Genomic DNA, 464072 nt, shown 5'->3' with positions numbered 1-464072 from the left:
GAAAAACAGCACCTGCATTCAAATTCTTGGGACATTTATTGTTACAATCGGAACTTATGTTGTTTGTACTTAAATGTTAACATATTCTGATACAATTTTCAATCAATCAAAAATATGTTCTTTCATTTAAATATTTTAGGGCCTTCTGTGCTACACTGTGGAGACTATATTTAAAAAGGTCGTTATTCCTGTTATCACGGAGCTTACAGATTGGGCTACGTATGCACCGGAGAAGGAGAAGATGGCTTTTGCCAGCGCTTGCTGAGTGCCTTTGTGGTGTCAGGCACCATTCACAGTGATTTACATGCACAGACTCTTGAAATCTTCAGCAACTCTATGAACAAGGTGATATTTTTATCATCATTTCACCAATGAAGAGACTGAGGCACAAAATGTTTGGATACTTGCCCAAGGTCAGACACCTAGTAAATGGTAAAATCAAGCCCAAAACTCAGGCAAATTAACCACAATTGTTATATTACACCTCACATTGGGTAGAACACACATATGTCAATCATAATAAATAACTAATAATCACTAACAATACTTGACAAATGGGGAGATAATATGATAAATGGTAAATGGTAAAATCATTCTGGGATGAGGGCAAGGAAGACTTTGCGATGTAACCACGATTAGATCCAAACCAGCGGTATTACTCGCATCACCTTGTTGGAGTCGCCCGTCCGTCAGCGCATGGAGACTGAGGAGCTGCAGGAGAGGACCTGTGTGGTTAATCTGTTGTTTCTCAAACTCTGGGTATGAAGCCATCTTTTTTCCCCCAGAGAATACTAAAGAATATCTTTGGCTCAAACATTTTAAAGCAATTTTGAAAATTTAGTTTAGAAGAGTGAAATAGATTTTAGGGTCATCTATTTACAGAGACTACCCTGAATTTCTCTGCCAGTAGCCAGAGAGGATCTGAAGTTACAAGAGGAAGGGCCACTGGAAACGTCTATGGACAGGATTTGTAGGATATAAGTGGAATTCATGACCATCAAGTGTTATTTATTAAGTAAACCTTCTTTCTAGCTGGGTTGTATTATCATGAACTCTAGGGAAGGCATAGATTAAACAGGTTGGTTTGCTCTAGCTGGCTGAGGAGTATTTACTTTAAAATAAAAAAAGACAGTTCCTTATTTTCTCTGGTCTTATCCATGTGTCTTTAGTTCCACAGGAACACTGTCTTCTTCTTTGATAAAATTTTATAATATTTTCTCCATATTATAAGGATTATTTTACAGTCAAGCTGTAGGTATAATCATGCTCAATGCCTATTAATGGGTCTTGTGTTTCCTTTTGCACAGAACCTGTACAACCTAGAAAAAACACAAACCTATCCCAACTCCCACTTTTTGGATTTTTTTCTTTAAAATATATAGGCATTTGCATTTGTTGAGTGCCCCCCTTCTGCTAGATACCTTTATGTTTTATGTATGTGCTATACATCTTTGTGTATGTTCTCAAATGTTCACAACCACTCTGGGAGGTGTCACTCTCACTTTATACAGGAGGAAATGGAGGCTCAGAAACATTAAGTTAACTACTTAGGGTTAAACAGCAAGTATAACAGTGATTTGAATTCTGCTCAGCCTGACTCCAAAGCCCACACTTTTAAAACTCTACCACATTGCTTCCTTAAAAGGGAAAAAAATTACTGAAGGATAAACCAGCCCTTGAAATACTAGAATTTAAAACATTTCAGGCAATTGAATCAAAGATACATCATTGCTTAGATGACCAAGACAAGGCAATCTTCAAACCATACCAGCTAAAACTTAAAATGTTTTCAATAATCTCTTTGGCTTAATTGAAGGAAAAAAAAAAAAAGCAAGCCCATCATGGACTGTTTCATAGCAAAAAACTCCTTGTTTAGGCATCCCTCAAATGTTTGTCCAGCACATTCCCATGGAGACAGGGCTGAGTCTTCACTCTTCTTTGACGGGATGTTAAGTGCCTCAACTCTGTCCTGCCCTAGCACAGACTGGAAGCAGTAGCTGAGAACATTTTGGAAAGTGTGTGCATGGTGTGTGGTGTGAGCCATGTGCATCCTGGAGGCACCGATCCACCTGCTCCTGAAGCCTGTGAAAGCCCAGAAAAGTTTCAGGGCCTGACACAGAGGACCAGAGTCATCATCCCCAGCCAGAATTAGGGCTGGGGTGGCATAGAAGCAAGGGAGAGAAATGATTCTCTCTCTTTGTTTAGGCACTGTTTCCTTCCCAGGAATTTCTGCAGAACTGCAAGCAAAAGAGACACTATCTATCTTTTTTACTCCGGAACGTAGAGGACTCTAAACAGAAAAGTGGGCTGTAGCTGGCGGAGAACAAAAATATGAAGGGCTAATTCTTTTACCCAGTCTTGCAAATAAATATGTAAATTAACCAATCTGTTAAAAAAAATGTAAAAATGAGTTTGATTTCCTAATGTAAAATCATGAGCATTTCTTCACCACATTTTCCCTCATATATTCTCCATGTTCTCACCCATGTGCCAATAACTACTTGCCAAGCTTCTGGTAACTTCAGAGGAGAGAACTTGCATCTCTCAAAGGCCCACCATGTCCCAGACAGTGCTTGGTGCTTTTTGTGTGCAATCTCTTTTATTTGCCACGATATGATAAAAATATTATTGTCTGGAAATAATTGTATATAGGTTCAGTAACTTTCCTGAAGCCACAGAGTAAGTTAGTGACAGAGTCAAGATGGGGACCCACGTTACTCCCCAAAGCTTACCTGTGTTCTATGATGTTGTTCTTCAGGGGAGGAGCTTTAGATGCAGCTGAGCCCTCCCAGACAGACTATGAATCCTGTAAGAAGCGTTTACTGGCAATGCCAGTCTCTGAACAAGTCTGAATGCATTTTTATACCCCAAGTATCTAGCACAATCTCCAGCACATAGCAGATCCTCCATCAATATCTGTTGCATTGAAATTCAACTGTTCACGTGGATGTGGACTGTCTGACAGTCTTTCAGCTAAGTTCCCAGGTGCATTTAAGTCATGCCGGATCTTTACTTGGGATACTACTGGGGTCTTGCTTTTGCTTTTGCGAAATAGAAGGCGCATAAAGGAAAAAGGGCTTTCCCTTCAGAACTGGGAGGCATTAAGAAATCAGTGAGATTCTGAATACCAATCTTACTATAATGGATACGGGGATAGAAAGAGACAAGGGTGTTTCTGGGAAACAAGGGTCGTGTTTTGCTCTTCTATTTCTAGATAAATCTGGGACATTCGATTGTCCTGCCTGAACTGTTCTATTGTTCTTGGTGGCTTCCATTCCTGATATGAAAGACCATATTTTTAACATAATTCTTGAACTGAGTCTGTTATGTTTTCACAACCTAAAACACTGAACCTCATTCTCTTTCATAGATAAGTTTTACAAATGTGAAAAATTAGAAAAATATCAGGGCTTATGGGAAAAGTAAGGCTGAACGGTGGCCCTCTCTTCCTAGCTTGGGACACACTGGCAAGTGATGGCTTTATGGTCATGGCTATTTCTGCAGCCCCCAGTGGAAGGAGTCACCTGGCCCATATCTGCATCTGTGCTCTTTTTCTTGAAAGTTTCCTCTCCTGAGCAGGGGGTCCTTTTTGATTGGATAGCTGTTAACTTTACCTGGTGAGAATCAGGATATCTTCATAGTTACATTTTTAAGAAATTATCTTTATTTTAATTGTTTATCTAGACATGCCAATGGATATTTAGGCCACATTTTGAGCAAAAACTCACAAGGTGTTTTGTTTTTTTTCAAACCTCACATGTGTACACAAAACAACACAATTTTAAGGGTTTGCTTAAAAGAACAAAGCATAAGAAATACAGTGAGATACAAGCTCATAACCAATTTTCAAATCAATGAGCAGATCTGATTCTATGTGAGAAAAGGTTACAAAACAGGTCTGTGTTTTGCAGGAAGCGCTATATGAAGACGGTGTTGCAGGATGAACTTCAAACTTCGAGTCCCTTGGTGGGAGGCCTAAGCGGGCAGAGAGAGCGGGATGTTTGCTCAGCCTAGCAGGGGGTTGGGGGTGGGCCAGGGCTTCATGAACAAGGTTCTGACTACTCACCGATGCTGTTAAAATGAGAAGCGGGCTTTGCCTATCAGGCCTGGCAGTGTTATATATTCTCGCTCTAATTTGATTTCAGCTTTACCTTGTTTACTGAAAATAGCCCTTTGATCTCTTTCTTCTCAAGCAATGAAATAATTAAACTCAGTAAGTCAGCTATTGATGGTCCATGGACCAGGAGAAGAAGAATGTGAAGACAAAGTCCATGGATGACCCACCAGCCATCGTAACTAGTAACTGGACTCCCTCTACTGAAATATTGTAAGAGAGCCACTGGTAGGCAAGAAAAAAACATTTTCACATTCTCTCTTTTTTTGCCTAAAAATAAGGAACTCTAGAAATCTCCAGATGGTTGAGCGGAGGCCACAAGTGCATGTAATTTATGCATCATGTCTCATTGGACTTCCGATTTTTATTGTACCAGTAGCTGCTTCATAGTCTTAACCATTGGATATTTGGTAGTTTTCTCTGTGAGTTCTTCAAGACCTAATTGTAACATAAACACTTTTGCCCTATAGACTTGGAACTCCTAAAAATGCCCCAATATTATTTTATTTAAGTTACAATATAAATATAATTTAAACAAAGTCCCTTTCCTAAAGTCAAAGTAGAGCTAAAATAGCATTTTCTTTCTAATCTCTACTGTATCGTCCCCAGTAATTGCTTTCCTTGGTTTGATTTCATGTACATTAAAAATAGACGATTCAAAAGCCCTTTCTGCATCACCAAACCAAAATTAGTGAGGTTTGGAAGCAGGGATACATTCAACATCTTCTCTTTTGGGGCCCTACCAAGCTGAGAGCTTCAGAGTATTAAAGCAATAAAGAATCACCTGTCAGTTCATAGTTATTACAGAAAAAAATAGTTAGTGTTGTTTTCACAACTTCCCTTCTTACCCCTACCAACAATTTCAACTTATCAAATCCATCCATTTCATGAGGTTTTTACGCTTTCTTTAATACCATCTGACAATCTCTCCATATTTAATGGAACTATAACCAATGTTCCAAAATTTCCCCTAAACCTTAACTCTGCAAGCCTCGGTCTCACTGTGGGAAAGTATTACAGTCCAGTCACGTTTCTAACATTTTTTGTATGTTAGGAGAAAAAAGAGTTGCACTTCGGAGATGAGAGTTAGCTGGTATTCCATCTTCCATCAGCTTGTGGAACAGCTTGATCGTGGCGGAAACGATCCTACTGTCACCTCCCACCACCACCTCACTTAAGGTGAAAGGAAAGGGGCAGTGCCAGCTTTCACCTAACATTAGTTAGGCTGGGACTCCTCAAGGAAAGGTTCAATGCGCAAGGACTAGCCGACCAGAGAGGGATGCTGTCACAGGTCAATTTTACAGCCAAGTGTCTGCAGGAAAAAAATGGAACCAAAATTCAAAATTCCCAGGTGATTCTGCTAGCGACAGCCGTGATTGAGCAGAATGGCCTGCCAGGAAGGTGAATTCTGTCAGAAAACGTAAATATTTTCTTTACTTAAATAATGTTACCTTCAGCAAAACAGGCGGGCAGTTGTTCATATGAAATTAAGGAAAAGGAAACATCCAGTTAAGATTAACAGCAAAGAAACGCAGGCCGACCGTAAACCAAAGGCGCTTTGGTCCTGGGTCGGGACAGACGGACGGCGGGGGGGGGGGGGGGGAGTTCCCTGGCGGGAGGCGACGGGCGCCCAGGCCTGTGGGACCTGCTCGTCTCCTGCGAGGCGGACACGCTGCCCGGGGCCGTGACAAGAGCCCCACGGCCACGGCTCATCGGCGGGCTGTGGAAACGACCGTGCAACACGGCTGCGCTGGAAGGCGGCCTGGCGGCCGGGGGCCTCGTTCCGCGCGGGAGGCGGTGCCTGGCGCCGCAGGGAAACGCTGCGGTCTCGAGCGGAATGCGTGTGAAGTTTCCAGAATGTTCCCTCCACGACGTTATTCGGTTTGGGGTTGTGACCGCCGCTGGAACGCATCGGGATGGACACGGGAAGGCAGTTCAGGAGGACGTCGGGGAGGGTTCACGTCGGGCAGCTTTCAGAGGCTGAAGGCTGTGTAAAGTTAAGGCCTTTATCTGCAAACAACAGTGTATTAATAAACTCTATACCGTATTTACAAATGCAGTCTCTTGTATTAAAACTAACGGGATCTGTTCACAGTGCCATTGTTTATACAGGTAGCAATCCCGGAATACTCATGTATTTTGGCATGGGAGTCAGTAGCTCGGTATTTACAGGAAATGTACATGTGTGGACATAAACACGTCACTGAAACAGTCTCTGAGAAGACAGGCCGGCCGCGGGCGCGGGGCGCGCCGCACAGCACCTTCCCGGGCCGGGCCGCGAGGGGCCGCCCTCGGCGCAGCGTGTAAGGTCAGTAACAGGGCAGCGACCCCGTCCGAGCTCGGGGACACTGGGTAACCTTAGTCCAGAGTTTTAGATCCACGGTCTAGTGCAGATAATAGAAAAGTTAAAAAGATTTATTATTATTTTATAATAACAATTATTATTAAAACAGAAGTCCGTTCGCTCGGCTGTGCTCCCGTCGCAGGCGGCGTCCGCGGAGCCCGGGCTGTGCTGGTGTCTGTCCCGCCATCGATCGGCGTCGGGCGGCCCCGCTCGCGGCTCGGGCTCAGGAGCTGCTGCGTGTCCCCAGCGCGTGGCCGGGCCGCGGGCCGGGGCAGAGGCGCCTCCTTCTCGTCCTCTCCCCGAGGCGCCGCCTGCCCGGACCCGCGGTCGCTCGCGGGGCAGCCAATGCGGCGGCGACGGGCGGCTCTGCACACGGGAGGGGGCGCGCCGCGGAGCCCAGGGCGGAGCCCCGCGCGGCGGGCGGCGGGCGGCGGGGGAGCCCCGGGCCCTAGGGCGCCGCCCCCGCCCCCGCCCCCGCCGGCGGCTCGCCGTCCGCCCCGCGCGCCCCGCGGTCCGGGCCCCCGGCGCCGCCGCGCGGCCTGGGCAGCAGGCGCGTCCACTGGGCCTTGTTGCGCGCGAGGTGGCCCAGCATGTTCTCCGACAGCGCGCTGTTGCCGGTGAAGCGGGCCCACTCGCGGAAGAGCGGCTCCACGATGTAGGTCATGAAACCTGCAACGGGGCAGAGCGTCACCGCGGGCCCGCCACGTGCGCTCCTGCCCACGCGGCCGCGGGCGCCGGGCGCTCCGCCTGCGCGGGTTCCCAGCGTGGCCTGACCTAGCCCCGCGCCCCCAGCCCGCACCCCCAGCCCCGAGCCCGCGCCCCCAGCCCCGAGCCCGCGCCCCGAGCCCGCGCCCCCAGCCCCGAGCCCGCACCCCGAGCCCGCGCCCCCAGCCCGCGCCCGGAGCCAGCCGCAGGGAGGGGAGACGGTGGGCTGTAGCCACCTGGCTCCGGTTGGGGGGCTCGGGCGGCATCCGCGGGGTTTCCTGGTCACTTAGTGCCCACCCCGGTTTAAGAACAGGTATCTATGGTAACCACAGTTTCCTGAGCTGAAAAATCAGGACATATGATCTGAAAAAATAAATGCGTTCTCATGACAACAGGACAGAATCTCTGAAACCAGGTTCCCCGTGAAAACCCGGGTTGTGCGCTTAGCAACGCGAATGGTTTTCTCTGGCGGTTCAGTGTCTGTAACGGTGGGGGCCTGGCACGTGTCCTTCCAGCCGGAGCTCCACGGGCGGTCCCGGGCCTCGGGCTGGTCAGGGTGTGCTGCTTCGGAATCACTTCGGGGAACCTGGACAGCTAGAGCAGTCCAGGGGAGCTGGATCCGGGGGGCCCAGGCTGCATCTCTGTTAATGTCGCTCCCTTTTCGGGTGCCCCCTTCCCTCCCAAGGTCAAGGCATTAAGCTTTGAGCCTTGCAGGGGTCTGCAGCACTGTGAGTGCATTAAGCTGCCTGAGGTCTGTGAAAACTGGTGAAAACATGAACTGGTATGTGTCAGGGCCATAGCTTATAAGTAAAAGAGTTAAAGTTCTGAGTGGTTTTAATCGGAGGGAACTGTAAGGAAAAGAAAGATTTGCTTTATACGTAGATGGAATTGGTAGAGTGTTTAAGGAGTGATAGAAATTCTTACTGGGTCAAAAATATTTCCCCCCACTAAGATGTCTAAAATTCCCAGATTTGCTTAATAATTTTATATTTAACTTACTAAAATAATACTTATTTTAGATTCATTAACATCAAAGTTTAACAGGTTAGTGCAATGGACCTTGAGAGTGTGGTCCTAGGAGAGTGAGACCGAAGGCACGTTTTGAAGGCGAGCAGAGAAGCATAGGACCCCTGCCACAGGGAACAGCATGGCTGGCAGGGCCCAGGTCTGGTCTGGGCTCTGGGGATTGAATGCTGGGCATGGAGCATAGTCATCCAAATTGGAAGGGTCCTAAAGGCTGGTTCCCCTGACGTCTCACCTTCTAAGTCCTAAAGAGAATGAGCTCATCTAGTCTTCAGCAGCCAATAGCCCATTCTCACTACTTTCCTTCTACTCTATTTGGTTTTGATTTAATTCTGAAATATGATGTTAATAAAGGTTAGTTAAGGGTCCATAACAAAGCTTTATCCTATTTTTCATACCTTCTCAATTGGTAATTACCTAGTAGATTAGTCATGGTTAGAGTGTTTATTTGGACTCAGCCATTCACGGGGACATTGATTCAAGTCCCAGGTTGGGTCTTTCAAAAGCTTTGCATAGATTGTCTTGCCTTTGTGACTCTTGGCAGAGGTGCCGAAAATATTCCTTTAAAATTAAAACTGAATTCAACTCACCAATTTGTATACTAGGGATTGAATCTTTCTGTTGATTACAGAGTGGACTGATTTCCAGTTCAAATTTCTGTTCAAGGTCACCTGAGAAGAAAGAAGAAGAAACACATTGGTGATATAGAATTTATGGAAATGAGTGTTGATAGTTTTAACAACCTAGCTGGAAGAAGCCATCCTGGGAATTACTGTTCTTTGCCTTGTTATCATTATGAAGCCTTTTGCTTCAACTTGCTCTGGTAGCTTCTGTGAAAACTTAAACTATCAGAGTGTCAATGACCATTTATAATAGGAGCGTTGTAAACAGCCATGTGCTGGGACTAAAATAAACTTTTGAACAAGCGCTATAAAAACAAGGACACAACTAATGGGCAATTTCCTAACCTGAAATGCAAGTTCTGGCCTTAAGTTACAGGGTAAAAAAACCAGATTTTATGCTTCTCTCCCTCCTTTCACTCTTCATGACCCTTGTCTGGTTTCACCTGAACAACCAGAAATAAATAGGTGGGAAATGGGGGTCAGGGACCAGGAGGTCTCGTATGAAGTGCAACTCAGTGTGCAGCTACAAAATTAATCAGAAATAAGGGTCTGTATCTTTCATCCTAACTCCTTAGAGTTTGACCTAATGTAACTGAAGGTCGAAAAAAGTATAAAAGTCAGAATGATAGTTTTTTACTTTTTTTTTTTTTAGAATGATAGTTCTTTTTAATCCCTATGTCACCTAGAAAACCAAAGGAGAAATGAATCATGCAAAGCTTTATCAAAATACTTTTATTGGTTCTTCCTGAGGGTAAAAAATTGTGGGTAATTGCTGTATTGGGAAAAACAATCTGATGAATTAGTAGATAAGCTGGTCCTTGGAGACATTAGCTGGGTCTGCAGTTGTGAATGTACCCTCCAAACTAGAGGAGGTAAAAATAGAACATTTATATTGTGCTCGCAGTGCCAGGCCCTGTTCTAAACATTTACCTATGTAATTAATTTAATTATTTTTACCTATGTAATTAATTACAATTAATTATTTAAATCCTCATAACAATCTTATTCTAATCCCCATTTTACAGATAAGGAAATTGAGATAAAGGGAAAGGAAGCATGTTGACCCCAGGTTACGCTGATAGTAACGAGGGAGCCTGGATTCCAAGCGAGGAAGTCAGGCTCCAGGGTGTCTGCGCTTCACCACTGAGGTGGAACCTCGGAGATGCCACATTTCTCATTTTCCCTAAGACTGTAGCCGTGCCCCCCCCCCCCCCCGTGTCTGTGCCCTGGTGATTCTCGGGAATGATGTCGGAAGTCACCCTGGTTTAACCTGAGGGGCTGAGGGCAGCTCCATGACGATAGCCTCCTGAGGGTTTAATATTGAAATGAGTTCCCTAAAGCTCACTCTACTCACCTTCACGCTGCTGTTAACTGTGGTTTTTCAATTGATCTTGACACTTTGGACGAATCGCCTTCGATTTTCCCCTTTCCTTCACCCTCCGCACTGAGGCATCAAATCCTATTTAGTCCTCTCTTGGAATATCTTTTCCCTACTTTCAGTTATATATGTTGCGCTAAGTGCACTGTCTGTGAGAAAGTGCCATGTTTGATTGCTTGGTCTGTACTCCACAAATCCTCTCATTTCTCACCTTCAGCGGACAAGCTGGTCTATGAGGCAGGGATATGGCCCCGCCTCAGTGCCTTTGTCCATTCCCACTCCTCTCTATGTAGACTGGTGCTGTCTAGTTGGATTTTCTGCAATGACGAACATGTTCTCTGCACTGCCCACTACAGTAGCCCCCTTGAAATACAATTAAAAATACTAAGGAACTAAATTTTTAACTTTATGTAATTTTAATTAATTTAAATTTAACTAGCCACATGTGCCTCATGGCTATCCTATTGGGAGGTACAGTACACCACTCATCATTCAACACCCAGCTCAGATTCTACCTTCCTCAGCATTAGGTCTTCTCCTGACCTCTTCCATTAGAGGGCCTTAAGTTAGATCATTTATTCATTTACTCATTCAACATATATTTATAAAGCACTATATATTTTAAATACTTTGTTAATCAATGTAGAGAATCCAAAGTGGAAAATTGGAGTTTCTTTCCTCCAGGAACTTTACCACTTAGTATTTTGAGATTATGAAATGTTAACTCTACTTCCTTGCATCATCCATGACGTTGTCCCCAGTGGGGCTTGGGACAAAGGGAAAGTCACAGTTTTACCGAGGATTAGACAAGGCTGGAAGCAGATGCTCAATAAAAACCTCTGGGATCTTGGTGATTGAAAAGATACCAATGTGTATTACAACAGGACAGAGATTCTACCTCCTTAAGGCATCAAGAGGAGGGCAGAATCCTAATCCCCATTCTCAGAATCTAGCACGGTTTTCCTGATTCATGAGATCTCATCTTTCTTTCTCCCTCTGTTCTCAGCCTTGACTTCAGGAGGTTTCCTTTGCTCAACATCATGAATCAATAAAGATACTTTGGCTGGAACTGTTAGCAAACTGAAAATCCTAAACCAAAAGCCAGAATAAGATTAATAAAATGATAAAAGTCATGCTCACAGAATGTTTAAAATATCAATTCAGTATGGAGTACATACAGTTGGATGACAAGAATATGGTCTCTCCTCTTAAACAGGCTGAACTTCCACTAGACCAAAGTGCAATTAAATAACAAGGACCCAACATGCCCTCTGTATTCCCCTTTCTCTGCCAGGAGATGTGCCAGAGCAAAGGGCATGGAAGCTCCCCTTTAGTGATCAGAGGTACAGGTGTTCTAGTTATGCCATCTTATGAGGCTGCGTATGCATATACTCTGAGGACAGCAGCCAGTTTTTTGCAGAGATCTTACAGCTTATTTTTCTTGGTTGATCCCATTCGCTCCGCTTAGTTAACAACTTGGATTCACCAACTGTGTGGACCTTACAATCTGCTCAAGTGACATGGTCCCTGAGTTGTTCATAGTCTAAATAAGGGTGCAAGCTAAGAAAATGAAGGGGTTAAACTGCAATCATTGCCAACAGGAGCATATGATTGTGTCAAAACCAAGAGGGGCAGAGTGGAATCTTCTCTTTCCCATTGTTTGATTTCTAAGAATGAAAAACCTAGCCTTTCTCTCACTGTGAATATTTTCTATATCATACAGTAAAGAAAGTATTTATCTTATCTAATCTGAAACCTCTCTGCTCCAGTTTCATCCTATTTTCCTTTGTTTTCCCCTCAGTGGAGATTTTACATCATGGGCAACTAGAACTGACTTCTTGATTTGTAACCACTTACGCCCCAACTGAAGTGAAATACCAGAGAGCTGTGGGAGCTACGTGAGCACTTTTCCTCTGAGCGGGAGATGGTGAGTAGAGCCTTTTGTCCGCACATGAACCCAATCCCTTCTGCTTTGTCTTCTGTCTTTGGGACCATTACAATGTCACTGACACATCTTTCGATGGAGGCTTCTCCAAAAGGCTCACTGTTGCTACTTGAGCTCCCCACAGAGCTAGTATGTGGGACACTTCAGGCTTTATTTGTTCTCAGCCTCCCACACCTGATCCCGTCACTAACATCAGGCACTGTTGTGCCTGAGCAAACATCCCGAGCGCTGAAACCGGGCCCGGAGAAACAAGGCTGTGTTTAAAGGCGACCTCCCACCCAACGGCAAGAGCCTGCTCAAATTCAGTGCCTTATTTCTGAATGAGGTTGATCTCTTAAAAATTACACCCTAACTTGGGGCCATTTGACTTTCCACGTATCTGTTTGAGAGGATTAAATCAATCCCTGGTCAGCTGTGCTCTATTTCATTATTAGCTTTATTTGAGAAAGTGAGGGGAAGGAACACAAAAGGAGCTAAGCCCTCTGTCAGAGTGGAAAACATTGACCGCAAACGGCATTTAGCCTTTAGGCTGCGCTCAGCTCATTAAAATGAAGGTCAGGCTAAAAATCAAACTGTCCCTCACATTTTTATATCCACCGAGGAAAACCGTTAAAAAAAAAAAAAAGTATATATATCCCGTTCTCACTCACTTTTATTGCACCTCATTACTACCTGTTTCTGTAATAAGTCAATGTTATTTATTTTGAAACTATTTCCAAAAAAGGGATGGATGGTTTGCAAGAGAGTTAAAGAGAAAGGTTAGGATAATAAGAGCTGATGAAAGAACAAATGTCAGGATAGATCACCCACTTCCTGTTTTATTAGGATACATGCCTGAAGGAGGAGGGCCGTGAAAACGCAGCTGTCGGGTTGCACTAACCTTGCCTGTAGAACTCTTCACAGACCCTTTCACTCCACTGCTTGCTCATCTCCCAGATTCTGCAGGGATTGCAAATGTCAGCACACTTCAAGGCAATCTGAGAAGCGACAGGGCAGGGAGAGACTGTCAGAGGGTGATCTTTCAGCAGCAAATGCACCCCAAGCCCAAGGGGCTGTCCAACCTGCCAGCGTGCCTCGTGGTGCCAGGCCCGTGCCCACACAGGGCCTCCCTGACGTGTCTCTGCAGGAAACGACACTTCGTCACTAGCACACAAACCCTTCATTCAGAGCTCCCACTTTATAGCGGTGAGAAGGAGAGAAGAGCCACCGTCCAAGGACACGGAGCTTTCTGGAGGAGATGTGGGGTGTGCTGGCCAAGGAAAGCCATGGCCTGGTTCCTCCTGCTGCCCCACCTCCCACGGCCAGGGAGGCCGCTGGGGTCCCAGCCAGGCTCAAGTGAGATCATTTGGACCTCACTTTCACAGTGGCCAAAACGACCAACTACATACATCACCTAAATGATGTGTGCTTGAGTTTATGTGCCCATGTCTGTGTGTGTGAACAAGCTCAGACTGCCAGCCAGGGAGCTAGGTCATATCAAAGCTACGAGTGTTTTGTTTGTAGAACTAAATCAAGGCCTCTTGGCTTGCCTCACACTGACCTGGATCTGGGGTGCCCACTTTCTCACTGACCCTAGGAGGGTTACCTTGAATTCCAAGAGAAGTAGATTCTGCCCCTTACCACCAGCTGCATAGAGACCGCTGCCCAGGTGGGCTCCTGTGGTGTGTCCTGCCCACCAGCAAGGTCTGTTTGTTTTGACCCAGTTCCCTGGGGCCACAGAACTGCTAACAGGGCTGGGGTCTGGGAGAGCCTGGGTCACATTAAGTTGCAAATTTGGTTGCTTCTTTACTTCCTGGTTAATGGGGGCACCAGGACGTGTTGGAGTAGGTAAGGGGCGGAAGTCCCCTCCAAGTTCTGACACAAAATTCACTGTGTCAGCCGGCTTTTCTTTTGAAATGCAAGTGTTCAGACCAAATCTTCCAGCTACCCTGGTTGATCTTTGTGGCTTGCAGGGAAAAGAAGACTAATTTGGGAGAAAGAAGGAAGAAGATACAGAGCTGCAGCTGGAAGGAGAGCATTTCCTGGGAAGGATGGGACACTCTGGACAGCTAGGGGCAGAATGGAGGCGTGGAGCAGAAAAAACTGCACAGTTCAGTCTGCCACGTGCAGCTCTGTCTCCTGGGTAAAGTTGGTCTATTTGGACGAGTCCAGGGTTCATCCACTCAGTCTTTTGCGTCAAAAGGAAGACAGCAGAAAATGGAAGACAAGAAAAAGGCTCTGGTTTGGATACCAAGTCAGAGTTCTAGTTCTGAGGTCCACTTCTGCTCTTTTTCTCATGTTGAAAATGGCTTCTTGCCATAGAATGATGAAGAAAGGATTGGGCTTGATATGATTCAATTCATTCAGTTAAAACAATTTATTTATTGGTGCCTAAAAATGCTAAGACTAGGTAAACATGTTTGAGCCTCAGATGAAAATGTGAGTTTAGGTAGTGAAAGGAAATAAAAGAGGGTTTGATTAGACAGGTTTTAGGTAAAGGAAGGCTACTCTCTTCTCAATTTTGGGGGGTACCAGAGTTAACATAATATACTTTTGTCTTATAGAAACAGTACAGATGTCACAGTGGTCAATTTTACATCAAGGCGCAAAACGTGGTAGATTCTTATTGCGTGCAACTGCCCAGCAGGGCGGCTACTTTGTGGTGAAGCAGTTACCAAACAAGAAAAAATGAGATATTATCAACCTACTGACACGAAACCCACACTTTGCTTGCTTGGAAACCACTTGAAAATTTCACGTGTCTCAAAGCTCTTAATAAAGTAGGTCACTGCTCTAATTTAGACCATGGGAGATACTCCTCAAACCTGCTAAACTTATTGATCATGCCCCTACGTGTTTTCCCCCAGCAAGAATAACGGCTTTGTGGTGGTTGTTTACCTGAAGCAGAAAGTGCCTGTCGTGGACATCCTCCAGCCTTAAGTCTTTATTTTGGAGGTGAGCTTTCAATCTGGTCAAAAATTCATTCTGTCTGTTGATGTCTGTTGCCAAGATCAAGGAGCCCAGCTGCTGTTCAATATCCTGTCTGCATCCACAAGAATGGAAGAGAAAACACACACACAGAGCAAATCCTTGTGAGGAGGGTGACTGACTGTCATCAACAGGTGGCTTGCAATCTCATGCCTGCCTTCGATGTTGCTTATTACAGAGTCCCAGTCCCTCACGGCAGGAGTGGTTCTCTCACCCCCCATCACTCCTGCCCTCGGGCAGAAGGCATACCAAGAACTGTAGCGAGGGGTTGAAACCTGGGGGGGACAAAGTTGTGGTAGTTTATGTGCCCCCACGCTTCCTGTGGGCGGCAAAACTGAAAGCCGAGTAGAAATGTATGCTCTAAGGAGGGCACAGAAAGCCCCGCAGAGTCGCAGGAGCTGGAGCCATCAAATGCGCTCAGACATTAAGATTTTCATGGAGAAAGAAAAGAGCGTAGCAACAGTAATAATAATGAAAACAGTAGTGATTGATACCGTGGGATGGAAAGACCCATCAGTGGGAAGAAACAGGCTGGAAAGAGGTACTGGAACTCAAAAAGGATAGTGGTTGATTAAGACAAAAAAAAAAAAAAAAGACACCATTACAAACCAGTGGGGAAGCAATATATTAGTCAAAAATGGTATAGAGAAAATGGGATATTTTGGGAAAATAAAACCAATTAGAGCTTTAAGTAACAAGTATCAATTTGTGACTTGCTTCTTTAGCTTAACATTATGTTTTTGAACATGGTCCATGTTGCTGTATGAGCTTGTAGTTCATTCATTTTCATTATTACATTGTAGTAATCTTCTGCAATGTTTTTATCCATTCCACTTTTTTTTTTTGCAATTAAAAAAAATATGTTTATTCAAGATGTTAAACAATTTCACTTCAATGATCTCCTTTGGAAAATATTCATCCCACTTTTGATGGTTACTTGAGTTGTTTCGAATTGTTGACTACTAAGAAAAAAATGCCACAGTAAACATCCTTAGAGACCTCCACTTATACATGTACAAAAAGTTTCTCTAAAACAATCGTAGTAACAGAATGAGATTCTCATTGCTTTATGTTCCTAGTCTTTACATGTTTTGTCCATCTGAGGAGTATGTCATGAACTCTTTATGGTTTTCATATGAATTTACTTGATTACTAATGAGGTTGGACATATTTTCATGTGTCTATTGGCCGTTGATAGTTCCTCTTCTATAAAGTTTCTATTCCAGTCTTTACCTATTATCCTATTGTGTTGTCTCTCTTTCGCTTACTGATTCTAAGAGTTTTTTAAAATATTTTTTCAATAGTGGTCCTTTGTCAATTATCCGTTGCAGATATCGTCTTCCGTAACATGGCTTGTCTTTCTGCTTTTAAAAATGATGTCTTTTGATAAAAGGAAGTTTTTAGTATAGCTTAATCTATAATTTAAAAAATTTATGGTTAAGCTAATTCTTTTCTGAATTTTCCTTAGTATGTACAGTTAACCCTTTTAAATCTTTACTTTTAAAATCAGAAAAATTACTTAAAGCATTTACATGAAGATAGAAGGAATAATCATGATGATTATGGCAATGACAACTTTCATTATAAAGTCCTTTCACATATATTACTGCATACCAAGTATTCTTGTAGCAAAAGCAATTTATAACACTGCCTCCCACAAAGACATAAACATATGGCACTTTTATTCGGAATCTTAGGAGCGTCTTAGGAAATGAATACCTATTGATCTACAAGTGGATAATGCGGGCGCTATGGGGACAAGTCCTCTGCTTTTCCTTTCTTTGCGTTTCTTCCGGTCCCCCCTCCCCCCTCCCTCAGCTCCCTCCCTTCTTTCCTTCCTTCCTGCCTTCCTTCACCGACCCTGCCACTAACCTCCTCTTCTCAGCGCCTTCTTACTTGACTTCTTGTCTAGTTTTTGGTTCTTTTTGCATTTCTTTTGGTCTTTGCAATGTATTGTTTTAGTGAAAGGCACTGAGTTTTGAGTCCATGCACCATTGGCTTTTAGTTCCTGGGAGTAAAAAGTTATCAGAACTCAAGTTCTTCCTGCAAATTCAACCTGCCTCTGGGTGCTAGGAAACGGCATGAGATAGCATCAGATGGCCAGGAATAAACCAGCGAGCCCGGGGCACAGGGCCTGGTCTATGGAGAGACATAACTGGCCACTGACCTGAAGCTATGTGCCCTTCAGATGGAAGGCTACAGAGGTCTATTTATTTACTGCTCTCCTATCTACCTCGGGTTCTGTGCATTTTAATTAAACAGATCAGAATCTGTGCTGGCCTTGGGAGACAGTACAGCAGCTACCTTGGGGCCATGTAGACAAATGAGGCAATGGCCTTGGATTTAGTAGGACTCGGCCTAAATACTAGGGCTAGCAGACAGCAGACCAGGAAACTAGCATTTCCCGTTCTGTTTAAAATACAAGACACATAGGTAAGTGAATGGTGAAAAAATTGTTGGGGTCAATTCAGGTGCTTAACAAAAGACATTTTAGAAAAAAATCCTAACTTCTATTTTCACGGAGACTGGCAGTTATGAAACCAACTTCACTGAACCAGTCTTAAAACTAGCTTGAGAACTCCTTTGTTCTTTTTTGATAAATATTTATTATTTGGGTCTACACAGAAGGACAATCCTGTTAACGTAGAAGACAGGAATCTGGCAGAGCAGAGCGCTGGTGCTGAAGAAAGCAAAAGAGGAAGCTTTCATTCTCCCCCCCCCCCCCCCCCCGCCCCCGACGTGAGCTCCCAGGAGATCCAAGGCCCGTTCGGAGCTCCCAGAGCGATTCTGGTTTCTGGGCTGCAGGAACGACACCGAATCTCCGACAGGCAACGCCGAGGGCAGGCAGGAGGCATGGCAAGCCGGCTCCCTACCATTAGCCGCGGGGGTCTCAAGCGTGGCCCGGGAGAAAGCGGCTTATCTCTAAGGCGCGGGCATCAGTGTGCTTCATCTCTACGCTACTTACGTCATTTCCTTTGGCAAGTGAGCAAGAAGCCTGGATTCTCGAAGCATGCCAATCGTAGATCGCCAGTGGTGATTCTCCAGCACAGACATATTCTAGAAAGAAAATTAAAGCTGTACATGAGAGGGAAGCTAGATACTGATCTCTCGCGCTGAACGCAGCTTCCCTGAGGCCGGTATTTTCCCTCGTTGCTGACAAAGAGGCAGACGGAAAAAGAAACACGAAATAAAACCGCCCAGAGCCTAGTCTCAAGGCTGTAATGACGGCAGGATAGTGGCCCTTGCTGACCCTACAGTGGAGGCCTGCATGAGGGTCTGTTCCTAGCGTGTCCACTCCGGCCGCGGCCCATTTTTGACAGCTCGGTCAGGCAACACTCAAAGGCGAAGAAAGTGAAGCAGATGCAGACAGGCAGCAACGGAGGCCATGGGGCGATGTCGGGATGTAGGCCAAGATTATACGACTCAACCAGGCAAGCCGCACAGCCTCTCTGACCTGCTGCACTCACCGCTGTTTCCAAACACGCATAAGAAACCTCCTCTGTAAACCGCCTGGGCAGCGGGTGACACAGTCAGACTCCTGAGTCCCAGTCAATAGTTTTAATTTTTTTAAATTTTAAAATTTTAATTTTTTAAATTCTCACCCCAGGATATTTCGTCCATTGTTTTTCAGAGAGAGAGGGAGAGAGAGAGAGAGAAACACAGATGTGAGACAGCCACACCGATTGGCTGCCGCCCGCATGTGCCTGGACTAGGGCCGGGGATCGAGCCTGCAACCAAGGCACATGCCCTCGTCCGGAACTGAACCCGGGACCCTTCAGTCTGCAGGCCGATGCTCTAACCACTGAGCCAAACCAGCCAGGGCAATAGTTTTGATTTGGTGGGTTTGTGCTGATTAATTTTTATGTGCACTAAAGCTTGGGAACCACTGCAATGGAAGCGGCTCTGTCAGTAACTAGGCTGGTGACCTAGGATATTGGCATTTAGCCCATTCGGTCTCAGTTTGAATCTACAATTGCTTCCTTGTTCAATTATCTTGATGTTTCTTTCCTTGTAGGAAACTCTACTATGTTCAGTCTTTCCTTTGACCTTACTGTTACCTTAAATATGCTGCTTGTCTGAACATGAACTATTTAGATAATAACTGTTTCTTACAGTGTTTTATCCTAGTTAGCAAACATTGTGGCCTTGCCACCGACTTGATCCGCATAGAATGGAGCGCGTCTGGGCCCTGGAACGCGTCTTACTCTCTTTCTTTCTTTATTCATTCATTCTCTATTTTGTTTCAAGCAGGGTTATAAACAGAAAAAATGCAGGAAGATAGCATCCATTCAAAGTGAGGAGAAATTACATGCTTCTGCTTATCGCGAGGTACCTCGGACAGTGAAATTCGCGGAGTTAGGAAGAACGGAGATGCCTGGGCTGGGGAAAGGGGGCTACTATCTAATGGCTACGCAGCTTCAGTTTTGCAAGACAAAAAGGGTCCAGAGAGAGACGGTGGTGGTGATTGCACAGCAGTGTAAATCTGCACTTAGAATGGTGAACATGGTAAACGTTATGCTGTGTTACTGGGCCACAGTGAAATGAAAAGGTGAGGGGAAGAAGCAAAGGAAACAATGTGGAGCTAACTGGAGCCTGGAGCGAGACTGAAAACATCCCACCATTGTGCCCCTACTCCTGTAACTGAGCCTCCCGTGCAATGCTCAGCTTTTTCAGGAAGTGAGGAGAGAGCCTCTGTGAGTAACACAACCAAGGATCTACGAGGAAAGAGCGAGTTCAGAAAACTGCCACTATTTTTGGTCCTGAACCCAGACAGCGGTTTCTCTCCAGGCCTTTGTGGAGCTGAGTTTCACGAGGCAGAGTTTTACACTGGCCCTCCTACGGGCGGTTTTATTGCTAGTCATTCCTCTCCTCTCCAGGAAGTCACCATTCGTTATTTACCACTTGACCACGTTGGAACTGCTGATGAGATTTTGCTACTTTTATCACCTGGTTTATTATCTCCTTTTGGGCATGAGCCACGTACAACAAAAGAGAATGTTTATTAGAAATAGCATGCTAGACTAATTTGTTTTGACTGTCGAGATTTATGAGAGCAGAGAGTGATAGGTTAGTGTGATGTAACAGATCTTCTACCTTGTGGTGACATATAATTCAGTAACTCCTGAGCGTTCACTTGCAAGACTAATTCGAGGAGATATGGAAATGAGTGTCTTCATGGGGGTTTTTCAAGGGGCTGGAAAACGATAGCAAGACCTAATGATAAATGACACCGTGTCTCTGATGAGTGGAACAAAAGCATGCGGAGGACTGCGTTAAGCATTGTTATTTATGTCAGCCTGATTTAACATCTTCATTAATAATCTTCCCAAAGACAGAATAAAAGGATACTTGGGAAATTTGCTGGCAAAACCATGTTTGGATTCGAGCACCAGGGAAATGGAAAGAAAGTGAGTGAGCCTGGAAGCTGGCACAGAATAAAAGACAATAGAGTACACGATTATAAACACAACCTTTCTTGGGGCAGTCACTATAAATAAAAGTATGTTTTGGCTAGAACTGTGCTGGAATTAGGGGCACGTCAGTGGATTCCAGAGAATAAGAAAGAAGGGCAGCACGGAGGAGGAGCTCACATTTATGAAGCACCCTGTTTACATGATCGCATCTAATCTTTACATAACTCTCTACTATTTTCATCATTAACTGACAGATAATAAAGTTTCAGGTTTCTCTGAGAGGCCATGCACACACACGCACACGTGCACACACTTCTTTTTTTTGAGATAAACCATTACCATCTGTTAGGAAAGACCTTCCTGGTTCTCCAAACAGGCCTGACAGCTCCTCCTTCGAGCTCCACAGTCCAACTCAAGCTTCTGTTCCAGTGCCCAAAATACCTTATAACGACTCTGCTCACTGGTCTTGCTCTCGTGTACTGGTGGTCTTCACAGGTTTGTTCATTTACTCTTGAAAATAGTTTTGAAAAACTGTGCTCTCCCTATACTTTTTAGAATTGAGGCCTAAAATCACAAATTTCAATGGTAACAAAAGATGTAACGTCCTGCAAATTTGTGAATATTGAATTTTAGTGTAAAGCCATTATAACATTCTTTTATGCATTAAATGCATCTAAGGGAATCTAAATACCAATGGCATTTAATGTCCACTCATCACCTGTTGAGAAAAACACGAATAATTTATTCTTTAAGATGAAAATTTTAAATTGATTCTTTCCCCTCTAGAACCTATATTTCCGTTCTCTTTCCCCACAGAATTTTATTTTATGTAGTAATATATATATTATGTGTGAAATTCTTTTGTTGTCATCCTATCGCATTTCTCTGCAACAAAAATAAGTATATACATTGAAATTTTAAGTGAACAAAATTTCCTAACATCAGTCTCTAAGTAGTAAATGTTTTTCCAGCTTGCGTTTTTATGCTACAATTATTTTTAGTAACCAACAGATCAAAACACACTTATATTATAAATTTGAAAAAAATAATTTGCTTAATAAAAATTTATTGGAGATGCATCTATTTATGAGATGTCTGGGAGAGTTACAGCACCTCCCTCATTGGAGATCACCTTTAATATTTTCAGTTGTTCCTTCAGTATTTTTTCACATGGAGGTAGCATGGCTACTGGCACAGTTGGAACAACATGCAACATACCTAATGGGTAAGAGCTAAGTCTTTCTTTGTAAAGTGGGGCAGGGTGGTTGTGAAAGAGGAGTGGAAAAGGAGCACTGGCCTGACTGCCCTGCAAGCACATTCCTGGCAGGGCAGTTGAAGGACCTGAGCGTGGATTCTGTTAGCACTATTCATGCCCACGTCCCCCTTGGAAAGTCCGTGCGTATCCCCACGGGCACGCATGCCTGGTCTGACGACTGCTGCCATATGTGACGGCCATCGAGAGCGGGGAGCATATCTTATCCATCTTTGTGCCCCAGCATGTGGCGCAGTGCCAGTCAAAAAGTAAATATTTGTTGAGTGGATACTGGATAAATAATATCCGAAACCTAAAAGTTCCGTAGCTGTAAAAGTTTCAGTAACTGCTAAAAGAAAAAGGGCCCTGTTAAATTTTTGGTCAATAGCTGATGAAGCCAGGTGTGGGATCTTCTGTTGTGAAATCCTTAGACTTAGGCAAAGAGATTTAAAAATTAAAGCAATCAGCTGTCTCCTACTACTCATCCACAGACAGCTAGGACCAGGTAAATGACTCTGGAAGTAACGTGTATCAGAGAGAATTTGTCAATTACAAGATAAAAGTAAGAAAATCATTATAAGGAATTTTTCAATCAATGCTTCTCCTTTTTCATGGTGTCCTCTTGATGCAGGGTAGCAAGAATGTAACCAGCAGCAGGAGCAGCTGGCAAGCGGACAGTGGGGGTGCCTGCCTTGGTGTGGTGGTCTCCCCGGTCTGCGTGCTGTTCTCTCTGCTTGTCAGGTTTCCACCCTGGTCCGTGTGTACTTGCTGTTGCCAATAGTCCTGATCTCTCAGTGTTTCTCAGGTTCTGTCTTTTTTGCTGCTTGTGTCCAGTGTGTTTATTGATCGATCGATCCATCCATCCACCCACCCACTTACTCAACCAGCAAACCTCCCACCACCCAACGGTATTCACTTCACTGGACACCAGAACCGTGCCGGATGCTGAGGATCCAACAGTGAATGAGGTGGGTGGCCAGGGGCTTGCGTACTATGGGGAATGTGAACATCTAGGCAGGCAGTGGCAAGTTAGAGAGAGAACACCGTGATAGAGGAAGCTGTGAAATCATATAGGAGGGGCATGGGAGATGGGTACTGAAAGAAAAAGAAGGCTTTTAGGAGGAAGATATGTCCAAGTTGAGATCAAAAGGCTAAGTGAGCTAGAGAGGGATCAGAGAGTTCAGGCCACGTAGAGGAAATATATTTCATTAAAACAGGCAGAAGGAAGAGCGTGTGCTGAAGACTGTAAGCAAGAGGAACACTGTATCTTCCTTCCCTGTTTCATTTTTTTAGCATTAGAAATGCTCACTTTCTAATATACTACATATTTTACTGTGTTATTTTGTTTCCTGCAGTAGAAAGCAGGAATTTTACTTGTTCTGTCCATCTCCTATATTCCCAGCACCTGGCATGTGTCAAGCACTCGAATATTTGTTGAATGAATAAAGGAATGAGTGATATTCTTGGGACTTGGAGAGCAGTTCAGACGGGAATGTGTAGAGGCCTAGCTGAGTGATGATGGGAAGCGAAGCTGGAAAGTGTAGCAGGGTCAGGTCAAAACGCGGTTTGTAAATTGTGTTAAGACATGTGGACTCAGTCCTGAGGGCAGTGGGATTTTAAGCAGGTACCTATGGGTCAGATGTGAGTTTCAGCAGAGGAAAGGCTGGAGCCGGGACAGCCTGAATGTATACAAGACCATGAAGATGTTGGTGCCTTGGGCTAGGGGAGAGGCTGGAACCTGCTGGTATCTCACAGGGAGTGTCTAGGGTTACCTGTGCCCCACTCACAGGGAGATGGCTCTGCTCCTACAGGCTCACCTGGCTTCACCGTGGCTCGGAGAACAAGGTCAGTAAAAGGTAGGTTTGAAAAAAAGAAGAAAATCATCAGAAATGCTCACGGATATCTGAACATGGGATGAGATGATACGGTTTTACTATGCGTTGAAACCCGGGCCTGCTTTGGAATCCCACCGTGGGTACCATGTCTTGTACCTTTAAGAGCAGCAGCTCAGCAATTCCATATTATCCCAGTGACAATTTGTTCTAGTGTTGCAAACGCTTCATATTTGTAAGCATAGTCTTTATTTTAAAGCTGAAACAGTAAATATCCACTTTTGTGTCAACAAAACCTATTAGAATTTTAATTTGGAAAAAATAAAACCCTTAAAACCCTTACAACAAAACCTTTATTTTCCTTTGTTTCTGAATTATCAAGTACTATCCACCCTAAGAACAAAACAATCCTTTTGTTCCTGAATAACAACACATCTGGCATTTAATAAACCACCAACACAGGTTTTCAAATTAAATCAAGAGTCTATTTGTCGAAGGAAATCTGGCAGAGCAGGTTTGCTATCATACAAGGCAGCTTTAAACTGCCTCCCATTTATTTGATACTTTCTTTGATTAAAATACTCAGGATGATGTTGATAAACTGAGTCTGGTGTTCAACAGGAGTTAGAGTTAATTACTCTTTTAAACCAGAGGATACAGGGAGAAAAACAACAGAAACATAGCCTGTGTTTTCATTTTTAATTGCTCATGAAACAGAGAAGCAAGAGTCTAGGAGATAATGGAGTGGCTGAGTTTTCCCCCAACAAACCAAGTGGTTTCCTTGGTAATGTTGCAAGATCCCAGTCCAGGAGGTCCCAGAGGAACTGAAGCTCCTTGAGTCCTAAACAAGACCTTGGCCTTTGGGGAAGCTACAGCACTGCCATGTTTACTGTCTGTTTGAATATATCTGTCTTTTGTCCAATCTACACCTGCCCAAGTCACTGCTCTGAGAGCAAGGAGCATGGACATCAAATGTTGTCCAGGGGTCAGGCCTGTGTTCAGATTAGGGTCACGGACATGCTACATAGCAGCCACCTCACCATGAACAGCAGAAACTCTATAAAGCAGAAAAGCAAATTTGAGTCTCTTTTTTATAATTTTTATACCTTTCCTGTTGCATAAATCATGAAGTTATGTATAATCTTTGTGGTTGCTTGAGTAGAGGCCATAGGACCATGTAGAAGGAATACTTCTCCTGGCCCTGTCAAATTCATATTTGTGGTTCAGAGCCATTAGAATAAAAAGTGGTTAAATATGCTGGCCTCCTTGCACCAGCCAGGTGTGGCTCTGCGGTTGGGCATTGGCCTAGGATCTAGGAGATCGCAGTTCGATTCCCGGTCGGGGCACGTGCCTGTGCTGTGGGCTCCATCCCAGTTGGGGGCATGCAGGAAGCACCTGATCAATGACGACTCTTATCGCTGATGTTTCTATCTCTCTCTCCCTCCCCATTCCTCTCTCTGAAATCAATAAAGATATATTAACAACAACAAAAAAAGCTGACTTCCTTTAAGTGCTTGTGATAAGTGACTAAGAAACGATAATAACCTTCTGCAAGATAGCATAAAATGTAATAAATAGGATGCTTTATGGAGCAATTAACTATTAATTATTCATTAGTCACTAATTAATACATAGTTGGACTCTATCAAAAAGAATTACATTTTAAATTGGACTGAAAGTGATTTCTTTTGCAATTGTAATAACCAATATCATAGCTGATTTAATGCTTACTTTGCTCAATTGCCGAGCCCACGAGTGTGTGGGGTTGCAGGGTGGAGGGACAGAAGATAAATTTTGAGTTTTATCTTTCACATGCTCTTTTCCCTCTTGGTCCACCATAGACACCTGAACCATTTCCAGTCTGATGAGAGAGTGCCAGGTGGAAGTGCTCTGATGGCCTTCACGGTGAACTTGGGTTGGCAGTTCAGTTCGTGAGTCCGGCCCAGGTAGCAGACAATGCGAGGAGGCCCCGACCCAGCCTTCGCTCTAGCTGCCCTGGCTTTCTCTTCATCTCAGGGCAGAAGCACAGGCTGGGCGTTAGGCAGTGATCTTATTTATCCAAATTAAAAGAACACAGCCAACAAAAGGAGGGAGGGGAAGCTCTCTTCCATTTTATCTCATTTATAGAAACTCTGGATTGTAGTAGTCAAGCACAGTGTGTTCTCAAAGCCACATAATTCCTGGCATATCCTCTCTATTGTATTTCCTTTAACCAAATGTGTGTGTGTGTTCCTGTATAATTTGTGTGTGTGCGTGTGTATATATTCACAATATAGTGTATAGTATATGTATGTACATACACTTATATATATATTCACTCATTTCCATAGTTCTTAATATTTTCTGAATCTGTAACACATTTTAAAATATGAGTCTAAGTGATGGATCATCTCCCTAGAAAAATGTGTGTAAGTACATACTCAAAATCTGCGTGTAATTTTCTGAAAGCTCATTCATGTCTCAACCAACAGGCCCATGGTACGCTAAAAGGCTAAGCTTCCAAAACATTTTAAATATCATGTGTTGTTAATGGGCTTGCTCAGCTTATATGTAATGTACCACAATTTTCCCCCTGAAACTGAAAACCTGAAGGGTTATGCCAGTTGCTCATCTACAGCCTGACGCAGCTTGAGGATTTTCTGACCCAGGTCCTTTCGGTACAGCTAATCTACGGGGAATTTATCAGACACTGATTTGAGAGCAGGGTTTGTTCATGGCAGGACCAGCCAAAGGCCATAGGGACAGTCCACTTTCAGTTATTACGGCATTGTGGGTTTTAATCCCAAAAGTACACCAGCTTGTGTTGCCGCTAGTGCCCTCAGAAATGCTACTCAAAGCGCTACGCACGCTCCAAGGCCCAGTGTGCACCATTCTGTCGTGGGTTTTTCTTTCAGAAGCCATCTGCAGAATCAGTTACTGTCTTCCCGTTGCCCTTTGTTTGTAAGTACTCTGCTATAGAGTACTTAGCAAAGTCCCTTCCACTTTGAGCCACTTGTCTCTAATCCCTTTGTCTCCCTCCCTGCGACAGGATGACCTGGAGGAGCGCTCTTCCTTCCCTGCACACAGTAGGTGATTAACATGGGTTTAGAGGCAGTACGTATAGTGCTTAGGCACTTCAGCTCTGGAGACAAAAGACTTGGGTTCCAATTCCAGCTTTGCCATTAATTCTCTGTGTTTTGTTTTTTTTTTTTTTTTTTTTTTAGGAAAAACACTTGATCTTTCCTAAGTATCAATTTTTATCTTTCTATAAAATAGCTATGATAATAGTACCCACCTAACTGGGCTATTGTGAAGATTAAATAATAGAATACATGAAAAGCATTTAGCACAGCATTTGAATCATAGTGAGTGTTGAATAAAAGTTAGTTACATAATTTGTTAAACTAATCTTACAGGGAGTTTATCTTAATGGAGTTCCTTCAGACAGTCAACACTGGTATGCAGCCAGATATTAAAGGCAGCATAACTTTTTGGGGCAGAACTGAAATCTCATTTGGCTGATACAAGTTTCATCTTTTATCCTAGCCAGCTCCAGGGCATTGGAAGTAACTTTATGACACTGTTTGATACTGGTTTGCCTTCAGCATTGTTTCTATAACATAAAGACATGGATCGCTAGCCTCCAAGAAATCCTAAGACCAGCTGCAGGGGACTGATGAAGACAGTATCTTGAATCTGGTTTTTGAATCCTTTATTCCAATTTCTTTCTAGTCATTATCAAAAGGATCCTTTTCTTTCCTATCAAAGATTAGGTCATACAGATCAGATGCTGATAAATTCACTGCTAGAAAAAAATAACAGCTCACTTTATTGTGGTAACATCTTTGGATACAAAGAACGCCACACATATTCACTCTTCAAAGACGTTTTTAAAAGTTGCATCTATATGCATATCTTTAGCTAATTCCTCAAGCCTTTTTCAAACTGAGATTAAGTTGTTCTTGGAGTTTGTACATCTGAGTTTGAACAAATGTTTGAGGGCAGAGATTATATGTTATTCATGTTTGTACTTCTAGTTCATAGTATATCATCCAATATATGCAGTAAATAGTTGCTGATTAAAAATACATAAAGCGATATGTTGCATTGAAAAAGTTGGAGAATTTTTTTGTATTGGAATGTTTATTTTAAATAAACAGATTAAAATAAAAATTATTAAAAACTATTTGCACTTTGAAAGTTTGAGTAAGGAATCCATTTTTGAGAACATTTTTAGTATCTAAAAAAGATAAATTAGAGTATCTTGCTTTTGGGAATCAATTTTTGTTAATTAGCAGTCAGTACTCAATTCTTCATTATTGATGAAATTCTATACTTATTTTCTTGGTTTTATGTCTTTAACATCTGGCACATTTCTTTCTGACTTCTGTCTAAATGTGAATTTACTATGTGTTTTATGTATACGACATGGCAAAGTACAGTTTTATGGTCCTCACCTTTCTGTACAAATCACCCAGTAGCGGTAGATACTCACAAACTCCACTGATGTGATTCATTTGATGATGCAAAATTAGAATTATGTAAGAATTTACATTATTTGGGAATGGATTAAGTAGCCAATTGTGTTGATTGATTTCCTTTGTCTAATAAGATATTTGAAAAAAGTCAGAATTGACAGGAATACAAAATCTACTTGGGGGCTCTCAGTGCAGTCACTCATTTTGTTTTTCCCTAGTCAAGTATCTATGTTTCTCCAAGCACTAAATTTAGCTTCTAATATGGTTTAGAAAGTTTACTTTTAGTCTTTCTTTCCTTCTTTCTTTCCTTCTTTCTTTCTTTCTTTCTTTCTTTCTTTCTTTCTTTCTTTCTTTCTTTCTTTCTTTCTTTCTTTCTTTCTTTCTCTCTTTTCTCTCTTTTTCTTTTTTTTAGTTTTTAGCTCATCATCAAAAGACTTTCTTAGGTCTGTCATTCTGTCCTCTCTATGTGTCCACATCTATCCCAGCTCCGGGTGCTGGCTGACAGCCCAGGAAGCCCAGGGCCGAAATACCTACCAGGTGGTGCCATAAACCTTGGAATAGCAGTTTCTACCTATGCCAAGAGCTAATCAACTGGATGGAGAAAGGCTTTTGAAAATGTTCCAGTTGTGCTTTGTTGGAAACCAATGCATCCTCAAGCTGCAACATCTTGCGTAAGATAGCTGTTTTATGGGGATCTGTCAGGAATTCTTTCAGCACTAATTTTTTTTCAAAATCTCTACTAAGATTGAGATCAGTAATTTCCTTGTATGTTATGATTTTGTGAATGACAACCAAAGGTCTCCAAAGAATCTTGTTGAAAATTCTGGGGGTAATTGATTTATGACATAGGGCTTAATAGCTGAAACAATATCATGGGTGGGAGTTCTCCTGTTCAAAGTACTCATGCTGTTGAACTATTTTTTAATAACAATGGCCATTGTCTTTCATAAACTACCTCTGACTCAGAGGCCAATAAAGTTCAGAAATAGCCCTAGAGACATAAGTGTGAATTAGGATTGCACCTGAGTAGTATCATTTATAGAAGTCCTACAATGACTACCTTCAACCGGCCATTATATATGAGATAATTTCCAGGGACACATATTCTCATACCATCAGACAGTAGGGTTCCGGGATGCTTGACTTCCAATAATTTCAAATCTACTTTGGAGCAAATTGAATTCCTTGGATATCCTTGTGAACTAATGTAATCTTTCCCAGCCGATATCCTGGACCTATTTCAAACCCGTGCTCTTTGGCTGTGGTCATCACTGAGGCTGAGCCTGAAGGAAGCCACCTCCAAGGATGAGATTCAGGCATCAGGCCTGGGCCTGGCTCAACGCTGAGTTCCCTTACCTGATATAGGTTGGCGAGGTGGTGGTTAGTTTTGATCAAAAAGGGCTGGTTCACCCCTGGGTGGTCAACATCGTGCGCTGCTGCAGCCAGCAGCCCAAGCATGATGTCCAGAGGTGTGAGGAAGCTGGCGAGCTGTTAAAAAAGTCAGATCGGGAGGTCAGTGGGTGTGTCTCGCAAGCAGGTTAGCATTTGTTTTGACTAAATCGAATCGAATGAAGTGTCACAATATTGTTCAGGCCTCGCATCCTTCAGACCTTTACCCTCTGAAGCAATCAGTGAGGTGAGAGTCACATGGAATCGCAAGAAAAAAGGAAGGCCTGCGTGGGAAGTAACCGAGCAGGTCAAACTGTGTGGACTGTTCAGGGCCCTCCCTTTCCGCCGCCACCCTGTTCCCTTTTGCCGCCTGTCTGTGCCCAGGGAGAAGGCGGAGCCTGCGATCAGCCTTGCTCCCGGAGAAGGCTGTAAATGAAATAAAAAGTTAAAACCAAGGCGATAAAAAATCATTTGTCTATGTCAACCACCCACTATATCATTGCCACTTATTTGACTATGAAATCAAGAGCGGGCTGAACTGCAAAATTTGCGTATTTCTTCAATGTGTAGTCAATAAAGGGGGGTGGGTTATGTGTGAGAATCTGTCTTGTGGTGTTGTTGTTAGCTGGAAAACAAGCAGGGGGATGGGAATCCATTACTAACTTTAAATATACACCTTTCAGGCTACCTAGAGATTAAATAAACACACAAAACCCTTTAATATCTTTGGGTTATTTTATATGGATGAGGCATCTTCCCAGTTTTGTCTTGGGAATGCTTGTCTGGCGTCTGCATAGTCAGTGGTTGATGTTAAAACGGATTGAACCGAAGTCTTAGACTGGGTTTGTTTTTTTCTAAAATCTTAAGAAAAATTCATCCTGTATGTTATACCAACTGTTAAACAGCTAAGAAACGCCTCGGTTTTGAGCAGCGAGCACTATTATCATGCTTTTAACTTAGGATTGGTTGATAACATCAGAGCACGCTTGCTAAGAGGTCTGCGATGTCCACACATTTTCTTGGGCCCGAGTCAGGATACTCAGTTGCCTTAGTAGGAAGTGGAGTTTGAGTTTTGAGGAGTTTTGATTCTATTTGTGGGAGACTTTAGAGGTGGGAGACTTTTCCCAGAAAATTTCAGTGCTGGTACCATCTGTAGCAAAGATTCAAGGCAAAACAGCTAGTTCCCGGGACTGCTGAAGATATCTTAGATGTAGTTTGTCATGGGGAGGGCTGTTTTTGCCCAAACACAGGCTTTCATACAAATTCTGAAAGGAAACTTCAGAAAATTTACAGCCTCTTTCATGAATATTGCATGATTTTCAGAGCTGACACTGGAATAAAAACAATTTGTATTCACACTGTGAATGACCCATAACAGTTATTCTGATCTGTTGGGTGAGTTGGGGCCCAGCAGGTAGTTTACGTGGCATTTCCAGATGGCTGAGGAGGCAGTGGGTCTGGCCTTACCTTTGGCTCCTTCAGGTAGCAGTGCATGGCCTGGGTGACATCGGCTGCGTGGACAGCATTGTGATATGGGTTCTGGCTGTGGTAATCTTCTTGAACCATGACTAGGAGGTAAACAGATAACTCAGTCAGCTAAAACCCAAACAGGAAGGGCATATGACCTAGATTTATTGAGGGTCCCTTTTGCTTAAAAATACTAGTGTCTCCAAAATGTACACCCTGGGGATTCTTTAAAAATGAACATGGCTTGGAAGTTTCGCAGTTCTACTGAGCTGTTTTTAGTGGAGAGGAGGGGGCGGGCAGATGGGAAAATGGTTAAAAGGATTTGTGAGGCCCTTGGGAATCCTCACCACCTTCATAAATCACCCTTTTCTGGCATTCATGAAGACTTTCATTCACAGGAAAAATAAATATGTAGGAAAAGGACACCTTTATTTCACACCATAGCTTAATTATTTAAGCTTGCTGCCATTTATGAATAATATGTCATAAAAGAGGTTTCCTTTTAAACAGCCCTGGTAGGTAGCATCAGCCTCCTGATATCCAAAGATGGGTCTACCACTTGAGTAACAAATACGGACCAAAGCAAATCTGGGGCTTCTTCAGGCAGATTTTCAATTTACTGTGTTGATCCAATGGAGGGCTCCTTGGCTTTATTTCTACCTCATTCAGATTAAGTTATCATCTTTCATGCCCGTCTAGTCTAAGGACCAGAGAGCTCTTGGAACCGAGTAGAGACATAAGCAAGGCACTTTTGGTTTGTTATTTACAGAAGCCACTAACTAATCTTCTTCAGCTAATAACCAAGGCAATGCTTAGGATGCACTATAACCAGTGTGGATAGAATGTCCAGATTTGCAAGTGCGGCCATATTTCGCCAGCCCATGCTGTGAGTTTGGCTCTGGATTCTGGTGTTATTTTTGTCATCAAATCTTCTCATTTTTTACTTGTGCTCCGGGTGTATGCACATGTCCAAAGCATCTGCATTCTCCCCCTCTACACGAATCAAAACTATTTGGCCTTATCCATGGCCACTGCTTTGCTCAAGCAATCTACATTCAGTTAGCTTGAGGTTATTTGTGTTTTTGAAACTGAGCCATGTTGTGGCTGGTTTCAAAAATTTCTTCTGTGCCATGTGTACCTTTTATTCAGTAAGTTTATTTTACAATGATATTTGAATTCTGGCTCTGCCATTATTATCTGTATCGGGAAAGTTACTTAACCACAAGGATCCTCAGTTTCCTTCTCTATAAAATGGGAATAACAATAGCTCCAAAGGGCTATGGTAAGGATTTAATGTGTTAACGTATGAAAGTCCTTACAAGGGTTGCCAGCATATGTAAGCACCGTATAAGCCTGGCTCTTGCTACTGTTGCTGCTGTAATTGTCACTGTTATTTTACTCTTGATGGCATCAAATCAACTTTCCAATTCAAAGCACAGCCATGGGGTAAGTCAAAGAGGCCAGAAACATGCTAAGTGGCAGCAGAAGGTTATGTGGTGATTAAAAATGTGCCCTGGATAATTCCTGGCAGTCAAATAAAAACTGGGGTTGCTCTTGATAGAGAGTGATGGTGGAGTTAAGTGGAAAGATGGTGGTCTTTCAAATCACAGAGACCCAGGTTTGGACCGAGGCTCTGCCAGTTATAAGTTGTTGACCTTGAGCAAGTTACAAAACCACTTTGTACTTCTCCTTAACTGTGGGCCAAATGGTGGTAATAATGCCCAACTTGCAGGTTGTTGAAATGATTAGAAACAGCATACCAACAGAATCCTGCATATAGTGGGCACTCCATAAATGGTAGTTCTTATTATTTAAAAAAATCTACTGAAGATATTTAATAACTTATGTCCCGATTAAGAGTCTTTTTTTTTTTTTTTTAACATATCTTTATTGATTTCAGAGATAGGAAAGGAGGGAAAGAGAGAGAGATAGAAACATCAATGATGAGAGAGTCATTGATCGGCTGCCTAGCCCGCAACCCGGGCATGTGCCCCGACCGGGAATCGAACCCCTATCTCCTGGATCCTAGGCCGATGCTCACTCACTGAGCCATGCCCGGCCGGGCCCGATTAAGATTCTTTGAGACATGCCTTGCTGGAGTTTTATTGATATATAAAGAGATCAGTAACTTCTTTGACAGTACCTGCTCTTGTTGGTTTTCTTTATATAGCCTTTATCTACTCTAAACATAATTAATCAAATAAATAATTTTTCAGTGACTTAAATGGGTAAATCATATTTTAAAATTAAAATAAGATAATTTAAGATTAATTTAAAGTCTTTATCTACCATGCTATGATTCCTTACAGTTTATATTAAAGAATATTGTGGACTGCCATTATTCATGGGAAAGGAGGTAGGAATATGGGGGGAAAAAAAAAAAAAGACTTACCTAAAAACCTGTGTAAGGTCACCATATCTAACTTGAAATGGTGAATGAGTCCATGGGTGTTGAAGAGGTGGCATAGCAGTGTTACCAGGCTGTTTCCTGGAGGAAAACAGTCAGCAGTTTTAACTCATTTTCGTTACCATTAAATTATCAAGATTGACAACAGGATCCATAGTTTCTGTAATAAAAGGTCTCTAATAGGATCTTCCTATTATCTTCCCCTTTAAATTTGAAATTATCAAGTATAAAGGATATTATCACTATGATCTGATCCTAAGTTTTCTCATGCTGTACAAGTAAAATTAGTTCATACCTTCTTCCTACACCAAAGTCAATGAATTATTAGCAACATTAAGAGTTATAAGGAGTTATATAAGGAGTCTGCCAATTTAGGTATCAATCAAGATGATAACTTAACCGTACAATATTTTATAACTCAAGCTGGCAGAGATGAAAAATTGAAGCTACAATAACATGTAAACATTTAAGAAATATTGTTTATTAAAGAATAATGATCTTGAATTTTAAATGCATTATGGAGTTTATGAAAGAATGTGAAATGGACCAAGAAGATGACTGGATGTCTTAAATAAAAAACAAGGTGTTGCCTAAGTATACTCTTCCACAGTACCTGATTCCAAGAGTTTTCAGCAACTTGCATTGTCTTTGAGCTATTTCACAACAATCAAAGTTATAGATAACTAATTGCATTTCAAGCGACTCTTGTCCATATACATACAAATAAAATTACTCAGATGAAAATACAATTGCTTTCCTCTTCCCAGTTTTACAACTATTTATAAATTCATGTGTTTCTTACTGCTTATATATATGTGGTTCTTTGAATTCTCCTTTGAAAGAGTTGTAGCATCTTACCGAATTGCTGAGTTAAATAAACCTTTGACATGTGCTCATTTCATATTTCTATGAGAGGCAGGATTACACTCTCTTTTGAACAAACACCATTGAACATATTCTTTGGTTCACAGTTAGTTTCATTTACTGGTCCCAATTTCTCAGTTGATTTGAGCAGAAGGAAGATACCAAATTATGGAATCCATCCCTAGTTAGCTTTCCACAGTGCAAAGTTCAGTGTCCTGGTCTTAGGCTGTACTCTTTCCACTGTATGTTGTTTGTGAAGTTATAGAATGATGGGAAAACAATCTGGAATGACATAAAGCCCAAACTTGGTAGATGGCGGGCCATGTGAAGGTTGGCATTAAATATGTCTTTCATTGGCTCCCTAAGCTTATCGGCATTTGTTGAACGGGCACATGAAAAATATAATAGGATTTTATTATTTTCTTAAAGGAAGACTTTATAGGCACAAAAATTTAAAAAATGAAATCAATGAGAATATCTACTTTCCTTTCATCTGCAGCCTAAGCTTTTACACTCTATCCTCAGCAATTGTTTTCTTCTGATGATGCCAAACATAACTGAACAATACCTGCAACTGGCAGGTTTAGCTCATTTAATGAAAGTGCACCAACACCTGTCCTGGAAGAGTCAGGGCTGATCAGATAAGCTTTTGTGTTTCTAATTTTCATTGGCTGACAATGAACTTCCTTCTTTTGGATGTGGCCAAAGTGTTCTGCAAGGACAGAATCTATTCTGTGGTTTCCAAATTCCTTTGGAATCCTCAAGGCCAGAAGGAAACTGTTTTAAGATTCTAAGGTGGAATTCAGTCCTTAACTCTTCCTCTGAATGAATTTTCCCTGCCCTGGTCCTTCTTGAATGGCTGCAGGCTTATGAAAGTGGGGAAAGAGGGAAAAAGGAATAACAATGTTTAAAAATAAATAGTTTTTCATAAAATTAATCCAATTTTATGTTGTATATTTTAGTGTGAATTCTTTTGGGCGACTTACCATTTGTCAAGCGATCAAACAAGAAAATGTCAAAATCCCACATTCCCACTTTGGAGAGCATATGCTGAAAAGGCAAACAAAAAAACCACTCAAATAAATCATAGCAGAGACAAATATTTGCTTTGACACAGAGCGAGTAAAACAATTAAAAAGTTGAAAATACAGTAGCATTCTCCTGTCTATGCACGACTGGTTTGTAGTAAAATAAATCCTACTCTACTAGCTAATAACAATAGTGTTAGAGGGACAGGCGCAGGGATCAGTCGGCCTGGTCTGATGGCAACCACATCTCTGACTGGCTGTGGTACTTTGGGCAAGTTCCTTAACCTCTCTGTACCTCAGGTTCCTAATGGGAAAAATGTGGTGATACTATTACTTCAGAGGGTTGTTGTGAGGTTTAAATAAGGTAGTATATGTAAACATAAATGCATGTAATATAAGTGCTTAGAACAGTGCTTGTATATAGAAGCACACACACATTAGAAATCTGTTAAAACTACAGTTCCGTGAAGTCTCTATATCTTAAACTACTATTCACTTAATGCAGATTTACAACAAATTTTAATAAAATGAAATTAAATGATGGCTGAGCACATTATTCTGCTCAATGTGAGACTAACTGTAAAATTAACCACTGTAACAGGAAACTGAAGGGTGAACAATTGAAAATATTGGGGTAATCTACAGACCTATGTTAAATAGGCTTATTATTCTATTTTTATTTTTTAAAATACCCCCTGCTTAGAATTAGATGGTGTTAGCTCCCAGTGAGACACAGTGTTCCAGCTGCTGAGTCTCCCCTCACTGTAGGCCCTGTGGTGAGCCCTCCTCTTTTCTCATGGCCACCGCTCCTCTACCTGCCCCCGAATGGCTTCTTTGTATGTTAAGAAAAATCCAAAGGCCTCATCATGGCTCACAAAGACCTTCACGACACCATCAGAAAAGTGAAGGGTTGAGGGTGTTTGTGAGGTCTAGATGGAGTGAGCATTTTACCCAAGTCATACAAATCCAAGGGCAGAGAGCCAGGACGTGCTCTCTGATGCCCTGAGTTCTGGCCTCTGTTCTTTGTGTGTCTCAGCGTTGCCTTTCCTGAGAGGTGGCTGCTTAGAGGGGAGGCACCACTGAGAGCGTCTGTCACTCTGCTCCAGTGCTGAGAGCTCAGTCTCGCTCTCCTCTAACCAAACAAATGAACAAACAAACATTCACTCAGTCTCAGGCCTTGGGTTGTTAGAAGGAGTGATTCCCACCCCCCTTTTGTAGATCTAATATTGGGAATTAGTTCTTCTGGTATTACTTGCTATTTATTTCTTAACAGTATATATACAGTATAATATTACTTCACATGTAAACTATAAGATACTACCTTTGATTTCTTTTAAACTGAGGCAGTTTATTTCTGAACTTTAAATTCCTTTGGCAGTTTGGGTTAGAGATAGTCTGCGAGCTTTTTTTTTAGATTGTCACACATTAATTTCTACCTTCAGTTGGACCAATGAATTGCAAAAATAATTGTAAAATTAGTAAAAATTATTTGAATGAATTAAAAATTACAAAAAAGATAATGCACCATGTTGCTAGCCTAAAATGGAATTAAGAGTTGGCAATTATTGGGTTAATTTCACTGTAGCTATTACAAATGAGATAATCCAATGGGTTAAAAATTTGTTGTTCTCTCATTAGTAATCAATTAGTTAAAAAATTTACTTTATGTAGTGTTCTGCAAATGTTTTGCACAGAAATGAAAATAGCTAGGTATGAATATATTAAGCATGTAAACATGTTTTACCTCATTTAATCTCTGCTCACCCCTATGAGGTATGTATTTCTATTAACTTCATTTTGCATTAGAGGAAAAAGTCCAGAGATGCTGAGCAACCAGCCAGAGTCCCAGAGCATCTCAGTGTCCGAAGCAGGGCTCAGGCCTACTACCAGCGGAGGCACCTGCTCTCGGCCACTGCCTGCTGTGAGGTGGCAGAGGGGTAGCTAGCTCACCCTTGCTTGTCCAAGGTAGTCTTCATCCAGCAGGTGGAGAGGGGCCTGTGGTATAATTCCACGGAGCAGCCTTGACGCATGGAAGTATCTTTGAAAGCTTAACAGTCTTTTCACCTTTTTCTTGGTGCCGATTTCCCCTGAGTGTGTTGTATCTGTGGAAAGTAATCAAATTCAGAAATTATATATATTAAAAAGCCCCATTTTCTCCACTATATAAAAATACCATGTATTATAAAGGAGAGACATTTTAAAGATGCTCTTGATGCTTTCTTAAATATAGTCAATTTAATTCTGCTTTTGAAATTCTTCTAGAACCAAAAGAATATTTCTTAAATATTACATTTATTAAAATAGTGAGATATTTTTAGCCCTGCCTGGGTAGCTCACTTGGTGAGAACATCATCTCGATACACCAAGGTTGCGGGTCTAATTCTTGGTCAGGGCATATACAAGAGTAAGTCAATGAACGTGTGAATATGTGGAACAAATCTATCTCTCTCTCAAAGTCAATAAGTTAAAATATTAAAAAGTGATTTAAAAATATTGAAATATTTTAACATATAATTTTGGAAGACAAAGTATATGAATTAAAAACTGCATTTTCTTATTAATGATGCTATGCTTAGTAAGTGAAATCCATACACCTCTGCATGCATTTAAAGAACCAGTTAAGCTTTTTTCTGCTACATTGGAACTGACATTCCAATATTTGGATCAGGTTCTCATCCTACACTCTAGTCTGATCAAATCCTTCACCTGAATTAGAAGAGTTGAGAATACACTTGCCTAGAACTGAGGAAATGTTTCCTAGTGTTCCAAGGACATCAGTGACAAAGGAATCAACAATCTTAGCCTAAAAGCCACTTACATTCCCCTGACATGAAGCAGAGAGGGTGTTTACTTTCTAGTGGAGCACATTCTCTTTTGCTGGTGGCCATAAAAGTCTGATCCTGTCAGTAGAGATATTTTAATACTCATGTCAATGTACCTTTCAAAACTTGACTATTGACATTGTGGCCACTGTCCAGAAATACCCCAAGCCCATTATTTGAATGCCTGTCAAGGAGTGTCTTGTCTCAGCTGGAATTCTGTGAATCACTCTAGGGCCACGTAAGAGCCATCTGCTGACAATTTTGGATCTGAGTTAACTGAACAGTCTAGTGGGAAAAGGTACTGTTCATATATAAAGAAACTTTGGTTTCTCTCACGCCTCCTCCCACCTCCCTTTTCCTCTGTGGAACTCAGAGATCATAGTGGACGCCAGAAGCACAGGAATCAGTGGTCAGGGGCCTCCTTAGCAATGTGGCGCTCCCCACCGACGGTGAGTCAGTGACCAACATCAGTTTGTTACTTAGGCTGTATTATGCATACAAAGGAATAATTCAGGGCAGAGGAAACCTACTGTTCTCTGGAAATGCTACCTGATTAAAATTAAAAAAAAAAAATCTAGATTTCATGTGTGGAAAGAGGCAAACAAGTACGTGTGGAGATAAGAGGAATACAACGGAAGCTGGGTGTTTAGGTGCACAGCAATATAAAGATGGCACAGGTGGACTCAGTTCTACTAGTGGGTTCCTACTCATTTATATCAGTTTATCAAGTCAAAGTACAGGATAAAGTGGTTGATTCATTTATTTAAAAACATTTTGAGTGTTACTAGGGGCAGGCACTGTTCTAGATATTTGATGAGATCCTTCGGATCTAGATCCCCCAGTGAGCAAAACAAAGACCCCCGTCCTCCTAAAGCTTATATTCTAGCATAGAGAGACAGACAATAGACAATAAACATAAAGGAGAAGTACTTTATAAAAATGTGATAAGTGCAATGGGTAAAAAAAAGTAAGCAGAGACTGAGGGAGCAGAAGTTCTGTGTTGGGGTAGTTATGGTTGGCCTCATTAGAGGGTACAATTTAATCAAAAGCTGAAGTAGATGGAAGAGCTGGCCAAACAGGTATCTGGGGAAATGCCTTCCACACAGAGGGGCCAAGGCCGATAGCCCTAGAGCGGGAAGCGTCCCTAGCTGCGGGCCTGCAGGCGGGAGGACGGCAGGAGGCCCACGCAGACGGGGCGGGAGCGAGACGGGGAGGAAGAGGCGAGGGCTTGGAGCGAGGGGGCCTGAGACTCGCACGGGGCCTGGCCGGCCCCTGCAACAGCTTGGGCTCGATTCTGAGTGGAACACGGAACCACTTCAAAGCTCCGAGCGCAAGGGCGGTACAGTCATGTTACGCTTAAAGCGGGCCGCCCTGGCTTCTGCGCTCCCCGGGGGCAGGTTCTGAGGTGGCGGGGCCGGCGAGCCGCTGAAACAATCGGGCCGAGGCCATGGCTGCTGACGCCACGGGCGCGCGGCGGAGAGGTGGGGAAAGGGGATATTTGGGGTACCGCCAAGTTTTGGGCCCGAATAACCAGGTCGATGGAGCTGCCTCCGCCAAAGATGGGGAAGTCTGCGGGTGGAGCCGGTGTGGGTGGGTTTCACTCTTGCACACGCGGAATTTGGAAGTCTGTCGGGAAATCAGGTGACAATGGCAGGGACAAACAAGCGGCTATAAAATCCAGGGCCTGGGGAGGAGGCTGGGTTGGAAACATGAACTTAGGAGTTGTCAGATGAGATTATCTAGGGAGTATAGATACAGATGAGAAAAGCATCCAAGTCACATCTTTGGAGCATAAGCTCAGATAATGTAAAAATAATTCAATAATAAATTAAATCTAAACAATAAAACCATGTCATAGTTAATTGGTTATGGTAGCTTGTAGGTTAAAAAATAGCATTTGCTATTATATACACACCAATATTTTCTAAGCTACCAAGGCAAGCCATGACAACGCTGTTCAGCACCTCCATCTGGGTGTTCTTTCGACAACAAGAAAGTCATTCAGAAGTGATGCTAGATAGCCATTTATGAAAACAATAGGGTTTAATTTTCTTATTTGAGAAAATACATAAAGCTAAATGGAAAAAAAAAAGCCTCCAGGTAGCTCTCAAAACAGGAAGAACATTTAATAATAAAAAGATAAATTTATTTAAGACAATATTAATAACTTATTTATCAACTTTTATTTAGGGAGTACTTTGTGCTATGTGAAAAAGCGAAAAACTAGCATATCAGAAGCAGGAGGTACAGCTGAGAGAAAAAAATCCATATAAAGAACAATCTGTGAATAATAGTCATAACATTTTGAAGTGTTGAAATGTGTTGTACAATTACTGAATAAATCTGACACATTTGTTTCCAAAGGACTTTCAGTGAATAGCTAGTATATTTACTTCTACAATTAGATATATTATAATATGTATCTCTGAATAGATAGTTAAATGATTAGCTAAACTAAATTTTACAGATACCTCAACTAAATTCAGCTTATGAAAATTCAGTCTTAACAATGTCTCTAATAATAAAATACTGGATTGATGCCTTTATATAATTAAAAATATCATTATTTAAAGGCATTCAAAGTTATCCTAATGGTGCTTTTTATTTGGCTTTTATTGTTCTATGGGCTATGGGTCCCCAAATCCTCTTTTGACGTAGTTATAAAATGCTGCTCCAGAATGTTTTGTTGCCTGGTCCATGTGTGCATTGACCTGACTGTAAAATTCAATTTCTGCTTACTTGTTGTTTTATGAATTTCACAAATATGTGCATATTAACACGTTTCTGTACTATTTAGTCACTAATTTTAGGGTTATAAAGTTTAAATTGGCATGACCAATATGGTAATTAAAAAATTCACAAGTTGGGGTTGGCTTAAATGCAAAAAATGCTAATAAAAATTATTTTCATTTTGAGTACCTTCTCTATGACATATTCTCTTTATAAGGGCTAATGAATTTTGGCAGCAGGAGGAACTTTAAACCTAGAATAAATACCTGGGATTAAAAAAAGCTATAAGCCCACCTACATGATGAGGCTCTTTTTGTCAACTGTATACCTGGTTCCTTCAGCAAGTTCTGTATCCATTGTTTCCAGAATTTCAATAGTTAGCAATTGGTGCAGAAGCAGCTCAGGTGATGCCGAGAACAAAGAGAACCTTTCTGTTTAAGTGGGCAGAACTTGCCCTAAGCAAACATGAAGCTCCAACTCCATAAATTTAATATCAATACTTTCAGAGCATTAATCCAACAAAATCTCAAAATAATGTGTTATTAAAAAATGACCTACTCTGATAATTATCGTACTAATAATTATAATACTTACATATTATATAGTTATTGTTATATGCTATACTAATTATATGATAACTATAATAAAATTCCTTGCTAGGTTAATGGTTATTCATACACTTTGTTAGTTTACAGAAATAATCATAATCAAACTCCATTTTAAAAGAATAATCCCATTTATAAAGCAAGATGCTAATACTTTTTGGAATCATTTTCTCAATCCCCCAGATGGAGGTTCAGGGCCCAGGCCCTCCCGCCACCACCATTCGCTGTGATTAACCTTCACTACGACACTCAGTTGTGCCTGAATGATTGGAAATCCACTCTTATTTACAAGTCGGACTTTCCTATTAGACTGCAAGGTCTTGGAGGCCAGATTCCTGCTAGCTTTCTTTGAATTTCCACAATATCCTGCAGGTTGTAGGTGTTAAATACATGATGACAGAATTAAATAACTTTCCTACGTGTGAGCTCTGGTTCTAACTTCAAGAATGATGAACCTTGGAGAAATCAAGATAAAATTCTAGTTTTAAAGATGCAGTTTTAAAAAAGATGAGAAAAATTAATTAGTTTGATTTTAGGTGTAATGACTTCAGTACTCAAGTCTCACCTTTCACTGTCTAACCTCTCTAGATATTAAAGTCTCCATTTATTCATAAAAAGAGCCAGTTGCCACAAATCCTTTTAAAGTTTAGAAATGATATTATAATATTTAGAAATGATATTATAATATTGATACATAATGTTATATATAGAAAACCCTATCAAAAAACTGTTAGAACTAATAAACAAGTTAAGTAAAACTGCAGGATACAAAATCAATACGTAAAATCTGTTGCATTTCTATACACTAATAATGAACTATTAGAAAGAGAAATTAAGAAAACAATCTCATTTATAATTGCATCCAGAAGAATAAAATACATAGGAATAAATTTAACCAAGGAGGTGAAAAATCTGTGTACTGAAAACTATACGACTAATAAAAGAAATTAAAGAACACACATATAAATGGAAAGCAAATCTGTGCTCATGGACTGGAAGAAATAATATTGTTAAAAGTCCATAGCACCAAAAGCAATCTACAGATTCAATGCAATCCCCATAAATATTCCGATGCCATTTTTCATAGAAATAGAACAAACAATCCTAAAATTAGTATGGAACCACAAAGGATCCCAGACAGTCAAAGTGACCTTGAAAAATAAAAGTAAAGATGGAGACATCATGCTCCCTGATTTCAAACTATATTTTGAAGCTATAGTAATTAAAATAGTATAGTATTGGCATAAAAACAGACACATAGAATAAAGAGCCCAGATATAAGCCAACACATATATGTTCAATTCATTTATGACAAAAAAGCCAAGAATATACAATGGAGAAAGGACAGCTTCTTCAATAAATGGTGCTGAGAAAACTGGACAGACACATGAAAAAGACTGAAACTAGACCGCTGTCTTACACCACACACTACATTTAATTCAACACAGATTAAAGACTTGAACATAAGACCTGAAACCATAAAACTCTTAGAAGAAAACATAGGTGGTAAGCTGCAGGATATAGGTCTTAGTGATGATTTTCTGACTTTATCACCAACAGCAAAGGCAACAAAGACAAATATAATAAACAAGTGAGACTACATCCAACTAAAAAGCTTCTCCCCAGCGAAGGAGCCTATCAACAAGATGAAAAGGTAACCTACTGAATGGGAGAAAATATTTGCAAATCATATGTCTGATGAGTTAAAAGGAGCTAAGAAGCTAAGTTCTCGAAATCGAGGCCTTGAATAGAGACGTATTAAGCCCCGTGTCATTAGCTCTTCCATGCACGGCACTCACGGCTTCTTGATGGCTGTCACTAGAAGAAGAGCTCTGCCTCGACGCCACTCTCGAGTGGGAGGAGGGGGAGGGAAGGAGGCTCTTCTTTAAGGCAGAGCATATTGTTTCTCTAGTTCCACCTTTTAACGTGTTTACTTTCCCAGTTGCCATTTCTCTTTTATGTTCTTGACAGTGAAGAGAGAACTGACACGGCCGGTGTGAGTCACAGGAGGGAATGAGCCCCCCCCAGGGCGCCCCACCCGCTGCATCTGCGCCAGGCACGCGCCCAGATGTGTCCTAGAGGGTCAGGGTCTTGTCCTCACCAGCCGCCCAGTGCGCTGCTTTTTGGCAAAATGTGCCGTTTTTAGCCTATTGTTTCTGCCTAACATAAAACCCATTCCAACTCATGGATTATGAATCTCTAAATTCTGGGGTTCAGGGATAGTTGAAAAGCGATTTCCTTTTTGTAAGGAGGGAAAAGGGCTTTAAAAATAAGCTCTTAAGACTTCTCTGGGCAATAGAGAGGCTTTTCAAAATCCCAGTTTGAATGAAATTTAAATGAATTAGCAAGAAGCAGATCAAATTCCCTCAGTCCTAAAGAGGAAATATACGCCAGGCACAATGTGGTTTTATTGAACCCTCCGCTTCTCAGCGTTTGAAATGTTTAGCAAATCCCCAGTTTTGAGGGCAATGGTTTGTGGTGAGCAAATTGAGATGACCAAACTTTCAGTTGATTCTAAGTCTCCAGAGGTTAAAAACTGCTGCATTAACTCCCTAGTTCTCAGCATATATTTAAAATAAGTGTGGTCTTTTATCTGGAGATGTGTTTGGATTGTTAGATTTCAGTACAAAAATTCCAGATGTGTGTTGTAATATACATGATCTCCTTCCACTCTGTCTGCTGATCCCCTACCCCAGGATCATGGACTAACCCTTTGATTGCCTCCAGTTGTCCCTTCCAATCTATCTCACCTACCACTGACAGATTTATTCCTTAAACAGCTTCCACCATGTCAGCTCTCTGCTCCAAATTCTTCAATGGCTCCTCAGTGTCTACTTAGCTACATTGATATTATTAATTCTGGTATTCATGGCCCTCCACATTGTGATGCCAACTTACTTTTCCATTTTTATCCCCCAGCAGTTCCCTTGCAGATAAGTAGGTCTCTGTTCTTGCTGTTTTTCCTGCCCATGTCCCCCATGTTTTTCTGTGTGTGTGCTGAGTCCCACATTCCTTTTCAATTGAATACTGTCTCTACCTGTTGAAATGCCACCCACCCTTCAATCGCCCACCGCGAGTATTTCCCCCTCACCTCCCAAGCAGATCTTCTGTGAGTTCTCCTAACACTTTGTGGTTGGTATCATAGTTCCTGGTATTCTCCGCTCTCCTACTATTCAGCACACTATTGTATACCATGTTGGGGTCGAACCATTTTCATACGTATGATGCCCGGTTTAAAAGGTGTTTATTGAATACAAAAATGAAGGTATGAGGTGATTACTGAGTGAGATATATAGCTTTTTATTTTTCCTACCTACTGTAGCACATTACTTCCTTCGGGTAGGTACCACCATGGAATTGTTGAATTGAATGAATTGTCCAGAACAGGGAAGATTCATTCATCTAACACAATAGATAAGAGCATGACCCCCTAAGGAGAAGAATTTGAACTTTGATTTCTTTTCTGAATATAATGATTTTTCTGAAATGATTATAAGTGCACCTTTAGCATGGGCATAGACTAGCACAAAGTTTATCCATTGGTAGAGGTATGGGTAGGAACATGTAGCTCCAAAAACTTTTAGAAAGACTCCTTTATGTTTTATTATTTGGAAAGGAAATACATTGTAAGTGGGCTCCTTTCTCTTTGTAGGTTACAAAGGCTACTTGAATTATATTTCACTTGAGTGAATCCTCTGATTTGATGGATTGAAACAAGTGGGTATCTACATGTGGTTGGAGTATAACACTTAAAATGTACATATCCACCCAAGTTCATCAGAGAACTTGAGATGTTTAATTGTACATCCAGGTTTGTCTCTTATGGCCTATGGTTCTCTATGGGTTATAGTGGCACCTTAGGTGTAATCACAACTACAACTCTTGGTATAGGACACTCGTGAAGCAAAAGCTTCCATTAAGACTCATACCATTAATGGGCATGAAAAGCTATATGTTTTCACATTGAGCTAGATCATAGAGGAAAGAATTGTTTTAATGACTATTGCAGTATCCACCTGAATGGGTACCTGAACTGTCCCCAAAGATATAACTGATATACTTAATCTAGAACAAAAGTAAGTGGCCTCTCCATCCACTTATTTCATCTATAGCAAGAATAGTGCTTGGAACTAGGAGGATGGAACTAAGAAATATTGAGGACCTACTAGGTATGTTTACATTTGTCATCCCATTTAATTTTCATAAAAGTGGGTATTAGGAAGTTGGTATTAATAGGTACATTTTACAGATGAAGCAATGGATTTGAAAGGTTTAGTAATTTATCCAAAATTACACAACCGATCAGTAGCAGAGCAGGGACTGGAACTCAGGTCTATCTGATCTTGAAGATGATGTTCTGTTAATTATATCCTGCTTTTTATGGGAAGCATAGGGGAATGTGAGAGTCCAACACAGAATCCTATTTTCCCTGGGGAACAGTGATATGTCAATACTCAAGGAATCTCAGGTTCTCTCCCTTTAAAAAAATATGGTAAAACTAAAACAATAAAAGAAAAGTTTAATAGAATTCATAAATACAAGTTTTTTAAAATCAATAAAGATTTAACTAGAAAAACCCCCCAGAGAAATAACTTCATAATAAAATTTGGAAGTGATTCTATGTATGTAACTTTCCCGTTTCTCTCGCTAAATGTACGAATGGAATATTAAGAGGTGAATAAAAAATCGGTTGTGGGTTTCGAAATGGAAAACACATGTATTACTGACACTGACTTAATGTGATTTGATTGTTAGGTTGTTATACAAAGACATTCTCAGACATTGGTTAGCATCTCAAGCTCTGGAAGAGACAAACATTTTTGTTGTGTACATAGAGTGGAGCAGCAGTTTCAGGGGAAGGGAAAGAGTGGGAGGTATCTGGGCAAACAGGCTGCCCAAAATAAAACTGTGGCAGGATGCACACAGGCCTAGCGTTTAACCAAGACTTCAAGTCACTTAAGATTTTACCTGAAGCGCTGCTGACTGAGAGGGGGTCTGAGAGCATACTCTTACCTGTCTAACACAGGCATTTTTTCTTCTTCTTTTCTCTCTCTTTCTTAAAAGACAGAATTTCTAATTATCTTTATAATGCTAAATAACATTCCAATCAGGAATGGTTAATAAATATGAAATATTTGGTAGCTGTCAATGACTGAAACTGAAGCCCTTTTGGCATGACTTGGCTATTTGTTCTTTCTGAGTCTTTCTTGGTGCTTAGATTTAAGTAGTGTGGTAAACACCAGGAAGGGTCTGCTTGCAAGTATTCATTAAGTACCTACTCTGTGCAAGGTCCTGTGGTACTTGAATATACAGAATTTTTAAGATGGAGTTTCTGACCTCAGCTATCTAGAGGAAGGTTGTGGAATGGGCTCTATTTCCTTTACTACTTTTAGTTCTACTTCAGCGTGATGGGTAAAGAATATTTTCGTATAAAAATGTCTAGAAATTATCATGCAAAGTGGAAAATGTGAGCAAGAGGAAGATTATTGGCCTAGTGGGCTCTACTCTCAAGGATGTGATGATTCACTTTGCCTCTTGCCCTTGACACTGTCTGGTATGTCTGTAGGGGCTGTGGCAGGGTGGAGAGGGTGAGCGAACAGGATAGGAGAAAGGCATGAAGAAGGGAAACCAAAAAAGAAGGGGCATGCAAGCATCCGTCAGAGGTGACCTCTGTCTCAACGAAAGCCAGTCTGAAAGGAAATGTAAGAATTTTTGCACCACCCTGAATCCCACATGGGCTTGAGATTTGCTATCAGTGTGTTGTGCTCTTTCTGGTAACGGCCTGGGCTCTACATGCCCTTCCAGTGAGGCGAAGCCGAGCTACTGCAGGGGTGGAGTGGGCAGTTGAAAATATATTCCTATTCTTAGGACTATGGAGACCACAGATAACTAAAGATAATCTTATAGAAGCCCATTTGGGGGAAATGTGAATATACACTTAACCTGCTGCAGAGGCCTGCTCAAGCAGGAGTTGTGGAAATGCAAATGCAAAGGGGTGAAAGCAGGTGGCATAGAAATGCACTAAGAGCAGGTCAAGTATTTGTGTCGAATTTTCTCTTGCCTCCTTCATCCTTGTTCGTTAGCACTGGATTTCTCTGAATGCAGAGTTTAATTGCTGTGTCTGAAGCAGGTGACAGAGAAGGGAAGGCAGAGACATGGTAGCTACAGAATCAGTTCAGCTAAGGACTTTTGGAACAACCAAAAAGAACTGTCCTCGATTATTTCAATAGCTCATCCTTGCTTTCCCTTTCCCCTTTCTTTTTCTTTCTCCTTCCCCTTTCCCTTCTCTTCTCTTCCCTTTCTTCCCTCCTTCATTCCTTTCCTTCTCAAAATATTAACTAAGGGTTTACTTTGGTCCAGTCTCTGGGCAGGGCTGGGGGTGCAAAGATGATGAAGACACAGCCTCTTCCTCCAGAGAGTTCTCTGTCAAGAAGGGAGCTCACTCCTGTCCCTTCATGGCAGTAACAGCTGAAAACAGTGGTCCGGGGTTGGGGGTGGGGTATCTAAACTTTTCTGGGACCTCCAGCTGCCCTTCTAGCAGTCAGCTAGCAGTGCCCTCATGGGTTCTGGATCTTCAGGAGCCGCTATGATGCCATGATAGTGCTACTGTTCTCCCCGATGTTTCAAGCATTTCCACTTAGGTGCACCATGTTTAGCACCATCCTCCTGTGTTACCTGAAATCTCAGCCAATGGGGCTGTCTACCTAGGCAGAGCCTACAGGTGGTGTGATGGGGTGGAGTGGGAAGTGTTACTTCCAAGGAAATGAGCCCTTAGTCTAGAATGAGATGACCAGGTTCAAGTCTCGGTTCTTCTACTCATCTGTTTTGTGTAAAAGAATTGAAATTAACCTACGCAGTACACGCTCAATAAAGATTTAGTGGAATATGTGAAGACAGACCGAGTCAGGATACAACTATCATCTGGAAAGAGCTGCTGGACCAATCAGTGACTACCTGGGCTTGAATTAGCCTGCAGTTAGGCACGCAGCATCGGACAGACCCTGATGGGAGTGGGCAGAAGGAGCAGCCTAAAGCTTGAGGTGCTATCTCAGAATGGGGGAGGCTCTGTTTGGGGAAGAGATGGAAGCTGGGGTGGAGAGGCAGAGAGAGTAAAACAAAGGTGGTGTGTGGAAAGTCTTCCTTGCCCTTCCAGCGGTTGCTGGTATTCTGTGCTGGCCTCCTAGCGCAACCCTACCCCAATTTATATTCAGCAAAGCACTCATTCATGCATATCGGAACTGTCATGTTCACTTGTCTTTCTTACCCACTAAACTGTTAGTTCACCTAATTTAATGTTTAATCCCTAGTACTGATATTCTTGGTTGCACACAGTAGAATTACTAATTTAAAAAAAGTAGGTTCCATCTTAAGCTGAGGCAAGTGTTTTCAACTTTCCATTTTTGAAAATAAAACCCTGTTAGTTATTTTCAATAATCAGTTTTGTGATAAGAATTAAGGGGACAGATGTCAAATCATTGCTTTGGTAATTTGTGTAGGCCATATTTGATTCAAGCATACATGCTAAGCTAGCTTTCCAAAAGAACGGAAATTAGCCATCCCAAATGCCAGGCCCCAGCGCTTGGTAAAAAGCAAAATCTGCCCAGCTTCTTCAGTGTCCTAGAGAACATCCCTCTCCGTAATGACAAATCACAGTCTGCCCCCCTGGTGACCTGGTTGGGTTGACAGATTTCACACTGTTTAAGAATGAACAGTGAGGAGTGTTCTATTTGGAGAGTCTCCAGAACCATTCTTCAAAGTGTCAGAAAGATTACAACAGGGCGCAAAGTTCAGAAGTTCAGTTAAGTTTAAGGTCCTTTACCATGGAAAGTTTCGTTAATTTTTTTCCTTTTTCTTGTATACCTCAGTAAATGCTGCAGTTGCAAATTTCTCAGCATGACTTGGTCAAAACCCACTCAAATTTATGCCAAGAATCTGCTTTTAAAGCTATGCTGTCAAAATTTGCAGCTCTGGGAGGCTTAGATAATTCAAAAAGTATCTGATTTTCAGTAACCAGATTTCTAGTTATATCAAATTTCGGATTCTTTCAGGAGCCCCAACTCGAAATGTTTTTCTTAAAAGCAACTAAGTTTTCTGACTTTAAGTATTCCTTATTAGTATTTTTTAAACCAATTTTAAGCCAACAGAGAAACTTTACAGTTAACAAGCTGAAAACAAAAAACTTCTGTTATAATAATAAAATAGAATACTGTTATCATAGTTTTAAAAGCCATAGAGCTAATAATCTTTATTTAAGATGTTTTAGAACCCAAAACTGTCACTGATAAATAAAAATCCCACAGAAGATTAATAACTACACATTAGAAGTAATGAGGGATTTAAAAAACAAACAAGGCTGAGAGTGCTATTAGATTTATGAGATCAAATTTTGGGGGGCCTTTTTGGTTCTCACAATGATGGAAAGGACCTGAGTGAAATTTAGAGGAAGAGAGTCAGAGAAGCTAGATGTCCCGAAGTATCTGGGACAGTTCTACACATCAAACAGCTGTCTATATCTTGTTCAACTTTTCAATGGCTGTCCAGGTATTCACGTCGGTGAAAAGCCTGTTTGTTATTATGTGAGACTGAAACCTTACCCTGTTTCCTGGTTTTACATATACACACAAAGTATTCTCTTGCAGTTTTAATACTCCTTTTTCAGGAATGCAACTACTATGCAAATTAAGGGAGGAGTGTAATTTTGGCAGGGAGGGGCGGTGGGCCAGAAATCACCAGTGGCAAGACTGCTCATGACGTCGGATTGTGTTACTAACATTGCAACCTGTGTCAGTCCGCACTAGTTGCTGTAATATTCTCCATGATTCTGCATGATCTGCAATATACGACATCATTAAGCTTTTCAGGTGGTTATGCCCGAGCATTTACATATGTAAGTCACATATAGTCTTTCTTGTAATTCTGCTTTATAATATAGCTAGGAGCTTATAATAATTTTTTGAGCGTATGTGAATAAACAGGCTATGGATTTCCTTTCAAGATAGTAAAGGAAGACATTAAAAATATGTGCTGCAAAAAGGAGGCACTGGGTCTGAGAGGGTCAGAAGCATTCACTAGGCAAAAGGCACTTACCGGCCGCTCACCAGCCTTCAGCTGGGAAAGCCGGCGCAGCGGGCTCCAGGCTGCAGCTCGGGAAGAGCCTCGCGAGGGCACAGCGTCCACCCTGCCTGGGCCTCACCGTCCGAGCGGGAACCACGTTCAGCTTCCCCACACCCAGTCATTCACATACTCTCCTTTTCCTAAAATAGGCCTTGAATATTGATTTCAATGATTAATTCTTTACAAAGATACAAATAATTTAAAAGGAGTATGGAATGTGTGTAATATATTACCTATACATATAATATTGATAATCTTCACAAAGATACCCTTTACTGAACTCTGACGTGGAAAAGTTCTTGTAACAGGACAAACTCTCCTGTGGTTAACATGTTATGTACGGTTTAACTATAGAAAAAATAAAACATGCCATCCACAGCAACAAGTCTTGAATAAACAGCTTAAATAATTTATTTAACGTGTCTAGTCAAGCCCCTACTATGTGAAAATCATTGTTCTGGGCACTAGGCTATAGCAATGAATGAAACAAAGATCCTCGCCTTCTGGAGCTTATATTTTGATAGCATAAGGTGAGAGCAAAAGCAAGACTGATTTTCATTAGTCCCAAGAAGGGCACAGGTGGAGACGCAGCGTACTCCATACCGGTCAGGGATGTGTGCACACGATACTGTCATTTAGCATTTAATTTTATGTAGCAAAGTGATTTCAATGTTCTTTTTTTGTATAGCTTTTCTAACAGCATAATATTTTGTTGATGCTTTGCACATATTTCTCAGCCCGATTTAAAATTCCACTCCACAATTTAAGGAGCAGAATTTAAGAATTTTCTAATACTTCACCCCAAGTTTTCATTTTTTAAATGTAATTTAAATTGTCCTTAAATCACCTTGAGTCACCCTTTCCTTTTATTCAGCCCATTAATGTCATTGGTAAATGGTTACCAGAGCTTCTTAATGATCTTTTAAAGGAGTATAAGTGTTTCTTCTCTTAATCTTCTTTTATTGAAGACAGTTAAAAATAATACCAAGGGTGAGAGCTGTTAAATACCGAGTTCGAAAATACTCCAAGAGAACATTCTTGTCATCAGACTATGGTGACATTACTTATTATTAATTTCCATATAGTGGGTGTTTCTTACTTATCTAGCTATTAATGTTAGATGAAAGTCATCAATCATATTACTCTATTAGTCATTTTCAAACAACTAAAAGAAAAAACCATTACTTTAGATGATTTTCAAAGGATCAGGTATCATCACTGGCCTTTATAGGTTCAGCAAATGGAAATTTTAAAAATAAGAAAGCTAAACTTTTCACCAAGATTGTTTTGAAGTTCCAATTAATAATTGCTATTGAAAATAAGTGACTCTGAAGCATTGTAAGATTCTGAGAAGTCATGAGTCACAGAAGAAAAACTAAGTTATGCCCCAAATAGCTTTTGTGTTAGGAGTTCTTGGTTATAATTTTTTCAAAGCAAGTTATCCACATTTGGCAAGTCCCAATTAAGAGTGTTTGAATAACTAGAACATGCTTATCTTTCAATATATTATCTTATCATTTGAGACGTTTAAGACACCCTTATCTTTTGAGACATTTCTCTCTGAGGTATTACAATCTATTTGCCTATGAAGATGATTTTTTACATGAATATTAAGATACTTTGGCAGTGGTATCAAGAATAATGTTGACATTTTGTAGACCTAATATTGCCCCTTAAGAATAATTATTGTTATAATCAAAGGGATAAATGTGAGGGAGAAAACACTTTGAGAGAAGAGATCTTTCAGGAGAAGGAAGTTTACTCGTTTGTTTGCTTTACACTGCTGGAGCTAAGCAATTAGGACAGTGCCTAGCACATAGTAGGTGATCAATAACTATCTATTGAGTGAACAAATGAATAAAAAGAGTATCCCAGCAGCCTTGGGGGGTCCGGAGGCCTGCCTGAGAAGAAAGCATCATCAGCAGGGAGGGTGGTGGGGGGTCCTCCAGCGCAGGGCATAGCGGATGATCTATAAACCCCTGTGTGGCTCTGCAATCTGACCGTGTCCCATGTGGACTTCTCCATCCTGTCAGGCCTCCGACATCTCTTGTGTAAATAGAGCATAATAATAATTAATGGAGCCTACCACATTGCTGAGAGGAAAAAATAAGGTTATAAGTATAAAGTGTTTAGCACGCGGAACATGTTCAATAAATATCAGCTAATTTTAGAGTTACAACTGTAGATTGTATATTGATATTAGATTGAGATCCTGGACTCTCTGTGTAATGAACTTGGATAAGAATTGAACACTGAGACCAGTATATGCTATTTTTATAAAGCATGCTGATAAAGAGGTCTTGATATTAGGTATAGCAGGTTGGACTAAAGGTGTTGAAATGATCCAGAATGCATTTTCATTGTACATCCAGGAATAACTGGCCATTTCTTTGTAACTTAGTTTTAATATTTAGAAGAAACCACTTGCTATGTAAGATATGAGGGAGAAAAAATGTGTTGTTCTTTACTTACGAGCCTTTAGTGATTCTCCATTTTATTTTTTATAGACTAAATGACACTGGCAATCAAGATGGTCTTTGGCTTGGTTCTAACCAATCCTTATCATTGAGTAAGAGTTTCAGCCTAGTTTTATGTAAATTCCGATTACCTTTCCTCCAACCATGCAAATCCCACCTCTCAACACTACACATTCACTCTAGTATCCCAACGCACTCACCCTTTGAATGAACACAGAAGTTCCCTACCCTTGGTCTTTATTTTGAGTGAACTTAAAAAAAATCTCCACTTATAAAAATCCAATTGTTGTCCAAGTTCACTGCCAACCTCTCCGAGAGGTTCTTTGCTAGGATGTCCATGCTGTCTCCATTGGCGCCTCCTTGGTGCCTGTCAATTTATCTGGTGGTGTCAAATCACCTGCTGTTTCTCTCAGTTGTGTACCAGGTTCTCCCGAAATGTTTTGTTCGCCCTTTCTCTTCTATAGCTGCTAGTCTCGCATACAGTAGTTGCTCAATAAATATAAATCATTTAACCTAGTTTACCTTTTCTTCTTTAAAAAGGGGGGATTTATTCCAGGTCTTACAGGAGTATTTTTTTTGGATAGATTTTTAACTTTCTGGTCTTTATCAAGAATTGTCTCCAAAACAGAAAATAAATGGAGTGTGGTAAGGTACAAAATAAAAGATTGAGAAAAGAAGAAAATAGGGGATTTTCCTTCCTCACCTGGCAAGGATTGTAACAAAAATGGTGGATGGGAGAGGAAAGGGGGATATTGGGACTTGCAATTTATGCTAAGGTGAGTACATTGTACTTGACTAAATTCTTGGCAACTCTTGGGAGTGAAGATGCTAGAAAACATTGCCATAGAATCCAGAGTCACTGGGGGCAGGAGAGCAAGGAGGGAACATCTCCCAGCCAGCCCCGGCCTAGAAATAACCCAGCTGCAGCCACAGCTGTCTTCTTGTGATGGATTGCCCCCTGTGGGTGGTAGTGGGGTGAGTGTGCAGGGCTGAGACACCAGAGACAGAAGTAAAACTTGTGTTTATGACTGGACATTCCTTATAGATTACATTAGCCACAGAGCACAAATAAGCACGAGAGGGGAGTCTTTGAGGTGAAGTTATCCCTCTCTTTGTTTTTCAGTTTTGTGTCGCTGGGGAGATGTAGTGTGGGGCGAGGGCAGGCATAGTGACAGGCTTATCTACAATGGCCCACACTGTGAGAAAGAGGGACAGCAATGGCATAGACTCAGCTGACAAAGGTGAGACCAGGCCACCATGCCATTGCTGGGATTTCCCTTTTAGTGGGGCCACAGCCATGACCCTTCTGATGCTGAGAGCTGGTGGCCAGGCGGAGCACAGAACTCGGTCTGGGTCACAAATGCTTGAGAGGCCAGCTCAGAGGGTCCTCCAATGCCCTGTTTTCACTACCCCCCACCGAGCTTCCCACTTCAGAGAGAAACTGGGAGTCATCATACAGGAAATCCCTTATTTTCTGTTTTAAAACCTACCAAACTTGCCACTCTGTAGCCATTCTTTCCTTCTTTCTAGCTGTTCTATCAGAAGAGCTGCCTCCGCTGCTGAGCCTCCCCCCACCTCTTCGGGACCCTTTACCGTCGGGGCTGACTTTCCCTCTCATCTCGCCCGTTGCTGTTTCTCAGGGGTCGTTCTCACCGCAGCCTCAGCATGCTTAAGCGTCTTGCAAACACTTTCCCGAATCCCACGTTTCCAGCTATCACTTTTCTCTCATTCTATTTACAATCATACTTCTGAAAGAAATGTGTCTGGCACTGTAGGCGGAGCTCAATAAATATTTGTTGAAAGAATGAATAAGTGAAAGAATGGGAAACTGGAAAGGCGTAATGAAACACTCTCTTCTTTAATATAAGCCACATATGCTGTACCGTTACGTAGTATACACTCTTCACAAGCACTTCTACGTAGGAATTCAAATAGCAGTAATAACAGAAACCCACATTTATTGAGAATTTATACTGTGATAGGCACTATCTAGCGCCTTACACATGTGCTCACTACCTCCCACAATAACCCTGCGGGATGCACCCTTGTCCCCTTCGATCCTTCTGCAGCCCGGGAACCGCAGGGACGGGACTGGAGGAACCCCAATCCAGGCAGTGGGCCCCAGGGCCAGCTCCAGCGCCAGGCAGGGGAATCCTTGTCTTATCTTTTCTCTCGTTGCAAGTGGTAAATTTATTTTATATTGTTAGGGCAAAGTTTAAATAAGGAAGGCCATGTGGTCGAGTGTAAAAACAGATTGTCCAAAGGCCTGAAGCCTAGGTTTTAACTCTTCTGTTACCGTGGGGTGGGCCACTTGGCCGCTCTGATTTTCTGTTTGTTTTTTGTCCTTGTGGGGCTTTTCTTGCCTGTAAAATGAAGAAACTGGGCTGAAAGATCTCTTGGAGTGGCTTCATTTCAAAGCTTTGCCTTGTAAGGTACTGTTTCAACGTGAATTACAGCTTTGACTTCATGCTCTTTGGAATAAATTTCAGCTTTGAATGAGGAGCCGTCACCGTGGAGTCCCATACGTAGCTTTGATTGTTCAGCCTCACAGTTTCCAATCACTTTTCCAAGTTGGCCTAGTAAATAATGTGTTTTTTTTTGGCCCATGACTGCAACTTCATTTTCTGTATCTTGATATTAATTTATTTAGAAAAGAAGAAAAGATTCTATTTCTAGTCAACACTGAATTTTTTTTCTTTTTAATAAAATCTTATTTTTTTGTGATTATAAGAGGGATATATGCCTATGGTAGGACGAAAAAGAAAAATAGAAAGAAGGAAATAATAATCATCTAGAAATAATCCCTGTTAAAATTTTGGTATATTTAAAAAAATGTAACTGAGATCTTTTAAGATATATAATTTTGTATCCTACTTCTTTTTACTTAATATACATGTAGGGTGGGGCAGAAGCAGGTTTACAAATTTTCTTGTGGGAAATAATACAGTGGTTAATGAATAAGTATACAAGAAGAAACTGCTTCGTGTACTTACAACTGTAAACCTACTTTTGCCCTGCCCTGTATTATAAACAGCTTGAGAAACTGTCTTTCAACGAAGCACAGTTTGCATGACAGGAAATAACCAACTCCCCTTGAGAAAAATGAAAGCAACCGGCGGCAGCCCCCAATCTGACTTTAATTTGCCACAATAGCGATTCCATTTCCTCCTTTGGAGACGGCTGACAAGTGTCCTGGGCTGTCGCCACCACACCCTTCTTCTTATCGAAGGACACAAAGTCGGTGATGAGGTGGCAATTTCTCGTCTGGCACCTTCTGCCAGGGCAGGAGGAATGTTACAAAGTACATGTGAAAAGTTGCAAAATCTAATATTCACATAGATGTATAATTATGTATTTTCTAATTAATTATAGAACTATTTGTCCAATGACATCGAACCAGTTTCACACCATAAAGGAAACAGTCTAAATGCACTATAAAAGGAAAATTACTATTATAATGTAAGAAAAATATTTAATGTGTTTAATTGTCATATATATGTCACATAAAAGGAATACACTGCATATATGCATTGACTTTGAACGTTAAAATTCATATGTGAAGAAGAATTATAGTTTGTTATGGTTAAGAGCTTGAGCTCTGGCCTTGTATTTTTGGGGTTTGAATTCTGGTTAACAAGTTTTTTTGGAGTGAGTTATTTCTCCTCTTCGGGCCTCAGTTTGAGTAGTAGTGTCTACTTCATAGGGATCTTGTGGGGATAAAATGAGTTGATTTGTGCAAAGCACGTAAAGCTATGTCTAGAACGCAAGAGCTCCATGCATATTAACTATTATCAGTAGTCTTGTTTGATATGATATGCGTATGGCATAACTAAACTATTATCAGTGATTTCCAAGTACTCATGATTCCCAAATACTCATGGAAGGTCCAGAGCCAGGCTGGCTGCATCAGATCACCCCAGGACACTTTGAAAAATATACTCTCCAGAGGTTCAGGTTCAGTGAGTTTGCAGCTACAATGTGATGGATGCTTTCTTGGGGATGGGGTGGGAGCACAGAGGAGGGAATGACTACCAGGAGGTAGTCCCCTGGGGAGGTTGGGGAAGGCTTCAAAAAGGTCATAATGCTGGGCCAGGGCTTCCTAAGAGAAGAGGTGGCTGGAGAGGGTGTATTCAGCAGAGGAAGGGACATCTCAAGTTTAACTACATTTATTGAAGACCTATTGTGAGCAAGACAGGCTGCTGGACACATTGATCTCATCTGCTTCTCACCTCGACCCAATGACGCTGGTGTTACTTTCTCCTTCCATATGTGTGGACTTGAAGTAGTTTGGGTGTCTTTCCCAAGCTCACAAAAGAAGTAGGATTGAAACCCTGGTCTGACTTCGAAGCTCATTATCTTTCTGTCAGCTTCCTCTGTTGACCATGTTTTAGAAAGTGCACGGGGCAGCGGGAGTTCAGTGTGCGGGGAGCTCTTGGGGGGCAAGCACGGCAGGCGAGGCAGACGGGCAGCGTGTGGTTGGGTGTTAATGGACTCTGCTGCTTCCAGTGTTCACAGCAGCCCTTCTGTGTTTCTAGACCTTCTGGAAGTGACAGCTTTGGGGAGCCTTGCCTAAGAGGGATCCACACCTGAGCTCCTGCATCCTATGCCTGGGATGAAGCACCTCCCATCTCAATGCTGCTGTGGTGGCCGTTGTCAGGTGCAGTGACATGAGCCACCTTCCCCTTGGGACTTTCTCCCTAATTGCTGCCACTTTCCTCAGGCATCTATTCCACTGCTCTTCCTCCTAAGGTTACTTATAAGTAATAAACCACACAGGAGCCCCAAGGCAATTTGGTCTGCTAGTTAGAGAGAAAACAAGATCTTAATCTTATGTGTTAACCCTGAGATCTCGGCTAGGAAACACACAAAAGATTCTAAAGAAGGAACACTCTCTTTAAAAAAAAAAAAAAAAAAAAAAAAAAAATATATATATATATATATATATATATATATATATATATAGTCAAATGGGGATCATGGCGAGTCTTTTAGATTTTCTGAAACTTTGAAGGTAGGTGGCAACAAGAGGCCATAACCCCTTATTTTATTTATTAATGAACATATAAGAGATAGGCCATGCCTGCTTCTGGGTAGGAGGTTACTTTAATTCTATTTAATAAACAAGTCATTCTAGCTCAGTGACTCATAGGGTAACTTTAATCAAAAGAAAATTTACTCCTGCTTTTCTCTACATTTTAAGGTCTTCAGAAATCCAAAGAAGTCACTAAGAAAGGAAGGCACTAGAAATACTCCTACTGGGTTAAGGTTTTACTCAAGGAAGTGCTGCAGTGGAAAATTGCCATTTATCTGTGCTGCATTCAGGTGAGTTGGCAAACCCACTGGGCCATGACACAAGCAGCCACGTTTGTACCGAACAGAATCCACAATGGTGGTGGTGGTGGGCAGTAAGGACAGTGTCTAAATAGTTTCTCACAGAGGAGACTAAATTGCTGGTGAGACTTCTTTGTGGGCTTTATCGTCAACTGTCTTGTGCTTTGTTAAATTAAGCTTATTGTAAACTAAAATTATAGGGGCAAAATAGTTGAACAAAGTAGCTGTTGATTTCGTGATACCTGTCCTGGCCATGGCTCATGGGTGATTGTGATTCCGAAGTGAAACTTCCAAATCCGGCCTCTCTCACCGCACAGCAGGCCCTTGTTTCCAGCTCTCTCTTGGATATTTCCACTTGACTCGCAAACACATTGTCCCAAATGAGTTCACCATCTTTCCCCCAATTCACCCTTCAACTTTCTTCGTCATTGACCTCATCTCCAGTTTTTCAGATGGCCAGAGTAACCCTTGGAGCTTTTGGTATCACTGAGTTTTATTTCTTCTCCACATCATCTCTGGCTTTAGACCATTATTTCTATTGCTACCATAGTCTTGCCTTTCTCTTGACTCATTGAGTCTGTCTCTCCTACATATGGGTGTCAGTTAATGTTCTTAAACACTATTTTGTCCTGACCATCTTTTTCTCAGAATTCTCTAGTGATCTTCTTTGTGTAATGAATCAAGTTCAGATTCTTTATCTTGGCATTCCAAGACTTTCACTTTCTCTCTAGCCAACATACTTTACTGCTTTCTGGACCTTCTTCCCCCTTAGTGACTTAATGTCTCCCATATGTCAGCTCAGTCTCACTCTAGGCAATTTGTTAACCAGTCAACACTCTACCTTATCTTTCAGAGTTCAGCACAAAACCATAAAGCCCTCTTCTGCTCAGGGCACCTCAAAAAATCTATATCTATGCCTTCCCTGGTCTCTGATTTACTGTTGGTGTCAATTATTTTAGAACTAGATAATTTATGCTCTTGTATGGTTCTTGGTTTAGTGTATGTTTGTATTGTCCACATAATGAAGTTGTTAGGTCTTTGAGGCTAGAGGAATATCTGAAAGTTTCCTTTTGAGCACTCAGTCCATGGATAGGATGTATTAGGTACCACCCTGCTACCCCCTAATCATTGTTGACTTAAAAAAAATTGTTCAGATATTTGCATTCGGTGTCTCAGGAAGACTGCAGTCATACTGCTGTTTGGGACGGGAGCTAGGCATCATTTAAAAAATTACCTCAGTCCAGTGGTTATTGATGTGGCTCAGGGCACCTTGGCTTCATGTCCTGTTTAGCGTAGAGTGGGTGTTCTATTTGTTGAATGAATGAATGAATGAATAAATAATAACCTAAAGGGAATATTGGACTCCCTGATTCCATTTTTTATTTTCATCATTCAGATAAAAAAATAAATCTGTTAAATGATGTCAGCCAGTTTAAAAAAAGTCAATTGTTGTTTTTAGTTCTAGCTTTCTAAGGTTAAAACTCTTTTTTTTGTGTGTGAACATGGTCTTTTCCAGACAGTTAGATATATTGAATGATCTCTCCTGACTTCTCTGTTCCCTACTTGAAAATCTCATCTTGCAGTAGAGTTATATCCCATTGAATAGGACTGCTGACAACTCTTTTCTGGTTCCTTAGGTCCTGAAGCCTGAAGGTTGGCTTTAGCACTCAGCTGTCCTTTACTTTGTCGTTGCTTCAGAAAGAGCTCATGTTTTAATATCTCCAGTTTTCCAGGACAAAATGAATTATTCACTTCCTCAGTGTTCCCGAAGTCAATGATTCTCTCCTTTGACTCCTGTATACGTATACATGCCTCTCATCTTATGTACACCCTTGTTGTACATGCGTGTATTATTAGATGCATCACGTGCATTAAAATAGAGTTGCCTATGTCTCTGTAAATTCCTCCAAGGCAGTGGCTATGTCTCATTCATCTTCGTATCTCCTGGAACACCACCTACCCCAGGCACTGCTCCACGGATGGCCACCAATGAGTAGTGACAAGGAATGAGCCAAACAGTGAGGACGCCATCAACTCTGTCTTCTGCAATGTAGTGGCATTTGGGTGGCTAACCATCCTACTGGTCTGGCGCTTCTGCATCTGAAGTGCTGGGGAGCTTGCAGCCAGAAACCCTGAGTGCACGTCATGCAACATGGTCCAGGTGAGTCAGAATGGCACCACAACCACCACCAGTGCCTGACCTTTCTTCTAGAGGAAGGCAAATATTGAAGTTTGAAACCGTGAGGTGTTACCTTGGCATTTATGAGAAGTCTCAGTCCCAATTGGTACCTCCCTTGTCTGCTTGAGGAGGACAGGGTGGGGGCTTTGGGGGAGGTGGGATATCATCCCCTCAGCACAACTTCTTTCAAAACACCCTGTAATATTTTTTTAAGGATGTTTTTATCTTCTCTTTTTCCTTTTACTTTTTTATTGAGATATAATTGACATACAGCATTGTGTAAGTTTAAGGTGTAGGACGTGTTGATTTGATACGTTTATATATATATATATATATATATATATATATATATATAGCAATGTGATGAACACTGTACCATTAGCTAATACCCCTATCAGGTCATATAATTGTCATTTCATTTTTGTGGTGAGAACAGTGAAGATCTCTTAGCAACTCTAAAGTTCATAATACAGTATTGTTGACTATAATCACCATGCTGTGCATTGGATCTCCAGCACTTGCTTTTCTACTAGTTGCAAGTTTGTACCCTTAGACAACATCTCACCCACAACATTTTAGTTTAGGTTCTTTACATTTTGTGTGGTTCTCAAAGGTAACGTGAAAAGTTATCTTTAAGAAGATTACCAAAAGGTTGTCATCATTGATCGGCTGCCTCCTGCACGCCCCTGACTGGGGGTCGAGCCCGCAACCCGGGCATGTGCCCTGACTGGGAATCGAACCACTATCTTCTGGATCCTAGGTCGATGCTCAACCGCTGAGCCACGCCCGGCCAGGAGGGTGTCATATATTTTAGATGGCAGCTTTTAAAAAGCATTTGAGTCTTTGGGTCACTTATACTTTTTATGAAGGAGAAGTGACCCAGAGACTCAAATACATATATGTGTGCATATGTGTTTGTAAATATTAGTTCTATTTCAGAAATTTTAAGCAAGGGAAAATATTTTGTAGCTATACTGAGATTACCTCATGCTTGTGTAGTAAAAGGCCCCGCCTGGGCAGGCAGATCTGTAGGAATAGAACTTTAAAGATCAATATTAGCAAAACCAAGTGGCCAGTTAGGCCACCGCTGCAGAGCCCGGGGCTGCAGGCACCCAGGGCCCGGGAGCCCGCAGCGAAGCGGCTCCATCCTCGGCCGCAGTCGTGGGGAATATCGGCTTTGTGCGTCCCTTCCTTTGCTCAGCGAGTGTGGAAATCGTGTTGGTTGCCACGGGAACATCCCCACCTAGTCATTAGCTACTCAGGCTGCTGATTATATGAAACCCGGAGACACAGATGTGGACGGGGCCCCTGTAGCTACTGGTTCTGCAGAGAATCGCAATTGCTTTTGCCACGTTCATCTCCCTGACCGCTCGTCTCTACATGTCCCCTCTTGTCACCCTCTCCCCCCGACAGAGTCAGTGAGTGAAAGAAGCCCATAGGAAGTCGGCATTGGTACAATAGAGCCATTATGTTCCCGTGCCTCCTGCCCTCCTCCAGTTCTCTCGTATGGAATAAAAATATTTCTCACCCCTCCTCTCACCCTGCTCTGCCCCTCCATCCTCAGGGGGAGCATAACTGTCCTCTTTAAAGGTCTGTCATCCCTGTGTCCCTCACAGTGGTGCCGAAGCCATGGTTTCCTGTTACTTATCCAGAGTAGCTTCTAAAAACTCATATAGATGCCCCTTTTCTAAGTTGGTTGAAATATTAACAGGAGATGCAACTGGCTATTAACAGTAACTTTATCTTACATATTTATCAATAGACAAATGGATGGATCTGGATAGATCTCTCATTAGGAAGACTCAGGGAATACAGGCCGTGGCAATTCAGTTTTTCTTATAAATGGTTTAAAAAATAAGTCTAACAAATGCTAGCAAAACTGAAAGTACCAGAGAAAAAGAAGTCTTGGACCTCTGCCTATATTGGGAAAAACATAACTCAAAATTTTGGTAAATGACATTTAAAACTCACTTTAAATTAGTTAGGTACTTGCTGTGTAAAATTTGAATCATGTTTGTAAAAGAAAAGTTTTAGGAGAAAATGTTCCTCAGGGATTTATTTTTAAATTTTTATAAAGTTACGTTTAAAATATTTCCCTTTGGGCAAAAGCACACACTAACAACCCAGGCAAACTGCAACAAGAACATGAATGAGAGTTAAACAGAGTGCCCATTAAGAAGCAGGAGATATGACATCTATTATATTTTACTAAGCGACTGAGCATAACACAGATCTCCGCATACCTTCTGCTACCTGGTGACAAGCTGTTTAACTGCAGACTAAGTGAGGAAATTGTGGAGAGTGACCATAGTGATGTTACTGGTTCTAGTCTCACTAGCAAGGTAGTTGGGACACTAGACAATGAAATGGATAATACTAAAGAAAGGAAAAATCTCAGGGGGCTTCAGTCCTATCTGAGCCATTCAGCTAAATATAAGGGGTGATTGACATTTGTAATTATTTAATGTAATCTTTTTGAGGGGACTCTTTAATTGGTAAGTTAATAATAAATATTGGGAGCTCAGTAACTATAAAGAGAAGGTCCTTTAAGACCCTAAAGTCTATTTAGGGATGTGTTTTATACAATGAGGGAGTAAAAATTGAGATCATTTATAAAGCAAAATACAATAAAGGCTAATTAATATTCCTTTGCATGTGTTACTGGTAAAGAGCCATGAGTGAAAGAGTTTTTCAGAGGGGAGTGCTGAGCAGAGGAGAAATTTTAGGATGGCTGGACAACACTGTCACTCAGCAGGTAGAGAGGCATGAGCAACAGGATGTACAGCAGAGAGGTGCCTGGATGGCACCTGCTTGCACATGATATGTTATATGGCGAATAACAGTGAAATATTATCTGCACTGAGTTTCTGTTTAAATTTTTTTCTATATTTTTTCCAGGTATTTTTTCAGCTTACAAAATTAAAACATGCTAATTGTAAAAAATAAAAAATCCAAGGTTACAGAAACCAATGACGTAGAAGTGAAATATTCCATAATCCCATTGGCAAACGTGACCACCATTAGCAGTTACTTATTAACACTAAGATAAATAAATTTTAAAAGATTTTTATCATTTTGGAACCTTGGATTTGTAAAAAGAAATATCTCCCATTTTCCTAGTTTGTTTATATTACAAAACACGATATAATATCTTATCTAATATTGAAAAGAAGCTTTTGGGTTATTTTCTCTCTGACATTCAGTATGTGATGCCATTGAGAGTTCTGGTCTCTGTGGGACAGTGAACTGAACCCCTTTCTCATCCCCACCCTGCTTGGTGGAACTATATGCCTGGGACCTGCAAATTCATACAGTGTAGAGGCTGTCAAAGGGTTAACTTTCTTGGGTAGCGGGAACAGCCCATTCAGGGTCATAGGAGAGGTGGGAGGAACTGTCAGAGCTCCCCACACGTTGTGTTCAATATTGCATTGGTCAGTGACTCAGGTCTTCTAAAATGCAGAGTCTGGGTGGGGGAGGTTTCTCTAGTATGGAAAGATTACTCCCAGTCTCTGTGTCCCTGAAACACTGAGAAAACAGATAATGCACATTGATATGGGAGGTTAACAAGCCAGAAATACAAACATGTCCATCTCCTGTTGGCCTTTTGAGGATCTAAGGATCAGAAATAGCCAGTTCTAATTTCTCTTAGAAATTTCCAAGGGTTGAGGTAAATCAAATTATCTCTTTAGTTGAACTTGTTTATGCCAAAGGAAAGTAATACTCTGTGGGTGCAATCCAGCACTTTGAAATTTATAGATTGGAAGTGATATGAGAACCAAACACTGAAAACCTTGGCACAAATTGTGAGATTTATCCACTTTCTACCACCACCCTCAAATCCAAAGGGAAGGAGGATTATGATAGTTAGGAGATATGAAAACTGGAGGGGTGACTGGGCACTGGTTTGGATTGCCAAAGGAACTTGAGGTTAAGGGAATTATGAACCTGAGGTTGAGCAAAACTCCAAATGAGGAATGATACATGAAGGGGAAAGAGAAATGAATGAACTTCCGAGGTAGTCATAATGGAGGAAGCGGCAAGTGTGGACTAAAAGGACCTCACAGTAGTGAAGATTTTTTTTCCAGGAATGCAAGAACGAACCTCAGACAAAGAAGGGAGAATTCAATAATGGACAGGTTACCAAGGGCAGCTCTAGAACAGATTTCTCTGTGGGGTTTTAAAAATAAAATAGAATTTTATCTAGTCTAATGGCTGAAGGTGGAGAGAATATGCTGACTAATGAAATAAGAGTTTCCTTGTATGGGGCTTCAATTTAAGATTTACACTTTTAAAACTGACATGATGATCTTATTTGACCCCCCCCCCCCGCCCCAAATCTCTGAGAGGGCAGGGCCAACATTACATCACTAGTGAGGAAATCTAAAGACAAAGGGTTAAGTTCCACTTGGGAGGGGAGAGATGGAGGAAGGAAGGCAGATCTTGGAGGGTTTTGAATTCAGAGGGAAGTGAGTTTTTTTTGTTTTTTTTTTAAGAAAACGTTTGTTCCTTTCCAGGTACACTTGATTACTCACTGTTAAGTAGGTGGAAGTCGATGAATGGGTAGGAGCCGCGGCGTTCAGCAGGAACCCCCGTCTGACCCCTTAGTCGTACATCTCCTGGAAAACAGAAGATCCAAACAAATGTTTGAAAACGTTGCCAAGTGTATTCACTTTTCCTCTGTAAATCCTCTTACCCACTTATGTCACGGGAACTGACAGCAAATAGCAAGGGAAAAATGATTTCCATTCACCTTGCTCAAGAGAGTGCCATGTAGGAAGGGCTATTTAATGAGTGCTGAGCCTAATGAACTTGGCAAAATCTAGAAATGAAGCAGCGCTCTCTTTTAGATTTGCCTGGATGATGGGTCTGTGAAAATGTTAGTAATTTACAGAGTTTCACAGCCTTTGTGTATTTCCAAGGGCCATAAAGATGAAACATCTTAATGCGGAAGGAAAAATGGTGTGCTGAGATTAGAGCTTTTATTCTTACTAGAAGTTTAATCACCCACAGCGTCGTTTCTCTTGGATTTAGCTCACTTGTTTTCTTTCTTTCTTTTTCTTTTTTTTAAAATATATCTTTATTGATTTCAGAGAGAGGAAAGGAGGGAGAGAGAGAGATAGAAACATCAATGATGAGAGAGTCACTGATCGGCTGCCCAGCCCGCACCCCGGGCATGTGCCCTGACCGGGAATCGAACCCCGATCGCCTGGATCCTGGGTGGACGCTCAACTGCTGAGCCACGCCCAGCCGGGCCTTAGCACGCTTGTTTTCTGACTGACGACCACTTTCCTGGTTCCCCAGGTTGTGTCACTGACGTGCTTCAGAACCTGCCGAGAGGAAGGCCAGCCTAGCTCCAGGTACTTGACACTTCGCCTCCCTTGGACATACGCTAGTCTGGAGAGTTTCTATTGCTTATTTGTAGGTTTCTTTTAATGCCTGTGTCACTTTCCTTTTTGGTGTGTCCCGCCTTCCTGATCAAGGGGGGAAATGAAGTATAGTGGAGGGAGCCTGGACTTTAGAATAACATAGACCTTGAATAAAGCAGGTCTTGCCTCACTTCAAGGTGTAATTGGTTGGAGAATATAAAATAACACTTGCTGCCTGGCAATAAATGCTGGATTTATTGCCTTCTACATTCCTGCAAAGTAGGAATCATGTGAATTGCATGTTCTGCATTTTTTCATAGTGCTTTGTGTGTTGTCTGGTACTTAGCAGATTCTAAGTGACAAAGATAAATGGAAATACCGAATTCCCAATTAGTACATACAACATGAAATCAGAAGAGAGATAAAAATACATAACACCTAATATAATATATTTCTGAATATCTGAATCAGGAACCGTTTCTTCCACGACTAATGGGCCTACTCCCATAATCCACTACTTCCCAGACATAAGGTGACACTGTGACCTCAGCCTGAGAGTGGAGAAGAGGAACAAGTCTTTTTAACTCCTGGGGTTAACCAGGGCCTGGCTGAGATCCTCATTGACCGTAACCCATGCAATTGACAGTGTTGAAAGTATCCCTCATAGGTGAGCCTTGTGTGCACTTGAGAATATAAACTGCAAGCTCTGAGCCCTTGGGCTATTCTCTACTTAGAATTTTATATTGGTGCCTTATTTAGTGCTTTGTATAATCTAATGTTGTAGTGATATATTGATATTAAAGAATGTTACAATTTATGGACTATAGTGAAGTGGGAGGAGGAGGGAAGAGATGGAAAAGTATATTTAAAATATGAATATAATCTGACATCAAAGAAGGGAATGCTGTTAGCATTTGATAAGTTTGTGGGGTGGGTGGTCAATAGTTAGAGGAAAGCCACTGGGAAGAGTTGAAGGGTTTACCTCTCTTCAGCTGCTGTCTTGAGCACCCTCTATTTGTAAATCTCTAAAGAGTTGATGAAGCACATTCACAAAGTTCACAGTATGTTCATTTTCTTGTTTATCTCATTAGATCCTCACAATAGCCTCATGAAGAGAGGCACTATTCTTCTTACTTTATAGGTGAGAAAGTAGAGACCCAGAGAAGAAAGCGAGGGACTGCTGTTCACCCTCCTAGCCCCAGCTCAGGGCTCAGGTCCCCTAAAGGCACTCAGTAGATGCCTATTGACTTTAATTGACTGCCTGAGTTTATGGTGCTTTAAACTTATAATTAGCAGAGCTAGTCCTTAAATCTAGGTTGTTAAACTTCACAGGCTGAGCTCTTTCCTCAATACCATTGGTTTCTAACCTTATAGAGTGTGCACAGCTGGTTTTTAAAATGAAAACAAAAATTACAGACCGCAGATGACAGAAGCTGTACTATGAGATAGTACAGCCAGTGAGATAGTACAGCATGGTAAAATGATATAAGAAATTCAGCACTACCTATAAACGAATTTACATTTTATAAATGATAGAAAGCTAGACATATACTTGAAAAATCATGCAGATGAGACCGTGTTAATTTGGTTTACAAAGCCTGCTGGGCTTGTGGATTTGCTGACCTGTTTTGTCATCCTTTTGGGCTTCTCCTAGGGGTTTCAGGCTCACCAACTAGAAAGCATTTCTCCACTAGTATTTTTTTCTTAGTATTACCAAAGAGTTCCTCTTAGTTTTGTAGTCCTGAGAGCACGGTGCTCCCAGGAAACTTCTGTATAATATCAATGTAAGTTTTAAAGCCTCTGTCAGAATTTATTCCATTTGTCCATCTGAGAGTAAAAAGAGAGTGATATGCCAGGAATCAGGGAACTCCTGTTACTGAGAGGATCAGCATGTCACCATCTTGGGTGACCTTGGGCAAATTAATAACCATTTTGAGGTCCAGTTTTCTAATATTTAATTATCATAATTATAGCAGTTTTGCCTACTCCAAGGGGCTGTTGTGAGGAAATTATAAGGTGCATGAAAATAACACGATAGTTTACATTTATTGAATATTTATACTCTGCTCAGCATTTTACATGCCTTTTCTCATATCATCTACCCAACAACCCAGTGAAGGAGGTATTATTATTAGACTATTTTACAGGCGAGGAAACTGAAGCCAGTGAAAATTTGATAATTTGTCTGAGATCATAGAATAAGTGTGGAGCTTGAGCTCAAACTCAGCATTGTCTCCAGTCTCTATGTTCTTACCCATCCTCCCAGATTATCAGGATAAAAAGTACATAACCAGTTTAAGTATTCCTTTTTTTGAAAAAAATAAAATAAAAAAAATCTTTATCGATTTCAGAGAGAGGAAGGGAGAGAGAAAGAGAGAGACAGAAACATCAATGAGAAAGTCATTGATCAAGCCCGCAACCCGGGCATGTGCCCTGACCAGGAATCAAACCTCGATCGCCTGGATCCTAGGTCGATGCTCAACCCCTGAGCCCCGCCCAGCTGGGCTAAGTACTATCTTTTGATTACCCAAAGGTATCCTTTGATTGTGCTTTGCCAATAAACCAAACATATATTCATCATGGACCCTGGAAACTGAATCCCGGGGGAATCTACCCCCTTGGTGGATCAAAAGTCAATCAGACGGATGTTGTTTACTCAAACAGCAGGGAAATGGGCTGTAAAATCAGGCAACCAGATCCTGCTCGGGATCAACAAGGCATCTGTTATTTTCAAATAAGAAATGGGAAGCAATTATTAAAAACAGTATTTAGCAAAACTGAAATTACCTGGCAACAAATTTACTCAAACTCTTAATTAAGTAGAGATTTCATAATACAACCCTACTTTTTGGAAAAAGAGACAAATAGCAACAATAGCAAAGATACCTAAACAAACAAACAAAAAGCAGCAGCAGCAACTACAAATCCCATACCCGAAAGCTTCCTTTCAGTGCTACGCTATAACTACAATTACAGTCTCAAAGCGGATTACTCATAACCCTAATGATGGCCTGTAGATGTAGTAAATAGTTGTTTTAGAAAAGGGTTAAATCACGTTAACAACTAGTAAAGCAGCAGGCAGGGCATTTTAAGTGGGCTAACAATGCATTTTAGAAAATTTCCAATGAACCAAACATTCCCTATCTTGAGTATTCTATTTCACTGAAGCTCTACTATGGTAAAATTAACAATTTCAGTATATATTTATAATATAGAAAGATCCTGCTCCTTCTCCTTGCTTTCGTGAAGCTAAATTGCTTCAATATGCTTGTGGGAAGAGAGAAATAATTCAGTTAACTACAGTCCCCGGAGGAGCGGAGGCCACTGGCTGATGTCCGAAGAACAGAACAAGTGGCGTCCTGCTGAACTGCTTTTACTGGCCGTGGTCTCAGGCAATCATCTGTTTACCTAAGGCCTAATATCCAAGCTAAACAATTATTTTGACTATTCATTAGGCCCTCGTTTGACTTAAGCGACTTTCTTTCTGGCAAATGAAAGGCGCCGTGGAAGCGGGTGGGAAGCGTTGACAGCTCCACCGTGTCCTCAGTCTGTTCTCATTGTGTTCCAAACCGAAACAAACTGCAGGGGAACTCTTAGTTTTGAAAGGGCTGCTCCTCGTTTGCGCCTTCGGGCTGAAAACATAACATGCCGTCCTTGAGTATGTATTTAAGGCTGCAAACACAGGCAGCGAGCTGAGCTCCTTGGCTCCAGGAGCCGAGACCTGGCGACAGCCGCTCGCCCTCCCAGGGGACGTGGGTCCGGGATGGACCTCTTGCCCACTTGGCCTCTCGAGCCGTCTCTGTTTAATCAAAGCTTGTGCTCGGGAGCAGACGTTATGTGGCCTCTTATGTAACTGGCAACAGAGCGGAGACTCTGATGGTGATGACAACTTACAGTGGCTGAGACACGGGCCACATGACAAGAACCAGGCTCGGGCCCCATCGTGGTGTCAAGGTCACTTCGGGGGGGGGGGGAGGAAAGGGACAGAGCAGTAGCTTCTATGTTCCCATCACCTCTGAGATGGATGAACTGGATAATGGCAATGACTGCAGAGGACATGGCCTGGGGATGCCCAGCAGGGGTGTCACGGGGACTATGAGACGGTGGCAGTGTGAGAAAGATTCAAGTCCAAATACAGTGGGAGAGAAGAAGCTCTCAGAAAGGTCCCCCTCGAACTTTCTTAGGCATGGCTAATTCACGTCACTGTTGCAAACTTGCACAATGAAGGCAGAGAGAACCCAGATCCCCAAATCTCAGACAAGGACATTGACCAGGCCGCACCTCCTGAGCCACAGCTCTGCATACTTCAGATGACTACTCTCAATTAGCAAATGAATTATTTCTCCCAAGATGTTTATCTAGTCTAACAAAACAGAGGAAGTTTGTGCAATTTAATCACTCCATAGATTTATGGGCCAGTCCAGGCAGCCGGTGGAGATAACTCAGGCAGAGGTGACTGCTCCCAGTGCTGGGAGCTCGCACGGGGTCCAAGGAGGCTGATTGGAACCAAGTCTCTCCTCCCGAGGTTCAGATCTGCTTTCCTTTCTCGAGTGAGCCTGGGCCTGCCTGGTCACTAAGGGCTACGTGCTGACCGGGCTGAGCAGGAGGCTTCCTGTCCATTGATCTCTTGCACTAACTGTGTATTCCTGGGCTGTCCCTGAGAGAGCTTTGCATGTAGAAAAGAGAAAAACCAGGAGTTAGTTGTCCAGAACCACACTTTTGGCAAAAGAGAAAAAATAGTTTTCCGTGTGTGTGAAAGAAAGGTCTTTCTTCTCTTTGTAAAAACCTTGATCTTTATATAAAAGTAGGAGAAAAAGGAAGTTTCCTCAAGTCAGACTCTCTAAACAATAGTACGACATTGCAACTTTAGCTTAGAATTATTAAATCCTTGGGACAAATGTGCATTTTGGGACTCGAGTGCTGTAAAAGTGAATATTAGACAGCAGGTAAGGAAGGTTTTAACTCAGATTAGACATTCTTCAGCTTGATGGTTTTTCAGACGGAAAATGAGGAAAAAAAGTTTTCATCACCAGGAAGACAGGCATCTAATAAAAAAGGTACAGAACAGGATGCAGCAGGAACGCCTGCAGAGAATTCCACGGAGCTGTACAGGAACGCGAGAGAACACAAAGAACACGCCTCCTTCCGAAGCCCGAGAAGGTGAGGAGTAGCCGGGGGTGTTGGAGGGAAGATGTGAGCTGGGTCTGCCTTAAGTAATGCAAATGCCGCTGCAGCTTGTACGTCACTCACTGACTTCTGGGGCAGCGCTTTTTATCATCAGACTCTTACCAAAGCAAAGTCTGTTGTTTTTTTATAAATGTACCACACACACACACACACACACACACACACACACACACACACACACACACACAATGTAGGCACTCAAAAACTAGTAGCTAGTATTCATATGTTTTTAGTGTCCTTCTGAGATTCCTACCCCTCCTCAACCTCCCTCTGCCATGATAGTCAGTATTACTTGGGAGGATTTCTAAGGGAGGGGCTGTTTAAAGAACTGTATGTGTATAATCTGGTTATTTAGTCTACTCTCATGACAGTCCGCCTGAGGGAGGTGTGCGGATCATCCCCATTGCACTGGGGAACACACAGAGCTTGTGACTGAATTGGGTTCAGAAGCCAGGTGGCCTCCGGAGCCCTTGTTCTCTAAGCCATTGCTGCTCTGGGCACGTCTCCATTCTCCACAACAGTGGCAGGGAAAGATCACCCATGATGTTATTTATCATTTCCTCATCATCCCATGCTGTGTTTCTCCTCTCTCTGCTGGGGAGGCCTGGGCTAATGGCAGTGAGCACTATGTGCGAGGAAAGCTGAATGTCTATCCAAGGGCTTCTTCACAGCAGCTTGAGAAGCCCAGCGAACGGGGGTGCAGTGGACCATGACTCAGGGATGAATGAGTCCCTGATGGGTCAGGTTAGGCCACAGGGAGTCTAGACTCCACTAGAGATCTAGGTATCTTGCAGGTCAGTAGAACTTTTGGGTAAGGGGATCAGCAAAAGATCCAGTTCTAGGGCAGGCTCAGAGGGGACCCTAGATTAATTCAGTTCATTTAAACAATGCTCATTCAGTTCATTAAACAAAACATTATACAAAGTGTTAGAAAGTAGATGGGGGAAAAGGAAAATAGAAAATCTGTAAGATGCCTTGACACTCAGAGAGTTAATGATCTAGCAGAGAATCACAGAAATGAGCAAATATGGCATAAGCCGGAAGGAGTCTAAGTTTTAATGATACTGAGATACTTGGGTTTGCGTCTCTCAGAAGTGTTGTGAGGCTTTATGATTTTATATGGATAAGTAACTTGGAGATTTCCAGATCCTAACAATTCTTTAAAATGTTTCACTTAATATTGTATACCTGAAACCTATATAATATCATTAACCAGTGTCATCCAATAAAATAAATATAAAAAATAAAAAGTCTCAGTGGAATTTAAAAAGAATCACTTAATGTTAAATTTAAAAAGTTAACATAATTTTACATTTGAAAGGCCTTCACATTTTAGAACTATAGTTGAAGGCAAGACTTAGACTCTCACATCAGGTCTCTAGTAAACAAATTTCTATGGATACAGGCAAACAATTTAAATCAACAAGGCTCTTTTCAGAAACCACTTTCTATTAGGAAGAGATGTCCTTTGTACCTGATGAGTGTGTTAGCTTTCTGGGAAAATAATCTATACAGCAGAGGAGGTGGGGGAGGAGAGAGAAGAACAAGGCATAGAGGGAGAAGGGAGGAGAGGAAGGGAGAGGAGAGAGAGGAGGCGACAAAGAAAATGGACATGGGGAGGAATTGAATACTGGGTCTGAGGAATAAAAAGGTACCGGGGATAATTCTTAGATTCCTGTCTTGCATAACTAGATGGCTGGCTGTGACAGTCAAGAAAAAGGGAAATCTCAAAGAGAAGTTATCTCATGTCTTTCATTTGATAAATGATATTCAATATAAAGGATATTTATGATACATGATATTTTTAGTAGGCAATACAAAGGTGAGAAACCTTTGGAAGAGTTTTGGCCTCATGGAGCCTGAAGTCTACCGGAGGAAACAGTACAGAACAATTATATGCATGAAAGTAAACTTGGAACTTAGGATAGTGGAACAAAAGAGATGTAATTGGGTCAATACATTTATAGTGAACTTCACCTTGCCAGGGAGGTTGTTTTGAACTTCCCTGAGGAGGTGACATTTGATCTTAGATCTGGTGAATGAACAGGAGTTAATTTAAAATGAACATATGTCCCAATTTGCCCTGAAAAGCCTTGATTTATGCTTGTTGCCTTGCCTGGTGTAATTAGCAATAGTGTCCCTTTCACTCTCAAAAGTATTCTGGTTGGATTCACATTACACAATCACCCCTAGTGCAGCAATCCAAGCAGCAGGAGTGCAAGGGCAAAGGTGCTATGGGAGGAGGATGGCATACAGAGGGCACCACAGCAAGGCCGAGTGCATCACACCGAAGAGCACAAAGCAGATGTGGTGGAGCTTGGGGGTGAAATGAGGTTGGAGTGGTGTCAGGGTTTTGTAGGTCAGGCCGAGGAGTTTGACTTTATTCTGAGAGAATTAGCATTTTATGGGAATGTTATCAGATTTGGATATTGAAAAACAACATTGGGTGTAGTATGAAGAATGGATTGGAGGGGGGCAAGAATGACTAGTTAAGAGACCATTCTAATAGTCTAGGTGAGAAAAGATGGTAGCTTGGAAAGGGTGATGGCACTGGTAGAGAGGTGAATCGATTTTGGAGATATTTAGTAGGTAGAATTGACATGTGGTGAGGAATTGCATATGAAGGCCAAGGGAGGGGGAATTATCAAGGATAATTTCTAGATTTCTGGCTTGCATAACTGGATGATTGATTATGCTAATCACAGAAGTGGAAAATGTAGAAGAACCAGATTTTGGGGAAAAGTTTGTGTGCTCAACTTTGGCCACACTCAGTTTAGGTGTTTCTGAGATTTCAAAGCAAAAATGTCAAGTAGGCAGTAAGACATACGGGTCTGGGACCCAGAGGAATGTCTGAGATGGAGATATAAATTTGTAAATCAAATACAACTATGAGCATGTATGAAGTTGTCTGGGGAATGAGGTTAGAAGTGAATAGGCTCTAACATCCAGCCCTGAGCAGCTGAAGCATTGAGTGCCTTGCTGGAGGAGGGGTCTCTAAAGCGGAAAGGACCATCATGGAGGGGGAGGACATCCAGAAGCTTATGTCGTGGAAGAGAGTAGCTGAAGAGGGAGGCAATGGTTTTCTCATAGAGCTTGCTGAAGGGGTAAGTGAAACAATAGCTGAAAAAAGTCCTTTGGATTTAGTTGAGCGAGTGTAGTGAGAAATAGAAGCAGAGACCTTTGGACATCATGTAGAGCTGGGAAGTTGGGAGGGTTTTATTAAGGAGCTGATATTTAGATGGATCTTAAGTGATAGGTAAATTTTTGAAAAGTAGCACTTTATAGTGTTGGCTTCCAGTTGATCCAAATATGGTCACTGAAATGAAGGGAAGGGATTTTTAGGAAAAAATCGTGCTGATCTTAAGCTCAGTAGTAATCCTTGAGCTCAATAATAATAAAACATAATTAGAAAATTGCACAGATGATAAAACATTCCAGCTCATGAAAATACTTATACATTTTTGTAAAATATAGTGATGCCCTGTCCAATCACTTCCTATACTTAAATGCACTTCAAGAAAATAAAAAAAGCCTAGTGGAAATCACTGCCAAGAAAAGTGTTTGTTTGGACAAATAGGATGGGCACATTAATGAAAATCAATATAATTAATAAGATAAAATACCGACCAAGTCCCAATATCGCTGAATAATTTTTTGTGTGTTTTTTGAACTTTGAATAATTTGAGAGAAGTGTTTTAATGTATTGTTTGTTTTCATGTGCTTCTGAACTTCCTGATTCTGGCTGGGAACAAGGACAAACCTGCCAAAATACTGCAAGAAAATATGTTGCTGATCACGGGCAGGAAATACTCCAAGTCCCACGAGATAGCCTGTTCTTAGGAGACTTCCACACCAAGTCTGCTGACCTCAGGAGGAGCATCAGGCCACCGTCCTCACTGCTGGGGCCTGCTCAGAGCCAGGAGGTATTTGGGACTTCATTCCCGGGATGTGTGCCAACATGGCACTTGGGATTCTTTTAAGATCTAAGTGTTGTTCATTTTTTGATTGTCTTTCAGAAGGGAAACAGATGGCAAAGACCAGACTCGGTAGGGAAATGGTTGAATTGATTGTATAATATTCATGTTATAGGATGTTATTTTGCCATTAAAACCAGTTACTCATATTTCTTCCATAATAGCTAAGATTTATCGAGCACTTAGTATGTGCTAGGTATTGGTGGAAGGACTTTTCATGAATTAACTCATTTAGTCCTGTCAATAAGTCCCTTAGCCATAAGTGCTGTTGTTAATATCATACCTGAGAGACAGGGGTGTTCAGTTACTTTTTCAAGATGATATGGCAAGTGAGCATGAAGGATGCCTGGCTCCTCAGCCTGTGCTCCTAACTAATATGGTACAGTCCCTGTTACAATATGTCTTGATCTGAAGTGAGAGCCATGGTATAATGCTAAGGGAGGGGAGGTATTATATAGGGTTTAAAAACTGTTTCCCCATGCAAAGAAATCAATAGCATGAGAAGCCACTGGCTACCTCTATGAACTTGGTAAGTCTTAAGCATTCTGAGCTTCATTCAGTCTTCTGTGTTCTAAGGAGGGATAATGGCATCTGCCGGTACACCTCACGGAAGGAAGGGGTCGCATGAAGTCACATGGATAAAAGTGCTCTGTCAATCACTTTGCAATAAAGTTTTACTATTAAGAATATTCTTACTGATATTGCTACATAAACATTAAGCATATGTAATATGCTTTATATTTTATAAATTCTACATTGTATTATCCCTTATATGTTCTATAAATAATATTGCTATTGCTAGGTCAGTGTTAAACTACTCAAAGAGAGGAACATTATTTTTTGAAATGTAATTAAACATGTGAGTTAAGGGTGCTATCGTCAGATGTTCTTGGGAAACAGAAGTTTAACAAAATTAAACTTTAAAAAATCGCAAGCTGTTGGTTACATTGATTTTCTTACCCCCTACCCGCTGCCCACATTCACATGTTGAAGCCCTAACCCTTAGTTCCTCAGAATATGGCTCTATTTAGAGACAGGTCCTCCAAAGAGGTGATTAAGCTGAAATGAGGCTGTTAGCGTGGGTCCTAATCCGGTCTGACTGGTGCTTTTACAAGAAGAGAGAATGTGGACACATGAGGAGGGCCAGAGATGCACACGCAGAGAGGAAAGACCATGTGAGGGCACAGCAGGAAGGTGGCCACCTGCAAGCCGAGGAGAGAGGCCTCAGAAGAAACCAAATATGCCGCTACCCTGGTCTTGCACTTCTAACCCCTAGAGCAGTGAGAAAACAAATGTCTGATGCTTAAGACCCCGCCAGTCTGCGGTGTTTTCTTATGACAGGGGAAGGAGCTGCTTCTACTGGAAAAGAAGCCTCATCAGAATCGAGGGTTGAACACTCCCAGCTTCATCAGGGGCTTTCTATAAGTCCTCATCCCACTTTTCCGGACCCCATTCCTTGCAATCAATGCCCTCACTTTAACAGGAGACACCTTACCATGCTGGGCATTCAGTTTGTGTTGTAAATCAGCCACTAGCACGATGAGATTCGGGGCTTGGTTTTTAGGAATCTTAGCTCTGCAGCTGGACGGAACGAGTCTCTTTCAGGGCAGGATAGAAGCTTTCAGGTCATTTATGCAGCGCTCGAGGTAGGGTTTGACTCCCTTAGCCCATCCTTTCCTTCTTCTACTCTCTTCAGCAACATTAGGAGCCATCAGTCAACTTCATCATACTTGTTAGTTTGACAGAAATGTTCAAAGGAAACATCTACATGGTTACCCAGAAACTTGCCTCTTACAAGTGTTTGATTAGTACCCAATGTTGATATTTTGTTTATCTCTACCGCTGCAACACACCGTGTACCATCAGCACTCTCTTTACTGTGGGAAATGGAGTAATTAGCACCTTTAAACCTAATCAGATTAGAGAGTCAATTCTAGAAAACCTGAAACCAATTCAGAAAACTCATCCTTAAGATTCTATTACTCTAGAGCCACTCTTGGTACCAGAATCCTCATTAGTCAGCGTTTATTTGGAGGACCCTGACCTATACATGTGAGATCCTTCGGACCCTTCAGTATATTAACATCCACTGTGAATATTCCAAGAAAGTGAGACCATCCAGCCCTTCCCAACCACAGTTGTCCACAAAACATGTTTTTCAAGTATTTTCTAAGATGACTATTTTGGGGAAAATAATTAAATATATCCTGCTCTACATGGAGATTTTGTGTGAGTGGGTGAGTATGAGTGTGAGTGTGTGTGTGTGTGTGTGTGTGTAATATGTAGGTTAAAATCTTAGCACTGGAGGGAGCTTAGAGGTCCTCTGCCTTCTCTTCTCTGATACCATTGCTCCATGCATTCTTGTCTTATATCACTAAGTCTACAGCTCTGGATTGAATTTCATTTTGGGGCTCCAGACCAACTGGATATTTATTCATTTATTCCTCAGATATGTGTTTGAATACCTACTATGTGCCAGTCCCTGTTCTTGGTCCTGGGAATATAGCAGTGAACAAAACAGACAAGATGTGACTGCTCCTATGAGGCTCAGATTCTAGTAGGGAGAGACATAAAATAAACAAAATCAACAGATAAATTGCCTATAGGGACATGAGGTGGGTACTATGGGGTGAAATAAAGCAGGGCTGGATGGCCTGGATGGGATGGGAATGCCGTTTAAATAAAGGAAGGTCTATTTATTTAAAGACTGCTCTAAGGTGACATGGAGCAGACTTGAATAAAATGTGGGAGGTGCCATGAGACCATCTGGGAGGAGCATTTCAGGCTCAGGGAACAGCAAGCACAAGACCACAAGGAACATGCAGGTATGTTCTAGAAACAGCAAGGAAGCCAGCACCCTGGAGCTGAGGGAGTGTAGGGCAAGTGGGAAGAGATAAGGGCAGAGAGATGACAAATGGTGGACAAGGAGGGAAGTAGTGGATAGTTTAGGGACTCAGAGAGAAACAGGGAGTCATAAGAAGGTTGTAAATGAGAGAGTGACATGATCTGACTAATGTTCTTAAAGGGTCTGCTGGCTTCTCTGTTGTGAATACAGTGTTGGGGAACTTTATACATTTAATAGATCCCAAAATGAATGTGCTTTCTTTTCCTCTAAGCCAGGTCCTGTCTTGTGTCCTAGTTATGGTAAGTCTAGTCAGTCACCAAGGCCTGTTACTGTGTGACCTCTCCCCCCACTGCCCCACAGGTGGTTTTGTCACTCAGCAGGGTAGGCACTCTCTTAGGGCCTGAGTGTGCAGGCCCCTCTCTAGAAAAGGGTGCTAAGCCACAATAAATATTCTGGCTTCACAGAGATGACAGAAAATGGATCATGGCACATGGCCGTATGGCTACTTCATTCTCCAAGTTAACATCAATATTATAAGTAAGTATATAAAGTACAAATACATATATTTTGGGGAGAGGTGCATTTTGGAGTATTTAATGTTATCTGTAAAATTAATTAAACTTTTTTTTTTCAGGATACATATGGAAGAAAGACCTTGTAGGATATTGACTTGGAATAGGACTATTTAGGAAGCAGATAAAATATAAAACTTAAGATGCACTGGCTACTGTAGAAAGTGTCCCTGAGACCTGCATTTGTGTGACTGGACCTTGCTTGTGATAGGATCCACTGGATCATACATTAATTTGCCCAATCCGAACTCCGCTGGGCTCTGAATACACTCCTCCTCTGTTTGTTTACACAGCCATCATAACTAAACTTGGTGGTTAGTAAAGAGGAGCTACTCTATAAACAGAGGTCATTTGATGTTGTTATTTTAACCAAATAAAATTCAGACAACTTTTGCCTTTTTCTAGTTTTCTTACACTTTTCCTGTTCTCCATAATTCCACCAGGATTATTGACAGGAGTTTAGCAAATATATCTGGAAATAGTTGGGAGTATAACTCACTAGACCCAGAAGCTTGAATTTTTGCAAAATTGCCCTTGTTTTTATTTTGTCTGTTTTTCACTTTCTTTGGCTTCCATTCCAATCCTCCACATTGACCCTTTTAAAAACAAAGATGTACCTTTCCTTTTGAATTTATTCTTCTTAACAAGGAGAAAGACAAGAAATGGGTACTGAGCTTTTACTGCCTTCTCTTAGTCTTCTGCTGCTCTTAACGCTTTGCCACGATCCTAGACCATGGGCCAGTCCTTTTCCATCCTGTTCTTTAAAGAGCACTTAATAAATCCATTTAAAATCCTCTTTATTACTGATTTGCATCACACATTTATGTTTGCTTTTGGTTAGATGAAAACCCTCCTCAGTCTTTTGTGCTTGTTATTAATATTTTAAAAATATTCAAACATCAGTTCACTTTCATTGGCGTCTTTAGGTAAATCTCTCTATTCTTTCTTTTTGTTGTTAATCTTCACCCGAGGATATTTTCCCCATTGATTCTAGAGAGAGTGGAAGGGATGGGGAGAGGAAGAGAGAGAGAAGCACCGATGTGAGAGAGCTACATCAATCGGTTGCCTCCCACACTCGCCCTGCCCGGGGCGGGGAACCTGCAACCCAGGCACATGCCCTCGACAGGGAATCGAACCCACGACCCGTCGGTGCGCGGGCCAAGGCTCCAGCCACTGAGCCACGCCAGCCAGGGCAACCTCTCTATTCTTGATTATTGAGATATTTTGTGAGCTTAATATAATGAGATTTCTATGTTTCATATCTACAAACCCCAAATCTGAGAATATGTCTTAGCCGTCACTGGGAAAACAATGCCTGAATTAACTGAATGAATATACATTAAAATAAATTTGTCTGAGTTTTGTGTCCTTATCAAGTCTTATAGTCTTTTAGAATCTATTTTGATGACAACATAAATATCTCACTTTTTGGAATTCAAGTCTAATTAGTCCAGAATTCCCTGTTTCATGAATTGCCCTATACCACTTTCCTTTTGTGATGATTAAACCCAGGGAAGTAGTTCTTCATGCTCAAACCCATGGTTTTAATCTGAGAACAGGGACTGAAAAACCGATCCAAATGTACTGAAATGATTATTTTGGAGATAATAAATGAACAATAATCTTCCTTCTCAATCAGTGTTCACTGAGTACCTATTATAAGTCTATTATACTCATGTATTATTATAGTAAGTATTACTATGACTGTGAGCAATATAACAATGATAATAACTTTTATGCTACCAGGTGATATCAGGGGGACAATTTCTCTCAGTAAAAGTTGCTCAGTTTTTCACATCTAGTATGCTGCTTATGGCTTTACTCCTCCATCACTGTAACTGATGGGTGGGTTTATGTGCAATGTATAATTTCTTCTATACTGAGTACAAACTTGGTGCCTCGTATTGCTTATCATTGCAGACACTCAAGATTCTACCATCTGTATTTTTCTAAGACTTCCCTGCCTTTTCACTTCATAACATACATAGAAAATAACATTTGATTCCCGTTGGGTTAAATGTATTTGGTTGCTCCAGGCCACAGTATTTTGGACTTGGATCTTGGTTGTCTCAGGCTTGCCTGGCCTCCCTAGGGGTTGAAGGGGACCAATGTCTCAGCACACTAAAAACCCATTCATAGCACATCGGTTGGAAAACTCTGACCACTATAAATAAGACAACACTACCTGAAAACAACCCTCAAACATAGCTTATCATGTGTTTGAGATCATAGAATCAATCTACAAAGAATCTTACTATTACTCATCAGCAGGGGTTGGGTAGGGTGGAGTGTGGGTCATGGAAACTTAGAGTACAAGAGAGGGACCATCATTTAAAGCAAATGTTTTTATTTCCCTGGACTGACATGGCTATGTCCTGGAAAAAGATAAGCTCTTGCTCACCTTTAACCTTCTAGTCATGATTCAGTATGACATTTTCCCTTTTTTTTTCCACTGTTTTTCCAGACTGGTCAGGATTTTCCCTCTTCACCCCAGGATGGGAAGGAAAACAAAATTAGACTAACATTCTACTGTTTTACAACCATCTTAGGTCAGTTGTTTTCAATCAGATATTCTGATTTAAGGGGCCTGGAGTGAGTCTAGGCTTACGTATTTTATGAAGATTCCCAGTGACTTCAGTGGGGAGACATTGCTGAGAACCACTCTTGGGAATCAGTGGGATAACGGGAATTTTGCAACTGAGCACACATATGAAAGAACCAGCAAAGTAGAGAGGAGACATGAGGTAAAAGCAAATAGTACAGGGAGGGAATATTTATAATATGCATCATCTTTGGTCATTTCTGAGTGTGTCTTGCTGGGATTTGGACACTTCAGTAGGGGGAATGGGTTATTACTGCTCTGATGAGCTGGGAGAAACTTTGCGGAACAAATCAACTTGTGAAACATTTTGAAAAGATGAAGGTAGTAAAAACTGTGGAGTGTAAATACATAGGTCGGCAAAAAGAAGTGTCAGAGCAGCAAGTGGAGAAATAGATGGAGGAGTGGTTTGATTGGGGAAAGAGAACTGGCCGGAGGGGGGGAACAAGGAGAGCTGAGGAAGGAGAGATTAAGACTCTTGGCCCAATGAGAACCCTGGCCATTGAACAAAAATCAGGGCACTCTGCATAAGGCCTGGCTCAAACTTAGAAGAGTAATTGGCACATTTTTTCTTGGGTTGGACAATCAGAGCTAAGAAAGAACTTTGTCAACAACAATCCATACTCACACTTCAAAGCAAAATTATAACAGAAATAATTCAATGTAGTACCACTAAAAACTCTTTACTGATGAGACTAAGAGCACAATAAGATACAGGTACGTTTCATATTATTTAGTATATGGAACTAACAATTGAAATTCTGAAGAAAAGTAGAGGCAAGTATACAAAGCCTGTTTTATGGTATGGCACTGTGAAGCCATCTCTTACCCCTGCAACCTCTTCAACTAGAAGCACAGATCTCCAAATCTCTAAACAAGGACCTTTAGGTTTGTAGTGTACCTTCAGCAATAACTTATCACCAAATTTAGTGAGGACTCCTGGGTATTTCCTAGAATTCTCAGCATAGCTTCTTTCTCCAAGGTTCTCCATGCTTCACACAGGTTCACGCGTCATCACAGCTGGATGAAGGGACCCACACTACCCGTCAATGGAAGGGTACTATTTCTGATGGTTCAAAATGAACAGTCCTTGATGGGTTGTTCAAGGTTAACGTTAATATAGGACTGTTTGGGTTAGTTTAAAAATCTCCTTTGGTGTCTTACAAGATCTCAGAGAGTCTGCACAATCACTAATAGCCACTGTGTATCACTAAGATAGACTGTTTGGAAAAACGGAGGGTTCCAGGGGGATTATATGCCTGTGGTTGAGCAGAATATATGTAGCTCCTACCAAAGAGCTAAGCGTGCCTTCTGAGCACTAGAGAGAGAAAATAAGGAAGAGAGAAAAAGACACATGCAAAGAAGTAAATATTTAGAATGTAAGTCCTTGAGTATAAGTGTTCTACCTAAATGTGACAAATATATGTCATAAATTAAAAATGTCCAATAAATATTTTGTTATTTTATTTTATCCAAGTACATTTTGTTCCACTTGGGAAAATGCCCTATATAAAGATGCACAAAATGTTCACTTTGGCAAACTCATTTCCATTCATTTCTTGTTTTTCGGCATTCGGAAAATCTACAACGGTGTCAATATAACATTCTGATTATGTTTTTCAACTTCCCCATTCATTTACTTGGCTTTATACAAAAATAATATTCAAAAGATGGCCCCAAAGAAAATACGCTGGGTACCAGGGTCATCAAGTGAACAATTGCATCTTTCTCTGAGCCGGGAGCCGGGGAAATGGACCAAATTGCAGGAGGTAGAAGCACATGTTTGTAGTCGTCTCTTTTCTCCATTTTTAATAGCATGGAACCATTTATTTATTGACTGCTTGAAATAAATTCAAATAGAAGAACTCGTAAATGCTGTAGTCTCTGGTAAGACCTACCTGGTGCCAATCTTTTTTGTTATTTATGAGAGGGCCCCAGACAGCTTGAATGTCTACTCCGTTTTATCCAAGCATTCGTTTGTTGTGTGAGCTAAAGCCCCTTTGTCTGGAAAAGAAGCTGAATGATAATTCTCAGACTCGCAGTCCCCCTAGGGCTGAACTGGGGTCCCGTCGAGCCTCACAGTGAAGTGGGCTCCAAATGCGGTAGGAAATGAGGCACCTGTGTCCTCTGAAGGGTTTTACTTGTGCTTCAGTGTCTCTCGGTTAGTAAAAATATTTCACAGCTCCCTCTTTGTCCTGTGGGTAGTGGGAAAGGAGCAGAGGCTAGGGAGTGGGGGGCCTGAGGCAGAAGACCCCATTCTTGGAGTATTTATTGCTCCTTCCATTTACTTGGCTTTTCTTTTTCCAAAAAATTTTTTTGATTATCTTAGTTTTTAAATAATGGCTCTACTGAGATATAATTTACATACTACACAATACACGCATTTAAAATGTATAATTCAATAGTTTTTAGGCTATTCACAGACATGGGCGACCATCACCACAGTCACCTTCAGGACATTTTCATTACCTCAGAAAGAAACCCAATACCCTTTAGTTGTAACTCTTCCAGGCTCCCATTCATACCTCCCTGGGCCCTAAACAGTCACTAATCTACATTCTGTCTCCGAAGATTTCCCTCTTCTGGACCTTTCATATAAATGGAATCATAATATATGGACTTTTGTTCACTTGACTTTTAATCCCACTTTGCCTTAAGACGTTTTTGGTAATGTTGTTTTGTATTGCGCTTTGATAACTTTTTTGTTTTTAATCTTTGTCCAAGGGTATGTTTTTATTGGTTTCAAAGAGAGAGAGGAAGGCAGGGAGGGATGAGAGAAAGAGAGAGAGGGGGAGAGGGGGAGAGGGGGAGAGAGAGGGAGAAAGAAACACTGATGTGAGAAGCATCGATCGGTTGTGTCCTGCACGCTCCCTGGCTGGAATCGAACCTGCACAATTTTGGTTACCAACCAACTGAGCCACCCTGCCAGTGCTGTTTCGATAATTTTTAATGTGTCCCTGCCTCTTCTCCTCACATGGCTTATGCTCTCCTTGAGTAAGGGGCACTCAGCATACCCTCAATTAGTGTTTGTGAATTTTTAAACCAATTTCTGGTTTTCTCTCCTACTATCCAGAGAAGCGGTCTGTCACGTCCCTCTAAAACGGGCCACACTGCTTCACTCCCACATTACGGAGCAGCCTTTCTCTCTCTCTCCCCACCAGCATGACAACATGTTGTAACACAGACAGCGCGTGTGTAGCTCGTGCTGTAACGTGTTACCAAGTCCGGTCTTCGTTTCCCGCACGGAGCCTTGACGGCACCCAGCTCCACCTGCTCCTCTCTCTATCCTGGCCAATGCTCAGGAATGCTCCTTGGCAGCCTCCTTGCTGCCAGGTAAAGAAATCAGCTACAGCCCCTCCTGGGCACTGGCGCACTGGCAATGGGGTGCGTCGCCCCAAAGAATCGCCCGATTGCTCTTCCTTATGTGACTTAGAGAAGAGACTTGCCCCCACCAGGACTGACTTGCTGAAACCAAGGAAAGTTTCATCATTTTGCTTAGTTATTTATCTAAATTTCTGGGGTAGTTCTAAGAGCAAGAGATTTACCAATTTCAGATGTAAAACATCACTCTGCTTGCTTTATGTCTATGTTGCATTACAATCTCTAAGCAAGTATATGAGAACAAATTGCCCTCCAGCTAGGAATAGGTATACACAAGAAGGATTCTTTTATATCCCCTTTCGGAGAAGACTTTGCTGTCTAATTAGGAAGCATTGCATGCTGAAGACATTGAAAAGTAGGGACATGAAATTATGGCTTTTTAATTGTCTAACTTGATGCTTGAGGATCTCAAAAAACTGTTTATTTTCAGCTAGAGTGAAAGTTAACCAGGCCTTATTTTAACAGAATTGACTTAAATTCCAAGTCAGAATAAATTTTGGGGAAAATGTCTTTTGCTTTTCCTACTTTGTGGTAAACAAACTTAGAGGAAAATGTACTTTCGCTCTCTGCTTGGAGGTAAAAAAGTCTCTTAAGGAAATTTTGAAGTACTGTTTTTTGTAAGCCAAAATTTCTGGTTCCCAGTTAGGGAGCTTGAGAAAATGGACTGATGCATATGGGATGGTACATTAGCCACCGTCTGAAATTCACTTGGATTTGTTTATGTCTGCATTATTAATCAACATAAGATGCCCAGCCATGGTATAATCCACATTGAAATCACAAAATTATTTATTATAACAATGTAAAATGAAAGAGAACTCTGTTTCCCTTCTCAATATCCTTTCTTTCCCATTCCAATATATGAAGTGAGAATGGGTGGTTAAAGAGAGAAAAGTACATAAAGAACTGTGGGTACAATTTTGACACATAGAAACAAGAGGCCCTTTTCTAGTTGGCATGTGAAGGCCTCTTTCCCCCAGAATCTGGCCCAGGCTTCCTGCAGTTTGGGTGGTGATTGGCACATTCCTGTGCCAATGGGAATAACAGCTGGCTTCTCAATATTCTTCCGAAGCAGCTGCTCCATCCACCGTGGCGCTGTTTGCTCACGGCTTTAGTTGCTGACATTCTCAAGCTGTTGCTGAGTGTCTCTAATAACAGTCCTTTCCTTTTTACGTGTTTTTTTTTTTTTTTTAATTCTGAGTAAAATACCAGCATCTTTAATCCTTTGTCAAAGGAGATGCAATGAAAATTCACCCTAGGATGAAATGCACACTCGTAGTCAGATTGGGGTCAAGGTTTTGTAAATTACCGTAGATGTGTTGGTCAGGAAAAAGAGAAACTGGATTCCAGCATATACCAATATTCTAATATGTGCCTTTTCGAAAACTTTCAATACGGGGCCAATGTGGACTAAAAGAAGGAGGTGAAGGGAAATAGGCATATGGGAATATTTAAAAGCCATTCAGAAGTGAGCTAGAATGCTGCAAGCATTCGTAGTATCATATGAAACCTGGAAAGGAGCACTAACAGAGGAGTAGATGCCAGAGAAAGGTACAGACTAGTATTCAGACTAGAGTGTGTGCTAGAATATTCCCAAAGCACGGGAGTTATAACGCCAGTCACCTAGATTCACAAGCCAAACACGGAAAACAAAATGGGAAAATTTCTCTTTGACAAAGACCCATTTTTGTGGGGCCTGTAGTAACTGATGCAGATTAACTATCTGTTAGACAGATGTTAAAAATACTACGTAAGAAAAAAGCAAGCACAGCCTGGCAGAAGAGTGTGAAACTTGGTTGGTAAAGCAAAACTGAAAGGGTACTATGGGCAAACGTTCCGAGGATGGGTAATCCAAAAAACTCACAAAGCTGAGAGCTTAATAATCACTGGTGCTGAGTCGGCAGGGTGGCCTCTCCAGCTCAGTCCCCTCTGTCATCTCAGTGTCGCCCAGTGAGATGGAGTACTGCAAGGCCAGGGATTAAAGTGGGGGGAAGGACACGCATAGGTGTGACACCTGACATTTACTCCCCTGTGTTACAAGTGGAGTTGTTCTCGAAATATGGTGGGAGCTTCATGAATTCCTTTTACTTTTTGGTTTTGACTTTTCTTTCCACTATCTTGCTTCAGCCCTGCGCCTGTCCCTCTGCCTCTCCTGGACAGCCAGCATCCTGCTGACGAAAGTCAAGATTTCCATGCCTGCCTGGAGATGCTAACTGACTGAACGAGCCTTTGGCAGAGGGGGGTTCTCTGAACCCCCAGCCTCCCGGGGCCTTACAAACACAAGGCGAACTGCGCTACCACCTCAGAGGCTTTTGGCTTTGTTTTTTACAAATCCTCCTACACTTCAAAACAAACTAGTACGGGACAGCACTTCTGGCGTCAGTATTCAAAGTCAAGACATAAGAAAACAAAAGACAATTTCCTGACTCGTTCTGCCGTGTACTTTCTACGAAGAGACCCCTTTTTCCTCCTGCTTCTGAGAAGTGGGTGATGCAGCAGAAAAGGGGTGCTAACCCTAAGCTTCCTTTCCCACTTCAGAACCGGGGAGCTAAGGCAGGCCACGGAGGGAAAGGCTGACCAACAAAAAAGCCCTATATTTTTGGTGCATCAGTTACTGCTTCAAGACTCCAAAATGCGGCTAGTACAAGAGTGCATCTTAGGGAAAGATTTCTTGTGGGACTCAGCTGGGTGGGAAAAACACTGGGACGCTCACCTCCAGGATGTGCCCTGCCCACTCCACCCGGCGGCACTGCAAAGGCCAGAATGGAGCCCTAGGGCCGGCCCCGCCAGCCCGCGCCCCGGAGGGAAAGGGGGGCGCAGAGAAGGGTGGCAGTGGCGGGTGTTTGCAGAAAAGAAGAAGCCGTGGAGAGCTTGTGGAGTGTTTTTTCCATCTCCATGAACTGAAAAAAAATCACCCCACCCCCCACCCCCACACACACTTATTTGGAACCAGCTCCACTGCTAAGCTTTGATTTACTAAAGCACAACAAAAATTTCTCCCTGGAGGGGGAACGTAAATACTTGTACGTTTTAGACGACCTGGCCTACGACGAGATTCCCTTATCCAGCTGAAACACAATCGTATTTCACAGTTGGGAGGTGGTGTCTGGCAATTACTTTTTACAGCTACTACCTATGGAGCACCTTATGCTCACAAAATGTTTATTAACTAAGCCATAATTAACCCTTCTGTCAGAGTCTACTGATGTTTATCTTAAATCACAGAAACATGAAATTGCCCCCAAATATATGATGTATTAATCATTGAGAATCATTGAAGTAATAAATAGTATTGATCTGTCTCTACTGCTTTCAGCCTGTGTGAAATTTCTCTCCCCTACCCTCCCCCGCTCCCTCCCCCCTTTCCTTCTTTGCACCCCTTCCTGATAGCTTATCCCGAGAGTTCAATCTGAAAATACATTTCTGGTACAGTTGTCTAGATACTTCAGATGAAAGTATATTTCAATCCACATTAAATAATTTCTCACAATATCAACTGATTTGGCCAGTAAAAGCTTCTATGTCAGAGAAAGCCACTCAGTTTCATTGAGGTTTCATCTAACTTTCAATGAACTTGGATATTTGGGTTTGGACCCCTTTCTCAGTGGGTTGTGAGGCTTCATAACTTTATATAAATAAATAACTTGGAAATTTATGGATCTAAGTGGTTTCCTAAGGTTCTATAAAATGTCCCAGTTAGTAGTATTGAAAGAGGAATATTTTAATGTTTCATTTTTAAGTAAAATAAAATTATTACATAAAAAAGTCCTTCACATTAAGAACTATGATTGAAGGTGTGATTCAGAAACTCTCACACCAGGTTTCCAGTAAGCACATTTTTGTGAGTACATGCAAACAATTTAAATTAACAATTCTATTTTCAGAAACCATTTGATATTTGGGGCCTACGTCTCCTGTACCTGATGAGCTTATGGCTGTCTGAAAACAAAAACCAGATAGAGCAGGAGGGCTGGGGGAGGAGAGAGGGAGAGAGGCAGAGGAGGGGGAAAGAAGGAGGTGAGGGGGCTCCAAAGAAAATGGTTAGTGAGGGAGAGCCAATCACAGTCCAGCTGTTCCAAGCCAACCAAAGCATCTGGTTTCTTTAATTTAGTACACTTCATACTAAAAGACCAGTTTGTTTACACTGTATATTTTCAGTTATTTGAAATCTCTCTTTCAAACCACTGGGTTTGTGACTTCAAGGGAGGCTTTTCAAATGGGGCTGGAGGGTATCCCACATCAGTATCCCATGGCATGAATGATACGGAATAAAAGGAGGAAAGTTACAGGCATTTTAGTAGTAGTTAGCTTGCCATTTCAGACTCTTTTATTATGCCTTTCTGAGAGAACTGAAAATGCCCCCAGTTCAACTTCTATACCATGCAAATTGAGCCACGCTTTCTATACAGGTGGGCACACATGCAAGTGGATATGTGCACACCCTCAGCACATGCGGTATCTCTTTACTGTGTTCCAGAAATGCTACTTACATTTTAACCAAAGCACTAACTGAAAATACACAAAACCACCAAATTCAAGAAGAACTTATTTGGAACCCTTCTGGAAGGACTATTAAGGTTCAGCCCTCAGCGCCCTGACTGCTCCTTCACAGACCCTCTCTCAGTGAGCTCACCATTGCCAGGGATTCAGTTTCACTTCTAAGTACGGGGTGTCCCAATGCTTCAAGCCACTGTTCTCATCTGAACTCCAGTCATGGGTTTCCAAATATTTCAAAACACTTCCATTTTGCAGCCTTACTATCACCTGGATGTGCAAAACAAAACCCAACATTTTATCTAAACAAATCCCTCTTCAATCTCCATGTTTATATAATCGATGCCATCCTTCTCTTGGTCAAAAGAGTTGGAGGCCTGGCAGTTAACTTCAACTACCTCTTCTCCTCCCTGTTGGAGAAGCCAAGCCTTTTACTATTTGCTCTATAATATTTTTTTAAATTTGTCTTTCTTTTCACTCCTGTTGCTCTCTTCACCTGATACCAGAATTACTCAACTGTTTCCTGCTTGATTTTCCTCTATGTGAGACAGGAAAATATATACCCAAACGCAAAGACAGGAACAACTTCTGAATATTATAAACACAAGGGACTTAACTCCACCTAGAAAGGATTCACAATTTGAAATCATTCACAAAAAAACATAATTGTAACCGAGGTAATTGGCAAGCCATTATATTCACCGTGAGGGGCAGGTTCTTACCCATTTATCTTTTTTGTGGTCCAGGCTAACTGCATGACTGGACCTGAGCTGACCATCACAGCCTTTCCAGTGTCCGGTAATATTTGGCAAGTCTCTCCACCTTCTCAAGGTGTTGAGGCGATCGGTTTATTAATCTTTGACTTTTAAATTCAGCTAGGGTAAAAGAAGTTCAGACAGAGGAAACTTTGCTCCCATTTCTCAAGTCTCTCCATCTGGGACTGTTTGACCTCATCAAGAGCCGTAACTGCAGCAACATACAGACCAATAGCAACAGCGATGCCCGATGGGAAATGCAGCTGGAAAACAGGAGGCGAGAGTTAGGCAGCGAGGGCTTGGTCATAAACAATTAAGGCCTCACTGTGACACCTTTGTGCCTGTGTAATTCCCACTGACGTCAATTCCATGTTATGGGTGCTTTAGGACCGCAGGAAAGAATCTCACATTGCTTCACAGATCAGAGTTGCTCTCATGCAAAGCTGTAAACAAGCAGTTCTCAGAGTGTGGCCCTCAGATCAGAGTGTGGCCCACATCTCTCTTGTGCATTTTGCAGTGGCTACTGCTCCTCTGTGTAGCTCTTCATCCTGGCATTTATCACGGCCTGCTTCTCTCTTCCATGGAGGTTCTTTAGGACAGGAGCCATTTTTTAGTAATGTTTGTAAAAATAACACTTGGCTCTTTCCCTAGTACATAGAAGTGGCTCAATAAATGTTTACTAAGCAAAGGAATGAATGAGTTAATGAATAAAGACAATGGTTGTTCCTTAGGACAGAAATTTGAGAAAGAGCTTCCCGTCAAATGGGTAGCCACTGAACAGAAATGGCTCATCAGCAGAGATACGACAGTTCATAACAAATGAAAAATGGCTGCAAATCTTCCTATGGACCTCAAACTGAACCATTTTGAACCACTCCAAAGAAACTGGAAATTTCTTTTCATGCTGTTATTTTCATCTCATATTTCCATACTCCTATTAGGACTAGGGGAAGACATGTGGAAATGAAACCCTGAAGGCCATTTTTGAAGAAGTTAAAATTTAAATGGAAGGAGGAAAGATAAGAAATCTTCTGTGAGAATGTTTGTTCTGACTGCCAAACTTTCAGCCTCCAGAGACTTAAGGGCGGGGGTGAGGGGGCGGGGTGACGTATTTTGTGTGAGATTGGAGAGCATGTAACTTTAGGTGCTTCTTCAGTCTGAACATAAATTCTGAAAACTAGGAAGTTGATCTCAAAGAACTGGAACAAGCCTGGAATTTCATTTTGTATCATGTTCTCTAGAGACACAGGGACCGAAAAAGGGGGAGGGGTTATTTGCTCAGCTTGAGAACATGACACCGAACATAATTTTTTTTCATTCCTTTTCTCATCATTCTAGCATATGATCTAGAGGAACTGCAGGTGGGTGGTTGGTTTGGATCCAGTTCCCAGACCCTACTGCTCATTAATTGTCCTTGTTTTATTTATATTCTGATATTTGGAGTGATTTTCCCACACTGAAGTAGGATGGAACCCAATCTACCAGGGAGCACCTACTCTCAAGCTCTCACACTCATTCTGAGTGAACAAGAGCCATGATGTCTCAATGGAACAAGGTGTTAAGAAAGTGTCACCAGAACAGCTGGGAGCCATGATCTTTGCGAAATCATTGGAAATGGTAGAAAAGTCTTTCTCTTTGCCTTCATCCAAATGGCTGGTCTCTGAGTTGTGACTTCTGGCTTCTATAGTTGGGATTTAACCCTAAATTATGTTGGCAAGAGTCAAAAGTCAAAGCACTTGGAAAATTCAGGTGTACAAATAAACACCAGCCCTTAAGTGGTCTGTGTCTGAAGAATGTCTGCTTCTAACACAGAAAGTCCAACAGAATTTTCTGCAATGATGAAACTATTCTGTCCTGTGAAAGAGTGTAGCCACCAGCCATGTGCAGCTATTGAAACCCAGGAACTGAACTTAGTGAAACTCAGAAATGGAATTTTTAATTTTACTAAATTTTCATTAATTTAAATTTAAATAGTCACACATGGTTAGTGATTATGGTATTGAACAATACAGTTTCAAGATTGGGTCTTAGTGTGTAAAACAAACATATTGAACATACATAGTGATGGTTTTAAAAATGGAGACAAAGTCAGGGTACTGCTATGCCTGATGAAAGTGTATTTACTCTTTAAGAGTGCATAGTTCTCCAAATCAGACAACAGTATGAAGGGAATGATCCCATTTATAGAAAATTGCATGTGTGTCCATACAGAGATGTCTGGAAAGGTCTTCACAAAATGGGTTTTCCCTGGGCGATAGGATTTGGGCTACTTTTTACTTTGTACTTTTCTTGTGTGTGTTTTTTTTAAAAAAAAATATCTTTATTGATTTCAGAGAGAGGAAAGGAGAGGGAGAGAGAGAGAGAAACATCAACGATGAGAGAGTCATTGATTGGCTGCCTCCTGCATGCCCCCGACTGGGGATCGAGCGTGCAACCGGGCATGTGCCCTGATCGGGAATCGAACCCCGATCTCCTGGATCTTAGGTCGATGCTCAACCGCTGAGCCACACCTGGCCGGGCTGTGTTTTGTTTTGTTTTTGTTTTTGTTTTAATTTGCAATAAGCATGTATAGATTTTTAAAAAAATTATAAGGCTGTTTTATGAGACTGTGCAGTGTATACTTTTCAACATTAAATTCAGCCACCTCCTATGATATAAACTACAGAGCCCAAAAGACGAATATTTGGAAGTTGAACACAGAGTTGTGTGCATCTTTTGCTCACCCAGGAATCCAAAGAGATTCTATTTCTTTTTGTCTTCTTCAGACACCAGCACTTTTTTTCAGGCTATTTAAAATGTTTTATCACCTTTGGCATTCTGAGGTACCCTGCGGTATGATCACCCATCTGGAACTAGGATGCTCAGATATCCAAGCCTACTTTAACACTGACTTTTTCCAGGGAAGCAACTGGGTGCGGCGTACTAGAGTGGGTCTTGCAGGGGTAGGTGGGGAAGGGGCAATGCTCCTGAAAGTGGTCATAAAAGTGCCCACTCATACATTTTTCTTAAGTCAGATATGTTGTGAAGGATGAGTGCTTAGCTAAATGTTGGAAAGGCACTCCAAGAATACAATTATTTATCAAACACTTATCCAAAGATGAGTAGCTCACATTTTGCCCTCACTGGCATAGGTTTTATTTGCAGATGAGTTAGTCCTTTGAACGCTGCCTTTTGGTGCAAAGCCACATCCTCTTTGTACCTGGCCTACAACTCTGCTCAGTGTTCTTGCAGAAGAGGACCCTGTGCCTGTGCAAAAACATCCTTCTCATGTGATTGCTCTTTCCTCGATTTATCACCTGGCACCCTGGAGCACTCAGCTCACATGTAGCTTGGCAGTAGCTTCACATTCAACTGAACTGAACATTTTATTTAGTAGCTAACCTCAGTTCACCCTGGAATGAGATTAGAATCAGGAAGTCTGGCCAGGTTTGAATTAGCAATGATGACTCCTTAGGATTTCAAATAATCATGGAAACCTATGTGCACCTATGTGAGCCAGACTAGACCTCCAAACACATTCATGTGCATTATCAAGTAGCTCAGCATTTCAATAAACAACAAAAGAAAGTATGCCAGACTTTTGAAAAATAAAAAAATTCAGGATTGATGAAACTGCTTTCACAAACATAATTGTAGGAATATTATACAGTGCAATAATAATTATAAAGACTTACATTTATAATATTCTGCTTTTTGAAAGCTCTCTGAAAAGCCTTGAGGATTAATATTCATTAAAAATATGTTTTATTTAAAAATATACATTGAGATATGTATTTCACATGGGCCAATTAACCTAATATTTTAAATGAATTTTAACCTTTATACAACTAATACCACATGTAGCTTAAAAAGTCAACTAATACTATGACATTTACAACACCCAAAAAGCAATTCTTTCTCTCACCGCCACCCCAATCACACACCCCACTGGTAGTTATTTTCAACAGTTTCATATTTTTATTATGGTATTTACCTCCATATTTCTAAATAACATATCATTTTGCTATATCTTAATATTTAGTTTTAGACATCTAGAGACAATTAGGAATTAGCACTCTGACATGTCCCCCTCCCTCATTCCCACACTGTCCATTTCCTAATCATTCCAACTTGAGTTAAATCATATCCATTATTATAGTTTTAATATTTCACAGCTGAGCCACATTGGGCACTATGTTTCTGTTTTCTTTAGTGTATGCCATTTTAAAAAAAGTTTGCTTAGTGTTTTGTGTATCCAAAATAATGGTAAAACACATGAATATTATCCAGTGCAACAGGTGTGAGTTTGTTATCTTGTGCATTCTGCTTGCAGACCTCCTTTCTGCAGCTATTTGTCACTGTCCTCCTGGACATTCTCTTTCCTTTTCTTCTGTGTTGAATGTTCTATTTTTATTTTTTCCTTCCCTCTCTTTTTCTCTCTCCATTCTCTTAAAGCTTCCTGACACTCTGTAATCCTAGTACATTAGTAATAAGTTGCATGATATTTTGGCTCTCTTGAGACCACCAAGACACTTTCCTGATTCCTTCTCTCCTTTAATGCTTTGGACAATTCAGGTTTAAAAGAGTCTAAAACATGCTTCTGTTATGGCTAAAGAGAAATGCTCAAGACAGTTAGAGATACAGAGTGAGACTGTGGCTTGAAAACATTTTACTCATTAACAAAACTGTTGCCCAGTCTTTGATTTTGATTTTCCTTTATCAGAATTAACAACTGAATGATCTCGTGTAAAGGAAAAATATCTAGTTTCCCCAAATTCCTTTTTGTCCTAAGAACGGTGGGAATGAATTCTCCAACAGGGAATTAGACCTACTTGGTAGCTGTGGGAACTAAAATTTTTCATTTGATTCAGATATGGGACTTTGGTGAAATTTTATTTTTTGTATTTGCATTTTACCCTCATAACAAGTTTTATAAAGTATGTTGAGATTCTCAGCTGGGAAGGTACAAATTGTCATCATCCATGGCCACTTATTCTCTAATTCGCTTTGGTGATGTGGTTCTAGATTTACACTATATGCAGCTATCAAGCTGCTCCATAGGCTGAATTACATCCCACCCTCCAAGCCCTAAATCCATATGTTAAAGTCCAAATCCCCAGCTCCTGACTTAACCCCCAGTACCTCAGCATGTGGTGGGAAACAGGGGCTTTAAAAAGATAATTAGGTTAAAGTGAGGACATTAGGGTAGGCCCTTATCTAATGTGATTGGTGTCATCTACAAGCCAAGGAAAGAGGCCTCAGCAGAAACCAACTCTGCCGACACCTTGACTTTTAGGCTCGAGAACTGTGAGGCAATAAACTGTGGCTTTCGCCACCCAGTCTACAGTACTTCGTTATGGCAGCCCTAGCAAAGTAATACAGTTGCCCTTAATTTTGTCACTCAGGAAAGAAAATTTTCACCTTTATTTAACCCAATCACATGCTCCACACAAAAGGGGGCACCTTTCATATTTGCTGCCCCAAGCCTCTCTCAGTGCCTGGCACCCAGGGCTCAGCAGTGTGTGCCGAGCTATGTACGCTCGCCTTGACGTTACTCAGATGCAGGCCTCAGTGTGGCCCTAGTCGTGTGATGCTGTGGTACAGAAACGGAGCCTGTGAAAGAGAAGGCAGGTTTCAGAGCAGTCACCCCTGTTGACATTGCCACCTCAGATATTCCAGCAACACACTTTAACCAGGAGAGTTGGCCAAACGACGCAAGAACCAACCATGTTCTCAGAGGAGAGCGGCCACGAGCGATCCTACTCACTGGGGCTTCTCCAAAAACAGAAGGGCGTGCTGAGTGGTTCTTAGCTGTTCCTTCCAGAACGTATAGGTGAGCCAATAAAAACCACTTGAGCAGCTTCATCAAGCCTGCTGACAAGCCTGAAAGGTCCAGAATGGACACCTGACCCACGTCTGTTGTCAGGACATTACCCACCATGGCAACCAGGCAGTTTCCAGCCTGCAGGCTGGTCTGCAGCTCCCCTGAGAGGGACCCGGCCGGGCAGGGCTCTCAGTACCAACAGCAGCATCCTGGCAAAGCCTCTCCCGCGACCTTTCTCAGGAGGGAAAGAGAACGACAAGATGACAGGCAGCAGACCATCCATACTCAGGAGGTCTTAGTGGCATAGCGTCGGTCGGAAACACGCCGTCTAACAAGGGTCACGGGCTCTTGAGAGCAATGCGGCCCCGTGAAGCTTACGGCGAAACTGGGAAAGGGAAAACACAGTCACCGGGAGGCCTTTTTCTCTTCCCTGAGATCAACAGAAAAATGAAGACACCAAATTCAAGCATCCGTCTAATCAGGTGCCCCTCCCCCCATTTCCTATCAGGGAACCTTGTTCAGTCTCTCACAGCGCTGGTGACAATTTCCGTCCGTCTGTCTAGCCCTCCCCGATTTCCTCCCACCCTCCTTATGTTCTGTCTTCCCCGTTGGATCGTAGCCTCCACGAGGGCAGCAGCTAGGTTTGTAGTGTTCACCAAATGCTTGCCACATAATAGATGTTCAACAAATATTTGCTGAACGACTTAATTAATGACATATGTCAATGGAAACCAAAAGAAGAAGCTAACATCTATTTAGTTCTTACAGTGCTGTGTACCTTATAAGGTGCTCTCAAAGGCTCATCTCATTTAATTCTTAAATATTAAATGATGCACTCTGAATGCGTTTTTAAATGAGGAAGCTGATTCCCAGAGAAGTATCACTTCTTAGTGTTTCTGTAATTATTGTAGGAGGGACTATCTCTCTTTCCTCTTTTTCAGCACTTTGAAAATAAAATTTCCAATATTTTGAAATTCAACTTTTATATATTTTACTTTCCCTCATCCAACCTTTCTGATGTATTAGCAATCCCAAGCTTTGAGTAATGCTGAGGTGAAGGCTGAGGTTGGCTGCAGAGACTATGGCAGCTCAGTTACAAGACAGTCTCTGTAATTTTGTTTTCATTGGTTATTTTCAATATATTTATTAGGTTGTTAAATTGAACCATGTTGACTGTCTCCAGCCAAGTTTCTTACAGTGCAAATGGCACATTAACTATGCAGCTATAGTGAAAGGAGTCAGTACTCCTAGGTGAGTGCCTAAAACAGAAATACTGATGGGCAAGTCATGAGTGGGTCGAAGGTTCAATGTGATCTTTTCCAAACCTCTCTGGTTTGGAAATCTAACTAGAAACCTCCTGGGGTCAAGGCTTCTGATGAGATTCCTGGAGCTTCTTGGTCCAGGCGTGGGTTTGCAATACTTGGGAAAGAGTCGACCACAGGGATCTCAGCACTCCTCATTCTGGCTCAGCTGCGAAGTGCTGAGCTGCGTGAAAAGCAGTACGTTTGGGGGAGGTTGTGGAGACTTTTTCAAACCTCAACAGGAATTTCAATTGTTCACTTTGAGCAAAAGTTTGGGTTTGGTTCCCATGTAAGCCCAAATAACTTGTTTGCTACTGACTTTAGCTTTTGGATTAGAATTATAGGTGTTCAAGTAATATGATAATGTAAGAAAATTAATCTGTTATAGTACTTTAGTTTGTTAATAATAAAAAATCAATGGGTTGCAAGTTAAAAAAAAGTCAAGGAGCACCATTCTAATTGATCAGAGTGGATTTTTTTTTTTTTTTTTTTTAGCACTTTAAAGTATACGAAAAAATAGTGTTTTTTAAATTAAATGAATTATGGCATAAATAAAAGTCTAAAATGCTATCCCATCTGAATCAATGCTGACTTAAAAAGAAAAAGTAAATTCGAGTACACACATTTTTTTTCTTTGAACAATATTGTCATCGATGAGGCCTGAATATGTGAATATTAATGATATGAGAGCCACATATTAATATAATACGTTGTGAAAAATAAAGGTTTGAAAGCAAATTGAGTGGATTTTCATAAAGCTTAATAAATATTCTACCTGGATATCACTGTGAAATTATAAAAATTTGCCTTAATCTATTGATTCTAATCCAAAAGGAATTGAAATGTGATGGACTTTTTCTCTGGTTCAATTGGAATTTAAAGACTCGATTCATTTCTTTATAAACTCTTTTGGATGTCACATCAAAATGACATGTTATCAACTATTTTTGAGTTTAAGTAGTTGTTTCTTAAAACTGGTTTTAAATCCTTTCTTTTGCTTTTTTGAGGCTGTGATTCTTTAAAATATAGTGTAGTATATTCAACTGATAGCTCAGTTGCCTGCAACTTAATATGTATACTGAGAAAGAGTTGACCAGTGGGAGGATTTTTAACTTTTGATATTTATCAGTTTAATATTCTTTAAATTTTCGGATTTTTTTGTGCTCATTTTAGCTCAGATTTGCTGTTTGAGTAACACTTTTTATTTGACGGCAACAGAGGGGAGAGAGAGAGAGTGAGATAGGCTCCCTCTTAACTGAACCTTTGCACATTTATATTTACCAATCTGAATTTTTTTTTGACATTTAGTTTTGTGATATTCTTACAAGGCAAGTCACCTCTGAGTTATTTCTGATGAAGACATTGTGATTTTAACACAGCAACAAAACCAAAAAAAGAGCAAACAAAAATTTAAGATTTAAAAAAATATAATAGTATATCATAGAACTAAATTTTCAAAAATGAGGGAAATGATTCATTGAAAAGACTCATCTTATTTCAATTGGTTAGATATGAATTTAAAACATTTCAAAGAGTCTATTACTAACTGCCTTCCTGAATGCCTTCAAAGCTCTGCACATTTACACAATAAAATGCTTTTAAAATAGCAGCTTCGCATTTCTGAGATGGCCTTAAACTGTACTATTTCAAAGGCTAAAGGTGAGGGACAAAAATCATGACTTTCTTCCTGAGGACACGCTTACTGCTGAGTGTTCTCGAATCCCCCAGTGCGGCTGAGCGCGCGGCCTGCCGCGGCGTGCTCACACCTGCGAGGGCTGTCGCCCGGTCTTCCAAGTGGCCTGGAGACTGCTTGCTGCATGCACAGCGCGTCTGCCCTCTCTAATTTGTCCCTGCCTGCTTACTGCTTCCAGCTCCTTTGCCTTTGAAGTTTCCTAGAGAGGACATTTTCAAGTTGTTTCAAAGTTGTTTTTCCTTTGCTATGCAGATGAATGCGATGTGGGCAGCTAGCTGCTGAACTGCTTTTAGGATTAAGCCACGAAGCACAAATTCTCCTTTCAGATTGCACTTCCATTTTTTCCCTTCTCCTGAAGAAAACCAAGAACCAGAAACTCAGTTCCTTCTAAATTAATTGGAAGATCATTGTTTGCCGCTTTCCCCCTTCCTGACTTCCCTTTTCATTGATTCTGAAAGGGAAGTGTGTGTCACACTCATTTCAGAGGAATGCTCGCAATTTGGCGGTAGATTCTGCAAACTCCAATTAGTGATCCACAAGGTGTTGGGAAAACAGAGCCCGATGTGTGGGAAATGCTGGGCGGCTCGCTTCCAGCAACTGGAAAAACACCTTCCTTGCTTAGATGGGAAGCCACATCTATATCAACATGAAACGCTGGTCACAGTCACATCTACAACAGTCAAAATGCAAAACAAAACAAAACAAAACAAGGAAAACACCTTAATTCTAGCTCTGCTTTGTGCACAGTTCTACACCTTGCTATTCTAGCCTTAATTAGAATCTCTTATATAGTTTTAGTTTTTACAATTTAAATACTGTTTACTTTTCATTCGGTCACTTCAATAAAAAATATTTATGCTGAGCTTTGGGTGTACAGTTCTTCACAGAGTATATCTAGGGGTGGTGGTGAAAGTTGATGGCAGAGTAGGCGGTCAGAGTTGAGCAATAGCAATAAACTTAGTGCAGGCTCACTTAGAACTGGGATTATTTAGTCTGAAGAAAAATGGGTAAACTGTGACAGTGAAGACATTTGGAGCTGAAAATTTTTATATGCCTACCTCATCTTATCTAGAATGTTTACGTGAATGAGGGAGAAAGACAAATTATGCATTTCCATCGTGTGAAGGAATCCCTACGGAGATAAGAAGCAGTTGTCCAGGAGAACACTCAGGCAGGCAGTGACAAAGAGGCAGCCAGGATTCACCTTTCTCTGTCTTCAGATTTGTGCTCTATTTCCCCACCTCTTCTGCTTCAGGTGCTAAGTGATGCTGTCCAGCTTTTTTTCTCTTTTAAAAATTATATTTATCACTGTACTTGATGAAACAATATATACTGTGTACCTGACAGTTTTTTGAAAAAAACTCCCTTTTACTTTAGATATCTGTTCCCATAACTGGTTTGCGTCTACATAGCGAGAGAGCTGAATGGATCTTTTTCTTGTCGAAAGAGTCACATTCTCTAAGGGCTTTGCATTTTTCTTAATTTATGGATGTTTTAATAGGAAAATGATAGCTTTATAAATGAGCATCAACAAGGTTTCATTTCTGTATAGGACTTAGTTCAGAATCATCCCACCATGTCTTCTAGAAGGATCAGACCAGGCCCAAACAGCACACAAGGAGTCCAGGGACAGCCCTGCTCTCAGGGCTCGCCGAGGCATCCTGGGTGAGCCAAATTTCCCTGCCTCAGGGGCACAGCGCTCACGCTGTTGTGCAGCGGGGACAGGGGATGACTGCGTTGCATTGCAGTCACTTCCTTCTGGATTGCAACAAGACTGACTAAAAATACAGAGCCACATGTGGACATGCCTGGATAAAATGTAAAAAAACAAAACAAAACACAACAACTTTTATGGAAACCATTGGAGTGTGAGAAGCTTTGAGGAAGTCCTGTGGCAGTGGTGAAATTGTTGACCTGATTGTAAACCACTGGTTAGAACTCTGAAAATCATAGGAGGAAATACTATTTTCATACTATTACTAAGAACTGATAAAATTAAAAGCATAACTTAGTGCTTAAAATCTGAATTAACTGTTCAATGACAGCTACTATTCTAGAAAACAGATCCTTCTGAAATCTATGTCTAATCAGGCATTTTTAAAAATCCCAGAACACAATATTTAGATGAAAATATCATATAACTACCATTCCTGATTAGATATACTAAATTTCATAATTTATAATATTATTGAATCTACAAATGTGCACCCTGCATTCCTTGTTTGCTGTTTGGATTTGGTTTGGTTCTTTTGGAAGGCAACACCTATGTCCTCAGGGTATGAGGAAGGGGTGGTAAGATTTTGAACAGAATACTGCAGAGCCTCCTCAACTGGAGTTAAAGGAGCAACGTCCCTGCACTCTGGGATTCAGACAGATGCTCGAAGACCACCAGGGTACTATTAACTACAGTAGAGGCAATGGACTTACAGAATTGTAAAATCGAGCCCAAATTCTCTTTTTAAATTAGCATGGCACTCATAAGCATTAGCACAATTTCTCATATGAGAGAAAAAAGATGACTTTCTCAAACGTAATTTTGGAAGACAAATGCTTAACTTGATAAGCTTTTTTTTGCAAATAATTGTGTAGGAGACATGGTTATTAACATGATTACATAACATCTTCAACATAAACTGAGAAAACCCTGCAAGCCCAGGTTTTAGCAGCATTCCCAGGTAGCTGCTGTCAAAGTGCTCTGCCCCAGATAAGTCCAAGCGGGTATCTCCTCCACTGACTGTTAGGCACATGTCTGTTCTGTAGTACTGGAGCTACAGGTTGTCTGTAAGGACAGGGCATAAACGTAGTTGCACGCACACAAACGCATGCCACACTTACAAGCCTACGAACGGTTGGACTCTGTTACTTGCACTTGTGTGCTCACTTATTCACAGCAAATACTTACTGAGCATCTACTAAGTGCCAGGCATAAAGCAGTGACAAATACTGTTTCTGTTCCTAAGAGCTTACAGTGTTTTGGGGAAAGGTGGAAATAAATAATTACAAGTGTCATGAAGAAGAATGAAAGAGGCAATAGGAGCATGTGCTAGGGGCCTAACCTATCAGAGGCATCAGGAGGGGCCTTCCTGAAAGAGTGACAATTAAGCTAATGACAATGAAAACAATGCCGTTATGGGCCATGAGACTGACTCCCTTTTAGAAGGAAGGGAAATGAATGGAGTTGGTCGTCCTACCTCCATTATAAAGATTTTGGTGAAGGTTCCAGATGTGATGGTGAAGAGAACTATATGATGTAGCTGAGAAGGGGGTCGGACCAGGCAAGGGAACAAAACAGAACTCAACCTGAGGCGTTCAGAGCTACAAGGCAAGAGTGGTCTCCATTACGGCCCACACTCGAGGGAACAAGTGGTCTGTTGCTGGTTCTTTCTTTCGAGACGCTTCTTCCCAGTGTAGTAATCAATGAACTTGCCACCAACAGAGCAGCAGGTGAGTAGCTTTTGCATTTATGAGATAGAAAGCTGAAGTTTTCATTTGCCTAATGTTTGGTGATTTTTGGCTTCTCATGCACAGACAAGAAAAAGTAATTTGGTTTGTTTTTGTTCTTTTAAAGCATTTGTTCAACCTGTTTGTGCTTCTTCTTTACAGCTTCAATGCTAATACAGCTGCACTTTCAGATACATTGCAGCTACTAATAGTTTTCTGTTTCACACTGAAACGAATCCCAGAGTGAAACGATGTACAATTAAGAAACTGCGAATATTTTGATAGTTTTATCACGTTAATAGAATCCTAAGCCAGATGCTGTTCTACACATTGTATTAAAAATTATGTTTTTTCATTCAACATTATTAATTAAATGAACTGTAATGAGTATCTACCCTGCCCTGGGCAAATGGGTATGTGCTGGAGGGAAATTTATTATGTATCCAGGGAGATATGAAATATATAATAATAACTAGGGCACAAGCTAGGAGATGAAAAAGATGCTATGGGTTACAATCATGGGGGTTTATTACTGAGATATTAGGGAAGGCTACGTAAAGGTGGGGACTGGGCTGATTCTTGAGGGATAAGGGAGTCTGGAAATGAGAGAGTTGGAGACAAGGTATGAATGTCCAAGCGAGACAAGAGTAAATGTTCAGAGGCAGGAAGGAACAGTGGGGAAGTGAAACATGAGCTGTCACGTTTTGTTGGCACCGAGGGAAGGTGAGGCAGAGAAGTGGAAAGTAAAGAGTGGGGCCAGCTCATGGTTTGCCCTGGATGCCAGATCAGTGGGGAGCCACTGGAAGATTCTGAAGAGAATGGCATAAGCAGAGCTATGCCTTGGAAAGAGTGCCCTGTGTTTAGGATGGATTCGTCTTTAGGACACGCTGAAAGCAGGAAACTCGGGGGACTACTGCAGAAGCCTAGGTAAGCAATAAGGAGGCCTGGCTTCCCGGGGTGGTGGGAGAAATAGGCAGGAGGATATGGCTGGGAAGGAGATTAAAAGGCATATATAGTTCCTTTGATTTTGTGAGATATTTCTGGTTTATTTTTAATCTCAAAATATCCAATTATGGTTTTAAAGTGGTATCTGTGAGATTTATCAGCCACTGAGCCAGATTCTCCATGTGCCTAGGTTAATCATCCACTGTTAGCGCAAACGCTGCTTACTCTTCCAGGCCACTGGCTCCAAACTGGCGAGTCCCTGCTTGCAGTATTTCCCATATCTGCTGAAAATTCATTTTCTTCTATATTGTCCCTCATAGAACCTTCTTCTTACAGGCAGGGTAATTCATATTAGTCTCATTTTACTGAAAACCTGCCCAAGATCATAACAAATATTTTATTACAGGTTCTTTTCACTATCTTTTATTGTCTCTCAATTTGCCTCAATTTTAAGGGTGCAAGCCCATACTAAGGTCTTGATATCTAGAAGAGTAAGAGGAAATCTAATCCAGACCCAGGTCAGTGTGATCAGTTTCTGCTCCCCTTGCTTCCCCTCCCTGTCTTCCTGCGCCACGAGAATTCCCAATGGCCTAGAGTCAACTGGTAGATTCCAGTGCCTTCCTAGGACAACTTCAGGCTTCATTCAGTTCAATCTGGGGCCTTGGGAAGGACTTCAGAACCTCTCTAGAAGGGGATTTGGACTTTTACGTCGGGCCAGAGACTACCTGGGTATTGGTGGTGGAGAGGATGGTGGCAGGAGGGAAGGGAGCTGCTGTTCTCAGGCCTGAAATGGTCTTCTGCCATTTTGTTTACTTGGCAATTACCTGACCTTCTGAAAAACCTCCATGGAAAGAGGCTGTGTATTATCCTAGTTAATAGTGTGAGTTCTGGGGATCCCCAATGTGAGTTGAAATTCTGCCTCATTAGCTGTGTGGCCTTAGACAACTATCCTAACCTTTCGGTGCCTTCATTCTCCTATACACAAAACAGAATAATAGGATTTACCTCGGGAGGGAGATGAGAGGACTGCATGTGAGGCATTAGAACCCAGCTCAGTCCATAAGCTCCGCATACTGTCCGGTGCGGTGAGGCCTCCGCTCCTCCATGCTCTCACGCACCTTTGCCCTACTCTGTCATAGCAAGCACCACACAGTATTTTATTGTTTCCGTTTTTGACTTGTCACTAAACCGAGTTTCTTGAGGGCTGAAACAGTAATGTTAATATCCAACCTTTGTGGTCTGACAATGTACCAGAACTATGTTAACTTACAAATGAGAGGACTGAGTCTGAGAGGTTAGTTTGCCCAGAATCACAAATGCAGTAAAGCGACAGCCCAGGATTCAGAGCTGGCTTTGTTACTTGCATTTTCAATCACCACCTTGTAGTATCTCAGTCTTTAGTCACCTTTGTACACGCCTTGAGCCCGATGCAATGCCTGGCATGCGTTAGATGCTCATTTAATGCTTGATGAATGGGTTTGATGGATTTTACCCTATGGGTGGTTGAGTCTGAACACATCTCATGGGACCTGTGTTGGGTAGTGTTAAGTAACTGAAAGCACTGAGAGAGACTGTTGTCCCAATTTGACTTTTATATTTGGCAAGTAATGCTACCCTTTGTTCTTATATGGGGGAGGGAGAAAGATGAGTCATTAAAGGTTAAGTTAATTGCCCAAGAGTTCCTGATCCCAGACTAGTTCTCAGGCCTCTCTACCCAAAACAACTATTTTTGCATTGGGGCAGAATTTCTTAACATCCTTTATTAGACTCCTCCGTAAACAATACCGTTGACATTAAATTGATTCATTTGGAAATAAAGTTGTTTGTTATGCTACTAGCTAATAACTGAATTTAAGAGTAAAATAAAACAGAAGGTGGCAGTCAACTTCGTAGCGTTTGTCTCTTTCATTTACATTCACGTATTCAAGAAATCATGATTGTGCAGCTACTCCCCAGCCGCCACCACGCACAGCCCCATGTTCTGGGAAGCATGACAATCCTGCCGGGGGTTGCTCTGAACCAGCAACCAAGACCACTCAAAGGGCTCTTCTCTTTTCAAGAAGCACAAAGTATCAAAGGATGTGTATAAAGTGAAGAGATGCCCAGACTTGAAATCAGAAGCCAAGATTACAATCTCAGCTGTCACATGGTGATAACACCTGGAGTTCACTGAGTACATACTCAGTGGTAGGTACTGTGCAAAGCCTTCTCATTCACTATATTATTATTTTAAAAATTTAAAAACATTTCATTAAGATTTCACTGACATATAAAAATTGTATATATTTAACATGTACAGCATAATGTTTTGATATCTGTATAACAGTGTAAAATGATTACCGCAATCAAGTTAATTAACATATCCAAGGCCTCTACCTAGCTATCACTGCCTGTGTGTTGAGGAGATTTGAGATCTACCCTCTCAGCAAATCACAAGTACACTATTCAGTATCTTTAACTATCACCCCATACTGTACATTAGGTCTCCAGAATGGAAACTTGGTACCCTGACCAGCATCAATCTATTTCCTTCTCCCCCCAACCCCTGGCAACCACCATCCTGCTCTCTGCTTTTATGAACTTACCCATTTTAAATTCCACATATGAGTGATATCATGCAGTATTTCTCTTTTTTGTTTTGCCTAGCATAATGTCCTCTAGTTTCATCCATGTTGTTGTGAATGGAAGGCTTTCCTTTTTAAGGCTGAATAATTTCATGTATATGTACATGGATGTATCTATCCATCATTTGTCAAAGGACATTTTAGGTTGTTTCCAAATCCAAAGGCTTCTCATTTAATAATTTATTAGCTATATTATTTGGGAGAAATCTTTTATGCAACCTGAGCCTCAGTTTCCCATTTGTGGAGTAATAATTCTGTATCTCTCAGCCTCACGAGATTGTTATGAGGATCAAAGAAGGTGATATGAATGTGAAAGCTCCTTATAAAAAGCTTGTTTCTATTATCACAATTTCGATTTTCTTGTAATTTATACATTTTCTCTGATTTGTTGCATTTTTATTCGGCTAATAAAATAATTTTAGGTTCCTGTTTGTATGCTTCTTCTGTAAAACCAATATCTATACTATTGGCTATTTATAAATATAAATTTTAATATATTAAGTTTTCTTAAAGCGGGCAGCAAAGAAAAGAGGGTGGAGAAAACAGAGCTGGGAAAAAACATAGGGAGAGGAAAAATGACATAAATCAAATGGAAGCAAAAAGAATCAGTTCGCTCCTTCAAAGTCAGGGACAGGGTGAAGGTCTGGGGTTCTGACCCAGATGTAGAAACAATCCTTATTCAGAAAAAAACTCTGCAAAATAATGTTTAGCTAAGGAAGAAGGGGGGATAAATTAGATATTCATTTTTATCAACTAGATTTAAAATAATTATCCACTTTGATTCTGCTGTAACCTAACTTTTCAGACTAATATTCTACATCAGAACACAAGTGTTGGAAGTTTTACTTAATGTTTCATGCTTGATTTCTTGATTCCACACTGGATTGTAAATTCCCAAGAAGAGGGGTCATAGATCGTATTTCTTCCTTCGTGTCCCTCTCCAAGCCTGGCAGAGGCCTGAGTGCTGGTGGGAGCAGAATGCTCAGCTGATGGCAGGTACCTTTGTAGGGTGACGCTGATGTTCCTACAATCATCAGCATGAGCTTCTTAATTAAAATGTAGGACCATTGCCTTTTATTTATGGAAGCAGCTTATATCAACTGTGAGGAGGTGAGAGCTAAACTGTTAAATGTGAAATAACTATGAAAACTGAATGGCATGAGTTTGGGGGAATTAATCAAGTGGACTTTAGGATAGTATTCAAACAGCCACTATGTTCTTGGAGTTTGCATAATTAAAACTTAGAAATTTATGCCCAGTATCTAGGCTTTTCCTGCTCAAATGCAGGAAAGCCATCACCCACCCTTGCCAAAGTTGTCATTCTGAGCTTAAATCAAATGTGGGCTCTGTTTCAAGTGACTGTGCCCTCCTGGCATGGCTCAGGCCTCCACGGCTCACACACTGGCTGGTGCAGAGAGAGGAAAGTTTACATCTGCATAGCAAGTAGGAATGTGTCTTTTGATCCTATGTCCAGGGGTTTGATTAATTCTGTATAATTGCATTGAGGAGCTATTGAGAGATCAGAGCTAGGGATGGAATCTGCATTCATTCTTCCACCTGTCTCAGCCTGAAAAATTAGTCACCTTTAATTCTTACCCTGTAAAGTTGCTATTACACAGCTCTTGGTCCAAAGCACAGGTCAACTTTATGTGTCAGCACTGTTCATGCTGAGAAACTGCTCAGAGTGGCTCATTCATAATTCATGCATCTGAAAAGTGGATTATGTGCATTTAGGTTGCTGACTTCCCAATCCTATTTCTGATATTTTCGTAGCAGAACCTAAAAGCCTTACACTATTTCTTATATAAATTACTATTTATATAAGGCTATTTCTTATATAAATTACTTTTTTTCTTTCACATCAGTGTCCTCATTGGAATTCCCTTAGTCTAATAGCACAAGTAAATGAATATGGTATAGTTGTTTTTCCTTGACTTCTATAAGATACCACCTATGAAAATCTCTCCTCCCTCTGCGCCCCCTTTCATCTTTCCCAAATCCACGTTTTACAGCATAAGCGGATACCAATCAACACCTGAGTTGATAACAACTAAGGTATGTAAGCGTCCTGACTCTACCATTGCTTGAAACACTGGACTATCATATACCTGGACTGCTAATGACCAGTAGTACCTCCCAAGGTGAAATCCTTTTCACTAGTCCTATTCCTCTAAAATCAATTAAACGTATATTCTTCTTCTTAATTCTTTTTGACTGTTATTTCTACCTTTTAGCTGAGTTCCCAGGAACTAGACCTTGGAAGTGGGATGGAGCTAAGGGGTGGGATGAACAGTCTTTTTTCAACAAACATGCTGTTGTTCCGAATATTTTCAGGTTTCTTTGGAGACTTTGGCGTGAGCAGATGTTATATGTTCTCCGGGTGTCCTTTGTCTCCAATTGAAGATCATCCAAACTCTGAAATCTCATAAGGAAATCTAATGGTTTTTCTTAAACAAAACTAGGAGACATTGATCCCTGCCAGCACCATTAAGAAATGAACTATTATGTTGATCTCTTTACAAAACCCCTGGTTTTTTAAGGAGTTTCTCTCTGTGGTGCTTTGGAAAGTTCTGCTGCTTGTCAAGAATGATCAATCTCGATTCCTAAAAAGCTGTGGCTGGAATTCTAACGGCAACATGTTGTGAATTGGCTTCTTGCATTCATACGTCTTAAGCAGATATCGTCCCAACAAAATGACAATCCAGAGACTAGACTCAAGTAAAATACTTTGTAATTACATAGGTTTTTGACATTAATTGGCCATTCATACCATAAATGATTGACTACTCAAAAATGAGAACACAAGCTTCTTATACTTTAACGTATTTTAGCTAAGGATCTGGTTGACAACCAAATACTGGCAAATTCAACATGCTTTTAGAAATGACTTTCACATGAACTCTGACCCAAGCCAAATTTAAACTCCCTACCCACCCAAATCAATCAGAACATTTTGGCAATTGTATGATCAGAGGTATGAGGCTTTCATTGTACACACTGATGTATAATGGGTGAAAGTGGGATGCAAGGATCCTTTCAAGATTGTACCACCGGAATTGCAAATATAATTAATACAATTAAGCCAAAATTCTATTATGACTTCTTCCCATTTTACTTATGATTCAGAGCAATGAACCTTGGAAGAGTAATATCAGTAAGTAATTCCTGCTACTCAAGCATAAGCTAAAAAGGCAACTGAATATTTCTGGGTAGTTATTCAATTTAAGGAGAAGTGGGATAATAGTCATTAATACTTGTAAGTGCTCTAGAGAGTGCTTACTATGTACTAGCAGCATGTTAGGTTTTTTTATGTGGATTATTTGACTTGTCAAAGCAGCATCATAATGCAATCTCTGCTGTTATTTCCATTTTACAGGTGAGAAAACTGAGGTCCAAAGAGTTTATTAAGGATGCAAAGCAGTCTGACTCCAGAGTCCATCTTTTATTCATGATAATGAATTAAAGAGAAGTCTCCCTAGTGATAGGGCTAAAAAGGGGGCGGGTAGGGAAGTAGGAGATTATTAATTTTTTCATAAAAAATCACAACCTAAAAATGGAGTCTATTTCCAACGGAGTTGAGAGTTGAAGGCTTCCTGAGAAGTGCAGCTATTTATATCCCTTAACTCTTTTGTTTTGCAGGGCAACAGCAAACAACAGTGCCCATAGAATGAGCTCAACAACCCTTAAGGTGGCCCCAAAGTCTGTAACATGATCCAAAGTACTCTCCCAGCAGTGAGTTCAGCACATCTCTGTCTGCGTGCATCTTGGTTGGCCCTTAATTCAAGGTTGGTTTCTAGTTAAAGGGCAGAGTTATTCAACTTGGTTATTGTGGCAAAGACTGATGATATGAAGGTATAGCCACTGTTGATAGTTAAGGGCTCATCTTGACCTTGCTTAGCTGTGAGGAGGAGCAGCTCAGTTCTAAGTCAGCAGGCACAGTACGTACCAAGCCTTTCTGGTGCACCCAGACTCGGGCTTCTCCTCTCTGCGCCGCTGTTGGCATCATCTGACTCAAGCCCCTCTTCCTTTCTAAACTCCACTGTTCTTTTTAGAAAGCAGGGTTACTTCACCCAATTATGCTTCCTTTCATCTTCCTTCCTTATTTTACAAGATCTTTGTCCAGCATGTTATACTTAGACAAAGCAAGAACCTGTTTTCTTTCTGACATTAATCTGCTTCCTTTAGCTCCCCACCTCCTCATACCCCCAAAACACACACGCTGGTAACTCTCCTTGGTAAGTTTATTTGGAAGCTGTCTCAGAAAAGATGTCTTTTCTGCAGCTCTCAATACACTTAACAGCCATCTGCTCACCACTTTTTGTACTGCATAGGAATAAATCCACTTATTTTCATACTTACTGCACTTCCCTGAATATAATATTTATCTTTTAATCTAAAGACATATGTTCTGGCCAACTTCCTGAATCGTTGGGAAATATTATTAAGAGGGTATTTTACTGAGCGGAATATTAGATGAAGTGTGGGAAATAGAAAATTTCTGATAAAATGGAAAACACATTCAGATACTATTTATTCTGAACTTTAATACAACATGTATTTCTTGAGTGCTCCTACATGTGTTCATACATTGAGGGAACAACGATAAAGGGCCTAGCTGTGGTCCTCAAGGTAAAGAGTGTCAGGTAAGAACCCAGGTGAAGACTCGAGAGTCATCTCTAATGTAGTTAAGACACCTCACCAAATGTCTGTTTGGCACAACCAAAGGCAGATATAAAAACATTTCTACTGTCTAAGGGGAGGCATTTGCTTCTTAATTTTTCTCTCTCCATTTTAAAGATGATAATGGCAGGTATGCCCTTTACAAGGATAGTGGAGCAGTGTGAGTTCAGGGTTCCAGGGGCTGAAACTTCACTTCATACATTCACAAGAGCTGAACTCTTTGCTGAGGCTTGCACTTCTCTCGCAAGGCTACACTCTTCCACTCTCACTCCACACGGTTATGTACACGTTCTTGACCCCTTATATCAAACACCCAAAGCCACAAGCTGGGGCCATCCCACCTTTGGCTGCTCCTTGAATGGCCTCTCCATAGAGACCCTGGAAAACTCTCCCTGGTGGCACACCTCTGCACAGCTGCTTCAACTCCCAGGGAGACATCCTCCTTTATCACACACAGAGCCTCATCAATGCTCCACGTACCCAAAGCCAGGAAAAACAGTTTTCTTCCCAGCAAATTTTCCTGGAGATAATGAATGCTATAATTATTCTATTTCCCCTTTGACCTGTCTGCCAAGAAGGTCAGATCTCAGTTTTGCTCAATTACTTCTCATAATTGTTCTCCATCCCTCCTACTTTACTACATGGATTTTTAAAAAAAACACTTTTTAAAAATTGATTTTTAGAGAGGGAGGAAAGAAGAGGGAGAGAGAGAGAGAAAAAAACATTGATGCGAGAGCCAAACATTGATCAGCTGCCATCTGCAAGCCCCCCACCAGGGATCGAGCCCACAATCTGGGTATGTGCCCTGACCGGGAATTGAACCAGTAACCCTTTGGTGCCTGGGATGACACCTAACAACTGAGCCACACCAGCCATGTTGTACCATATGGTTTTTGTTTTACAGAGTGGTTTTGTCTTTGAGTATTTATGTTCTATTGTAAATTTATAAGCTTACAAATCTTTTTACAAATAGGTAGATGTTGTATAAAGTTTTTATCCTCAACTCTTAAAAAATTTTAATTTATGTGTATTGTAGTATCAGTTTAAACCTTGACTTAAACTCTTACCTCATCCTCTGACCAGCCCATACATGTGCCTCTGTTTATTATTTAACAGTCGAGCTCCACAGTTCTGGTTCTGAAATTCTGAAGGCTTCTCAGAGAGGAGTGTATTCCCCGTGCCGCTGATGTTTAACCAGCCCATTCATGTTTTGCTGTGGTGGGCGATGGCAGTGGTGGTGGCCGGGCAACAGTGATAACAATGATGATCGGTGTCACTGAAGACTTTGGCACACTTTGATATGTTAATGTATCTTTTCATATATTATCAATGTTTCATTGCTATAGCTCAGTTGTCAAAATTCGAGGAAACTTTAGGAAGCAAACTTCTTTTGAGACAAACCAGAGTTAGTTTTCTTTGTCTTATTAACTGTCAGCTTCATCCAGGGTTTATAATGCAGCAAGCAAGCTGAAATGGCTGGCTATAGGACCAATTTAGAAGCTCTGTGTAATGCCTTTGAATACCTTAATGTTGACATGAAATCCATAATTCACAATTTCAGGATATGCTTTTTGGGGGAAGAGAGGAGGGCAGGGGCAAAACAACAATGCAAGAGTTCAAAAGGGTTGAAGATGCACTTGGGGGTATTTGGATTGGCACTCAGAGCTCACGGATGCTTGTGATTGCTTATCTGACTTATCTAAACTGCTGACGTCAAAAGAATTAGGCTAGAAATCTTATGATTACAGCTTTTCTTGTGATCTTTTCTGGTATTTCCTGTTTCCTGTCAGGCCAAATATACTTTGAGGGAGGGTTATTTTATGGCAGTTCACTGTTTCTGCCTCAGCTAGAGCCAGAGGTACAGGGAACATGAAGTAAAAATAATTAAGAACAACATCAGAAAGCTCTGTCCAACCCTGTCCCCCCTCACAGTAACTTACATTTCTTTTTAAACATCAAAAAATGTTTCTGTAATGGTTCAGAGTAGGGTGTTATTTTTAATGGAACATGGTCTATTGTTCATTGAAAAGAAGAAGCCACTTCAATTGTACTTCCAATTATTCCCTTATTTGGGTGGTAATAAGCGGGCAGGCTGTGAATGGCATCATGTAGGCAGCCAAGAAGGCTTCTGAGAGGAGGGAGAGAGAGTTTTGGAGGAAAAAAAGAGGAAAAATGGCCACCAAGGTTACACTTTTCCGTTTGGGGCAGAAAAACCTTGTAGAAGCAGCATATTTAAAAAAATGTGGAGTCTGGCCAGGCATGGCTCAGTGGTTGAGCATTGGCCTAGGATCCAGGAGATTGCGGCTTAATTCCCGGTCAGGGCACATGCCCGGGTTATGGGCTCGATCCCCAGCCGGGGGCGTGCAGGAGGCAGCTGATCAGTGACTCATCATTGATGTTTCTGTCTCTCTCTCCCTTTCCCTTCCTCTCTCTGAAATCAATAAAGATATATTTTTTTAAAAAAAAGTGGGTGTGGATAAGCTTTACAAAATTTTGTCTAAATGTTGCAACTTGCTTTCTGAGCTCAGCCCTGTTTGCAAAGAGAGCCTGAGGGACTTAGTGGTTTATGGGCCAATGTACTATAGACTCAAGCTTCCAACAGCCACATGCACGGCCTCTGTCTGGCCCACCCTCCTGAAACGCTACCTCCAGGCAACAATGCAGACAGAAACAGAGCTACTGAACAGAATCACAGTAGCACTTCATTTATGATGGTTACAGCAACCAGCAGCTACCACTGCCTTACATATAACTTCCTTTAGCCTCACAATCACGTTTCAATTCTCACCTTCGCTATTCTTTTCTGGTGAACTACCCTTTTAGTACATTGCAGGCACTCTAGATGGGGAAATTCATAAAGAGAGGACTTGGGACTTGCCCAGAGCAAATTCTAATCTAAGTTTGAAAACAAGAGAAATACGAGCACACATATGCATTTATGAGTAAACATATAATTCCTGCTTGTGTAGATGCACATCACACATTTATGTGATACAATCAGAGATGTTAATGCTTGGGAGTAAAAAGGGCAGAAAATTAGATTTAGAGAGATTATTGCGTAGAGAGGAAGTTTTGGGGTTGAGGAGTTTAAGGGATTGACCATGGCAGGCAGCAAGGCTGGGCATCAAGGGACTTCAAATTGGTTCCAAGGACATTGTGTAACCTCTGTGGGGCCTCAGTTTTCTCATCTAAAAAATAGGGTGATTCAACTATTTGATTATAAAGGCACTTTCCATTATAAAATGCAAAGATCTCTACTTCTCCACTTAAAATTTTTCAGTGGTTCTATAAAATTAAGATTTCTTGTCCATACGTAACCTTGTCCCACTCGTGTCTTTCTCTCTGTTTCCCAGTATTCTTTATGCCAAACTTCATACCAAGCTACCTTGACTAATCTCCAGTTCTCAATCATTTTTTGTGCTTTTCTGCCTTTGTACCTACTATATTCATGTTAATTCCTCACTAAGAGGGTCACCTTGTCACTTGTTTTTGAAACCTTAACCATCTTAAAGACATAGCTATAATGACCAGTCCACACAAAGCCTCCTTGATCACTCTAGAAAGGGGTGAGTTAAAGCCCAGCCCACATGGAGTATCTATGCCACTTGGTTTTTACTGAGTATGTAGTTTTATCTAAATCATTACATTGTAAACTATATAAAAAATTATGTTTTCCTTATACAGTTTCTCATCCATTCTGTGGCACCTAGCCTTGAAAGAATTGTTTGCTTAAAGAAACACGGCAACCTGAAGACAGGAAGAAATATGACTTGGCAAAGACAGACTCTTCTGGGACTGTGCCAGGTCTTGAATCTGGGGAAGAGATGAGCATGGCTGGAATGGGAGACCTGGATGGAAGAACATTCAGAATATAAATCCTTCAGGACAGAGTGGTGTCGAGTGGTAAATTGCTTTGGCTTGATGATTTGTGTATTATTTCTTGTGGTTCTGTGTAAAATGCTACAGGACTTGGGAAAGATGTTTTGTACATTAAAGGAAAAGTAGTCATCATCTCAAAATTCTCAATATCTACTAAATATGGTCAATAAACACCATACTGATGGTTAGAAATACATTAGTATCCTTACCCTAAATCCAATTCTAGCCACTATTGCTAGAGAATGATCTTTCTAAAATGTAAAATATATCATGTCACTTGCCAATAAAATTATTTGAAGCCTCTCATTATCCAGAAGATACACTCCTTACAAAGACAAATGAGGCACTTGGTAATCTGGCTCCAGCCTACCTTTCTAGTCTCAACTCTAGCCTTCCTCCTAATATGCTCCATATCCCATGACTGGGCATTCTCTAGAATTTTTTGAATTTTGTCCCACTGTTTCTTTTTCTTGCAGTGTCCTCCATCTCTTTTTCATATGGAGAAATGTAACTTACCTTGAAATGTACCTAAAAAATCACCTCCTCCCTGAAAACTCCTTTAACACCCCTCATACAGACAGAATTAACCACTTCCTTGTGTTTTAGCACAGGCTTTGTGTATGTACTTCTAGTATAACATGTCACTTACCTACCTCACTCTATCATCTATCATCTATCTATCTATCATCTATCTATCATCTATCTATCTATCTATCTATCTATCTATCTATCTATCTATCTATCTATCTATCATCTATCTATCTACCTACCTATCTATCATCTATCTATCTATCTATCTATCTATCTATCTATCTATCTATCTATCTATCTATCTATCATCTATCTATCTATCTATCTACCTATCTATCATCTATCTACCTATCTATCATCTATCTATCTATCTATCTATCTATCTATCTATCTATCTATCTATCTATCTATCTATCTATCTATCATCTGTCTATCATCTATCATCTATCTATCTATCTATCTATCTATCTATCTATCTATCTATCTATCTATCTATCTATCTATCTTCTATCTATTTATCTATCTATCATCTATCTATCATCTATCTATCTATCTATCTATCTATCTATCTATCTATCTATCTATCTATCTATCTATCATCTATTATCTATCTATCTATCTATCATCTATCATCTATATCATCTATCTATCGTCTATCTATCTAATCTATTCATCTACCTCAATTTTCTTGGTTTATGAATTTTTATTTTCTACAGAACCAGACAGTGTCTGGCACATGATAATCACTAAATAAACTTAGTTGAATAAGCCGTCACAGTCCTTCCTCACTGTTCCCATAGGGCATTATTTCTATTGGATGTTAAAACATATGCCATTCTGCCTTAAAGTCAGTGAGCTGTTTATATATTTGTCTTTTCCAACAGCTCATGACCTCTTTCCTTCTGTTTTCCTCCCAGGTACAGAGCATAATGCTATGCATTGAGTAGACACTCAAAAGAATTATTCAATTGGTATTTCAAATTGTTTTGAAAGAGAAACCTAAAAATTTGAATTACATATTTATTTCCCTTTTTGAATATTTTGAAGAAGTAAATATAGGCCTCAATTTCTATTTCTAAGTTGGGAATAGATCCCTATTCAATTAATACATATTGTAGAGCAGAAGGTGCTAAATATTTTTATGTAACATTAAAACATCATTTCCCATTCTTTGACCTCCTAGAGTGTTTCTAATTAATTCTGGAGTGCTTGAGAGAATTAAAAATTTTTTTTTCAAAACAAAGTTTACGATCATTCAGTTTTGTCTATTCATATTCTACAGTGCAGTTATCGCAAAATGAAACAACAGGGTGATAGGACTGAAGAGGGTAGAAACACTTTGTTTTAGAGTTCATAAATCTGGTGAATTCACAGTTCTTAATTTTATTGACCAATTTAATTGACGAGGAAACCTTTTCTTTAGTTCTCTAGAATTAGGGGCTGATCCAAGGAAAAGCAGTGTGGAACTCAACGAATATTTAAGGAAGATAATGAAGGCAAAAAGACAGGTGTACCTAACCTTGGGGGGGTTATAGAGAGGACAGGGAGGGGGCGGCTGTTTCTCAGGATCGGCTGCCATGGAAGAGGCTATAATGGTTCCGGTAAAAACGCTAGGAGAAAATAATGATCCTGTTAACAATGCTGGCACCTTTACCTCTCCCAGTGTCTACCACCCCATCTCCCTCGGGGCCAGAGAAGAAGGGGAAAAAGAACTCTCAGAAATTTCCAATTAGCACATTCGAGCAATGAAAATGCATCAGGCCCGATCACAGTACCATGCACTGCATGAGGACGACGATTCCAATTTGTATTGGATATAAAACCTCCGCTTTCAATGTGGAATCTTCCCAGAAAGGTGTGACTTGTCCGCATCCTGTTTCACACAGTCATTCAGTTAAACTTTTCAGTGTCCGAGGCCTGAGATGGTTGCAGAAATTCATGCATATATTTAAAGGGACAGAAAAGTAATAGAAAGGATAGAACACTTAGGCTCAGCATATACATAGGAATGTAACTAAAAGAAATATTATTGAGTATGCAATACTCAAGTACAGGGCCCAGCACCTCGTGGCTCAACCAGTGTGTAATGGAGGTAATGCTTTTTGAAATATAGCTATGTGCTTTTACTTTTGTACTGCCCTGTGTGTATCTTTCCCTTCGGCCCCACCAGAGGCATCCATTGGGGTGATTAGCAATGCTCTAGCAAGAAGGGAAAGAGGGAGAGAGTTAATATTCATCATTTGATCTTTATAGTAAGAGGGTTTTTGTTTATTTGGTTTGTTTCTTGCTTTTTGTGTGTGAGTTCGCAATGGAACAATAAATATGAGAACTGGTCTTTGTGGAAAGATAAAGACACTCTCTACATTTTTTATTACATCCCATTAACATTGAGAGTTAGGCCTATAGATACGGTTTCTTGCTCCTTGCACACTGAGGCTCCCTTCTCCTTGGAAGAAGGATATGGCCCAGGGTAAGGCCATCTACTCCTGACACCTGGGGAGTTACGGGGAATACAGTCCAAGGCAGAACCCAGTGGTCAGATGAACATGCCTTTGTTTCCCCACCTCAGGTTGACCCTGTGTTGCATGCAGTAGAAACATGTGTGGAGCCCAAGACACACATTTGCCCAGATACCACCTTGGAGAGAAGCAAGGGGAAGGAAAGTATCCAGAAGAAGCAATTTAATCTGGAAGAGACTGCCCACCACCTTGTTAATTAGCAGCTATAGATTATCTTATCCCCCATTAGGGTGGGCTCAAGAGGAAGGTTTGATTAGTTGAAGAAGAGAAACAGGCTTACATTGTATTGCACATTCGAATGTGGAAATGCGTGACTTATTACAAATCTTTTCAACAGTGACTGTTTGTCTTGATTTCTGCATGTGTTTCTGATTACACTTGCACTTGGCTCAGCTTCTGTGCAGAGCCTTCACCCCATTTCTGCCCCCTTGCGCTATGCTCGGCTCTCTACCTGTCCCTTTCTCTTTTCTTTCTGCACCACTTTCTTCAGCAAATTCTATCTACTTTTTTGAATGAATTTTTGTCACAGACCCTCTAAACGAATGTCTTTGCGTTTTCGTAAGTCCTCATCAAGTCTATAGGTTTATGTGGGATATTTGGGGGCCATCCAAAAAGAGATGGAGAAGGAAGCGAAAGAGAATGTGGGCATTGCCTTTCATTCCAGAGGTCGGGGAGCCCTGAGGATTCAATGGGAAAGGTTCTAAATATTGTATTAGATGTGACTTACTACCTTTGGCTATTTAATTTTCCTTTTCAATACCTTTATTAAAGTTTACATTCATTCCCATTGTCTCTCATCTTGATTTTATTTTACAATTTTCCGGCTTTTTCACCTTTCAATTTCTACTACCAAGTACACACAACTGCTACTCAATCTCTCTTGAATTTGTCCTTTGCTCTCTAGGGATTTTACTTTTCTGCATTATGCTTGGCCCTTGGACTCACTTTGAAGGCCATACACTTTCAAGGACTCACTTTTAAGCCCTGGCTTGTCTTTGGCATCTATGCCAGGTAATTGCACACGAGGCGGATTTTTAAGGTTTATCTTGTTCCTAATGATAAGAAGCGTGACCTTCAGGCCCTTCTTTAGCACTTCCTCTGCGCTTGTACGAGAGAGCTGATGAAATGACAAAACACTCAGGACAGGGGCTTGATTTATAATCTATAAAATATCATGTCATGTTTTTTCTGTGAGAATTACTCTGAAGGAAGGCTATCTGATAATTTTGAAATCTGAAGAAATTGAAGACAAAAGTGTGAAAGAATAAAACTGATCTCATGGGGAGGTCTCTTAGCCTTTTAGAGATTGAAGTCAATTTTATAGAGAAATTTATGAAAAGGTAGAGAGAAATAAATAAAAAAAGAAAAAATAAGGTCTACACTGTGCATCATCTTGGCTGGGGCGTTACATTAAATCACAAGTACTGTGAGCTTTGCTTACTATTTTGATATAGTGCATGTGCCTACTATATACTACGAAGTGGACTGATAGTTAAAGAGTGAACATTATCAGGTGGTAGAAAGGAGCACACACTTTCAGCTGCTTCTATACGTTAAAAAAATAACTTGGAGCTCTTGGTCTTTTTACAATAACGCTTCTAATGTTTTCCTTTTAGAAATTAATCAGATGCGAAAGTCAATGCTTTGCTGTCCAGTTAAACCAGTCTTGTTAAAAAAAAAAAAAAAAAAGGAAAAAGAAACTGCTTCCAAGCAGAGAGCAAAGGACGTGGGAATAACATCCTCCATTCAGCTCTGTACCCTCAAAAGCTCATTTGTAGGGCCGAGTAAACACACACCTTCCGCATTCTATTTTTGAAATTACGTTGAGAAATATACAGACTGTTATCTGTAAAAGAAGCAACCTCTGAAACTTCAGTTGATGTAAAATGTCTCAAGATGCATGAACAGAGCAATTATTTTAAAAGTATATAAAAGCAGGCGTAATTTGTATGCATTTTGCTCTAAAATTTTTTATTTATCAGTAAATCGCTACTTTTCCATGTGAAAAGCGAACTGTCTCATATTAGTTTAGCACATACTTTAGATATTTTTAATAGTTCTGAAAATCACTCTTGTGTAGTCTTTTATTTTAAAAGCTATAATGACTAATCCTGATCTTCTGGCAGAAAATGTTAAAAAATGATTCCATTAAAAGGAAGAACTAGGATTCTATTTCTTGAGTAATCTGTGCCTAGAAAAAAATGTTCATTCATGCATTTAATGGTCACTTGGAAGCTATTGTATTATTTTTGATAATTCCTCTTATCAAAATGTATTGAGTAGCTGACGTGTGAACGAATCTAGGGAGAACACGAAAAGAATAGAATGTTCTCCAGATTTTAAAAAAGCTGGAAATCTAGGCGGTGAGGAAGAACACGTGCATTAATTATACTAAAATAAAGCGATTTTCCAGTGAAATGAATACAAAGAAAGTTCTGTGAGCCCTCAGAAGAGACATGCTTTTCCTCAGTACTCTCAGGAAGGCTTTGCGCAGGAAGGGGCATATGAGGATCTTAAGGAAGAACAGAAGTTGGGCACACGGAAGAAAGTCAATTTAGGCACTGGGAACAATGAGTAGACAGCAAGTAGGAAGCTGTGGGATGCCTGTCCTGTCTGGGTGGGACATAAGAGATTAGAGGGCAGAAATGACAAATAAGACGGGAAAAGTGAGCTTTCCCATCCAGAGACTGGAGAGCTTTGAGTTCAGCATTAAAAAAAAAAATTAGATTTTTTTCTGCAGACCATGAAAATCATTGAAAGATTTTGAAAAAGGGCGAGACATATTCTGATTTTTCTTTTGATGTTATCGACCTGAATCACAAAAGAGAAAGAAGAGGGGTAGAGAGAGTACTATAGCTAGAGGCTATTTCAAAACGTGAGTTTTGACTAAGGGCCACATAACCCAATAGAAAGAAGGCACTAAGTTGTTGAAAAATACCACCAATATCAATAATTATGATAGTTAACATTTACTGAGAAGAAAGCAGGGCTTAGGCTCTTTTCTAGGCACTTTTTGCATTATCTTATTTAATCCTTCCCTTTTGTGAAGGTGCTATTGCTATTCCCTTTTTACATAAGAGGAAACTGAGGCAGAGAGAGATGGAGTAATTTTCCCAGGTTCACACTGTTCAGTAAAAGAGAGGCAGGATTTAAAATTTTAAAAGTCTCAACACTGCAACAACACTGTATTACTCTTAACCAGCCTTACGTACTTAGAGCCAACTGGAATTGGAGACCTGGAGAGAAGTTGTGAACCTGGGCTTCTGCAGGGGCGATGTCGTTGATGAAAACAAGCAAGTCAGGTGAAGGAACAGGTTTGGTTCAAGGTGAGATGATGTCTTACAGTTTTGACTCAATTTTGCATTCGCATGGAAAGGATGGATTAAATCATCAATGGTTATTATCCAGTATAGCTACAGATTGAATGCAGGCTAACACCTATAAGAAGTAGTTTTAGAAAAAATGTTATGAATTAATGTCAAGTTATCTACTATTAAGACTAATTGATTCTTTGATCGTGGCAATTTGTCCTGCTTTGAATGAAATCATTAATATCAATGAGTATTTGAAAGTGTTTGAATTTTTACAAGTGTTTTTTTATTTCACTAGTTTTATAGCCAGTACTTTCAGTTGACACAGAGGTTTAAACTAACAAGTGCTTGTTTTCACGCTGCAGTTGTAGATGGGATTCTGATTCACAAATTCATAATTGTCCTCCTCTCATTAAGCCTTTGATTCATCTCTGAATCCCTGGTATACATTAAGCATCCAATAAATGCTTTTTTAATTACAATGATCAGTGTGTTCAGTCTTCAACATATTTAATTTATATTATGCTTGATATTTGAGATATTTTAACATAGCACTTTGTCAATGTGAATTGTGGAGTGCTGGAATCAGAGAATTCTTTTGGAGATTTTCTCACCTGAAGTTGTTTGATTTTAAGGACTGAGCTATAATAAAGCTAATTTATATTTGTATACTCCTTGAAAGGCAGGACAAGTACAATGGCCACAGAGGAAAAAATTTAGTTTTTTGAGGGAGCCGTGTGTTTTTTATATTTTTCTGAAACCAAAGGATATTGAAATGGGAGCAAGCTCAATAAATAAGTAAAATGTAATGCAAACTTTAGACCAAGGACACCAAAATGAAGGGTAAGTTCCATAGCTGCACAGTTTGCAGTTATTTGGTTGAATTCCGAAATCAAATTATTTATTCAGCTAAGAACAAGGCCTGCTAGGGGATGTCTTGTCTTACACAGATTGCTGACTAGACTCTCAATTAGAGTACTATTTGTACTCACGGCATTTGAGAAACCACGTATTTATTTCCCATTCTTTTTCCCTCTCCCAACTCTCCAACTTCTGGGCGGGCTTTCACCACCACGCACGAAAGCTTACTTTCTATGGATTTAGATGGGGGTCTTTCTCTGGGCCTTCCCAGCGCTTGAAGCTAGGATCTGAAATGAAAGCCCACAGCCTTGGCCGGGTAGCTCCGTTGGTTAGAGCGTCGTCCCAATACGCCAACGTGGCGGGTTCCATCCCGGGCAGGGCACATAAACAATCAACCAATGAATGCATGACTGAGTGGAACAACAAATCCATGTTTCTCTCTCCCCCCCCTTCCTCTCTCTAAGTTCAATAAAAAAATAAAAATAAAAAATAAGTAAAATGAAAGCCTACAAAGTAAGTAGAAAAATGTAAAAGAGGTACAATCTTTCGATTATTTTTCATGGCAATGTTATTTTTCTGGTTTGAATCCCCATGTTTGCCCATCTACATATAATCGATAAAGCCATATCTTGGTTTAAATTTAAATCACTTAGAATGTGCCTTCATTATGTAAGTTTTGTGGACTAGATATGGGCAATGGAGATACAAATCTGGTTGTGTCACAGTGTCAGTGTGTGACCCTGGACAAATTAATTAGTCTCTCTGAACTAGCCCCTTGAGCTAGTGTTAACTAGATAGACCATCCTTAGGTGTCTTCACGAAGGGGAAATGATGTGACTATTAATAACATCCAGCAATTGGGGGCGAGTCAATGAACTGAAGCTCGACTTTGGCCACGCTGATCTAACCTCCAGAGCCCCTCTCCGTGGTGACAGCCTCAGCCCATGCCCAGCTCTGGGGGCACACCCAGATGCACACACCCTGCCAGGTAACGACGCGGAGCCTCTCTTCTTCCTGTCACCCCCATTTCCTCCTCCAGCCTTTTGCTTTGAATAGTCACCAACAGTCTCCAGTGAATGCCCATCTGATGGTGACAGGATGGGTCATAGGGGTCACGTCATCCTCTGTAACTTTCTTGCTCTCTTCAGGGGACACTGTTCCCGTCTGCCTCCATCACTCACAATTCAGTGTATTTCATCTTAAAATCCCTCACGGATACATTTTTATGCATTTATTTCCCCATAAATCCTTTTGCTCTCCCCTTTTATTACTTAAGCAAATCTCAGAATACTTTTCTATTTCACTTGTGAGAAACATTCCAGTCTTGTCTCGAAATATGAGCAAAAATAACGATGCCCTTCACTAAGGAAAAGAAAAGCTGAAAACTTTTAGGTTAAATCCAACTTATTAAGAAACAGTGACATCTGTCTGTAAAGTCCTTTAGACTGTTGATTCTATTCAGAATTTCTACAATTTTGTGGTTTAAAAAAAACGTAAACCTATTTATCCATTGTGGACAACAGTCAAAATATACATAGACTGTCACAGGACTTAATTTTCCTGTTTTTGGTTCCTAACATGGCAAAAATATCATGTGCTATAAATGTAATAGGTTGAGTTCCCACAGGTAAAGAGGTAAAGAGAAGGGAATACATGACTGGGGGGAGGGTGGGGCGGGAGTGGAGATGAGGAAAGTCCCTCCAGAGGCAAGGACGCTTGAGCTGCTGGAACTGGACTTTGTGGTTTGGACAGAACATGTTCAATTGCCCGAGTCAAAGAAAGACATCCCGGGCACGAGGCAGGGCTCACAGGCAGGCACCACTGGATTGTTTTGAGAAACAACAAGTTGTTAAGTATTGTTAAAGAAGAAATTGTTTGAGGGTTCTGAGGTAAGGGGGGGGGGGAGAGATTACCATTTGGTTTGATGTTTTTTTGAGGTGCTTTCTACCAAAAACCCCAGCCTAAGAACGAAAAACAGCTTCAACAATCACTTTCTAAAAATGGAAAGATGCCAGATTTTTGGAAGTGTTTTACCAGCGTCCCTGCCTCCCCCGCGGGCAGGCCATTAGGGTGAAGATGGCTCGGTTGAAGAGCCGCTGATGGGAGGAGAGCAGGCGGCAACAGGGACAGGTGAGAGAGGACGCGAGAGCCAAGCGACCTGACTTTGGGGGCTTCACCACATGGCGCCATGCTGCTAATATGGATGAGAAAGCTTTATGCTCACAGCAGAAAGTGTGAGCCTTGGGAGCGGGAAGGCAGGGGAGGAAGGAGAGGAGGCCAGCAGGCACCCTGGGGGTGTTGAAATGGGGCCTGCCTGGGAAGTGAAGTGGCCACTGAGAGATTCAATTAAAGTGAGGCAGTGGTCCAGGGCATGTTAACACTCAACTAGCTCAATTTTATAACATCCCCCAAAATGCACCTTTTAACTGATAAAGTTTCAGGAATTCTGTTTTCTCGCTGTAGTATTGGTTTTCTCAGGAATTAGAGAAATTCCTACTAACATATAACATAAGTAACAATATACACCTAGCCCCGCAGACATGTTAATACTCACTGATGAGACAGTTTTGTCAAAGGTGGAACTTGAATTATGCATCTTAATTATTGAATATACTGCAATAAACCAGGAGTGGTAAGAGCTTAGGTGTCACAGGAACTTTTGTGCCCAGGTGGGTTTTTCCATTTTTCTTGTACTACTCACATGAAATTTGGGATTCCTTTAGCATGACCTCATTTCTTCTAAGACCCATTTCTTTGGGCACTCATCTCCTAATTGCCACACAAGCCTCGGTCCTATTGGTTTTCTTCTCTTTCCTAAGTACTCATTGTTTACTAAAGACTAACACTGTTGTGTTTTTCTTCCTTTGAAATCTTTTTTCCCCCCAGAGCACTATTTTTTAGTAATATCCTTTTTGTATTTTTAGGCAACTTAAAACAATTTCTGTGTAAATGCTTCAAAACAAAATTAGTTGAGTTTTGATTTCCTAGTCTCTTTCCATGAGAAACAGAGAGGTAATTTTTGGTATATCTTTTCCACCTAGCCTCCATCTCTCACTACCCATATTATGTCAGGGCTAGCCAAGACTTCAAATGCATAAACACATGGCAGTGAACCACACTTTCCAAATGTCTACCAACATATTCCCTGAGGAAGACGGCACCCTGCATACATTCTTAGTATATGACACTGTTAGAGCCCCTTGGGGTCCGCCACAGGGTTCCTGGGTGTCCTTGTGGTTGCACTGCCTACTGTCAGAAAGGCAGCAAAATTCTCCACAACTGTCCCAACACAGCACATTCTTATAACATGACAAAACCCCACTGAATCATTTCCACACTTGTGAGTGAGTTAATTTTCCCTGACATCAATGAGGGAACTTGTATTGCTGTCATCTGTCAAAAGGGGAAACTGAGGCAGGGAAGTTTACCAACTTTCCCATGACATAGAAAGCTTCCAGGCCAAACTCAGGCCTGGGATCATTCATGCAGGCTGCAGTTTCATAGATCAACACTGGAAACTCTATTTTACTTTGTAAAAAGCAACCCAGGAGGAATATTCTCTCGGAGATAACTCTGACTTGTCAATAAGAGATTGCAGAGGCAGTAATGGCCATTAAAGAGCATCCAATTCCACCCCCTCCTTCTGGGGACTGAAACTCAGAAAATATCACTTGTTTAAGCCCTGGGGCAAGCAAGTGGCAAGCTGAGCCCACGACCCAGGTTTCTTGATTTTCAGGCTATTAACGCTCCTCCTACCACATCACTCTTAATTTTAAGATGCAATTCTATAACAGAGCAAACATTCATTAGTCACAGCCCTCGGACCCTCTGCTGCACAGCCTGTCTTCCTTCCTTTTCTCATTTTTATGGCTTGGGCTCTTCAAGAAAGGGGCCGAAAGGACTCCGATCTGGCCCTGCTCCCTTCACACCTCAGTCCGTTTACCTGGGAAGCTGTGGAGAGCATCTTCGTTCTCCAGAACGCCTCTCTGCCTGGTCGCCTGCAGCTCGCTTTTGGATTTCCAAACCAGCTTGACCATCCTGATCATCTCCGGCAAGTCCCAGGGCAGCAGCCCCTGCCCGCAGCCCGGGGCGGAGGGCAGCGCGCCCTCGGGGGCCGTCCAGCCTCCGGCGCGCTCGGCCGCGGGGAAGCAGCGCTCCAGCACCGGCATCCCGCCCGGGCGCCCCGCGGGGCACGCAGGGCCGCGGCCGCCGGGGGGCAGGTTCTTCCCGGGCGCGGGAAGGAGAAGCCCCGGGAAGTCCGCGCCCGCCGCGGACAGGCAGGCCCCCTCCAGCCCCGCGCGGCCGCCGCGTCCCTCCAGCCCCTGCGCGGCCACTGCCGGCGACCGCGACTCACTCCCCGAGCTTTCTCGCCGGTGAGAACCGGCCCCGCGCGCCCTCCTTGGAGACGGGGCGCATGTTCCCTCTCTCCCCGGCGCGGGCTTCGCGGCGCTTAATTAATCCCAGGCTACGGCTGGGGCTGAGCGACGGCCGGGGAGAAAGCCATCGAGGCTTTAGCATTTGCTTTTCCTCTTCTGATTTATTTGTTCCCAGTTCTCTTTGGGTGCTTGTCAAAGTTGGCCGAGTGGCCTGTTTAGCTCCTAAGGACTCCAGGCAAAGAAGTGGGTTGCCCTTTGCTGGCTTCTCGCAGGGGTCCCCCAGAGGCCAGCGATGGGGAGGTGTCAGGTAAGGAGTCACCCCTGCGGCGCAGGAAGCGTCAAAGCTTCCCGGCTCCTGCCCCGCGGGCCTCAAGAAAGCAGGGAAGCTGAGCCCCGCAGGGCCTCCGCAGCCGCCTCTCTCCGGAAGGGCTGCGGGGGCCGCCCGCCTGCCCCTGGCCTGCCCGGAGCGGGGTTTCCAGAAGGCTCCGGGATCGAGCCTCGGCCCCGCGGTTCACAGGCCAGCCCCCTCCCCCTCCTCCCCCTTTGCTGTCATTCGGTTCTCAGCAAACCTAACTGGGTTTTGGCTTATTAGTCAAATCTGTTTGTAACCTCAGCTGCCCTCCGTTGGAAGGGAAATAACACTGAATCGCTCTCCAAAGCTAACTCCGAAAGAAGTGAATTAGGGAAGCATCAGGATGCTCCTGCGAACCTGCCCTGGGGTTGCCTAGTCCCAACACGTAGTTTGGGACTGTTAAAAACCCAATTCGTAGGAAAGTAATACTAATTTTAGAGGATATTTGTAGGAGGCATAAATGGCAGTGAAAAGAACAGGAAAGAAAGTATCGAAGGCTTGCTTTCCCGAGACAGAGCACTGTGGACTTAATATATGGGCCACTAACTGCTGTGCCCCCATTGAGAGTGGTTCAGTTGAGGACAATCATGGGTCACGCGCCTTGGGGCCCACAGCTCAAAGACAGAGGCAGTAACCTCGGGAATCAGAATCCATACAACAAAGGGGATGCCCCCTGTAGCTTGTGTGAAAGGCCCTGGACATAAACGAAAGTGGGGTGGTTATTGTATTTGGCATTTTTGCCAGCAAATTGGGTTTGTGGGAACAATTTGAACTTGAACATTCACGCAGATAGCTCCTGTTTTCTTGGAGGCCACTGCAACAATCCTGTCTTTCTCTGCATTGCAAAGTGCTTTATTTTGCTGATGTGCAATCTGTTGCTCCTGCTCTATATTTCTGTCCGGGCTGGTTTATCACACAATTATTCGATGTTTCTTTAGGGGAGGGAAGAGGAGACTTGGGGGAGAGGAGGGAGACCATTGTAGGGTGTGTTTTATTCCTACAGCCCTCATCTCATTTTTCAAAAGTTGAAACCAGCAAAGGCTACTGTAATTTTGTTGTTGTTATTAGTCCTCTAAACCCTTGGTTAATAAGTTTAGTTTTCCATACAGAATTAAGTGGCCTTTCTTTTTTCTGGATAGAAAAGTACGCCGTGGCAAACCTACTCTCTTCCTAATAGACCAAGAAGGGTCAACATCCTCTGAGGGTATAAAACGGCAATAAATGACATTGAAGGCACTACTGCTTATGAATTTATTTATTAAAATATTAACCAGACAGCTCATCCTATAACAACTATATATTCATACAACCCAATTAGGGAATATTCAGTGATCCATTTATGAGAAAGATGTGCCTTTTTAAATTTCCTTCTTTGTTAAGAGTTGAAAGGATTTAAGCATCTGTCTGACACTTCTAACACTTTTGACAACCCTTCCAGTTCTTATCTTTTCTTTCCATCAGAGTGAGGGCATTAAGCCTCTCTAGAATCCAGACTGTTTTATTTAATAGGCACATGTAGGCTGTTGTACTCTATTAGCATATTTCCTGAATAATGTCTTAAACTCACTCCTCAGTCACACACTTCCTTGACATAACAACTGAAGAGTTTCCTAAGTGTTTGACTATTTTTATTTTTGTTCAATTTTTTTGCAACAGTACTTAGCATCAGGATATCCTGACCCTCAGAACAAAGGGGTTAAGAACAAAGAAAACAGATATATGATATGTCCCATACACTAAAGTATTAAGCATACAACTCCATTACACATTTCTTCAAGAATGACATTTTTTAAAAACCCAAGGATATGTTTCCACTGTAGTTTCTATATTGCTTTACATATTTCCTTGCAAAAATATCTTAGAGAAGTTACACAATGTTGGATCGTTGAACACGAATACTTCCTAGTGCATGAATTAGGGCCAAGCAAACACCACCTCGAATTTTCATTCCCAAGGAGGAAGCTACTTCATTTGAAGGTTTGAAAATTGAAAATGCTGCACAATTTAAAAAAATTTTCCCCAATATGGGATTCTCTTTATCCCAGGGTAGAAGTGCAAAAATACCACAAGAAAGGTCATTCTCATGGTATTTCTGGCTCACACAGAAACAGGAAGTACAGGAAATCTTGCGAGAAAGCTTGGCTCAGGAGATTTTTGGCTCAACTGCAGGCTCAGGAGATTGGGACAAACTGACAAAATGCTAGCCTTTGTTGGACTAAAATCAGTAAACCACACAAAGTCTCTAAAAGGTGATTTTGTTACATTTCATAGCTAGCATCGCAAAGGCTATGATCTCTTGTCTTTTAGGAAGTTACTTTAGAAGAGCAAGCCTGTAAACCTAGGATTTAAACCTTGCTTAGTGCGTATCATTCACCTGGAGACAGTATCTATCTGCAGCCAGAAGTGTGAACCACTGGGGCTGGGGAAAAGGGGCTGGGAGGAGGTTCTGTACCCAGATGGGTCAGGAAGCAAAGAGGACTCATCTATGTGGCAGGTAAAAATTCTTACAAATCTTAATAGCCACAATGAATGTGCTACAGATAGGAAGTTTTAAGACAGACTTTCAAAATAACCTCGTTTTCCCCCAGGCATTGTGAGTCAACCTAACATCCCATTAAGAGGAAAGAGATTAGTTCTGGTGTAAAATAAATAAATAAATGTAATGAGAACTAGTAAAGTCAAAACAGCTTGTTCCAGTGGACACCTAATTTTATCAAAAATACTTTGCTGTGTGTTTGTAGTTATAAAGGAAAGAATTGATAACCACAATACTAAAGTATATGGCCAAGAAAAAAAATAGTCAAAGACATACAGAAGTTCTTCGGAATAATGTCATTTAGTTCAATGTCATTTCCTTGTAATGGTGATGAGATTCCCTAAGATCTTAACTCTTGTTTATATCAATTAACCTACGGTAAAATTGGTTTTGTTACACCTAAGTTTGCATAAAGTTGCAGGACATACTGACATTAAGTGAGGACTTACTGTAATTGCTTTAGAACCTGGGTTATTTTGAAGAATTTCTAGTGTTCAGGGGGCTATGTAAAAATCACGTAGACTTATGGGTGTTCTAGTCACTAGGCAAATAAGCCCTTATCATATATGATTTAAAAATAAAATATTTACAATACTAAATATTTCTAACCATTCTAGAGAATGTACATTTAATAAATAAAAACTTAGAAACATATACTAATTTTAATTTCCTATTATTTTGAGTCTGTCAATAGATTCTTTCAAAACTTCATTTTTTTTTAAAAAAAATATCTTTATTGATTTCAGAGAGAGGAAGGGAGAGGGAGAGAGAGAGATAGAAACATTAATGATGAGAGAGTCATTGATGGGCTGCCTGCAACCCAGGCACGTGCCCTGACCGGGAATCGAACCCTGATCACCTGGATCCTAGGTCGACGCTCAACCGCTGAGCCACGCCCGGCCGGGCAAAACTTCATTTTAATGAAAGTCTCTCACACATATTTTGGAAGCACTTTATACTCTTACTATTTCCCACCTCTTCTCTATCTTTAAAGAAAAATGTCAAACTATTGAGGGAATTTATTCATTTCATCCTGGCCTTTCCTCTCCATCATATGGATGTGTAAACACACACACACACACACACTCACACACAGGCACTCACACACACAGGCACTTAAGACCACTCCGGTTTCACAAAGGCAATGCAAATGAAATTCAAAACGAGCAAGAAAGGAAAAACAGGTCTTTCAACTTTGTTTAATGTAGTCTAAGTAGCAGAAGCTCAAACAATTTACACTGTCCTTCAGGAGAAATAGAAATGTAATAACTCGGCCTTAACTAATCTCAGGGAACAATGCCAGCGAGTGGGAAAGGGACTCGTCCTCGCGCTGACCGTAGGAGGCGGCGCACGTTTGCACTGTCGCGGGGCGGGCGGGGCGAGGGAAGCCGGGACGGGAGCAGGAGAGGGGCTGCCCGGCAGTCACCGTGTGATTTTAGGACAGGTGCCTGGACTATAACCAAGCATTCCCCGATTCTCCGCACATCCGCATGAGCAGTGAGGGCAGCAGCCGAGGGAGAACCTCCTGGGAGCCTGTGGGGCCTGCTCAGGCCCTGCGCCCTGCTGGGCCCCCACCTACATTCTGGTTTGCATGGTGAAGTGGCAACTTCTTGTTTTACTTTTTTTGTACGTTAAAAGAGAGAGAGACCAGGGTTTTCGTTGGCAGGAGACCTCCGTCTTGGCTCTTACATATGTTAACAAGTGCCGAGCTCACCGTCCCTGACAGTTAACCCACAACAAACAAGTCCAATAAGAAAGGGGTTGAAACAAAATGGCTGGACACTGGATTTTCTCCACTTTGCTGCTCCTCCCTGATGATGAAAACCCATACATAAGAAAAAGACGCTGTATGGTAAAACAAAACAAAACCAAACCAGCCAACCAGGCTGCCCGCCCTTCCCCACCCGCTGCCATTCCGTGTCACTGAGCTGATGCTTTGCTGTGTGATGACGGCATTCTCTGGCTAAAACTTTTCTTAGGCTTCAGAAGTTATTTCTGATTGTGAAAGATTGTAAGTGGTGTTCGAGTACACTTTTCATAATTTCATATTTGGGTGTGTCAACTTCTGAAAAAAATAGCTACCAAAATGAAATCTCCAAAGTAGCCCTCTGAAACTATTTATCTTAAGGTTATAAAAACTATGAACTCACCCCTCTGCTTTGCCTCAAACTTAGTGTCTTGGTTATTGCCATCACAGCATTTTGGGTATGATGGTAATAACCACCTTATCCATCACTCTGGGATTTTGTAAGAATAAAATAAAATTAAAATGTGAGTTATTTGTAAACTTGTAATGTGCTTTAAAAATTTTAAATTATTACTTTTAAGCTATAAGAAACCATAATTGATAACTTATTTAAACTCAAATTTTGGCTATACTTTCCTAGGATCTATTAGAAAGCTGAAAATTCAAATCCTTCCACCTTCCAAATAGGCCCCACTTTGGAAATTTGTGGTCCCCATGAGGACGCAGGAGTAGAAGAAACCAATGACAGGCGTACTGGAGAGTGAGAGCGTATTGCAGAACAGCCCAATGGGAGAGAGAGGGAGGGCTCTGATGGGACAGAGATGGGGTAGGTAAGGCAGAAAAAAATAACTGAAGTGTGAATGACAATAGATACGTAAAGGACAAAGTATGTGCTGAAGAAGTGGCTCGACAGGGTAAGTATTTATTGTAACTGTGTTTTGGAGGTGTGGAAACAGCCCAGGAATTGTGTCTAGGGCGTAAGCCTGAATGATCTTGACCACGGTTATTTAGTGATTTGGTTAATACAGGACGGGTTCCCTTGACTGGGAATTTCAGTTTCAGTCCACAACCACTGATGGGCTATGTTTGATGTTCGTGAGCTGTACAGCTTGTGTCATATGCTGTGGGAGAGAACACGTTTGTCTTCAGGCTTCCCGCTGGACTCATTTCCCTAGACAAACTTACATGGGCCTCAAAGTTTTTGCTTGGGGGTGATCTGTATTCCTCAAACATTCTTATAAATTTGAGTGCTACTAGGTGATTTTCATTTACTTGATGTGTTTTTAAAAGAAGTGTAGTGTGTAAAACCAATTATGATGTTTAGAAAGTGGCCTAAACGAAGTCTGAAATATGTTTCTACTTTTCTCTTTTGCAAGCGAGATGTATGAATTTTGGAAGCTCTCGAGAATTAGTCTGGGTGGGCTGAGAAGAACTCAGGATGCTGGAGGGGAGATTGTCCAGACATCCTCAGAAAGTGCTGGAAATGCCAACTGGTTTTCCCCCTTAATATAATCAAAATAAACTGGACAACTAATATGATATAGAAAGATTATCAATGAAAACAACATAAAAGCGGGAAGATGGTAAGGAATGGAACCTTCTAACAACACCTGTCTTTTTCCTTGGCATTCATTTTGTTTATGTTTTAGGAGTTCAAAGTCAATTTGGAAGAAGGAAATTTCAACTGCTACATGTGTAGGGAGTATATCCTACCACCTCTTCAAAATATTCTTTATTTTCCCTTGTTTCTTTCACTTACTACCTTCTGGCGCTTACAGATTACATAAAATATCTATGCCTAAAGGTGTCTCTCAGATGCTATTCTGAGAGCAACGCTTCTCAAATGTTAATGTGCATATAAATCCCCTGGAGATCCTATTACAAGGCAGAGTCTGGGCAGGTCTGAGTGGGGACCTGAGACTCTGCACTTCCATCAAGCTCCCTGGGGATGACAAGGTTGCTGGTGGTGGTGGACCATCCTCTGAGGAGCAAAGCTAGAGAACTACCATGCAGCAGATATTTTCTGCCTCTTCCATATTAGTTATTTATGAAAGAAAATGCAGCAAAAGTCTTAATCTTTATAGATACACATATTAGGACTCTTGAAAGCAATCAATACTGGCTCAGGTCAAATACTCTCAACTGTAAATAACCAGAACCACCATGTAAGAGCAAGGGCTGTGTCCAGGGACATTTATGATATTGAACCACTGTTGGCTTTTGAATTTTGTTCCATTCATTTCTTTCCCTTATGAATTAACTTGAAGATAAAGTTGAATTTCAAATAAAGGCCGCTGTGATGAATAATATAGATGAGACGGAGTTTTAACTTCAAAACCAAATGGCTAGTTTTGAAAGTCTTTTCTCACCAAATGTCAAACAAAATGTACCTAGACCAATTTTTCCATTCCTCCTTCTTTCCAGCATTTGTTGTGCTCCTTTTGCTATTTCCAGAATGACTGGAACACGGGCAAGTCTTTGATCTCCACCATCAGGAATACTCTCACTGAGATCTGCTCCTTCATTTGATTTATTAAAGTTCTATGTGAAGTGGTCTTTGGATGAAGCCTGGTAATCTTTCCCACTGTACTATTCCAGGCCCGAATGAATGGTGACCAGATGACTCCACAAAGCGAAGATGGAAAAGGAAGAATGTAGGCATTCATGATGCTTTAGCCAGCAGCCAATGGTGCTTGCTGCTGACTCAGAGATATTTATTGCAATGTCACCGCCTCAGGGAAACACAGCATAAAACACAGAAGATAAATTAAATAAACTCTTTATCAGGTACTGTCTGGGATTCATGCAGCTCCAGATAGAGTATTTGTGTGAAAGTGATGCCAGAAGCAAGGGGCATGTGAAATCAGCTGGAAGGCGAGGGTAATCAAGAGCATGAGGCTGGAACATCACCACATTTATACGATTAAAAATTTGTACAGTTAAGTAAATAGGAACGCTTAGAGTAAACGGGAGCATCTGCTGGTAATTGGAAACACAGTTTGCGGGGTTTTGTTTTTTTCTGTTGTCTTTCTGGTTCTTTCTGAGGCTAAGTGCTTTGCTACGGTTACAGACACCTATATTTCCTGTCATCCTCGGGAGTAACTAAAAAAACATAGACGAGAAAGCTGGAAGCTCCTGGGTTAAAAACTAATATAGAGCATGGTTATCACTTTCGATAATCTTAGAGCCTGTTTCCTCTGTGACGGCAGGAGAATCAAGGGTGAAAAGTAAAGGCGAGGCCGTTTAATGGGTAGCGTAGGAACAACATACAACACTCTGTACAGTACGGCACAGGGGTTCCCACTGCAGTCCTCCCCGATTTTTTTGATGTGTAATGTTTCTAGAAGAATCATAGCACCATCACCAAGGAAAGAAAGCCTACACACTAGAATATCTGACATTGATACTTGCATAAGACCTTCATCAAAAAGACTTTTAAAGAGTTTCTTTTTGCTAACTTTTGTTTCCATCCCATATTAAAGTTCTAACTAAATTTCGTTCCTTTTATTCCTTAAGTCAGCTAAAATGGTTGTTTATCTTTCTGCCTACAGGATCTGGTTAGTAACTGGTCCTGCTCTATTTTTTTTTTTAATCTAGCCCTGAGTCTTCCTACTCTGTGTCCTCCATGACCTTCTTCCTAAACGCATTCTGCATCTGATAAGGAGGCTCCTTGCATTGTCTGTCTTCTGATGTACCTTTGCTTTCAACATTAATGTTCTGTTTCCTATTTAAGTGAAGGTGAAATATATACCTACCTTTGACTTGCATATGTTTAGATATCTTGCTGCTCTTCTGTGTCAACTCCAGAACTACCTATAACTAGGCTTTTAAATGTTGTTATTACTTTCTTTTCTGTGTTCTTTTTTGTGACTGGAGCTATTCTGGGTAGTGACGGAAGGTTATCAAGTAGTTTCTATGTTATTTACACACATTTACAGCAGCAATCTGCTGTCTCTGACCTAAATTTTGGGGTCTGAAGAACCAGAGAATGTGGACATGGAATTGGTGAATGGAACCCATAAGATTTATTCAAGACACTGGACAGATATTTTGTTTTTGGAGCCATTTAGCAAGGCTGCTTACAATATCACAATGCCAGCTGCATCTGTGTTTTCTAAACAGCTTGGCCAGAAATGAAACACACACACACAGAAGAGTCTTCAGTGTTTCTTAGTGTTAAGTAAATAACTTGGGTCACTATTTTCATGGGCGACAGTACATGTGGGAAATTCAAATCTGGCTCCCGGCTGATTTCTGTCCTGGGGAAGCAGATCAGAGACGCAGCTGAGGACAGCCACATTTTCAGGGGACCAGGCCTCTCCTGTTTCCTGCCTCTGTGCCTTTCTTTGGTTTGATCTCCTCAAGGTAAATCTGGTTACCTAGTCATTTACGGTCAGTCTTTCTACTAAGGAAATGTAACCTACACATTTCACATCACCTTTATCTAGTATTCTCTTTTTAAAAGGTGTCACAAAGTGACAGGGGCTTTGTTTTTCAGAAATGTCCTCAAGGAAAGAAAAATACAAACCCTGAACCAATCATTCTGATTACAGAAGCCCAACTGCTTTTGGCATTCCCCAACTCCTGCCCCCAGTGATAACTCATTAATAAATTCATTCACTTATATGAAATAACAGTAACTATTCTAAATCTCTGCCTGACTAAATCCAATTAAGTCTAATTATTCCATTTGTCCTTCTACACATATAAGACACGTAACTGATGGCTTCTTTTATTTAGCATTTGTCTTTAAGTTCATTTTGCATGTAAATTCTATATTTCATTTTTATGATATTAGATCATAAGAATACAGGTATTTGTGTCTTTGGTGGCTTCCTCAGAGCACCTCCCAACGTGGTCTAGATGACAATGAATGCTGAAATGGCACTATTGTTTCTGCGGTAAAAACATGGAGAGAGTTCTGTGTGGGAGAGCCACAGCATTTTTGAGAAACCTCAGAAGGGATAGCTGGCATTGCAAAATCAAGTACTCCTTTTGACCTAAACCATATACTGGTTTTCTTGAAATTATTGAAGGGTTAGAACTTTTCCCCCATTAACATGGTTGGTAAAGTCACGTTTTCCTCCAAGAGCACAAACGTGCAAATAAGAGAGATTGGTTATAAAAATCTACCTGAGGTTTCACTTGGGATTTAGCCAGTTGTTGCATCTTTCTTATCTCTCACCGACTGGTCAAATGCCCCTTACTTATATCTATTTAATTTAGGTTGGCATTTCTTGGTGGGGGATTCCCTTCAGAAGTTTTGGAGACAGTTTTCAGAAGCAAAACAAAAAACAAAAAAACCCAACATTTATTCCTCAATAGAACCAGGATGTTAGAAAAATTAGACTGAGCTCTTGGGACAATTGAGAGAATTAAATGAGAGCATTAATGAAAAATATACAGAAAAAGGCAAGCACAAAGTAGGCATTCAATAAAAGCCAGCTATTACCATCTCCTCCAAATGATCTGCTCTCTTCTCCATGGAGCTGGCACCAGTAACCCCTTAGCCCTGGGTGCCATCAGTAGAACCAGAAAGTAGTATATGGAGGGGAAAAGACAAAAGGTGTAAAAGTAAAAAAAATAAAATAAAGGGGATGCATTTGGTGTGGAGTGGTCAAGGAAATGGGAAAAAAGGTAGACAAAGATTTAAAGAAAACTAAAGAGGAAACAAAAAAAAAGTACGGATTTTCACTAACAATGATCTTAAAGGCCAATCCAAGACCCTGCAGGTCATCAGCCGTTGGGCTCTTTACTTCAATATTGGCCTGCTGCCATCTCTTTTCTTCGTGTTCTAACTTCCAATGTGCTTCAGAGAGTCTAGAAGATTCTCCAGATCAAATTCTATAAAAAATAGGTTAAATTTTTTCTAGTCTGATCTAAATAGATAGTCATAAACATTAAACACTGCACTAGTTTCTCCCTAAATCTTTAGAAACACATTATAACATAATTATTTTTGTGGGAGAATTTTAAAAAATGCTATTCTTTCTTCACAATCCATCAAAGGATGTTGTTATTGAATTATCAGAGGCTTTCTTGGTAAGCATTGTCAACTGTAAGGCAGTTCCTTAGGACACTGCAAGAAGCATGCTCCTGGCTGGTAAATAAAACACTCTGGGAAACAACTTTACCTCTTCAGGTTTAGGAACATCATTTAGGGCATTAAAGTAACGATTTTAGAATTGTTTCAGGTCATCCTCATGACCTGAAAGAAGTAAAACAAGTTCAAAAAGTCTTCTATTTTTTGGCTATGGGATGGTTCCCATAATGAGAGAACAGAGGTTTCCTATGAGTGTGTGAACTGACTGTGGTATTGAAAGGTTGCAGAAGCTGAAACTGCATTAAGGTGAGAGAATGGCCTTCTTCTCCACCATTAGGGGATCGAGATGGTGAAGGAAAGGTGCTCTGTTCAAGGTGCAGCTGGGAGTCACTGCTGTGCAGCCAGTCTGAGCTACCCATTCCTCAGTCCCTCTGCTGAAGAGTGGAGAAGGGGCCTTGGTGAGGTTAGTGTGGTGTGGGGCTGGGGGACAACTTAGGAGTTTTGAAGGCCTCTGTCCTGCATCAGGGTGTAGACACAATGGTTCTAAGCATTGACTTCTTTTAGTATTCTGCTCAGTACATGCAGGCAAGATTCCAGGTTGGGGACTGTAAAATGTCTCTGAGATGATCAGACCTGGCAAGATCCTGCTCACCCTGGTATCTTCTACACTGAGAGATGAGCCTAGACCAAGAGTGACGTTACCACCATACCATTGCTTAGAGTGGATTATGCATCTCCTGTTCAGTGAATGAATGACCATGTGCCCCTGATGGCATGTAAAAGCAGATCTATAATTAGGAAAAAAGCAGGAGTCTCATAGTGGCCTGATGGAAACTCAGCCAGGGTGGAACTGTACTAGCAAATATCTAGTCTGATAAAAAGGTTTCAGAGTCCCTTGGCAGAGGGGTGAAATGGGTAAGCGAGCTGATTTGTTTTTGATACTATCCTGTTTCTCTCTTTCTCCCTTTTTTCTCTTTCTGGTTTCCATCTCTAATAACTTAGCTATTAAGTTTCCACCTCTGAAACTTAATAGGAATAGTGTCCTGTAGTTTCTCCCACCCTCTCAGCCGGTGCTTCCTCATGGGGCAAGTAAATCTGATCCCCAAAGGAGCTCAGTTACTCCCACCCACCCAAGGCTTAGGCCAAGTCTGGGGGAAGGGTCACCATTTCGTATGCAGCCCCCACCACACTGCTCGGTCAGGGCAGGTAGGTCACCCCTTGTGATACCTGAAGAGCGGTGGCTTCCACCTCCTGCACAGCGGGTATCACTGCACATGGTCAGGGCAATGGGACAAAAGGGATCACTCTGGCTCTTCAGGTGCCAAGATGAGGAAAATCAACATCAGGGCTCAAAGGATGGAACTGCTGGGGACAAAAGGTTACTACACATTAACAACCGGTCTTTGAAGAAACAATAAGTAGATGCTCAAGAATGAAAGAGAGATGAGATCTCTTGACTCTTAGACGACAAATGTTTTTCAGGTAGACTCAGAGACACAGGACTTCATTCTCCTTGCACTTGTCAATAGCCAAAGCAGGACAATGAATTTAGCATCACTGAATTTAGCAACACTTATCAAGCACCTTCTGTGAGTCAGGCACTGGCCTAAGCACGAAGCGAAGCTTTGAAAAGACAGACTTTACATTTCAGTGAGGAGAGCCAGAAAGCAAACACATAAATAAGCACACAAATACATCACTGGGTAAATACTCAGCAGTTCTAAGTGTTATAACAAAAATAATTAATTAATTAAGAAAATCGTGGCTAATGGGCTATTTTAATTGTATGGTCAGGAGAGGCCTCTTGAACTAAGAGATGTTCAAACTGAAAATTATTAATAAGGAGAAGCCAGCCAGGCAGAGATTTGGGGAAGAGGGTTTCAGGCAGAAGGAACAAATGAGGGAAAGACCCTAAAGCTTGATGTGTCTGAGAAATGGAGAGCAGAGTGATGGAGTCAGTGAACAAGAAAGAGGGTGACATGAGATGAGATTCTGAGCAGACAATGTTGGGCTCCTGTGTAGACTAGAGATGATTTTGGATGCCTTCCAAGTGTAATGATAAGCCAAGGGAAGGTTTTCAGAGAGTGACATGACCTAATGTAATTTTTATAAGATCGTGCTGGTAGCTCTGCAGAGAAGGGATTGTGTAGGAGCAAGAGTAGACGCAGAAATTAGCTCACAGGCTAATAAAATTCAAGAAAAGAACTATGGCTTGGCTAGGGAAGTAGCAGTAAGACTGAAGGAAAAAGAAACAGTTTCAGAAGATATTTTGGAGATAGGCTCTCTAGGACATACCCATGAATTGGCATATGAAAAAAAAGAGAGAAGCTGGCTTTCAGTATCTCAATTATATGTTTAGATGGGTGCTAATCAAGTATTCATTTGGATATTGGAAGTTTGGGATGCCTTTCTGATATTCAAGTAGATGTCAAGTAGGTAGTCTGAATATAGTACATAGGGGAAAAGTCAGTCTTTAGATATCAATTTGGGGATTACTGGCATATAGAGGTATTTAAACAAAAGAAAACTGTGTCCAGTTCAGTTCGATTGCATGCATCCCAGATCATCACTTAGGGAATTAAGAGTAGAAAGAGCTAATAAGAATAAAGAAATCAGAAAGACATAAACCCCAGAGGGAGAGACAGACCAAACTACTATTGTTCGAATGGAATGGTAAAGTGAAGGCAGGTACAAATAAAAAAATAAACTAGCTCAGCAGGAGTAGCTCAACAGTTGAGCACTGGTCTATGATCCAGGAGATCGCGGTTCAATTCCCCATCAGGGCACATGCCCGGGTTGCGGGCTCAATCCCCAGCAGGGAGTGTGCAGGAGGCAGCCGATCAATGACTCTCTCATATTGATGTTTCTATCTCTCTCTCTCCCTCTCCCCTCCTCTCTTTCAAATCAATAAAGATATATTTAAAAAATAAAAATAAAAAATTAAACTATATTATGGAATAAGTAGTTATGCCCGTAATGGTCAGGGTCAGCAGAGACAAGAGGTGATCTGAAAAATAGTCATTTGATAGGAAAAATTTTCTTGCGAGTCTCTTGCTTTTAGTATGGGTGCTTCCTTATTTAGAGACTAAGAAAGCAGATGGAATTAGTTGCAGAAGTTTTATATGGATGAAGGAAAATTCCATTTTTAATGGCTGTTTGATCTTTGCAGTATGGCAATCATCACTCTAGCACATAACATCCTCCTCTGTGAAAAGGGAAGATTGAGTTTGATCAGTAGTTTCCTGCCTTAGAGAAATGGTGAGATAATGAATCAAGAACTGTGAATTATTTTTCAATATATTTAAAGTCTATAATATATTATCATAGATATTTCAGTACACTAAGTGGCTTAATATATTCAGATATAAAGATATAAGCATAAATAGATACATAAAAGGCTAGTAGAAAGTAGAAATAAAATATTTAGCCTTGATAAGATTATGTAGACTACCAAAAATGTCAAATTCTTAGTTTTAACTTTAGTCGTATCAATTTAGTGAAGTAAAATTGTTAATGCCTTATTGAGCACAAGTTCTAATTGATTGTGGTTAATAAAGAAGGAAAGAAAAAACAAAATAATTACTGGCAAATTAATATGGTTTCATAGACAAATTATTTCAAACCGTGGAGTACATCAGGGAAGTGATAAAAAGCAGATTTGGTGGTGCACGTCTTGTGCATCTCTGGCCGGGCGAACAATAGGGTCAGTGCCAGCTCTGACAGGTGTGCCTCTACAAGGTGAGGGCTTGCCTTCTTCCTTTTTTGTTAGACTAGCTGCTCAACTTCTTTATCACTTACATTCACTCATTATAAAATTTAAAAAATGTGCCTTCTGGAAATTAATTCTTATGAAATTCATCATAAGAGACAATGTAATTCTTGCAAGTCACCCTGTAATTTACTAGAACATTGGCTAAATAGTTCTGGAATGTCCTTAATTTTATTTATCTTACTTGATTGAACCATTTATTGCCAGAGAATCATTTATTAACCTCAGAAGCATGCCAGTTTTAAGAACAATATTTTGCCTTTCTGTATTATTTCTTTTCAGGGTTTTATTTTAAAGAATACACTTAGTAATGTGCACACTGACTTCATGAAGTGGATACAAACAGAAACTACATTTTATAAAAATAGAGGCTAAGCTGGGTGGGTGGCCTGAGATATTTTTGGGCCTATGGAGGTGGCCGAGAAGGGGGCACAGACATATACTACTGAAGGTGAGTGATGTTTGGCCACAAAAACCAGTTAATACACAGGCTAAACCTATATTTAGGAGTTGAATGAAGCAGAGTCACACAAAAATTTATAATAAGGATTTGTTTTAGATATACCCTTTTTAAAATATGGAAATAAATATCAAGAAACATCAGAGCTGTGCTGGACTTCTTTAAGGTAATTTAAGATTTTGCATTGTTTAGTTCTGAATTACTTATGGTGAGGCGGTGCCATGGTCTTTTCACTGCTTAGAGTGTTCAAAGGCTTCCATCAGGCTTTAAACACCATGCTGGTCTAGATACATGCCACGTGTTGGCCTCCGTGTTCTTGACTGAGTTGGGTTGGTTATTATTTGTGGTGTTGAGGAGTTGATTGCTTTTAGTCAGTTTGGTCATAATACCCCTGTGCTAAGTCCACTGTATTGTATTCGCGTGTCTGCCCACGACCACGAGGGTGGACCAAAAGCCTTCAGGTGAAGAGCAAAGTCACAGAGCGATCATGCATTGATTGATCTGCACGGGCTACCATGGAACAGGCATGTACAACAGGCGCCTGAGACTAAACTGGAAATGCGGTGTAGTAATGCCCGAAAGGAAGAAATAGGCTCTCCCTGAAAGTGGCCAGGGGTGACCTCTGAAAATGGTTCACTATTCACTTGACACAGAAACCCCCACAAAATCATACAAATCGAGAGGTTCAAATCTTCATGTTCACTCTAAGAACACTCATGAGGCTGCCCAGGCCATCAAGGGCATGCATCTCTGAAGGATGTCACTTTACAGAAGCAGTGTGCCAGTCTGTCGTTACAATGGCGGAGTTGGCAGGTGTGCCCAGGCCAAACAGTGGGGCTGGACACAGGGTCGGTGGCCCAAAAAGAGTGCTGAATTTTTGCTGCATATGCTTAAAAATGCAGAGAGCAATGCTGAACTTAAGAATTTAGATATAGATTCTCTGGTCACTGAGCACATCTAGGTGAATAAAACTCCCAAGACACGGCGCAGAAAATACAGAGCTCTCGGGCGGATTAACCCCACGGGAGCTCCCCTGCCCCGTGGAGATGGTCCTGCTGACAAAGAGCAGGTTGGTGCTGAACCAGAGGAGGCGGCCGCGCACAGAAAAAGAGATCCCAGGAGAAACAAAAGCTAATATTTTTAATTAGTAAATTCGGCATCAAGTAAATACTAATAAAAGTATAAGCAGAAAAAATAAAAAATAAAGAGTAGGGAGAGGAAAACGAGCCCAGCTCTCGGTGGGTTCCGTCTGGCCTTCCTTTGCGGGCCGCCCCAGGACTCCGACTCCCGACTTCCTGGGATTCAGTGACCTGCACCCCGGGGCTGAAGGTATTGTCCTCCCGGTCACGCTCAGATTGGGGTTCTTCTGGGGATCAATGATTTGCCCCAAGATACATGAAAAGCCACAGGTAAAAGTGACAACCGTGCCTTTTACAATCGTAGGGCACTATTTCACACTGTTGAAATCGCCCCTGGCTACTTTACCCTCTGCGCCCGCGTCCCGAATTCCCCAGGGCTATGAAACCAATGTTGTCAGGGTATGCTGAAATACAACGTGTTTAGTCAAAAGTGCTTAAGGTAGGGATATTTAGGAGTCTGTGTGTTTCCAGAAAATGCGTTCATTTTCCTTCTGACCATACTTTTTGTTAAAATTTCAGTGGTAAATTAAAAGTTGCCAGCTTCTTCTTAAACCGTGAAAGAGCCATTTCTGTACCAGCCAGCACTGTACGATTACCGCCTGATGTAAAACTTGCCTTTGGTAGAACTTTGTTGATCCAGTTCAAAAACTTATATATGGTGGAAGGAAGTCCAGCAAAGCCAAAGATTAAAGTTTATGTGCTTAAGTCTTTAGGATTATTGATGAAAAAATTAATTTTGTCATAAACCATTAGCTAATACTGTCAACAAAGGAGATATTTAAGCTATTTTTCTTTTTCAATGATACTTCTTATATAAGTCCCTGAATCTAAAAAAAGTAATATTTGTATGAAATTTTTTTATATGAAATATGTAATACATCACTGTTTTGTTTTAACAAATTAACAATTTAAGTGGAATATTAATTTTACTTCAAGGAATATTTGGGTGTTTTCAGGTTATTTGCTCCTGTGCTAAATGTCTCTAGACTATAATGGTTTTTAAAAGTTATGGGTCAGCATTGGGCTGGTTTCCAGTAGTTGTTTTTATTGTTTTCAAGGCAATTGGCTGTAGCAACCTGGCCTAACCTTCAATTCTATTGCTTCAAATCTTCTAGAGGATGTGAAACCATATAACCAAGCTGGTTAAGTGTCCTAGAAGAGCTTTATTTTTGTAAACAGGTAAGCTTACAGTTAGCTACTGGGAATTTCTCTTAGAATGTACGGATGAGCAATGCCAGCTACTTTGTCATTTTCAGAGGTCCTTTCAGCTTACTTCTGGTTCTCCTGTTCTGTTCCAGATGACTGAATTATCTCAAGGCTTGTCTGCCCAATACTTTGGTCAGTGAGACCAGGAGCTCTGGAGCAAATCTCAGCTGAAATTCTGGCTTTGTCATCATCCTGCTGTGTGACATTGGGCAAGTGACGTTACCTCTCAAACCTTAGTTCCATCAGCTACAAAATGAGAATGAAAGTAAACACTCTCCAGACTTACTGTGAGGGTAAAATGAAGTGTGTGGTAAGATATTAGCTAATATTTACAAGCATTTATTATGTGCCAGGGATGTAGTTAGCACTCATAAATGATAAGTCCTTTATAAGTGCCCTTATTAGTTGCACTTCGTACAATTAATCAACTGAAGTCTTCACAGACTTATTTCAAATGCCACAGAAAATAACAAGAAGGCAGACAGGAATGAATCAGAAAGAATCCACTAATGTACAGCCACGGGGTTAATTTGACTTATATTGTATTATTTAATCATCTCAGCAAGCCTTTGAAATAGAACCTATTTTCCTCATTGTACAGATGAGAAAAATAAAGGCCCACGGAGTTTGCTTTATACTTTTCTACATATCAGGGAAAACAGAAATATAAATAGAACAAATGTAGGGCAATTGAGGACTTAATTCTACAAGAGTAAATTACGACCCTAACATTAATAACCAAATTAACTCCTGGTTTGTGGGAAAACCATCAATCATGTATTTCTTTTATAGCGTTAAAATAATATCGAGTAAATCATCTTTTTCACATATTAAAAAATAGAAATATCGAATTCATTTTATTCTGCTTAACACTGATATTCTCATAGATCCTTGCAAGAGTAAAAAGCTAAATTACTTTGTTTCAATCATAATACATACTGAGGCTTGTTTTGCTGCCAAAACTGTTCTTTGGTTTAGAAAATTTCCCCTAGGTCATTTAGAAGTATTCCCAGAAAAGATGAAAATGCCAAAAACCTGGTCAAAAAAATGTTCAAGTATTGCACCAAGAATGGAAAGAATCCGGGAATCAAGAACGTTTGGTCACAAGGAGGACAGGGGCTATCAGACCGCCACAGACTCGGCTTTTGTCACTGCTTCATAGTTAACAATTTCCAACTCGTTCTCTTGCTAACTTCATGTATTGTGTGGCCAGTCGTCCTACCTACCTCTCTCTCATTTTCAATTTTATTACTTATTCTCAGGAGAGAAGGCATTTGAGAAAAATTTCTTTTAGGGCTCCACCTTTTCAAAGGAAGTTGCAATTTAGATGTAGTAAATCTGTGACTCTTTCCATCTTTAAAAAGTATCAGTTAGGCATTGGTCTCGTCTGTCACCTTGAGTTAGAAAATGACTCCATCTGTTTTGTTTTTTTTCTGATAGCTCACACTTCAAAGAAAGGCAAGGGTTATATCCTCTGACAATTGTGCAAGCCTGCACAAGCATACACACACAAAATGTTCCCTGCCCCCTGCAGTGATCAGTATGTGTATCCTGAAGCACCAGAGATCTGACGACTTCTGTTGTGGTTTGCTGACTCCCAACAGGCTTGGTTCTGCAGGCTTGACTCAGGAAAAAGAATCCCACCAGCTTCAAGTGAAATTGTGCCCAAGAAAGGGTTGCTAGTAAAAATATTGTGGAATTGGCTCTGGTGCTACTTTTGGTCTTAAAATTCTGTGTGTGGGTCTGTGTGTTTGCACATGCACTCATTTATGTGTATCTTAACTTCAACATCCATATTCAACTTCATCTTTTAGAATTCCTTGGAGCTCTAATATGGTGTTTAAGCTTTCACGCAAGATTCTGGCAGCAAGTCTTCATATGCAACTAGTTTAACTTTCCATTGACATCATGTGGACTCCCGAAGGTCAGATTTGGTTCTTAATTCATGGCAAAATAACAGAGGGCCATTATGTTTTATGCATTATCACTGCAAAGAGATGAGGCTTTTGAAAAGAAAAAGAAATCACCAATTTTTAATTTCACCCATAATTTATACTCTACCTACTTTCAAAATAACCTCTATTTATTTCTAGCCCTGCCTTAGTTATGCAACTGCTGTCTGCTTTGGATGCCCCATCTGCAATACAGCCATAATAAGACTTGCAACCTTTGTCATTTCACAGTGGTGTTTTAAAACTAATGAACAGAGCCCTGCAAATTATTCTCAACAGGGATAAAAGGTACACTAGATCTAGGTAAACTAGATAGAGTTTTACAAAGACTTGCACAATCAGAATGTATTCATAGATTATCTAATTAAAATTAATTTTAAAATGAATGAAATATATATCAGATGTACATGAGTACACAAAAAGAAGGAATGCATCCAAACCGTTAAAAAGTTTATTATGAAATGCTTTTATAGAAAAGATCAGAAAAAATATGTCTACTCTATACAAGTTAATATTGACAATGGTTATCATAATTGGTATTGCGGGTGATTTTATTTTCTTCTACTTAGCTTTCCTATGTATTGCAAGTTTCCTAAAATGAATATGTAGTTCTTCCAAAATCAGGGAAATAATTCCAATAAGTATCTTCATAAAAACTAACAGAATAGGGGGAAATAACTCAGTTGGAATGCAAACTTTAGAGCTTTTAAGAAAAAATTTATTTGAACTCTTAAGGAGTGAGTTTGGGGTCAGACATGAATGAAATTAATGAGTTGGTCAAATTTCATATCAGTCCTATAGTACTTGAACTTAAGCCCAATTAGTAGTAGGAAGAACAATTCAAGTGAAAACCTATCTTTTAAGGAAAATATTCAAAGTCTTTGTTCATGTCCAAAGTTTTTCTATTTATCCACAAGTTTGTATGGTATGTCAGCTGTTAAACCTAGTCTTACCTATTCAACCTAGCACACTACTGAGTGTCCATAACTTAAATGTATCAAAAGATAAAAGAAAGATTCCAACAGGGAAGTTACCTTACTCCCTAACACTCCTGCCACAATGGATTTCTTTGGGTTCTTCTAACATGCTGCAAGCTCTCTCTCCTCCAGGTCTTCTCACATCAGTTCCATCCTTCTGGAATATTACCCACTCTCCTTCACCAGGCTAATTCCTACATATATATTTTTAAATTTATTTATTATTTATTTATTTATTTGTTCAAAATATTACAGATGTCCCTTTTTCTCTCCAATGACCCATTCCACCCCATCCCAACCCTTCCCCAGTCCCTCTCCACACTATTGTCCGTGTCCTTGGGTTGTGCACATATGCATATAAGTTCTTTGGTTAATCTCTCCCCCTCCACCCACTCGCCCTCTTCCATCCATCTGAGATTCGTCAGTCTGATCCATGCATGGTGTGAACCTACACATATTTTAGATAATTGTCTGGCTTTCACCTCTTCCACAGATCATACCTTGTTCCCCAGGCCAAGTCTGATGGCTTTCTATGTGCTCCTGTGACTGTCCATGTTTGTTGCGAAGAACATGGCTTATCTTATCTACTACTTCTGGCCTGAAAGCCACCTGAAGGCAGAATCTTCTGTGCCTGGCACACACTAAGTGTGACACTAGATAAGGATTGCTGTGACTTCCCTAGTTCAACAACCATTTCAGTCGACTGGATTTGGGAAGAAAGAGAAAGGCCTTAGCCATGGCCATTGTCATCCTGCCTGTGTTTTTGTCCCAGAATAGAACTGGTCAAGAGAGGAAGAAAATCTAAAGATTTATTACAAGGGAATTTTAACTTAACTTGTTGCATTATTTATTTAGCAAATTTGTTATTCATAAAAGAATACCTTGGCCTGGTATTAGAGCAATGACTACGTACAAAGAGGAATTTTAAAATAAAAAAGATGAAAAAGATCCCCCCCCCCCCCGACTATTGTGAGTCTCAAAGGCAAACATTTGTGTTAGTTCTACACATGTTACATCAAAGATAATATGATTTGTGCTTCTTCTTTGAAAAATATCCTACATCTGTAAGCCATTGCCTTTTTTCTGGCTCTTTTGTTATATTGGATGAGATCCTTGAAGGTTTTGTGTCTCCATTTTTCTAACTGTAGAATGGGGGTAATTTTACTTTCTATAGTGAAAACTAATGTTGGGGAAAAGCCCATGCTAGAATATATGTTAACTAGCTAATAAAATGGAAAAATTGTTTCATTTTATATTTTATTATCAGAGTATTCTCTTTAATGAACGGAATTATATCTTTATTTTTGTTATATCTTTAACTACATCTTTCTCTATACAGGTTTTCACACTTCCTGTTTCCAGCTAAAATCACCCATTGCTGAAACCCATGGTATTGTTGAAAGGTAGCTCCATAAGCATACAGAAATGAAACACATTAAACACACATTCCTCACTCCCTAACTTTTCCATATCATTACTCTGAAATTAGTTGTGAATAGACATATTAATAAGATATGTAAGTTAGGATGAAGTAAGCAGTTATTTAAACCAGTCTGGTCCCTCACTCTAGGCTTAGTCTGCATGTCAGTCTTTGAAGGAATCTTGATTTCTCCCATTGTCTGGACATTTCTGATAATGAGTAGGAGCTACAGCTTAGAGTGTGAAGGCCATAACCAGATGAAGGGAGAGGAAAGAGAGTTCTAGGAAAAAGTGAGCCCCAAAGGCCTAATTTTTCTGACAGTGGTTACACCTGTGCAATCAGAAGGTGGAAAGGTGATCAGTGGTCTGGGAAAGAAGTGGGCACCCTGTGGGAAGTGGAATATTTATTTTATTTTCTAATTTTATTGAGATATAATTGACATATAATATTGTATAAGTTTAAGGTATACAACAATAGTTTGCTATATGTATATATGGTGAAATGGTTATCTTAATAAATATAGCTAACATCCATTAACTCACATAGATAAACTTCCAGTTATAAGACAACTAAGTCCTGGGGATATAATGTACATCAGAAGGAAGTAGCATATTTTAAGTCAAGGCTGGTAAAACAATGAAGTAAAAGGGGTTGCTCAAATGTTTTTCTGGTTTATTTTTTCTTTATTAAATTGTCACAAATGTGTTATTGACTTGGAATTGGATCTGCCACATCATGAGAGAGGCATACACAAAACAAAGGCCCTCGAGTCTCACCCAAAGGAGACACATAAACCATATTTTAAATCGTTATTATTTTCCAAGAAGTTTAATTCCCCCAATCCAATAAAACTTACACTCTTTAAGGTTTTTTTTTATTGAAGCAAGAATCTGATAATAGATGCCTGCACCTCTTATGATTCCTCTTATGATTCCAAGCCTAATCATCCTGGATAATGAAGACTTAATTGAGGCTATTTCATTATGTTAGCCACTCTCACAGTGCTTGTCCTAGGTTAGTCCAGGCACTTAGAAAAATATAGGGTGTCCCAAAAATTGTATACACACACTTTGAATAATTATAAAGGCAGTGTTTATTAAAATACATTTCATTTTCAAATTTGAGCTATCAGCTGTTAAAGTGTGTATACATTTTTTTGGGGAAACCCTGTATATACACACTCTAATGCTGCCCTACTCTGATCAGTCCACAGTAAGCCTTTGGTTAGCCAAGGTAGTAAAGTTTGAGTAAAGAAGCAGAATATTATACAAAAGGCCAAGATCCACATTGGACACAGGGATATTGCAATCATGTAAAAGAGTGATTCCAAGGTCAGGCAGCACAAGCAGCCATCAATAATAAAGGATCTATTATGAAATGATAATTATATGTTTCCATTCTCCAGTTATGTGATTCAGATCCTGTAATATTTCACATAAATAGTGATAAATGGGCCCAAGGTGATCCAAAGCCAGTCTTCCGTTAAGAAGCAAGATGCTCCATGTATAATATTCACTAGAGAAGGGAGGCGACTACATCCTGGGCGCCATTGAGTATTGCCATCTGGGTAACAGCAGTCTGATACTCCAGGGCAAATTCTATACATAGAATTTACATCCTGCTGTAAAGAAAGGAAAGGGGAAATAAAAACCTTTGGGCCCGGCTGGGCGTGGCTCAGCGGTTGAGCATCGACCTAGGATCCAGGCGATCAGGGTTCGATTCCCGGTCAGGGCACATGCCCGGGTTGTGGGCTCGATCAATGACTCTCTCATCATTGATGTTTCTCTCTCTCTCTCCCTCTCTCCTTTCCTCTCTCTGAAATCAATAAAGATATATTAAAAACAAAAAACAAAAACAAAAAAACAAAAAACAAAAAAAACCTTTGGGTTGTGTGATTTATATTTTTTGGCTGTTAGAAATGAAAAGTTGCTGTTAGGATGAATCTCTCCATCAACTTTCTGAGAAAGTAAAACAAGCAAACAAGCCCCAGCTTGTGATTAGGTCTGAGATGTGAATAAAGCACAGATCTCCAAGGCTAAGGGCCTTGGTGATGCTAACATGTGACTGGAAGGTGGGCTGTCCAGAAAATGGCATGGACTAGAATTCCGGTGAACAAATCTCCCTTGCAGGAAATCTGGAAGCTCACAGGCTGTTAGGGGCCCGCCTCTCCGCTGTTTCTCTGGCCTGACCCTGACCTTGTTCTAGGCCTAGAACCAGGGCTGTGATGTTTCCCCCTAGCACCCTGACCCTGACCTCCTGTTCCTGCTGCCCCAGTATGGCATCTAAGTCTCATCCCTGCGTTTATGACCTTCTCTTTCTTTAACAGCTTCTTGCTTTCTTTGATTTGGTTACAAGCTGGACACTGACATCTCATTAACTTTGTCAAAGTATCTGCTAAGCCTAACATGTTCCTTCTAGGACAGGAAAAAAAGCTAGAATGTGAACTTAAAGAACGCCAGGGTCTAGGAACGGGGTTATGTCGATGCCCAGCCATGCTCCTGTGGGTTACAAGTCCCTAAACCCTGGCACAAACGAAGTGCTGAGTTTAGAAGGCAAACAAAGTCTCTATAGTTTATGAACCCGATGATTTTTTTATATCACCTGATGGGTTGTGAAAGTTACCAGAAACATCTCTCAGGACATACACTGCCTACAACCTTCTCAAACTAGACTGGATCACAGGTGACCTAACTGGCCAAATCCCTCTGTCCCCCAGGTCTGAGGAGTCGCCACTTAAGTCTCCACTTAGGAGTCTGTGGTGGGAAAAAGGTGATACGCTCACCATTCTCCGTGCTCTTCCTCAGCACATCTGAAAATTCCGTCTCCCAGCCTCCCTTGCACTGAATTTGGGGCCACATTTCTGGCTCTCATTCCTCCCTCCTCCCTCCTTCCTTCCGTCCCTTCCTCCCTCCTCCCTCCCTTACAGTAAGGAGGGGATAAAAAGAGAGTAACAGAAAGGAAAGAATCATGTATAACCCCCCCACTCACCACTGTGAACCTTTCCTGTCACCTTCCAGTCTTATCTTGATACATATATTGCATATATTATATATTATGCATACATAACAGTTGCTATTATATCATCTATACACTTTGGATTCTTTTTTTCACTTAACACTGTAAGAAAAGCAGTTCTCGTCATTAAAACTTTCTGCAGTGTTTAATGGCTGCCTGGCATTTCAGCCTATGCTTTTATGATAATTAAATTCATCCCTTTATTCTTACACATGTAGGTTGTTATTAAATTTTTAGTTCTCATAAGTCATGCTGTAGAAATAGCTCTGTACAAGAAGCTTTTTCTGTATTTTAGATGATTTTCTTAGGATAGATTCTTAGTAGAGGAATTACAGAAAAAGAACCAATGCGTACATGTTACCTTTATCATATGAATGACTTTCTTAGCTCTTGAAATTATCACATGGTCAGTAAGCAACAAGAGACTAGCTCAGAAATAAACTTGCAGGCTTGAAGGGAGGATGAGGAGGGGCTGACGGCCGAGTGTTTATCAGCCTTAAGAGGTGGCCATGGTATCCTGTTCCCAAAGAACTGTAATTGGAATTTAATGTGACCAATACTCATAACACCCTTATGCTCTGAGTGGGGATTGTTATTTCACAGAGACGAAAACACCAAACAATGTATTTACTGTACTCTGCCTTGGGCTCTTCAGATTTATTCACCCAAGTGTTGTGCTGGGAGAGAATTGGGTAGGGTAACTAGATGGATTTTTCTCCTCGGTATTGGATCAAAACAACCAGGCCTAGATAAAAGGCTACATTTTGGGTCAAATGGGTATATTTCTGCTGTTTAGCATTCCACAATGGGACAGAGAATGAGTTAAAAAGAGGAGAGGACTCATCTCCTCTCTGCAACAAAGCTAGATTGTTTAAATGAGTTAAATCCACAGAACAAAGTTACAAAACACTCTTCCTTGTCCTATATTGATAAAAATCTGCACTTTTGTCTGTCATTTTCCTGCCCTTTGTAGTGGTAGAAAACTAATATGATTTTCTTTCTTAGTTTTGGGGAGTCTATATAATACACAATTTAAAGGAAATATAAATTGTAAAATAGCTGTTTGCCAGATCATTTGATAAATCAAGGGGTTTCTGAATAAGGCTAATTTTTTGCTAAAAAATATTTATGACTTCATTGAGAGCAAGTAGCATTGCTTGATTTATTTGAATAAATAAATCTAGAAAAATCAGTTAGAAAGACATGCTTGCTTATAAATGAGCCAATAATCATGCCAAAATGTAAAGTTATGGTTTTGCAATTAGAAAATTCTATGTGATTATTCTCAATATATTTATTTAGGTTTGCATATAATCTATGTCCTCTTGGAAAAGTTCCTGTATCTAAGCATATATTGCCATCCAGTAAAGATGTTTTTCTCAGTGAAGGGTGCACTTTAAATCAGATTTAATTAAATTGGAGGAATAGTTTTTAAAAATCTTTCTTTCTTTGTGTGTATGCATGTATTCCTTTATTTAAAGAAAGTGCAGAAATTACATGTTAATTAACCAGTAAATTAAAAACAATTCCTGTATAACAAGCTCTTAAAAAAACAAACCCAAACTTCTAGGTTTATTTTAACTCCCCTTTCACTAACTTTTATTTTCTTGTGCCTCAATTATATCCCTGAAAAATACGCTAACTAGAATATTTCTTTATAACTCACTAAAATTGTTTTATAGTAGAAAGCCTTTACATGCAATATACACAGCAACCGGTGTCGCTAGGCTGGCAAGATTGTCTTTCTCAGGCCAATCCGCTAATCAGAACAGAAGGTACCTGTTTTGTACATCACAGAGACTAAGCTTTGTTAGCCACCTTTAAGAACTTCACTATGGCTATCTTTTCCTAATAGCAGGGGATTTTCTGTTCTCAGAAAAGACTGAATTTCCATTGGCACACACGGTGTTCCTTTCCCACAGTCTCCCCTGAACCGGCTGGCTCATTAGCAGTATCTTTTCTGGCTGATTAAGCGAGAGTTAGAGACTAGTTCTGACCAAACCAAACCAAACTAAACCAAACATATTTATACTATTTGTATCTCTTCCAGAAGTGAACCTTAAAAAAAAAATCTCTTTTAGAATCTTTACTACACATTTCTATTGATGCAAACTGCTTCCTTTTCCAGGACTTGTCCAAGGACGTTTCACGTCTTTGGCTGCATTCTGGTGGCCATGTAGACCTGAGTAAATGTGAGCGTGGGGCCGAGAGGAGGGGTGAGGGAGACGGCTAACACTTGGGAGGTGGCATGGGGTGGCCAGAGGGTCAGAGGCTGGAAGGACCGGTGTGGTCAAGGGCCAGGGCAGAGGGTTGTAAAGCAGTGTGAAGGAACTTGGTCTGACTGACTACAGAATACACAGTTGGGGGGCAGGCACAGGAAAAATCAGGATGGATGGGTCTACTTCTGAATGAGTTATTTTGGGGTAAGGAAGCTAGACCTGCTTTGATGGCAATACGCAGCCAATATTTACTACTGAGGAAAGTGCTGTTTTATGAAGATTGTTAGAATTAGGAAGGAGTTGGCTCTGACCAACTTTGTTTTATATCCTTCCAACTGCTGACAGTACTTGCCCTTTCTATCCCACATTTTCCCCCAGTAATAGCATACATTTAAATGAAACATTTAATATGTGCTGTCTTATATAATAATTCTATTACATTGAGTAGCATTCTCTATTCATTTAGTATGTGTTTTGTAGTTATGAAGAGATACTATATTAATTTTTACTCTTAACAATGCCAAAATAAAACTGGATAAATGAGATTCTTTACCCTTTTAATATAAAAAAGGCAAGTTCTTGACCTTAAACTATCTCCTCCAATTGCCTGTTTTTGGTGTATTATGGGCTCATTTGTATCCATAATTTTTATAAATTGTGGTGACATTTCAATTGGCATTGGGTGACTTAATGGTTTTCTGATTCTACATGTGCATAGCTACAAAAGATTAATTAATAATTAGATATCCCCTTACTCCAGGTAGATATATCTTTGATGAAACAGAAACTTAAGATGTAGATGTAGATTGTAAATTCAACCTTGTTAAGGAACACCATCTAATTTTTTCCTCTGGTAACATAACTTTATATGACACAGTCATCTCATTTTTATATAAATATATAAATAAATAATAAATAATTATTTATTATTAACTCATCCACTTTAGCAAATTTATTTATTCTTAAGTATTTCCTTAATGGTAGTCAAACACACATGCACATGCAATCAGATCCAACACCAGGAGAGGAAACTTTAAGTATTAATGTAATTTCTAGGACTTTTCTTATGCAGGAGAGTATTAAGGGAAGGGGTAGTTTAAGGACAGACCCTAGGTCCCTCTTAGATTTCTAGAAGTTGTTTTTCAGCCTGCTGTTTGTTACTTTGCTTACCCAAGTTAATTATAGCACTCGCCCTATGTCTATCTGGATCGACCCAAGTTTTTACAAGGGTTGGTCCATGCACACTTGACTGGGAAAGGAAAGAAAGCATCCTTTTTATTACCACCAGTGCTTGTCTTGTGAGAGATAGGAAACTCAAAGTTAAACCTGAAATCTGTACCTTCACATTGGTCACTTTGTTAATCTGCCCAAATGTTGAGGTTCAATCTGCCTTAATGCTCACCATTAATTCAGCCCATCAGTTAACCATAAGCCCTTTAATAATAGCCCACAGGAATTCCCCGGTAGACACAGCTTTCTGGCTTGTTTGGAAATTATACAAGGCCTCCACATAGAAATGGTTGGGCCTGTCAACAGACATGCTCTTTTTACCTGGTTTGAGGAGAAAAAAAGCTGCTTCTGTGCCAGTGTCTAACAGTCTTGTTTCCATTTCAGCTATATCAATGGATCTCAATCCTGGCTGCAAATTAGTCACCTGGGGAACTTTAAAAAATATTAGTTCTTGAGCCCCATCTTAGATTTACAGGGGGTGAAGATAAAGCATCTGAATTTTTAAAAATCAAGATTCTAAGAGTTAGCCAGGATTGAAAACCACTAAGCTTAGGACCAAGAAGATACATTCCTCTGAAAGGGGACGTTCATCTCTGCTGTGTTGGGCTGAGATGTTGACCAAGGCTAACTTCTTATGTCTATCGTTCGAGTCAGACTCAGGTTAGCTTCTACCTCTCTCCAATCAAGAGTCCACCTATCAAAGAGCTTTCTCCTTTCCTTTTATGCTGCCTACTGAAATGTGGCCTGGCCCAATGCAGCACATGTTGACCAGACTCAGAGGAGGGCTGATCAGGAAAGTAAGCTCACGTCTAGTTGCCTCCATTCCATACACCACAGTGACAGACAGAATGCACCTGTACCTAATGTTTGAGCTCAAGATGAACTGTGCCAGGAAATCCCCTATTAATCAAATGCAGAAGCCACACCATTCCTCTTACAAGTTGACCATTCAAAGGCCTGGGACCAGAGGAGCATGCACACTCAATAGAGGCTCCAGAGGGGTCAGCCCCTAGTTCCTATAAATTGGCACCACCTTATTCTTGCTATCATGCAGAGGCACTCTCTACAATTCCAACCAACTTTCACCTGAGCTGCGCCTATGATCCTGAATCATTTGAATTCAATCCATTATTGTTTGTTCCTCTAGACCTGTCATCCATTATAGATCTAGTACAAGGTTAAGGATCACTTTTTCTCCCTGGGGGAAAGTTTCAGCTACTTTTAGAGAGTATTTCTTCTGGATACACATATTGCTTTACATATATTAGGTCTACACTCCCCCCCTCCTTAATAATGTTGAGCAGAAAGTTTTATAAGATTGTCATCGCTCTCTCTTCGGAGAAGCTTCAAGAGTATTGGGAAGTGACTAGACTAACAACAATCACGTTTCCTCTTCTCACTCCTGCTCCACATGTAACAAGACTGTATCTAAGATGGGGCCGGCTATATAATGGGAATATTTTAATCTCTTCTCCCTAAAGCAACGTGATCAGCCTCATCAGATTCTTGGTCTAGGATAGATGGAAGCTTTGGGAGGAAAAAAAATAGATTACCCTAATAATTAGAATTTTGGCAAATAATATATAATATCATTTACCGGAACATCAACAATCAGAATTTGGTTCCATAAATATCTCTCCCTTGAAAGAACCTTCTTGAAGAAAGTGACACGAATACAGGTCCATCACATAAAAGAGGTTGAGAAAAAAGCAGCAACAGAGAATTGGACTTGTCAAGCTCTCTTTTCTCTCACTCCTGTGTTCTTCGGATCTGGCACATGGGGCTATGCAGACAGATCCAGCATGAAAATGTGAACAACGTGCCTGTGTCATCCTGCTGTGAGCCATCCAGGTAGGATGCCCACACTCGACACGCAACCGTGTTCACTTTCTAACCACTGCCTTTTCCTATTCTGTAGTATCCAGTTTATGAAAAGTCTGCCTAACGAGGTGGCTATTACACCTTCCTAAATGTTTTCCTTTAAATAAACAATTCTGATAAGTTGTTGCACTGCCCACCATTCTGCAAGACTCAGGAAGCACAGTTCTGTTTGTTTAGGCTTTTTCACACCATGCACCCAGAGGGGAGGCTGAAGGGAAAGTGCCATCGCCGCAGTTACTGAAATCACTCATTCCGGAGACTTCGGGAAGCAAGTTAGGCGGCTCCCGCGCCATCAGCGTGGCCATCCACGCGTATCCAAAAGGCTGCGTTGGTGTTCTTTCCAGATTCAGCGACGGGAAGGCTCCGGCGAACACGAGCAGACTCCGAACAGAGCTTTGATTCTCGGGCCTCCAGCGAGCAGTGTGGTAGCTTCTGTAAAACGCAGGGCCGAGATCCCCGCTAGAGAAGGAGCCGCATTCTAATTGGGTCCCGGGAGGCTTGTTAGCAGTGGGACGGGAGGGAGCCGAGAGCATCACCTGGGTGCCTGAGCAACGAGTCGCACAAACACCCTGCTGTACAGGGTCTGGAGAGAAAAGCTGTTCTCAAGGGCTCAGTGGCCGCTGCATGCTGCCACCCTGATCAGGGCCATCAAAGCTCCCACTTCTTGGACCCATAAACTTGCAAGAGCATCGGGGAAGGTTCCAGTGTTGGTGAATATAAAATGCTTGACAGCAAGCCAGGCTTCAGCTAGCTAGAAGCCGGTTCTCCTTTTCCTGTACTCCAAATCCTTTCAGGGATAGAAATACTTTTTGGTACTCCGAACTGTCTTATCTTCTGTGTGCAAGAAACGTACTTCGATGAACTAAGTTGTCCGCAGCAGCTTTAGTTTTGATTTTGATGCAGCAACTTTGCCTAAGTGGAGTTTATGTCCAAACTATTCCCTTTTAAGATGAGAAAGATAATCCTTAGACTGATCTTCCTGCTCCTTCCCAGCCTGTTTCCATCCATTTTCATCTCCATCTAGCTAGAAAGAAACGGGAGAGAACAGTGATGGAGAACGTTGGGCCCCAGACAACTGCCGTTTCGGGGATGGCTGGAAGGCTCCTTGTCATCTTCTCCTAGCCAACCACAGAAAGCTGCAGCCCAGGGAACCTTGGGGCTCCTGGCAGCTCAGGTCAGCTCAGCCATGAGGGTGGATGACACTACAGGACAGTTGTGGCTAAATAGAGGAAACTGAGCGATTTGGAGAGTTTGTTCTTTTCCCACTGGGGTTTTCCTCTGAATTCGTACAAAACACAGTAACATGACACTTTCTTTCCATTCGAGAACAGTCATGGGAAGAGGAATGCAAGTAATCAAAGTGTAAAGTCTGATGCTTAAACAGGATTAGCCTGGTAGAAAAAGGGGAGGTGAAAGAGGTTGTGGTGCCCAGTTCACTTACGTAAGGCTTCATTTTCATTTCATTACTTTTAAGGGGATAGCAGCAGTTCTAGAAAGTTCTCCAAAGCTCCTCCCATGTAACCTTTGCATTTTGTTTGTTTCTGTTCTCTTTTCCTTACAATGGACGAAGAATGGGTGGAGCTGGGCAGGTGGCATCAGAGATGTGGAGCCCTGGCCCCAGAGGCCCTGCTCTCTCCCCAGGTGTAGACTCTGTATGTCACACACATGACCCCACTGCACCCTCACAGTGACTTTCCTCAATTGCAGGGAGGAACCCAGATCATTACAAGTAAAGAGCTTCTGTGATCAGAATTCAACTTCATGGCTGATTCCAGAACCAGGTTTGTAACTACCACAACGAGGAATTATCTTCAGTCTTTTCACTTTTCTCATTTTAAATCCCAGTCAAAATCGTATTTTCTATATGAATCAAATCAGTTTTGTTTTTGGCTTGGAAGAGCCCCGCCACTACTGTGGAACACTGCTGGTCAGTTATCCAATTGACCCCATTAATTGGCAAATTAATATAAGCACTTGTAATCCAATTTCTGTCCTTAGGGGAATTAACTGCTCACACTGAAAATGTCTCTATCTCTCAGACTAGATAAAAATATTTTGAAGGATGAATAAACACATGGTCTGAAAGGTTCTGAGCCAGCAGTGGCCAGGAGCGACCATTCCCGAATGTGTGCTAGTATCTGAATGACATCAGTCCCCCACCTTCCCTTTTTTTAATTTTTTTTTTATTAGGAGACTACAGTTTACTTTCAGGTCCTCTGATGAATAACCTTGATGTCTCAGGCAGGGACTCCAATATGCGTCACTCCTTACCTCAAGCTGACTGTTTTATCAACAACCCTGGCTGATAAAAAAAATCTTCCTGCAATTGTATTTTCACTCAAAGCATGCCTCTTTCACCCGTCCCAGCTGGTCTAATAGGTGGGGGAAAGAACTGCCAGAAACACAATGTGGGAGCAACTGGGCAGGAAGAAAAGTAAACCACGCTTACTCGCTTCATTCCTATTCCTTCAGAATTTGTAGCATATTGAGAAAGTCTCTTTTGCAAGAGGTTACTGATGATGGGAGTAAATGTTCCTGGCTTGGTGTGCAAGCACACACTTATGGGAAATGAAGAACTCTGAGTAAACATAGCGCCTTGCTGGCAGCAACTAACATCTTCCAAGATTTTCAGGCCCCTGGGTGTAAGAGGCAAACACTCCTATAGAATTTTGCAATGGATTAATTCAAAACAACAGTACACTATGATCTTTAGGAATCAATAAAATGTTGCATAGTCTTCAGAGACTTTCTTGCTTGGGAAGGCTCAGCGAAGTGCCTATAGGCTATTTGAGAAGTATTTTCAACATGCTCTAACAGAGGAAAAAGAAAGCAGTTTCTTCTACCTAGAAAACTTTAGTACTATGACCCACTTACTTGAGTTTGGATTTAAAAAAAAAACTACCAGGTTCAGATAAATTCAATGACTGGTTAGGACACTAAGAGTTCAGGTGCACAGCGCTGCCCCCCTTTCCTCTTCTGTTGGCAGAATGTTTATATAATGTAGGTAGTTTTCCTTATGAAAATGCTCACCTGATACTATGCATGCCAAAATGTAATTCTGAATGTAGAAAATAAATTCTGAGTAAATTACTGGATAATTTTAGCTGAGCCATAGCCAGGTCTCTTCAGCCACCACCACCAGTTATGAAGCCAGGTCAGACCACTACAGATATTGCTGAGCCAGCAATCGCCCAGCATTCGGTCAGAATCCATAGCTTGTGCAGACTCCAACGGATGTGTATGCACTTTCATCTCTAATATTTTAAGACAATGGATAGCCTTGTGCCTATCCTCTCTTAAAATTTTTACTCTATCTACTTGCCATAGTGATTGAAAGTCCTCCATTAGATATTCATTCCTTTAGAGATACAGCATATTTTTTTTAAAGAAAAAGGCAAATACTCACGTATTTCATAAATACTTTTGGATTTAATGAATATTTGCCAATTAAACTACCATTGATGATGTGAATTTTCTCTTTGGATCACTTTTCTTTCTGAAAACTAGCTGAGAATAAACACTTAGGGAAGAGGAGTTTTAATGAGGTTAGTTGTTAAAGGAGTGTGAGAAAAAAAATATTTAGAGGACATAAGGGTCTTCTTTGAGAGAACAAGCATATCTGAATGAACCTCACTTCATGACAAGGGGCAATGAGCATCCAGGGGTAAAAAAAAAGGTCTAACTGTATTGGGAATCACCCCAGCCCATCTTCTATAACTTTTTACATGTGATTCACAGACCAGCAAGAGCGGTATCATTTGGGGGCTTGTTAAATATTCAGAATCTCAGGCCCCAACTCAGACTTAATCAGAATTTACATTTAAACAAGATGGCCATGTGTTCATAAGCACATTGAGAAGCACAGTTCTCTAAGACTGGATTCCGCTGTCTGGTGTAATAAAAGAAGCAGCCCTTAGTGGCTCCTGATTGGACAAGAGATGTACACAGGATTCAAGTTGGGCCAATCAGATTCTGTCTCAGTATTTGTTAGTTGAGACAGAGAGAAGAAAAGGAGAGAAAGGGGGGGGGAGAGGGGGGAGAGAGAGAGAGAGAGACAGACAGACATGTGGACCTCAGAGTCAGAGAAAGCTTGTCTAAATTTCTCTGGAAGGAAAAACGAAGCAGTGTTCAGAGAAGCAGACACAGACTCTAGTTCCTATAACCAGTTCCTTCCCAGGTCTGGGCAAGTTTATTGAACCCAGGTTCTCCAAAGCAACCCTGGATCCTTATAAAAATCTCTCCCCACTGTGTGCTTAAGCCAGTTTGGCATTGTGTTTGATATTTAGGACCAAGAGTCCTAACAAAAATAGGTGGGATGAGTCTGAGATGGGTCTAGAAAGAGACGGCAGGTAAGGTGCAAAACATAATGACACGTTTGCCTGGTTTAGCTCAGAAAGGCACAAGTGAAAATATACTCATTATGTGTGAACATTCCACAGACCTTCTGAACTAATGAACCTTGGCATTGTTCCTAGTCATCTGAAATGCACTTTCATGCTAGTCTCGTGCAATCCCACTTCAAAATGGGAGCACATGGGAGATGGTCATCTGAGTTGGCTAGTGTTTTTTATCCTACTCACCACTTCCCCTTCTCTTCCCTCCTTTCTAACCCCATCTTATTTCACTGCTCCTATTCCTGCTCTGACCAGCTCTTAGTGATAAACTGGTCTCTGTCCCCACTTTGGCCCAATGAGAACTAAGTCTATCAGGTTAGAAGACCCTTCTACACCTTTCACTAGGGTCAGGGAGCTACTCTTCTATTACCTTTAAGCCCTCTTAGAATACACAGATTTCAGAGGATGGATTTTTCTTTCCCCATATGTGGACACACTAGTAGAGGTCTAATGCTAAGAAAAAAAAGATGCCTTTTGACAGAGTAATCCAGAGAAGTGTTTAAAAAATAAATCTCAGAGATCTCAAAAGAAGAATGAAAAGCTTTCTTGCATCTTCTTTGAGTTCTGTTGTTCTTGCTCCTTCCCTGCCCTGCTAACAAGAGTCCTATCACTGCAGTGCCTCCCCGGTGAAAGGTATGGAACAAAACTTCCAGAAGTGGTCATTGGGGAAACAGTGAAATTGGCTCCCGAGGGCCATTATGAGAGATGAGAGCCTACTGTGACGACTAGAGGACCCTCATAGCTCCCTCTGCTCCCTCTGCTCCCTCTTCTCCCTCAAGTGGCCCAGGAAAGCAAAAGTTAAACTGTGGAGACTACTAGTTGATGAATAAAGAGTAAAAGTTCAGAAGGAATTCATTTTAAGTTTAATCATTCTTGATAAAAGTCATTCTAAGGGATTATATAGTTCCCTGCCTTCTACTAGTATGCCAAACTCATTTTTAACGAGGTTGATTATCTAATATCTAATAAATGGGCTGTTTTTAGGGGTCTACTATAAATAGATTTCTCTGGTATCTTCTGTGGTCTGGATCCTGGAACACCACCATTTCTGGCTTCCCTCAGCCTTGCTTTTCTGTAAGGAATCTTCATATAAGAGTTCCCAAGGTTACCAAATCCTTCTTTCTGTTGTAATTCATTCCTTGTTATGTTTGAAGACATCCTTTGTAGCTCACTGTATAATCTCACTCCTGTGAGTAGGTCTAATTCAGGTCCATTTCTTAACCCTCTTGGTCTTGACCATGGTGTCCTATTTGGTAACCTCACTGGGAATTATATCAGTTCTCATGCTTTATTTGTTCTCTTTCTTCTCATAGCTCCAAATCTATAATTTTTAGTTTTGCATCTCATTTAAAATCTACCCTAAATCTCTTAAGCTGTGTTAGTTTGGAAGTCTTGCTGTTCCCTTGAACCCAATACATTGAATATAGAGACCTCTTCTTCACTCTTTTGACTCTCTTGTCTCAGAGAGACACTCACAATGATCCATAAGGCATGTGAACACTGTAAGGCTCTCCTTCCTGTAGACATTTAAACATGTACCCATTCTTGCCTGTGATGGTGTTACATTACACATGGCTCTTTCCAAAGATAGGTGGGAAGGGGCTCAATTTGAAAGTGCAAGCTTTTCTTTGAAGGACATACTTTTGACTTTCCCCAAAGCTCATACCCTTCTCTGTAGAAGGGAGATGCTACTTGTGTTGTCCCTCTGGGTGTGAGAGGGCAGAGAGGAAAAGCTGCCCAGGGGAGTGGGGTAGGAACATTTGGCACATCTCTTTCCTACTGAGGTTGCAAAATGATGGCCCAGTGAACTTGGCTGCATTGTATTTAAAAGAAAGGAAAATTACACTAGCTGCCAACATTTACAAAGCAGCTATTTACACAGATAACTGAATTTCCAGATTTTCTTGGAAAAGTCATGGAGCTGGCTACATGGAGCCTGCATCCCCTCATGGCAGGGGTGGCAGGAGCTGAACAGCAGCTGCCTGCTTTTTGTGGGGTACTTGCTGTCCAGGTGGCCTCAATGCCACCACTGTGTCTTGTATTGAACCCTGTCAGCTTCACTCTCACACATGATCCGCCTGGCTCCTGGGGGCACCTGAGTATGTGATCTCCGGGAGAATCCCTGGAAAGGTGCCTTTGAAGTTTTGCAAATTCATTCATAGAATCACCAGCACCATGTCTTAGAAACAACTAGAACTTGACATATGCTTATTGCATTGGTGTGCTTTTGAATCTTCGGATTAGAAAGGTTACACGAGGAGGACTCTAGCCTTGCATGACAACAGTGATTGTGTATCTGTAAAGATAGCTATAAACCTTGATTCAGTTCGAGAAGTGGCTGTCACATATTCCTGACATATTGAGAATACTCTTTCTGGGACTTAAGTGCCTGGTTATTTTATCAGGTATGCTGTTAAGGAGTGCCATGTGCTTCACAGTCACCCAGTGTGCAAAAGAGAGCCAGAGAGTTACGTCTACAGTGTGGACTGTTCCCGGTTTGTTCAGTATGAGCCATTTGGGGATAAATAGTCTACTTTCTTTGCTTTCATCTTAACCTGCTCCATATAATAACATTTCATCTATGAATGTAAATCACTAAAATTCTCAGCTGTAATTGCCTGGTAATCTCAGAGTCGGTGTCTCAGGGAACAGAGCAAACATCCATAAGATGAAAATAAGAAAAGCTTAGTATTTTGAAGATAAAAGGAATGAAATAAAATATATGTACATTTGGTTAAATTTGAATGAGAGGAAATTGGTAGCATTTAAATGTTGTAGGGTTTTTTGAGGATTAATGAAATAATGAATGGAAAGCACATAGCATAGTCTGGCAACAAAAGTGTCAAGTAAAAGTCAGCTATTAGTTATAGATAATCAGTTAATAGTGGATAGCAGGTGATTAGCTTTGCTCTAGGTATCTGCAAAGAACATATTTTGAACACTATATTACTAAGGTACTAGGATGACTTAGTCTTGTCCATTGATTAGGTCACTCTCTAGTTTTTAATTTTCTTAGTCTCAGCAGGACATGGAGACTGAATAGTCTTCCTGCTAGTGGGACCCAAACAGCCAGGACAGCATGGTGGTGCCTCAGTTTGGTAATTGTTTTCCACGAGGCAACTAAACTGGGCATCTACTAACACATGATTTATTACACAAAATAAAGGACAATATTAAATGGATTAAAATAAACCCCAAGACTTTTGGTGGGCAGGTGGAGGATTATTTTAAAAGTACTTTCTGCACGTTCCTCCCCCCATAGGCATTCCCATCCCACTTTAACTGTGCCAAGAACATACCGTCATCTCTCTAAATGGGTTTCCTTTCTACTTAGTCCACCACTAATGCTCGGGGAGACCATTTATTTCAATGAGCTGCAAAATTTGATGCAACAGCAGTAGGGGTTCTCTTTCAACAAACTGAGTACTGATTTATAGCATGGACACAGAACTTATTATTTTTAAAATAAAAATTCCTGCAAAAATTAATTCTCATCCAAACATTTCTGAGAAACATAATGTGATTTGCTTCGTTTGGTTTTGAGCAGTGGATTAACAAATAAACACAGTGACTTCAAAGATTCCCATCCTCTCCATATAACCTAAAGGAGATTCGATGATTTGTGATTTATGCTACCATAACCTTCTGTTGCTTCCCACTTTAAATAAAAATATGGTTATAATTAAAATCACATGAACTTGGCTTTTTTAGCTTTTACAGAATAGGATGGGATGGCTTGATGGCTGCAAGGAGAGACTCTCAAGCATTCCTCACAACGTCACAGCCCATGGTCCTTGAGTTGCGGACTGGAGGTATAATTATGGCATTCTAGCATATTTTCTAATAGGGTGGAAACAATAACAACAGTAGCAGCAACAACAAAATGACCACCACAGCTAACACTTACATAAAGTTTTGTACTTTGTGAGCTACTTTCACTTGTATTTTCATTTTACTGGACCTCACAGCAGCCTGGTGGGGTAGGTGCCATGGGTACTATTATTTCCATTTACTCTATCATCTGTCATCTATCTGTCTGTCTATCTATCTATCTATCTATCTATCTATCTATCTATCCATCCATCCATCCATCCATCCATCCATCCATCCATCCATCCATCATCCATCCATCCATCCATCCATCCATCTATCTACCTACTACCTACCTACCTACCTATCATCTATTCATCTGGGCTGTTTTATTTTATTTAATTTTTAAATTTTTATTTTTTATTACAGTTTACATTCAATATTATTTTGTGTTAGTTTCAGGTATGTAGCATAGTGGTTAGACAGTCATATACTTTACAGTGTTCCCCCTATTCCAGTACCCACCTGGCCCCATACAGAAAAAGATTTATTTCCATTTATGTTGAGGAAACTAAGGTTCAGAGAGTTGAAGGGGCTTGCTTTAATTGTGCAACTAATAAGTGTCAGAGTTAGGACTCACACCATGTCTTTTGAATTCTAATCCAGTGACCTTTTACTCTAACCCTCTAACTCAATAATGTCACTACTTTCAGGGGTCCAAAATAAAATTTTGATTTTTGACACCACCTGATCCTATATCAGGGTTTTTACACAGGCTCATGTGATGCTTTCTCGTCCTGGAATACTCCTTCCCAAGATCATTCGATGACTCCACTTTAACTTGGTTACTTTGTAAAGACCTTATCTCCAAATAAGATCACATTCTGAAATACTGAGGATTTGGATTTTAAAATATTAATTTTGAGGAGACACCTGCATCCTCAAAACCATGTCACTCTCTCCCCCTTATTCTCTTGTTCCCCATCTCAGTTGATGGTATCACCACTTATCCAGCTGCTTGGCCAACTATTCATGATTCTCTCTTTTCTTCTGTTTCCAACATCCAGTTCATCTGGAAGTTTCATCAGCCTTACCTTCAAAATATTACCTGGTTTCAAACTTCTCACTACCCCACCACAGTCTTACTAGTCCAAACCACTAATCTCCCGCTTGGACTCATGTCACTGTCCATGCCCACTGCCCATGTAGAATCCACTTTTCACACAGAAGCCAGTGCGAACTCTTTAAAATATGTTATATCATGCTGTTTCCTGTTCAAACACTGCCTTTAGAGTAAAATCTGAACTTGTTATCGTGGATTAAGAACCTGATATTTAAAATGTATTTAGGAGTCAGCAGTATCAGCATCACGTGGGAACTTGTTAGATATACAGATCTTGGGTCCCACTGCAGAGCTACTGAACCAAAGTCAGCATTTAACAATATCCCTCTGTGACTTGTGTGCGTTTTAAAATTTGAGAAGCACTTGCCGAGAGAACTCTATAAGATCTCCTCCCACCGTGTCTTTGAACTCCTCTCCTTCCACTCTTACTCTTGCTCGTCCCATTCCAGACACTGGCCGTTTTGCCACTCCCACAGCTTTGTGGCTCTCCCTCTGCCTGGAATGTCCCCTCAGAGGCTGCTCAACCTGAAAACACCACCTGGGGGGAGTGGGTGGGGAGAGAGCAATCAAAGAACATCTATGCTTATATGCATAACCTATGGTCAAAGACTGGTATGGGGAAGGCTGGGGGGGGGGGGGATGCGGGGTGGAGAGGATCAGTGGGGGAAAAGGGGACATCTGTAATACTTTCAACAATAAAGATAAATTTAAAAAATAAAAAATAAAAAATACCCCCCCTTCCACCATGTCACTTGTACCCACCTTATTCTGCTTGCTTTCTGCACAGTCTTTATCACTACCTGAAACTGTATATGTTTATCTAATTTTTATTTATCTCCACCAGTAACACATAAACTTCCTAAGATCGGAGAGCATATTCACTGCTATTTCCTCCTAGGCAGGGAAGAGAGGCAGACACATAGCAGATGCTCAATAAATGTTTGCCGAAACAACAGATGGCTGGGCTTTGGTACAAGATAGGTTATTTTTTTGTGCCGATTCAACTAATTATTCTCTCTAGTAAAATACTCCCAGGCTACTGTAGCTGACACCATGGCATTTTACTAATGCACTGCCTTTTGTAATTTCCCCGTTGGGTTGCCCTTCTTCCCGTCGCCCCATTTCCCTCTCCCAGCGGAGCGGCCGTGGGGCTCTTCCCCAGAGCGCAGACGTTAGGGAGGCGGGAGTGGGGCGGGCAGCTCCCACTAAGCTCTCCGGAGCAACAGAAAGCAGTGCAGGCTTGACAGTGATTTTATTGTATGGCAGTTACTCGCTAGAACCTCCGGACTTGAAGTTTCTGGAATCAAAGGCACATTTTAAACTGGCCAACCGTTAAGCTCCGCACAGGTGGCAGCAACATTGCAAACTCTGCTTACAAACTAGGAAACGTATCTCTTCATCTGCGAGGCCCTTTTGCTCTCTAGTGAACCAAGGAAGACTCTGAAATATGACTAAGTGCCAATGAGCTTTGATTAGTTCTTCATTAAAGAGAAGGTTCTATTCAAAGTATTCCTAGAAAAATACATACATACATATATAATGCATATAAAAAAACTATTTTAAATGGAGAGAATGAGTCATTTGTTTCAATATGAATTTAGATCTGCTTTGGTGTGGTCAAAAAACAGGCCTTTCTTCAAAAGCCACAGTATTCCTGACAAATCTCCTGAAGAGAACACTTCCTCAGGAGTCACTGGCTTTCTCTTTCTCAGAGGCCTTGGTTTGGGGATTTGCAGTCTCCACGGGCCAAGTGGCGTTGGCTCCCTTTTGGTTACCAGGTCTGTCCTTTCTCCCAGGACCCCTTGTCACCTCCTTTTAATCTTAGTCTTCATATTGCCACAAACTTCCCTGTAGTGTCAGTATGTGATTTAGCAAATGCAGATAAACCAAACAATTCAGTCTGATATAAAATTAAGCATCACTGAAATTTTTTTTTTTTTAAATATGGACATAGACCCTAGTAATTCAGGGGATTTATTCCAGGGATATTTTCTGTGCAAGACTTCTATTGGCACCCAATAAGAGTTAGGTTGTTACACTGGATCTCAGGTCACAGGTTTCAAGACTCCATCAAAGCATTACTGTAGCTTTTGAATGTTGAAATTTTAGGGATGGCAATTTTGTTCAATTAGTTGTGTTTCACTAAAGGTAAACTAAAGCAAAAGTTAGTTCATTCAGCTACCATGGTTTCCAGATGAAAAGTCTTTATTCACCTTACACTGGCCTAGATAATTGTTTTTATTCCCATGTACTTTACTTATACTGCCTTATTTTGTCTTCAAACTTATAAGCAATATAGTTAAAGTAGGAGTTAGTGAGGGGGTTCTTGGATACATCTAAAGGATGAAGTATTTGAGATGGCGAGAGATTGTGACATAGGTATTAGAGGAAGAGGCATGACTTGAAACCAGGCCTGTAGACTCTCAGTGGAATCTATTATGAAGTCTTCTGGTCCTATCAATGTTTTCACCAGGATTAGCATGAAACAACTCAGAGGGGATAATCAGGTCCCAGGCTGGTGTGTCTGTGAATATCCGTAAACTTTTAAGAAAGAGAGTTGCTATTGTAGGGAAGGGACCAGTCATGCCCCATTCTCTGCTACCACAGCTTTTGGAATGTACAGCTGAAGGGGCTGACTGCATAATGCTAGAAATGGGAACATTGAGGGATGGGTTATCACTAATTTTTTTCTATCTCTACCATCAAGCACTAGTTCTAGGATTACAGTAGATGCTCCAAATCGTTGGCTAAACGGAATGGACAATTATATATTGTGGCTTGGGACCCTTCCACCGAGTTACCTTACAAATTCTATAGAGATTTGTCTGATGAAATTATCACACATTTTTTCTTTTGAAATAAAATTAAGAATAGGAGAAGAGAAATGTCTCATTTTCTGAGTAAGTCAAAGAAAGGGCATTTAGATCAGTCCATATCTCTCACACAAAATGAGTTTCAGAGAGGCCAAACCTCAAGTCTCAGAACTACTGCACCTCGGGTCCTCAGGGCCCCACGTTGCAACTGCAAAGGGAGCTATTCTAGTCTAGGTCAATGGCACGGTGGGCGTTGTGGGTGCACATCCTTCCAAGAATCCAGTGTCCCTGCTCTTTGCCATAATGAGACTCTCTGGTCCCACTTAATTCAGTTAAGATTTGCAAATACTTATTTTTAAAGATAATAGAAAAAGGAGAAGTTTTCTTTCTTTGGTTTTTAGTGAAACTAGTAGGTCATTTACTATGATTCTAAGCTACTATTTCGGAAAGGAAGGAGTCTAAGAGGAAAACAGAAATAGAGATAGGCCCCTCCATTAAAAAAAAAAAAGGGCCACTCTAAACACAAATCAAGTAAAGAAAGAACTCCCTAAGGAGGGCAAGTTTTCTAGAGATAAGTTTGCCGATCACCTTTCCTTGCTAAATCCCAAGCATTTTAAAATTATACTTCCTCTGGGTGAACTTTTTAAGTTAGATGAACATTAACCATATAATTTATATGGAACATATATAACAAATGGAACTAAGTCTGTTTCTTGTTATTTCCCTGAATACATCCCTTCAGTGCTCATTTCAGAACAATGGCAGATACCAAAGCCGTACCACAAACACTTTTTTCCTTATTTTGTTAATTTTTAATATGTACATACTAAAAAATTTCCATTTTCATCTCCAGCAGAATAAACCCAGACCCACAATGGCTCATGTGCTCTGGCTCCCAGGACCTCGCAGTCCCGGGTCTCATTCCGGGACCTGGGGCACGTGTGCCCCTCTCCTCCTTGTGTTCTCCAGGCTCCCTCTGCTCCAGGTCTTTGGAAAGTGCTGAGCTTTCTACCCAGGGTACTCTGTGCTCACTTCCCAGGGAGGGCTTTGGCTGTTCTAGTTAAACTCCGCATCACCACGTCTGGCCCTGCCATCATTCCTTTACCTCTCATAGGCACCCTGCCTTATTTCTTCCACAGAAGAGTTTCTTTTATTGTAGCCTTAAAAATAATGTATATGAGTTATATTGTTTACTGCCCATTTCCCCGCCCTCATGAATGATTAGAATCTAAGCTCCACCAGGGCAGGAATTTTGTCTGTTTTGTTCACTGGTGTTTTTCTGGTGCCTAGAAGAGTGTATACAGTTGGGAGTTACTCAATAGCCATTTTTGTTGGACAAATCAGCAATATTAAATAATGCAGCTATAGAATATTATATGATATGAGCTCTGGATTAAGCAGGCTCAGGCTATGAGCATATAAAACAATATTTCTCCCCTTAAATTAATTTATAATTGTAGATTGGACATCTTAGTAGAGCACTACCATCCAACTGCTCTTTGCAATGACAACGGTAATGGTTGTAATTTAAAAGCTAGATATTTTAGGGAAGCCACTGAATTTCCTTCCAGCGGATGGTTTACTTTAAAAATGGACCCAGAAAAAACATTTTTATTTGAAAAACAGATGGATTGCTAAAAGGGTCACAACACATTTTAATTTTCCTGTGAGAAAACAATAAACTAGATGATAGAGCCTGAACAAAGACTCGCCTGTCTCTCAGTTCTCAGAAAAGTTCTACTGCAGGGCCCTGTCCCTGAACAACCTTTCAGAACTTCTCCGCAACGCACGGGACCACAACTGTACGCTGCTTTCAGCTTTTCCCTCGGTTCTTTTTATCTCCCTTTCTTTGGTTTGTTTCGTTACCAGCAGGTCTTTTCTTATTTTTAAACAAATCGACTTAATTTTTTTTTCCAGAGCAGCGTTAGGTTCACAGCAAAATTGAGCAGAATGTACAGAGATTTCCTGTACACCCCCTGCCCTGACACAGGCACAACTCCCTTACTATCAACACCCCCGAGAGCGGTCCATTTGTTGCAATCGATGCACTTGCGCTGACGCATCATCACCCAGGTGAAAGTGTATATTAGGATTTGCTTATGGTGTCGCATGTTCTATGAGTCTGAACAAATTTATAATGACATATAGTCACCATTATAGTATCATGCAGAGTAGTGTGACTGCCCCAAGGTCCTTTCTTTTTTATGTTTATTTTTCTACTATAAAAGTAATATGTGCTGATGATTAGAAAGCTATCAGATGTGGAAAAAATATTATGAATTAAATAAGGTTAACTTTTTCCTATCACTAAAAATTATATATTTACATACACATATATACAAACTTACAAATTTGCAAAAAAAGTACATGTGTAGTTCTTTATATAGCTTTACATCAGCAGTATCTCCCTGTATCTGAGACAGACTTTAGGACGTACTGAGCCATTAAACATGTCTCCTGTTTGTTCTCTGAATAGTGCAAGAAAACTAACTGGTTGTGCAAAATAACTGTATACATGCCTCATTCTCTTGACAAAAACTCCATGCTTTTAGGTTTTGGCTAAGAAGAAAGGAACAAAATGAAGATCTTGAATTTGGAAATGTGCAATTGCTGGGTGTGTGCATGTTCATGTATGCTTGTGGGGGTGTATATGTGTCTTTGGGTGCACCCGTGTGTGTTACGTGCTACAATTCTGAGAACCTAAGGAAGTCCACAGTGTTTTGTTTTATATTGTTTTGTAGCACTTGTGCAATGAGCCCTCAGCCATCCCTGATGCAATAGACTCTTAGCATGTTTGTTCTGGAAGGCTTCCATTTGCCACAGAACCACAAACCTCAGTTACTTGACTTTCATATTATTTGGCAACTTCTGTGCTATTTCATGGGCTGTTTGTCAATGGGTGGCACTTTTATCTATGACACAAGGCACAGGATTGCTGGGATTATGTGCACTCTGCAAAGGGAATGTCCAGTCTCAGAATGGACATTTGTTTGGAAGGTGATTTTGTGACCAGAAATTCAACAACAGCCACAACTCATTTCCAACATGTAGCAACCAGAGTAGTGATTACCCCAAAGTGCAGTTCATGCTCCAAACGCCTGTCCAATTATGTCTAGTTCACTGCTGGGATAAGTTACCCAAGTTTTGGCATGGGTCCGGTGTAAGTTTTAGTAATGCAAAGAAACAATAAGAAACAATCTTTGTGTCCTCAGAAATCAGAAAACAACTTAAAATCTGTCTTATTATGAAACTAGTAATTACTCTTTGTTGAACACTTGGAAAATAGAGAGAGACAAAAAGAAAGAAATATAAATTGTACATGATCCCACCATCTGAAAAGCCTTCCTGAGTACTGGGAAATTACAATCTTCTCCCTAGACTAGATTCTGATATTGACTAATGGTGACGTCCCTATCTCCACCTGGACATTCCCAACACTGAAAGAAACAGATAAAAAGGCAAATGGAAGTACCTTGCTGCTTCATTCCTAGAGCAAGTGTGAATAAAATTCATGAAAGCAACACATGAGGCTTCAAGTTGCTATCCTTGTGCCATGTGATTTCATAGTAAGGGACTAGACTATTGATTTTTCAGAATTAGATGCCTTAACTATACTGTTCATATTATAAATTCATACATATAACTTCCATTCTGTAAAAATTTGTTAATTGTATATTTTGTAGTAAAAGAAAAAATGGAAATTAATGATCTCAACAGTAAAGAGCTTTTATTATGAATCAATGTTTTGTTTATAGTTCCACTGTGGGTGGGGAAGCACTTATTGGATCATTTATAGGACATATATTTCCAAGTGTTCAACAAAGAATAACTATTAATTTGGTTTATGCAAGAAACTCCATCAACTCATTAGTGTTCATTGATAATCAACAAATAAAATATACCTGTTTTATTACTGACATTATCAACCTAACGACTTATTTACATAAATAATAATCATGATCTTCATTAGAGACTATTACACAAAATGCTGTTTGTATTGAGTTAAATGATGAAGTATGTATTCTAACTTTTACTCAAAGATGATTATAGTGTTAAATAATTTATGGGACTTTAATGCATAGCTGGTGAGAGGGTAAACTGGTATAGCCACTTTGAAAAATGATTTGACAGAGTCAGTTGACTGTGAATATATATGTATACCCTATGACTCATCAATTACAATTCTAGGTAAATACTCAAGAGGGAATGTGTAATTTTGTGCACAAAAAGATATGTACAAGAATGTTCCTAGCAGTACCCTTTGATTATTTATTACCTGATTATTTTACATTATAAGTGACCAAGGCCTTCCCCTGCCTCTATTTATCTTGCTGTCTGCTTTTGAGTCATTTCAGCGATATGACTCAACACAGGGCTGCCAACATATGAGGTGGCCAGCGAAATGGAAGAAGCAAAAATGAATCATTTTGTCCTTTGTTCATGAGTATCGTTCAAGGTTGGAATGGATGAGGGTAGGTTTTGGTGAAAGTTAGATTCAAAGATTATTTCTATTTATCCAAGCCACTATTTTGCTCTATTACTATAACTAATTGAAAATTCATTGGACATAGTCTAGTGGCTTAAATAAGATCTAAACACTAGACCTAAAATTTTACAGTTTAGAAGCTTTCATATCTTGATCTGGACCGTTTCTCACTTTGAGGTTAAGTATATCACTTATATTCTCTATAGTTTTCTAATCTATATAATGAGGAAGCTAATATAAACTTCATTTCTTAGGAGAATAGTGTAACTTAAAGAGTTTGTGAAAGGCACTGGTGATATATCGTCCCATAAGTACAAATAATTATTCATTACAATGCTGCAATTTCATTACAAATTCAGTGTGGGTAATTGTTGTGCTGGCTTCAGATTAGTTCAAATATACATTTCTCCCAGGCACTGTGAGGGCTTTGTGCTGTGATGTAAATTCTTAATAGTTTCCTTACAAAACTTATCATCTCTAGTTTAAGGATTACAGTGTGATTCTTTTTGCTTTCTCATCACAGTCTCCTGAATGAAAAGCACCCAGTTCTATGCTATGCTGATGATCCAAGAAAAAATCTGAAAGACTCAGAAGCACGGTTCATGACTTACTGACAGTTATTAAAATCAAAACCTTTTGCTCATCAAGTGTTCCAAATGTGTTCAAGACGTCTTTAAACCCATAAAAAGCCTATAAGCCTCTGCGATATGGAACAAGGGACAGTCAAGAAGGCAACAGAACAACAATACGTCACATGACATCAACATGCTTAATATATCTAAAAGGAAAATCCTTCTTACCTAGCATGCAAACACATTTGACATTCTGATCAGGGTTTTCAAACAAGAGTTCACCACACCTCTGAAAGACAAAAGAAAAGAGCTACATTATTTTCAGATTTCATACCAGGACTTTCAAGTCAACATGTCCGTGCACCCTGACATTGCCATGACATTATTCTACCCCTTATGTTCTCCTGGGCTACTGAGTCTAGGAACTTATGTCGTGAGCAGAGACTTCCCTGGCAGTAAAATGTTTGAGAGGTAAGTTGGGATCGATTTTTCCTGACTGCTTCATGCGCCTGCCTAGGAGTGATTCTGTGTGTTCCTCTGAGGAGTGATGGCCACAGTGGAAGATATGCAATCTATTAGACCTAATGATATGAGATTAATCCTCAAAATTGGTACTTATACAGCACCAAAGTTATTCTAAACTCCCCACTCTGAAATCAAGCACAGACATTATCAAGCACAAAGTCAGTAGCCTATACTTAACACTCTGAACTTGGGAGGAAAAACAAATGAGAAAATGATGAAAAAGTGGCACTTATTCATAAGTGCTTCTTCTAAACCCAGAGACTTAAGAAAATAACAACTTTCTTGTCTATGTCTTAGTTTTAACTTGCTAGTTAAAGGTTTTTGTATAAGGCAAACTCCAAAGACACATCAGTTATTTAATACTAGACCACATTTATGTATATGATTGACAAATAGTTAGTACTTAAATATATTTTAAAAATCCTCCAAATAAATAAGAAAATAACAAATAGAGAAATGGATAAAGGACACGAACAAGCAATTCATGGAAGAGGAGATCTGAATGGTCACTAAACAAAGAATGTATTCAATCAGTCATAGTAATAATTAGGAACCAGCAAATTAAAGGTGAAATGAGGCCTATTTTGAACTCTCTGGTGTGGCAAAACTTAGAAATGTGGAGATAACAAGTGTTATCAAAAATGTACAGTAATGAATACTTTTACACTTTGTGGGTTAGAATATAAAATGATAGAACCATTTTGGAGAAAAATTGGCAAAATTTTATTTGATTCTACTTCTTAATTACTAGATTTCAACCTAAGTAGAAATGTGCGTACCCTATAACATAGCAAGTCATCTTCTAAACTGATAACCAGAAAAAATTTCACATATAACTTTAATGTCCAGCTACAAAATAAATAAATAACATATTATTTAAACCTTAGAATACTACATGGTGTTTAAAATAACTGAATTAGGACTACATATACTATAAAAACATACACATAATTGGCATACATAAATATTCAAATTATAGAATGTTCAAGTCTTATAAAATATATGTTACAATCATATAAGATATGTACACTTTTCAAATCATATAATACATATCTAGTGTTTAAATAATATAAAAATAAAAGGTTAAGCAAAAAGCTATCTTCATTTTTTATTGAAAATATCTAAAAACAGTAATATTGTTTATGTACACATTAATTTACAGAAAAAACATAAAAACAGGCAATGAGTAGTGAACATCAAATCAGGGAGAGGGAAATATACGGAGCAATGAATGCTGAAGAGCATTCAGGGGTTATCAACTTTTTCTATGGCGTAGTTTCCCTTATCCCTGGGGATGCGTTTCAAGAGCCCCACTGGATATACTTGAAACCATAGATAGCACTGAACCCAATATATACTATATACTATGTTTTTTCTACACATATTTACCGATGATAAAGTTTAATTTATAAATTAGGCACAGTAAGAGATTAACAATAACGAAAAAATAGAACAATTACAACAATATACTGTAATACAAGTTATATGAATGTGGTTTCTCTCTTTCTCCATCTCAGCAAACTAGCATGAATTTCATTCTTATGGTACATCTTAGCAACCTCAGCATACAATTTTTTTTCTTTAAGTAGAAAAATCTCATCTTTGTTCTTAAAGGAAGCATTTTACGACTCCTTTTTGGCATATCCGAATTGCCACAGCATCATTGCTCTGGTGATTTGGAGCCATTATTAAGTAAAATAAAGGTGACCTGAACACAAGCACTGAGATAGCACGACAGCCATTTAATCATCAGGATGGCTACTAAGTGACTAACTGGCGGGAGCATATAAAGCATGGACATGTTGGACAACAGGATGATTCACATCCCTGGTGAGAGGGCACGAAATTTTATCATGCTTACTCAGAATGGCAGGCAATTTAAAACTTATGAATTGTTTATTTCTAGAATTTTCCATCTAATATTTTCAAACCATGGTTGACAGTGGGTAACTGAAACCACAGAAAGCAAAATTGCAGATGGGTGGGGTGGGGGGAGAACTACTGGAATGGTTTGTTCCTTAAATTATTCTTTAAACTGTTTTCTATGTTTGAAATATTTCTTAATAGGAAAGAACTGCCCGCATGTGCAACACTCCCAATATAAAATGGCCCTTTGCATACTGCTTCTTGGCACCCATCTTCCCTGGGCTTGCAGAGGCCCCTTAGTACCAGGCTGAACTTGTCCTTACTACAGATTTTTTAGGAAGACTGAGGACATGCTACTTTGTCCATTTTCCTCTTTCTTTCATTGTTCACAACTTGTTCACCCCCATTAATCTTTACTGTAGTATTTTCCATCTTAGGTTGGAAACTTATGCTCAGGGCAGACTTGTTACATGCAGATTTTTGAATGGGCGGGGCATCAGCACCCCAACCCCCACTTGGTCAAGGGTCAGCTGCATCTACATTTCATATAAGACAAAGAAACTTCTGGAGAAAACAGTTCCTGGATGTGAGAATTCACGTTCTTCATCCATAACTAAGAAATCCTCTGGCACAACGAGGGGCAGGTTGAGAGGGGAACGAATAACTCAATTACATTCAAATCAACCATTTTCTGGAATGGTCTACATTGTGCACAAAGAGATGGGCAACTGGCTCTGGGCCATGAAAAGGGAGCAAGCAAACTGCTTGGGTGAGTCAAGAGAATGGCCTGCAGAAGAGGGAGACAGGGTGAGCCTGAAGGTTGCAAGAGGGTATTAGATACCAAACAAAGAGTATTGTGAACTCTTTCCTGGTTACTCTGCTCACCTAAATATCAAGTGACACTACCATGCCACTTAATCTCTTCATGCTACATTTCTTTGTATGTAACCTGGGATGCTAAGATATGCCACAAAGTGATATCAGAAAGCAAGTGTGAGGATTAATGACCCTGGAGTCTGATCCGACTGTTGGTTCCTGTTTTGTCTGTGTTTTGGCAGAGATTAAATGTTTTTAAATTGCTAACATCCACTTCCTGCATTGCCTGCTGAAAGAGTTAATAACTATTTTTAAATGAAAGATCAGAGATTTCGAAAATGTTTTCAACTTCTTGGCAAAACAAAGTGTTAGCTAGCAAGTTCTATCAAGTCATGTTCTGGGCCCTATAAAGAAATAACTCTGGAGTGGTCCCTTCCCCCTTGTTAGTGACAAAGCCCACACATGTGCTAGGACTGAAGAGCTTTCATTCTTTTAGTTGCAGGGACTTGCTGTGAAAGATGGGTGGAGGTTGCATAACTTCTCACTGTTATCCAAAGCCCAAGGGCAGCCTTACGTATGTCCCTCAAGAGGCAAATGGGTGCGAGCTGGGGTGCATGGGGGTCTTGCTTGCTTCCCTGGACGCAAAACCAGGAGGAGTTTCTGAGACTCCCTTGAAACATGAATTCCTTAACAGTCATGGCCTGCCAGGATTCACTGACCACACAAACTAATGAGTGCACAGCAAGGGCAGGCACACTGGCCTTTCTGAATGCCCTGAGGCAGCCCTCTTGCTTGACTTCATTTCTCTGGCTGCCTGGGAAATGCCTGAGGCATTTCTGACTAGTTCTTTAATTGCCCTGCTTTGTAAAGTTACCTGATAATGGTAATAGTTTTAAAGCAATGCCCACAGGGGAATGTGATTGTTCTCATGACTTGGGAAAAAAACACATTCTTTTCAGTGTTTTTTTGCCATTGATACTAGTATTTAAGGGGCTTTATCTGACAGGTGTCTGCTTGCTGTGCAACCAAGGGTGATGACCCAGTTTAGGAGATTAATTGGGTTAAGCCATTGGGTCCAAGTCTCAGAAAAACTGCAGGATCTGCTATAGAGGAAGGTCTCATGCCATGTGAGTTCTCGGGTGCTGCAGCCTTTCTCTCTTGCTGCTCTGCCTGGTCATGGCAGACTCCCTGTCCCAGCACCCTGTTGTGACGACCCTGACTTTGATCTGGTTCTGATCACCAGGCTTCTACCTAATCCTCAGATTCTCATCTCTCCAGAGGATCGCCATCTTTGTTTTGTCTTCTGTGCCTGAAATATGGAGACCAACTCTCCTTGTTTATGTCCATTTCTCTCATCCAACACTGCCCCCCAAATAGTAGGGCATAGTTTTCAAAATACCCATCCAAGAGGTTGGAGCCCTGCCAGGGACAGATCCTCCCGGATCATGCTCTCCTTGCATAGCACACAGGATATGCTGCACATGGACTCAGGTGTATAATGCTTATCGCCCTCTCGGGCCATAAAGAAGCAAACCACTTTCATTGTTGGTGTTGCTAACATGCCTCATTATTGCAACTCTGGTGCTTTATACATACAAAGCCCGTAATACACACTTGTGGACTAGTTAACATATATTTAGCCTATACTATGGGCTAAGCCCTGTTCTAAGTGCCGTACATCTACCATCTCATACTGTCGTTAGTCTCTTTTAAGAGAGTAGGAAATTGAGGCGTAGAGAGCACCACACACTATAGAATACTTCCCTCCAGTGAGTGAGAGAATGAAGACTGACTGCTTGCCTGACGCTTGACCACTATAAGTAGATCCCAAATACTGGCTGCCTTTGACTTCCTCATTGCCTTGGCCAAGGAGACTGTGTTTATTTGCATCCCTTCCTCTCATTCATTAGCCAGTAGCTGTTTGCATGAATTGTCACCTATTAGAGTGTAGGCTCTGGATTAGGCTGATCCAAATTCAAATCCTGATGCTGCCTCCACTTACCTATTGTACTCATGGACAACTTAATTAAGTTCTGCAAAACTTGCTTTTTCACTTGTAAAATGAGGTAATGTTATTTGCATCACAATAGCATGCAAGATTAGTTTTTAATCTATTAAGGACAAGAATGTACTGATTTAAATGACGAGATAAGATTGCAACACAAAAATACAAATTAATAAATCTAACTCATTTGTTAAAATTCTATTTTAATTTTCATACTAGTATTTAGAGTTAAAAATGAAGAAATACTCTAATTTTAAAAGTCAGACTATTTCACAGCTGGTAGCTAATTCTCATTTATTAAGATTTTTCTATATTAAATCTAAAATTCGCCTTTTAGTCAAGAACAAGTACCACATCTATTTTATTTTGAATTTAAAATATTTAATTTCCATGAACTAAATCATTTGTTACAGCAAAAGTGCAATAAGATACATTTCTCTCAAATGAACTGTATTTTTTCATTACTTTCATCACAAAATAGCTGTGAAAAATTGATATTAGGTGTAATTTTTAAAATCACACTATTCAGCAAACCTCTTTTTGTTAAGGAAAAATATCTTAAATGACAATAATATTCAAATATTAATAAAAATACCTGAAAGCAGTACTTCTGGCTTTCTTAAACCAGTTAATGTTTTTCTGCTTCAAAAAAACTTTCATAGTCTTTATTTTTATGAATATTTGCTACCACCCACATGTACTGGTCTCTCAGCAGGCCTCCAGTAGCTAATCTTTTTAGGGCAGGTGTCTTGATATCTTTGGATGGGAGGAAACATTAGCAAACAAAACCCAAAACAGAAATCCTTGTTCCTTAGAGGTTTCCCCCATGTCAGCTAAGGCAACAACTGTTTTTCTGCAAGTAGTTAATGTCAAATGTTATCAGCAAATAATTAATAGACTGTGATTCTTTAGTTATTTCCTTCCCATCCTTATAGCTTTCTTTCAAAGCAGAAAGAAATTTAATACATGGAATTAGATGCTCATAAAATCATTGGAGGAGTAGGCTAAAGGAGGGGCCTCTCAGAAAAAATGCAAAACTGGCTTATGAGGGAAGCTGTGGTGGGCCACAATTGGGAAAGTGGAGAAGCAGGAGGCATCACTGAAGTTGTTGGCTTCAAGGACACACCACCATGGCAGTGATCCAAGGATTAGAAAGCTATTGGCACAGTTGCCTCTTGAAACCCATGTTGCCAGTGACTAAATGTTGGATGCTACTGCAAAAATGCAGAAAACTCCAACACCTCTATGACTGCGCTTAATAGATCATTAAAGCAAATCAAAACAAAAAGAGCCTTGGCCATATAGGCTCATTTTGGAAAAAAACTGACTTTGCTAAGTTGAAGAAGTGTTAACTACGGCCACTATTTGGGGGAAAGTGAAGTACATCTCATCTGTGCCAGGAGTAACAAGGACAACCTGGAGTGGGCCGGGCTTCAGTACACCAACCCCTTCACTCCATCTCTAGGTACTTAAATTCAGCAAGTTTGCCATACAAGAATTTTTCTAGTGAGGTCTTTAGCAAACAAGGCAAATGCTTGTGTGGTAATGCATCTGTTTTATTTAAGCACCCCTGAACCCCTAAGCATCTAACATGACTACTAATGCATAATGGGCACTCCCAATGTTAATGAAATGAATGAATAAATAATTCTTTACTGCAATTCTGTGAGATATACTTGGGATTTGAGATTATCTGGGGGAGCAGGAGAAGAGACTTATTTTTCTGGAGATTTATGTATGTAGACTGGTAAACGCTGCCCTTAGATGTAGCCATGGAATATGAAGCTGCAATGAGGAGATGAAAGGGGAAACCTAACACTGAGAAGACAGTTTAAAACATCTGCCTTACCGCCCATCTCACATTTTCCCCCAACAAAGAACTGAATGATACTAATCAAAGCCAGACCCCCAGGAAATAGAAAAAACGGTTTAGGTCTGTAGATCACAAAAAGATAGCCTCTGCTAAGAGACCAAACTCCCTAAAGGGTCTGGGAGCTTGCAACTCCATTAATACCTATCAAATGAGTGAATGAATACAGGATCATTCAAAATTAAATCATTACTGAGTACCTCCTCTGCACAGGCACTGTACCGTGAGTATGGATACAAAATCAAATGAAGTTTAGGTTAGACACTGTCTCAGGAAGTTTATAGGCTGGTCTGAAGTCAGAACATAGAGGCTATGGGCACCCCGATGGTGGGCCCTGTCTGCCCAGGGCTAACAGACATAGCCTCCAAAAAGAGATGACCATGGGCCTGTCTGAAGAATAGAAAGAAGTTGGCTGGCAAAAGAGGGGGCCCATCCAGGCAGAGACAGCTGCCTGTGAAAGCTCAGAAACCCTTTTAAGATCTTTCAAGTAGCCGCCGAGTATGGGAGCGAAACTGGTAGGTCAGGGTAGAGAGCTTAATCAAAGCCGCAGGCACAGGTGAGATTGGAGGAAACTAGAGACTAACAGCGATTTAAAAAAAAAAATCTATATGGGATTAGAGAGGCTAGGTTTGTTTTTGAAGAGCAAACATGCTTAATGAATTCTTTTAGCTTTGTAACAAATAAGTGCAATACAATGGTAACCGACAGCTCTCAGCACACTGCTGGCGGCAGTCTTTTTGTCTGTTTCTACCTTAGAATGGGCACCAAGCCTGACGTGTTCCTGTTCCTTCTTCTTGGATTATCACACAGAATGGCTATGAGCAAAAGAACAACCCCTAACCACACAGCGAAACCTCACGGAGGACGACTTCTGCTACTGCCGAAGCCATTAGCACCTAATGCTGAGTCCATCACAGTGTCCCCAGCTCCCGCAGGGTGTTCACAGTGGCCCGGGGCTGTCTGCTGTGTGGGTGGCATAGCAAGACCTTAATCTCTAAGCACCGTGGCAGCCTTTGGCACTTGATGCCAGAGGAGGGCATATTTGGAACTGGGGCTGATTTCAGCTCGAGCTCATGTTTTCCTTTCTAAGTTTTTCCAGTGGAAGAGCAGATTTCCATCCCGTTTCAGGCTGTTAAAACGTCAGACTAATAAGTTTTCAACAACCTGTCACTGCGGATCTCCAGCAACAACCTGGCACCGCCTTTGAATTGGAGCCTCATCATCCAACCCAACCTCCGCCAGTCAAAATAAGAGACACAGCAGCAAAAGAGAGAGAGAGAGAGAGAAAAAGATAATCACCTCGAGCTGAAATTCTTAACAAATCCATTGTCGCCAACAGTCAATGGTACATCTGTGGGCTACATAACCCGAGGTGACCCTTCAGGAAGGGCCATCCCTCATAAACCTCTAATTAGCTATGGTTAGGAGGGACTTGAAAGATATTAATGCTATTGCTGTTGGAAAGGAGCCTACCAGCTTTTAACAGCTTTGTTTTCTTCTTCAGTCAAAGAACAAAATGTGAGCTCAATGGCGTATGCTTTCTATTAGAGAAGTGCCAGCAGCAGCAATCTCCAGAGAGTCTCTCAGCATTTTATTACACACCCCTATTTTTAAATGTTTAAAAACTACTTATTATGAACCAAAACTTGGAAAACCTGGTTTCAGCCCAAGTGTAAAGCTTTTTTTTTAAGTTACTAAGCAAACGTCCAGAATGCTGAACCGCGTTTTCAGTCATTTGGGGCCGGGACAGTAGAGGGCACTAGCAAGGCCACAGTACTGTCTACATAGTCGGGTTGGACCCCCTCAGGGAGACGTTGGGGTCAGATGGCGCGCAGGTTCAGAGTCACTGTGATGTGCTGCATTCTCCAGGTCATGAAGCATTTCTTCATGCAATACCTTCACTTTTATTACACACATTGGAAACCACATTTTCATTGTGCAAAAACAGTGACTATAGCCTCCAGGCAAGCACAGTTTTAGTAGAATCCGTGCCTGTGAAGGCTGATGGCACGTGGAATGTAACTGGGATATCTCCCTAACGCACCCAGGTAGCGGGACTGAGTAGGCACGTTGGGAATAATTCTGGTATGGGCTCTGAGCCTTCCCTTGTATCAGACATAAAGACGTATGCCACAAATCTTGATAGACAGAGAAGAAAATTATGTCAAAATTTTGCAATACAATTTTATCTTCTATTTACTTTCTTGGAACTCCAAGTATTGGTAACTAGCTGCAGCTAGTTTTCAGAGAGACAGAGACACTTCTGTGAAAGCAAACAACTAAAGCCATAAGCTTTCAGCTCATACAGAGTGAGTTTTAAGAGGAAGTCCGTAGCCACTTTGCGTTAGAGAAAACAGGAAGCAGCAGAGAAAGGGAACAGATTGGTGCATGGAGTGGAAAGAGCTTAGACTATCCGGGTTTGAAATCCTCACTTAGCTGGGTGATCTTGGGCATATTATTGCTTATCTTTTTTTAATTTACTTGTAGACCAGAGGGAGTAGCAATGTTCACCCTTCTAGTGAAATAATGTAACATATATGAAAGCATCTTGAGTACTCTGAAACCCACAATGGGACCTGCTATGTGTGTTGTTTTGTGGAAGGGGGTAGAAGTAGGAGAGAGCCATCTGGCAGGACTGCGTACAAGACAGAAAACACAGTTCTACTGTTTAAGTCATGGCATTTTACGAGGGGAAAATTTTGCTTCTCCCATGTTGGAGAGTGCTAGTCCCTCAGAGGGCAACCTGCAAAACCAAAGGTCTAAAGAACAGAGGTTGGGAGGGCGGGATCAGGCAATAAACTCAGAGCTGATTAGAGCAGTAGCCTTTAAGGGGGAAAGAGAGAGCAGAGTCTAACGCAAGGTGCGGGTCTGAAAGGATGCAGGGAAAGGAAGATGGACTGTGTGCGGATCTGCAGCTTGGGCAGGGAACCTCCAGCACCAGAAACATACTGTTAATCTGGGAGGGATCTAGGAGGCCACTGTGGCCAACTAAGTCATTTACAGATGTAGCAAATGAATAAGTCTCCATGGACTTAGGAGACTTTCCATTCTGGGGTTTTATGATGATCCCAATATGGGCTCTTGTGTCCAAATAAAGACTCTGGCATTTACTAGATGTGTCACCGTGGGCAAGTTACCCAGTAATTCTTTGTCTCTATTTCCTCACCTGTAAAATGAAGATAATATTACTGCCTACATCATGGGTTTATCATGAGGATTAAATGAGGGTTAATATGTGTCAAGCACTTAGAATAGTACCTGGTAAGACTAAGTACGCAATAGTCATTATTTTTAAGAATATACAATTATTTGGAAGAAGAGAAGCCAGGAAAACCTTGGCTTTTCCAGCTGCCACCCAGTATTACTCCATGTCATCTCCTTAATCTGGACCTGGAGCCATTGCCCTGGGCAGCCTCAAGTCCCCTGGAACATGCATAATGGGACAGAAGTCTGCAATACTTGTCAGATGAAGTGCCCAAGAAATACTTGTCTAAAAAATAAATGGAAAATTAGGAGGAAAAGAGCAGATTGAAAACTGGACCAATTCTTACTAGACAACTATTTTCATTTCCTGTAAGGGAAAAGCTTGATGCTCTAAAGTCTCACTTTTATTGAACATTTCATTCAAAATATTAATTCAGCAAACCTTCATTGGGGGCTTTCCAATGCAGCAGTGGTGCTGACATATCTGTGATTAGCTGCTTATGCTGAATTTATTAAGTAAATTGAGAAGAACCTATCTCTATTTTGATTACATTACTCTCAAATAATTTGAGTGTGTCTGAAGTCCTAATTAGGAAGGATTAAGCTGACATTTTGTGTAGTGGAAATGTTGATGCTAGGAGGTTCCTATAGATCATTTGGTTACTGGACTTAGGCCCAGAGACTGTCTAACCCTGCTTGATGAACAATTATCTTTGGCACTGAGGAAGGAGAGAGAACCCAAAGGGGTTTGGGAAAGAGCAGTTGCTCACATACACTGGCCATGTCCTTGATGGGTATTGAGGACTTTCTGAATAACGTATTTTGATTGGATAGGGGAGAGAGAAACGAATATTCAACAAGTCCTCAGTGGGAGTTGAAGACGCGAGATAAAGGTGTTTGTTCTGGGGATGCAAAAGCCTAAAGGTAATTGAGGAAGGTAATTACAAATGACTAGAAGAAGGTAGGGTTCAGATAACTGGGAGAACTGGGTAGTGGAAAGACGCTAGGCTGGGAGAGTTGGCAGGGACCAGATCACGCATGGCCCTGTTGGGCTCCATTTAGTGATTGGACATGAGCCTGGATTCCACAGGCCATGGACCTGAATGAAGTCACTGCAGATCACAGACCATCTGTTCAAGACAGTAGAAAAATCCCTAAAGTGTTTAGAAAGCTTTTATAATGTGAATACTGTGCAGCAGCCACGTTACCTCTCACCACACCTGGTAATATCCTCGGTGGGAAAAGGGTTCTGCTACGTGAGGCACTACCTCATGATAGAGGGTTCAATGACACTTTCTATATTTTCCCTAATACTCATAGTTCTGAAAATCAGTGATGTTGGGGAATACCTCCAGAACGTTCATCCGTTTAGACTTGCCAGTATTAATTAGCTCACATGGGGTTCACAATTAGATAGGTTTCTTTGAATTGAGTGTAATCTACATGGCCCTTATGAATAGTAGACCACCGAAATGAGAATGTGATTTGTCAACTTTCTAAGTCTGGCAAGAATGTATTATGAAGACCATGGCCTCTCAAATGATGCCTGGAGCGAAGACAGAACACACTGAAAGGGGTGATGAGCAGTCAGGTTCCTGGGTTCCAGAAGATGGAGGAGCTGGTATACAAAACAAAAGTCCTTCCCGGACCCTTGGAAAGGAATCTCAGAAACTACAGTGTGAGCATGTTGTACTTCAAGAAAATCAGTCCTTTACTTGACTCTCACTGTCAGAGTGAAATGTGAGCCTGCCCTTTAGGCCCACATACCATGAAGCAATGCCTCCATCTGTCCCCCAGCCACCCCGGAACACTGACACTGTGAGCGCTCGCAACAGCTGCTTTTTTTTTTTTTTTTTTGGTCTGATCTCTGTGTTGCCAGTAATTTGTACTCACAATTACTAAACTGCAGCCATCTGGCCGAAGTGTCCAAGCTTTAGACATTGGTTTTCTCAATTTACACTGCAATTGCAAAGCTACTTTATATGACCCTATAGGCAGCGAAAGCTTAATAGATAATATCAGCAGTATCTCCAAATCATTATACAGACATCACATTCAGAGATTCGTGGGCCCTCATCCAGCCTGTAACTGAATGAATATTTACTCAGGACAAAGGAGTACTTATAATGTGCTCCTTGCAGCTCACTGCAGTAATGCTCCTGTACATAAACCAACAATTAAATGTAATCCTATACACTTATAGTTTTGAAAGAAATTCAAACCAGTCCTTGGAATTAAATAACCCCAGTGCTAGAGAAAATGACTTCCAGAACATCAAGCCTCACATGCAAACACAGGGCCTCTGAGCCACAAAAGAACAAACACTTTTCCACAGGGATAAGGGCTTGTTGTTGTACTGCTACTTGTGAGGTCAAAGATCCAGATGTTCCCGTAGACAATCAAATAACTATTACTGGTCAAACTGTATTGACCATCTCCACATGGACAGCTCGGAGACATGGACTTGGCTGCAGAAAGGATATTTTGTAAATTCTGCTGGCAATCAATAGCAACCCCAGGTGAGAGCTGGAAAATTCAATATCTTACAGAAATGACTGACAGCTTTCATAAGCTGCAAGTAAATGAAAATCCATGAAAACAAGTATATATTTGCTAGTAGTTATATTCTGCTTTGGTGTAGCTCATAAGCCCCACGACATATTTTGACAAGTACTATATTTGAAAGTCACCTCCTCTTTGGGTCTGTCTCATTTCAGGAAAGTAGGAACCTTCTTGTCTAGTTCACTGTTGTTCCCTAGATCAACTTAGATCAATATCTGTCACATTATAGGCTCTCAATAAATACTGCTTGAAACAAACAATGAATAAATGATTTGGGACAAAAATATACCCAATTCATTCATTACTATATGGCAGTCAAGTTAAAAGTCTTTGAGATGGTGAAAACTCAAAAGAGAGGAACAAGAGAATAAAGTTATATTTAAAATTTAAATAAGCTTAAATTATAAGTTTTAATGCCATTACTCCCTCAAGAAGTTGGCATCTGAAGTTGTGCAGTGGATCTACTATTAATTAAATAGAGTCCAATCCAAAGGCAAATATTTTTCAGGTATTACATATTGGAAAGCAAGAATCATCAACTCTTTCCATGGACAAATATCACTAAAGTTAGACAAAGAAACAAACAAAGAAAATTTGTTTTAAATTTTCTTGGTCAGAGTCCATATATCAGGAAAATAGAAGTAATACCTATATTCTGTCTCATTAGTATATGCTTAAAGGATTAAACCAGCAAAGTGTTTCAAATGATTGAGAAGAAAAATTGTATAAAGGGTCACTTGGGGATTACTTGGGGGTAGTAGGTACTGTGTTGTTAATGGTTTGTAATTCTCATTTTAATCACTCTATTTCCTTTAGACCCTCTGTCGCCTTCTTGGAAATAGATTTGAGATTTAATTCTAATTAAGTGTCAGTAAAACTGAGGAATCCTTAAGATCATGTTTCACTAGCTTCCCAGGAAAGCTGCCTGTGAAACTGACATTGCAGTATGACATATATTTATCAACTAATAATTCTCATTATCAGATGCTCAGCAAACTAGCAGATTTTTTTCTTATATTGAATCTTTTTACCTAATGACATAAAACTATTTTCTCTATGCATTCCTAGCAAAGCAAGAAAGAAACTGAACACAATAAGAGCAATCTTAAAAATAATGGATATAGACCCACTGTATTAATTTACCAGTCTTAAATTTCCAAAGGCTAAGGTATTTAAGGATAGGGGCTGTGTCTAAGCTTTGAATCATGGTATCTAGCAGAATGCCTGGCATAAAACAAGTACCCAATAAATGCTCTTTAATGCATGGCTGAATGAAGAAAATATCACACGCCAAGGAATGCAACCATCAGTTAAACAAATTCTGCTAAACTCAGACATGTCAACAAAAGCATTTCTGGAAATTACTGTTAGGTATGAAATGTGTGTGTGTGCTCACATGTATGATAACGAAAAATATTTAACAAGCACCGATTTTAAAAATCTTGTTACTACTCTTCCTTATTCTACAAAGATTTTGAGGTAGATTTACATTTCTCTTTGTGTGCATATATGCATGTTTATATACAGATCACCCCATACACACAGCTACGTACATATATATTACAAAAGGTATTACACCTAATGAAAGTCTGGAGTTAAAACCTCAAAATGTTCCCCCAAAATAATATATAGTACACAGTGTTAAACTCATTCTGGAATTATGTTCTTCATGTTGACATTTATTTTGAAGTTATTAAGAAAGGAGACATTCCCTTGTAACACTTCCCATAATATATTTTGTAGATATTTTTCCAGGAAATATTTTAACCACTGTTACTCCTTTATTACAAATGAAAATATTAAACTTTTGGAATCAAGGAAGTAATATTCAGTTGCTTTCTTGGCCTGCCACCATTCATACCTTTTACTTTTACCATTGCCAGCATTCTTTTAGAACCCTTTGTTATTGAAACATTTCTTCATCTAAACCCCAAGAGTAATTTTTTTTCTTTTAAACAAATGACCTTGTTGTTGGATAACACGCACAATGTCACCTCTATAAACAGGTCATCAGTACTTCGTACACTCTCACCCAGATCAGATAATCAAAGGATATTCTTTTAAGGAGACCACTTAGTTGAAATTTATAAATAAGGGAGTAAAAGTATGGAATAAAGTTCTAAAATCAAAATCTGATTTTGAGTATCTTTAAGCTGGCTACTCATTGGGCATGTGTGTTAGTTATGTGAAATAATTACTAGTCTTTATTTCATTTTAAGATTTTAGAATTGCATGTGGCTTTTACTTCCTAAAAAAGAGTAATATAACCTTTACATTTTTAATGTCAGGCTAATTTTAAGGAATATAAAATATCAGCGAAGCTATTGATAATTCATGGTTCAAATATGTGGTTAGTTGAGTTGGCAACATGTTTCCTCATAAAGAAACTATTTTGATGATCAGAATAACAAAGCCAAAGAGCTTTATCATTTATTAAGTGAAATACAACACAAATTTTCAGTTACACATGTAACTCCAAGTAGCCTCAGAAATCTCATGGTGAACAATGAGGTAAATGTGCATTAAGGCCTTGGTCAGGTATGTGTCTTAAAATGTCTGGAAGCTGAATAACACAAAAGTATTTTTATAGCATTTTTATTTCTCCCTTACTTTCTAACTCAGTTGCACAAGCCAGAACCCTAGGTGTCTAACTTGATTTTTTCCCTTTATCTCGCTGCCTCCCACACTTACCTCCCTCAGTCTCAAAACAAGTTAATGAATTCTCAAGTCCTTTTGCTTCTACTTCTCAAACCCATCTACCTTCCCTACCTCACTGCCAGCACCTCGGTTTCAATAGCACTCTCTCCCGGTACTTAGATGATTTTTGTACAGCTGCCCAATAAATACTCTTTTCCTCATATCGCCCACTCCATTCTAATTGCTGTAGAGCCCCTGGAATGGTCTACTACCATCTGAGTAGGTCATTTCCCTGCTCCAAAGCCTTCAATTGCTACACTCTCTCCTCAAAATAACCCCAAGTTCTTAGTATGGCACACAAGGCCCTTCATCCCCGCACTCTTGCACCCCAACCGTACACTGCTCTAGGCCCACTGAACTACCTTTCCAAACCCTCACTATTCTTCTGCCTCACCTGTAGGCCCCTGCACCTCCACCAATAAGCTCCTCCTTATCCTCAGGTTGCAGCTTTGACATCACCTGCTCTTTCTGGAGGCCTTCTTCAACCCTACAAGTTCTGTCAAGTGCCCCTTCTGAATGCCGTGGTACACCGAGGATAGACATCTATGGAAGCATTCATCACAAAGATATAATTTCCTAAAGTAAAAAACAGATAAGGTCCCTTCCTTATTTTCAGTTACTTTCCAGTGTTTCACACTTAACTGGCACTTAATAAATGTTTGTCAAATGAAGGAAGGAAGGAAGTAGCGGTAGAGGGCATGAGATACAAAAGGAAACACTCACAAAAGTCTACCTAGTGATCCAAGAGTAGTCAAACAGTTCTGGGTGTCCAAAGTGCCAGAAAACCTGCATTCAAAACAGCAGCCAAACAAACAATACAATCCCTGACACTCTTCTGAGAGCAGAGTTTTTGTCTTGGAGGACGAATTTCTGGAGCTCAGAGTAAAGTAAGCCAGATGTATCGCATACTTATGGTTTGTTATTAGCACCAAAAAGGATCACTGAAAAAGAGCGGAATCTAATGAAGGGGGATTGGCTGCAGTCTTGGACTTCTGCTTTTTATGTAAATACAGAAACATAATTTACATAGTCTGCTGGCATTTTGAAGTTTAGATTTATTTTTAAAAAAGAACCTTTTAATCAGGAATTTCAAGACGCAATACCTTCTTTCTCTGCATCAGCCCACACTAATATATTTTGGGACCAATATTATATATGGCTAAACAGACAGCTAAAAAAATAGGATAGTACAGTTTTTATGAAACACAAAGATCTGATCCTTTAAAAAAATTTTTAGAGCTTATAATTACAAGTTAATTTTATGGTTTCTCCACTTTTAGTTTTTGAACAAAAAAAATTTTTTTTGGCTTACTCCCAACACAAGAGATAAAAAAATTTTACTTGTTTTTGAAAAATAAATTCAATTAAGAAAAACATAACTTTCTATTTGAGGCAACTTCATTAAAAATGGCTGAAATGTAAAACCCAAATTCAATTTTAAGCAGTGACAGTAGCCTTTTTAGGTGACCAAAACCAATAGATCATTGCATGTGAACAAATTCCACCTGCACACCCAGATCCAGCTTGAAGACCTTCTTCCCTATCTATTATTCCCACCCCCCGTGTCGCACTGCTACATTAGCCATATGTGATTTCTCCCTTCTTCAAATGCCAATTTTCATCTTTCTATGGTTTGCATTGTCTGCCTCATGAACAGTATTTTTTACGTTAGGATTCATTATTCCTATTTAGATTTTAAGTTCTTTAAAGAATGGAAATATTTCTCCTCTTTGGCTCCTCAACATGATCTAGATAACACAAATAATTATTGAATTACATCTCTGACAAATAGAAATAACAAACATGCATTTGCTTTTGCTATTGTGTCTTTCATCTCATTACCAATAACACTTGTAAAATTCCAAAGCTTCTAGTAGCATCAAACCTTGGCAGTTACATGATAACATTTATCTCATGAGAATCCCTTCCCATGCAATCTTATTTTTCCTCACCTTCCAGAATGATTCTTAGATCTCGCTGATGGAATATTCTCCACATGTATATGTGACTTACTCATGTCCGCTTCTGTGCATTCATCCAAGATGCATGTGCTCTTACTTCACCTAGCCTTGATAATGTAGGACCACCACACATTTCACCAGCTCGCCTGCCTTCCTCCAAGAAGACTCATAATTAATCTCTCTTAATTTCAACCACTTTACCAAACTGCCCTTCTCAATATAATTTATTTTATGTACTTTTTGTATATAAAGATAATATTTTGCATTTTTCTTTAAAAATGTGATATGCAAGATGCATTGATTCTTATACTCTGGTTGGCATAAAAGTTATGCTATGTGTTTTCTAAAATGGGTATTCTTGGGCCCTACAATGAGAGAAGAAAAGAACAGGACCCAGGAATTTAAGTATCTAAGAAGCACCCCTGGTTGATTCTGATGCTAGTGTCCTTTGATGGTACCTTGGGAAATGCTGGCAAAAGGGAACACATTTACTAAAAGTGAGGACATCTGGGTTCTAGAACCAATTCTGACCTTGGGTAAATTCCTTAGCTTTTGTCAGCCTCAGTTTCCTTACTGAGAGAATTGGACTAGGTGCTTCTCAACTCCCTTTGATACTCATGTTCTTTTCTTCTGTTTTCTATGTTTTCTTTCAAACATAGTCTAGTAATGATCAAAGACTATACCTTCAAACTGCCCCAAGTCCCAGGAAGATAAGAAACCTGAGCCTCAAGTCCAGCTCTGTGACCTTAGAGAGGCTTCTTACCACTCATGGTCTTTCAATCTCAAAAATTACTTGAATTTATTCTAATAGTTCTTGTTTGCCTCATTTTATAGAGTTGGCCATGAGCAAGATAAATCGAGTATACCATAAAGTCAGCCACACTAGAAGGATACTATTCTCTAAGACATAAGTACATTAGTGACTACAAATTCTGATCCCTCCCCCAAAATAATTCTTCATTCAAGAAAACTAATTGAAATTAGTTAAGAAAATGAATTTAAGTACTACATTGAAATGACCAGATTTATAATCTGCAGAGTTCATATATCTTTAAGAGAAAGGGACTTTCCCAGCATTCTGTAAAATATTACTTATCTTGCTAGCTTTCATACTTCAGAAAAATAGTAAAAATATAGTATCAACTAAAATTTCTCCTCCCAAGATCAGCATAAACAAACATAACTAATCTAATGGACCATAGGGATTACTATACTTTTATAAATGTACTGAAAGGTGTTGTTTAAAAATATAATATGCCCGGCCGGGCGTGGCTCAGTGGTTGAGCGTCGACCTAGGATCCAGGAGATCTCGGTTCGATTCCAGGTCAGGGCACATGCCCGGGTTGAGGGCTCGATCCCCAGTCAGGGCCGTGCAGAAGGCAGCCAATCAGTGATGACTATCATCGCTGATGTTTCTATCTCTCTCTCTCCCTCTCCCTTCCTCTCTCTGAAATCAATCAAGATATATTTTAAAAAATAAAAATAAAAATATAATGTGGCCCATAATAGCACACTGTATTACAGATTGTAGCCTAGAGAAATAGTCTAGCACTAAAAACTCATTCTGATAGGATCTTTTAAAAAATATACTCTGTTTAAAATTGATGGACACACACAAACCACTGAAGTAAAGAAAAGTCTAAGTAAGGCCAGTCTTTCCATCTGGATGTAATATAATTCAATGGAATGATAACAAAATGTTGGTTTGGGTTTGTATTTTTTTGTGTTTTATGTGATATTTCACTGCCCTATGGGGACTCTTCTGTTAGTTTATTAAGAAATACCCAATGTTGACATTCAATTCACTATTTCAAAAAACATCTTACTAACAGTTTGCTTCTTGCAAATAGAAATATGCTTCTTTTGGCAATTTGGTTTTTAGTCATTGAGAGAAGTTAAATGGCACATAGCAACAGGATTTGGAAACCCCAGAAGGACAAAAATATTATTTTGATATTCATATTTAAAAAACCATAACTTGTGTGCCTGATTAAACAACTTCTTAGTTTCTAAGAAGTTAGTCTACATATATGGTAGACCATATATGGTAGACCAGCACTATTGGTAAGGACTCTCTCTTCTGAACACACACACACACACACACACACACAAACACACACACACAGGATATATATGTGTGTGTGTGTGTGTGTGTGTGTATATATACACACACACACACATATGGGAAAAGGGAAAAGGCAGTACTTTCTTCCATGACAGATACTGTTCTGCACTTTTCATGCATTATCTCACAATGACTGTATGTTTACACATGCAGTAGGATTTATGATTTGTGCACTCAACTCCAAAATTCACAAGTAAATTCACAAACCTACATATTTACTCTGAACAGTAGCAATTAGAATGTTAGTTGCTCTTCTTGTAGGAATCATCGGGCCATCATTTTTCAGACCTTGCAGTTTATCGCAGGATCCAGCTTAATCACCTCAAAGGCAGCATTTCAAGAAATATTTACGATGAACAAGACTTTGATCTCTATGATGGCTGGTAACATTGGCCCTCAATGGGTTCCTCTCACTGAGCCATGGTGGGAGCTTATTAACATTTCAGATCCCAGGGCCCTCCCCTCATCTGACAGACCTACTGAATCCGTCTGTGTTGGTAATAAGTGCCCAGGTCACTGTCATGCACACAAGAGCTTGAAAACCACTAGCCGAGGTCAAAGAGAGAGGGATCACAGCTAAAGTCAGATTGATACATATGTTTGGACAGTAAACCAAACCATGTGTGAAGATTTTTCTAAAAGCAGTAATTTTCAAACAGGTTTTGCGGAACCATGTGTATTTTCAGATGTATTTTTCTGGGAGGGTACCAAATATTTGATGAAAATTTTAATTAAAATATTTTAAGTGCTTTAAAATGTAATAAAAATATCATGCATAATTAAATGGGTTTTTAACAATTTTGATTAAACATCGACCACTGTAGAGCTACTTGTGAAGTTAGGAATAGAGTGAATCCTGCTATGTCTGTCCTTGTGTTTGAACTTCTCATGTGTGTGTCCCTGACTGGAAAAATTCTAATGCTATCATTCTGTGTGTATCTGCTCACATGAAATTAACCCAGTGGGTACATTACTACTGCTTCATGTGTCCCTCACACAATTTAATGCCAGGGGTATTCAAGTGCATTTGTACAACACATGCTCTTGGCATGACAGAATAAATTACTATTAATTACATATCAGAGACAAGGGGTGTCCATTAGAAGTACAATGTGAGCCACATAAAATTTAAAAATTTAAAATTTTTAGTAGCCAGTTTATAAAAAGAAAAAAGAAACAGGAAAAAACAAAAACTAAAACAGAAAAAGAGAAAAAACCCCAGTGAAGTTAATTTGTTAGTATAGGGTGTCCCCGAAAATGTATGCATACTTTAACAGCTGATAGCTCAATTTTGAAAATAAAATGCATTTTAATAAACACTGCCTTTATAATTATTCACAATGTGTGTATATATTTTTTAGGACACTATATATATTACATTTAACCCACTGTATCTCAAATATTATAATTTCAGCATTAAATTAAAAATGAGATATTTTTACATTTTTGTACTAAATCTTCATATTTTACATTCACAGCAAACCTCAGTTTGGAACAGGTACATTTCAAGTGCTCAACTGCCACATGTGGATGGTGTAGTTGTAGATAAATCTCTTACATGAACTACCAGGTGCTTTTTTGTCTTAATTTATACTTTTTATAATTCTACCATAAGTTTTAAGTACTCTTGAATCAACTTTTATACTTATAATTCTAAAAAATATGATGGAACAAGAGCACTTAACTTAGAGCTAGGCCACTTTTTAAAATCAGAAATTTGTGAGAGAAATAATAATGGATTGGAAAGAACACAGAGATAAAACAATAACTTGATTTATTGGTACCAGTGGATTCTTTCACCCCTGCCCACCATTCTGTGAGCAAAATGAAAGCAACGTGCAGAAGAATCTGCCAGAGAGACGCTTGGAAATTACACGAGTGTTATTAGCTACAGGATTCACTTTTTTATGGTGATAAAAATTACCCAAGTCCTCATGGTATTTTAGGCTATAAAATTTTGCCTGATAGTTCTATACTTTCTGCCCACTTACAATGTCATTTTAAAACAAAAACAGTGTGAGCATAAAAATAAGATTCATCTTAAATTAACATAAACATTACAGAAAAAGTTGGAGTAATGACAAAAAGTATTATACAGTATGTGGGGAAGAAATGCTTTTTTCTCCAGAAAAAGCTCAGTAAACTGTGTGCTAACAAGTATATTAGATGTGTAGTCTGCTATTGAAAACAACAATTAGAACCATGATGTATAACCCAGAGAATAAGCTAAGGACACGAATTCAACAGAAGTGATAAACTTATGTAAAGACTAAGATTATGTGTAATTTGTAATTGCTGATTTTCACTTTCCTTGTTTGTTTAGTAGGTTTATTCAGGAAAACCTGATAAAACTTTATGAAATGCTTGTGACACACAGTAGAAATGTTTAGCTAGAGTAGGTAGACTGGTTTTCAACACATCAGCAAACAAAATAACAAAAAAGTAAAATAGTACCTTTTTTTTTTTTAAAAGAAAAGCTATGCAGGTGGTGCAAAATGAGTGTCAGGATTAAAATACAGCTAGTCCAGTGTCTTGCATAAAAGCTATTTCTGAAAAGCTATTTATGTGTCATATAAGAACATAAGCTGCTAAGAAGACCTTTCAAGGCAATGCTTTAAGATCATTCTAATTATAAATGTTATTAAAACATTGCCTTTATATTGCAGGGTTCTTTTTGGGGGGGGGATCAATATATTCAGTGTTAGCTTCAGAACTGATTTTTTCATGTTGAAGTTCCTTGGGGGTTTTGTGACAAGGTGCTGGTAAGAATTCATTTTTAAAAAATTTCCTCTAGTGAAATATCTCTCAAAAAATTAGTTTCACTGGTTTGCATGCCTTGCTGATGTTTGGCGGTAAATAGAACATGCTCAATTTGGCAATGCAAGATGACATTGTAGTCATGGTTAAAACCATAGAGAAAATGTCATCAATGAAATAAATTTGACTGAAAACTCATGCAAATATCCAGCTGAGGCAGCGAGTGAGATATTATTCTCTTACTGGATAATCTGAGGTTTTTAAAAATGACATACTGAACTCCCCATAATGTTACAGATAACATTTTCTATAGACTCAATGTATGTGTACCTCCAAAAAGTCATATGTTGAAACTTAACCCCCAAAGTTGATGGTATTTAGAGGTGGGACCTTTGGGAGGTGTTTGGTTCATGAGGGTGGAGCCCTCATGAATGTGATTAGTGCCCTTATAGAAGATACCTCCAAAGCTCTCCTGTCCCCTCTGCCATTTGAGGATACAGCAAGAAGATAGCCGTCTATGAACCCAGGAGTGGGCCCTTACGAGACTTCACATCTGTGGGAGCCTCGATCTCGGACTCCCAGCTTCCAGAACTGAGAAAGAATTTTGTCATTTAAGCCACCCAATCTAAGATTACATTCACCAGGGTTCACTGAAGGTCTGAATTGAGTGAGGGGTCTGTCATTGACTCTCTCCAAGCTGAATTCGACAATTAAGGAATATAATATTTGCTAGTATGTGTAATAAATTTATTTTTAAGATATAAAACTTTCTACTATTCTTTCTGTTTCTGTTTCAATTTCATTGAACTAACCTAAGATTGCCACACAGACTATTAAAACTGTCACCATTTGCCCTGGCAGTTGTCCCTCAGTTGGCTGGAGCATTGCCCTGTACACTGAAAGGTGGCGGGTTTGATTCCAGGTCAGGGCACATACCCACGTTGTGGGTTCTATCCCAGGCTGGGGTGCATAAGGGAGGCACCGATCAATGCTTCTCTCTCACATCCCCCCCCTCTCTAAAATCAATACAAACATATCCTCAGGTGAGGACAGAAACCCAAACTGTTACCATTGCAGTTATTTATTCAACCGGAACAAGATACTCCCCATATTACAGAAAAAAACAAAATACAGAAATACACTGTATGCTGAGTTTGATATAAAACCACCCAAATATCATCCATCACCCAGACTTCAAATTTTTGTTATTAAAACAACTTCACTCTTCTCACTGATTGACTTTATAATTAAACTATACTTTGAAATAAAAAAACTATATTTATATTACTACAGTGTTTTGATCTCTTTCATTTATTGGAAATTTTGCATAAGATTCTGTCACTCAAAATGTTTGAAAACTACTGTTCTATGCAAACATAATGTGGTGGAACAACTCCTGGTCCTACAACCAGAAGACTTGAGTTTGATTTCAGACTATCACCCAGTAAACAGCGCGACCTTGGGCAAGTCCCCTGGCCTCGCAGCTCTCCGATTGCTCACCTACAAAGCGTCTTTGGGCCGCACAGAAACGCCCTTCAGCTTGTCTCGCATCACATTCTCTCCATTCTAGCTTCATGCGCCCTCCCAGCAGAAGGCTTTCGCACATGCTGTTCCCTCTTCTCCGTACATGCTTCTCCGTACATGAACTCCTACTCTTGTGTAAGTTGACCAGCTCAGTCACTGTCCCTTGAAGCAAGGATTCCTTCATCTCTCAGACTAGCTCAGTCCCTCTTGGATGGACCTCTACTTCATGATTATTGTCACTGCTATAATTTTACACTTATTTTGGTAGTTCCTTGATTAATGGCTTTCTCTTCTTTCAGCTTGCAAACTGTATAAGAATAGGGACCTTTTTTGCTCTAACAATGATGATCTTAGGCGAGTTTTTAAGCAAGTGCCTCAGTTTTCCCCTCTTTAAATGAGGATACAAGTAGTACAACCTCATAGGATTTTTGTGAATTTTAAAAGAGATGAAGTGCATAAAACACTTAGAACATTGCCTGTCATGTAGTAAATGTTTAATTAATTTTAATTGATGAATGATACATGTATTTAAAAATATTGTTTAATGTTTCTAAAATTTTGCACTTCTCAATATCTTAACAGCTTTCCCTCCAATCATTGTCATTTTTGAAAAAAAATAATTCTATCTATTAAATAAGTTAAAGTATGTTAGGTTAAAGTTGTTTCCAATTTTTAAAATGAAAAAGAGCACTGTGATGAATATGTTTTTCACCTAAGTGTTTCATTTTTAGTTGGACACTTTTTTAGAACTGGCATTATTAGATCAAATAATAATATTTATTTTTTTCTTAGTATTTACTGTCAAAAAATTTTCCAGAAAATTTGTTCTAGTATCAACCATAATTGAATGAGGTTGCCTGTGCACCTTCATAGCATTAATCATTATTATATTTAAAATATTTGTTAATTTGGTGAGTAAAATTTATTTATTGTTTTTATTAGATTTCTTTGATCACTAATGAAGTTTAGTATATGTTCATATCCATCACTTCTTCAAGTTTCTTTCATTGTATATTTCTAGGCATTTCACCTACTATTTTTCTACTGTAAGGTTAGTAATATTTGTTAATTGTTATTGGTTCTTTGATTATTAAGGATATCAATTTGTTGTCATATTTTGCAAGTATTGCATCAAGTTGTCATGTGTCTTAATTTACATTTCTATACATAACTTCTATATTTTTATGTTGTCAAGTCTGACATTTGTTCTCTCCTCCATGACTTATACTTAGAAATTCCTTCTTTATCCTAAGACCATCACATATATACAATAACATTTCCTTCTACTTTATTTGGTTTTTAATATAATTAACTATTAATCTATTTTTTTTGGTGTTCTGTTTGAACTAGGTACAACTTACATGTTTTCTAGTCCGTTTTCCCTATAGCATTTATTGAATGATCCAATCAGTTTTCCATTGCTTATCTCATATTATGTTATTTCATCTATAATAAGGTCACCTAACTTCAATTTTATATACTTTTAAATATTCTAGCAAATATGACATTATACAAATATTTCCACATATCTTACCTATTACTTTTTATTATCTGATTCATCTTTTAATGAAGTCATATTGTGTAGCTCCTCCAGGACAGGTCAAGTATCTTCTTGGCGTCTACCATGCCTACTGCAGAGTTCAACACACAGCAAGGCATTCAACACACAGTTGTGGAATTGCATAAACCTTTTTTAGGAGAAATTTCTATTTTGTGCAGTAAAAGAAGGAACACAAAGCAGGCTACATAGACTGTTCATAGTTTAGTTTCTTTTCTTTCTTTTTAAAATAAGCACTAATAAAACAGGATTGAAATCTCCTAAAAGTTCTAGTAAACAAGGAGCTTTTCCAGAAGGTGGCTGCATCCCTTTATTAAAAGCATCTGTGTCATAGCCAGTGGCAGAGACCCAAACACCCTGCAGTGGTTGGCTCTGGGAAGCCACAGAGATAGAACACAGCCAGATTCTGAGATGGAACAACGTGTAAAATCATACCACATCTTAATTTGATGACCAACAGGGAAGATCTTTTTGCCCCATCAAATCTTATAAAGCAAGGTGATTTATGATGTCCTTGTGAGCTCAGTAGGTAACGAAAGAAATATAAAATAATGCTATTTCATAGTCTTGACATAAGGCTCTGCTTGTTAAAATATTTTGTAATTAATTTTTCCTACTTTTTCTCTCTGTCACTGGTTTCACACTCAGCGTTTTATTAAATAGCTGTCTGCTGTGAAACATTCTGAAAGCAGAAAAAGAAATCCCCTGGCAATATTATCTTAGTGAATATTCACAATAATGAAGTTACATATCTCAAAAGATGAAAAATGCCAATTCTTCCTCTCTGACATGGTAAAGAATCACTGAGAGTCAAATCTACATAGTGGGGTGGTAGAGGGCATTTGAAATCACAGATGAACTCTGACTGATTTCTGTTTTGGAATGGTTCCTGTACTTACATATGAATAAGAGAGTGACTTATCCCTTTGGGAATTCACAGTATATCAAACCAAATTAGGAAGCCAGGCAGCTGTGACCTGGTTTTGTAAGAGCCAAGAAAGCTATAGAGTTTCACTAGTGAACCTTGCAACTCAAAATGATTCCCTGGTTCCCATGCCATTAGGGACACGGGAGTACCTCACTGACTCATATAAAACGCCACTCTGGGCTTGTATTTTCTCTTACATTATCCAGAGCTGTATATAAGGAAATAAAGGCTTTAAATTTGAGAGATCTTGAGAGTGGCAGATTGCAGAAGAGAAAACAGAAACAGAAATAGAATGAACAATGTTAATCAGTAAAAAGTTAGATTCAAGATTTAACATATATAAACTAGACTGAAAAAACCCCTTGTGGAGTGAGTTTTAGTGTTAATGCTCATTTCATGGATGTCGAATGGTAGGAGGGAGAAAGTTGTATGTTGGCTGTGCTCAGTCTGACTCAGTAAATGCTATTTTCATTGCTTTGGGGATGCTTTTAGAAATGATAGGAGAGGGAATATGTATTGAAAATAGAGGTTGGGATGGGAATATAAGGAGGATTTGAAGCTTTATATTATTTTTTGTAACAGGAATGACTGTGGAGAATAGGTTAGAAAGAGACCCTGGTTGTTGTTTGGGGTTCAATAATATTCCTCCAGATTCTGAAGCCTTCACAATGTACAAATAAGTGTGGCTTTGGAACCTAGTTTAACATTCTCTAAAGGCATTAGAATAAAATCGTGAGCTATATTTTATTTATTTTTATTGGCATTTGGCCTTGATTCTTGAAGAAAATGAAAATCCTTCTCTACAAAGAAGAATTACTTAAGTTGATTCCCTTGAAAAAATAAAAACCTTCAGAGTATCCAGATGATGGGATACATTCTGCTATGAAAATTTTAATGTAAGAGAACATATCATAATGAAAACAGCTGAATAATCAGGGAATTTTGGTGCTCATTTCTGTAAAAACTCTAGTATTATTTTTATTCCTAGTTTGGTGACAAGCAATATGTTCTCTTGGCTTTCATTCAGGGGTAGAGCTTGCAAAACCGCCTGCTGGGTTCTTTCATTGTTATTGTTGCCACTGGAGGAGCTTTTGCCACCACTATGTCACCCGACCAGCCTCCCAAACACATCCATTCATCTAAGAAAAGCATTAATTCCAAGATAACCTTTGCCATCTGGATTCTGCCACAGAGGGTTAGGTTGGGGACTGAAATAGGAGACAAGTGATGGTTAGTTGGAATTAGCTTATTTTCCAAGAAACTCCATTTATTTATTTATGTTGTACTCAAAGAGGAGGGTATCTAAACCCAAATATGGTCCTCAGCACTCGCTGATTTTCATAGGTGGTCCTCCTTGGCATTGATCATTCCCAAGCTTTTTCTGTTTTCCTTCTGTTGCTCTTTAAACAAAGCTTGAAAGTGAATAAGGAGCTTTGCTGGCTCCTCCCAAGAGAAAAAGAATTCACCAGTGGCAACTACCAGCACCACATTGTTTATCAGAACATAAAGTTCGGTAGAAATCCCACAGTGACATCATCCCCCAGCTCCTGCTGACGGAGCTGGAGACATTTCCAAGACATTTTTAACTGGACTGGATACCCTTTGCAGGAAATGGTCAACCAGCTCTTGCTTCAAAGACCTTTCCTTTACTAGGTTGTGTTTTACTAGGAAGTGGAAAGTAACCTAAATCACAGACTCAGGCTAACTCAATACTTAAAAGGATTCCAAGAGAACTTCATGTGCTGTGATATTTTTCTATGGGTTGATAAGTTAATTATAACTACTGATATTTAGGTGAATCTCCTTCTGAATCATGGTTAGAGTAGTGAAGCCTTGCTACGGGAATAAAATAAAAAAAAGGTTTGAGGAATCTATTCTATGGCTAACAAACAAAAATAGTCCTAGACAGACTGACTAGTCCTTCAGGAGGTCAAGTGCAAATGATTGAAAAGAAAATTGCCTACATTGGTAGAGGGGATGTTGTGTACCTGGGAGTTAAAAACTGGTATCAAAGAAATAAATTCCTAAAAGATTAAGAGATAAAAAATTTAGAATACATTTCTTTAGAAAGAGAAAGGAGCACGGAGGGGAATTGACATTCCACGTGCCAGCCAAGGTGCCGTACCTTTCACCTGTTTTTCATCTATTACAGTAAACAGCTCGTGTTCTAATTGTAAACAATATTAGAGGGCACTAAACGACACAGCCACATTTTCTATTGGTAAAAATACATCACAGTCTTGAACTCTCTTTTGTCAATGAAATTTTGGGATGACACTAAAAATATCCTTATGAAATTAATATTTCATTTAAGCAGGTGACCAAGCTAAAGTTAGCAAAGGCTGATCATCAAGTAAAAAAGCTGAATGTTTTAGTGCTACTAGGAAAAATGATACAGCAATACAGCCTTTCAGAGTTAGCAGACCTATATCTAAGTTTGGTTTCCTTATTATAAAATGGTGATGACAATATTTACTTTAAAGATTTGATGTGAAGACTAAATGAGCTGGCTAATTTTAAAGAGCTTTGTAACAGTAATGATGATGATAACAGAGAAGGTTTACCGAGGGCTTGCCGTACACCAGACACTGTTCTGACCTGTACTAACTCCTCTAATTTTCACAACTCTCTTGTGAAGCAAGTACTATCCTAATAACCATTTAACATATAACGTGAGTCATAGAAAGGTTAAATAGTTTGTTCAAGGTCATTTAGCTATTAAGTAGCAGAGTGTGAATTTAAATTGGGTATTCTGTTTCTGGAGTTACTTCTCACTGTAAAGTGCATACTGAAATACTAGGAAAAACAAAATACAGTGTGCTTCTCCTAAAGGCTGCCTGGGCTACTGTCAAGTTGAGAAGAAGAAAAACACCCATAAATTGTTGAAGGGAGTGATAGAGCAATTCACAGCAAAGACATAATAACTTAAGTGTATCAATTAGATATGTTTTAATAGTATTTTATTATGTGGCTGTATCTTAGATTTTTTTTTTTCTTAGTAAGATTCAGAAAGTCACAATAAGCCAGAGAGTTACAGACATAACATCTGGAAGGCTGGATCCTTAGGTGAGCCTCCCAAAAGGCTCCTTGTCAGGTCAAAATGAACAAAGCATTCATTATCTGTTGTCCTTAATTTTCAATTGAAACTGAAGTAAGAGACTTTCAAAAAAAGGAGGCGTTCAGTAGCACAAGTGGAAAGATTGGCTGGGATTGTTATCCTCTCAGATTATAGCCAGAGGAGTTCTTTTATTTTGAGAAGTTGTTTTATTTTTATTTGTGATTCTTTCCACAAGTTGACACACATTTACCCTGGAGAATGACTCCCATATGCAGTTGACCTGAAAAAATGATATGATATCTTGATGCTTTCATACTTCACCCTATTAGGAATAATAATTTGGGGAGTGTTTTAAATCAGAACACAAGGCAGTTAGCTTTAAAAAGTTCCCATAAGATCATGGAAGAAATAAACACAACACAAAACAATCCCCATGGTAAAACATACCAGTAGATTTATAGAAATAATCTGATTCAGAACATTTCATTCATTATAAAATGTTAGACACTATATTTCAATCATGATAGGAATCTGTACTCACTCTCTGCCCAAGCAGAAATGGAATGCCTTAAATGCCATAGATACTGTACTCTACCTTAAACAAATACCTTTATGGCACCTCTATAAATCATACACAGGAACTGTTTATGATAAAAAAGTAAACTTGCTTTGAATAAAATTGAAATTTCAAATATTATTCAAATTCCCCTATAAAATACATTTGAACATAGAAATGCATTTAGAGAAACATAATACTTTAGTAGGACTTATGTTGTTCTTTTGCAGATACTTTTACTCTGTTTCAGAGCAGCACATATATTAGTAGCAGTAAAGAAACAAAACTAGAATTCTGGTTTCAGAGATGACAACAAATGTGAAAGATGAAGAAACTGTCTGAGGCTTAAGGCTTAATATAGTTTTTTATCATATTCATAAAAAATGATATGAGTAGCTTCCATTCCCACCCACAGTAGTGACAGGTAATGATGAGCTCATCCAGCCATAAACAATTGAAAAATGGGAAAATATTTGATGCAACTGCTTTCAGATATTGGAAAAACAGTTAGCATAGAATCGTGGACTCTAAGAGAGAGAAATCACATGGTAAGAGCTCCCTGATTATCCCAGATCTCTGCCTAGGCAAAGGGAGGTGGAGCCAAAGCAGTGCATAGTGGTCTTGCTGAGCTAAGGAGGCAGATGCTTAAGTTTGAGGCAGATGGAGTGGCTAGAATTTTGGAGCAAGCTCCTAGAGAGAAGAGAACTGGAAACTGCATAGAGAAGAAACTAGAGAAATCTGCATAAGGGTCCCTTTAGGACTCTGGCCAAATACTAACTTGTTCATGCTCAGGCAAAGACTCTTTGAGGTAGAGCAGAGTGGAGCAACTACGGGGCTGAAGTGGAATGAAGACGCCAGAGTGCCCAGAGCTGGGGCGCAGAGTTCTGACCAGGAAGAGTGGAGAGCCTCACCGACATGCTGGGCGTGCAAAAGAGGTCTGAAAATCACCACCACATGAGGAGGAAGGCCACTCTAGTCCTAGAGTGCGACTACACAAAAGCTGTTCTAACAAATCTTAGAAACAAGCCTTGAGAGAGTCAACTGGTTCATAAGCAAATTAACTTACTGCCAGAACAAAATTTAACAATTGCTAAAAGAAGACAACAAAATCTTAACTCTTAACTTGTTAGGATTCACAATATCCAGCATACCAAAAATTATTACTAGATGTGTAAAGGAATAGAAAAATTTAACCTGCAACCAGAGAAAAAGTGAATAGAGGGGAACCTGAAATGGCAAAAATGTTGTAATTAGTAGACAAGCTACTATCCTGATCACCTAAATCTTACTCAGCCTTGAATTCAGGCTCTGGCTTTGAAGAGGTGGTTTGCACAATAAACTTCCCATCTTGGTATAGTAGTTTTAGGCACTTAAATAAACAGTAAGTTTTTTGTATGCAGGGGCCAAAATAGTCTCCAGCAAAGAGAAGACAATCTATTTCCAGTAGCCTGTTGAGCAGAAGCCGTCAAGAGCTCAAGGTTAAGCCTCTGCAGCATAACAGTTTACCACGTAAAAAAAGGAAATGAATAAAATAGCTATTAACAACACATTTAAGGATTCAAAAGAAAAAGATCTATGTAATGAGTAAACAGATGACAAATCTCAATGGAAAACCGGAAATTGTCAACGACAACAAAATGAAACTTTTAGGAATGAAAAACACAGTATCCAAAATTAAAAATTTGTTGCGTGGGGTTTAACAACACATTTGACACAGAAAAAAAAACTAAGTGCCATTGAAAATTGGAAAATAAAAATAATACAGAAGTGAAGCACAGAAAGAAAAAGGGTAAAAAATCCTTGCAGACTTTTGTAAAAATTTACAAGTTAATTCTAAGGTGTATAGGAAAATGCAAAGACCAAGCAAGCATAGTCAAAACAATTTTCAAAAAGAATGATGTTGGAGGATTATTTGACTTTAAGATTTGCTTTATAGCTGTAATAATCACGATAGCACAGTATTACTATTCCATGCACACGCACAAAATAATTTTGTGTATCTCAGACCTAAATGTAAAAGCGAAAACTAAAAAGTTTCTGGAAGAGAATTTAGAATACTTTTGCAGCCTTAGGGTAGGCAAAGATTTCTTACATAAAATACAGAAAGAATTAAAAATAAAAGCATTTTTGATAAATTAGACTTCATCAAATTAAAGCATTTATTTAACAATTAAATGTATTAAAATTAGATTAAATATATATTATAAATGCATTATGAGGATATTATGTACATAATATATAATGCAGTATTATATATTTTTATTATACTTCTCCCAAGCCATACACACAGATAAACATATACCTGACAAAAGAATTACATGAGAAATGTATTAAAAAACCTACAATTCAATTGGCTACAGTTCAGTAATAAACAAATAACCCAATAAAAAAGGGCATAAGTCTAGAGCTTCACAAAGGAAGATATATAAATGGGCAATAATCACGTGATTAGTCATCAGGGAAATGCCGTATCACCACATGAGATATCAGCACAATGAGATACCACCACACACCTACTAGAATGGCTAAACTTAAAAGACAAAACTGGAAAAATTTAGCAGGGATGTGAAACAATTGGAACTCATGTTTTGTGAGTGGAAATGCAAAATGAGAAAGCCACTTTGGAAAACAGCTTGGCAACTTCTTATAAAGGTTATCATACACCTACTCTGTGACCCAGCAATTCCATTCCTGGCTATCCACTCAAGAGAAATAAAAACATGCTTTCACAAATATACATGAACAAAAATATTTACAGGAACTTTACTCATGGTAGAAACAACTGGAAATGGCTAAAAAGTCTATGGACAGGGGAACGAATAAACAAACTGTGGTTTATCCATACAGTGGAACGCTACTCAGCAATAAAAGGGTTGCCCAACAGATTCATGCTCAACTTGCATGACCTTCAAGACACATCAGGCTGGATGAGAGAAGCCAGCCGCAAAAAAGTACATTCTCTGCAATTCCATACATACGAAGCTCTGCAAGAGGCAAAAGTAATCTATGGTGGGAAAAAATCATAACACTGGTTGTTTGTGGTGGTAGAAGACTGACTGGATGGGGCACGGGAGTTTCTAGGGGACTGGCAATGGGCTATACCTTAATCTGCTGTGGGCTCCAGAAGGCACATGCATTTGTCACACTCATCCAACTCTAACAAGTGAGATCACTGTCCCATATACAAATTATACCAGAATAAGAGATCTATTAGTGGCATTTCCAGGAAAATGGAAATTAAAACCACAGTGAGATACACCAATTAGACATATCTACAAGAATGGCTAAAATTAAAAGGACTGATGATAACAAGTTTTGGCAAGTATGTGGAGCACCAAGAACTCTCAGACATTGCTAACAGGAATGCAAAGTGTTACAACAACTTTGGAAGACAGTCTGGCAGTTTATTACAAAGGTAAACAGCCACCCACCCTTGCACCACTCCTAGGTTTTTATCCAAGAGAAATGAAAACACACTTCCACACCAAAACCTATATGCTGTTTTTAGCGGCATTCTTCCTAGCAGACATAATTGCAAGTGTCCGTGAACTTGGGAATAGACAGCTAAATTTTGGTACATCCATACATTGGAATAACAATCAGCAACAAAAAGGAGCAAATGCTGATGCACACAGCTAGAGAGATGAAGCTTAAAAGCATCACACAAAGCGAAAGAAGCTATTCGAAAAAAGGTACCTGCTACATGGTAGCTGGGGACAGAAAGCATATCGCTGGGGCCGGGGCTCCCAGTGGGGAATGGCACTGATGACAAAGGAGCCCAGGGAGTTTTTCAGAGTGATGGAAATGTTATATTCTGATTGTGTTCTATACACAGCTGTACACATTTTTCAAATCCCAATGAATTCGAAGGGCAAATTTTAGGTTATATAAATTATACCTCAATAAAAAGATAAATAATTAAAATAGCCACCATCAGTTTTTCCTTTTGAAGTGGCACCCGTATGCCAACACTGTTTAGGGTGGGTAACTGTGGAAAGCTGAGGTATGAGAAGTGATGTACAACCCACAGGCGATAAGAATCGAATAAACACTCTGACCTCAGCTCTGGGCCAGTAAGGTGCCTGGCTAATAGCAGATTCCACTCAATTCTATATTTCTGAGAAACCTTTACGTCAATCACCGGGCCAATGATGGGTGAGTTACAGAGAAAAGAAAGTGACACAGTCATTGTCATCCAGGAATTTACAGTCATAGGAAGCTGACAAGCTTGTTACTCACACAATGAGCATATAGGATCATGAAGTAAACTTGCATAGCTGGTTTCGTGCCTTAAGTGGTGGCATTAAGTTCTTTATATGTAAATAATATATATTCTCTCGAGAAATACGTTTTTAAAAAAGCAAACTATATCAGAGATAACACAAGGGAGGATTTTATTAAAGCAAATGTAATTGCTTATAATTTTAAGGACGAGCTGTCTGGCAACCCTTACCGGTACATGTCTAATGAGAAAGGGAACTTTTTTGTTTCGTTTTTAACTCCTACGAACTCTTCTTGAATTAAGACACCTACTAGAAGGTGGAATAGGATTTCAGTAAGAGAGGTTATTTCAAATGGAGACTGCCAGGGTACGAGCCAGGAGGAATGTGCTCTGAAGCAGAGTGGCTGTGGTAGAATTTGGGTATTGGAGATAAAACCTATGGATTCCAGTTAAGCTACATTTTCATACTAACATGACTGAAAAGTAAATGAGTGGGGCAAAAGACCCAACAGGGCAGTGGTCCTGATTGAGCGTGCTGAGGCAGCTCAGACTGGGCAGCTTGGTGGTGGGTGGCAGAGTGGGCCCTGGACTGAGATGGCCTGAGTTTGAATCCGGACACTGACCGGCTGTGTGAATTTTAATTTTTCTTAAAATCTGGACTACATGGAGAGAAAAATCAATTTAACTCACAGGGTTGTTTTGCAGTTTTAAAGATAATTATGTAAGGTTCTTATTATACAGTGCCTGGCACATAGAAAGTATTCAACAAATGCTTGTCATTATTACCAATGCCAAGACAAAGGGATTTAGAGGCAGAAGATATGGATTCAAGTGTAGGGTGACCAGCAGCCCTGGTTTGCCTAGGACATTCCTGCTTCTAGCACTCAAGGTTGTGTATGATGGGAAACCCCAGGCCTGGGCAAACTGGGCCATTGGTCCAAGTTCTGTCCCCACCAGTGACTAACTGTGATCTTGAGCAAGTTTATTAAATTTGGGCCTCAATCCCTTATCTTCAAAATGGGAATGATAAGAATAGATTTCTATGATGATAAAATAAAGCAATGCCTGAGAAGAGATCTTTGTAAACTAAAAGCTATTTAAAGATGTTAATTATTGTTACCAATAGCACATCTGTCACTTCTCTCCTAGACACCCATGGCTATTATTTCCTTGCAGCTTTCGTTCATGCTCTTTCTTTTCCAGGATGCCCTTCTGCTTTCCCTTCTATTCTCTGCCAATGATCTCTCCTTCCTGTTATTTCAGGGTTTTTTGTTTTTTTTCCATTAATATTCCTTCTCTAACTCCCCAGTTACACACTAACAGAACATTTAGAAATACTAGAGATCCTCCCAGTGATGTCAAACTCTTGTATAACAGCTCTCCATGTGTACCAGTCACAGCTCAGATGCACGGATACTTGTTAGTGGAAGTGTGCATGGTGGGAAGGGGGTTATGCCGGGAACGTATAAACATTTCTCTATCATTCACTTTTGAAAGTCTCTTCTAGTGAGGAAATTCTCTAACTTTAGGATCCCAACTTCTTCTCAAAATATTCCCAGGTGTGCTTTTGGCCTACAAATCCAAGGGCCACTTGTACCAGTGCCATTCAATATAAATATATAAATTACAAATGTGAGCCCACATATGAAATTTTAAAATTTCTAGTAGCCAAATATTTGTAGTAGTCAGCAAATTATCATTTCAACATATAATTGATATAAAATTATTTATGAAATATTTTACTCTTTAAAATACCAACTCTTGATATGCATACGCATGACCTATGGTGGACAAGGCCATCCAATCAGCCACTAGAAAATTCGCCACCCAGACTAGATCAGGGCATAGGCTGGGTTTGCTTTTATTTTTCTGTGAATAGCTGTGGGTATGGAGATTTAACAGGCCACCTAGAATTTTCCTGCCACAGTTAATTACTCATAGGGACAGCTTATGACTTAATTAGAGTTTTCCAGCCTTCTTGCAAATAAAGAGTATGTTTAATGAGATGTTCACTGTAATTACTGAACCCTTTTTCATAGTCAAATGTTTTTGCTTTTCCCTTTTATTCTAATATTTCAAATAGTTTCCTCCCGTGGAAGATTTATATCTACAAAGTAGAGCTTTGTGTCATCAACTGTATGATTATTATAATTCTATAATAACCTATTGGTTGATAACCTAGTTTTAACTCTTTCTGGGCCATGCTTCTGACACCAGGATGTAGGTTAATTATACAAAGGAAAGCTCTGATATGTTTTAACAGTATGGGGTCACTCTTAGAGAAATGTGTTCATGTCATGAAATAATATCCTTGGTTGTGTGGAAGTCATGTAATTAAATGAAGTTTAAACATCCACTTAGTATTCAGGTGCATCCAACATAGTACCTATGTTTGTAAAGTAGTGACTGTAATCTTGCTTTATAGAGGAGAGGGCCCATGGGTGCCAAGGCTGCCCAACATCATTTCAGCACAGGACACGGCAAAGGAAGGGCTGAGTCCCTGATGGAGGCTGTAGTAGGTCCCCCTTGGGGGTTTAGGCCTCATATCCTCCCTGATGAACTCATCTGTAGTCACAGTTTCGCTATATGTTGGTAATATCTATGCATCAAGTTCAGGCATCATTCCTAAATCCCAAACTCATATTTTTAATGGCCACCTTGAACATCCCCACCTGTTCCCACAGGTACCTCAAGAGCAACGCGCCAGGCAGGGGTTTGGGTGATGGAGGGCTAGTTTTGGGCTATCAGCCTAGAACCACCCCCAAGATCACAGCTACATGTTCACTGAGGATTCCAACGCTGCAGGTGTTGGCCTGTAAATGCTGCACCTTGTAGTCTCATCCCCCCCAGACCCGGGCTCTGTGCCCGGCCCTACCACTGGGCCCCTGCTGCCCAGACACTTTATCTTCCATAGCAACTCCAGAGAGCAGTTTTTAAACATCTATAGGGCATCCCAAAAATGAATATACACACTTTGAATGATTATAAAGGCAGTGTTTATTCAAATACACTTCAATTTTAAAATTGAGCTAGCAACTGTTAACGTGTGTATACATTTTGGGGGACACCCTGTATATAGGTAAAGTAAAAAACAAATCTGTAAAAATAATTTATATTATTGTGAAATATTGTACACAGGGAAGAGTGCAGTATAAGAGGGCACAGTTTAAGAAGTGAAAATAGAGCGCTCATGTGCCCACCATCAGCATGGGAAAGAGAACATCACGGCGCCACACCTTTGAGATCCTTTTGTTTCTCTCCACACTCACGCCCTCCCGTCCATCCGCAGGAAATGCCCGTTCTGAAATGTATGGCGTAATTCCTTTCCTTCCCCCCTCACCGGGTTCACCTACAGAAGTACCCCCCAAACAATACATTATTTCATGTGCCCTGGTTTTGAACTTATGAAAACGGAAACAAATGGGTACTTGTTTTTCCTTCCTTCAAACTTATATTTTCAAGCCTTCAGAATGCTGACAGATGGACCTGCGTTTTATTCACTTTACTGTGGGGTGGTACTTATGTCTAATGCTGCAGTTATCCTTTCTGCCGTTGATAGGCATTGGGTTGCGTCCAGGTTTTTGCTTGCTTGTTTTTACCCTGTTATAATAGGGTTATGAATATTTTTATACACAGATGTGTAAAAGTTTCTCCAGGTACATATCTAGGAGTAAAATTGCCAGCATGTAAAATAGAGGATGACTTAATATTTTCTAAGGAAGTTGGACCAGTTTACACTCCTACAAGCTCTTGACAGTCTTTCTTGTCAAGATTTGATTTTTAAAATTTTGCCAATTTGGTAAGTATTAAAACAATGTCTCCTAGAAGCTTAATTTTGCATGTCCTGAATTTCCAGTGAGAGTGAGCATTTTTCAAATGTTTGTGGGTCATTTCCTTTGCTGTGACATGCCTTTCCAATCTTTTCCTATTTTCCTCTCATGGGGGGTGAGGAATTAATAGTTTTTCATATTGAGTCTATCTGATAACATGGTACATATGTCTTTATGAAGGCAGCAGAGAGAATCTTTCAAAACTTTTTATTCAATAATTTTTATAATTTTCTGTATAAAAGTCTTGCACATCTTTTGTGGGAGTATTAGGTGCTTTGTATCCTTCTATGAAATTGTAAATATAAATTAAATTAAAATTACATTGTCTAACTGCTTTTTCCAGGTGCATAAAAATGCAGTTGACTTTACATGTTCAATTTTAAGTGAGCATATATGCTCATACTCTCTTATTAATTATAGTAATCCATGACTTCAGGCCTGAGCATGGCAGAGTAGCTTGTACTGGACAGACCCTCCTTCTGATAACAAGCTGGGTAAAACCTAAACAAACAACTGACTGAAGACACTGCACAGCAACCAACCCAAACAGAAAATGGAAGGCGAATGACGCTTGAAAGAAAGGTGAGCTCCATATTTCTTTGGGGTGCTAGGGATCAGTGGAAAGGCACACTTTTTGTTGGTTTAAGGAAACAGGAATCTGAGTTCAGGGCTGCAAGAAGAGCTGAAAATAGAAAGGAACTCCAAAGAAGAAAATCTACATAGGAAGAACCCTAAAATCTCTGTACAAATTCCTCTTAAATCGTTGACTTACTCCCAAATCACGCATGTTCAGGAAGATCTCCAAGAATCCTACGGAAGCAGCAGGAAGGCAGGAGCTAAATTAGAATTGAGCTGAGCTTTCAGCCGAGATCTCCTGGTGTGGGGAGACAGAGTTTGCAGCTCACCACATGCGAGGAGACTACATCAGTGAGTTTCCTCTTATTTTACCAAGTCATTCCACAGCTTTGCGTGAGCTGGGAAGAACAAGTGGGGTGAGCAAGTAGGAACCAACTGATGGGTTCAGCTGGGTTACTCCACCAACCCTGCAAAAATGCATATGGGCTCAAGTGCAATATCATTAACCACGTCTCCAAAATGACATCCTGGAAAAACCTAGAGGACTGGAAAAAAAGGCTTCATTTAAATCTAAGTCAAAATAAGAAATGTAAGTATTCATGTTATTTGAAACTGTTTGTGTGCGAGGACACTGAATGTTCATGCCATTTTTTCCAGTATGTACTTGCAGAGAAAATTATACATAATCTGCAACTTGACCTCTCTTTTTGTTTAAGTTGAAGAATAAAATCCAACAAAAACAGCAAAACCTCTTATAAGGTTTTATAGATAATATGTATTCTCAGTAGATGAGACGAGGGAGCAGGAGCTGTGAGATTTGGTGTCGGGTGGGGTTTTTTCTAAGTTTGTAAAACTGTACAGATGTATAAGTAATAGGTAAAAATGACTTCGGTTACTATTTTGTAAAGAAGTTTAAAAATTTCTTTGATAAACTTTAAAATACATTGAAAAAAATTCGTTTTTTTTTCTCTTATTCTCTACAAGAAGTTCCTTAAAATGCTCTTTGCTGCAGTCCTTTTACTGTCCCACTCCAGGCCTCATCCACAGACCTTCACTAAAATGTCCTGTGAGTCTCCAGCACCGGCCTTTCACCGGGTTCCCTAACTCGTGTCATTCTGAGCACACCTTCTAAACAGTCTATTCCAAGCAGCCTGAGACAGGGGGTTGCACTTTGGGAACATCGGCATCCAACTGAGAAAACAGGGTTGAAGAATTCTGAATGTATGGGGTTGCTCTTTAAAATCTAAACAGAGAAGAGGAGGAAAATTACAGGGCGACAGAAGTACAGCGAAGGAGCCTTGCCCTCTGCCCTTGTTCCGCGGCCACTCCTAGAACAATCCAGCAAAATGATGCCTGCTAGCACCGCTCCAGAAAGTGACCGGCGTGCATTCCAGCTGCCTGCCACACAATCAGTCCTTTCTGTGCACAAGAAGGCCCGGGATTCATGCTGGCTTCTGCGTCGTGCATTTAGCATCATGTTGGCCCACTCCCCACGCCCTTGCGCCCACACAGAGAAAGAAAAAGAGCAACATGGTAGACTGGTTGTGCTCACTGACTGCTGGAAAGACACCAGGCCCTGGGCTTCCAGGCTGTCTGCCTGGACATATTCAGTCTCAGCTCGGGTGACATTCTGCACATCTGCAATATTTTTATAAACAATAGTAATTCAAAAATAAATAAGAGAGGATTATGGCTTCTCTGAAAGAGGAGGCAATGTAATGAGTATAGTGAAAGATGACAGTCTTGAATGTTTTTAGTGGTTAGTCATAACTGCTTAAAAAGATTTTGCTTTTCTCTCCTGCTCTGTTTACTTATCAACTGCTAAAAAAAAGGATTCATTTCTCAAAGACTATGTATATACATAGACATACATGGGTGCACATATCACATAATATGTTAGAGAATTAAATCAGTTTAAAAATTAGTATTATTTTGCAGCAAAAAAAATCTAGGTATATTTCCTAAATGGAACATCTGACTTGGAGAAAAACCTTGAATATGTTACTGGCACTCTGGTAACACTAACAGTTTTCATTTTAGTTCTTACACTTTAAATCAACTTTTTATATTTGTTACATACATGAACATTACAGTGTAACGAGGACTGGCCAGATAATTTGCAGATCCTAGTGTAAAATGAAAATGCCAAAGTCCCTTGTCTATTTTGGAGCTTCAAGGGTTAAGGATTTCAAGATAATGACATGGGAGCATTAAACTGCATGTGGCACTTCGGAGCACAGGGCTCTGGGCCACTGCACAGGCCATACGCTCATGAACCTGCCCCAAACATGACTTCATGCAGCTCAAAGTTCTGTAACCAGACTGTGAGGAGCAAATTTATCTTCTGTATTCACAGAAGATAAATTAACTCTGAGGTTAACAGTAATGAGTCATATCTTATGTGACATAGGATGGATAGGAACAGCCAGTCTCTGATCTTTGGTGTATTCACAGATCTCGTCCCAAGAAAGAGAAGTTAAAAAATGCATTAAAGCTGTGATTAAAAGTAATACTATGTTCCTGCACATGTCAAAGTTTCTTTACATCATAGTATTTGATGTAGTATTATTAGAATATCATAACATAGTTGAGAAGAAAGTTTATGGAGACCTTTTTGGATGAAGGTAGTTAGAAATGTTCTCTTATCGGAATGTCCATTTAATATGGTGAAAGTGTGAACCAAGATGACCTGTTGTCTCTAAGTGTTTCTGGGTTTTCAAGAACTTGTGGTGGCCTGGAAGGTCCTAAAATTTGCAAGAGCAAGTACATAAGTGATGTGGGCTGTGTACAGGGAGTGAGATTCACCCTGAGAGCCACACTCTCAACATGAATAATGAAGCTGAGCCACCAGCAGGCGAGCAGCTGTCACCAGGGTAATCGATGGGGCTCTGGGGTCTTGAGAGCATTAGTTTCCATTTCCAGGTGGAGATATTTACTTATCCTGACTCACCACAAGATCAGGTGCTTGCTCCACTTTGCAATAATTTGGTCTTTGGCAAAGCAAATATTCTGGCCTTAAAAGTCTTGAAAAAGTCCAGTTTAAACATACAATTTCTTGCCCATTCCCTGTGGTATTTAAATATAAATAAGACATTTGGTGTGATGTGAACAAACTCTAAAAGGAGGACAATTTAAACCCAAACTGCCTCATTTAATTGGTACTATTTTTGAGGAGAAGTGTTCTATTCAAATAAAGGAGGGCATAATAAAATAACTTTCAATTTATGTTATACTTTCATTTTCAAGAATTCAAAGTACTTTCTTAACTATTTCTCATATATTTCACCTTTTTAGTATTTGTAGAATGGCCCTTCTAAGTTAATCATCACAAGATGTCAATTTTCATTACTGCACATACTCATACAAAACTGCATTTTCATTTAAAATTTCTCTATTAATTACTATAAAAATACTAGAGTTTATACATAAAAAACAGAATTCAGTTAAAATTGCTTTAAAATGCAATTTTATGTTTTGATGCTGTTTTAGGTCAAACATACATTAATAAATTATGGTGTTTGGGTTTTTGGTTTTTTTTGTCCATGGACCTCTATGGGCCTAGATTTGAACACCAACATTGTTTGGGTCATACAGACTGGAGTGGCGTATAGTAATAGAAGTTCTTAAATCTAGAAATTCCCTTTGGTCATCATTACCTCTAAAAATACTCTGAGGTATTCCCAGATATTAGGGGCACCTCTGTGTGTCCCCTATTCTAGCTAAGATACTAACCTAAGTTTTTCATTCACACATGGAGGCAGCATGTTCCAGAAAGAGAAGTGCAGGTAGTGGAAACACACAGACGTGGGTTGGAATTCAAGCCTTTACCACCCACGTGATTTCTGGCAAATGGCAACCTCCCCAAAACTCAACTTCATTATCAATAAAATATCACGGATACAGCTTTGCTCAAACTGTTTTTGCAAAGATTAAATAGATGTGAGTTGTCGAGTACAGTGTCTGGTCCTATGTGTGGGTGCAAAAAATATGAATTCCCTCCCCTATCTTTTCACTTTGTTTCTACTTCATTATTCCACATTACTTAGTAACAAACTATGCTCAGAATCTAAAATAGTTAGGTACCATTAGATGCTTTTGAATGGAAAAATAAACAGATTATTATCTGGATAACATAGTACTTAGATTTTGAAGCCAGACTGCCTGGTTTGGAATCCAAACGCCACTTGCTCAGCTGTGTGACCTGGGGCAAATTACTCAATGTCTCTGATCTTGTTTCCTAATCAGTAAAACCAGGCAAATAACCACCAACCTTACAGGATTTCTGTGAACACTGAAATATTAAGAGCTACAGAATTATTACCTATTCTCCTTATAATCATATTTATATTAAGTAGAATACAATTACCAGATCTATTAGGCTTTATCACATAAAACTGAGTTGAAAGTAAAACACACATCATATTTTCTTGCCAGAGAATTCCTTCAAAATATTTCTGAGGGGCCCTGGTCGGTGTGCTCAGTGATTAGAGCATCGGCCCACGCACTGAAGGTTTGCAGGTTTGATACCGATCAGGGGCATGTATCTGGGTTGCAGGTTCAATCCCCAGCCCTGATCAGGGCACGTGCAGGAGGCAACCAATCGATATGTCTCTCTCACACTGATGTTCCTCTCTCTCTTTCTCTCTCTCTCTCTCCCTCCCTCCATCCCTCCTTTCCACACTCTCTAAAAATCAATGGAAAAATATCCTCATGTGAAGATTAACAAAAAAATATATTTCTGAGAGTTAAGCCATAAGCCCAAGATATACATCATCAATAGCAGGACTGGAAATCAAATCTAAGGCCAAAGTGAGAATAATTAGGTATTTTTTCTTCTTTCCCACCTGATAACTATTTATCAGCTTTCTATGTTGAAGTTAGGAGGAGGCCATGGTAAGAGAAATATTGCTTAGGGAGTGCTCTAGAATCTTAAACATTCCCTGGTTCACAGAACTGTGTCCTGCTTTACTTGATGTGTAAAAAGGAGATCTTGCTTTATTTTCCACATTAGGTCTACTGCTGACTCAGGGCACAAAGAAGAACAAATTGTGTAACTTGAGTTGAGAGAAATCATTTTTGCAGTTGTTCTTTAAAAAAAGAAAAAAAAAAAAACCCTCACATAATGAGCCAAAACTTGCCTAGAGATCTGTGTGCTCTGCTTCCATTGACGTCACTTGGAAGTTGTGTGGGCAGAAGCTGGCTGACTTCCTCCAGCATGTCTTTTGCAAACTGAACATACTGGAAAAAAAGCACCCTTTTAATCTCAGACTACAGTAGGGAGAGGCGCATTATAAGCAATTTTCCTGTTTACATCTAAACAAACACCTATAGGGCTCTGAGAGCCACATTCTCAGAATAAACCTTCTTAAGAGTCTAATAAAGGGAACAGCATCCTATCTGAAAGGGAAACTGCAGGGTAGTTACAGCCAAAGTGTCTTTAGAGATGGTCTTGTTCAATTCCTCCACTTTTCAGATATGGAAACTGAAACTCATTCCCAAGGTCAGACAGGGTCCAAGACAGGGATTAAAACCCAGACAGCCTGCTTTCTAGTTCCGTGCTCATTTCAGGACAATTGGATGTGTAATAATCAATGTTTCTCCACAAATACCCCTTATTATCGAAATCCCAAACACTGAAGTGGCTGTCCTAGAAAACTTGGGGTTTTGTGTACTGCAGAAGTTAACCAACTGGTGAAATACAAAAACCTGAGCACGGTCTGTTGTATTGAATGGACTGTGGAGAAAATGAAGGCTCATAAAGTGCTGCTGGGTAGCAGCTTGGAGCTTAAACTGTCCACCTGTGGCCTTCTCGGTTCCATGTGCCCTAGTCCCATAACTCAGAGAAGCTACCTCTTGGGAACAGGAAGAGAGTAATCCCACCTCCACCTCAGCTTCTCAGCCTTTTCAGGTTTATCTTACCAAAGGGCCGGTCTCTGCTCAATGACCCGTTCATCGAAAACTTTATTGAACATCTGCTCTGAACCAGGCTGTGAACTTTCAGCTACTGAAAACATTTTTGAATTCAAACTTTAAAGAATCACGATTAAAATGTATAATTACTATTTTCCCCACCACATGAAAGATCATATATAAACCACAATTTCGGTGATCATCCATTTTATACACAGGAGAACACACAGATTTAGTTTGCCCCTGAGTGTGGGTTATTCCTTATTATTTAGTTAGCCTTGTAAATTTAAATTCACTGGAGAAGCTCTGTATGAATGTAGATTTTTCCCCATTTCTGCTTTGTCTCATCCTGCTACTTCCTAGAGAGAAGAATCCTTCATTGGAAGTAGGTCACCTCCTCTGTGGCCGTCTGGTTTGAAGACCCTGGCAATGATTGCCACTTAGTTTCTTTGATAAATGTCTGCAGTGGCCACTTTCCTAGCAGTCCTGTAAATGAAGGTCTGATGTCTTATTTTCCCCCACTCTAGCCATTGGTGCTGTATGGACTGCAGCATCCAAAAATCCTTGAGAAAAAGACTTGGTAAAGTCTTTGGAAGGGTCAACAGCATTCAGATTCAGGGTGTCAGAGAACTAGACATTGAGAACAAAGAAGAAATTGCATCAATCTAATATAAGTACTTCCAGTTGAATGCTACCCAGACACTGGAAATGAAGTCAAGAAAAAAATCTGCCACTATCATCAACAATGAAATAACTGTGAGAAGGTCCAAGGTCAGTCAAATATCCTATCAATTGTAAATACTGAGTATGGAAGGCTATTATATATGTAAGGACTCTGAAAATATTGCAGAATAAGGTAATTATCCTAAAGATACGTTAAAAAAAATTATTGTTATAGCTCAAAGGAAATATTTAAGAATTTGGCTCCTAAAACATCTCATGGAAGAGATGCCTTCCATGGAATAGGAGCAGCAAGGTATGAGGAGACAGAAAAGGGAAAAAAAAAAGTCAGGATGAAAACCAAAAACAACAAGCTGAATTAAAGATAACTGGGTGAAATACGGTAGAGCTGAAAGAAAAACTGTAAGTGCAATAAACATATCTGCATTCTCACTGGAATGAATAAAGATCAGAATTAATACTGTAGAAAATTGAATCAGAGACAGGAAAAACATAAGAAACTCTTTAAGAATGTAGCTAAAAAACCCCACAAAGAATTGAGAACAAAGATGGCAAATATATAGATATGGAGGACAATATCATAAAAATCCAACGTACAGTTTGTTGTTCCTAAAGAAGAAATAAAAGGGAGAAATGATGAGGACATCGCTAAAGAAATGTTTTTGTCCTAAAAAGATCCATTCATATTGAACATGCTCACTCTGCCCTAAGAAGTTAAATTTAAAAAAATAAGAGAAGTATTTATGCTAACAAACTACCTGGCAGAGGTTTTTCTCGTATTAAAAGATAAATAAAATATTTTTATAAATTCCAGGAGACACGAGGGAAAAGTTAGCTACAAAGAAACCATCTTAGACTAACTTTAGACAGCTTGTGGGCAACATTAAATTCTCAAAGTCAATAGGGAAACAGAGCTGGAGGTTTAAGTGTGTTAACAAAGAATTGCATGCAACATTAAATTCTAGAAGTCATGTAAGGAAATAACTAGTTTTGAGATGAAAAGGACATTAACAAAGCATCGGAGATTCAGAGAGTTGCCATTCACAGATGTATGTGAAAACGACAGATGAACTTTGTCCTACTTGCAAGTGGTTTCGAAAATATACTACCCATCTCATGACTATTTCTTTAAAAATTTGCAAAAGGCCTTTCTTTAAAGTGGAAGAGGGAGGAATCGAAGACTACTATAAACAACACTAAAAGTCCAAAAATGGTCATAGGTGGTTATATTCTTGCTCATAAGAATATTCTTATTTTATAAATAAGAATGTAGAAAGAACTTTTATAAATCAATACCAAAAACATCAACATCCCAATGGAAAGTGGGCAAGGGTTATAAACAGGAAATATGGTCAAAAAGACATTCTAATAAGCCATTTTAGAATATGTTCACTCATACAAGTATATCAAAGCAAACCTAATAAAAGCAAAATGATTAAATATCAGTTTTTAACTTATTCAATTACAAAGTAGGTTTTATATGTTGGCAAGGATGCATTAAAAATGTCATTCTTATTTACTTTACTACTGGTGAGCTGTAAGTTGTAGAATTCTTAAAGGGTAATTTGGCAGTATGTATCAAAAACCTTGAAACTGTTTATAACATCTGTCACCAGAATTTTACTTTTATGACTTTTTCCCTAGGAAATAATAATAATATACTCCTAACTATATTTATAATAATATTAATTCTCTGGCTCTTTATCATGGAAATAGCCTAAATGTCCAATAATAGGAAATTAATGAAATACATTTTGTACACAAATTTCTGGCCATGACAAATGATGTTTTGTAGAAAATTTTAGTCAAGATATATGGCTAAATTTCAATTTTGTAAAAAGTTAGTTATCTCTCTCATCAAAATGGTCAAATTGATCTATTTTTATGGATTGTGGTTTCTTTCTTCCAAATAAGTCAGTTAAGAGACCAAATATGTGGTTTACTAGTTCATCAAATTATTTTTGATACTTGTGAAATTTCTATGGTATTTATTGGCAAACAATGAAAACTGCAGACTGCAACCACTGTGAGCTGACCTTCCAATAACATTGCTGTTTTCTTCCTTGTAAACAGGATGCCAGTCTTGCTCTGGGTAGCAATGCATTTGCCACATTAGAACATATGCTTTTAAAACTCCCTTCCTGCTAGAAGTGACCGTTTGACACAGTTCTGATCAATAAAATGGTAAGAAAGAGTCCATAAAGGCTTTGCTTTTCTTGATATAAGCAAAGATATGGTTTGTTCAGTCTCCCTCCCTTCCTCCTGCCTTAAACCTGGATGTGATGTCTGAACAGAAGCACAACTCCTGGAACCATCATAGGTGAGAAGCCTGAGGGAAAGACCAAGAGTCTTGCAGAGATGCTGGTGCCGACACAATCCAGCCATTGAGCCGAGGCTGGCAGCCACTTCAGACCTCCGTGAGAGGAATACACTCTGTGTGAGCCGCCGTAAGCCAGGTTTTCCATTGTTGGGAGGCAAAGGAATACTCACCAGCCATGGAGCTGAATGGTTCCTGAGTGTGTTTCAGTTGCCAGGAGGCACTGCTATAAGTGCCCAAATTGAAGTGAACAGTTCATTTGAAGTGTCGCTTCTCTCTTCCTTTTATGGTGTCTGAGGTCAATATTTATTCTTAATTACCTAGCTTTATATTGTTTAATTTTGTTAGAATCTTGAGTTCTTTAGCAAGTAGGTGAGATACACATACTTAGTAAATGCTCACATTTTTCAGTTGCCATCTGTTCCCCACTGCCTTTCTCTTCTGCATGGTTCACCTTCAAGGATCTATTCAACACTGATAGGAAAATGGGGCCATGATTCACTCTGTTGTCTTCAGCAGACAAGGGGTTTTGAAAGAGAACAATAATCAAAGTAGAAGACATAAAATCAAATTGTAAACATTAAAACTCACAATTGTTTTCCTTGTCTCTGTCTCTATGTATCTCTCTCTCTCCCCCACACACATGCGCGCGCGCGCACACACACACACACACACCCCAAAGGGAAAGCACTACTACAGATTCAAATAAGTTTCATTCTACAAGTACCCTCAGAGTTTCTGCCTGTGCCAAGCTCTGGGCTGGGTTTTGCAGGTGTGAGAACACATCTAAAGAAGATCATTGTGACAGTATTTTATTGCAAGTGTTCTTAAAGGGATGGGCATAGGCTCCTGTACATTAAGGGGTACCAGGGAATCCTTGAGGGAACCTACATCTGGAAAGCTGCGGGGTGCTAAGCTAGGCTGGACAGCAGAGGAACGAGCATGAACACATTCTAAAGAGGAGGGGCTGGTGGATACTACCAGTATTTGCCTGTTGCTGTAGTATTAAGTGGAAGGCAGGAGGGCCAGAGATGGAGCTGGAATGCAGGCAGCAGCAGAGTCATGGGGGGCTTTGGGAAACATGCTGAGGAACTGTTGAATGGTATGAGCTCTGGTGCCAGACTTATTTTGGTTTGATCTCAGCTATATCACCATTTTTTTGTACTCAGGCAAATCCTTTTATTTCTCTATGTCTCCTTTTCTTAATCTGTAAAATGAGGATAGCAATATATACTTTATGATCACGATAAAGTGATCATAAAGTGGGTTGTTGCAAGGATTATAGTACATATATATAAAGCATCTAAATACATTACCAGGCATATAGTGGGTACCCAATAAATGGTAGCAATGATTATCACTGAAGATCTTAAAGCAGATTGACTTGGTGAGATAGGAAGAGTACACAATAAGAGGTTAGGGCTGTGGATTTGGGTGCTGAAGTTACAAGGGCTAAAAAAATACTCAGAATGACATTGGTTGGGCCAGTGCTCAGGGAGCAGTGGCCTGTAGCCATCTTGGGGTCCAAAGGAGGTTTTTCTGGCAGTGACCCAGGGGACTGGGCCCATCTGTTTACATATGAACAGGTTCACGTGAACCAAGACTCGTATGTGTTCGTTCTGCCTCCAGCTCTAATGTACTCACTACTCCTGTTCTTCACCAGTCATGAATTCCTCAGCTGTCCTTTCCCCACTTTCCCAGATTGCTCTCGCTTGGCACAACCGATGCCCAACCTCTCTAGGAATTGAACTCTATTAGTTCAATTGTTAAACTTGTAAGTGGCACTAAATTTTGAAGCTAGTCACACAGAAATATATCAGATGCAGAGAAAGAAGCGTGGAAAGGGTGAGACTTTCTCAAGATGTCTGTTTCATAGGAAATAAGAAGGTAAGTACAACTGATTCGAGCAGAAGGAGCACTCAGGGCAGGCTCAGGAGCCCTGGGGTGAACTCAGGAAGGTGAAGGAGCAGCAGCTAGTTGGAGGGAGTAGTTGAAGGAGAAGTATAAAGTATAAGACTGTGTCTTCTCTGCCAAAATCCCACTTGTATTCTTTTTGCTTTCTACCTTTTTCCTTAGCCCCTCCAGGAACACTAAAGCTAATGACTTAGCAAGCCTGTCAGTATGCAACAGAAGACTTTAGTTACAAGTAGAAAGCTCTGCCTGGTCCCAAGGCTTTAAGTGTTTTCAGAATGCATTATTTTTCACTCCCAGCTACAATGAGTGTACTTTTTAGCCAATATTCCCAATCTGTTCTTGCACATAACTGCCGTGGAGGAGCCTACAACTGCATTTAATTCTGATCTCTGTTAAAACTCTTACAGGCAGGCTAGCACTGAACTTAAGGTATACTGGACAAAGGACTTCTTTCTAGGTCAAGAATGGCCATACTAGTGTAACTGAATTACCCATGAGCCCAGCAATGTTGGCAGCTATCAGAGGAAGGTCATAGGGTACCAGGTCTCTCTCTCATCCACAAGCAGGCCTTTCTCTCCTTGTTCCAGATTATCACGGCATCTCCCATTTGGCACTGACTTCATCTTGTGCGTGAGAAGTAAACGTGAGTCTATTTTTCAGGGCTTGATGAAACAGCATCAACTTTGGACATGAAATCCTTAGCTTTTACTACTCATCATTATTAAGGAATTTCTAATAACTTATTGGTTTCTTTCTGGATGATATAAAGTTTTTCATTGCATGTGTGCCTTCTAAAAGCTGAAGGGCAACCTTCATGTCATTAAGAACCTAAATCTCCAAATAAGATTTATCTAATTCCTTTTTTATTTCATCACATAATTGACTTTATTGAACCAAGAGAATTTGTCTGTTTTATCTGATTTGACTGCTTACACATATTTTTAATGCAAATTCATTAATACATTTTTTATTGTAATCCTATCTCAAATAGAAAGACATTAAATCAATTGTACAGTATTTAAAGTTGAACTATAGTTCTTTTTCTGAGAAAATTTCCTTAAAAAACCCCCAAAAACAAACCTCTAAAATCAATTTTTATGTTTTGCCAGCTAGATTGAAATTTTATTTCACAGAATAGAAATTATGATCAAACCCACCTGGGTAAACATGTTCCCATATTCAGTGGGATCCATATTATACTGGCTTGTCCAAATGTTTCATTTTCAATTCAAATGACAAGTTCAAGATATACTGTACATGTCAACATAGCTGGGTAGAAAGTTCAATGTGTGCCACACAACCTCTTTGGGCAGGATAACTGTGCAGAGCTCATTGGAATCATGCAATTTGGGTAAGTGCACTTTGGATGAAGGGAATATGGAAGGGTTTGGTCCTTGGGGCCTCCTCTCTCCTTGTGCCTCCCTTTGCCTTATGTTTCTCTCATAGAATAGAGCTCTTTTGCTCCCTTGGAGTCCTCCTCTCAAATCACCTTTTAAGGAAAATGGGAACAGGTTATAATTCTCATCGTTGTGACTTTGCTGAGAACTTAGAGTGTTCAACTGGTTTCCCACTCCTTGGAATTCTTTATATTTAAACTCATTCAAAACCAGGAGTTAAGGTATTTTTCACCTGTGTGTGTGTGTATATATATATATATATATATATATATATATATATATATATATATATATATATATTTAACTCATGCTATAGTTCATAACATAAAATAGTGTAAATTAATGGTGTAGATTAAAAGAAAAATAATATAAAATGCTATAATGAAATAGAATCATACAATAAACTAGTAACTAGCTTAAAATATGTGACAAACCTCCCAAAATTGGTGTAGATAATAATTTTGATTTATATATATATTTAAAAATACCAAGGTGAGTTTGGGAATAAGACTTTTTGTGATTGACTTTGTTACTGATATTTCAGTAGTCCCCATATTGGCATCATCTGAACGGTGCCTTCAATTTATTTTTGGAAGTAGGTAGGATATAAATTATGCATGAATATATAAATAGATCAGGTTTTTAACTAGAATAAATGTCTTTGGTGACAGCTTAAAAGATCTACTTTAAATCAACTTATATCATCTATTTTTAAAAGACTTCAAAATTTGAAGTTAAACGTTCTCATTTTACTTCCGTGACAGTGGTGTAATTATTCTTGGGATTAAGAAGACACTGTCATTATGAATTTCTGGATAACAGATTATCAATTCAAAGAGTCTATACTTGTGTACCTGCTATATGCTTGTCATAGCAGGAGACACAGGATGACTAAGAACGAAGCCCATCCCTACAGGGGTTTACAATTTGGTAAAAAGTTTAAAAGAAGACAGAACAAGGTAAGTTCATAAGTGAACTGCAGAATCAATTTACATGAATTTGAAGAGAAGCACGACCATAGGTAGAGGGGGAATATGAAAGACTGGATGGAATAAAGTTCAATAGTGAAGTTAGACACAAAGTACATGTTCCACTTATAGATCTACTGTACCTAAAGCACAGGCATCTGTAATAGAGATTTTGAGAAATATACAGCTCACTGTAACTCACACAAAGGTGGCCAGCTGAACATTCCAATCACGTCTTCTATACGTGAGCTTGGATGATGGCCTATAACAACAAGTCACGTTTGATACCAATCAATTTGATCATTCCTGTTTTTTTTTCCACTTATCAGTGAGTGGAATTCAAATAACATGGAAGAAGTGGGATGTTATAATATACTCTCTTACCTGATACTATGCCAGTATTGACTGCAATGATTATTTAACGACTAGAAATGCTTTTATTTCCTTTCATGTGCCTTACTTGAACATATAAGAAGGATCTCTTTATAATAGAATTAGGATGACAGGACCTTAGAAGTCATATGGGTCAAATAGTTTTGTGATATATCAGTTATAAAAATAAAGTGTTATGCTAGTCCTGTGAGGCAAGATCCATTAACAATGCCATTTGGAATGGTACTTGAAATCATGGTATCAACTGTATCTGCTCCTTTTGTTATTTCAGATTAGTTATTTAATTTTCATGTTTCTGAAAACTGGTACAATTGAGCTGCTCTCATCAAGTCTTATATAAACTAAAGATATATTTTACAGAAGCCCCCAAAGAGAACATGAATATAAAGTAATGAGACTGATTTATACAAATGCTACTCAAAAGCCCCTTAAAATAACTTGTTTAACCTTCATTGTGTCCATTCAGCGAACATTTGAGAACCCACTAGGTAAATAATAAACAATAACAACAGAAAAGGGAAAAATTAATTGACATTCATATGTATATAATTAAATATCTAGTGTTAATTTTTTTAAATTCAATTTCTTGGGCACCAACCATAGACCAAGTCCTCCTCTAGCTAAGGCTGAAAAGGGAAGGTGGGGAGGGCGGGAGGAATTTCAATAATGAACAAAACTAGTACACACTCTCTCCTTCTGAAGCTTACAGTCTAGCTGTGCTAAGCATAGCAAAAGGCAAGGTAAATATGGCAGGCTCCTTTCAAAGGAGTTGGCAATCTAGTGGGTAAGGTGGCAGATACATAATTACAAGGTGGAAAATGCTTTCTTTCCTTAACCAAGATGATCATCAATACCACTTGGGGGAGTTTTTCAAAATTCACATGCATGAGTTTCCTTAAGTCCTAAATGAATAAAAGTGAGTGGCAGTGGAATCCCCGCAATGAACATTTGAATGTTCTCTCCTGGTAATACTGGCATGGACTTCTCTGGTTAAGAATTCCTAATAGAAGTCCTTTGAATCTCTTGCCTCAGTTTTGTTCTGACTTCATTATAATGCATTCATAATGTTCATAATTCTCTGAAGGTTGCCTTGTTTTTTCCAGCATTACTGATGAGACACATAGATAGAATTCTTAACCCATAGCAGGGAAAGATAAAACCAACTGGCCATTTCCATGTCTAGCATACACATTCTTCCTTTGGTGTTAATACTCTATGACTGTATGTGCACTCATCTCCACTTAAGACTTTCATTTTAACGAGTTCGCTCTTTCAGATTCTCTTCATCCATCATTTTAAAAATTATTCTCTGGGTTCTCATCTGGAAATCATAATACTTTGAAATCTAGTTTTCCGAACATAGCACAATATTAGAGTTAAGGTCTTGTTAGAAAGATTAGCGTTGTCTTTGTTCTATGGCCTGGACTGGGAGAAAAGATACTGCACCTATAAATGCAGCATTACCTGTGAAACGTGTCCTGGTAAAGCCAAGGTGCAAGGCATTTTGTGCAGACCTGCAGCCCAAGCCTGTTTGCAGCAAAAACCCTTTGAATCCTGGGAGCAGGTGAAACAGGAGCTTTGTTGGCATGGAGCTTACAGTCACCAGGAATAAAAATATACCTTTCCTTTGTAGTACTGATTCTTAAAAATATATGAGTAAACATTTCAACTTTAAGTAGTTTTCTTGGATAATGCATTGCATGTGAATAGAGAAGTATGAGTAGAGCCAGAGTATCCAAAATGTCATAGTACTAAGCTGACCAGCGTGATTTCCACATGAGCAATTTCTACAGTTTGCTCCATTGACCTTAAAAAGTGTGTATTTGCTGTCCTGGACTTGGTGCAACTTATCTCACACCAACAAGAAAGGGTGAGGTTGTACTTGCTGCCTCTTTCGATCCTTCATGTTCTGTCCCTTTACTCATTTTTTGTACATATATAACAATATCAGCTAAGACGGTGCTGAGTCCTTGGATAGTTTATGATGGGTACTTAAAAAGGCCAGGTTTACTGATTGTCATGCTGGGTTACCAGTGGAGTCAGGCTGCACCTTGCAAGCTGTGCAATTTTCTTCCTCTGGTTTTAACTCTAGTAGAACAAGACCCACTGAGCAGAAATCACTGACACTCACCAGAGTGAAACAAATTAATAGCAGTGCTCTGATCTGCTACTTTGGCCTGTTTGGTTATACAAAAGATGTACAGCTCCAAACACCATAGGGAATGCCTAGAACCCAATAAACTTACTATGTTAACCAATCAGAGAGTAAATAACAGTTTTCTAAGAAACTCTTGACTTGTCCACCAAATCCCAACATTATGTGCCATTTTTAAGATACACATTAATATTTTAATGGTGGTCATAAATTATGTCTGACCAATACATTCCCCAAAATCAATGACAAAGTTTAGAGAGGACACTTGACAAATTAGAGTGTATCAGTTAAAGGAAACTATGAACACAAGAGGCATGGACTCCTTGATGTTTGAGGAATGCCTGGAGTCATTAAAGATGCTTAGTCTGAATTGTGGGAGATTTGTCCTTTAATGTTTGAATGTCTGCCTGTGAAAGGGATAGTGTGTTTGTTCTTTCTTGTACTAACAGTGAAATATAGACATAGATTTCAGTTCAGTATAATGGAAAACTATAATGATTGTAAACACCAAACTACTGGGCATCTTGTGACATATCGGGGTCTCCATCAGTCATTGGAAGTTTCAAATAGACCTAGAGGATAATCTTCATTCCCACTATAGAACAGATCTAAGTCACAAAATAAAAACTACAGATCAAGAGTGGTAAAGAACTTGTCCCCTGAAGTTGCATGGCACACACATTGCAAAAACTACTTTAAAAATTTGCACAGGCACCTTGCAAGAATAGAACATTTTAATCATCATCATCACCATTTTTTTGTTTGAGAATTAAAACTTGCCGCATAAGGAAATCTTAAGGAAAAAAGTCCTGTAACCCATCTATTCAGTCTGTGAAGTATATTTATTATTAAATAAGGTTTAAATTGAGGAAATACTTAAGGGAAAATGGCAGAGGGACTGATGAATGAAAAGGGAGAAACTGAGAATGTTCAAGCGGAAAGTCAGTGTGGAACATGATTTGATATTGAAGGGAAACTAACAAACCAAAAAAAGGGGGGGCTAGGACACAGGAGAAACACAGAAAGTTACAAACAATCTTTTCTCAGCTGAAGGCTTTTTTTTTTACATGAAGTACATAGAACATTTTAGCACTGAGGAACTCAAGGAAGCAGAAGATAATTTAACAAAAGATTTTGTTCCCAGGTGGTCAGGCTGCGTGCTAATAAACAAGAACTTGGAGTGCTGTGTCTCCAATAGAAGTAGTAGCTACAAATCTTACATTTAACAGGCTTTTGAGTGGTTTCCCTAGACAAATCAGGCAGCTGTGCCTTCGGGCTTTACTTCTCATCCCAAATCTAATCACTTCTTGCAAATTTAAATCTGACTTGTGGAATGGTACCAAAGCATATAATTAAAAATACAGCAAAAGAATTTTACCTCTGCATAATAAAGAGCACACTTATTCTAAACCTGATCTAAAATTAAAGCATGTGGGAAGATGGGAGAGGTTAAGGTAGACAAGTCTTCCTTAAATTTGCTCTCAAAAATTTTTCAAACATTTTTGAACAATGTGTAACAGAAAAATCCACAATGCAATTATTACAACTGTATTCTAGAATATTTTGAGTTCCTCTGAAATAAAATCCCTTTCAACATGGAGAAAGAGAGGAAAAAATTCCAAAGATGTTAGTGACTTGCAAATAGATTTGATTTCACTGTTTGCACAAGTTGTCTTATTTATAGTAAACTTTGGCTTTATTAATTTATGGCCCCTTGCTGTGTTTAGGCCCATGGCTGCTCGAGACTTACAGGTCATTGTGGTAGGTCCTTATTATGAAAACATGGATGATTTGAATATTAGCATGCGGACCCCAGTACTGAATTTACTGTTTCTTTTACACAACACTGTAATTCCAACACAGGCCCTCTCAAAGATATGCCTCCCATGTAGCCTGACAAAACAGCACGGGCCACTCGCATGTTCCAAAACGTAAATGCAGTGAAAGCAAAGGATGTATACTCTCCGTGGGGGGCCTCTGAAATACAGTGAGGGAAATGTGCAAACACCAAACCTGGGCTGAGATTTACCCTGTGATGACTCTTGCCTGGGAAAAAATTCCTCTTCAGCATCTCTCGCATTGTTTCTATTAGCAAACGTATAGTTTTGTTTATTCATTTTCTGAGCTCTTGGATTATCCAGATTGCAGAGAAAGCATCCAGACAGTTGCCTTCTTCCTGCTTGCCTCATTCCCTGAAAGCAACTCTCCCTCTCTTCACCAGCCCCAAATGGAAATTATCCAGCTAAAGTCTTTGAAATCCCTTTTGCTGTAGGATTTCTTTTCTGTAGGAGTCTTGGCTTCAGCTCCCTCTGCCTTCCTCACCTTCAAGGCCCAATGGAAGATCAGCTCCATACTCCTTTTTTAAAGGTCCAGGACAGAAGAATAAAGACAAATTTACATCTTTGCACCCATGATGGTGCTCTCGAGCACTGCTTCCAATCCTGTTTTACTTTCATTTTTCCCACTTCCAATCCAAAGCCTCTTCCTAGCAACCAGACTATGTATGTCTGCAGTGTTTTTCTTGGTCCTACATTCAACTCATTATCCCAATTTATCATACCCTTGTCTGAGATTTTCCTCCCTTAACTGGTTAAAAAGTGACTAAACTCCATACCTCATAGTGTGTATTCAATAAGTGTTTGCTACATGAACAAACTCATGAGACCTTAAATTATACACCAACATTTCTGCTTCCAAAATCTGTGGCCCAGAGCAGAGACTTCCCTGAGTAGATTTTCTGTTTGGTAGATTATCTGTAATCCACTGTATTCTCCTTTTGATCTTTCCTCTGAATCCGATTTTGGTGACAGGCAACTCTAGCTAAACAAGGTCAAGCCTGCCATGTACAGGAGTGGTGAGTGTCAGCAATGTTGGTATGTGAATTGTGGGGTGACATTTTACTATGTAAATGAAAACAAAGTGATTTTTCTAAAGCATCTGCCTCATGGCTTTCAATCACACTAACATAAATAATCAAGACTTTTGGATTGTTCTTATTTCTTTAAATTTTTGGTAGATATTTATGTTTTTATATATTTTGAACATATAAAATTTAATTTGTATTTATATCTTTCCCACTTTCCAAAAGTCCTTAATGTCAGCAAATGTCAATATGATCTGCAAGGTTACAACCTAAAGAAAGACTCTCTACATTGAGTTAGTTAGTGTGAATACTTGCTGATTGCTCCAGGGCCACTGAGTGCTCTTTTCCTAAGCTGTCAGTGTGTGTGCATACACAGGCTCTGTCCCACATGATCTGCCTTCAGATTATTCTTTGTTGCATTTATGCATATTTTGCCTCTCCAGCTATATTTCCTTAAGGGAAGGGATTGTGTCTTAAGCAGTATTCTCTTGCATCAACATTTAGGAAAATCTGGGCATTATAGTAGGTGTCTAAAAATGCTACTGAGATGCGTTTTGGTTAAACATTAAAAAAAGTGCATTAATAAAACCCTTCATTTTGTAGATCCTGCAGAATTTACCTCAGCTAATAAAGAAGCGGTACTGTCTGACAGTCTCACAGTATCAGTATATAAACAGACCTTGAGTTCTAGGCCTGGTTTTCTTGCTGATCAGTTCTAAATATTATTATTTACTATATGTGTTGATATTTTGACTGGTTTAAGTTTTTCTTTAAAAAAAGATACACAAGTTTAGAGAATTGTTATCTGTTCCCTTGTTTGTTTGTAGAGGGGAAAGGTCTATTTACTTCATTCCTGCTACAGAACAAAATATTTTATATTTAACATGATATGTGTTGAAGCAATAAAAGGCTTCCTATTCATCTTTGTCCCTTGCCCTCATGCTCCGGTACCCAGTTCACAGTAAGCATTCAATAACTGCTTAAATTTTTTTATAATTAATAATTATAGAAGGCTTTTAAAAAGCATGATATGAAAATGAGAAACCACAAAGTCAAAAATGGATGAAATTGGTTACATAAAATTTTACATGGGTAATAAAACACAATAAACAAATTCAAAATATGAAATATAAACTTCAAAAATATATTCAAGATATATGACAAAGGGCTACTGTTTATAACATAAAAAAGCTCTTATGAATCAAATTTAAAAAATAAGCAAGCCAATAAAAATAGCAAAAGTCATACCAGTAATACCAAAGACCAGAGCATATAAAATCATTTTCCTCTACTATAATTATAATAAAATAAATTGAGCAACCTATTACTTTTCATTCATCAGACCATCAAATAATCAAATGATTGCTATTATACATTTTGGTAAAGATAACAGAAAAAGATACCCTCATTTGCTATGGGTGAGAATAAAAATGTTTTAAAAATTAAGATGGATTAGGTAATATATTGTAAAATTTAACTGTGCTAAAAATTTTGACACATAAGTTCTAGTACTAGAAACTTATTCCAGAGATAAACTAGCATTAAATATTTAAGAATATAGGTGAAATAATATTTGTTACATTCTTTGTAATAATGACATCCTGTAAACACATATTTATAAGAATTTGGAGAAATACATTTAAAATAATGAAATAGACCTGCTTACAAGTCTGGTTATGGCAGAAATTTCAAAGTTATTTTAATTATAAGAGCAAGTTATATTGGCATATTTAGTACTATTTTATAAAATTAAAGTGTACATTAAAATATCTTGGAATACTAGTTCCAGCAATAAGAGGACTGATCTAGGTAGACCTCTTTCCAACTATATACACACATTAAAAATAAATGTTTGACAAAATATGTAAAAAAGTTGCAAATATCTTGCTAAACATAAAACAAAGAAAAGAAAGTCCCTAAGAACCAGAATGAAGAGGGAATTAAGATCCTGGTGTTTTGATCATGAGAGCAGTGACAACCAACAGGATGTAGCAGATGCTCACATCCCTTGGGCCTTTTAGGGTGCTGCTGCTGCTCTTCAATGGCCAGGCTCTGCATCTCTGTAACTTAGGGCTTTCTTTCCCCAGAACTCTAGAAGACTGCTCTGATTGCACGGAGGAATGTTGGAAATGTCAGAATAATATCTCTTCTTCCCCCAGCACTAGTAATCTTCAACCATGGGTCCAAAGATATGGTGTGTAAATATACCTGCTCCCTCACGCTTTGTGGTGGGTTAATTATGAGTCATGTATTTTGCACCATTTCCCAGAGTTTCCCACCTTAATTGTCCACTGACATAGCTGGCTGACAAACACTCTATTGGTTTCCTTCACCTCCCTTCTACTCACTTCCCCTCTGTCTTACTGGGGTTCTGTGTTAGCCCCCAAAGAATCTATATGCCCTTGAGATGTTTGCCTCAGGATCTGCTTTTGGAGAAACCAGAATTAAGAAAGATGTTAATGACTTTAAAGGCCTAGGGTATAGGATAGGGGTTATAATGTCCATTCAGAAGCCAAAGTGAAGAAAATGAACCAACAGCCTTACATTAACATGACCCTGGGCTGTCCTCAGGGAAAGGAGAAATAAAGGTCTTTGTTTATTTCAGGGAAATAACAAGTCAGTTTCTCTTTCTGTTATATAGGGCAAAACAAAAACAAAAGCAACCTCACATGAGAAATTGAAAACCAAGACCTGAGCCTGGCATTTGAATGGTATAGGAATATAAATGATAAAAAATAAATGTGTGAACTCGTTCTAGAATGGAAAAATTCCTAGGATACTATTTGGGGAAAAAATGCAAAACAGATAAGACATGAAAGAAGTATATTTCTGCTTAATATAAGCTAAACAATTAAGAAATGCAACAATAAAAGCAAAGTCATCAAGAAAGAGTCAGTGGACAAGAGAATTAGAACACAAGTTAATGGAACACTTTGAAGGAATCCACAAAACAAGGAGGCTGAACATTACTGGAGAAAGATGAAAGAGCAAAATTAAAGGGAAGAAACAGGACACTGACACAGGAATGGGCAACTTTTAAAAATATATCTTGTAGAAATTAAATAAGATAATCAAAGATGGAAACTTGACGATGGGTCTTTTAGATGCAGCTCAAAAAATTACGAAGCTGAAAGAGGCATCTAAGGAAAATTTTCTCAGTGAAGCACAGTAAAACAAGCATATGGTAAATATAGAAGTGCTTAAGAAAAAGGGATGAACTGAGAATGCCGAGCACATATGTGTAATAGATGTTCAAGAAAGCGAGGAAGGGTCGTAGGTGCAATTTTCAAAGAAAGTGTGGCTGAAATTTTACCAGATTTGATGAAATGTCTGAAACGTAAGATAGAAGAACTACAAGACCGTAAAGCAGTATGAGGAGAGGTGAAGCTAGATGTGTCAGTGAGCTGCAGAACGTAAAAGACAGAGGGTGGCAGCCCTTACTGTCCTCTCAAGAGACAACCTGTTGCCAGAAGCGCAGTTGCCGTGAATAATGCTGCAATGAACATAGGGGTACATGTATCTTTGTGAATAGATATTTTCAAATTTATCAGGTAGATACCCAGAAGAGCAGTTGCTGAGTCATATGGTAACTCTATTCTTAATTTTGTGAACACAACGCATCAAATTTAATAAAAGGGAACAATCTCCTTTTCACCTCCCACACTTAGAACCTCCATACTGTTTTCCACGGTGGCTGTGCCAGTTTATATTCCCACCAGCAGTCAACGAGGGTTCCTTTGGAAACAACCAAAGTGTCTTTCAGGAGAGGATTGAATAAAAAAAATATGGAACATATATAAAATGGAAGGAGAGGATTGAATAAAAAAAATATGGAACATATATAAAATGGAATACTACTCAGCCATAAGAAAAGATGAAATATGCCATTTGTGACAGCATGGATGGATCTCGAGCATATCATGTTAAATGCACTAAGTCAGAGAGAAAAAGTCAAGAACCATATGATTTCATTCATATATGGGATATAAAACTGAAAGGAACAAATGAACAAAGAAGATAAACAAATACAGACATAGACAACACTATTGTGGTTACTGGGGGAAGGGCTGTAGGGGGGAGGTAGCAAAGGGTAAAGGGGGTCAAATATATGGTGACAAAAGACTTGATTTTGGGTGGTGGGCACACAATGCAATATATTGATGATGTATCATAGAATTGTATGCGTGAAACCTATATAATTTTATTAACCAATGTCACCCCAATAACTAATTAAAAAAGGAAGTATAGTTGCTAATAGTCTCCAGGTGCTGCAATATATTGATGATGTATCATAGAATTGTATGCGTGAAACCTATATAATTTTATTAACCAATGTCACCCCAATAACTAATTAAAAAAAGAAGTATAGTTGCTAATAGTCTCCAGGTGCTGCACCTTTGAGATCTACTACAGTGTTAACCCAGAGGCCACTCTCTCCCCGGACTGCTCCTGGCCAATGTGGGCATGATGTGGGTACAGGAGCCCAGCCCTTCAGGCCAAACTCTGCTAATAGGCAGTTCTACTCAGGAGACCCATGAGCCCGGCTGAGGCTCCCGGGGCGGGGCTGCAGGCTAAGCTTCCTCCGCCAAACCCTTTCTCTCCCTCTCCGTTCACAGTCAGACAGACCTGCGCTGTGGTCTGAAGGCTCTCCCTGTCTACTCCTGCCCCTCTGCCCTGTAGTCACAGGTCACTTCCCACAGAACTCTTCTGTATTTCTAATTTTGTCTTGAACTGTGCTTTGCAGAGGTCCAGAAAAGACAGCACACCACAAAGTAGCAACAGTTAGACTCACAGAAACATTTTTTATTAGCAACAACAGAGACTAAAAGTGCAAGTGACTATTATCCTTAAATTATTGAGATAAAAGGACAAAGGACAAAACAGAGTATTCTGTATCCTGTTAGATCATCATTTAAGAGTGAGAGTTAAAGGGGATGATTTTAGTCTAAACATTGAAAGTATTCACCACTTACAGACCCTCAAAGAAAGAATGTGAACCTAAAAAGAATAAGATATGGGAAACAATGCTGAATGATGTCAAAAGCTACAGGTAAATTTAAATAAGCATTTACCATAAAAAATTTAAAAAGATAACAGCTCAGGGTTTAAAAATAAGGTAGAGCTCAAATATAGACAGTAACAACATAGTTCGGGGTGGACATAATCTGATTAATCTTATTTAAATAAGTATATTATTCTGGGGTGTGATAGAGATATTAAGTACACATACGCTTATTTATATTTTAACTCCAGTATTTTAAGGATAATCACTGAAAACATAAAAAATGAAATATTTAATCTCCAAGCCAATGGAGAGAAAATAAATGTAAAAACCCAAATCCATCCAGTAGAAAGCATAAGCAACATCCCCTTGGACACAATGCATCAAATTTAGAAATCAATAATAAAAGAAAAAAATCTCCTTTTCACCTCCCACACGTAGAAATTGAAAATAACCATTCAATAACCAATTATTGAATAGAAAAAAATCATGGAATTTACAAAATATTTGGAAATGAACCACAATGAATATACCATGTATCAAAGATTATAATATTCAGCTAAAATGGTACCTGGAGAGAAATTTATAGTTTAAAATACATACATTAGAAAGGAAAAAAATTAAAACTCAGCATTAAAGTAATTCAAAAGTAAGTAGGAAAAAGAAAACCATTGGATTAAGAAGAGAAATAAATGAGGCAGTAAAAAAAGGTAAAAGAGAGGCTCCACCCATCAGGCACACTCCCACCTCTGGGCATTTGCACTTGCTGTGCCCTCTGCCTTGGACATTATTTCCCCAGGTATCTGCATGGTTGATCCTCTCAACTCCTTCAAGTCTTTTCTAAAATGTCATCTGCTCACTGAGGCCTCCCAAGCACCCTGTTCAAAATGTCATATCCAGCCCCCCAATATTCTTTAACCACCTCCCCTGATCTCCTTTACTGTATAGCAATTCACACTATCATCTTTTATACATGCATTAAATTTATTGTGTCTCCCACTCCATTATCTATTTTGCTCACTGCTGAATGTGCAGGTGCGTAGAATAATGTCTAGCTTAGCAGGTTTCAAATATGTGTTGAATGAATGATTTTACAGTTATCTAGGCTATGTGTACATAGATTCTGTCATATCATTTTCTCTAATTTTCTGTATATTTCAAACACTTGCAATTAAAAATGTAAATTTTTTAATAAAAGAAAAATATCTATGCCTTGAATATAAACCAGAGTGTTAACAATGAGTATCAATTTCTACATTTTCATATTTTCTAATAATGAAAGATATATTTATGTTACTTTTGCAATCATAACAAAGACAAAAATAATGTCCACCAAAATAAATTTCATATGCCTAGTTCATATATTCAGTTAATTCTATTATTGTTTTAGAATTAGTGAAAATACAAGAATTATACTAAAAGATTATCAAAGAATCCTTTAAAAAAATTGGGGGGGAAATCCTCCATAGTAAAAATACTCACAGGAAACTGTATTATTTCAATGAAAAAACTGAAAATGTTCTTGGACTTAAATGTCGAGTCTAAAAAACCGGAGACAAAGGGAACTTGAAGGTGTACGGCAGACATCTTTACTCCAGTTCTTAGATATTTTGTCTATCATGTCATTTTGTGTTTGTGGATGGTCTAGGAATTCAGGTCTGTTTCTAACGGAAATTTAGAACTCTGTGGTAGAGAAGAGTGAAGGAAGTTAAACAATGGTTGCCACTTGTTGATAGATCACTAGATCCGTTTTGCTCTCAGCTCTGTCTCTATCTCCCATAATCAGATACCTTCATTTTAGAAAGTAATTCTGTACATGACTGTTACCAGAGTGAATTTCTTTTCTTGCTTGTAAAATTAAGTCATTAATACAAGAGTAATTATAGAAAATTAATTGACATGAGATGATCAAAACACTAATGCATTAGACAAAATACTAAAACACAAAAATTGCTGTGTTACATAACCCTTTCTACTTATAGAATAAAATATAAACTGAGAAAATCCTCACCAAGTCCAAGATAATTGTAGTCTGCTGGTGATAAGATTTTCAAAATCAGAATTTAAGTGAAAGATTTGGATATGAAGAAATGAGAAATATAACACATTTGTGCAATAATAGGATATATATGTATAGTGTTAAGTCAGGTTATGTATTCCAAAGTTCATGTGTATACTGCAATTTATTATGCATTAACTAATTAAAAATTTGATGAAACTGGCAGAAGAGTGAAATTCCAGGTGAATCTATTGTAGTAGACTTTAATTAATGTGTTTACACAGTTCTTGGTAGTCTTTATATAACAGACTCACTTCAAACCTAGAATGAATTTGCTTTGTTAGGTAGGAAGGATCCACGAAGTTGGATTTCCTTCCTTGTGTTATCTGGAAGCTAAGAGCTTTAATCAGACAGAACAAAAAGGAAACCTCTAATTTCTAACCATTTTTAATATTCTATGAATGCTTGCATTTGACAAATTGCATTCATCAGAGAAGCTATACCAACTGTATGCTATAAATATTTTTTTCTGTATGACTTTTGTTTGGCAGTTTCTTAAGTGAAATCGGAAGTATCCTTAAAGAGACAACAGCAGTGTTAGTGTGATGTGGACAATACTACATGAGAAAAATTTAAGCGATGCCATTGTTGGGAAGTCATTGATAAAATTTTAAGATCTTAAACAGGAATTTTTCCTGGCTTAGCCTACCGAGCAGCACTAAAATAGTAAATAACAATTTGTAATGAAATTCTAGACTGCTTTCTGATGGTAAGTTATAAGAATGCTGCTGATTATATTTACATACTTAAGGCAATTGTACTCTACAAGCACTCAAGCCCTTAAAAAAGCTGGAATTAGATCATTTTTTTGACAACTCACTGAAGCATCTGTTAGGAAAAATATGAAGAGCTAATGAGGTGACATAATCACAATGTTATTATGAATAGAACTTATTCTGAATTGTTTGAATTAGTTGTTTTCTTTCAAGTTTCATTTCTGTTATTATTGCCCCACATTATTAAATTCCAGCCATTCATATTTTCCTAAGGATCATTAATTAAAATAAAAACCAAAGAGATGGCATGAGGCTATGAGACAATTGATGATGAACAGTAGTTAACAGTTACTCAGATCTTTCCACCATCCATACTGCCACACATAAACACATATTTTATATACACACACACATATATCAACATATATGTGTACATATGTATGTATATAATTAACTTTTTCTTAAAATGACACTGAGAGGGGTTATTATAGCCAATATAGAATAAATGGGAGTTGAGCCACAGAACAGTTAGTGACCTTGTTGGGATCACATAGCATCAGTGAATGTTAAAGCCAAGACGAGATTTCTAGTTTCCTGTCTTTCTCCAGGATTCTTTTTCTCAATTCACATACCCATGTTTTCTGCAATCACTGGCTATTTTATATGTAAGTGACCGTGATCACAGGAGTGCCTTTCTCTCCCCCCGGCCACCCTATCCAATAGGCAATTCTCCATCCTTGCTTTGCTAGGCTCAAGTAAGAGAATAAAATATGTTCCTGGTATCTTAAGATGTTGAAACAAATATTTCCATAAATCCTATTCCTTATGTTGCTTAGGGTGTATGTATTCTTGGCTCTTGGATTTCACATCCTGGGTTACGCAGGCTTTCGGGCTGACTGGAAATCAAACTATCACAAATAATATAGTGTCTATGGAACAATTCTCATCCAGTTCTAGACTTCTGTATCAAAAGTCTTCTCAATTGTATCTGTAAATTGAAGATGGCCATGTTTTCAAGTGAAGGGAAATACATAATAATGGCACAATTTAAAGCAACTGAGCTCTCATTAAGGGCCATATATAATTATGATTGTGCTAAAAACATCTAAGAGTACACACTGAGCAGCATATTTATACCATACTTTCTTTGTGCTACTCTTCAAGTATGAATGGAAAATTCCTGTTGTCAGGATATGAGTCGGAAGCCTCAGCGCCTCACCACCAGGAATGTCTAAAAAGGCTTTCATGTCTAGGGAGTCCTCTGAAGCATGAGCTCTGGCAAGACACCAGCAACATAGCCAGCACCATGTACAAACCAGATGCATATGCTTTGAATCATTTCCTGGCTCTTCCTCCTCTCCCGGCCTCTGGAAGCTGGTGGAAGGTTTGGTCTTCCACCCTCTTCCTATTTATGTTGTCTTCCTAGGTGATCTCATCTGCTGCCAAGGCTTTAAATAGCACGCGTTGATAAATCTAGGTTCAGTTCTGAACACTGCCTCCCAGACTTAATGTGTTCTAAACAGGACCCTACCTTCTTGCATTTCCCTTCCCCCACTCATCCTTCCCCAATCTGCCCCGCACCAGTGACACCTGCAGTGGTAGAAGTCAAGAATCCAGAATTCACCAACTGTTCTCAAATTTATTTTATTCAACTGACATGTACACAATATACTACTGAACTGAGTCCTAAGTGCGTGTGTACGTGCGCGCGCACACACACACACACAGAGTGAAGACAGATGTATGTAGCATTTATCTCTCTGGATTCGACAGGCTTCAGAGATGATCTCAGCACATTTTATAAATAACACATTACCTTCCAAGACACTGCAGCTTTGGGATTTATTATCTGCCTATGTATTCCCATATGTGTATTTGTATACACACATGTACATATATATGTATATACATGCTTGAACCATATGAAGTTACTGATATCTGACTGTTTTGGACTAAAAATACTCATTTCAGTGACATGGCTTGACCTAATATTTATATCTACCAACTTATCTATATCTGTATGTATATCTATATCCATATCTGTATGTATATCTATATCCATATCTACACCTATATCTATGTATGAGGACACACACATATGTATACAATCTTGTAAGGCAGGAAAAGCAGAATCATCTGATTATTTTTCTGAGGCTTTTATAGTAAAAAAAAATTTAGCCAGAACATTTAAGGTATTGAGGCTAAACTAAACAAGAGAAAATGTAAACTATTGGGCCTAAAATTCAATTTCAGTTAAGCATGTATAAGAATTCCCTTGGATTACATACTGAACACAGGTGTAATGTTGCTCAGGCACTATGGAGAAAGTCAGAGAAGCCACATCATATTACAATTCTGGTGCCACAAGAGCGCCTACCAACAATATTCTTTTAAAATTGTTTCCACATATTGACTTGTCATACCATTCTCTTGATAAAATATTGGCACCAAAAGGAGTGAAAACAAAAATATTTCACTGCTAGCTTGACCAGGGGTAAATGATTGGTATTGCCATGCTGGCATCAAGCAATGGAACAATGGCCCAGGACAAGGTCAAGGACTCAGAGAAATGTGGAACCTGAAACTCATCTTGGCCACACTGAAAAACTCCTAGACTGAAACCCTAACTCAGGCTATAGAGATAGCTGACATAATTTCTCTGGAGACAGCTGACATAATTTTAGGCCCATTTCACAGTTAGAAAATAATTTAAGTCATCCTGCTTACTTTAGATGTCATGAATAAATTAAAGGTGGGTCAAAACTACCAGATTTGTAAATTTTTATAATTTAAATTCAACCCATGAAATTAGCTCAATAATTCATTTATGGATTCATTTGTACATTTCTTTAAGGAGTAAACACTAAATATTTGTTGTGTTAAAAGCAGAACAAATAAAACTCATGTACCTTTTAGTAAGAATATGAGGGAGTGGCAATTAAATCTGTGCATAACTGCTGTTTAGTTACTTAATAGTTTGCAATAACTATTTGTTATTACTCTATAATGTGCTAAAGCTAAAAATTTCTTCTCAGTTTAAAAATGCATGAAGTAACACATAAAACTTAGTGTTTTGGCTTAAATATTAAGCCAACCTTATTTTTTAATATCTGTAAGGTATGATATTATCAATTGAAAATAGCAACAATTCATAAAACTTAACACTTAATAATATGTTTTAATTTAATATGTTTTAGCATACACTTAGTAATACATTTAAACATTACTGAAGACTGATTCTTTTTAAACTCTAATTTTTAAATTTCTAGTTTGAAAAGAAAAAGGCCACATATTATATGAAAACTAAAAATATACATTTGTTTTAAAAAATCAATAGAGCAGTATATATCAAACACATTTTTCTTAAGTATTTAATATTTATCCTCTAAAAGTGTATTTTCAAGCTATTTGTAAATTGCTCATAAGTAATTTATGATTAGACTATAGGTTAAAGACAGCATATTTTGCATTTCTTAACTGTAACTTCAAGTTCACTTCTGCTCCAAAGTTACCCCAGGATTTAAAAATCTGGATAAAATATCAGAAAAACACAAAAACCCAAGGAAAGCCAACAATTGCCAGAGGCAATAGATAAACACAGAACACCAAAAACCTGGTTTTACTTAACTAGACCAGAATTTGACTATAGCATAGCTCAGCTTATGAATAAGTGTATTTTGTTTGCAGCTATTTAAATAATTAATTTGCTTATTCCACAGAACACAGCTACTATACTGAAAATAAAAAATTTTGAGTGTTAACTGTACACAGAGGCTACCATTTTCATTCAGAGACATTAGATTTGTTTGTATGAAACTATAAATTATGAAGCAATGAGGATAATGAAGAAAGTTGCTAATAGCTCATTGTAACTAATATATATTAGCTATTATATAAGACAACAAAGCTGTAAATCAAGAATTAAATGATACATTTTGGTAGGTATCCTTGTTTGGAAATGTGAAGTGCAAAATGCAAATTTGTTTATTACAAGTAGTCCTTTGACCCAAGATCTCTTTAGGATATTAGCAATCTCCAAAATGATATTGTTTGTCAAAGTACTACTGGCAAATAATAATTATAAAATAAGTAATTACTGATGACATTGTAATCACTATTTTTTTAAAAATATGTTTTTTTAAATTGCCTTCAGAGAATAGAAGGGAGAGGGAGAGAAGAGATAGAAACATCAATGATGAGAGAGAGTTATTGATTTGCTGCCTCCTGCATGCCCCCGACTGGGGATCGAGCCCACAACCCGGGCATGTGCCCTGACTGGGAATCGAACTGGGATCTCCTGGGTCATAGGCTGTAATTACTTTAAAAATTTTACATAATAGTTATAATGGCTATAGTGAAATATGGAAGGGAAACACATACTTATTTTTATCTACTTAGTACATGATTTTGATGAGTACAACTTCCCATTTTTAAGTTTATTTCAATATAAAAGTAAATACAACTAAAAAAATTGAGAATTTTACTTTTGGTGCATACTGAAGTTTTTAAATGCCATATATGTTATTCTTAATACTTTCTTCCCCTTTTCTCTTTCCACATCCCTTAAAGAAAATAACAAAAGAAAAAAAATAGCCCAGTGGGGCGTGGCTCAGTGGTTGAATGTCGACCTAGGATCCAGGCAACTGGGGTTTGATTCCCGGTAAGGGCACATGCCTGGGTTGTGGGCTTGATCAATGACTCATCATTGATGTTTCTATCTCTCTCTCACTCTCCTTTCCTCTCTCTGAAATCAATAAAGATATATTTTTTAAAAATAGATAGTTATACAGTACTTATTATGTACTCGCCACTGTTTAAAGCACATCATATATATTCATGTTTTATGTTGATAAAATGAGACTAAGACATTCATGATTATTATTACCACTGGTAACTTGGCAGGAACAAATGTAAATCTGTTCTACAGAAAGGTAATATCACACTAGGCCTCAAATTCCTTCCATATTTTTTATGTACAATGTCCAGTGTTCCATCAGAAGTAACCAGGTGTCACAAGAAAAAAACTGAAAAACATACAAACACATGGGGGCTAAAGAACATGTTACTAAACAATGAATGGGCTAACAATGAGATCAAAGAAGAAATCAAAAGATACCTTGAAACAAATGAAAATATGAATACAACAACCCAAAATATATGGACATAGTAAAAGCAGTCCTAAGAGGGGAATTTATAGCATTACAAGCATACCTCAAGACACAAGAAAAATCTGAAATAAACAATATAACTTTACACTTAAAGGAACTAGAAAAAGAACAACAAACAAAGCCCCAAATGAGCAGAAGAAAGGAAATAATAAAGACCAGAGTGGAAATAAATGACATAGAGACTTAAAAAAAAAATACAAAAGATCAATGAAATCAAGAGCTGGTTCTTTGAAAAGATAAGATTGATAAACCTTTAGCTAGACTCATCAAGAAACAAAGAGAGAGGACCCAAATAAATAAAATCAGAAATGAAAGAGGCAAAGAAACAAATGACATCACAGAAATACAAAGGATTGCAAGAAAATACTATGAACAACTATATGCTAACAAATTGGATAGCCTGGGTGAAATGGACAAATTCCTAAAAACATACAATCTTTCAAAACTCAATCAGAAATGATCAGAAAACTTGAATAAACTTCACAGGCGAATTTTACCAAACATTCAAAGAAGAACTAACAACTACCCTCCTCAAGCTATTCCAAAAAATTCAAGAGGAGAGAAGACTCCTAAGCTCATTTTATGAGGCCAGCATTATCCTTATTCCAAGACCAGATAAGGACAGTACAAAGAAAGAAAATTATAGGCCAATATCCCTGATGAACATAGATGCCAAAACCCTTAATAAAATATTAGCAATATATTAAAAAGATTATTCACCATGACCACGTGGAATTTATCCCAGGGATGCAAGGCTGGTACAGTATTTGCAAATCAATAAATGTTTCATTACATAAACAAAATGAAAGATAAAAATCATATGATTATATCAATAGATGCAGGGGAAAAAAACCAGCACCCATTTTTGATTAAAACTCTCAGCAAAATGGGAATAGAGGGATGATACATCAACATAATAAAGGCCATATATGACAAACTTACAGCTAACATCATACTCAATGGGCAAAAACTAAAAGTGTTTTCCTTAACATCAGGAACAAGACAGGGATGTCCACTTTCACTACTCTTATTCAACATAGTACTAGAACTAGTAGCCACAGTGATCAGACAAGAAGAAAAAATAAAAGGCATCCAAATTGGAAAGGACGTAAAACTTATTATTCACAAATGACATGATATTGTACATAGAAAACCCTAAAGACTTCACCAAAAAACTACTAGATTTAATAAATGAATTCAGCAAAGTAGCAGGATACAAAATTAACATCCAGAAATCTATGGCATTTTTATACACCAATAACAAGCTCTCAGAAAGAGAAACTAAAAAAAATACCATTTACCATTGCAAAAAATAAATAATAATATACCTTGGAATAAACTTAATCAAGGAGGTAAAAGACCTGTACTTGGAAAAATATAAGACACTGAAAAAAAAGGTAGGAAGATATAAACAAATGGAAGAATATACTGTGTTCATGGATTGGAAGAATTAACATCATTAGAATGTCCATACTACTCAAAGAAATCTATAGATTCAATGCAATCCCTATTAAAATACCAATGGCATACTTCACAGATCTATAACAAATACTCCAAAAATTTGTATTGAACCACAAAGACCCTGAATAGCCACAGCAGTCTTGAGAAAGAAGAACAAAGTAGAAGGGATAACAATGCTGGATATCAAACTATACTATGAAGCCATTGGGATCAAAAACAGCTTGAAACTGGCAGAACAGGCATATAGATCAAGGGAACAGAACAGAGAGCCCAGAAATTGACCCACGCCATTACACTCAATTAGTGTTTGACAAAGAAGACAAGAGCATATAATGGAGTAAAGACAGTCTCTTCAATAAATGGTGCTGGGAAAATTAGACAAGTACATGCAAAAAAATGAAACTAGACCACCAACTTACACCATACACAAGAATAAACTCAAAATGGATAAAAGACTTAAATGTAAGACATGAAACCACAAAAATTCTAGAAGAAAATATAGGCAGCAAAATATCTAACATTTCACATAGCAGAATTTTCACCAATACATCACCTAGGGCAAGAGAAACAAAGGAAAAAATAAACAAATGGGACTACGTCAAACTAAAAAGCGTCTGCACAGCAAAAGAAACCAGCATCAAAATGAAAAGGGATCCCACTGTATAGGAGAACATATTTGCCAATAATGCATCTGATAAAGGGGTTAATTTCCAAAATATATAAAGAACTCATACAACTTAACAAAAGGGAGACAATCCAATTAAAAAATGGGCAAATGACCTAAACAGATAGTTCTCCAAAGAGGACATACAAATGGCCAAGAGACATACGAAAAAATGCTCAACATCATTAATCATCAGAGAGATGCAAATTAAAATGACAATGAGGTATCACTTCACACCTGTCAGAATGGCTACCATCAACAAATGAACAAACAACAAGTGCTGGCGAGGGTGTGGAAAAAAGGGCACCCTAGTACACTGCTGGGGGGAATGCAGACTGGTGCAACCACTATGGAAAACAGTATGGAGGTTCCTCAAAAAATTAAATACGGAACTGCCATTTGACCCAGTGATCCCACTTCTAGGAATATATCCTAAGAATCTCAAAATAACAATCATAAAGAATAGATGCACCCCTATGTTCATAGCAGCACAATTTACAATAGCTAAGATCTGGAAACAGCCCAAGTGCCCATCAGTAGATGAGTGGATAAAAAAGCTGTGGGACATTCACACCATGGAATACTATGCAGCTGTAAAAAACAAGGATCTCTTATCCTTTGAGACAACATGGAGGGACCTGGAGAGTATCTTGCTAAGTGAAATAAACCAGTCAGAGAAAGACAAGTATCACATGATCTCACTTATATGTGGAATCTAATAAACAAAATAAACTGACCAACAAAACAGATCCAGAGACATGGAAGTATGGAACAGACTGACAAATCTCAGAGAGAAGGGGGCGGGGGGGGGGGGGAGCTGGAAGAAATTAACCAAAGAACTTATATGCATATATGCATAACCCATGAACACAGACAATAGTGTGGTGAAGGCCTGGAGCTGGGGACTGGTGCGGGGTGGAGGGGGTCAATGGGGGAAAAAGGGGACACCTGCAATACTTTCAACAATAAAGATAAATTAAAAATAAAGAATGGAGGAGATATGATGGTATTTCAGAGATGGCAATAATGTAATAATGTTCTATTTTTTGGCTTGGCTAATGGCTACACAGAGGCTCCCTTATTATAAGTTAACCATTCTGTACATTTGTATGCCGGGTATTTTTCTGTATGTATGATATAGTTTAATACAGAATGTCAAAAATAAATTAAAAACTGTATTTCTCTTAAATGTTTAAAGCACCCAATAGCACTATACACAAAATAGTTTTGACTCTATGAAATAATTTTTATAACTTGAAAGGAAATAGTTGATAAACATGTGATGCTTACTATCTTTTATACACAGTTCTAAGCACTTCACAATAAAACTCATTTGATCTTCCCCAAAATCTTATGAGGCAGACATTATAAGCACCTTCTTCTTATAAATAAGTAGAGTGAGGCCCAGAAAGATTAAGCAACTTACTCAGGATCATAGAGCTGATAAGTGGACCATAATGAATGATTCTACACTGTTCCTCTTTACACTATACTGCTTCTCAGAGCCAAACTGAAGTTTAAGGTGTCAGATTCATCCACGGTAAATGCATTTAAAATGAAATAATGTTGTTCCTCTATATATTAGAACCTCCTGTGTAGTACACATATCAAGTAGGTTGCTTTAACATTTTGAAACAGGTATTTTAATATTTTCTATAAATAGTTAAAATTGTATTTTTCTAACTCATGTTTAGAGTAATTAAAGATGAATTCTAAATATAATGTATTGTAAACATAAAAACAATAAAAATGTCATAAGAAAGGCGAGGTTGAATAATAATTTTATTAGCTGTAACTTCTATATATCTCAATTTCCTTGCCATTAAAATGGGTATAACTTAACCTTTCCTAACAGGACTGTTCTGAGAATGAAGTGACCAGACATTTGTGCTAGGCACTAAGTAATTAATTACACCCGAAAGCCAATCAGTCTGTGCAGTAAGTAAACCCTAGACATTTTACAAAGGAAAGCTACTTCACTTTAAATATACATCTCAGAGACTTGAAAGTCAAAAATGCAAAATCAATTGGTGAAAGTATTACTCTTAGTAAGACTAGCATCTGGAACTTGGATTCAGGGCTTTAGGCTACAAGTTCAGTGCTCCTTGAAAAGTGTTTGAGCCTCATTTTTTCTTCCTGTTTTCCCTTCTCTTCCTTCATATAAAATATATAAACTGAATTAAAAATTATGTAGTATTATTGTCATTTAATTCAATAATGCATTTGATTTATTTTTAAAAGATTTTCATTAAAGGAGACATTTTAAATAGGCTATGTTCTCAAACTCTCTGTTTTGGTTTTTAATTTTTGACGTGAATACCACATAAAAAACTTTTATATACATTTGGTTTTTATATACATTTGGCTTTTATTTTTTATAGCCACATAAAAAGCTTTTATATACATTTGTCTTCAAGTCTAAGAAGGACCTTGCCCTCAATTTCTCTCTAATGCACACACATGGGCACCTGATTAATTAAAAAGAGGACAATATTTCTCAGTTATTTTATTTATAAGTCATTGCGCTGTTTGTAAATGACTAATAATTTTTTAATAATTAAAAGAGATTTATAAAGAAAAGTTTAGAATGTTGGTTCTGGTCATTGAAAACTGCTATAACACAAAATTCCTATCTGGTTTATATTTATCCTTTTGTTTTATTTTAACTTAAAGGTTATTCTTTACTCCAAACACAATAATAAAGGTCTAGAAAAATAGAAAATAAAAATCACCTGATAACTAAAATGACTAATACTTATATTTTCCAAATCAAACTAAAAACCAAATTGAAAAGTTTTCATTTAATTGAAAAAACAAGAATACTAGTCTCAAAGACATGGAAAAAATACATTTCAATCACATGGAAAACACTTTTTTCATAAATGTAATGACCTTTTCTAAATCAAGGCATTCTTTAGACCTCTGTATTACTGCAGCATCTCCTTTTATGAAAATGCATCTACACTTTTGTGAATGACTGAGTTCTTTCATCTGACTGGACACAGCTGGCAAGTGGCATAATGAGAAGGGGAAATGAAAGTCTTTTTCTTTTCCCTCCTGAAAAACCAAGAAATGCATAAATCATATTCAAACTGAAGCATTAGTTGCTTGTATTACCACACAACTACACATCTTAATACAAATAGTGTGTTCTGCTGTTTTGTGAATAACTGATAGCAGAGTATATTTAACATTTTTCTTTTAATCTTCACCCGAGAGTATTTTCCCCATTGTTTTTGGAGAGATGGAAGGGAGAGAGGGGAAGAGAAACATGGACGTGAGAGAGACGCATCCATTGGTTGCCTCCTGCACAAGCCCCGGCCGTGGCTGGGGATCGAGCTAATCGAACCAGAGACCTTTCAGTCCAAGGGTCTATGCTCTAACCACTGAGCAAAACCAGCTAGGGCAGTACATTTTAACCCTGAAAGTCCATCTATGAGGTGTGGTTTCCCTGAACACTATTTTTGCGTAATTTAAAATTTTGCATAATTAATGATATAAGAAATTTAACCAAATTGACCAATTCTTAAGCAGCAAATTTAGTTCAAATGCTTAAACCAATAAGATATGTACATTTAGTTTATGCAGAATGATCTCAACTAATTGGGCATGCAACAGGCCCAAAGTTTTCTTAGACACATAGGAAAGCTTGACCGAGCCTCTGATTTTGTACATGAGGAAACTGGTGCCGGAGTGATTACTGGCCCAGAGTTACTCAAGCGGGAGTGATGGATGGGCTGATATCTCCTCATTGCCAGGACTCTTCGTCCAGGTCCAGCTGTGCTGCCTAGCTGTGTCAGAGGCACATGGGAGAGTTTCCACAGGATTGGAGGCAGATGCTAATGAAGCAATCTGAAACCAATATAGAACTCTTTCTTCTTTTACTTTCTAATATTTTCCCTCAACTTTACATATCACACAATAATAAATAAATATCTGTAATTTTCTCCATTGTATATGTAATAATTTCATGGGGAGAAAAGTTGAACAATTCTAAAGTATGTACATGTAAAGGAAGTCTTCTCCCATCCCATACTCAAAGTTCACCATACAAAGTTAAGTTTCTTATTTGAATTTCCAGAAATTTTCTCAGTGTGTGTGAATGTGTGTATGCAGTTATACAAATGTATTGTAACTTTTCCCCCCTACTTTTCCAGATTTGTGCATGTAGATCTACCTCATTCTTTAAAATAACTATATGGAATTTTATTGTATGGATTTAAAACAATGTATTCAACAATTCACCTGTTATTGGGTTCAAGTAGTTTCTGATTTTTTATATTAAAAACAGTGCAAAAATAAACATAATTTGATATTTCTTAGACTAAAATGTACTAGGTCAAACAGTATGTAAAACATTAACCAAATGGTATCTTTAGATATAAAATTTTGACCCATTCAGGAATATGTTAATCTCCTTGTGTCTATACCTGAACCCATGGAAATACCCATTGCATCAGACTAACCGTGGACTCCAGCACCCACACTTCAGTATATTTATCTCCTGTATAAACTCTTTTTTTTCCAGCAGAATCCTATTTTTGTGTGCCAGGTAAGGGTGATTTTCATCATGTAGAAAGGATATTTCATGTATTTCTTATATATGTTAATTATGACAATGTAAAGCACAAAAGGTATTAATAAGAATACAATTTGAGCAGGGATTTCAATAAAAAATTTACACAGCCCAGCTGGCGTGGCTCAGCGGTTGAGCATTGATCCAGGAGACTGCGGTTTGATTCTGGGTCAGGGCACATGCCCGGGATCCCCAGTCGGGGGCCTGCAGAAGGCAGCCGATCAATGAGGACTCTTTCATCATTGATGTTTCTCTCTCTCTCTCCCTCTTTCTGAAATCAATAAAGATATATTTATAAAAAATTATGCAAATTCATCAACTACTAGAAAGGAAAAACTAAAACAAACATTACTCCAAATTTCACAAAAGGAAACTCCATCAAAATCTCATCTTAATTTTTTTCATCTTCTCCTTAAAAATGCAAGAAAGAAAGAAGTAAGGAAAGAAGTAAGGAAAGGAGGGAAAGGAGGGAGGGAGGGAGGGAGGGAGGGAGGGAGGGAGGGAGGGAGGGAGGGAGGGAGGGAGGAAGGTTAAATGTATGACATAAACTTGCTTTACTGGTATATTGGCTGAGGCTATTATTTTCATACTTCCATACTATACGCAAGCAAATGTATAAAGTATCCATGAAAGGATTTAAATTTTCAAATACTGGGATATATATACATTAGCATATTAAAAATTACATATTGATTTAATTGATTTCTGTGTTTTTGTGTCATGTTATTTTTAGGTTTACCCCAAACTACAAACACTGTTCTCTATTTTCCATGCTTGAGCTGCTACGTATAAAGCCTCACCCAGAGAAGACCCCAGCGGTAATGCTCTGGCCTACATAGGATCCCACCAGTGCCTGGATTCAGGGAGCTGAATTGCATCAAATCCCACCAGTAGGATGAGGCAGGGACTCTGTACCATGGGGTCAAGGTCTCAGAGCAGATACTCAATGAACAACCAATGCACCAAAATTTTTTCTTCTGAGGATTCCTCCAATTAACTTATCAACATGGTTTAAGTTAGTCTCTAAAGACACCAGAATTAGAGTTGAGGAGATATTAAATGAAATAATATACAAAATCTAGAACGCTGATTGGCACTTAGGAAGAAGACACTTGTCATGTAACATTCAAGTCCCAGCAACAATGAACACAGAGCATGTCCCCTCTACTGTCTGAAGGAAGTGCCACCACCAGGGAGAAGCACATCAGCCTCACAGAAGAGTAACAGGGCAAGAACAGATGACCTCCACTGGGGAGCAACAGTCTGCCTGGAGAGAAATTTTGGAGGTGAAATTATGTAAATTTGGATGGCTGAATAAAGGTAAGCTACGAAGAAAAGTGAAAATAAAGGATGGGAGAGGTGGCAGTAAAAAAAAATTAATGCTATTATGTCAACATTAATCTTGCCAGGGTAAAGCACAAAAATCGGAAAGGAGAAAGGCATCCTAGAAACATTGGAACAGTATTTATATTAAAGATAAGGGAACCGAGGGCTCCAAAGTTTAAGAAATTTGCCTGAATTCACACAGGTCATCTAGAAGTTTTGAGCCACTATGTGAGGTTTCCTGACGTTGAGGGTATTTCCCAGAACACCACATTGCATCAACAATCAAGCCCACCACAGCTTGGGAAGCTTCCTGGCTTGTACCAAATGGCAGCTGGCATCTGGGGCTGCTGTCAAAGTTCTTGAAGGACTACTGCTTCTATAATCCCTAGTGGTTTCAAGTTCAAGCGGTGATGAAGATGACACCAATGCACTGATTTAATTCACCATGCCAGGCCTGTACAGTATCTTAACCACCGAGAAAACTTTCGCTCTCTTCAACATTATATTTGTTAAGGACACCATTACAAATATATTATTTCAGAAGAATAACAATGCCTTCAATTGATCATATTAAAACCACATTAACAGAAATAAATACCTATCTATATAGATAGAAAAGTTATTTTTCTTGAATTTCAATTTGTATAAAGCCACCTCTTCTATTTCATTTCTCTTTGTCACCACCTCCTTCCCAAACTCTTTTTTGTTCCTCCGTTTCTCTGCACAGACTCCACTATTTATTTATATGTTCAACCATAATATAGATTTCCTGAAGGTGCGAATCATTGTGCACCTCTCTATTTTATTCATTTCATCTCAAGAGGCACAACCATTGACATGTCAAAAGTAAGCAGAAATGTTTTTTGAATAAAGGTTTGACGCTTTCACATTTATTTATACATGGAATTTTTAAAGAACTCCAAGTTAAGAGTAAGAATATTATAAAAAGTTTTATCTAAAAAGGATTGTTGGAAATAACCCAATACAACCAATTTATTTTACAGATGATGACACTGAGGTCAAGTAAGCAAGTGGTTCATTCATCCAACTAGTTAGAGCCTGAATGAGAATGCCCACCTTGTCCCCTGTCTCTGTCTGCTGTTCTTTTTAGCACACTCCATGCAGTCACTCCCTAAATATACATTAAATCATTTAGATACCTACATGATTCTTGAGAAAGTATAAATGGCTTGATAATACATAGAATTTTGAGACATTTCACTCTCTATATTCAAATCTCTAACAATGCCTGGTACACAGTAGACAATCAGTCAGTCAGTTTGGGTTTCTCATTCCTTTTCCTCTTTTCTCTCCCAAATCTCCATATCAACCACTTCAACAACTGCTAATCTACCAAGTACAGGACATCTCAAGAATCAAAGTCAGAATGTTGACAAAGCCACCTAGGATGCTTGCAAAAGCCATTGGTACTGACCCAAAGGCTGCTCCCATTGAGTGATGGAAGTACTCCCCAAGATGTATTCTCAGGTGAAATGGGGATACCACTGTGGGGAGGTGCTAATAGAGAGGGTCTCACCACATTTCCAAAAGCCAAATCCCTTCTTCTTGAGCCCAATGTGTCTCCTAGAAGAGGGATTCCTACTTGTCTGTAGACTTCTTTGGGATACATGAACTAAATCCATAGGGTGGTGGATTCTTTGGAGAAGAATTTTTATACATTAAGGGTCTCCCAATAAATTACTCCCCAAAAGTCACCATGAGTTGAACCACTTAAAATACCTGTTAGCTTTTACATTTAGAAGTTCTGAAATCTATTCTGATTCTTAATTTTGACAGTTCTCTTTAATGTAATAAAGCCCTTTTAGTCTTCCTTGGCATTAATTTATCACAATAAATTTCTTCCAACACTATGTTCTGCTAGTCAACAAGTAGCTTCCCCTGTGAATTGAGCCTGGCTAAGAACAAATCAAATTAATTAATTAGCATTTTTTCAGATGGTACATTCTCACTTTGAGAAAACTTCGTCATTGTACTTCTGCATCTATTTGGAGTAAGATGTATTTGGACTGAAAATAACAGCAAGTGAACATTGGGAATGCCCTCCTCTGTACCATTGATGTATTGATTCCTAGATTATATTTTAGGCTGGACTAAGACCAAAAAAATTTTTCAGACAGTTGAAAATGCCATATTTGAAAAATCATTTCAATAACTTACAATATATAAAGTGTAGTAAATTCTCAGCAAACATTTCAACTAGGTATTTATTGAGAGCTAACAATGGGTAGCTTTGTGCTGAACACCATATAAGGCATTAAAAGATGACCTGGTGGCCCGGCCAGCGTGGCTCGGCAGTTGAGCATCAACCTATAATCCAGGAGAACGTGTTTGGATTTCAGGTCAGGGCACATGCCTGGGTTGTGGGCTTGATCCCCGGTGGGGGGGCTTGCAGGAGGCAGCCAATCAATGACTCTCTCATCATTGATGTTTCTCTCCCTCTCCTTCTCCCTTCCTCTCTCTGAAATGAATAAAGATATATTTTTAAAAAAGGACCTGGTGCAATTATTTCTCCTAAATTGATGTCTGTTCCTGATAAAGCTTGGATTTTCTACCCCTGACCTCAGCAATTTAATTCAAAAAAGAGTTTCTCAACTGATTTGCTGACTTATAGTCACCACTGATTTTTGTCTCATGTTGTCCAACTGAGTCAGTATACTCTGAAATGGGTCAGCTTACAGTGTCAGGTAAAAATCCTTGTAAAGAGGATACAGCCTTTGGAATTGCAACTAGTTACTCTGGGTGTCTACTTGAGACAAAAAGCAACTTGATTTTATTAGAGAAAATGTCAATCAAGACTTAACTACTGACACCCGCCTTTGTTTCACCAGCCAGTAATAAAAGATAAAGCAGAGGAAATGGAGGAGCTGCAGTTAGACTTTTGCAACACACAAGGTCCTTGTTTTCCCACTAGGCGCTGCAGAAAAGCAATTGTCCATTCACAGCACATCCTCTGCACTTTAGAGCTAATATTTTTGCAGTTCTTAATTTGGTACATTACAGTCTTATGCAGTTAATCTTGCTAACCCTTCGAAATGCACTGTGCATGTCATACCTTGCTTAATATCACTGCTAACACGACCCAGTTTTTAAAATTTCTGTTTCTCAATGTTGAGAATAGAAACCCTTTTTAAAAAAATCAAGTGAGAAATTCTGGAAACAGAGTAATGGTCTCACATAATCCTGTCTTACTTTCTACTGTATAACTTTGAGAAGGGTAATAAGGAAATCCATGTTAACTATCTATCACTTGAATTGCTTTTACAAAAATTGACTCTGGATAGGAACGCTTTTTAGCAGGGGTTCCCCTCAACACTTAATAATAACATGCCATTGAGAACAACATTAGCCCTGTGTTTCATTGCCCTGCTTCCTGCAGCATTTAGTGTGCTCACTGTATATGAATGCATATGCCTGCCTTCTGGTGCAAAGATTCACTCGAACGTGTTAATAGTCAGTCTGGCTACAGCACATGAATCTATAGATGATGAATTTAGTCCCCAGGCTCAATCACTTAAGTCCCTAATTAAATATCTCACTCTGATTTTAACTATTATTAAAAAAAAGATAATTAGCAATTTTTCAGTGCTAATAAAGAAGTTTCTATTTTCGTCTAAATAATAAGATTTAAATCATTGATCATATAACTCAGTGCCTGCATCTCTCCTATTGACTTCTACATCCAGAACATTTTTAAAAAAACGCAACAAGGTGGTAAAGTGCATTTTCCTCAGGAATTCATTTTTCTGACACACATTCTACAGATTTTTCTACCTTCAGTCTCATTACCAGCTTCCTCCTCTCTTCCTACTAATGTCTTCATCTTGAAGTCTGCTATCAACCAACATGACAAACTCAAGAGAAACACTGATTTGCTTTTTTCCTGTTCCGCAAACCCCACCAACCTCTTTACCAATATTTTTCAATCCTGACCCACCAAAACAAAAAAATGACCCAATGCTAACATTTACATTGGAAAGAAATATTGCATTCATAAAAAAAGGAAAGAAAAGAAAAGGAAGGAAAAGAATTGAAAAGAAAAGAAAGCAGCCCTCCTCAGTGGGGACTCTAAGTACAGTGAAAATGCCCGAGCCTCTCATCAGGCTGGTTGGAATGAAACAGTTAATTCAGGGTAAGTGATAATGTTTAGTCAGTTCGCCTAGAAAAAGGAAGGAAATTCAAAAGCTGATTGCTGTAGTAACAATCACAGACCAGAAAATACATATGTACAGGTTCACTTTAAATAAAACTCCTGCCAGCTCTCTGGGATTCTGTTCTCTCAAGAAAAATGAGCTTGCCGCTTAAATTTGTTGTACCTACCTCAACCATTAAACAAGACATTTAACCATAGTGGCAGTTCTGTGACCTTTGAATGCCGTGAAATCTCTGAGCGGTGCTGCTTGTTCATGAAGACTTGTGCTGCAGAATCCAGCAACTTCATCCAGGATTAGGAATATAATTAAGTAAAAAAAAAAAGAAAGAAAGAAAAGAAACACAAACAGCACACAGAGAGATCGAGAAAGAAGGAAGGTGAAAGGGAGATTCTCTCTGGGTGAGTACACCACTTTCCTCCCAGACAAGTGCTGGGACAGAGCCGAGCCTGCTGCAGTGCCCAGACCCACCGACTGGCTGGGGGAGCAGGCAGCCGGCCTGCGAGGCTGGGAGGTGCTGTCAGTTGCCACAGGCAAGGGAAGGCAGAGACCAATCGGCTTCAACTCTGGCAGCTTACTGGAGTGGAGCCTTTTCTGTTTATGTTTCCTCATTTCAAGAGTGACGTCAAAGGGTTTAGTTCTTCCTCTGCATGTGCTATTAATTTTAAAGTACTGTACTATGGAAAGAATGTGTGTGTGCCTGTGGTTAGCCTGGGCACCCCACTCTCAGGAGAACCCAGGAAACATTTTCTATATTCAGGAATACATTTAGAAATTTTAAACTACCTTGTGATTAAGTATAACAAAAACACAAAAATAAAAACAAAGAAACAAAAAATAGACAAAAACCCCTGAGCTAAACAATAGCAGCAAGATTTACATATTTTTTCCAAATGTTAGTGCGTGTACATATGCCCATGTCACAGCTGTTGCTTATTTTGAACTAATTCATTTTTTCCCCTCACCTAAAAATGAATTATTGCTTAATCTTTTTAGCCATGGATGCAGAATTGCGCAAATGAGCTGATGAACAATATTCTCTGTGGTGAAAAAATTGAAATCGTGTTTATGCTGCTGCTGATCTCTGCTTTTCTGTCTTTCCTCCAGTTTATGTGGTGAACTGCCGGGATTATTCATGCTAGGGAGATCCCTCCCGCACTCCCCACAGCAGCCATTCGGGAAGCAGAGCACAATGATGCCATGCAGGCACGCCTAGGGTGTCAGCATGTTCTCCCCAGTGTGTGAAGCACAGTTATTTAAGGTACTTTCTCTACCAGGGGCCCCAGCTTATTCTTCCTCTTCCCACTCTGGAAAAGCTTGGTGGTGGTGGCCATCTGTTGTTTCTGCCTCCCCCATAGCCTCTCCCTTCTCCCCCACCCCATTCTGCTAACAGAACCTCTTTTTTTTCTTTTGGAAACTTTCCTTCCTATATCTATGGATTGCACAGCCCTCTCCACAACCCCCACTCCCACAGCAGAACTGTAAGGGGCATGTGACCCAGGCTGGCCAATCAGGTTTCTCCACTGCTATAGACACAAAAAATGTTTCAGGGGTAGGCATAACACTGGAGAAAGCCAGAGTCCTTTTGCAAATATGAATATTGATTCTTGGAGAAAGAAGGTATTAATATATCTCTAAGATCTTATGTGCTGGGGTTAAGCAAACCTGTCACTGTGGGAGTTGATCTTTGATGCTGAAGATACAGCAGAGAACAAAACAGATAGTATCTGCTTTTACGTAGGTTATCTTTTGGGTGAGGGGGGAAATGGGCAATATAAGTAAGTAAATATATAATGTCAGTTTGTAATAAGGGCTTCAAAATAAAAAACGGCACAGACTAGAGTACGTGTGTGCGTGGTGTGCGTGGTGTGTGTGTGTGTGTGTGTGTGTTTGCTGTTCTAGGTATGATGACCAGAGAAGCGCTCTGATGAAGCAGCTTTGAGTGGAGGCCTGAATGACATGAAGAAGTAGGTCATGTGTGTCTCTGAATTCCAGAGAGAGTAGCACAAAAGCCTAAGACAGGTGAAATTTGGCATATTCAAAGGACAATAAGGGAAATAGAGCAGCTGGAAGAGAATGAACAAAGGGAAGAAATGGATTCAGGGAGGTATGTTTGGGACAATATCAGGAAATATCTTATAGGCTACGTACAGGTTTTAGACTTTATTCTGAGATGAAAAACCTATCAGAGTGTTTTGAACTAAGGAATGCCTATGATCTGACAAAAATCCAAAAGGGATTTCCTCTCTCTTCTGTTCGGAAAATAGACTCTAGGGCAGCAAGAGTAGAAGCATGGAGAGCAATAATAAGGCCATTGTAATAATGACTTGAACTTGGGTGAAAGCAGTGGAGAAGGTAAGAGGGCCAGATTCTGGAGAGGAGTGTGTGTGTGTGTGTGTGTGTGTGTTTTCATATAGAATTGGCAGGATTTCAAGATGTGGGCTGTGAGAAACTGATTTTTTTTGGAGACAAACAGTAACAATAAATTAAAAATTTATATAGAATACTTAATAATGATAATATTGTGGGGAAAAAAAGCAACACAGGGAAGGGTTAATGGTGAGACTGGAGCTTACAATTTGAAATTGAGTATCAGGGAAAGTCTTGCTGTAAAGGTGACATGTGAACAAGACCAGAAGTGGATGAGGAAGGAGTAGGGCAGAGCAACCCTGGCTGGTCATCGAGAATATCAAGTGCAAGGAATCTGAGGTGGGAGTGGCTGGTGGGCAGTAGGAGAGGGCAGTGGGTCTAGAGGGGCAGCTCATGTAAGGCTTTTACTCTGAAAGACATAGGGTTTTAAGCAGAGGAGCGAGGTAATGTCTCACACTTTAGCCGCATCACTGTGTGGAAGGAGGAGTGGAAGAAGGGGGCCTAATACAAGGCATGTTGCAATAAAACAAGCCAGAAATCATAGTGGTGTTGACAAGGTTGGTTTTGGTGGCGGTGGCTAGAAGTGGGGGGCTTCTCATTATGTTTTGGTGTTAGAAATAATAGGATTTGTTAAATGGATTGGATGTTAAGTATAAGGGAGGAAGACTAGTGAGAAGAGCCAATAACATTTCCAAAATTTTGGGCTCCATCAAACCAAAAAATGGAGCTGACCAAGAGACAGTGGGAAGAATAGGTTTTATGGGGAAGATGAAGAGTCTGACAGTGAACATATTACCTTTTCCTGTAAGATATTTTCATGGAGGTGTTGAGTAGGTAGTTGAATATACAAGCCTGAAGTTCAAGGGACAGTTTTGAACTATACATATAAATGTGGAAGCCATTGTATATGCATGATATTTAAAGCCATGAGACTAGATGAGATGATCAAAGGAATAAGTACCGATGGAAAAGCCCCAGGCAGTCCAAGATTAAGTAGTCAGAAGTATGAGAGAGAAAAACAATAGAGGAGACTGAAAAGAGCCTCCAAGAGGTGAGAAAAAAATCTGAGTGGGTGATATCTTGAAAGCCAAGTAAAATTTTCAATGATCAGCTTTGTAAAATGAAAGTTTAGATGAAGACTGATACCTGACTTGAATTTAGAACGAGCAATCATTCCTGCCTTTGTCAAAATCAGATTTGGTACAGTAGAAAGAGTGAAAAATCAACTAAGAATGAAGGGAGAAGAATTGGAAACAGACAGTGTGGGCAGCTCTTTCAAGGTGTTTTTCCCCAAAGACAGCAGAGAAATGGGGCACTAATTGGAAGGGACAGTGGAGTCAAGGGAGCATTGTTAACATGGGAGAAATATCAGCATTTCGTATGCTGATGAAATGATCCAGTCAGAGGAATAATTAGTGATGCAGAAGAGAGAGGGGAAAATCGTTGGAGTACAAATGGAGTGTGTGGTAGGCAGAATGGCCCTCCAAAGATGTCCACAGCCTGAACCTTGGAATCATATGTATAATATATGGTTTATGTATAATATATAAATCATATATTATATGACATGGCAAGAGGGAATTAGCAGATATAATTGAGGTTATGTATCTTAAGTGAGGGAGACTGGCCTGGATTATCTGGGTATACACAATCTAATCATATCATACGAACCTTTAAAAGCAGAGAACTTTCTCTGGCTGGAAACAGAAGAGAGATGCAGCAGCATTAAATGTGAAAGAAATTCCAAATATCAGAAGGATACAACACACTGCTCCTGTCTCTGAGATGTAAGACCCATGTACAAGGACCACAGAGAGGCTTCTAGTAGCTAAGGGCTGCCCCCAGCTGGAAAAGAAACAGGCACCTTTCTCCTACAGCTGCAAGGAATTGGATTCTGCCAACAACCTGAATGAACTTGGAAATGGATTCTTCCCCGGAGCCTCGAGTAAGGGACATAGCCCTGCTGACACCATGTTTTCAGTCTTGTGAGACTCTAAGCAGAGTGCCTAGCCAAGCCCACCTACAGATCCGTGGGCTAATAAAGTCTGTGTAAACTTGTTACAACAGTGATAGGACAGTACCATCGAGGGATTGGCTTTAGGAAGCAGCATGGGTGATTCATCCATTGCAACACAAGAGAAGGCAGAATAAATGGTAGAGATACTACTAGGTGGGTTGTGATGGTGGCGCAGGATTGTGGAGGTTCTCTGTGACTCCTTACTTCTCAATGAAATAACCATTCAGAGTATTAGCTGGGAGGGAGGCTAGGAGAAGTGGTGGAGGTGTGAGGAGAGAAGACGTGAGTCACCCAGGACAATAAAGGGCGGGAATTATTAGAGAAGTGTAATATGATGGCCAAGAGCACTCAGGGCCTATTTTTTTATCATTAGGAATTAAAGTGATATCAGGCAGCATGTTCCCTCTACAATATTTAATATTTATGAGGCATCCAAATAGAAATGTGATCCGGGCAGTTGGGATTCAATTCTGAAGAACCATGGGCAGATGAAATGGTATTGAAAGCTATGGGAGGGCATGAAATCACTTGGGGAATGAGAATAGACTTGAGGTCTAAACTTTTGGCTCTGTAATCTTTCAATGTTTAGATATTGGGAAATTCAGGATGATCCAGCAAAGGAGACCAAAAAGGAATAGCCACAGAGGTGGATGCAGAACTAAGATGGTAGTCTCTCAGAAGTCAAGTTCAAATAGTGCTATGAACAGAATTGTGTTTCCCCAATTCAAATGTTGAAGCCCTAATGCCTAATGTGACTGTATTTGGAGATGGGGTCCATTATGAGGTAATTAAGGTTAAAAGAGGTCTTAAAGGTAGTACCCCAACCTGATAGGCCTTGTGCTCTTCTGAGAGGAGGAAGAGATACCAGAGTTCTTTCCACCATGTGAGGTATCACAAGCCAAGAGGAGAGTTCTCACCAGACACCCACTCTGCTGACACTGTGATCTTGAACTTCCAGTCTCCAGAAGTGTGAGAAAATAATTTCTATTGTTTACGTATCAAGACTATGACACTTTATTATGCAACCCAATACAGTCAGTTATGTGAGTCAATAAATTCTCTTTGTTGCATGTGGCCATTTAAGTTGGCTTTCTATTACTTATAACAGAAAGAGTCCTAGCAAATTCAATATACAGTGTCAATGTTTCCTAGAGGTTACTGTCAACCCTCCTCTTCCTGATATAAAGCCTTAGCACTTGCAGCTTGACAAAACTTTAAGGATAGATGTATATCTACATCTACAGCTATATCGATGTAATCATTCCCACAAAACTCTAATTTTCATCTAAGAGGACTTTAAAATGCTAACTGGTTTTCTGAGACACCATTATTTAATGCATTCTTTAGAGTGTTCTTTGAAACACAGCATTTGAAGTGACCGCATTTTCTGTAATTTATTAGTTATAAAAATAATCTAATAGGAACCACCTTATTTCAGCTTTTTTATTTTCTCCCCAAATCCTCTTCTTAAATAGCCCATGACTCACGGAAATGACCACTCTTAGTCATTTTCTTTCCTTTACAATTCAATTCTATTTTCTCTATTAATGGAATAGAAAATATGATTCTTCTCTTTTGCAGCTCTAGGGAGATAAACTTCTTAATGACCTTAAAGATATTACATTTGTTAAATAAATACTTACTGAGCATATATTATTGGCAGAATCCAATGGCATATGTTCAACATACTACTGGGGTTGACAGATGACTAAGATGTGATCTCTTCCTTTAAAAGTTAAACACTTGGTTTCAAGTGTAAGACACGTGTTCTTATAATAGTAATAAAAGGAGAGGTCCAACAAGATCTCTAAAGATGAAAAAGATACAATGGAAATTCAAAGAAAGCTAAGATTACTTCCACAAGGAGAAATTTGGGAAGACTTTGCATAAATTCGAAGATTTCATTTGTCCTAAACCAGGAAGATACGTTATATTGAGAGACTGACCTGTAGGTTCAGTATAATGGGAGTATAGGATTTGGGAAAGGAATGCCATATTATGATCCCAATGTAGCAGATTAGTATAAAATTATACAAAATTAAATCTGGAATTTGAACTTTACTCATTAGGAAATAAGTGATTATTAAAAGTTTGTGAGTAGGGAATTTAAATAGCAGTAGTGTATTCTTATTAGCAAATGGTCTAGTACTGAATATAGACAATTAAACATGTGATTACAATACATTGGAATGAGTAACATAACAGGGTAAACTCAGGGTGATTTGGGAGTATATAGGAGAGAAATCAACACCAGATTTATAACTCAGTAAAGGCTCCTTCCTGAAGGCAATGACGAACTGAGATGAGGTCTCAAGGATAAGTAAGAGGTATTCTGATAAAAGGGAAGGATACTTAAGATGAGTGGGAGATACTCCAGTTAAAAGAGGGGGTACAGGGGATGCAAAAGTATTGTTGCATGCTGAGATGATAATACTTACAAAGGCAGACAGGTGAAAATGAGCATAATTTATTCCAGGGAGCAAAGCAAGTTCAGTTTGGTTGAAGTAATGAGTGAAGATAGTAAAGGGTCTTTTAATCATATTAAGAAATTTGGGCTTTGTTCCAAGAGAAATGGGAATAGACTGAAGAGTTTTAAATAATAAAGAGCATGATCAAATTTGCATTTTGAAATATTACTTTACAGTTGTATGGAGACCAGAAGAGGAAAGTCTAGAGACAGAAAGACCAGGAATGAAAGTATGGTGGCCTGGAATAAAGTGATGGTAATGTGAAAAGAGAGATATGAGTAGATTTAACAGTTGTTTAGAAAATGTCAAGGATTTGACAATATATTGAAGGAAAAAATGAGAGATTTACTGTGAGGTGAGAATAAAGAACGGATAGTTAAGGATGACATTCACCTTTCAGGCATGACAAATGTGTGCCACTTATTGAGTTCAGTCTGGCAGGGAAGATGATGAGTTCAGTTATGAACTTAACACCAAGTGGAGATGGATAGGTTGTTATGAAACTGAGCAGAAAAATCTAGGCTAAGAAAACAGTTTTGAGTATCATTCTATTGGTGAAATAAGCCATCTGAGCTAATGAGATCATTCAGTATGTGTGCCTGGCATGAGAATAGCAGACAGTCTGGGGGAAAAACCAAAAGGAACCCCAGTATTTAAGGGATAGATAAAGGAAGAGAAGCCTATAAGATATGGACACAGAGTGGCAACATAGAAATAAAAAAGAGAGTATGGTGTCACAGAATCAAAGGGAAATTATGTTTCAAGATGTACAATGTAGCCAATAATGTCAAATTTGCTGAGATGGAAACAGAACATCTTTTATAGCTACTGCATAGCTATAAAAACTAGAACATTATGGTGTTGGTGTAGGTATAAATAAATAGAAAAATAAATCAATACAACAGACTAAAGTTTAAAAGTGAATCAATGTATATACCAAAACTTAGTCTAAAGGTGATGTTTTAAATGAATGGAGAACTTAGTAAATGATGTTGAAACAAGGCTAACCACTTGCAAACTACAACATCCAAACAAGTTAAACTTAGATTCATTCCAAAGTCCATTTACAAATATAAACTGCAGTTAGATAAAAGCCTTAAACATGAAAACCAAAACTACAAAATTGTTGGAAAATACATGATTGGATATATGTGATCCCAAAGTAGAGAACTTCCTAAAAAGACACAAAAGCAAAGGCCACAAAGAAAGTTGATAAAGTATCTTACACCAAAATTAGTCTTCTAAAGATCAGAGACATTATACATAAAGTAAAAGACGAGGGGTAGATGGAAAGATATTTTCTACCTACATAAAACATAGAATATACAGTATAATAAATATATAATATACATTATTAACATTTACAAATCTCTATCAGATTTACAAACAAGAGAAGAGGGTCTGTTAAAAAAACAAAAGGAGCACAAATATTTAAGGTAAAGAAAGAGAAGCCTATAAAAACAGGGAGAAACGTGGCATTACATATAAGAAGGAAAAAAAGGAATGTTGTCATAGAATCCAAGAAAACTGTGTTTTGAAAAAGGTAAAACAGCCAGAGGTTCAAAATGCAGAAATTGTAACACTTTTGAAAGGAAAAGCAGGTATAATTTCTAACAGCCCCACTGGGGTCTGGGGCAGCTAGATTCTCATCCTCCCTCTCAGTCCCTCTCCTGGACAGAGCCCCCAAGCTTAGTGACTGCCTCACCCTAGACCTGGACGTGACCCTAGGGGAGCATGTCACCCTTCCAAATCTATCTACTTGCAATTTCTGTCAGTTGATACTCTATTTTATATTAACTTTTCCCTTCTGCTTCACTATAATCCTATCTGCCAATCTGAATTCTCCTTGTTGGGATTAGGATAGAGACGCAGTAAAAGCATATATTAATGCCTTTGAAAATGGAATATTTACTTCTGCACAGGAAGGTTATTAGTAAACATAAAGAAAACAGTATTTTAAAATGGTTATTGAGTGCCTTCTATCAGCCAAAAGTTGTATCATCAACAAAATACACTAAGAATGAATTACTTAAAATTCAATGGGAGAGAAATATCGACCCTCTTACTGAATTTTCCTCCTATGCATTTAAAATGCTTCACTTTTGGAATTATTTTTTTCTTTCCTTCTACCACTATTGTTCTTTCACCCAAACTGTTTCCTAAATTGATGGACTATCTTTGGAGACTGTCTCCAAAGTGCTAATTTAGCTCAGAACCATGGAAAAAGTATCAACTAGAAAGGACAACAGGGAAGCAAGAAGCAAAAAAATTCTAAACTCTACCATTTAATGTTTATCATCAAACACTCTCCATCAGGGCAAATTTAAAAGTCACAGTGTAGCTTTGGTTAAGCCCTTTCTCATGGGTAACTGGACTCTCCCTCACCTGAAGGCATCAGGAACCCCTTTCTGCAGACCCACCCTCCCCAATTCCATGCAGATACCTGTGAGCACACCTTTGTGAAGGCAGCCCCTTTGCAGTGTTTCCTTCCAGTCATTTCCACCAATTTTCTGGGTCAATTTTCCATTCCTTTGCTCTCTGATATCCAACACAGAAACTGTTATCATATCATCAACAGATTTTTAGAAAGTGCCTATTCTGAACATAGCAGTTATCTGATAACTTAATCCACACTAAAGTTTTTATAGGAGAAAAAAAAGATTGTGTCATGACTCCTATAGCTACTTAGTTGCAAAAATGGAATTTTTTAACCTACAGACATTATGGGCTGAATTGTGCCTCTCTAAATTATATGTTGAAGCCCTAACTCTCTAGTACCTCAGAATGTGACTGTATTTGAAGATAGGGCCTTTAAAGAGGGAATTAAGTTAAAATGAGGTCATAAGAATGGGACCTTAATCTAATATGACTAGTGTCCTCATAAAAAGAGAAGATTAGGACACAGACAGATACAGAAAGAAGAAATTGTGAATGAAGGAGAGAAGACATCTCTCTATGAGCCAGAATGAGAGGCCACAGAATAAAGCCAGCCCGGCTGACATTGACATCTTAATCTTGGACTCCTGGTGTCCAGAACTGAGAGGACACATATTTCTGTGGTTCCAGCCACCCAGTCTGTGGTGTTTTGTTATGGCAGCCCTAGCAAACTAATACATGCCAGAACACAGGTCCTAAGGGAAAGGCTCTGGGGAAAGCTGCCTCTTCAGAATGGAAGAGGTAAGGCGTCTGGAGTGCTGATGAGACTGGTGTGTTTCTCTTCATTATGTCAACATATATTTTCCCATACTTTACATTTTGTTTTTGTTATCAATTAATTTTTTCTATTGCTAAAAGTTTTACTTTCTACAATATAGAAATTTAAAAGTCTTAATTTATTAAACATAAGCTAATTACTCTATAATGTTATATCAGGGTTCCTTTAAATAGCAATTTTCCTGAGTGCATTTAAAATAGAGATCGCATAGATTTACTTTTTGTGTACTTAAAAAATGCTTGAATTTTTTAGCTTTTATAAAAGTAATCAACATTAAGAAAATTATGATTGCCAAAGTTCAAATTCATTATAAAAACTAAAGTTTGTTTATTAACTTTATAGGATTACCCCAAATAGCAAGCTGCTTGAGGGCATTTAAAAACCTGAATTCCATCTATCAAAAGTTCAACTCACATGTATTTCTTAGGAGTCTTCTAGTGAGTCGAAAATCACTTTAGCTGTATTTTAGGGAAGCACACACACGCCTTTCTTAAATATTTAGTAATGTACCCCCATTAGGTAGTAAGCTTTATGAGGTTTTTGGACCAAGTCTAATTAGCTGTGTAATGTGCTCCCACCACCTAGCACAGTAGTTGACATTTAGTAGGTCATCAACACAAATTGATGACTGTTTAATGACTGAATCGATGAACAATGAGAGTGGGTGGAGAAACTGTATATAGGTCAAAGGGTGTAATTCTAAGAAATTGAAAGGAGGTCCTAATAATAGCGTACCCAGTAAGCCAGGAGCAGTTTAACAGTCCAGGCTATGTGAACCCCGGGGAAAGAAATGGATACTTTACTGAATGATCAAGACATGGGGCTCTTATTTTGTAGGAAGACAAAGATTTTGGTGGCCAGGGGCAGGAGCCCATATTCCACCCGGCGTTAAAGAAGAGCTATAAGAAATTATGTCTCAGAGAAGGGTGCAAGCAGCAAGAAACTCCACCTTTACATTTATTTTGGGGGCCTCAGAAGAACAACAGGAATACATACAGAACTGGTACAGTGTGGGTGTAGACAGTAAGATGAGAAGATCTTCTAATGATAGCAAACCAGATATTTCCTGAGAAACAGATCCTCGTTTTAAAGAAGGGGCCAATTTATTCATCTCAGGTAGATTGTCTCAATGTCATTAAATGGCTTTGACCAATCACTTAAGAAACAGAACAAGTGTATGCATCTTGGAGCACCATGACCTGGCATCCACCTAGATATGGTTAAGTCTGTCCCACGTATACTACAGAATTGCTCTGTAAAAAGCCCCAGGGGCATTTGATGACTTTCTTCTTTAGATTTACAATCACGCTGTGGTGACATTGAACATGCATTTGAAGAAAGGGGCAAGTGAAGATACCTAAGTGCAGCGTAGATCTGCCCTGTTGCCTGCAACTGATGTGTTACATAAAATTTAAAAAATGTTTAGTCAAATTATGTTAAATAAATCACATGCAAAATTAATTGTAAAATGAAAACTATTTTAAATGCTTAGTTTGTAAACATCCATACATGTATATGTCTGTATATACAGGGTGGGGCAAATGTAGGTTTACAGCTGTTTTATGGAAAATAATACAATAATTAATAAGTAATAATACAAGAATAAACTCTGTGTTTCTCGTACTCATAACTGTAAACCTACTTTTGCCCCCCATACAGCATTTAAGTGCCTCTCAGATGGCACTTTCACCTTATTTACTGAGGTAGACAAAGTGTCAACAAAAAAATATTTCTGATTCTCAGATTAAAGAATAGCTTTGGGACATGTTTCAGCAAGAGGCCAAAAGCATGGATGCATTTTTCTCTAGAGTGGCCGATATTTTGCCCCCGTTTTCTCCCACGCCTGCTTGTTGCCACGGCACAAGCCAACCCCACATTTTCTGTACTGCATGATCTTGAATCAATACAGACTTGACCACCTTCTCCATGTGTGCTGGAGATGAAAGCAACACCCATATCACACACGTGGGCTGGCCAGTGAATAAGCAGCAGGTGCCAGTAACTTTCTGGTTTCTTAAAAAGCTACCAAATTCACCCAAATTTATCATTTCCGACCACCAAAGTCCTAGTCAATCACTGTTAAGCTTTTAATTCTTTCATTTTCATTAATCTCTAGACAGCCAGGCTTATTCCCCAAGGCTCTGCCAAAACTCTCTCTCCCAGTTCCACTGATTGTTAAGAAAGCGAAGTTCTTTCGAGCTGATCGCTCTACGATTTACCCTGAGTGCAGGCAGGATCACAGCCCAGTGAATTTTTATTACCCCAAGGGGTGCTTTTCCCCTGACTCGCACAGAAATCTCCAGGAGCTTCCTGTTCCCAGTCATAACCTACGTCACCTTCCTCGAATGGGGTCTTGTCTCCAGCTGCTCCTTCCTCTCTCCTCCTCTGAACACACCCTTTTCTTCTCGCAGTGGCAGCTCTTTCGGCCCTGATTAAATCATTGTGTGGTTGAGTGCTCATTTCTCTCAGTTATTTGTTTCCCTTTCCCCAGATCTGCCTCATTTCTGGTCACCAGCCTGTCAGGCTGTTATGATCTTACTCAATTTGGGGGAATCCTTTTTTCTTGCTTATCATTAAATTATAAAATAAGTCTCAAAAATATTTCATCTTCTATTTGACAACATTTTGCTTTCTCCCAAAGCAGGAAATAAAATGTAAATTCATGACAAGAACATTTTCTCATATTTTCTTAGGTAATAATATGAATTTAGGAAAAGCCAGAATGCTAAATGTTGCCAGGATTGCTACATGGAAATAAATGGCTCCATATTTATCATCATTTGTTGTATATTTTGTATCTTCATTTTGCAATCATGGTCCCCTGCACCTGATAGGTGCTCAATTAATTATTTAACACTTTTCTCAAATGTTTTCCCACTGCTACTCCTAAATGTAGCATCAGATTGGATAGCTAGCCTGTTGTATCTGCAGAGGATATGTAACCTTAGCATGCACTGCACTTGTCTCCATGGATACCACATTTCTGTGAATGGCACTTTGAGTGAAAAAAATCTATAGGAGAGAAGCTAAATTTTGCACATTCTTTCAGTTCAGGTCTTTTTCTTCCTACATTTTCCATCCCAGGCTATGTATGGTAAGGATCCCAGAACATTTCATACAATGGATAATCTTGTATTAGGATCACAGGGCATCATGTTTGTATTGTTTTGACTGCTCCATGAGCATTGGCCCATGGAAATTGAAACTGTTTCAGGAAATGGGATAGTAATGGCCTAAGCCTATTTTTGACAAACTTTAACCAATGATCCCCAACTTGAGGATCCCAGAAAGCTGGGTTCAGTAAGAACAGTAATTGCAGAGGGACAGAAACACTAGAGCAGTTTTTACATCTTTAAAAAGCTAAGTCATAGCCCAATAAAATTGTTAAAGCTTATTTTTGGTTGGGAAATTATTAACTTAGAAAATCCTCCCCACCACCTCGTGCTGCTTATGGCTCTGGTGGATTGTCACTTTTGTCTTTAAAGAAATAAAAATGGAAGACATATTTATTGCCATAGTAAAAGAAGATAGCTTTAAGCGATATGAAGAGAAAAGAAACCTGAGTAAGAAGTCAAACTTAATTAATGTAGTATGCAGTCTGCTTTGGAGATGAAATATGTCCAAATTGTAGTATCCATAAACAAACAAATAAACAAAAAGGATCCTTGATGAATAAAAAAGAAATTGAGAATAGCTGTCCTACCAATTGCATTTCTTATCTGTTGGTATGTATGTTCCATTTTAAAAATATTTCTTTATTTTTCAATTACAGTTTACATTGTATGTTCCATTTTAATGCCTAAACTTCTTTAAGAGCAGAAGACATGCTAGAGTTAATTTCTGACATATTTTTATCTTGGCTATTTGCTTGTTCTGAACTTAAGAAGGGAAAGTAAATCTCAGACCATTAGGTAAGGAATCAAATATGACCGCCCTTGTTCAAAGACCACATGGTAAGACATTTAGGTGCTGGAGCATGGGTACCCAAGAGACTAAAGCTGGAGATGGCAAGGATATGAGTGCTCCACAGAGGTCAGCAGGACCATTCACAGTAGTGACCTTGAGCATGGTACAAAGGCTATTCTTCAGCACTCATGGCTCCCAGAGTGCAACCAGTTGGGACTTCCTGGAGGGACTCTAATGGCTTTCTAGGAAGGAAGGGCAACCTGCTGGGGACTGAGTGTTCTTTAGGGATCAGTAGGGACTGTACTGGGTCAAGAACAGGTTTCAACACCAACAATAGCCTTAATTATCAGACTTTCTTCTTTTCTCTCACTAAATTACACACTAAGTTTAGGCTATAGAGAATTTTTCTCCATTAAAAAGAACCCATCTCCATACTCCAAAAATCATGCTACCAACAGTGACAGATAACTACGGGTGAGAATGGCTGAAAGTTCCTCCCTGCAGACAGCTGTCAGAATCAAGCTCCCTCCCACTTTGTAGAATGAGAAAGCAGTACAAAAGCAGCCCGGGAAACGTGCTCCGACTTTCTCTCCAACATTCTGAGGCTAGTCTAATGAGTACCTCTTCCCCCTTCCTTCCAAGTCCGGCAAGACGAGAAGACCAAGTAGTTCTTATTCAGTAGTAGGTCAGGATCAGACACCTGAGAGAGATGCAGGCCTCCTTCCTGATCTGAAATTTAAAGCTGGGAAATGAGATATTCCTCAAGGATAGCGAATGTTAAAGGGAACTGCAGAAGCAATCGCTCTGGGCACATCCTGGCTTCAATATTAACCCAACAAGTGTAAAGGACATGATGCTGCTCCCCATGATGGGAAACATTTCTTGATGAGGAAGAGTTTATGAACTGGATGATATCAACTATTCATATCGCGGAAAATGCCTATCAACTCAAACAAGAACAATTCAAAGAAACACTCAGAAAAAACAGACTGGGACAAACAGGAAAATATGATTCACTTCAATGGAAACATGCAAGTGCATTCCACAAACCGAAGGCTAACCTAGCTTTCCTTTACTCTTGCAAATAGAAGGTAACGCCACAATTTTCTCCGGTATACTATTACAGCCTAACTTGCTCTACTATTAATTTTTAAACAAATTCTTCATTTTTACACCAATCAGTGTTTAAAAATATAACAAAAACAAAATTTTCTCTTTGTTTTTACTCCCCCCAAACTTGAGTCTGCTCCTCCCTTCTCTCCACAGTTGAAAAGCAGAAGGATGGCAGTGAGGAGACTTGATCAGTTCCTCAGAGGAGGAAATCATGTCCTGATTACATTGTTGTTTTTTGTAAACCCCACTGCTTTATACCATCTTTGGCAGATTTAAGCACTCTGAGAGTGTTTATTGAATGGATAGCCCTGGCTGGTGTGGACCAGTGGATAGAGCACCAGCTTGCATATCAAAGAGTTGCAGTTTGATCCCAGCCCATGGGGGAGGCAGCCAATTGATGTATCTCTCTCACATCAATGTTTCTCTCTCTCCCCGCCTCCCTCCCTTCTGCTCTCTCAAAAAAATCAATGGAAAAAATATATCTTCGGGTGAGGATTACCCGGTCCCCAACAGAAAAAAAAAGGGGGGGGGGGTTGAATGGATAGGCTGAGGAATGCATGAGTGAATAAATATATTTATGTTATCCCTGTACTGTAACTTAAGGAAAAGAACATATCGCCTCAATGTTTATTGTGCTTCTTTTGATAACACCAAAAGGACAGGTCAACCAGGCCATGTAAAAGTGAAAAGAAGGGAATGGAATTTGCTACACACTCAGAACATGTTCTGTGCTGGTATTTTCATATGTGATCACTGTCAGTTCATAGAAACTCGGTGAAAAAGTGTCACTATATGCCTTCCACAGATAAGCAGATAGCATCCCAAAGAGAGTATTAACCTGTCCAAATCCATATGCCTAGAAGCTAGGATTTAAATTCAAGTGTTACTTTCACGAAACAGCATGTCTTTTCCTCTCTAAACACAAAAGCAAAGTATAAAAACCAAATCACTAACAAATCAGGTTGCAAGGCTCTTTAAAATTCTTGGCTCTTTTAAGTGGCCTCTACCAATTTATTATTTATTGAGCAGTCACTGTGTCTAAAGTAAATTTGAAATATAAAGGGGCACAAGAAGATAAATTTCTACCACCTTTTATCAGGGGCAGCTGAGGCCCGATGTCAGTGGTCCCAATAGTACAACATTGCAAGTGTACAAGAAACCATAAAGATGATTAAAGAACTTCAAACATCTATTAAAGTAGTAAAAAATAATCTATACTGAGACTAGTGGTAATTTTCTCTCATTAGTATAAATTAGATTTAGTGCTAAAATATTACCTTTATAAGCATAATAATTGTTAAGCTAATTTTGTAACCAAATAATCTTTTCATGTAAATTTGTCATCCAAATGATTAACTTTTTGGAGATTTTAAAGCATTGATTGGACATCTAAAAGTCTTTCCAGACATTAGAGATACCTGGATGCTGACATTTCTTTTCCCAGCATCTGTCTTACCTGGAATCCAATTAGAGACCATAAGGGTCACAGAATTTTGAGAAATGGTGTCCTTAGAGCTATTCCTGTTTGACCACAGAGTAGCCATAAAGAATGGAAAAGTCACAGAATCAAAATGATTTCTTAGAATACAATCCCCAAGAATGTTTTGACACTTATGAAAGGAGTGTATTTGTCAGGAATCCTACCCTTTCAAAACTCTGTCATTCTGAGAGATAAAATACTCATCTAAATTAAACAGCACATCTGGAAAAGAACTTGGCCCTCAATCTCTGTCTTATTGCTTCCTTTGTGTCCTGAGTGGAACCTAAAGCCTCCCTTCTCTACCTGGACAGGAACAGGCTTCAGGCTGTTTGGCAGCTAAGCTTGTAAGTCCGGCTCTAGTTGATGACAGAGCCTCAGCAGTCACCTCAGTGGGGCCTCCAGGGGCACCCAGTGGTCAGATGCTCATGGTTCTGACGGAAGCACACACACACTAGACAGATACAGGTCAGGGTAGAGAACAGTGGAAGGAGGCTAGTCCATCCTTTCACACTGGGCTGAGCAGGCCCTGGGGCTCGGGATGGCACTTCCCAGATGCTCCCCACAGAGTAAATGTGCTCCCCACCAGGACCATCCTGGCCTCTAGGTCGCCTGCTGCTCAGCTGAGGGCATGGGGGTGGAGGTGTCGGGGGAGAGGGGAGAGGGAAAGGGCTCCAGCTCCGCACATTCACCTGGCCATGTCTTGCCAGGCTGGGGAGCAGAGGTAGGAGGGAAATCCATTCCAGGCTCCTGTTGGGCCACCAACTCAGAAGGCCATGTGCCAAGCTACTAATTGTCAGGGCCCAGCAGGCTTTCCTGACAGGGCTTGCACAAGGCAGACATTGTTCCCAGTCAAACCTCGCCTCAAAGAAAAAATCCTGCAGCCTAACTGTGACTGGACTTTCTCCCTTTTCTGAGATGCTATACGGCAGTATCTGTGCCCTCCCTGTATCTGGGGAATCTTATATTCCTCTCAGTCCTGTCCAGAGAAAGTCCCAGCACAATATTAAATGCTTTGTTTCCTGGCTGAGAGTGAGGAGATGTCCTCTTTTCCACCTCCCTGAACTGAGAGAAATTATTCTAGGAAATTTTCTAATGAAAACCTAAGGGACACAAGAAGGAAACTTTAGTTTTTCATGATTTATTCTTAAATTTTAATTTTTCACAAGAAGCATGCAGTATTTTGCAATAATAATAAAAAATATGGCCTAGAATAAATGAATTTACTTCACCATCTCACATAAAATCACTATTATAAACGAGTTTAAAGATATTAAATATAATGCATGTGTTTTATTGAGTGCTGAGGGAAGTGGTACAATTTAATTGAGGATTTCCTGTGCTGTCTGGAGCTGGGAATAAGGGATTGTATTGTGGCCTCCCTGCCCCTGGTTTCCCTTTCCCCCAGAGCCTAATATATCAATCAAATAAAATTAGTGTAATTAGGACGTTGACTAAAAACAGAGTTGCTCTTCCTTGTAAATTTTTCAAATGAAAACCCAAGCGCCATTATAAAGCAAACAAATTCATCTGTTCATTGAAATTAAATGAGTATGATCATTGTAACTTTAAGGAGCTCAGATAATTTGAGATTCTGATCATTCAAAATACAAATGAATTTTCAGAGAATGAACACAGGCCTTGATTACAAATGATCAGTTTTCTTCCGAGCGGTACCTGTGTGACTCCTTGGCATGAGTCCTGTGTCTTTCTGACGATGCCTGTTCCCATCCTGTGGACCAGCCCAATTCACCCTGCTTCCCACCCCTGAGGGCAGGGCTGGTAACGATGTGACCACTGGCTAGGCCTGCAGACAGCTGTTCCCTTAACATCAGCCCAGAAGAGGGTATAGAACCCTCCCTACAGGGGCCACGGGAGGCTTCCCTCTCTCAAGTCTATAGTAACCTCCAAGCAGAGAGCAATTTCAAGAGTGGCAGGAATTACAGAAGGCTGAGCAGTAAATGGGAGTAGAAGAGATGGTCGGCTAGATGGGGTAAATGCTCTTGGCTGCGGAGGAGAGAGTGAGGCAGCGTCTTGAGGGGGAAGCTAAGTCACAATTAGGTTCCTTCAGGTTTGGATGCATTAGGCTGTTCATAGCCTAGGGAAAATAGCCAGAGAAGACGTGGAGTTCTAGTTTTATGTCTCTCCCAAATTTCTACCAAGTTACTTCAGATTACAAAACATTTGACCTGATATTTATGTAAGTTTATTTTTAAGTTAAACCAGAAATCTCTTGTAAGTGAGAATACGAATCCAACAGATGAGAGTGCCACACACACCTCATTATCAAGACTGCAGGTGCTGGGATCTCTATGGGCCAAATCAGAAGACAAACACTGGCAGCCACTCATTGGTAAAAGAACCACAAAACTTAGCTGTGGCTTGTAATAGGATTTAAAGTGTTTAAAAATAATAACACACTTTCCCCCTTTCAATATCCCGTGCATGTAAAGTACTTTCAAAAATGCTTCCGTTTTTCTAAGGACACCACTCGCATCCTTCACTGAAAAGAATAAAGCTGCTTCTTTCTTCTTACAAAATCTGAAGTTCTTTTTGAGTTTCAAACACTGCTCTAAACAGACCACCACTATGAAATATTTAATTGTGGAAGAATTAGTGGATAGTAACTACCTTAACTATATGCCAGCAGTGCTAATTTTAAGAGAGCTTGTAATGAATACTAACCAGTTACTGAGGGATTTCTAACCTACGCTGCCAGTTGGTCTCGTTGGTTAAAGAGAAAGGGCTTGATGTCCCGCAGGAGATATTAGCTGGTAGGAATTGAATTCCTGCTTTGCAGCAAAGCCCTTTCTCTAAACTCACTCCACCCTGTGAAGTGCGCATCATCAGGCCCACTTTCTAAAGGAGAAATTGGAGGCACAGAAGCTATGAAACTCATACAGATTACACAGTTGGCTGATAAATGCCAGAGCAGGACGCCAATCCAGGCATGGCTGGCGACAGAATGTGTGCCCTCACCCATTACGCTGTGGTTCTTGCCTTCTCAAGGAAGGAAGGGAAAGTTAGAGCACCAAAGGTCACGCTGTGCAGCAGCACAAATGGGCTTGTTCTGACAGGTCCCCTCTGGGATAATAATTCTGTACCAGTAAATCTAAGGACATTCTAGCCCAGCCTGGCCGGGACCACTTAGGTCTGCTGAAACCTGCTCTTCATGTAATCTGATCGCTGAAATTCTTTTCCTTTCCTCTAACGTTTCACCTCATATGCATCAAAATGCAACTAATCCAGAAAGATGAGATCTATGTTCTTTCCCACATCTGACTGTTCACTCTATTACTTCAAAATCTTTGTAATCTTCCTAAGTCCTATTTTATATCCAAAACTGCTAACATGCAGCTTACCTAACTGATATAATAAAATGTCTCCTGCCTGTTCTTTCAGATTCAAATGAATAGTGTAATTAGAATTGGATAGGCTTCATTATGTTTCAATACTGAATTTATTTGATAAAGATAAAAATTTAAATCTGTGGGGGCAATGTACAGCATTGTGACTATAGTTAACAATATTGTATATTTGAAAGTTGCTAAGAAAGTAGATCTTAAAGGTTGTCATCACACAAAAATTGTAACTATGTGTAGGATAAATGTTAACAAAACATTGTGGTAATCATCTTGCAATATATTCATGTATTAAATCAAAGTGTTGTACACCTAAAAGTAGCACAATGTTATTTCAGTTATACCTCAATAAAAAAATTTAAATCTGCCTAAGTTGACCATGGCTATCCTCCTTAATGAGAGTTTAATAAAGATTTGTTGAGTGAATGAACAAAAGTATATTAGGTAAGCTTTGATATGACAGTATACTTCCACTGCAATGATTATCTAAAACACTCATGCACTGGTATATGCCAGAACGCCACAAAATCTATTTTTCCCTCAGAGGAAACAGAAGCATCAGTTGACTTAAATCATTTTTAATTTCACAGAATAGATACGGACAAGAAAATTTTGCATATTCTGACAGAGCTGCGAAAATGCAACTTTTAGACTTTTGCTACAAAACCAGCTTTTGCTAGAAATGTTTTCAGTTTCCAGTCTTCATGAGCTTCTTTGTGCTGTTAGGCATGGGACAACTTTTCCATGAAAACAAAAACACTTACCAAGGAATGTTCTCAGAAATTCTAAAGAACTTTAATGGAGCATCCTAAATCCTAATGTTCTGATGGTTTCACAACTCTTACATTGCTTCCAAGTTTCCCTATCCCTAATTTGTTTTGGGGAGTTTTTATTTGTTTTCACTCAGAGGGTTTTCTCAACTGGGCCCTCTCTATAGCTCATGTCAGCAAAGAGAGAGTCAAAAATATCCTTACTGGGTGCCAAGAGAGTGGTAACCACACACATACAAAATAGAACTGCTTTTTAAACTCCATGGACATCAAGGCAAATTACTTATAGGCTAGCTGCGGGAACTTGTAAAATAATCATATTCTAGGTAGGAGAGTATTATTTCAGTTATCTTGTCTTACCTAGATTAGCAAAGAGAGAAAGAAACAAAATAGGACTCGGTGGGTTTTACCTCTAGGGGCTCCAGGTCGTTTATATGAAAAATGTCTTAGGAAAGTAGCACTGGCAAAAATGTACCCACAGGTATGTTTTGAGAAATAAACTATAGAGCATGTACACAATATGATACATAATTACTATGTAGGGAAGTCAAACTGCTGCTGGGAATGTCTTGCATTTACAGTGTCAGCGATTAGACTGGTATCTCTCCTCTGCTCCGCAGCAACTATATTAATTCCCTCAGGGTCTTCCCTTGGCTTAACTCCTTCATTCTAGCAATGCTTTTATGGAATCCATCCACCAATCAGATCAGCAGAAATTAGTCATATGATTCATTCTTTTACTAATTCAACAATTATTTATTGAAGAATTATCACTTGGGGATACTGCCTAATGCCATGCCCACTGAGAATAAGACCCTGTGTGAAGGTGCTCAGATACCTTGCAAACCTGAAAGGAACAAAACCAAGTAGAGCATGGTGCATGCAGAAGTGGATGCCTGGCAGAGTGCAGGGAGCTCTTTCTCAACTTAGAGAAACTGAATTTGGACCATGACTGTTATTATGACTCTTATGTTTGTGTGTCTGTTGTTTGTTTCTCATTTCTCTTCAATAATTAACATTAATTTTTTTTCTTTGTCAAAAGAGACACTGACTTGCCTTCAGAGCAGCAATGCTGGGGATCTGACCAAGTTCTATTCTGCAGCCAGATGTGAAGACATTCAGTCCGTCTTCACATCTGGCTCAGACATAGAAGGGTCTATTCATGGGTCTGACAGTTGAGCTTTACTTATGTATTCAGAATGACCCTTTATAAGGGGTTTTTTCCCCCTTTTTTAAGCTAGATCTCTTGGAGAATGTGTCTTTAACTTTTGAGTCAATTGTTGAAAAAGAGAAAACTTCTTTTTCATATTGAAGTGAAATCAACATATCCTTTAAACAGTGTCAGGCACTGTATTAGATATGAAGGAACTGAATAAAGCATAGTCCCTGCTCTCAAGTAGCTGATATTCAAGATGAGAAGACAGGTGAGTAGCTGACATATATATATATATATACACACATATGGCTGGCTTTATCTATGATTTAATTCTGATTTATTCCTTTTTTTCTGTTCTGATTAGTTCTTAAGTTCAGGTTTTGAATATAAATTCCTTTATGTCATGAGGCAAAAAGAGATCATTTTTTAAAAAAAGATAGCTACATTGATAATTGTTATATTTAGCATATTTCTTGAATTATCATTTTTTTCTGAAAAATTCATGACCAATTGCTCAGATTTTCTTGGTGTGGGGCATGGTGGAGAAAGATCATTCATTTTAGAAGTTTTGTTTGCTAAAATATTGAGAAACTTCACACTGGTTTCTTAACTCATGACTGCAGCTTTTGAGGAGAGAAATGAGCTTGGACACACTCATTTGCATTGGGGAAAAACAGTCTGACACAGCAGGGAGAAAAGGAACCCAAGTGCCCTGGAACAAGTAGGACCTAGGAAAAGAGAAAGACAGAACAGGATACGTTGATATAATATACTTTTTATGAAATGAATGAATGAATGAAGTGTAATGAATCTCAAATTGAGATTCCAGTAATTCATGAGAAAATTACTCATAGATACGGTATTAGAACTCATTTGTTTTTTCTTATATTATTTATGTTCTTAAGCTATGTCCTCTACTGTTAAAATGTTAGCATTTGGGGAAGCTGTGTTCAGGATACACCAGATCTCTTTCAATAATTCTTACAACATTTTAATAAGCCTAAAATTACCCTGAAATAAAACCTCCCCAAACACGAAAAAGTAATAAGTTCAAACAGAAACTAGTGGAGCCAAGATTTGAATCCAAATCTGTTTGACCTGAAAACTGCATTTTGACCATTATATTGTTTTATCTCTCTGTCTTTATACTAGGTGATTCCATTCTTACCCGTTCTTTGCTAACTATGTTTTCTACCTGTGACTCTAAATGAAGGAAACCTAACTTCTAAGTTATGACCTCCAGTTAGTTCTATGACTGGGTTGCCTATTTTGGAATCTCCTGCTATCACTTACGACTGAAGCTGTTTTACTAACCTCTTTAGAATAATTACCTACAACCTTGGACATAGTATTAGTTGTCTATTACTGTGTAACAAATTTTCCATACATGTAGTGGGTTAAAATAACAATAAACATTCTATTATCTATGCGGGTCAGGAATTCAAGAATGGCCTGGCTGCGTGGTTTTAGCTCAGGGTCTCCCATGACATTGAAATCAAGATATTGACCTGAGCTGCAGTTATCTGAGGGTTTAACTGGGATGGCTCACTTACATGGTTGGCAAGTTGGTGCTGGCTGTGGGCAGCAGGCCTCAGTTCCTGTCCGTGGGGACCTCTCCCCAAGGCTGCATGAGTGTCTGCATGACATGGAGGCTAGATTCTCCCAGAGCACCCATTTTCAACCATCTTCATCTCATGGCACATAAACTAATTACTAAAATTCTGTGGCACACCAAAAAATATTTTTTGTCAATCTAAAAAAAAAAAAAATTGGCATAATTTTGATTTGTTCACACTGGACAGCTATAGTTGTGTTGACTGTTGTCATTTTTTTTTTTTTTTTCATTTGACAACCTAAGGGATAAGAGGTCAGTGTCCCTGACTAAGTAGTAAGGTACTGCATGTTTTAAAAATTCCTGTGGCACATGGCACACCAGTTGAAAATCGCTGTCCCAGAGGAAGTGATCCAAGAGAGAGAAAGCTGGGTAGAAACTATCCATATTAAAATCTAGTTTCAGAAATCACATAATATTACTTCTTCCATACTTTATTTGTTAGAGGCAAGTCACAAAGTCGGGTCCATGTTCAAATAGAGGGGAAATTATATCCCACCTATAAAGAGAGGGTATATCAAAGAATTGATAACATATTTTAAAACTACCATATGTGAGTTGTGGCCAATGTTTCTTATCCCATCTATATTTCCTGCTATGGATACATCTGGTTATGGATTAATATTTCTAATTCCTTGAAATAAACTGCTTCAGATTTCTTTCCATAGCCATGCCTAGAACTTTGACAAAGCCTCCGAATAGAATTCTTTATGAAATGACCAAGCAAATTCACTTAGAACAAGTGGGCATTTGTTGGCTTAGGCAACCAAAGGAAGTGTTGAACTAACCAAATCCCAGGACAGGCAGTGATCCAGAGAGCTCAAGTACCAACAGGACTATCCCTCCATGCCCTGTCTTAAGCTCTTCTTGGAGTGTCAATATCAATCTTTCTCACTTAAGAGTTTTCCATACATGGCCACCTACACCTTCCAAAATTACATTCCACAACTTCCACATACTCTAAATGCAACACACTAAAGAAGAGCCAGGGTTACCCACCTTGAGGCCAAAGGAGAGCCAGGATCCTGTGACTTGGTAGCTTTTGTGGTCACCAAAAGGTGGCCATAGAGGAACAAATGATCAGCTTTCAGAGGAAACGGTGCCCTGGAGCAACTGGGTAGGAGTAGTAGGGAGAGTGATGGAGAGGGGTCTTTAGAGAGATTCTAGAAAAAGTTCCTATACTGATAAGGATTAATGATGAAGATAAAAATAGCATTTTATTTTTTATATATTCTGCATATCTCATTTAAGATTAAAAAAATGACAGAAAAAACATTTATGTGAGTCATTGGTGTGTATACTGACAGTCACAGTTGGCATTAATGTTAATATATTTTAATTAGGACAACATGGTCAATGAGCATGTTCTAAGTTTTCATTTGAACCCCCAAGCAAGCATTTAACAACTGGTTCTCATCTTTTGTCAGCTATAAAACACATTTCCTTCTTTGGGCCTTTAGCAATGTAAGAGACACTGCCGTTACTTTCATCAATGACAACTGGACCACGTTTCCCAGAAGGGCAATGAGCATACTGGTAACACCCAACTTTTAAGAAGTAAAAAGCATCAAACTTTTACAAAACAGTAATTCTCCTACAAGTTCCATGTGTGTAATCGAGGGAGAGAATACTTACACATAAATGTACCTATTTCCTTTTGAATTCTAAATAGTCAAATATGACAAGTCAGACAGTTTGAGTGCTAGATACATAAATAATAGTTTTTAAAGAAACAAATTCATAGCCCACATACTTTACACTTTCTTTATAAAATACATATATACTATGCATTTTCTTTATAAAATATATTTACTTTAGACATTTGACTTTGGGGCAGACACTTTCTTCAGTTCTTGTTATGGCCAGTTTAAAAACATTGCCCCTCTAAGATAGTTATTGGTCACTCTTGAACGGGTAGTAGCTGTTTTTAGGAATCTCCCTTTTGTCAGTTCATCAGAGGAATCGAATTTTTCTCACAGCTCCCAAACAAGCTTCCCAAAATCTCCTCTTTCATTCTGACCTCTCTACAGGCTCTACAGTGATTCCACTCACATACAAATGCTACTCTACGTTCATTCCACTTTGCATTGACATTTCAGCCTCCATTTCTGGCCAATGCTTCTGGTAAAGCAATAGTTCTCCCTTAAACATGTCCTGTCCGCAGCCTGGCTCCCTCCTCCAAGTAACTGCTGTGTACAAGACAGACAGAACTGCATTCCGCACTTCCCATTCCACACTGTGGTCTAGCTCCCGCCACCCCCCATAGGACTTTACAGCTGCTGATGGCTCTTCCTTCCCGCACATGTTTACATTCCTGCCTTCCCCACCTCAACCAGAATCTTAAATAGTAAAGCTATTCATTGATCTGTAAGCCTGGAAATAGTAGACTAAAAGGGGAGGAACATTAACACATAACAGAAATATCCTGAATGTCCCCAAACTCCTCAGAAAGGTGACTTTTAGCTACCAGGCTACACCACGCTAATGTTTTAGTCATTGACATGGGAGGAACAAGTCCACTTTAAGAAAGAAGTCAGGGACCGTAGCTCTCCATTTTGATGGGTCTTACCTTCAGCAACATTACCTCTTAGAGCCTTTGAAGCCATTCAAGGCCTCTTTTATCACCCTCTGCTGAGATGGTCTTTCTCCAAAGAGCACAAGGCAAATCTAGCAATTGTGCAATAGGGGCAGTGCACTGAGAATGCTGGCCCTCAGCCAGAAGAGAAGATTCCTGTCTTCAAGACAGGGGCCCTTCATCTCACTAGGGAAAGCTTTGATTCAACCTGGGACCAAGCCCCCAAATGGCAGCACTCCTGACCAAGCTGTCTCTTGGGTATACTGTTTTTTCATGGGCAAAACAGAAAAGTCCTGCCTGTATCTTAGCTCACATTCAATTGCATTTAGGGCTTCAATTGCTGGCTTCTCCAGTGACTGCCTATGGTTGAATGGGCATGTACTTAATTGCATCACAAAACTGTCCTTGACCTGGTTAATGTACTGGGTGGGAGATAACTTTGCTGGTCACTTCCTGTAAATGCTGGTCAAACTCACAGAGATATCTGAAGACCTTGAACAGTGTGAGGTTGCTGGCTGCCAGATCCAGAACCTTCTTTCCAGGAGAGATTTAAAATTTCTCATTCAGCGACTGTTTATTTTTTAAAAAATGCACTGAAATCAATACCAAGTACTCTGCACAGTGCTTACAGATGTGCTCCAGGAAGACTTAACCATTGAGCTCAGACCTGCCCTCTGGGGTGGAAGGAACTCTGTTTGTCAACTCTCTCAATTTTTCCACCAATTCTTTCATACCAGGGGCTCCCTATGTTCTACTTCTTGGGTTTTCTGCCCATCATGCTGCTCAGGGTTTGTGGTCCCCATACCAGCAGCCACCTTGGATGCCAGCAAAGTGCAGTTTTTAAAGACAGTTTGAGGAAAAAACACACACACAAGAAATAATTTAAAAATGGCAAAGAGAGGTCCCTTTCAAAAATTATTTTTGGTCAGGTCAGATACCAGACAGGCTTACTTCCCACTCATATGACAAACCTGACCCTACTGCTCCCCCTACTCAACAGACCTGAGATACAGATCTATCTCTTTGGAAAATGGAGAAACTTTGTTGACTTGGGATTGACAATGAGGAAATGCAAGCCTATGTCCTTCCAAAAGCTAGCCCTGGGTGGCGAAAGCCTTTTTGTGGCCCTATCAAATATAAAACTTTTAAATCTGTAAGACTTTTTCACACGATGCTGCCTCAGTAACGTCATTCAAAGTCAGCCTCACCCATGTAGCCTTCAGGTTTTAGCATCCATGCTAATAATTTGAGAAATTTCTCCCAAAGCCACCAAATAATACACATCAGAGAGATAGTTTAAAAGAAAACACATTCATGGTTACTATCAACAATTCCATTTATGGAACTCTCCAGGACACTTAGATAAGATGAATCAAGGAAAAAAATGTGTTTTCGTGATCTCACAGAGGCCAGAATGCTGGACGGAACTTCCCCCGCAAGGACGCAAGTGTTTGATCCTGTCTCAAGGGCCTCGGGGCTCTGGCTAAGGGGGTGGAATCAGGTCAGGGAAGCCCTCCTAAAGCTGTGAAGACTGAGAACAGTCAAGACAGCAAGCCTGAACTGGAGTTCCCAGACAGTTACTGAGGATGGGACCAGCTTGCTGGTCAACCAATTAAATGGGCTCGGGGCTCCCGTGGAAGTTCATCTCTGACATGCTCTTTTACCCAAGGTGTTACTTCAGTGTAGTTTTGAAGACAATTAATAATGACAACTGAAATGTATAGCTTACAGACCACACATGTGAGACACTGTTTTGTTTTCCATGTATAAGTAATACAGGCATGAAGGTGGTGTCAGAAAGCTTCAGTGGGAGGAGGCATGGGACACAACCTAGGACACTTACAGGACCTAGACCTTTGGGGAACAGACACGAAAAGGAGAAACTCAGCAAGTTTGAAATTGTTTTGTTGTTATTGTTGCTTTGTTTGTTCTTGTTATTTCAGGTATGTTCAACTCAATGCCACAACAAGATTTTGACTTTCATGATGCTAAAGGGTGGTCTCAGTGGTGTGATACTGGCTATGGAATACCCGAAGCCCTGTAAGTCTATGTGAAATGACTAAGGACAAGTCTGAACCTTTCTGTTAGTTGATTCCTGATATTGATACAATCTAAGGCTGGATATAGATTTGGTGGTCAGGATCAAGCAATACTGCTTTTGCACTAACTCACAAATCCTCTTGAAAATGAAGAAATTGATACACACAAAAAAGGAGGAAGTACAGAAAAAAGACATAATTGGTAAGATAACTGTGTTGCGGGCAATACTAGAAGGTCTATTTTCCTCAGTGAGTTTTGTAACTTTCATATGCATAAGAATCACCTGGGGGGGGAGGGGTACTTATTTGAAATACATATTTGGAGGTCTCCTCGAGAATGTGATTCTGTTGGCATCGGGCAGGGAGTGGGATCCAGGAAGATTTTGAACAAGCACAAGTTGTGATAAAGACCACACTTGGAGAAGTGCTTTGGAAGTTTCAGAAAAAAATACAATAGAAAAAATAATCATCAAAAAACCTAGAAGGAAGAACAGGAGAAATACAGGTTCCAAAGTCAATAGGGGTTCAAAAGTCAAATAGGAATTATATTATGAAATCACACGATCACGGATAAAGCACAATGAGCAATTATTTCTTATTATGAGCAATTATTTCTTATATAATGAGCAATGATTTCTTATTCAGTTTTGTTTATTCTCTGCCTATTTTCACTATGTCTAGGAAGGAAAAGGTAATATAGATACTTGGTGGAATAAAACATATTCTCTGTTTTGAGAGAAGGCGTCTGGGGCAAGGGGAATGGGTGATGGTAAGTATACCACCTGTTGACTAGTGTGAATGCCACATGCTTCACAGGACTCCAAAGCCTGTTTTAATTGCTTACTTATAAGTCTGCCCTCCTGAGCAATTTCATAGCCACCAAGGGCCTAGGTTCATCTTGGGTGTGTGAATCTGACTGGGTCAAGCGTGGTAGGGTAAGAAACACACAAGGAAATGCATCAGTACTGATAAAATTTGATGTTTGAAGAAAAGGAAGGTAATAAAAAATTAACTTTAAAGAAAGTTGATGAGAGCATTTCTGTTTAAAGTTTTTTTTAAAGTTTTTATCACTGAAAATATTAGATCCAATAATTAAATTTAGTACTCTATAAACTAAAATAAATTATTAGCAGTTTGAAAAAAATTAAGTAGTGATGAAAATAATGGCATTATTATTTAATTACTATTAACTTTCTTTTCAAGGTACCTATAGCTTTTCAAGCCCTGAATTGAATGCATAATGAGATTCATTCACTGCATGGAGGAGACAGAAAATGTAATATAAATGACAGACTAATATGAACAAAAGGTTCAAGATAATATGCTTAATACATTTTAACTAAGCAAAACTTATTATTCCTTATGTTTTAATAAAGTTTTAAAAATTAACACCTTAAGTATCTATTCTATCACATGTTTTAGTGGAGAAAGCTGTGGATATATAATATTCTTTTAGTAGAGTCTTCTTGGATTATTTCACCAAGGCTCACTATAATGAAGTTCCTTAAGAAGTGCAACAAGCCATACTTGATTGAAATGAGGAACAAACTGTATGAAAATATCTTTGAGTGAAAAAAAGAAAAAAAACAGACATCAGTAAACTGTTGCCTTTTTAAGCATCACTTCTCCCTGTAATTCAAAATTCCTTTTCTTTTTTCTGACCCATGGGCCACTGAGCTGCCAGCAAGAGCCATAATCATGGGCAGCACAAGCTGGACAAAGGTCAGGGCAAGCACGTGGCCAGCACTGAGTGATGAAGGGCTGGGCCTTTTCTCCCTGGAGGAGTGGCTGCCTCTACTCTGGAGATTAATAGAGATTTTATCTGAAAGTCAGTTATATGGGGGTGGGGAGGGAAAGCAGATGTGAAGCATAGAGCTCAAAAGAACATGGAAATAGTAGCCATTTAATTTAATTTGTAATCCTTTTAATTTAAATAGTAAATGCTTAAAAAAGTAAAAATGGCACAATACCACCAACAGAAGGAACACGATGGGAATGTCCAAGATGGCCTGTGTCTTGGGTCAGCCTATTCTTCTAGAAAATGTTTTATGTAAATAAAATAATAATGAAAGTACCTGGATTGAGAACACTGGACACATCATTTCTGATAGAACAAGCAGAGTAAAGTTGTGTGGGAGCTAAATACACCAAAACTTGCCCACCACTGATTTGAAATAACCAAGCGGAAGGGTTGGACATGGGTTTAGGGTACAGAGAATAGTGCTCCAGGGTCCACTTACCCTCAACCTATTTTCAAAACCTACTATTAGTGGCAAGTCAAAGGGGCAGGGGGTGGACTGGAGCAACGTGAAGACTTTTCCCTTAACAGCATATTGGCAACTAATGTTATATAATTTCCTTTTACTGACCACAGAATAGCTGGTTATTACAGCTCTTAGGCACTATGCATTGTTGTTGTCATGTAATATCATACATAATAAAGTCTGCCACATATATTGCGATGAAACCTGAAACGGTAAAAGCCTAGGAAAATAACTGTGATTTGCAGAGCAATAGGTCAACAGGAAGAAAATGTGTGACTTTCTATGGGAATTTACAATAAGTGGGGGAGCATAATGATGATTCAGGGTGCTTGAAATGTAGCCTTGAGTAGAAAATTTCAAAATAAAGCATAATAAATAAAAATACTACACATTAACATTTTAAGCCACTTTATACAAAAGTACTTATTTATAGCAGTAATTTAACTCGGTTCTTACAATTCCGAGTACAAGTGTGAATTATGTGAAGGATTTCTTTCGTACTTCCCATCTTCCCTTTTTCCCTTAACTCCTTAAATATCCAGGTTGTATGAACTGCTCCATGCTGCCCTCAACACACACGGATTAAAATTTATCTCCTGAAAAGGGATCTAAAAAGCTGAACCAAACTAAAGTTGACTGACAACAATCTTGATATCCTATCTATTGCAAAATATTGGCAATTTAAGTTTTAGAAAGCTTAAATCAAAAGACTGAATCAAAAATTCTACAATGCAAAGAATTCCTGGACAATTTCTCCTTAAACCCTAGATAAAATTCTTATTGGTTTCTCCTTGCTGTCTCACTATAATCATTTTAGCTATAATTTGTCATTTTTCTTTATTAAAATGCCAATATACTTGGGAAGAAACATGCCTTTTAAACCAGTAATACGCAAGTTGAGTTTATACGATTTTTTCTTCTCTGAAAATTAATCAAAAGGGTTTGTTAGGAAACAAGATGGTGAGATGAGCTCCAAGAGGAAGAAGAGAGTTTGCTTACTGAGAGTATTAATATGGTACAATGCTATATATGCTATTTCATTTAGTCCTCACTTAAGTGACATGGTGTAGGTAGTTTCTCCATTTTATAAATAAGAACACTGAGGTTCAGAGAGGTAAATCTAATGGTTGAAGCTCCTGAGTGATAGATATTCAATCCAAAAGAAGCGTGAACTCACAGGCCTTGTTTTTTAAGCAGTACTAAAATCTGAAGGCTGGAGGCGCACAAGCCCCACTGGAGTCCAACAAAGCTGGCCTTGCCAGTTGCCCTCAAAACTGGACCAGGAGCAAATCTCCAATTTCCTAACTCCCGGACTCATGTTCCCTCATGAGACCACACAGAAGGCTCTTATGAACAATCAGGATCGAGGCTTGGCTCTTTTGCCCAGCTGCCTAAGCCAAACTCCATGAGTTGAGCCAGACTTTTTACCCTGGTCTGGGGCAACCAGAGATAAAAGAGTCAACCTGTGCAATTCTTCTTCTGCAAAGGGTAGGGGAAAGGGAGCAACAGGAATTTGGCTCCCTCTTGAAATACCTTTTTAAAAAGTGCCCATTAATCCTTCAAGACAATTGTTATATGTGATGTTGAGACATAGGGGTGTGCGCTGCACTTGTGAGAGGCAGAGCCCTCATCAGTCATGGAGTCACGGGCCTCAAAAGGACCACAGCTGATAAGACTATAACTCTCACCAAAAGCAAGGGGAAGGAGAATTAGGGCTGAAACATTTTAAACAAGCCATTGCACATAAGTTAGAACAACAGAAAAGCCTAGAAAATATCTACTTTTTATTTAGCGATGTTACAAATCTTCTTTAAAACGTACTCCCACAAATTGACTTCTTCAGCCCCATTCACTGTTACCAAACCATTTAGTCAAGTTCAGTTTTTATGAAGTACAAATGGGATAAACAAAGAGGCTTTCTTCTCTAACTGATCAATTTTCATAATTGGAAGTCAACCCTCTATTCTATTCAGGTGACTGGAGATTTAGCTGATTATAATTTTAATTTCATATTCCCAGGAATCCTATGTAAATTTCCATTATATTAAGTAACCTGTACTTCTTTCATCTTTCTGACTCCAAGGATGCTCAGAGATCAGTATAACACCTTTATCATTTTTTTCTACTGGGGTCTTAGATTGCTTTTATTAATTTGTACAAGCACATTGTATTTTAAATATACTAACCATTATGTGTTATATTTGTGTGGATATTCTTTCTTAATTAGTTATCGTAAACATTTGTGATTTTAATGTAATCAACATATTGATGTTTTATAAATTCTTTACTGCTATCTAAGCTAAGACAGTCCTTCTACCCAGAGATAAATTAAATATTTATCTATAGATTTTTATGGCTAAATCTATCTATTATCTCTTGTATTTTTTTGTGCACTTTCTTACATTTTATTTTTAAATCCAATTGGAATTTATTTTGCATTTGGAGTAAAGTGATGATATAAAGTGATTTTTAAACAGTAATTAAACAACTTTTATTAATGGTGTTTACTGAATAATTGACTCAATTTCCACAATGATTTGTGATAGCAAGTTTTAGCATATCATATCAGTATATATTAAGATCTATTTCTGGCCTACATATATTTTTCCATTGATTTGTCTGAAACCTCTTATATACTTACAAAATATATCACTATTTTTTATGCATGAAAAGTCAAGTTAAACTTTATTACTTTCTTCCAAAACTTTAAAAGATATATATACATATATCTTTATATATACAGTAAGTTCTCACTTAATGTCATTAATGGGTTCTGTGACTTTAAGTGAAACATCATATAAGGAAACCAATTTTACCACAGGCTAATTGATAATATAAAAGAGTTAAGTTCCTACAGCATCTCATTATAAGGAAACAATGCTGAACAAGATAACATTATTTGAGGACCTGCTGAATATGTATATATACGCTGTATAGTCTCATACATAAAGTCTCATATATATGTTTTGTTTTTTCTTTACAAAAATAAAATTTTTATGTATCAGTTGATTTTTCATACAATACATAAAAACAATAAATTCAATGCAATACTAACAATACATAATAACTAACATTTGTTGAGTGTGTGCACATGCCAGGTAGTATTCAAAGTGCATTATTCTGGATGTTTCTGTGAGGGTGTTTTTGCATGAGATTAACATTTAAATTTGTGGACTTTGAGTAAAGCAGATTTCCCTCCATAATGTGGTTGGGTCTCGTCCAATCAATTCAAGGCCTGATTAAAACAAAAGACAGACCTCCTTTGAATAAAAGGGAATCCAGCCATCAGATGGCCTTTGGACTTGGTCTGCAACACTAGCTCTTCCTTGGGGCTCCAGCTTGCTGGTTCACCCTGTAGATTTTCCAGCCCCCATAACCATGTGAACCAATTCCTTAAAATAAAATAAAATAAATTTTCACTTCTCTCTTCCTCTCCCTCTCTCTGTCTCCATACACACACACACACACACACACACAAACATGAGTATATACAGTATATTTTTATAATACAACATACATATATATTAATATTATATATGTGTGTATATATATATATGTACATTCTATTGGTTCTATTTCTCTGAGGAATTATGATTAATGCATATGTATAAAGTAATCTGTTTATCACAACTTGAAGGGGTAGGTATTTTTACCATCTTTATTTTACAGATGAGAACACTGAGTCTGGGAAGCTGAAATAACTTGTCCAACATCATTCACTCAGTAAGTGGAAGGATGGGGACTCAAGTTCATTGCCTACAATCTTAACAATGCAAATATACTCTTACAGATTAATGAAAATAACTTTCTTTAAAAATCAAAACAATACCTTGTAGTTCCTTATTTGGATTTTTGATACTTTTTTAGGGAGATCAAAATATTTTAGACTGTAAGTTCTCAAAGTGGTTATCAAAAAGCAAGTACTGTGGCATTACTTGCCTTTCTCATGCTCATTCCCTCATGAATGTACAATTGAGGTTTTCAGTAGCTAGATGACACATGATGATATTGCTCTGACGTTGAAAGGGAAAGGGTTTATTTTTGTTAGTTTTGAATGAATTAATAAATAAACATTTTTAAAACTTCTCAGGTTTAATTTTAATGCAGTAAATATTTATTGATATAATTCTCATAAACAAAAGTCCTTTGGGGTCCTAAATAATTTATTAATGTAAAGAGGTTCTAAGACCAAGAAATTTGAGTACTGCTGTTTTTGAGACGTTACAAAAACTAAAACATTTTTGTGAAGTAAATACTGTTTTTACCAGTTTAGCAGATGCGTTTTTTTTTTTTTTACAGCTTTTACAGAATTCTTTAATTCTTCTCATACTTAAATCTGGGTAAGAGAGGGGAAAAAACAAACCTAAAAGGAATCTTCACAAATATCTTAAATACTATTTTCATATTTTAATGTTTTAACTTGACCACAGTCAGAATAATTTTAGGTCCTGGGTCTATATTTCATTCCTAATTGCTACCAATTTTATCCAATTCCAATTGGATAAATGTTAGCTTACCTTCTTACAATAGTGAATAAAAGACTAATAAAACCGTTTCTCAAATTTCTCAAATATCAAAAAGTGGACATTTACAAGAGAGCCCGCTGAAAATGTATGTGGTGGAGAAAAGAGCTACGTGCTGGCTCTTGGGTGCACAGTGACTCTGCACTTTCTGGTCCAGCTTCCTGTGGGCTGCTTGGGGGCGGTCCACATCCCCTGGGCATTCTCCCAAGGGTGGGGCAACAGCCATAACAACTTAACATCACTTTGCTGAGCATTTCAGAGGAGCAGCAGCAAAAGCTGAGGCAGAATGAAGTAAACCTGGCTCTTCTTAGCTCAGTAACCCCCTCTGGCTTGGTCCAACTCCAGGGCAGAAACGAGAGGGAGTTCAGAAGGCTCACCCTCCCTTCCATATTTGGCAAATGTGTGTTCTCCCAGTCCACCAGGGAAAACACCAGAGTTGGCCCCTCCATGTTGTCAGACGAGTCAATGAGCTGGAACAAAGAAATCCTGGGTAGACTCCTTTCTTACCACTGTTAGTGGAAAGTCTTGTTCTGTCAAAATTTACATTACCTTCATTCCTTATGTTGTGTTGAGCATCACAATTTACAAAGCATGTCTACATTCATTATCTCTCAAGGACACTGTGATGTAAACCAGGCAGGTACTGTTATCCATATTCTATATATCAGAAAACTTAGAATCCTGAAGGCCAAACAATGTACTCAAGGTCCAGGCTGGCAAGAGCCTTGACAGTCCTGGAGGCCAGCTCATCTGGTTTTAACCCACATCAGGTCCGGTAACTATGCAGATAGCACATATGGCAGGCTTCTTCATTATATCTGAAGCTGCCTAACTACAAGGGTGTTTTTTGCACACTTGTATTGGAGGGAAGGTAGAAAGACAAAAAGAGAAAAATGGAGATTGAGAAGGAGGAGAAGAGATAATCAGGGGGAAATGCACATCCTTTCATAATATTCGTGGCTACTCTCATTTCTTTACTCTCTACATATAGGAAGTCAGAGGTCATCATCAACCTCCAGAGTCATTATTTGGAATAGTACAAGAACACCTGCTGATTCAGGGTTTTTTTTGGGGTGTCAGTGGCCAAAATGAATCAGGGTGTTAAGGAGATTCCAAGACTGGAACAGGTGTCCTTTGGCATTCACCAGCATTCTCTCTCTCTCTCCTATAAATGAAAAAATATATAAAGAGGCTTATTATAAGGAATAGGCTCATGTGATTATGGAGGGGGGAAGTCCCAATATCTGTGGAGTGAGTGAGCAAGGTGAAGACTCAGGAGATCTCATGGTATGATTCCCAGCTGAAGACTGGCAGGCTCACGATGCAGATGAGCTAGCATTTCAGTTCAAGTTCAAAGGCAAGAAGAAAGCTGATATCCCAGTTTGAAAGCCATCAGGCAGGAGGAATTCTCCCTTACTCAGGGGACAGTGAGTCTTTCTGTTCTACTCAGGCCTTCAAATGATTGGATGAGGCCCACCCACCTTAGGGAGGGCAAACTGCTGTACTCGGTCTACCATTTAAGTGTTAATCTCATCCAAAAATACCCTCATAGAAACCCCCCAGAATAAGGTTTGACCATACATTTGTGCACCCATGCCCACTCAAGTTGATAGATAGGATTAACCATCACAAACGAGCATGCTCTCTTGAGGTTTGTTAGCATGAAAGGGCAGCAGTGTTGGTTCCAGAGTGTGTGCTGAATGCAGAATGGCCTTCTGCAGGACGTGCTAGAGTTTCTTTAACCATTAATTACTTTTACAGCTGCTGCTCCAAAAACAGAAGGGATAAAAATTGCACTGTTTGTTCCACTAAAAGTGCAAAGAGGACCGGCAAAAAGAACACAGACATTGCCTTGCAAATGAATCAAATAAACTTTTCCTTCAATGTGTGTTGCTTATGAGAGAGTGTTAACAAATAACAAAACATAAACATAAAAAATGTGCACTAAATGAGGTAGGAAGTGGAATGCTGATTGCCCAGGTGAGTGTGAGGCCAGCAATACACCACAAGCCCCTGCAGGATTCTAGGTATAGCATCTGGAACGTTCCTTATGCCTCTCAGAGCTCAGAGATTAAAAGGTACTTGACAGAAAAGAAAAAATATATTTATATCAGCTTCACTTTATTTTGCAGGTTGAGATTGGTACTTGCTACACACATAAAGACTTGAATATTCACCTTGAGCACCACTGCAGCCATGTAGTCACCTTCGGTAGTTATTTCTACCTTAATTCCCATTCTCTATCATCTAGTCTCTTTTTCCACTTAGCACCAGCTTTTCACAGCTGCAGTTTTAAGGCAAATCTCTCATTCTCTCGGAGGGATGTTTACTTACGCAATCATTTCAGCTCCCCATTACTCCCTAGACTAAGTGCCACTTAGAATCCTCATAGGCCTGCTGTTGACGCTGTTCCAAAGTAGCAGCAACTTCAAATGCCAGGTTTGAAAAGACGCGTTTGAAACTAGGAAAGGCCTTTTAGAAGAAATTAAATGTGAATAGCTACTCTTCCAACAATTTCCTTGTGTGGGTTTTTCCAAATAAAGAGATGATTAATGATAACATAAAAAATCATTAACCAAAGCCATCACCATACTTTTGAGATGGTGTCTTTAAATTAGTGACCTCTACACACTCTGGTTTCTGATATACGTGTTTTTTTCTTAAAGCCTCTTCTCTCTTTAATTGAGCATATAATCACTGTTTCATACAGACCTCTTTATGGGGTATGCCATAGCACACTGACCATTCTGTTTGGGAGTGAACACCTTGAAACTACTTTATGTTTACACCTGGGTTAAAAAAATAAATTACTGGGTAAGGTTCAAGATTTCCTAAATCACATCAAATCCTCTTTCACAGGAAGTATGTTACATCCATGTTCTAGTGCATTCATGTGGACTAATCATCTTCCTCACATACAAGTCTGAAATAAGACCACAGCAACATTCCCAGTTGACAAGTAAATTATAGCAAAAAATAAGTCATTATGTGAAAGAGAATGTCCAACTTTTCCTCACTTCTCCTCTCAGTTAGAAGATTTGTTTCCAAATGAATTGATAATCAATTATTATATCTCATTATGAATAGTGGTTAAAAGTATGGGCTCTGTAGGGGACAGATAGGAGATACCATACTGGCCTCACCATTTTTGGCTCTTTAACCTTGAGGAAGTCATATATTCCTGCAAGCCTCAGCCTTCTCCCCTGTAAAATGGGATAACAGTAGTGCCTATAAAATGGAATAACAGTAGTGCCAAACAGAGTTGTCATGGGCATTACATAGATAATATATGTGAGAAGCTTGGCACAGAGATAGGTACATCATAAGAGTTTAACAAAGAAGAGATCTTATTGAAAACATTTTTTTTTTTTAAATCTCCAGAATCCCTTTTTGTGCTTCCCCTTATAGAGAGGTTGCAGAGAGTACAAGCATACTAATTCTGCCATCAATAAGCTTACATACATATATGCATTTGGGGTATGAGAGATGAGAAAAACGGTAAAATCAGAATCATTTAGTCTAAAGTGTAAAAAGCTAGTGGGGATTTAAACAGCAACGTTTAAGCTGAATTTAACACAAAAGAGTAAGTTTAAATTGAAGAATATAAAATTTAGGTTCAGATTAAATAATTTATTAACTACAACTTCTTAGTTACCTAAGGGGATTTTGTTGTTGTTTGCTTATTTGTTTGTTTGTTTTAACTAGTTCTCCTTATTATCGATCTTAAAAATCAGAGTTATTATTTTTACTGTCCACTCCAATCAGTCACCGGGTCGTGCCACTGTTTCCTAGCTCATATCCATCAGGTCTTTTAATTCCCATATTACCTCCCAGGCTGAGTTCCCATCCTCCCACCCCTACATTAATGTAATATCCTCCTAGACAGTCACTCAGGCTTTTACTATCTTCCTCTTTCTGTTAATTCTGCATTCTGCCATCAGATTCATTTTCCTTAAAAACTATATTTTATCTCCAACTTCTACTGCCTACATGGTAAGATTCTAATTCCTTGGTTTAGTTTTCAAGATTCTATACAACTTTAACCTACCCCTCTAGCTTCATTCCCTCTAACCCTCTCCATCCTCTCGGATCCACACCGTGAGAGGAGAATGGTGTAGCATGGGAATAAAAAAGCAGGTCCAGAGCAGTCTGGATGTGGAGCAAATTTTACATGTATCTGCTGGAGGTGGAAATGTGGGCCTTACCCATTAGTAAGGGGCCACCTTAAATCTGCAGAATGGGCAACTAACCTAATTTCCATGTTTAAAGTAACCATCTAGATGGAGACTGCAACTGTTCCAACTCTAGAGACACAGAGAATGGCTGGCAGCCAAAGGAGGGATTCAGGGTGTCAGCAATGGGAACCTTTCATGAGTCCCTTAGGCAAACTCAGGGGCTTTGGAATGTCAGTGGGGGGTGCAGGGATGGAGAGAGCTAAAAATAATGGGACTGGGAGAGAGCTCAGCAGGAGGAGGAGCCTGCCTCTGCCCTCTGTACTGTACCCTCCCTATGCTATCACTTCTAGTGGGAAGATGCCCTAGAAACGCAAACCACAGGGTCCCAGTGGGAGAACAGCTTCCCAGGACTCCCTTAAAACCCAAGACATCAATCATTCCCAGCTTCCCTTGGCTCTGTTGCAATTTGTTCATGAACAGGCTTTGGTGCTTAGGCCATAACCTACCCAGAATCCTTTATATTTCCTGGGTGATATTTATTATTATATTTTTACATCACCAAAAATTCTTTGGAATAATAATAGCAAATTTTTGAGCCCCTACCATATCCTAGAACGTAACCATATTGCCCCTAATCTTCACTCACTATCAGCTCCACTTCATAAATGAAGAAACTGAAGCTCATATAAGTTAAGTGGTAGAGCCAGGACCCTAACCCATGTCCCTCTGCCTCCAGAGCCCAAAGTCTTGTATCTTTCTTCACACAGATCTGTTCATCTCTTACCTTTCTGATCTGTTTCCCATAGCTGTGACCTTTCTCTCATCCCCAGCAAAGTTCTGAACATAGGTTCTGTCTCTGAACTGAGGGATACTTCATGAAATTTCCTGTTGCTCTTTCTCTACCCTCTTTTAACATAGGATGGGCTTAGAGGATGTGAACTGTAAGCATTACAGTCCCCATGCTGTTCCTCATAAAGATTTACAAGAAAATAGAGAAAGAAAAGCAAAGTGGTGCTAGTAACTCAGTGTTGTGTCTGTTAGTTATAACACAATAAAGAGAGAGAGCCAGTCCCAGAATATAGCAAAAGTTACATTTAGAAGATAAATGCAAGATATTTAGAAAGCACCTCATAAAAAATTTATGCTCTAGTATTATGGCCTTCAAGCAAAGCAGTCAATTTGTCAACAAATCTTTATAGGGAAACTGTTATGTGACAAGCACCGTGGAGGTGGCTGCAATGCGTCTGCCTTGCTTTATGAGTTTGATCTTTTCTATTGAGTTTCTTATAAACTTTGTAACTTTCCTATGGTCAGGCTAACTGTTTTAAAATTTTAAATAGATTGTGTTAATGACATGTTAGCAGTGCTAGTGAACATTTTTTAAGGCCGTACTTTATTAGATTCATTTATTTTTATGACATTCTGTCAGGAAAGATGAGACTCTTTCACATATGATGATATTCTTATTACTTATAATTTGGTTAATAATTACAGTATAGAACTTCATTTTTTACTTCAAGAACTGATATTTGCATGCTGAACAAATAACTAATGACTTTTCTACCGCTCTCATTTCTCCAGGTCTACCCACCTGAAGCTTTGTTTAAAAAAAAAAAAAAAAAGCCAGACATCAGCACTGTCACTCAAGTTTTATCAGACTAGAATCCAAGTTATGGAAATGTCTCATCATGGGTTTTAGTAAAAAAAAATAAAAATCAATCTTAATATCACTTACGTATTAGAAAATATTTCATTACTGAGCAAATATCTCACTTTTTAAAACTCAACTTTAACCACTTTATCCTCATGATTTATGTCTCTCCAATGCCTAAATTACCCATCTAACTCATCTGTTAACCCACATGCCTGTGTCAATGTGACGTGTAGAGTACACTCCACATGCCTTGACTGAAGTTCTGCTTGTCTGGTAGTGTTTGCCTTCTCTTCCCTTTTATATTTTCTTGTTCGCACTTTCCCAGGGGCTCTGTATAAAATGCTCAGGTACAGAGCAGAGCTACACATAGAACATGCACACATATGAATGGGTGAGGGTCCACCAGGACTGAGAAGGCCTTTCTCTGTAGAACCTGAAGACAACTGGCCTCAGGGTTGAAAATCATCAGAACTTTTCCACTAAAAACCAGGCAGTGACCCAACTGTACCCAGTTGCTTTTTGTTTTTGTATCCACTCTAAGAAGTTATCATTTTCATGAAAATGAAGTACTTATTCAGCCACTGAAATTTTAACTTTGGAAAGCATCTCTTTTTAGTTCTACTTTTTCCAAGGACAGTATTTTTCAGGCTTGTTTTTGTCTTCCATGCTTGGACATCCAAATTCTCACTTTCTGAGGTTTATGGTTCCTCAGTATTCTAACCTATGGTAGCTAAGCCAGCACTCTGTAGCTAAAGTAAAAGTTGAAATAATTAGGAAGCTAATTCATGCCAAAACCTATTTTTTCTCACTTAACAAGCTTTCTTTTGTTATATCTATAAAATTGCTTCAAATCACTACTTCCTTTTGGAAATGTTAATTTTTCTATACAATGCTACATTTTTTGCTCTTCCTGTGGAACAGTGAGTGAAGTATGTCTATAATAATATGATTTATTGCTATCACATCATTATGCCACCTTTTTTTAATTACTATTTTTTAAATATATCTTTTATTGATTTCAGAGAGAGGAAGGGAGGAGAGAGAGATAGAAACATCAATGATAAGAGAGTCATTGATCGGCTGGCTGCCTCCTGCACGCCCCTGACTGGGGATTGAGCCCACAACCAGGGCATGTGCCATGACAGGGAATTGAACTGCAATCTCCTGGATCCTATGTCAATGCTCAACCACTGAGCCACGCCCAGCCAGCCTGCATATCCTTTAATAATCCTAGTATATAGGTATTGCACAAAAGGTACTAAAATATCTTTTTATAAGTCCTATTAGCAAGTAAGCTTCTGTAGATAGATGATTCTGATATTCAGTTTGTATTATTTTTAGATATCATCTTGAACATGAAATAATTTCTGTTTGACCCAATGGCCTGCATTGCTGATGAGAACCCAAGCCTTGAGAATCATAGGTTGGTTCACTCTCATTGAATAAAGCAATGCCCTATTGATCTTGGAGTTAAACCAAACAGAAATTTTCATGACTATTAAGGACTGAATGTTTGTGTCCCCTCAAAATCATTAACTCCCAGTAGTCAGAGAACCTGAATAGATATTTGTCCAAAGAATACATATAGTTGGCCAACAGACACACGAAAAGATGCTCAATGTCATTAATCATCAGGGAAATGTGAATCAAAGCCACAGTGAAGTATCACTTTACACCTGTCAGAATGGCTACTATCAAAAAGACAACAAAGAATAAGTGTTGGTGAGGATGTGAAGAAAAGGGGGCCCTTGCGCACTGTCAGTGGGAGGGTAAACTGGCACAACCACTATGGAAAACAGTATGGAATTAAAAGCAGGCTCAATGAAGCAGAGGATAGAATAAGTGACTTAGAAGACAAGGTAGAAAAAATCACTCAAGCTGAGCAGCAAAAAGAAAACACTTAAAAAGCATGAGGACAGTCTAAGGGAGCTTTGGGATAACATGAAGTGAAACAACATTGGCGTTATAGGACTACCAGAGGGGGAGAAAAGACAGCAAGGGATAGAAAACTTGGTGGAGGAAATAATGATAGAAAACTTCCCTAGGCTGGCGAGGGAGAAAGCCACAGAAGTTCAGGAAGCAAAGAGGGTTCCAAACAAGAGGGACCCAAAGAGACCCACTCCAAGACACATCATAATTAAAATGGCAAATGTCAAGGACAAAAAGAAAATATTAAGGGCTGCAAGAGAGAGACAAGCAGTGACCTACAAGGCTGACAGCTGATTTCTCAAAAGAGACTCTTCAGGCCAGAAGGGAGTGGCATGAAGTTCTCCAAGTAATGAAAAGCAAGAACATGCAACCAAGATTGCTTTATCCAGCAAGGTTACCATTTAAAATTGAAGGTGAAATAAAGAGCTTCCCAGACAAAAAAAGGCTAAAGGAGTTCAGTACCACCAAACCAGCATTGCAAGAAATGCTAAAAGGACTGCTTGAAGAAAAAGAAGGAATAGTGAGAGAAAGGTACATCAGCATAAAGGGGAAAAATGGCATTAAATAAGTTTATATCAATAGTAACCTTAAATGTAAATGGAATAAATGGTCCAATCAAAAGACATAGGGTAGCTGAATGGATAAGAAAACAGGACACAAATATATACTGTCTACAAGAGACCCACCTGAGAGCAAAAGACTCACACAGGCTAAAAGTGAAGGGATGGAGTAAAATATTCATGCAAATGGAAAGGAAAAGAAAGCTGGAGTAGCAATTCTTATTTCTGAAAAAACAGACTTCAAAATAAAGACCATAACAGGAGACAAAGATGGTCACTACATAATACTAAAGGGATCAATCCAACAGGGGGAAATAACCCTTATAAACATTTATGCACCCAATATAGGAGCACCTAAATATATAAAAAATTTCTTGGGGGACTTTAAGGGGGAGATTGACAGCAACACAATCATAGTGGGGGACTTTAACACCCCACTGTAAGCATTGGACAGATCATCAAGACAAAAAAATCAACAGGGAAACACAGACCTTAAATGACTCACTAGATCTAATGGATCTAATTGACATTTACAAAACATTTTACCCCAAAGCAGCAGAATACACATTCTTCTCAAGTGCACATGGAACATTCTCAAAAACAGACCACATGTTAGGGAACAAGGCAAGTCTCTACAAATATAAGAAGATTGAAATCATATCAAGCATCTTCTCAGATCACAATGCCATGAAACTAGAAATCAACCACTATAAAAAAACTCAAAAATATTCAAACACATGGAGGCTAAATAGCATGTTATTAAACAATGAATGGGTTACCAATGAGATCAAGGAAGAAATCAAACACTTAATGAAAAGTAGTGAAAATGAACTGACAACAACTCAAAATCTATGGGACACGGCAAAAGCAGTCCTGAGAGGAAAATTCATAGCATTACAGGCCTATCTCAAGAAACAAGAAAAAGATCTAATGAACCATCTAACACAACAACTAAAGGAACTAGAACGAGAACAGCAAGAAAAGCCCCGAGGAAGTAGAAGGAAGGAAATAATAAAAATCAGAGCAGAAATTAATGACATAGACACTAAAAAAATACAAAAAATCAATGAAACCAAGAGCTGGTTCTTTGAAAAGATAAGTAAGATTGATGCACCTTTAGCCAGACTCACTAAGAAACAAAGAGAGAGGACCCAAATAAATAAAATCAGAAATGAAAGAGGCAATATAACAACTGACCCAACAGAAATACAAAGGATTGTAAGAAAATACTATGAGCAACTATATGCCAACAAATTGGACAACATGGAGGAAATGGACAAATTCCTAGAAGCATACAACCTTCCAAAGATGAATCAAGAAGAGGCGGAAAACCTGAATAGGCCGATAACAACTAATGAAATTGAAGCAGTAATCAAAAAACTCCCAGCAAACAAAAGTCTTGGACCAGATGGATTTACAGGTGACTTTACCAAACATTCAAAGAAGAATTAATAACTATTCTATTCAAAATATTCCAGAAAATTCAAGAGGAGGGAAAACTCCCAAACTCTTTTTATGAGGCCAGGATCATCCTAATCGCAAAACCAGATAAAGACACTACAAAGAAAGAAAATTACAGGCCAATATCCCTGATGAACATAGATGCTAAAATCCTCACTAAAATACTAGCAAACCCGATCCAGCAATACATTAAAAAGATCATACATCATGACCAAGTGGTATTTATTCCGGGGATGCAAGGCTGGTACAACATCTGCAAATCAATAAATGTGATACATCACATACACAAAATGAAGGACAAAAATCACATGATCATATCAATAGATGCGGAAAAAGCATTCGACAAAATCCAGCACCCATTTCTGATAAAAACTCTCAGCAAAGTGGGAATAGAGGGATCATACCTCAACATAATAAAAGCCACATAAGACAGACCTACAACCATCATACTCAATGGGCAAGAAACTAAAACCATTTCCATTAGAAACAGGAACAAGACAGGGTTGTCCATGTTCGCAACTCTTATTCAACATAGTACTGGAAGTCCTTGCCATAGCCATCAGACAGGAAGAAAACATAAAAGGTATCCAGACTGGAAAAGAGGAAGTAAAACTGTCATTATTTGCAGATGACATGATACTGTACATAGAAAACCCTAAAGACTCCATCAAAGTACTACTAGATTTGATAAATGAATTTGGCAAGGTAGCTGGATACAAAATCAACATCCAGAAATCAATGGCATTCATATACACTAACAATGAACTTTCAGAGAGAGAAACTAAAAAAACAATACCATTTACCATTGCAACTAAAAAAATAAGATACCTAGGAATAAACTTAACCAAGGATGTAAAAGACCTGTACTCGGAAAACTATGTAACAATGAAAAAAGAAATAGAGGAAGATTTAAACAAGTGGAAGAGTATGCCATGCTCATGGATTGGAAGAATTAATATCATTAAAATGTCCATACTACCCAAAGCAATTTATAAATTCAATGCAATTCCTATTAAAATACCAACAGCATATTTCACAGACCTAGAACAAACATTTTGAAAATTTATATGGAACCAAAAAAGACCCCGAATAGCTGCAGCCATCTTGAGAAAAAAGAATAGAGTGGGAGGGATCACATTACCAGATTTCAAACTGTATTACAAAGCCATTGTAATCTAAATGGCCTGGTATTGGTAAAACAACAGGCATATAGATCAATGGAACATAACAGAGACCCCAGAAATAGACCCACGCCATAATGGTCAGTTATTATTTGACAAAGGAGGCAAGAGCATCCAATGGAGTAAAGACAGTCTCTTCAATAAGTGGTGCTGGGAAAACTGAACAGATACATGCAAAAAAATGAAACTAGACCACCAACTTTCACCATACACAAAAATAAACTCAAAATGGATAAAAGACTTAAATGTAAGTCATGAAACCATAAAAATCCTGGAAGAAAACAGGCAGGAAAGTCACAGACATCCCATGTAGTGGAATTTTCACTGATACATCTCCTAGGGCAAGAGAAACGAAAGAAAAAATAAACATATGAGACTACATCAAACTAAAAAGCTCCTGCACAGCAAGAGAAAACAGCCTCAAAACACAAAGGAACCCCACGGTCTGGGAAAACATATTTGCCAAGGATGTATCTGATAAGGGGCTAATTTCCAAAGTGTACAAAGAACTCATATTACTCAGCAAGAGGAAGACAAACAACCCAATTAAGAAATGGGCAAAGGAACTGAACAGACACTTCTCCAAAGAGGACATACAGATGGCCAAGAGACACATGAGAAAATGCTCAACGTTGCTAATTATCAGAGAGATGCAAATTAAAACCACAATGAGGTATCACTTCAGACCTGTCAGAATGGCTGCCATCAACAAATCAATAAATGACATGTGCTGGCGAGGGTGTGGAGAAAAGGGCACCCTAGTACACTGATGGTGGGAATGCAGACTGGTGCAACCACTATGGAAAACAGTATGGAAGTTCCTCAAAAACTTAAAAATGGAGCTGCCGTTTGACCCAGTGATTCCACTCCTAGGAATGTATCCTAAGAATCCTGAAACATTCATCAGAAAGAATATATGCACCCCGATGTTCATAGCAGCACAATTTACAACAGCTAAGATCTGGAAACAGCCCAAGTGCCCATCAGTAGATGAGTAGATAAAAAAGCTGTGGGACATTTACACCATGGAATACTATGCAGCTGTAAAGAAGAAGAATCTCCTATCCTTTGGGACAGTATGGATGAACCTGGAGAAAATTACGCTAAGTGAAATAAGCCAGGCAGCGAAAGACAAACATCACACGATCTCGCTTATACGTGGAATCTAAAGAACTTAATAAAATAAAATGATGAACAGAATAGATTCAAAGACATGGAAGCATAGATCAGACTGACGAATGTCAGAGGGATGGAGGAGGGTGGGTGGGTGGAGGGGGAGAGAGTAACCAAAGAATTTATATGCATATATACCCAACCTGAGAACATGGACAATGGTGGGGAGAGGGACTGAAGAGGGGGAAGGGATGGGGTGGAACGGGTCATTGGGGAGAAAAAGGGACATCTGTAATATTTTAAACAAAAATAAAATTTAAAAATTAAAAAAAAAACACAGTATGGAGATTCCTCAAAAAATTAAAAGTAGAGCTCCAGTAATAATGCAGCAATTCCACTTTTGAGTATTTATCCAAAGAAAACAAAAATATTAATTTAAAAAGATACATGTACCCCATGTTCATTGCAGGATTATTTACAATAGTCAAGATATGGAAGTAAACTATGTGTCCATCAATAGAAGAACTGATAAAGAACTGATAAAGAATACTACTCAGTCATAAAAAGAATTAAATCTTTCCATTTGTGACAATACGGATAGGTTTAGAGGGTATTAAGTTAAGTTAAATAAGTCCGAGAAAGACAAAAACCATATGATTTCATTTACATGTGGAATCTGAAAAACAAAACAAACAAGAAACAAAACAGAAACAAACTCACAGATACAGAAAAAAACTGATGGTTGCAGGGGGAGAGGGAGAGGATGGGCAGAAAAGGTAAAAGGAATTAAGGATGAACTGCCAGTTATAAAATATGTCATGGGGATGTAATGTACAGCATAGGGAATATAGTCAATAATATTGTAATAACTGCATAGTGTCAGACGGTTATAGACTTATCGTGGTCAGATGGCTTTTTAAGGTAAAGAAATGTCTAATCACTATATTGTACATCTGAAACAAATATAATATTGTATGCCAAGTATAATTAAAAGTAAAAACAAAAAGGAATGGAATAAACACAATTTTCATGAGGTCACAAAATACTACCTTTTAAGAATTAACATTTTAAAAATTATGTATTTTACCTGTGGTAGTTTTTTTGATTTAGAAATAAACATTAATTTTGTATTTAATTATTGGAGAAACAGACCTAAAAAATGCTAGATAAAATTTTAAATCAATTTGTAAATATAATCCAAACAGAGGGCATAGGGGGGACAAATGGTGATGGATGAAGAATTGACTTGGGTTGGTGAACACACAATACAGTGCACAGATGATGTGTTGTGGAATTGTGTACTTGATATCTGTATAATTTTGATAATCAGTGTCACCCTAACAAATTCAAGAAAAGGGAAAATAAATAAATAAATTCTTTTTTTTTTAATTCTCACCCGAGGATATTTTTTCCATTACTTTTCAGAGAGTGGAAGGAAGGGAGGAAGTGGGAGAGGGAGAGAGAGGAATATTGATGTGAGAGAGACTCATTGATTGGTTGCCTCCTCCACTAGAGGTACATGCCCTTGGCTGGAATCGAACCTGGGACCCTTCAGTCCACTGGCCCATGCTCTAACCACTGAGAAAAACTTGCTAGGACAATAAATAAATTCTTAATCATGATTATTAAGAAACTTGATCCTTTGCAGAAAGATGTGTGTCACTAAGAGAAATTTCTGAATGAAAACACTTAAAAAAAAAGGAGGGTTTTGTGTGTTTTTTTAAATTTTTTATGTCAGTGGGTAATGATTTGAGGAGTCTACATCTCTAACACCTGATTGAAATAACCCAAATGAGTCTCCTTTAACCCATTAACTCCATAAATGCAGTGATCAGGAGTCTTCAAACACTGTTGTCCTTTAATGGGTCTACAGATATGGCAAAAGCTCCTGGGTGGCAGCTTTACTATAATAGGAAAGCAAAATAAAATCCCATTAACAATGAAGTGGTCACACTATATGGACAGGCCTGTTTTGTAGGAGTAATGAACAGTCCAAGTGTTATTAGTTGTCTATGCCACTGAAATATTGGCCTGTTTAGAACTGGTCCTTCTCAGTCAGTAACTACACAGCCAGATGCCAGGTCTCATTGCTTAGTCTAGAAAACAAAGTTTGGGGTATATGTTTGTAGAAACTCTGACATTTCTCTTTTTTTGAGGTGTTACTCTCCTGCTTTTTTCTTTTACTTTTCCACAAAGCTTTTCTGGAAAATAAATTCAAGGAGTAGATTACCATGCTTTGTATGGTTTTTCTAAACAAATGTTTTGAGGTTTAGGGGTACTATCTCTTTCCCTTCTTCCCCTCTGAGTTCAAACCAACTGAGAACTGAAACAAGGAGCCAGTGGAGATGAAGGACTCTAATCTTTCTAAAATTCATAATTTCATTGTTGGGATATCACTTAACCTATTTTTTTTCTCCCTCACATATTCCATTGGCTTTTATGTCTTTTCTGAATGGGTCTCCACGTGTTCATATCTGTTCATCCCTTAGCTCACGAACGATGAAGAAATCCATAATGTCCGAACCTCCTTGACCTTTGGGTTTGGCACGTTGACGTGCTGGATCCAGGCTGCATTGACGCTCAAAGTCAACATCAAGAATGAGGGACGGAAAGTTGGGATTCCGTGAGTTATTCTCTCAGCATCTATCACTCTCTGTGTGGTCCTCTGTATCCTTTGACTGTGAAAGGGTTCTTTGCCAGCGAGATTCAAACACAGATAACTCATGTATGTAGAAGATGAGTGCCATTCTGGATTGGTTAGGATATAGATGGATCATTTCAGAACCTGCCTGAAATCCGGGGCGAGAGGTGGAGGGGCAGCTTCCTCCCAGGCAGAAGAGCTGGCAGAGGCGGTTGCTCCTTAGGCGAGTCCTCCCCGCACCAGGAGGTATTTTTTTAAAGACAAATTATTTCAGTATGGATAACAGTTATGTGCTTTAAAGAAGATTCAATGAAACTATTCAAAGGCATCCGCTTTAAAGAAAATTCAATGAAACTATTCAAAGGCATCCTGTAATGATAGAGATTAAAGGGAGGTTATGAACTTCACAATGCATGTGTGTGTATGTGTGTGTGTATATTTTTCTCATCTTCTTTCTCTTTGTTTTTTATTGCTTTGTGTTTTCCTTTACTTGCCTTTGTTCTTCTAAAATTTTTTGTTTGTTTTATTTATTTCTCTCTCTCTTATTGAAGCATTCCAGTTTTTGTTTATTGTCCTAGGCACTGATTCATTCATTGATTAAGAATGACAAAGTCACTCAGCAGACATTATGGGCCCCTGGGGGCAGCATTGGTGATGAGGCCAGACAGCTCTAAGAGTCCCTCCTGAACCAGTGATCCTTGGTTGCAGGCTAAGGAAGCAGCAGCACAGGAAGCTGGCCTCTGAATTGGCTTTTGGATGTCAAATACACAAACCACAGCAAGAGGAATCTTACCATGCATAAAAGCTGTCCAACTGATAAGGATTAATGCTACATAATTCCCCCAGCTTCGCTTAGCTTTCTGCAACTAAACTTTATTGCTAAGTTAGAAATTCAGACTGGTAGCAGATAGTTTAGCCTGACAAACAGTTGAATTTGGGATTTTTTGGGCTTCTTGGATCTACTTGAAATTATGTCATAAATTACTGAAATGCAACTATTATTTTTTTTCCTATACTTCCATTTGGATAATTTCCATTGTCTCTCTCTTCAAATTTACTGATAGTTTCCTCTGCACTATCAAGTCTGCTTATAGATTTCATTCACTGAGTTTTTAATTTTTAATATTGTATTTATCTCTACTTTTTCCTTTATAGTTTTCATTTCCCTGTTGAGATTTCTTATTTTTCTTTCTTTTCTTCTTTAAATCATTGAGTATTTTTATAACTGCTCTTGTAAAGACATGGCCTTCTAATCTCATCATTTGTGTCATTTTGAGGTCTGTTTTATTGAATATTTTTTATTCTGGCCATGGGTCACATTTTTCTGTTTCTTCTCATGTGTAGTACTTTTTAAAATGATAGTCTGGATGTTATAAATGCTTTATTGCTGACTGTCAGGACTTTATTGTCTTCCTTATTAGAGTTTCCCGCCCCCATAAGCAGTTAATTTACTTGCAGTAAAACTTGATTCATTCAAGCCTTAGGTAAGGTAGGTCAAGAATAACCTTTGCTGTAGACTGGATAAGCCCTTCTTCTAAGGTATGGGCTTTCTGGAGTTTCTACTAAATCTGCATTGTTCACAAGGTTTTTTCACTTTTGCAGGTCAGAAAACAAACATCCTCCTGTTCTGTCTAGTTCTGGGAATTCAAATTTCAGCTCTTCGGTTCTTTCCTAGTATTATAATATTCTTTGTCCCACTTTGGGTATTTTCACCCTGCATATATACTGTTTACTATTCAGCCAAGGATTCAAGGAATCTCCCTGCAGATTTCTGGAACTCCTTTGCACAGCCCACTTACCTCCAAAACCTTGCCATACCAATTCCAGACACTCACTGGCTCTGGATTCTGACCTCTGTCCCCTCAGCTCAGGGAGACTGCTGTGCTCTGTTTGGATTCTCTCCCGAGCTACAGTCTACAAAGTGACGTTAGGTAGAAAGCTGGTACAATTGCAGGGCCCATCTCATTTTTTGCCCTTCTTTCAGGAATCACAGTCTTGTGCTGCCTTTTGTTCAATGTCTAAAAGCAGTGATCTCATAATCCCCCCCCCTCCCGTTTTATAGTTATTTATGGTGGGAGGCCGACTGTGATACCAGTTGCTGTATTTTGGCTGTAAGTAGAATTTATTTGCTTTACTCTTGTTTAATCCTGATAATAAACAATATGTAGATATATTATGTTTTTAGAGGCTTAACATGAAATCAAATGGAATAAACTCTACAGCAAGTAAAATTACTTAAAATTCTTCTCTCACCCCTGCCCTACCTCAGGTGCTCAGGATATGATGATCTTAAAAGCAGAATCATTTAACTGCTTAGACATTCACATGTAAATTTTTATTTTGTTCCTTTAGTTCAGAGCAGGGGTTGTCAAAATTTACGATGCATAAGAATAACTATACAAATCAATGATTCCCCTACTTCATGGGATATTTAAAAATTGCTCTAAGATAGTTTTGGCTATTATGTATTCAAGTTCAATTTTAGCCCCAATGTAAAATGTGGATCTATTGTACATTGCTCTTAGATATTGGAGCTATGTTATTGCATTCTGATTAGTTTATCTTGTAAAAACTTTCAAGGACAACTCAGTCCTGTGAAAAGGAGATGGCGTGAAGATACTTTGTGTAAAGAGTACCTAGAGGGGAAAAAAATCTACACGCAGAAAACTAGAATAGAGATACTAGGCCTTAGACAGGAAGTAAAATAGATATAAGCTGCGCCATGACTTTTCTTCCAATCTAGATTGTTAACAATCTATAGCTAACGGGTCTTCCGGAATAGTGGTGTTAAAGACAGCCTCCTCCATGTGGAGGGGAAATGAATGAAAAGGTTTTATCTTGCATGTGCCATTTCGAATATCTCTGTAGCCTTAGTATTTGTCTTCCTGTTGTTCTTCAATAAAGTCTTTTTTATTATTTGAGCTTCCAAGAATCTTCCAGTTACTTTTTTTGTTTTAAAAAAAATTAGTTTAAAATAAATAATTTTAGCTCAGCTGGGCGTGGCTCTGTGGTTGAGCATCAACTTAGGATCCAGGTGATTGGGGTTTGATTCCCAGTCAGGGCACATCCCGGGTTGTGGGCTAGCCAATCAATGACTCTCTCATCATTAATGTTTCTATCTCTCTCTCTCCCTCTCCTTTCCTCTCTCTGAAATCAATAAAGATATATTTAAAAAAAACTTTTAGACATAAAAAAATCACACAAGTATTAGAAAGAATTTCTCTATACTTTCAGACTCCCTAAGTTAATATTTTATCACATTTTGTTTCTCTGTGTATATGTGTATGTATAATTTTTCTGATTATTTTCAGAATAATAAACCTTTGCCCCTACATACTTTCAGCTATTTCTTAAAAACAAGCACATTCTTTTATACAGTCACCGTGTATGATCATGGATCCAATCTAGAATCACGATCTGCACTTAGTTGTCCTCTGTCTTTAATCAACTTAAACCTTGTACAGTTCTTTAGTCTTTTTTGACTCTCATGATCTTGATGCTTTCAAACAGTATAGGTCGCTTATTTTGTAGAATACCCCCCAATTTGGTTTTGTCTGATGTTTTCTCATGTTAGATTCAGGTTACACATTTTTAGCAGGAACAGCACAAAAGTGACCTCGGTGCATCACATCAGGAGGTTGCCAAGTGGTGATTTTCTTCAATTGATTTTTAGAAAAGAAGATCCTTATTATGATTTACATGGTACCACATGAACTGGCCTCTGCTTATCTGCAGACTTTGCTCACTATGCTGTCCCCTCTCATTCTGTGATCCAACTCTGAACATATCCATTACTTAGAGGAAAATATTGCTGGAAAAGTTCAGGTTCCTACTATTTTACAATCTCTGATGAGATATGACATATGTTGAAATTATGTTTTTATTTGGCACACATCATGCTCAATGATGGTTACTAGCCTAGTATGAGAAATTCTTGGACAAGGAGCAGATGACACCTCCTTTTGTTGTATAGTATATTCTTGTCATTTTCTGTGAATGTGGTCAGGTTGAGTTGTTGGATTTTTATTTTTATTTTTTATTTTTGGTTTGGTCTTTTTTGGTTGATTGGGAGTCAGCTAAAGCCATAAGGAGAAAATGTGGTATGTGTTTCTAGTATGTACTATTTTATCTTTGTTTTGCAAAAAGAGCTGAACTAGTAAATGGTGGAACATGCTAAAAAATAGTCTCTTGAAATGTCATTTCTCTAAGTTTCTCTGTACCTATGGTCCATCTGAGATGCTTCTCTCCTCTCTCCTTCAGCCCCCTCCATTTCCTTTGGCCAGCTCCATTGTATGTCAGTTCTTTCTATCCTGGAATAGTTTCTCTGCCTTTATCTCCCCTACCGGCCCTAACCCTGTCTAACCACTTCACATTTTAAATTACTTGTTTTATGTGCTTCTCCCCTAGAAAGCTCTAAACTCAAAAAGAGTGATACTGATATATTCTTAGCACAGTACTTGGCCCATAAAACATGTTCAATTTAATTTTGAATAAATTTGTTTTAGGGTGTAATTCCTTGGGAAGCTTAGGAAGAGAAAGTTCAAGTGTAAAAATTAAGGACACAGGCATTGAATTAAAGCAAAGCCATTTGTACCCAGTTGTACCACTTCTCAGCTCAGTAATCTTGGACAATGTCATTGATGTTCCTGGACCTCCTTTTTTATCTGGAAAAATCAAAACAACTTCTATTCAAGATGAAATGCATCAATGTATGACAAATGCTCAGCACAAATGCAAATAATTCTAATAGTGTTCCATAAACAGTGGTTGGTCTTATGCTTGCTATAATATGAGTTCACTGTGCACTTTTCACATAGTGTGAAATGTAAAGTAAAAACCTGAGGCTACAGTGGAGGAAGCAGCATCTAACAGCCAGATATCTTAAGAAGAAAGGAATCTCAGGGAGGCAGGACAGTCTAATGGGCGGCTGTCTGTTTCTGCTTAGATGTTCTCCTGTTGGAGAAAACACTGAAGTTACAGGGTTTTGTTTATGGAAGTTGAGGAAGCCAGGAGATAAATTCCAACTCTAAGCACAGGGATGATAAGCAAAAGACAAAAAGTTCCGTGTGATAAAGGCACTCAATTCACTTTATGACATCAGGCTGGGGGGCCACTCCCTGAGTGATACACAGGGTGGGTGTGGCAAAAGTAGGTTTACAGTTGTGAGTATGCGAAAGTTTATTCTTGTATTATTATTTATTAAGTATGTATTATTTTCCATACGAACAACTGTAAGCTACTTTTGCCCCACCGTGTATGCCTATTCTAATGCTAGGATTGCCTGGTTGGAATGTCTACTCTTTGCATCCAAACGTATGTGTACTTGAGATTGCACTCCATAACAGTGATTTAAAGTGTGGGCTCCAAAGCGGTTGAGCATCGACCTAGGATCCAGGACACGGCGATTCGATTCTGGGTCAGGGCACATGCCCGGGCTGTGGGCTCGATCTCCAGGATGGGGTGTGCAAGAGGCAACCAATTAATGATTCTCTCATTGATGTCTCTCTCTCTCCCCCTCTCCATTTCTCTCTCTGAAATCAATAAAAACATTAAAAAAAAAAATAAAGTATGGGCTCACAGTCAGAGAAAGACAAGTACCATATGATCTTACTCATGAAGAATCGAATGAACTAAATAAACCAATGAACAAAATAGATACAGAGACATAGAACCGTAGAGCAGTCAGACAAATATCAGAGGGAAGGGGGAGGGGGGATTAATCAAAGAATTTAGATGTATATATACATGACCTATGGACACAGACAATAGTGTGGAGAAGACCGGGGGGGGGGAGGGCCTGCAGGGGTGGATGCCTGGTGGAGGGGTTCAATGGGGGGGAAAATGGGACATCTATAATACTTTCAACTATAAAGAAAAAATAATAAAGTATGGGCTCATAAGTCAAAATGCCTTTGAGACCTTAGGCATATACTGTAACATCTAGTGCACCACTTTTTTTTGTTTCTAAAATGGTGATAAGACTCATTCCAGGTTTATAGGGTCCTGAGGATTAAATGAGCGACTCAATGTAAATCGCTTAGCCTATATAAAGAAAGCACTTGAAAATATTTGCTATTATTATTGAGTGTGTAAGTATATTGAGTTTGTATGTGTGCAATTCCAGCTCTCTGGTTTTTAATCATTCAGAGATGTCCTTTCTTTTCAGTTTTATGTTAACGTCCTGGTCTAATGGTTTCACATCAGTGTGTAGATTGCATATTTTTGAATATACTTATTTGGGTATTTAACATCCTTAGGCAGAGAAGTGCTGTATTTTTACATGCTCTGTTTTGGATACAGTACAGGCATCTGATTGGAAATATACCAAATCTTCTGTCATAGGCCTAAAATCAGCATCTGGCATTCTTGGCTAAATATTTGTGGTAATGTTAATGTGAAGTCTTTTACTGTTTAATAAACAAATAAAAAGACAAATTTAACTTATGGAAGTGGATTTTTCTAAATAATAAAAAAAATATTTCAAAATTACTTTCTGAAAAACCCACTAACTTCTTTAGTTGACACATTGTATACTAATGTTTATAGGATGTAGCTTTATTTCATTCTCATCTGGAAAGAAAGCATTTGGATATGCTTATTCCTGTGCTTTTGGGAAAATATTTGTCTTCAAACCCTCCAAGATTAGAACTTTTACATCCAGTAATTGTAATCTTGGCTAGTTTTATTTGCTTGTTAGTTCTGAGAAAAAAGTATGCTATTTTTAAAAAGTTTTGGTAGAATCATTTTTGTATACACAATCTTTCTTCAAACTGCTTTAAAAAGAATATATACCTTTTACAATTCCAAGAACTAAACTGCTGTAAAATACTATGCTCTGAAAGAGAAAAAACAAAGCATGTAAAGAGAGTTTCATACATTCGCTAATTTATATCATTTTTAAGGGAAATTGACCCATGTGGTTTTGAAATATTTAAAAAAGCATTTAAATCACCAGACAGAAAAAAAAGTCTTTGTCTTGCTACCATACTCATGGTTCTGGTTGAGTAAAGAAATAAAAGACAAATTTTCTAAAGCAAATCTCTCCTGTCTAGTGCTTGCAAAGTCTGTAGCTCTCAATCCTTGTTCTGTATGCTCAACAAGTGTTTATAGCATCTGGTATAATTTTAGAATTCATTGTTTTAATATATACAAAACATAAGGATATATTAATGTGAATATTTAGTGGAGTTTCATAGTCTGAGTTATTATACAATAAAGTTTTGTTGCCTTAAAATGCAAATACAAAAATTCTACTTATACAGAATTTTCCATTAATGAATAATTGAGCTTTAGCTAGCAAGGTGATAGGTGTTCTTCAAAATACGTTATTTTGAGGGAATAAACATGCTAATTTATTATGATTCTATTTGCTATAATTCAGCACAGGTCAGCACAGCTAAATGAAATTCAAGTTCCTGGCTATAAATCTTATATTTAAATAATAAAGTACTGATTTGTAAAAATTTGTTATCTTAGTAACTCTCCTGTAAATACATACTTATGTGTGTGTTTTGAAAAAATTACTGTAGATTGAATTAAATTCCTGTCTTATAGAATAGAATTACAGTATTTTGTCTGTTTTTCTGGCCATAAATAGAAACAAATATTATAACCATATGGCCTAATGAGCCAAGCAACCTATTTACAATTGAGAAGTATGTTAACCATAAATTGAATTTCTCCGTGATGATAATGCATTGTGCAGAAATCCCTATTTGTTAGTAAAATAGATAATATTCCTTGAATACATAAGCTTCAGAGCATAGTATATACTTTTAACATTGGACTTTCAACACTGACATAACTGACTTGTGGAAATCATTATTTCAACCTATGAAACTGATTTGACAGGGTGAATAAACTCTGCTTTTTACGAGATTCAAATGGGGGTGGTGAAAAAAACCCCTAAGCTTATTTCTTTAGCTATAGTTGAAAAAGGTCAATTTTTAAAACATACGATGAAAAGAAAAGAAGCAAGGTGAAAACACCGGGATAAAATGTATCTGCTTACTCTTTAAGTGAGGGGTTTGCAAAGGACCTGAGTAGATGCTTGAAAGACGACATACAGATGCCAGTGGACACATGAAAAAACACTCAACGTCACTGATCCCCAGAGAGATGCAAATTAAAACCACGAGACATCACCCCACACCTGCCGCAATGGCTGTCATCAATAAATCCACAAACGAGTGTGGATGAGGGTGTGGAGGAAAGGGAACCTTTGTGCCCTGTTGGTGGGAAGGCAGATTGGTGCAGCCACTGTGAAAAACAGTATGAAGTTTCCTCAAAAAATTAAAAACGGACCTTATAACCCAGCAATCCCACTTCTGAGTATATAGCCAAAGCAACCTGAAACACTAATTTGAAAATATATGCACCCCTATGTTCATTGCAGTGTTATTTCCAATAGTCAAGCTATGGAAGTATCCAAAGTGCCCATCAGTAGACAAGTGAGTAAAAAAGCTGTGGTACATATAGACAATGGAATATTAGTTGGTCATAGAAAGAACGAAATCTTACCATTTGTGACAGCACTGGTAGACCTAGAGGGTATGGTAAGTGAAATAGTCAGAGAAAGACAAGTACTGTATTATTTCACTTACATGTGGAATCTAAAGAAGAATATAAATGAACAAAGAGAACTGAAACAGACTCATAGATACAGAGAACACACTGATGTTTGAGGGAGGTTGGGGACTGGGTGAAAAATATGAAGGGATTTGGAAGTACAGATTAATAGTAACAAAATAGTCACGGGGATGTAAAGTCCAGAATAGGAAATATAATCAATGATATTGTAATAATTATGTATGGTGCCAGGTAGGTACTGAAAATATCAGGGGAAACACTTTGTAAAGTATGATTGTCTAGCCACTATACTGTGTACCAGAAACTAATGCAAAATAATACTGAATGTACACTATAATTGATAAATAAAATTAAAATAAATAAAACAAAGGCGGTTATGAAATCTGCTATTATTTGCAACTTCCCCCCCCCATGAAACCGTAAAAATAATGTATGTTGCAGTGCCTAGCATTTAATATTCTGCATTTTTCAAGAGTTTTAAAATATGTAATTACACTTGATTTTTTTATCACAGCCTTTTGGAGTGAACCAGGAGAGATAATATTAGTCATGTTTTATAGATGAGTAAACCATTCTGATGTATATGTAATTTTCCTCCCTAACAGATGTGTGTGTGTATGTGTGTGTACAGTATACATATAAATGGCAATGTTTGTGCTACTGCAGAAATAACTGGAATTATATGAAAAGCAATCCTGGATTCTCCAAATTCCACCAACATTAAAAAGAAATGACTTCACCGCATAACATTTAGGTTAAACATTTATTCTACAAACATTTATTATTGAGAGGTCAAAAGTACTTTTGTTTATATCTAGTGGGAATAAAAAAGAGCCATCAAAATCCTAACATTTATAAAAATAAAGAAATCTTTTGGAATCTTTAGGAAAAACTCATGCATGAAAACATGATTATAATCCATTCACATAGTCGACAAATATGTTTTGAACAGCAACCGTGTGCCAGACAGTATTCTAGGCTCCAGGCACATAGCAGTGAACAAAACAGACAAAATTCCTGGTGGTCAAAGGACCTTGCTTTGTTTCCTGATCAAAGTTGGCCAAAGTTATTTTCTGGGAAGTGTGTCCATATAAGAGATCAATGTAAAATGTTTTAGATCGATGATTCCTACTTTCTCTAACTGGCAGGTTCTCTAGCATCTCTAGGAAGCAAATATTTAGGGGGAAAGAAAGAAACCAAATTTCACCCTATCTACATAAACATGCAGATTGATTCCTAACCAGGTAACAGAAATGGCAATATTTCAGGAATGTCACACCAAAACGTAAATCTTAAACACTAACAACTGATAAATGGTATTGAAGAAACATTTGTTCTTTCTACACAAAGAAAACGATGCCTGTCAATGGTCCCACATCCAGAAATACCAGAATGCAAGAGGCCTAATCTAAGTCCCATTTCCAGATGTAGGATCAGGTTAAATCTTGTCTCAATAAAAAGAGATAATAAACATGGACAGTCTGCAAGAATCTCAATTGGACACAGATATGAAAAACTGAAAGATCAAGATCTTTCCAGCTGACTCCAGCATTTGGCTCAATATTTGGGAATATTTTAAAGGTCCTTTCCCAGGAGGCTCCCTCTACAAGGAAAAAATTTGATTTAAAACACTGAATGAAAAGACATTGAAGACATATCTGGTTTGCTTAGAAATTATTTCTAATCACAAAGGACAAAAACGAAAGAAGAGAGCGCTTCTCTATGTTGTTTATTTGACCTGCTTTGGGGGCTTGAGACTCTGTTGTTTGTACTCATAAATGTTTCTTCCTTCCTCCTCTCCTCAGCTTAACCTGTTATCATCTTAGAGTAAGAACTGAACAGTCAGGGGGAAGTAAGGAAGTGATGAAGTCTAAATCAGGGCCACCCAAGCTTCTTGAGAAAGAGAAGAGTCCAGCCTTTATATCAAGATGTTCAGAAAGAGCCACATAAACTTGTCTTTGCTTCCTACAGTAATATGTAAGAATTCATTAAACTGGGAAAGTAAGCCTTATATTCAACTAAAATTTCCAATTCTATTTTTTGGAGTCAGAAAATGGCTGATTCTCAGTGCTTCCCATAAAAACTAAATCGCTTTTCTAGTTTCAAGCTGAATAATGTTGCTTTCTTTAAACTTTATCATGGAATATTTCAGAAATGCCGAAAGGTAAAAGAATTCTCTAAGAAATACCCCCAAGTCTAGCACTTGGTGTAAAAAAATTAAACATTATCAATATAATTTAATATTTTGTGTCTTTCTCTTTCTGAATACTATTTTTTCTCCTTCCCCCAGTATAAACATTATTCTATTTCATGTTGATAATTTACATGCATGTTTTTATTCTTACATTTGTATATATCCAGTAAAATAAAAATATTATACCAAGTATATCTCCCTAAAACTTTTTTCTCTCAATATAATGCTTTGGAGATATTTGTTACTGAGCCAAATTGTTCTCCAAAGTGGTGGAACCATTTATACAACTATATCATTCTTTATGTGTTTTAAAATTTTTCCTGTTATTTAATACTGTTCATATTAAATAGGAAAGGATCGGGAGTCAGTACTGAAAACTAATGAATCCTCTATCCCTTTTATCTTTTCTTACTTGATTTAACTTATTGAGGGAGAGGAATGGAAAAAAGATAACTAGGGAGTGAGACCATTCCTACTGACTACTTCATTTCCTGTCCATTTGGTGCTTATATGCCTTCTGAGTTGGTCTCAGTATCGAAACAAAACAAAATTAAGCAATGATAATGACCAAGAATCTTATAATCTTATAATTAAAAATGCACTGCTTTTGATATTACTTTTCTTCTGCTCTACATCACAATTTTACACAGTTAAAAAAGTGATACTGAGATGTCATCTGGTTCATTATTCCATATTTAGAGTACATATCTTAGGATAAAAAAATAATGATATTTGAGCCCATTGTACTGACTAGATGAATAGCTATGTGTTAGAGATGTAAAGACAAAGGTCAAACTGATTAAAAGAACAATACATTAGTGTCCATTTGGGACAAGCACTTGAGTCACCACAAAAATACAAATGATCAACACTTATTCCTAATTCCACATTTGACAGTTAGCATTATCATAATTTCTGATGTTTATCTTAATTCTTTTGTTCAATGGTTCTGCAACTTATTTTGAAAGGTTGCCATTTGAATTAGTGATTGGTGTAGATTCAAAATATGGTGAAATATTTTCTTATTTTCTAACATATCATTCATTATGTGTTCATTGAATAGTTCATTAGATGTCTTTATATTTTTACCTTCCCCGCATACAAGAACATCACCACCACCCTGTATCTTTAAAGAGAATTTTTGAACTGATGTTTTTATGATGATTAGAATTTTCACAAGAAAGTGTTAATCTATCCTTGGAAACTTTTATTCCTAGTGTAGGAACAGAATAAAATCAAAGTAGCTTTGTGTGAACTTGCACATTTGGAATCATTTAACTATTTAAAAAAATCTTAAACTTGGAGGCTGACATATATCTAATTTTTGGCTTTTGGCTCTGTAGCCTCCATGAAAAATGTCCCTGCCCCATCACTAGCCATGAGAAGCATTATGTTCTCGTGTTTATATTGTATTTGGGTTGCTTCTGAGCTACTCATCAAAACCTTGACTTTGTGGTTTTAATATAATTTTCATAGAAACATTAAAAACAGATGTATGAGCCAATCAAAAGGCAGAAAATATGTAAATATGGCAATTAAATCAGCATAAATAAAAGAGTAACCTGCATTTTTTCTGATTACCACAAAGCAACATAAGATTATTATTTACTCACTGGTATAGAAATCTGTTCCGAAGTAAAAATAAAAGTAACATACCTATATTATTTTAGAATCTTACATAATTCAATGATATTCATGGAAATTATTATAACTTAATTATATGCTTTTTCCTTAAATGTAATCAATATCAATTTATTTAACACTTACTTCAATATAAAAATGATTTCAACTTCAAGGATCACATTTCAAATGTTAAAATTATCTCTCTATATTTTAAAGTGTCTGAGTATAATTTATTTAGATAATATAATAAATTACCTAAGTAATTTTGCATCAAATGTGCATGTTAGAAAATATTTCTGGATGCTCAATAAGGAGGCATTGCTTTTGATATTACTTTTTTTCTGCTCTACATAACAAATTTTACATAGAGTTTTAAAAGTGAAAGAGTCCTTCAAGATTAAGATCAACTACCCATTCTAAAGATCTGATAGTCAGACAGTTGCGCAGTTAGGTGAGAAAGGAAAAATCAGATTTTAGCTAAGTAGTCTCTGGTTCTTTGGTACTTTCTACTTAGTACCTGTGAAATGGAACAAAATAAAATACTAAGGATTAAGTTTTACTCTTTGATCACAAGTGTAATAGCTTGTTTGTTTGGCAGTGGGGAGAGAAGTTACAATAATCAGCTACACTTTTTTATTGTTATCAAGTATCAATTCAGTCACTCCTTTACTTTCTATGTTTGCTGTTGGGATAGGTGATAGGAATGAAATGAAACTACAAGACTCAGTAGCTCAAAATAAGTATGGAAGGCAGAAATAAGAAATACTTGCAAATAGTTCTGTCGCGACCACCAACAAATTCTGTTTAGTTCCAAAAATTTACACGCAAATCAAATTATGGTGTGCGTGTTGTTTCTAAATTTACTTTCAAACTAAACGTGGGCAGCCTCTTGATACCTGACTAATTCATGACATCTATCTTATTTCAAACTCAGCTGCCAAGCAATTTTAATACTTATTATATGCCATGAATCTGATCAGATTTATCTCAAGATGTAAAATTTCAGCAAATTTCATTGCCATCTCTCTAAAACCTAAGTTGTGCAACTGTAACTACAACTTCTTTATACCACACATGTATATAACTCTCACTATCTGAGACATGTGGGGAAATTTATAGCTTCATTTATAACTAACATGAAGTTTTGAAAGATAATTATTAATTGGTGTTTTGGTGAGGGAGTTCTAAGAGAAGAGGGAGTTAGAGGGACCACCTCAGATAAAAGTGGCATTCTTCCAGATTGGCAGTTTGTGACTCAAACAAGTGGGTAATATTAACTAATATATAATATTAGTTTGTATATACCTTAATTATTGAACTTATTCTACTGCATTATGATTTTTTTCATTTTTAAAAATCAAATTTATTGAGCTATAATTTACATCAATAAAATGTACCCATTTTATGTGTACAGTGTGATGAATTTGATAAGTGTAAGCATTTGTGTGACACGACTCAAATGAAGTTATAGAAAGTTTCCATCACACCACTAGGTTCCCTCCTGCCCCTTTCCAATCAATTCCATACCACCCCCTTCTCAGCCCTAGGTCACCACTGACATACTTTCTGCTGTAGATTGGGTTTGCTTGCTATAGAATCACATTTAAGTGGAAGGCACACTCTGAGTCTCGCTTCTTTGGCTCATTGTCATGTTTTTCAGATTCAGTCATGTTTTTGCATGTATCGATAGTTTATTGTTTTTACTCACTGCACAAATATACCAGAAAATTTTTATTCATTTCCCTATTGAAAGGCATTTTAGTTGTTTCTGATTTGACTACTGTGAATAAAGCTGTTATGAATATTCTCAAATAAGTTAGTGGACACGTGTTTTGGGTAAATACTTTGAAATGGTTGTACAGTAGGTATACATTTCACTTCATAAAAAACTGCCACAGAGTTCTCCAAGTGGTTGTAAAAGCTTATACTTGCAACCAGCAATAAATGAGAGTTCCAATTGCTCCATGTGTCTTAAACATTTGTACTGGCAATTAAAAAACATTGTTTTAGCCATTCTAGTGGGTGTGTGGTGGTATGCCACGGTGGTATTAATTTGCGTCCTCCCGATGGCTAAGGACGCAGAGTAGCTTTTCATGTACTTACTGGCCATTGGTCCCATTTGTTCTTTGTTCTCTCTTTCCTCGTTTCCTATTTTTAGTATTTCCTTTGACTTTCTATTAATTAGCTCACTGTTTTGTTTTTTAGGTGGCTACTCAAGGGACTCCAATATTTAACTTTTCACAGTCTATTACCAAAGATTATACCAGTTATGTACAGTGTAAGATTGTAAAATATTTGTTTTCTTCCTCCTGTCCTTTATAGTATTGTTTTCATATATTTAAACCTATAATACAGTCTTATTATTTTTTTGATGTAATGGGTCAATTTTGTGCTGTCATGAACTGTTGGTAAGGGGCATCTGGGACAGGCCAGAGAAGGCTGGGTGGGGAAGGGTTTTTTGGGTAATTATTGGTGATGGGATCAAACGTATCTGTGAAGCAGGTGGAGAAGGCATTGATCGGATGTGCCAGGCCCCACACGAGGCTCCTGTGCACTACTGTAGAGCTCTAAGGCAGACTGGGGAATATTCCCAAAGAGGCCCAAACTTCACATCCTTGAAGTGTGGCTCCTTTTCTAGCTCAAGAGGAGGCTGGGGCAAGTTCCTATTTAGTATAAATTCCATAAACAGCAATAGTTCGACTCCTCATTCTGTTGCTGACTTGTTCATTTACCAAAATACCTTGTCTCTGAAAAGGCACTTTTTGTTGAGTATAAAGATACATATTTACATGCATGTTTGTTTGTACTTCTCCCCTTTCCCAAAGTAATTTAAGGTAACTAACAATGAAAGACAGATTTGTAGTGCAGAAATAGAACTATAAAATTATGTCCAAGGAGAAGTGCTTAACATTAAAATAAAATTGGTGTGCATAAGTGAAAAATTGGCTTTGAAGGAATAAATTGCTTCTTCTCAGTCCTCCACATAGTTTCCTCTAAACCTGTTGTAGTAAGGGGATGGTATATGCATAGTCCATGGACACAGACAACAATGTAGTGAAGGCTTGGGGGTGGGGAGCAAAGGGAGGAAAATGGGGTACAACTGTAATAGTGTCAACAATTTAAAAAACCTTTAAAAAGATTAAAAACTTAGAAACGAGCTAAAGGATTCTCAAACTTTAAATTATAAACTTTTGCTACCTAAAGTTGTTCCACAACGATGTTTTATTTTTTCAAAATTTCCTCAGGTTTCCTAACCTACTATTATACATCAAAAGATGAAGTACAATCTTAAACTAACCTGTCTAACCCATACTTGAATAAATGCCACTAGAAAGATGGTTTAGAGAGGAACTCAAACTAGGGGAAAGACTCAGAGAGGTGGTGACTTAATGCGGTTATCTGTTGGACAAATGATGGAGTTTCTAATTTTTTAAAAAAATATGTCTTATTGATTTCAGAGAGAGGAAAGGTGAGGGAAAGAGATAGACACATCAGTGATGAAAGAGTCATTGATCCTCTGTCTCTTGCACACTGTTACTGGGGATTGAGCCTGTAACCCGGGCATGTGCCCTGACTGGGAATCAAACCGCAATCTCCTGGGTCAGCTGCTGAGCCACACCAGCCGAGCAAGTTTCTAATTTTTAAACATACTGAGTACAGTGAGTGGAAAGTTAAATATATAGGAAAAAATCCCACTAAGCTAACAGATATAGTACCAACTTTTTATATATTAATCAATAAATTTTTTAGGAAGTGAAGTTCCTAATATGTTACTCAGTTATCTAATAATGAGGTATATTGACTATATTTTCTTATTTTCTGTGATCTTGATTCTCTGGCATCTGGGGCCTTGCTGACTGGAGAGAGACTGTCCCTCCCAGGGTTAGCTAACACTTAGGGATAACAAATGTGAGCCTACCTGTGATATTAAAAACCAACCAATTCCAAGTCCATACCCCAACCTACTTTCTTTTATCAGGCTCCTGCAGTCTAGGCACTGTCCCTTCTGTTCTAAATCGTCCCAGGCAGGCACTAGACAACAACGGACCGCTCTATAGCCCAGATCTAGCCAATATTATTCCAAATGGTGAATCCTAAACCTGCTCAGCTTGTTTACTCTGCCTCACCCATTCCTTCCTGCAAAAACCACAATAAAGCTCTCATTCATACCTTCCGTAGCTCTTGCTTCCTCACAGACCCTGATGCTTCCCCATGGGGCTCTGCATGGTGTAGAGTATCCACTGCTCTAGGGAACTGTGAGTAGCAAACTATCTTCTCAATGGCAATCTTGTCCAACACAGTTCCTTTCCCATATTGAATTTCCAATAAATTCAAAGACAAATCAGAACAACCTGCAGAAGCCAGGTAGGAAATTTGTAGAATTATTTGACACATGCTTAGGGCTGTTTTAGTATTAAATGGCTGTTTACTATATATTTTCTTGTCCTGTAAATCAAGAATGCGCAGGCAGCCATGAAATTGAATTTTTTAAAAAGGTTAATGTTATAAAACTGCTGTTTTTCCACCGTTGCTGTCACAACTGAGACAGACTTTGCCCTCCTTCACGGAGGAACATCATCAGCCAGAGTCCCTCTAGAAGCCTGTGTTTACTATACTGTTAGTGGCAAGATTTCCCTTGACTCAGTTGAATTGAGTTCAGACCTTTTATTTCACAGGAACCCTCAACACAAGCACGGGAGAAAAATAAGCTGGAAAAGATCCTGAGAGTTACAATAAATCTGCTCATAGTTAGGTCAAACATCCCATCCTGACTAAGAGGTTTTAGTTCCATTCAAACCTAGAGCTGTAAAATACACAGAGACTGAGGCCAACTTCTAGGTCTTCAAAAATATTTGTGTAGAGTATAAAATTGCTTTGTGTTTTGCAAATGTAGAAAGACTCTTGAATGCATAATAAAAGGCATTAGAGCATTTCTTTTTATTTTATCTCATATGATGATTTCTATCTACAATATTGAATCCTACATTAATTACATATAAAGATTATTCTTTAGGTAGAGGTTGGGGTAATTATTCCTATTTGTAACTCTGCCTCTTCCCCCAAATTTTCTTTTTCTTGACATCTGCAGTCCAATTTCAAAACTTAAAACTATTTTTGTGTTTTTCTTTAAAATACTTTGTTAGGAACACCTGTGTGATTCTGGTCCCTGTCCGTAGGCACTCCATATCTCTCTGTGAAAGGGCTGGCTGGGTGATGGAGAGGGCTCAGTGTAGAACTGCAGGTCTGCAGTCCTCCGTGGTCTGTGCTTGATCTCCCCAGCGGTGCTATGTAACAGAAAACCTCACTGCAGCACCAATGGACACATGCCCCAGAAATTTTCTGCTGGGCATCCCGCCTTGAGATCTGGTGCTAAGGTCTGGATGTAGGTGATGATAGAATCTGTAGTACAAAATTTCTCCAAATCTTCTTGAGGCTTCTTGAAGCCAAAGTTATTTGTATGAAAAGAGCAGGTTAAACATTTCTTCCTTACACCAAGTAATATTTTAGAAAATATTTCTACTTTGAGCCCATCATATAACATCCAATTTTTCCTTTGAATTCCACATCTTTCCACTGGCAGATTACATAAAACACTTCTGAAAATACTGATTTGCTGTGCATATTTTTCTTCTTGGTTTCAAATTGTCCATGAGAGTAGCTGAAGTGTTTCTTTAATTGCCTTTTCTGGTGTTCACCCATATCCCCTGTAATATTTTAATATGGATAGATGAGCAATGATTTATGAAGACTGACTATATCTGAGATGCATGTAAACTTGGAATTATAGAAAGCTGAGTTTAATTTGAAACTGTCCTGCTCAAATAATTGGCCTTGAATTAGATTCCATTTGACCAAGCAGCACTCCTCTAACAATCCTCCTTCTCGTCTCTCTCAATTTCCCGGTGCTCCTCTCACCTGGCTGGCAAACTGCAGGCTTTTGTAGATGTAAGAACATTCAAGCATGCTTCCCTGGCTTCCACCTTTGGTCTCTCTCTGAAATTCAGTTTGATACTCCCTCATTCTCTTTCCTTGATCCAAATATCTACAGCCACAGGACAGAGGCAATTCCTCTCTGTCCTAGGGCCGAGAGAACCCTGTTGCATGGACCAGCTTAATCCAGCCTCTCCATCTGGGGCAGAGAAGCCAACCAACACCTGCATAATGATGTACAGAAAATCATTAATGGCTGGACAGGTTTGGGGCACTAAAGGCAAGTGGTTCACTTAACTAATATTATCACAGAGTCAAAGTACATATTATCGTGGTTAGTTTATAGTATGACGGAATGGAGATTGGGAAGTTCTGAGAAACGTCTGCCAGCAATTTTATTCATAACTCAGAGTATTTAAAATAGCTGAGTTTATTTGTCTTGCAAGAGGGATGACTGCCTTTTGATTAAGTACTTATATAAGAGATGGCATCTTTATCTTATCATTTATTTCAACGGAAACATCATTAATGTTTCACAAGCAGGAAATACGTTGCCTGAGTCTTTCTGATGTTCATGATTTTCCTTCTTTAATAGTTTTCTAAGAGTTTTTTATTAAGTCAAGAATAATTATCGACTTATTCAATGTTTCATGCTTTTTTACATGTATTGAGATTGACATACAGTTTGGTAGAGGTAGTACTAGGTATAAGGACAGATATAAAAGATATTTTAAAAATAAAAGAATCTGGATTTATGAGAAACTGAGATAAAGCAGAAGTAAGAATGAGGGAGAGAGGGGTAATGATGATGTTATTCAATGTGTTCTTGTAATAGAAAAACAAAAAATTATTTGACAATACAGGTTACTGTATCATGGGACAAATAAATATCTTCATGAGGTCACAAATAAATTTAGTACTCACTATGGTCACACAGCTAGTTAGTGGAAGAGCAATACTTTAAACCCAGGAAATTTTGTCCCAGGGACTGTACCCCTAACCACTATATTATGCTACCTTCTGTCAAGAGAAAAGTATTCAACCAGTAAAGTTGCAAGTATATATTTAGCCATCTGGCTTAATGTTCACAAGACACTGTTAAACATAATAAAGATTTTCTTTAACTTATAATTTTTTAATAGTATTATATCATATAATAAAAATACACTAATATTTATATGGGAAATACATAGGACAAAAGTTTGTAATTGTCTACACCAATGAAGAACAGATAACAAGAATCAGGAATGCAGGCAGTTACTTGGGCTAGTCAACTTAAACTAAACATGGCACAATTAACTCCCAAATCTCAATTACACACAAAAGCACAGTTTTATACTGCACTCAATTATACAATTATAGATTGACTGAGGTTCTGCTCCAAGTTATGTTATTTTCAGACCAAGGTTGAATGCACAGCCCCTCTCTATGATGTGTTATTCTAGAGGAAAGATGACAAAAATGTTGATAGAATCAGGCAGTGATTCTTAAGAATTCTGCTTGAAAGTGCAACATGTTATTTACACACACATTTCACTGGCCTAAACAAGGTATGTTGCCAAGCCCGAAGTCAGTGGGGCAGGCTGTATAATTTGGGGGCTTAGAGAAGGGCCAGGTTAGAGAATGACCCAGTAGGAAAAAGCAGCACATTATTTTAGAGATAATGCCGTCAACGAAACAATTGCCAGGATCATCTGACTAATTTCCTGGACTGTGTCCCTTCGTCTTGGATTCAGTTCTAATAGGCCGGACACACAAAGATAGATAACATCTTAAAGAACATTAAGATTATTAAACCTCTTTTACTGAATAACTTATTGAAGATTAACTGGCAAAAAAAGATACATTATACACATTATAAATACATTATAATTGTTATAAACTACACACATAAACACTTCGAGAAAAAAACTTAAAATCATGATAGGAAGACATAAAATAAACTATTATAAAGTATCTTAAAAAAAATTTTAACTCAATTCTAAACCATGAAAAAGACACCCTGTAATGGGTGTACCACCTCTTTAAAAGGTGCCAAAAGGACTGGGCTAGATCTTGAAAAGTTCCAAGATTAACAATGGTTTAAATGTGATTAAAAGTACAAAAACATACAGACATACATGTAGAATATGATACCCTGAAATACTTGAGTAGAATGTTGTTAGTAAAATCAAATGAGCTATTTGTCAGAAAGTACTAAATTCTGAAGCTGCAAATTTTTTGATATAATATAATGTGTGACACATAAAAAACTGCTACAAGATCTTCCATAGAATAACATGAAAGGAAAATATAACCTTTATATCTAAAAATACCTTCTTTTATTAGAATGCTACCATACTTAAAAGTCACTCAACTATTTATCCTACTTAAGAATCATTTCAAATTTGTATCAGTATTTGATAGAAATATTTGCTTATATTTTAGAAATAATAGCATGACCAATAAAAATAGTAAAAGAGGACCTGGACCACCACAGAGTTTTCAATACACTGACAAGAAGATTTACATGTTAACCAGCTGCCACAGCTTCAATACACACATCTATTGTGGGAGATTATATATCATAAATGAGAACAATACTAACATATAATATTATATAACTTATTTTATATATATTAAATATCTGTATCTCCTAATATATATATAATAAGTAGAAAACCAAACTGTGTGGAACTGATTATTACAATTGAAAAGTAGGAAAGAATATTATAAGCTGTACTTTTTTTTTACAAAAACGCCCAAACTGTACATATCTTTTCTTTCTAATGTCCTCTCCTCCTATATCTGCTCTTACGATGAGGGGCACCTTCTCCATTGTTCAGGTTGCAAAATGTGAGACCGTCCCCTGTTTCTCCTTCCCACTTGTTCCCATAATAAATCATTTGTCAAAGGTTGTTGACCTTATTTCTGATACATTTTCTCTTTGGCAGAAGGCTCCCCACTTGCCTCCTGACTAGTTTTCTTCCCCAGCTATGACCTTCTCTCCAATTGATCTTATACTTTGCTGCTACAGAGAACATTCTAAACTTTATCTGATTATGTAATCCATGTCCTTAAAAATCTTTATTAGGTCCAGGCTGCATATAGAATGAATCTTCTCTGTTTAGCATTCAAGACTCTCTACAATCTGGCTACAGCCTATGTTTCTAAATTTATCTCCTTCTGAATCCTGCTTTCTTCCTACACCGTCAACTTCAGCCACATGGGAGACCTCACCTTTCACCCTCAACTGGCTTATCCTGCAGGCCTCTGCTTATGCTGTGCTATCTGCGTGCTGTCCCAGTCTTTCTCAGACTGCAAAGAACAGTTCACATCTTATCTCCTTCAAATTCTTTCCAAGACTTACCATCAAATTCTTTTCTCCCACTAAATACAATGGAAAAATATTTTTAAATTAAAATATGTAGTAGCTTTATTTTTATTAGTTATGGTCATGCTTATCTCCTCAAATACTTTGTTGGTGGATATAGCTCTTAGTGTACAGGACACAGCATTTTGCATACATCATGATCTCAGTAAATGTTTGCCGGGGTGAAAGTGAGGGAAATAAGGCTGCAAACTCTACAGACAGAGCACCTGAATTCAAAGCTCAGCTCCACCATTAAGCAGGGTGACTTCATCCACAGTTCCTTATCTGTCAAGTGAGGGTGACAGTAATAGTACCTACATCATATATTATTACCAGGACTGAATGAGTCCATGTATTTAAAGCCTTGGAACATGGTGTTATAGTGATTATTATAAGATAGGAAATATTTCAACAAGAGAGCTCTTCGTTTATTCATCTTTCCAAGCTTCACTCTTCTCTGCTGAGCACGAAGCTCAGCAATAACAGCCCTGCTTATAGACAGGGTTTGGGGAGGGTCAAATGTATATGAAAGTCAATTTTAAATGGCAAACTGAGGTTTTGCAAACTTCCATGGTTATTTCCCCTATATTAGATTTAAAAAGCCAGCATGGTTCAGGAGAAATGAGGGAATCAGCATCAGACCACTAGCCATTTGATCAGGACAGTTCAGAGCTCTAAGTGTCATGCTAATGCAATTCCACAAGCAAATGAAACCTGAGTTGAAAATTAAGGCAGATATGGCTTTGCCTGACATAAATGGTGCTAGGTCCCCTGCTGTCACAGGTAAGCTCCTGACCTACGGAGCGAACATAATTTGCGATGCGGTTAGTTCAAAGGGAAACTGCTGCCTATACAGTCTTCCAGCATATAAGAAGGGCCACTACGTAACAGCGGGAGAACAGTTTAAAGCAACAATAACAAGTCACAGAACACGCGCTCAGTGCCTAACGATCACTGACTTCGAGAGGCAAACACGAATGCCAAGGTCACTGAGCTCTTAGATAGCACCAGCGCCAGGATCGGTGCTCAGGCTTCCTGAGCCCCACTCAGCACGCGCTGATTTATCCTGCCCATGGGAAAAACACAGACCCACAAGTGCATTTGCAGTACTCATTCTAAGAGAGTAATTTGATGTTACTAAAATGTGATATAGATCATGCTGAAGTTTATTGAACTTTAAAAAAACAATTATGCATTACTTATTGGGCCAACTGGAAGAATAATCATGTCACTTGAAGAGGATAAGAGAGGAGTCATTTATTCTCTTAAGCTATTGAGATAATAACCCTGGTGAGCCTTGCGTAAGTATTAGGAGACTCCTTGACCTATTCAAGAGTACTAGAAACATTTGATCTAGTGCCCTAAGAAGTAATCCAAAGGAAAATATCAAAGCTTTAAATGAATATTTTCCTTTTGGAACTTCACTCAAATCTAGAAAATTTTGTGGTCAAAATCTGTAATTTTTTTTTTACCTACAATGTTGATTGTATAATTTTGGCAATTTTCAGGCATTCTTTGTTGCAAATTCTTTTTTTTTAATTGAATGAATTGGAGTGACATTGGTTAATAAAATTATATGGGGTTCAAGGAGGGGAAAGTACTAGAAACAGCCAACTTTTCAAAAAGCTATGTACAAATAAAGAAAATAAGATAAGAACAGTCCTCCTGCTTAAAGATGTTTTTAAGGACAAAGAGAAACTAAAGCCATTCAACTTTGATTTTGCTTCTTTCTTCTCTCACAAAGGCAATTGATCTTCAAATTGAAAAGGGAAGAACATATGTGGTCAGAAAGAGTTTGAAGCACATGAGAAGGAAGCTACAGTAAAAGAAAGTCTGATTGCTTCACAGATGTAAAGTTCTAGGGAAGCAGATTTCCATTAAAGGAAGGTAAAATGTCTAACAATTAGAACTGTCTAAAAGTGGAATGAACTATCTTTTTAGGATGCATGAATCCTGTCTATATAAATATTCAAGTGCAGGATGGGCAACTGGAAAAATGACATCCTATCAGATGTGGAGTGTGAGTTCTTGCTTTGAGAGCTATGTTGAAATAAATGACCCCTAGCGTTCTTTACATTTAAAATTCTACAATTTTATGCAGGAAGATAAAATAATTAGCACAGTGCTACTTGACAAATTACATGTGGCTTTTGTTAATAAGTTATTTTCCTGAATTTCCTCATCCAAACCAAGGATAGATACAGTAATTAAATAAGATACTATGGCTTGTTTCACGTTTCTTTGGTCTACTTTGACCAGCATAGCTCTCAAAAGAACATCCAAGTGCCACCTGGGTTCAGTTACATCCTAACCGTAGCCTTGGGAGAGTCAGACACTTGGGGCCTCCACAACCTCTGTTATTTACACCTATAAGATTTTAAATGAAACCAAAAAAGTAATGCGTAATAGACTGTGATATAAACTGTACCCAATAAAAAGTGGCCTTCTCATTGCTAAGTTTTAATCTAGTTATTGGTTCACAACATCAGTATAGTGGAGACGATCTTACTTTGGTCACTTGTTTATTTTAGAAGAAAATCCTACAAATGATCAGGGACGTCTGATGGTGCCTGGTTCTAACAGTAAGACAAAAATATGTTGAAGTTAAGTAACGTCAAAGTTAACCTAATTGTATTTATGAGAAAGTTTTCATGGAAGGGTTGTGCATCATTTGAAACTGGATTTCTGTTGCATTTTGATACTCATCTCGACATAGTTCTATTAAGAAGTGTACGCTGGGCTTAATGTAGGCTCTAAAATGTATAATACTTCTTCATACATTATGGAAAAATATTTATTTCTCTGGTTAATGCTCTGGCATCTTCAACATGTAGCTTCCAAAGTTTTTGTAGTTTTCTATATTAAGATTTCTTTCCTATAAAAATACTTGTCCAAAAAGTTTCATAGCATAATGAATCTTTATAATCATGATTAAAAGATAAAGAGTGATCTAAGTAAGAACAGTCATAGTAAAAGGGAAATCTAATAGCTAAAAGATGTTTCTCAGGCTAAGCATAAGATCTCATCAGATGAAAGCAGATACCTGTATCATATTTTATCAAAAAATAATTTTAATGTAATATCATAAAAATAATCTTCCTTATTTTATAGTTTAAATTACCAAATTTCTTCCCAACATGCAGTTCTTTTTTTCATTTATTTTACATATGTGTTTCTGAATCCTGACTATAAAATTTAAAAATAATTTTTCTGACTTTAAAGAATTCTGTGTTGTTACTGACAATAGTATTTTATCGTGTAATTCTATGGAAGTTTTATTCATGAACTGTTCATAGACTAATCTTTGTTAGCCTCACATACATTTTATGAACTATTATGCAAGATATGGTTCCAATGAAAAATTTTAATACATATACAAAATCATTTTATCCTATGATAAAGAGAAAACAAAAAAGCGTACTCAAATTCCTATTTCTGATATCCTCTAAAATATCTGCACACACTAACTCTCCTTCCACTCTTGGTCCTATAGTTAGAATATAATTCCACCCTCTTGAAAATGTAACTTCATTCAGAAATAAATGATTACTGTTCAGGAGGCCAGGTTTTTATGTTTTCCTTCTTGTTGCCTGATTTCCTCAGCCAATATGTTACATTAGTTTTTGTGTTTTAAAGGTATTTGTTACATATACTTTAAAAGCACCCAAAAAGAAAACAAAATATTCCCTCTTCTGAATAATGCAAAAATTACAAACTAGAAATAAGACAATATATTGCCTTCAGGAAGTTAGTCTATTTCTTAAAAATCAAAGACGACTGAATAAGCACAAGACTACCAGAGACCTAAAATTGGAGAGAGAACTCCTCAGAAAAATAAATAAGGGACCTTCAAACAGTGTTTCATTGAACATGAAGTCTTAAAGAACATAAAGACAGAAAGATTAATATAAAAAATCGCCGAGAAGCCAGCTAAAGAAAGGGGAGAGTCCAAGGTACAGAGTGACGCCAGCATTTTGTTTCCTAGGCTTTTCTCTGTCCTACTTTCTTTAGCTTCGTTTTTTTTTGCCAAGCAACATGTGTCATGATCTAATTCTCTCTCTTCTCTGTCTTATTTTCTTTGCCAAAAACCAGGGTGGAAAGTTTTCTTCGGAAGTGTCAGTTTCCATATGCTCCACAATGTCATGGTTAAGATTCTGAACCTCTTTGGACCAACCGTAAGCTCTGCCTGAAAACAACCTTGACAGAGCTTGTGCCAGGAAAGGAAGACGCCTACTGACTTTACTTGGTGTCATTCTAACGAAGTGAATGATTTCAGCAGGAAAAAAATCCATCATTCTTATACACCAATCTCCCTAGAAAGATGCAGGGATGAGGAAACAAAGTGCAGAATTATCTTAGGGCAAACAACCTTCTACGAAAAGGGAAGAAAGGAGCTCTTTTATTGGAGGGCGGTGAGGGTAAAATTGACAAGTTCACCCAAAGGTTCAATGAACATAATATACATTTAAAAGTTCACAGGAGGCTGCCAAGTAGCTTTTCTGAGAGTGTTGAGCAATATTTTTATTGTTTCATCATATTTTCTGTATGTTCATTGTGTGCTTTTTATCCCAAAATGCACATACATCATCGAAACTCAAAAAAAAAAAAAAGACACAATTTTAAATTGAGACAATATCTCCATGGCTACAAGTTTTATCCACTGAATAATTACTGACTATTTACCAGCCCACATCTCCCTTGTTGGCTGGCCCACCCTGCCACATGGGGACATTCTGACTATAAAATGAGTGAGCTCATCATTCTTTTCTACTTGCTCAGTGGACAGCTACTTACAACATCTGATGGGCAGCTGACTTCTTTAGGAGGTGCCTCCTCCAGTTAAAACGGTGGCTGTGACTGTGTTTCTGATTTAGAAATCAATTTGCTGTAAAACACTTCCTGTTGATATCTGTAAAGACATCTTTTCTCAAAAGTGGGTACCATAAAAGCCAGCCAACCTGCAAAGACCAAAGAACCTATAATGCAGCTTATCTGCAATTCTTGTCAAAGTAGGCTTAGTTCAAGCCTCTTCTTGGTAGAAGGACGCTGGTCCTGCACAAGGTAGAAAGGGATGGGGGTAAAGCAGAAAACAAAGAGCAAGAAGAGACCGAAGCTGGACTTTCATCTTAATTAAAACCATCCAAGACAACACTGTGAAACGAAAAACGGGTCTGACCCACCTCTTCTTTTTCTGTCCTTCAGGCTGTCCTAGGAACTTCAAGCCAACACCTTTGTTACCATTCTCACCCTCCATGTTCTTTTTTCTCTCAAATTAAACATCTTACTCTTTCAGTGGATGATCTCAGGTAGGAATTAAAATAAACCAATTGCTTAAAATAATTTATACTAAGTTAAAATGATTTATTAAAATGATACTTGACTGATGGTATTTGCAATCTTTGAAAAAGATGCTTATTAGTCTAAAGTTCATTAATTTGAGAAGTTTTAATTAATATAATAATATATAAATTTCTCAGCTTTATCAAGAAGGCACCAATTCTCATTTTCAAACTGAAAAGAAAGCCTCTAGCTTTCCGCACTTCACTCCAGTAAAAGGCAAATTTATATTAAAGAATGAATATTATCTTCTCAGGGAGATGTGTATTTTCATAGAAAACAAAGTAGTTGATTAAAGTGATAAATTTTCTAACTGGCATTTTAGGACCCATGGTATTTGACCCACTCATAGGGGTGCTGGTACCTGAACTCATCCCATCTACATGGCTGTATATTTCACCTATGAGAACATCCAAGCTTTAGTATTGATCACTTTTATGCATATTTTGGGTCATTTATCAATAATGCACTCCATAGATTCACTATGCCTTTTGCCACAGCCTTACAGCATTAACAACTTTTAACTTAATTGACCCTTACTTGGTGTTAGAAACATCCTTTCACACTGAGTCTCTGGCAGTAGAAGAACAATAAAGCTCATTCAACAGAAAAACTTTCTCCACTGTGTGCCTTTTGTAGTTGGTTCTCAAATGTCCTTTTCCCCAAACCTAAAGCTGGATCTATTTATTCCTAACAACATAACCCATCATTGATACATTCATTTTATTAGTAATTTTACAATGATAAATCTGACATATTTTCTTTTTAAGCAAAATTCAACTTGTAATTGCAAATACTAATGGGTGCTGGAAACCCCATTCAGGCATTTCTGTCTATTGCCACAAAAACTTCCAATTCTGTTAATATATACTTTTAATTTTTATAATAGAAATGAACCATTCTTCCTGTTACATTTTTCTACTCTCAGATTTTTTTCTCAAATAACTTAGATTTCATAGATGTCTGATTCAGAGATAGAAGGTAAAAACCATGATATCTGCAATCAAAGTTCAATATAAGTTTACTACACCTCACTGATTTGCTTACTTTAATAATTAAGAGCAAAGTTCTGAAAATAGCATTTGTTATATAATATTAAGGAAGGAGAAAAAGAAAAGTATCACCACCTTTTTATAGAAAATTATTTCATGAAACATAATTGAATTACAATTGCTATGTCTTACCATTGTGATTTTCTTCTCCTAGGGAATCCATTTTTTATGGAACAGAAGTAGAAATGCATTTTAAACCTTGACTAGTTCAAATCAATTTCACAAACATGGAGCACTTATTATGTGCAAGGTACCATGAAATACCCGACAGGGATTCAAAGATAAATAAGACAAAATCCCTGCAGCCAAAGAATTTGCCATCTACCAGAGAGAACAAAAAAAGCCCAAAAATAATAAAGCACAAGACTGAGAGGAGTTATTTGGCTTAATGCAAGAAGCATGGTCTTTATACCCAAACATGCCTGCTTTCAAACTTGGCTGATATTTAGTATTAGTGTGACTCTGCACAAAATATACAAACATTTTTAACAATTTTTTCTCTTCTTCAAAATAAGGATGTCAGTAATTGCCTGAAATTCTCATTGCAGGACTTTTGGGGGAGTAGGTGATATAAAGTGCCCAGCAAACAGTACATGTTCCAGCTCAGTTTCCCTGAAAAGAGGCTCTGAAATGGAAAATTCCACCCAGGAAGTTTTTTATGGTGTGCCCTCAGAACTGACAGCTGTGGGGGTGTGAAGGAAGCAGGATTAAACACAGGGAGAAGGTGGGCTGCCGAGCAGTTTCAACAGAGACATTTGCTAACTGCACAGCGAGCTCTGGAGCTGGATGGTCCTATAGTATTCTCTCAAATTGCGACGAGAAAGTGAGGCCCTGAGAGCCCTATAACTACCGTCATTGGATGCAGACTGCAGCTGGGAGTGGTGAGCCTTCAGTACCCCCAGCAGCAGGGGAATGAGAGCTGGGTCCTGGGCGGATACCACACAGTCCCTTTTAAGTGTTAGCATCAATTTTTCTGTCACTTTAAAAGAATTATAAACATAATGCATGCACAAAAGTTTTTGGAAATTTTAAAATATTTATATCTGCCACAATCCCAATCATTGTTAACATTTGGGTTTATGTCTTTCTAACATATTCTAAGCACATTTATTTCCCTCTGAAATAACAGAAAAGTTGGTTTGTGTCCTTTTTTCCCCTCATATTTTGAATATTTTCTTATGTAAACAAGTATTCTTTTACAATATTATTTTGGTTTTATTGTCTTCTATTATACAGATATTCCAAAATTTCTGAACTAAAACTATGTTATTGGGCACTAGGTTTTTTACAATTTTTTTTTTTACTTTTACAGAAAAATGTTAAAATGAATAATACCACACTACACATATATTCTGACTATTTCCTTAGGAAAAATTCAGAGCAGTGGATACCGCTATGTGAAATACTATTTATATTTTTTTCACTTTAAAAAATTTTATTAGACTTATTAGAATAAAGTTGGTAATAATATTATATAATTTTTAAGTGTAAAAATTCTGTAATACATCATCTGTATATTGCACTGTGTGTTCACCACCCAAAGTCAAGTCTCCTTCCATCACCACTTACCCCCTTTACCCTCTGCTACCAGCCCCACCTTTCCCTCTGGTGATCACCATACTGTTGTCTAAGAGTTTTTCTCTTTGTTTTGTTTGTTTATTTGCTGCTTTCTGTTTTATATCCTATATGTATTTGCATTTTAGGGTTCTGATACATTTTGACAAATTATCCTTTGAAAATTCCTACCAAAACTATTTCAGACTTTCTCTTCCTACACTTTTACCAAGGTTGGGAATTATCATTACTCTTAATTAATGCCAGCTTTAAAGATAGATTTTATTATTAATACACACAAACGCAAGAAGAGTGGCAGAAATAAAATAGTATCTATAAAGATTTAAAAGTGGAAGAGATTATATCAAATCAGGGGGAATGAGAATCAAGAAAAGGAGATAGATGACATGGGCTTTAAGTAATAGAGGATTTCAACAAATAAAAATGGAAGAGATCTCAGGTAGAGAAAACATCAGAAACAAAGACAAGATTAGGAAATAGTGAATACCTCAGTTTGATTAGAATGTAAGAAAGAAATAAGATTAAAGGTAGAATGAGACCATATGTGGTACAAAAATGATGAGTAGAGTTCAAATTTGCCTGACATTGGTGCTAATAACAATTTGGAAGCTTCGGTGAAAGTCATTCATGTGTTCAAGTGCTTATATCAGCGATGAAAGCACACAGAAATCCTGCCATTCTGCAACACGCAGGAAGAAAGCACATAGGAAGAGAGGATTACAAAAGAATATTAAGTTTACAAAATGAGAGAATAAAAAGCCAGGTAAGAGGCAAAGGTTGTATAACAAAGGAAAACCAGGAGACTAAAATGCTGTGAGCACCAATGGAGGGGTGTTGAGACAGACACAGGAGTCAAGGGAGGGAAATTGAGGATGACCAAAACTGAGAAAAAAATTACTGGATTTGGCAATCCAGGGATCATTGGTAACATTTTAAAGAACAGATTTTTACAGTGATGGTAAAAGAGGCCAGATTGCATGGAAATAAAGTAAATGGTGTGGAAATGGGGAAAATAGAATCTCCAAACTGGTCATTAAAAAAATGGACAGTTTAGAGAATTAGTGTAGCAGAATGAGATCAGCAGAGAGGATCAATGTTAATGGAAAGTCTTTTTCAATTAAACCTTAAATATCTAGAAATAAATTTTAAAATAACAACAAAAAAAGTGTTAAATTTTTGTGGAGTCAATTATGTAACCTTTCTAATGAGCATAAAAGAAGACCTGAGTAAGTAGTGAGGTTACCATGTGCATGAATGAGAAGAAGCACCATTTTAAAAATTCATTTTCCTCCAAACTAAAACATTAATTCAATGCAATGTCCAAGAAAATTTTTTGTGGAACTTGACAAGTCAATTCTAAAAGTCACACAATGAGTAAGTTGCAAGAATGAAATACAAGTAAATGAGGGGACTTGTTCTACCAGGTATCAAAACATATGAGCAATACTGTAGTATTGGTGCAATAACAGATAAAATGGCCAAACAGAATAAATTCATACATATGTATAATTGGTATTGATATATGTATGAAAGGGATAGCATATCAAGTAAACAGTGAAAGGTGAACTATTAATAAGGAAAAATTAAAATTAAATACCTAATTATACCATATAAAAATTAATTTCAGAAAGTATAAAAAACAGAAAACATTTAAAACTTTTAAAAGCATTAAGAGAAGATCTAGTAGTATCAGTTCATGATGTCAGGATAGTAAAGGCCTTATTATATAAGACACAAAAGCCAAAAATGACAGTGTAAAATATGTGTAACCTTGATTATATTAAAATGTAAAAAAACAACATATACATAATTGAAATACAAATAATAGACTATAATAAAAATTGTACTATAGAATAAAAACTGAAGAATTTGTACCTATAATGTAAAAAAATTCCTACCAATCACTGAGAAAGAGACAAATAGAAATGAGACTGATAGTCAGTTCACACAAATATAAGACAAACAACCAATAAACATAAAAAATTTGATCATCTACACTGGTAATGATGGAAAAAATAATATGCCAATTTAAAATATGATACACCAGTTCTTACCCAATAGATTACCCAAATGTAAAATAATTTAAAATATCAAAAATTGATGAGATTGAATTTTAGCTTAAGCCTCTTTGATTCCAGAGTCCCTATTCTTTTTTTTTTTTTTTAATATATCTTTATTGATTTCAGAGAGAGGAAAGGAGAGGGAGAGAGAGAAAGAGAAACATCAATGCTGAGAGAGTCACTGATCGAGCCCACAACCCGGGCATGTGCCCTGACCGGGAATCGAACCCCGATCGCCTGGATCCCCAAAGGCCCTATTCTTAATTGCTTTTTTCTCTAATAGAATAGTTTTCTTACTGAAAAAGAACAATGGGTCAGAGGGAAGTTCCCAGACCAGAAGCATCAGCATCAGCATCATTTGGAACTTATTAGAAAGGCAAATTCTCAGGCCCATCTCAGACCTATGGAATCAGACACTCTTCAGGGGCAAGGCCCATAGCCTGTGTTTCAACAAGTGATTCTGATATATGATTAAGTTTGAGACCAACTGAACTAGAAGATCAGAGAATCATTCAGTAGAAAAGAGAGATAACCAATTGATTAATAGAAGTGAAGAAATGAATGGAGCAGAAAAATAAGACTTCGTGGGAGAAAGAAGGAAATGTTAGAGTGTGGGATATTAGCAATAAATTGCTTTTAAATAATTATTAGATTTCAGTTATGATTATAATAGAGTGACTAAATTGAATGGAGATAAAAATAATAGTGTCTGTAAAGATCACAGAGGTCAGACCAGAGAGCTGGAAGAAAAGCAAGACTAGTGTGAGGTCATTGTGTTAGCAAGAAGGAAGCATGTGCTTCCATATTGAAGCTATGGAGAAATGGCGGAGCTTTCCCTGGATTTCAGCTGATTGTGACAATGAAGGATGAGTATTCGCTTCTTAGATGGAATTCACTAAGAAAGCCTGGGATGTTTAATATATTAGTTATTAACATTTGTTATAATTATGATTATAACATGATATTGATTCCATGTTACCTTGAACATTATAAGAATTCTGTATCTATTGAACATGAGTAGTTGGAAACTACTTTTAACATATCATGAAACATGCTAACTGAATATATGCCTTCTCCCAGATATTGCTTCTGATTCCCTGTGTATCAGCCTTTCAAAATGTTAAAGCTTAGAAGAAAGTTGTTGTTTTTTTAAAGTTGAAAAGTTGAATTTTTTCTACTTTTAAATTTTATTCTGCCAAACATAGCAAAATTATCAGAGGTATCTTCAAGGAACCCTCTCCTTCCATGTGTCCTCAAATCCTTGGTTTCTGTCTCGCTATTCCTGTAAACAGTCAGTGGCCTTATCAGAATCCTCTGATTATGATTCTTATTATAGGCCTGAAGGATTTTTTAGAAAGCTGTCATTTAGAACTGAATTCTTAATCCTAAAGAGTTAAAGAGTTATAATGAACACTTCAGTAACGTATATGGTAGGACCTGGTCAATCACCAAATAGAAGTAAGAAATGATTGTGTCATACAGAAGGGTAGCACCATCCTCTCTCATCACTGGGTTAGTGACAGGGACATTGCAATGTGCAAAAATCCACAAAATGTGACAGTTTAGGCAAAATTCTTTAAAATTCAAACTGGCTGCTGTGGATTTGCCAAGAACTTTTCGAAAAGAAGAACCACCAAACAACTTCTTCCCCCAAAGACTATGGAGGCAAGCTTCCAATGCTCACCAAGAAACAGTGTGTGTAAAGACTGCAAGATCAACCCTGGAATTAAAAAGCAAATAAACAAAACACTGTACAGGGTCAATCTCAAAAGGGTTGTACTGTTCTCTGAACAGAAATGAGGCTGCAGGCTGGTATTTCAAAAGAGCCACAAATTCTCTATCTGTCCCAAGTGGGAAATAGTAATTTTATTGCATAATAAATTAAAAATGAATCCACTTCTTTCTCCTTATAACTCAGTAAGTACTTATGATGTGGTCTTTGTAGCCAGAGTGGAATTCTTCAGTTAATGCGCGAGAGAAGTGTGTGTGAATCTGTGTGTACCATTATCCAAAATGAAAGTGTTAGAACGAAGTGAAAAATATTTCAAGAAATTTAATTTTTGAATAAAAAACAAACTAATGTTATTCAGGGTTTCAAATATGCTGGTGGTATTGGCATTGCCCCCATCAGATTTTAGTCTACATGAGCAAAGAAGCACAGGGCAGTTTTCAGTACCTCTCTATCTCCATTCATGAGAGGAAAATATAAATACATTTAAAAGATCAGTTTAGTATTTTATTGCTTTCAGCCAAAGATCATTTGAAGACTTAAAAGGAGTCACTGTCAGATGATTATTTAAATAAGGATCAACAGGGAGAAAAGTTGAATGCTTTCTTAGTAGGTGGTGCTTTAAAATGTAGTTAAGAAAAAAGATTTATTATAGAAACAAGTTATCATTTTATTTACTTGTAATATGAATTTTCATTCTTATTTTTAAAGCAGTTACGATGCCTTAGAGTTTTAATAGTAACAGTTCCTATCACACAATAACTTACCTTTTCTGCTTTAGTTTCGAGTGGATGCTAATTTTATTTACTCCAGTGTTTCAAATACACATAGAAGACTAAAATCCAATGAAAGGCCCACTTGCCCAAAGACTTCATATACACAGAATATTTAAGATGAGGAGTCTAGAAACACCTTCTCTGAATTGTCAGCAAGAAGAGGATTTAGAACCACTGCTGGAAAGGCGCTTCCCGTAGGCCGTGGGAGTCACAGACCACTGGGAGAACTGGGTGAAAGGCAAGAATATTATTTTTAGAAGAAGAATGCTATGCACAATGGTGTGTGTGTGTGTGTGTGTGTGTGTGTGTGTGGTGAGGCAAAAGTAGGTTTACAGTTGTGAGTACGCAAAACAGCTTATTCTATATTATTATACATTAATTCTTGTATTATTTTCCATACAAACAACTGTAAACCTACATATATACAGCATTTATATACAGGGGTGGGCAAAAGTAGGTTAAATTACCAGCTGTCATTACCTAAAAGATAAATCATAAATAAGAATACAAAATAATAACAATAAGACAAATAATACAAACAACTAATACAATAATAAATAATAATACAAGAATAAACTCTGTGTTTCGTGTACTTGCAGCTGTAAACCTACTTTTTGCCAATCCCTGTATATAAATGCCACACATATAAATTATATGTATATGGCATTTCATGGCATTCACAGATTTTTGACACTTTTTCATGGACCCTCTGGGAGCCCAAATACTCCAGGTTCAAAATGTCAGATTGTCTAAATAGGTCATTCTACTGAAATATATATTTGCTGTAGAAATTTTGGGAAATACTAAAAAGCACAAATGAGCCCATGTGATCCCATGTGAATGATAAAATTACCATGATTTATTTCACCAAGTTTCTGTTATAAAACATTTTTGTTATTTCTAATTTTTTATTTTCATATGCACCTTGGCTATGAAAATATTCCTTGTATGATCCATGCTTATTTACCACAATCACTTTAAATTATATCTTCTAAAATCTCCTTGTCCCAAGTGGCCAACCTATTGAACACTGAGCCTTAATCAAAGTAGTTGTTGTTTGCTCATGACATATCATATAAATGTAAGAAAGGAATATAACTAAATTTGTCTGCAGTGCTTTTAACCTAAGGACTTACTAATTAAGATAAAGTATAAATTGAGCAGGTAATTCTTATGGATCACTTTGGTTGGGGTGGGGAGGGTGGGTGGGAAGTTCGGTTGGTGTGGTTTGGTCTGCTGTGATGTGGTTTTAATTGTGAATTCTGTAATCACCAGTAGGTTCCAACTGAGAGGAGTGCAAACTCTAAACACATTCAAGTTTGTGATACTGAGAAATAAATGTTCAAGGGTTACTTTTTTCTTATCACTTTTTATTCTGTATTTCCAGCCTAGTTTATCTTCTGCACCTTGTACTTTCCTTCATTCTTTTCATAGGCGTGAAGTACCAGAAAGAATGCCAGGGAGACAGGAGACCTGACTTAGAGCGAGCCCTAGATGAATTCTAAGGGCTTCCTCAGTGCTAAAAATCTCTTATTCTAGACTGAAGGAAATTAATATGCCATAGATAAATACTAGTTGGTTCTAGATGGGGGGGTGCAGTATCTGTGATATTTTCTTCTTCTTTACATGTTATATTCTTTCTGTTTTTTCTAAATGAACCTGTATTAAGTTGATCATCAGAAAAAACAAACAAAATATTTAAGTGCATTCTATGATCCTACTTTAACAATGCAGATCTCATGTTCAGTTGGTCTTTTCGTCCTAATGATGTCTTATTGTTTGTCACCCCAAATAATAGGGCCATTTTCCAGAAAAAACAATGTTTTACACTCTTACAATTCGTGAACAGAATTCATGAGATCAAATATCTACCCTAGGCAGCAAAATCCCAGAACAGGTCTGTCTAAGACACAATGACAGAAACTGGGAATCATTAAGTAACTTCATTGTGTCCAGCCCTTTCTTCATTCCATGCACATTTTTGGTCTCAGTGAAGACATAAAAGATGTAAGTGATGAAACTGAAGGCTCATGATGAGAAAGTGAAAGATTTCATCTTACACAAATGGCCAAACCTAGGATTTCAGGTAGCTTCGTTCTAATCTTGGCTCATTCCTTCTTTCATTCATCAAATATTTATTGTGTCTTCTAGGTGCCAGGCAGTGTACTAGGTGCAAGATGTAAAGTAAGGAACAAAGCAGATTTATCACCTGCCTTCATGGTGATAAAATATTAAACAAACATGCATATAAGCACAAATTTATAAATTGTTACTATAGGAATGACTTACATTGCTTAAACGCTTACCATATACTATACCAAGTTCTTTAAATAAATGATCTCATGTATTTTTCTCAATTTCCCGTTGAGGTGGGTATTATAGATGAGAAATCTGAGGCCCAAAGAGTCAAGTACTTTGCCCAAAGTCACACAGGAGGACAGGATTTGAATGCAGGCTGCTTGACTTCCAAACCAGTTCTCTGCAGAAAAGAATAGAGTGCTGGAAGAGAGTGTGAGAAGAGAAAATACTCCTCTTGGGAGCGCAGGGCGGGGGTCAAAGGAGACTTTTTGGAGGAAATGGCATTCAAGTGAGGCCTGAAGTAATGAGGAGTTAAGGTGGCTAGCTAGCTGGTGGCGAATGTTTATGTGGGTAGCATGCAAAGTGTTTCTGCCCTCAATTTGACCCAAATAAATTATTTATAAATAACTGAATAGTATGAAAACACACTATTCTTCATGGACCATAGAGAAGTCCATCATCACAAATAGTCAAATATTAAATAATCAAATGTTACTGTAAATGTCTTGTTGTTTTCTTCCACTAAATACTATTTCATAAGCATTTCCCTGTGTCACTAAATAGTAGTCTAAAAATTCCATGATATGATTTCATAATATACTTCTCAGTTATTCTAATTTTGTATATAATGATTTATTCCTAGTTTTCATTTATAAATAAAAAAGGATTTGGGAATGAGTACTGCTATACTTTTTAACTATTCCTTTGGGCTAGATTTATACTGAGTCAAAATGTACAACTTTTTAAAAGCTTGCTTCTCAGAAGTGATGTACCAACTTCCACTTCTAGTGGCAATGTAAGAAATGGTCACATTACTAAAATCTTGCCTGAATTAGGCATTATTATAAGTATTTTCTATATTGAATGAGGAAAATAGCATTTTTGTGTGCATATTTTGCTTACTAGTGAGCTAGGATATTTTCTACTTCTTATTGGCTTTTGTGTTTCTTCTTTGAAATATCAAAATTTATCAGAGTGTTTGCTTTCTATCAATGTATAAAGCTTGCTCTACAAGGATAAGTCTGCAGTTATCAATTTTTAGGAAGGGATTTTAACCCACCCCAACCCCATGTGAAGACAAATAAGTCCATACTTTTTTTGTTTGAGGTTGTTTTGGTAAGCCATCATTTTACTGACTGAATATGTAGCTTTCAAAGGATTCTGGCTTTATGTGGGGATACACTTTTCTACCTTCCACAGGCTGAAAGCCTTGACTACAGTCACATGTGCACCCATTAAAACCCAAGACTCTGGGTGCTGAGAGTGGTTTATTTTCCCAGCATAGCTTTATGTTGAGTGTCAGTTATCATTCTGGTTTCAAACTTCCCCTTTAAATATTTGCTATTTGGAAATGTACCTTACTTTCATACATGATTAATTGTGTATTTAAAAAGATATTTGTCATATTTTATCCAGCTTTTCAGTATACTGTGTAGAAATCCATCCTATTTCTGAAACGGAGACACCAAAATGTGGTATATTTACCTTCTGTAATCTCCTATTATATGTTTTTGAATAGTTTTTATAGTTTTTCTTTATCACATTGTATCTTTCAAAAACCTTTACATCCCTATGCAGCGGTTAAGTTTCTTGAAAAGGAACAAAAATAAAAATCAACGTTTTTCATTTATTTTCCTAATTTCAACTGTGAACATGAAGAAATGAGTGTTTGCATCTATTTCTGAAAAGTTGACATTTTCACACTTTATTACTTTATTCTTGGGGATTTTAAGCAGAACTGTTGTGCTCTGTAATTCAAATGATGCTAAAGTATAGTCCCCTAAAGATGAAATACTATCAAACACTAGATCAGGATGTGGGAGAAAGCCAGAAAAGGGAGAGCCCTTTATTCTTTTAAAATATTGAAATTTTGCATGATATAAAAATTTGACCATGAAAAACAAAGTTTGCACTGATAGCCTGGAGGTGGGTAGGGAAAAAACTCTATTATATATGCCACACAGCCAGACTACACTCCAAATGCTATTTTTGTTTCTCTCTTACATAGAAATTCAATCATTATTCCACATACACACACATGCACATTCATATGAAATGCACATGGAAGTAAATCACAGTCACTGTGTCTTGTGCTCAGAAGGGCTTTTGCTTCTATGACAGAGCTCTGCTTTCCAATACGATCTACAAGACAACTGTCAGCATTTTTTAAAGCTGAACCAGAAAATGGGCAGGCATTTGTTAAGGAACAAGACTACCTCAACTGACTGGGACTTAAGCCATTGACGTCAGTGCATATTATCCAAAATATTTTCCCCTCCTCTGTAGCCCCAAACTGTAAACACTCAGCTTGTGTGCAACAAGCCTGGAGCAAGTGAACAAGAGGAACACTCTCCCAGCACTGCTGCTAGGTTGCCAGAAAAGCATCTTCATTCCCCTAACTAATGTGCAGAATTGTCCATGTCCACCTGGATGGAGCACAGCATGGAGCAGAGAGAAAACACATAAACAATACAATTCTGAACATATATGCAGAATGATCCTTGGAACCAAAATCCCAGTACAAACTGAAAAGAGTTCCTTTCCTTTATGAACAACCATAATTCATTCATTTCAATGTTCCTGTATTTTTCTATCACCCTTTTGCTTTAACATTCAGGGACATACATTTAAACAATGAGATGAGTATATTTTACTGCTTTTATAAAGCCTGATCATGATCATTTATTTCTTATAGAATTCTTATTCACAGCATTACCTTTCCATAGGGAATCCACAGTAGGAAATTCTTGGATTGTCATTTCTTGCAGTACAACACAGGTTACAATAAAACTTGCAGATAATCTTACAAAAGAATGGATCACAAGAACTAAAACATGGAAGGAGCTGCTGGAAATCTAAAGGCATTACCCAGAAATGAGGAAGATCTCAACCCTCCAGCCAGTTTTCAAAGCTTTGTCTACTTGTGGAAAAGTCTGAGTGGTCATTACTGACGGGAGAATGACAGAACATTACCAGGGAGCTTTCTCCCTATGGCCAAGTGTAGCTCCTCCAGCCACCACCCTGTGGGAACAGACCAAAAGCTAGCCAGCCGGGAAGAGAAGGAAGCTCACTGCCGGGGCATTGCATTTAATACCAGGCTCCTAACACATACAATGTTTCTTCTCCCGTCCATATGAGGAGAGAGAGCATCTGGCACATTTCCCGTTTTTCTCATCAAAATGCAAATCTCAAAAAACTTACTAGGATCATGAGAATCAGGCATAAAACTCTAGTACCATCTCACAATTCAAAATTCTCAACAGCACAGCAGAACAGGAATGATACTGAAATGGCATGCTGAAAACTCTCCTTACTAAGTATGCCAAGACCAAACCCAATACACACTGTCAGGACGTTGGACAGAAGATCAGAACATTATGCTATTCTGAGAGGCTAACCATCTCCGGAATTAGAAGCATGTCAGAATCCCACCTCTGACTCTTAACAACTGTGAGACCTCAGACAAACTACAGACCTGCTCTGCTATTTAACTCCTAATTTGAACAATGGGAAATAACGGCTCCTAGAAGCATTAGTGTGCAGATAGAGAAAGTACATGTTAATATTTGGTACATAGTACGTACAAAATGAATGGTAGATAGTATTGTTATGTCATACACCAAATGTTGATAAATTACTCAAAGCTCTGAACATTTGGATATCTGAACCACATCTTTATTCACAAGAGTTCTTGAACACTTGGAGAGCTCATAAAAGCAAACCATATTCCCAATGTTCATCTTAGAGATTCTGAGTTAGTGCTCTGGGGTGGAGGCCATGAGTCTGGACCCTTTAAGTTCCAAAGTTGTATCTGCTGATTAGCTAGTTTGAGAACACCGGGATAATGAACTCATGTGAAAACCAAGTTGCAAACTTTGGTTTTCAGAGAGACTCAGAGTTCTAGCAACTGATCTGGGGGATTATATGTTAGAGTTCAACCTTAATTAATTCACTGAGGAAGGTAATTATATTAATCAAAGTGCCTTAATTCCGCTCAAAGCGCTCATGTCTATTTAAGTCCCTGTCCATGAATACAATCCTCTTTCTAAGTTGATGGCCTGAGGACTAGTATATATGCCTCACACTTCATGAAAGCTATTCTCTTCCTTTGAAATTTCTAGGAGAATGGCATGTACCCCCGAGCCCATCACTGGTACCATATTATTAGTGTTTTGCATGATTTTCAAGTAAAATTATGACTAACAAGAATAAGAATTTTAAAATATTATCAGCTGCTGTTAGAAGTCCTGGACATGCCTGGGATCACGTCAGGCCCAGATCTCTGTTTCTGTTCTGTTTCTACTTTCCATTATCTTCTTCGTCCCTGCTTAGTTAAAATGGGTTTTCTAATTCTATCTCCTGGTTCCCAATTGCCAGTCCCATTTAAAAGACCCCCATTTTTTGGTCACAAATCTGGAATTAATAAACTTTTTTTATTCTGAATATCACCAAGTGTGCTGCAGATGTTAAGATCCACAATATGCTAAATATGGTAAGCGATAGAGGAATGAGATGATCAGTCTCTTAGGAGAAGGTCCAGGCTGCCATTCCTAGTCACAGGCTCCAAGGCTGCATATAAGATCCAAGCAGGTCATATTTATAAAAATTACAAAATGTGACCATATGTACATCTATATGAGATGTAACTGACAAAAAACTAGTTCAATGCATAAAAGAGAAAATGTTTATTTTAAATACCTAAGTTCACTAAGTTCTTAAAATTTGGAAGAGCATTTTTGGGTCCAAACATTTATGTTTCTAATTCCTGGTTTTTTTCCAATAAAGAATTGTTTTGGAAAATATGAGTAAGATCTATTTCGCAGCTTTTGAATATACAGTGAGCCAAAACAAAATAAAAAAGTGAACAGGGAATGCAATAGGATGATTCAAAGCATATTTTTAAAAATGACATTTTGAGTGAAGATTCTTTCTCACAAGGGAATACTTTTTTATAAAGAGCAGAGAATTTTTTTTAAGGTGAGATTTTAAGAGAGAAAAACTCACATCTGAAAGCACAATATATGAAGCAGAATAACAAAGGTGCTCTTATTCTAAATTAGCATTCAAGAATAAGTCAGGTTTTTCTTTTATCCAGTGGTATTAGCATAATGGCCATTTGCTACCAGAAACATATTGCTCCTTGTACAGAAGAGTAATGTTATCAGCAGCAGATAGATTATTGCATCCAATGGAAAACTTCAGGAAGATTTACAGCAAACAAATAAATGTACCAAATTTATACTTGAACAATTTTCACTTAATAAAAAGTTTGGATTACTTCTTGAACAAAGAGTTCAAAGTTTTTAATTTAAAGAAGCAACACACACACACACACAACCATACAACCAATATAAGGCCTACTTGACAATCATATGTAAACATCCAAAGATACTTAAGTGCTTCTTTTGGCTTCAGTTCTCATTCACAGTAAATGCCATATGATGTGAATTGCATGGGGAGTCCTGTGGGTTTGAGTTCCTTCCAAGTTGGTGCTATCACAATTGATCAAGGGTTAGGGAAACAATTAGATGTGATACTTTTTTAAAACTTTTATCCCGAGAGAGTACTTTTTAACAGATTGTAATGCATTATAAATGACAAGAAACAGTTATATATATATATATATATATATATATACTGGTATTTACCCTGTTTTTAACATTTTTGATGCTACCAAATGAAGTATATAGGAAACAGACCTAAGCCACAGAAAAACTAGAGAAATTACTCCTACTTGTTTTTAAGTTTTTTTCTTTTTAAAAATAATTAGTATATTAAAATGACTGAAAAGTTTACAGAATAACAGAACACCCATGTTTTCATCAATAATTGGAAGTTAACATTTTCTCATATTTGTTTTCATCCTTCCAACAAAACCTACACACAAACTTGTGCTCTTTGACCGCTGCCCTTTCCCCTCCCTTCCCCCAGAGGCAACCACTAGCCAGAGTTTGATGGGCCACAGTCTGGCCCTCTGGGTTTCATGGCTCCAAACTTGGCCTTAAATTAGAGCCTTGGAGATCCTGCTCCACACAAATTGTGAAATTTTAGACCCCATACAAGGGATGTGGGCCAGGCTGCAGTCTTCATGGTGATTCTTCCTTTTCATTGAGTGGAACTAATTCAGTACCACACTCTCTATAAAGATCCATTCCCTCTTGGTCTCCATCTGGTCCTCCACCTTAGTCAACACACATTCGAATCCTCCTAGGCAGGCATTGAAACTCCAGCTCCTTTTGCCCTAACTGGTCCAGGCTTGTTATTAGGCATGCAACTTTAGCTCCTATCTTGTACTTTCTCTCTCTTTTCTAGCCCCTGGCCATTTCCTCTCTTTTTTTCTGAGCAGAATGGCTTGTTTTTGACATTTGTAAAACTAAGTCTCTATGAATATTTTGTTTTGAGGATGTGGCAAGGTGGTTTTAATACACCTTCCCACTCTATTCTTGACCTATAAGCTCTATGTTATCTAAATAATTAAAATGGGTTTTAAAAGAAATAAGCTTAGAAGGAAACAAAACATCTTAACTTTTAAAAAGAAAAAAATATATATTGTACAACTACTATAGATAACACCCTTCATTCGTCACATAATTACAGTGTATTTACCAAATGCCGAGGACTTAGCAATGAATACAGCAAGGACAAACAATTTCAGAGCTTTCCTTTTCGCGGAGAAATGTAGATTCCAGCTAGAGAGATGATGGATAGATGGATGGATAGACAGGCAGACAGACAGATAGCTAGATAAAATATGTAAAAAACTTAAGTTGAGAAGGAAATTGAAGAGTGCTGGGGCTGGTGAGAGCTTTGCAATTTCAAATATATTGGTCAGAAAGGCTCATTCTGCACCAGGGGAATGAGCAAGCCTGGCATCCGTCTAATGGAAACTATCACAGACATAAGACAAAGGAAGTGCTAATGCCCTCAGACAGGAACTTGACTGGTGTGTTTCAAAAATAATAAGTACCAGCGTGACTGCAGTAGAGAGGCTTAGTAGGAAAGAATGGAAGATAAAATCTAAGAGTTAACGTGGACAGACTCTATCAAGCAATTTAGGCCACTGTAAAGACTGACTTTCACTCTAGATGAGATGGAAATCCAGTACAGAATTTTGGGCAAAGAAGACTTATATTTTACTATGATCAATCTGGCTACTCCTTTGAGAATAAGTGATAAGAGGGCAAGTACAGAAGCAGGAGACTGGTTGTGTGGTTATTGCATCATCTGGGTCAAAGATGATGCTCGACCACCTGGAAGCAGTGGAGATGATTAAAAAGATAGATTACAATGAATTTTGAAAATAGAACCAATAAGATTTGCTGACAGATGAAATGTAAAATATAAGAAAAAGAGAGATTGAGGGTAAATTTTTTGACCTTAGCACCTGAAAAAATGGAGTTGGCATTTAGTAAGTTGGGGAAGATGGCAACGGGATGAAGTGAGGTGATGGCAATCAGGAACTCAGTTTGAAATGTATTAATTTTGAAATCACAGACAATCATGTGGAGATTTTAAGTAACTAGTTGGATATAAGAGCTGGGGGTTGGGGAGAAGGTTTGGTCTGAACTGAAAGTCAAAATCTATAACTCAAAAGTCATCTCTATTAAAATACCATTTAAAAAAAATCTTAATGCAGAATAATAAAAAACAAGCATGTTCAAGGACTTGTCAATTTGACATTTTCAATAATGACTTTTGCATTTGAGAGGTTGTAAATTATAATTTGCTTCACTGAGACATCTTTCAGCAACTACAGAGTTCTATGGAATGAGAAGGTGATTTCCTGCAAAGAACTTGTTACTCTTCAGGATACCCTGAGGCTAATCCAGTGCCTGGTAAATAAGAAGCACTAGGTGATTAAATGGATGAGAAAATTGAAAAAGATTCCAGCCACTGGGTTTGGTGATAAGAAACCAAGGTTTTTATTCTTTTTCTGCCAATTACCTTTTTAAACTTTCTGTTATTTTGCTTTCTGTTATTTCTTTCCATCTCACCTTCTGCAAAATAAGGGTGACATGGACAGATGGTCCTTTCCAGTTCCAAAGTCCTGGTTGGATAATTAAGAAACTTAAAGACCCCTGGCCTAGACTTCAAAGATACAGAAGATGAAGACTTATTTGGTTGCAGGTTTATTGACACAAAAATCTTACTTATAACAGAAATTATATCCATCATTCTTGAGTTTAATTTGCAATCAAGATGTTTATCCAAAAGACTATTCAGGAGAATCTTTAAAAACTGGTGTTTTTTTTCCTCCTATTTTAAGTTTTACCCCTACTTCAAGAGGGTAAAGATATATGAACACATAAAACCTAAAATGACTAAAATTTGATTCCAAAGTAATTTATTTCTACAGCATTTATAATTTTTCTCCCCACTGTGCTGCTTTGGTGATGTTGAATAGCTTTGTTTCACAACAATTATTTTGACTCATTACTGTCATGCTTCTCCACCTACCCCACCCCCAGAGAGGCCAGCTGGTCACACCTGCTGGTCTATTCTAGTCATTCACTATTTATTATTTCTTTATTTGTTCCTTCATTGAACACCATCTGCATTTATCTTTTTTATTTACCTGTTTATTGTTTTTTTGCCTCTCCCTTCACTTAAATGAAGCCTGTCAAAGTTCAAAGTCTCTGTGTGCTTTTATTCCCTGCTGCATTTCTACCACTAAGATAAGCACCTGCCTGTTAGTAGGTTCTAAATAAATATTTTACTCAGTGAATGAATCTCTCAACAGAAGCAGCTTTATTTATCTTTGGATTCTGGTGCTGAGCATAGTAACATGACACATGACACATGGTAGGTACCCAATAAATGCTTGTTACCTAGAAGTGCCATAATAGGAAATAATCTTCAGAGTAATTTTGGATAATGATAAGTATATATGTTCACCAAAGAAATAATAACATGTCATTTTGAAAGTTTTAAAAAATTCTTTTCTAGAAAAACACATAATTGATTTCTATTGAAGTAAAATACTTTTGAAGTGAGAAAGAGCTAAGAGAAAAAAACTTAAGTCCAAGCGATTCTCTTTGCAATATAAATAATTTTGCATGGAGTAAAATGCAAATTGTATTTACAGCTTTTCTTGGGTGTCACTCTTCTAGCTTTTTTCATAATAATAACTTTTATTTATTGAGCACAAAGTATGTACTAGCTACCATTAGGCGCCTCATATATATATACAAGGTGTCCCAAAAAATATATACACACTTTGAATAATTATTAATTCCAATGGGTTAAATATGAAAAGAAAGAAACATCAATTGAGCTATCAAAAAATACATTTTGGAGGGATACCCTATATTATATAGAACTGTGTCATTTAATCATAAAAACTCTTTAAGATGGATATAATTAACCTCAATACATGGTACAAAGAAGTGTCATGGTCAAGGTCACAGAAACAGGGTGAGCTTGGATTCCAACTTGGGTCCCCTTATGCCACAGGGTCATTCACCAACACAAAGTCCACAATTCAAAGAATTCAATCTTCAGAGTTCTATACAGTCCACACGACTTGATTTTTGCAGTTTTTCTTAAAAAGTGATCTGTTTCATCTCCTTACCACTAAGTAGAAGAAGAACTAAACGGGCATAAAGCAATCTAAAGGGGAAAATTCCAAAGGAGCACAGGGACTGTTTTTTAGTTGGCAATCACTGCTGCTTCCTCTTCTATCTACTGTTTAAAGTTCAGAGTATTCAAAGATTGAACACCCTTCCTTATCTTTCAAAAGTCTTTCTGACCAATCATCCCTTCTCATGATTCCAACTACTCTCTATGTGCTACCAGTAACCCCCAGGTCCCAGTCTCCACACCACATTGCCAAAACACCATTCCAACTTTATAAGCCCCAAAGACATGCTCAAAGTTGAACCTGACATCCTCACCTGCCACAGTCCCTATTTTTCATGCTTTGGCTCATGGCATCAACATAGTTCTTGACTCTTTCTTTTTATGTTATAACATCCAATTAAGCCACCAAGCCCAATCCACTCCACTTCCTAGATGTGCCATTTATTGACTCAATAACATATTTATGGAGAACTCACTTTGTGTTTGAGATGCCACCCTGGTCATCTCTATCTGCCCTCTGTTCCATCCCCACTACCCCTGCTCAGATCAAGGCCTTCATCATCATTTCCTTCAATTTGTAAAATACCAACCTAGCTTTCGTGTAAGCTTCCAGTTTCCTGACATACCCTGTGCATATTTTCCACTGCCACAAGAATTATCTTCCTAAAACACAAATCTAGTATTATAACTATTGTCTTGAAAGTATTCCTTTCTCCCCTGGAGTCCATAAAGGTTATGTCAGAGCAGCATTCAAAGTCCATTGCACTTTGATTCCAACATTTTTTCCTGGCTCATCTTCTGTCCCCCACCCACCTATGCTCAGGCTTCACTAAAAGGTCACTGCTTCCCAAAAAAGACCATGCACTTGCCTGTGTGTTTCTTTGCAGATGTTGTAATCTCTGGTAGCATTTTCTTTTCCTCTTCTCTTTGCCTTAGACTTCAAGATTCATTTAAAATATTGCCTTCATTGTGAAGATTTCTCAGATGCTCTCAGGAGGACTGGATTCTCTTTGTTATACTGTCAAAATAAAGGGTGCATCGCTATATTATTTATTGCTGAAGGAGTGAATACATAAACAATGGCCAGACTATGCATAAAAATAGAACTCTGACCTGCAACCTGGCCAGAAAATCAACCCCCTTATATACAATAAATGGTCCAGCAAGCCAGCTGCTATACATCAGACTTGTAGGACATCAGACTGCTATCTCCAACAACAATCCAGAAAACAAAACAATTACTTCTTTAACAACCAGCCAAAAATGGCCCCAGGACTTAATAACTGTCAGCTTCCTTATTTTTTTTTTTTAAATATATCTTTATTGATTTCAGAGAGAGGAAAGGAGGGGGAGAGAGAGAGGCAGAAACATCAATGATGAGAGAGTCACTGATCAAGCCCACAACCGGGCATGTGCCCTGACTGGGAATCGAACCCCGATCACCTGGATCCTAGGTCGATGCTCGACCGCTGAGCCACGCCCAGCCGGGCAGCTTCCTTAATTTTTGTTCCCACTTCCAACTTAGGACCAACCAGAAAGAGCCAAAGCTGCAACACTAACCAATCACATAGGATGCTCTGTTGTTAGTTAGCCACCTACAGCTTACCTATGCAAATAGCCTCCAGTCAGGGCGTGCTGGAAGCTGCCTCTTTTTCCATTATAAAGCTTTCTCACTCTTCTGCCTGTCTTTGAGTATCTGCCAAAATGCAATTGATTCCCTTTATATATAGCAAGCTCTGAATAAATAGCCATTGCTTTTCTCATTTGGTGGCTCTTCATTTGTTTCTACTTAGCTTAGCCAAGACGTGACACATAAAATTACTTAATAAATGATTTGATTTTTGTTGTTCTCATGCTGGTTCTTGTTTGATGGCTACTGCCACTATAGGATGCTTTCCACAATGATCCAAACTTACTGTCATACATTTTTTAGTAATATTTCCTTATTATCCAGTTAAAGTCTGTAGGATCTATAGTGATGTTCCCTCTTTAATTTCTGACAGTGATAATTTGTGTCTTCCCTCTTTTAGCCAATTGCCTATAAGTTGGATCACTCTATCTTCAAATTTTAAAAGTCCTTCCTACTTGGAAGGAGTCTGATGAACCTAATCAGTATCTGTATATGACTATGTTAGTATTAAACTCCATGGTCTGATCATTAAAATCATTTGTATGATGGAAATTCCCAGTATTGATCCCTGTCTCTATCCCACTGTGAGACGGGTTTGACTAATAAAGCTCAAGGAACCAATTCCATTGACAGATGAACAAAGGGAAGTAAAACAAAATTTTTCTTTAAAAATTACTTTCTGACTATAAAATCAATGCACGTTTATTGTCGAAATTTTGAGACATAAAATATAAAGACCAAAATAGTATACATGCTATAATATTAATGTTTTGATATTCATCTAGTGTGATGTACTTCCAACCCCAAATCTCTTTTGTAAATGTTGTTAAAATAACTTTAAAAAAAATCTTTCCATTATAAATGTCTTCCTTGACTCCAGCAAGTGACCTCAGTTTTTCCACGTTTAAGCCACGCTTTGCAATTTGCTTTTGGAAATGTGGTTAGGACTTAAGACTTTAAGTGTGTACTTGCTAATTCATTTTTTTTAAATGACTATTTCTGCAGTTCCTATTTGCAGGGACAGATGCTCCTGCAGTCTATCAATGTGGTTTTTTCCACTGATAACATTCTACTAACTTGTCCTCTGGTATGAAATGTATTCCAATTCTTCATCATTTTTTTGCAAATTCAAAATACCATATACTAACCAAGGAAGCAATTTACAGTTACAATTGAGATATTTATAACATTCTTATGTTGGCATTAAAAAAAATTAATTCTTGTTGCAGTTCAACTTGCATTTTTATTTCTTGTCATCACCCTTCCCACTTCCTAGTGGAGGTGTTAATGAGCAGTAAACAGGCAGAAAACAGAAAGAAAAGCAAAGAACATGGATAGTGTGCACAGTGTATCAAAGAGTAAGATGTAACTTGGTTGTCTTTGTTTTTTAAGTATATTGATTTCAGAGAGAGGAAAGGAGAGAGAGAGAGAGAGAGAAGCATCAACGATGGGAGTCATTGATCGGCTGCCTCCCACATGCCCCACACTGGGGACTGAGCTGGCAACCTGGGCATGTGCCCTGACTGGGAGTCGAACCGTGATCTCCTGGATCCTAGGTCGATGCTCAACTTCTGAGCCATGCTGGCCGGGCTATAATTTGGTTCTTATTCCAAGCTATTGTCATTTGTATTTGCAACAGGTGAACTTTATTCTCTTTTCAATTTGATTTGGCTCCCCGTAAATACCACTTAAAAATCTATTAGCCAACTTTTCCTAATTGTCATTACATTTATGACATCTGTGTCATTGAGAAATATAGATGACTGTGGTATGCCACATAGCCTAGGTGTGTAAGCTATACCATGTGAATTTGTGTAAGTGCACTCTATCACACTCACCCATTTCTCAGACCGTATCCCTTTCTTTAAGTGGCACGTGACTGTAGTCTTAGGCATCAGTCCTGACAACCAGATTTTTCCTTGTTCCTGAGCCCCAGTTCTTATCTTGTGCCCTAGGTAATAAGGTAGTTAAATGGCTACCTTATTTCTGTATGTGACTGAGCCCTTATCTTGGAGATCTGCCTCCTGCCTTATCTCCCCCAAAACCTTCTTTCCGTTGAACACATGTTGGTGGCTGAGACCCTGTTTAATGCTTGCAAACTTCCCTAAAGCTGGTCACTTGCCTTTGTACATTTCTTAACCCCCTTTCTGCTCAATCCAACTTTTTAGAAAGATGACCCTGTCTCTTCATATTTCACTCCGAACACATTACTTTCTATATTCTGCTAAGTGACTTCTAGTTTCTCATATTCCAAAGCTGGGTCCACCTTCCCCCCACATCCTCTCTACCTCCTTGTCCTGTGTGACCAACCAAGCTCCAGACCCCAGCCTCTCAGGCTACACTTAAGAAGGCTCCTTAGGACTATGTGCTGAGGGGGAAAAAGGATACTTCTGAAATTCTATACTGAAAACGTAATTTCTCTAGGTATCCTATTCAAGACACTGCAAATATTAGGAAATTACTTTCCCTAATACAAATGTGAATATGTATTCTCCTGACCAGAATTTCCTTTCTGGACCACAACTACTTCCCAATGGCTCCTGCCTCTACCAAGGAGCCCTCCCTTCTGCTGCCAGGGCTGGAAGCACTTCCTGAGCTGACTCTCAGATATACATTACCAGAGAAACAGTGCTACAGAATATTATTATGTGTAGCTGACATAGCATCATTCCTCCTATCCTGAGTCATTAAACATGTAAATCTGAAATTTGTAACAAGGCCCAAGGACCTAATCATCATTTAAAATGTTGTGTCAGTGGAATATCATTTTGATTTCCAAACAACTGATTTAAAACTAACTTTGGTACCTAACATTCATGATATGAGAAACTTTCTAATTCTGCTTCATAGGTAGCCACAATTATTTCAACAGTAATAGCCATGCACATATATTGTTTTAAAATATATAATTAAGCATCACAAGTAAAAGCAAAGGCCCACATGTAGGCAGTCATGAAATGGTGAGTTTGAATTTTGCTTTTTCTTACTATAAGCAAGCTATCTTGTAATCCATGTTAGTTTTAATTCTCCCACTGGGGCAGAGAACATAATTATTGAATGAAGGCTTCTAACTAATGAAGGGAAAACTTCCGGCTTAGCTTTCAGTCTGGAAAATGGTGTCTTCCCACCAAAATCCAAGATGGTGCTCAGTAGTACTTATCATCCCTATTTCACAGATGAGAAAAAATGAGAATAAAATAGAAATATCTGAACCTGAAACAAAAAGGATACAAACAATGCTTCACACAGTATATATACCTTAATATAGTATAAAGCACTAAATCAACCAATTCAATCAAAATTAAAATACAAAAGAATCACATTATAATAGCACTAAAGGAAACCATAGGAGAATTCCTAATAACCTTAGAATGGGAAGGCCATCTAAGCATGACAAACCCAGAAGCTAAAAGAGAAAAAAAGTGATAAATGTGATCATATAAAAAATATATTTAAAAATTACTACATGGCAATATAAGAGAAAGAAACATTAAAAGTCAAAAAATAAATGACACACCGGGAATAAATATGTGCCACTCACATTCCAGAAACTTCTGCTAACTAATAAAGAATAACAAAAAGACATCCTCAATAAAAAAGTGGGCAAACATTAAGAGCAAATAGTTCACAGTAAAGTAAATGTAGATGATTTCAAGCATATAAAAAAAAGGCCCAACCTCTTTCACAATAAGAGAAATAGAAATAAAAAGTACAACTGCAAACCATTTTGTACCTACAAAATTGGCAAATACCAGAGTGGATAATCTATTGTACTCCCAAGGGTTTGGAGAAGCAGACACTCATATTTTTGTAGTGGGACCAGAGAGGTAAAGCCCTTTTGGAGGGGAATCTGTCAGTATCTATCAATATTTAACATATACAAGAATTCTACACCTAGGTGAGAAGCGATGAACATGCAGAGGTATTCATTGCAGCTTTGCCTGTAGTAACAAGAGACCGGAAACAACATAGGCAGGTAACTGCTTAAATACATATAATGCAGTACTAAGCATCATTAAAAAATGACACAGGTCTGCATGTGCTACTATAGAAGTACTTAAAGACATACTGTTAATTAAAAAGAGCAAAGTATATAGAAATATGCATGTGGTCTCTTATTATATGTGGGAGAGAAAAAAAGTGTCCATATCTGTTTTTAAATACACAGAATCTCTTTGGGAGACTACATAAGAAACCAGCGAATGTAATTTCATTCCAGGAATCATCAAGAAAAGAGAAAAAGGTGGGAATCTTATTTTTAACCACAAACCTTTGTACCTTTCAAAATTTAAATACATACCATGTGCATGTATTAACTATTGCAGAAATTGGATAAAATCTGTTCAGTTGTTAATGAGCAGGAGTATCTGAGTTATGTAGGACACACAATTTGAAACTATCTTCCTGGGGCCTAGGGTAAACAGACAAGTGAAGTAACATCCTTGATAAGTTTCCTCCAACAAGCCCTTTTCTTATTTGGCTGTAATGATCCATGAACTCTAGGGCTTTTATTGCAGATGAAGCACTATTTGCAGAATTACATATCCATAATTTTGTCAGCCTGTATATATTGTGGTAGTTTTAAAACATGCCCGTCAGTTCTTTGATAGCTTTTCTTTCAAGAGCTGCAGCTGAATTCCCCTCGCCTTGAGTGTGGCTGGACTCAGTGGCTGACTTATAATGAATAGAATATGGTGGGAATGATGGCGTGTCACTTCCAAGAATAGGTCATAATAAACATTGTAGTTTCTGTCTTTCTCTTTTGGGTCATTTGCTCTCGACAAAGAAACTACAGAAAGACAGAAACTACAATGTGAAGTTCCATGGCATGAGGAGAGTTCCATGGGGTGAGGAACTAAGAACTCCCCCAGCCCCCAGTCCTATGGGAGCCACCTTAGAAATGGAGCCTGCAACCCCAGCTGAGCCCCAGTAGACACCTAGACTGCAACTCCATAAGGGCCAGAACCACCCAACTAAGCCATTCTCAGAGTCCTAACTCTCAGAAATTGTGTGAGATAATAAATTTTTGTTGTTTCAAGGTGCTAAGTTTTGGTATAATTTATTCTGCAGCAACGAATAGATAATAAACATATATTTTGATCCCTTCCACCCTGCACCTGCCCCCATGTGTCTTTAAGCTCGCCACACAGGCACTGCTTGCTCTTCCGCTTGGTCCATCTCTAGGGACAATGAACTCAGGTTGCCTCCTCGGCGACAGGTGAGAGAAGAGAGGAGGTCAAGAGAGGTGATAATAATCACTATAGGTTCTGCCCGAAGAGAGAGAAAACGTGAGAGAAAAAAACATGTCAGAACATTCCTTACACAATTCTCAACTACCACATAATAACTTTCCTCAAAACCTGCTGACTTGAACAGGTCTAGCTGGTTTCTTTCAGGACATCTCCCACCATTTACTTCCCCAATTTCGTTTTCATCTTTCTCCCAGACCAGGTGGTACATACTCTGGCTTTTAGACAAGAGCGGAAAATGTGGGATTTGGGGTTTATCCAAATAAACCCCAAATGATGTTTGCAACATCAACAAAGAAAAAAGATGGTAGCATAACTAGCTATTTTTTCTAAACCGCATGCTTTTTAAATATATGTAAATTTTGTTCAAGTAAATTTTACCATGAACCTGCTGGGGTTCCACAGTCAACAGAATGTGTGGCATTCAACACTTTATCTTATATGACCTTCAAACCTCTCTCTCTGTCTCTCTATGTCTCTCTCCTTTTCTCCTCATCCTCACTCCATGATTTGGTAGTATTTACTTCTGAAATCATCTTAGTGTCTCAATGGAACTGCACTTTTAAAATAAGTTTTTGCGAAGGACAAGACTGATTTTCATCTCACACTAAGGGCCATTCTTAAACACACATGAAAGCATGGAACTGTAAAATCACTTCCTTTGACATTCACACATCTCTGCAATATATTTTTTGTTTGCTTACTACTGGAAAAACAACACTGCCTAGGCATTGTTTCTGCTGAGACACATCATAGTTTGTCCTTTGGCCCAGCTGCTATTTCACCTGACACAGGAAGGAAACCATTGCAACATCATTCCAACCGTCTAGCAACATTGGAGATCACACTTCCCTGCCAACAGAGCTCATATCTAGAGTGCCAGACACTCTACCCATATAGCCACCAAGCTGCCACTGCCTTTCGTCCACCATGTTTATTGGGCTCTTACCTAGATTCTGGATGGATGGATGGATGGATGGATGGATGGATGGATGGATGGATGGATGGATGGGTAGATGGTGAGGAGTAAGAATCTGTCAAAGTTTTGCAAGGTATCAGATACTGTGCTAGGTTCTATAAAAATGCTTTTTACATATATATTCTCAGCAAGAAGATAAGGAAACTGAGGCTCACATGTCATACAGTAACATGCTCAAGTTCACACATTAGTAGGTAGTGAAGTAGGAATAATTTAGATCTGGGTGTGTTTGACTACAAAGCCCATGGTCTTTTCATGGCACCATATTTTTTTATTCCACTATATAGTATAGCTATGACAGAAATAACACACATTTACAAGATATTTTTAAAACAGAAATATCCTGAGGAAACCACTTTGGGGGCTACCGTAACTTAAAGGAAACGGTTGGTACTTAAAATCCTTTGCTTTGCATCTATTTATACCAATAACCTGGGAAACCACCAAGTGGCCTCCTAAAGGACTTACAGTCAGGAGGTCTCACCTGAAAATAATTGGCATCCAGTCTTATCTCTTGCTATAAATTAGTATGGGCCTGGTAGCCAAGCACACACAGGTGACCAGTTTTTAAACCAGGTTTGTTTGTTTTAACCAAACCGATGGCCTATAGGGCTCTGAACTCTGTATGGAGTGTGAACAGGATGATGCAGAAGAAACAGCTGCCTAGTTTTCAAGCCTGAAGGACTAAGATCTACAGTTCACTGGAAGCCAGGTCTGAGAAGCGAGCCAATGGGCACCATTCTCTCTCAGCTGTAAAAGCCTTTTAGCTATGACAAGCTGGAGCGCCATGAAGCAGTGGTCAACTGCACTGCAATTTGTTTCTGAGATGACAAAGAACAGAAAGTACAAACAAGGCAAGGTTGGAGACCTCAGCAGGAGGCGCTGGGCGATCCTAGTGTTGCCGGGAGCCTGAACCGGGTCGTGTAACTTCTTTGCTTGAAAGCCCTCAATCAAGCAGGACCTCTGAGGCCTACAACTGTAATTTCAAACCACAAAAGAAAACAGAACCCTCTCAAACTTTTATTTTGCTGAGGAAGCGGATGATTTAAATAAGTCTGTTTGACACATGCCTATCTGACTTCCCAGTTCCCTTAGGTTTCCTGCAAGTCAGCCATAAAGCTATCCCCCCACTTGCTCTGACAGGATTTATGCATTCTACATCTGGTATTCAGCAAGCATATTTTTCTTCCTTTTTCATTGAACTTCTGCCCATACACACATACAGGGTCTCATTTTAATAGTGGGATTATTCCCTGTGTATTTAAATACACAGGAAACAGGAAATCATCTAAAAGAACACAGTGATCTCATGGTTATATCACTTTTCCCCACAAGCCCATTAGAGACAAAGACAAGATTCTGGAGCTTATAGCTGAAGAGTTTCTCAACCTGAGAGACTGGCTGACCTTAAGTTCCCTCTTCTGGTTCTTAACATAGTACAAATTAAGAAAATGAAATAGCACATTTATTCCAAAACACGAGAAAGAAAAGGATATTTTTTTCAAAATAAATCTGTATTTGGCTTTCAGAAATGTAAGAAGACACTCTCACATTTGGGTGGCTGACTAAGCAAGGAGCCAGAGGGTCTAGGGAAAGCCCTGGGAATGCAGGGAAGGTCTGCAGATATTCAAATGCAGCTTACAGTAGGCCAAGGGTTCTCTCAGAGATGTATCTGGAAGGTAGAATCCTGTATTTAATAAGTGCTAACATATCTTGACCATGTTCCATTTAATCCTCACATAAACCATATGAGTTAAGTGTTACTAGCCTCATTTTACAGATAAGGAAACTGAGCTTGGACTCTTAAAGACTCAATGTATTGCAATGGAGAGTACTTCTCCCAGGTAGAAACTCTCTCCTTGGATTGATGTCTTATAGGTGCTCTGACACCCACCCTGGGGAAAAGCTTAAGAACACACTCTTCTTTACAGACACTGGGAACAGAATTTCCCAGGCTCGATTGCAACTCTGCTAGAATAGAGACTAGAGATGCTCAAAGAGATGCTTCTGAGAAATGGCAGCTCTAGAAGTCCTTTCTCCATCAAATAATAAAATAAATCAGGTTCTGTACACCTCAATGTATTCTGGTACTTTCAAAATTGCCATCTCTTCCTAGTACGTAGGTCAACTCTTGTTAACTCTAATGTTTGATTATTTTGATTATTTTATACCCCAAACATGCCAGAGATTAAACATTTGTGAGACTAGGACTCCTTTGTTTTGCCCCTTCAGCAACTCTCCTACTCCCAAATCTTTGATAACATCAAGGTTTTCCCTCACCTTGTTTGCCTCAGACATTTTGCTAGTTCTTACTCTAATTTTTTTTCTATGAATGTTCTCCTTTCCCACTTACCTAAAACCATCACCATCAAAACCTGGTTTAAATCTCACCAAAGGCTCCATTACTGGCCTTGTGGATTTTTAACTCCTTACACGTGCCCTCTAATAGTCTATGTAATCCATTCTATGGAACTATGTAACTTTGTACCTATTCTTAACACCTTGTAACTAATCGCTAGTCATTTTCCCTATAACATTCTTTGTCTACCTAACCTTACTAAAAGTCTTTGCAGAATGGCAGAGCATCACTGACTATTCTGAATCTTGAAATTGAGTGTGCATATAGTCATTTAGAACCAGTGGTGGGCTGGAGCTGGCTTGTGCCTACCGTGTTGTGCTGCACATTTCTTCCCAACACAGTCTTTAATTACATCATGTTGGTAGCCTGAACTTGGCCATTGTGAGGGTATTTATATCATGAATATCAGCAAATGCTACAAATCGAGGCTTTGTTTTCTGCCTTTAGAGAGCCACTTTACCAGCAAGCACAGTGCCCTTGCTACTCAAAGTGTGGGTCACAGACCAGTAGCATCAACATCACTTGGGAGTTTGTTAGAAACACCAAGTCAGGCCCTAGTCAGTTTGGCTCATTGGTTAGAGCGTCAGCCTGCAGACTGAAGGGTCTTGGGTTCAATTCTGGCCAACGGCACGTACCTCAGTTGTGGGCTAGATCCCCCACTGGTGTGGGTGCATTTGGAAACCAACCAATTGATGTGCCTCTCTCACATTTTCCCCCCATCAGATTAACATGAAAGTCTAGAGTTGATTCACTATACAAAGACTATGCTCAATGAGTGTTACATTGACTGAAATCCACAATGTAAAACTATTGCAATTCTCAAGGCTACTTGCCAAGGGCAAAGATATATTTGTCCCATTTACAGTTATTCCTGTAAAACTCTAAATAATTTGTTTTTTAAAGTTTGACATGGGACAATGTCCAATAGCTGGAAGAAATCAGGATTTTTAATATTAAATTAAGGACACATGAAACTAATAAGGGAGATTAAAAAGATTTTCAGACATGTAAAGTGGCAAAGCTTTGGGAAGAAGCATGGAAAATCTTTTCTTTTTATATGCAACTTTGATGGAGTTATGGTACCTAACATCTGCACAAATCAAATAAATTTTGAAACCATGGGCTAATAGTAAGAAAGCAGCTGTAGCATTTCTTTATTAATGGCTTATCCAGTGTAATAATATTAGAGCAAAAGATCCTGGGTAAAATTCTGGGTAAGATATTAAGAGTAAGCCCAGAAGTACACATGAATTTGCAATATGAAATTCCAATCTGCAGTAACAGGAGTTTCTGAAGAGCTGCATATTTGTGAAAGAATGCTAGATTATGAGAGCATAAACTTTAAGGTCAAATGGCTTGAGTTCAAATCCCAGCTCTGCCACTTACTAGCTGTATGATCCTAGGGAAATTACTATGTACCACAGTTCCTTACCTATGAAATGGAAGTGCAAAAGTATTACCTACGTCATTGCATCTGGTGGTTAAAACCACCACATATTACGCTCACCTGTAGCTAAGCATACTGACTCTGGAACCAGACTGTCCCATTTGAATCTTGACCCTACCACTAAGTGTGTGACCTTGGGCAAGTTCCCTCATTGTGAAATGGCAATAGAGTAAGTTAATCTATGTACAATGCCCTGGCCCAAAGTAAGGGCTCTGTGAGTATATTACCAGGGGGTTTGATTAAAAACAAAATTTTTTAGGAGTTTCTGGTCAAGACAGCAGCATAGGTAAAAGCAGTACTTGGAACCTACCACACCACATCAAAATTACAACTAATTTACAGAACAATCAGCATTCAGAACCACCTGAAATCTAGCTGAACAGAAGTCCTATAACTAAGCATATAAAGAAAAAGCCACTTCCAGACTGGTAAGAAGGGTGGAGATGAGAAGGATTGGTCCCACATCCATCTTTAGTGGATAAAAATCAGGAGGGATATCTCAGCTGTGGAGGTCCCCCCTGAGGATCAAGAGGTCCCAGGCCCATACCAGGCCCCCAAGCCCAGGGTTCCAGTGCCAGGAAGAGAAGTTTCCCTAACTTCTGGCTGTGAAAACCAGCAGATATTGTGGCTGAGTGAGAGGAGGACTGCTGGAGTCCCAGGTGTTCCTCTTAAAGCCCCCCCCCCCCCCCCAGACTACTCAGACTCACTCACTCTGAGCTCCAGTGCTGGGGCAGCAGCTTGAAAGGTGCCAGGGACATGTGCAGAAAAACTGAATTGTCTGGCTTAAAGACAAGAGCTGGAAGGGCAGCTTTCTCTCAGACAAAAGGACTGGCAGAGGCCATTGTTCCTTTGCTGAGATCATCCCCCAAAGAGCAGACAGGTGGAACCATATCTGAGTTTCTATCAACCTGGCTAACACTGTTGGCCCCTCCCTGGAGATTCCCTGAGATCCCTTCCCAACCAACTTATGGGCCCACCAAGCCGTTTCCAGCGGCTTTTCCCTACAAACAGCTTCTTTTGGCTCATTTTGGACTTTCCTAAAATCTCTCAAACAAAGTGTCTGGCCTCTGCATACCCCATACCTCTTGCTAAGGGGTCCCAGGCCTGGCACTAGTAGTAGCCAGCCTCAGTTCACAGCTTGACCTCTCCCAGTCACCTCCAAGCCAAGCACAAGTAGCAAACATTTGCAGATCCTTCTGTAGCTCATGCTTGGTGATCCCAGGCAGGACACAGGCAGTGGCTAAACTTGGCCTGCACCTCCCAGAAGGCCTCAGAGCCAGTACACCAGGTGGACAACTTCAGACTATGCTGGATTACAACCCAACCACCTCCACGAGTGACACACTAAAGAGGAAAACTTGGCAGACACCAAAGCCCTGCTGAAGTGAGTCCTGCTCAGTGGGGTCAGCCCCTACACAGCAGCTCCTCTACTGTAGTCACAGCTGGTCCTCCCAGCCAATAGGTTTGGGGGTGAATCCCTCCCATTGACATGCCAACAGTAATCAAGGCTCAACTACAACAGGAGGACGCACACAGCTTACAAAGAGGGTGTACCTGGAATGCCTGGCTTAGGTGACTGGAGAGGCTGTGCTACTGGGCCCTACAGGATGCCTACTACATAAGGCAGCTTACCCAGACTGGAAGATGCAGCAGCTCTACCTAACACATAGAAACAAACACAAGGAAGCAGCCAAGATGAGGAGACAAGAAACAGGTCCAAAATGAAAGAACAGGAGAAATCTCCAGAAAAAATAAATGAAATAGAGGCAAGCAAACTACCAGATACAGAGTTCAAAACAAGAAACTGAGAATTTCAAAAGCATTATAAAAGGACATGGAAACCATAAAAAAGAACTAGTCAGAAATGAAGAACATACTAACTGAAATGAAGACTACATTATAGGGAATCAATAGTAGAGTAGATGAAACCGAGGATCAAATCAGTGATTTGGAAGATAAGGAAGCAGAAAACACCCCATCAGAAAAACAAAAAGAAAATTTTTTTTTAAATGAGCATAGTATAAGGAACCTCTGGTACAACTTCAAGCATATCAACATTTGCATCATGGTGGTGCTGAAAGGAGAAGAGAACAAGAAGTCGAAAGCTTATATGACAAAATAACAATGGAAAACTGCAAACTTGGTGAAGGAAACAGACATACAAGTCCAGAAAGCACAAAAAGCCCCACACAAGATGAACCCAAAGAGGCCCACACCAAGACACATCATAAATAAAATGTCAAAGGTTAAGGACAAAGAGAATTTTAAAAGCAGCAAGAGAAAAGCAATTCGTTTCCTACAAAGGAGCTCCCATAAGACAGTCGGCTGATTTCTCAACAGACAATTTGCAGGCCAGAGAGACTGGCACAAAATATTAAAGTGATGAAAAGCAAGGACCTACGAACAAGATTAATCTACCCAGCAAAGCTAACATTTAGGATCAAATGATAGATCATAAACATTTAGGATCAAAGAGGTTTCCAGAGAAGAAAAAGCTAAAGGAGTTCATCACCAAATCATATTACAAGAAATGTTAAAGGGTCTTCTTTAAGAAGAAGAAGAAAAAAAAAAAGATAAAAAGTATGAATAATAAAATAGCAATAAATACATCTATCTATCTATTAACAATTACTTTAAATGCAAATAGATGAAATGCTCCAATCAAAAGCTGTGGCACACTTACACAATGGAATACTGCTCAGCTGTTTTAAAAAAAAAAAAAAAAAAGGGAAATTTTACCTTTTGCAACAGCCTGAATGGACCTGGAGATTACTATCCTAAGTGAAATAAGCTGGACAGAGAAAGACAAATATCACATGATCTCACTTATATGTGGAATCTAATGAACAAAATAAACTGACAAACAAAATAGAAACAGAGGCATGGATACATGGAACAGACTGATAGCTGTCAGAGGGGAGGGGGTGTTAGGAGGCTGCATGAAAGAAGGTGAAGGGATTAGGCAAATATATATATATATAAAATACATAGATACAGGCAATATTGTGGTGATAGCCAGAGGGAAAGGGGAATGGGGGCTATAAATTCAGTTAAATTCAATTAAAAAACATTTTTTTAAGACATATGGTGACTAAATGGGTAACAAGACTCTTATATATGCTGTCTATAAGAGACTACTTCAGATCAAAAGACACACACAGCCTGAAAGTAAAGGAATGAAAAAGGTAGTTCATAAAAATGGAAACAAAACAAAATAAAAGTGGGGTAGCAATACTTATACCAGAAAAACTAGACTTTAAAACGAAGGCTATAACAAGAGACAAATAAGGATCCAGTAACTCTTCTGGGTATTTATCTGAAGAAACCCAAAACACTACATTGAAAAGGCATATGCATCCATATGTTTATTGCAGCATTATATACAATAGTCAAGATGTAGAAGCAACATAAGTGCATCAATACGTGAATACATCAAGAAGGGGTGATCACTTCATAAGTTATATAAATGTCTAATCATGGGGTTGTACACCTGAAACTAATATTATATTGTACATCAACTGTAATTTTAAAATAAAATAAATACGTAACATGTTTTTAGATTTCCAATAATGTCCATCTGTCATTAATCAAATCAGCTGGAGTTGGAGTAATTAAAAAGCTATATCTATCCACAAATCTGCAACCCCAGACCAACAGCTTTAGAAACCACAGATTCAGGAATGTTTTCAGTAACTATGTAGGGGTATCATACTCAAATGCAGTGCTTCTCAATGTCTTCTGGAGAGCTTTAAAAAACACTGATGACTGGGTTGCACCCTCAGGGATTCTGATGTAATGGGTCTCTGGTGTGGCCCTGGCATTAGGAATCCTGAAATCTCCCAAGTGGTTTTAATGTGAGGCAAGGATTGGGAACCACTGGCCCAAAGGCATAATTAAGCAGATATAAGAAACAAGCATGCAGTAATTTGGCACAAGCAGATTGACAAACTGGAATGGCTTCCATGTGGCTGTTGCCTGTTTTGTTTCTAGGGTTGGTCAGCTGACTCTGTAGATCTGGAATCTTGATAAGGGTATGCTTATGCAGGGCCCATAAGCTGGGGGTTACAGAGAAAAGGAGGTCACTCAGCAAAGACTGATTGGACTAGAAAGTCAATTAATCATTTACAAGAAGTACGATCACTTTCCAAAAGAAATAACTACTGCGGGAAACCAAGTTAACATCCCAACTACTTGACAAACCTATGAAATCAGGAAAAGGTCCAGAAGTCTGCAGGAATGGCAAGACCCTGAAGCAGTAATAAATTAGATTCTAGATTCTAGACTGATGGTTCTCAAACTTAGCTAAATATTAGCATCACTTGGCCTGGGCCATACTGCAGACCAGTTAAGTCAGAATCCCTGGGGTTTTTAAAAACTTTCCAAATGATCCCAAAGCGCAAACAAGTTTGAGAACTCATGAGATTATTATTCCCACAAGGTTCTCAACTTCCTGTTTTCCATGCTTCAGTTCATTTGATAATGCTTAAATTTACATTAAAAGTACTTGATTGATAGAAAACATGTTAACATGCTCTAACACTCCTCACACACAAAAACATCTACAAGCTTCCCTTTTGATACAGGTTCTTTTAAATAATGAGAACATAATTACTGAATTCTTATAACCAGTAAGCATGAGAAAAGTAATCCAAATATCAGAGTTGGGAAGAATTGGTTCATGCCTGATTTTAAAGGACAGGAGCTATTTATTTGAAGTTAATTTGCATTTATAGTATATATCTTATGTAACTACAGATAAAAAGTGAAGTAAGCCACAGGTTTTGTGACTCTTTTCATGACACCAGATTGCAACTACAATCACCAGTGAATTGGCATGCACAATAAGCAGTGAGTCTTGTCACCTAATTATAGCAGAAATGCTCTTTCCACTGAAGAATTAGTAAAGAGAACTTCTGCATTTCCCTCCTGTTCATTACCAAGTGCAGTGAATTGCAAATAATAGGTACTCAGTAATGCTTTTAGAATTAAATCGCCTTGAAACCATTTCTTCTAAGTTGAGTTTAGACTACAACAAGGTAGTGATAAGTTAAACAACACTCCCATTTTTTTGGTCAAATACCAATAAAATATAATTGTCTAAGAGAGCCCTGGTAGGAACATGAATAGGAGGCCGGCAGGAATTTCACAGTAGTTTAAGATCACTTTGTGACTTTGTAGGTTAATTAACCCTTCTGCATCTCAGTTTTCTCCATCCGCAAATAGGAAATAATACTAGTGATATCATAGGGTTATTTGGTATTGAGATATTTGTGAAATATATAAGAACATGACTTACGGCAATTACACAATAAATGTTACATGTTATTTTTATTAATGTAATATCATCCAATAGGTTATAAAAATCGGACTGGAAATAAAATATTGCACCATGTGTTTTACCCACAAAGTATGGGGGAAGAGGGTTTGGGAAATGCCCAAAGTATTTGAATTTCAAGTTGAAGGTCATTTACATACACTTATGACTGGAAAGGACTTAACCTTACCTGAATTTTATTTTCTTTATAGACTCAGTTACTATAAAAAAACATCCCTTAAATTTCAACCAAATTACACATCCAGGACTCTTTAGAACAGTGTGTTTATTTTTAATTTGAAGGTGCCCTTGGGTGTTCCCATGTTCACAGGCAAAACCAAAGACCTCAAAAGTGTTCAAGGCTTGATTGGCCAGTTTGTGTTGGAATGTAATTTGCATCCCATACCTTCCTGAGCTCCCATGAACTGGAACTCAAACATTTCCTTGTGAAAGTAGCTCTGAGAATCAGCTGTTTGTTAGTTAATTTACTCAAGACCAAATTCTACGCAGGCAACCACAAAAGTAGCTAATTTCCCCACTGGTTTAAGGAGGCTTCCTTTGTTGGCACAAACATATTCCTTTAAGATTTTATCTATAATAGTAATTCCATACTGCTTGAGATAAAATCTTTCTGTTCTCCGTCAGTCACCTAGGAGCTTGTATAAAATCTCTCTTAACTTTGTAAATTCATGAATCTTGAATTAAGCAGAATACAAAGGAAAACAAAATTTGAACAAATTCTGTTTTCTGGGTGCTTGGATTCTTTTAAATTAAATCTAAAATACTATAAAATTATTCTTATTCTAATGTATCTTCAATTTCTCAGTCATTCTTCCATTAGGATGTATTTACTTGAATGCCCAGTTCTGTGTATATCCCATGAAGAAATCTAAGAAGCTTAAGAAATGGCCACAAATCTCAAAAATTTTATAATTTCACAGGAAGACAAATAAAAGAAAGCAATTATAACAAAATATGATTAAGTATCAAACAGATTTCAAAGGAGTTCAGAAAAGGAACTGATTAGGGGTTAATTTGGTCCCTGCGGGAAAAAAAAGCATAGAAAAGCTTACCTTCATCAAACCCTCAAATCCTGTAAGGTTAGACTAAATTTGCAACAGGCAGAGGTACTTTGAGAGATTATTCAAATTGAGAGAACAGTAGCAACTGTGAACTGTACATTTAGACCAGTGGTGGGGAACCTTTTGTCTGCCAAGGGTCATTTGGATATTTATAACATCATTCACTGGCCATACAAAATTATCAACTTAAAATTAGCTATGAAAAAGGCTGCTAGATTTATTGAATTTTGAGTCCCACCTGGTTGCTTGTCAGGGCCAGACAAATGATTTCACAGGCCATATATGGTCCACAGGCCACATGTTCCCCACCCGATTTATTTTTTAATTTTTGGTTCTTTTCATAGACAGAGGCTCAGTATGTTTTTGGATTTGATAATGGCCAAACCATGGCAGGGGCTGTGGCAGGGACAGAGGATGGAGGGGGGATGGGGAGTGGAGGTGGACAGAATCTATGGCTATGGTTCTTCAGCTGCTCAGGTGTGAGGAGTGACCATGCTGGGCCTTCAGTGGCCCCTGGGAGTGGAAGCCTTTCCTAAACCCCAGTTGATGAAAAGAACCCACCCCTGCCCCTTCCTTAGTCTCTGAAGCTGGAGAGATCAGGCTTGGTCACTGTGGCTGGTGTTGATGACCATTTCTTGGCTGAGGTGCCTGCCAAAGCCGGTGGCCCTAGTTCTCGCCACCACAGATAGCCAGCAAGGCCTTCATGAATTCTCCAGAGGTGTCGCCCTGCCCTCAATGACTTGGTGGAGAGACTTGTTGTATTTCCCAATGAACTCCCGCCAGATGTTGAGCAGGTTGATCTCATTCTGGGACACCATGATCCCGGTGAGGGTCTTCTCATCCATGCCAGCACCCTTCATGGGCTTGTAAAGTTTGTCGGCAAAGAAGAGAGGCTTGTTCTTGACACTTTGAACAATGGCCACAAACGTGTCCTTGACATCCCCAGACATCTCCTTCTTGATGACGTCCTCCACATCATAGTTGGTCATCTTGATGAACTCCTGGAAGAATTTCCGGAGGTGCGGATAGCTGTGGGTACATAGGATCATCATGCAACGTGTCTCCAGGGAAGTTTTGTCTCCACTGCTGGTCATGTCTGCTATTTCCAAGATCTCAGCAGCTACCTGGGCATCTTCCCGGGCCTCGTCCCGATCTTCTCCTCCCTCCTCACGGTTCCCTGTAGCCAGAGAAATCAGGATCCTTTTGAAGTGGCTGGATGTGTCTGAGCTCAGAGCAACCTCCAGGGACTTGTGATAGTCTTCCTTACAGGCCTCACTGATGGCCGGATTTCAGTGTTGGTTCGAGTAGCTAGGATTTTGATGAGAGCCTTTTCATATGTGCAGGCTCCCTCCATGGCCTTCTTTAACTGCTTGGCCATCATAATGGTCCAGTGGCATCATTAGCCCCAGAATCAGCCTCACCAGGTCTCCAGAGAGCTCAGACTTTAGGTTAGCCATCAAGTTCCTGCCGAAGTGAGACTTGAAGGTCTGCCAAATCTGTTGCTGCGGGGCATTGCTGCGGCACGTGATGTCAATGATGGTGTCCTCATAAGTTCCAAGTCCCTTCTTGGCTTTCCTTAGCACTTTGGCATCTGCGTCAGGGTTGAAGTCGTTGATTGAACGCACAGTTCCATTCAGCTCTACTCAGGCCACTGCACTAAGCTCCCACATTTGATAGGCCACCTGCGCTGCCTCCAGGAAGAACTGGTCATCATCATCATTATCTCCCCCACACAGCTTCAGCAGAGCCCTCTTGTATTCGCCAGAGGTGTCATTCTTGATCATGCTGTAAAGGGACTTCTCATACTTGGTCTGGAATATCTCCTGAATGTCGAGCATGTCCAGCTCACTACGGGAGACCATGATGTGGATCAGAGTGTTGTCCCGAGTCCCCAGGCCCTTCATGGCCTTAAACAGCCTTTCAGAAAAATAGTCAGTGGTGCTCTGGATACACTTTACCACAGCCAACATCAGCTTCTCACAGCTCTGCTCTGATGCTGACTTCAATGGACTTCCCCATGGTCTTCAAATACTCATCAAACACCAACGGAAGATGCTGCTTGATGTGATTTCCCAAAACGTAAATGAACTGGGCTTCATCTGTTCCCCATTTCAGTTCCCCTGCCTCATACAGGTCCTGGGCATCCTGTTGTGCCAAATCCTTCCTCACTACATTGTCCTCTTCCCTGGTGCCCTGGGGCAGGACTACAAGCATCTTCTGGAAGTGGCCAGAGGTATCGCCAATGATGTCAGCCTCCAGGTCTGGCTGGTAGGCATCTTTGTATGCTGCCACCAGCTGGTGGATCTGCTAACTGGTCTGGGAAGCCAAGATCTCAATGAGGCACTTCTCATCAGTGCCAATGCCCGAGAGGGTGTCTTTAATTTCTTTTGCATCATAGTAGTCAAGCGGCCTCATTAGACCCACAATCAGTGATTCAAACTTGCCCATCAACTCATACTTCAGGTCTGCAATGAGGTCCTTGCCATAGAGGGACTTGGAGCACTGGCAGATCTCCTGCCTCTGCCTATTGCTCCGGGAAGTGATCAGCTCCAGTATGGCCTCCCTGTCACTGCCAAAGCCCTTCATGGCATTATACAGAGCCTTGGCATCCTGGCCGGGGTTAAAGTCTGGGAAGTCATGAATGGAGCCGTGGTACTTGGCACCCTGTGCTGGTCTGGCTATGGTCTCAGGTTCTGCATCAGAAAACACGCTCGGCAGAGGCCTCTTGTCGAACACCAGTGGACCCGCAGACGAATGGGCAGACGCGAAGCTCGCTGGGTAGAAGCCTGTTATCGGAGCCTCCCCACCCAATTTAGACAGTCAGAAAATAGTAGGCAGTTTCCCAGGTAAGATGAATTGAATGCAACATTTCCAAACATATAGAAATAGGGACAAATAGTATTATTAGATATTACATATATAACGGAACTCAAAAGCAAAATCTCCACATAGGAGAGATTACAAGTCTCAAAGTCTGGGGTTTCTATGGTTATTCAAGGCCAGAATATGGCACAGGAAAATGTGTGCACAGCAGGAATCAGAACCGGACTCCCTGTGTAAAATCAGGAGAACTCCAGAAAGCACTGCACAAACCAGGGAGGAAGCAGAACACCTGCATACCCAAGGTAGCTGCTGGAAATGAGCCAGCAGCCCCACCCTGTGGGTGAAGAAGTCTTCTAGGGATATTATAACCCCAAGACTGAGCTGCATGTGGCAGTAGGAACTGAATTCTCATTACCAATGCACTCTGAGATCACCAGGCTGAAAAACTAACACAAAAAATAATTCAGTGTCAGTGAGTCTTGAAGGTACTGATACACGCAGCAGTGGAAATCACCCCAGGGTAGTTATCTGAAGAAAACACAAAACCTAAAACAAAATAGGACACGCTCAGTATGAAAGACAGTTCATAGGACATGAGGGGCTAGCGATACAGAACAATGAGAAAGGGAGTTTAGAACAAGTATGTTTACAATGTTTGAAATATAAAAGAACTTGCATCTGTAAAATAAAAATTAGAGCTTAATTAAGCAAGCTCTAATAAAGCCAAGTCAAAGTACAGTCATTTTTTTAGTTTCAGCACATTGATTATACAGAAGACAAGTCATACTTAAAGATAAATTAGAAGACAAAACAGAACATCTCTGTAGCATGTTGGAGAAAGATAAAGCAATAGAGTATATTAAAAAGCTAGGAATCACAGAAACTCTAATAACTGCCTTAACAAAAATTCTAAAGATGTGAACAAAATGTGGATAGACAATATTCTAAGATGCCATGATGGAGAATTTTCCAGAAATTAGAAGATATAAGTCCTCAGGCTACAAATATCCACCAAGAGTCAAGAAGAGTAAGTAGAAATATGAGAGGAAAGACCCAAGTGAGCCAAAAAAAAATTGTATCAAAGATTAGTGAGTAATATAGTTGAGAAGGTCATCTGGGGTTGATTACAGAAACTCTGGACACCAGGCTAAGGACTGTATCTTGTAGAAAATGGGTGCTATTAACAAATCTGTCTGTGGTAGGGCCACTACAAGAAAGTGATGCTTTAGGACATTTGAAACAGGAAGACAGCAGTGGTACTTTCCATTAAAGAATAGTTTTCTATCCAAATTCTTGTCTTATATCTTTTCTATATTTTACATTTTTGTTAATATTCTAGAGTCAAAGTCTTTCCTAATATTCTGAAATGCTACTTTCAAATATTACAAGAGCTATTAAATTCTAAAGATATAAAAAACAAAAAAACAGACACTACAAATAAAACCTTAAGAAGCCATTTAGTTTATATTCATTGACCAAACCTTGTCAAATGAATTGAACAGATGAATATCTATTGCTTTTAATTATCTGCTCTCCAGAAAGGGAGATATTTATTCATGTACTTGTTAACAAGGTTGAAGGCCAAGTACAGGCCAATGCTTGAGGGAACTGGGTACTTGCTTAAAGTCTAGTGGGGAGACAATCAAAATATTCATTACTACAATAATGTGAGATATGTGTGGTCAGTGAAGTATGCATTTTGTTGCTACAGGAGCCTCAGAGGAAGAGGACTCATAACTAGTGGAGTGTTGGGAGACTGAAGAGGGGGAGGTTATAGTGATGCTGCATCCGAAAGGTTGAATTAGCTACACAGAAGGCATCCTCGACCTCAGGACACAGGCAGTGCAAGTCTTTTGTTACGGCAGATGCACACAGAACAAATGAAGACATCCTGAAAATGGAGCTGGAGAGACAGATGTAAATAGAGGTCGATTATGAAGTGTTTTCTCAGTGCCATCCTATAAAGCGTAACTTTATAGGAAAGGTGATAGGAAGTCAATAAACACCCTGTAGCAGCAAACAGCAGGGTTGAATTTGCATTTGAGAATCATCACTTTGGGAGCAATGTGGAGGGCGGAGAGTGAAGACCAGGTAGGGAGACCAATGAGAAGAACACAATAATCTAAGAAATGATGAAAGTCTCAACTGAGGCTTCTTAACATCGCAGATGAAGAAGCAAACGTGTTTTTGTTTGTTTTGTTTGTGGTGTGGAACTCTTTTTCATAAATGAAATCTTATGTGAACCTACAATATAAAACAAACAACTGCAGAACTGATGGATGTGGAATATTTGAGTCACTCTGCCTCCCCTTCCCCTTGCATCCTGCAGCCCCTCCTGAGGTCCCTCCGAGAAACCACTGCACTAGAGAGAGATGTTTAAGAAGTAGCATCAATGTTTCCGCCCACTTTATTTATTAACTTTCCTACTGTGTAATAATTGGTAGTGGCAAGTTATTCTTTACTTTCTAAAGTAAACCTCTGCAAGAGTTTATAAGACGCCTTTCCTTGTTTCTTTAGGCATCAAATAAATACTGCACTCGATAAATCTCTGTGTGTCTTTAGCTTCTGCAACCAACATGAAAACCTGGTTGATTATAGCCTTGTGTAAGCAGACATCCTGATCCTCTATTTCCTGAATCGGTCTGGGTGTGATGACTTTGGATTCTGTATGCATAAACAACACGTTTTTAGATCTCACCTATTCTCACTCTCTATTCTCTCCTTGAGAAGAATCATCCACCTGCATATTTTCAATCTCTAGCTATAACTGCATTATTGTGTACAAATATCAATAGCTAGCCCTGACTCAATTTTGAGCTCCATACTTGCAGTTATTACTGGACATATTTAATTAGGTTCTGCAGACACCAGCACTGGACAAAATGAACCTTATCATTCTTTACTCCTTAGTTTTACTCACTAACCTGAGTACATTGGCACCACTTAGTGCTTACCCAGTAATCATTCTTTTTAGCTCCTCTCTCACTCCCCACCAAATTATCTTGGTTATTTGTTGTTTCCAGCACTTTAAGACCACTCACTGCTGACTGCCTCCTTCCCTGAATTTATGTGACAGAGACTGTGATGCTCAGCAAGCATTCCATCTGCTTTCCCCCATTTTCCAGCTTCCTGTGGTTAGGCAGAGCCATGTAACTGGTTGTGACTGCAGGGAGAAATGGCATGGGTCACTTTCAACCTGATGCATAAAAGAGCCAGGGCACAACCCTGTAGTTGCCTCTTTCCCTGCTGCAGTGACTAAAAAAGCCATGTGTTCCAGATGGTGCAGCCAAAATGGTAGAGCCTGAGTCCCTGAGTGATGTTGTGGAACAGAGCCCTCGCTGACCTGTGAGGAGCATATAAAAAGAGGGGGAAATATCCTTTGGTTGCACTAAACCACCGACATTTAAGCATTGGTTGTTTCCACACCAGAACCTAGCTCATGCTAACACTTGCTGATTGGCCTCATCTTCAGGACAGCCCTGCTTCGATCCTCTAAACAACCTTAAAGGTGATCCTTTTAAAATGAGTGTATTATCATGTCATATACACTTCACCTCTATGTCCTGCACAAAACTCTTCCGTGGCTTTTCCTATCACCTAGACCATATATTCCAAAGTCTCTGGCACAGTCTACGAAGGCTTTGTCTGGCACAACCCACCTTACAGTTTCATTTCTCAATGGCCCTGAACACTCTCGCTGAGCCCACCTGCCTGTACATCCTCAGGTGAGCTTGTTCATGCGCTCTGGGCCTTGAAGAGTGCTGCTGACTACATGTAACATTCTCCCCACCCTCACCCTAGACTGCCTAGCGAACACTCCTGTCCCTCACTCAGAACTCATCTCAGACACATCTTTTCCGTGGATGCCATTCCTGACTATAAGAGGCAGAGGTAACCCTACAACAGTCTGAACTCAGCTACAAAACACATCCCACAGGAGCATAATTCTGTTTTTCTTGTTCCCTTTGTTCCCTGTCTGCCTGTCTTTGGTCTATTCCATCTCACCACTAATTCCCAGTTACACAAAATTCCTCATAATGAATGCCATGAAAACAACCAACCAAAAAATAATTAAACATGAAAATCAATACTAAAGCTTTCACTGAGTTTTACAAAATAATGTAACAGGTTGCTTTCCTTTCTTTTCAACTCGATTTATTGAAAATAGAGACTGTAGATACCACAGACTCTGTGTACATTTAGATATTTAAGTAGAAGAAGAGGACCTGAGGACAAGAGGAATTCAGTTGAGGTCTAATTTTATCTATCTGACTATAATTTGCTACTGATGTCCTGGTAAAGCCCAAGTAATTACCACTACCTACATCTAAAATGAATGGATTTGTAGCTTTCATAACAACATTTTTGGCTTGGTAATGTGAAATATTTGCTTTTTAAAGTCTTGACTGTTTCCTATTCTCTTAATCATTATGACTGTTTTTATTAAAGAAATAACAGTTTAAAAATACATTAATTTCATCAATTTTGACCCATCACAAAAGGTTTATGCTTTTTAATGAATATGCATAGAAATGTCTTAGGAAAATTATAAGAAATTGATTTTTGCCTTGTTTCTGACCACCAGTTATAGAAACTATATCCAAAAAATTAATTTTTTGCTTTAATTTTCTAACCTGGCACTTCTAAGGATTTTTATCTAAGGATCCTTAAAAATCACTTGCTTTCATCTGCAAAATGGGAAAGTCCAAAGGTTTTATGGTTGAAAAGGTCAAAAGACTCAAAGAGCTATGACTTTTAAAATTTTTGTTTGATTCCAAAGCAACTGCATACAAAACTTTGAAAAACTACAAAAAGAGGGAAAAGACCAATTAGAAATTAAAATCAGTTGATGAATATTAATCAGTCAAGGGATCAACTGACACAGTGCTAGGACCAGTTGAAATTAAATAATATCAGCATGTGTGTAAAATTCTAAATTTAATAGAATTTTCCCTCTGTGGCTATGAGGCAAGGTATGAACTAGACTCAAATGGTAAAGCCATCTTTACGTCTCACTTCTGCAGTTTGATATCTGTCCATCTATTTACTTTTGCAGATACACATTCCTTCATGAAGTGGCTATTTATGGAACAATTATACTGTACAAAACATTGTGATAGTTCTCTTACCTTAAATAACACTTGACCTAGTTCCTGATTAAAATATGTAGGAATTGTTAAAACATTAACATATCAAGGCTTAAATTCTCAACAAAGATGATGCAGAAGCAATACCAGGGACAGACAGAGCCAGTGGCCCCAGAGATTCTATTTGCTGACTCTCCCTGATATTCGTTGTCATCCGCATCTCATCCATTTAACTGTAATTTACAAACCTTCTCATGAACTTGGACCATTTTGGCAAGGATTTGATTTGGCAGCTGTCCTTGAAATGCAATATAGTGCTCTGTAGCCATAATGCATAACCACCTTTCATGACCCATATGAAATACACGGGTACAAATGTAAAAAAGCTGGAAGGAGATGGAAGGGAAGGGGAGTGGATGTTGGAGAAAGAGAGCATATCCCCAGCTCTCCTCTCTCGTTCTAAAGTCCAGCACATGAAAGAGCCTTGGGCAGGTTGGGTGCCAGCTGGCCAGCAGCACTTGTGACTGCGGAGGCTGAGGCCACTCCACAAATCTGCATCCTCCTTAATCCCACAGCTCATTATGCAGTCGCCTCACTTGGCCTTCCTTATGCTCTGTTTTCCTCATTTCAGTACAGAAGAAACCAACACTAAAAATGTTTTGTGCATATCACATTAACTTCATTTCATCCTGATTTACTCTTCTCTCTCTCGGAGGAAAATGAAATGTGGTTTGGTTCTCCAATTTGTTTCCATTAACTCTGTTCTCTGTCGGGTCACTTAATCCCAGAAAGGTTCATGGTAGGTGTACATGTATGGCTTCATGTTATTCTGTACCTGTCACCTTTGCTTCCTTTTTGAATCATGTTTTGTTGGTTCTACTTCAAATTATGAAACAGATTGCTCCCCAGATGACATGACATCATGCATTTTTAATGGGTACAACATGGAAATTAAATGCTTTTAAACTCTTCTGAAACAGTAGTAAGATGGATCTGTTACCACGCTGATTTCATTTCTAGTCGAATATTTAATTTAAAAATTCATAGCAACATGTCAGTAAATGGCAGGCTTCCAGCTAGCACTTGTGGAAAAATGTGTGGACTGTAACACAAGATTCTCTTGTCAACCTGATCACCCTTTTGTTGTATATGACACAGAATGGCTCCTGAAGGACAGAAAACTACCTTTTCCTTTCCACAACTCCAAGATCTGGCTCAGGGTAGAAAACAGAGTGGATGCCTACTAAATATTGACTGAAAGAATGAATAACTAAATGATGGAACATATAAACTTGAATACTTTCTATGGATGGTAGAAATGATGAAGAATCTCTTTTTTCATCTTCTCAAGGTAAACACCTTAATGTAATAAAAAGGGTATTTTTCTTCAAAAAACGAGAATTCATAGTTGAATAGTTTCCATCTCTCTAAAGTTTCTGGATAAAGTGTCCTTTGGCTACCACTCTGACCTAATTCCCTACTGCACCCACCCCTACCCAAAATTAGTTCCAGGCCCTTAGCCTCTTTGTTGTTCCCTGCAAACATGCCAAGAACACTGACACTCCAGTGCCTTTGTTCTTCCTGTTCTCCTGTCTGGGACGCCCTTCCTTCCAATATCCCCCTGGCATGCTTCCATTCAGGTCTCTGACCAAGTATAAACTCAGAAATGTCATCCCTAATCCCCTTACTTAAAAAGCACACTTTCTGATCACTTTCTCGCCAGTACTCATTGCCATGTGATATCCTGTGTATTAATTCGTTTATTTTCTGTCTCCCCCACTAGGACATGAACTCCATGAGAGCAAAAGCTTCTCTATTTTGCTCAGTGTATCTCCTCAGTGTCCAGAACAGTGCCTATCAATAAATATTTGGTAAATGAATAAATAAATTTAGGACTTTTTTCAGTTAGCAAGATGTTTAATAAAGAGGTAGCACCTACGGTAGTGAGAAAAGTAGTTTGGGGTGAGAAGGATTCAGTTCTACCATTTACTAATCAAGACCTTGGACAAATAATTTAACTCCACTGGATCTCAGATTTCCTCTCAATAAAAAAGGTGTAAGAATTCCTACACCGAGAGAACGTAAGAGAAGAGCAGTTTCAGGGACAGAGACAGAAATGGACGCGTTTTCCAGAGCGTAAAGTCATGTGTAGCTGATGTTAAGGAATATTAGTTAGGAGTAGAGTGAGATTTCTAAAACTCTGTATCTTATCTATCTTTCTGAATTTTATTTCTCAGTTTTCTTCAAAACAATGAATTATTATAGCAAATTAATTCAATTTAATAATCACAATTTAAAAATTGAAAAGACACGCAGAAAACCTCAAAAGGTTCTTGATTCTATTTAGAAGCAAAAGGTCCTTGATTTCATTTAGGTGCAGGACAAGTTTTTCCTTGCTGCCTCCCCTGCACCCCTATAACAGCTCCTCTATGCCACTTCAGGAGATTCTGGAGGGGCTTCCAACCGGGACTCCTCTTTTCCACTACGAGGTGGATATATGACCTGGGTTAGCATCCTTTAATCTGGGACTGATATTAGCATTGGCCAAAAAGCAAGCCTCTCTCCTTCTGAGAAGACTAGGTATGCTGGTTGCCCTACTTTGCATCACATAGAAAGAAAAGACCATTTAAAGTAGGAATGATGCCAACACAGTGAAAGTAGAGAGATGGAGTCCTGATGAACTCTACCTTTTATACCCAGGCCTTTCAAGTTATGTGAGCCAATAATCTTTTCTTTAAGCTAACTTGTGTTGTTAGAGGCTTAACACATACAGGAGGATATGGAGAAAACTGTGAGTTTGTGTCCTGCTCTGCAGAAAACAAGAAGACAAGACTTGACTCAAAGCCCAAAAACAATAGGGTGAAAAAACGTTTAACTAACTCCTGCATTTTATTAAAGGAAAGCCATTTTATCCCCAACACACACCAATTCCCTATTTTCAACATGTTCTTGCCTTCAGCCCCAGGCCAGAGGAGCCCTAGTAGTTGCTTGGAGCTGGAGAAATTCCTGATCTCACTGGTTGGTGAGGAGCATGTAAGGACAGAAGTCCCAACGCAACTGCTAGTCAGCAAGAAGGGAGTCATATTTCTGTCATCCAGGCTTGGGTTCTGAATACATTTCACACATGATCCTTAACGCACTAAACAGATTGATTCTGAAACACTATTAGTTCAAGTAAGTTGAGTTCAACAAGTAATCAGGTTGCTTATAAGCAAGTGTTTGAAACATACTATATTCCTAAACTGGGGACCGTTAATAATTTTTACCACTGTAAATGTGTATGTGTGATATATATGATTCATTGTTCATTCTCAGTTACAAAAGAGTAACAGTTTTTAAAGTGTGGTACAGAAAACCTTAGAGGTCCCTAAGACCCCTTCAGAGTTCCTGAGGTCAAAAATACTTTCATAATAATTCTATGGCTTTATTTACCCTTTTCACTCTCATTCTTTTACAAGTGTACAGTGGAATTTTCCAGGGGTCTAATGACGTGATGTCATAACAGATTGAATAGAGAAACAGAGGAGAATCTTGCTGTTTACTTTTAAACTAGACATTAAAGAGATCTGTAAAAGAATAACAAACATCTCTCTTTGAAGATTATATTTTCCATAAATATGTTATTTACATTCATATAAAATGGGTTTATAGTTGTTTTCAAGTAAATAATACATACATTTTTTTCAATTTCTTGGTTTTAACTTCTAATCTGGTAAATATTGACAAATATAACTCACATAAATAAAAGATCCTTGAAGTCCTCAATAATTTTTCAAAGTATAACAGACCTCTCAGATAAAAAGTTCCAGGGCTGCTGTAATAGATGAACTGGTTGAAAATACACGCAGGTAAAATTTGTAAAAACTGGATATTGCATAAGTCTGCTATCAAATCTAAACCCTCTCTATTTTTTTATCCTCACCAGAGTATACGTTTATTGATTTTAGAGAGAGGAAAGGAGAGAGAGGCAGAAACATGATGTGAAAGAGAAACATTGATCACTTGCTTCCTGTACAGGTACTGCCTGGGGAGTGAACCCACAACCTAGGTACATGCCCTGGCTGGGATCCACACCCACAACCTTTTGGTGCATGGGAGGACACTCCAACCAACTGAGCCATTTGCCTAGGGCTAAACTCTATATTTTTTAAATATAAAAGTTTCTTTGGCAAGCCTCAGAAAGAAATTCTTAATTAATAAAAGGGGTATTTTACATGGTGACATTGATTTTAAAGTGCCTCTATGAGACAGCAGTGATTTCTATGAAATGCTGTTATCTTTAGCACACCTGTACTCATCAAAAAAAGGTAGTACTTTTATGGATGAGGAGGCCAGGCCTTTTTATCAATATCACCTAAAGAAGGTGTTGGCAAATTTTTTGTGTAAAAGGTCAAGTTGTAAATATTTTCATCTTTGCAGGACATCTGATTTCTGTCTCAATTGCTCCACTCTGTCACTGTAGAGTGAAAGCAGCCACAGGTAATACAAATGAGCATGGCTGTGTTCCAACAAACCTTTACTTAGGAACACAAATTGGAATTTCACATAATTTTCATGTGTCATGAAATACTATTCTTCTCTGGTTTTTAACAATTTAAATATCTAAATACTATTCTTAGCTCATGAGCAGTACAAAAACAGGCAGTAGGTTGAATTTAGGTACAGCCTACAGTTTGCCAACCCCTGGTCTAAAGTACATTCTGCAGAACTTTAATCCTTGGAGATCCTCTGTGACAAAGGGCTCCATGATATAATCAGAGAGGGTACAGTAATGGTGCTTTTGATTCTGCCATTACATAGCTAATTTTGTGTGATTTTCAGGATGTTTTCCAAACTTTAACATGCACACAAATGATCTGTGATCTTGTTAAAATGTAGATTCTGATTCATGAGATCTGGGTGGTACCAAAAAGTCTGCATTTCTAACAAACTCTGGGTAATGCTAGTAATCCCTGGGTTCAGGGTTCAGGAAGGGACTTCTTGCATTGCACAAATTCAGTAAAATTCAATGAACACTGAAGAGAAGAATCTGTACGTTCACAAAATCCCCAGGCAATTCAAATGCACATTCAAATCTGAGAAGCACTGCTCTAGAGCCAATTTCCACAAACACATATTCTTGGTGCATTGGAAAGTCAGCCCAGTCATACTAAATAATTTCTACCACTAGTGAATGTAGTCTGAGTGCTTTTGAATAAGGAAAGAAAAGAAAGGAATATTCTTCCCTTCTAAGACTCTGTTAAGGGAACATCACTACATCTTAAAAAATCAGAAATGATTTATGAGATGACCCTGGCCTAAAATCTATTCATGAATCCACATTCATATCCAGGACCAAGAGCTCAGAGGTCAGTTATAAAAACTTCTGATATCAGGGAATAGCAAAAAGAACTACATCACAGAGCCACAAAATATCTTTCCAAGAATGCGAAAAAAAATTTTTTTTAAAATATATCTTTATTGATTTCAGAGAGAGGGAAGGAGAGGGAGAGACAGAGATAGAAACATCAATGATGAGAGAGTCATTGATTGAGTCCGCAGCCCAGACATGTGCTCTGACTGGGAATCGAACCCTGATGGCCTGGATCCCAGGTCGATGCTCAACCGCTGAGCCACGCCCAGCTGGGCAGAATGCTAAAAATTTTGATAAAAATGTTGCCACTAATGAAAACTGGCAGGAACACAAGTAGTCAGTAATCAGTAAAGCCACACCCTACACCTTCAGCACATCATTTGGGGAGCTGGCCTGAGGTGGTAATCAAAAGCTTAGTGCTCTCTCTCCCAACCAAAGGTCACAGAACAGGTATACACACCCTGAAAGGCTTATAATTATTATAGAATGCACATGTACACAAAACAGAAACCATCTGAGGTTACTTGATAAATATCTGTTGAATTATATCAAGACTACCAGACTTACGTTGTGAATAAGAGAGTTGTCATTTGTATGATCAACTGTAACAGAGCCCTTGGACTCAAGAATGCTATATTTTGGCATTTTGAGTTGGGAGTGGTGAAAGGGGGCTCAGGAAGGGGCTTGTTTTTGTAAGCTAAGTATTAAAAATCAGCAAGAGATGTTTGGGACACCATGCTGGGGGCGGGGGTGCTGAGGGGAACCATGGTCTTGTTGATAAGAGTACTGAAAAAGTTCAAGAGCAGAACCAAGAACACTGAGCTCTTGAAAAGTGGTCACTTATGGTCAATAAACAAAGGCACCTAGTCAAATAAAAGAGAACAGCACAATTACATTAACTCAGTCTAGCAGAGTTGGACCTTTAGAGGCCACTTGAGTCCTGGAGAGCTTTCCCTGGGCACTGCATGAAGGAAGGGACTTGGTACATACCCTTTGTTGATAGACCTAGCTGCGTAAATCAACCAGGTCTTTTATTACCTTTCCCCTCATTTATTTTTTTCAACCCCTGGCTTCAGGCCTGACTTGTCCCTCCAAACCCCCATCATAATTATGTTTTTATCCTTAGTCTTAGAGCACATTCTATCTCTTCTGGCTATTACCCTAGCCATTTATGACAATAGTTTTACTTTGTCATTTTTCCAATGAACAAGAACTTCTTTGAGTAATGTTTCTCTTTATTTCACAGTCCCAGAATCATTTGGTATTTATCACCTGATCCACCTTTGCATGCAGGGTCAACACATTCCATCTGATCAGAACAGATTACATTTAATAGTCTGACCATTATCTTTGGTTTACCCTGAGCTCTCGTTCTGCATCTTTTCACGTATATTTTCAGCTGTGCTTCTCTCTTGACTCCACCACTAGATAATTTCTTATTTGGGTAAAAATTTTCATTTACTTTTTAAACTTTTACAAAAAGTAAAGGCCTTACAGACACCATATACTTCCCAAATTTTGATGATTGAGCGACTCTTAGGAAATATATATTGAATGCCAACAATATTCCCACACTGATAATAGTTGCATAGATCTTGGCTGATATGTTCTCTAAAACAGTAGAGATCATTCATTCATTAAGAAACAACATACATCCACAAATGGCCAATACATCTTGAACATTTCTTACCTGGGTCAAAATTGGACAGGCAGCTAGCTACCTTTAGGCCAAGAGAAGTGTCAAGAGATATGCTTTATAGCACCTATATTCATTATATACAATAAAGCCACTGGAAAACCATTTGTAACTTAGTTGAACTAAAACTATTGAACCTTGTTCATAAAATAAAATAACGTCTGCAATTTTAAATAAATACCTTTTCTAAATACAGCTAATTGTTGGCATACACATATAAAAAATTTTAAATATTTCAAGGTCAGAAGATTAAATTTTCCTCTCAAAATACAAAATTCTATACCCAAGAATTTTTTCTCTAATAGTCAACACATAATGAATCATGCAATCTCATATAACCTCAGCTTGATTTTAAGCTAAAGCCAACATTAAATTTATTTTGTGTAAGATCAGAGCTTTATACACCTATATCTGCTCTAAATATGTGACTTAATAAAGACAGGTTGATAAGGCATATTGCTCACTCATCAAAACTGAAGAAGTTTACTGATTGGGTAATTATATTCATAATTACAAAATAATTGAAAGGCATATTTAGGATGAAGAAAACATTCTAAGACTGCCTTTGAAGTCACTTGTTTTTCTTGTTAATATTTAGTTTTAGTTGGTTGTTTATAGCTAGCTTGGAAGCTTTAGAACACTTGAAAATATTCTATGGCTTTTGAAGTATTTGCCCTGATATATATAAAAAGATTTTCATGGTGGAAGTTACCCCTCCCACCTCTCTAACTTGATCTTGCTCTGCTAGCACCTTCCATACTTTATCTTAGAGAAAATCACAGATATCAAAAAAATCAAAATAACAAAAATCCCCATCTTTTAAACATTTGCTATATTCAGAAATGTGCATTATCTTAGTGACAGTGAAATACAGCAGCTCTATGCAAGGTTTTCAGCACTGTACATAAAAAACAAAACCAAACCTGAGACGCAGAGAAGTTATCTGCTTTTATCCAAAATCACACAATTAGTAAGTGATGAAGTAAAGTGGGCTCATATCTGACTCTAAACTACAAGTACTAAATAATAAGAACAAGAACAACAAATATTTATGGAGTACTATCTGCCAGCTACCTAAGCATGTCTCAAGGTTATCTCAATCCTCACAACAGCAGCATGAGGTAGATTCATTTTAAATCTCAATTTTTGGATGAGAGGTTTAGGCATAGAGAAATTAAATAACTTGTGTAAGTCTACATTGTTGATGAGGGGTAGCATAGAGATTTGAATCAGGCTAGTCTGATTCAATGTCTACTTGCTTAATCATTATTACTCATGGACACTTATTTTAAGAATGTTATCTTAAACAATCTAGCCACCAATACTACTCTTATTCATACAATTCATATATATGTAATGTATTGCCAAAAAATTATTTGTGTTAGTGTTTATTTGCATTAATTTAGCTCCCACCATGTGTCAGGAGCGCTAGGTTTTATGGAAAAAGAAACAAAGAGACACTATCTCTGATTGAAAAGTTCCCAATGGAGTTGGAAAAGATACATGCTAATAAATGCTATCGGAGGAGATAAGAAAGAATGGCTCTCTCTACAGCAGCACAGAAATGCTTTATAGAAGAGCTAAAGTTTAGGTAATAGGTAGAGAATGAAGTAAAATTGCCCAGCTATCATCCACTCTTGGTGTAGAGTGCTCTATGCAGTGGAAACGCATGTGAGAAGATAACCTAGCTTGTTAGAGGAATATCAGTTGTCTCATTGTTACTACAGTGGAAAGTGTATATGACATTGACCCAAGAAATGATCAGGTAAGCAGCACCTGACCTCAAAATGGTGATCATTTTATTTATTAATGTATTATTTAATACAGTTAACAAATATTTATTCGTGTCTGCTACTGTTTTCACACTTCACAATACTTATTCCTGAGTAGTGATCTGTGTTGAAAATCGGGCAAAATTTTGAACAATAATTATATATTTCATGATTTCTATCATTTTTATTTCTTTTCTCCTACTTAATTTCAGTATAATTTTATCTTCTTTGTCTAGTTTTTTCAGTAGAAGGATAAAACATTTAGAAACCTTCCTTTTCTAACAAGCATAAAAACCTATAAATTTCTAAACTCTGCTTTAGCTGCATCTCACAAATTTATAATGTATTTTATTATTTTTCAGTATAAAATTATTATCATAATTTCTTATTTGACCTATGGGTTATTTAGAAGCGTGATAATTTCCAAATATTGGATATTTTCTAGTTATATTTCTATTATTGGTTTTTACTTTAATACAGTTTGGTCATATAAAAATAGTCTGTATGACTTTAATATTTGATATTTATTGAGGCTTATATTATCACCCAGCACATGTTAATTTTGATGAGTGTTTCATATGTATTTCAAAAAATTTATATCTGCATTTGTTGATTAGGTCAAGTTGGTTGACAGTGTTTTTCAAATCTTTTGTATCTTTACTGATTATTTTGTCTACTTGTTATATCAGTAACTGAGAAGTGATGTTAATGTCAACAACTTTATCATCCAGGTTTCTCCAGAGAAATAGAACCACTAAGAGATGAGTTATTTTAAGGATTTAGTTCATGCAATTATAGGGGCTGGCAAGTAAGAATTGTAAGGCAAGCCAGCAGGCTGGAAACTCAGACATGAGTTAATATCATAGTCTTGAGGCAGAATTTATTCTTCCCTGGAAAACTTGTTTTTAAGGTTTTCAACCCTTGAATGAGGTTCCACCCATATTGTCAGGAGTGAACTTTATTTAAAGGAAACTGACTATAGATGTTAACTACACCTACAAAATAAATACTTACACAGCAACACCTCAATTAGTGTTTGATTTAAAAACTGGATACTGCAGCCTGGCCAAATTGACATATAAATCTAACTACCACATAAACCGTGAATGAAAATTTGTCTATTTCTCTTTTTGTCCTGTCAAGTTTTGTTTCATGCATTTTGAAGCTACGTCATTAGATAAATACACACTTATGATTGATAGTTATGTCTTCATAATACATTGATCCATTTATCATTATGAAATGTCTTTCTTTATCTCTGATAATACTTCTTGTCTTAAAGTCTCCTTTGTCTAATATTTATGTAACCATGTCAACTTTGAAAATCTTAGTTTTTTTCATGGTATATTTTTTTCCACCCTTTGCTTCTGATCTGTCTGTGTCTTCCTATTTAGTAGTGTTTTTTCTAAAGGATATATAGATGGGTTTTTCTTTTTACAAAGTTTGGTTAACTCTGTCTTTCAGTTGGAGTATTCAGTCCATTTACATTTAATGTAACTACTAATATGGTTGGGTTTTAATCTCCTATCTTGTTTTTACTACTTATACCATTTGACCTATATTCCACTCCTATCTTCATGACTGATTTTTAATGAATAAAGTAGTTTTAGTATTCAATTTATTCCTATCTATGGATATGTTTGATTTTCTTTTTATAGATTTCTCAGTTTAGAAATAATATCTTTGCATTCTCATAATTTAATTTCAAATAATATGCTACTTCACAAACAATGTAAGAAGCTTATAACTGTAAGGTTATAACTGTAACATTTATGACCCTTTTTTGGCCATTGTGCTCCTACTTTACTTGTACATATTGATAAGCCCAATACACTGTTATTATTTTATTTGGTCAATATACTTTTGAAGAAATTAAACTACATAGGTATGTATATATTAAAAACAAAATTACTAAAACAGTCTTTAATATTTAATCAAATATTTATCTTTTATGGTGCTCTTCATTGCTTTCTGTGGAGCTAAGTTTCCATCTGGCATCATTTTTCTTCAGCCTGAAAACCTTCTCTCAGAATTTTGTGTAATGAAGATTTACTGAAGAATAATGTTCTCAGCATTTGCCTACTGAAAAATGTAGTTAATTTTTGCCTTCAATTTTTAGAATATATTTGTTAGAAATAGAATTCTAGATTAATATTTTTTTACTTTCAGTATACTTTGAAGATATTATTTGACAGTCTTCTGGCCTATAAAGTTGGCCAGCATTCATTATTTCCCTATGTAATGTATTTTTTCCTCTCGTCACTTTTAAAATTTGTTCTTTACCTTTGGTTTCCTGCTGTGTAAGCATGGTGTACCTAGAAGTGGTTTCCTTTATATTTGTCCTGCTTGGGGTTTGCATGAGTAATAGGTAGAATTATTCTAGAAAATGTATTGCATGAATTTAAATGTATTAAATAGAAGGTAGTATAGAAGGTTATCTGGTCCAGACACTTCTACAAATCTAAGCTTATTTTACTAGAGGGTAAAAGACTCCTATGCTCAATAAGCCTGTGATTGCCCCGGACTATAACTATCTTAAATCACGGTGGCTGGTAACTTCTGGAGAACAAACTCCCATTTTGGAAAGGATAAGACCAAACTCTAAAATTGTGTTGATCTCTTGTATTACTATCCAGAAATGTAAGGTCAACAACATATTCACTAATGATACATCTGATAAAGGGTAAGCTCAAAAATATACAAAGAACTTACACAACTCCACACCAGGAAGACAAACAATCCAATTACAAAATGGGCAAAGTACCTGAATAGACACTTCTCCAAAGAGGACATACAGATGGCCAATAAACATATGAAAAAATGCTCAAGGTCACTAATCATCAGAGAGATGCAAATAAAAACTACAATGAGGTATCATCTCACACTGTCAGAATGGCTACTATCAAATAAATCAGTACTGGCAATGATGTGGAGAAAAGGGAACCCTTGTGACTAATGGTGGGAATGCAGACTGGTGCAGCCACTGTGAAAAACAGTATGGAGTTTCGTCAAAAAATTAAAAATGGCACTGCCTTTTGACTCAGTGATCCCACTTCTGGGAATACATTCTAAGAATTCCAAAACACCAATCAGAAAGAATATATGCATCCCTATGTTTATAGCAGCATTATTTACAGTAATGATCTGGAAACAGCCCAAGTGCCCATCAGCAGATGAGTGGGTAAAAAAGCTATGGTACATTTACACAATGGAACACTACACAGCTTTAAAAAAAGAAGGAACTCTTACCCTTTGCAACAGCATGGACGTACCTGGAAAGTATTATGCTAAGCAAAATAAGCCAGTCAGAGAAAGACAAATACCATACCATCTCACTAATATGTAAAATCTAATGAACAAAATAGACTGATGAACAAAATGGAACTGGAAGCATAAACACATGGAACAGACTGGCCGGTGCCCAAGGAGATGGGGGTGGGGGTGACTGGATAAAAAAGGTGAAAGGATTAGCTAAAGAACATATATGCAAACCCTATGGACACGGACAATAGCTTGGTGAAGACCAAGGGAGGGAGAAAGAAGGGTTGGTGGATGTAGGCAAAGGTGGAGAGAAGGTGGTACACCTGCAATAATGTTAATATTAAAATTTTTAAGAAAAAAATTGTGATTTCTTGAATTACCATCTAGAAATGTGAGGTCAGACAAGTAATTTACATAAATAATTTGCATATGTGACATTCTTTACAGGGTTTTGTTTGTTTGGGTTGTCACATGTTCATCCCTTGGAGCTGGTAAGTACAAAGCATAACACTTTCCATAATCGTAGTAGATTGTTGCGATCAAAATATCAAACAACTGGTGCAGTCATGTCCATGCAGCCAGCAAGGAGTTAGCTGTCAGCAGTGAACAGTCATAGTGCATCAGCCTGGATCTGTAGTATGTGGAAAGAAAGGCGTATACTTTTCCACTTCTGATTTTGGATTCTTTTCTGATAAACACCTACCCTGGTTTTCAAAAATATAATGGGAAAATAAACTCATAGACCACTATCAGAAGTTTAATTTTTAATCTTCATACTATACATAATTACTGATCAAATCTCAACAACTTCTCTCTTAGGATTACTAGTCAACCTAAGTGATTTCAAGCTGAATTAACAATATTCTTTAATTTTGCCAGAACTGCTAATTAATATTTTTAAAGTTTTGACATGGATCCAGTCTGGACGGATTGAAGCTAAAGTGAACATCCTGTGAATTTAGTTTAAGAGTTCATTTACATCCGGATGTTCTAACTGAACTTGAATAGTGTTCTTGTATCTCAGGAGCAAAGAGCTAAGTTCATGTCTATGCTAGTTTGTATACAAACAAAGAAGAAGAAAATAAATATTAATTTTGGCATGTAAATTTATTAAAATTATATATTTAGATATTTTTCTTTATAGGAAATACTAATTTCAAAATGTCATTTTCTAAATAATAGTAAGAAAAATAAAACTATAGAATGATCTTTGTATTTTTCATCTACATTTTAGAACTATGCCCTGTAATAATTAATGAGTGCTGAAATACTCAACAGCTGCAATGCTAATCTCAAAACAATATTTATATTTGCTCTTGCAAATAAATGGAATGGCTTTATGCCAATAAATTCAAGCCACTGATCATTATTTTTATAACAAAATTTCATGTTGTTTGTTACTTTGCTGTGTATAGAAACTATATTTATCATGTCAAACAACACACATAAGATGGTGGGGTATGCATAATTTTTTTAAAAGTATTTTGAATGTTAAGCATTTTACTATAAAAAGATTAATTTAAAAACTAAAATAGAAATTCAGTTTCTTTTATATAATTATTATGGTCATTCTATTCCTAAAGTTGAGAGCTATAGCAAGAAAGAAGCAAAGTAGTGAATCTAAGCATTCGTTCATTTACTCATTTATCGCACCAATTGTTTTTTATCATGTTTTAATGCTGGAGATAAGGTGGTAAACACAACAAACACATTCTCTGCCTTCCTGGAGCAATCAGAGTTGCTTCAGGAATAGATGATAACCAACAAGTTGTGCAATTAATTGTTTAATTAAAATTGCAGCAAGTGAAGTTAGGCAGAAGTACACAGTACTGAGGAACTTCCAGCTTCTCTAGAAAATTACATTTCAACTCAGATCTAAAGGATGAGTAAGAGCAATGAACAGAGTGGGAAGTATATTAGGCAGCGGGAAGACGGTGTGAGCAACACTGCAGAAGCTAAGAGGAGCCACTTAGAATATGGGATTTACAGGTCTGCAAGAATAGAATACAATGAGGGAAAGGCAAATGTCAGAGGTGAGGCTGGTGAGGTTATCAGGGGCCAGATCACACATGTCACTGTCTTACTAGAGATTTTGGTCTTCATCTTAGGAGCAATGCATTGGTAGTTAAGAAATCTCAAGCAGGGACAGGCATGATATGATTTTGCATTTTAAAAATCATCCAATTCCAACATATTGAAGAATATATTGGGATGGCTAATGGTAGATCAGGAAGGCCACTTAAGAGTCTTTTCTAGAATTTCAGCCCCCAAATAGGAGTGGCGGGGATGGTCATGGTCAAGTATGGTGATTTCTGAAGACGAGGTATAGATGGAAAAGGAGGGTGCCAGAGTAAGGCCTGTGAGCAGCTTTGCTAAGGTTATTGAAGATTGGTTGGTTGATCATTTTAAAAAGAAAACTGTCCAATTTAGTGATATTTAGGAAGAGGAAGCAACAGGAATTGGAGACTAAGTATGGGGGTTGAGGAGGTTGGGTAGAGAATGACCTCCAGGCTGCTGGGGTGTGCCATTAGTGGATATTGGTGTATTCACTGAGGTAGGCAACACTAGAAGTTGCTCACGATTTCCTTTTTCAAGTGGTGGGGGAAGAAGAGACACAAACAGAAATTTAGATTTGGCATAAAAACTTTGATGTACCTATGAAACATTCAAGTAGAGACAGCGAGTAAACAATTTTACATGCCCAGAAATAAGAGGAGACATACATTTGAAAGAAGTGAAGCCATGAGATTCGGTGAGATTGTCTCAGCAGGAATTCTCAATAGAAGTTCTGCAGAGTTCTAGGGCCTGTGAGATATCACGAGGACTCCTATTCGAAAGAATGATTGAAAAAAAATATTATAAAATCAACTTTTGAACTTCGTGTGCTACACCATGTGATGGGCTGTGATTGAGCACTCCCATTAGTAATTTTGTTAGAGGATTTTTGTCCCACACAGCCGTGGGCAGCGGAGCAGTGTTTATTGGGATGAATCCATTCTCAGATTTTGATGCCAGGTAGGGGAGGCCTTTGAGGTATGATGAGTGCTGTTGTTGCACAAAGCAGGGGAAAGTAGGTGAACAGTGTCAACCTCTCCCCCTCAAATTACCTTCCCTGTCTCCCTTTATGCACAGCCAACTGACTTAAGGAAGCAAATAAGCTTTACTGATATAGTATAAAATCGGGAGAAAATTTTCATGCTAAAGAAGACATTTACACACACTAACAATAACTTGCCCCTACCACTGTTACAGTAAATGCTGCAAAATGTGGATTATGTAGGTTAAAAGTAAATTGTATTGTGAGGTTTTCACATTTCTCGAGATTTTCTCAGTTACTGTGTCTTCCTGTTTTATATTTTATTTGTATTTGTGTTTCACAAGTATGCCTCATGGTGAAGTATGGTGATTTCTGAAGACAAGGTATAGATGGAAAAGGAGGGTGCCAGAGTAAGGCCTGTGACCAGCTTTGCTAAGGTTATTGAAGATTGGTTACCATCTTCCAAGTCAATTCACTGCACCAGCACAGCAAGGAACCCAAAGGAAGTTTGCCTTTACAACAAAAGCTACTTAAGGAGTTTTACATCCCAGCTGTCCTATCCACCATGCACAGTCTGTGGCAAACAACTAACAAGGCAGTAATAATTCTAGCAAAGTTGAAAAGGCACCTATAAATTATTGTCATTGAACAAGAAAAGATGTTGATCATTTTAAAAAGAAATTTGAATCTCAAACAGGATAAAAATTTTTATTTTTAAAGTCACATTCAGGAAAAAGGTTCAGAAAGCAAGTTATAAAGGAGTTATTAGAAGCATGACTGATAACCTAGAAAAGGGAAATTTTGCATAGTTGGTGAGAACTTAATAATAATAGCAGGTAAAATTAAAGTTAGTAAAATAGTACAATGTGAGGGTGAGATTCCATACAAGAAATTTAAAAATTTCCACTCTCAACCAGTATATTTTGACATAATGATTACATGCCACATGACACAATGTCATATAGCATGACATTATGAATGCATAATAAACTGGACATTAACAGCTTCTCTCTTCAGCTTGATGAATAAACAAATTTCACCAATAAATGTCATGCTATAGAATTTATAAGATTTGTAAATGACAGTGAAATTCAAGAAAATGTTTTCTACTACAAAATGCTGCTCAAAACAAGGGACAAGATGCATCTGATATTTATGTTCATACATGAAAACAGAAGTTCTATTTTGTGAAAACTACATGGACATCCATGTTGATGGTGCCCCAAGAAAATCTGTATCCACATTGACATTGCAATACACTGTTTTCTCTCCAGAGAGCCACTGGTGTCAAAAACTCTTGAGTACAAAATAAAAAAAGATTGTCTAGATACTATAAAAATTATTATTAAACAAAGACCAGTACATTGAAGATAGTTTTAAGACAGCATGAAAATCTGGAAAAGGGCACCTACACCTCTTATATAGAGAAATTCAGTGGCTTAACAGAGAGACAATCCTCCACAGAGTGTTTGAACTAAAGAGAATTACAGGAGCACCTTCCAGATATTATTAGCAGGTTGGATTTTGCTAAAGGCTTTGAAGATGAAGAGTGCCTGAAGAAAGTGGCCTATTTAACAGAAATTTCTCCTCACATTATCCAGTTGAACAAGTCTTTGCAAGATCCAGGAAAACTTTTTTACTTCAAGTCACAAGTTTCCTGAATTTAAAATAAATCAAATCTTTAGAAAAACTACATTGCAAAAGGAAATTTTAAAATATTTCAATTGCTCCTTGGGTTTGAGAGGGAGCAAGTATCAAAAAACCCTATAAGAGAATTTCAGAATAACACCTAAAGTGTTTTCCCTTTCCATCCAAGTATATGACTGTATGAGGGACTCTATATTTCTTTCTCAGCATGAGAACTTAACTTTGAGAGGAAAGGAATAACTTGCAGCTGAAGTTTGCTTATACACTCAGGATGACAATCAGTGCTCTGCCGCTCCCTGAGTTCTGGATTTCTGTGAAGCACAGCATTCTGCCACATTCGGGGAAGCACTGAACATCTTGCTGTGGTTTCAACTTCTTTTGTTTATGAGTGTTTCTTATTTAACCATCATCAAAAACAAAGACAGAAATTATCTGATTACAATGGAAAATGAAGTACATATATGCTTATGTCATATATTTGACCCAGAATTGTATATTTTTGCAGCAAAAAATAAGCATAGGTCTACATTACACATGTGAATTTCATTCTTTATTTTTTGTTCAAAGAAATTTTAAAATCCAAATATAGGCCTATAAAAGAAAACTAGAGCCTGGCCAGGCGTGGCTCAGCGGTTGAGCATTGACCTAGGATACAGGCGATCAGGGTTCGATTCCCGGTCAGGGCACATGCCCGGGTTGTGGGCTGCAGCCAATCAATGACTCTCTTGTCGTTGATGCTTCTATCTCTCTCTCTCCCTCTCCTTTCCTTTCTCTGAAATCAATAAAGATATATTTTAAAAAAAAGAGAGTACTAGAAACCAACACATCTGCATAATAATATTGTAAGTGCTACGCCCATATTTGAACTTAATCATGTCACTCAGCAAGAAAATACTTTGTCAAAGTCATATAAAAGACTTTGGCATATGTATAGTCCCTAAGCTATATTTTTATTATATTGCTTTGGCTTATGATTTTAGGTTTACTATTCAACACTGACAAATCTGTCTGTTGTAAGTAATAAAAGCAATTTACAAACTTTATTTAAATTAAATTGATCAAGTCTGCTATTAAAAAAGTCTCACTTTGAATTAAACTGATTATTTTATAGAAATTCATTCTGTTTGCCTTACAAGTTTTGAAAATTTATGAAAATGAAACAAATTAATTTTTAAAGTATGCTAAGCTTAATTACCCTTCCTTTTTTAATAAAGGTAAACTTAAATAGTCATTTTTAGTCATAAGTTGGGGGAAACTATATCATATACAACATATATCACATCTCATTAGCATCTTATATAGTAGAAATTTGTAATAAATCTTTTAGGTCTTCTAGAATGAGGTTTCAAAAAATCAAGTAGGAAAGTTTAAAAAATAAAGAAAAAGAAAAAACTAAAGTTTCCACTATCACATTCAAATTGATATCCTTAGTGAAAAAGGGAACCACACAGAATGAACAGGCTGATAATAAATTGGCCAAAATAAACATATCCATAGAAAACTATCATTCCCTCTTCAAAAGAGCAATAACATTATTATTGGTTTATTATATCTACAATTTAATGGTCATACTAACATATCAGGAGCTGTAGAAATAATTTTTATGTAGAGATTCTCTAAGACCAAAAAACTATTGAATAAGGTTGGTCTAGAGAAACGACAAGAGGTGTAGGCTAGGAGAATGAAGTTCAATGTTTATAGATTAGCTGGAGGAGGATTCCTGGAAAAGGAGTAGCGGAGGGAGGAGCAATCTAAGAGGATTTATTTAATCCCCACCCTGCCCAGCCCCTGCCCGAGCTGTCCGCCTGCTCTCTATCTGAGTCTGTCCCTATTTTGCTTGCTAGTTCATTTTGTTCATTAGATTCCACATAGGAGTGAAATCATATGGTACTCGTCTTCCTCTGCCTGGCTTATTTCACTTAGCATAATACTCTCCAGGTCCCTCCATGCTGTCTCAGAGGGTAAAATAAAGAGAAAAAAAGTCATGGCCAGGGCCAATAAACAGTGGTGATTGCCCAGGGGAGGACGGTTACAGGGGGATTAAATGGTGATGGATGGAGACTTGACTTGGGGTGGTGAACACACAATACAGTGTACGGATGATGTGCTGTAGAATTGTGCACCTGAAACCTATATAATTTTGTTAACCGGTGTTACCCCAATAAATTCAATTAAAAAGGGGGGGGAAATCTAAGAGGATTTAGTATCCTGGGAACCAAGGCTGTATATGTTTCTATTAGGATGGAATTATCAGCTTTATCATACTTTGATAAGAGCTCAAACGATATGCAATCTTAATAACGTGTGCTGGACTTAATGCCAATTGGAGAGTGACTGATGAATTTAGTTTACCCTCTCATAGAAAGGTTAATTAGTAAATGTGAGCTAAGAAAATGGAGACATTGAATAAAGAATGTTTCTTTCTATGCTATTTCCTGTGTACAGGTAAAGAAAAATTTGGGGTGGTAACAGGAGGGAATGAACAGACTTTTAAAATTAAAAAACACTATCTTTGCTTAAATGCTGATAGGAAGACAGAAGGTGAAGACAGAAGAGGGAAGAAAAGATAAGAAGGGGATGGGATTCTGAGACTGGTGGAGGATTGGCCCTGTGGTGAGAAGGGTCACCTCCTCTACTGCAACGGGAAAGAAGGCAACAATGAGTACAGAAGCACGTAGGCTTGTAATGGGGAAGGAGTGCTGGGTTTAGCAGACTGGAACCCCATCTTTTAACTTCTAATTTGTGCTCTCTCCCTTACAAAACAATGCCTAAGTGAAAACTAAAACAAACCTGCAGGTTTTAAATAATGGCATTTTATAATATTCATATCCCTCACCTTGCCTTCCCTCATTATCCCACCTACTATCCTCCCCAGCTCCCCTAGCCCCCAAGGGACCAAGAACAATAAACTCTTTAAGGATGTTAAATAGGGTCAACACTTCAAAGTCCTTTGTGGACTTCTGAGGTGGTGAACATATCTGCTGTAAGTAAATCATAACTACAATCGGGCTTTGACTAGCAGAATCTATCCACCCCTGCTCTTAGCAGGCATTAAATCATGAGAGGAAGGGGAAAAGATCTAAATTCAAGTACAGACAAGTTGCTCCCTGTTCTCCACCACTCCAATTTCCTGCTCCATGGCAGTGCACTGCGAATGCTTTGGGATTTAGGAGGTTTCTGGTAAGGGACGTTATTTGTGTTTTTGAAAGAAGGTTGGTAGCGAAAGAGGAAGATTAATTACCTCTTCCAAGCAGGAACAAAAACTGGGCTACTATTCAACTCTCACTTTAATTTTCTTTAATTTTAATTCTAAACTAGCTTTTAAAATCATAACAAAGTGAACAAATGAGCAATTCTTTATGGTACAGTATAAGGATTACCAAACCATTTATTACTCTGGGATGTTTATTACAGATAACAAATTCCACTAAATGAGACTGTGTATCAGGGAAACAGTTTCATTATACAGAAATATTTTTGACCTATAAGATTTTAGATTTCCATGGCCACAAAATTTTTAATTAGGTATAAATAAAACTTTAAAAGGCACTCATTTATTTATACATCTAAAACTTTATATTCAATTGAAAGCTCTTTAAAGAAGAAATTGTTTTTGAATAAGTTGAAGTGTACCAAATTTTTATTTTTCAGGCTAAAATTTTTCAGGCTAATATTAGCAGTTAGGATTCAACTTACTATCACTAACACTTAGCACGTCATAGGTCCTTGATAGATTCTTACTAAGTGAATGGATAAGCCTGAGAATTCAGGCATGGATCTCTCTCTGTCTGGGAGATGTATGATAAAAAGGGACCTCATCAACAAATCAACTTCAAATATTCAATAGAACAGTTTAAGATTGCAAATTAACTACTGTACAAACACAAAAAATTATGATCATGGAAAGAGTTGACAATTTCTGATAGTGTCAACGGAAGTCAACTGGGGAGAGTCCAGAATAATTACTTTGTTGGCATTCTAGACATGCCAGGGTTGCAGAAGTCAGTCAAACATCAGCCAAAGGGAGAGAAAAATCCACACTTAAGAACTGACCTTCAATTACTGAAAGTACCTTTGGTTTTTTTTCGCCAGTTTCATTTTCAACCAGAATGATTATAAAACCCCAGGGAAAGTCTGTGAACCCTAAATTAACAAAATTTAACTTTCCCCAAGGAAATGTTGAATTTAAAATTGAGTATTATTACACACCTTCTGGCAATTCGTAAGTTAGACATGCTTAATAGGAATTGTAGTTTTCAAGCAATTTTGGAATTTAGGCCTTGAATTAGCTCCCAATCTAAATTACAGAGCGCCACCCCTCCTACACACACACACACACACAGCCCACTCACTATCATATCACCCCTCTTTTATTTTAAACAGCATGTATCACTATTTAAAATAAATGTGTTGAATGGGTAGGTTTATTCATTTTAAAAATATTTATTAAGCTCCTACCCATGTAAAAATAATTCTCTGTTAAGAAACATAATCATAAAACTTCCTTAGCAGGTGATAGCTCTAATTCAGGATTCAGAAAGTCTTTACATTCTTTTGATCTCATGCATTGAAAATATAAACTGCATTATGTAATAAAAGTTGATTATATCAGCCATGTATTTTGATGAAGCCATAATAAATTACTAATTTTGAAGCAAAATTTTAAAAAGTAACGTGTACCCAAGCAAGCAACACTGCACTGAGGTGTCTCAGTGACCACCCTAGTTAATCACTTTTGAATCTGGGTTCCCATAAAATATTCCTGGCACAGCACTAAATACTGTACATGTCGCATCTCATGTAATCCTCACAGACATCCTTGTGATGGGTACTACTGTTTACCCCATTTAACTCATGAGAAAATTGAAGCTCAAAAAGATTAACTTTCCCAAGGTGATGTGACAAGTAAATGATAGAGCTGTACTATAATTCACACCCACGCTGCATCCCAACCCCTTGCCTTTAATCTTTATATGGCTTCTCACTCATGAGTAAAAAAGCCTCTTCCTTTTTCAAAAAGTTACTGCTGTCCTATCCTCACAAGAGGCCATCAGCACCAGAAGTGGTAGACCATCTCAGGGAGGCCATAGAAGTCGTGACCTTTCTCCCTGACCCTAAGAGAAACAAGTTTAAATATGTTTTCCTTATAGGTTTACTCTACTTCTTGAAATATGGAATTTTATACTGCGTTTAAGAATTTAAAGGTTTACCCCAGTTTCCTGGCTCCATTCACAAATCATTCTGTGCCTTGGAGCTATAGCCTTAACTAGAATGCCTGCACCCTTCTCTCCATCAAAAACATAACTTTGTACCTTAATCCTCGCTCTCCTCAGGGCTATCCCTCTCAGGGAAGTGATTCCCCAGCAGCCGTCCCTCACTACAGGCTGTTTGCTTGTCACTGTTGAGAAAGGCGCCAAGCTCCGAGGCTGCTGGGGCTGTCTATCTGTTTCTCTCCCCTGACTGAGGTGGAATTTGTTCTCTCTACATTATCCAATTGCAGCCCTGAAAGTAAAGGTTCGGTGGTAAGTGTGTTCCCAGTAGTAATTGGGTCCAGACGGAAATTTGACAAGTGATTGTGTCATTCTGCTGAAAAGCAAAACTCAGTTGACAAGGTCACCAAATCCTTTCCCGCCTGGGGTGTTTGCTTTTACTGGCTGCCCCACAGCCCTGTGCCACCTCCAAAACCAGGAAGCACATGGTGTTTCCTGTCCCTCTGCTACCTTGCAGGAAATGCCTGGCTTTGGGTTATCCTGGATGTACTGGCTGGAAATGCCAGCAGAAGGGACAGAGGAGGAGCTCCCACCACATCCAGACAGTGGAGGCACCCTTGCCTGACCAGGTGACTATTATACTCCCCGCTGCTGCTCCTCTTTATTAATGTGTAGACACATTAATAACGACCCTATAACACACTCATATAAATTATACTAGTCCATTTAGATGTAAAGCCTAAAATTAAGTGATATTAAATATTTCCACTTCAAATATTCATTTCTTTTTAAAATTCTTCAATTTTAAATCATTACTATCCTCCTAAAATAATGAATTTTTTTACAACAGAAAGATTATTTCCATTTTTTTCTATTAGAGAACAAATTAATTTAGGGCCATAAAGAATAAAATAACTAAAATTTAAATTAAATAGCTAATATTTATTGGACGTTTATTACTGCATCAGCTCAGACTACAAGAAACAAATGCCCAGGCAGGATCAGATGGGAAAGAGATGTGTTGGGGAAAGCACTGGTGAAGGATAAGGGGGCAGAGGAATGGGTGAGAACTTACACTTATCTTATGTAGACCTAAACGGGTTTGTCTGAGTTTTGACAACTTTTTTAGTTCTGATTATCTTATTTTTGATTAATCAAAAAGTAGCTAGTTTGCCATAAAAATTCATCATATCAGACATTAATTAGCACATGAGTTTATTTTTATTATAATTTGAAAACTAACATTAGCACTCAGAAAATCATAGGATGGAAGCAACTTTGAGTGCTTGGGACCCTTGAGGTCATCAAATCCAGCTTTCCACCCAGAGATGGTTGTTCAGCTTTTCCTTGAATGTTACCCTTGGGAGGGAAAATAGCTTCATCATAAAGCAGTCCAGTTTATTACTAGAGAACTTAAATTAGAAATTCTTATTTTATTTATTTTTATGTAGCTTTTAGGAAAACTTTCTATACCCTTGCCCCTAGAGCTTCAAGAAGACATATTAGAAGAAAGTTTTGGGGAGATGCCTTCTCCTCTGGCCTGGGATAAAGGACCCTGGTGCATCTCATCATTTCTCCTACAATACTGTTTCCAGAATCAAACTATTACAGTCACCGTCCTCCAGATGTGCTATTCAATTTTCAATATCCTTCCACATATATGACAGTCAGAATTTGTCCAACTAAATAAAGTATCTAGTGCTGAATACCAGGGGATGTTCTAGTCTCCGTATTTCTCTTAATGAGTTAGATTTCGGCATTGTAGGCCACAGCATTGCTTCATGTTGAATCTGCACTTATTAAAAACGTTTAAACTATAGAACTATACGATTAAAGCCAGACAGAAACTCACAGATGATATCATTCCAGTGTCCTCTTTCTCAGATAAGAAAATTAGGAATCTAAAAGATTTTGTGCCCAAAGTCATTCAGTTAATTTGTGTGGCAGAATCAATGCTATATTTAAATGTTCTAATGCAATATTTCATTTTGTTTTTTATTTTATACTCAAGCAAAGTGGTATTGAACTTGTTCTCCCTTCCATCCTCCACTTAAGTAATTAGGCTCTTAAGCTAAGTGCAAAATTTACATTTATCCTTGTACATGTGATATTTATGGCTTTGTGGGCTCCATGAAATCTCTAGTCACTGGAGCCTTTTTAAACATGAAGTGAAGAAAACTGGAGAGTGATTTAGTGAAAAGCCCTGAATCACTGTATTAAAATATTTTCTGGTTCAAAACGCTGTTTAGTTCCACACACCTCTTGAGGGCAGGCCCTGTATACTGCTCTACTCAGGCCAGTCTTTTGCCTTGTCTAATTTCTTGATCCCAAGGCAAAACACCTGATCTATTCGGTAACCTTCTCACCACTTCTTAAACTCTGACTATCCTTGTCTTCATCAGCAAACATGTCACCTTAGAAAGCACTTTGCTTCTGTTAATCTGAGTCCTTAAGTATTGTTCCCACCTGCTCACTCCAATTGGGATCTCAGCCTCTCCTAGCAATGACTGCTCTTACCATATTGTTTACTCTGCCTTCCCACAGGGGTGAGGCTCAATACCTTCCATCTCACCCTCATAGAGTCTGAAAGTTTGGCACCATCGGTTCATCTGTTCATCTCCACCTATTCGTGTTCATCTACATTTTCTCAATTATTTGTAGCATGTCTACAATATGTAAAGCACATATTAGCTGTCACCTTATTAATTCAATACCTTGTTTGGGCTATTTAAACCTATTGTTAAAGCCTAGTAATGTCTTCCAATGATATACAAGTGTACATTAAATAAAAAACCTGATGTTCTTAAGATAAGTGTAGCATGTATACATCTTAGATATATAAATTTTAGGCCTTTTGCATTCAACTGTAAGTAATGCCTTGAAAGTATTTAATAGTACTCTTGCTATATAGTTCCTTGCTCTAAGATGTTAACTGGAACTACCCTACAGTAACATGGCCTACAGAGTCTACATATTATGCTGTTATTACTTAGTTACTAATTCAGTAATTTCATTTTACCTTTTGTGTATTGTTATTGTCCTCGTTCCTGTTCCTCTTTATATTCCTGCCCCACCACTGAAATAATATGGAGATAGCCTGGCCGGGCGTGGCTCAGCAGTTGAGCGTCAACCTGGGGTCCAGGTGATTGGGGTTCGATTCCTGGTCAGGGCACATGCCCGGGTTGTGGGCTCGATCAATGACTTTCTCAGCATTGATGTTTCTATCTCTCTTTCTCCCTCTCTTTTCCTCTCTCTAAAATCAATAAAGATATATTTAATAAAAAAAAGAAATAATATGGAGATTAAATTGTTCCATATTTTGTGCCTATGGTCAAGAAGAGAAAAGGAAAGCTACTTGGATGGCACTCAATCCCTCTGCAGCTCTTCTTCCCTGCCTATCAAGGGTTAGGAGGGGCAAAGCTTTGAAAGAAGAGAAATGCATGTAAAGCTTGCCACTACTTCCAGGTAGACACAATAAACCAAGGCAAATTGAAATCTTATATACTTTAGTTCTCTTTCTTTCACTTATCCATTCATTCATCTAGCCATACAAAAGCAAAGCAGCAAAAATATTTTGGGAGCCCCTTCTATAGGTTCAGCAGTTTGACCTAGTTAATTCAAGGAAATATCAAGTTAATAGAACCTTTGAATGCTCTGAAACGTAGCATAAACCCACATGAGAACGTATAAGAATTTTGTACTTGGTTTCAGAAAAAGGTGGTTCCCAGGTAAACTTTGATTTACTGGAGCTTGATACAGTAATCCCAGCCCAAAGCACTCCACATTTGGTTGACATTGCCTGGTCTACTACGATATACTCTGATATGCTTTGCGTGAGTTCCTCATCTTGACTTAAATGATCCCATAGATAGAAGCTTTGCTACCCCAAATTAGTGCCCCACCCAGGAATCATGAAAAAGTGTTCAACCAGTTTGGGGCAAGTCAACCAAACATACAGGAATTATAGAGGTACCTGCGACTAAACTAATTCTGAAATCATGGATCCATTTCATTACTTACTCTTTGTAACAACTCAAGGCTGTCTAGTACAGGGCAAAGAGCTAGGCTGACAGCATTTAAATCCTGGCTCTGCCATTTACAAGTTGTATAATTATGTACAAGTCTCTTAACATTTCTCTGTCTCAATTTCTCTAGAAAGAATAGTAATAATACCTAATTATCAAGATCAATAAAGTAATACATGTAGAAAACATAAGTAGCACATGGAGTGTATTTTAAGTGTTAGTTATTATTACAATTTAACCTTACCCTTCTATCATAAAAATGATAAAATAAATGTAATTCATTATATTGAAATTCCATAACTTGTGAATCCTAAATACTGAGACTGTCCATATTTCCTTGGTTTACAACTCAATCTATCTGACCCAGACCATTCCCAATGTGACAAACCAAAGGATTTTCTCCTGTTGGTGAAACTCTGCTATTAAGCCAGTGAGGGCATAAGATGATTGCAGCTGCTATTACATGAGCACACTGTTTATTATTATGTGTAAATGTGTAGGCATATAAATGTCTCTGCTCTCAGGGATCATGTCTCCAATTCCAGTGCTAAATGGGAAACTGAGGCAATCATACATGCTTGGCAGAAGAGTGAAGAACAGATGAAAATAGTGAGAACATGGTTTTAATTAGCCTATTAATTCTTTCAATATTTTTCCTCACTTGAGCATGAAAGCCATTTCGCAGGCTTAAACAAATACTCACACACTCATAACAGCAATTAAGAAAAACATTTTAAATATGTTGGATTAAATTAAAAATCCAAAAACAAACAAAATCCCAACCACTACCTTGAATCTACAAGTATTATTCCACCCCCTACGATCTGAAATGATATATGAATTTTAAAGCAGAACACTCACAGAAGCACAATAGAAAGGAAACAGCTGGCCAGGAGCTGCACAGTAATAACACAGGCCAGTTTTCATGAAAATGAAAAATAGCACATTCAATTAGAGCCTATAAACTCAACTTCTCATCCCTGGTTATATCATGGCTAAATAGAAAGGTTCTCCCATGTTTCATTTCCTTCACATCTGGGCCCAACCCTGCAGTCCTAGATAAAAGGCACAGAAAAGACATGAATCTCAGGCATGCTATCTGCTTTCCAAATCTAAACTCAAAATTCATATTCATTCTAAGTCAATATGCACAGCATACCATGAGGGAGAATGTTCTGTTCAAGGAACCCAAAGAAAGCATCTTAATTATAGCTTGTATTTACATAACACCTAACTTAGGAGGAGTTCAAAGCAAATGCACGTGTGAGAAATGTCAAACCCACCAGCCAAACAGGAAAGCTGTGGAGCTTCTTTTCCATTCCAAGTCATCCATATAAGGTGGAGTTTCCTTTTATGTTTAAGTTTAGACATCATTAGAAAAGTCAAACCACAGAGAATGATGAAGGTTGTGCTAAAATGTGGTTGACGTTTATGTCTTGGGTGCCCAGCACAAACCTTTGGTGGAAAATCTGAATCAGCTCCTCTGAGGATTTTATTATGTCACATAGTTAGAAGACTTTATTGCTAAAAAATAAAATAATAAAATAAAATAAATAAAAATTTAGCACTCCTGATGTGGCCCAGCTGGATACTTAAATGGCCACATATGATTTAAAAGGCTGCTAATGAAAATTCTTTAAATCCTGAAGCTGTCAATAGAATAATGAGCTAGAATTCATTCTTGTTTCTTTCTTATAAAGGACAGTAATAATATAAAAGTATTAGTTTATGCAAAATGATTGATTAACTGTTGAATTTTGCTATGCTCTTTTTGGATTAAAAAGGTGAATCTCAAAATTCAAGAAACTCTCAAGATATAGTAGAGAGATATAATTTGTGTGACCAGAATACAAGGTTACAGCATTATGTGAGTTTATCAAAAAAGAAACTTTGGTTCTGTAGTGGGAGAGGTCAATTAAATCCCTTGCTTTCAAGGGCAATTGTTATTTAACAGACAGAGATGGGGAAAAGAATTGGAAAATACATTCAAGGAGGGTACAGTGTCAGTGAGACAAGACCATGAAGTAGAAAAAGCGAACAGTGAGTCACACAATGTTTTGTGTCAAGTATAAAGCTGAGAGGAAAAGAAAGCAGTGAGTGGCCCAGTATAGTTAAAGATGGGTTAGGGTCAGAAAAATGACAGAGTGTAGTATTGAACTTGCAAGTGAGAATGTGAATCCCAGCTCTATCACTTAGTAATCCTGTGACATTGTGTAAAATATTACATAAACACATCAAACCTTTATTTCCTCTTCAGTAAAATGGAGTTAATAATAATATATATCTCATACGATTTCTGTGAAAGTTAAGTGAGATCATCCCTGTGATGCTCACAAAGCAAAAAGCACGTTGACTTCATCTGAATATGACAAGAAGCAAGCACAGTGCTTGAAACATAGTAAACGCTCAATAAACGTTAGCTTCCATAACTATAATGAGTTTTTAGGTAATACAAGAAAGGCAGATCCAGAGCACCAAGGCCTTGACTATCCAATAAAGGGGCCCAGAGTAGATAGTGAAAAATAGGGAGATGCTGGGAGGTTTTGTGATCAAAACATTGCTTAATTTAACCTAGAAAATAAACTGTAAGGAGACTAGAGTTAGGACTCTTAACTTTAATCTTAAGGAAGCTTAAGAGAGCCTAAACTAGAATGGTGGCCGTAAGCATGGAAAAGGAGAAAGCTAGGAGAGAGCTCCTGGAGGACTCAGGAGCAAACCCTAAGAAAGCCACAGAATGTTCTCTGTGTCTACTTAAAAACAAACAAGGAGATTCAAGATGGCGGTAGACTGAGCGGAAGCTACACTGACACTCTCCCGGGACCAATCTGGATTTACAACTAAAACATAGAAAAACCATCCTGAAAAACAACTGAAGACGAGCTGGAGAGCACCCTCATAACCAAGGGGGAAAAGTGGTGACCACACAGAGACTGGTAGGAAGTGCAGACGTGAGAGGGCTGGCTGGGCTCCCACAGGCAGCAGCTGAGGGTCTGCAGGGAGGTCTCACCTGTGGGGAGTTCACACTGAGGACTCTGGGGCCTAAACCCCAGTCCCAGCCCAGAGCACCAGGACTGAGAAAGGTGCCCACATAACATCTGGCTGTGAAAAGCAACAGGGATTCTGTCTGCCAGGGAGAGGCGGCAGGAACTGCAGGCACCCTCTTAAAGAGCCAATGCACGTTTCTTGTGCAGCCACTCACCTTGGGCTCTGGCGGAGGGGGAGTGGAGTGGACTGGAGTTGTGTGGGGAGAGTCTGGGAAGTCATTCCCCCAGACTGTGGGGGACATCTTTCTCGAGAGGCGAATTTTTTGCTTTTGCCTGAGTGGGGAGGGAAATGCCCCATCCAGCTGGAGAGCCTCTGGCAGGTCCTGAGGAGTTTCTACAGCCTGAGGCTTGTTAAGAGACTGGTAACAACCAGTCGCCCCACCCTGTGGAGCTTTTATAGCCTGAGGCTCGTTAAGGGAATCAGATTAATCAGTCTGCCAGCAGAGGCAGACCTCAGAGTGCTTTGAGTCTTTGCCTGATCTGCTTTGGGACCCGGGCCTTAGAAAAGCAGACTTTGGTGTGCATCTTGGTCCTGTCCAAATGCACCCAGCCCCAGCAGTGGAAACGTCAAGCCTGGAGTTGTTGATACCCCCAAACAGGGCACTCAGGGGCCAGTCACAAACTGCATCTGACACTGGCCTGTGCCAGAGACCCTCCAAAAAGAATGAGAGTCCTGGTAGATCTACCTAACACGTAAAAACAAACCCAAAAAAGTAGACAAATGGGGACACCAAAAAACAAGCCCCAAATGAAAGAACAAGAGAAGTCTCCAGAAAAAGAGCCAAATGAAATGGAGATAAGCAATCTCTCAGATATAGAGTTCAGAATACTGATTGTAAGGATGCTCAACAGCATGAAAAAAAGACATGGAAACTATGAAAAATGACCAGAAATGAAGAATGACATAGCAGAAATAAAGAATACATTGGAAGGAATAAACAGCAGATTAGAGGAAGCTGAGGACTGGGTCAGTGAATTGGAAAACAGGGTAGAAAATATCACTCAATCAGAGACCCAAAAACAAAAAACAATTAAAAAACAGGAGGACAGTCTAAGGGAGCTGTGGGACAGCATAAACATGACAATATTTGTATTATAGGAGTGCCAGAGGAGGTCAAAAGTAAGCAAGGGTTAGAGAACCTGTTTGATGAAATAATGGCAGAAAACTTCCCTAACCTGGTCAAGGAAAAATTCACACAAATTCTGGAGGCACAGAGAGTCCCAAGCAAGAAAAATCCAAAGAGGCTCATGCCCAGACACATCATAATTAAAATGCCAAGAATCCAAAACAAAGAGAGAATCTTAAAGGAAGCTAGAGAAAAGCAATCTGTTACCTACAAAGGAGTCCCCATAAGGCTGTCATCTGACTTCTCATCAGAAACTCTACAGGCCAGAAGGGAAAGGCATGAAGTATTCAAGGTAATGCAAAACAAGGATCTGAAACCAGACTACTCTATCCAGCAAGATTATGGATCAAGCTGGATGGTGAAATAAAGAGCTTCCCAGACAAAAAAAGGTTAAAAGACTTTATCACTACAAAACCAGCATTACAGGAAATGTTAAAGGGACTGTTATAATTAGAAGTAGAAACAAAGAGAATGAGAAACATAGGTATAAAGAAACAAAATGGCAGTAGATAAGTATCTTTCAATAATAACTTTAAGTGTAAATGGATTAAATGCCCCAATGAAAAGATATAGGGTGGCTGAATGGATGAGAAAACATGACCCAAATATATGCTGTCTACAAGAGACCCACCTCAGAACAAAAGACTCATACAGGATGAGAGTGAAGGGATGGAAAAAGTTTTTCCATGCAAATGGAAATGAAAAAAAAAGCTGGGGTAGCAATACTCATATTGGACAAAATAGACTTCAAAATGAAGACCATAACAAGAGACAAGAAAGGTCATTACATAATACTAAAGAGATCAATCCAACAAGAGTATATAACTCTGATAAAAATATATGCACCCAATATAGGAGCACATAAATTTATAAAAAAACTTCTACAGGACTTTAAGGGAGAGATCAACAGCAATACAGTAATACTAGGGGACTTTAACACTCCACTGGATAGGTCTTCCAGACAAAAAATCATCAAGGAAACAGTGACCCTAAATGACACACTAGGTCAGGTGGATTTAACTGACATTTACAGAACCTCAAACCTGCAGAATATACATTCTTCTCAAGTGCACAAAGGACATTCTCCAAGACAGACCACACATTAGGACACAAAACAAGTGTCTACAAGTTCAAGAAGACTGAAATCATATCAAGCATCTTCTCAGACCACAGTGGCATGAAACTAGAAATCAACTACAATAAAAACACTGAAAGACATTTAAACATATGGATGTTGAAAATCATGTTTTTAAACAATGAATGGGTTACCAAAGAGATCAAGAAAGAAATCAAAAACTTCCTGGAAACAAATGAAAATGAACACACAACAACTCCAAATCTATGGGACATAATGAAAGTACTGGGACATAATGAAAGTACTCCTGGGAGGGAAGTTCATTGCACTACAAGCCTACCTCAAAAAACAAGAAAAACTTCTAATAGACTCTCTAACCCCATGACTTAAAAACTTAGAAAGAGAACAAGAAAAGCCCAGAGTAAGCAGAAGGAAAGAAATAATAAAGATCAGAGCAGAGATAAATGACATAGAAACTAAAACAAAATACAAAAGATCAATGAAACCAAGAGCTGGTTCTTTGAAAAGATAAACAAGGTTGATGAACCTTTATCCAGACTCATCAAGAAACGAGAGAGGACCCAAATAAACAAAATCAGAAATGAAAGAGGTAAAATAACAACTGACCCAACAGAAATACAAAGGATTTTAAGAAAATGCTATGAACAACTATATGCGACCAACCTGAACAACCTGGATGAAATGGATAAATTCCTAGAAAAATACAACTTTCCAAAACTCAATCAGGAAGAGTCAGAAAGTCTAAATAGGCCAATAACTGCTGATGAAGTTGAAGCAATAATCGAAGGGATCCCAGCACACAAAAGTCCTGGCCTGGATGGCTTCACAGGGGAGTTTTACCAAACATTCAAAGAAGAATTAAGACCTGTCCTCCTCAAACTATTTCAAAAAATTCAAGAGGAAGGAACACTTCCAAACTCTTTTTACAAGGCTATCAAGAGCCTAATTCCAAAATCAAATAAGGACACTACAAAGAAAAAAATTACAGGCCAATATCCTTGATGAACATAGATGCTAAAATCCTCAACAAAATATTAACAAATCGGATCTAGTAATATATTAAAAAGATCATACACCAAATGGGATTTATTCCAGGGATGCAAGGCTGGTACAATACTAGCAAATCAACAAACGTGATACATCACATAAACAAATTCAAAGACAAAAATCACATGATCATATCAATAGATGCAGAAAAAGCATTTGATGAAATCCAACATCCATTTTTGATAAAAACTCTCAGCAGAGTGGGAATAGAGGGATCATACCTCAACATAATAAAGGCCATATATGACAAACCTACAGCCAACATCATACTCAATGGACAAAACCTAAAACCATTTCCCCTAAGAACAGGAACAAGACAGGGGTGTCCACTTTCACCACTCTTATTCAACATAGTACTGGAAGTCCTAGCCACAGTGATCAGACAAGAAGAAAACATAAAGGGCATCCCAATTGGAAAGGAGGAAACAAAACTGTCATTATTTGCAGATGACATGATACTGTACATAGAAAATCCTACAGATTCCACCAAAAAACTAATAGGTTTGATAAATGAATTCAGCAAAGTAGCAGAATACAAAATTAACACCCAGAAATTGATGGCATTTTTATACACCAATAATGAACTCTCAGGAAGAGAAACTAAAAAAAAATCCCATTTACCATTGCAACTAAAAAAATAAGATACCTAGGAATAAACTTAACCAAAGATATAAAAGACCTTTACTCATAAAACTACAGGACACTGAAAAAAGAAATAGAGGAAGATATAAAGAGGTGGAAAAATATACCATGTTCATGGAATGAAAGAATTAACATTATTAAAATGTCCATACTACCCAAAGCAATCTATAAATTCAATGTAATCCCTATTAAAATACCAGCAGCGTATTTCACAGATTTAGAACAAACACTTTGGCCCAGCCAGGTGTGGCTCAGCGGTTGAGCGTTGACCTAGGTTCCAGGCGATCGGGGTTTGATTCCCGGTCGGGGCACATGCCCGGGTTGAGGGCCGATCCCAAGTTGGGGGCGTGTGGGAGGCAGCCGATCAATGACTTTCTCATCATTGATGTTTCTATCTCTCTCCCTCTCTTTTCCTCTCTCTGAAGTCAATAAAGATATATTAAAAAAAAAAATAGAAAACTTCGAAAATTTATATGGAACCAAAAAACACCCCGAATAGCCACAACAATCTTGAGAAAGAAGAACAAAGTTGGAGGGATCACAATACCTGATATCAAGTTATACTACAAAGCCATTGTAATCAAAACAGCCTGGTACTAGCACAAGAACAGACATATAGATCAGTGGAACAGAACAGAGAACCCAGAAATTGACCCATGCCATATGGTCAATTAATATTTGACCAAAGAGGCAAGAACATACAATGGAGTAAAGACAGTCTTTTCAATAAATGGTGTTGGGAAAATTGGACAGGTACATACAAAAAAAATGAAACTAGACCTCCACCTCACACCATGCACAAAAGTAAACTCAAAATGGATAAAAGACTTAAATGTAGGACATGAAACCATAAAAATCCTCGAGGAAAACAGACAGCAAAATCTCAGACATCTCTTGTAGCAATATGTTTGCTAATACATCTCCTAGGGCAAGAGAAACTAAGGAGAAAATAAACAAATGGGACTGCATCAAAATAAAAAGCTTCTGCACAGCAAAAGAAACCATCAACAAAACAAAAAGGGAGCCCACTGAATGGGAGAACATATTTGCCAACCACACATCGGATAAAGGGTTAATATCCAAAATGTATAAGGAACTCATACAACTTAACAAAAGGAAGACAATCCAATTAAAAAATGGGCAAAGGACCTCAATAGACACTTCTCCAAGGAGGACATACAGATGGCTAAGAAACATATGAAAAAATGCTCAACATCACTAATCATCAGAGAGATGCAAATTAAAACCACAATGAGGTATCACTTCACACCTGTCAGAATGGCTACCATCAACAAGTCAACAAACAACAAGTGCTGGCGAGGGTGTGGAGAAAAGGTCACTCTAGTACACTGCTGGTGGGAATGCAGTCTGGTGCAGCCACTATGGAAAGCAGTATGGAGTTTCCTCAAAAGATTAAAAATTGACCTGCCATTTGACCCAGTAACCCCACTTCTAGGAATATATCCTAAGTATCCTAAAAACACTAACCAGAGAGAATATATGCACCCCTATGTTCACAGAAACGCAATTTACAATAGCTAAGATCTGGAAACAGCCCAAGTGCCCATCAGTAGATGAGTGGATAAAAAAGCTGTGGGACATTTACACCGTGGAATACTACGCAGAAAAGAAAAAGGATCTCGTACCATTTGGGACAGTATGCATGGACCTGGAGAATATTATGCTAAGTGAAATAAGCCAGGCAGAGAAAGACAAACATCACATGATCTCACTTATACGTGAAATCTAAAGAACTTAATAAACTGATGAACAGAATAGATTCAAAGACATGGAAGCATAGATCAGACTGACAAATGTCAGAGGGATGGAGGAGGGCAGGTAGGTTGAAGGGGAGAAATTAACCAAAGAATTTATATGCATATATGCAGAACCCAAGGACACCGACAGTGGTGGGGAAAGGGACTGGGGAGGGGGATGGGACGGGATGGAATGGGTCATTGGGGAGAAAAATGGGACATCTGTAATATTTTAAACAAAAATTAAATTAATTAATTAATTTAAAAAAAATCTATGGCACATTTATACCATGGAATACTATGCAGCTATAAAGAGGAAGGATCTTTTATCCTTTGGCACAGCATGGAGGGAACTAGAAAGTATTATGCTATGTGAAATAAGCCAGTCAGAGAAGACAAGCACCACATGATCTCACTTATTTGTGGAATATAATAAACAAAATAAACTGATGAACAAAGTGGATCCAGAGACGTAGAAGCATGGAATAGACTGAGGGATCTCAGAAGGAAGGCAAGGAGAGGGGAGTGGATGGGGAGAGATTAATCAAAGCACTTATATGTTTATAAGCATAAAAACAATTAAAACATAAATAAAAATTAAAAAACAAAAAACAAAAACAAACAAAAGGACTGAATTCAGAAATGACTTAAATTCACATTAGACTGACCACTAGGATAATAAAACAAACTCTAGGACTTGCCTATCCTTAAGATACTTTTTCCAGCTAAATTAGACATTTAGGGCAGGAAGTTTATATCTTAAGAAAAAGTCAAGAAAATAAGCTGTTTGTATGACTTAGATTTAAATCTAAGTCCTAAGGGAGACATTTATTTAATAAAAGAGTTAGCCAAACTACCAAGGTTCAATCCCAGCCACACCACTTTCTAGTTGTATAGCAAGTTACTTTATCATTCCATGCCTCAGTATGCTGTGTCTGCAAGATACTTGTATCTATCGGTGTCTAATTAATACCAGTACCTATTTCAGAAGGCTTTTGTGAAGATTAATGTTTTATACACCTTAAACACTTAGAACTGTGCCTGATACATAATTAGTGAATAATAAATGTTAGTTATCTTGAGTTATTCCTGAGTTATTCCTATTTGATATGGGAAGGGATTTACTGGTGGCATATGGATCAATCCCCAAAACTATGCCACTTTCCCTGCAACTTGCAATGATTGACCCATACATCATGATGCACCACTGCCCCAATAAAACTGATTAATTTGCCATTTCTCCTCACCTGCCATATACCAAAGATACAAGGTATGACAATTTTATGTACAATATAAAATATTCTTCCTTGCATGCATTATGGATGTCCACATACAATGGAAGGGTCCTGGGGACCAAGTATTTTGGCTTCAGATGACTGAGAACAAACATGAAAACAAATATCTTATTTGGGTTAAAAAATCTCAAATATTTTCAATATTTCTATAATTTTAAAAAGTAATATTTTCAAATGTGTTATAGAAAAATGCATATTGAATGATTATCCTGTATAGGGATTTAAAGAAAATAAACCAATACAAAGTGTCCTATTGTTCGTTATCACACAGTAGACAATTACTACATAACCACTGTATACAAATATAAAATGTACATAAGCTCATAGATAATGAAATGTCATACTATTTATCACCATATAATTAGTATATAAAATATAAATGTATATTCTCAAGTATTTTATATTATCATTCTAATACACTTTCCATTGCTTGTTATGAGCCTTTTCAACTTTTGGTGATTAATTACTATTTAATGATGGACCAACCATTCCAAACAATGCCTTAGATTGAAAACGTCTCCTGGATTAATTCAGCATCTGCTGAAATTTTAGCTACCCTGAGTTATAAAGCTAGTGTCATTATAGACATACTAAATAAATTAATTCCTTCAGTCACTATTGGGCATAAGCTAAGTGCACTGAAAATCCCTATTTCTTAATACCTGAAAACACAAAGAAGGGAGAATGAGCTGCAGATTTTAAAGGCAGAATTCAGAAGGCATGAGTGAATTGATGCAAGTAACTACAACTCTAATATCCAAGCAACTATCTTATTCCACTAAACATTTTCCTTTACAGCAAAATAGAGATGAATACATCTCAAGCTACAGCCCACTAATCTGGAAGTGAAAATCACAAATGCCTAATGAGATCTATTGGAGGTGAAACTGACCTTTCCAGAAAGTAAACTCCAGTTGTGTGCATAATTATTCTTCAAGTGAACAAAAATAGACTAGTCATGATTATTCTATAAAACCACATCTGTCTAGATAAAGCAAGCCATGTTTTTATGTCACTCTATAATAATAAGCAACATGACTAAGTATTCACATCTGTTATACTCTTGTTTTTCTCTTTTATCAGCAAATAAAAAGAAAACAGGAAAGAAGTGAATTGATCTTTAACAAAAATAAAAAATAAAATACTCCACTTTTTGCTGATCAATACTGGCAAACATATTGCCAAGCTCTAGAAACAAGAGAATTTACAATTATCTGAAGACTAAAGTACAACAGCAACATTCAAATTCCTCCCAACAGAGCTTCTCGGATACAACGGATCTCTTTAGGCTTGCACTGTCAGTTCAACCCTCCTTGGTCTTCAATGGATGGAATGAGCACAAAGCAGTAAGGGTCATGGCTAAGAACTCTGAAAACTCAAGCTTGCAGTTAGAATGCCCTTAAGTGCAGGTCGCAGCAGCCCCACTTAACTGAATATATAACACTCGGCAAGCTACTTTTCCAAACCTCAACTCTTTCATCTATAAAATAGATGCATGTAAAGGGTTTAGCACACACCCTGGTACAACAGAGCCTCTCAATTAAGAGTAAACAGTAAGATTATCATTACAACTTATTTCCCCTGAGTAAAAAGAGAAGTTGCACATGGTCAAGAGTGGCAAATGCATTCAGCAGCAAAGACATGAGTGATGAGTATATTTGTGTGAGTGGATAAGGGCCTTTGGGTTAGTTACTTTCAGTTCATTAGACGAGACAGCAGTAGAGAGGTAAGCAGAGCCAGGATTCAATTTTTAGGAGCACAGAATAAGACCTGTTGTTGTTGAGCAGCCATTATTTTTTAATCAAGCAAGTAAATGATCAAAATAATTCTAGCAGTGGGTGTAGAGGGTGACAGGATGAAGGAGGGATTGAATCCTAGTGCTCAACTGGTATAGAACCAGCACTCTTTCGTGATAAAAACTCGCAGGGAGCGAGGAATGAAAAGGAATGTCCTCAACCTGATAAAGGGTATTTATGAAAGCACTACAACACCATACTTTGTTAAAATACTGAATGTTCCTCCCACCCATCCCAGCACCTAACTGGGAAATGATGTCCTCTTTCACCATTTCTATCCAGTGTTGTACTGGAGGTCAAAACCAGATCAACAAGGGAAGAAAGAAAAGGAAATAAAAGGCATGCATGTTAGAAAGAGAAAAGGAAAATTAAAACGTCTTTGTTCACATTTGACATGATCAGGAGCACAGAAAATTGTAAGGAATCTACAAAAACGTACTAGAATTAATAAATACATTTATCAAGGCAGCAGGATATAAAGTCAATATAGATGACAAAATCATACTGGTAAGTATACTGAAAAAGTTTTAGCTGAAATAAAATGAAAAGTACACAAATCAACATACTGAGATACCATTTTTTCATCAGTAATGTTAATAAAATAATGTGTGATTTCATATTAGTGAAATTTGGCAGTACAACGATTATTTTAAATTTGTAAATGGGAAATTAGTGCAATAATATCATTATAGGAGTCTCTCCTATGAAAATTATTAACAATGTATGCAAAGATACATGTACTAAGGTGTTCATTTCAATACTATTTTAAACAATAGCAAAACTCCAGAAACGTTTTAAGTATCTTAAATGTTTATTAACAAAGGAGTAATTAAATAAAATCTAGTGTGTGTATACATATATATGAATATAATATGGTCTTTATTATTTATTTCATTTTTTGAAATATGATGAAATCCTCACAAAACAAATTTTGAATGAGGAGTCTGTTTTTAAAATGTGTGCTTTTCAATAGACTCCCTGGCCCTTGAAGGTCCAATGAAGGTTTCTAGCCATTTCTCAGTCTACAGGGAGAATACACCACAGGGAAGGCTCAAATACATGTTTCCCCACCCACTTCACCCACTCCTAAGAGTTGTAACTAAATTAAGCAAATGTGTTTAATGAACATCTAGAATCTATAGAAATTTAGTTCACTTGAAATGAATACAATACACACCCAAAGACCAATTAAAAATCAGGAATATCATTAAGATATATTGTGAAAATAAAGAGCCTTTATGCCTACAATGCTACAGTGTTCAAATTATAAGTCTTTAACATCACTTTCAAAGTTACAAGTATACCATTTATTAAAACCTGCTATAGAAGAAAAACACATAAAGCAATTTGCACACATACACACACACACCTCACACCAATCTTGTAAAACTACTATGTAAAACTTCCATAACATTCTGTGTACTTACTCATTAGAGTTTGTCATTATTGAGTATATTCATATACAGAAATGCTGTTTTGAGATCAATCATTTCCAATAACAGCAGTTTCTTTTGTTATTGCTGTTAATCCTCACTGAGGGTATTTTTGCAATAGAACTAATTTTTCAGAGTCAATCTCAAACAGAACTTTGAAATGCAGAACCTATGGGACACTGGTCTCAAACCTACAAAATCTGTGACTTAAATTATGAATCTTTCAATAAAACTAAAATAATTCTTCATTACTCGCATGCCTACCCAACCCCAATAGTATCTTATTGCTTCAAAAAATAAAAATTACTGCTGCTGCTTTTCTTTAAAAAAAATATTATGGCTAAACTCTAAAGTAATTTTCTTACTTTGTACTCAAAAGTAGAAAATATTCATTGGATCCTCAAAGTATATAATAAACAAAATGACTCTTAGAGTTTTATTTTTAACTAGTATTCATTAGTTTAGTTTAGTACTAAATGTCTGCATTAAAAAGGAAATGTTCTACATATCTTGGTTGATTAATGACTCTCCTACTAAGGGGAGGGTCCTTCATTAAAGTCATGTGACAAATGAAAAGCATAATGAGAAACATGAATGTTTTCTGACTTCTAACAATGTTCCATTCATCAGATCAGACTCATTTTTTTATTAAGCATGAAAGAAAGCATGACAAATGTGGAATCTTTTCCAAACCAGCCTTCTCTACCTTCAAAATGACTTTACCATAAACCCTGAAATATTTCCTCTTATTACTGAACCAAGCAAGCACTATTTTTATGAAAATCATGGCTGGGTGTATATGTGTATATAAAAAAAGTATCCATGCCTTCCTTATTAACACTCTACTTTCTATACACTTGAATTTCTCCTATTAATTTTATTGAGCCAGGTCCTTTGCTTAAAAGGGAACAAGCTATATTTGTGATGTGACTGGACAAGTCATTTCTTTAAAAACTGTAGCTATTTTCCATGGAATGTTTGGCTTTCATGACATAAAGTATTATTACCCATATATTTCCCTCAATTACAATGAAATACAAAATATAACTTTTAAAAAATAGAAATAGATTTTTAGTCTTATTATGGTTATAAAATACCTGTAAATATATGAAACTACAAATAAAAAATATTTTAAAACAGTAAAAAAATAAAACCACCCATAATCCTCTACTTAGAAAAACCTTGATAAATACCTTTTCATACATTTAATGCACATATAACTATATGTATTATTAGAGCAGGCCCCTACTTTTCACTTTGTCGATAAAACATGAATTTCTTTCATGACAATAGATATAAGCATCATTATCTTAATGGTTCTCTAGTAACTTATTGTGTGACCATACCAGCATATATTTTTACAAATTTTATACCAACAGAATTTAGAACATTTCCAAATATTTACTATTATAAGCAATTTAGTGATTAATATTCTTGTACTCAGGGATGATATTCAAAATATATAACAAGCCCAAGCATCAATCAATCAGAAGTGATGCCAACTACAAAAAAATGTATAGCCTTACATGTGCAACTGACTCTACATTAGCCTGATTTATACTTATACAACTTTCCATGTTTGACTAATTATTTCCCTAAAGTAATTTTTAACAAATGTAACTGTGAGGTCAAAAAATCCACCTTTAAAAAGGATTTTGAAGTATACTCTCAAATGTCCCTCCAAATATCTTATTATTCATTTACACTCCCACCAGCAGCAGTGCATGGGAGTACCCATTTTCTAACACTATTGCCAGCACTAAACATTATAATATCTACAAAAAATGTCTACTAACAGATGTGCAACAGATGATATCTAATAGGTTATAGTAATGACCCCCAATTTTTGCTCCAGAATATATCCAAGTCCTTTATCCTATAACTTTGCAATACCTCCTTTTAAAGGGTAAAATGAATATCCTTGTCCCTTGATTCTGAATTTGGTTATATCTTTTGCTTTGTTCAATGGTATGTTGGTAGATAAGACACAACAGAGACTTGATAAACACTTGCCCAACTTAGCTTATTACTCTTGTACTTTTGCTCTTACCACAAGAAGGACATGCTGAGCTAGCCCATTAGTACCAAGAAAAGGATGAGTCCTAGCAGAGTATGAAAGACACGTGGAGCAGAATAGCCTCAGCTAAACTATCCCAGGCAACCCCTGCCTAGAGACAGGCCCCAGCTACACACACAAACAAAGCAAGCCTAGCAAAACTCATCCGAAAGCAGGCAACACCCAGCCAACCAAAAGACGTGCAAGTTATGATAACAAGTGATTGTTATTTCAGCTATTGAGTTTGGAGAATGTTTGTTACACAGAAATGACTAAGATACAATATCTATTTTAATTTCACCTTATTTAATTAATTTTTACATTTGTTGTGTCTTTACATTTCTTCCTTTATGGCTTCCCTGTTCATGTCACTCATCATTTTGTTTAGGATAGTTAACTTTTATTAGTTATTTGTAGTAGCTCCTTAAATATTAAAGATATTTATCATCTATTACATATGCTGTAATATTTTCTTAGCTTATCCATCTTTTATTCTTCATTATGCTGCTTTTAGCATACAAAAATTACAAATTCATGCAGTTAAATCTATCAATATTTTTCTTTATTAATTTTATCTTTGGTGACCTACTTGGAGAGATCTTCATCACACCTGTCACAATGGCTATCATCAATAAATCAACAAACAAGTGTTGTCGAGGGTGTGGAGAAAGGGACCCTAGTGCACTGTTGGTGAGAATGCAGATTGGTGCAATCACTGTGGAAAGCAGTATGGAGTTATTCCAAAAAATTCAAAATGGAACTGCTTTATGACCCAGTGACTACTTCTGGGAATTTATCCAAAGAAACCCGAAACATTAATTCGAAAGAATATATGCACCCCTTTGTTCATTGCAACGTTATTTACAATAGCCAAGATTTGGAAGCAACCCAGGTGTCCATCAGTAGACAAGTGGATAAAAAAGCTGTGGTACTGCCCTGGCTGGTGTGACTCCATTGGTTGGAGTGTTATCCCACGCACCAAAAGGTTGTGAGTTCAATTCCTGGTCAGGGCACATACCTAGGTTGTGGGTTTGATCCCTGGTTGGGGTACATATAGGAGGCAATCAATCAATGTTTCTCATATAGCAACATTTCTCTCTCTCTCCCTTCCTTTCTCTAAAAATAAATAAAAACATATCCTCAGGTGAAGATTTTTTTAAAAATTAGACTTTAGACCTCTAACAAACTAAATTTAAATAATAAAATAGAACAGAAAGGAGATTCACCTTGCTCCCTTAGAGAGAATTTACCATAAAGAGACAAATGAAGGAAGAGGAAGTCCCCAAAAGGAGAACATTTCTCATTAAAATCTTAATTTCTCTTAAAATATTAAAAGGAGACTTTAGGTCAGAATCAACTAATTTACTACATCTACTAGGCTACTCCCTTAATTAAGTTCAGAAGGAACTATTTCTAAAAATTCTTGAATTACCAATAGATTTACAACCTGGATCAGTTATCCTTGCTGAGTTATAAAAACTCAATTATCTTTCTCTTTTTCTACCAGTTACTATGAATTAAAGACCTATAGTGTATTTTATTATCCTTTCTTCCTTCAAAGCAACCATAAAATGTTCTCACTCTTTAGGACAAGCACAGTTAAGACATACTATAAAAAGAAATAGATAAGAGCAACTGGCATAATTGAGGGATTGTGTGTATGTGTGTGTTTTCCAGAGCCTCAAGAGCAGTATTCTGTGCTAATGATCTCTAATTTTCTTTTCAAGTTTTTTTGTTTGTTTACTTTGTTTTTACTCATGGAAAGGCAAACTAAACTTATATTACTCTGCTAAGCACCAGCATTTTAGAGGACTTTTACTTTGTTCTATATCTGGAAAGGCAAACTGACCTACAACCCTTGCTACCATCTATAACTCCGGAACCTGTAAGAAAACCACAGAAAAAAACACATTTATGCACATTAGCATCATAATAACACCACATAAGCTACAAGGTGTAAATAATAGGCTTGGGTCAGTGCTGCTGGAATATATTTGTGATGGAAAACATCCAAAAGAGTGGCCCTCCATATAAAGCCCCATGAACAGCAAACAGCATTTAACCTGTGTGTTAGCTAGCATGTTTTCTCAGCAACAAGTGGTAACAAAAAGCTAGGCTTCCTGTCATCTTTACTGTATTTTTTTCTCCTTCAGGGTTTTAATAGAGGATTAACTATGAACTCTTAACGGAAATTAATAGAATTAACCCATTAACTAGCAAACTGGACACATCTATATTGCGAAGCTTCTCCAGGTCACCCATAGACTCATCTGTTCACTGCAAGAATGGCAATTTTGTTGTTTCTGCCATCTTTGTGAGTGGTTAATAAAAACCAGTGTTAACAAGCAGTGTGTAGTTGACCAATATTGAGGATGGAATTGGGGCCTGAACTAGAAGGGTTATTTCCTGGTTATTTTGTCTAGATAAAGCAATCTGTTTTGTACAATCTCTTTAGTGAACAGCCTGCTTCTTGGTTCTTGGCTGGGCAGATCTGCCAGTTCCCTTACCTAGGATCCTCTTTCACTGATTTTTCACAGGTGGTTGCTGCTGGCCCTTCGGGTCTTCCCTGACTGCCTGGGGCTTCCAAAGGAGCTCCAGGTCCCTCCCTATCATAGGACTTGGCTTTATTTATTTCAAAGTATTCATCATTATCATATATATATATAATTTTGACTATTGGCTAGTTTTCCCCATGAGAGTGTTTGCAACAAAAGGACAGAGGCCTTGTCTGTCTTGTAACCAACTACATTCCTAGAACCAAAAGAGACCTTGGCCCATCAAAGGCTTTGTATTATTATTCAAAGAATGCACCATGACAGCCAAAGGAATAAACTGTTAGGAATATCTAATAATCTTATGTGTCGGATATCAAAATTATTCTGCAATGAGAAAGCTGTACTCAGGTAGAATAACTTGTTTAAAATTAAAACCTAGGCATTTATAAAATCTGCTGCATTAGCTCTATTTAGATTAGAACAGGTTTATTTATATTTTATTGCTCTCTTTCATCTATTTCTCACAGGAGGAAAGGAGTGTCTCAGCCACAACTATTAAAACTTGACCCTGTGGTTCTTATGCCTCAGGCTAAGCCAGGGAGAAATATACCAATTAAAAATGCTGGAGATGTTCCTATTCTTGGCAAACAGTACTTACTCACTGATTTCCGAACGGATTTTCAAGTGAAATTTTAAAAAGCATTCTCTTATTTGGGGTGCTTACTTTATTATTTTATAATCCTCTATAAGCATATCCATTTCCAAACTTAAGTAATACTTATTTGATTCCAAAACAAATTTATTCGCTGCACAGCCTTTCAATCTATGAGGTCTACCACTGTCAACTGTTGAGTATCTGTGGCAGCATTTTATGTTGCATAAGTGTGAAATGTAGCCTCCCCAGAAGAAATGAACCTTGTTAAGACATAATTCTGTTTCAATTACCTTTCCTGCACAGTCAAGGCACCAGACCATCTCATTTAATACTTGGTACAGTCCATATGATACACCTATCCACAAATATTAGTACTTGAAAGTGTTCTACACCTGATACTTTGCAAGTAACAACACAAAATTAGTTGCAAGATGCTGAATCCACACTCTAAAAGTTTCTCTACCTGGTCACTCTCCAGACTCCAAGGAAAGTACAGTAGGTTCTAATGAGTTTCTAGTTGCTCGTCACAAAAGATTTGATGATGACCTTCAGTCAGTTTGGAAAGACAGTCTCCATAGTGATTAAAAATGCAGATTCTGAAGTCAGACATCTGGGTCTGAATCCAGCCCTGCCAAAAGTTTGCTGTGGGACCATAAATGAATCACTTGGTCCTTCTGAACATTATGTTCTCCAAATGAGGTAAATAGTACCTAACCCCAAAGTGTTGTGAGAATTAAATGTACCAAGGCATGTAAACTGCTTAGCACAATACCAGGCATGTATTCAAAAGAAAGGTTAGATGTTTTGGACCAATATTTTCCCGATTTGTAGTTTTACCATTTTAATCATATTGATTACATTAGTAATATACTGAAAGTTTCATTTTGTGTAATCAAATCTATGCATGTGCTTCACAATTTCTAAGTAGCAGGTGGTTTCCAGATATCTATTAGTACCACCTGAAGGCTTAGTAGTGATGTCATCTGAGTCTTTTCTGTGCATTCTACCCCTTGTAACTCTTGTCCCATGCATTGTCCAATGCACTGTATTAGAATCTCTGTGCTTTTTCTCTCCATTTTAGTCTTTTTGATTGTTCACTTCCAGAATCATTAGGTAGTGAGCCTGTGTTAGCAATTACTGAAGAAGGTCCTAAATCCTGCCTATATGCTCTCCACCCAATAGTCTCACTCAATCAGTATCTGCCCATGGCCAATATGTCCTCTCATAGTGGACAGGCCCCTCTGCTTCAGCCACTGCACGAAACTGGCTTTCCCTATACTGTGGAAATAAAAAGGGAGTTTGGAAGAATGAGACTTCTTTTAGTAGAAAGTGACATTTCCTGGCTGAAGTTAGAGCTGGAAACAGATTCTCCCCGCCCCCACTGCCCACAAAAGTGAATGTCATAACATTTCCTGTATGACCTGTTTAAGTTTCTATCTATCTGCCCCCAATAACTTAGGATGTTGCCAGCAAATTGCTACTTGCTTCATGTCCTGTGATTTATTTGGTTACAAATAAGCATGGACTCATTAGTAGCTTCCATAACTACTGATGATATATATGGCCAAAAGACAGGAATTCTGTTTCTTCTTTTTAGGTGTTTGTAAGAAGATTCTCAGTTTTATAGTATGAGTTGGTATTATTAGCTGAGAAAAGACTATCAACAAACTAAATTAAGTGTTTACTAAACAACTGGATATCCATATGGAAAAAAGGTGGAATTTAATCCTTGCACCTTTTACAATATTAACTCAAAATGGATCATACATGTTAACATGAATGATAAAAATATAAAACTTCTAAAATGACTACAATTTTTAAAAACTGGCAACAGCAAGTATATCTTTCCTATATTGGTGATGGGACCATAAAATGACATAATCACTTTGGCAACCCAGTTTGGTAGTCTCCTAAAAAGTTAATATCATAATGAAATAGCAAATATGAGTATATTCTCTAGGATAATAGTAAAATACACTAAGTTACTCACATTACCTTAAAGGTAGTGATTCATTTTTTTCATTCCTGAAATCAAGGGATAGAGAAATAGAAAAAAAGATTCAAACACATTTATGAATATGAAAGTGATCACTACTAGAATTAGACATAAGATATACCAATGCCTCTAATTCAGTAAGCAATATAAAAGCAAACAAAATGTGTTCCATTTAGCAACAGCAATACACATGCATGTTCATAAACCAATTAATAATGCCTAAAACTTAGAATACAAAAGTACTGGCACAGAAAATAAAGCCTCAGAAAATATAAAACAAAATGACAGGAGGAAGACTCAATATGTTTGTTATAACTATAAATTCAAAAGTACTGGCATAGAAAATAAAGCCTCAGAAAATATAAAACAAAATGACAGGAGGAAGACTCAATATGTTTGTTATAACTATAAATTCAAATTGCCTGAAATTCAACTCAAAAAAAGGCAAACACTCCAGAATAATTTATAAAACAGCATTCAAACTATCCTTTTTGGAAAAGGTATGCCTTAATCATCTATTAGAAATACCATAAATAAAAAAGATGAAAGCAGATAATTTTGGCAAAAATAAAGTAAAACTGGCAATATTGATTTCAAATAAAGTAAATTCCATGGTAAAATACATTAGATTAAAGGAAGAATGTCAACATTTATAAAGAGGCATAATCAATAAGAAAAATATAAAGTTATAAACCTTCTGCCTGAAGAATGTCCTTTAATATTTTTTTATGTAGAGGTGTACTGGTAACAAATTTTCTCAGCTCTCTGTGTGTGTGTGTGTGCGCGCGTGTGCATGAGAAAAGTCTTCATTTGCCTTCGTTTTGAAACATATTGTCAATAGTGTAAAATTCAAGGTGTTTTTTTTCTTTCTTTCAGAACTTTAGTTATTTTTTAGTTCATACAGTTTCTGACAAGAAATCTGTGTTAATTCTTCTCTTTGTCACGCTACATAATGAGTCCTTTTTCCTCTGGTTTCTTTTTAAAATTTCTGTTTATAATCAAATTTGAAAACATATTTGGCCCTTTTTTGTTGAATATTTTTCTGCTTCCCCACATGCCTTCATCTAGAATGCCAACCAATTACTTGTATGTTAGACTATTTAATATTGTCCCACAGGTCACTAGCACTCTGTTATTTGTCTCAGTCATATTTTTCTCTCTCTGTGCTTCATTTTGGATAGATTTGATAGAACGTTCAACTGATCTTTTCTTCTACACTGTGTAATTTGCTGTTGACCCCATTCAACTGTACTTTACATCTCAGATCCTGTATTTTGCAGCTTCAGAAGTTCCATTAGAAAAGGGGGATAAATATATGGTGATGGAAGATGATTTGACTTTGGGTGGTGAACACACAATGCAATATATAGGCCATGTATCATAGAAATGTAGACTTGAAACCCATATAATCTTATTAAACAATGTCATCCCAATACATTTAGTTTAAAAAGGAAAAAAAAAAAAGAAGTTTCATTTGAGCTATTTCTCTCCTCATCATGTTAAGGTTTTCCTCTACCTTCTTTAACATATGGAGCACACTTATAATTACTGTTTTAACATTCTAGTCTGTTAGTTTCATCTAATTTCAGGGTGATTTTCTGGATCTGTTTTTTTATTTTCATCTGATTATAATAACATTTTCTGCTTCTTTGCATGCCTGCCTAGTTTTGTGTTTGATGTAATCATTGTGAGTTTTATGTTGTTCTTTGCTGGGTTCTGTTGTATTCCATTAAACAGCATTGGATTTTGTTCTGGTATGCAGTTAAGTTACTTGGAATAAGGGAAATCATTTTGTGGCTTGTTTTCAAGTTTTACTGGGGTATGTCAAGAGCATCCTTTTGCATAGGGCAAATTTATCCCCACAACTAAGGTGAAACTCTTCTGAGCATACTACTTAATGCCCTTTGTATGACAAATTATTTCCACTTAGATGGTGGGAACGTGAACTATTACCAGCCAGTTTGAGCTCTGAGAATTTATTCTGCCAATTCTCAATGTGATATGTTCCCATCCTTTCCTCCCATCTCAGGTAGTGTCCTCTTATGCACTGTGGAGATCAGTATTCAACCAAAGACTTGTGGGAGATCTCTGCGGATCTCCAGAGCTCTGTCCCTATGCTGCTCCCTCTTCACTGGTACACTGTCCTACAAATTCTAGCTAACTTGGCCTTTCTTTCTCCTCAAGTCAGCAGGCCCCCTGGTCTCTGATTGTACCCCCCACCCCCCCCAAGCTAGTTAGTAAACTATTCAATTGGAGACCTCATTTTATTTCTTTTCTTTAGGAGATCACAATCCTGTGTTAGCTTTTGTCCAATGTCTAAAAACCATTGTTTTATTAATATATTGCCTGTTTTTTTTATTTCCTTCAGGTGGTATATCCCTATTACTCCATCTTAGATGGAAGGGGAAGGAACACATAAAAAGCATTAGAATTGTGTTCAAAAATTTTGCATTTACATTAATTCTATTTCAATGGTGAAATGCAGGAATAGTAAAAGGCACGCTATTTGAAGGTCAGGGAAGTGAAATACATTGAGAAACAAGGGACAGTGTTATGCTTTTTAAATCATCCCTTCAAACATCCCAGCATCTAGCAAAAACATACCTGGGTGTGCTGGATCTAATTTCAGTTGTTTAAGGGAATGAGGATATTTCATAATACTCTTTAGTCAAATGACACTTTTCCAAACTCAGAATCCCTACTAATTAGGGAAGTGTTTTTGAATCAGGAATAACAAATATTTCAAAAATATTTTAAATGAGAAATCTTGCTGTGATTGTATTTTCTTTCCTCCTAGAAAGAGAAAAAAATTTCTAGGAAGTCACTTTTGTTCCATCTTCCTCACGGAATCAATTAACTGTTCCACACTGACAAAAGAAAAATCATTGACATAATATTTCTACGTCCTGTCTAGTTTCCAGTGTTCCTCTCATCTCTCATATTAAAATTGCTTTCTAAAAGCATTGCATAATTTATGCCTCTTTTAACTACACTGGTAATTTCATACTTGTGAATTACCCAAATTTAGACCCCAGAGACTCTTAAGTGCCTACATGTTCCCAAAGAGTCATTAAACTCACCAGCATTTGCTCATAATAACTCATCCTTCTTGCCAAGCCCTTGATGAGTAAACCACTCTGCTGATCCATCTCTATATTTGTTAAAAGATAAGAGATGCTTGGAGAGGTGCTCAGCCCTATAAGTCTATTGAGCAAAATAGTGCCACAACTGATGCTTTAGTAGTAACCACTGTGGGATATAAGAGTTTTTAAATCCTTGAAGAAGTTGCTTTTTTAAATATACAGAACGAATTTACATAAAAAGACAAGCTATTAATCTATCTTTCTAATTACAATAAAGAAATCATGTTGGAGTTGAACTTTCGGACTTATCGTTGATAAGTTGAATGCACTTAAAATACTTTAAATAGCAGTGAAATAATTTATTTGCACATGTTGTACAAAGCAGTTGCTCTCTGTCTCATCAGAAGAGGTGAACCCAGTCGGGGGTTTGATTCCCGGTAGGGAGAGTGCAGGAGGCAGCCAATCAATGACTCTCATCATTGATGTTTCTCTCTCTCTCTCTGCCTCTCCCTTCCTCTCTCTGAAATTAATAAAAATATATTAAAAAAAAAAAAGAATAGGTGAACCCAGTAGAAGGCTCATAGGGCAAACATCTTTACATTGTTGGGCCATTTTTATTGACCTACTGTAAAGTGACTGGATTTTAAAATTAGACAGTCCTTGGTTTTTCATAACTGATATTGATTTACTTATTATGCTGAGAATGGTGCTTGGCATGTAATTAGAGCTCAGTAAATGTATGTAAAATGAGTAAAGGAATGAACTGAGCAATTAACATACCATCCCTTTCTCATAAAATAGAGGCAATATTAACTAACTCAGTGCAAATATGAGAATAAAATTGTTTAGTGCCTCTTCCGTGGTGTATGCTTTCTGGTAGGCATTAGCATCGGATAGAAATTTCACTGTTTTCTTAGCCTTTGTATTCCTTCCTCTACTGTCTGCCATTTCCACGTCACTCAGCTGATTTCTCTAACTAGGGGTCTAAGACCCACCCAAGCAGCAAGCATGTTCCAGTGCCTGGAATGTTGCCAGAGTGTTATATTTTATGCTTCGAGAGAGCACCCCAAGTCAATAAGTTTTGTTTATATAGTCTACTTCTGGGACCCACTGATTAAGCTTTATCAAAATCCAATCACAAGTGTACTCCTCTGGGCTCCTACCCAGTACCTATTAATTCTCGCCACTCCTTAGGTGTGTTATTTCTCTCTTATCAGGCCCAGCAGCACATCCCCAGTACGGTTATATTGGGATTTAACCTCAGTTACCTGCTTGACAACCTGGAGAGAGGGTAGGCACATTCTTGAAGGGGACACTCGTTGTCATGGGAGAGAGGCATTTGCAGCATCTTCCAACAGTAAGAAGGGACAGTCCTTGATGGGGAGAAAGGAGCAATCTCTATAAGTTCTGAGCATTCTGAGACCCTGTAGACCTCAAATCCCCAGGGACATTCTTCCAGATGTCTCCATTCAATATAGCAGGGTCCCAGGCCCTACTTTGGATGAGCATTTAAATACCTCTGAAGCTCTGTGACTTTCCAAATTCTTGTGTCTACTCCTTGGCTGCATATGTTCCTCCACTATATAAGTTAATGGCTTATCTGTAAACTGCCAAAAAACCCCTCTGGTGCTCAGTCATTGGCTGGAAGCAACCTTGCGGAAGTGTGGCTAAGCACTCACAGGAACAGAAACTGAAGGCGATCCCCATGCTCCCTATAGCTAGTGTTCTCAAAGGAGATCAGAGCAGTGCATGTTTGTGGCCATCACACTTTGTGTGTCTGAACATACTGAGAGATGACAGGAGATCTGCAATCCTCTTGGGGAGTTTGAGAATAAATTAATGATGAGTGTATAGAAAACTAAATGTGACAAAGACAATTAGTAGGAAAAAATGAAAAGCTGTACAAGAAAGAAATATGATCATAATTTACTATGGTTCCGTGGTGGTTTATATTTGAATAATCATAATAAGAATGGAATTTAACCAAGAAAAATGTACCAAAACTATTTCATAAAAAACTATATTGGAAGATGGAAAAGTGGAAACAGAGAAGTGGGGACTGGAAGAAATCAAAATTCATATGTTCTATACAAAAAGTCACTAGACAATTCCTAGAAATGAACAATTAAGAAATAACAGTATAAGCAGTTACTTTAAAATAGTATGGTAAATAAGAGAAGTAACAGATAAAATGATTGAAAGTGGGATTTCTTGGAAGCAGGAATCCATGGGGAAAAGAGGTTTAGCAGAGGACTGCTGTTTTTCTTTTTTTCTCTCTGCTGTTTTTCCTTTTAAGCCTATGACATCATTTCACTTTTTAAAACTCTCTCTATGTTTAACTTTGATTAAAATATTAAAATAAAATTTTAAAAGGAAAATACAGACTTCCAATACTTAACTGTAAATTCTAATGAATGATTCATGCATTTCTCAGATATTCTGCTATTGAAAAGTACATTAATTATGTTGTATACATAGCTCATTCATAAGTGCTTTTACTCTAATTTTGTATTTCATTTGAAGTGTTTTAGAATGCAGAATTTAAAATATCATCTACCATGTCATTAAGAGATTTTTTTAATAATGTTTTTAAGTCAGGCAGTGGGGAGTTCTATGGGATTTTTAGCTCGTTTTCTGATAATACACACTTGGCTTAAGATCTACATGTGTCAGCTGTTATCAGCTGCCTGTGTGCGTCACTGAGTTCGCTCTGTGGTATTATCTGTAGCCAAAGGAAACACAGAGGAAATCATCACAGCAGCTCCACACATTTTAATCAGTTTAAAAAAAAAAACAACAAAAAACTGCTCCCTCACTGGTATTCTTACACAGAAAGCCTATTATAGCAAAATTTTAAAAGGCAAAACAAAAAAATTGTTTACGGATTCTAATTCAGCCTTAAAAAGAGAATCTGTATGAAGTCAATAATTCTGCAAAACTCTCTAGTCCCAAAGTTTGCATTGACCTTTTCCACAATAGTGTCACTTACACATTTGCTCAGAAACATTTCCACAATCCTTCCCTCCTTATTTCATACCTGATTCAGGGAAAGCCTCATCATCCAGGAGGCAAAATCAAAATCCCTCTCCTCTCAAAAAACAGGTTTTTCAAAAATTAATTTTGAATAAAAATGGTAAGCAATATTCATGATTACATGTGCCATGTATAAATTGCTCCATAACATGAGGTGCTAGAATTATTCAATTTATCTTCTATAGCAAATTATTCCTGGATCTGAGCCTTCACCCACCTAAGTAGGGAAGCAGTCGATCAGTATCAGTCATTGGTATTTTTCCCCACTCCTTTCAAGGGACCAAACAAAGACCCCAAGGCTGACAAGGTAAGAGGAAATGGGGAGGACCTAGGTTCTTATTCCACTGTGGCTGCCGTCTTACTGTTCTTTCTTTGAGCACAGCATTCTGTCATTCCATGCTTCTCCTTCCCCACCACCGCGGACTACTGATAGAGCAGCCTAGAAATGACAGACATTCCTTCCTGAGCCTCTCAATGTGCATCACCCCAGTCACAGGAACTCTGATGCTGCCCACAGGGCTGCAACTTCTAAGATTTCACCGTCACAAATGCCCTCATGACAATTCTCCATGGGACTACTCAGCTCCCATTTGTTTTTCCTTTTCTGGAGGTGGGGGTGGGGTAAGTCTGCTCCACTAAAGCAGGAAAGAGGTGGGGCATGGAGGAAATTGCTCCATTAAATTATTAATACCTTGTCCTGCCACAGTTATTAAAATGTTTCAGTTAGTTGTCCAATTTTCCTTAAGGTAATAAAGAGTGTGTGTATGAATACTTATTTTCATGCTTGAAATAATTACAGTAATCCCTTGCCAGCCATGCTTGTGAAAAGTTCTGGGACTGTCAAAATGGTTGGCAATACTTTTTCATAGAAAATAAAAGGTTGGACCAGAAAAAAAGTTTAAATGGCTAAATATATACAATATTTAAAGGCAAAGCAAAATAAAGTCTTGTCTAAAACAAATCATATCTGTCATTAAAAACATGTTCCAGTGGGATATCTTCCATGAGTATCTTTCAGTTGTTCTAGAACCACTGCTGCCCTGTGATCTGTTGAGGCCTATGTACTCAATAAGCCAGTTAAAAAAAAGCGAGAACCATCACCTACTTGCTTGAAAGTTAAGGTCTTGCATTGTATTCTTCCTATATGTAAACCCAAAGGCCCTGCTCTATGCAGGCATGAAAGGCAATTGAAAGAATAAATAGTATATACATATAAAATCTATCATCTATCTATCTATCATCTATCATCCATCTATCTAAATTCAAAACCTTTGAGGTATTAGAACTGTCAAATTTCTTTATTTTTCTAAATGAAATAATGTCTGACTGAACCCCCGCTCACCAAGGATGGCAATGATTTCTATATTAGTTATTATTGCTGCTCACTCACTCCTTTTTACAAAATGCTTGTGCCTTTTTATGTTATCCAAGATGATTAAGAAGTATTCTTTTCCCAGATTAGTCTTCCATACATTTGTTGAAAGGATAAAGTTTTAAAGATCGTTTCTCTCTGCATACCCACATAGACCTACATGTCTGAAAGAGAAAAGAGAATTCTGAAGATTTAGTATTATTTTTCTGCATAAGAATCATTGAAGCACCTGTTAAAACACTAATTTTTGGCTGCAATTCCTGAAGATTATGATTCAATAGGTCTGGGGTAGGGCCCAGAAATTGGTATTTTGTGAATTCATAAAGTTTAATAAGTGATTTTGATATCCAGATTTAGGAACATGTGTAAAGGACTGAACTAAACCTTACATATGTAAAAAATATCAGATATTAAAAAATTGTTATAAAAACTTAAATCACTATAAGTATACCCTAGAGTTCCAAAAACTATAGTTGGCAAGAGAGTACTGTAATTTTATGAGATATAATTTTATAGATATGGTGCTCTGCTTTTTGTTATAGTGGTAAAAGATACTAACAAAATTTACGATTTTAAGTATTTTTAAGTACACAGCTCAGGGACATTAAGTACATTCTCATCGTTGTGTGGCCATCCCCACCATCCCTTCCCAGAACTTTTCATCTACCCCAACTGAAGCTTGTTACCCATTAAATACTAACCTCTACATTCTCCCCCTCCTCCAGCCCCTGGCAACCACCATTCTACTTTCTGTCTCTATGAATTTGACTACTCATATAAGTGGAATCATACAGTATTTGTCCTTTTGGGACTGGTTTATTTCACTCAGCATTATGTCCTCAAGGGTCATTCATGTTGTAGCACATGTCAGAATTTCCTTCCTTTTTAAGGCAGGATAATATTCCATTGTATGTATCTACCACATTTTGTTTATCCATTAATCCACTGAAGGACACTTGGGTTGCTTCCACCTTTTGACTATTGTAAATTATAGTGCTATGGACATGGGTACACAAATATCTGCTCAGACTCCTGCTTCCAACTCTTTTGGATATATGGCCAGAAGTGAAATTGCTATAATTCTTAAAATACTCTTAATAAGATAAAGGAATGCCCATATGTATTTTATCTGAAAATTCCTGATATACAAATGTAACTTTGATTTTCTAAAGTGACAAATGTAAGACTGGCCTCACATTTGTGACTTTTCTATACTGGTTCTTTTCTTCCAGGGCTCTACATTTAAGTTTGTTTTTATTTTTTGCATTGTCAACATGCTCTCCCATGACCATTACTTCAGTTATTTTCTCTTGCTCATAGTTTCCAAATTCACAGTCCAGCCCCAGACTATCTCCTCCAATTTCTGTTGCTTGATGAGCCGTATCTTTGTGAATGACTAAGCTATGTCCCAGGAGTATTGTTCCATTAGCCATTCCCTATCTCCTCTGGATCTTCCACCTCTTTGGTACTATGAGCTCTTTCCCCAGAGGCTGTAACTCTGCTTAAAAACAGAAACTCCTGCTATCTTTGAAAGCAAAAGCACTGAAGTCCATGTTTTCCCTTTTAATGGTCCACCAAACCTATTTCAAATGCTAAACATAGACTCCTGCATGCACATACAAACACATACACACAGAAAGAGGCTTGGCCTTTGCTCTAATTAATAAGTGGGATGGTGTGTTCACCTTACATTTTACTCTAATTAGTAGACCCAATAACCAGGGTAACAGTCCTAGTTTTCAACTGAGACAGAAAATAAGAGGTCTTTCAGCTAAAGATTAAAAACAAGGCTGTGTTATTTCCCTCACCCTATATTACTTAGATAACAAATACACCTCCAAACAAACACTTCCCTTGTCAGTGGACACACACATGCATATATATGTGCATGTGCATGCGCAAGCACACACACACAAACACACACACACACCCCTTTCAAAGTAGCAGCCTGTCTCAGACTTTCACTCATGCCTAAAGCACAAGTCCCTGGCCAGGCCCCTTTGTCCTGCCTGCTGCCAATTGCAGAAGCAGTTGAATCACTTGCTCAAATTGACCAATGGCCAAATGGCTTGAGGCTGGTTGAAATCTCAGGCCTTCCAAGTACCAAAATGTATAAACCATACTTCAAAAAAATCCACCTGAGTCTCCAAAGTCAGACTTTCAAATCATTAGTTGCCTCCTCACCAGACAGTGCTCACAAATCATTTGCTGGACTCCCCAGGGCTGTAGAGCTATGACAGTGGAGCATTCAGGTAAGTCCAGGTCGAGCTTCAAATGAGACCCTATCTCCAGCTACTGCACACAACCCAGTGTTTGGGGTCAAAAGGAATAAATCTCTCATTAAAGTGGCAGGTGGTAGAGATTGTTTCTTTACTTCCAACAAAACCATAATAAGAGACTTGAAGAACAAGCTGAATTTTAAAACCCAAATCCAAAAAGGAGGAGGAAGCCCCTGGGTTTTTGAATTAGAAATGCTTCCACACTCCACACCCTGCTGAAAGACCTTATGCCTCACACTCTCCTTACCTTTACTGCTAAACCTCACCCCCAAAGCCTTCAATCTCTCATTCCATTCTCTCTAACCACAACTGTATTTCCAGAACAGCACTGGAACTGTTCTGCCAAGGCCATTAATCTAAAACAAAATGCAGAAAAATACTATTAAGTCTATTAAATTAGTTTCTTTAGTAAATTATATTTTGGTGGTGGTTCAGTGAAACTGGCAATTTCATGCATTGCTAATTGCACTCTAAAAGTGTGTAATTATTTTCTAAAGCTATTTCGCTGTATATGTTAAGAACCACCAAAAAGTTACATACTTTAACTTAGTAATTATGCTTCCTAATAATATAATCCAAAATGAATAAAAAGTGAATATGTATATATAAACATATAAATATATGTATATATAAACATATATTTACAGTAGTAATATTTTAATAAAAAAATGAAAGACTATCCAACAAATGAGCAGTTTAAGCAAATTATAATACAAATACTTGGACTATTACTATGTCTATCATTATAAATAAGGTTGTAAAAACATAATGCAAAAATGCACTAGAAGAACTAAATACAGATAAATACAGCTATAACTATGTAAAAATTTGCACATAGTACAAAACCTGTGAGGATGAATAGCAAAATTTATACAATGGTGTGTTAAGATAGTGGCACTGTGCTTTTGCCTACATTTGAGTAGTTTCTAACATTTTTGCATTATTTTTACAATAAGTGTCTACCATTTTTAAATGGTTAGCATCAAATGTCCATATAAAATCATTATTAAAACAGCTTTACAATGATTATGAGCACATATTCTGTAATATATAGTTGCTTTTTAATGCATGCATATGGATTATTTTTCTAATTTGTAACTCATCTAAGATGATTCTAAGCCATCGAAAAACCCAATGCTTTTACTCCATTTAGTCTGCTAAACTAGCCATTTTATAGTCTATTGCCCAAATAGATGTTTCAAATGTGTGCACATACAATGGGTTTTCAAGCTCATTCAATTTCTAACCATATCTCTTGAATGAGGCTTGAAGTTTACATTATTTTATCTCAGATACTAATGAAATGGTTCTGGCTGTGTAATTTTCAACAAGACCAAATGAAATCTTCACAAATTATATGGTTGAGATGCTTTTATCACTATGTATGTATGAGACTAAGTACCAAATAGCTGTAGAAAATATGAGAAAATAAAAGGAGTCTAGAGCAGAGGCGAGAGGTTTTGTTTCACTGATTATGTTCTGGACAAAGAAATGTGAAAGATGCCAGTTGGCTGAGAAGCACTTTTATTTTATTTAATAGTTATAAAAAAGTCAGTGTCCCCGCAAAAAAAAAAAAAAAAGTTAGTGTCATATCAGAACAAATGCATGCAATGTCTCATTCCTTGCAGATAATGCATCCTGATCATAGTAGTACAAAGGACCACATAGATAAAACGAACAAAAGTTGTGTGGAGTGGCAAATTAGGGAGAAAGAGGGAGTTGCTAAAGCAGGGAACTCCCTTTTATCACCCACTCCTTCCCCATCTCCTGCCTGAGCTAAAGAGTAAGAAAGGAGTTCTTTACAGACTCCTCTGTGAGTTTCAGAGTTCTCCAATCACTTCCATATTTTCTAAATGAGCTGTCACTCTCAGAACAACAACAAAAAGAAACCAGAAGAAAATGTTTGTATTCAAAGCAAATTATAGGTGGAGTTTTGGCAGGTTCCCATGTGTTTCCTCTTTAGGCCAGTGAAAAACTTGGTGGAAACCAGTTTGACATTGGCCTCTTGAGTCCTATCTGCCACTGGAATAACCACTGCCTTGGAATTAGAGTGGAGACTGTCACCCTCATTTCTTGTCCCACATTGATTTTCATAGAGTACCTGCTTTTAACTGCACCAATCCAGCTTTGTGAACTACAGCAATCTAGTATGTCACAAGGTATGCAAGAGATATTACTATCACGACATTTCCGTCAAGATTAAAAAATTCCCATGACACCTTGTGTTTGCTATAGTGCCCTGGGGTACTTCAGTGTACAGTTTGAAAGCCTCAGAGATAGCCATTGGGGGAAAAATGGGGGAGGTCACTGGTTTGATCCTTGGTAAGGGTGCATGCCTGGGTTGCATGCTTGATCCCCAGTAGAGGGTGTGCAGGAGACAGTCAATCGATGATTCTCCCTCATGGATGTTTCTCCCTCTCCCCTCCTCCCTCTCTCTAAAATCAATAAAAACATATTTTTTAAAAAATCAACCACTGAATGAATAAATGGAACCACAAATTAATGTTTCTCTCTAAGTCAATAAACTAAAAAATTTCAAAAAAGAATGAAAACAAAAATCATGAAATAGAAAACAGAATAAACAAAAAATAAAATTTATAAACTATTAGCTAAGCTAATAAAAAATCTGAGAAAAGGCACAAATACATAAACAGCAAATAAAATGGGTGGTAGGGTTTAGTGGAGGGTCTTCCACATAAAACTGCTCAGTAAAGATATGCTGAATGACTAAAGAAATTAAACTAACTCAGATAAAAAATGTTTAATTACGATATTTCATTCAGTTCTAAGATGTACTTTTTAGCATCTTTGAAGTTGAGACTTATCTTGCTATTAATGATATCTCACAAAAGCTGTGGATGAATTTGGTGGTTATTTCTGGTGACATGACTGGATGACAACCCCTCCACGTTTCCCTCAACGACAATTTCAGAACCATTTTGGAAGAAACGTAAGTTCTAATCATTGGCTGAGTACCTTCTAATAAGATAAAAACATGCCATCATCAAAACATACAGAATGGGTATTAGGTACAACTAAGAAGAAACTCCCAGAAACAATAGTAGAGTTTTATACTAGGAAGTACTCTACCATCATCTCTCAGTTGACACAGAAAACAGTGTTGTATGGAAAAACACATCAATGATGTTACCTCAAAAAGTAAATCAGAAAAAGTCAGACATTGTATGTGAAGTTTCATGAAATGTCTCTACAGCCTAAATCCTTTCCCTTGTCTCCCGTTCGTTTGGTTCCTGTTGTAAAGTTCCTGATGTGGTAACGGTAACTTGCCTCCCAGAGCAAGAACCCAAACTGGCTCTTTATCCTCTGTCTTAAATTCTACATCCCTGCTCTGAGACTTAGGCCTGGGGCAGGCACTTTGTGTCCTCTGACTGGACCCCAGAAACTGAAAGCCAGACCTCAGGACTTGCTGGTGGAATATCCTAATAGGATGTTGATGTCCATATATCAACTGATTTCCAGAATTATGACTGGAAATGACAGTATCCTTGAGCACCAGTCCTAGCCAGACCTCATTCATGATCTGGACTCCTCAAGATTATATTCACTAGAAGTCCTTTGGCAAGACATGATACTTGGCTCCAGCAAAACAAAACACTAGGAAGGAGTTCATACTTGGCATGAAACTCACACATCATGTGGCTGAGAAAAAGGCCCAGAAAAATGTACTGAAAATATTTGAATTTTCAAGACCTATATGCTGACACTTAGGGGATCATACCTTTGAGCACTTTAAAGAGTTATCAAATGTTATTGGTTTAATATACAGTTTTATTCACTTTAAGAAGTTGAAACTAAAGTAGTGGGCTCTAAGAGCTGTAATTTTGATGGTAAACATTCAAACAGATGAATGAAACTGAACACTTTGATAGTGATGTAATCAGCATTTAATGACAAACTTCATTCTGGAGGAGGCCCAACTAAGATTTGTCGACAAAAGCTCTATGAAGGACAAATAAGTATATATTAATAAAGTAATGGTAACTATTCTTTTATTAATATAGGAATCATTACAAACAGTATCATTATAACTGTTTACTTTCTTCTATGTAGGATTACTAATTTGATTCTTATATATTTAGTGTAAAAAAATTTGAAACATTTTTGCATGGCCCTTAGAAATGTCTATTATAATTTAAAATGGTCATACCCTTTGCCTTTGGCTCAATAATCCTACCTCTAAAAATATTTTCAACAGGAAACACTTGCAGCAGTGTACAAAGATGCATACCCAATGACATTCACTGTGGCATTTCTTAAAAAACTAAAAATATGGATAAAACCCAAATGGTCCTCAATAAGGTGTGGTTAAACAAATATGGCATACTAATTCAAAGAATTCTAGGCAATCAATAAGAAAGAATAAGTAGCTCTTTATGTACTGATATAAAAAGATGTTCAAAATGTACTTAAAAGTAAAATGAAAACAGAGGCCTAATTGGAGAATAGTATAATAGAGTATGATTTCTATTTTTATTAAAAATACATATTCCTATATAGATATTTAAATAAAGATGTACCTATTACTACTAAAATAGGTTCTTTCTGTGGAGCAATATAAAAAGAATTCTGCTTTCTGTGTTTTGCCACGTTGTAGGCTTTTTACATTTATATTATCACTACAATAAGAGAAAAGTAAAGATTCATAAATATTTTAAGACTCTGTCCCATTCGCCCTTACTGCAGCATTTTTTATAACTGAGTTTCCTGGGAAAAAAGAAACCTGTGCAATGCTGCCAGTACAAAAACAATTCAGAAAATGTCACTCCTCTATTCAAACCTCCTGTTAAGCACTGTCTTCCAAAATTTTCTATGTTGAAGTCCTAACCTCCAATACTACACAATGTGAACTTATTTGGAAACGGGGTCATTACAGATGCAATTAGTTAAGTTAATATGAGGTCATTAAGGTGGGCTCTAATGCAATATGACTGGTGTCCTTATAAAAAAGGGGGAGTTTGGACACAGACACACACACACAGGGAGTGGATTCAAACTCCATAACCCACCACTGAAGACCTTTCTCACCTGGCCAAGGACCACCCTTCCCCCTGGCATTCACTGACCTATGCAATCTAGCCCGATGGCAATATCCCATACTTTCTCACTTATCACATTATCTTCACTCAGTACATGAAAACATTATAGTACGTGTCCGGCCGGGCATGTCCCAGTGGTTGAGCATCGACCTAGGATCCAGGAGACTGCGGTTCGATTCCGGGTCAGGGCACATGCCGGGGTTGCGGGCTCCTACAGGAGGCAGCCAACCAAGGACGATTCTCTCACCATTTATGTTTCTATTTCTCTCCCTCTCCTTCCCTCTCTCTGAAGTCAATAAAGATATATTTTTAAAAAACAAAACAAAACATTATAGTACATAAAATTAGCAAGACAAATTGTAAAACATAATCATGGTCTTGTTTTTGTTATTATAAAAACCATAATATTGATTTCATGGAATTTTATGCTTTCCTTAAAAAGTTGGTAACAACACACTTTGTTAAAACAGTCTGCTTTTAAAATTTATCTCAAATATAAAAGAATTATCCAACTCTTCAGGTACGTCCCTCTTTTTTCCTCCGTTTTTAAAGAATGTCCACATATCTCTTCTCAATCTGTAAAAACTGTGCCCATCCCCCTAAGTTGCTCAAATCTTACAACCTCTCCTAATTATCTTAATACTCGGGTTTCTCAACCTTGGTATTATTACTGACACTTCGGGCCAGATAATTACTTGCTGGGGGAGGGGGAATGAAGATGCTCTTCTGCATTATAAGATGTTTAGCAGCACATCTGGCCTCTTCCCATTAGATTCCAGTCGCATGCCTTTCCCCTTATCCCACTCCACCAATTATGAGAGTCAAAATGTTTCCAGAAAGTTCCAAATATCCCCTAGTGTGCAAAATAGCCCCTGGTTGAGAAGCACTGACCTATATAGCACTCACACCTTCCCTTGGGCCATAAAAATATCAAGGGCCTCATTCTGTGCTGACAGTGAGAAGCTTTTATCATAGTTCACTTTCTCCAGTTTCCCACCTCGCTCCCCCCCTCCCCACCTTGTGAAGGATGAGAGAAACAGTATCAGAAAAATGGAGAATTTAGAAATAGAATAATCAATTGTGCTTTGTTTGGTTGACAGAGAATTATTCAGTACAGCTATTATGTTAATATTTCTACAAAACGTGCTATATATTAGAGGAGGGAAACAACTATAAAAGATAAATGTGTTCTTGCTCTATTATTTCATTGGTTATATGCTAAAGAAACTGAAAATCTCTCTCAAGGGCTTCCTAAGGAAATCCAGTGATTCACCATTTCTCAAGAATAGACTTCATAGTCAAATGAAGAAAAAGCATTTCTTCCAAATGAACAACAATACATTGCAATGAAGCAAAATCTAGCAACATGAAGCACAAATAACCTGTTCTAATACTTGCCTGCCATTGGCTGCTGGTGTGCAGCCAAGCTTTAGCTATCGCACTTGGAATGACTGAGGAGTGAAGTCAACTCTTGATTTTCCACACTAATGGAGACAAATATATCTGACCTAGAAGGTCATCAATCTCTATCCATAAATTCAAGTGTATGAGACACTTATTTTTATGACTCAAGCTAGTTTCTGTGTCAAGCCCTATGCTGAAGCAGGGGTAGGAGGCTGTGAAAATTCTATTCAATAAATTTAGGACTCTCCTCTCTCCCAACGCTATCTGGGAACTTTGCCATTTCCCTGGGTTTCTGCCAAGGAAGGGCCCTCAGGCTAGTCTGTAACACTGAGAGAGGGAGGGAAGGGTACAAATGGAGGCATGCGGGCTGCAGTCTATCTCCTCTCTCAACACCCTCACTCCAGTTGTCCTAGTCTGCTCCCATAGCCCAGCCAGCAGGGATTCTGGGTGGGATGGGGTGGGCCCCGCAGAGTCCAAATCTAGCGAGGCCTCCAGGGGCTCAGAGGTCTGAGGCAGGCCTGCGGCCCACCCATTAGTCTTGTCATCGCACCCTCTCTGTTTCCTTTTACTCTTCTTTCCTACATATACTTGGGGGAATTTTTCCTCTCCAGAAGGGAAAACCAACACTCACACATGTTATTTCTCTCAAATAGTTTATCTCACTTAGAGATTCTCCATTGTCTTAAAGGTGTGAGCTTTTGCCAGAAAGTTTCCTGGATTTGGGTTTTTTTTGTTTGTTTCATTTTTTTCCTGTTTTCTTCCATGTTACATCCTTTCCTTGAGATGAGAAGCAGAAAGCGACTTCGCACTTTAAATGTCTGGGGGTGAGATTAATCAATAGGAGGGGAGAATAGATTTATATTCCTAAAAATATTATAATCAAAATATTACACTTATTTATATTCTTATTTGATAATGAGTTTATATTTGATAATGTCTGATGTTTTGGAAACTCAATCCAAATAGAATAATGAAACATATCATGCTTTTCCCTCCTGAACACCTTTGTGTATTTCATTTAGATTAAAACATTCATTAGCACTGCTACTGTGTACACAGATATTGAAGACTCTGTTAGAGATTAATCACATATTATATGGATAATTCCAAAAAGAGGATATAAAAACATAAGTCCAGAAGTCTCCCAGTATTTATACCTAAAGAAAACACAGACATGTGTGTAAAGTTAGTTCTTAAGATACAAATTACATCTCTGAATTTCTAAGATTTCTCCCCAGACAGGTCAAATTTGGGTCATAGAGGGTGCTATTAAGGCAAATTTCCTGTCTCCTGCCAGAAGGTTCCTTTTTCCATCAAAAGGCCAAAATCTTGGGAACTAATTAATCCTGTTCTCCACACCTGGAGTAGAATTTCTTCCAAACAACTTTAACAGTGAGGTTTCTTTGGCCATAAGCAACAAAAAACAATTCTAGCTCATTTTAAGATCACAAAGAATGTACTGATTCCCATAGCAGGAAATTCCAGAGCTAGGATGGCTTCAGACAAACTTGATTAGGACCTCCTCTTTAGGGGCTATGAGATGGTTCTTGACATCACAGGTTCTCCACCTGAGGCAGCAGAGGGAACTGCCAGCTTCCTCAATTGCTCATAGGTCCAGACATTTAATCCTGGGTCTCGTACTGAACTACACACTACAGTCATGGGAATAGAATCATACACTGATAGTCTAGGGCAGGCATCAACAAACTTTTTCTGTAAAGAGCCAGAGTAAATATTTCTGACTTTGCCAGCCATGTGGCCTCTATCGCAACTACTTAACTCTGCCATGGTAGCACAAAAGCAGCCATATATAAATGAATGAGGGTAGCTATGTTATCATAAAAATCTATTTATGGATGCTGAAATTGAAATTTTATATAATTTCCACATATCATGAGGTACTATTCTTCTTTGGATTTTTTTGGCAACCATTTAATGATGCAAAATCCATTCTTAGCTTCCAGACTTTATGAAACAGGTAGCATGTAGGATTTGGCCCATGGGCAGGAGTTTGCCAACCCCTACTAGAGGGGACCCACTTGAAACACATAGTCTGAGACTGAGGAAGAAGTGGGTCCCTCAAAGCAAATTAGGGCAATGAGTTCTGAGCAACAAACACAATAAATGGTCACCCCAGCACTGTGATGCTTCACTATTTTAGGCCATGAAGGTTTGAGAGGGTATAGCCCAGTGAACCCACAGATCTCATCCCGAAACTAGAAATATAATGAATGGCCTACCTCCAGCTCTTCATTGCTGTTCCTAACCCCCTACCACTCACCACTAGAGTTGCACAAGAGATAGAGCCCATATAGCTGTCTATTTTCTGTGGCATCAGCCACACAACAAGCCCCCAGTCAGGATAGCTCTGCACATCTGAACATGGACCATTTGGTCAGTTTCAGTGTTATTGACACCAAGTAATTATATGGTTTGGGGATAATTTATGTATTCTTCCAACTATTCAACGAAGAACTAGTTATTGATTACTACCTATCATTCTAGGGTCTGGGGATACAGTAGAGAACAAAAGAGGGTGGGCGAACCCTGCTGTCATGGAGCTTATTAATTAAAAGTAAATGGAGAAAACAGAAATATAAAGCAGAGAAAGGAGTTAGGGAGCGTTGGGTGTCATTTTTAAATAGGTGCTTAAGCAAAGCCTTACTGCAAAGACGGCATTGACGCAAAGATTTGAAGAAGAGGGAGTGAGCTCTTCAAATATCTACGGTAAGAGTATTTTAAGCAAAGAGACTAGCAAGTGCAAAGGCCTTGAGGCAGGAGGGTGACTTGTATTTAAGGAAGTGAGGCTGGCTGGAGAACAGCGAGGGAGCAAACAAGAAAGAGGAGATGAAGACAGAGAAGTAGCAGGGGAGGGAGCACAAATCACAAAGAGCTTTAGAAGCCATGGTACCAACTCTGATTTTTACTCCTAGTAGAGGTACCATCAAAAGTTTTTGAGTAGAGAAGACATGATTGGCTCAGTCTCTTAAGTGATCATTTTTACTGTTGTTTTGAGAATAGAGTTTTGAAAAGCAATGGTTGAAGACAGGGAGACCAGCTAGGAGCTGCTATAAAAATCTGGGTGCCTTGGCCTCCACTTTTTTTTTTTTTTTTAAATATATCTTTATTGATTTCAGAGAGAGCAAAGGAGAGGGAGAGAGAGAGAGATAGAAACATCAATGATGAGAGAGTCATTGATTGGCTGCCTCCTGCACGCCCCTGGCAGGGGATCGAGCCCACAACCTGGGCATGTGCCCTGATGGGGAATCAAACCCTGATTCCCTGAATCCTAGGTCGACGCTCAACCGCTGAGCCACACCCGGCCAGGCTCCACACTTAAGCAGAGAACATTTCACTAGCTGAACTACAAATCTGTCTTCAAAACAACAAGCCTCCAAGTACAGCCTATAATAAACTAAGGCATCAAATAGCTTTGCAGAACAAATGCAAGTATGGTTAGTCTACATATCCACTGCTCCAAGCTGACTCCTGTAAGAGGAGACATCATCAGGGGGGTCAGCTGACACGTCCTAGCACTGCACAAAAGTTGAGAGAACACTGCTGTCTGTGACCTGTGGCCTAATGTTACCTTCTGCCTCTGCAAACCTATTACTTCTTTTATTCTAGAACATGTCCACCCTACCCTTTGGCCCAAATATCTACTGCCAGCACTGTGGACATTCACTCAAGTTCCCCATGCAACTGCCTTTCTCACTGCTGGGACTGAGCAAAGTCAGCCAATAGGGATAATATTTGTGCTGAGAGGTAGCAGAGATGTCACCAGACACCAACTTTAGGCTATTTTCTTTGGCCCCATATTCTTTGTCAAAGACAGCACCAGGGCCTCTACCTGTCTGTCCAAACTTTGATAAATCACCAGTTCAAAGCACCACCTCAGGGCTGCCCCAAGAAATGCATGCCTGAGAGCCTGCATGTGAAGTTTTTACATCCCAAACAATCATGTGATGCCAGAAAGAGATCGGGTGTTCTAGAATGAAAGGGTTCCAAGATGATCAAAGATGTCCGGCCAATCCTGGGGCTCAGAGATAATGGCAGAAAGTCATCCCCCATCTCCCCCACATTATCTGCCCAAATAACTACCTTCACCTAAACAGGGCAAGGGCGTGAATGATGCTTCCTCCTCTGTGACCTATGGATGCTGAAGTTCATGCTTACAGCTGACCAGCTGCTCATCTACCCTAACTCACTCTGACCCTGAACCCATGTTCTTAAAATAAGCTGCACAGTAGTATCATGGAGGAGAAGGGTTAAAAAATTACCAATGCCTGTGCTTCTCCCCAAAGAGTTAACATGAAATTTCTTTGAGGAGGGTTCAGGCATTGCTTGGGGTGATTATAATGTGCAGACAAGGATGAGAACCTCATCCTTCATTATCAAAACTAATGTTCCTGTTTCTTAAGTGGGAGCTGCACTTATTCAAGAAAATTCAAGGACAGAGCAACCTCTGTTTCTGAACTTAACAGAAAACTGGTCCCAGGTAAGGCCAGTTCTCCCTCTGGGAATGGGAGCTGTCACCAAAGCCCCCTTGGAGATATGGAGGTGCTTCCCTTTGCCTTTGCAACACTACAGCTAAAGCAAAGCAAAGCTATCAATCCAGCATCCCAGCCTGCTCCTAGCCACCCCCCCACACAAAAAAAAACCCCAAACTGCTTTAGTTTCTCTGTCTGCTTCTTGACATTTGTCACCTTTGCCCTTGTAATTCCTCCTCCTTGGAATGTTCCCCTCTCTGCACTGCACTTTCTTCCCTTCTTTACCTTACTAACTTTTGCTCAAGGCAATAAACCTTCCCTGATTACAAGAAATGACCACTTATTTGCTCTACAGCTTGTTACTATTCCCTGCTTTTTTGTGATTATAGCACTTAGTACATGATGTGATACTACTTTACATCAAGTCTAAGACACCATCAATGATGAGATACACTATTATTTCGTGGAATGCTAGGAACAAAAAAAAAACCTGTCAGTAAAATTATAGCAATGCTTTCTTAAGACAAAACTTTTCCTTTCATACATATTGAAAGAATTCTTTCAGTGCAGTTTTGAGATATATCAAAGAGCCCACGGTTTTGTTAGCATTTCTTATTTAACCAACTAATAGTCTCAATTTTTCTTCAATTGAATCACCTGTCACAAAAAGTTAAGCAACTGCTGTTCAAACTGAGCAGGAAATTTCTGATATCGGTGATTGACATCCAAATGATAGTCCTGGGTGATGAATTGAATGGGTCACATCAACTTCTTGTTGTTTTGAAATGTCTTTTATCTCTTCAGAAGGATTAGGTAATTTCTCCTGCCTTTAGTTGAATTGCTTGGCATGTGATAACAGTATTTCTCAGACTTTAATGTGCATTTGAGCCACCAGGGCATCTTCTTAAAATGCAGATTCTGATTTTGTAAGTCTGGGATGGAGCCTGAGATTCTGCATTTCTAATAAGCTCCCAGGCGATGCTGATGCTCTTGGTCCAGAGACCACATATAGTGTAGCAAGGTGAGAGCCAATCCTTTGCATAAACCAACACCTTACGCAACTTACTCACCTTGTAGGTATTATCCTTTCCTAAGACTCATCAAGCATTTTGTTGTTGTTAAACCTCACCCTAGGATATGTTTCCACTGATTTTCAGAGAGAGTGGAAGGGAGGGGAGGAGGGGGAGAGAGAGGGAGAGAGAGACAGGAACATCCATGTGAGAGAGACGCATTGATCGACTGCCTCCTGAATGAGCCCTGACCAGGGCCGGGGATTGAACTTGCAACCCATGTATGTGTCCTCGACTGGGAATTGAACTCATAACCCTTTGGTGCACTGGCTGACACTCTACTGAGCCACACCAGCCAGGTGAGGCATTAATTTTCAAGAAAAAAGAAATGGGGGTCAACCCTCCAACTATAAATACTAACCACACTGATAGTAGAGAGATGCCCCACTGCATTCCTTCTAGCCTTTCTGCATGCACAATAACTTTTCATTCTAATGCTAAATTATAGTGTGATTTTAAATGGCAATTAGCTCAACTCACTCAATATCAACAATGTATATATCAGTGAAGGAAAGACAACATGAACAGCTGTGACCAAGTCTGCACCCACACAAACCAAGACTATTTATAACTGCCACCTTGCCAAAAGCATTTGTAAGATACCCTCAATTGGAGCATGCAACCTGATTTCAGAGATGTAAAACTGCGAAGAAAAAGAATTGTATGACTTAGTATCAGTGCAACACTGTAGAGGTGTTCTTGCCTCTTTTCAAAACTGTACTGTGAGTTACTCAAGTACAAGGACCAGGAAAGCCTTTGTCCTAAGCACAGACATCAGCAGCAGGCAGGAGGTGAATGCATAAGGCACTGATGCAGTCCTCACACTCTTGACAGCACTGTCTCAGCAGGGCTAGGAGTTAGTGGCTCCTGCTTATTTGAAATGCTCTCTGGCTGCGCCTACCCAGGGCTCACTGTGAATAAACTGGGGACAACTAAGCGCCTTGCCAGTTAACACCAGCCCAAGGTGGTGGAATAGGCTGTAATTGTACCAGAAAGGCTTGCTGTGTGCTTCTTTGAGGTTCTGGAAGTGTCATTTGCCTCTTTCATACATTGTGACTGGTTTACTCCTTCACTCCCACATGAGTAACCTATGTTTCATTTCTCCTTTTTCTGGGTGATGGGTCAAGTCAAATAGAAATTCAGTGTCCCTGTATTATATTATTCATTTGGGTCTTTTAATTCATGAGTGTCTCTGATACAATTCAGTCTCCCACCTCCAAAAGGAAAAGACGGAAGGATTATATGAAGCATATTACAAAAGCATTTCATGAAACAGCATGTTCATTAACACAGAAGTTGGAAATATGCATGAAATCGTGCTGAGGAAATCATGCCAAACCCGGGTAAGTGCAGAAAATTAGATTTTCATGATCTGACTTTTAACTCCCAAATTATGGTGCATAACAAAACAGACATTCAAATAAGAAAAGCCTTCCACCCAAAGCAATCTCACTGAGAGAGAAATGGATGTTTTAGGGTCCAAAAGCATGAGAATTTAAATAGAGTCATTATGTTTTGGGGCTGGAAAGGACCTTAGAAATCATCTTGCTGAAATCCCTACATGTTCATAGGGTTGGGATCTTTACAGGTCTTTCCATCCTTACAATTCTAATTTTCTTAACAATTTTAACGCTATTCATTGGAAAATGTAAGCATATTCAAACACCTGATTCACAACAATAAAACTTCTTTTTATATATGTTTAAATTCACAATATTTTAAGTTAAATATTCCCCATTTAGAGAAGGGAAGTGAAAAGATCATTAGAGAAGGTTCTGCCTGCACCCTCTGCCCCTATATAATAGATCCCATTAAAAAATGCAACCAATGACCGTGGCTAGGAAGATATACATCCAATAATGTTACTATTCCAGAGTACTAAAAGTAACATTATTTCTTTTAGCATCTAGAGAATGAGAAATCAAGAAAAATTCCATTTTTATATTCAGGTAATATATTCATAGGGGTGAGGGAAATGCTTGTAAAGGTGTGGGAAATATCCTCAAATTTTAAGCTACCTTTTTTCTAAAACAATTTAAATTCTTTTTCTTTTAAAATTCACATTTACAGTAAAGAAAATACAGGTTGTTCCTTAAAGAAAACTGTTTCAAACCCAGTTCTTTATAGGTATCTGACTGCTTGAGTCTAAAAATTCTCCCAAGAAACTGATTGAGCAGCATTTTCCATCCCTGAGAGTACTTTTGGTATTTCTTTCTTCAGCCTTCCCCAAGCAGATAGTTATTGAGTGCAGGCCTCTTTTAGGTCCGTTCTATTATTATGGTATGTGCGACAACCTGGAATGTTACTCCAGTGCCTAAAAAGTGTTATATGCCTTTAGAAGGTCTAATTTCTGGCTGAAGGAGCTTAATTACTGAGGTCAGAAGGTGCCCGTGTCCCCATTCTTTTCATTAAGGCCATACAATGGATACTTCTCTACATGTGGGTGGCCCATACAACAGATGGCTACAGGCTTCCATGTTTCCTTGGCTCTAACGAAACTCCTTTCGGTTACTTACCTTCATGTCTAGCTGGGGCAGACTGGCAGGTCTTCCTACTGAGCAGGCAAAACTATCAGGAAACAAAACCTTTTTCAACTCCTTTGCAAGAAGGAGGAAAAGTCAGCAAATCACACTCCCAAAATATTGGAATTTTGGTGACCTCTTGTGGGGTAATTTACTAGTAGTTCATAATAAAACAGTTCCAGAATGGAATCTGAGACAAGTTTTCTTTGTAGGTCCATTAGGTATACTAATGGGCCTGCTGAGACCTAGAAATACCTATACTACATAAAGTTATCCTAAAGTGTTAATAATTGCATCGGGTTATATATTCAAAAGAGCTTATCTATATATAAGCACATCAGGAGTGATGTAAATAAAGTATTAAGTACATTAAGACATCTTAGAATCTTCTGTCCATAGGATAGGAAGGGACCTTCCAACCACCCATCAAATATTTGATAATCTTCTGCAAGGGATCCAATCACAAGGGAGTTTGGGAAGAGATTATTGATAAATCAAAGCTAAACTCTTAACTACAGTCTAAGTGCTCAATAAATGAATTCATAGAAAAAGTAAATAAGAATTATGTTCATACTTAATAGTTAACATTAATATCATTAATGTTAATATAATGAGTAATAAAATAAATTGGGACACCTTCCAGCTAGATTCCTGATTGATCAGAAGAACAAATTTACTCATCAAGAAGCTGTCCATTGGCATCTCTCTCTCTCTTTCTCTCTCTCTCTCTCTCTCTCTCTCTCTCTCACTCACACACACACACACACACACACACACACACACAGGCGCACAGAAGGATAGGACCCTAACCCGATGAACCAGGGTTCTAGCAGTAGGGCAATCACTACGGCAGTGTTTTTGTCTGTTGTGATTAGCAAACTCTTCACACGCGCACGCGCACAAATTTAAAGAGTAAGTCAAACTTGGTTTTCCTGCCAGTTACGACTTAATCTGTTTGTTACCTTCATAAGGTGGCCACGTTAAAAACGACTGTTAATAAGGAAGTCGGTTTTCAGAATTTCAGAATTCTGCTTTTCTTCTGAGGTTAGTTTTTAGATTTCTGTGAATAAATTATTTTTCTTATTTTTCATGCTAGAGATTTTAATGTAACATGACAGGCAAGGAAGCATCACTGTTATTTTATTGTCCTATTCTATATATTCTGCTTCATTCATATAGATTTGTATGTTGTAATTTGGTGTCTAGTAAAAAACCCACAGAGATACATGGTATTGACCAATATGAGTGAACAATTTTACATTAAAAAAAACTGAACTAGATTTGCATTCAGAGAAATTTGTTCAAATTAGGTAGTTTGGGGGAAAATGTAATTTCAGTAAAAAATGCATCTTGCTTATTTGGTAAGAGTTGTTAACTAGGAGAGTTTGTGCCCACCTGAAGAGCGGGCAGGAGAATAAGTGAGCTTGCTAAAAACACCAGAAAATACAAGCAGAAAAAGAACTTACTGTTCAGTTCTGTAGCATTGGTGACCCTGTTTAACCCTTGAAAATAAATAACTATTACTATATATCATAGCATTATTCTACATTTTTAATTGATGTTTCTTTCACCAAACCTTTGTAGACCCCTACTGTGCCCAAGGCAATTGTTGAACATAAAGATTTAACAGGAGATGGTCTTTCCCTTCAGTGAGCTTATGAGTTAACAATGAAGATGTACCTGTGTAAGAGACAAGCAAAATGCCATTGGAGCTGAGGAAGTTGAGTCAAATTACCTGGATCAGATCCCTGATTCTGCCCCTAGCAGCTGTTGTCCTTAGGTACACTACTTTGCCTTGCAGCTCAACTTTAGCAACATTAAAATAAGACTACTAACAGCAAATACTTTACAGGGATATTGTGAGAATGAAATGAAATAAAGTATATAATGTGCTTAGCAAAATACAAAACATATAGCAAGGACTCACTAAATGCCAATCGCTAGTCTTACAGTTCCTACTAAAGGATTCTTTGATTTAATTAACTGCTATAAAGTTTGTTTTACATAAAGTTGAAAAATATATTTGCTGTTATGACCTCTGATATTATAACCCGTTCTTATTTAACTAGTTTTATTAGACAAAGAGCAACCTGCCTCTGAACTTCATGCCATATGACTCAACAAAAAGTACATTATTGTTTATAAATTAACAATGTTGAGTAAAAAGTGATTATATGGGAATGAGCAACTTTCTCAATGAATTTCTCATTTGCCGAATTATGGGGAAGGTAAAGCTTTTAATAAAAATGGAGAATTATTAATGAAACTAGGAACATTTGTTAATCTGTGAGATTTATCTTTAAGCATGAAAGTTGAGCTCTATAATTTGCAAAAATGTCTATTATGTAATATTATTTACCATTTACTTGCTTCTGGCACTATTCAAGACCAAATGCCTTCCTTCACAAGGCAACTATGATTGAATTTATAAAATATTGTCTTTAACCATATATGTCTGGGTTAGAAAGCCTGAGAGCAAAATACTGAAGAAAATACATTGGAATGGTGTCAGAATTATCTAAAACTTGGGTAATTTATTAGTACTTGAACAAGATTCTTTCCTGTACAGCTATAGCCATGTAGGCTTTTTTTATGTCCACAGATGTAACATTTGCAGTATAAAATCAAAAGAGTGATATTTCTACTTCAAATATTACACAGAAACATAAAATTATTAAAGAGACTTATCTGGTGCATTCTATATTTCAATCTGTTTTCCACTAATAAGTATTTGAAAACAAAAACCAAAACGTCCTAATTATTCAAGCATTTAATTAAAATTCAACATTAGAAGCCTTCTGAAAGAAGTTTTATAGTGATGCGATTGGCCTGATTTTTATCCTATACACACACAAAAATGTTGTCTCTTCAATTGCCTTCATTATTGTAAGGGTATAAGAAAATATAAATATGTATTACAACCACTAAAACTCTGAAACAGCATTTTTAACCTGAGAAGTCAAAGCTGATTTATTCCAGACATCATTTGATGGAAACAGCATATCAAAAAAAGATAAAATATTATGAGATTTTTATTGCAAATAAGGTTCATATGTAGGAAGAGTAGGAAAAGTGAGTATTTTTAAATGTCTTCAAGATGAATGGTAAGAGACTATGAGTTGACCATGTCCCAGAACAGCTGAGGAACATATAATTACCATCATCACAATGCTATGGTTTTTAGAGACACTTTTCATGTTGGCTATTTATTCAGATGGTATCATATTCCCAACAATAATAATGTTTTATTTCATCATGCTGTTGGAATCAGGTTTAAGCACACAGCTGTAGCATGTTGAATTTTTAAGAAGCAAAGTCAGTCCAGGTCTGTGAGTTTGGGCTCCTTATTCCATATTTGAATATATTTTTCCTGGAAAGGAAAAATAGTTATAGCAGCACCTGGTATGGTGCCATGAGCATAGTGGAGGCTTAATAAATATTTATCTCTGTTGAAGTTAGAAGAAACACTGATCTGTACTCTGCACGATATATTGGATTAGGACCACATGCTTGTAAGAAAGCATAAAGATTTGGTGCAGTATCTGAATCTCAGACAATTTTTGAAAATGATTATTTTGCAGGAGGACTAATGTGCTTCAGAAAGGATAAAATGTTACTTATAACTATAATTTAGATGCACTAAAATCTAAAGAACTGCTTAGAAAAGCGGACTACAGAATGCTGAGAATTCTTGCTCTTTAGTATTGTGATCTGATTAGCCCTGGCAGCAGATCCAGAAGAAATCCCAGCCTTAGAGCTATAGGAGAAAGGGAAACCAAGACTGGCAGGACAGGGCCAGCCTGATGGCTAGGGCTGCACCCAATTTCAGCTTCTAAGCAGACATACCAAACTTCAATCCTGTTCAGCTTAATGTTGATAGACATCATCTCAAACATGCCAGGGGGGAGCATGGCACCAGAAATTGGTTATGTGGGAAATGTTAATATCCCATGGATGACAGTTTTATGTTTTGAGTGGGAGAGGTAATCTGGGTTGTGAGAGGGCCTTAGCCAGTGGGCTACAGAAGGAGGAACACTGGGACAGTATCCAGATCCCCCAGAGGCTGGTCTGGCAAGATTAGTGAGCTTCCGAGGCCCAGACAAGTTGGCTGGGGTTCAGGACTGGAATCTGTTAACGGCAGAGAATGAAGTGCAAATGCAGAACAGAGGCAAGAGTCTAGGTACCTAGTAGGATTGGGGTCGGGACCAAGGAGTTTAATATTGGTGGCCACATAGATGTTTACACAGGCTCACTCAACAGTAGTCTTAGGGCAATAGATGAATTCCAGACACTGTTTATTGATCGGAATGGAACTCCTGACATCCTGCCAAGCTTGAGTCTCATTTGAGTAACAACTTGACTCTGTTGTGTCTACAGGTTGATGTCATGTAGTGTCTGCTAGTTGGGCATGACTATGCAAGAGCTGTAAGTTTAGGCATTAATTTTTTACTCTGAAATAAACTTAAATAAACCCCAAACTATACTTAAGTTGACCATTCACTTATAAACTACAATGTCAGCTCCAAAAAAGGGATCTTTGTCTTTTTGTTCACTGAAGTGTATCACATGCCTAGCTGGCACATAGTTAGCATTCGACAAGTATTGGTCAAATTAAACAATATATTAAGCAAATATTAAGTGTCACAAAAATGACCTAAAAGCTTCTATGGATGCGCTGAAGGAGACTCTTTTCTCTTTGAAGCCACAAGGCTAAAATTGCTGAAAATCAAACCAGAACCTCATTCTGCAACTGGCCAAATTACAATGCAAGTTCAACTACCAGCCTCCAAGGGTGTCTGTTAAAGGGAGGGCGTTGATTGGGAAGGAATGGGCTCCTGAAAGTTGGAATGGGGATATGTGGGAACACTCTCAAGACATTAGCGACGCTGAATCCCTAAATTCCGATGAATCTTCTTTGTCAGTGGAAGGCGCCTTTCTACCCCCAATGGATGGAGCCTCTCTACCTCTATCTGAGGGGGTTAACCCTGCATTGCCTGAGAAAACTGTAATGGCCTCCCCTGAGGCAGTTGCCTTGCAAGACAATGTTTATTTTCCTCAGTAACAACCACTACCCACCCCTTTGCTTCTAGACCTATACCTACACTCAAGTCTCAGAAGGATAATTATATCATCCTAGGTGAAATTATGACCTTGTTATTGTCTCCATTTGGAGATGAAGTATGGTTTAAGGAGATGCAGATGGGTGTACAGTTAACATGGGGTGAACTAGTGATGGTTAATGGTGTTAGTACCCTGATAAAAGAGGCCCCAGGAACCTTTCTTGCTCTATTCTGTCATGTGTTAACACAGCAAGAAGATGGCAGTCTGCAACCAGGAAGCAGGGCCTCACCAGACACCAAATCTGCCAGTGCCTTGATCTTGAAATGCCAGCCTCCAGACTGTGAAAAATAAATAAATGTATGTTGTTTATGAACCACTCAGTCTCTGCTTTTGCTGTTGTTATAGCAGCCAAAACTAAGACAGTACTTATTATACAGGAAGGGGTAAAGAGATACTGGCATTCATTGTATATACAAATGCAATGTGGTATGAATGTTCAAAAGTATTAGAACATAGCATAAGTATTCTTGTCTACCCTGGGGAATCAGGGACCATGTCAAGAGATAGGAGGCATTTGCAGGGAGACTTGAAAGAGAAATAGGGCTTTGTCAGGCAGACAAAATACTATGCAAAATTATGAGAGCATATGCTATGTCCCTCCTTTAAACAAGGGGGACCCCAGACAGCATGGCTCAGCAGTTGAGCATCGACCTATGATCCAGGAGACAGGTTCGATTCCTGGTCAGGGTACATTCCTGGGTTTCAGGCTTGATCCCCAGCAAGGGGCATGCAGGAGGCAGCCAATCAATGACTCTCTCATTTAATTTCTCTCTCTCTCTCTCTCTCTCTCTCTCTCTCTCTCTCTCTCCTTCTCCCTTCCTCTCTTTGAAATCAATAAAAACAAAACAAAACAAACCAACAACAACAAAACAAGGGAGAAACAGGCATCTTCCAGGAACTATATAAAGTATAGTGTTTCTGGGAAGGGGATGAAAGAGGAAGGATAGAGCTAGGAAGGCTCAATGTAGGCTATATATATCAGGTAGTTGAGGCAAACCACTGAAAAATTCTATTATTCTATCCCTGTCTTAAATGAGAGGTGTTATATAAACTGTTGAATACCTATTGGAACTATGAAGGATTTAAATATATGGGGAGTCATGATGGAAGAGGTTGAAAGAGATTAAGAGGAGAGAGGAAAAAAGACATCCAAAATGCAAAGGAGGAAGTAAAACTGTCATTATTCACAGATGACATGATATTGTACATAGAAAACCCTAAAGACTCAACCAAAAAACTACTAGATCTAATGTAGCAGAATACAAAATTAATATTCAGAAATCGGTGGCATTTTTATACATCAATAATGAACTATCAGAAAGAGAAATTAGGAAAACAATCCCATTTACTATTGTAACAACAACAACAAAATAAGCTACCTAGGAATAAATTTAACCAACGAGGTAAAAGACCTATACTTGGAAAATTACAAGATACTGAAGAAAGAAATTGAGAAAGATACAAATAAGTGGAAGCATATACCATGTTCAAGGATAGGAAAAATCAACATCATTAAAATGCCCATACTATCCAAAGCAATCTAAAGATTCAATACAATTCCTATTAAAATACAAATGGCATATCTCACAGATCTAGAACAAATATTCCAAAAATGTAATATTTTGTAATATGGAACCACAAAAGACCCCAAATAGCCTCAGCAACCTGGAAAAAGAAGGGCAAAGTTGGAGGCATCACAATACCTGATATCAAACTATACTACAAGGCCATAGTAATCAAAAAAGCATGGTATTGGTACAAAAACAGGCATATAGATCAATGGAACATAATAGAAAACACAGAAACAACCCACACCTTTATGGTCAATTAATATTTGACAAAGGAGGCAAGAACATACAATGGGGCAAAGACAGTCTCTTAAATAAATGATGTTGGGAAAATTGGACAGATGCATGCAAAAAAAAGAAAGAAAGAAAGAAAAGAAAGGAAAGAAAGGAAAGAAAGGAAAGAAAGGAAAGAAAGGAAGAAAGGAAGAAAGGAAGAAAGGAAGAAAGGAAGAAAGGAAGAAAGGAAGAAAGGAAGAAAGGAAGAAAGGAAGAAAGAAAGAAAGGAAGAAAGAAAGAAAGAAAGAAAGAAAGAAAGAAAGAAAGAAAGAAAGAAAGAAAGAAAGAAAGAAAGAAAGAAAGAAAGAAAGAAAGAAAGAAAGAAAGGAAACTAGACCACCAACTTATAGGATACACAACAATAAACTCAAAATGGATTGAAGACTTAAATGTAGCCTGGCTGGCGTGGCTCAGAGATTGAGCATCGACCTATGATCCAGGAGATTGAGGTTCAATTCCCAGTCAGGGCACATGCCTGGGTTTTGGGGCATGCAGTAGGGGGCATGCAGGAGGCAGCCAATCAATGACTCTCCCACCATTGATGTTTCTCTCTCTCTCTCTCCCTCTCCTTTAATCTCTCTGAAATCAGTAAGGACATATTAAAAAAACAAAAGACTTAAATGTAAGTCATGAAATCACAAAAATCCTAGTAGAAAACATAGGCAGTAAAATCTCAGACATCTCATGTAGCAATATTTTCACTGATATATCTCTTCAGGCAAGGAAAACAAAGGGAAAAAATAAACAAATGGGACTGTATCAAACTAAAAAGGTTTGCAGAGCAAAAGAAACTATCAACAAAATGAAAAGGGAACCCACTGAATGGGAGAACATATTTGTCAATGATACATCTGGTATGATCTCACTTACATGAGGAATCTAATGAACAAAATAAAATGAGGAACAAAACAGAACCAAAGGCATGGTTACATGGAAGAGACAGACAGCTGTCAGAGTGGAGGGGGCTTGGGGGGCTGGGTGAAAGAAGGTGAAAGGGTTAAGCATAAAACATATCGACACAGACAACACTGTGGTGATAGCCAGAGAGAAAGGGAGGTAGGGATAGGAAGAATGGGCAAAGGGCAGATATTTAGGGATAGAAAGACACTTTGCTTTGGGTGGTGGACACATGATGCAGTGTGCAGATGACGTTTTGTTGAGTTGTACACTTGAAACCTGTATGATTTTGTGAAGCAATTTCACCCCAATAAATTCAATTAAAAATAACAAAATATAATTTTTAAAGAGAGAAACTATTAATTGAGCTCTTTTATATAACTTGGCTTATTTGTTCTGTACTTTTCACAACTTTAGCTTAATTTGATTTTATTCAGACTACCTAGTAAAAATTCTTCCAAAAAAAATTATATATGCCTAAGTCAAGATTGTGGACTGACCACACACATTTATTTCCTCTTCTTCCTAATATCCCAGTAAATGGTTTTAAAGTAAACATCTGTCCCACACACATATACATACGTACATGTATATAATATATATTATACATATGAATATATACACAAAATAAAGATAGAAAGTAGAGGGTCAGCAGACAAGAAATGTCATCAAAATTCTTAAAGAGAGTAGCAGTTATATGAGCAGTATAGTGAGTTGAATGGTGGTATCCAAAAAGATATGTCCATATCCTAATCCCAAGAACCCATGAATGTTACCTTATTTGGAAAAATTCTTTGCAGATGTAATTAAGTTAAGAACCTTTGATAAGATCATCCTGGGTTTTCTGAGTGGGTCCTACCTAAATCCAGTGACAAGCATCCTTATAAGAGTGAGGCAAGGGGAGATTACACAAACTGAAGAGAAGAAGCTGTAAAGAGAAGACAGAGGCAGAGATTGGGGTGATATTGTTACAAACCAAGGAATGCCAACAGCCACAAGAAACTAGACAAGGCAAGGAACATAACTTTCCAAGAGAGTTCAGCTAACATCTTGATTTTTGACTTCTGGTCTCTAGAACTGTGAATAAACAAATGTATGTTGTTTTAAGCTACCAACTTTGTGTTCATTTGTCATGGAAGCCACAGAAATTAATGCAACTGGTTTCTAAAGAAGCTGAAAAAACTGGCCTTGCAGAAATACAGAGAAGCTCAGAAAATACCAAATGGCAGCAGGGAGTGAAATGTGGAGTTGAAAATGGCGGACTTTGTACACTTTGGAAATTAGCCCCTTATCAGATTCATCCTTGGCAAATATGTTTTCCCAGATCGTGGGGTTCCTTTGTATTTTGAAGCTGTTTTCTTTTGCTATGCAGAAGCTTTTTAGTTTGATGTAGTCCCATATGTTTATTTTTTCCTTTGTTTCTCTTGCCCTAGGAGATGTATCAGTGAAAAGTCCACTACGTGGGACGTCTGTGACTTTACTGCCTATGTTTTCTTCCAGGATTTTTATGGTTTCGTGGAATCTAACAAACTTAATAAACTGATGAACAGAATAGATTCAATGACATGGAAGCATAGATGAGACTGATGAATGTCAGAGGGATGGAGGAGGGTGGGTGGGTGGAGGGGGAGAGAGTAACCAAAGAATTTATGTGCATATATACACAACCCAAGGACATGGACAATGGTGGGGAGAGGGACTGGGGAGGGGGAAGGAACGGGGTGGAATGGGTCATTGGGGAGAAAAAGGGACATCTGTAATATTTTAAACAATAATAAAATAAAATAATAAAATAAAATAAAATATAAAATAAAATAAAATAAAAATAAAATAAAATAAAATAAAATAAAATAAAATAAAATAAAATAAAATATGGCAGACTTAATTGAAAGTGAGTGTAAATTCTAATCATTCTCTTACCACTCCCTCATTCCAACACGGGGAATGCCCAGCAATCAGGTATTTCCCATTCTAGCAAAAAAGCTGGAAGATTTTTCTCTATAGAAACTAAGCTGCCCAGCCTACTACCACAGAACTCTGAATCAACTTTTCATTGCCTTATATTTAACAAATAACAAATAAGGAATTAATTCCAGACATTTTTAAAAGGCTCTAGAATTATAGAGAGGTCAGAGATAAATAGAAAAAAAATTCACAAGGAAAGCTGAAATTATTCAAGGAAACGAAGAGAACCAAGAAAAGGAAGGCCGCCTATGTACTAAGTAAACTTAGAGACAGTTATGTCAGTTATTAGTTTATTGCGTCACTTCAAAATTCGTCCCTCTTTTCCCTGCTCGTGATGCCGAAAGTGAACTCTGCCATCAACCTTGCTGGCTGGCTGGATGTAGGCTCTGCTGACAGAGGACCCTGAGAGGCAGTGCAAGTTTGGAAGGGGCGGAGGCCCGTTTTGTTCTGGGGGTGTTTTTCTCCTATGCTCCTGCAAGAGTCCTGCCGGTGGTTACCTCAGCGGCAGCACATTGTGCTCCTGTGGCAATCAAGCCCACTCCTTGGATGTCTGAATTTCTGCCTCTGGGCACCCTCCTTGGGAGGTTCCAAGTTTCTTATTCACTTTTCCCTCAACTCTGCACTTACTGCCTCTGTATACCTTAGATTTGTCTTTTACCCGTTTTAGTAGCTAATACATCTTTTACTGAGTTCACAATTATTTTCTCTATTCAAATTACTGGTGTGATAATTTTTGTCCCCGACCAAACCCTGAATAACACAATAGTTCACTAAAATTTTGAACCTTTAAAATCCTATAAAAATAAACACTAGACATCAGGTAAAACTCTCAGATTTCTGAAGTAAAATTTTTAATGGCTAGTTAGAAGACAAATTTGAAAAAATCTCCCAGAAAATGGAACAACCGGTTAAGGGATAGAAAATATAGGGGGTGAGACTGAGGTGTGAAAAAGGGGTAGAGTGAAAGGGAAGTGTAAGATTGCCAATATCTTTATCTTAAAAAGTGGGGTGACAAGAGATGAATATATGTAATGAAGGGGTGAGTATATTACCTAAACTTACAAGGATAACCAAAAGAGGAATTAACCACAGTAAATGTAATACTTTAGTGCTTTAAATATATTGACCCACTGATCTTCATAATAATCCTCTAAAGAATGGGCTACTATTATCTCCATTTTACAGATTACAAAAAAAGTTCAGAGAGATTGAGTAACTTGCCTAAGGTCACACAGCTAGTAAATGCAGAAGTAGGATTCTAGAGCATATGTGCTTATTTATTATACTCTATTGCCTCTTTATAAGACTTCGCAGGGAAGAGATGGGTAAAGAAAGTAGAAGGGGACGCAAATGAGTTAAACTCTCTCTTAGCAGTAGACTAAGGCAGTATTTAAGCAACAAATTAAGAAATAGTGATAAGAGGTAGACAGGTGTTAAAAAACAAAATTCAACTGAGTAAATTTGAAGATCTAATTGATTTTATTAGGTGGTTCATGAACCAGGCAGCATCCTATCAAGCAAGAAGAAGGGAACTCTGAGGGGTTGTACAAAATGGAAAGATTTTATAGGAATAAGGGTGGGGCAAGGGAGCTATTAACAAAAGAAGAGAATGGATTATTTTTAGACCAGGACTTCACGTTTTTCCTGGGGCAGGGGAGAAGGCGGCAAGGTTTTTTATCATGCAGATTACCTCTTCTTTCTATGAGGAATGGAGCGGGCCCAAGTGACTAATTACCTTACTGGTGCTTGACCAGAAAATTCTAGATTGGTCGATTGAGATTATGTTTCTAAGAAAGGTTAATACAACAGTTAGGTCAGGTATTAAATCTAGATTTGGTATCATGGGCACATGGTTTTCTCTTTAACAGAAATAATCACCAGAAGAAACAAAAGCAGAAACTGTTTAAAGGAGATTACTCTCAGGAGCAGCACTTTGGGAAGGAAGTGGTGAACCAGGGATTTGTCATTTTCCCCTTACAAGTCTTTCTGTACTGTTAATGTCTCGCTTTAATAATAATTTATTCTAAACACTTTCAAAGGCATAAAATTATAAATTATCCCAGGTTAGGAGAGGAAACAATGGAATCATGAAGCTAAATTATATACAAAATTTATGTATTTTTTATTTTAAATACTAATTATATAATCTTAAATGTGAAAACAAGGAAAGTCCCTTCTCACTTGCGGTAGAGACATCTAATCTGTGTGCCTCAGGCCTGGTAGTTACTCATAGCATGCTTGGGAAACCCCTCTTTTCAAACTTCATAAGAGAGATGAAGCTGATTCTCAAGCTACTAAATACATAACATTTGAACAATAAGATGAAAATTTAAGCATTAACAGCCACAAAAGGCCTTATAACTCAGGACCAGAATGAGTATCTGAAATGTGTCTTTTGTTCATTCAGAGGGCCTCTCATCACAGAGGGCAGATGAGCTGTCTAGAGAGTAGTCTTTATGATAGAAAAGGGCTGTAGATTCTTGTGAGTGTTCTATACAGACTTTGGTGGTACAGGAATCATTCTGTGCTATATTTATTCATCTAGAAACTATATTTTTCAGCCCTGGGGTTTAATGCATCTCATCAACTATTATAAACTGGAACTAGTAGATTAAGCATCAGTAAATTAAATGGTTTGGATAGCAAATGAGTAAATAATAAGATGTAATAATAAGGACTTACATAACTTTAAAGTGTGATCTTTTAGGCACCCATAATGATATATATTGGTTTGCTGCCATCTAGTGCTCATTGCTTTAGATCTAGAATGAGCATAGTTAACATGAAAATTTTTTAATTCTTTTCCTAGTCTTTGCAGCAGTGCCTGTTTTTTTATGGAGCCCTTTGAGACCTAAATAAAAACATTTTCCTAATAAAATGGTATTCATGTAGACAACAAATTTATAAATAGCTTTATAGTCTGTGGGATGTTCAATGAATTCTGACCTAACCCATATCTATAGGCTCAAGTTATCTTAGCATGTCTTCCCATAGGAAGTTTATAAGGAAGGTTCAATTATTCAGTGAGTCATCTGCTAAATTTGAATGAGAAGGAAATTACTCTTAACTCATAAAATTCCCAGCAACATGTATTAAGACTTGAAAGAGAACGAATTCCTTTTTATGCAATATGTCAAAGAAATACTTTGCAGAAAAAATTTTTTTTTCTGAAAATCAGCTAATAACGCTGACTAATTTGCATCATTGAGCTCACTGAAAAAGTAAAAGAAATATTCAGGAACCCAAAGACAAGAGATCTTAAACAAGAGTGATAAGCAGGGACTGAAGGCATTCCTACCCCTTGGGGCATTCACTGATACCCTATATATAATCCTAGAATGTAATGGCCTTCCAAATCATAGGATATGAGGCCTTATTCAGTGTGGGAACTAAAATCTTCACATAAAACTGGAACCTTCAAAAGACTACACCAGCAAAAGGATACCAGAAGGCCTGAATGTCTGGGTTAAAGTTGGAGTAGAGAGAAAAAAACACTCCCCTCCGAATTATAAACATAGCCTCACTTAAGTGGGATTTACGTTCAAATCTAGACAAACCTGGGGTATAAGAAAGGAGAAAGGGCAAAGATTACTCCAAGGTGTTTGATGTTTGGTTTGAGTTACTCGAAAAATGGAATTGTCACTATGTGAGAAAGAAAGCTGCAAGTGGGTTTGTCTGAGGAGGCCAAGATCGAGAGTTCAGTGCCAGAAAAGCTAAGCTTGGGATGCCCATCAGACACCTAAGTGGAGATGTCTAGCAAGCAGTTGAAGTTCAATGTGAAGTCTGAAGTTCAGGAAAGAAGAAGGGGCTGGGGAGATACTTTGGGAGTAGTCTATATGTCAATGGGACTACAGGTACTGGAAGAGATCACCAACCAAGTAAGTGTAGATAGAGAAGAGGTCCAAAATGTTAGCTAGCTCTAGGATACTCTTATATCAAGAGGTCAAGTAGTTTAGCAAAAACTAGCAAATGAGACCTAGAAGAAGGAAAATCAGGAAAATGTGCAATTTTCCTGATTTATTAAATATAAATGTGCAATTAAAAATGTGCAATTTTCCTGATTTAGAAAATATAATAAGTTACTGTGTTCCAAGTAGTACCAAAATTATATAAAATACTGAGGAATAAATTTAATAATGAGAGACTTATAGAAAAGCTCTAAATTTTTTTTAAAAACCACCATCATAATACCTTTTGGCATTTTTATTATAATTGATTAAGAAGCTCTGGAATAGAAATGCTGTAGTATGAAGCCATTAAAATGATTAAGATAGATACATATCACTGACATAAAAAGCCTTCTAAGATAATTATACTTGACAAAGACAAAAAAAGGTGGTGGAACGAAACTGTAGTGTGCAACTGCCTTTCTAATTTAGTATGTTTAGTATATATACATGAAATGAAGTCTGGAAGAATGTATAAAAGACTCCTATCAGTGATTAACATACGACAGGCTTTCAGCATCTACATTATGAACATCTGGATGACTGAATTTTTACTATGAGCACAGATGAACATTATTAACAAAGTTAGAATTTTTAATGAAGTTTATATGGCATACATAATAGCATGGAAATAAAATTATAACATAATGTTAATTCAAGAATGCAGAAATAAACATCTTACATAGGGAATGACCAAAATTAGAATATTCATGAAAAGCAGACTGAAAAGAAGTTCAACAAAAAAAGCTGATTGAGCCCGGCCAGGCGTGGCTCAGCGGTTGAGCGTCAACCTGGGATCCAGATGATCGGGGTTTGATTCCCGGTCAGGGCACATACCCGGGTTGTGGGCTCAATGAATGACTCTCTCATCATTGATGTTTCTCTCTCTCTCTCTCCCTCTCCTTTCCTCTCTCTGAAATCAATAAAGATATATTTAAAAAAAAAGCTGATTGAAATTCTCTTTGGGTAGTGGTACTAAGTACTTTTTCCTTTTTTCCTGGTGCTATATCTTTCAATTCTCCATAATATGAGTTTTCCTACTTTTATTATTCCTGTTTAGTATGAAGATTTCTAAACACACAAAGAAAAAGTATAATAAAATACCAGATATCTATCAACCAAGGAGGGATTTTCAGAGAAAGGGAACAATGCTTCAACAACCACCACATTTTAGATATACATGTATCATCTTTCCACAAACTGTTTTTTTTTGGGGGGGTAGGGGGTGGCAAGGAGATATTTTAAAGAAAATCTCAGACATCTTGCCAATCTAGTCTATGTACTTTAAAAAAAGTCATAATCTTACATAACCATAATATGATTATATCATCTATTAAGAAATTAACAAAGATTCCTTAATATCTACTACGTAGTCCATATTGAAAAACCTGAGTGTCTAGAACATGTCTTGCTATATAGTTGGTTTGTGCATAATGAGAATCAAAACAACCACTCGTTACATTTTGTTTTGCCTTCAGAACCTTACTCCAGCAGGGTTATGGGCTGAGCTGTTCCTGCAAAATTAGTATGTTGAAATCCTAATCTCCAGTACTTCAGAAGGTAATTAAGTTAAAATTAGGTTATTAGGGTAGGCCCTAATCCAATATGACTGACGTCCTTCTAAGAAGAGATTAGGACACAGGCAAGTACAGAGGAAAGACTATGCAAAGACAGAGGGAGAAGGCAGCCATCTAAAAGCCAAGGAGGGAGACCTCCGAAGAGACCAACCCTGCTGACACCTCGATCTTGGATTTCTCTTATATGACTTACAATATCAGCATCTTACCTCATATCCCTGTATCTAGACTTGCTTTCTTCCCATCCATTTTCCACACTGCAGCCAGAGTTTCTTTCTGAAATTAAAATGTGACCATTTCACTCCATGATTAAAACATTTTAGTGGTACTTCATTGACCCTATAATGCTGTCCGAGTCTCTTCATATCTTGCTTTCCTCTCGTCTTACTTTCTCCCATACCACCTAGCTTCCTTTTTTTACTTTTCATCATGCTGACTTTACTTCAGTCCTTGGATTATGTCAAGCTTTCTTTTAGTCAACATGATACCCCACCTTTTTTTACCCAGAAACCCCAGCCTGGGCAATTCTATATATTTTTAAATGCCACTCCTGCTATGTGTTATGAAAATAATACTTGACTAAGAATGCACAGCCAGAGTTGTAACCTCTCTTTGTAAAAGTAGGTACTTACATCACAGTTGTAATGACAGATGGAAAGTACATTACACATCTATAATGCATAGCTCCTAGAAAGAGCTTATTATAGGGGTGTGCAAACATAGGTTCACAGTTGTAATACAAATAAATAATACAATAATTAATAAATAATACAAAAATAGATGGTGTTTCACGTAATCACAACTGTAAACCTACTTTTGCTCCCCCTATATATGTCATATATTACTCCTCAAATGTTTATGTACCGACTATTTGATAGATACTATAGTTGGTGCTGGGGCTAGAAAAATTAAAGTACAATGCAAACAATTAAAATATTTTATGGAATGAGTGTCGAAAGCATAACTATATATATATGTGTGTATATGTATATGTGTATATATATATAGCAGGAGTGTTTAGAGGAATTAGTCAACCTCATTAAAACTCAAAGGATGGCCAACATTTGGGCTGAGACATGCAGAAGTTTACAAGGAGGGATTTTTCAGAGAAAGGGGACAATGTGTGCAAGAACTGGGGCGTGAAAAGATACCGTTGTGTGCCTACTTCAACACTGCTGAAGCATAAAACTGAAACGAGG

General features: G+C 38.5%; 1 protein-coding gene and 1 pseudogene across 1 annotated transcript; both read right to left on the bottom strand.

Moving 5' to 3' along the window:
• Positions 1-6906: 6906 nt before the first annotated feature.
• On the bottom strand, positions 6907-255662 carry PDE7B (phosphodiesterase 7B). The gene is made up of 13 exons (XM_087817773.1): positions 255297-255662; positions 172977-173037; positions 65000-65083; positions 37160-37311; positions 35168-35231; positions 33303-33398; positions 30911-31011; positions 29411-29542; positions 18065-18156; positions 15010-15154; positions 13013-13109; positions 8777-8857; positions 6907-7127 (listed from the first exon to the last, which is right to left on the bottom strand). Exons 1-13 carry the CDS (start codon positions 255315-255317, stop codon positions 6907-6909), a joined length of 1347 nt encoding a protein of 448 aa, XP_087673899.1. The 5' UTR covers positions 255318-255662.
• A 113866-nt stretch (positions 255663-369528) lies between these two features.
• LOC107530949 (annexin A6 pseudogene) lies at positions 369529-371463 on the bottom strand (annotated as a pseudogene).
• Between the last annotated feature and the right edge of the window lie 92609 nt (positions 371464-464072).

The sequence above is a fragment of the Miniopterus natalensis genome, chromosome 5 (assembly GCF_054644295.1).
Source record: "Miniopterus natalensis isolate mMinNat1 chromosome 5, mMinNat1.hap1, whole genome shotgun sequence".
Lineage (NCBI taxonomy): Eukaryota > Metazoa > Chordata > Mammalia > Chiroptera > Miniopteridae > Miniopterus > Miniopterus natalensis.
The sequence above is the reverse complement of the archived record's forward strand: the minus strand, read 5'-3'. Positions and strand labels throughout refer to the sequence as shown.

Bases quoted from the DNA above. Each gene is read 5' to 3' on its own strand.
- PDE7B (XM_087817773.1), bottom strand. From the start codon at position 255,317: ATGTCTTGTTTAATGGTTGAG. The intron at 29,543-30,910 runs GTAAGGCCAGAC...CTTTTTTAACAG, and splicing joins GCTACCTGAAGGAGCCAAAG to CTCGCCAGCTTCCTCACACC. The intron at 18,157-29,410 runs GTAAGGGAACTC...TTTTCTTTCTAG, and splicing joins ACCTCGCCAACCTATATCAG to AATATGTCTGTGCTGGAGAA.